This window comes from Caretta caretta, chromosome 23, assembly GCF_965140235.1.
Source record: "Caretta caretta isolate rCarCar2 chromosome 23, rCarCar1.hap1, whole genome shotgun sequence".
NCBI classification, from domain to species: Eukaryota; Metazoa; Chordata; order Testudines; family Cheloniidae; genus Caretta; species Caretta caretta.
In genome coordinates this window covers 2,672,487-3,222,862 of record NC_134228.1, presented here as the reverse complement: position 1 = coordinate 3,222,862, position 550,376 = coordinate 2,672,487, and the positions used below count along the sequence as shown (strand labels likewise).

The window sequence follows — 550,376 nt, the reverse complement described above, 5'->3', positions numbered from 1 at the left end:
TTCAGCGTCCACTAGGCTTACCCAGAAGGGGGCTGGTTAGTGGCAGAGTGAACTAGGAACCAGGCTGAGACCTGCCAATTCGTTCCACATGGGGGATGCTACATGGCTAGAGAATGGGAATGGCTTTCCAGTACTGCTGTCTAGGCCTCAAGTCCCCCGTCGCTCCTACAGGGGGAGGGGTTGCTCTAGGACAGAGATGAGCCACACTTGCAAGGGGTGAAGCTTGGCCTGGTGTTAATTCAGCACCCCCACCCCACTCACGTCGCTGCTCTCAGCCAGGCTCTCCTCCGAATCCCAGTCGGGCTCCTCCGAGCCGAACTCCCGGAGCAGCTGCAAGACCTTTTGGTTGGGCCTGTGTATGGCGCTATAGATGGGGGTGTAACCGACGTACATCCGGGCCCTCGGGTCCGCTCCGGCACGCAGCAGACACTCCACTACTTCCGCGCTCTGCGACTCCACTGCCAAGTGGAGGGGACTCCGGCCACAGCTCAGCTCCTGCCAGCGGTGGACAGACAAGTCAGCGAGGCTGCCATGGAGTACTCGGGGAAGGGTAAAAGCCTTCCGATCTCTTCCCACCCCTCCCCGTAGACGATCCACCCCAGCGCCCAGTACTAACTGCCTTGTTGAGATCGGCTCCGGCACCCACAAGGAGCTTGACCACTTCAAGGTCCTTCCGCAGGACAGCCACATGCAGCGGCGTGTAACCTGTGGAAACCAAGAGCAGACAATTTTAGTCAACCCCACAAGTTGATTTCCGTCTCCCTCAGGCCAGCTAGTAACCTATTGGTGGACCAGCTGGCTGCTGTCATGGCAGCACGAGAGGATTGTTTGCCCTGCTGGGGGGGACGGGACGGGACACCAAGACTAGAGGGATCTTTTATGGAGCAGTCTCATTGATTTCTTCGCTCCAGTCATGTCTGGCAGCAGGCAGTTCCACAGGTTAACTATAGGCTACACAACAGACTATGTATCCATCCAGCACGCTGCCTTTTGGTTTTTGTCACCCCCAAAGTGGCAGGCCTCTCTCTCTCAGTTAAGCCATTTCTGCACTTGGGGAAAACGGGCATGGAAGTCATTTTGGTGATGGCCAAATTCTGGTGTTTTCTTGGGTATGTTAGAGAAGCCTCAGGACTGCTCTAACTTACGTTTGGCCCTCCGCAGGCTCGGAGGGAGCGGAGCATAGCTGGAGCGCAGCATGCTCTGGCCACGGGAGCTGGGCTGGTGCCAGGCTGTTATGCCAGCTCCATATTGGCTGGGGAAGGGAAGGAGAGTGAGAATGCTCATGACAAAGGTCCCACGTGTAACAGGCCCAGTGTATTTCCCAGGTGGGTGATGAGAGTCTCCATACCATCATAATTGGTGCAGTCCAACTGAGCGCAGGCATCATTCCCCTCGCAGGGCCTGTGCCCGCTCAGCGATGTCAGGAGCCACTGTGCGCAGTCCTGGCAGCCCTCCCGGCATGCCAGGTGCAGCGCGGTGTGGCCAGCTTTCTCCTGCACGCAGAGCCCCGCCCCGGCTGCCATCAGCTTGCGGACAAAGTTGGAGGCGCCGAGAATGACTGCGATGTGCAGTGCCGTCTGGAGAAGGGCAGCGAGAGAGAAGGGGGTGAGAAAGCTCAAGGTAGATCTCCCCTAAAAGGGGCCTGGCCTACCGTCATCAACAGCACTAGAGATCACTTCTTTCAGTGGTTTTCACCCCAACTTCTCCCAAACAGCTTTGCACCCTATAACCCAGGAACAGTGCTGAAATGCAGCCACCTCTGGGCAGGAGGGCAGCAGCCAATTGCACAAGAGGGTCAGGAATTTTAGCCAAGGATGCCAGGGTAAATCCACTATTCTCACAAAAGCCACCTGTAATACTCGGGCACAGTAGCGGACAAGGTTATATCCTCCCTGTGCATGAGGAGCTGCACGGAAGTCAGTTTATCTGCCTGGGATGAGCGAAGACCCCAGGATGAGTGCAGATCAGCTTATGTCCTGAAACAAAGCCTTCCCTGACCCCATATCTGCTTTGGTCCATTGCTGTCAAACCCCCACGCTTGCTCCCCATCCCCCTGCCACAAAAGGGGCAGATGTGTTTTGATGTCAGCCCCTGTTAACACTTATTTTGCAGTAGCATCTCCATCAGGTTGGGACTCTATCCTGCTAGCTACAGTACAAACACAAAGCTAGGAACAGTCCCTGCCCCAAAGAGATTGTTGTGCTCTGTAACACTCTTCCCTGCTCCCACAAGTCATTTATGATGCTGAGGGGTTTTTTAACATGGGGTTGTGTTTCATTTTCTAACCAGCACCCCAAGCATTCCATAAAGGAGGTGGCATCACGTGGGGACCAGACTGGGAGCCAGTACTCCTGAGTTCTGCCCCCCGACTTGCTGTGCAATCTCCAGGCAAGCCAATTTGCCCCCTCGTGCCTCAGTTTCCCCACTGGAAAATGGAGGATGATACAGACAGAAAATGCTCCAGTCTCGGCCCAACCTGGCCCAGGTCGTTCTGCAGATCCAAGTATTCCGTCCCAGCCGTGTACTGCAAGATAGAATCCAGAAAGGCCTCATGTTCGTGAATCACAGCCAGGTGGAGAGCTCTGGGGAGAGAAGAACAGACACCACTCCCAGCAAAATGAAAAAGCGGTACCGCGCAACTGGCTGAAAATACTGCACCTGAAAGGGAAGCAAAGCGATTAGCAAGCCGAGGAATTGATTTAGTCAGCCGAGAGAGAGAGCACGTACCAAGGAGCTGGGGATATAGCAGGGAGGCCATAGGGCAAATCTTGGTAGGAGCGTAGGCAATGGAAAAAGCTCCCAGGGGTGACCGAGTTGCAGATGCCGTCTAAAGCCTCCCGGGACCGAGAGGCCAGGGATGGAGGGCCAGGGTCGGCGGAGACAGCACTGAAATATACCAGCGGGGGGGTGTCCGCGGTTTAGGGCTGAAGCACATCAACAAAGCTGCGTGTCCGAAGTCCGAAACTAGAGCAGGGAGCTGGCTGTGGGCCAGGACCGAGGCGCACCCGGGGGAGCCGACGACTCGGACCCCGCAACGCTGCACTTTCACGGCCCATCGAGCCCGGCCGCAGCCCAGCGGCTCTCCCGGAGCTGGCTTCCCCCTTAACGTCGCCCCCAGGCCGGGGACCCGTTGGGGAGACGGGGCTGGGGACCACGAGGCCCCAGCCAGGGCCGTTCCCGGGAGAGGGCCCCCGAGCAGGGGGCCGCGGCGAGAGGGGGCCTGGCCGGTGTGGGGACGGCACCGAAGCCGGGGGGCGGCCCCCGGGGGGCGAGGGCTTCACACACACACACCCCCCCAAGCCGCGGGGGGTGGGGGGGGGGGCGCGGCGGACAAAGCGGGCGCCCGGACACTTACGTATCCCCGTCCTCGGTCACGAAGCCCAGGACGTGGCGCAGCCAGGCCCCGGGGGCCCCCGCGGGCGCCTCCCCGGGCCCGGCCGCGGGGTCCCCGAGCCGCACGGCCTCCACGCCCCGGGCGAGCGCCCCCAGCTCCGGCCCCGCGGCCGCCCCCCAGCCGGCTTCCTCCTCGCCCAGCGCAGAGTCCAGGCGCTCGGAGACCGACCCGCAGGCCTCGGGGGCGCCGGCGGCCGGGCCCGGGCCCGGGGGGGGCTTCTCCGGCGGGGCCCCCAGGCCGTCCTGGATCTGGCTGAGCTGCCCCTCGCTCAGCGAGCCCAGGCCGCTGTCGCACCAGTCCTCGCCCGCCTCCGGCCGCTTGGCCTCCCCGAGCGCGGCCGCCGGCTGCGGCGCCGCCATGGCTCCCGGACCCGCCCTAACCCTGCGGCTCGCGGGGCGCCGCCGCCATGCCCGGCCCGGCGCCGCTGGCTCAGGCTGGGCCCGTGCAGGGGATTTCGGGGCCCGGGGAATTCCCCGCGCCCCAGCCAATCCCCGCCGGGCGACGGGGGGCCGCGGGGCGCGCTGGGAGTTGTGGTCCTGGGCCGCGGGGCGCGCTGGGAGCTGTGGTCCTGTGGCGCGGGGCGCGCTGGGAAAAGGGGGCGGGGCCGCGGGGCGCGCTGGGAGCTGTAGTCCTGTGGCGCGGGGCGCGCTGGGAAAAGGGGGCGGGGCCGCGGGGCGCGCTGGGAGTTGTGGTCCTGGGCCGCGGGGCGCGCTGGGAGCTGTAGTCCTGTGGCGCGGGGCGCGCTGGGAAAAGGGGGCGGGGCCGCGGGGCGCGCTGGGAGCTGTGGTCCTGGGCCTCGGGGCGCGCTGGGAAAAGGGGGCGGGGCCGCGGGGCGCGCTGGGAGCTGTAGTCCTGTGGCGCGGGGCGCGCTGGGAAAAGGGGGCGGGGCCGCGGGGCGCGCTGGGAGCTGTGGTCCTGTGGCGCGGGGCACGCTGGGAAAAGGGGGGCGGGGGCCGCGGGGCGCGCTGGGAGCTGTAGTCCTGTGGCGCGGGGCACGCTGGGAAAAGGGGGCGGGGCCTCGGGGCGCGCTGGGAGCTGTAGTCCTGTGGCGCGGGGCACGCTGGGAAAAGGGGGCGGGGCCGCGGGGCGCGCTGGGAGCTGTGGTCCTGGGCCGCGGGGCGCGCTGGGAAAAGGGGGCGGGGGGCGGGGCACACTGGGAGTTGTGGTCCTGTGGCGCGGGGCGCGCTGGGAAAAGGGGCGGGGCGCGGGGTGCGCTGGGAGCTGTAGTCCTGTGGCGCGGGGCACGCTGGGAAAAGGGGGCGGGGGCGCGCGGGGCCCCTTGGGAGTTGTAGTTCTGTCACGGCGGGCGGACCCGTTCCCGAGCCGCTGGCGGAGCCGGGCAGCCCCGCACCGGGATCTATGGCCGAGCGGGACGGTAGGAAGCGGGGACACCCCCCCCCCGCCTCCCGCGTCACTGGGGTTTCTCTCCCCCGCACCTCCTCCCGAGTTACGGGCCTCCCCTCCGCACCCCTGAGTCACCCGGGGTCCCCCCCTTCCGTCTGGGGCTCCTCCCCTTGTGCCCCACGGTCCCACCCGCCCCCCCTGCCCGGGGTTGACTCCCCCTCGTCACAGGCACCCCCCTTCCCCTCCTGTCCCCCCTGAGTCACTGGGGTCCCCCTTTCCTGGGGGGCTCCTTCCCCCTGCCCCCCAAGTCACCAGTGTCCATCCCCCCCGTGCCCCCTGACCCAGCGGGGTCCCCTTTCCACCCAGGCTTCCGATAGCAACTTGGATTTTTTCCTTTCTGTGTCACAGCGGCTGGTGCCGGAGGAAATGAGGCAGAGAGGGGCTTGGACTCTCCTGTGAGTATTGGGGGGTGCGGTGTGTGGAAGCCCTTTTAGGTAAGAAGCCAGGGTTCCCCTTTGTGGCGAGGCCCAGCAAGCTCGGAGCGGGGCATGTAGTTGTTCTGAGCTAACCCATTGCAACCAAGGGACAGGGGGAAACCCCATCAGGTCCTAGCTAACCCTTTCCCTCCCTGTCCCCTAATTGCACTCATTCCCTGCAGTCTGTTCCCCAGGGCTCAGCCCCGTGTGGCTTTCATATCCTGCAGCAGTGACACTGGACCACGGTGGGAGTCTCACCCAACAGTTGTGCAAATTGTCCCTTCTGTGTCTGGCGTGAAAGTCCTTAGAGAGACGGAGTTTGGTCCTGATCTCCAAACCCTTCTCTGGTGATGAACCACCAAAGCACGCTCCCTCTTGGAGCCGGGAATAGAACCCAGGAGTCCTGACCCCGCCCCATCTCCCTGCTCTAACTTGCTCGGCCCCACTCCTCTCCCAAAGCTGGGAATAGAACCCAGGTGTCCTGATCCCCCAAGCTCCTACTCCAGTCATTTAGACCCCTCTTCCCTCCCACAGCTGGGGCTAGAACCCAGGAGTCCTGACTCTCCAATTCCCCAGACGATTCTACCCCAGGCTGAGATGCTTCTCACAGTAGCCACTAAACATAGAAGACAGTTCTGTGTTCACACTGGCTTACTTCACCGACAGATCGTTTTATATTTTGTTTTTCAGGACTCTGATTCTGACTCCGAAAACGGTGGTGCCTCTGGAGAGTCTGAAAGTAAGTTGCTTGTGCATTATTCCAGGGGGCGGGATGGGGCGCGTGGGAAGGCCAAGCTGCCTGGGCTTTCTTTTGTCATACAGAGGGGATGGACTGGGCATAGCCAGCTAGAGAGAGCCTGCGAGAGCCAGCTGGGTCTATTAATCTATGGCTCTTCCTTCCTCTCGGGAGTGCGTTGGGTGAATGCACTTAGGCCATCTTTTTCTGTCCAGGCTTCGAGGCAAAACCTGGTAGGAATCGGGATTGAATAATCAGTGTCGATTGTGCTTGTCGGGCCCCTAAACGCCTCGTGATTTCTAACATATCTGGCCTCATAACTCCCTGGGAGGCAGGGCAGCGCCATTATCCCCAGTGTACAGGTGGGGAAACTGAGGCTTGGAGCCTGCCAGTCCGGCGACACCACCGCCAGAAAAGACGGTAACTAAACTGACAGGCGTGCTCTTCTGCTGGCTTCGCCGCATTGGCACTGCAGTTCTGCTGGCACAGCTGGGTCACCTAGTGGGCGTGAACATTCCTAGCCCACAGACCTATGTGGGGAGAACTTTGCAGCGTGCGCCAGGCCTGGGTGACTTGTCCAGCATTGCACAAGGAGTCAGTTGCAGAGCTATGACTTGAACCCTAACCACGGAGCCCTCCTTCCCCTCTTAAGTAGCATCTTCAAGGCGCTTTCCAAACGTCAACTAATCTTCACAATAATCCCCCTCTGTGAGATTGGGAAATGGGAATAAATAGGTTCCTGAGGGGAAAACTGAGGCACAGGGAGGGGGACTACCTTGCCCAAGGCTGCTCAGCAAATCCGTGGAGGAGCTGGGATTAGAACCCAGGAGTCCTGGCCCCCGGCGCCTCCTGCACTAACCATTAGCCCCCATTCCCTTTCCAGAGCTGGGAACAGAACCCAGGAGTCCTAACTCCCAGCCCCCTGTTCTAACCCACTAGACCCTGCTCCTCGCCTACAGTTGGGAACAGAATCCAGGAGTCCTGTCTCCCAGCCCCCCTGCTCTAACCACTGAACCCCACTCCCCACCCAAAGCCAGTGATAGAACCCAGGAGTTCTGGCTTCCAGCCCCCTGCTGCTTTGGCCACTAGTCCCCCACTCTCTTCCCAGAGCTGGGAACAGAACCCAGGAGTCCTGGCTCCTAGGGGTCCACAGCGGCTAACGTTGTTTGTTCTCTCCCTTTCAGTGGATTTCCTGCGAAACCTCCTGTCCCGGACGCTGGGCCTGGGCAGCGAGAAGCCGGAGAAGGTGCTGGATGAGCTGACGCTGGATGGAGTGAGCCGCTTCATGCAGAGCGAGAAGTGTAAGCTGACTCTCCCTTCTTGGGAGGAAGCTTCCCTGAGACCAAGCCAGGGAGCCAACCCTCGTTCTGATCCCCCAAATGGGAAGGGGAAGGTGCTTGCGGGTAACTGCCTGGGAGAGACCGAGGGCCAGAGGGGGAGGCATGGAGCCGACCATGGATGTGGCAAGGACTCCATGTTGGTGTAATTTACAAGCTGCGGGACAAGTCTGACTTACACATTCCTACGTGTATCGGTTCTCCTTCCGTGCTGCTGGGAGAGATCAAGCCTCTGTGGGCCTGATTCGCAGTTACTCCCTCTCGGCACTTGGAACAGGATTGGTGGAGGTGTCTTTAAACCTCCCTTGCGCTGCTCGTATTCTGGTCCTAGCATAAGTTAGAGCTGCCTCAGGGCTGCTCTGCTGAGTCTCTGCTTACCATGGCCCCTGTGAAGCACAGAATTGCCATAATGCAGTGTGCTCTGGCCGGGCTGGTCCCCCATGCTGGGAGCGGGGCCTTGATGTGAGCTCCATGCTAGCTGGGGAGGCCCCTAGGGACGCTCTTAGAGGGCTGTCCCTCTCCGGAGCAGCACAGAGGGGCCTGCTTGTAACTGCAGATCAGGACCTGGTCCAGCAGAGGTCAGGAGTGCGGGGAGCACCCCGGTTTTGATCTAGTTCTTAGACGGACTAGCTCTGAAGAGAGCCTGCTGGTTTGCAAATTGGGCCACCTGGCTGCCATGATGTCTGCCGACGCCGGCCCCCCCCCAGGCGCCGAGAGCGTGGGGCTGTTTTCCTGGTAGCTTTCCAGAGTCAGGTTTGACACCTCCCTCTGTTACCTTGCAGGCAGGAACGTCGTCTGCATAGTGGGCGCTGGGATCTCGACCTGTGAGTACAGCAGCGGGCACGGTGGCGGTAGATCAATCACGTTGAAAAGAAACCAGCGCATAGCAATAAACGGAGGGGTTCTGATACGACTCGGTTCTGCCCAGTGTTTCTATAGCACTTTCCATCCCAAAGCTGCTACAAGCCACTGCTGAAATACAGCCATCTCTGGGGTGGAACGCGGCAGCTGTTTGTACAGGGATCGCTCACCCTTCCACGGCAATGCAGACGACGCTTGAGGTTGGCAGCTGTTCGTACTGGTCCCTCCTCCAGTGCCGAGACCCAGCAGTTCTGGGTTTGGGGCACAGTAGCTGTTTATGCAGGGATCACGCATCTAGCACCGAGTTGGAGTGGAGCGTGACAGCTGCCCAGCAGTTAGGAGAGGAAGCGAAGATGAACCCTGTATCTGATTGAAACTGCAGGAGGGTGGTAGGGAGGCAGGATGGAATGGGGCTGGCTGGAACTTGACCGGAACGCTGTGTCTAATGCCAGGGTGTTACTGGGCAGAAGGGAGGGAAAGGTGCTGTGGGACCTTGAACGATCAGGAACGTTCAGGACTTTCATTTAAGTCTTGTTTGAAAGACAGCACCTCTGGCATCACAGCGCCCCCTGTTGGGCCGTGGTTCTATTGCACATCCAGACTTGCACATCGGCCGAGTTTCATAACCAAAGCACCTGGCTCCTGGGCACTAAGACCCAGCACTGAGGTGTGTGGCCAGGAGCTTTATGATGTGCCTATGCCAGGTGGGCATCCACCTAGCACTGGTCAGACTCGCAGAAGGCCTGTCTGCACCTGGAGTGGGCTCCCTGTAAATCCTGGGATGGATTCTGTGGGGAGTTGGGGGACTTTGGCTGTTCCCATGTCCTGGTGAAGAATCTGGAATCCCTAGAACCTAATAGCTGTGTCCACTGCTGATCTAATCTATGCTGGTGGCACCCCAGAAAATGAGTGTTACTAGAAAACTGCTCCCCTGCTAGGCTAAGGGACAAGGAGGTGACGAGCCCCTGGCTAGAGGGCTCCCCCCCCTCCCCCCCCGCATTGAGGCATCCCTTCTCCATCTCATCCCGTTGACTGACACCGCTTGGCATTTGGGTGGGTTTTCTAACAAGCTCCCCTTGTGTCCCTCAGCTGCCGGGATCCCGGACTTCCGGTCGCCCGGCACGGGGCTCTATGCCAATCTGCAGAGCTACAACCTTCCGTACCCTGAAGCCATCTTCGAAATCAACTACTTCAAGGTAGCACCCAGGATTCCTCCTACCTTGGAGATCTCCTTCCATAATGATTGATCATTGCCCGGTGGGCCACCTGAACAGTCCCTTTGATGTGTCTCACACACACACACACACACACCCACGTCCTAAAGAATTCCCCTCCATTGTCAGCACTTGCAGACGCGTCGTATTCTTGTTTGATCCCTGAGCGAGGACGGATTGAGGTTAAAAACACGACTGGGACTCCCTAAACTGCTCGTATTTTTAGTCTCGTTAGGGGAAACTGTCCCAGTTCAAACTCCTGAAGATCTCGGGGATACAAACTCGCACCTGCTGCCTCCCGTCTCTAGCCGACTGGCCAAACCAAACCCCTGTCTCTCTAAGACCCAGGCAGCCTGGCACAAGGGAGGGCCGAGCACCAGTAGCCCCCCGCTAGAGCCGATGGGAGCTCAGCACCGGGCCGTAACGCGAGGATGGGGGCGTCCGGAGTGCCAGTGATGGGGAGCTGCGCTCGTTTTGCACTGAGGCGGGCATGAAGTTCAAATCCTGGGGCACAGGGAGAATTGGGGGTGGCCAAAGAACTCCCTCACCCCCGCTTGAGGGCCTGATCCTGAGACCAGTTTGCCAAACCCCAAAACTGGGGGGACCGATCAGTGAGGCATCATCTTGGGGGACATACAGGATTTGTTCTTAATCGGTAAACCAAACTTAACCCCGCCCCCAAAACGTTTGTCTGTTTCCCTCCACACAGCAACACCCGGAGCCGTTCTTTGCCCTTGCCAGGGAGCTATATCCAGGCCAGTTTAAGGTACATCCAGCCTGAGCTGTCGGATGCTCTTCGCTTTCTACAGCATCTTAATACAGAGGCGTTGTGTAGTGCTGTGACCCAGAGACTGAGCGCCAGAGCTCCTGGGTTTATTCCTTGTTCCAGGAAAGGGAAGGGGTCTGGTGGCTAGAGCAGGGGACTGGGAGCCGGGACTCCTGGGCTCTCCGATCTTGGCACTGGGATGGCAGGGTATTGGGGAATAGATGTGACGCTATCGTGGATCAGACGAAAAGGCCCAGTTGTCTTGGTATCCGTGCACAGCCAGACACGCACATCACTCCAGATCACAGTGCTACCCGCCCCTGGGTTGCGTTGGACCAGATCATAGAATATCAGGGTTGGAAGGGACCTCAGGAGGTCATCTAGTCCAACCCCCTGCTCAAAGCAGGACCAATCCCCAGTTTTTACCCCAGATCCCTAAATGGCCCCCTCAAGGATTGAACTCACAACCCTGGGTTTAGCAGGCCAATGCTCAAACCACTGAGCTATCCCTCCCCACTTAGATCCACGGATCCTAGCCTGGCATAGCCATCAGACAGATGGACCTGGTGGAGCTGGTCTGGTCTGGTATCCCCTCTCTCTTTCCCCATTGGGTCACACCAACTGGCCAGTCTGAAGATGTCCGGCCTCCAACCGCTGCCCCGCTGTAAGGTGTAGAACCCCCCCTTAATGAACCTTCCCTGGCAGTCCTAAACTGGGGTATGGGGGGAGATTTCCTCCTCCCCTCGCAAGCTGGGGATCAGCTGGTGTAAATAAAAGGCAGGGACAGCTGCTTTTCACCTACAAGGGAATCCTCAAACGTTCCCCTGCTCCGTTCCAGCCCACCGTGTGCCACTATTTCATCCGGCTGCTGAAGGAGAAGGGTTTGCTGCTGCGCTGTTACACGCAGGTGGGTGACCCCCGGAAGGCCCAGCGAGGTGTGGTGGGGAGCATGGGGGTGGGCTTAATACACTTAACAGGCTGGGGCTCCCAGCCCAAGGGAGGGAGCATGGCCCCTCTTCATTCCAGCAACGCCCTGCCTCCCGACCAAGGGACACCCCTCCCCACGCTCCAGGAGCCTTCCTGCTACTCTCCAGCCCAGCTGAGCTACTTGCTGACTTCCTGCTCTCCAGCTGATCAGTCCCAGGTGAGGTTGGGCCCCGCCCCCTTTAAAGGACCAGCCACACTGTGATTTGGGGCAGAGGGGGATCTACATGGGGCATTCAGGGGCATCAGCTCAGCCTGGGGGCAGTTCAGGCCTGCTCAGTTTCGCTACCTGGGTCTCGGCCCCTACCCAGCCCCGCGGCATTACAAGGGGCAGGTGGGCATGTCTGTACCTTGCAGAACATTGACACGTTGGAGCGGGTGGCCGGCCTGGACCAGGAAGATCTGGTGGAAGCCCACGGCACCTTCTTCACCTCTCATTGTCTCGGCTCCTCCTGCAAGAAGCAGTACACCCTGGACTGGATGAAAGGTACCTCTTCCCTCGGCTCGCCTTAGCTACCTCCATCAATGGCCACACCGTTCAGAGTCCCTGTGGGGCCCCAGTCCGTCACTGATCGAGATGGGCACGCAATCCATGAGGCCCGGTTAATCCCCGTCTGTTCCGGGTGCTCCCACCCCGCCAGTAAGAGAAGGGACATGGGGAGACAAGTCAGCCTGAGGATGTGACAGGAGCGAAGCAAAGACTCCTGCCGGGTTCTTCCCCAGCGAATGGGCGGCCCGTGCGAGGTGAGAGGCTGGGGGAGAGTCTGTCACGCACAGGCTTGCGCCTGAGCTAGGAGCTCTGGTTAATGTTGGGGAGCAAAAACCTTGGGACTCGCCAGGGTGGTAGCCGATCTCTTTGACAGACTGCTGCACACTCGATGGCGAGGCAGAGCTTGGGCGTTTGAGGTTAGCGATCTCTAGGTCTGCTTAGCGCTCAAGAGGACGAGGCTGTCATTTGTGTTCCCTTGGGTCTCTGCACAAAGTTGGGACCTCAGGAATTGCCTGCCTGGATCAGACCAGAGGCCCGTCTAGCTTGTATTCCATCTCTGACGGTGGCCCAAAGCTGCAGAGGAAGGTCCGGATGTGGTGTGATCTGCTGTCGCGTTGGCTAGTTTCCTGATCTCTTGAGTGTTAGGAATCTGCTCAAAGCTTTTAGATCTTTTCCAAAATCCGTTAGAATTGCTAATGTTCATAACTTGCAATTGGTTCCCATCAGAGCAGTCTGTTCCCGCCTCCTCCAAAGCTGAGCTGAGAATCCGGCCGCCGACTTTCATTCCTTTTCCCTCTTTCAGAAAAGATTTTCTCGACTGTCACCCCAAAGTGCGACCAATGTCAGAGTCTGGTGAAGCCAGGTGAGTGTCTAGTTCTCACCCGCTGGTGATTCGTTCATGGGGGATGAATCTAACCTGGTCTACCCTAGGAAAGTACATTGGTCTAGCTTCCTCTCTCAGGGGCGTGAAAAATCCACACCCCTGAGCAACATAGCTATACTGACCTAACCCCTGGTGTAGACAGCGCTGGGATGACGGAAGAATTCTTCCGTTGATTTAGCTACCACTTCTCAGGGAGGTGGATTACCTGCGCCAATGGGAGAACCCCTCCCATCAGCGTAAGTTGTGTCCACACTGAAATGGTGTAGCTGCACCACTGTAACGCTTTGAGTGTAGACGTATCCTAAGAATTGGAGCATGGATCTCTCCTCACGTCTGTCTTTGTGTATGTCTCTCCTTCAGCAGTGTAGTCTGGAAGAGCAGCTTAGCAGAAACTGGTAATAACAACGCTCTTCTCTCCTGATCTTCCTTCGGCTCCAGAGAGCTCGGAGGGTTTAGCAAATCTGAATTAAGCCTCACGGCTCCCCTGAAAAGCAGTGAGGAGCATTCGGTCTCCACCTCTGAAAATGCAGCCATCTCTAGGGCAGAGCGCAACAACTGTTTAACAGCGGGCATCAACGGTTGAGGACAGGAAGTGAAGAATCCTGTATCCAATTGAAATGGTGGCGGTGGGAGGGCAAGGAGAGGAAAGTGATTTTTAGGGAGGTGGAATGAAATTCCCCTGAGTCTTGTATGTTTCCGGGGCCCTTTTTTCCAAAAGTGATTTACAGACATAGGTGCAGAGCATGGCTGAAATGCAGCCACCCCTGGAACGGAGGGCAGCCACTGTTGAAAACCTCCCACAGTACAGTGACGGGAAAGCCAGTTTTGGCTAAGGACGCTAGAGTAATCGCCTGCTCTCGGGATCAATTCCCCAGGGATGGTATTTTAATTATTTGTGTAGGGGTCCCACCTGGGGTCCTCGGTCCGTGCCTGCGGCTCCTCTGCGCTAGGCGCTGTACATTTTTGTTGCTATTAGCTGTATTATGATAACGCCTTGGGGTCCTAGGCCGTGGACTCGTCAGGGGCTGTACAAGCACAGAGCAAACACATGGTCCTTGCCCCAAAGAGCTATGAGAGGAGCTGGGAGGTTTCTAAGGGGTGTCTGAAGTCTGTGGGGCCACATCCCCAACTGGCGTGAGCTGATGTCGCTCCATGGGAATCAGTGGGGCCAGACCCCTGACTGGTGTAAATAAACCGGAGCGCCCCTGACTTCACTGGAGTGTCGCTGACCCACCCTAGCTGAGGATCTGGCCCCGGGAGGCTGCCGGCCTGCCGTTGCTCATACCCAGCGCCTTGGCTTCTCCTCGGCCCTTTGGGGAGCTGCTGCCCAGGGAAGGGCATGGCCAAGGTGTTGAGTGTGACAGCTTCTCTTTTCCCTAGATATTGTGTTCTTTGGGGAGAGCCTGCCCCCCCGCTTCTTCACACTCATGCAGTCGGTAAGTGCCCCAGCCAGACGCGCTCCCGAATAAACACCTGCCCCACCCACATGTCCTGAAGCAGCGGGTATCTGTCTTCGATGCAGGCGGGATACCAGGATAGATGGGCCTGTTGCTCTGAACTGGGACAGTGGCAGGGCGGGATCCTGAGTTGGTCAGTTGGTCTGATTGGGGACGGGGCAGATATATGGGGCTGGATGGGCCCCTTGGTCTAATTTGCGGGGAGGGGGGGAATACAGGGCTGGGTGGGCCCGTTGGTCTGACACGAGGGGGACACACCGGGGGGGCCCATAGGTCCGATCGTCGGGGCAGTAGTGGCGGGGCGGGGGGGATTACCAGCCCCACGGTGACGGCACTAACCCCCTGCCCCCCACCGTGTGCTCCCTGCAGGATTTCCAGAAGGTGGATCTGCTCATCATCATGGGCACGTCACTGCAGGTGCAGCCCTTCGCCTCCCTCGTCAGCAGGTGGGTGGTGCTCCGCGGCCGCCTGCAAGGCCCCTGGCTGTGGGTTGCCGCCTCCTGACCTCCCCTCTCCTTGTCTGATGCAGGGTGCCCACAAACACCCCAAGGCTGCTGATTAACAAGGAGAAGACGGGGCAGGTGAGGCCTTTCTCGGTGCCCGGGAGCTGTGGGGATGGACTGCTCGAGCGGTACTGCCTGGCCGGCTCCCGCGCCAGCCGCGACGATGCCGGCCTGCCATGCTTGGCTGCATCCTGCCAGGGGAAGGGGGTGAAATTAGCACTGTTGGGGGTGAGGGGGAGGCAGTTGTGATTCCCCCCCGCCTTTTTTTCCCCCACCCATGCCCCAAAATCTTGGGCGTCCACCTAGCAAGCCCCAGGAGTGGAGTGGGGTGGGACATGATTTAGGGTTTCTCCAGGGGGCTCGTATGATCTCCCGATGGCCCCCAGGAGCCCCCCACCCCCTTGCCCCCCCCTTCCCCGCAGCCACCTGGGTGCCTGTTTGTCCTCACTGGCGGTCTGTCTTGTCTGCAGAGCGATCCCTTCATGTCCCTTATGGGCCTCAGCACCGGCATGGACTTCGACTCAGAAAAGGCCTACAGGCAAGTTCCCTGGGGACGAGGGGCCAGCGCACGGCCCACCCTGAGAGAGGGGTGACGGTCAGGGATGGCCCATTCCGTTGCTGGGGGGCAGGCTGGGTCTGCCCGGCTCCTGGGATGGAGGGACAGGAAATGGACTAATGTTTAGAGCAGGGGATGGGGGGCCAGGACTCCTGGGTTTTCTTCCCAGCTCTGGGTGGGGAGTGGGGTCTAGTGGTTAGAGCCGGGGGGCTGGGAGACAGGACTCCTGGGTTCTATCCCCAGCTCTGGGCGGGGAGTGGGGTCTAGTGGTTACAAGAGAGGGGGCTGGGAGCCAGGACTCCTGGATTCTGTCCCTGGTTCGGTGGGGGGGCGGGGGGAAGGAGGGGCTAGAGTTTAGAACCGGGTATGGTGAGAGCTACACCTTTTGGCTTCCTGCCCTGGCTTTGCCACTGAGTTGCTGAGATCTTGAGCAAGTCGCCAAACCTCTACGTGCCTCAGTTTCCCCTCTGTAAAACAGGGCCAGCAATCCTTCACAAGGTGGGAAATTGCAGATTCTGAGAGAGCCCTTTCAGATCCGTAGCTGATAGGTGCTAGAGACGGGCACTGGGCTCTTCCGCCTCCAGGGCAGGTCATCTGGGGGTGGAGTGAGATTCTCCCTGATCACAAAGCAGTTGCATTAACACCTGCTTGTTGCCTTCTTCCCCTGCGGGGCTCTCCCTCCCTGCCCCAGGGATGTGGCATGGCTCGGGGAGTGTGACCAAGGCTGCACAGCACTGGCCGAGCTGCTGGGATGGAAGGTATTTACTCCTCTCCCGTGTATTCCTGCCTCCCTGCATCTACGCACCATCCCAAAGTCCCATGCAAGTTCTTCTTAAGAGTCCAGGGTGTCAAGCTCGGGTGTCCTGGCCAGAATCCGAGCTCTGGTGACCCCATTCGCGTGGAGCTGCCTTTGCTCTGGGCCTGCGTCAGAACTTGCCACGTTGCGCCCCAGAAGACGCTGTGTTTCAGCGCTGGGTGAGCGATTCACAGACACACAGTTGCCCTGCCCCTCCCCAGAGGTGGCTGCATTTCATAGGGGGAGTATGCGATCCCTATACAAACAGCTGCCCTGCTCTGCTCCACCTCCACGTTGGAGGGACCCCTGTGTAAACAGCTGCCCTGCCCCAGAGCTGGCTGCATGCCAGTGCTGGATGAAGGATCCCTGTACAAACAGCTGCCACGCCCTACCCCAGAGGTGGCTGCATCTCCGCGCCGGTGAGGGGTCTCCGTACGCATGGTACGGCAGAGCGAGCTGAGATCCTGGAGGAGGAAAGCGCCTCTCTCAAGGCAAAGGTGATCAGAGATCTTTGCTTTAGCCCCCTTCCCAGGGCAGCCAACTTCTCCCCTGCTCTGCCCCTTGCTCACCAGCCCCACTGCCCTGTGGTTTTGTGCAGAACGAGCTGGAGGCGCTGGTGAAGAAGGAGCACTCTGCCATCGATGCCAAATCGGGGCAGGCCGGCGAGGCCGGGGCAAGCCCCTCTCTTCCCCCGGCTGGGGCCACAGCAAGCCCCTCCTCTCCCCCAGCGAAGCCAGGGTCATCGCCCGAGAAGGAAAGCGACGCCGGAAACAAGACGGAATGATGGAGCCCGGCTGTGGCTGGCGAGGGCCGTTCATTGGAGTGGATTTGAACTCGCCACTGCCTGGACAGTCTTCCCCGACGAGGGGCGAGAGCCGTCTCTGATCTAAAGAGGGCTGGGAGCTAGGGTCACCCCAAGTTTGCGGCTTGGGGGGGGGTCTGAGCGTTGAGATTCAGGGGAGTTTGACTCTGGAGCCACCTATCCCGGGTGAGCTGGGGCTTCTTTGAGTCATTTCGCGCTGACCGCATGTTTCGTTATTTCCCCACCGAGCTAAACTAACTGAAATCCAGGGCTCAAGGAGAGCACCGCAAGATAGAATTGCATTTCCTTTCTAATTTGTTTCCCCAGCTGGGATTCAGTTTCCCTCAGAGACCCATCTCGCTAATTAATACCAGGCCCAAGACTTTCCTACAAGCGTCGCCGTTAGGTGCATTGGGGCTGAAAACCGAATACTGGCACCTTACGCAGTCTCCCCCCCACCCCAGCTTGGTGTTTAGTTTGGATTAGTTATTGCAGTGTATTAAGTATCACTTGACTATTAAATTTTAGCATCTTGGAGGTAGGCTTGTGTTGGCTTTTGGGTCTCTCTCACTCTGAAATGAATTCCCGTTTATAAAGGGAAATCGAATTTCGTACAGAGCTGTAGATGGTCCTGGTGCTGCGGAGGTATTGGCCCGTATTCTGTTGGTCTGGTGTAAATCCGGAGTGACTCTCTTGACTTCAAAGGATCCCTGTATAAACAACGGTCCTGCCCCAGAGGTGGCTGCATTTCAGTGCTGAGTGAGGGATCCTTGTATAAAGAGTTGTCACAGCCTACCCTGGGGTGGTGTCATCTCTGTGCATCCTAGAGGGGACGGGGGGGCCAGTGTTAGGCAGTGGCTTATGAGTGAGACCCGGGTTCAATTCCCATCTCTGCTGTAGACTTCCTGTGTGGCTGTGGCCACAGGAAGTGGCCCTGAGTCTGCTCCCTGCCTGTTTCCCCATCTGTGAAAGGGGGATGGTAAAACTGCCCTGCCTCACAGGAAGGATAAGTCCGTTAAAGAGAGTGAGGCTGGTTGAGATCTGGTAATGACAAGCGGTAGAGAAGAAATAGAAGCGCCGGTGTGACTGGGAGCGGATTTAGCCGAGATCAGAATCCGAGTTTCCTTCCCCTTGTGGCACTCGACCCGCTGGCAGCAGTGCGGACAGGCTGCAGGATCAGGGCCCGAGTCAGAGGTTACACGCTGGCAGGCAAGACCATGGCCCTGTGTCACTTTAGGAGGACAGCTCTGTATTTCTATCCCCGTTCCACAGATGGGGAAATTGAGGCACGCAGAGAGCGGGAGGAGTGACTGGCCCCAGGCCAAAGAGAGATTCAGTGGCACGCTTAAGATGAGAACCCAGAAGTCTCAGCTCCCACTCTCCCCTGCTGTAACCACTAAACCCCACTCTCCTCCCAGAGCTGGGGCAAGCGCCAGCTGCCCTGCCTCTCCTCCGCCCAGGATGCCAATGCTGGAGCAGGCCGGGCGAGCTCCTGTCAGAGGCAGCAGGTCCAGGCGAGCGGCCGGGTTACGAAACCCCTTTGACTCCAAGACCGGAACAGACGCAAACCAAACAGCCTCCCGGCTCGGCCCGCAGGGAGGGGCCGGGGGTTGTGGCGTCCCTTCCCAGCCACGCAGGGACAGAGCGGGCGTCAAAATGGCTCCAGTGCCCCTGGCTGAGCTGTGGAGGGAGGGAGCAGGTACGTGCTGGGCCGGGGACCAACCCTAGCCGCAGAAGGGAAGTAAAGCTGTTATCGGCAGATAGGGGCTAGTGGTTAGAACCGGGGACTGGGAGGGGAGGCAGGACCCCTGGGTTCTGCCCCTGGCTCTGAGAGGGCGATGGGGGTCAGGACCCCTGGGTTCCCTGCCTGGTTCTGGGAGGGTGATGGGGGTCAGGACTGCTGAGTTCTTCCCCTGGCTTTGGGAGTGGGGATGAGATCTATGGGTTGGAGCAGAGAGCCAGGACTCCTGGGTTCTGCCCCCAGCTCTGGGAGGTGGGGGGGGGGGGGCTATGGGTTGGAGCAGGGCTGGAGCTGGGAGCCAGGACTCCTGGGTTCTGCCCCCAGCTCTGGGAGGTGAGGGGGGGGCTATGGGTTGGAGCAGACCTCAGACACTCCAAGTCTAGCTGACCGTGGTATTAGCCATCTGGCTTTTGTGAGCATCTGCAGTGGTCAGACCGGGGTGGGGGAGCTCTGCTTTACTTCTGAGCCATCCCTTCCTGCTGCTTGGAAGGAAGACCCCACCCCACTGCACCCCCAGCCCCACTTACTGCCTCGGCCTCGCCTAGTGAGCCGATCTCACCCTGCGTCAGCTGCTGCACAGATGGCTGCCCCTAAGACAGGCCGAATTCCCTGCTGCGGGGCAGCTGTGATTTGCAGCTCTGCCTTTCCCTGGCTGTCCCCGGTACCCAGCTTTGCCCCCTGCCTGGGTAACCGAGCGATTCCCCCTGGTGGAGGTGACGGGGAAGGACCACTCCCCCCTGCTGGGATAGTCCTAGGAGTGGGCGGCGGGGGGGGGGAGCGGTTCCCGCTCTTCACCCACGGCCCGGCCCGCGGCCGGAGGCCCGTGGCGTTTTTAGCTGGGGATGCAAAGCGGCTACGTGCTTTCCTGTCGCAGGCCGAGGGTGGGAGGAGACGGAAAGTTACAGAGATGCTGAGCGAGGGGAGAACGCGCAGGAGCACTGGGGGCTGGGCCAAAAAGAGCCCAGTGCGGGCAGACAGCCGGGATACCAGGCTAGATGGGCCCATGGCTCTGATGTGGGGCGGAGGGGGAAGGGCAGCGATGGAAGGTCTGGGGGAATTGCTGCAGGAGCTCCTTCCTTCCCCGCCACCCCCAGTCCTCCACCCCGCACAGGCCCCCGCTCTCGAGCACAAGAACCAGCACGCCCCGGGCCGGCCCCCACCTGAGCTGCGCTGCGTAGATCTGAGCTCAGATAAAGGAGGCGCGGGAGGAAATGCGAAACGTGCACCCTGCATAGGCCTCTTGGGCTGGGCCCCTTCTGCCAGCATCCCTGCAGGGCTCTGCACCTGTCGGTACGGCCCCGGGCTCCCTCCCACGTGCCCCCCCCCCAGCCCTGCCGGTGCCCCTCACTCCCGACCCGCAGCCCCCTGCCAGCCCAGCCCCGGGCTCCCGCCCCCCCCAGCCTTGCCGGTGCCCCTCACTCCCGACCTGCAGCCCCCTGCCAGCCCAACCCCAGGCTCCCGCCCCCCCCAGCCCTGCCGGTGCCCCTCACTCCCGACCCACAGCCCCCTGCCAGCCCAGCCCCGGGCTCCCGCCCCCCCCAGCCCTGCCGGTGCCCCTCACTCCCGACCCGCAGCCCCCTGCCAGTCCAGCCCCGGGCTCCCGCCCCCCCCAGCCCTGCCGGTGCCCCTCACTCCCGACCCGCAGCCCCCTGCCAGTCCAGCCCCGGGCTCCCGCCCCCCCCAGCCCTGCCGGTGCCCCTCACTCCCGACCCGCAGCCCCCTGCCAGCCCAGCCCTGGGCTCCTGCCCCCCCCCAGCCCTGCCGGTGCCCCTCACTGCCGACCCGCAGCCCCCTGCCAGCCCAGCCCAGGACCCATCCTGAGCTATGGATGGCGATGAACCTGGCCCCTTTGCCTCCGCTGTCCTTGGGGGAGTTGCCTGAGGGCACCCATCCGAGTCACTGGCGCTCCCGGGTCCCAGCGGGCGCCAGAAGTGTGACACCCCAACACACTGGTCCCTCCCCCTCCTCTCTCTCCTTCACACCGTGCCCCGTGGCCTTTCCCCTCCGCCCGGCACGGCCCAGAGACCACGTGAAGGCTGCCGGAGGTATAACAACCACAGCCCTGGTATCGCAGCCTTCACTCCTTCGTCATCGCCTTCCCACTCACCCTCGTCCTCGCCAGAGATCTCCCTGCCGGCCCTTCTCCCTCCCCAGGTAAGAGCCCCCTGGCTTTGCTGCTTTCTTCCTTCCCTGGCTTGCTCCCGGCAAAGGGCCTGGACCGGGGAGATCTGGGTGAAGGGGGGCGGATTGGGCTGGGGCCCAGGGGCAAGAGGGCCTGATTCGCAGCCCACTGGACTCCCAGTTGCTCCTCTGAGCCCTCGGGCATCAGAGAGAAGCTGAAGTATCTCCAGCCCGTTCTGTCGGGTGTCTACCAGCCGGCAGGGCCCTTCATCCAAGGTACAGCCCGCCACAGCAACACACAGCCCAATCTGTGGGGTCAGACACCTGTCAGCTCCCTCCGTGTGGTTCAGGCTAAGAGGCAGCGTGGCCCAGGGGGCTGGGATTAAGGAGAGCTAGGTTCTGGCCTCAGCTCTGCTGCGTGACCCCCAGCAAGTTGTTGCTCCATGCCTCGGTTTCCCCTCCCACCCTTTGTCCGTTGAGCGTGGAAGCTCTTTGGGTCAAGGGGATATCTCTCGCCCTGGGTCTGTGCAGAAGCCAATGCAATGGGACTGTGATCTCGGTCGGGGTCTGGGCAGCGCCCGGCCCGACGGGGCCCCGGTCTCGGTCTGGGGCCTTTTGATGCTACCATAATATGCTTTTTAAATTACAAACCAATTTGTGAGCCCAATCTCACGTACACCCCCAGAGTCTCTCTGGGCTCCCGCTTGCAGGGGAGGCGATGCTGGAACATGCCCAGATGCTAGAGAGAGCAGAGGACCTGAAATGCGGGTTGCCATTACCCAGTGACTAAGCCTGGGGATGATTCCGCCTCCCCCGATGACACGCTGGGCGGATTGAAACCAGCGCTGGGTTTGTTTTGAAGACCGGTGGCCCTGTTTGGAAATATGGGCTTGCAGGTGGGAGGGGAGGGGGGTGTTAAACCCAGTGGGGCTCCTGGGCCCTGATCCAAGCACCCGTCGGAAAGGCTCCCTTGGGCTCGGCTGGGGGGCAAGCGCCCCAGAACTAGGCCCATGGAGGGGTCGGGAGGGGGCCGTTAACCCTCTCCAAGCGCTCTTTAGAGACTGATGCGCCAAGGGGGATGCCAGGGAGTTTCAGCGGAGAAGGTGGCTCTCAGGGATACACGGGCCATGGAGCCAGGACTCAGCTGGGGTCCTGTCCAAGGCAAGGCTGAGGGGCATTGGCTCTGTGTCGGGGGGAGCTCCCGCTCCAACGACCAACAAAGGACTCCGGTCTCCAGAGACGTCCATCCCCTATTTGATGTTTGTGCCTCAAGGCCCATGGCACCCCAGGAAGAGCTACTGAGGTGCTCCCAGGCTGAATAGCCAATGCCTGGGACCGGAGAGGGTCAGGCTGGGTCCGATCCTACGAGCCCGTTATCCCGCCCGTGGGCGGTGGTGGAGCCACAAGGAATCGCTGTCCTCCGGAAGCAGGAGACGTGTTACAAAGTTACAAAGTTGTCTCCTGCTTGCTCCCCTTGCAGAGGGATCTGGCGCCTAAATGCATCCTGGGACACGGGTTTCTGAGCAAGCCGCCTCTGCTGATGGGTTAGTTACAGCTGCCGGGCTATAAAGGATGCCTCACTTGTCTGCTGAAGAAGATGTCGATCCTTCGGGGGCTGGGGACAATGATAGCAGGTAAGCAAACTTGAGGCGGGACTGAGTCTGTATCCAGCCAAGCTTCGGACCGTGCGTGTGCAACCACTGCCCTCTGCTGGATGGCACCAGGGCTGCTCCTGCGTGTCATATGCCCTGTACTGCCCCCAGTCAATGGGGATTCGCCTTTAACTCGAGAGTCAGGGGGGTTTGAGCCCTTGGGGCAAAGGGAACTGGGTTCTAGCCCCCTTGGTGGGAGGGATGGTGGATTGGTCAGCCCCTGCGTGGGGTTGTGCTAAGCTTTGCAGCTTGTCCCAATCCTCGCTCTGCTGTCCAGGACATCCAATGGCAAAACTTTTCCTTTGGGGGCCCCAAGAAAGGGTGTGGATGGGGACAGCGAGGCCAGGGCCAGACAGGGGGTAGATGGGGGAAACTGAGGCCCAGGGGCAGTGCCACGGATATGTTCCCTTCCTGGAGGAAACGGTCATTCGTGGTTCTGCTTTTCCCCCATGCACAAGTCTGGGTGCTTCCCAGGTTGAGCTGGGAGTGGGTTTGATGGGATTTCAAGGTTTATGGGTATGCAGGGTCTGGGGGGCAGGGAGGAGAGGTGTAGGCTGGAGTGCAGGGGGTGGCGTGTGTGTGGACCCCCCTTCCTTTTCAGGGAGCCCTTTGAACATATGTTCAGGCCATTGCAAGTTTCTACCTCCCCCCTTGGCTTCGGGGAGCCCCCCAGGGCAGGGCCTTCACCTCCCCCAGCCCCTAGAGGCCTGGAAATCAGCCAAGGGGGTTGGGGGAAAGAGACCCTGGCTGGGTGGCTTTTTCAGCCGTTACAAAGGGTGTGTGGGTGGAGGGAGCCAGCCCATGGCGGAGCTGAGTTCCTTCCCCAGTGGGGTTGGGTAGGCGTCACTCGCAGGAGGACAAGGAGTTTTGTGCACATCTGTCCGTCCCACACGCAGCTTGGCGCCAGGAGAAGCAATTCTCTGTAGCGTCTGGATCCGTTTGGCAACATTTCGGATCCAAGTTGGGGGCAGAGCAGCCCTGGGAAAGGGGGTGACGCTGCACAGAACCCCCCCCCCAACCAAGATTGTCCCCGCATGATGCCAGGACCTGGACTGATCCCTCTTAGGTTGGGGGGATCCTGTTATCCTGGGAGCTGCACCAACCCCCCTGGCCAAGATTGGGGCCCTCATTGTGCTGGGCACTGCACAGACCCTTCTCAACAAAGATCAGGATCCCCCTGTCATGCCAGGTGCAGCAGCACCCCCTCCCCTCCCCCCCTGCCAGATATCAGGGGTCCCCCATTGTGCCCAGCCCCGCACAGACGCATAGTAAGAGACAGTTCCTGCCCCCAATGAGTTTGCCATCTAACTAGACAAAGGAGAAGGGGCATGACACCCATTTACAAGTGGGGAAACTGAGGCACGGCAGGATGCCGTGACTCACCCAGGGAGCTGGGGATTGACCCAACATGCCCTGAGTGCCATCCAGCGCCTTCAATGCTAGACGCGTGTGTATTTGAAGCTACGGCCTAGTGGTTGCTAAGATCCTTAGGCACAGATATGGGTGCAGAGAGGTCTGTGCCTTGGGCAGAGGGGTAGAGAACCACCCTCCCTCCCCCTGCTCTGAGGAGCTGTGGGGCTGGGCTGGGACCTCCTGCGACCAGCTAGAACCCAGGCATCCGGGACACCCAGCCACGGCTTTTCATGCCCCGCTAAATTCAACTCCACGAGCAAGAGCCGGGACAGTGCTGCCGCATCGGCCAATGGGAGGCTAGCCAGAGGCTCTGCCACGCCTTCTCATTGGTTGGACGCACCCCCAAGGCGTGGCTGATGCCCACCCACACTTCAGAGCCTCTCGTGTGTTTGTGCACAGCCTCCAGCGTCCGCTGCCGAATGGCGAGTGCCAGGCCCCGGCGGGAGACCAGCCCTCGCCCCCCCTGACGATCCTGGACAGGCTCCTGCTGACCCAGGGGCTCTGGCAGCTGCTCAGCCTGGGCCCGGAGCAAGCCACGGAGCTGCTGAGGATGCAGCCGCCTGGGGTAAGTGGCTGGCCAGTGAGGCAGGCAGTGGGTGTGGGACCATGCAGGGCTATAAGGGGGTGGCCGGGTGGAGCCCTAAGGTGGGCAGGGCAGTAAGAAGGTGGCTGCGTGGAGCTGTAAGGTGGGCGGGGCTGAAAGGTGGGCGGGGGTGGAGCTGTAAGGTGGGCGGGGCCGTACGGTGGGCGGGGGTGGAGCTGTAAGGTGGGCGGGGCCGTAAGGTGGGCAGGGGTGGGGCCGTAAGGTGGGCGGGGGTGGAGCTGTAAGGTGGGCGGGGCTGTAAGGAGGTGGCTGGGTGAGGCTGTAAGGTGGGCGGGGCCGTAAGGTGGGCGGGGGTGGAGCTGTAGGGTGGGCGGGGCCGTAAGGTGGGCGGGGGTGGAGCTGTAAGGTGGGCGGGGCCGTAAGGTGGGCGGGGGTGGAGCTGTCAGGTGGGCGGGGCTGTAAGGAGGTGGCTGGGTGAGGCTGTAAGGTGGGCGGGGCTTTAAGGTGGACCGGGGTGGAGCTGTAAGGTGGGCGGGGCCGTAAGGTATGCAGGGGTGAAGCTGGAAGGTGGGCGGGGCTGTAAGGAGGCGGCTGGGGGGCTAGGGGCTACACCGTCCCCTTTTCCTCCCTCCGGTCCCGGGGAGGGCTGGCACTGGGGTGGCTAACGCCCTGGGGCTGCCATTAGCACCGTTCCTGTCGGGCAGGGGTCAGACTGGGAACTGCAGGCTTCGGGGACAAACCAAGGCCCTGTGGGGCATGGAGAGAGCCAGACTGCCCCCCCCCCACCGTCTCCGCTTGGGACCCCACAAACCAGCCTCCAGAGGCAGGCCCTGGGGCCCTCACCCAGACCCGCCAGCCGGCTCCCTTCCAAAGCTGCCGAACTCTCTCCCCTCCCCAGACGTTCCTGGTGACCGGCGCGGGGAGCAGGGAGCTCAAGGTGCTGTCGGTGCAGAGCAGCGGAGAGGGGTGCCACGCCGCAGCCGTCTGCCGTTTCCCCATCAAGGAGGGCGGCTCGGGTAGGTCGGGGCAGCGGCTGGGCTCATTGCAGAGGGGTCAGCCGGCGCCCCAGCCCCCGGGAGCCACCTGTCTGGGCTCACGCAGCACATCAGCAGAGCCAGGGATGGAACCCAGGAGTCCTGACGCCCAGCCCCCTGCTCTGACCAGTAGACCCCGCTCCCCTCCCAGATCTGGCGGTAGAACCCAGGAGTCCGGACATCAGTTTTTCCTGCTCTAACCTCTAGTCCCCACTGCCTCGACAACAGCTGGATGATACAACCAGCCCATAAAGTTCTGAGGTCAGTGATGTCGTTTCCTCCTGCTGAACAAGAAAAGGGAAGGGCCTCAAGCTATCAACTTGAGCAAAAGCCTGGAGGGGGAAGGATCTGATGCCATGCCGGGGACCCGGGGGAGGGGCTAGACCCCCCCACCCCCCCAGGACGCAGCCGGCTGCTCCCAATAGCAATCTTGCTCTGGGTTTCAGCACCAGCCTCTGAGCTTCGCCCCTGCCCCAGCTCATGCTTCCTTGGTGAGGTATGTGGGGCAGGAAAGGGCAGCTCCCAGCTAGGGAGGAGTTCAGTCGAGTGATTAGAGCAAGGGGGCTGGGAACCAGGACTCCTGGGTTCTCTCCCCAGCTCTGGGAGGGGAGTGGGGTCTAGTGGTTAGAGCAGGGGGGGCTGGGAGCCAGGACTATTGGGTTCTATCCCTGGTGCTGGGAGAGGAGTGAGGTCTAGTGGTTAGACCAGGGAGTGGGCTGGGAGTCAGGACTCCTGGCCCTCTTTCTCCTAACTCACTATGTAGCCTTGAGCAACTCTGTTCCCCTCTCTGTGCCTCAGTTTCCCCCCTTTAAGACATCTTAGTGGGGAGGTTAAATCATCTCCATTTTTAGGATAGATGGTGTAAACTGAGGCACAGGAAGATGACAGCTCTTGGCCCAAGGTCAGACGGAGGGCGGAAGGGAGGGGATTGAACCCAGGACTCCTGGATTCCCATTCCCAGCCAGGAACTCCTTTTCCTCCATCAACTCCTTTCCTTCTTCCTGGTGAAGGAGCCGAGGATGGATGGAACCCAGGTGTCTGAGCTCCCTGTCCGGTGCTCCTGCCAGGTTTCTCTCAAAGGTGCATCTGGCTTGGCAGCCCAGGGGGGGTTGCAGGTTGTGGACAGATCCTCGTGGCTGGGGGTGTTGGAAGGGTGGGGGGCTGTGATGGGGTGAGGAGGCAGCTGCCGGAGGTGGAGAAGGGGCAGAGCTTAGCTTGGTGCAGAGCTGGCTGGGGGGAAACTGAGACACGGAGTGATGGCAAGTCTGGGCCCAAGGTCAAGCAGGTGGATAGAAAAATCCCCCCCCCCCCGGACTCCTGGGTTCTATCCCCAGCCAGAAACTCCATCAGCCCCAGGGTCAGTGATGTGAAGGCCCCAGCCGTGCCCACACCCCCACCCTGCGCTGGCATCAGGGCAGCCTGTCGTAGCTTCCTCCTTGCTTCTGGGAAGAACCGGGGCGGCTTATCTCTGCTGATCTCTGCTGCAGACGTGTTCTGTGCCTGGGGCGGGGGGGCGATGGGGTTACTCAGGGCAGTCCTGAAGGGAACAGATCACGGTACGGCCACCCTGGAGCCAGCCAGGGCCTCGGTCTTGCCCCTGAGGGGTCAGTGCAGACCAGAGCTGGGAGAGTCAGGAAATAGCCCAGGCTTGTACCTGATTTAAATGAGTGCCGGACAGTGCCAGATAGTGGTCAGAGCAGCGGGGGGCTGGGAGCCAGGACTCCTGGGTTCTCTCCCCAGCTCTGGGAGGGGAATGGGGTCTAGTGGTTAGAGCAGGGAGGTGGCTGGGTGTCAGGAGTCCTGGGCTCTCTTCCCAGCTCAGGGAGGGGAGTGGGGTCTAGTGCAGAGGTTCTCAAACTGTGGTCCGTGGACCACCAGTGGTCCGTGAACTCCATTCAGGCGGTCCACGGATAGTTCCCTATAAGGACTGCCCTGGGCCCCTATTCCCTGGGCGGCCGCACACGAGAGAATGACGGACCACCCACCGAATTAGTGGAGCCGCACAGACGCACATGTAAGGTGAGGTGGTGGCCTTGGGGAGGATAGAGGGTAGGTCGGAGGGAGCAGTGGGGTGAGAAGAGGGGGTGGGGGGAATTTGGGACATGCAAGGCTGCAGCGGCCAGAGAAAGAGGCAACTTTCCCCAGCTCCAGGGCTGCGGCTGCCGGGAAGAGACCCTCCCCCCTTCCCAGCCCCAGCTCGGGGGCTGCCGCGGCAGGGGAGAGAGGGTGAGAGCCCCGCTCCTTCCCAGCCCCAGCTCGGGGGCTGCCGCGGCAGGGGAGAGAGGGTGAGACACCCCCCCGCCTCCTTCCCAGCCCCAGCTCGCATTAGGAAGGTAAAACTACTGATATGAAAATATGAGTCATGGGCTTTTATTTGTAGAACAAAAATAGTTAGTTATTATTAAGTTTTTTTTTTAGTAGTAGCGCTTTTATCCAAAGCGTGTTGCAATAGTTAGCTAAAGGTACAAACAACATTTGGAAAGATCATTAAGTGGTCTGCCGAGACCTTCAGGTTTTTCAAGTGGTCCGTGGGAAAAAAAAAAAGTTTGAGAACCACTGTCTAGTGGTTAGAGTGGGGAGGTGGCTGGGTGTCAGGACTCTTGGGTTCTTTCCCCAGCTCTGGGAAGGGAGTGGGGTCTAGTGAGTAGAGCAGGAGGCTGGGAGCCAGGACTCCTGGGTTCCTTTCCTGCTCTGCCATGGACTCTCTGCGTCACCTTGTTTCTTCATTTCTTGGAGCCTCTGAGTCCCCATCGGGGACATGGGATCGGGGAGGGTTTCTGGCAGTCTGGTGCTGTGGGGAGCACAGACTGGGGAGGGAGGTCTGGCACTGGAGGCCCTGTCACGCAGATCCACCCACACATACACACACTCGACCTTTGGAACCGGCCTGGCCTGGGACGTGCCCCCCCCCCCCCCCCCCCCTCCCGAACAAGCCACTTCTTAAGAGCTCAAGAGAATCTCCTGACTGAGGAAAACTTCCAGCCAGCTTCTGCTACTGGGCCAGCCCCCCAGCCCTCCCCTTCTCCACCGCCCCCAGCACCTAGGCTGCACTGGGGCCCCGCTCTGTCTCTCAGACCCCGTCTCTCTCTCTCTTCCAGCTGTTTCCCTGGAAGGGTCCCAACTGCGTTTCCTGGGGCTCCTGGAACTGGTCGCCTTCCTCTCCGTGAGCAGGTGAGCGGGGCTGGGTCAGGGGTGGGAACGTGCAGGTGACACTTTCCCTGAGTCTCCGCTCTCCTGTCTCCAGGGCTAGGCCTTTGCCTCTATCAGTTATGGGCTGGGAGCCAGGACTCCTGGGTTCTACCCCAGCTCTGGGAAGGGAGTGGGGTCTAGTGGTTAGAGCAGGGCGGGACTGGGAGCCAGGACTCCTGGGTGCTATCCCAGCTCTGGGAGGGCAGTGGGGTCTAGTGGTTACAGAAGGGAGTCTGGGAGCCAGGACTCCTGATTCCCCATCCCACTCCCTTTTAAAGACCCAATAACCTGCCCCCACCCCACTCGTCAGGTGAAAAGCCCCCTCGCAGAGGGGATGTGAGTGCGTGATGGGGGCGCCCTTCAGGGGTGGGGGCATTCCCCGACCCCTAGCCCAGCATTCCGGGAAGTGCAATTTATGGGTGCTTGCCTGGGTTTGAGGAAGCTGCGAGGGTGGGGGCAGGGTGGCCACGGTGACTTCCTCCTGCAGCCACCCAGCGTGGGGCATGCCCCTCCCCTGCAGCACCCCTGCTTCTTCCACTCCAGGGCCCTGGCCAGTGCGGGCGTCTGGTGCGGGGGGCTGGATGGTGCCAGGAGGGCAGGATCCTGGCCAGTGCGGGCATCGGGAGGGTCCTTCCTGCACTGCCCCTTCTCCCTACAGCCCTCCGCTAACTGGCTCCTGGTCTCTCTTGCTTGCAGGGATGTGCTGCCCCTCCCGCTGCGGCTCCCGGCCGCCTTGCAACACCTCAGCAGGGCCGAGCTGAACAGCTGTGCGGCCCTGGGCATGAGTGAGTGCTTCGCCCGCTGGCGATTTCACCCCCAGCCAGGGCCTCCGTGAGGAAGCCAGACACCCTCACTCGGGGGCGAGGGAGGAATGGGGTCAGGTCGCCTCGTGGGTAAAGAGGCACTCAATGTCCGACCTCTGTATGCAGCCGGATGAGAGAACCCAGGAATCCTGGCTCCCAGCCCCCCTGCTCTAACCACTGGACCCCACTCCTCTTCCAGAGCTGGGGATAGAACCCAGGAGTCCTGGTTCCCAGCCCTCCCCACCCCACCCGACTTTAACTAGTAAGCCCCAGAGCATGACAGCGGGGCAGGAACGGTACCTGTGTCCCCCCCCACCCCCAAGCTGGGTTACATCTGCCCAGGCATTCATGTCTGTCTCCTGCTGCCCGTTGTCCCCAGCAGGGTTCTGGAGTCCTCCCTTTAAGCCGTCGGCCACAGGCGAGGAGGAGGAAGAGAACATGGGGTCCAGCCCCGAGTTCCCCAACCCCCCGGAGATGAGCGGCCCGGCCTGCTGCATCCGGGTGACGTCGGAGGACGGGGCGCTCTGCATCATCAACCCTCTCTTCCTGTCGGAGCACAGCAGCGAGGGCTGGCTCCCCGCTGGGGTGCCGCCCCCATTCCACCTGCCTGAGAGAGGGGGCACCATCCGGCTGAAAAACGGGCAGGGCCCCGGCCTGTTGGACAAGCTGCCGGCGCCCGCCGATGCCGAGATGGGCCAGTTGGGAGCCCCGGAGCCCGGGAAGGAGGGGGAGCCGGGCAAAGGTAAGCGCCAGTGGCCTACCAGTTCGGGGGTGGAGGTGTTGGGATCGGGCTTGGGGGGCAAGTGTGTGCTGGGACTCAATGGCGTTGGGGCATCTGTGTAACACGCCCACCCTGGCTAAGCCTTCATGCCTAGGCCGCTCCCTTTCTCCTCTCCCACAGGGGTCGTCCCCCACCCCCCAAATTGCAGGCTCCTGGGGGGCGGAATTGCCCTGCACTCAGGATCAGGGGAAGGGAGGGGGTGTAAATTCCTCACCCCAGAGCCCCTAGCGGCCAGCTAGACGCGAAGGAGTTGCTCCCTTTTGCGGCGAGCCTTGTAGTAGGTTGTTATCCTGGGATAACGCTCTGGGGCGGGGGGGGCGCTGCGTGGGGCAACGGGCGCGAGCCGCTCTCTAGGGGGCTGCCACTGGGTGAGCAAGACGCCAGCCCCTCAGCGCCCCCCCCTCCCGTCCGCGCCCCCAGCAGGCGATGCCCCACCGGCCTCGGTGAAACGGAAACTGCTACTACGCCGTCCGGCCTGGAATATGTCGGAAGACCAGGTGTCCCAACCGCCGACCGAGAGGCAGGAGGGCCCGGCCTCCCCGCACCGGGTCTCTTGGATCGAGGGGGCCTTGGACGCCCCCTGGGCGCTGAAGAAGTCCCACTCGGAGTCCTCGCTGCTGGGCCCCCGGGACAGCCTGCTCCTGCCGCCCATCCCCGAGCTGGACTCGCTGTCGGTCAGCAGCGTGGAAGAGGAGCCCGACGCCCACCCGGCCACGCCCCGCAAGAAGCACCAGCCAGCCGCGCTGCCGGGCCGGGTCCTGCACCGGCTGTCGGCCGTGGGCAGCGCCCTGACCAGCTTCCTCTCGGCCGAGCGCCGGCTGGCCAAGCGGGTCCAGGAGCTGACGCAGGAGCCAGCCTCCTACGTCGGGGGCCTGGTGCAGAACTTCGTGGGGCACGTGCTGCGGGGCGGGGCAGCCCGGCACCCCACCAGCACCGACCTACTGCAGGAGATCCGCCAGATGATCAGCAGCCTCAAGGGCTACCTGTGCGAGAGCTCGGAGCTGCAGGATGCCTGGGAGTACGGGGACCTCGAGGACGTGGACCTGGGTACGGGGCGGGGGGCGTCCGCTGGCTATGGGGGACTCAAAGGGGTGAGGGGCGTCAGCTGGGAACTGGGCATTGGGCTCAAGGGGGTAGGGTTGTCTGTGAGCTGGGGGAGGGGAGGCATCTGGGAGCTGGGTTTTGGGTTCAAGATGTGGGGGGCTGGGTATGGGGGGGGCAGTAGGATGGGGGCGGCTGGGTATGGGGGGGGCGGCAGGATGGGGGCGGGCTGGGGGCTGGGTACGGGATAGAGAGGAAGACAGACGTCCTCCCCCATGTGAGGAATTCTCAAGGCGGTGAGGGAGGTGGGGGGCTGGCTCAGTGGATCCCACCTTAAGGTCACCGCTTTGGTCCAGCTTACGGCCCGTCATTTCCCACCCCCAGTCATTTACCACCCCCCACATGCTTCCATCCCTGGGGTGGGGGTGAGACGCGCTGGGGCCGGGGGGCAGGTTGCCCAGACTCCCCCCGATCTTGGGGCGGGGGCAGGGTTGGCTCAGGCAATTGGTGGGGGGGAAAGGCCCCTGACTCGATTTCCCCTGCCCCCCTGAGATGGAGCCTGTCACGGGTAAGCTAGTAGCGGGGGACACCCCCCCCGCCCCGGGGTTATAAATAGCCCCTCCAGGAAGAGAAGCGCTGACTGTAAATGCAGCCGGAAAGGCCACTGTGGTCAAACCGCCCCCCAACCCACTGCAGCATCCGCCCTGGCTCCGGGGTGTCAGTGAACGCCTGAGCAGGAAGCTGGGGGGGACTGGGGGGGCCAGAGGAGAGCTCTTAAAGGGGAACCGGGCCTGGCCCCTTGGTGCTGTGGGGGGGGCCCAGAGGCTCCCCCCGCTCCTGGGGGAGGACAGCTTGGTGCCAGGGCCGGGGAGCCAGGCAGGTAAGGGGGGCAGCTCGGGGAGGGCAGCGGATAACGGGTACCAGCTCCACCAGGCGGGGCAGGGCGGGGTGCAGCGTTAGTGATGCTTTAAGGGAGAGAACAAAGTGCTCTGGGGTTGGAGTGTGTGGTATCGCACTCCCCTCCCCGAGCTGGGGAGAGAACCCAGGAGTCCTGGCTCCCAGCCCCCCCCCCCCCGCTCTAACCACTCAACCCCACTCCCCTCCCCGAGCTGGGAGAGAACCCAGGAGTCCTGGCTCCCAGCCCCCCCTGCTCTAACCACTCAACCCCACTCCCCTCCCCGAGCTGGGAGAGAACCCAGGAGTCCTGGCTCCCAGGCCCCCCTGCTCTAACCACTGAACTCCCCTTCCCTCGTCACTTTTGCAGCTTCCTCTGCCCTCCAGGGCCCCAGCCCCAGTTGCCTGACCCAATGTAGCAGGCCCAATGGAGACGAGGTTCCTGATCCGGAGCCCCCGAGCTCTTGCCCTGTGCCAGACGCCCCCCGGCCTGACCCCCCTCTCTCCGTCCCCTTCCCCCCGCCCCCCAGGCTCCGTGGTGGAGACGGCCCTGTACAAGTGCGTCCTGAAGCCGCTGCGGGAATGCATCTACGGCCAGCTCCTGGAGTTTCACAGCCGGGACGGGAGTCTGCAGACGCTGCGTGACCACCAGCTGACCATGGGCCGCCAGAGCCTGGCGGAGCTGGGGGTGACGGCCAACATCCCCGACGCCCCGGCCCTCGAGCGCATCCAGGCCAAGCTGGTCCAGATGCACCAGGCCTACTCGCCCAAGAAGAAGGAGGCCCAGCTGCTCAAGGCCTGCAAGCTGATCTACGAGGCCATGAACCACGGCACGGGTGGCAAGGGTAGGGGAGGCTGGCTGGGGGGGGGAGGCGGGGGCGGCACGAGGCTGCCAGGGAAACCTGCACCCAGGTCCCGGGGAACCCCTGCTACCGCATGGGACCCCACTTAGCTGCCTCCCAGCCCCCAAAGATGGCGTCCTACACCCTCCCTGAGACAGCCCTGTCTCCCCCTGCCCCTGTGAAGTGTTTCTGAGCTGCCATCTCTGCCCCCCAGCCTTGATGGGTCTCTGTTTCGGGGGGGGGGGATTGTGGGGTACTGTGGACATCCCGTAACTTGGGGTATTGGGACTGGCCCCTGCGGGAGGTGGGCTCGAGCCCCTCCCCAGGGTATTGGGACTGGCCACTGGGGACGGCGGGGAATCAAACCCTCCCCCCACCAGGGGTATTGGGACTGGCCCCGCAAGGGGTGGGATCGAGCCCACACACACACAGGGTATTGGGACTGGCCACTCCAGGGTGGATGGAGTCAGTCTCCCCGCCCCCTCCCCCGTGGGTATTGGGACTTGCCCCTGCAGGGGGTGGGATCAAACCCTCCCAACCCCGGGGAATTGGGACTGGCCCCAAGGGGGCCGTTCTCACCGCCTGCCTGTCTCTGCTCAGAGGTCTACGGGGCGGACGACTTCCTGCCTGTCCTGACCTACGTCCTGGTGAAGTGCGACATCGTCTCGGTGCAGCTGGACGTCGAGTACATGATGGAGCTGCTGGACCCCAGCCAGCTGCAGGGAGAAGGTCAGAGCCCTGACCCCGTCCTTCCCCCAGCCGGGCCGGGGACCCGCAGGGGTGAGCCTGCAGCCGGGCTGGCCGACCCGGTGGCTCATGGGGTGGGAAAGCGGGTGCTGAGCGTTTTCCCCCTCTCCCCGGTCGAACCGTGCCCTGGTCAGCAGTGCCCGGGTGGCACACACCCGCAGCCCCCCCGATGGCTCCTTGGCTGAGCTGAGCTGGTGGGGTCTTGCAGGGCTTAGGGGGGAAGCCGGCGCCACCCGGCTGCCTTGCAGCTCAGGACAGCGCGTGAGAAGCAAACAGGCCACGGAGACTGTAGGGGGGCAGGTCTCCCTTCACCGGCAGCAGTCCTAGTCCCTGTACCCTCTCTGCGCGCCAGCCCCTAGCGGTGACGGGCATGCCCACGGGCCCCTGACGTCTGAGCCCCGCATTCCTCCCCACCCCTCCTGCAGGCGGCTACTACCTCACCACCTGGTTCGGGGCTCTTTACCACATCAGCAACTTCCAGTCGGCCATGGTGACCCGGCAAATCAGCGTAGAAGCGCAGGACTCCATCCATCAGTGGCAGCGTCGACGTACCATCCACCACAACCAACACAGCCGGTGCCGCTCCCCGGTAGGGTCGGCTGCTCTGGGAGGTCACGGCTCTAAGGGGGGCTCAGGGGGCTGCTGGGTTCTCTACCTGCCTCTGGCGCGGTCTACTGATTACAACGGGGCGGGACAGGGAGCCAGGGTTCCTGGGTTCTTTGGCCCTGACGTGCTGGGTGACCTTTGGGGTCTGTCCCTTCGCCTCTCCGTGACTCAGTTTCCCCATCCGTGACAAATGGGACCGTCAGTTTATTCTGAGCAAGGACACGCAGCAGTGAACGAAAGCATGAATTCCCAGTCGCCTTGTAAACATGTCAAATGCGTAGCGAGTAGGAAAAAAGACAGGCGGGAGAGCGAGCTGTGTGCAACAGGTGCGCGAACTGGGAATCTGGGATGCCAATGAACCAATCCCAAAGTGCTTAATACTATGGAGAGGTGGGTTCTCAGTGTGTTGCAGAACATGTAGATAAGCTAGCTAATAGCTGTGTACTCCGGATGGGTGGTGCCCCCTACCTCAGGGGCTGATCAGCACCGCATGGTTCTGCTGCTTGCCCATAAACCGGAGTGACAAGTCCAGGGTCAAGCGTGCTACTGACCCATATTTTGGAGAAGCCCCTTGGGCTGGAAGGACTAACAGGCTTCTGGGTGTTACAATGAGCTGTCGCGGATGTTTCTGCGGCATTCCTCTTCCCCCCTCCGCACGGAGATGGAATTGCTCCGCTGTGCGTGTGTCATAGACCCAACACTAAAAGTGAAGGGAGATTCTCCTTCATCGCCAGTGCTTTTGGAACAGAGGGGTCTGAGTTTTAGCCTCTCCCACCATCCTGTTTATATGAGCAACCCACCGAGAGGCAAATTTGAGTGTAGCTACCAGCCATGTGTCTTCCCTTGCTTATATACACATAGCACCTAGAGGCCTCAGTTGAGATGGGGGGGCCCCTGTTGTGCCAGGTGCTGCACAGTCAGAGGCAGCTCCTGCTCCAAAGAGCTGACGCTCTAAATAGACATAAGAACATAACATAAGAACGGCCCTACTGGGTCAGATCAAGGGTCCCATCTAGCCCAGTATCCTGTCCTCTGACAGTGGCCAATGCCAGGTGCCCCAGAGGGAATGAACAGAACAGGGAATCATCGAGCGATCCATCCCCAGTCACCCATTCCCAGCTTCTGGCAAACAGAGGCTAGGGACACCATCCCTGCCCAGCCTGGCTAATCGCCATTGATGGACCTATCCTCCATGAATTTATCTAGCTCTTTTTTTAACCCTGTTATGGTCTTGGCCATCACAACATCCTCTAGCAAGGAGTTCCACAGGTTGACTGTGCGTTGTGTGAAGAAATACTTCCTTTTGTTTGTTTTAAACCTGGTGCCTATTAATTTCATTTGGTGACCCCTAGTTCTTGTGTTATGAGTAGTAAACAACACTTCCTTATTGACTTTCTCTACACCAGTCATGATTTTATAGACCTCAATCATATCCCCCCTTAGCCATCTCTTTTTCCAAGCTGAAAAGTCCCAGTCTTATTAATTTCTCCTCATACGTTCTATACCCCTAATCATTTTTGTTGCCCGTTTCTGAACCTTTTCCAATTCCAATATATCTTTTTTGAGATGGGGCGACCACATCTGCGCAGTATTCAAGCTGTGGGCGTATACATATGGCAGTATACATATGTGGGCGTATACATATGGCAGTATTCAAGCTGTGGGCGTACCATGGATTTATATAGAGGCAACATGATATTTTCTGTCCTATTCTCTCTCCCTTTCTTAATTATTCGCAACATCCTGTTGGCTTTTTCGACGGCCGCTGCACATTGAGTGGATGCTTTCAGAGAACTCTCCACACTGACTCCGAGATCTCTCTCTGGGGTGGTAACAGCTCATTTAGACCCCATCATTGTATATGTAGAGTTGGGATTACGCTTTCCAGTGTGCGTTACTTTGCATTTATCAACATTAAATTTCATCTGCCATTTTGTTGCCCAGTCCCCCAGTTTTGAGAGATCCTTTTGTAGCTCTTCGCACTCTGCCTGGGTCTTAACTATCTTCAGTAATTTTGTATCGTCTGCAAATTTTGCCACCTCACTGTTTACCCCTTGTCCCAGATCATTTATGAATACGTTGAACAGCATTTGTCCCAGTACAGACCCCTGGGGGACACCACTATTTACCTCTCTCCGTTCTGAAAACTGACCATTTATTCCTACCCTTTGTTTCCAATCTTTTAACCAGTTACCGACCCATGAGAGCACCTGCCCTCTTATCCCGTGGAAGCTTACTTTGCGTAAGAGCCTTTGGAGAGGGACCTTGTCAAAGGCTTTCTGAAAATCTAAGTACACTGTGTCCACTGAATCGCCCTTGGTCACCTCTGGAGCCCTTTTTAAAAATTGCATCACATTAGCTACCCTCCAGTCGTCTGGTACAGAAGCGGATTTAAATGATCGGTTACAGACGACAGTTAGTAGTTCTGCAATTTCACATTTGAGTTCCTTCAGAACTCTTGGGTGATACCGTCTGGTCCCGGTGGCTTATTGCTGTTTAATTTATCAGTTTGTTCCTCTCATGACACCTCAATCTGGGACAGTTCCTCAGATCTGTCACCTAAAAAGAATGGCTCAGGTTTGGGAATTTCCCTCACATCCTCAGCCGTGAAGACCGATGCAAAGAATTCATTTAGTTTCTCCGCAATGGCCTTATCGTCCTTGCGTGCTCCTTTGCACCTCCCTCCTAGACAAAGGGTGGGAGGGGAAACTGAGGCACAAAGTGGGGACAGGACTTGTCCAAGATCACTCAGCAGGAATAGAGCCCAGATCTTGCGAGTTCCAGTCCAGTGCCCTACCCACTCTCTCTGTAATCTGATCTGTCTTTGGTATGTACAGGGTGCCCATCACCATAGCCTCTGGACTGCTTGATTTATTATTCTTCCCCCTCTCCTTCTCTCAGGACATCCTCTACGTCTCCTTCCAAGAGCCCTTCGCGAACCAGAAGGCCATCCCCGTCCCCGCCCACATGACAGCGGCCTCAGTGTGTGTGGTCTGCGGCAAGAAATATGGCGTCCCCAACCCGGAGGCCTATGGTCTTTTCCTGGTGACGGACAGCACCTCCCGGCTCCTGGCGGAGGACAGCCAGCCCCAGCAGATCCGCTCAGCATCCCTCAAATCCCACAGCGCCTCCAGCTGCTTTGTTTACAAGCTGAAAAGAGAGGAGCAGGAAGCCCCGTCTGAGGGCGACGGCCCGGCTCCTGCTCAGGAACCAATATAAGGCCGGGGGAGAGACGGTGCAAGCAGAGGCTGGCCGGATGGGAGCGTCCAGTCTGTGCAGCCAAAGCCCAGTGACCTCAGGACTGATGCCGGACTCTCCCCAGAGCCTCCCGGGTCCTAATATCTCGGGCCACCTGGGGAAAAAACAAACCCAAACTTCCCAAGGGTCGGAGCAAATGGGCGCTGGAGCGGCCAGCAGAAAGCGTGGAAGCCCCGTTGACTTATAACTAGGAACGGCCAAAGCCCAGAGGAGCTGACTGGAGGGGACAATCCTGTTGGGGCGGACGGGGCGTCCCTCATCTCTGCAGGGCACAGCTTGGGGGAGTAGGTGTCCCAAGCTGGGACGGCCTTTCCCTGTCTTGGAATGCTGCCAGCCTTGGGGCCATGTTGGTCGTTTAGGCTCCCAGCTGCAGCCCAGGGCCGGGACGTGGATGGCTCGGGATGCTGCGGTCCGGAGCACAGGAACCGTTCTGCTCTAGCCAGCTGCCTGAGCAGGGGCGGGGTGGTCCCGTGCTGTACGGGTTTGGGAGTTTGCAGCCCAGTGGGAAAGGGGCAGGGGAAAACCAAGTCCAATTTCCTCTCCGTGGCAGGACTGGCATATATTGCCCAAGGGGCACAGCGGTGGGGGAGCATCACCCCTGCATCAGCTTCTGTCCCAAGGGCTGCACCAGATCTCCCCACACCCCAAATCCAGATGATTGTAACTAACCAGCCCTTTGGTTCCCCCCACAATTCGAGGCTGTTCAAATGTGCTGTGAGCTTTACCACTTCTCTCTAGGGCCAGGAACCCAACTCATGGGAATCCCTGCTTAAAGGGGAAGTGACCTTAAACTCCTCAACCTTCTGCCTACGTCAGGGACTATATATTTATATAACCTTCCCCCCTGTAAAGGGAGGACTTTTGCCCGCTTGGTTACTCTTTCTTTAAATAAAAAGAGAGAACCTCTGAAAACGCAAGGCCTGGCAGACCGTGGGCGGGAGGGTTTGTGGTTGCTGTTCGGTGTATTGCAGTACATAGGCAGGGTGAGGGACAGCCCCAGCCCCCAAGAGCTTAGGCCCAGCCCCTGGCAATGCAAATTAAGCATCCAAGTTCTTTTTGAGGAACGGGGCCTAAATGGACAAAAGAGGGGAGGGGAAACTGAGGCACAAAATGGGGGAGTGACCAGCCAGGAATAGAACCCAGGCGTCCTGCCTCCCCGCATGCTGCCCTGCCTCGCCTCAATGAGTTTTTCTGCAGCTGAAATGCAGCCGCCCCTGGGGTGGAGCACAGCACTCCCATCATTTTCCATCCTCTTCTCTCTCCCTTTCTTAATGATTCCCAGCATCCTGTTGGCTTTTTCGACGGCCGCTGCACATTGAGTGGATGATCTCAGAGAACTCTCCACAGTGACTCCAAGGTCTCTTTCTTGAGTGGTAACAGCTAATTTACACCCCATCATTTTATATGTATATGTCCATTTTAAGAGGACAGATGCATATAAATTAGCTGTCACCCCCTGTAACAGTTTATGGCAGCGGGCGGTTGCCTGCAGCTTGGCTGAGAGGGGGTAAGACAAGGGCCACAGTCACCTGGCATATGTTTTTGCACTGGGGCATTTCAGCGGGTCTCAGTGCAACAGCCTGCTGTCTTTTAGCCTCTTGCCTGCTCATCTTCCTCGGTGCTCTCCAAAGCTGGGCTACTTCTGTGCGGGGGGAGGCGCCCCTGGCAGTGTGTGCTGGCCCCAGTGCAATGCTAGGGGCCACTGCGCTGCAGGGAGCAAAGTGGGGGGCCCAGTAAGGGGCGCTCTCCATTCAGTCCCTGTGGCCTGCAGTTGCGGTGGGGGGCTGGTGCATGGAGTGGGGGAGAAGCTCACACCACTCTCCTCCCACAAGGCATGAATAGTGGGGAGCTCCTGGACCATAGCTTAATGCCCCCCCACCCCTTAAAATGGACAGCTATCCCGGGGCCCGGCCCCTCTGTCTCCTAACAGACAATGGAAGCAATCCAAGGTTGGGCACCTCGATTGCTTTCAGGATCTGGGCCCAGGTCTGCTCTTCAGTGCCTGTCTGTCAGTGTGCTAGGCCTGAGTCATGGGGGCAGGGTGGGGCCTGTGGTTTGCTGGGTACCACCGGCAACTCCTGGGTTCTAAGCCCACCTCTGGGAGGGGAGTGGTGTCGGGCGGAATTGAGTGTCAGGACTCCTGGGTTCTATTCTCAGCTCTGGCTCGGACCCTGTGTCCTGGGGCAAATACCTTCATTTCCCCGTGCCTCACTTTTACCTTTCCATAAAATGGGAGAGATGCTGAGTAGCTCTAAGCAGGTGGTGGTGAGGTTTGATGTACTCCATTTGTAGACCCCTTGGAGGCTCTTAAAAGGATCTGGACAAGGGGGAAAGTGTGTTTTAACTGTCTTCCCATGGCAGGAAGTTTTGTTTAAAATCGGGCACAAAACTGAGGTGTAGGATAAGAAACCCTTTCAAATCTATTGGGGATTATCTATCTATTTGTGACAGAATTTGTCTTTCACTATACACACAATCTATCTAGCTATCCCCATACACCTCATCTATCTATCTAGCCTCATTCACACCCTCTATCTAGCCGTGTATCCACCCATCTACAGTGGCTACGGGAGAACAGCTCCGGCCCAGTAGCTGCACCCTGGGGAGCTGTAGTCTAGACCCTTCCTACGTCAACAGACCGTTTGTCCATCGCTGTAGCTCACCCATCTACCTCAGAGGCAGTAGCTAGGTGGATGGAAGAATTTTTTGGTTGACCTAACTGCATCTACAATGGCTATGAGGTCGACCGAACAACAAAATCTTTCACGGCCTAGCTACAAAACTCAGAGCCAATCTAATTTTTAGGTGTAGACGAGGCTTCACACGGACAAGGTGAACGCCTGGTGTTAGACCAGTTCCTCCAAGAGGTGTGGAAAGGCTGCCAAGTCCTGGCCTGGGTCATCTCAGGTTAAGCCCTCTTGGGAATGGGCAGCTGGGCTAGCTGGCTGGTCTAATCTAGTTTAGCAATCTTCCAGTCCCTTATTAGTCACATTTATTTGTATCGCAGCCGCGCATAGGAGCCCGAGTCCTGGCCCAGGACCCAGCTGTGCCACCTAGCTATGGCCAAGCATCCCCCTCCAACCTGCCAGCCTGCCTATCCCCTGCCTCTCTGACCTAGAGCCTGGTCTACATTTAAAAATTACACCAACCTCGCCACGGCGCTCAGGGCTGAGAAGAACATTGTCCCCTGAGCGCTGGGGAGAGAATCATAGGGATAGAAGCGACCACAAGGGTCACCCAATCTAGCGCCCTGGTGTAGACAGGACTCCGTCATCCGTCAACCTTCTGCCTGCCTCTCAAAGAGGAGGATTAACTTCCAGCGCTGGAGGCTGCGTCTACACCACGGCGCTGTAGCCAGAGCCCATCTACACGGACCCAAGGCAGGCGAGGCGCTATCTTGCATGGGCCCAGCTTCTGCTGGTGGAAGAGATGAGCTTGCCCGCCACAGGGAGCCGGTCTTTGGAGCTGGGGTTCTGGAAGAAGAGCCCTGGGGCAGCAGGCAAGCGCGTCGCACCCACAGAAGTTGTGGGGGGTACAAGAGATCACCTCGCCCGCCTTGGCTCGCTAACGTCCTGGGACCGACCCTGCTGCAAGCCAAATACCTGCTGGACGGCCCTATCTGGCTGCCACTGCAGGTCACCGTCCCCTGCCGTGAGGGGCATTAGACTCCGCAGGGGATCAGGCCTGCGCGGGGGAGGGGGGGGTAAATTCCCCCCCAGGTGGGGGGAGGGGTGGGCGTGGCTTGTACAAAAGGGGGCGTGGCTCCTCCCCCCAGCTGTTGTTGCCCGGTGACTCCACGTGGCTGGCGGAGCGGCTGGAGAGCCCTGACATGCGGGGCGGGGAGGGGGGGGATCGCTCCGGCTTTATAAACCGGGAGCCCGGCGCCGGGGAGCTGCCTCTGGGATTCGCCTCGCCCCGAGCCATGTCCTGCCTCCGCTGGGGGCTACTCCTGCTCCTGGGCGGCCCCGCGCTGGCCGCCCCGCTGCGGTGGGACCGGTCCCCGGTAAGGTGACCCGAGGGCGGCGGGGATCGGGGGAAAGGAGTGGGGAGGGCCTGGCTCGGGGGGGAGAGGAGAGTGGGGTAAGGACACGGGGATGGTGGGAGGAGAGTGGGGTAAGGACACGGGGCTGGCTCTGGGGGGGAGAGGAGAGTGGGGTAAGGACACGGGGCTGGCTCTGGGGGGGGAAGAGGAGAGTGGGGTAAGGACACGGGGATGGTGGGAGGAGAGTGGGGAAAGGACACGGGGCTGGCTCTGGGGGGGAAGAGGAGAGTGGGGTAAGGACACGGGGCTGGCTCTGGGGGGGGAAGAGGAGAGTGGGGTAAGGACACGGGGCTGGCTCTGGGGGGGGAAGAGGAGAGTGGGGTAAGGACATGGGGCTGGCTCGGGGGGGGGAAGAGGAGAGTGGGGTAAGGACACGGGGCTGGCTCTGGGGGGGGAGAGGAGAGTGAGGTAAGGACACGGGGCTGGCTCTGGGGGGGGAGAGGAGAGTGGGGTAAGGACACGGGGCTGGCTCTGGGGGGGAGAGGAGAGTGGGGTAAGGACACGGGGCTGGCTCTGGGGGGGGAAGAGGAGAGTGGGGTAAGGACACGGGGATGGTGGGAGGAGAGTGGGGAAAGGACACGGGGCTGGCTCTGGGGGGGAAGAGGAGAGTGGGGTAAGGACACGGGGCTGGCTCTGGGGGGGGAAGAGGAGAGTGGGGTAAGGACACGGGGCTGGCTCTGGGGGGGGAAGAGGAGAGTGGGGTAAGGACATGGGGCTGGCTCGGGGGGGGAAGAGGAGAGTGGGGTAAGGACACGGGGCTGGCTCTGGGGGGGGAGAGGAGAGTGAGGTAAGGACACGGGGCTGGCTCTGGGGGGGGAGAGGAGAGTGGGGTAAGGACACGGGGCTGGCTCTGGGGGGGAGAGGAGATTGAGGTAAGGACACGGGGATGGTGGGAGGAGAGTGGGGAAAGGACACGGGGCTGGCTCTGGGGGGGAGAGGAGAGTGGGGTAAGGACACGGGGATGGTGGGAGGAGAATGGGGAAAGGACACGGGGCTGGCTCTGGGGGGGAAGAGGAGAGTGGGGTAAGGACACGGGGCTGGCTCTGGGGGGGGAAGAGGAGAGTGGGGTAAGCACATGGGACGAGGGCTGGCTCTGGGGGGGGAGAGGAGAGTGGGGTAAGGACATGGGGCTGGCTCTGGGGGGGGAAGAGGAGAGTGGGGTAAGGACACGGGGCTGGCTCTGGGGGGGGAGAGGAGAGTGAGGTAAGGACACGGGGCTGGCTCTGGGGGGGGAGAGGAGAGTGGGGTAAGGACATGGGACGAGGGCTGGCTCTGGGGGGGGAGAGGAGAGTGGGGTAAGGACATGGGACGAGGGCTGGCTCTGGGGGGGGAGAGGAGAGTGGGGTAAGGACACGGGGCTGGCTCTGGGGGGGGAGAGGAGAGTGGGGTAAGGACATGGGACGAGGGGCTGGCTCGGGGGGGAGAGGAGAGTGGGGTAAGGACACGGGGCTGGCTCTGGGGGGGAGAGGAGAGTGGGGTAAGGACACGGGGCTGGCTCTGGGGGGGGAAGAGGAGAGTGGGGTAAGGACACGGGGCTGGCTCGGGGGGGAAAGAGGAGAGTGGGGTAAGGACACGGGGCTGGCTCGGGGGGGAAAGAGGAGAGTGGGGTAAGGACACAGGGCTGGCTCTGGGGGGGGAAGAGGAGAGTGGGGTAAGGACACGGGGCTGGCTCTGGGGGGGAGAGGAGAGTGGGGAAAGGACACGGGGATGGTGGGAGGAGAGTGGGGAAAGGATTTGGGGGAGGGGCTGGCTCTGGGGGGGCAGAGGGTGTGGGAGAGGGCATGGGATGAGGGACTGGCGCTATGCGGGGAGAGGAGTATGGGAAGGCTCATGGGGTGTGGAGAGAGTAGGGGTTGGCAGTAGGGAGCATGGTGGGGGGCTAGGGGCTAGCCATGGGGAGAGTGTAATTGTTGTGGGGCTACAGGTAGGGGCTGGGGCTAGCTATGGGGGAGCATGGTTGTGAGGCTAGAGGTGGGTTCTGGCTATAGGAGGAGGGAACAGGGGAGGGCTATAGGGAGCGGGGTGAGGGGCTGGGAGTAGCTGTGGGTGCCCTGTGCTTTAAGGACTAGCATTTAGTCTCGAGGGCTGCTTTGCTGTCTGCTATGGAGGGGAGGGGTCTGCTGGGGGCTCCCCTCCAGGCTTTTTGGGGTGGGTTATCTGTGGGGTGGGGGATCAGCCCCGGCTGGCAAGGCCTGTGGCAGAAACTCCCTTTGCCTCGTGGGTTGGCGCGGCGAGAGGGTCGAGCTGGGGCCGTGTCCCATATGCAGGGCTGAGCAGACCCTGGCGGAAAAGGATCGAAGCTCCCAAGAGAATGGCACTGGAGGGGGATCGGCCTGGAGGGGGGCGCTGAGACGCCCGGAGGCCTGGGCCAGCCTTGCTCGTAGGGGTGCCAAAAGCCGGTGAATGCACCTGCGACCCTCGGGGACGATGGAAGCCTGCAGGTGGCGGGTTGCTGCTTTTGCTTCAAACCGGAGGACACTGCCCGGAGGCGCGTATAGCTTCCACCTCTGTGGGGCAGGGGCGGCCTCTTCCTGCGGGGCTTTAAAGGGAAAAAAAAATCTGATCGCCTCACTCCTCAATAGCCCAGCTCCCTGCCCCCGAACATCACCCTGATTGCCTGCAAAAGCAACCCCAGCGGATCTCCCCCAAATTCAGCTCCTCCTACAGGACCCTGGGTTTTGCAAGGTTAGAGCTGCTAAGGAGGGGCTTTCCCTTTTGGAGCTCTGGGCGAGCTCTGTGTTTGCAGCTTGTGGGGTGCAGAGGGTTCTGTGGAAACACTGTCTCCGGTGTCTGTAATGTTCACTCCATGCATCTGAAGAAGTGGGTTTTTTACCCACAAAAGCTCATGGCCAAATAAATCTGTTTGTCTTTAAGGTGCCACCGGACTCCTCGTTGTTCTTGTGGATTCCTGGGTTCTCTACCAGCTCTGTGACATAGGGCAAGTAGCTTCTGCTCTCTGTGCCTCAGTTTCCCTTTCTACAAAATAGGGTATGTTTTTTACCTACCCTCTGGGAAGAGAACAGGTGCAAGCCTTACTGCTCCTCAAAGGGCTTTGAGATCCCCGTGCAGAAGGGGCTGGCTGTTGGCACTTGATTGCAGCTGTGACCCGGGAGCTCCTGCCATGCGCCGTGTGCTGAGGCTAAGTGGCCGGACGTGAGTGGAGAGGGCCAACGAGGCCTTGAAGTAATTGACTTCTGAATTGGCCTCGTGTAAGGCGTGTTGGGTGAGACGCTGGCTGTGCTTTGCCCCCTCTGGTTTTTGGTTCGAGTCCATCTTGCGGGCTAGAAAGAGAAGCTAGGAAACTCCCCCAGCACAGAGCAAGCAACCGCCCTTGGGCGCAAATCTCCCTGATCTCCCCTAGCTGCTTGTGCCACCCCTGGGGAGCTGATTTCACTAGCCTGGGCTCTTGAGCACGCTGCTTTTAAGACCAGAGCCAAACTCCCAGCCCGTGGAGTGAACCCTAGTGGGATTCAATGCTGTTAAATCCACAGTTTGAAGGATCTAGTAACTCTCCCCCTCACTTGAACAAAAGGGATTCGAGATCTGGGTTCAAGTCTTGGTTCCACCGTCGGCTCTCTGTGGCCTGGCAGGGGAGTCATTTAGTCTTTGTGCCTCGATTTCCCCACCTGTCAAACGAGGGCTGCCCTTGCTATTTAGATGGAAAGACCTTCAGGGCAGGGACAGTCTTGCTCCATGTCTGTGCAGCGCCTGTGGGGGGAGGGCGGCCGATATTGGTCGGGGTCTGCGCGGCACCTGGTGTGATATAGCGAGGGCAGGGTGATCTGTAGGTGCTGCTGGAATGGGAATAACTGAGATTGGATCAGTGGAAATGGGGGTGCAGGAAAGGCAGGGTCTTCCAACTCTTAAACTGCAGCTCGAGGGGGAGAAGGGGCCCTGTATAAAAAAGTATTCTCTTGTTTTGCCTGTGGAAGCTGAGAATTAAGCTAGGTCTGTTCTGGCTGGATACTGGCGCTCCAGTGCCCGATTCTCTTGCTGTCCGCTGCGTGAGTCCAGCTCCCCTTAGAGCCCCGTTTGGCTCTGCTGGGTTCTGATTCTGGCTCAAGCCGTGCACAGGAGCCCCTGTTGTGCAGGGTGCTGCACGAACTCCTAGTCAGCGTCCCTGCCCCAAAGCGCTCACAGCCCAGCTAGACAAGATGAAGAGTAGGCTGGGAAACTGAGGCACAGAGCTGGAAAGTGATTTGACCCAGGTCGCCCGGCAGGTCAGTTGCAGAGCTGGAACTGAGACCCCAGGCTTCCCAGGCTGAGGCTCTAACCAGTAGACCATACTGCTTTAAGGTAGTGAATCTCCATTGCTTAACAGATCTGCCTGACGTGGGGGGGAGGGGGGCAGAGTGTGAGCGAGATTTGGGGCAGTGTTTCCCTCTAGCAGCTAGTCCACAGTGGATAAAAGCCTACTGCTGCGCCTGGCTAGGGGAGTCGCTCTTCAAGCAGCACCAGCTCGGTTCTCTATTACGTGAGCTGAAGATCCTAGGTTCAAATCCTGCTCTCCGCCCATGGTAGATGGCAGTTGTGTGGCATGTTAACATCAAGCCCTTGTTCTATTCCACGGCAGCTGTCAGTGGGGGACTGACTTGCTCCCTTGGAATGATCTTGAGAACTGAGGCATTGTGGCTAAATCTGGGAAGCCCTTTGGGGGTGGTCTCCTAAAACCTTTTCTGGGCTGAGTATGGGAGGGAACCATTAGCTTGTTCTCAGCTGCATTGATGAGGGGCAAGGGGAGAACTATAGACTTAGCCCACCACCCCCTCGGTTCCACATCACCTTCCTGTTCTGGGAGCGTATCGAATTTTGCAGGGTTGGCAGCATGAGGGGTGTATTAACTCTGTGCGGGGGACAGCCTGGTGGGATCAGCTACAATGAGATGGGTCTGGTTTTTTTGCTTTGTGTCTGTCCACCAATGTACACCACAGGGTGACTCTCGAGGCTGGGTGATGCCCCATACTGGGGATCAGATGGGGGGACTGCAGAGCAGAAAGCGAGGCTCAGAATGAGAGCCTGTTCCATCCCCAGCACAGGCCGGGGGGGTGTAGAAAAGACCCCGCGGAGTGGGTTACAACTGCATGGTTCTGGTGAGCACCTAGCAAGACTCAGAGCCTCTAGCATCCAGGTTGGTGAAAGCCGAACTGGCTGGTAAGCGAGGCTGGCGGGTGGCATGAGTTGGTTGGATCTCAGACCAAGACGCAGGGACGGGCACCAGTTGGGCACATCAACAAGGCAAGCTCCCAGTGGAATTAGAGTGGGGTGGTTTAACGAGGAAACCACAGTTTATAAGCAACCAGCATGCAAAATAAGCATGATTTGTAACAGGGTGGAGGTTCCCCCAGAACTGTAGCGGGGTCATTGGACAGGAAGGTAAGCTGCATCACATAGCTTCAGGGGTGTTGCTTAGCTCCGATCTGGCTGTGGTGCAAGCTACGGGCAGCGTCTGTATTTAGTGCCTGACCCAGCCTGTCTGGGTGCTGATGCACCTTCTAATTTTAATCGCAGCCCCATGCTGCCATCATCCTCTTGGGCCTTATATATATCGGCCTTAGTCAGCTGCAGGCCCGGCCAGCGCGTGCCCTGGAAAGCGATCAATACGGGCTGGGTTCGCTGGCTGGCATGTGACCTTGACTCCCTGATGCAACAGGTGGCCCGGCTTTACCCATGCTAGAATATCAGCTGCTGGAAAGCCGAGGACGGAGACCTGACTCCCAAGAGACTGGCTTAGCCACCGGGCCCTCTCTGCAGCTCTCTGCATGAGGAGTCGGGGCATGCGTGCCAGCCGCCTTTTGCACCTCTCAGGCCATTGGGGACAAATGTTCTCTAATGTGGCTGCTACAACACACCAAAAGCTCATGTTGTCTGGCCAGATCCCGTGCCGCGAGCTGTGGGGCTCGGAGGAGGGGCTGAGCAGTGCTGGCTGGAAACTCTTCATCAGCATCCTTGTGGAAGAAAGTACCACTTTCATGGAAACTGACGTCTTTCTGATCCTGTCAGTTTCATCTTTGTGGGGGGGGAGAGGACAAAATGAATGTTCCAATAATCTCAGAACATCCTGTTTTGACCATTTGGAGACTGAACATTTTAAATTTTTGCCCTTTCCAAACAAAATTCACTTTTTAAAATATATTTTTAAAAGACAGTTTAAACGTCAAAACTGGAACAAAACACTTTGACCCCAAACCAACTGGGGTGGGTTGTTTCCCCCCCCCCCCCCCCAGCTTTTTTTGGTTCAGAGGAACTTTTTTCCCTGCTTCTCTGTCTCAAAACAGAACAATTTGAAATCCCGGCGTACCCTGGGAAAGGGAAAATCAAATTTCTACCCAGCTGTTACTGAGGTCCCCACCTGGCTACCACTGAACTCTCCAAGATACGGGGGCGGGGGGATGTCACCCCCCAAACCCATGTCATGCTGCTGCAGGTAGCATCAGTCATAGAATCCTAGGACGGGAAGGGACCTCGAGAGGTCTCCAGTCCAGTCCCCTGCCCTCATGGCGGGACTCAGTATTATCTCGACCATCCCTGACAGGGGTTTGTCCAACCTGCTCTTAAAAGGGAGATGCCACAACCTCCCTGGGCAATTTATTCCAGTGCTTCACCACCCTGACAGTTAGGAATTTTTCTCTAATGTTCAACCTAAACCTCCCTTACTTCAGTTTAAGCCCATTGCTTCTTGTCCTGTCCTCGGAGGTTAAGGAGAATAATTTCCACCCCTCCTCCCTGTAACAACCTTTTATGTACATGAGAACTGTTCTCAGGTCCCGAGCCTCAGTCTTCTCTTCCTCGCTCTTATTTTTACATAAGAGGTCACCACGGATGAAAAGTGAGTTGGCTTCCAACCTTAATAATAGGAGGCTCCCTCAGTAATGGGGGAGGGACTTTAATTATATGGCTAAAGGAGTCCAAAACCTGGGTTCCAAAAACTAGATCTGGCTGGGGAATGTTTCAATGAAAATTTTGGGGCAAAAAGCCCCCCCAAAAGCAGCTTTGTTGGGAGCGGGACTGTTCCTGGGGAAAGGGTCGATCCTGATGGGTTTCCTGACTCGACATGGAGAATTTTGAAATTTCAGAAGTTTCAAAGTTTGTGTTTTAGTTCCAAACAACTTTGTGTTTTGAAATTCAACTTTGGTTTACACTAAAAGGGCCAAAATCAAAATGTTTCAGGAGTTAGAGAAACGTTTCGATTGACCTCAACTCTGACTCGAACTGAAATCTTTTGTTTTGGTTTGTCGGTCACATTTTTGTTTGTTTGTTTTTTGTGTTAATTTGATTCCCCCTCCGCCCCCAAAATCTCACGTTTTCATCGAATTTCCTTTCCTTTCCTTCCCAGCTCTACCTCAATCCGTGTGCACAGGTCGATATTTAGGCTCCTACCGAACAAGTTTGACCGTCAAGCTGTTTTTCTCCTCCTAACACTTTACCTGGGCCTCTGTCTCTAGGCTCCTCTTCCTGAAAGTCTCTCCCACTGCATCTCTGCTTCTCCATGCGTGGGGATCGGAAAGGGGGTGTGGGGGGGGGACACTGAGGCCACACTGGGTCCTCACAGCACAGAACTCCAGACGTTCCGATCTCTGGGCTCGGTTCCTGCCCCCCTCCCTCCCATAGCAGGAGCCAGAGCCAGGTGTGCAGCCTGGGGCCTTGTCTCCTCTTGATAGGAACTTGAATTGGGATCAAGTCCCCTCCAGCGGTGTCCTCACATCTCCGGTTTGCTTTGGCAGCAGGGAGCTGTTTGTTTTGGGGTTGCTTGGGGCTGTGGGTTCCCGGGAGGAGATTCCCTCTTGGATTAGGTCTGGCTTTGGGATTTGCTGCACATGAGAATCATGCGGGGCTGGGGGAGATGGTCTACAAGCATACTGAGAGGAGCCGTTTATATGGCCGCTAGGGGGATTGGAGGGGGGGAGCATGCAAGGCAGGCATGGTGGCAAGTCCTGTACGGACACGTGTGTAGGGGGACAGTCCCTAGCCCAAAGGACTTATGCTCTTGGCTAATGACCAAATGCAATTGAGGGGATTGGGGGAACAAAACCAAGATAACACTCTGCCCGGTTTCTTAATCTATTACCCACCCCTGAGCTACGATCCTTAGCTTTTATCTGGCATTTTTGTCTGTTGATCTCGGGGTGTTTTACAAAGGCAGGCAGCATTCTCCCCCTTTTACAGGGCGGAGAAACTGAGGCATGGAGCTGGACAGGGATTCACGCCACAGCAGAGCCAGGAATAGAACCCAGGTCCGACTGGGGAGGAGGGGAGAGTGGTGTGTGCCCAGGGTGGAGGCGCTATTGTAGGCGTGCAACACGTCCACCCCTCCAAGGTCTCCTCCCGCCCCCTCATCTTGCGCATCTGGTGGGGGCTCTTAGGTACCAGGCCCTGAAAGCTTCCAGCTGAGCTCATGGTAGCATCGGCTCAGGCCTAGTCTCCGCACCACCGTCAGGTTCATCCCTCTCCCCAGGGCTGTGGCTAGGCCAGCCTTGCCCCCGGGCTAGGTGGGTGGAAGCTTTCTGCCCTCCACCACTGCTCCGTGTCTCCCCTCCCCCCCAGGTAGCAGCAGAGGTGACATCACAGATCTGGGCCCCCCCACCCTCTGGCTTGCTCAATTCCCCGCCCCCGCATGCCAATGCAATGCAGATCCAGCTGTCTCTGTAGGCCAGGACAGGACGAGCTCAAGGTGGGGGTGGAATCAGGAAATTAGCAGGGATTTTCCCCTACCCTCCCACGGCCCGTTTCCAGGCAGAATCCAGCTCAGTACAGGCTGCGGGAACCCACCCAGGTGCTGCTGCCCATGGGCAATGAACGTGCTGTCCCAGGACCCAGGCCAAGGAGCAACAGCGGCATGCGAAGGGAGAACGTCAGACAGACAGCTAGCCAGCCTCCCACGGGCTTGCTCTCCTCAGGTGTGGGAGGGCCATTAATTGATTTGAGGCCGCTTGTGCCAGGGAAATCAGGGTGGGGGGAGGGCAGGCCTGGTCTTTTCGTTCCCCTCCCTCCATCCTTCCCGAATTGGGAGGGGTTGGGCTGAGGACATGGTAAGGGGAAAATCTCTGGCCAGAGTCCCATTTCTCTGGAGCCAAGAGGACACCCTCCATCCCCAACCTCCTGCTCTGATCCTGCTGAACCTAGTGCTGGCAAAAGAGACAGATCTTTGAGCAGCCGGTTTCTGGCCCTCGTGGCACCAGAGACGCTTCCAAATGTCTCCCAGGGGTGCAGCCCCGTCTGTCTGAGTCTGCAGGCAGCCCCAGTGCCTCCGCGGCCGCTCAGCGCCTCTGCTGGTCAACACCAGCCGGCCCAGTTCTTTGGCAGCGTCCCTGATCGCAGGAGCATTCTTCTGATCAGGGCAGCCTCCCTGGGCCTGGAAAGAATCGGATCCGGTGGTCACTGTATGGGGGAATAGGGTGCATGGGCTTGGGAGCTGGAAATGCAGGCTGGGGGAGGAGTAGCCTAGCAGGAAGGGACCCCTCCTCTTCCACCTGTCACATTTCGTGGGGTTTTGGAGTAGCCTGACAAGGCAGGGGCGCGTGGATTGGTAACTAGGTGAAAGCACAGGTCGCTATTCAGCCTCTGCTGATGGTGCCCCCCTGCTAGCCCAGCCTTGCAATTCCCCCCTCCAACTCGGAAGCATCCCCTTCCCGCAGCTGTCCCTGTTGCAGCGGGGAAGGCAGGGCTGGAGATTCGGCTGTCAAGCACCTGGTTATTAATAATCTTTTCTCCCCTTTGTTGCTTAAAAGCCTCTTTTGGACAGAAATCCTGAGGGGGGGGGGAGGGAAGGGGTCTCTGATCTCATCTTCAAGACTGAGTCAATTTCAGCCCCACGGATTATCTTTTTTTCCCCTCTTTTCCCTTCTCAGACTAAGGCCCCCTTCATCCGCCTGGCCCGGTCGCTCGCGGCCAGGCCTCAACGCCGGCCTTATACAGCGAGGGCTCTTGTTGTCTGAGGGGGGGGAGGGAGCGGGGGGGCCGACGGGCAGGGCCGGCGCGGCGTGTGGCTGGTACACAATGGCCCTTTGACTCGGTGGCAGGGCCACCAGGGGCCCTAACAAATTACCCTCGGCTGACAGCTGTATGGGCCCGTCTGTGTGCCTTGGCAAGCGCTGGCAGCCAGGAGGCAGGCGCAGGGGGGGGAATCAGCGGGAGTCGTGGCAGGGACGGACACGGCCCTGAGATGGATGCGGCTGGCTTGCCAGGGCCCTGAGCATGCAGCGGGTGTCTGCCAAGAGCTGGCCAGACACACATGCGGGAGGGGACACGCTCCCTGGGGGCGTTCCCCCCCCTGCCGCCCGCTCCAGGGATGGAGTGGAGGTGGTAAGAGGAATCTAACCAAATATTGGCGTTTAAAGGCATTGCTCTCTCGGGCCAGGCTCCACGGTCCCCCGGGGGTTGGACCAGCCCGTGTGGGCGGCCGTGCTGTCTCCCGGCCATGGCTGCGGGGTGTTGATGCAGCTGAGGCTGGTGGGGACGGGGTGTGGTCTCTGGCTCCGGCTGCCAGAATTAACCTCCAGGTGAGAACCGGCCTAAGCGACCCTTGATGAAAAGACAACAACTCAGCGGAGCTGGTTTCCCAGCTAAATGGTAACGAAGCCCAACGGCCGATTATTAATAAACCGTTTGGAGCCTGGCTTATTTGTAGGGGTTATGATCAGGGCTGGACCCCTGCCTGAGAGGTGGGGGGGGGCTCCCCCATTGTGTCAGGGGGCTGCCCCCAACAACTCAGTCTAACTAGACAAAGGCAGGATCGTTATCCCCATATTACAGCTGGGGAAACTGAGGCACAGAGCTGGGCCTGGCCTCTGGCTCTCCTGGATCCCAACCCGTGGGCCACAGAGGAAGCCGCCAAGCCTCATATTGGGCACTTTGACTCCAGTTCTTTCACTAAATGTGCCCGTTTTGAGGCCATCTCCACAAACCACTGAGCGGGCAGCCAGTCCCCCAGCTGGCGGGCGAGGCGGGCGCTCCAGGGCTTGCCATTCATTCATGCGTTTCCTTCCCCCCCGCCCCCGAGGCTAAGGAGGAGAGGATGCTCTAGAGGGTGAGGGCAGCGGTGGTCCACTCGGAACGAAGGCTGAGGTCATCACACATCCACCTGCTTCCAGGAGCTGGGGCTTTAAGGAACACGATAATTAGCAGGAGACTTGTGACCAAATCATGAGTTGGCAACACTGCGTGGGGGCTGGGGGTGGGAATGTGGGGCTGGAGGGACCCGCAGGTGTGATGGGGAGCAGCTGCTAGGATAGCTGGATCCAGTTCCATGGGGCTGGTGCGGTTGAGGAGGGGTTGGATGCGGAGCTAGAAGGCCCCGTGCGGTCTGAGGCGGAGCTGGGGTCTCCCACCCGTGGGCCGTCGGGCTGGGTGTGGAGGGGTGCAGGTGGCTAGGATATACAGCATCCCCCCTGCAGCCCTCCCGTCCCCAGGCCTGGCTGGGTCAGCGGGGGTGGGGATTGCCAGTGGCTGCTACCTTCATCCTGCCTATCAGGGGTCACTGGAGCCGCAGGCCGGGGTGGAATAAATAGACCCTGGGGGGCAAAGAGGTTCTGAGCCGCGGCCAGGAAAAGCAAGTGGTGGCACGGGCCCCGAGCTGCGACGGGAGCCGTCAGGCCGGCTCTCTGGCCTCGGCTCCCACGTGGGCAGCCCGTGTCCCTCTGAGGAGCAGCCTGCAGGGCTCTATTCCCCTCTGTGTACATGTGGGCCGGCTTCGCCCAATGCAGCTGCCTCTGGGGTGGGGCAGCTGTTTGCACGGGGATCCTCAGCCAGCGCTGAGATGCAGCTGCCTCGGGGGGGGGGGGGCAGCTGTTCCTGCAGCAACCCCCTACAGTGTGGGAGTGTGGGGTAGTGGGAGTCGGGACTCCTGGGTTTCCTGGTGAGTGGCAGAGCCAGGAGCTCTCCTTCCCTTCCCCTGCAGTGGAAAACCCCTGATACCTTCCCCCCCACAAAGCAGCGAGACTGCATGCCTGGAGGAAGTCACAAACTGCCCTTCTGGTGGGAGTGGGGGTGGATGGGCTGAGCTGATGTCTTCACCCCCCCAACTCCCTCTGCTGATTGCTTGTGAAGGGGGGGCAGGCCCCGGTAGCCTTGGGGCTCACTTCCAGTTTCTTTCTTCTGTTCCTAAATCTCATGCTTCAGGGCTTCTGCTGGCCAGGGTCAGGAAGGGATGTCCCCCCCACCATGTGTTCTGGGAGGGGTTGTTTTGTTTTGTTTTTAAATCCCCTTCCTCTTAACCAGCAGGGATGGCCCCGGCTGGGGAAGGGCCACTAGACTGGGTGAGCCGGTACCTGAGATGGCACCGGTTGTTCTGTCTCTCGCAGGCGCTTGCCTGGCTGGTTCTGGCTCGTGTGCTCAGGGTCTGACTGATCACCAGAGGAAGGAATTTCCCCCCACCCCCAGCTCAGATCGGCAGGGACCCTGATGGGGTGTCGCCTTCCTCTGCAGCAGGGGGTGCGGGTCACTTGCCGGGATTACCTGCGTCCATCTCACTTCCCTGCCACTGTGGGGGTTGGGGGGTCTCAAGTGCTGGCACCCCTCAGTCCCTCTTGTTCTCTGCCGGGGGCCCACGGCAGTCGTGTCTGCTATGGGCTGGGATATTTTGGTCTCAGTGGGGTAGCTGGCTTCGGCCTGTGGGGGCTGGTGGCCAGTGATACACAGCTTGGACCAGCGGCCTGAAGAGTGGGGGGGCCTGCCTGCGAGCAGCTGTATAGTGGGGGTGGGGAGCTTCCCTCATTAATGAGGCGCCCTCCCCCTCCCAGTGACTTTGCTACCACACTGGCTATGTGTGTGTGTGTCATGTCCCCTCTAGTGGCTGGAGCCAGCAGCCTCAGACCCTGTGTGGCATATTTGGGAGGGACGCAAAGAGGAAGTGAATTCTCGGAGAGGGGTGGGTGGCAGGGGTTCGAACTGGGATCAGGAGGACTGGTCCATGAACAGTGTCTAAGCATGAGGGAGGGGGTGGCGGCCTATAGCCAAGTTCTTCTAGCATGCCCATCCCCACGGTCTCTGAGCTGCTACCAGCGTCAGGTCCACCAGCAGCCTGAGGTGACTAGCGTCTGCCGTGGGAGAGCTGGAAGGGAGCGGAGACTCAGCCAGGGATGGACTCGCAGCTGGGGGAGGGGAGGCGGCTCGGTGGGGAGGGGGGGCTAGTCCGTGCCAGCTGTCCCTGCTCCTCGCGGGGTGGGGGACCCGTCTCAAGGAGAGGCGGGAGGAGTGATGTCACGTCTGTGCGGCTAAGAGACGCCTTTGATGGAAAGAGGCGTCGGGTGTATTTATTAAGGGGGGGGCCCTCAGTTGGTGTCCTGTTTGCAGCGGGCTGGGGGGTGCCGCTGGCCCGGGGCTGTTGTTTTGAAAAGCACCATGTGCGTCTAGGGCTCTTCTCCGCGTGAGGGTTTGGGAGCTTCGGCCAGTTCGCGCCCACCCGCCCCTGCCAGTTTATGTCACCGTCCCGTCATTCTGTCAACAGCTTTGCCCTTTGCACGGCAGCCAGGGCAGCTCCTGGCCTCGGGGCCCGCCACCCGCTTCCCATGCCAATGCTCGCGGCCCTGCGGGATCCCAGCCCCTTGGCGCCAGCGGGAGGACCTGGCTGGGCAGGGTGGGGATAGTGGCCCAGGAGGATGGAGGCTGCTGGTCTGCCGGGGTGCAGGTGTGGCGCCCGGCACTTGCCAGGGCCGGAGGGCAGAATTCAGCCTCTCCGCCGGCAGCCCCCTTTCGTGTGGACAGCGCTGGGTGTTGCAGGGGGCTGGGAACTGGGCTCAGAACCAGCCCGCTTGCTCCACCGGGGCTGCTGAGCAGCCGATCAGACAGGCAGCCTGGAAGTGCAGGCCTCTGTATTTCCAAGTGCCCCATTCCCATGCAAGGCTCCCTGCTCCTGCCCCCACCCCCCACCCCAAAACCCCCTCAAGTGCCTCTTATCTGCTTCTGGGCGAAAGGAGGGCTTGGGTCGGGGCGCAGCAAAGCCAGGGGTGGAATTGCGGGGGGCTGTGGGTCAGGACTGAGGGGCACCAGCAGAGCTGGAGGAGGGGGGAAGCTGGGAGGTGGAATTGCAGGGGCTGGGACACCCGCCTGGGATCACACCTCTGCTCTGCCACAGGCTCCCTGTGTGAGCTTGGGCAGGTCTCTTAGCTGCTCTGTGCCTCAGTTTCCCACTCTGTACAACAGGGACAACAGCCCTGGGAGGGGCTCAAATATTTCAATAATGGGGGCCGGACAGGTACCTCAGAGCTTCTTGGGTGACCCCCCCTCCCCAGTGACAGCTGCCCTTGCCCCCTGAGGTGGGGTGATAGGATGGAAGGACACCCACCCACGGTCCCTCCCCGCTTCACCTCAATCCCCTGCTAGGGGCTGCACAAGTTTATTGCTATTAGGTGTATTATGGTAGCACCTGGGGGCCTGACCTCTGTCTGGACTCCTAGGTGCTACTGTAATACACCTAAATGCACACCACCTAGCAGGACCCCTAGGGGGGTCCCGGGTCTCCCGTTGTGCCAGGCGCTGTCCATTTTTATTGCTATTAGCTGTATTATGGTAGCACCTAGGCGCCCCAGTCAGGGAGTGGGCCCCCACATGCTCACTGCTGTACAAACCCTTGGGGCTGGGTATCAAGGATTGAGAGTGGGGATGATCAGCCCCTCTTCTCCCCCACCCCCGCCCCCAAATCCTAGATTTTCTCTCTGTCCTGTCTCAAGATCCCGCCTTGCTCTGCCAGTGACAGTGTCCGTTCCCGTGGGCCAGAGCAGAGTGTGAGCTGATGGGGCGGGGATCAAAGATTTCCTGGCTCTGTGCCCAGTGAGCAGGGAGCTCTGCCCCACCAACCCCTGGTCTGGTGCACCCCAAGACAGAGGATCGTGGCATGGACCCATTTCCTACTATGGAACATCCTGCAGAGCCCGGCTCTTGAAATCTGGGTGCTGTGTCTCAAGTCGGGGATTGAGGGGCATCAGTGGGGCAGGGGGATGCTCAGGGCTGGGATAGCAGGGGGCTGTGGGTCGGGTTGAGGGGCATCCGTGGGGCACCCAGGGCTGGGATAGTGGGGCTGTGGGTTGGGTTGAGGGGCATCCGTGGGGCACCCAGGGCTGGGATAGCAGGGCTGTGGGTCGGGTTGAGGAGCATCAGAAGCGCGAGGGGGCAGGACTGGGATAGTTGGGGGTGTGATGCATTCCCCCTTTCTCCCTAACACATGAGCCCTTTACCGTCACCCCAGGACTTGGCCCCCGTAACCACCGACCTAGAGCGCTCCTGGCGGGGCGGCCGCCCGGGGACCCCAGCTGAGCCAAGCCTGGGAAGGGAGCCGCGGTTCTGCCCCGGGGACATGGGTGGGCCAGGGCACTAGACAGGCGCTCTCCCGGTTTACAAGCGCAACCAACAACCTGCCCATTAATCCGCCTGCGGACCTGAAACGTTGCCCGCCTCCTCCCATTTCCAGCCTGGCACCGGAGCACTGGAGAGGTGGCAGGGTTCCCCTGAGTCCAAGCCGCCGGCTGCCAATCACCCTCTTGTTGGCACGGTGCCCCTGGCGTGCGGGGAGCAAAGAGGAAATTCTTGTTTGGGGCAAGGCCTTTGGTTGACTGCCTCTCTCTCTCTCTCTCCAGCCCAGCTACCATGTTACCTGTGCCCGGCCACCGGAGACTGGCAGAGGGGCCCAGGCCCCCTGGGCTGGTGTGTCAAGGCCGGCTCCCGGGGTCGCTGCTTCCCACTGGCGGGGGAGGAGTGGCTCCTCTTTCAAACTCTCCTCTGTTAACACAAGGCGCCCGCTCCCCTTGGCCAAGGCGAACTGCTGGCTTGAGAACCTGGCCCCAGGAGGGATGGGAGCAGACCTGGGAAGTGGCTCTTTAATTCGGAGGGGGATCCCCCTGTCCCTGTGAATTGACAGCTGGGGGGGGGGGAGCCAGGACACCTGGGTCCTATTCTTGGCTCCCCTATGTGACCTCTGGCAAGTGCTTCCTTTCCCTTGCACCTCAAGATTCCACCCCCCAATAAAAGAGGGGCAAATCCCTCCTTCCCCCCACCTGCCAAGCGTGGCTTGACTGACCTCCGTGCATTGGGGGCCTTTGTCGGAAAGGAGCTGGAGGAACCCAGGCGTCCAGGCAGATCCAGCAGTTTTAAAACCCCCAAAGGGGGAGAGAGCGGCATGTGCCTGCCGGGCACCTAAAGGGTTATGCCAGCTGCTTTAAGTGACGGGCTTGTCCTGTTCCCTGCCAGCCCAGCGCGCGCTCGCTCTGGAAAAAACACCGGCATGAAGCAACCGAAGTCTGAAAACTTAGTGGCTTTTAATGGGCCCCCCTTTCGCCTGGCGTTTATTTACTGTGCAATTAGTTAAACCAACTCCTGTCCCCCTGCCAAGTCACACAGGGAGCTCGGCTCCCCCCGGGCAGGGGGGATGGCTGAGCAATGCCCGGGGTGTGTGTGTGTGTGAATTTCAGCTTGGATCTATGGAGAACCCCAGGGCGGGGCTCCCCCATTTCCTCTCCATGGGGCACCTCTAGAGTTGGTAGTCTAGCAAACACCTTGGCCTCCCGTCACCGCCTGCCTGGGTCCAAGCTACAGGGCTCTGTGCTTTTTCCGTGGTGGCCTAGTGGTTAGCACGCTGAACAGGAGTGCCGGAGACGGTGCTGCTATTCCTGGCCCTGCCAGCTGGGAAGCTTCGTGCAAATCACGCCCCCCCCATGCCTCAGTTTCCCCATCTGTTAAATGGTGTGACTGATACTGACCACGTGCTGGGAGAGCTACCGATGAACTGAGAGGCCTTATTCATTCATATGGCTAGGCTCCTACTCATGTGCCCCCTCCCCCCCGCAGGGGGCACTCTCTAGCCATCCTGAATTCGGGGCCGGGGGGCGGCTATGGGCTGAGACAAGGAGGGAGCCTGAGAATCGGGGTGTGGGGCTCTGCCGTCCCCTAGCACGAGGGCATCCTTGGATGTGGTGGGGGGAGGGTATTTCTGTGCCTTCCTGCCACATCCCCAAATAGTGGTGCCTCTCTGAGCCAACGCTTCAGCCCCCAGGGCTGCGTGCTGCGTTCACCCCGATCCCTTCTGGGGGGCTGCTGGCCAGGAGTTAGGTGCCGGAGAGACGCACCTGGTCCACTGGGGGTCCAGCAGCCTTGTCTCAGTGGAGCCTGCAGCCTGGTGGGGGTGGGGTGGGGGTGTTGGGTTGGAGCAGGCGGGGGCTGATGTGCAGGACGGATTTGGGGGGAAGCAAGGGGGAGCTGTGTGGGGTGGAGTGAGGGGTCAGGGGTGCCATGGGGGTGGATTTGGGGGAGTGCAGGTTGGATTTTGGGGAGTGCAAGGAGGCTGTGCAGGGTGGATTTGGGGGGGGAACAAGGGGCCATGCAGGGTGGATCTGGGGGGATAAGGAGGGGCCATGCAGGGTGAATTTTGGGGGTGCAAGGGGCCATGAAGGGTGGATCTGGGGGGACCAGGGGTTCGGTGCAGGGTGGATCTGGTAGGGGGCAGGGATGCTGACGTCTCACATCTCTCTCTGCCCCTTTTCTCCTTGCAGTTCATCATCTCGGAGAGCGAGCGGGGGCTGCCGTGCCCGGCCGAATGCCCCCACGACCGCCACCGCCCCGTCTGTGCCTCCGACGGCAAGCTCTACAAATCCCACTGTGTCTTCCAGCGCGCCCAGTGCCAGGAGCCCCACCTCGAGGCGCTGCCCCGCTTCCGCTGTGGGGGCGCCCACCGGGACCCCACCAGTAGGTAGAGCCCTGGCAGGGGAGCAGCTAAGATGCCCTTGGAGCTGGTTCCCGCTCCCCACTCTGACCAGCCGTGTGGGTGGGGTGGGGAATTCCCTGTCCCCCGGCTTGTGATGCCAGGGCCATGGGCATGTGTCCCTTGCCCCTAGACCCTGGGCAGCCCTGTGGGATCCAGCAGCCCCCCCCCCCCCGTAGCCCCCTCTAACCCTCACCTTTCCCCCTGCAGGCGTGAACCTCACCCGGTGCCAAGAGGACCGTGCAGCGGCGCTGGCCCGGGACCAGGCGGACTCCATCTACGTCCCTGAGTGCAACGAGGACGGCTCCTTCTTGCAGGTACTGGTGAGGGTGGGGGGAACGTGCTTCTCCCCTTCCCCCCCACCTCCTCTGCGGGAGAACAGCAGGGTCCCTTTGCGCCCCACAGCCTTCCTGGAGAACCCCCCTCATCCCAGCCCTCGTCGGCTGCAAAGGGAGGATGTGCATTGCGCCGGCTGTCACCGCCCCTGCCCAGAGGGGACCCCCCCACTGTTCACCCCAGATCTCTGCCCCCCCTTGTATCAACGTGTGTGGGGTTTGGGCATGGGGGGCCCCTGCCATGCAGCACCCTCTAGTGCGGGGAGGGGGTGGCATGAATGCCCTTCCATAGAGCCCCTGTGTGGAAACTGGGCAACCAACCTGCAGGGCCATGTGCATGGGGTGTGGCCTCCCTTCAGGGGACCCGGGGGTGGGGGGCAGATCCTGGCAATGGGGGCGCGTTGTCAGCTCCCTACAGCCAGGGCTCCGCAAGGGGATCGTTTCTCCCCCGCTACCCCCCCCCCCCAGGAATTTCTGAGAGACTCGCCCTGTCCCGCATCCGGCCCCAAAAGTCCAAACCTCCCCCCCTGAAAATCCCCAAGCTCCCATTCGGGGGTCACCTGCCTTGTGCGTCCCTCCCCGCCCAGGTACAGTGCCACAAGCAGACGGGCTACTGCTGGTGCGCCACCGCCGAGGGCAAACCCGTCAGCGGGACGTCCGTGCTCAACCAGACGCCCAACTGCACAGGTACCCGGCAGCCCCCCCAGGCTGAGGCAGGTTAAGGTTTCGTGGGGCTCCGGGCCGGAGTAAGTGAGGGGCCCCTCCCCGCCCCTTCTGCCTGAGGCCCCGCCCCTTCTGCCTGTGGTCCCGCCCCTTCTGCCTGAGGCCCCGCCCCTTCTGCCTGAGGCCCCGCCCATGATCCCACCCCCATTTTGCCCCTCCCTCCGCGGCCCCCCCAACACACGCACTGTGGCCCTGCAACTTGTTTGCTCCGGGCTTCCGCCACCCCGTGGTGGATTTTTTTCCAGGGGCCCCCGGCTGGCCAGGGCCCCCTGGGCACGGGCACGGTCGGCCCAGTGGCTAATCCACCACTGCCCCCAGGTTGTGGTCCAGGTCCCCCACCCCCCCACCTCGGCAGTGCACCCCCCCCACACACACATACACCCCGCCTCCTGCTGTGTGCTGGGCCCAGCATCTTCCTAGGCCCCACACATCTGGGACGGACCCTGTGTCCTCCTGAGCCCCCAGCTGCGTCTGGGCCTGGTCTGGGCACACAGGGGTTGTATTCCTAGGGCGGGGAGGAGGTGAAATTGCCCCCTGTAGGGCAGCATCCTGCCATGGGACGAGGGGTCTGGTCTGAGCCCTCCCCACCGAAGGAGTTCATATTCAGGGACCTGGGAAGTCTTATGTGGAGGAAGAGGTCAGAGATAGGCAGGGGGGCTGGGCGTCAGGACACCTGGGTTCTATTCCCAGCTCTGGGAGGGGAGTGGGGCCTAGGGGTTAGGGCATGGGGGGCTGGGCGTCAGGACACCTGGGTTCTATTCCCAGCTCTGGGAGGGGAGTGGGGCCTAGGGGTTAGGGCACGGGGGGCTGGGCGTCAGGACACCTGGGCGATGGGGATGAATTGTCTCTCGCTCATCCCCAGGGTCCTACGTGGTGCGACCGTCCTGGCAGGACCCTAACTCTTCACGGAGAGGTAACCCCCCCCCCCAGCCCTCATCCCAGCCCCCCCCCATGAATGCTATATCTCCCCCCTTGCCCCACTGCAGTGCCATGACTCCTGCCTGTCTCACCATACCCCTGCTCCATCCTCTGCCATGCCCGTCTGCATAGCCTAGCACCCCGGCAGGGCAGCGAGGGGGTGTCCCCCACTGGCGGTTGCTGTACCCCACAGATTTCCCCAGCCAGCTGAGCAGTGAGTGGGGAGCAGTGAGTGGGTACCCTCTAGAGGGAGACCCAGGTACTGCAGCCTGCTTCCTAATGGGTCTTTGCGGGTCTCTGTCCCAGACTCTAGCCCTATAACCTGGGACTGGCCAGCTGCCCACCAGCTCCTTAGACTGGGAGCCAGGATGTCTGGGTTCTAGTCCCGTTTCTGAGTCACTGCCCCTTCCCTGTGCCTCAGTTTCCCTCTCTTTGCTGCGGGGGGTCACAGGTGGTTACAGTGAGAACAAGGCTGAAAGGACAACAGGAAAGTGCCCCGAAGGGCGGGGGGCCAAGGTGGTGTGTGCCCGGTGTCCTGGCGGCTGTGATAATGGCGGGGAGCCCTTATTCCCCCCACCCCACCTCGCTTCTCCCCAGCAGGGCTGCTGGTGCTGGGGTCTGTGCTGTGAACTCCACTCTTTGGGCAGAATAGATGGCACTAAGACCTCTGTAATAGTGGCCTTCGAACTCTTTTCCTCCCTGAACGCAGAAGGCGGGAGACCCAGGCCCACCCCGGCAAGCCCCCCGCCTCACAAGCAGGAAGGTAAGCAACCCTCTCCCCGCCCCCCGCCTCCCATTCATCGGGGGGGGGGCACGTACCCGGCTGACGGCATGCACGTCTGCCACTTTGCACTTGTGCCAGGGAGGGTGGGGGAGCTTTCACCACCCCAGGTGGCTCTCAAACCGCTCCCAGGGGTGCCATCTGAACCCCCCCTCACCTGGGGCATCCCTGGGTCCCCTTTGCTCCCCTGGGCAAGGCTGCAGCTCTGCTGTTAACCTCGTGTGATCTCCTGCCCCCTTTGTCCATCCCACAATTGGCTCAGCCACCCCTCCCTCATGCCATTCCTATCTGGGGGGGGATGGTTCCCCCCCAAATATAAGGGGCTCTTCCCCTTATACCTCCCCTGGGGGCTTTGCCCCCTGGGCCACACCCGGCACCTATGAAGGGGAGAGCCCCGAATTGGTCAGAGGCATCAGAGGTCTGTGCCCCCCACGGCACGGTTTTAGCCTTGGCATCTCTGCCCAGGCAGGCTGAGAGGAAAGGGGGGGTGCCTGCTGCCCCCTGGTGGAGGGGCGTGTGTCCAGAGAAGGCAGGGGGTGGGGTGGGTGGAAAGGGTGGGAGGAGGAGCCTGGGGGGTTTCCTTCCACCCGCCACCCCCGAATCTCTCTCCGCCGCTTTCAGAGGGGACCTCGCTGCCGTTCCTCATACCCATCATCCTCCCTGACTTCAAGCCCAACCACACGGTGAAGCGGATTCAAGGTAACTCGGGGGGGGCAGAGAACCAGGGGTTCAGTTCCCAGCTTTGCCCCCTGGCTCTCCAGCTGCCGCCGGGGCTGAATTCTTTGGGGTCTCGTTCGCAGACCCTTCTCTGATCCCCAGCTTTGCCCTGGGGTGCAGAGAACTGGGGGGGGGGCTGTTTTCAGTGAGGGATCATTTTCCTTTGGGTCTCTCTAGACTGGAGACTTTCTTTTGTACAGCGCCGGGTGCCATGGGGCCCTGGGCCGGGTCTGGCGCCGATGCCCCACAAATAAAAGCCCCAGAAAACCAGCTCTGGGATCCACTGTCAGACACGTTGGTGCCACCGAAACCAAATGGGGTGGGGACGATGTCTGGGATTTCGGCAAGGGCGTTGACCCCAAAGTGGGGCGAGGAAGGGAAAGGGAGTGAGAAGGTTGATCTAGTTATGCTACAGTTGGGGGTGGGATGTAGGATGCCTGGGTTCCACTCCCAGCTGTGGGGTGGGGAGGGATGGGGGGCGGGCAGGAGGGACTGGGTGCCCGGACACCTGGGTTCTGATCCCAGCTGGTGGAGGGGGGGCAGGTGGGGACTGGTTGCCCGGAGAGTTAAAAGGTAAAAAGCACGCCCATAATCCCCCCTGCCCCCCCGCATCCTGCAGATTTCCCTCCGTCCTGCGAGCAGGAGCGGCTGGAGGCCCTTGAGGAAATTCAGCAGCACCAGCAGGAGGGGACCTTCGTCCCGGAGTGCGAGGGGGACGGCACCTACAAACCCGTGCAGTGCCACCAGGCCACGGGCTACTGCTGGTGTGTGCAGGCCGACACCGGCCGGCCCGTCCCTGGCACCTCCACCAGGTCAGCGTCCAGCGCCCGAGACAGCAGAACAGCTTGCTGCATGCGTGGCTGTAGGTTGGCATAAGCCTTGACTGTCTCCTGCCACCTGGGAGTGGAAGGGGTTAAAAGCCGGGGGCGGGGCTAGAGCTAGGGGAAAAAAATCCATTTTTTTGGACCCATTGAAAATTTTGAAAATGGGGGGGGGAATCATTTTTATTTGAATTTTCCATGGGAAATGTTGGGGGGCTTTTGGTTGGACTACATCTCCCATGATGCACCAGGGCCAGGGAGTCCCATGATGCAACTGCCTCTCCAAGAAAGGGGGGTGGGCGTGGTGCATCATCGGAGGTGTAGTCCAGTCCGGGAGCCTAGCCCATAGAGGAGAATGGGATCCTGAGGCACCCAAACTACAGCTCCCAAGATGCACCACAGCCTCCCCGCTTGAAGATGCAATTACTGCAAGGGAGTTTCTGGCCCCAGTGCATCATGGGAGATGTAGTCCAGTCAGGGAGCCTAGCCCATAGAGGAACAGGGAAGCATGAAACACCTAAACTACAGCTCCCATGAGGCACCGTGGCAGCCTCTCTGGATTGAAATACTGAGGCCTTCCTCTTTTTGGATGAAAACTTCAATTTTTCAGAGCTGGAAACAGACACACTTTTGTGGGGGAAATTCTGTTTTTCAAAGGAAAATGTTTGCCCGAGTCAGGACGCTGATGGCTGGAACCAACTCTAGGATTATGGTCTTCACCGGAGTCACCCCAGGTGAATCCTGGTGCATGGCACTGGGCAGACCCCGCGCGTCCACGTGGGGGATGGCGAGGGGTCCCAAGGAACGAAGGCCGAGGGGAGGAGGCAGAGTCCTTGTTGAGTTATTGGCCGTCGGTCTAGCGAACCCATAAACGTGTGCAGAGAAGAACTTAATGTGGATTTAATGTGTGAACTACTGAATCGCTCAGTAGCCAACACCCGGTTTATGGCTAATGCTAATGCTAGCTTATGTGGTCATAATGGGAGACTAGTGGCCAGATGGGGCTGGGAACCAGGACTCCTGGATTCTGTCCCCAGCTCTAGGAGGGGAGTGGGGTCTAGTGGTTAAAGGGGGGGGGGGAGTTGGGACTCTCTAGTTCTATTCCTGGCTGACCATGTGGCCTGGGCCAAATCCTTCCTCCCACCCACCCCCTCTGTGCCTCAGTTTCCCCTCCTGCAAACGCGGGGGAGAGATTGCCTATGGGGTATGTGTGGAGAGGGGTTGGAAGCACCAAAAGTCCTGCAAAGCGCAGCCCCTTTCCACCCTGACTCCTCTGCCCCAGCGCTGGGAGCTGCGAGTGCCACACGCCAATTGTGAAAGTCCAGGCGTTGACCCGTCTCTCTTCCACCCAGGAACTTCCCGCCAGACTGTGAGTCCGATGCCGCGGCCAAGAGCGCAGAGATGAGCTCTCTCTTCCGGGACAGGGCGCTGCCAGGTGGGGAGGCGGCGCAGGGGAAAACCAATGTCCTTGGCACCCTAACTTCCATGGGTAGCCCGGGCGGCTTGGATTCTCCGGCCATGTGGCACTCGGCTACCCCCAGTGTCCTGCCAATGAGCGGCCCCCATGCAGCGGGGAGTCTGGTCCTCTTGGCCTCTCTCCTGAGGCTGCCCACGAGGGAGCTGGCTGAGCCTGTCACTGGCCGGGCAGAGCTCCCCGAGTGGGTGTGGGGGTGAGAGCTCACACGTTGGAGCTGGTGCCCCCTAGAGGGGAAAGGCCCCATCCCCCCCTCCCGACCCAGCCAGTCCCCCACCCTTGGGCTGAGAGAGGAAAGGCCCCGTGCCCCATTCCCTGCCCCCCTGAGCCAGCCAGACCCCCGCCATTAGGCCAGACAACAGCTAGCACCCCCTACAGGGGAAAGGCCCTGTGCCCCATTCCTTGAGCCAGCCAGCCAGTCCCCCATGCTGCCCTCCTGGCGACAGGGGCTTGTAACTGTCGGAACAGCGGGGTGTCCCTTTGCTCCGAGTTCCCCGCTGACGTTGGCTGGGGGGTCCGTGGCCACCCCCAGGCCGAAAGACTCTATATCCAGTTGGCTGCCGCCTCCCCCCGAGCATCGTGCCGGGGTCTCTCCCTCCTGGCGTGGGTGACGGAGAGAGGCCCCACGAGGGGCCTGCAGTGGGGATGAGTCATGGGTGGGCAGCTCCCCAGAGTTCACATAACCCCCCCCACCCCCCTTCCAGGCTGCCCGGGTCCCAAGAAGGCGGAGTTCCTGTCCAGTCTGATGAAGGCCTTGGCATCCGACATGATCGAGTCCCGGCTGATGCTCATCACGTATAGGAGGTGAGCCGGGCTGGAGCAGGGGGCCCGGTGAATGCTGAAGGGCGAGCCGAGGACTCTCTGGCGGGCTCTCCCCCCACACTGGGGGCTGGCCTGTTGCTCTGTAGCGACCCCTGCTGGCTGATGGAGGGCTAACCATCCCCCCGGGGCGGCCAAGAAGAAGCGGGGCGGGGCCGGTGCTATTGACGTTTTATAGGGGGACCACGGTGATGCGGCTAGCCATTCAGCCCAGGGCTGGCCGTGGCCGGGAGGTGGATGGGCTCATCTGATAAGTCTAGACTCCCTCCCACTCTGCTTCCCCCAAGACAGGGAGGGGGGTACAGTGGCTAGGCTACTGCTCCCGGGCTCAGGAGACTTGGGTTCAAGTCCTAGCTCTGCCACTGACTTGCTGGGTGAGCAAGTTACTGAGTCGCTACGTGCCTCGGTTTCCCCATCTGTACAATGGAGATAATGGCCAAGCTCTGCCCCACAGGGAGTTGGGAGAAGCCTAAAAGGCCCCAGGCCTCTCCTTCCTCAGCCAGCGTGTGCACCCCCCATTCTCCCCATACAACTGGGTTCAAAAAAGAACTAGATGAGGTCCTGGAGGACAGATAGATCCATCAGTGGCTATTAGCCAAGCTGGTCAGGGACGTAACGCCGGGCTCACGGTAGGGTGACCAGATGTCCCGATTTTATAGGGACAGTCCTGATTTTGAGGTCTTTTTCTCACATAGGCACCTATTACCCCCCACCCCCGTCCCGATTTTTGACACTTGCTATCTGGTCAGCCTAGCTCGGGGGGACCCTAAACCCCCAGCTGCTGGAAGACAGGGGTGGATCTTTCCAAAATCGCCCTGGGCTGAGTTAGATGGACCATCAATTCTCGAGGGCCGGGTGCTCCCACGGGGAGCAGGGTGTAGACGCCCGCTCTCTTTGCAATCCCCTGACAGCTGTTCTTGCCAGAGTCCTCTGCCCTCGCCCGGCGCTTTGGGGCGCTTCCCGGCTGGCGTCCCAAAGTCCCCGCAGGGTGGTGGGGTGCAGCAGGCGTCCCCGTCGCCCTGCCGCGGCCCCGGCAACCTCACGGCTCACTGGCGGCGGGGGGGGCTTGCGCGCCGGGGCTGGGCCTTCGAGCCCCGGCAGGTGACCGTGTCTCTGCCCCCCGCAGGCTGTCGGATCGCAGCCTGGAGGAGCGGGCAGCGCGCTGGCATTTCGTGCGCCTGGACAAGGACTTCAGCGACGGGCTGAGCGAGTGGGAGCTGCGGCCCCTCAAGCTCTACGTGAAGCAGCGCACGCGGCCCAAACGGTGCGCCCGCAAGTTCCTGGAGTACTGCGACCTGGACGCCAACCGGCTCGTCTCCCTGCAGGAGCTCAGGGGCTGCCTGGGGCTCAGCTAGCGCTGGGTGAGCGAGAGGGCTGGCCGCTGGCTTTCGATTAGGTGGCAGCAGAGCCCCTGGGCTGAGAGTTCAAATCCAGCCCGGGGAGGATGGATGGGGAGGTCGGCCGGTGTGGAACCCAGTTCCCGGTGCTCTCGGGCGGGCAGGCTGGGGGGAACTGTGTGGCAGCAAAGCCCCTCGCTCCGGGCCAATCTGGGACTGGAACTCGGGCAGCCTGGCTCCCACCCCCCGGCCCCACTCCCCTCCTGTATCTGGGGGACCCGGATTTGCCAGGGGCTGCAAGCTATCACAGAAAGCAAGGGAGGGAAGAGCCCAGTTCTCTTGCATGGGACAGGGGAAAAAAAATCCCCTTCCCAGGCATCAGTGTGTCTTAGAAAAGGGCCTTTCAAGTGTCGCCCCCTGCAGCTAAGAGCTGATTTACCCAGAACACCTGAGCAGTAACTCAGGGCAGAGCATCTCTCGTCTCCAGCAGTCATTAGCCAGGGGATGGTCCTGTCCCTCCAAACTGGGACGGCAGGGCAAGTCCTGAGCTTGCCGCCTCTCCACGGCAGAGCTGGCCTTTCCCGGCTGGCCGCCCTACGTTAGACAGAGCCAAGGCGGAGGTATTGTCTTCTCGTGGCCCAAGCTCTGTGCTGAGAGAGAAGGCGGCCCGATGAAAGGTATCACCTCCCCCACCTTGTGTCTCGAATATCCTGGGACCCACATGGCTACACCACCACTGCCCAGGTGAGAGAGCTGCAGCTCAGCCTGGTAGCGCTGCGGAGAGCCGGATGGGTAGGGGGCAGGCTGGGGCTGGGATGGCAGGGGCTGCAGGTTGCTCATTTCAAGGCCAGAAGGAACCATTGTGTTCATCTCATCTGGATAGCCCAGGCCAGAGAACTGCTCCCGAAACAATCCCTAGAGCAGATCTGTTAGAAAAACATCCCGGCTTGGTTAAAAAAAAATCCTCCGGGATGGAGAATCCACCACGACCCCTGGGTAAGTCGTTCCACTCATTAAAAATGTATCCCTTATTTCCAGCCTGAATGGGCCCAGCTTCAACTTGCAGCCATTGGATCGTGTTAGACCTTGGTCTGCTAGACTGAAAAACCCAGTATTAAATATTTACCCTGCCCCTCCCTGTAGGCACGGATAGCCTGGGATCACGTCACCACTTCACCTTCTCTTTACTGAGCTCCTGGAGTCTCTCACTCTAAGGCAGGTTTTCCAGCCCTTGATCATTCCTGGGGCTCTTCTCCGAGCCCTCTGCAACTGATCAACCTTGAAGGTCACCGGCAGGGCTGTGTATGAAGCCGCCTTTCGAAGTTCTGGCTTTGGTGGGTCGGAGGAAGCGTGATCTGCTGGTTAGAGCAAGGGGGCTGAGAGCCAGGACTCCTGGGTTCTATCCCCAGCTTTGCACGGCCTTGGGTCAGCCTCCGTACCTCAGTTCCACTCCTGCCCCTCCTCTGCTGTGCAAACTCTGGGGCAGGGACCCTCTCTCACTGTGCGCCCAGCACCCTGGGGCCCCACGCTGCTACCGCGGCAAACACCTGCATCTGATCGGCATTTCTCTTTCCCCAGGCGTCTCCTTGAAGAGGGGCGCGCCCTGCTTCGCCCTTCCCACCCCCAGGAGGCGCTGCCTCGCCCAGCACTGCATTCCCACCTCTGATGGCAGACGATTTGCACTGTGAACTGTAGAATGTGGATTTTATTTTTATTTCCCTGGCGCTGAAGAAAGTCGGACGGACCTTTTAGCAAGAAGGGGGTCGGTCGATCTAAGGGATGTGGACGTGTCGGGCCATTTATTTGCATCTGGGCAACTCCGCTGCAGTTGAGTCCTGGTTTTCCTCTCTTCTGTAGAAAAGAGAATCCTGCAAAATGTAAAGTGCCGTTAAGGGTTATTATTTTATTTAACCCCCCCAATCTTTGCTTATTTTTACTGTTTACTATCGGAGGGGGGGTTAAAATTGGCTCCAACTACTTTATAATCCCTCCACTTCCTTATAAAGCAGAAAACGGGCAGGAAAAAAAACAACCCAACAGTCCTGTAATCTGTGTCCTGAATCAATCAATTATAGAAGTATCCTGGTGATGCCTTGGTTTTTCGCCCACAGAGTAACTACCCACTGCTTTCTTTTCTACCTGGAGATCTCCGTGCGTTCTTAAAAGGTTCCTCTCCCTTTTAAAAGTGTAATACTCTGGACAGCGGGGTCTAGTGGTCAGAGCAGGGCAGCTTGCTGGCGGGGGGGACTCCTGGGTTCCCTTCCCAGCTTTGGGAATGGGGATAGAGACCCAGGGATGTGGTTTGCCCAGAGTCATCCAGCAGGCCAGAGGTGGCATCTCCTGAGTCTGTCCGCTGAGTCCCCCTGCAGCTATAATGCGGTTGCTGCCTGGTGGCGTGAAGCCCTGGGTGTTTTGTTCTGCTTGGCCCAAGGGAAGATCCAGGCACCCTGTGTCCATGCCAGCCGGGCACCCCTTCTCTCTTGCTCACAATCCTGGCCCGTAATAGCTGGAGCTTAAAGTGGGGACCGCCTCAGTCCCTACCGACGGGGAAACTAGGCAAGGGGAGGAGAAGCCAATTGCCTAAAATCCAAGGACAAGTCTGGGGAAGATCTGAGCCTAGAACCCAGGAGTCCTGATGCCTAGCCCCCTATCTAGGGAACTGTACGGCCCTGATTACTGTAACAGGAGTGCTTATCCCCATTTGATGCTAGGGATAGAACCCAGGAGTCCTGACTCCCAGCCCTCCCCTGCTCTAACCACTGGACCCCACTCCCCTCCCAGAGCTGGGAATGGAACCCAGGAGTCCTGCGTGTGTAATTATAGGAGGGAGGGTGTTCTTCTGAGGGGCTGAAGCCCCCTTATACCTGGCTCCTAAAGCTCTGGTGCTGAAGGGATCCATCCCCTAGGGCCATGACTGGTTCTCAATCTGCCCTTCCCGGGTGGTGATATGCGGGGGGGGGGGCAGCTTCCTCTGCGTGGGGCATGGTTCTGTGTAGCCAGATAGGCACCGATCCTGCGGGCAGGTGCTGTAGCCTCTGAAACCGACGAACGTCCCTTGTCTCTGGAATTCCTTGCTCGGTGCGCTAGATTGGTGGCAGAAAGGGGATCCTGGCCAAATGATCTCTTGCGTAAAAGAGAGATGCATCAGGCTGGAAGGAACCTCGGGAGGTGTCTGAGCCCAGCCCCCGGCGCCGAGGCAGGACCACGTAACCCTAACCCAGCTCTGACCCAGGTTTGTCCAACCTGTTCTTAGCAACCTCCGATGGTGGGGGGGTCCCACAACCGGTTCCAGGCCCGGAGCTGAGCTCTGCCAATCCAGAAGCTGTAGGAGCCCAGTCTCTGATGGCTTCAGAGGGCCCCCAGCCCGACAGAGCCCTTGGGAGGGCTAACTACAGCTCTGTGGTGCCCTTGGCCCCTGCTGCAGCAGGTATCGGCCTGCTTCCAAATCCTGTTTCCTGCACCTCTGATGAATTGCAGAGTCCCACGCTGCCGCCCTGTTCCTGGCCGCGCTGTGCCCCCTAAGCCACCAGCCAGCTCGGGGTTGTCCTTGGAGCGGAGACGCAGCACTGGGTGGCTGCATTGCTTTCAGCACAGGGGATGCGTGCAGGTGGCCCGGGCCTGCCCCTCTCTAGGCTGCCGGGGGAGATGCTGGGGTTCCTGAATCCCCACACCTAGAGCACGTGTTTCTCAGGCAGAGCGGGGCGTGGGGAGTGGTGGCTGAGGGGGCTGCGGGCACCTGCTCTGGGCTGAGACATGGGGTGTGTCACCCTCCCCCAGTCTCCCTCTGCTTGGAGGGCAGCCTGGGCTGGGCTGCTCTGGTCTCTGAGGGACCCCCACTTCCAGCTCTCTGCTCCCAGGGCAGGGCGGGGGGGAGTCAGACTGGATGGTCCCTTATGGCCTTAAGCTCTCCGAGTCCTGGCTTGCGGTCAGTCGTGCTATTCCAGGTCTTCACCCACCCCCTGACCCCCGTCCAGCTCTGCCGGTGCCCCCCACTCCTGACCTGCAGCCCCCTGCTAGCCCAGCCCTGGGCTCCCCCCGCCCCAACCTCTGCCGGTGCCCCTCACTCCCGACCCGCAGCCAGGGCCCCTTGCCCTCTATTCTCTGTGTTTGCCAAACAACTCCGGGGCCTGCCAGCTGGTCCTGAATTGCCATATACAGCCTGCCTAGGCCTCTCATTCCCAGGAGAAGGGCGCCCTCTGCTGTCTGAGTCCGGTATTAACCGAGCCCGCGGGGCCTTAACAAAGCGGGGACGTTTTACCCTAGAGCCGCTGCAAAAATCTTCTTTTGGCCTCGTCACCCGCCCCCCGCCCCCGGCCCTCCCAGGCCCCCGGCCCCAAATAAAACACCTGCTCTGCCACTTTCAACAGCGTAGCGCTGTACCTGCTTATGCACGCCTCTGACTAGGACTGGAAATAGAACCCAGGAGTCCTGGTTCCCAGCCCCCCCGCCCCCGCTCTAACCACTGGACCCTACTCGCCTCCCAGAGCTGGGGTTAGAACCCAGGAGTCCTGGCTCCCAGCCCCCTGCTCTAACCACTAGACCCCACTCCTCTCCCAGAGCTGGGGTTAGAACCCAGGAGTCCTGGCTCCCAGCCCCCTGCTCTAACCACTAGACCCTACTCCCCTCCCAGAGCTGGGGTTAGAACCCAGGAGTCCTGGCTCCCAGCCCCCTGCTCTAACCACTAGACCCTACTCCCCTCCCAGAGCTGGGGTTAGAACCCAGGAGTCCTGGCTCCCAGCTCCCTGCTCTAACCACTAAACCCTCCTCTCTCACTTACTCCAAAGCAGTTCTCATTGCTGGAGCTTCTTTGCCAGCATTTCCACAGAGGATTCCTTGGGGCCGGGAGTGGAGGGGGGGGGGCAGGAATTGTGTGTGTTGAAAGTTGCCTCATTAACCCCACTGCTGCCGCCTGATGGTGTCCAGCTGGGTAGTTTTTAAAGGGCAGCTACTTAACCTGGGGCGAGGGTGGGATGTGCTGGTAGGCAGAGGTGCTGGTAGGCAGAGGGGCTGGAAAGTGAGGGCTGCCAGCATCAATGACAGAGGGAGGGGCATTTGCCCAGCACCCCCAGCTGGGCCCTAGGTCCTGGCAGCCCTGCCACGTTCCCCTCCTAAAGGGGGACCCAGTTCCCAGCACTCCTTCCCACACTAGGCTGAGTTCAGGGGTGGCAGGGGGAGATCTCAGTACAGCCATGGGGGGGGTGCAATCTGCAGATTGGAGGGGCAGGGGGTTGTGGCTCCCTCTGAGTCCCGTACAGCACCAAGAGCTGCGTGAGCAGCCAGCAAAGCTGTAACCAGCCAGTGCTTTGCTACCTCGCAGCAGCAGTGGCTTAGCCCCTCTCTGGCCTAAACACGGGCCTAGCGCTAAAGGGGATCACCCTCAGCTGTAAGCAATGTAGGGGTCTAGGACACACAGCAAAGCAGTTCTGCACCCACCCACCCCCGCTGCACAATCACCGATTTCAGGGCTTGGCAGGTCCTGAGGAAGGAGAGAAAAGTGCCGTGCAGCCTGGGTACTTTCTTAATGCCATTTGTTCATTGACACTGTATGCACCAGTCCTGGAGCAGAGGCGGTCGCAAACGACACGCGCCCAGTCCCCTCCGGCAGGGATCGGAGCCCGACATCTGTGCGCCATTCCCAGGGGGCGACTTTGCATCAAAAATGGAGGAAAGCAGAATGGAGAGGCTCCTGCTGCTTGCAACAGCTCCCCCCACAACCAGGCGGCACCAGCTACATTCATCCCAGCCACAGTGTTTGTTCAGAGAGGAAACATCTGCCCAACTGCTAAGTAAAGATTCGGTCAGCGCGTGTGTGATGGTGCTGCCTGGCGACGCCTGCTGCAGCCAGAGAGACAGGTGATGAGGAGCCGAGCCACAGTGAGCAGGGGAGGGTAAAAAGTTATACACACATTTGCGTGGCAGGGTTGTGTGCGTGTATGAGCATGTGTAAGAGAGAGAGAGATGCATGGCGGGTGTGTGGGCATGTGCGTTACGCACAGCTGGTGCGGGTGTGTGTTGCATGGTACATGTGAGTGCGTGTGTCATGCATGGTAAGTCTGTGTGTGTGTTTGATGTATGTGTGAGACAGAGTCGCATGGCGACGGGGTGACGCATGGTGGGACTTGGAGTGTGCGTGCGAGGTCTGAGGCGTGCATGTGTGGGGGTGGGCGCAGTGACCCTCTGCTAACAGGGAAGGCAAACCCCAGGGCCCCACATAATGGCTATTCCACGTCCCCAAGGCTTGCCTAGCCAAGGAGCTGAGCTGTTTCCTTCACACGGGCACCAGTTGTGTTCTACAAAAATGTTATTTGTTGTCCCCACTTGGAGAGAAACTTTCCGGTTCAGCCTGTTCGTGTCTTTTATTTTGTAAAGCTTGCTCAGGAAAAGGAGTGGGATGTAGTGGTTCGAGCAGGGCGGGGCTGGGAACCAGGACTCCTGGGTTCTATTCCTGGCCCAGGAGTTGGGGGATTGTTACTTCGGGGGAACTAGCAGAGAGCAGGAGCCTGACCTCCCGTTCACATACGCTGGCCTGGCTGGGTCAACCCATGGTCGCAGCACCCTTATCAATGCTGCCCCTTTTACACTGAGCTGCAGACCCAGGTACAAAGGGAGGGACTGAGCCCAGCGGGGTTATCTCGGGATCCCTCCAGCCTGCCGCTCCCCACTCCCACTGCCCTAGCCCGCAAATCCCAGGAGGAATGTGCCTCGTCAGTTACCAGAGTGAGATCTCAGCTGCTGGGATTTCATAACCTGAACAAATCTTATAGTTACTATTGTCATTTATTAGGTGTATTATGGCAGTGCCTAAGAGCCCTGCTCATGGCCCAGGCCCCCATTGTACCAAGTATGGTATGTTTTTATTGCTATTATGGGTAATACGGTAGCACCCAGGTGTCCCAGTCATGGGTCAGGCCCTTCTGGCACTGCACAAACACAGAACAAAGAGTTGGCCCCCGCCCCAAAGCGCTTCCAATAGAAGGTCTTGTCTACACTAGAAAGTCATGACACAACTTCCCTGCGTGTGAACATAGGGCCAGATTTTTAAAGGTGTGTGGGTATTTAATTCCCATTCATTGCAAGCCAGCATTATACACACTCTCTGCTGGCCTACCTATTCCCGAGTGAGACGGGGACTAAGCTATACCTTGGTTGGCCCAGATCCTCAATGGTATGTCGTGGGAGTGACATCATACAACTCAGCGCAGAGGCTGGTTAACTTGCTGGCCCTGAACAGCAGGAGCGCTGGATCTCCGGGAAGAGAGACCAACCAGCTGGATGCCCTCCTCTAATCCAGCTGCCAACCTCTGGTTGACCAATCTGAAGTGGCAGGAGAGTAAAAACAAGTCTGGCTCGTTCTGGGCCCAGGGAGGGGTGCTGACGGGAGGAGGCCTCCAAATGGAATGGTGAACAAGCCAATTACATACGGACTTCACGGTGCAATGGACAAGCAGAATCCATCACAGATTCGTAGGTTCCAAGTCCGGAACAGCACTGGCCAGAGACCTGCCCCTGAATAATTCCTAGAGCAGATCTGTTAGAAAAACATCCCAGCTTGATTGAAAAACAGCCAGTGAGGGAAAATCCACCATGCCCCTTGGTCAATTGTTCCAATGGTCAATTACTCTCACCGTTAAAACGGTGCACGTGCCTTCCTTCCAGTCTGAATTTGTCTGGCTTCAACTCCCAGCCATTGCATATAAGGATGATACGGCTGAGGCTGTCTATCCCCATGTACATCTGGAGCTTATCTATCTATCTATCCCCATATACTCCATCATCTATATCTATCTATCCATCCCCATCCACCCCCTCTACCTATCTGTCCCCACACACCCCCTCTATCTAATCTATCTCATCCTGGCACCCTGGTACCTAGTGCATGGTCTTATCTCCTTTTAGTTTTAAAACAATCTTCAGCTCACTTGGCTGGTCTTATTGGACCTTCCCCCCCGCCTTTCCTCCGGATGCAAAATGAAGTGACATCAGCAAGATCGTCTCGGTTTTGTTTGGGGCGTGGTGGAAGGAAATATGTGCAAATGCAAGACCGGCACCTGCCTCTTCTACTTCCCTTTTCTCCTCGCCACCCCACCCTCTGCGAACAGCCCTTCGGTTACTGCAGCCTCATGGCTTGGAGAATTTGCTTTCAAGCTCCCCAGCTCAGTGCATGTGTGTGTGAGAAACTGAGAGGGGGGCGTGTGGAGGGGAATCCTCCTGCTCTCACACCCCTGCCCCCACCTTGAGAATCTGAGTTTCTCTTCTGAGTCGTCTTGTTACCTGTGTTGTTATTATCCTAGAACTCAGAGACAGGCCCAACTGAGATCAGAGCCCGATCGTGCCGGGCGCTGCCCAGACTCATCGTGAGAAACAATCTTTGCCCCCAACATTTTACAGCCTAGAGAAATGAGGTAAAGGAAGAATCACTATCCTTATCTTACAAGTGGGGAAATTGAGGCACCGGGCAATTCAGTGCACCGCCCAAGCACTAGTGTCATGCACAAGTAACTCGACCAAGAGTCTGCAGCTAGTTCAAGAGCCAGTCCCGCTGCCAGCGGAGAACTATTCCAAATGCTAGTGTCACACACACGACACACCCTGTCCCGAGTGTATAACTCGTCCAAAGGCTGGAGTCACACACCCGTCACAGGGTAGCTGGCTTGTAGCTGACTCACCCCCTCACCCTACCTCTGGTGTATGACGAGTCTCAATGTTCGTGTCACACACTTGCTCTGTAAGTGGCTGGAGCCTGAGCCCCACCCTGGTGTGTAACTCGTCCTTCTGCATGTCACATTTGACTTTCATTCATGCAAAGCCCCAGCCTCTCATGGGTCCTTTCTTTCTTTCGGTCGTTCTTTTTAATCAAGGGAAATACAGCTTAAAGGACAATGCAACACACACGCAGGGGGGGCTACCCCAGAGGGGTGGGGGCTGAGCAGGGATGGTTTGGGTTCCCCCCAATCCCTCACCAATCCCCTAAAAATACTCACTGCATTATTGCCACAAACCAAACAATATCCCAGCCTAACACATGCCAAGACTCTCCTCGCAATGGCCATGGTCAGTAAGATGGGTGGTTTGGGGGTACAACAAAACCAGGGCCCCATGAGCTGCTCGGAGTCTTAATCAATTGCTTATTGGCTTCAGCTGCTTCTGCTCATTGCCACACACACGTCATGTCACGCAGCAGCCTTACACACACACACACACTCATGTATTCACCCAGCAGCCACACACCACCCCCACGTGTGCATTAACCCAGCAGCCCTACACACACACGTATTCACCTGGCAGCCCTACACACACACAGGTGTGTGTGCATTAACCCAGCAGCCCTATGCACACACACACTCGTGTATTCACCCAGCAGCCCTACACACACAGACATACACACGTCTTCACTTAGCAGCCCTACACACACACACACGGCACGTATTCACCTAGCAGCCCAGCAAATCCCCGATGCTCCCCGTTCTCTACAGGAAAACTGACCAGAACCCCCCCCCCCCATTAACCACCCTCGTCTGGGTGGAAACAGCGGGAAGGGGTGGGGGGAAGAGGTCGGGTCCCTTTAAGAGCTCCGGAGCATGCGCACGGCTGTCAAAAGGGCGGGGCGCCCCCCCCTTTCCCCAGTCCGCGCCCTTTCCATTCCGGGACGCCCAGGCGGGCAGAGCGCGGCGCCGGCTGGAGGCAGGCGGGCCAGGGCCGGGACCGGGACCGGAGCGGGGCCACACGGCGGCCGGTGGATCCTGCAGCCGGGGCCTCCCTGCAGCAAACCCCCCCCCGGATCCGCCGCGCCTCGGGGCCGGGGCGATGCCGAGCAGCCCGCGGGCGGCCGCGGCCGGGCAGCCCCGCTTTGGAACGTCGAGACGCTGAAAATTGTTACATCGCGTTCGGAAGTTGGAAGCGGCCACGACGCCGGGGCGCGGCGGAGCCCGCCGCGGGGAGCCGCTGGGGTGCCGCTGACCTCCGCCCCGCTCGGGTGAGTGGGGCTGGGCGCGGCCGGGAAGCGGAGCGGGGCTTGGAGCCGGGGCGGGGGTACCCCCTGGAAACCCCCTTCCGCTTCGCGTACCGAGGGGGTGGACCCCCCCGCCCCCCTCATATACAGTGCAATGGGGGGCGGGGGTGGGGGGGGGATATGCATTGATCGCTTAGTGAAAACCTAAATACCAGCCCTCGAATGGGGGGGGGGGGAAACGATCAAATTAAAGGGTTTCCTTCCTCTCCCCCCCCCCCCCGCCGGCTTCTTGCTTTGAAAATACCCCCCCACACATTAAGGGGTGAGGCGGGGGGGTGTGGAGGCGAGTGTGAACTTCTGATGGGCGCATGTGGTCGGGGGAGAGGGGAGGATTTGAACTCCAGTCTGACGGGGGAAGGCTTGAAACTTCTCACGGGTGGGGCTGGGGGGGGTTGAATTCAAGTTTGGAAGGGGAGGGGGAAGTGATCCGATTAAAGGGGTGTCCTGGTCTCTTCTTCTGCTCCCCCTCCTTGGTGTGAAATATTTTCCCAGCGCATCCCGGAGGAGGAACAGGCGGAGGAGGAACAGGCGTGTGTGTGCCCAAGGGTTGAAACTGCTTGGGTGGATCTGCGGGGTTTGAATTAAAACGGCCAGGAAGAGCCCTAGAAACGACTCCCTGTCCGGAAACAGCAGCACATGCACCCCCCCCACCCCACCCCCGGAAAAAACCCAAACTTGCTTGCTGTGGGTGGGGGCAGGAAGAAAGGGGAAGTGGTCGATTTTTTTTTTCTTCCAGTGCTGACTTGGGTGCCGGTAGCAACCAGCTGCTCTGCTGATTGGGGAGGGGATATGTTTTTTTCCTTTTCCCAACCAAATTCGGGGGGGGGGTGTCCTGAGTCTCTTTCCTTGGCCTGGGTTTAAAATGTAGTCCCAGAGAGACTCTTGCTAGAATCAGTGGTTTGTCTGAGTTTGCTGGCAGCACGGCGCACCTGTCCCCATTCTCTCCAGTGTCTTACTGGAGGTTTAAAAAAAATTAAATCCAGTCTTCCTCCAACCCTCGGCCCAGCTGTCCCGCTTGATGGGGACAGAAGCTTCTGGGGTGGGGGGGGGAAGCCACATGTGCAGAACTGGGCAGCCAGCCTTTTGAGCTCACTTTGCAGGGTGGAAGAGCTTGCTTGAGCCAGGGAACCTATAAAAGTTGGGTTGGGTCTGGCTTGACAGGTGGGTCGAGATTCCCTCTGGCTCCTTGTGGGGGCCATTTTGGAGCTCGCAAAGCAGGTCCCTTCTGCTGTACCATGCTGGGAGTGGGACAGTTGCTGGAGAGTTGGACCCTCATTGAGCAATTTCTGTGGCTCAAAGGTCAGGTCTGCGCTCGAAATTTTTGCCAGTACAGCAAGATCAGCTAGCGGGGTTTGAAGGACTTTTTTAGACCAGCAAAAGCCCTAGTGTAGACACAGTTACGCTGCACCTCCCCCCCCCCCCCCCACCTCCTGTGGTTGGTATGACTTATTTTGTTCAGGGGACTGGTATGCGTTCTACATGCCGGTATGATAATCTATAGCTTTTATCGATCTAGAGCTTTTCATCAGCCCATCTCAAAGCCCTTTCTGAAAGAGGACGGTATCGTTATTCCTGTGTCAAGCTGGGGAAACTGAGGCACAGAGGAGGCAGCAACTCAGCAGGCCTGAGGCAGAGCCAGGAATACGTGGGGGGGGGGGGAGGAGGAGCAGATAAAGCTCAAGGACAGAGTTGGTACAAGAACGAATGGGGATAAACTGGCTGGGAGGAAATCCGAGGCTGGAAGTCAGAAGGTTTCTACCAATCAGAGTGAGGGGGGTGCTTTGGAAGAGCACCCCAGCAGGGGCTGTGGGGACAAACAACCTAACTGGCTTTCGGCTGGAATTTGAGCCGTTTATGGGTGGGATTCTGTGATGGGGCGACCGACAGTAAGCCGGGAAAGGGACTCGGTGCCTTTCTTGTCTGGGTTCCTACGGGTCCCCATGCAGGGAGGAGGGGGTTCGGAGGGGCCATGCTGGGGGACCTCAACAAACTTGCCTCGGTTTCACGAAGCCAGTTAAATTGGGGGCAGCCCCCTGGGCAGGTGCTTGGATTTCAGGTGCAGAGTAACAGCTTAGTTAGGGGCTTGCCTAAAGCTATTTCTGATGGCCTGATTTCGGTTCAAGGCAAACAAGGGACAGGGGCCCGCTAAACCAAAATAAGATGCTCTTAAAGTGTCGTGAGAGTCGCCCACACGGGAGGTGAGGGGGAGGGGGGGTGTCCCGTTAAACCAGTTTAACGAAAAGGGTGCAGATTGGTGTGGCATCAAGGAGCCAATTCCCACGGTGGAATTTTGAGACACTGAGATTGCTACTGTGTGTTCTGACCTTCTGGAGGTAATTGGGCTCAGAGTTTGTTGCCTTCCTACCCCGGTTCCTTTTTGGCGAAAGGAGTCTTTCACCTCCCATAGCTTGGGAAGGACAGACGGACGAGGAGAAGAACTGTTCGGGGTGGGACAAAGGGGGGCAGATGCTGGCTGGAGCTGCTGTGCCCTGGGGGCAAGGCAGCCCAGCCCAGATGATGGGTATTTTCCATCTCCTGGAAACTTTCCCTCGAGTTTGACCTTCAAGGCTGCTCTGGGCTTGTTCTCTGTCTAATCAGATGCTGGCTTAGCAGGATCCCATGGGGGGAGGGAGGCTCTGCTCCCCATGGACTTTGTGGAGAAATTGGCTCCTTCCCCTAGGGTAGCAATGAACAGCTGGTGTTAGGAGCTGCCCCGCCTGTACTTCTGGGGTAATCCTGGCTTCTTTGCAGCAAGGCCAAACCACCGCTGATTTCAGTGTGAGCTAAGTGCTTAAATTCCTCTTGAGGATCTGGGCCAGAGACTTCAGTAATGGTGTGACATTTCCCCAAGCTTTTGCGTTTGGCTAAACTAGTTACAGGTCTGCTTCTGTCCTCAGAGGTGTGGGATCCATTCCTGGTTTGCTGTTAATATCTGGCTCCTTATGAGGAGTGGTGGTGAGGATGGGGGTGGCTCAGGACTCCTGGGTTCCGCTCCTAGGAGGGGAGGGATTGGGAGTCAGGACTCCTGGCTTTTATTCCCAGCTTTGGGAGGGGAGTGAGGGCTAGAGGTTGGAACAGGGGACTGGGAGGTGGGACTGTAGGAACAAGACCTTGATTGTTGTGTGACCTGCTGTGTCCTCTCTGCCTCTGGTTTTGCCCACCTGTGAAATGGGGGAGGAGTTAAAGAGCTTTGAGATCCTCTGTGATCCAGGTGGGCGAAATGTTACTATGCTAGACCAAGCCTGAATGCTTTGGAGGGCCTCGGTTTCTGTGTTAGATTCATGGCTACCAGTAGCACGTAGGTGCTGTGACGTGTTGGCCTGCTTCTTCCTCTGCCCCAAGGAGCTTCCCATTTAAGCAGACAAAGGGTGGGGAGACAGTGTTTTCCCCATTTTACAGATGGGCAAGACTGAGGCCTCGAGAGCTCAAGTGGGAATTGGTGGCAGGGCTGGGATATGAGCCCAGATCTCCTGCATCCCGGCCCATCCACCTTCTGAGTACTGGTGCCTTGCAGTGACCTGCCTCGGGGTGGGGTGGGGTGGAGTGCAGGAAGGGGGCCCGAGGCTAGGCAGATCACAGGCCCTTGCCTTGCACTTGACTTCATCTCTCTGTGTTCTTTCTCCAGCCTTGTATGGACTTTGCTGCTTGCCTGCAGCCATGGGGAAAATGCTGTCCAAGATTTTCGGCAATAAGGAGATGCGGATTCTGATGCTAGGGCTGGATGCAGCCGGCAAGACCACCATCCTTTACAAGCTGAAGCTGGGCCAGTCGGTCACCACCATCCCCACCGTGGGCTTCAACGTGGAGACGGTGACCTACAAGAATGTCAAGTTCAACGTCTGGGACGTGGGGGGCCAGGACAAGATCCGGCCCCTCTGGAGACATTACTACACAGGTACCCAGGGGCTCATCTTCGTGGTGGACTGCGCCGATCGTGACCGGATCGACGAAGGCCGGCAGGAGCTGCACCGCATCATCAACGACCGGGAGATGCGTGACGCCATCATCCTCATCTTCGCCAACAAGCAGGACCTGCCCGATGCCATGAAGCCCCACGAAATCCAGGAGAAATTGGGACTGACGCGTATTAGGGACAGGAATTGGTATGTCCAGCCCTCGTGCGCGACGTCCGGGGAAGGACTCTGCGAAGGTCTGATGTGGCTGACGTCCAATTACAAATCCTAATCCTGGCTTTTTGTACCTGAGCCCGTGCACGAGTCTCTAACCAATGAAACTTTATTTCCCCATCCCCACCCCATAGCCCCATCCTCCCCCACTTGTCTGTTTCTCTCTCTCTCTCTGTCTCAGAATTGCTGGTGGGGTGGGATTGGATCCCTGCTATGGTACCTTGGCACCCGCCCTCTAAAATGGGGGGCCTGGGGTGTTGTGAATGCTGCGGGCTTGGGGGGGGGTGGCTCTTTAGATCTGAATGCAAGCCAGTTTTTTTCTTGTTTCTGATTGTAAATCCTGTAGAGTTTTATTATTTAATTAACTTGGGAAGCAGGGGGATGGGTGTAGACTCTCTCCTTCTCCTCCCCCGCAGCTATGTTAACAGGGGCAGATCATCTTGTGCTATTGGGGTGCCCTCGACAGCAGCCCTTCTCACCTGTGGTTCACAGAATCCATCCCGTTCCTTATGTCCTGGTGGTCTGCAGAACCAACTGGGGGGCGGTGGGAGTGTTGGAGATCTCTCATACTAGGCACTTAAGATTTTTGCATTGGAGTGGCAGGTTCATGGGAGCAGCTTATGGGGGTCCCCCGTCCAGCTGCCCAATAATCCACGAATATAAGAATGTCCTTGCCTGTTGGGAGTGACAGCTGCGTGCCCTGATCAAACTCAATCTCGGATGATCCTTATTTATCCCCCTGCCCTGCCATTCTTCTCTGCCACTGACCCAGCCCGGGTGAGGTGTGAGGGCTGTCCCATGTGTGGGAGGGGACTGGGCCGTGCACGCCTTGGTGACTAGCTTACCCTGGCAGGAGGAGAGCTGGTGTCCTGGGGAGACGCAAACACGCCCACATGTCTCCGCCCAAACCAGTTTCCCCAGCACGTGGGCGGTGGGAATCAAAGAGCCCATTCATCAGAGCCGCCTTAGAGGAGTGGCTGTCCCCTGAATCCTGGGGCTACCTGTCCTTGCTGGCTTACATTCCTGTTTGTGGGGAATGCGGCCACGGGGCTGGTGGAAATCCAGGGGGCGTCCGTCTCCTGGGATGTCAGTGGGCCTTGGATCAGGCCCAGCTGGGATCGTAGTTAATCTGTGGGTGTGGCTGCACCCCTTCCCTGGGACTCCTCCAAAGCTCTGTCCTTTGCTGAGCTGCAGGCTGGGACCTGGGTGGGGTGGGGCAGGGGGTTCCCTGGTAAATGCCTCGCATCCATCTCCTCCTCCCCCCAGCTTATCAATTGGGGTACAGGTTTCCCCCTGCATTGGCTCCAGGCCATCTGCCCATAGAGGCCTCCCAGTTTGTGACCAGCCCAGGCATGGGCTGCCAATACCCCAAGGATCTGCTGAAGCCAAGCAAGGGGGTCCTGATGGGAATGTTTGGGGGAAGGGACCCCTTTAGTCTCTGGGATATGATTTCACTTCCTATTGGTGGGGTATTCCCAGGGCAAAGGGAGGAGGGGCCAGTGTGTGTAGAGAGAGGACCCCACCACATTGGGGGGGGGGGCCCATGGCTAGGGAAAGTCCTGTTCCCAGTTTCCGCTGGGAGGAGTGGAAGTGGCACTGGCTTGCAGCTGTTGGCCCGGCCCCTCTTCCTATGGGGTGACAGGCTCTGCCCCCCAGCTCCTCCCCGCTCTGTCCTCTTAGCATCCTCCTCCAATGCCCACAAGGTGGCAGGGGCTGTTGCCAAGGAAACTGCATCCAGCAGAGGCTGATGATCCTGGTGGAAGGGGAGGAGCAATGGAGGGGGGGGGTAGCACCGTTTGGTGGGAGCCCTGCCCTTCCTTGGAGGGAGGGTGCAAAGCGGCCATGCCAAACTGGAGCTGTTCCCCTTCCCTCTTAACCCTCACACACGCAGCACTTCCCCCTTGGGGCCCCCTGCCCACTCTGATTTCAGGCGGCTCGCGCCCAGCCCCTGGTTCGTGGGCCTTTTTCTCGCTCGTCGGGGAGGCGGGCAAGGCAAAGCTGCCACCTTGCGAAACCTGCTAGACGAGGGAGTGGATTAAACTCCCTTTTTCCTCCACTGTGTGGGTGCTGCTCCAACCGAACCCAGTGCTGGAATGAGTTTTGCCTGGCCTCTGCCTGCCCCGCCCGAGGCCTGTTCGCACCCCACCCTTTCCGCCTGCCACACACATCCACTAAGATGTGCCGTCCCATCCTGCCAGGATCCAGCTGCTGTGGCTTTGAGCAGGGACTGGTCTGGAAGGAGTCTCCCTAGAGCCATGTCCTCACATCCTCTCCTTATTTCTGAGTCCTGGGGGCAACGCTTGAGGGAAATCCCACACTCCCATCCCTGCAGCCGGGCTCCCAACCTACTCCCTGGGCGTGCCCCCCTGGGAGATAATGAATCATAACTAGGAAAAGGAGCAGTGCCTTCCCCCCTCAGGTGTCCGAGTGTCTAATTACCGAGGAGTCAACGCCCCTTTTTGTTGCAAGCCGGCTCCTGGCAGCCCCGGTGCCACCCACTCTGCAAATGCCGCCTCTCCCCGGGGCTTGGCCTTGTAAACTTTGTCCCTGCCTCTCGTTCGAACCCGGCTCGGCCGTGCGGAGCAGGGTGCAGGACGTGCCCTGACTCCGAGGGGAGACTAGCCGGTGTCCTGATGCTGCCTCTGTCCTTAAGCCTTCCAGCATTACCTTTTTTGGCGGGGGCACTCGCCCTGTGGACTAGCCCTTAAAGGTGCAGGTGTGCCAATTCCCCCCCCCCCCCATCTGACGCACGTTTTGGCTGGCGAGAAACCCCGTGATACGGTAGAAGCGAGGCACAGGGCAGTGCCGGTTCCATCACAGGGCTAGAGGCGAGTGTGTGATGGGCAGATTTAGGAGCAGATTTCCTCCAACATTCCAGTTTGGTACATGTCTCTTTCCTTTTGCTTCCCCCCCACCCCCTTCCAAAATTCCCCCTCTGGCACAGGGGGCCCAGTTTGCTCCTGCTCCCTGCTGAAATGAAGCTGGAATTGATGAGACTGCGGCTCTTGTTTGTTTACTGCGGGACAGCTGTGATTCTTTGGGCAGGCTCCTCTTCCTGCAGAAAATAGAAACGGGCTTGGGTTTTTTCCCCCCCCCTTCCACCCCCCTGCTCCTGCATCTTGTACAGGGTGAGCAGGCCAAAGCACTTAAGTCTGGGCGTGCGTCTGGCACAAGCAGCTTCTACCGCAGGGGTGGCTGCAGAGCATGAGTCCCATGTACTCTTCCTCCAAACTCAGCTGATCGGCCATGTTAACGGTCCGTGCCGGCTTTCCCAGCCTGCATTCCCGGGGCGCAACCCTCGCTGCGCGGGGGGGCCGCACCGGCCCTAGGGCTTTAGCAGAAGCTGCTGCTGCAAGGGGGCGTCCTAGGGCTGTTTCCGCTCCCTGGAGCGGGCTGAGCTGGGGCTGTGAAATAAGCGTCTCCTCATTGCACAGATGTTCCTCTCAAGAGCGTACGCTGGTGTGGGAGCTGATCCTGCTGTGCGGTGGGTGGCCGCCTCCGTAATCCTGCGTCAGGTTTGGTTCTGATCCAGAGCTGGTGAAGCGTTTACCTTCCCTGTGTGAAGTGGGGCTGCCTAAAACCTTCCTCCTGAAGGGGAGAGAATTGGAGACTCTTGTGCCTTTACTGGAGTACCACTGTTGCGAAAAGGAAAACGAAGGTACTTTAAGAGCCAGCTGTAAGATGTGCTGGAAACCCCTGGGGGCTGTAATCTACTTGGGGAGATGCTACACAGGGGAAGTATTCTCTACCGTACATGTAACCTGGGAAGATTTAGCATTTCCCATTTTTCGTTGGTAAATTTCTCCCTGCAGCCGGAGGGGCTGCAAGTGCCGTGTGTTTCAAAGGGCTCATGACATTCAAACTGTGTGAGGGGTTTTTTTTAAGGGGTTTTTTTCTTTCTAATCTTTATGCAAATGAAAATCTTTTTTAAAAATCGTATTGGCTGCCGTCCTGTGCTTTATTTCTCACTTTCATGCAGAGATTTCCCTCTATAAAAGGGCCTGGTTTTTTATTCCCTCCCCACAAGTGTCTCTAACAAGGCAGCATGGGACAGTGGTTAGAGCTCTGGACAGGGCCACTGCAGTTCAGGGTCTGTTTCCGGCTCTGTCACTTTGACCGCTTTCCCCGCTCGCCACCGGAGTTTCTTCACCTGTTTAAAAGGGGGCTGTGACCCGTCTCTTGTAAAGCACGGTGGGATCCGGGGCCTGAAAAGGGCCATGTCACAGCTAAGCCCAACGCTGCCATAGCAGCGCTCTGTGGTTCTCAAACGAAGGCCTGAGCCCAATGTCCTATGCCTTGCGGAGAGGCTGGCACTGGGTGGAGTTGGGGGTACAAAACGACGGCCTCAGAATGGGGGTGATTTTACAAGGGTGCAGCAGGTGCAAAGCATCAGTGAACCAGGCCCAAGGTTTCAGAGCAAGCATGGTTGGTTAAGCATCCCTTCTTTTTAAGATGACGGGACCCCTGGGTACCTACAGGGGCTGTGGGGTCAAGCAGGCCCCCGAAAGGTGGGCTCTGGGCCCCGTATGGCTCCCCCTTCTCTGGCTCGGTTTGCTGAGCTGGGGCTGAGGTTCTCACAGCGTGCTGCGGGGGGCCAGTTGGAAGCACTGAGTGGCTGGTGTCTTACTGAGCATTTCGGTTCCTCTTTTGAGAGGCGAAGCTTGGCTGTGACTCAGGAGTGGAAGCAGGCGCAGGAGGTGTTGGAGGCGGCTGATCTCATTGCCAGCTCGCTGCACCAACGTCTGGGCATGCATGTGACACCCCTCCCCCCCCCCTGCACCTAACCCACTAAGCCAACCACCTCCTCTCTGTACAGCGGGTCCTTCTGCTTTTCGCTGCCTCGCTTGTTTCCTGCAGAACTACTGAGCAGGGACCTAGAAGTCAGGACTCCTGGGTTCCAGGCTCAGCTCTCAGCTCTCAAGTAGGGGTTTGATCTTGGAGTTTGCGGCCCCTCTCGCTGCCAACCCAACCTGGGGGAGGGGCTCAAGAAATTCTCAAAAGCAGGCTTGGGCCCTTTTGAAAACCGAGCTATACTTTCCCTCTTTGCTAGGTGGGCTCCTCTGTGTTCTAGAGGGGGTGGGGGAAGAGGGGAACTGCTCCCTCTGTGCATAAGGAGTGGGACAGAAATCTAAGCCAATCCTTGGGGGTTGTTTTGAAAATGGGGAAACTGAGGTCAAGTGACTTGCCTAAAGTGAGAGAGTCCATGGAAGGGCTGGGAACAACCCAGGAGTCCTAGCTCCCAGCCCCCAGCTCCTCTAACCACTAGACCCCACTGTCTTCTCAAAGCTGGGAATAGAACCCAGGACTCCTGGGTTCTATCAGCCCCCTGCTCTATCCATTAGACTCCATTCCCCCATTTTTAGCATTGCAACCCTGCCCTGGTTTTGGGCCCAACCTGAGTATGAATATTTAGGTTGTTTCTTGAATCTCTCTCATTCGCACCCCTCATATCTCCATGCGTGGGGTTATGCAGCAGTAGGGAGCGTTATCCTGGGCTGAGTGGGGAAGGCCAGTGCAGGGGAGCCGCTTGAGGCCATGCTGTTCCAGGCCAATGAGAGATCAAACCTTTTAGACCCAAACTCCCCTTCCACCTGCACCCCACCACACAGGTCCATGAAGGAGAGAGGCAGGTCAAAAGCCTTCAGCTTGGTGACGGGACTGGCTTTGCCAGGGCCTGGGAGCAGAGCCCTGCATTGTGCGCCCCCCCCCCACTTCCCTCCATTGATGGCAGTCTGAGTCTGAGCTGTCCAAGGTAGGGAGTGCCTCACAATGGACAGATGTCCCCCGGAAGTAGGGAATGTCTGCAATCAAGGACCCATGGCTGGCCCAGGCGCTGGGATTGGGAGCCATGGGGTTTTTTTATGGCAGCATAGACGTGCCCGTAGACTTCTAAGGCCAGAAGGCAGCATAAGGGCATCTTCAGCCTATGTGCGACTGGAGAATTTCACCCTGGTTTCTCTGGGCCAGGCCCATGCTCTTCCAGACACGCCACTCTGGATCTGAAGATGTCAAGAGACCGCATCCGGCTCTCCCTTTGGGGGTTGGTTCTTGGGGTTAATTGCCCACGCTCTTCAAAACCAGTGCCTTGTTGGGTCTGGCTTTGGGTCTTTCTCTGCTAGATTAAGGAGGTCTTTAGTAGCTGCTGCGTTCCCCCTGGGAAGGTACTTGAGTCCCTGCTCCATCATCCCTCTTAAGGCCAGAGAAGGGAGGCCCCAGGGATCAGCAAGGGGCCCAGGTTCACACAGGAAGTTTGGGGCTGAGCTGGGAATTGGGAACCCAGCTGTTCCCACTCCCCGTCTTGGGGGCTTTCGACTGTCCTTCCTCCCCTCTTGAACTCTGGCCTGGGTGCTACAGGAGGGGATGCTTCGTGCCCACAGCGGGTCTGCCCTTAACATCTCTGAAGCTGCTGCCCAGTGACCACTCTGAGGCAGTCAGCAAAGGGGGCAGCTTTCGGGAGGGAGACGTTCCTCCTCCAGGACCAAGGCTGAGACCTTCCAACTCACTCCACGTGGGAGACCGAACGGCCTCAGGTAAGAATGTTTGGTCCCTCCTAGCCCGGAGTGGGATTTGAACCGGAGAAGGTTCTGTAACCCGCTGCCCCACCTCTCAGCCTCCTGCCTGCCATCCCCTTGCCACTTGACCAAGATCCTCTCTACAGGCGCCAAGGCGGGCACTGTGTGCTTTGCACGCCTGGGACGGGTGCAGCTCGGAGCTGCACGGGGGGCTGTCGGCAGCGTGCCGCACTGGGAGATGGTGGAAAGGGGAAAGCTGGCAGGTGGGAGGGGTAAGCCAAGGCCCCGGCTCGCTGGAAGTGAGTTGCAGCAGCCTGGGCCGAGCAAGCCGCTGCGTTTCCTGGGCTGAGCCAGCTGGTACCTCTGCGCTCATCCGCTTCCTGTCTCTGCGGTTAGCCAGCCGGGGCGCTCTCCCCAGAAGAGCCCTCTGTCTATTGTGTTCGCATCTTTGGATCCAAATGGCACATCTGGGGGCGGGGACTGTGGTCTGTTAAAGCCGCCAAGCTGCAGTCGCTGAACTGAGACCGGACAACTCGTTTCACCTGTGCCTCCCGTTCTTCATGCACTTGGGTTCTGCTGCACGAACAGCCCTGGAGAACGAGGGGCTCTGTGTACCCCCCACATAGGTACAGCACAGGTCTGCCCCCCCAAATCATTACCCCCAGCCAGTTGCCCAGCAGGCTCCGTCTCTGGGGTCCTGGTTACTCCTGGCCCTCCCTGCTGGGATGTGTGGGGTGCTGGGGGGGCTGCTCCACCGGGAACGAGACTCAAACCTAGCAGCCTGCTCCACACGAATCACTGGATGTTGGATAGTCATCGACTTTGCTAATATAGGTTAGATTAGAGCCAGTCCCTTGCGGGGAAGGCCCCCTATCCCGTTTCCTGTTCCACCAAGCCTGCCAGTCCCCCCTACCTGGGCCTGGATTGGAGGCGGCACCCCCAGAGGGGAAAAGCCTTGTACCCCATTCCTTGACCTTCCTGAGCTCACCAGTTCCCCCTGATCTGGGGCGGGATTCGAACCAGTGCCCCCTAAAGGGGAAAGGCCCCATATCCCATTCCTTGACCCCCAGTCCCCCTTTTGTTCCCTATTTGTAACAGCCCTCCCCCCTTTTTGTTTTTGTTTTGCTCCAGTTTAAACGGCAGCCTGGCAGGCCCCCTCCAGCGATCCTCCTTCCCCCTTTTGTCTTTCAAGCATTCTCGGGTTGCGGAGGAGCCAGCGTGCGGCCGCCTGCCGCGAGGGCTGACGCCCTTCGCCGTGTCTGCAGGACGCCCTCCCAAGTGAAGGCTGCTCCAAGACCGACTGGTGAATAGGGGCCGCCCTTCCCCACGGCCACTCGTGCAGTTATCACGTTCGCTCTGGCCCCAGCTTCTCTTCCCAGAAGATCTAGAGCTGAGGGGGCGACCGATTATGTAGGCTCAGGGTGGGGAATGGCTCTGGTTCCTCAGGCCCTCTTGGTCAGAAGGGGCCATTGTGATCATCTGGTCTGACCTCCTGCCCCTTGCAGGCCACAGAACCTCCCCCACCCACTTCTGTAACAGAGCCCTGACCTCTGGCTGAGTTTCGGACGTCCTCGAGTGACCGAGAATCTGCCATTTACGCTCGTTTAAACCCTCCCGTGCCCCGGAGCCGGCTTCTGCAGGGGAAGCGTGAGTTCGCACCCCCCCATTAGCAGAATCTTCTCCGCTGGGTTTGCCTACCCCCTGCCCGCACCCCCACTGCTGCCTTTTCAGATGCTGGGCAAGGCTTGGAAAGTCCTCTTGCCGCACGCCACCGAGCAGGGCGGCTTTGGGAAGCAGCGCGGGGGCGTCCTTCCTCGCCGTGGGACCCTGGGCTTTGTAGGACTGGGTGCTCGAAGCTTCCCGCTGGCCTACCCGCCACGCTCCCCTAGCCTGCTTTTCTGGCCCCGTGTTAGAAACATCTCCCCTGCAAACTAAGCCCAGGGTTAGTCGGATTCAAGTTAGCAGTTTGTGTGTGTGTTAACCTAGGGCCTGAGCGTCTTGCCCGTGCTTGTGACCAGGTTAGGACGCGTTGAACCCTGGGGCACCAGCGTCCACACTGCATTACGTCAGCCTGAGTCCAACCAGCTGAATCCCAAACCTCCTGTGTTTGTGGTGCAGGGTGGGCAACCTTGACTGGCCAGAGGGCCTACCAGAGTCCGGGGAGGGGGGCTGCATCTACACTGCAAAGCAACAGGGCTTGAGCCCTGGGTTGGGGCTTGACTCCGGCTCAGACGCTCTGGCCCTATGGGGTCCTGGGACCCGGGACCAGTGCAATTTGTGCGTAGGCAGAAGTGGGGTGAAGCTTGAGCCTGAGTTTGAACCTGGGGCTTATGTTGCAGTATAGATGATCCCAGCAGGTGGAAAGCTGTATGGCCAGATGCAGAATGGGCAGCTCCTACCCAGGAGGCAGGCTCGTTTGCTTCTTGGCCATCGTGCCGAAGTTGCCAGTCAAGGGGCTGCCGAGCACCAACGGGGAGGGGAGGGAATCGGGAGGGGGGGGCACTTGTGCCAGGGTGTGAGCTGAAACCGGCCCAACTCCTCTCACGCGTGAGCCAACGGTAATGCGTTGGCAACAGGAGTAGAGGGCTAAGGCACAGATCCTGCAATCTGCTGAAATCAATGGAGTTAGGTGCGTAGGACCAGATCCTGGCGGGTGTTTAAGTATCTGTTCTGCCTTTCTGGACAAGCCCTATTGAATCGGTTCTTTGGCTTGCGGGATACGCTCGTTTCAGCTGGTCGGGGTGACCCTGTGTCCCCCTGCAGAGTTGCTAGTCCCTAGCCGGGCAGCAGTAGCCTGATACCCGGCTGAAGAGCCCTGAGATTGCAGGGCTGGCAGCCATGTGAAAGGTGTTTGCTCTGCCAGATGTGTGCTCTGGTCCCGCTGGGGTGGATCCAACTCAAATATTAGGTGTGTGTGGGGGGCAGGGGGGGAAATCTCAGTCTCCGAACTGTCCTTTGTCCTACAGAACAGCTGATTCCCCTTGTTCAGCAAGGCTAGGGTGAAGTGAAAGGTCAGAGCAGCGTTTGCAAAAGGCAGAGGAAATCTCTGAGCGAGGCAGCAAGGGGAGCAGGGGCTGGAGGAGAGGGGGATCAGTCATGGGAGATGCTGATCTCAGCTGTAGGGTGCTGAATCCAGTGACGGAAAGGCACTGATCTCTGAGGGCAACGATGCCCCTGTGTGTCCTGCTGTTCCCATTCAGGGCCCTTGCGGCCTCTCGCTCCTGACTTGCAACTCCCTATGTTCTTTCAGCCCAGGATTCCCCACCCCAGCCAGCTCTGCTGATGTGCCACAAACCCGCCCCACAGCCCTGCCTGGGTTCCCGTTACACCCCTCCCTGCTGATGCTCTCGACACACACCCCCAGCACTCCCCACACACCCTGCCCCACCATCCCTGCTTGCAGCCTACTCTTTTAACATTTGTAAAGCTCTAGGAGTTGCGGGGTGGTTGTGTTTTGCTGGGGACTTGAGTGGAGATAATGCAAGACTGGAAAGACCCGGGCATGAGGGGATAAGCCAAACCTGTAGACTGCACCTTGTCGCTCCGGATGGAGGTTTGAGGGGTGGGTGGGGAGGAGGGGGATTCAAAGTCATTTGCAATGTTTTGCAATGGAGCCCGTCATTTAGGAAAGAGCCACCTGCAGAATAAAAGGCCAGCACGGCTGATCAGGGAGATGACCTGCTAGCTTACCTCTGCAGTGACGGTTTAAACCCAGCAATCCAAGTCCCTGCCCGTGAACCTGCCGTGTTTTCCAGGAACACGCCTGCCCGGGCAGTCTTTGAACCTAGCCAGTCTTGTGCCAGAAATCGGTGGCGGACGAGCTGGGTGTTTGCGGGGAGGGGAGCAGCCGGGCGTCTTTCGAAAAGAACAGGAAAAGGTTCTGATCTCGTTAAACCCATGCTGATTCTCAGATGTCCTGTAGCTCCCCCCCCCCCTCCCCTGGTGGGGATGGCAAAACCCCCCTAGGAACAACTGAGCTAACACCCCTTTAGAAGCATAAGCTAGGGGCGGGATGTTCCATTCGATGGAGCAGCGGGGTTACCCAGAGCAGTGGGCTGGCTGGGCGAAGGCTGATCTGCTCCTGGGATGGCCACTCACCTGGGCCAAGTGGAGATGAAACGCTTCCCAGTTGGATGGGTAACCCTGGGCCCTGGTGATGGAGAATCAGGCCTGAGGGATGAGCACCCAAGGTCTGGCATGGTACCGCAGAAACAGGGGTATTGGAGATGCTCTGGGTGCTCTCAGTACACCCCAGCTCTGTCTCAGCTTAGCATGCCAGGGCTCTGGGCCTATTGCAAAGGGGGCACACCCCTGCCCACAGAAAGAGGCATGTGTGGCTGATCTTCTCAGAAGGGGGCGTGGGGCCAGAGGACTCCTTGCCGCAGGGATTCTGTACCCTGCCCGTGCCAGATCCCCCATGCCCCCAGCACATCCGGAGACTAGAAAGTGGTGGGGATGGGAATGCAACTGATTTGCTGCCCTTTTCAGTGCCATGGCAATGGTTTGTGTAGTTAGTACAACCGCAGCTGCCGGGTCAGATTCACGGGCGCGTCAGCCACAAGTGATTCAGCACTCGCTGCCTGGCCACATGCCTGAACATGAACCTGGCAAGCCAGGGGAGCCCACAGGCGCCTTTCCCTCCCCCTCTCCCCTTTCCAGCTTCAAGGAGCTGCTTCTAGCCATCAGCCTCTTGACTGTGCCTCTGGGAGCAGGGGGAGGGGATGGGAGCATGGGCCCATCCCTGGGGATTGCTGCACATCCACCTGAGGGGGGGGAGGTGAGGTGGGCATCTTTCAGGAGCCTGATGCATGCTGTCAGTTTTGAGGGCTGCACGTGGACCAGCAGGGAGCTCAGCCCATCCGTGAGCAGAGCATCTGGGAGGGATTAGCTGCACCCCAGGGAAAGCTTGCTCAGAAGGGAGGGTCCGGGAGAGCCGCACCGCAGCTGTGAGGGGCTCACACAGGCAGGCAGGGAGGAGAGGCAGCTGTCACCCAATCTCCTCTCGCGTTCCTGCTTGAATTGTGGGTTGGATTTAAACCCCAGGCAGTTTAGAGAGCTTGCTAGAGTCAGGTACTATGAAAGCACCCTAGCCCAGACCCACAGTCTCCTGCTGTTTCCATCCTCAGCTCCCCACAATGCTGCTGCCAGCCCTGGGCTCCTCCCATGCCAGCTGCAGCTACTGATCCCCTCCAGCCAAGAAGAAAAGCGAGAGGGAGCAGCTGTCGTCCCTCTCCCCGCCCCCAGCCATTCCCAGGTGGGCTGGGTTGGTGAGGACACTGGAAATACCCACAGCGGGAGGTCGTGTCCCGCTGTCTCATTTTGCTGAATGATCCCCATGACTCCAGTCCAGCATCTCTCCATCCAGACAGCAGCAGAGTTGACCACTTCCTGCAGCTCCCACTGGTTTAAAACCCAACGCCTCCCACAGAGCCTTTAACCTCTAAAGCACCAGCCTGAATCCTAGTGAGTGACTGGGCCAGTGTGGGGTGTCTCAATGCATTTCCTAACAGGACTGTGTCTGTTTTACAACCCCCACCCTCAAAGCTGACACTAGACTACTTCCCTGGCAGCCTCAGCAGAGAGGCCAAGACTGGACTGGATCGTGGACACATGACTGCCCTCTCAAGCTTTTAGGCCGTGATCTCTTGGATAAGGCACTAGGCTTAGAGTCAGGAGATTCCTGCCTCAGCTGCTGATGCAGCCCCGGAATACTGGACATTCTGGTACTTCTGGGAACCGCCGGGGCCCACCCGCACCTGTGTGATCCCATCCATCCAGGTATGATCTCAAGCGGCGCAGGTGAGACCGGACAAAGCCACACCTGGTTTTGTCTCAGGACTGGACACGGGACAAGCCAGAGACAAATAGGGCCGCCCAGCTTACCACAGGACAAATGGCCGGCCTATTGCTGGAAGACCTTTCGTCTCGTGGAGAAAGGCAGAATGGAAGAATGGGGGTCTCTGTCTCTTGATGGCTTCAGATCAACACTGGCTGCCTTTCTGGACGAGATGCTTTAACCAACCACTAGTTGTGGGGCTTGATACAGGGATAACTAGGAGAAATTCTCCGGCCTGTGTGGTTCAGGAGGTCAGACTCGATGATCTAAAGGTCCCTTCTGGCCAAAATCTATGAAATCTCTGACCTTGAGCCAATCACTTTCCCTCTCCGTGCCCCCCACCCCCTCGCAGTCTTGTCTATTTAGACTGGAAGCTCGCTGGCGCAGGGGCTGTCTCTTAGACCAGGTCTACTTTGGCTGGTATGATAATGTCGGCTGGGGTGTGATTTGTTTTTAAGGACCATTTTATATCCGCAAAAGCCCTAGTATGGACAAAATTATACAGAGAAAAAGTCCTTTTACTAGGATAGCTAATTTTGTTTCAAGGAACTGGTATAAACTATATCGGCAAAAGCACACTGCTGTCTGTAGACGCTGCGTCTGCTCTAGGATGGCTTGAGGGTACCACCAAACCTTTTTTAGGGTAGGCTAGACCTAAATCACGGCCCCCCGCCCCCGCCAGCTGATTTAGCTATGCCAGCAAAGTCTCCAATGTAGACACAACTGTGCTGACAGACCAGAGCGTCTGTTGGCTCAGCTGATGTCGTTTAGGGAGCTGGCATTGCTAAGCTAGCAGAAATCCTTCTGTCAGAGCATGCTGTATCTACACTATGTAGTGTAGACGTGGCCTAAAAACTGTATGTCCAGCACTTACCACAATAGGTGCCACAAATAACACACATGCTGTCTCTATCCTGAGGATAAATACGGGACTCCAGGGTCATTAACCCAGCACTTAAAAGCATAAAGGAGAATTTGACATTTAAAGGGCCTTGCTAGGTTTAATCCTCCTTTTGATCATCCCTGTAATACATTTCCTCCTTATCTGCAGCAGGGAAGCAGCCTGTCGCCTCTCAGCAAGAACCCTTCCCAACCCCATAACTCCCTACAAATGGCTTTTATTGTTCCCGCATCAGCATAATTGCTCGTGTCTTACCCCTCTGTAGAAACCTCGCCATCTCTGAAGCGCTGTAGGCAGGATGCGTCAGCTGGGATGAGCTGTTTTAAATATGTCCCTTTCTGTTGGGGGAAAAAATGCTTCCCACAAGAAAGCATTTTTTTTTTAACCTCCTTAATTGGGTAAAGATGTTCTCTTGGCATATGAAAGAAACCACCAGCTGCAGAGATATAATAATGTGGGGTTTGTGGAAAGCAGAGGAGAAATAGGCAGGAACTGTACAGGGACCTTGCTCTCCAACTAGAAGTTATTTTGTAAAAGTGATGACTGGCTTACAGGATTGGAAAATGAATCTCATCAGCATAGTTGTAAATTTATTAGAGCGGGATCCTTGTCTTTAAACCTTCCCACCCAGCAGGACCTTGGCATTACACTAATAATATTCCCTGCCTGAAAAAGCTACATTAAAAGAATGTTAAAATGTACAAATCAATGAATGCCAAAGATTGCCTGTATCTCCTTAACTCTGCCCTGGCCCCTTTGAGACCGTGTTCTGCGGCTGTCTGGAAAATGGTGCCCCAAGCTGCCATTTCTTTGTTTTGCAAATTCCATACCAAAAACTACATTAAAATAATGTTAAAGTTGCAAAGTCAAGCTCTTGAAAGTCAGGAAATCCCAAAGAGAAGGTTGCCTGTAAAACTCTGTCCATATCTATGTGCATTGTGTGATTAGGGCAGGTCAAAAGTTTGCTGCTGACAGGTTATTTTGGTGGAAAATTGGGTTTTTGATTAAATGATTTTTTTTCATGAACAGTGTCTGCTTCCCTTGGAAAATTTCAGTTTTTTAAAACATAAAACAAATGCCCCCAAACCAGAAAGTTTTTCAGCCAACCCAGGAAATATTTTGATTTGGAAATACTGCTGCAGTGCTTCATGGGTTTTGTAGCCCGGATGCCTCATGTCATTATTCTCCGCTAGTGACTGGCCTCCCCGGTAAGACAACATCGCCCATGGTGTACCAGGGCCAGGGACTCCTATCATGCAGCGAGGCGACTGCTGTGCATGCCCCAAAGAGTTTACAATTTAAGTAAGCTCAAGACATCAGATGGAGACATCCCCTTCTCATTGTCCAGCATGTGCACTGAGTGAGGCAGGAGGCTTGAGAAAAAAAATGGAATGTACTGATGCAATTAAAGATGGTCTCAGTGTATAGATCAAAATGGGCAGAGCTGAGGTTCCATGAAGTGGTTTTCACACAGGTTTTTGTATCAAATTTCCGAGGTTTTTGATTTGTAAAAGGAAAAGCACCAAACCAAAACGATCCTGCCGGGTTCACTAAACATCGCAGTAGAACAGCGTAGAAGGGACGCTTGCCGTGGTAAGGGATCCAGGCTCAGATCTGCCGCATGGCCTCAAAGATCCTATGGAAGGACAGAGGGTGCCTGAACCATGAAACAGCTGAGCTTCTCAGGGATGAGCTGATGAGAGGTGAAATGTCGCCACAACGCCAAAACCTCACCATGCTTAGGGTTACCAGATCACAACTGTGAAAAAATGGGACGGGGGTGGGGGGGTAATAGGAGCCTATGTAAGAAAAAGTCCCAAAAAACAGGACTGTCCCTTTAAAAATGGGACATCTGGTCACCGTAACCAGGCTGGGCCTTGAGGAGACCCCTAGGCCGAAGCCCATGGGCCCCTGGGGCTTGAGGTGACTCCCCCCAGCTCTGGCTTCCTGGGGCCTGAGGCAACCCTCGCCCCTGGCTGGAGCCCATGGCCGAGATGGCCTTGGGGCGGCCCAGAGTCCATGGCTCCCCAGGGCTTGATGCAACCCCATGCCCCCATTGGCCCTGGGCTCTCACAAGGCTCCAACCTCTTGGCTGAGCCCCTCCCCCTCAATCCCCCCTCCAGGCTAAAACCTCCCCCCCCCCCGGATTTAGCCCCTCCCCCTCAATCCCCCCTCCAGGCTAAAACCTCCCCCCCCCGATTTAGCCCCTCCCCCTCAATCCCCCCTCCAGGCTAAAACCTCCCTCGCCCCCTGATTTAGCCCCCCCCTCAATCCCCCCTCCAGGCTAAAACCCCCCTTCTCCCCCCCCCCCGATTTAGCCCCTCCCCCTCAATCCCCCCTCCAGGCTAAAACCTCCCTCGCCCCCTGACTTAGCCCCTCCCCCTCAATCCCCCCTCCAGGCTAAAACCTCCCCCCCCCGATTTAGCCCCTCCCCCTCAATCCCCCCTCCAGGCTAAAACCTCCCCCCCCATTTAGCCCCTCCCCCTCAATCCCCCCTCCTGGCTAAGCCCCTCCCCCTCAAGCCAGCGGGGCCCCCCCCGGTGAGCCCCTCCTGGATAAAACCTCCCTCCCCCCTGACTAAGCCCCTCCCCCTCAATCCCCTCTCCTAGCTAAGCCCCTCCCCCTCAAGCCAGCCCCCCCCCCCCCGGTGAGCCCCTCCCCCTCAATCCCCCCTCCTGGATAAAACCTCCCTCCCCCCTGACTAAGCCCCTCCCCCTCAATCCCCTCTCCTAGCTAAGCCCCTCCCCCTCAAGCCAGCCCCCCCCCCGGTGAGCCCCTCCCCCTCAATCCCCCCTCCTGGATAAAACCTCCCTCCCCCCTGACTAAGCCCCTCCCCCTCAGTCCCCACTCCTGGCTTAGCCCCGCCCTGAAGCCCCACCCCCTCCTGGCTGAGCCCCTCCCCCTAACTCCTCCCACCAATGAGGGCTCCGCCAAGGCCTCGAGCGAAACGGCCCCTGCTCTTGGTCAGCCCGCCCCAAGCCAGCAGGAGACACCAATGAAACGCAGGGTTCGAGGCTGACCTCCAATCAGAGCCCAGAAGCGGACAGGTTGGAGCAGGAGGTCGCGCCGAGGAGTTGACAGGCAGGCAGATGAGCCAGTGAGCATGGCCAGAGCACGGAGTCGCCGGTGAACAAATAGCTAATAGGATTAACAGGCAGGAATACGAGCCAATCTTAGTGAAGAATTTGTTGAATGACGTTGATCTTAACCAATAGAGTGTTGGAAGCGGCAGAAAGCTACGCGGTCAGACCAATCAACGCCCAGAGTTTATTGACTGACTCGTGCAGACTAACCAATGAAGTGTCGGAAGCGGCATAAGCGTTGAGGAGATAAGCCAATCAGGATCAATGGTGTTTTGAGTGACGTTCTGACTAACCCATGGAGTGTCGGAAGCGGTTGAAGAGAGCCAATGGCTTTCGGTAGAAGAAGGCGGAGTCTGTGAAAGGTAGTGAAGATGGGCGGGAAGCCGTTTAGATAGACAGCAAGATTAGCCAATCAGCTCGGTGGGCGGGAGGACGGACGAGATTTGCAGCCAATGGAGCGTGGTGAGGGCTATGATAGGCAGGAGAGCGGCCGAAACAGCGCGGCGGGCAGGAGATGGCTGAGCCAATGGCGACGGAGGGCGGGGTGGCAGTTGGCCAAGCGAAAGGACTGGCCAATGAGCGTCGAGGGGGCTCTGAGTGGCGTGGGGCCGGCCCAATAGGGGCGTGTCCGGGCACAGGCTCCGATTCAGGCGCCATGTCGCGGCGGCGGTGGCGGGGTCCGCAGAGCGCGGAGGGCAGCGGCCGGGGTGGGGAGATGGTGAAGATGGCGGCGGCCGGGGGCGGCGGCTCGGGCCGGTATTACGGGGGCGGCGGGGGCGCCGAGGGCGGCCGGGCCCCGAAGCGCCAGAAGACGGAGAACGCGGAGCAGCAGCAGCAGCAGCATGGCCCGGGGGGGGGCGGCGGCGGCCCCGGAGCGGCCGGAGGGGTGAGGGCAGCGAGCGGGCTGGCCAGGGGGATAAGTCCCGGGGGCGGGGACCATGGGGGTGAGTGGGGAGGCCCCTGAGGGGCGGGGCTTCATGGATGGGGGAGGGGCGGGGGGGCCGAGCAGCGAAGGGGGGGCTCTGAGGGGGTGGGGGGGCCGTGCAGCGAAGGGGGGGCACTGAGGGGGAGGGGGGGCCGAGCAGCGAAGGGGGGTGCTCTGAGGGGGAGGGGGGGCCGAGCAGCGAAGGGGGGTGCTCTGAGGGGGAGGGGGGGCCGAGCAGCGAAGGGGGGTGCTCTGAGGGGGAGGGGGGGCCGAGCAGCGAAGGGGGGGCTCTGAGGGAGTGGGGGGGCCGAGCAGCGAAGGGGGGTGCTCTGAGGGGGAGGGGGGGCCGAGCAGCGAAGGGGGGTGCTCTGAGGGGGAGGGGGGGGCCGAGCAGCGAAGGGGGGTGCTCTGAGGGGGAGGGGGGGCCGAGCAGCGAAGGGGGGTGCTCTGAGGGGGTGGGGGGGCCGAGCAGCGAAGGGGGGGGCTCTGAGGGGGAGGGGGGGCTGTTGGGAATGGGACTCAGATGGTTGCTGGGCCGGGGGGGGGGGGGGGGAGAAGGGCAGGGAAGCAGGAGAGGGGAATTGGGATGGGGGGGTGATGGTGGAGAGGTGGGGGGGCCAGTGGGGGGGAAGGTGGGCAGGGAGATGGTAGGTGGGCAGATGGGGGACGGTGGGTTATGGGGCGAGTTCAGGGCCAAGAGGTGGACTTTGTGTCACCCTCCAAACCCAAGGGAGAAATGGTGGGAGGATCTGGGCATCTTGGTACCTGCTGTTCTTGGCAGTGCCTATAGGCTAAAGACCAGACCTGCCCATAGGCCAAGGCCTGCAGGGGAAGCTTGTGGGGATGGTGGTGTCTGGCAGCACACAGGCTCCCTCCCTCCCTCCCCCATATGCACTCTGCAGGTCTTTGTGTAGCGTTAGGTAGAGGGAAATAAAAAGATCATTTGCCCAATGCATTGGGGGCTCAGTGCCTGGCATCACAGTGCCTGGCATCATCTCTAGGGTGAAGGCATGATGCTTCCCTGCCATGTAGGGATTCATGGGGCTGTCCCTCCGCATTCTGGAGTATCTTCACTGACCCTAAAGCAGGGCCTCAAGTGGAGCTGGCAGAAGGAGAGTGTCTCAGTCTATACGCCTCCAGCAGTCTGGTCTCTGCAGGGTTATCATCCCTGAATCCTCAAGGTCTCTCTTGGCAGTCAAAAAGGGTGTGTGTTTTCTTGTTTCAGTCACGTTAGCTTAAAGTTCTCGAAAACCCCTTTCCGAACTTAAGGTGCAGACTAATGCCGGTGCTTACATATTAAGGCTATAAAATGTGAGCTTGAGTCAGAGAGCATAAAACATCTTTTAAAATACTTATTTGCCTTGTGCCTTTAGGAAAACTATGATGATCCCCACAAAACTCCTGCTTCTCCAGTTGTCCACATCAGGGGGCTGATTGATGGTGTTGTGGAAGCTGATCTTGTGGAGGCCCTGCAGGAGTTTGGGCCCATCAGGTAAGGAAAACACGTATTCATCAAGCAGGAAATTTGGATCCACGTATGATTCTGTACTAATTTCAGCCGTCACATTTCTTCTTGCATTAATTTTAGGTGGACACTGAAAACAATAGTAGTTAGTACAGTTAAATGTTAATTAGCCAGCTCTCCATTTGCTGTATGTTTGAAAGCTAACTTAAGTTCTCTCCTCCCTAGTTATGTAGTGGTGATGCCTAAGAAGAGACAGGCCCTGGTGGAATTTGAGGATATTCTCGGTGCTTGCAATGCTGTGAATTACGCAGCAGACAACCAGATCTACATAGCAGGGCACCCTGCATTTGTCAACTATTCCACCAGTCAGAAAATATCCCGCCCTGGAGACACAGATGATTCAAGAGGAGTCAACAATGTGCTGCTCTTCACTATCCTAAACCCCATCTATTCGATTACAACGGTGCGTGGTGGTTCTAATTCCAGGTTCCCTTAGTGTGACAGACCTCTCTAACCCTGGGCAATCTGAGTCCATCCTTACAGAATGCATCATAGCCCAAGTACTTGATTGCATATACCAATGCAAGAGGAAGTTTGAGACATGTTGGAGAATTAACCCACATCTGTTTGTGGTCTTGCTTTAAGTATCTGAATTAGTTTGTGCAAGCCCGCCTAACTTAGAAATGGGATATTCTAAGGCAAATGCAAGGGAATAATGATTACACTGAATCGAAATGAGAGCGTATATTGCAGATTTGGATGAAGAAAAATTACTAGCTAGCCATGTAAAATATCTATGCATGCTGTGCAAATTTTGTAGCTATAAAACCTCAATCCTCAGTTGCAGTGATCTTGCTATCCCAGTGCTTTTGAATGCAGACTGTCAGTTGTAGCCACATCTTGTGATGATGCTGCAGGAAAGGTCTGCTGCAGTCTGCTTTCTAGAGCTGAAAAGCTAGGCTGTTATTGCAATGTCATTTCTTAAACTCTTCTTAAAGTGTTTCCTATATGATCTTGCCTCTTTCCCTTCCACAGGACGTGCTGTATACCATCTGCAACCCATGTGGTCCTGTGCAAAGGATTGTTATCTTCAGGAAGAATGGGGTCCAGGCCATGGTGGAATATCCTTTTTCACATGCTCTTCAATGTTTGTCCATATTTTGCCCGACTAAAGATGATCCTAACTCAGTGTTGAGTTCAAACTGAACTGTTGAAGTGTGCAGATTCTAGCAGATTAGAAACCCTCTCACTCCAGTGCTTTCTTGTCAGAATGCTTATACTTCAAGTGAGAAGTTATTTTGAGTGTAGGCACAGGGGACTTGCGTCTTGTACGTCCTTAACAAAAGATGCTTAATTTAGAAATAATATGAAAATTTACTGCTCTTATTGTGGGTGTTCCTTAGTGACTACAGCAAGCAGCTGAGAGCAAGAATGTTCTGTACTCGCTTCTACTATTGACTATTTACTCTGGACAAGAGGACTTTGATCCCTGTGCCTTTAAATCTCCAGCAACAAAAGAGAGATAATTATACTCGGGGGGTGTATGGTTTGTAAATTTTATGCAAGCACAAAATAGTATATGGAGCCCTTTTAACAGCAGAAAAAAGCAGGAAGCAGACATTAGCAACCTTCATATGTGAGGCTCTCCTCATGATTGGATCAATTATCCTGCTCCTAAAGAATTGCTACGCATGTCTGTACTAAATATGCTAAGTATTCTAAAGATTTCCTTAATGTACTCAACGTTTGACTCTGTGCAGAGTGCGCAGAGAGCCAAGGCATCTTTGAATGGTGCCGATATTTACTCTGGGTGTTGCACTCTAAAGATTGAATATGCCAAGGTAAGTGTAACTGAAAACATGGATAGGTACTTGATGAGTTGCGCCTGTCAGTATGTTGGATTGAATGTAGAGCATCTGCACAAAATTATATAACAGAGTTGTGGAAGAGCTAGCTTAACTCTCTCGAGCTCCAACTTTTTTCACAATTTTGTCCTCATCGAAAATACAGACCTGTACCTCTGTGTGGATGTAAAAATAAACAAGGAGACGTTAGAGCAGGAAACTTTGGACTCCTGCTTTCTCCTTACATCCTTGGGAGGAAGAGTTTTCTTCTAGTGTTAGATCAAGAGAATGGGATCCAGGACTTGTGGGTTCTGTATGTGGTTTTACCACTAACTTCCCATGTGAGCTTGAGCAAGTCACTTCTCTATTTTTTTTAAAAAATGGGAATAATTATCTAACTTTTGAGGAAGCTGTAAGTGTGAAGTGTGCTTATTTAGTGTGAAGATTGCTTTGAGATCCTTGAGTGAAAGATGCAGTAGCATGGCCATCTACTGTAGCTTTTTAAATTGTTCTGTCCTGCCTAGAACTCTCACCATGCAAAATTGAGTAATGGTAGGGGTGGTTGTTTTTGCAGCCCACACGTTTGAATGTGTTCAAGAATGACCAGGACACCTGGGATTACACAAACCCCAATCTCAGTGGACAAGGTAACCTTGATGGACTGCTTTGTAACTATACACAAACTTTGCTTGTCAGTTGACTCGCGCACTTCATATCTGACTCATGTTATGTAATGCCATTGGCCTGCCTCCTAACTTCAGGTACCTAAATTCAAACATGATGTAAGCCAATGCAAAATAGGGGGAAGAGTGCTTGTTCAGTTTATCTTAAAATCAAACATTTGTCACCAGGGAGTCTCACAGGTGGCTTATGCTATGTATTTGCTGCCTAACTTCATCAGTTAAATGTTAGGAGTTAAGGAACCCTATGCAAAAGTGGCTTAAGGAGTTTCTGGGCAAGGGTAGTCTTCAGGGGCAAGCAAGGGCTTAGTGCCGCTGCTTTCTTACATGGGAGATTTACAGCTTGTCAACTGATGCAGCTACAGGCTGTTTGTGCCTCACTTTCAAAACTGAGCTGTATAACTATTGCTAGTCTTTTCATTATGCTGGAAAGTAACAAAAAAATTCTCCTTGAGCTGTTGGATAGTTATCACACCACTAAAGGATAGTGGAATGTGGGGCTGGGTTGTAATTCACAGGTGTGTGGGTGAACATTTTATACAAATGTAACTTGAACATGGAGGGAAATGCAAAAATCTGGAGAAGACTGTCTGCTCCCATCTTTGGAAGCATTGAGGAACAGATCCCTTTCCTTTCCAAATTGAGTGCTGCGAATTAGTTACACAGAATCTGTGTGATGCCGAAAGTGATATGTATTATTCAGATTGCAGCCATAGATCTCTACTTCATACTGTTACAGTTATGGTCAAAGCTTATCTAGAAACCCCTTGCTTGGGTTTTTGAAACTTATGCATACTGTGCGGAGGAATGTGAAATAAGCAGCTGGTGTTGAGTTACTGTTTGAGCAGCTCTTGCATCAGTTGAAGTGGTTGCATCTTTTATGTTTCCCTGTATTTTTTTTTTAAAATGGTACAATCTGCTTGGCAGTATTGTCTTGCTTCGTGTTTTAAAACCAGGGTGTGGAGCTATTTGTGGTCCCAGCTGATAAGAGTTTAGAGGGTCCCTCCAGAATTGGGTGTTTTTCCCTTCAGAGAGGTTGCTTTTGTCCCCTCTAAGGAATCTTAGGAAGGCTACTTAGAACTCCTGCCAGTCCCTACCATGCTGCATTATTGCCTCAAAAGGCAGTTCTTCCTACTCATTTCATGATGAGACGTGCAGCCTCCAAGGGCCCCTGCGCAGTGTGGCCCAAGGTGCTGAGTAAGTGCCTGGCAGGCTGGAGTAACTCCCACGTGGTGGACACCCCTGTTTTTAAAAGATGAAAACTTACTAAGATACTGAAGCAAGCAATGGCATTACATGACTTAACAAAAACATAAACAAATTTCTCCTCCAAGGTACATAACTAGAAGATGTGCAGAGCCGCAGGGGCTAGTTGCAGGGCTGTGCATTTATTTAGATGCATCTTGGCTTTCTTGACATGAGGCTGGGAAACGAGGGTGGTGTATTATCCTGGCCTTTCCCAGCTCTGAGCAGTTATTACATATAACCCTGGGGGACCGTACTACAGTGGACGTCCCGAATTGGCTGTGGCCTGCCTCTGCACATTCCTCACACCACACAGTGTAGAAATCTCACTAGCTCTTCTTGGAGAAAACATGCATCATCCTTACGTACCAGAAACAGCAGCAGATTGAGCTCATTACATCAAGAACACAACACCGTGATCCAAGAAACATCTACAAGCACAGAGAGAGAGAGAGAGAGAGAAAGAGGCGCACCATGCCACAGCAGACATTATTCTTACTAATCAAAACCAAACAAAACTCTGAACCCAAGAATGTACACAGAACTAGGAAACACAGAACAGAGGGTTCTCAAAACAAGTCCACCAGCGCATTTCGGAGAATGGAATAGATCTCAGTGGCCATCCAAGACATAGGATGCTCTCCATATCAACATGGTTTGGTTTGGGAGGGCAGTCTTTTTGTTATACTGCTTTCCTGCAGTCCTCAGCTGCCAACATATCAGCGCCAAGTGGAGACAAAAAAACCAAAAACAAACCAAAGGCACACAGATACCTAAGAGGCTGTAGCTGGGGTGTGCAGTCTGGTGCATGCGTGCATAACGGGGGCATTTGACCCAAGGCACATTCCATTACAGAGGAGACACGCACACTGGAGAACTACACAGAGCCAGAAGCACCATTTTGTTACAGCACCACACAAATTCAGGAGATGAAACATGGAAGGAACACTCTCATTTATACACCTTTATGTCCTCTTTCTTGATATCTTCTGAGGACAAAACATCTGTGAGACCTTTTAAAGATTTTACTTTAAAAAAAATTTTGTAGCAGTTTTGTGCCTTTGACTTGTATTTATGACTCTGAAACCATGTGATGCAGGGTCGCAGTGTATGTTTGATGGGACGCCATCTTTCAGAACTGTGCTAACTCACTGTTGAAGCGTCCAATGGTAAGAGAAATACAGAATTTTTATGTGACAATGGACATTGTACTGTGTACTCCTGCTGTAAGTAGCCCTTTTCAATCTTTGTAATGACTGATTGTTGGAATAAACCTGTATGAAACTCAGTTGTGTTTTAAAAAACAAAGAAACTGTACGGTTACATGAATGTTACGCATTGTATATGATGGCTCATTTTAACTTATTACTACTGTTGCTTTGCTACCATGCTTGTATAAGTCTCTCACTTACTCCCCCTTCCTGTGTTTGGGTGGGGAGATATTTTGCCGCCTTTTTTTTTTCCATTGCTCTAAAGAACTAGCAGTGACCTGGAGGCAGGTGTACTTCAGTATTGTTTCAATCACGAAATCAACTGGGACACTCTTCCTTTTGTTTTTTTCCCTTGTCAGTCATCCTTACTTGTAATCCTCTTTGAAACACGCCCCAGCTCTCTAGTCAGGTGAAGCTGGGAAGTCCTGTATTTGTTCTAAGCATTTAACTCAGACACAGATTGCGTTACAAGATGCTGTAACTTGTCTGTGTAGGTTCAGAAATAGGAGTTGTAGTCATGACTGTGTGGCGGTAGTTATAACAAATGAAACTGCAAATGTGTGTCCTACAAACTAACCTCTTGTTAAAATAGGCCAGTCTGGCCCATTAGCCTAGGGCAGTGTCATGTGTTAGGTCCGTGGCTGGGATCTCAGCAGAGACGGCGCTGCCCCAGCCAGAGGGGTCTGTAGTCTGTGCTTGAAGCAGGGTTGGAAAACTGGAGGGAGCTGGATCCAACCCTCCTTGGCTTTAGAGGAGAGTCAAGCCTCATAATACCAGGCCTTAGGTGAAGTGGAGGCCCTGTGGGAGAGAGGAGTTTAATCTCCCCCTGCCAGACGAACCTTAAAATGTTGGAGGCAGTTGTTGGCTAGAAAATGGTTTAAACCTCCTGGGCAGCAGGGGTCACACTGTGATTTAAAAGAAGCTAGGGACTTAAATGACTCTGGTAGCGTACAGGTAAATCCCAGGTGTACAACCGAGTGAAGCGTTGTTCCTCTCTGGTTACATTTTTAACCCATCCTTCTTTCTCTAGGGGATCCTGGTGGTAACCCTAACAAGCGTCAGAGACAGCCCCCTCTCCTTGGGGACCACCCTGCAGAATATGGTATGGATTTGGTGTGCAAGCCAGCTTCAGTGGGAGTGTCTTGCTCTAATGTTAATGGCTCTCACGTGTTGCCTCTACTTCCGGTGTCTCCACAGGAGGACCTCATGGTGGATACCACAGTCATTATCACGATGAGGGTTATGGCCCTCCGCCACCTCACTATGAAGGGAGAAGGATGGGCCCTCCTGTTGGTGGCCACCGCAGGGGACCAAGCCGCTACGGCCCTCAGTATGGACATCCTCCTCCCCCTCCTCCGCCCCCAGAGTACGGCCCTCATGCTGACAGCCCTGTGCTAATGGTGTACGGCTTAGACCAGTCCAAGATGAACTGTGATAGGGTCTTCAATGTCTTCTGCCTCTATGGGAATGTAGAAAAGGTGAGAGGGGGAAATTAATGGCTTGTTCTCGTGGTCTTGTGTATTCTGATATCTTTGATCCTTGACATGTGTCTGGCAGAGTTCTGGTTCCTGTGCTCGGGCTTGTGATTTCTGTTTCTAGGTAGCCTTACTTGCTTCCCACCAAGTCTGTTGGGCTTGGCTTTGAAATTGGTGGTGTGCAGTTTGGCTGTGAAGCCAAACTCCTTTACAGTGTCCTGTGATCTCTGTTTGAGCAAACAGGGCTCAAATAAGCCAGAAGCGTAAATCTGTTATGCTGGGGCTATGAGATAGCTCCTTGTTTGCAAACAGTCTCTAGCAGGCTAATTGAAAATACCCCCAGCCTCTGGAGACATAAGGTTGACTGGAAGAGTGCAGTGATCATGGAAGAGTTTGCTTCTTCAAAGTGGTGGGACATGGGGATTAAGGAATGGGTGGAGCAATCCACTAAACTCAAATGAAGTGAATTAAGAAGCAGAGCTTGAAAGCTGGCTCTGAAATGGGTCAGTCTGAAGCAGTTTAGTTTAAATGTGTAGAACCCAGGTTGTTTGCAGCGTTGTAGCAGTGTTGATCGCAGGATATTGCAGAGACAAAGTGGGTGACATATCTTTTACTGGACGAACTTCTGTTGGTGAAAGAGACAAGCTTTTGAGGTTACACAGATCTGAAGAACTCTAAGTTCAAAAGCTTGTCTTTCACCAACAGAAGTTGGTCCAATTAAAGATATTGCCTCACCCACCTTTTCTCTCAAACCCATGTGATCTTTCTAAATTTCCCCTCTAATGAATGTAAACATCCTGTGCTCACATCAAGAGTGTGTTGTATCTTAGGTGAAGTTCATGAAGAGCAAGCCAGGCGCAGCCATGGTGGAGATGGCAGATGGCTATGCTGTGGATCGAGCAATCACCCACCTCAACAACAACTTCATGTTTGGACAGAAGCTGAACGTGTGGTGGGTCTCTTTCCAGATGCTTTGTGGTCTTGATGTCTGAGATCTTAGTGGGGCGCTTGATCCCCAGCAGAAAGCTATGCATATAGTGACAAGCTGTGCCTTTCCCTGTAGTGTATCCAAGCAGCAAGCCATCATGCCTGGTCAGTCGTACGGGCTTGAGGATGGCTCGTGCAGCTACAAGGACTTCAGTGGCTCTCGAAATAACAGGTTTTCAACCCCAGAGCAGGCAGCAAAGAACAGGATCCAACATCCTAGCAACGTGCTTCACTTCTTCAATGCTCCTCTGGAGGTGACAGAAGACAACTTTTATGAGGTAAACTTTATCAGACTGTACGGTTGCCCTCAGCTCTTCACTGTCTGATTAACATTCTTCCCTCTTCTTCATGGTACAGTCTCAGATTTAAGTCTCATACCTTGATTTTGCGTACAGTTCCTAGTTTGGTGTGGAGCTCCATCCTGATGGACTCTCCTGGGTCCTAGAGGAAAGGATACATTCAGTACTAATGAGCTTAGAATGTAGATATTGTTCCTGTGTGGCTAGAACATGAGATGGGACCCAGTTTTCCTGGGTAACCCTTTTCCACTGAATCATTATGACTTGCTCAGTGTCACTTCCCATCTCTTGTCTTGCCAAACAAGAATTTTGACCTCAAATGGTGGTCGAGGCTTAATTTGATGAACTACTTTGAGAACTTGAGGGGATTGTCACTCAACGAGCATGTGTACGCACCAAGCAGAAGCCTTCCATGTTGTGTCTTAGTGAGTTTTGCTCTGTGTAAGTGGTGTTCTTTCCTAAGGCACAGCATGCGGGGTTACGCTGTAAATTGTGAACGTTTCCAGTGACCCATAGCGTGTGTGTGGTTTTAAAAAAACCAAAGGTAAAATTCTCATACAATAGCTGTTTTGAAATGATGCCCAAACTAGTCAGTGGTATCTTTCTGAACTGGAAAAACTCTTGCAGCTTTTTAACTGGAGCATTCTGATATAAGTACTGTAATGAGCAACCAAAGTGTCTAATTAGTTGGAGTACATGGAAGGGTGTTAATTATTTGTATTAGCATAGCACTGAGGAGCCTGCTCATGGATCTGGATCCCATTGTGCTAGGCAAGTGATAAATTTGTAATCTATTGGCCTTGATGAAGTTTGGCTTATAGATGATTGAGCTGTATTTATGCTTTGATTCTCAAAGCTGGTGTGTTACTATCTCTGAATACTTGTCTGTCTTCCCATTAGATCTGTGATGAGCTGGGAGCGAAGAGGCCTGCTTCTGTCAAGGTGTTTTCAGGGAAAAGTAAGTAAGCCTTTAAACATGGTGAAACTTCCCTTAGGGGCTAGGGAAAAATGGTTGCTTAGTCAGAGGTGGGCTTCTAACTAAAGGGGCAACAAAATTGTATTGGGAACCCTTGGGGATGCTTGAGAGTGGCTGTTTGACGGTCAGGTCCAGAGTGCAGGTTTCAGTGCACTCTTACTCCTCCTGCCAGTAAGGTTGGGGCACAGGTGATAAATAGCGTGGTACTGCTGTGTTTGAGTGGCTTCCCCCGGCTTTCGTCATTAAGAGTTTCAGTCTTGAACTGCAGTTTAGAGCCTTAGCCAGCAATCCTTTATTTAGCAAGCTGTCCACAGATACAGGGAGATGAGAGTGAACATGCATTAGCAGAAGTTGAATTATTCTGCTGAGCAAGCGTGGCTCCCCATGATTTCCCCGTATTACACTGCCTTTCCATTAGAGGACTGGATTAGGGGATGGGAAGACGAATGAGTACCTGTGAACGGACCCCTGTGTGCATGATTTGGACCTGAGCATATAAAAATGGGGGTGGGTCAGGAAATGGCTTGAGTGGAACCAATCCTGTTAGACTGCTAGATTCAACCCAACAGATCCTTACTGGGTTTGGTGTGTGGGTGGCTGGGTGGTGTTGGTGGTCTGTGATAGAAGGAGGTCAGACTAGATGGTATCCCTAGCCTCTGTTTGCCAGAAGCTGGGAATGGGCAACAGGGGATGGATCACTTGGTGATGCCCTGTTCTGTTCATTCCCTCTGGGGCACCTGGCATTGGCCACTGTCGGAAGACAGGAGACTGGGCTAGATGGACCTTTGGTCTGACCCAGTATGGCTGTTTAGATGATCTGGTGGTCCCTTCTGGCCTTAAACGCTGACAATTAACGCCTCCCTCCTTAGGAGCAAATGCAGTAATATGCATTTAATGGGGGTGTTACTGCTCCCTTGGAGCTGCTGTTGCATTGCATGAGGCGTCCTCTGCAGTGTTCCCAGTCCAGGTGTCAGGGGCCGATGAGAATGGGGCCCAGAGCTCTTGTATAGCAATGTGGAGCATTAGCATGTGCTGTTCTACCTTGTCCTGCTTGTATAGTGATGTACGCACACTTGTAACCTCCAGTGTTCCGTCCAGGTGAAAGAAGCTCCTCTGGTTTGTTGGAATGGGATTCAAAAAGCGATGCGCTAGAGACCCTGTCATTCCTGAACCATTACCAGATGAAAAATCCAAGTAAGCTGTGCATGCACTCAAGTTTTGGGGGGCTCTTGTCTTAATCTGTGAGTCTGGGTTCAGGAACAGGGGACAGTGATGGAGCATCTGCTTTCCTGTTCTCTTTGACAGTCATCTGTAATTCTGTCCACCGCCAGACTTGGTTAAACTAGAGTTACGATTGCTGATGCTTATCGCAGCTTCCCATACGAACAACTGTAAGCATCAGCCGAGAGTCTTAACAGGATGTGGTCAGAAGCCTGGTCCAATAAATACTGTGGTTCGTTGTCATCTGAAATTGCCATGGCTTCTGTCAGAGGGAGTTCCCATCTTCCCCACTTCATGCCTCTGTTTGAACTGAAATTCGGCATGCTGCACTTAAGAGACAGTGTGAGTGGGAGGGTGCATGGTCCTGCTGCCTAGGAGGGAGCTGGGACTCTCAAGGGTTTTATTCTCTGCTCTGTCATTGACATGCTAAGTGACCTTGAACAACGTGCTTAATCTGTCCACCCATCTGCAAAAAGGAGATAATACTTCTAACCTCCCTGAGGGCGGGATGGGCCTTAATGCATATAAAGAGCTTTTAGAGCCTTCATACCAAAAGGTGCTAGACATGAAAACGTAAATCTCTGGGGCAAAAAAATAAACCTTTATCCTGTTTTGTTCTGTCTTAGATGGGCCGTACCCATACACGCTGAAACTCTGCTTCTCAACTGCTCAGCATGCCTCATAAGCGCTGCCCAGGTTGGGCCAGGAGCAGGGGATTCCTTCCGTTCTTTCTGCTGCCTTTCAAAAAGTTCTTGTATTCCTTTTTTTAATGCTCCAGTTTAGTAGAGGCTACCCATAGCGAAGACCTGTCAAGCGGGAGAAGTGAAGTGGTCTGTCTCCCAGATACCTTCAGTTTTTAAAATTATTGTACATGTGATTTGTTTTCCCGTTCATATTTTGTGCTGCCTGTGTTACTGGCACATTTCAATAAAACAGTTTGGAAAATAAATGTTACTGGTGTTTGATCCTAAATATCAGAGTGGCATCAAGAGTATGTTCCCTTAGGCTCTTGAGGTTAGTAAACTGAGAATGGTCTGCAGCTTTCCCATTCATTGTAGGGAACAAAGCAAGTCATAACTGAGAGCTTCAATTTGTGACATCACTCATCAGTGTAGGTTTGACATGAGACTTTGTTAGTTTGAAACTAGCCCAAACCTTCTCCCGAGGTAAGGTGTTAATATCCAGAGCACCACTTGCATGTTCTTGTTGTTCCTCACTTTGTTTTTTCAATTTTTGAAGTGCTATTACTGAGAACTGTACTGCTAAATAAAGCTCGTTTTCAAAGAGAATTCACCGTGAGTGGGAAATGGAGATTTGTTTGCCATTAGATGGAAACCTTATGCCATAACTATGCATGGTGCTTTAGGTGGAAACCTTACCTTTTAATTTGTATAACATCTAAAAGCACAATGCATACTAATGGTGAGACAATGTCCCTTTCTGAGCCTATATGATAGAGTAACACAGACTACAAACCGCAGCCACATGCTTGCCAATTAAAAGAAAACTGGAATCTGTCTTCTAAAAGAATTCCTGAGACAGATTTAGAGTGCATAATGAATGCTTTGAAATGTAATTCATTGAGGAGGTTGGGATGAGTGTTTTTCAGGATGTTACAGACAACAACTTAAACAGATCTGGTGTTAAACAGAGCCCGCTGCCCCAGCCCTGAGCCCCCTTCCACACTCCAAACCCCTCTGCCCCACGCTGACTGCATGAATTTTATGTGCACCAATGTGGAGGTGATATGTCACACACCACCTCCATGTTGGTGCACATAACACAATTCTATCCTGCAGATGGGTGGGAAAAATTAGAGGGAATGGTGGTTGTGTCCCTGAACATCTTGGCTAACAGCCATTGACAGACCTATCCTCTATTAACTTCTCTGATCTTTTTATTTTAACCCATTTATTCTTTTGGCCCTTCACAGCATCCTCTGGCAACAGGTTCTACAGATTGACTGTGTGTTGTGTGGGGAAAACACTTCCTTCTCTTATTTTTATTAGATGAGTCCTGGTTCTTGGAATATGTGACAGGATAAATAATTCATTTTTGTGATACCATTCATGGTTTCATAGACTCCTGCCGTATCCCCCCTCAGTCCTGGCCTTTTTAATCTCTCCTCACATGGAAGCTGATTCATGCCCCTTAATCACAGACTATCAGGGTTGGAAGGGACCTCAGGAGGTCATCTAGTCCAACTCCGATCCCCAATTTTTGCCCCAGATCCCTAAATGGCCCCCTCAAGGATTGAACTCGGAACCCTGGGTTTAGCAGGCCAATGCTCAAACCACTGAGCTACCCGTCTCCCTAAATCATTTTGTGTTACTCTTCTCTGTACTTTTTTCCAATTCTATCTTCTTTTCTTTTCTTTTTTTTGAGATGGGGTGACCGGAACTGCATGCAATATTCAAGGTGCGTGATTTATACCGTAGTAATAGATTTTTGTCTTTTCTATCTCTTTCCTAATTGTTCATAACACTGAGCTTTTTTGACGGATGCCTGCACGTTGAGCAGATGTTTGCAGAGAACTATCCACAATGATTCCAAGACCTTTCTTGAGTGGGAACAGCTAGTTTAGATCCCATCATTGTGTATATGTGGTTGGGATTATGTTTTCCAATGTGCATTATTGCCATTTTAGAACGGAACCATGAATCGAGATGCTTTATCAGGCACTGTAAAAGCTTTGCCAATGCAAGAAAATTCTGCCTCATTAAATGCTTTTTAACAAGAGTTGCACCTTTAACTTTAAATGTCTGCTGGGGATGTTTAAGACCATTAGGAACAGGTTTAAATTAAACTGCCCCAACTGTCGGGGCACAATAACACCTGTCTGATATTGTGCCCTTTAATTAAACAAGCTGTCCCCTTGTGTGTTTAGGGGAAGCTAGACCGTGGGTTGGGGAAGGCCTCTTTGTGTCCTCAGCGACTGACGGCGTCAGTGCTGAGTAAATCCTTACTTCCCACAGCTCAACAACTGCAGCTGGGAGTCACCAGAACCCAGGGCCCGCCTTGCTCCTTGGTCTGTACGGTGCCACCCAAAATAAACCTAAAAGTCCCCCGGAAAGGAGCGGGGAGGGGGACAGAGGCACCGTCCCCGCTGCCCAGACGAGCGGGGAGGTTTATGGGGGGCTGACAAAGGCTGGGTTCTTTTGGGCTGAGTGGGATGCAGCACCGGGGGGGGGGGGGGGGGAGCAGGGAGTGGGATGGGCTGGGGCAGGGGCATCAACCTGGAGCAGTGGCTGGGCCCTGTCTGGGGTGGGGGGCAATGGGAGAGATGAGGCCTAGGCCTCCCATGCTGCAGGGGCTGTATGGCACTGCCACCTCCACTCCCCTGGGGAGCCTCCCGCAGCTTCCCCCATGGGCCTCTGTAGCAGTTGTTGGGTGCCACTTCCGCCTGTGTAGGTGTCATGGCGGACTGGCGCCCTTCCGCCTCTGTAGGTGTCATGGCGGACGGGGCCCTTCCGCCTCGCTGGGTGTCATGGCGGAAGGAGTGGGGGGGCTGAGAACGGGCCGCCATCTTTCCTGCGGTGTGCCATTAGTTAAAATGGCGGCGGGGGCGGGGCTTCGCGTCCAGTGACGCAGCGCGGGGGCGGGGCTCGGCTGCTGCGCTGCCCCTGACGCGGCTGGTAGCGGCCGGAGCGCGGGAGCCTTCGATGGCGGCGGCGGCGGTTGCTGGCTCCTTCCTGAGGGGGCTGCTGAGGAGACGTGAGGGACCGGGACGCTCTGACCCCTCCCTGACCTCTGACCCCCCCATCGCACCCTGACCTCTGACCCCCCTCGGCGTGTCAGTCATGGGGGGCGAATCCCCCTCAGGTCCAGCCCCCCCCAGGTTAGGAGCCCCCCCCCACTTCTCAGCCTGGGGGGGGCCAGGGTCGCCCCCTCCTGGGCATGGCATGGGGCCTGCCCCCCCTCCTCGGGGATCTTGTTCTCTCCTGCTGCCCCCCCCCCCCCGATTTCATGTAGCCCCCCCCAGCTGCGGGTCCCCGGGGGCTCGAGGCACCCTAGGGATGTATGTGCCCCCCCCCGGTGAACAGGTAGGTGCGTCTGACCGAGGCAGTGGGGAGCCGGTGGGGTGGAGCCCAGGCCTGGGCGACCCCGCTCCCTGCCTCGGTTTCCCCGCCTGTAAAGCGGGCACAAGGCCCTCGGCCTGCTTCTTGCGGCCTGCGGACGCGGCGAGCTGGAGCTGTAAGCGGCCCGGGCGGACTCGCTTCGAAATAAGTCGGCGGGTGTCTGCGTGGATCAGCTGGCGGGTCTGGGCCCTCGAGAGGAAGGACGAACCAGTGGTTAAGGTGCTGGGCCGGGCCTTGAGAGATCTCGGCTCAGTGTCTCCCCTCCCACCCCGCTCCGGTCCCCCTGTGTGATCTGGGGCAAGTCCCTTATTCGCACCGTTTCTCGGGCCTGGCCTGACGCTAAAAACTTAGGTTGACCCCCCCAGCTGTGTTGCGCAGCGGTGTGAAAAATGCCCACTCCCCAAGCCATGCAGTTACACCGTCCTAACCCCCGCACCTCCCCATATGTAGATAATTCGTCAGCTGACCTAGCTGCCACCTCTCGGGAAAGTGGGTTGCCTACGGGAGAACGTCTGCCGTTGGTCGTGTCTACGCCGAAGCGCTGCGGCTGTGCCTCAAAGTCGACAAGCCCTCGGTTTTCCCAGTTGTACAATGGGAATACTAGCCCAGCCCTGCCCTCGCTCACTGCAGGATTGGGCAGTGCTCAGATTTAATAATTTTATTAAGATGATGTTGAAGTAAAAAGAAAACGGTACAGAGTTTAAGCATAGAAGTTTCTGGTTATCAGGGAATAAGGTGCAGGTTATCAAGGGGTGCGAAATTCGGTTTAGGAACGGGTGGCGTAAGGAATACATAATCCTCAATCTCCCCGATTGGGGGTAAAAGTTTAGCGGGTCAAAGTACAGATGTTGAGATATGGGGGTATGTTGTCCATCTAATGGCTGCGTTCAGATGCGGAGTATAATGAGTGGATACGATGATGAGGATGGGTTTACCCTCATTTGGTGGGATTTAATGTTCAGTGAGTTTATGGTTCCAGTTCATATGGTCCAATGGAAAAAGTCTCTCAGTCCCTTTCCCATAGTTGCTGCACGATGTCGTACCGGCTCACACCTCCTGGTACTGTTGGTGGCCGGTGATACGTTCGATGTAGATGTCCCTGGACCATCGGATGGTGTCCAAGACCATGATGCGAAGGGAGGGCATGGTGGTGGCATAGAATTACTGAAGATGGCCCGATCGGGACCTGCTCCAATTCCCAGGGCTTCTGCTGGGTGCACGTGTGTGGGAATCTTTCTGGAGAAAACATTTTCCAAACAGAGGCAAAGCAGGGTGCCCTGAGCATCCAGGCTCGGCCCTGGTGAAAGACTTGGGCAAGGAGTTACCTGTTGCCCAGTTTCTTCTGAGTGCAAACAGATCTGAATATCTCTCTCCCCCGCCCCTCCAATGTGAACATGCTATTTATAAGCCAGGCTCCGAAAGCCTGGTCAAAGGACACTAGGGGAAAGGTGGTGTCTTGGATAGCACCGCACTGATGTGCAGCGTTGCGTATTGTCCCAGGAATGCACGGGGTGTTCAGGGGGTTTTATGTCCCCCTTCTCTTACCTCTTCTTCCAAACATCCTAAAGCCCTTTGTGGACACAAGTGAATTCAGCTTCACAGCCCTGTGAAGTCGCTCAGTGTCCTTGCTCTATAGTTGGGGAAACTGAGGTGCAGAGTGGGGAAGGGACTTGCCTGAGGTCACAGCACAGGTCGGTGATAGAACTGGCCCCGATAGGGATGGTTAGAGCGGAGGGCAAGGAGTCAAGCCTCCTGGGTTCTATCCCAGCTCTGGCAGGGGCGTGGTGTCTAGTGGTTAGAGCAGGAAGGGTGGGAATCAAGACTCCTGGGTTCTGTCCCTGGCTGTGGGAGGACAATGGTGTCCAGTAGTTAGAACAAGGGGGCTGAGAGTGGAGACTCAGGTTCAGTTCTTAGCTCTGAGAGGGAGTGTGTTCTAGTGGTTAGAATCAAGGGGGGTGTGGGGCTAGGACTCCTGGGTTCTCTTTAGTCTCTAAGGTGCCACAAGTACTCCTTTTCTTTTTGCGGATACAGACTAACACGGCTGCTACTCTGAACCCTTTCCAGATGTTGCAAGTCACTTCCCCACTTTATGCCTCAGTTTGCCCAATTTGCCAAATGCAGCTAAAATTGCTCCCCTGCATGTGGGTGGTGAGGTTTAAGGCACTGCAGATGAACAAGGGAGCAGTCTGCTCATTCACATACAAATAAAGCTGCCCAAGCTCTGCAGGTTTGAGATCCCCTAGGAAGGACTGAGAAAAGTCTGGGTGTTTTTTTCTGTGATAAAATTGGGGGGAGAGGGACCACTGCGTAAATAGAATTGCATAATAAATTCTGCACCTAGAGGAGGATTTCAACAAGCACCACCTGGAAAAATGTAACCCACCCTCCTCCTTTTCTCAAACTACACCAGCTTCCTTGTGTGCTCTGTGTTGCTCAATCTCCGTGTAGCCCCCTGGTTAATTATTCTTCCAAACCCTCGCCTCTGCCAAGATGCATTGAGCATTAGAGGCAGCACTGAACTTTAATCTTTGTGTGGCAAGGAAAACAGAGGCTGTGACACTGTAACTTGGGTTCCACCGTTTGGGCTGTGAAATTCTGACTCAGGCACTGACTTTCAAAAGGGCCAAGCCCAGAGCAGCTCCCACAGCAGTCGGTGCTGAATGTACCCTTAGGCCCCTTTGTGCTGTGCAATATGCAGACAGTCTCTGTGTCGGAGCTTACAGATGAAATAGACAAGGAGTAGGAAGGGAAACTGAGGTAGGGGGAAAGGGATGTGCTTGAGGTCTGTGGCAGAGCCAAGAACAGAACCCTGTGCCCTATTCATTGGGCTGTACTGCTCCTCTTACGTTTACCAGTCTCTGCCCCATTTAATAGTGCAGCCCAGTACCCCCCAGGAATTCTCCTTTCCTGGGATCCCTGATGTTAATGGGCCGTGTTTCTCTTTTCCCAGAGCTGTCCGCTCAGTGTCAGCCACTGCTTAGCTTCAGAGCCATGTCGTCAGCCCCAGAGCAGCCCCATGCATCTCACAGCTACGAGACTCTGAAGGTGTCCAGGGTGCGGGAGAAAGTGTTCCATGTGGAGCTGAACCGGCCGGACAAACGGAACGCCATGAATGCAGTGTTCTGGAGGTAAGCCTAGGAACGCTGGGCTGGAGGAGCCGTTGAGAGGTCCTCTAGCGCTCCCCCTCCCGCCCCCCCCCCCCCCCCCCCGGCTGTGGCTAGATTGTATCCCTAGACAACAAGAAACAAGCAAGGGAAGGGAAGCAGCCAGTTACTGGCTGTTCTTGTGGTGTCGACGGCACACGTTGCTCTGCCAGGTGGTGGGTGAACTGGGTCAAATCTCAAACAGATTTCTGCCCCAGTGAGCCCAGAGCCGAATGTGACAGCATCAGGGCGGGGCAGCATTGGAGAGCAGTGATTCTCAACCATTCTGGGATTAGGATCCATTTGTAAACCTTGATGGCCTGTCATAACCTGGTAAATAGCCATAGTGCTAAAAAAACCCCACATCTGGCTTACTACATATTTCTTACCCTTGCTGTAGAACATACACACCAATGTGGTACGTTCTAAGTACACCATGCATACCTCAGCAGTGGCTCTTGTCTCAAAGGGCTGGCTCAGCTGTGCTCCCTGTGTGGCAACCTGTGGTACGGGGATGCAGCACCACTCAGGTTTGGCCCAACCACCCCTTTGTCATGATGGAGGGGTGGATGGGCCAAACTTGCAACAGTGTGCACCATGTAACAGCGCTCAGAGTGGGGAGCCGTGCCCAGCCAGCCCCACGGGACTGGAACTGCCATTGTAGGATGCGTGCATGGCAAGCTCTGCAACCCTCCCACCCCACCCTGGGGGCAGGACACCCTCCCTCCCCCCACAGGCCTCCTGCCTGGCCATTTGACACATTCTAACCACCCAAGTTGCAACCCGTGGGTTGAGAAACCCTGGAAAGAGGGGATGTGTCATGGGAGGAAGCTGTTTTGGGAGAAGCCACAGCTGATTTCCTGAAATGGCTGGGAGCAGTCTTGGTGAACTGGAGAGGTCTGGTGAAAGGAGGGTTTGTGGTTAGAGGCTGGGGCCAGAAGACCTGGGTTCGATTCCTGGCTCTGCCGCGGATTCCTTTTCCGCACAGCTGGCCTATAAAGCCCTCTGCTAAAGCAGCATGTTTCCTGGTGAGGTGCTGCCGATAGGATGTTCTTAGCTGGGGTCGCTGATGCTTTACCATCCTCACCCTGAGCCAGGATGTTTCCATGTTCTCCCCCTGTTTTAACCTGTCTCTGATCCCACAGCACCCAAGAGATCAAGAACAAAGGTGGTTTTGATTCTCTTGCGCTCGTGCTGTGCCATCCTCTAAGCCAACTGTCTGCCCCGTAAGAGCCTTGTCCCCAGCTGACATCCAACAACTTGTTGGAGCTGGTTTTGTCTCAGCCTGGTGCCCGGTGGGACTGATGTCTGGATCAGCCAATGGGTCTGAGTCTGAACTCCCTTCTCGCCCCTAGGAGCTGGGGGGGGTGTGCCCTCAAGAATTAAGGGTGAGGGTTTTTGTAATTTTTTTGGGTTGGCTGAAGTAACTGTCCCTCTAGTGAGAGCCTGGCTGATCTCCCGTTGCTCTGATCCCTGCAGGGAGATGGTGGAGTGTTTTAACAAGATCGCCCAGGACTCAGACTGCCATGCGGTGGTGGTGTCGGGTGCCGGGAAGCTATTCACTGCCGGTAAGGAAACCCGAATGTGCTGGACACAGGTGGAGCCTTGGACGAGTGGCTTATGTGTTGTGGAGATAGGGGGGGTTTCCTGCCAGCCAGAGGCCAGCTCCCGGCTTGCGATAGTGACCAGTCACTATGCAAGAGGTTCTTTCAGCGGACATTGTTGGGCTTAGGAGCTGCACTGGGCCAGTCCCAGCATCGCCTCCCCCTAGCAGGACTACTCTGGTCTGAGCCAGGAATCACCTCCTGCTGGGTCGGGCCAGTAGAAGCCATCCTGGGCCAGTCTCTGTGCATCTCCCCTGGGTGGGGCAGGTAGGAGCAGCATCAGTTTCGGGCATGACCCCGGGGGCCCTGACCTCACCACTAACAGTCAGTGTCTTAGCAGCTGAGTGTCCAGATCCCTAGATTTGGGCATGCAGGAGTACGGGGAGGTTGATCGTTACTCTTGTGATTGAAGTAGGGGTGTGTGTGATTTTTCCCTCCTACCCCCATCTCCCTGCCATAGGCATCGACCTCATGGAGATGGGCAGCATGTTCATGATGGTGGAAGGGGATGACACGGCTCGCAAGGCGTGGAACACACGCAAGAAGATCAGGGAGTATCAGGAGAGTTTCACTGTGCTGGAGAGGGTGAGGAAGCTCGGCAGGGACACAAGCACCTGTCCTGCCAGGAAGCTGTTCTTGCCTGGTGTGGACTAGGAGGGAAATGTTTGCTTATGCTAATCAAGTGTGTAGGAAATGCAAGTAGAAAGCAGGCCTTAAAGCCTAAACTTCAGGCTTCAGACTAGCTAAAGTTAAGTGTGTTAGGAGGAGTAAATAAAAAGTATAAAAGTATAATAAACTCCAGCCACAACCTTGGGTCATGGTCATCAATATGTTTTCGTTTTAACAAGTGGTAAAGGGGAATTTGTACATGGTTTGCAGAATTTGCATTGATGCAAATGATGATTAAAATAACATTAACAACAGCCAATAACATCTCTGAGTACAAAAATTAAATATAATAGCAAAAAAAGTAAATTTAATATTAATCAGTTTAGAATTCATTATAAATAGGGTAGCTTCCCATTTATAGAAAGCTTCATGCACAGCTGAAGAAAAAACCCTTTATCCATTTCTTCATCAAAAAAATGAATTGCCCCTTAATGTTATTTCATCTTAAAATGCAAGTATGAATATAGAATTATTATGCTGTAAAGTCTTTTGTGCATGCTTCCTTTAACATGATCATATAATACATTCTTAAATTTCATCACTAGTCGCTTACAGTGTTGTAGCCATGTTGGTCCCAAGATATTTGTGCGACAAGTTGGGGCAATGCTACTGTAATACTCCTAATAGTAATACAAATATACAGCGCCTGGCACAATGGGAGCTGGGCCACGACTGGGCACCTGGGTGCTACCGTAATATACCTAACAGCAATAAAAATGTACAGTGCCTAGCACCATGGGAGCCTGGTTCATGACGAGAGCTCATGGCCCTACGATAACACAAATAACAGTAACATGTCCAGGATCACCAAGAACTGCATCCCAGCATCTTCCTGGCTCTACCTCCCTGGCCCCTGGCTAGCACTGTAGCTCCCTGCACGAACCCTCCTTGGGGGAGTGTTTCCTGCCCTTGTGTGTGGTGTACACCTGCCCTTCTCCCATTGTATCAGGGCTTCCCTGCAACCCCCAGCTTCTCGTGGCCCCACTGTCAGCCCTGAAATCAGGATGTGAGCAAGAACCTGGCCCATCTGGACAGAGCAGGGCTTAGAAGGGACTGGAGCCCCGATGAGCCAGGGTCCCTGCTACCCTTAGTAGTGGGTTTCTGAGCTGGGCAGGGGCTGATTTGCTTTGGCTCCTCTGTGATGAACGTCCTCTTGGCTTTCTTCCAGTGTCCGAAGCCTGTGATTGCCGCTGTCCATGGAGCCTGCATTGGGGGAGGTGAGGCCCATTGGATTGGGAATGGGACAGGGCTATGTTAGCTCAGGGCTCCTCATGGGCATGAGATGGGCTGGAATCAGCAATAGGCTGCAGAGCCTTTCACCTCTTAGATCCCTGTTTCCAAACTGGCACAGACCATGAGGGACCGAAGGCGCTGGCTGTTCCGTAGCCTGAGTGCGATGAGGGTTCGACTCCCAGTAGAGTGGCGTCCAAACTGCCCTGAGAACTGACACTCGTTGGGAGCCTCACAGCAAGGCGAGGGATCGAATCGGGTCATGGAGAAAGCCAGCAGTTATATCAGTGAATCAGTAGGGGGCACCCTTCCCTCTGAAAAAGTGGCAGAGAGTCCTGTGGCACCTTATAGACTAGCAGATGTATTGGAGCAGCAACTTTCGTGGGTGAACACCCACTTTGTTGGATGCATGCAGTGGATGTTCACCCACGAAAGCTGCTGCTCCAATACGTCTGTTAGTCTATAAGGTGCCACAGGACTCTCTGCCGCTTTTACAGATCCAGACTAATACAGCTACTCCCTGATACCCTTCCCTCTGAGTTAGTACTGAACCCTGTGCAGCACTAGGGGTGCCATGCACCCATCCGTATAGGGGATGCCCCAAGGGGAAGCCTTGTCTGAATCTCCCTGGAGACTCCTGGCACCAGAGAGAGGGAGAACAAGGACAGGAAAGTGGAGGTGTGGGAATGTTACGGCAAGACCAGAATGACTGTCTGTTCCCTTTGCAGGTGTAGACCTGATCTCTGCCTGTGATATCCGGTATTGCACCCAGGATGCATGGTTCCAAGTGAAGGTATGTCCAGGGCCCTCTGCCGCCCTTCCCTTGAGGGCAGAAATCTGATTGTTGCTGGCTTTTTAAGCAAGTTTTGGGGCATGCTGGTGACAGCAGTATGCTTTTCTGGCTCTGTTACTTGTAACATGCCAGCAGCACTGCTCTGTGTTTTCCACACCGCGGAATATAAGGCATTTACACAGCTGTGCAATTATCCTCCAGAATCCGAGCTCATTTGATGCTTCCCAGGGGTATCCAGGGTTTTCAGGCACCTCGCTGCCAACTGCCTTTACCATGAGGTAGTCTGGTCTGTGGATCAGCGCCCTGAAACCACCAGCCTCTGGCCCTGCTCTTTCTGTACAGGTAGTGATAGGCACACGTTAACTTCTGAGCCCTCGGATCATCCCTCTGGAGTCCCCAGTCCCTGCAGCACAGAATGCTTGCAGAACTCTCAGATCCACTATTCCCAAAAGAAAAATACACTCCAGCTTGTAAAACTCAGTGCAATTACGTAGAGTGAGAATAAGTTTGTCAAACAGAGATTCAAGTGCTAGCAAGTCAGAAGATTGGAATACATCTACGGTTACATATAAAACAAAATTATAAGACTTCTTAGAGCCTCTCTTTCACTAACAGGGCATCCCCCTGTCTCCTATAAGATAGCGTAACCCCAGTGTTTTCAACCAGTTTACTTCGTAGGTGAAAGATGCCAAATATACCAAAAACAGACCTGTGATGTTCACCTCAAAACAGGACACCTCCTCTCTTCCCCCGCTGTTTACCTCTTCTTGTTAATTTCCTTCTGTCATCTCTGCCAGCTCTTCACTGGCATTGGCATGCTAATAGACGCCTATTGTATGACACACAGTGAGAGAAGAGTCTCCCATCCCCTGTCTGGAGACATTTGTCTCAAGGCACGCTACGTTTGAGTGACCAGTTTACAACTACAGCCCGAAAAAACAGAATTTTCAGCATATATATTTAACTCCTCACTATTTTCTGTACGGTTTCAGAGGAACAGCCGTGTTAGTCTGTATTCGCAAAAAGAAAAGGAGTACTTGTGGCACCTTAGAGACTAACCAATTTATTTGAGCATGAGCTTTCGTGAGCTACAGCGAAGTGAGCTGTAGCTCACGAAAGCTCATGCTCAAATAAATTGGTTAGTCTCTAAGGTGCCACAAGTACTCCTTTTCTATTTTCTGTACCTAAATCTTGCAATGATTACAATAAACAGTGTGACGCAGGTGTCATCAAGCGGTCCCTGAGTTACAGTTGCCTTTCATGGTTCTGCCAAACCCCTTCGGGATTTGAACTGATGCCTGAGTATGCTGAGAGCCTGAACCAGTAGCCCAGAGAACCCATTTATGTCAACTCTTATGTCAACTTAGCTTCGTGATGATGCATTAGTTATGTTAGTGGCATACACACGCAGAAGTTAAATAAAAACACACAATACTCTCGCTGGAAGGTTGCTGCAAAACACTTTATTTCTTAGACTTTACAACCCTAACACACCAGCGCCCCAAAACAGAGCAAGACAAAGCAGGCTGCCCTCTGAGGCAGAGGGGCTCAGCTCACCCTAGTTTGCTCTCAGCTGGCTCTTTGCTGACTGAGTCTGATCTCACGTTTTCCTACAGTGCCCCCCTGGCCTGCCAGCAGGACCAGGAAAACCCTAGAACATTTAAAGTGACAGATCACAATTGTAACCCACTTTTCAGTCCATCTCAGGATTGTGGTAGCGGGTGCTGGACAGATATAGCGAGACAGTCGCTGCTTGGAAGAGTTTATGTTGTCAAAGGCAAAAAAGGGGGTGGCTGATAGAAGCAGAGTGATTGGCTGGCAAATGTGCCATTTCCCTCTGCAACAATTACTACAGCTGCCTTCCTTACCCCAGCTCCACGTGGCTCCCTCTGGTGGTGGCTGGGCCACATACGTCGCCTTCTGCAGCCCTGGCCAGCAGACCTGGGTTTTTTAGCTGAGGCAGAAGAGTTTTGTGGTTTAAGACCTGGGTTCCGTCCCTGCTGCCGTTGTGTAGCCGGGCCATTTCCCTGCAGATCATAGTAACAGAATCACACACACCCTGCGCCCCCCCCCCCCCCCCGCCCCGGCGCAGCTCCCTTGTGTTGTGTGGCCCAGTGAGCTGATGCCCCTTCTGCCTCGCGTCCCTAGGCATGAGGGTGTCTGATCCCTGCCCTTCTCTCCCCCCTTGCAGGAGGTGGATATCGGGCTGGCGGCAGATGTGGGCACGCTGCAGCGCTTGCCCAAGATCATCGGGAACCAGAGGTATGTGCCTGCAGCCGGTTTCAAATGTGGGGATGGGTCAGAGCCCGAATTCTCCCCAACCCCATTAAAAGGGGCAGTCAGTTGATGGAGAGCTGGCAGATCCGTGGGTAGGCTAACAGCCCTGGGGGTTATGTTGTGTGCCACAGAATCTGAGCACCAGTGCCTGGAAAAATGCCCCTTTCACGCTCCTCCGGGCCCACGCTCCATCGTGGGGAGTCGTTTCCACCTTTGACCCCATCTTTGCCTTGCAATTCGAGCATCGCTGGCTTTGCCTGGCCAGGCTCCTTTAATTGAATTGGCCACGTTCTAGGCTGGCTCATGCGTCACCCTGTGGCCTTTGCCCATGGGACCTTGCTGGGGAGGGGAGTGGGAACAGCCCAAGGCAGAAATGGCACCTCGTGGCGTTTAGAGAGACTGCAGGGAGCTCTGGCCCAGCTGAAGAGCAAGAGGATTTAGGATCCATTCTCCCGCACCTAGTGGTCCCCACTGGCCACCCAGTGCCCCTGGAAGCTGGCTGGGTGTCAGGGAGTAGCTGTGTTTCCGGCAGGGCAGGGCTGCAGGCTTGCTGTGCTGGCAGAGGGAGAGGGGAGACATGGGGGAGGGATCTGTACAGCATAACTGGCAAGGTGCAGCCTCTCCCAAGGAGGGAGGGAAGGAGGTGTGTGTGTGTCACACCCACACCTGCCCCTGTGCTCTCCCTCCCCAGCCTGGTGAATGAACTGGCCTTCACCGCCCGCAAGATGATGGCTCCAGAAGCTGAGAGCAGCGGCCTGGTCAGGTAGCTGCCCCCATGAGCATGTTACCCAGGGGAGCGAATGCCCCCGCTCCCCGCCTCCCAGAGGAGAAGCAGCCTGTGCCTCCAGCACACAGGTGGCTAAAGGGAGGCACAGAGAGGGGTTGGGGGCTTCTCCTAAGTCTGGCAGTTTTGGGAGGAGACCCAGGAGTCCTGGCTCCCTGCTGCCCAACTACTAGATCCCACTCCCCTGCCCTCCCAGAGCTGGGGATAGAACCAAGTCGTCCTACGTGTGACTCCACCTTCTCCCAATTCCTGAGCGCGTGAGGAGTGGGGTCGTGCTCCCGAGAGCAGACAGGCCCATGAGGCTGAGGGCTTCCTTTCCCCCCTGCATGGGTCTATGGGGTAGAGCCACTGGGAGGGGTCTGGGCCATGCCCCCTGTCGTGATGTGCACTGCGATTGGCTGGAGACCCTGCTGCTGCGAACTGGTTCTGTCCCATCCGCAAGGTGGGGGGGGGGTGTCCCTGCTCCGGGGGTCGGAGCACCCGCCTTAGCATCGCATGGCTCCTCCCCTCTCTCCAGCCGGGTTTTCCAGGACAAGCAGGCCATGCTGGAGGGCGCCTTTGAGCTGGCGGCCGACATCGCTGGCAAGAGCCCCGTGGCCGTGCAGGGCACCAAGGTCAACCTAGTGTACTCCAGGGACCACTCCGTGTCTGAGGGCCTGCGGTACATGGTGAGCACCCAAGCTGCTGCCCCCTAGCCCTGACCCACAGCTCTGCGGATGCCCCTCATTCCCAACCCCAGCCCCTGGGCTCCCCACGCACAGCCGTGCCAGTGCCCCTCAGTCCAGATCTCCAGCCTCCTGGGCTCCCCACCTACAGCTCTGCCGGTGTTAACCCTGACCTGCACCCCCAGGCTCCTTATCCACAGCTCTGCCAGTGTCCCTCATTCCCAACCCGCAGCCCACAGGCTCCCCACACCGAGCTCTGCCGGTCCCCCTCAACCCCAGCCCGCAGCCCCTGCTATCCCAGCCCCTGAGACGCAGTTGTGCCCTGGAAATCTGCCTGCGGCCTCCTGTGGCTAGAGGGGAAAGGCCCATTGCATTTCCCTCCCCTCAGTGGCTCTCCTGCCCCCCCTCTACCTGCTGTGCCTCCCCCCAGGCCACCTGGAACATGAGCATGCTGCAGACTGAGGACCTCATGAAATCTGCTCAGGCTGCCATGGAGAAGAAGAGCACCAAGGACATCGTGTACTCCAAGATGTAGCTGCGGCTCAATCGGACTGTTAGCCCACAGTGCCTTTAGGGTGACCCCCCTTTCTGGGTCAGGCCGCGGGGTCTGCGCTGGCCCCTAAAGCTTGTTTCATAGCAGAAAAAGCCACCAATGAGATGAACCCAGAGCTGAGTTATTAATAAACTGAAATCAAGCAAACCTGCCCTCTGGGGCTCACTGCCGAGGGGTCCAGGGTTTGAACTAGGCAGCATGGGAGAAAGGGAGCCCAAGGTGGCGGCTGGAAAGTGGCAAGGGGCAGAGGCTAAGGCAGGGAATAGCCACCCCAAGTGGTGGAGGGGGAAGGTGGGACCTCAGGTCTACGCTAGGCAGAGGCTGAAGTGGGGTGTGAGCGATGCTGCCCCTAGGAGGGGGTATAGATGGGGGGCACCAGCCCCAGGGGAGCAGTAGGGCTTACCCTGCCCTGCCCTTGGCCATACAACAGGTGCTCTCTGCCCCCTTGCTGCTGGCTCAGGCACCAGAGCTAAAGCGGGGGGCTGGTGGGAGGGGAGCCCTCGAGGGGAATGGGGGTTTGATGCGTCCCAGAGTACAGAGGCAACTCGCTTCCACCTGCCCTTAGCATGAGGGAGCCTTGTGGGTCCTTGCCAGGGTCAGTTCCCTGCCTCCATGGGCCACACAAGTGCTTCCCTCGCCCCACCCCGGCCAGGGATGGGCACTTCGCAAACTCTCAGCGTCTCCTTGGAGTGTCCAGCCCCGGGCTGCTCACAGACCTACCATCCCCACTGTTCCCACGGGAACAGGTGCCAGCCCTTGCTCCTTACACCATCGAAAGCCGCACCCCTGAACACAGTGAAAACAAGGCCACGTTTATTTAACAAACGGCTTCAGTGGCCAGTAAGCCGCAAGCCAACACCAGCTCCTCCGCCCACGGTCCTTCCACCAGTGTCAGCCACGCCTGGCGGTGAGCCCCCTTTCACGAAACGAACCCAGTAACCAGCCTGGGTGAAGGATAACGGGGGGAGGGAAGAACTGCTGCCCACCCCCCAGTTATAGCTCCAGCAGTTCATTGGCTTTACTCCCTGCAGTTTTGCTTCGCCTGGCAGCGGGTGGCCGTTGTGAAATTGGCAGAGGAGCGGCCTGAGAGCGGGACGGGGGCTGTACCTGCGGCCTGACCGGTGTCTGTGGACCCCAAACGCACAGACCTACAGCCAACACGTCTCACACGTTTCCTGTACGATGCCCCATCTGCCACAGGCTTTCAGCCGAGACTGTAAGCGACCGGTGGGGCAAGCCCAGCGCCAGGGAGCCCTGTGATGCACCCGCTGCCCCTTGGCACGGAGCGCTCCTGGACTCCCACTGGGGCTGAAGTCCGCGAGCCATCCAGGCTGGCCCTGCCCACGTGCACTGTGATCACCAGAGCTGGCGAAGCTCTGAGGTTTCCCCTTGGGGGTGACCCCCCAAGTCGTGGGGTTGACCTTTTGCTGCATTGAAAAGCTTTAAAAAGCTTCAGGGCAGCAAAAATATTGAGCTGGTTTTTTTCCTTCTGTTGGAAGCGGGGAGGTGGGGGGGGGGTTGGCTTGCTTGGTTTAAACAGGAGGACGTGGCAAATGGAAGCGATTCACCAGCCTTTTGGGGGGAGTGGTTTTTTTCACCCCAACCCAGCTGGCAAAACCGACGCAAATTCCACAGTCGCCAAATCTGCATTTTTGCAGCTGAAAATGTTCTCTCGGCACCACCGCTCCCCGATGTTGCAGGGGCCTGTAAGGCCGACTCCCGCACACCCACAGACCCTGCCCTAGTCAGCTGTGACCTTTGCTACCCTCCCACCCAACCTAACGAGCGATCAGCCCATAAAAGCCAACTCCTCGGAGAGCTCTGGGTGGGGAGGGGAGGGGATGGGGCACACAGCCAAGGGGCGCGGGCTCTTCCAACCACCCCACCTCTGTTGGCCTGTCCTCTGGCCCATTTAAATTAGCTCCGTGGCACTGGCCTGCAGGCGGAGCAAACAGCAGTGAAGGCTAGGACGAGGAAAGGCTATTGGGTTCGGTGCCTGGGGGACAGCTGAGGTCAGGCCAGTCACCCTCCTTCCAAGGTGGCTCCCTGCAACCGGGGGCTAAACTTCCTCTGGCTTGGGCTGGCGTGATGCGGCTCCGCAGCACCGTCCCATCTGTACCTCTTCCCCTGCTGTGGGGGAAGGCTCAGCCCTCGGTTGAGACTCTGACCTGTGCCAGCCTGCATGAATGGCCTGGACTTGGTCGGCCCCCCCACTCCAGCCGGAGCTGGGGGTGGGGAGTGACCCAGGGCCCTGGTCTTCCCCCCCACCCCCGCAAGCGGGCTGAGAGCATGGGACTTAATTCTCACCCTGCTCACAGGGAGGCAGTCGCCAGCACTGGGAATCAGGACGCCTGGGGTCTATTCATGCCTTGGGCAAGTCATGTCTCTCTGTGCCTCAGTTTCCCCACCCCTTCACTAATGATTCAGACTGGGAGCACAATGGGGCCCGGATTTCACCTGCTACCGTAATACACACCATAAGCACAACACTCGTAACGCCAGACCTGACCCCCGTCCCTCACGCTGGGTCTTTGCAGCACCCGGCCCAATGAAGCCTCATTGTGGGAAGGGTGGGCCCCAGGTGCTGCCCTAACACCAGTGCCAAGGCCCGTAGGAACATCGCCCCTGGGGAACTGGCACAGGACGGCTGGGGTTCCCGGCTCCCCGCCCTCTGCTCAGCCTGCCCCGCTCTGAGCAGAGCTTGCAGATCCCAGCGCAGCTCCGGGGAACTGGCTCCGTGGGGGAGCGGGCAGAGCCCGGGATCTGGCCTTGGTAACCACAGAATCCGAAACACAAATGCCACAGCCTCCCCCGTGCACAGGGTCGAGGGGCCCCGCCACAATACTTAGGAATGAGGAAGCCAGTCCCTCCCCTGCCTGCTGCACCCCCTCTGCCCCCCTCTTTTGCTTTCTGCCGTGCTGAGCCAGCCGCCCACGGTCAGGCAGGGACGCGCCCCTCCTCAGCAAACAAAGCCCCAGGATGGCACCCATCTGTCATCTGGGCAAGGCTCTCTGGAGAGCTGCACCTCCTGGGGGAAAGGGCACAGGGAGGAGCCGTGCCCAGCCCTCCCCTGGTCTCCTGCAGCGAGTCCCCTCCTCTGCTCCCCCAGACCCAGATCCCCTGCCTTGTGCCAGCACCCCAGCTCCAAGCCAGGTCACCTGCTACCCATGTGCTGGCTCCAATGATGGCTGGACCTTCGCCTCCAGCTGGACATGCGGCCCAGTGCCCGGCCCTTTGCCTTTCCTAAGCTGCAGGTGCCCCCTGAGCCCGGGACTCTGGGATCAGCTGCTCTCATGGTGGGGGAGAAATGTGGGCACGGAGAGGGAAAAGGATCGGCCCAAAGCAGGGCTGCCAATTTTGGCTGGACGTATTCCTGGAGGTCTCGTCACACGCCATTAAAGGTGACCCTAATTCCTGAAGACTCCAGGACAATCCTGGAAGATTGGCAACCCTAGGCCTAAGCCAAGGGGGGTGGCGCAGCTGAGTCCTGCCCAGCACCACCCCCATTCCCCCAATCTAAGCTGTCAGCCCTGGGATTGGGTCAATGGAAAATCTGTGAGCAAGAGCTGGGGATAGAACCCAGGAGTCCTGGCTCCCAGCCCCCCTGCTCTAACCACTAGACCCCCACATCCCCACCCCACTCTGCAGGGCCCAGTCACCACAAGGGGGATGTCACCAGGAACGCGAGGGGAAACCAACTGGCCCAGCTCCATGGTTACAGAGCACATGTGACACTGGACAGGGGATCTGCTCCAGTCACGTTGTGGGGTGAACAATTCCAGAATAGAACCCAGGAGTCCTGGCTCCAGCCCCCCACCCCGCTTTAACCACCGGACCCCAATCCCTCCTACAGCTGGGGATGGAACCCAGGAGTCCGGACTCTCAACCCCTTTTGCCCTAACCCATCTCCTACCAGACTAGGAATGGGACCCAGGAGTCCTGCCTCCCAGCCCTCCCCGTCCCCAGCTTCAACCACTAGATCATCAGAAATCTGGCTTTGCCATTTCCACTCAAAATGAGGATTCTCCACGGAGCTGGGTGCGGCTGGGCAGGGCGACACCTCTCCTGGGCAGGTGGGCGGAGGCCGGCCGAGTGGCCTGGCCGTCCCGCCTCCCAATCCAGGACTATAAACCCCCTTCCCTCCGCTTGCTCCTCTCCCCGTGCTCCGCCCTGCCCATTCGCTGCACAGGGAGAGACCCCAGCGCCCCGATGGCCTACGTCCCTGCACCCGGCTACCAGCCCATCTACAACCCGGTAAGTGTCACCCCCACACACACCCCGCGGCATGGCTCTGGGCTCCCCCAGGCGCCCCGCAGCCAGCCAGGAACAAAGCAAAGGAAGGAAACAGCTCCGAGCGGAGGAGAGGAAGTGGCGGGCCCAGAAAGATTTCCACGCTGCTGTTTGCCTGAGCTGACCTGTTTGCCCGCTGGGAGCACGGCATCGCTTGGAGCCGTTTCGCACGCAAGGGCGAAGTCTGTCTTTTTAACGCCCCCTCCCCCCCGGCACCCCTCGTTCCAACCACTTCGAATACGGACCCTCCCCGGGCCCCAGCCCCATCTGAGCAAATTTCGTGCCGATCCAACTCCATAGGTAGAGAATTTGCTTCAGCCTAGCTCGGGGGTGCCTGTCGCACCCCCTGCTCCCCAGAGACAGTTGCATGGCCTCTTAACGGAGGTACCCAGCTCTGGCCGAACCCGCCACCGGAGGGCTCCACTGAGCGGGTGCAAGGTCGGGAACCGGGTGTGACATTTTTCACACAAACCCTACGTCTGGCCCCGCAAACACGGTTGAATCTCACTTGGCCCACGGCCCTGCGCGTCCTCTCGTTCACCGGCCCGTTGGCCAAATCTCTCCTAGGCATCGTGAAACGGCAGCAGCTCAGCTCAGTAAAAGACGCACAACGAGGCTCACGTTCAATTTAGGCGCCTAACTCCTATTGAAACCCATGGGAGTTGGGCACCTAAATAACTTCAATCTCCATTACGACCGGCACAAATCCAGTGGCGTCTCCAAAGCGGGTGGAGTCGCTGCAGGTTTACACCCCGCTGGCCCCTGGATGGACGGTGGCTACTGATATCCAGCAAGACAGCCCTCCCCCTCAGCTAGCTGCATCCGGCTCCCCTGCCCCCTAATGCATGGCTGGGTCTCGGGGTCGCCTGGCTGGTGACGCTAGAAAGTTTCCCAGCTGGCTGGCGGCGAGCAGGGGCCTGATTCTGCCTCCCCGCTCAGGGAAGGCACCCCTCGTCTGGCACTCTGGTTAGTTGCTGGCCCCATCTCTTGGTGGGTCAGTTACACCATGGGAAAATCCCCCAAACCGATGCGTAATTTACACCCCGTGCCGAGATGCTGACAGACAGCAGCTGGCAGGGATAGGCAGCCGGGCTCGGTACCTGCCCGAGCTCCGATGCCACCAAGGAAAAAACAAACATGGGCCCCCGTGGGGGTGAGGATGCTGGGGCAGATGAGCTGCAGGGGGGTCTGGGGTGGGAACGTTCTAGACTCACCCCGGGGACAGGTTGCTCAGCTCACCAAACAGCAGAGATTCCCATAGCCGGCCGACGGACACCGGCTCTGCTCGGATCCCGTCCCCGCCAGCCAGCCGGCTTTTCCCCCGGGACCTGGGGGATCCGCTCTGGAAGGCACCTGGCTAAGAGCCCAGGGGCGAGGGGGGTTAGGATGGAGCGAGGCCCAGGGCATGGGAAACCCTCCCGATCCCCTGTGTGTTTCTCAGCCAGCCCAGCCGGAGCCCTGGGCGGTCCCATCCAGTTCACCAGTGGGGTGGGATCCATTAATAACTAACGCACGGTCCCTCCACGGCTCCTTTCCCCGAGGATCCCAAAGGGCGGTACAGATGCCCGCTAACTAGAATCAGCCGCAGAAAAGGCAGAGCTTGCAGGCTGGGGTGTGTCCCCCCCGCCCCCAAGTTGGTTTGGGGTGGGGGGAATGCTGCTAGCCAAGGAGCATGTTAAAGGGGCCATGTGTCCCCCCAGACTCCTCCTGCAAAGCGATCAGTTTCCCCAGGCCCTGCTGCGGCCTGGAGCCCCGGCCTGGTTCCCAAAGGGGCTCTGGTCAGATCCCAGCCCCAGGGCAGGCAAATCAGGAAGAGGCGAGGCTGGAGGGCAGTGGAGGGGGGCAATCCCCCCCGGCATCGCTAAAACAGCCAGGAGCGGGCAGTGGGGAGGGGACAGGCACCCAGCACTGTGTGTCTACGGGTTCAGCAGTGTCACCGGTCAATTCCCCCCTCAGCATCTTCTCTCCTTCCCCATCTCTCAGCCCCTCCCTCATGCCACCCCCATCGTCGGGGGGCTGCGGCCCGGGATGTCCATCTACGTTCAGGGCACGGTGCCCCATCACACCAAGAGGTAACACTTCGGGCAGTGGGGGAGGCGAGGGGGACAGCTGGGGTCATGTGGGGCACGGGGGCTGGTTATACAGGGATCTCTCCCCCAGTGCAGAGATGCAGCCGCCTCTGGGGTGGAACAGGCAGTACGGAGCAGAGTCACCCAAAGGAGGGGATCTCGGGAGGCAGACGGGTCCAGTTTGGCCAGGACGCAGCAAAAAGCACGGCGGGATGTTTAACGAGGGTGATGACCTTGGGCTTGTGGCTCATTAAACCCGAGAAACAGGAACCTGCCGACAGAGGAATGTGGGGGAAAGGCCCGGAGCTCCTGGCCGAGCAAGGAGGGGAGACGGGGTGAAAGGGGATCGGATCCGAGGGCCTGCACCAGAATGTGCAGCGTGTACACCTGACACACCCCTACGCTGGGGGGGGGAGGTGCCATTGTCGTGGCAACTCCAGAAAGTCACCCCCCCAGGACCCATCGCTGCTCGGAGCTGCTGCGGGCTAGTTAGATCTGGCTACCGGCCCCTGGTTTGGGGCATTCGCCTCACATTGCCACCCCATTCCCTCTTTGGGGAGAGGGAGAGGTCCCTTGACCCCCTCCCTGCAGCGACTGCCCCTCCCCCACGGGGGGGGGAGAGGTGTGGATCCCTCCTTCACAAGAGGGTGAGCTCCTCCCCTCATGGGAACAGGACTCAGCCCCTCTCCGCTCCAGCGCCTTGAACTCGGCAGTATAGGGCCTATGACACACAGCCCAGCAGCCCCGAGTCCACCCAGGAGGGGTCAGCAGTGCAGCTAGATGGCTAGAAACCTTCTGAATTTCCAGCTGCAATTTTTTGCTGGGCCCATTTCCCCTTGAGCCAACCCTGGGTCTCAGCCGCTCCCCCCACCCAGGTGTTGATAGCCAGGGACCCAATCAACCCCCCCCCGCCCCGCAGCCTGCAGCCGGGCCAGACTCCCCCAGCCCTCTCCATCTCCTCAGCAGTCCGCTCCCCGCAGCCCAGCCCCCCTGGGCGGCACCCGTTCCCCGCCTGCCCATGCCCCGCCGGCGGACGAGGTCCCCAGCGGGGCGCCCCGCTCTTTGTAAGAGCTGCAGCCAGGCCGGAAGGGACCGCGGGGGTCAGCTAGTCTGACCCCCGGGATAACCCAGGCCAGAGGTAACTCCTGGAGCGGATCTGTTAGGAAAACAGCCCGTCTGGATTTAGACATTCGACGCAGGGGGTGGGATCCGTGACCCCCACCCCCCCGCAGCTCGCTCGCTCGCTCACCCCCCCCCACCCCCCCCCAGGTTCCGCGTGAATTTCTCCTGCGGCCCGCAGAAGGGGGCCGATATCGCCCTGCACTTCAACCCCCGCTTCGACAGCGGGGACAAGATCGTCCTCAACAGCTTCCAGCAGGGCAAGTGGGCCAAGGAGGAGCATGAGCACAACATGCCCTTCCACGAGGGGGAGCCCTTCGAGCTGCTCTTCACCATCACCCCCGAGGGCTACCAGGTGGGGTGGGATGGGGGGGAGGGGCACAAGGGATATCGGGGTGGGGGGAAGGGGTAGGGGGAGGCCTGGGGGAGGCACAAGGGATATTGGGGGGCAGGGGGGCCTGTGGATGGCCACATTCTGAATTGGGGGCAGAGGGATAATACGCCATTGGAGGGATCCCCCATTTGTGGCAGGGGAAATGTGGGGGGTGGGGAGAAACCCATGGGGAGGGTGGGCCCCACTGGATCAAGAGGATGGGGTCAAATGGGGGGGGCATGATACCCCATCTGCAGTTGAATGTTCCAAGCCAGCGGGCTGGGGGCTGCTCCCCAATGGCCTGGGAAAAGGGGTGGGGGGTGACACCCCGCTCCCCCCATCTGGGTGGAATCAGATGGCTTTGAAAGGGGGAATTGTTCCCCCCAAAACACATCCCAACACCTGCTCTCTAACGTGGGGGGCCAGGAGGCCTCACCCCCAATTTCCTGACCCCCCCAGTCTTGCCCCCCCACCTGCGAGCCGGGCCCTGCCAGCAGGGGTCAGAAGGAAGCCAAAGGGGCTGGGGAGAAAAGACCCCCCCCAATTCCTACATCAGCAGCTGATCCCCAGAGTCTGCTTGGCAGCCATCCCCCCTGTGTTCCCAGGGTAAACCCCAAGACATCAGGTCTCCCCTCCCCCACCCAGAGAGGCTCTTCTGCTCTGCGAGGGGTGGGGTAGGGGGCCAGGTCCTGATGCTGCCCGTCTCACACCCCAGATCATGGTGAACAGGACCCCCTGCTGCGAGTTCCGGCACCGCATCCCACCCGAGCGCGTGCAGGTCGTCGAAGCGGACGGGGACCTCGAGTTGCAGTCGCTCAATGTCATCGGAGGGGGCATGATGGGGGGCGGGGTGAGTGACCAGGGGGTGGGGGCGCACGTGGGTGGTGGAGACAGGGGACAGGCCTTCCCCAGGGAGATGCGGGACTTTGACACTCACGCACAGCACCGGCCCCGCAGCCAAATCGCTAGCGCATGGGTTGGTTCCGGGGAAAAGCTGAGAGCTTGGATGGTAGGAGGGCTGGGGATAGAACCCAGGAGTCCTGGCCCCCAGCCCCCTCTGCTCTAACCACTAGACCCCACTCCCCTCCCAGGGCTGGGGATAGAACCCAGGAGTCCTGGCTCCCAGCCGCCCTGCTCTAACGACTAGACCCCACTCCCCTCCCAGAGCTGGGGAGACAATCCAGGAGTCCTGGCTCCCAGCCGCCCTGCTCTAACCACTAGACCCCACTCCCCTCCCAGGGCTGGGGATAGAACCCAGGAGTCCTGGCTCCCAGCCGCCCTGCTCTAACGACTAGACCCCACTCCCCTCCCAGAGCTGGGGAGACAATCCAGGAGTCCTGGCTCCCAGCCGCCCTGCTCTAACCACTAGACCCCACTCCCCTCCCAGGGCTGGGGATAGCACCCAGGAGTCCTGGCTCCCAGTCCCGCCCTGCTCTAACCACTAGACCCCACTCCCCTCCCAGGGCTGGGGATAGAACCCAGGAGTCCGGGCTCGACAATACCTCTCCCCTCTCTGTGCCCAGTGTCACACTTGTTTCCTTCCAGCAGGGGTTGTATTACCCGCAACCCGGGATGCTTGTAAGTACCCAGAAGACCCAACTGCCAGGGGCTGGGGGAGATGCCAGCTCAGGGTGGGCAACTCGGGGGCACCCAGTCCACTATCGCAGCTACACGCCACCCCACAAGCCAGCAGGGCTTCGTTGGGCCCCCACGCAGTCCCTCGCCTGCCGCAGTGTGACAAGCCCAGAGGGGATGACCGGGGGGCCTGCACGGGGTCCTTCCCCCCCCCCCACACACACACACAAAGAAGAGTCACAGGGACCTTCCCTCTGCTGAGCAGCCACTTCCCCTGGGGAGCAGAGATCCTATGGGCCCCTCTAGCCAGGATCCCCGACCCCACTCCTCCCTGGATCAGATCCACGGCCCCAGCTCGCCCGGGCTTCTCTAAGGAGAGCAATTCCAACCCTGCAGCCTCAGACCCTGTAACCCCCCTTATATTGTCTCTCTCTCTCAGGGCATGCAGCCAAATATGCCTCCGCCACCCACAAGCCTGCCGGTAAGTACACTGGGGCCCAGGGAGGAAGAAATTCCCCGATAAACACCCTCTTATTACTGAGAACGGTTTGTAAAGCCCAGCGCTGAGATGCAGCCACCTCTGGGGTGGGGAGCAGCTACCGTTTAACGGCTGCCCTGCAATTCTACACAGCAGTTTAAGACGGGAAGTGGAGGCGAATCCTGTATCCAACTGGCAACTGCTGGGCTAGGGAGGACTTTAGCTAAGGAAAGACCAGATATTTCCTGGAAAACTAGAGAGGAGCCATCAGGTGACGGCCAGTTCTGTGGACCGCAGGGATGGAGACACCCCCAAGGCCTTAGGGAGGGAGGTTTGGGCCATACCATGGCTGGCCAGATTAATAACTCCTGGATTTCTCTGCCCCACAGATGATGGCTGGCCCTGCTTCCTTTCACCCGGTAAGTGCGGCAGACTTGGGGTTTTCTCTGCCCTTTCGCACCTGCAATGAAGCCACCTTATGGTTTCTCCCACAACTCTTCCCCCAGCCCCGGAGTGCAGCCACCTCTGGGGTGGAACGTGCCAGCTGGCCAAGAGCCACACTGAACGAAGCTGGTGGCAGGAAGAAAAGAACACCCCTCCCCCGCCCATCTCACTTCCCCCGTTCAGCTGGACCTGCCGGGGGAGGTTTGGGAGGCAGGATTACCTGGGCACCGCGTTAGCACCCCTGTATCCAAATCCGGGGCCCCACCAGCACCCTCTAGTGCTCCACGGGGGTCTGCACCGACTCTGAGGGGAGAGCGCCCCCACTGAGCCACTTCCCTGCCACACATCTGGGACGCTCCTCACCCCAGCACCGGACACGACCATTCTAGCCGGGAGGTCTCCATTCTCTTGCAGCAAGTCCCCTACGTGGCTAACTTCCCAGGCGGGCTGACATCCAAGAAGACAGTGGTGGTGAAAGGATTAGTCCCGCAGGGCGCTAAGAGGTATGCAGCTATGGCACTGCTGTCAGCAGGGGAAACTGAGGCACCAGCAGGGGGGGAAGTGACTTGCCCCACCCCCAGGTCTCATGGTGACTCTGCACAGAGCTGACGATAGAAGTCAGGAGTCCTGGCTCCCAGCCCCCCCTGCTGTAACCACTAGACCCCACTCCCCTCCCAGAGCTGGGGATAGAACCCAGGAGTCCTGGCTCCCAGCCCTGTGCTCCAACCCGGAGGCCGTGCTTTCTAGCCCAGACTAGGCTTCTCCCATCCAGGTGCAGTGGCGTTGTATATCTGGCTACAGGCTCAGCTGGCTTGTATGTCCAGCCCTGCCCGCCTCCCCCAAAGCCACACCCCACTCAAGGGCAGATGACCCCCGTCCCCCCACCCACTAGCCTCCAACTTCACCGGTTCTCTGCCTCCCCAGCTTCAGAATCAACTTCAAGATGGGCTACTCCAAGGATATCGCCCTGCATATTAACCCTCGCCTGAACGAGAAGACCGTGGTCAGGAACAGCCTCCTGAACGGGCAGTGGGGCTCAGAGGAGCGAGAGCTGCCTCACAACCCCTTCCAGCCCGGCCAGTACTTTGATGTGAGTAAACTCCTCGTCTGTGTGTCATACGCCCTTTCCTGCTAGCAGCGAATGGGGATCCTCCTTTAGCTCAAGCCCAGGGTCTTCTAGAGCAGAGAGAGAGAGAGCGCGCGCGTGATGCTGCCCTCTGCTGGATGGCATCAGAACTGCATGTCTATGTGTCATAGCCCCTATACAGTTAGCAGCTAATGGGGATTCTCTGGCAGCACGGTCTCCACTAGCCCATGTTGCCTGCCTGGTCCCATAAAGGGTCAGCTCCTTCACAGCTGTCCCCGTTGGGTCCGTCTCACGGCCGCTCTTCCCCCCCTCCCCAGCTCTCCATCCGCTGTGGGAACAGACGTTTCAAGGTCTTCGCCAACGGGCAGCCGCTATTCAACTACAACCACCGTTTCCACAACTTCCAGCAGATCGACACGCTGGAGATCAACGGCGACGTGGTCCTGTCCTACGTCCAGTTCTGAGCCGCCCAGCACGGGAGGGACACACAACGCTGGCCCCCACCCCCGGCCGGCATCGCAGACCCAATAAACTGCTCTGGTTCACGCAACGACGCTGCTGTGTCAGCTGCCTTCCCCTCCCCACACCGCCTGCTGCGGGGTGGAATCGGAGCCTCTCCCCTGTGTGTCATAGACCCCCCCCCTGCTCACAGCTGCTGGGGACTCTCCTCCAGGTGGAGCTGAGTTTGAGGCCTGCGCAAGGAACAGTTGTGATGGCCTAGAGATGTTATAATGACCCTCTGACCCCTCCCTTTCCCAGGCCACCCACTCAGAGCCTGGCAAACATCACCAAATTAAGCCTCCCAGTCTACCCCCGACCCCTCCTCTGGTACCAGGAAACCCCCTCCCTGATGCCCCACAGCAACCCTCCCCCTTGCCAGAAGCCCCCCACCTGCTCACACCCTGCCCAGCTGACTTGAGCCACCCTACAGCCAAGCCCTACAGACCCCATTCCCCAGCCGGCAACCTCACTCCCCCGCAGCCTGCCCACCCCACCCCACGCTTTGCCTTTGGAACGGGTCGGGCTGCACCAACCCATCGGGGTTAAAAACAGGAGCAGGGACGCCCAGGTCCCCTGCTCCTGCCTCCCCCCTATTTTAGCAGCCTGCAGCCCTGCACTCACCAGCTCTGCAGCTCTTCTCAGGAGCCGAGCAGAACCGTTTCCAGCCGGGGTCACCTCCCTCCATGCGGGGGGGACGGGGACTTTCTGCTCCACTGGGAGCACAGACCAAAAGCCCCCCGCCCCCATTGCTGCAGCTCTGGGGCCCAAAGCTCAGCTCCTGGGAGCAGCGAGGGGCTGAGCTCTGGGGAGCTGTAGGACGAGCTGGAGGCAGCTGGGCCCCATCACCTCGTCAGGCCGGGGCGGGGAAGGGAGCTGGGCTGTTTGTACTGGGCTCTTACCTTGGCTTGGCCCAGCCCAATCACTCGGGAGCTCACTGGCACTTTCTGAGCACTGGGCAATCTGCCTGCTCCAGCCACGCGGCCCCCGCAGCTGCTGGGGCCGGATCCTCCTCCTCCAGCTTGGAGCCGGGGAGGGACTTGGACAAGGTTACACAGGGAGTCAATGGCAAAACCATCATTAGAACCCAGGAGTCCTGGCTCCCAGCCCCAATCACTAGACCCCACTCCTCTTCCAGAGCCAGGGAGAGAACCCAGGAGTCCTGGCTCCCAGCCTCCTGCTCTAACCACTAGACCTCACTCCCCTCCCGGAGCTGGGATAGAACCCAGGAGTCCTGGCACCCAACCTTCGCCCTATTCCTCCAGGCCATGCTGCCTCTTGGGTTTTTCCCCCTTAACCCTTTGCTGGCTGCTGCCCAGACACCGAGGCAGGACCCGCAGGAATCCAGAGTCTGAGCTCCACCTTGCACTCAATGCTCGCAGGCAGAAATGTCGTTTCCTTGTGTGGTTAGCAGGGCAGGGCTCAGGGCGGCCTTCAGCCCCACCACACTCTCCACACCACCTGCCAACCCCAGTCCCCACGGCCTGCCCCACCCAGTACCAGAAACCGCCCCATGTGCCGCCTCCCCCAGCCTCCTCCTTGCTGCCCATTGCACCCCAGCTGGTGGAGATGGGAGGGGGTCGCACGTGTTGAGGTGCAGGAGGGTGGAGGATCAGCAAACCAGCCCCCCAAAGGGGTGTGACACTAACCAAGCCAGCCTTGGGTCTGCCATAAACTGCCTGGCCTCTGGCGGGCACCTGGCTGGCTCCAGGTGGAGCTGGCATAGCAGGCTGGTAAGATTTGGGCAGCTCCGCCCCTGACATGCAAATTAATGCTCATTAACATCTTAAATCCTTGGCGTGGGCCGTGCATTTCGGCTGAGGGCCGGCGCGCCCTGCCTGCTGCGGGGCTGGGGCGTCGGTCCAGGCGTGAGGGGCACATATCATTAGGGGGGTGTGCACCCAGGGGATTTGATTTTGTTTTGTTTTGAAAGGCGAGCATTTATTGAATACTCAGCCATAAAGGGCATCACTTTTATTCATCAAACTAACGAAAGAAACTAACACTGAACTAAACTTAATTTTTTTTAAATGAACAACTAAACTTTACTTACAAAATGAGACACAAAATGCCAAATGTTTGCTGCCGGGATACCCAGGCGTGGACAAAGATACAGTCACTTTTCATGATCTTTATCTTTAACCAGATAATGAGCTAACCCAAATTGCCCAAACCAGATTGAGGTTTCTTCATCTTCCTGTCCCAGCGAAGGAGACGTCGCTCACCAGGTGTTATGGACTTAAATGCCTCAATCCCGTCATTGCAACGAACTGACGAAGCCAAGTCTTGTTCAATGTACAAAGTCACGCGTGAGCCGAGGCGCTGTTGGGACATTGTTCCGCTCTGTTTGTTTGTTCCATGGGCTGGTTTCGGAAAGGCTCCTTCACAGGACCGGCTTGCCTGCTCCTTTTCTTAGCTTCCCAACGAACCGATCCATATTTTAAAATTGAAAGGGGGTGTCATACGGCTGAATTAAAACGGGAAGCCGCGGTCTTGTTCTGCTATTTCAGTAGCGTACACGAGACAAAGATTACGAACACTGGAGATGCCGCCCTGGGCACGCCTGACGCGGCCGCTTGGCTAGCTCAGAGATTTTCCAGACTAGTAGTCGGAGGGGAGGGGAGGGGAAGGGAGGACCGCGCGCGACCGCGGGCTGTCTAGACAGAGCGTATCGTGCCATTCAATTAGCCACTTTCTTTTCGAGACATTAGGGCAGGCGGGGGCAAGCTTTTCGGCCCGAGGGCCGCATCGAGGTTCCAGAATTGTAGGAAGGGCCAGGTTGGGGAGGCTGTGCCTCCCCAAACGGCCTGGCCCCACCCCCATCTGACCCCCACCTGCTTCCTGCCCCCCGACTGCCCCCCCCCGAATCCCCGACCCATCCTGTTCCTTGTCCCCTGACCACCTCCCCCGAGACCCCCCCCAACCACCACCCTGGGACCCCACACCCCACCAACCCCCCCCCCGCTCCCTGTCCCCTGACTGCCCTGACCCCTATCTACCCCCCCCGCGCCTCCTGACAGACCCCCGGAACTCCCACGACCCAACCCCCCGTTCTCCGGCCCCTGACTGCCCCCCCACAGAACCTCTGCCCCCATCCAACCCCCCCCCCCCCGGCCCCGGGACTCCCTGCCCCTTATCCAACCCCCCGGCCCCGGCCCCCTTACCACGCAGCTCCGAGTGGCAGGAGCTCGGGTCCCGCCGGGGCCACACTGCTGCAGCACTGTCCAGGGCCGCTCCTGGACGCGGCACGCTGAGGCTCCGGGGGATGAGGGAGGGCAGGGGTGGCACCGGGAGGAGCCTCCCTGCCCGGGAGCTCAGGCAGGCCGGGCAGGACGAGCTTGCCCACCCCTGCACTCGGGTGTGCCTAGGCACACCCAACACACCCCGTACACACGCCTATGGGCCTAGGGCTGCTGGGCTCTGCAGGGATTTATCCCCCACGGTACCCGAGTACCCTGGGAGTCATTTTGAAGGGTCGCGCGTGCGAGGGAGGGTCCCATTCACACCCACGCCCAGCCCTGAACGATTCCTTCCAAAGGGCGTCGGGAAATGTCCAGCACAAACTCCCCCCGCCCCAGGAGCCGTCCCCAATCTCCAGCCTCAGCAGCTCCGAAAATCTGGCTTGCAAGCCGCAGTCACGTCTGGGGGGCTTTTTGACCCTGAGTCCTGAGGGGCAAGAGACACTTGAGGACGTCCGGGCAGGTCACTGAAATTCTTGGCCAACGCCAGTTCCCAGGATTCAGCGGGCATGTGACATAATCCGAACAGCCGGCCCTCCCCAGCCTGTGCTGATGCTGAGCTCCGACGCTGTCCCTAGGAATCAGGCCCTGCGGCATGAGGGTTATTAGCCCTGGGCTTTGGAGGAGGCACCAGTGGGACTGAGCTGGGGGACGAGGGTTTTGACTAGAAGATCCTGAGAGGGGATTTGCTACCAGCACATCCTGCCGGTCTAAGGAGCAGCATCTCTGCCAATCAGCCCTGCATGTGCTGTGCTGAAGGAGCAGGGGACCCCTGCACATCATCCCCACCCTGAAATGCAGCCACCTCTGGTGAGGTGTGTGGCAGCCAAGCGCACAGCCGTGGGAGAATGGGAAATCCAGGTTGAGGATGCAGGGACAAATCCATCTCTTAGGAAAGGAGGCCCATGGGTGCGTTGATATCTAGACCGAGCTGGTGGCATTTGAAGCTTGAAGGTCTCTGTGGGGAGAGCCACGCACAGCAACGCCCCTGGGGCTCTGGTTGCTGGACAGAGCCAGAGGGGCAGGCAAAGCCGAGCGGAGCAGCTCAGTTCTTATCAGACACGTGAGTGGAGAGGGTGGCACAGGGAGATACCGCAGATAGAAACAGCAGGTGGGATTCCCAGTTCCTGTACTTGAGGTGGGGATGGGGGAGGTGGCCACGCACCTGATCCACCCCGTATGGGCCCGGGGGGGGGGGGGGGGAGAGGGGCAGGGAATAGCCACAGTGCAGTGCACTCTGGTCATGCCCCCGATCCACCCCCTATGGGCCCTGGGGGGCAGAGAATAGCCACAGCTCACTGCACCTGAGCGTGACTGAGAATTGGGCCCATCAGGCCTGTTCTGAGATCCCTGATTTGGGCCTCTTCACACTTCAGTCAACACATGGGTGCCCTCTAGTGCCCATTTGGTAGGTAACAGACACGGACAACTTCTCCAGGAGCGTCCTTTTGAGCAGTTTGGTTGTTAATGAACATCGCATCCCTTTGGATACTGACCGTTCTTCCCACTCCTCTGGCCGACTGGGCCCCTCTCAGCTGCTGATTCTTCCCTTCTCACGACTTTCTTTCTTTCCTCCACTGAAATCTCCACAGGCTGTCCCCGCCCATCACCTCCCACCGCTGCCTGGGATGCATTCGCTCCAACCCCTCAGACAGAGACAAACACCTACAGAATCTCTATCTAGCGTTCTTACAACTGCAAGACCCACCTGGGGAAGTGAAGAAACAGACGGACAGAGCCAGAAGGGTACCCAGAAGTCACCTACTACAAGACAGGCCCAAGAAAGAAAGTAACAGAACGCCACTAGCCATCACCGTCAGCCCCCAACTAAAATCTCTCCAGCGCATCATCAAGGATCTACAACCTATCCTGAAGGATGATCCCTCACACTCACAGACCTTGGGAGACAGGCCAGTCCTCACTTACAGACAGCCCCCCAACCTGAAGCAAATACTCACCAGCAACCACACACCACACAACAAAAACACCAACCCAGGAACCAAACCCCGCAACAAACCCCAGTGCCAACTCTGTCCACATATTTATTCAAGGGATACCATCATAGGACCTAACCACATCAGCCACACTATCAGAGGCTCGTTCACCTGCACATCTACCAACGTGATATATGCCATCTTGTGCCAGCAATGCCCCTCTGCCATGTACGTTGGCCAAATCGGACAGTCGCTATGCAAAAGAATAAATGGACACAAATCTGACATCAGGAATCATAACATTCAAAAACCAGTAGGAGAACACTTCAGCCTCTCTGGTCACTCAGTAACAGACCTAAAAGTGGTAATTCTTCAACAAAAAAACTTCAAAAACAAACTCCAATGTGAAGCTGTAGAACTGGAATTAATTTGCAAACTGGACACCATCAGATTAGGCCTGAATAAAGACTGGGGGTGGTTGGGTCATTACAAAACCTAAATTTAATTTCCCCAATACTAATTTCTCCGTAGCTCACGAAAGCTCATGCTCAAATAAATTGGTTAGTCTCTAAGGTGCCACAAGTACTCCTTTTCTTTTTGCGAATACAGACTAACACGGCTGTTCCTCTGAAACCTGTCTGTAATGGGCCACTCTCTTACCACTTCAAAAGTTATTTTTCCTCCCTTGGTATCCTGCTGTTAATTGATTTATCTTGTTAGACTGACCTCACACTTGGAAAAGCAACCCCCTCCTTTCAGGTATTTACACCTGCTCCTGCATTTTCACTTCATGCATCTGATTAAGTGGGTTCTAACCCACGAAAGCTTATGCCCAAATAAATGTGTTAGTCTCAAGGGCCACAAGGACGCCTCGTTATTTTGACTTGAGGAGCGTGTCCCTGTTGACGTCACAAAGTTGTTATATGAAATCATCCCCTCATGGAGTAACTCGGCGTGGCTATGGACTCCACCATTTGCGGACACAGGCTAAAGCCCCTACCAGACAAGGGGCAATGGAGAAGCGTTAACCGCAATGATAGTACTCTGACCAAACAATGGGTATGCTAACGAGGGTGGCTAAGTAAAGTCATGAAATACTTGTACAACTTATTCATGACAGAGGAATCAAGGTGAACTCTTCATTCATTTATCGATAGAACCGCGCCTTTTTAGAAAGAGACACGTCATGCAATTAATACATTTCTAAATAAAGCTGAACAAACAACTACACCAAGGTCACAAAGTATTAGCGATAGAGAGAGAAACTGGAAGTACAGAGCTAGCTCCTTACTGGAGGGGACAGCCACCTGTCAGAGATGACCAAGAAAGTTGTAAAACGGTAAGAAAGGAAAAAAGGCTGATTCTCCACCAACTGTTCCTGGTCAAATGGCGGAAATCCGCGTTGGCCCCTTGGCTGACCCCTTTCTTTCACCATGGTGCTTCTCGGGGAATCAAACGTCCTAGAATATTAAAATGCATCACACTTTCTGGACTCAGCTGGAGCACACCAATTTAGCGATGTATCCGTTCAGACTGAATCCCCCCCTCTTCTCCTGAGTCGCTCTGAACACAGCACTTTACTGAAGCGTATTAAAATGTCAAGTTGACCTAAAACACCAGTCAAAAGGCACATGCCCTGTCAGTTGCTTTATCAGGCTGTTTACAAAAGCTGGGTCAATTTTGCAGACAGCCGGATTTGTTTTTAATTCCCTCCCCAGAACCAAACTTCCTCTTTTGACATAAGAACATCCACCGTGTGTCTTTAAAAAACGCGAGACAGATCCAACGCCTAACTTTGAGACCAATTTCCTACAGCCCATGTGTGCAAAGTAATGTATTTCTTCACGGCCTTTTCTATTGATTGGTAATTAGAATCTATTGGCTTTAGCTGTAAAGAAGCCCGTTAAGTTAAGCCCTGTTTCACCTGTTCGCAGGCTACCCTTAGTAAAGTGTGAAGGTTTCGGGGGCAGGATAGTAATCCCCATCTTTTACAACACAGGCGTTTTACAATAAAAAAAAAACAATAAAAAGTTTCAGAAGACAAGCTCTACTTCTGTGAGTGCATGAAGGAGAGAGATTAAAACTGGCCCCCTCCAACATGGGTGTCTGAAGACGCATGTCCCCCCAGGCCCCTTTCTCCTCTCCTCTAAGACGCAGGTTTAGCAAAATCATATTTCATCATAGGGTTAAAATTAAATACAAGGCGAATAGAAATAAGGTGTTTCCGAGCTATACTGTCCCAACCTTGAAAAAACAACACACAACGCTTTAACCCTGGATCTGTACCTTACACCAGGGGTTTTCACCCTTTTTGTCATTTGCGAACCCCTAAACAATTTCAAATGGAGGTGGAAATCTTAGACGCAGTCTGCAAACCCCAGGGGCCCGTGGACCACAGGTTGAAAACCACTGCCTTACACCCTGGAGAGGCCAAGAACGGGAACTTGCAAGATTTCCTTCCCATTTGTAATTAAATACTTATCATTTTTCCAGCAGAGAGACAGGCCTTTGTTATACCTCATGCGTAGCAAAGTTTGGCCAAAACAAACACATAGTATGCAAATTCCCTGTAAAACCCCCCACCCACTGCTAGCAATGTAGGGGCTATGACACACGGTAAGGTGGTTCTGAGTCCAAGCTGACAAATACCAGCGCATGACAACATTTTTGGTGATACCAATACAGAGATCTCTGATGCAATCCTGGGCAGGATGTGCAGGCAAGACAATGCTTCTGGGAAGGACCAGCCCCACCTCTCAGGGGCCAGCCCAGCACTGTACATAAGGTGCTGCCTCTGACCTGGGCTTTCCATCCCCTGCACTGCAGCAATGGCTCTAATTCCGGACAAGCCGGTGAGTTCCTGGCTCCCTGGAGTCGTCTTTTCCTCTCCTGCTGCTGCCCCAGACCTGGGATGGGAACTAAAGCGAAGCAAAGGAACAGCAAGGAGCGCCAGAGAGCCAGGGGGGCATCACAGGGCAGATCTGTGACGTGCCCAGGGCGGCTTTCTCCCTGGACGCGCCAGGGGCATTCAGCAGCCGGGCGCGGGAAGACTTGGTGGCTGGCAAGTGGGGAATGGGAAGTGAATTGACTCTGTAATGTGGAGCTGGGGGGGTGGCGGAGCGGTTAGATCAGAGGGTGACACAGCCGGAGCAGCTGCATTGGGGTTTTGGGATTAACACAGAGCAGTTTTGTGTCTAGTTTCTACATGTAGAGGCTTGTAGGCCTGCAGACAGAGGCAGCCGCACATAGATACCCGCTCTTTCCAACACCCAGAGGCGCAGGTGCACACACACACAGACACAGACCACCCCCACCACAATCCCCTCCACAATCCTCTACACACACAGACACAGACCACCCCCACCACAATCCCCTCCACACACACAGACCTCCCCACAATCCTCTACACACACACACAGACCCAAATACACAATCCTCCACACACACACACAGACTCACACACACTCCTCTACGCACACACACAGACCCAGACACACACAATCCCCTGTACACACACACACAGACCCAAATACACAATCCTCCACACACACAGACCCACACACACTCCTCTACGCACACACACAGACCACCCCCACCACAATCCCCTCCACACACACAGACCTCCCCACAATCCTCTACACACACACACAGACCCAAATACACAATCCTCCACACACACACACAGACACACAGACCCACACACACTCCTCTACGCACACACACAGACCCAGACACACACAATCCCCTGTACACACAGACACAGACCACCCCCACCACAATCCCCTACACACACACAGACCTCCCCACAATCCTCTACACACACACACAGACCCACACACACTCCTCTACGCACACACACAGACACAGACCACCCCCACCACAATCCCCTCCACACACACAGACCTCCCCTACAATCCTCCACACACACACAGACACACAGACCCACACACACAATCCCCTCCATAAACACACACACCCATCTCCTCACGCACACACTCACAGAAGCGCCCCTAGAAAATGATCTGACTGCCCCAGAAGCAGGCTCCTTCCATGCAACCCAAGGGGTCACTCCCTTGTGAAAAGCGAGTACCTGGACTTGGTGCTGGCAATGCCAGGAGGGGTGGAGCTGCTGAAGGGGGAGGACAGCGGTCTCTTGCAGGGGGCTATCCCTAGGGAGGGCGTGCAGCATGCAGGCGGCTGGACAGCTGTGGGGCTGTGATGGGGGGACAGCACCCATCTGCCCCTGGGAGACGGGCCGGTCCAAAGGTAGATAGAAGGAGTGGACATGAGGAGGGATGGCTGCACAGCCAAGCTACGGGGGGTCTCCCAGCAGGAAGTCGGAGCCCAAGACTGGGATTTCCCCAGCTCTCTTCCCAGGGGCCTGGTCCCTCCCGGCCCGGGCGTGGCACTTACCCAGCAGTCTCTGTCTGTCAGACCATCCCGTACAGCACTGCCATCCCAGGAGGACTCCGCCCGCACACGTGGGTGAAGATTCAGGGCTTGGTGCCAGAAACGAGCACAGGGTGAGCGACCAGCTCGTCCGTACACGGGGATTCCCCTTGGTTCCCGGGTAGGAAGAGGGGACGCCCCCAAGGCAGCGAGACGCCCTCAGCCCCATCCCCCTGGCTCTGATGCAGTGTGAGCTCCCGCTCTGTGCACCCCCCCCCCCCCGCCCCACCATGCACACCCCCGAGACAGTGCCTCTCCCCACACTCGGGATAGATCACCCCACCCAACGCTCCCCAGAGCAGATGGGAGCGACTTGGCTGGAAGGAGTGGAGCCCCGGGTTTCCCTTCCTGGCACACATCCCCAGCTCAGTCTCCAGCCACCAGGCCCTTTGCAAAACCAAGGTGTGTCAGGGCCAGGGTTGGTTACAGCTGCTCAGGCCACGGGGCCCTACAAGCAGGAGAGAGGATCCCTAATGGGCCGGGAGCGCGGTCCCTGAAGCTGGCTCTGCGCTAAGCCTGTGCCATCTCCACTCCAGCTTCCGGGTAAAGTTCATCTACGGTCAGTATGAAGGGGCCAACGTGGCCTTGCTCTTCAACCCCCGCTTTGAGGGCTCCCCCCACATCATCTTCAACAGCTTGGTGGAGAGAAAGTGGGGCCAGGAGGAACGGAAGGAAAACATCCCCCTCCGCAAAGGGAAGAGCTTCACTCTGAGGTTCACCACCACCACCAAGGCGTACGAGGTAGGTGAAGGTTGGGGAGGGGACACCCTTTCTCCATCAGGGCTCTGGGGGACACCCTACCTCAGTCATCGGGAGGGTCAGGACTGCATTCAGCTGGATCAGAGAAAGCTGCATCGTCACATCCCCGGGTTCATCTATGTGGGGCGTAGTGCAGTGATTGCATACACATGGGACAGCTGTGTCCCGTTTCAATCCACATCGCCGCGTACACCTGACGGGGCTTTGGTGCGTAGTGAGCGCGTGGCCTTTGGGACAGACCTCCCCGTCTCCTTTGCTTCGCTGCTGAGGCATGTTGGATCAGGAGTGGAGCGGCTAGAGCATTTCCCCGCAGAATGCCCATGTGTCGAAATGGAAACGCTTTGGGGGAATGCACCAATTTCAGTGACATTTAATATGGGGGGGGGGGAGGAAATTGAAATGAAGCATCAAAACGTTTCAAAACGACTTTTCAGTTAGAATTTTGAAAAGATTTATATTATAATATATAGAATATCAAGAAATGCATAATAAAAACCCCGCCAAAACAAAATGTTCCCATTGACCCAAAAGCAAATTTGAGTTTTGGAAGTTTTGAGTTTTCCAGCTGATCCGGAATGGGTTTTTTCTGCCCCCAAAATGTCAGAATCTCCTGCGGAACAGAAATTCCATGTTTTGACCGGCCATAGTCAGGAGTCGATCGTAACAATGTTTTCCAGCTGGGGAAACTGAGGCACGGGGAGCGGGAGTGACTCGCCCAAGGTCACCAAGCAGGCTAGAGTGCTATACACTAGGTCGCACTGCCTCCCAAGTAACTTTTGGATCGTGAAGCCCTTGCTCAGGCAGGGCGAGATGCCCACCCTCCCATCCTCGTTGCTCCCTGGATCCCTGGGCAGGGACTGGATGAAATCGTTCATGTGCAGAAGGCCAGCCCCATTCTCTGGAGGGAGTAAGTGGGACTCAGATGGTGCCCAGGCCTCGTGCTGGCCGCTCTGCTGGGGGTGAACTGTCCTCTTATTGTAGGCAAGGCTCCTGGCTCAGTGGACTGAACCTTCCCCGCCTGCACGGCAGCCCTGGGGGGAGCAGGGGCTCAGTGGGACGTGACCCAAAAACCCACTCAATGCTGGACCCTGGGGGGAACAGGCCCCGCTTTGCAAACGTCCAACAAGCCCCGGACGTAGGCCCCAGCCCAGCCCCTGCTGCCCTGGAAAGACGCCCTCGTCTAGGGGGCCTGGGGCCCCCGCCCTCTCGTCTGACACTGCCCGTTCCCGTCCAGGTGACCCTGAACGAGCGTCACCGCTACGAGTTCCGGCACCGCCTCCCGCCGGAGGGCGTGCGCTTCCTGGAGGTGGACGGCGACGTGAAGCTGGAGGCTGTCAGCTGGGAAGGGGGGGGCAGTTACTGGAACCGCTTCCCGCCGGTGCCCCGTTGGGGAGCCTCCCGCGTGTATTAGACGGCGCACCCCCCCCCACCCCGACCCGGCTCAAGAAGAGGGTGTGATGGTGCCCCCATAAGGCTTTATGGAGATATGCTCATGAATGTATATAGGACATAATTATGCCATGTAACATATCTCTGTAAAGGTTATGATCTACTGAATCTATTAATTTGTATGCATGTTTCATTTTTGTATTCAAAGTTATGAATGCTGGGTGTGTACTGGCTTGATTTTTAAGTAGCCTTTCTGAAGCATTTGGTCAGCTTCTTGAGAAAGGAATGTGCAAATTAAGTGCCCAGTCAAGAAGCACTTAAGGGACAACGGATCTTGGAATGCTCCAATCCACATAAGACGTCTACTTGAGGGCGGTCAAGGTAGCATGTGACCCATGGCTGCTACCTATAAGTTCTGAGTCATGCATGGATATGTGACTGGCCCATGTGACTCCAAAACTCCATTTTGTAGCTGGATTCTACCCAGGGGGAGGGAGGGGTGTCCACCCACACGAGAAAGTCTATTTAACCCCCAGGGAGACGCCTCCATTTGGTCTTCAGCTGGCTAAAAAGAGAGCCTCTCCACCCCCAAGGATGCTGTGCAGGCGGGGAAGGTTCAGTCCAATGAGCCGGGAGCCTACCTGAAAGAAACTGGAACAAAGGACAGTAACTACAGGGGGTATGAGTGATTGCTGGACTCAGACGAGAAGGAGACTAGTCTGTAAAAGGAAGCTTACTGGAATTCCTGTAAGGGTGAGGTTTTATCTGTATTCAGTTTTCTTAGACATAGACTTGAGTGTTCTATTTTATTTTGCTTGGTAATTCACTTTGTTCTGTCTGCTATTAGTTGGAACCACTCAAATCCTACTTTCTGTATTTAATAAAATTACTTTTTACTTATTAATTAACCCAGAGTATGTATTAATACCTGGGGGGAGGGGGGGCAAACAGCTGTGCATATCTCTCTATCAGTGTAATAGAGGGTGAACAATTTAGGAGTTTACCCTGTATAAGCTTTATACAGGGTAAAATGGATTTATTTGGGGTTTGGACCCCATTGGGAGTTGGGCATCGGAGTGTTAAAGACAGGAACGCTTCTTAAGCTGCTTTCAGTTAAGTCTGCAGCTTTGGGGCGAGTGGCTCTGACCCTGGGTCTGTGCTGGAGCAGACGGGTGCGTCTGGCTCCGCGAGGCAGGGTGCTGGAGCCCCAGGCCGGCAGGGAAAGCAGGGGCAGAAGTAGTCTTGGCCCATCCGTCGGCAGCCCCAAGAAAATTTCTGTGATCCAACCTGTCTCAGGCAGCAAACACCGAGGTCGCTGAGCTGGACAATGTGCAGGAAGCCACCATGGGGAGGGCCTGTCCCCCCCAGTCCCTGAGCCCCGCAAACACCCGTGTGCGCGTTGATCCTCACCACCCGTTGGAGAAGGAGGGACTGTTCTCCCCGCTGTACGGAGGAGGGAAGGTTATCAACAGCACGCATAGGAGTCAGCTGCCCAGCGACTGTCACTGGGAACTGAACTTCCGTTCCAGAAAAGGAGCAACTAAAGTTCAGGTGAAACCACTCTACCGCGCACAGGGCCTGTCTGCTTATCCTAGGCGTCACCGTCACCTGCGAGCCGCGAGCGTTCCATGGCCCTCTCCGTTCATGTCAATAAGTTCTCTCTATCCCCACCCTAAGAATCTCTCACGCCGGGCTCCTTGCCAGATGTTAAAAGGAGCAGATGCCTTCATTTGGGGACCCCGAGATACAAGGCTGGAACTCCCTGAATGCAGTGGCCCCTTGTGTGCATGCTCCCTTGTCACACTGAACATAGGGATTTCATGCGGTATGGGGAGCTACAGACCCACTCCTACTCCAGCTCCTCTTGGCCCTGCTGGTATGAAGACTCAGGCCTAGGCATCTCCTCCTCCTCCTTCCCTTTCAGCCATTTCTGTTAGCTAGTTAGCTTTTGGGGTGGGGGTAGTTATTGGTGTTCAGTATTAAAATCCCTATCTATGCCTAGGGCCCTACCAAATTCCCGGCCATAAAAAATGCATCACGGACCATGAAATCTGTCTCCCTCCGTGAAATCTGGTCTTTTGTCTGCTTTTACCCTACACTATACAGATTTCATGGGGGAGACCAGCATTTCTCACATTGGGGGTCCTGACCCAAGAGGGAGTTGTGGGGGGCTCACAGGTTATTTTAGGGGGTCACGGTATTGTCACCTTTCAGAGTAACAGCCGTGTTAGTCTGTATTCGCAAAAAGAAAAGGAGTACGTGTGGCACCTTAGAGACTAACCAATTTATTTGAGCATGAGCTTTCGTGAGCTACAGCTCACTTCATCGGGTGTTGTCACCCTTACTTCTGGGCTGCCTTTAGAGCTGAGCAGCCAGAGAGCAGCAGCTGTTGGCCAGGTGCCCCGCTCTGAAGGCAGCGCTCTGCCAGCAGCCGCACAGAAGTAAGCGTTACAATCCCATACCGGGCCACCCTTACCTCTGCACTGCTGCTGAGGGCTCTCAGCATTGATGCAAGCACTGGTAGTGAGGACGTGCACCGCTGACACAAGGAGTGTAGTGTTGATATGCAAAAGCGACTTAATTACTGCAAAAAGAACAGGAGGACTTGGGGCACCTTAGAGACGAACCCATTTATTTGAGCATAAGCTTTCGTGAGCTACAGCTCACTTCATCGGATGCACGCAGTGGAAAATACAGTGGGGAGATTTATATACATAGAGAACATGAAACAATGGGTGTTACCGTACACACTGTGAAAGCAGAATGGATTATATTGAAATTATAATTCATTAAAGAAATGCATCTGGTGGGTTTGTTGAAATATAGTTGTCAGGAAGAGAAACATTAAGGAGTGTGAGACAATGGGTCCTCAAACTAATTAACTTAGAGCTTCTACTGAGCTAGGAAATTGGTAAATGTTAGTATGCAAATAAGATATGTATGTATATTTGTCAGTTTCTGCTTCCTTTTGTCTCTTATGTTAAATTGGCTTTGGCTTATCTGTATAAATAAGTTAGCTTGAGCTTTTGCAGAGGGCTCACATATCTGGGTGCATTGGCAAAGTGCTTTGCTAATAAACAGAGTGGTCTGACAAATTCTGTAACTGACTGAACAATCAATTGAGATAACCCACTACCTTCGGACCAGCCTTGAATAATCAAGGTGGGCCATTTACAGCAGTTGACAAGAACGTCTGAGGAACAGTGGGGGGTGGGGGATAAACATGGTGAAATAGTTTTACTTTGTGTAATGACTGTACATTGAGGTAATTTAGGTCAATTTAACTTTGTAGTGTAAATATGTCCTGAAGTTCTGAGGAACTGATGAAGTGAGCTGTAGCTCACGAAAGCTCATGCTCAAATAAATTGGTTAGTCTCTAAGGTGCCACAAGTACTCCTTTTCTTTTTGCGAATACAGACTAACACGGCTGTTCCTCTGAAACCTGTTCCAGGAAGGAAACAACTAAAGTTCAAGTGGAGCTGTTCTATTTACAGAGAGATCTGTTACTGCACATAGGACTTGTCAATTTATCCTGTACCTCACCTTCATCTACCAGCTGTGAGCCTTCCATGGAACTTTCTGTGTACATTAATAATTTCCCTATTCCCATTCCAAGAATCTCTCAGGCCAGGCCCCTTGCCCGATAAAGAATCCTTCCAGAATCTAGGAGCACACGCCTTTCTTTGGGGACCCCGAGATACAAGGTTGGAGTTCCCTGAATGCAGTGGCCCTTGGGGCTTGGCGCATGCTCCATTGTCTCATACAATGTACGGACTCCATGCGGTATGGGGAGCTACAGCCCCACTCCTAGTCCAGCTCCTCTTGGCCCTGCTGGTACGAAGGCTCAGAGCCAGGCACCTCCTCCTCCTCCTTCCCTTGCAGCTATTTTCCGTTAGCTAGTTAGCTCTTGGGGTGGGGGGCGGGGGAGTTATTGGTGTTCAGTGTTAATCCCTGCAGATCCTGAAACAAAGCCCATGTCCCAGCAGTCCTGGTTTGACTCAAGCCAATGAGTTGCTCCAATCTGGAGTATGGGGTGTATTTCTGGGAAGTGCCCAGACATAGTAATTAAGCCTGCTTCAAAGTTTAATAGGGCACCTCCTGGTGAGTGTGACCGTGTTCTGGGCTATGTATGGGACCATGGCTCCATAAATCTGTCTATAGAGCACATTCCACAACCATCCTGCACCTGCTCAGACAGTAATGAGATCTTTCCATATCTTGTGTCTGGCTTCAGGAGCCAGGAAAGGAAAGGGTAGCCCACGCCACTAAGAATAACTTTTAGTATTGAACCTCACCTATGTTAATGGGCCAGGTCGGAAAAAAGTGTCCCTGCTTGCATCATTTCAAACAGTCCTGTGTTGCTAGAGATGTGAGCATCACACGCTTTTCCTGTGTGCTTTTCCTGTGTGCAGCTTTTTATATTATCTTGCCATGTGGTCTTTCTTTCTTTGTCCCAAAGACAAGCTGTCCTTCAATGCTAATGTCACTGAAATGTCCCTGATGATCCACCATAACCATGGAAATCTTCCCCTTTCTGTTTATATACTCAGTGGCAAAGTGGGAGGAGGACAGAATCAGGATATGCATCTCATGAATCACCCCACCACAATTAAGGAATCCCACAGCATTGAATCCCTCTGTGATTTCCTGCACACTGCCAGAGTCACAATCCTGTGGAGCAGGGTGCACTTACTGGCCTTACATCCACTTGGATGACAACAGCTCCCACCATTGATTTTCCAACATCAAACTGATTGTCCGCTGACTGACAGCAGTCCAGGGTTGCAAGCTTCCAGTGCGTGATACGGACCCATTTCTCCGCTGCCAAAGCGGCTCTCAATCTGGGGTCTGTTCTGGAGGGCTTGGATGAGCTTGATAAACAATGCCAGGAACATGGCTTCCTCATCCAGAAGTTCCGCAGCCACTGTTGGTCATCCCAGGTTTGCATCATGATCCCATCCAACCACTCACTGCTCAGTTCATGAGCCCAGAAGAGAAGAGCACAATACGGGACATAACAATGAAATTGGTCATTTTAAGAGGCAAGAAAACAGCAGATTATGGGATATATGCTCTCAGAAGTCCCTGAGAGGAACACTGGTCAGGATGAGCTCTACCCTGACATCTGGTGGCGAGTCCCGGTGGGTAATGGAAAAGAACTTCAGGGGCTGATCTCATTTGCATAGGCACACCCACCCCGCTTAGATGGTCACTTTGGCTGCTGTAGAAGCCCCAGTTTCTCTGTTATCGGGGCAGGAAGAATAAACTGTTATTATCCTGATTATGTGAATCAAGGACAGTAGAACTGTCCTTGGCCTTTTGTTATGATGGAGGGACTCACCATCAACTAAGCAGCACTCACTAGGCAAGGGTCATGGGTTCCAAAACCCAGGGAATTGAGAGAGGGTGAGGATGTGTATTAATATCTGGTGGTATGGGCCTTACATGCTAATTACACCTTCTCTTCTCTCTATGGTAGAATATCAGAGTTAGTTTTGATTCCACTAGGAATCTAGTTACAGGCTACTAAGTTGAATTCACTTTGGGCCAATAGTGTGCTAACACTGAGGCTCCCCTATTACAAACTGAAATCACTAAAGAGCTAAAATTACTAAGAGCTGAAATCACTGAGTGTTGTGTGAAGTAGTGGGGGGCCTGAAGATATATTGTGGAGCAGTTTGTGGGATGGCTGGCGGAGCGGAACGGCTGGTGGAACAGAGCAGTTTGCGGGACGGCGGGAGCGGCTCGCGGGACGACTGGCGGAGCGACTGGCAGAGCAGAGCAATTTTGTGGGGCGGCTGGTGGAGAAGAGCCCCACGGAGAGGTTGGACAGTCTGCTTCGGACCACGTAAGGTGCCCCAAACCCCCCCATTTCCACCCAGGTTGGGAGGTAAAACTCTGCAGATAAACTTTCAAACTCTGGGGCTGCACTGACCAGGGACAGAGACTTTTGGGTTGTTGGACTTTTGGGACTTTGGGGGACTTTTGGGTTGCTGGACTCAAGAACCAAAGGGAAAGGACACGGCCCAATTTGCTTGGGGTGGGTTTTGGCTCATGGGTTGCGTTATGAATCCTGTTGGTGGTGTTTCCCCAACATAATGCCACCTTGTTTCTCTCCGTTATTAAAAGCCTTTGCTACACTCAGACTCTGTGCTTGCAAGAGGGGAAGTATTGTCTCTTAAAGGCGCCCAGCGGGGGTGGTATATATTTGTCCCAGGTCACTGGGTGGGGGCTCGAGCCGGTTTTGCATTGTGTTATTGGAATGGAACCCCTAGTTTGCTTGTTGCTGCCAACTCTGAGGGGCAGAAGGGTTACAGCACATTGCACTGTAAAATGCCCCACAAGCTATTGCACCAGACAGTGACGCAGGGCACACTGGAAAGCTTTTGTATCTTTTGCTGACAACCTCTCACTGGGAGGACGTGCCGGCAGAGGCAGCCAAGTGTGCATGTGCTCTCGGGAAATATCAATGGTGGAAGCAGTATGCTGGAACAAAGGCAACCAGTAAATCCTCCTAATTTAGACAATGCCTAGGTGAGAACAGCAAAGGGGCGCACAGGGCTAAATGCTCTTTTCTGCCATCCTCCCCTTCACAATAAAGTGCCCCTGACTTTCATCCTAAAAGGGGGACTGGAGGGAGAGAGGAGAGGGCATCCAGCTCTTTCTTACCACATCCCCACCAAAATGGTTCCCCGTGATACCCCCCCAACCACAGCATCCCAATTTTATCCTTTCAGAATACAAGGGGAAAGCAATTGCGACCTGTGGCCTCACCATTTACTCTGGGCACCGGCTGCCATTGGACATGGCAATTCCTGGGTTCTTAGCTCTCTAAGAATCAGAGATTTGTTCCTAAAGGGCCAATTGGCAACATCTCAGCAGTATCGGGGAGAGATAGGGCTTCCAGACACTAGACACCCTGGGTTTGCAGACACCAGGATGAGATTCCGTTTAACACGGTGTAACGATGCTGGTTCTGGCAGGACCCAACTGAGAGTGCCAGTTCTGGACAAATTGCTTCAAGCCGGGCAGTTACAGCCCGAGGCTGGGGTTTTTCCACCTCTAAGGCAAACCAAACCAGCCAGACAGAGAGGACTTTGGTTTTACCCCACTGGCTGACCACAAGTCACACAAGCAATTCCCTTAGACACTCCAGTTTCCCAGTATGACCACCAGCGCCACTCGTTATGGGGACAAATGGTTATGAAAACCAACACCCCAGTAAAAGAAGAAAGGTTCTCTTGATCCCAAAGGACCAAGCCCCAGACCCAGGTCAATATACAAATCAGTTCTTACCCACAAATCACGCTGATGCAAATCCTTTAGAATCTAAAGGTTTATTCATAAAAGGAAAAAGATACAGATGAGAGCTAGAATTGGTTACATGGAATCAATTACATACAATCCTGGCAAAGTTCTTGGTTCAGGCTCACAGCCGTGATGGACTAAACTGCAGGTTCAGATCCAGTCTCTGGAGAACATGCACAGCTGGGATGGGTCTTTTAGTCCTTTGTTCAAAGCTTCAGTGTAGCAAAGTCCCCCCAGAGATAAGAAGCAGGACTGAAGACAAGACAGAGGGGCTGCAGCAGCTTTCTATATTATCTTGCCATGTAGTCTTTCTTTCTTTGTCCCAAAGACAAGCTGTCCATCACATGGCATGGAAAAACCTCAGTTCTGTCCATAGATATGTCCCTGCACACCTTGCTGAGTCCCAAGATGTGTCTGCCTTCTCTCAGTGGGTCAATTGTGTAGCTGATGGTCCTTAATGGGCCATCCAGCAGGCTAGGCAGAGCTGAGACCAACTTGTCTGGAGTGTCACACAGAAGCATAGTGTAAGTTTGAAATACAGATAGTATAGAGCCAATATTCATAATTTCAACTATAAAAATGATACACACATACAGAAAGCATAATCATAACCAGCAAACCATGACCTTGTCTTAGACACCTCATTTGACCCCCTTTATACAAGATTTGGTGCCACACACCACACAATCCATTGTCTACAGCCAAGCTCTAAGATACAACCGCATTTGCTCCAATTCCTCAGACAGAGACAAACACCTACAAGATCTCTATCAAGCATTCTTACAACTACAATACCCATCTGCTGAAGTGTAGAAACAGATTGATAGAGCCAGAAGAGTTCCCAGAAGTCACCAACTTCAGGACAGACCCAACAAAGAAAATAACAGAACGCCACTAGCCGTCACCTTCAGCCCCCAACTAAAACCGCTCCAGCGCATCATCAAAGATTTACAACCTATCCTGAAAAATGATCCCTCACTCTCACAGATCTTGGGAGACAGACCAGTCCTCGCTTACAGACAGCCCCCCAACCTGAAGCAAATACTCACCAACAACCACATACCACACAACAAAAACACTAACCCAGGAACCTATCCTTGCAACAAAGCCTGATGCCAACTCTGCCCACATATTTATTCAAGTGACACCATCATAGGACCTAATCACATTAGCCACGCCATCAGGGGCTTATTCACCTGCACATCTATCAATGTGATATATGCCATCATGTGCCAGCAATGCCCCTCTGCCATGTACATTGGCCAAACCGGACAGTCTCTACGCAAAAGAATAAATGGACACACATCTGACATCAGGAATCATAACGTTCAAAAACCGGTAGGAGAACACGTCAACCTCCCTGGCCACTCAGTAAAAGATCTAAGGGTGGCAATTTTGCAACAGAAAAGCTTCAAAAACAGACTCCAACGAGAAACTGCTGAGCTTGAATTAATATGCAAACTAGATACCATTAACTTGGGTTTGAATAGAGACTGGGAGTGGCTGGGTCATTACACATATTGAATTGATTTCCTTAAGTTAAGTAAACTCATACCTTCTTGTCAACTGTCTAAACGGGCAATCTTGATTATCACTACAAAAGGGTTTTTTTTTTTTCCTCCTGCTAATAATAGCTCATCTTAACTAATTAGCCTCTCACAGTTTGTATGGCAACTTCTAACTTATCTGTATGTATATATATATTGTGACAAAGCTCCGTCCTTGCCTCCGTGGGTCCCGCGTTTCCTGGCGGATTTCGCTAGCCTCAGAGGCTCACTGTGACCCTCCACGTAACCCTTCTTTCTCTAGAGACAAGGGTCACAGTCTACCGAGCCATTTTCATCATAAGCCGGCAAGGGAGGTGAGAAGCTATCCTTCCTTGCACAGTCCCTGTTGTCTCCCAGTCTCAGTGATTAATCAGGGGACAAAGGTCGGCGTGGAGCCCAGGCCCACCCTCTACTCCGGGCTCCAGCCCAGGGACCCTAATAGTATCAGCTATGGTAGCTGACCTTTTAGAAACATGACATGTACAATTCCCTGGGCTACTTCCCCCACAGCAGCCCCCACTTCCTCAAGCTCCGCTTCACCCTTACCTCAGGGCCTCCTTCCTTGTGCCTGATATGGTGTGTACTGCTCAGCCTCTCCAACAACGCAACTTCCTCCCACAGCTCCTGACATACACCCCCACCTGACTGACTAGGGGGCTTTTAACTAGTTTCAGCCAGCCCCTGATTGGCTTCAGGTGTCCCAATCAACCTAGCATTCTCCCTGCCTTCGGGGAAGTTCTTAATTGGCCCCAGGTGTCTTAATTGACCTGGAGCAGCTTCCATTTCACTTAACCTGGTACCAGGAATTTGTTTAGCCTGGAGCTAATATATCTATCTCCCACTTCTTTTCTATAGCCATCTGGCCTTGCCCCGTCACAATATATATATAATCTTACTATATGTTCCATTCTATGCGTCCGATGAAGTGAGCTGTAGCTCACGAAAGCTTATGCTCCAATAAATTTGTTAGTCTCTAAGGTGCCACAAGTCCTCCTGTTCTTTTTACAGGACCTTGGTTGCAACAATGATCTATACGGTCCCAGTTTATGTCAATAACGTCACACACGGACATGCAAATTCCTACTAACAAAAGTGGGTGGAATCCAGAGGCAAGAGGAACTGTAGAATTGAGCGTGGAGGCCCCACCTCTCAGGAGCCAGGACTGTATATAAGGTGCTACCTGTGCCGTGAGCTTTCAACAGACAGCAGCTCCTTCACCGCACAGGAAGAATGACAGCTCCAATGGCTCTGGTTTCTATCACCAACCTGGTGAGTACTGATCCTCTCTCCACTCAGGGCTCCTGTAGGTGCTGCTGCCTCAGGCCAGCCAGAGGCCGGGGCAGGAATAAAGTAAAGGGATGCAGAGCAGCAATGGTGAGTTTGTGAAGCGGTCATGCAAGGAAACTTTTACTACAAGCTTCATTATGAAGAGAAGCATCAGCACTGTTTGTACTGAAAAATTTCACAGTTGCAGACTGTGCCAGGGATGTTGTGTTGTGGTGTCACCTAGTTCTGTGCATTTGCCTCAGTATAGAGCATTTTGTTTTCACACACTGCCCTTAGAGGAACGTGACAGGCACGTTTGTAAATCTGAAAAATGTTTAAGCCTCTGATAGGGGAAGTTAAAACCCAAATTCATGTTAATCCTTTGTCTACTGCTTTTTCCCGCGGCATCTGCTCTGCATCCATCATGTTACTGTAGGTTAGTCTTCACAACAATTGGGAGGCCAGATTGCAGCAGGTGTGGATGCACCCAAAATACCTTTGATCGACCTACTGTACTAAAACTAGCCAAGTTGCCTTGGTGACAGGGTCTAGCCTCCTGAGTACAATCCCGCCCACGACCCTAGGTGCATACTGGGGTGGCTAGCCCATGCCGCTGCCCGTACCACCGTGGCTACACTTCTGTTTGTTGTGAGCTATCTTGATCACAGCTAGCTCGGGTACATCTAAACGTGCTGTCCCGATTCATAGATTCTGATGCCAAAAGGGACCATTGTGATCATCTAGTCTGACCTCCTGTACAACATAGGCCAGAAAACTTCCCCAACATAATTCCTAGAGCAGATCTTTTAGAAAAACTTCCCAGCTTGATTTAAAAATTGTCAGTGATGGAGAATCCACCATGACTCACAATCCACCATGATTGCAGTGTACACTTACCCTTTATGAGATGAGGCTGTGGGAAGCTTTCAGACTCCCCAGTGTCATGCTGCTGCCACATCCAGCCCGGTGGGGTCAGGTGGGTGTGGGGTTCTCAGAGATCCTGTCAGATCTGCTTTAGTTTGATCCACATGGGGTGTGAGGGGTGTGACTTGTCAGGGCTGCAAACCTCTTCTCCTCAGATGTCTCTCTCTTCCAGGGGACTCCTTGCAACATCTCTGTCGCTGGGGGCTTTCTCCTTGGGATGTTGGTGAATATCCGTGGCTCAGTGCCAAAGGACAGCCAGAGGTACCCGACACAAGGATTTCTTCACATATTTACAAGATTTTCACCCATGAGGGTTTAGGAAAAGGCCGCTCTGAAAAATAAAAAAACTCAATGCCCCTCAATGAAACACCCTCATTCCCCTCCCCCTTTATCTGCTGGGTAGATACAGTGTAAGCCCCCCTCTCCCAAAAACACTGCTCCCCTTTACACTGCCCCCACTTGGGAGAGACATCCCGGCCCATCAGCCCTCGATGTGGCAATTTCCTGCAATAGCCTTAAAAAACCGCATTGCATAAAGTTTATATATTATTGTGGGCCGGGGTTGCCTGTAACCTCTCTAGTGGGGAGATGTGACAGATTTTGCAACTCCATGCAGTATCTTTGGGGTCCCTTGTTTTAAGTGAATGGCTTATGTATAATTATGTACAGCTCTTCCAGGAACTACAAACGGGGTGGTCGTTAAGGCAAATCAGCCAGGCTGCAAACCCCCCTCCCCTCCAAAAGGTACGACTTCCTGGGGAGACTCACATGTACTAGTTCAAAGTAGATGCTCCAGAGAGCAACAGACAAAGAAAGGCCTTTGGGACAAAGAGCCGGAGTTAGTTTAAACTAGGGGCCTTCCTTCTGAGCCAGCAAATGGACAGGACTTTCTGCCTGAGGGGTTGGGGGGACCCTTGCATAAGGGTTGAAAGGGCTTGACATACTAGGGCCCCATAAGACTGATGGTGACCTCTGGAAAGCTGGTTGCATGCAGGAATGTTTATTGTTTTTAATGGGTTTTCTCTGTAAAGATTTTCCCTGAAGAATAAGTGTGCTTGCTTGGAAGAAGTTGTGTGGTAACTGATAGCAATACACTGAGCATAGGCTCTGGGGAGACAGCAAAGTCACTGGCCTGCGTAGGCAGTCTGGCTTGCTGGAGATATCATAGTGTAAATCCAGGGAGCTGTGCAGCCTAAAAACCGCAGTCAGGAGGGAGACGCATGAAGGTCTCTGCACAAGAGAGGTGACAGCCGGGAGCCAGAAACCTTTAAGTGGGTGCCCTTGAGGGACTGTGGATGGAGAATACAGGTGCCGCTACCCTGAAACTGTGACCTGGAGAAACTCCGGCACAGACAGACTCAGTGACAGGCCCAAGGACACAGGAAGCCTGCGGCAGAGCAGGGAATTGAACCCAGGTCTGCTAACTCCTTGGCCCCTAGATATTGTCATAATAAACATGATTAATGGTAATTATAATCCCCACCTGTTCCCGGTCAATGGGAGCTGCGGGGAGCAGTACCTGGAGGCACAGCCAGGGCAACACACAGACCCCTGTGCCCCCCCCCCCCCCCCCCCCCAGGTTCCAGCCACTTCCCAGAGCAGCGCGGGGGCAGGGCAGGCAGAGAGGGAGCCTGCCCTGCCCTTGGTGCGCGACGGGCCGGAGCCGCCCCCCAAACCCCCTCCTGCAGCCGAACCGCCTCCTGCACCCCAACCCCTTGCACCCCAACCCCCTGCCGCACCCCACACCCCTCCTGCACCCCAACCCCCTGCCCTGAGCCCTATGCCGCACCCTGCACCCCCTGGGGGCAGGGAGGGGGCGGAGTTGGGGTGGGGATTTCAGGGAAGGGGTTGGAATGGGGGCACGGGCGGGGTGGGAAGAGGTGGGGCAGGGACGGGGTCTCATGGAAGGGGTAGAGTGGGGGCAGGGCCGGGGCAGTGGGGCGCGGTCAGTGATGTGGCCCTCGGGCCAATGTACTAGTCCTCCTGTGGCCCTCGTGGTCATTTGAGTTTGAGACCCCTGGTCTAATCCATTCCCCAGTTTATATTAAGGGTAGGGGAAGGGGAGTAGTTGCTTTTCCCAAAGGCCTCACAGGCCACTTGGTCATTACTTTCCTATTCCTCCTGCCCAGGTTTGATGTGAACTTTCTCTGTGGTGGGGACAGAATGAATGAAATCGCCTTTCACTTTAAAACTCTCTTCAAAGAGGACAGGGCCAGGGCCATTTTCAACAGCAAGCTGAACAATGAGTGGGGCCAAGAGGAAGAGAAGTGTTCTAGCCCTTTCTACAAAGGGAAGAACTTCCAGCTGCAGTTTGTCATTACTAAAAACGGCTACAAGGTAAGGGATGTAAGCAGAGCAGAGCCTCTGCATCGGGGACTGGAGACAACTCTGCATTTGGACTGGGGGAGAGAAATTGGGAAGGAGGACAGCGGGGAGATCAGACAGGAGACTGGGAGCTAGAGGAGCAGGAGGCCTGGCTATGGAGATGTAGTGAAGCCCTGAGACAAGGGGAATGAGGAAGGCCTGGGGAAAGGTCAGCAGGCATGACTGAGCCTGGTGCAGGGCTGAAATAACTTGGGGAGTTTGGAGATGAGGGTCAGGGGTTGAATACAGTGGGGTCTTTTTCTTTAACAGTGTGTCTCAGAGTTTACTGAGTTGGGCCTGGAAGAAGAGGGGAAAGTGAGGCCGGGGTGGGGAGGGAATGGTGAGCCTAGTACAATGCTGTACTGGGAGCTGCCGCTGTGCCTGTGTCTGACCTAGGTTCAGAGGACGAGGAGGGTTGTTGAACTGCCTTAATCAGGGAAAGTGTCAGTTTTAAAATGGCAACGACCTGTCTCCTTTGAGAATGTTTTGGGTGGGTGCGCCTGGCAAGAATACAGGTACCCCTCTTTCAACACAATCCATTTCCTGGTTGGAGACGGCACCATCCATTCGTGCCCCCAGACCCTGCTGGTTCTGTCGGCAGGGTAGTAGGAACACCCGGTCCTTGCTTCTGTTCCATCTCCTGCCAGCCTGGGTGAGCAACAGCTAGAGTGGTTGAGTACGGTGGGAACAAACCCCTGGCTCTGCATTCACCCTGCTCCATACTGGTGATTGATTTACTGGTTCCACTCTGCGAACATCCATTGACCTACCTAAGATGGCAAGGAACCGTTGTGCTATGGCTTGGCCGAGAGTCATTGTTTCTAACGCTCCCCTTTACTTACCAGGTGATTGTGGACAACAAGCCCTTCTATGAGTACTCTCATCGTGTCCAGCTGGAGCAAGTGAAATTCCTCCAGGTGGGTGGGGCTGTGGAGTTGCAGCAAATTGAGATCTTCAAAGACAGCAACATCATCAGCTCTACATCCCCTGAATCCAAATAGAGTGATTCTGGCAGTGATGTAGGTGACAGCCACGATAAGCACGCAGTTGCAGGAAACTAGGTGAGGTGACCACTGAGCAGATGTGGTCAGGTTGCTGGGGATTGAGGATGTGCCAACAAACAGGCCATTCTGTTCTCCCCACCTCCAACGGGGGCACTTTTTGAATCTGATAAAATAAAAACAATGGTGTGTGTTGATTTTAAATCAGTTTGTAGAATCAGGGAAGAATTATTCCAAACGCAATAAATTCTGCTGTGACACATGCAGTCACGCCTGTTGTTATTGTGAGTAATGATAATTTATTCATGGCTTCTAAAAAAAGTCCAGGAGCAATAGGCTAGAATGGGGGTTCTCAAACAGGGGGTCGCGAAGTTATTACACGGGGGGTCATGAGCGGTCAGCCTCCACCCCAAACCCCGCTTCGCCTCCAGCATTTATAATGTTAAATATATTTAAAAGTGTTTTTAATTTATAAGGGGGGGTCACAGTCAGAGGCTTGTGTCACGGAGTCCCCGGGCGATGCTCTGGAACTGCTCCCCATGAAGCCAGTCAGGACTCTGGGGCAGTCGCCTTCCTGTGAACAGCCTGTCTGCAGGACACAAAGCTCACACGGCTTCCACCTTCCTGGGTCTGACCTCGGAGCATTCAGCTTCCTCTGCCCCTCCATGCGCTTCCCACAGCGAGTCCGCCCAGGCGGGGTCCTGGGGGGGCCAGAGGGTCCTGCCCCCCAACTCCGCAGTCAGATATGACTCTCAGCCAGCCAGTAAAACAGAAGGTTTATTAGACGACAGGAACACGGCCTAACACAGAGCTTGTGGGTGCAGAGAACAGGACCCCTCAGCTGGATCCATTTTGGGGGGCAGGGAGCCAGACAACCACATCTGCCCTTCGCTCCATGTCTCCAGCCAGCCCCAACTGAAATTCCCTCCAGCTCCTCCTCCTCTGGGCTTTGTCCCTTTCCCAGGCCAGGAGGTCACCGGATTCCTTTGTTCTCCAACCCTTTAGCTCTCACCTTGCAGGGGGGAAGGGCCCAGGCCATCAGTTGCCAGGAAACAGGGTGTCGGCCATTCTCTGTGTCCAGACCCCTGCACACACCTGCCCTCTAGGGCTCTGCAATGATCATACACCCTTCTCCCCCCACCTACATACTTAAGAACTGCACAGGGGAAACTGAGGCACCCCCACACTATTCAGAGGAAACATTAAGAACAGTCTCACTTCGTCACAGCTTGCTATGTGAAAGGGATCACCCGTACAAAAGTTTGAGAACCACTGGGCTAGAAAGAGTGTGGCCCAGGGAATATGGCTTAGGAACTAAAGACACCTGGGTTCAATTCCCAGTTCTGGGAGAGAGTCTGATCTAATGGCTGGAGTAGGAGGCCTCGGATTCTCCTAGGTTCTATTCCCATCTCTGGGGAGTGACTGAGAGGGCCATGGGGTTGCACAGATATCAATGAGCACTTCATTTGCCCTGCAGAAACTTTACCTCTTATCAGAGACACAGAAAAGAAGGAAAAACAGTTAAAGCCTTTGAAATGTAAAGTATTAAGTAAGGTTTTCATTTTAACAACATCCCTTGGTCCCTTTCCCATTAGCCAGAGAGAGATCTCAGGAGCAAACACACCTCTTAGATGGTAATAACAATCCTTTTTGGGGAAGAGAGAGGCAGTTAGTTGAGATGGGCTGGAGCCGTTGTCATTACTGTTGTTAAAGTCCAATCCCGTTTCCGACAAGGCAAATACACAAGAGAGGGGAAAGAAAAGAAAAGAAAAGCAAACTCATAAAATGCAGCTTCTGTCCCTGGTGTTGTCTCTTACTCGAAATCTCGCTGCTGAAAAACACAGGCATGGCACATGGTCTGAACAGCCACTCTGAACTGGTACCAGCATCAGGCTCTTTAGGGCATTTCTTTTAGCTGCCTCTCTGGCCACAGGCTTACAGCAGTGTTCCAAAATATGCAGTATTGGCCAGCTAAGACACGTTCTTATTAGACAGAAGGCAAAAGGATAGGGGTAGAAGGGGGGTGGGTAGGGGGAAGGGAAAGGAGGGTAGAGGCTCTGCTGGCCCCAGGCCCTCACAAGGGTAGTGAGGGGTGGATCTGCTTACCTTCAATCTCACCTTTACCTGAAAGCTGTGATCCTTCCATAGAACTCTCTGTGCATGATAATAATTCACCCGTCCACACCCCAAGCACTTTCATGCCACTGCCCTAATGCCAAATATTAACAAATCAACAGCAGGGACACCTGCAGCTGGAGGCTCCTGAGATGCAAGGCTAGAGCTCCCTGGAAGCAGTGGCCTGTGGGGTTCCCTTGTGGCACCAAACAGTGAGAGTCGACACTGCATAGGGAGCCACAGCCCCACTCCTGCTGCAGCTCCTTTTGGACTGACTGGCAGGAAGACTCAGAACAAGGAAGCTCCCTCTCCCCCGTAGTCATTTCCCCCTTTAGCTAGTTGGCTCTGGGCTGTGTGAAGTTGATCAATGCACATGCCGTCCCACAGCTGGTTCTGGAGAACTATTTATGGGACTTATGCAACCCCATAATCATATCTCCCAATGTTTAATCTGTTTAAGACCACAACCCGCCCAGTGAGACAGGGCAGTGCTAATATCTCCTTTGTACCAGTCATAGAATCATAGAATATCAGGGTTGGAAGGGACCTCAGGAGGTCATCTAGTCCAACCCCCTGCTCAAAAGCAGGACCAATCCCCAATTAAATCATCCCAGCCAGGGCTTTGTCAAGCCTGACCTTAAAAACTTCAAAGGAAGGAGATTCCACCACCTCCCTAGGCAACGCATTCCAGTGTTTCACCACCCTCCTAGTGAAAAAGTTTTTCCTAATATCCAACCTAAACCTCCCCCACTGCAACTTGAGACCATTACTCCTTGTTCTGTCATCTGCTACCACTGAGAATAGTCTAGAACCATCCTCTCTGGAACCACCTCTCAGGTAGTTGAAAGTAGCTATCGATGGGAAACTGAGGCACAGAGAGGCTATGTGACTTGCCCAGGGTCATACAGAGCACCTGTGATAGAGTCCTGGGTTGAATTCCCTGCTCCATCAAGAGTCCTAATTGCTGGATCGTCCTTCCTCTTCCAGAGGGGATCCTTGATATCCCATCGCCATCCGTGGTTTCGGCTCCTACTCACATTTGACTCAGGTTGACCCTGCTGTTGTCAAGCCTGCCTCTTGCTTCTACCTCAGTGATAATCCCCCACTAGGAATGGAGCTGGTGATTCCACTGATGATGTGTGTCTCTGACTCCATTTCCCAACAGGGCTAATGGGAGCAAAAAACAGAGTCAACCAAATCTGCTTGTGAAACTTGGACACGTGGAAGCAGGCTGGGATGTGAGGAGGAGCCATTTTTAAAGGCATTACCACAGCCCTCCTTAATTCATCCCTGAAATCTGTACAACCTCCCCACAATTGCTGATTGTCACGGAGTCCCCGGGCGATGCTCTGGAACTGCTCCCTATGAAGCCAGTCAGGACTCTGGTGAAGTCTCCTCTCTCTGAGCAGACTGTCTCCAGGGCAAACAGCTCACACAGCTTCCATCTTCCTGGGTCTGACCTTGGAGCATTCAGCCTCCTCTGCCCCTCCGTGTGCTTCATAGAATATCAGGGTTGGAAGGGACCGCAGGGGGCCATCTAGTCAAACCCCCTGCTCAAAGCAGGACCTATCCCCAATTAAATCATCCCAGCCAGGGCTTTGTCAAGCCTGACCTTAAAAACTTCTAAGGAAGGAGATTCCACCCCCACCCCCCTGCAGGTAACGCATTCCAGTGTTTCACCACCCTCCTTGTGAAAAAGTTTTTCCTAATATCCAACCTAAATCTCCCCCACTGCAACTTGAGACCATTACTCCTTGTTCTGTCATCTGCTACCACTGAGAACAGTCTAGAGCCATCCTCTTTGGAAACCCCTTTCAGGTAGTTGAAAGCAGCTATCAAATCCCCCCCTCATTCTTCTCTTCCATAGACTAAACATCCCCAGTTCCCTCAGCCTCTCCTCATAACGCATGTGTTCCAGTCCCCTAATCATTTTTGTTGCCCTCCGCTGGACTCTTTCCAATTTTTCCACATCTTTCTTGTAGTGTGGGGCCCAAAACTGGACACAGTACTCCAGATGAGGCCTCACCAGTGTCAAATAGAGGGGAACGATCACGTCCCTCGATCTGCTGGCAATGCCCCTACTTATACATCCCAAAATGCCATTGGCCTTCTTGGCTACAAGGGCACACTGCTGACTCATATCCAGCTTCTTGTCCACCGTAACCCATAGGTCCTTTTCTGCAGAACTGCTGCCGAGCCATTCGGTCCCTAGTCTGTAGCGGTGCATTGGATTCTTCCGTCCTAAGTGCAGGACTCTGCACTTGTCCTTGTTGAACTTCACCAGATTTCTTTTGGCCCAATCCTCCAATTTGTCTAGGTCCCTCTGTATCCTATCCCTACCCTCCAGCGTATTTACCTCTCCTCCCAGTTTAGTGTCCTCTGCAAACTTGCTGAGGGTTCAATCCACACCATCCTCCAGATCATTAATGAAGATATTGAACAAAACCGGCCCCAGGACCAACCCCTGGGGCACTCCACTTGATACCAGCTGCCAACTAGACATGGAGCCATTGATCACTACCCCTTGAGCCCGACAATCTAGCCAGCTTTCTATCTACCTTATAGTGCATTCATCCAGCCCATACTTCTTTAACTTGCTGGCAAGAATACTGTGGGAGACCATGTCAAAAGTTTTGCTAAAGTCAAGGAACAGCACGTCCACTGCTTTCCCTTCATCCGCAGAGCCAGTTATCTCGTCGTAGAAGGCAATTAGATTAGTCAGGCATGGCTTGCCCGTGGTGAATCCATGCTGACTGTTCCTGATCGCTTTCCTCTCCTCTAAGTGCTTCAGAATTGATACCTTGAGGACCTGCTCCATGACTTTTCCAGGGACTGATGTGAGGCTGACTGGCCTGTAGTTCCCAGGATCCTCCTTCTTCCCTTTTTTAAAGATGGGCACTACATTAGCCTTTTTCCACTCGTCCGGGACATCCCCCGATTGCCATGAGTTTTCAAAGATAATGGCCAGTGGCTCTGCAATCACATCCGCCAACTCCTTTAGCACTCTCGGATGCAACGCATTCGGCCCCATGGACTTGTGCACGTCCAGCTTTTCTAAATAGTCCTGAACCACTTCTTTCTCCACAGAGGGCTGGTCACCTCCTCCCCATGCTGTGCTGCCCGGTGCAGTAGTCTGGGAGCTGACCTTGTTCGTGAAGACAGAGGCAAAAAAAGCCTTGAGTACATTAGCTTTTTCCACATCCTCTGTCACTAGGTTGCCTCCCTCATTCAGTAAGGGTCCCACACTTTCCTTGACTTTCTTCTTGTTTCTAACATACCTGAAGAAACCCTTCTTGTTACTCTCAACATCTCTTGCTAGCTGCAACTCCAAGTGTGATTTGGCCTTCCTGATTTCACTCCTGCATGCCCGAGCAATATTTTTATACTCATCCCTGGTCATTTGTCCAATCTTCCACTTGTAAGCTTCTTTTTTGTATTTAAGATCAGCAAGGATTTCACTGTTAAGCCAAGCCGGTCGCCTGCCATATTTACTATTCTTTACTTCCCACAGCGAGTCCGCCCAGGTGGGGTCCTGGGGAAGCCAGAGGGTCCTGCACCCCAATTTCGTAGTCAGACGTGACTCTCAGCCAGCCAGTAAAACAGAGGTTTATTAGATGACAGGAACATGGTCTAAAACAGAGCTTGTAGGTACAGAGAAAAGGACCCCTCAGGCAGGTCCATTTGGGGAGCAGTGAGCCAGACAACCTCGTCTGCACTTCACTCCTCATCCCCAGCCAGCTCCAAACTAACTCATCCTCCACCCCTCCTCCTCTGGGCTTTGTCCCTTTCCCGGGCCAGGAGGTGACCTAATCTCTGTCTTCAACCCTTTAGCTCTCACCTTGAGGGGGGAAGGGCCAGGCCATCAGTTGCCAGGAAACAGGGTGCTGGCCGTTCTCTGTGTCCAGACCCCTGCACACACCTGCTCTCTAGGGCTCTGCAATGATCATACACCCTTATCCCACCACCTAGATACTTAAGAACTGCCTAGGGGAAACTGAGGCACCCCCACAATATTCAGAGAAAACATTAAGAACAGTCCCACTTCGTCACACTGATCTCTCCCTTTTCTTCCCCCAAAGTGTCTTATGTAAAATGAAGTGTTTCTTTGTATCAAATTTAAATTTGCTGACGTTCTAATTTCATTTAATGTCTCCCTGTTCTTGTCCTATGAGAGAGAATAGGAGCATTCCATTTACCTTTTCTAAACTTTTCATTCCATTGTATGCCTCTCACGTGTCAACTCTTATTAATTTACTCTCTAAATTATAATCTTAATCTTTCCAATTTCTCTTTATATAGAAATCTTCCTGGCTCCTACTAGTCCCCTAATAATAACCTTTCCTTTGTCACCTTTCTACAGATTCACTGTGCTAGGGGTGCTGTACAGACATTGTGAAAATATGGTCTTTAGCCCAAAGAGTTTATAAAATCAGTAACTGGATGCAGATTACTGATATAAATTTGACATTTCTCAGAAATGGTTTGTTCTATGTTTTTCTGTCAGAAATAAATTTTCTGTGCTCCAGGGCCCGCTGGTGGGCCAGATGGTTCATCTTGGTCAGTAATTTGCCCAAGTGCTTTTTGCAGCTGGCTGGTGTAACACACTGGTAAAGAGTGGTTTCAGAGTAACAGCCGTGTTAGTCTGTATTCGCAAAAAGAAAAGGAGTACTTGTGGCACCTTAGAGACTAACCAATTTATTTGAGCATGAGCTTTCGTGAGCTACAGCTCACTTCATCAGATGCATACCGTGGAAACTGCAGCAGACTTTATATACACACAGAGATCATGAAACAATACCTCCTCCCACCCCACTGTCCTGCTGGTAATAGCTTATCTAAAGTGATCATCAGGTGGGCCATTTCCAGCACAAATCCAGGTTTTCTCACCCTCCACCCCCCCACACAAATTCACTCTCCTGCTGGTGCTAGCCCATCCAAAGTGACAACTCTTTACATAATCAAGTCGGGCTATTTCCTGCATAAATCCAGGTTTTCTCACATCCCCCCACCCCCATACACACACAAACTCACTCTCCTGCTGGTAATAGCTCATCTAAACTGAACACTCTCCAAGTTTAAATCCAAGTTAAACCAGAACATCTGGGGGGGGGGGGGGGGGTAGGAAAAAACAAGAGGAAACAGGCTACCTTGCATAATGACTTAGCCACTCCCAGTCTCTATTTAAGCCTAAATTAATAGTATCCAATTTGCAAATGAATTCCAATTCAGCAGTTTCTCGCTGGAGTCTGGATTTGAAGTTTTTTTGTTTTAAGATAGCGACCTTCATGTCTGTGATTGCGTGACCAGAGAGATTGAAGTGTTCTCCGACTGGTTTATGAATGTTATAATTCTTGACATCTGATTTGTGTCCATTTATTCTTTTACGTAGAGACTGTCCAGTTTGACCAATGTACATGGCAGAGGGGCATTGCTGGCACATGATGTACATCATCCAGAAAGCTAAGCATCAAATTTTCAAAGACTCTGCACCCACAGCTAGGGCCAGATTTTCAAAAGAACTCAGCATCCAAATAACATGGACCCAAACCATGGAGTTCTTTGGAAACCTGGTCTCTAGAGTTTTTGTAGGGGAAACCCCCCTTGCTGCCAGTCTTTTAGGTGATATTGAAGGCCTTTATTAGGAGAAAAGAAAGGCAGCAACAGCTGGCCTTGAGTTATTGTTGGGATACAGAAGGAGAAAGAATATCCCATAGAAAATGGTGCAGCTGATTACAAACCTGTGCGACATCACACTGCAAACAACCTTCTTAATCACTTCAGCACCTGAGGTGGTTATTTTTTTTTTTAAATATATATTTTGGTTCTAGTCAGGTTATAGTCTTTTTATTATTATTAGAGCAATGTAACATGTATAGATGTATTCCAGCTGGCTAAGCCAAACTAGACTCTTTTTGGTTAGAAAGAGAAAACCAGAAAGGTAAGGACAGAAAATGGTACACTAAGGGGAGGTGACAGCAGGAACCTCAGGCTCATATTGCAGGGGTTGTCCAGGGTCCAGCTGTCCTGTGGGAAGGAGGTGTTGTTGACACCTGGTCCCTTTTCCTTGCCTGCTCAGGACATGTTTTAGGATCAGGGGCACACTATGGTGGGAAATCCTGGGGTCCCAGCAGTTGGTGGCGGGGGGGGGGGGCAGCCACGATGGTGATGCTGGCTGACATGCAGTACACCTTTCTTGCTCCTCCCTGCAAGCTTAAGCAGGTTGTCAAGTAAGCGCCCAAAAACCAATGTCCAGAACGGGAAGACAGGCTCGCTCCTTCAAAATCAACCAATCAGAATACAGCTTTAGTGATCCAAAATACAGATACTTCCCATCGTCACAGCAACTTTGTCATCCAGCACTAAAATGATAGTGGGATCCCACCAAATGCCTTGAAACTTTCAAGTCAGTTCTTTGAGTTTAAACACATGCAATTCGTATCAGTCTTTTGATTTGCAACACTTCCTTATTTTACCAACAGTTTATATAATAAATAGATGGTGCTAAACATTTGCTCCCCTTTACCCCTGTTGGACACCTTCAGACTCCGACCCAAGATATAGACTTTAACATAATAAAAACAATTCCAGTTGTTGGCTTGATCAACATATGCTGCAGGCACTTCCTGCTTTTTGGGATTTCTGAGACAGACGCATTTGAATAGAGGAGGTTCACACATGCACGGCCCATTGGGTGGCAGCACCAAACAGGAGAGGGAGCAACGGGAACTGATAGTCTCGGGTGTCTTTAAAATTCCAGTCTGGTGTGGTGTTAAATATATAAAAATGTGTTTTTAACTGAGGGGGAGAGGGGGGGGTAAGGTTGCACTCAGAGGCTTGCTATGTGAAAGGGGTCACCAGTACAAAAGTTTGAGAACCACTGGGCTACTCCAAGGTGGGACTGGAGAGAATCTCCGGGGGCACAGGAATGCCCAGATCGAAGTCCCTGGATCAGACTTGAGGCCCACCTAAAAGCTGGTTCTGGTACCTTATTTTGAAAATGGCCAGGATAAAGTTTACCCCAATTCTCATCTTATTTCATTTTAAATACTTGGCTACATCTGGTGCCTGTCCTAGACTCTAGACATCTCACATTAATTTAAACAAAACGACCCCACAACCATCCAGTAATTAGTCAGATTTCCAGCCACACAATACCACTAGCAAACTCTTCTTCCCCCCACACCAGCCATGAAAAACAAAAAACAAACAAACTCTCCTAAATCCTAAGACTCCAACAACCTGATCATCTGGAAACTTCGTGACTTTGTGTCTCTGGCAGTATTTCTCTTCTCTTGTTCAGTAACAGATTTTAACAGTTTCAGCTTCACTCCTCCTGTCAGTGATCTGTGCTGGTGGAAAGCAGACACTGCCCTATGCAACAGCACCATCTGCTAAAAAACCCCGGGGAACTCCACCAGCATCAGTCATTGTCCAATTAAGATGCACGGATACACTGTGGATCTCTGTAACTAACTTATTTCAGAAACTGATTTTTTTTAATTGACAAGAGAAATGGTAAATAAAGGTGGTGGTGGTGGGTATTAAGGGTAAGAAAAGGTTAGACAATGCCCCAGGAATAGTCCGTTTTAAAAATCACTCTGCAGTTTCCTTCTGTCCTCTAGTGAAATTGACAATGAAATCAGCGCAGATCTAGAAGCCCTTCAGGTAACAGTTCTGTAACAAATGTGTATTGTAGGAGTCTCCATTTCACCCTCTTTGGAAGGGAGCAGCTCGCAGTGCATCTAGACAGGACAAAGCTTTGGAGAACATGCTATAGGGAACAATTCTGTACTGGCCACAGCCGGAGAGATGGTCTAGATGAGCCAAGAGGTCACCAGCACGGATTTCTAGAATTCCTTCCCTACCATCTTTATCTGTCAGATTCCTGAGATGTTTCACTACAAAAAATCCACTATAGGCAGGGGCACAAACCTGAATTCCCAGTGGAGTTCAGGTGTTTAATTTTTATGTTTTTAGAGCTCTTGGTATCTAATTGCTGCAGAGGGCTGCTTCCCTAGTCAAGCTAGCATTAGGTTTGCATTGATGCTGACCAGGACTGGATCCACTATGCTGTGTATACACATTCCTCCCCATACTGTAGCAAGCTCCACATAAGTGTGGGGAGGGTGAAAAGATTTGAGATGGATGGAAACATTTTGGGCTAATGGCTTGAAAGTGCAACTCACTCTCCAGTCCTCCTTTTCCAGATGGTACTGAGTGGAACTAGGGAAGGAAATAGAGAGGATCTTTATGAAGTATGCAGGATGGGTAAATGGAAGAGAATCCTTTAACAAGGTGATTCACTGGGTCCCTTTCCCCACCACAGCTCCTAATACTAAGGGGAGATGAACTGTCTCCATGATGTACGATGGACAAACAATATTTGTTTGTAGCTGAATTTATTACAGCTGGGACAAAAATCATACTCCACTCTGGCCTATGCCATGCCCTAATATAGGCTGGACCCAAGGGCATCTACAGACCATCTGCACTGCCCGCACAGGCTACTGGATATTCCTCCAATGTGGTCTTCCTTGCTGGCCTATGTGGGACCAGCCCATAGACCTATCCCTTGGCATACACGGGGTGTGAAAGCACCCCAGCAAGGGCTCTCAGAAGGCCTTGAAATTTTCCTGCATCGTGGAGAGTCAGTTAATTTGCTAACAGATTTCAATGATGGCCGTTAAGCAAACATGGGTCCAGATTCTCTGCTGGGCACAAGTGTGGGGGGAGCCCATCAGGAAGCCAGCTGCAGATCAGAGCGGTCTAGAGTCTGCTAAAGCCTGTGCCAGTCGGCAGCTTTTCCCAAGGGACAATCAGCCAGCTGAGCATCAGCAGGGTGCTGCATGCTCTAATCACATGGCTGTTTGCCCGTTCCCCCCCTCCCTGTGCCAGGGGCTGCAGGAAGGACGGCACAGAGACAAAGGATGGCCTTGCAATCAAGGCACTAGCCTAGGACTTGAGAGATCATGGTGCAAGTCCCTGCTCTGCTAAAAAAAACCCTACGTGACCTTGGGCAGGTGTCTGGGCCACAGTTCCCATCTGTACTATGGGGATAGCAATGGGTGTTCTGAGGTGCTCAGATACGAGGGGACCAGAGAAGCACCTAAGACAGCTGGCTTAGGAGGCAGCTGTGTTGCACCAGGCTCCCGGGGACTTCCCTCAGCCTGAGGGATTCCTTCGCTAAGGGGATGCCGTCCATCTCTGCCCGCTTTGCTCCGCCCACTTGGTTTAAGTGAATTCTAGTGTTTTAATGAGGGACTAATGTAGCTCTCTACAGCAGGGGTTCTCAACTTTTTTCTTTCTGAGGGCCCCCCCAACACGCAATAAGACTCCACGACCCAGGGCGGCGTTAGGGGGTAGCAAGCAGGGCAATTACTCAGGGCCCCACACCACAGGGGGCACCGCAAAGCTACGTTGCTCAGGCTTCAGCCCCAGGTGATGGGGCTCAGGCTGGTGGGGCTTCAGCTTTCTGTCCTGGGCCCCAGTGACTCTAATGCTGGTCCAGCTTGATGGACCCCCGAAAACTGCTCGCGGCCCCCTAGGGGGCCTCAGACCCCTGTTTGAGAAGTGCTGCTCTCAGACACTGTGTGTCTCAAGTAAATATCTACAACATTTCCAACCAAAACCTGTCTGGGGGATGGAGAAAACAGGAGTCTGTCATCATAATCATCCAGCCCCCTACTTGTGCTCGTTTGCAGGATCAGCAAGGCAATGCCGCTGAGCTCCAGAAGATACTGACCGTGACCTTAGCAAGGGGTGAGTGTTCAGTGAACAAGACTAACTTGGCTGAGATAAGGCTGCCTCTTGCTCTGGTTACCAGCGCTGTAGTCCTAAACTTCAGCCTCTCCCTGGCCCCCCCTGCTGCAAGGGGCGACAGTGGCGGGGGAAGCTGTCCTGGTGCATTCCTGCTCCACTACACCACAGCTGGTTACCAACAGAAGCAAAGAGCCTTGGGCCTTGTAGTTTAAAGCATCTTATATTTCCCAGGGCAGGCTCAGTCTCTCTCTCTCCCATGATGCACCCCGGCCATGGAATCCTGTGTCACAGACACCCCTCACGAAGAGGGGAGAAAGTGATGCGTCATGGGAGACGTAGTCTAGCCAGAGAACAGGAGGACTTGTGGCACCTTAGAGACTAACCCATTTATTTGAGCATGACTTCATCGGATGCAGAGAGCCATCCCTCAGAGGGGAATGGGAGCATAAGAAGCATGAAGAGCAGAATTAGGCCTTTTTCACCTTAGAAGGGACATGAAACATCAAGAAACTATATGCCCATCAAAATATGACAGAGCAGAGGGGCGAGGTATTACCTTCATTTATGTTCTCCAGTCTGTTCATGTGAATGAGATCTAGGTTTCCCCTGCAAGAAAGGGAAGGTTAACCACAACTATCATTTCTTCAAATCTGGGCCCTACAGACGCCATGGGAAATAAAGAGTCAGTTCCTATATGCCGAAATTCAGGGGTTAAGCGAGTTTAGAAGCGGGGGCATGTGGGGCTGACCTACCTGGTCTTGTTCTGCCTAGCAAGCGTCAAGGCAACAAGCAAAAGCGAAATTCCTGATTGTTGCTGTGCTAATAATATCTGCATTAGGCACAATGACAGGTGTAAATGTATATAAACCCCATCCCCCCCCCCGTCTTGCTGCAGAAGCTGGTTCAAACACACAGGAATTTCGACTGGAGAGATGTCAGCAAATGATCTGCCTCTTTGACGCATCCTTTGGAAAAGGAAAGTTACACAGATGTTAAGATCATCACATGGCTGAGGCCTGGATGCTGGGCAACACCAAAAAAAGGTCTTTGGGCTGCTCTGAACAGTGGGAGGCGCTGATGAGAGTTTGAAATTGCCTTCTGCTGTCCACCTGCCAAAGTTGTCTTTGGGTCAAGTCAACACTGAGTTCCAACCAAAAGTTAAGGAATCAGCTTGGAAGTGTTCCAGCAAACCTAGGTTCTGTATAGATGGTGTGAAGAGGCCACGCTGCGTTATGACGGTTTTGAAGTCACATCCCAGATGTGGTCCCGACTTTGTGATGATAGGTTCAAACTGGAACCCTGGCCCTGAATAGCCCTGACCTCAGAGGAAGCTTGGATTGGAATCTGGATCTGAGAACTTGGGGAGTAGGTCCAGGCCCAATTTTGACACGCCATTTAACGTGTCCAGTCTAAACTGCTCTGACTTCGCCACGTTTAAAACCTACCTCAGCACACAGCGTCTTGCCTAAGGTCAGAGGGAGTCTATCTGAGGCAGGAAGTGCACATGGATCCAAGGCCCAGACCAGTGCTTAACACACAAGGCCATCCTCCCCGCTCTCCAACCTCACTTACACAGGCCTAGAAAGCATGAGGACTGCAGCCAGCCTTCCTGAACCCCACAGGGTTGCAGAGACGCAGGAGGGGAAATTGGCTCTTCAGCAGGATGCCATGATAAAACAACGAGGTGGCAAATATGTTCTCACAAGCTCCCCTACCCAACCCCACCTCCCCAGTCTGTGATGGCAAAAGGCTACCCATTGCACACAGATGCTGGAATACCAGAGGAGTCAAGAGACATCCCCGCTACCTCCATCTGACAGAGCCAGGAGCTAGCAATGATCGTCCTTGTTCGCTGCATGCTCCAGGTGCAATTAGTCCCAGGCTGTAGGGGGCACATGCTGTGCTTGCCCAGGCAGATAGAGGGAGATGTGATAAGGACAGGAGAGTATTTAGGCCTGACATGGGAAAGAGAAAAGGCAACTTTGTCTCTTCTATGTGCACCAAGTGTTTGTTTTCCCTTCACGCTGAGGATCAGGAAACTAAGGACGGGCAGCTCTCCCTGGAGGAATTCAAGCAGCTTTGGAAGAGGATTGAACAATGGAAAGTAGGTATGGATCAGGCAGGAAACAACAGTGCTGGAAGCTGGGTGCATTTGTACCCAGTGCTGATAGCGAAGTTCACAGAATCACAGGAATGTGGGCCTGGAAGGGACCTGGAGAAGTCACCACGTCCAGCCCCCTGTGCTGAGACACAAGAACGTAAGAATGGCCATACTAAGTCAGACCAATAGTCCATCTAGCCCACTATCCTCGAATCATCTGGTACAGAGGCTGATTTAAGGAATAGGTTACATACCACAGTTAGTAGTTCTGCAATTTCATATTTGAGTTCCTTCAGAACTCTTGGGTGAATACTGTCTGAAGGAATTCAAACAGTATCTAGACCATCCCTGACAGGTGTTTGTCCAAACTGTTCTTAAAAACTTCCAATGACAGGGATTGTACAAGCTCCCTTGGAAGCCTGGTCCAGATCTTAAGGACAAACGGGCGCTATGCAGTTACAGATTGGACCAAAGCAGATAGCTATGGCCCAGCAGCCCTGAACACTGGCTCAGAAGCCAAGCTGAATAGCGCAGACTACAGGAGGAGCCATTCTTAGTGAAATGTGAAATCCAGGTCCCTTCTGTTGCTGTGCAGGTGTGAATTAAAGAACACAAGGTACTTCCTTAAGAGAGCAGCAGGATAAGAATAGAAATAATCCCAGGGTTTTAGCAAGTAATCCTCCTCTCATGCAAACAGCTTCCAACTCCCAAGGCTGTCTGGGAGCTTACAAATAATGGAAACCATAAATCTAGCCTTGGCCTTGGCAGCCCTGGAGCCTTTGTGATCCAAAGCGAGTTGAGCCCAGGAGGCAGCAGGACACGCTTCCTACACTCACTCCACCAATACTTTCAACCCTGTCCCGGCCAGAGGGACCCTCTTCTCTCAGGCTTCAAGGCCCATTCATGGCCTCCTTGCTGAGGAGCTGTAACTGCATTAGAAGAGTCACTTGGCCAAGCTGGGTTTGACTCATACCAACCCGCTGGAGCATCAAGACTCCATAACAGGCCCCTTGGAAGGAAACTGGGCTTTTGATGCTGAGAGCCACGGGGAGGCTGTGAACAGTCACTACCACAGCGTCAATTGCAATCTGTGATTGAAGCCTGATTGCACAATGCAGATTGGATTTGGGATACCAGCGATTTAGAAATCATTCGGAACATAGTAGGATAACAGGTAGCCATCATGGGAAGCTGGAGACTAGCGTGGGATTGTTCCCAATAATCCATTTTGCCTGGTTCCAAGTGGGCTAAGAGACGGCACTTTTATAGGGCTTGCAGGGGCTAGTCTGCTCCCCCCTGCTTAGCACCGGTAGCGAATGTTTCCTGACATAGCATGTTTTCCTCTTTGTCCCTGAAGACTCAATTGTTAGCACGGTGATACCAGCTGTCGTTTTATTGAGTACAGACCAGACAAGTGGAGTAGTTGGATGTCTCATTCCTGTCCTGCCTGCAGTTTAGCCTCTGAAGGGATTTTACAGCAGCACACACTCCTTGTTGGAGAAAGGAGTCGCCTTCAGAATAGGGATGACCTAAATCCAGATACAGGGACAAGCGTCATAGGAAAAAAAACCAATGGACGTAAAACGACTTCCGATTTCAGAGCAGTCAGATCTGACTCACCACATCAGAACCTGCCCACGGTGCTAAAGCCGCTCCAGACTCAGCAGGAGCCTGGTTTGCTGTCCCTCATTCAAGTTTGGATTCTGCTCAAATTTACAAGAGCAAATGAAATTAAGTGTCCCCCCATGTGGGCAGTATGCCAATGAGATTTTGGCACCATTGAATCAAGCTAGACTTTCTCCAGCTTCCTCTCTTCTAAGATGAGCCCTCCAACACAATCCCATTCCAGCCACTTCTTCCAGAGGGCCTGCAGACGCTGGAAAGCAAGGCACTTGTGTCTGGTTTTTCAAGGGGCATTCACAAAGCATTGAAGGTTCCCAGCTCTGAGAGTCCCCCAGCCCCATGCAGAGGACCCTAGATGTGAGGGATCCAATATACATTTCCCAATAGCAACAGTACTGGGAATGAATTAATCTCACTTAGAAGATATTGAATACCCATGAGATGGATCAGCTTAGAGTCAATGTGAATCTGGATCAGACTTGAACAAGGGAGAGGAGTGGTATACAGATCCAAGTACAGGACATAATGGCCAAACTGGGTCAGACCAAAGGTCCATCTAGCCCAGTGTCCTGTCTTCTGACAGTGGCCAGTGCCAGGGAACAAACAGAACAGGGAATCATCAAGTGATCCGTCCCGTCACCCATTCCCAGCTTTTGGCAAAATCAGGACTCTGGTTCTGCTCCCAACTCATTGCATGGACTTACCTTCCGCACCTGCCTACAACACAGGGAGAACATTGTTCCAGCCCCCATGCAGGGGGAGGGGAGAGCAGTGTTTGAAAGATGCTTTGAAGACCCAAAGTGATTATCACTGATTAGAAGATTCAATCAGAGACATACTTGAAATTCTCCTTTGGCTTTGAATGGAGTGACCAACAGGAAGTGTAAAGTGTACTTAGGAGGAAGGGGAGAAAGGATACATATGATCATCCTTAAAAATATTACACATTTTATTGTCCTGTCCCAAGAGGGAGGAGGGCTGGTTTCCCAGAAACCTCAAAGCTTTTTTAGAACATAACAGAGGCAGATAAAAGCGGACTACTGCCTATTGCTGTCTTCCTACCTGCGGACATTTGCATCCCCCCCCCCAGCCGTTGAAGGACATTCAGTAGCGAACACAGTAAAATGCTTCCATGACTACCGTTCTCCGATGCCAAAAGGGGGGGCAGAAGGGGAAGGATGAATGACAAAGGCATGGAATGTTACAGTTTCCATTGTTACAATAATCAGCAATATTTTAATTACATGACAAAGAAAAACTGTAATATACGATGCTAGGTGAATATATATTTATATAATAAATCCGTAAGTTAATAAAGTAAATAGGAACCCTATGATTTTAATTTTTAAAAAAAAAGGTGATTTTTTTGGTCCTCAGAAAATCCTGCTCCAAGACAGTTGTGAAAAAGGGTGTCGGGAGATGCCCCAGCAGTGAACTGGCGAGGGTGCTTGCTCTGACAGCCAAACAGACTGGGTGTGCTAGCATTCCTGCTCTTCAAAGAAGATGCTAAGAGCCTTTGAAACTCTTATTTCCTATATGCTTTGAGTTCCTGGCTTCCCTCCCTCTGACTGGAAAGCTCTGGCCCTCTGACTTTGCTGGGCAAGGCTGCTGGTGTACAGAGATATTTTATCATCCCTCTCCAAAACCCAAGAGATTCCCAGCCCTGCGGAGCTGCAGTTTGAGAGCATGGTTAGTTTAACAGGCCTGTGCCTGACATGCATGCAGCCAAGTGTGCTTAGCTGCCTTTTTCCAGGATCCTCTTGCTAAACAGCTCACTTGACAATATGTGCAATGGGGATCTGACTCTGTGGCTAAGGGTGGCGGAGATCCAAGGACGAGGAGACAGCAGCAGGGGCCCGTAGCTCCTTAAACTGCTTTGAAAACTAGTGCTGTCATTTTCTTCTTCACCCAAAGTCTCCAACTCACTCCAGTGTGCTAAAGGATCCTGAAGAGCCAGAAAACCACGTGAAGGAGAAAAGCACTTTCCACTATGTGTAAATATAGCTACTGGCAAACCCACACCAGCTCTGGGCCTCACCCTAATGGGAAAACCTCCATTGTAAGTCACAGTAGCCTTCAATAGAGTTGGGTCAACATTGCTGCGATAATGAACAGTGAAGTTTTATGGCTTGGTATGAAGCTGATTGCAGTGAATTTGTGACGAGTGTTGAGTGATGTGAATACAAAATGACTCCACTTGGATCACCCCAACCCCTCCCGCACATACAAGCTTGTTCAGAATTTAAACCCCAACCCTTGCGACATCTCCCTGCCTGACAGCCAGAGGTCACTTGAGTACGTACAATGCAAACAGGATTACAGTTCAGTGATAAAGTAGGTTGTGTCTTTATACCTTATTGCTTTGTTCTTGCTAAATGTTGCCGGTTAATTAAAAGCCACCACACAAGATTTCCTAGGAAAGGCACAGAGTTCTCTGCCTCCAGATCTCAGAAACTTTGGGCTGTGTAACAGGAATTCAAACGTTTCCCCACAAAGTCCAAAAAATGGAAGCACCGAATTTCTTAAAAAGGGAACGTTACAATTTTGTGAGTAGTGAAGATTAAACCACAAAAAGCCCACGGCTACTAGACAACCAGTACTGTGTTAGCTGCCAACATAGACACGTCTGCAGGCCGGATCAGCGTAGCAACGTCAGCATTCAGAGACAGAACTGAAGTCTCGTGGGAGTCCAGTTAGTTTCACTAAGGAAATAACCAGGAAGAGGCAGCAGATAATGTTACCAAGCAGGGAGCTGCTTTTCCTGCATGCACACCGTCTGGGAGTGGAGGGAAGGCATTGCGGATACCTACATTAAAGGGATGCTACGTCACTTCACCCCATCCCACATACTGCCGAGCCCAGCTAGCTGGAAGATACCATCACTGCTGTAGAAATGAAGGGGAAGAGGAAGAGACTGGATTGAGGCGCATGAGATCTGGATTGAGGCAGGTTTAGGAAACAGGGAATCCCTGAAAAAGGCTCCGTCTATGGATTTTGCCGGGGTGACTGAGACAGACAAAGCTCTTCGGAGTTCTGCTACACAGTGGCATAAATTACAGAGGGCAGAGAGACCGAGACAAAGGGAAAAGGCTCAATTTCAAAACCATACCAGTCGACAGTTGGTTTTCTTTTTTAAGCTCAGTTGAAAAAACAGAAGGGGATACACTGAACAAAAATAACCCTCTGAACCAGAGCCACTGGCATGTTTTCAGACTCTCCCTTTTCCCTCCTTGCCAAGAAATCCCAAAGCAATTAAATGTGAGAAAAAAACATTTCAAGCCCGCCCTCCCAACCTGTTTAACAGAGCAAAGTGAAAAAAATCATTGCATAGGTACATGGTTCACAGAATATGCAACAGCAACCGGAATGGAGGCTAACTCCCAGGATCAGCCGGTGCGAACGTGGCTTTCCATCCTCTGGAGGCGAGGAAGGGCGATCCCCGCGGGACAGTTTGTGTGTGTAAATGCAGAGCAGAGAATCAGGCCTTCGCTCCGGCCGTCAAAGCGCCAGCACTTGCTGCCGCTGCCAGCGGCTCACAGGTCGCTCTCGCCGTACAGTGCCGTGGAGAAGGACTTGTAGTCCAGGGCTCCGGGGACAGCCTCGGGACCCTGGTACGGTGCCATGCGTGCGATGCAGTACTCCGCTTGGTCTGGGGGCAGCTCTCGCCTCAGCTCCTCTGCTGTGATGTAGTTCTGGGGTGGAAGGAGATAAATATCCCTTGAATGCCTGTGCTCTTCCCAGAGCCCCGTGAGCACTGGCAAAACTGACAGCTGCTCTCTCAGTTTAGGCTCCGAGCCAGAAGCCCCAGGGAGTGATGTAGTGCGGGGCTGCTGCTTTGCCAGCCCACCCTGTGCACAGGCCTACCAGGAAAGAAAAGTCTGAAGCTAGTCTCCGACGATGTCCTCAAACTGGCACTGAAATGCGTTTCAAAGCAGTGCAATCAAGTCCCCTTGATCCTCAACCAGCTCCTCTGGCTCCCTCTGTTTCCGGACCCAAAGCCGCCTGCCTTGTTTTTAAACATGCTCTGGCTATGGGTTCACTTAGCACTAGCCTCTCCTGTCCTTTCAAGGGCCTTCTCCTCTGCACCTCGTCTCCTGTTGTCTGGAGGAGCCTTCCTGATATATTTCCAGATCATAGCTCAGATTTAAACATCTTTACTCCCTTCCATTTTCTCCCTCCATGTAACGTCACAGCGTTTTGGGATGTGCCGTGTCGGTAAGAAAGTCTAAGCAACACAAAGCGGCGCTGAATTTAATGGCAGCCCCAGCTACAGAAGAGAAAGGGTCACTGGAGCCGCCTACAGGGTTTATTTTAACAGGCAGAAGCAGCCACCACTCCGAGTAGCTTCCCACTCCCCAGGACAGACACAGATCTTTGGCTAAGCGGCCATCTCTCCACAAACCCTTCCCGGAGGCATTGCTCCTCTGTCCCCACCTAAACACCCATGCTGGGATAGAGATGGCTGCACTGAAGTGTGTGGGTAAATGAGCACAGCAGACGCTAGATTTGGAAATTCACCCAGGCTCATGGGAATTCCCAGTGGGCTGTGTAGGCGAGCATGCAGGTCTCTCCCAATGCCCGAGGTCTTAAGCTATGCTGGGGATGGCAGTGAGAGGCTTGTTACTAGGCACCTGTTGCTGCTCAGTTTAGCTTCCGAGGCGAGGGTTTAGGGGCTGCCAGATGTCTTCCCTGCCCCAGCTTAGCTTCTGCACCCCCTCAAAGATACAAGGGTGCTCGCCCACTCCAGCGCTGGCCTCAGCAGAGCAGCAGAAAGGCCAGGGCTCAGAGCACATGCACGGAGCACACACCCCCAGCTGTCTCCCGCGGCCACAGCTCACCTTGTCTCCTGCCAGGACCTTGAAGGAGGCGATGACCTGGTCAGCCGTGTCTGTGTCAGTCGTCTCTCGGGACATGAAGTCTATGAAGGCCTGGAAGGTCACAATCCCGCTGTTGTTGGGATCCACAACACTCATTATACGGTTGAACTCGGCGTCTCCCTGCACGGGTGGGAGGAGAAGCTTTAATGGACATTCAGAGACTAGCTCAGGTACAGCTGCAGGTGTGGTACTTGAAAGGGTGACGCCGAACACACCCAGTGGGGACGTAAACAGCAGACCCTCGAGGATGGAGATCTTTCGGCCTCCCGCAGCCCATAGAGCTCCTATGCCTGGGCAGCAAGACCAGCTCCTACGGCATTCATCTTTTCAGGCGTAGAACGACCGGAGAGTTGCTATCTGCACCCCAGCTCCTTTTACAGCTGGAATCATTTGGCCTCCACCCCCTCAACTAGCACTGGGAAGCACATGCCTGTCTGCAGTCTGCTTTTACAGGCCTCGCAACTTTCTCTGGCTATACCCCCTTCTTCATACAGAGGCACTAGGGGACACTTAGATGCCACCGCGATTCTCTGCTCCACACTAGAGCACACCAGCTAACAGAGGCAGAAGCAATGGATGTGTTATGCAGCTTGCCAGGGGGCAGATCCTTGACGACTGTACACAGGAGATCTTAGCTGATCCCACTTTGGCAGAGGGGCTCAGCTGGGCCTGCACCCCAGGGACCAGGACTCTACCACCCATCTAATGAGACGGCCGAAGTTTGGCCAGGACCTGCTGCACAGCACGCATGACTGGGAGGGGCAGTTCTATCCTCAATGCACAGGAAGGTGGAAGCATAAATTCTCCCCAGCACAGATGCCTTAAACCCAGCTCGATCAGAGCGTGACTAAGCTGCAGCATGGGCTCTCGTGTTCACTCCCTGAGCAAAGCAGCTCAATTTACGAGAGGATCTTCCGAACTTGGGGATGCTGCTAGCTCCACCTGGGATCTGAAAACCTAGCTGGGCTCCGCCTTGTACATCACTAGGAAACAGATCTCTCAACAGGAAGCTTCGCTGCGGAGCATCGCGCTGCGCAAGGCAGTGGGAGGCGCCAGGTTGGCTCTACAGTAGTTGCAGAGCAGTGAAAACTTATTTCTGCAGGTGAGCGCGGGAGACCCAGGGAGCAGGGCCTTTGGTCACGCAACCACCTCTCAGCAGAACTGCCTTTTAACAGACAATGCCCCCGGAAGCAGGTCGGTCACCGCTGAGTGTATCAGTGCCACACTTCGGCGAGAGCACGGCTTGAGGATCACGCCACAAGAGAAGATCAGAGAGAGAGAAGGGAACAAGTTAGTGGATAGCATACCAGGCTGTATCCTGTGGAGATAAGGAGAGCTCGGAAGTCATCTGTGTCCATGCTTCCTGTGCGCTTCTATTCCGAGGGCATGACAGAGGAGGAGTGGGCCAGCCCCGAGAGGGGCAGATGGACGGTGCATGCAAAGACACGAAGATAGGGGAGTGGGGAGAGAGAAGAAAGGGCCCCATGGAGGGAGAGAGAGAGGCAGAGAGAAGTTTAGTTAAGGAGGCATAGTGGAAATTGCCACGTGTGACCAGGCGATGTAGTGGAGATTGAATGCCAGAATTGAACACAAACAAATGGGTGGAGGAGCGCAGGAGGAGAGGAGCGAAGAATGTGGTGAAGGAAGAGAGAAAGGAGATCATGTTAATTGAATTATCAGCGGCAGGCTGTGCAGTAATGACGCTTGGTACCTGTCTGTCATTTTCCACATCGTATCCCAAACTGATGAGGCAGGCTTTGAACTCCTCGGGTCCCAGGGTACCGCCGTGGTCCTGCCGTCGGGGAACCACACAACATGCAGGATGGAAGGGGGTCAGAGCGTGGCGTGGCGGCCGCACCGGGATTCACAGAGACGATGGCATGCACATTGGGGTGGGGAGGAACAACATGCACATGAGAGGGGCAGGGAGAAGGGAAAAAATACGCCATTAGTTGAACTGAAATCAACTCTTTGCTTCAGGAGGGAAGGCGTTTAAGACCGAACTTGATTCTAATTTGTAACCCCGGATGCAGCCTGCCCCGTGCAGAAGGAGTGCGCTACATCCTAGGCATTATGCCCAAGACAGGCCTACCCCAGGATGGAGCAGCCACATGCCAAAAGCTAGCACTTCATCAAGGAACTTCAGCTATGAAAGCAATGTATAAAATGCTCAACGAGCTCCAGCGCTCGCTCTCATCCTGAGCTATGAGCCAGGTGGCTCTGCAGTGCACACCTGTACTGACAGGGGCCCAACGAGAGCGAAACCCTCAGGAGACAGCAGCAGTGCTGGGATGGATCCATCAACCATGGAATCTGGGAGAACGGTTTCAAAAGTGCCCAGGTGGCTTAGGAACCTAAGTCTCATTGAAACACAGTTGGGCTCATGCTCCTAAAGTCACTTCTGGAAAGCAGATTTAGGCGCTATTGCGACATTGACCCTTGCTCTCTAGTTTGAAAATTGGAGCTCTCGTAATACGCCAGGCTCCCGGGGAGGAAAACTCTAAAGCCACTTCCTTATGAACAAGTCTCCTTCACTTGTACCAGGGCACCTCCAAAATCAGAGTCTGGCTGGAGTGGGTAGGGGCTGAATCAGCTGCTGGAGCAATTAAAGCTGGTGCCGTGACTGATTTGAGAGGATGAAGGGTATTTTATGTGGGACAGTTCTCTTCCCGGCCTCCCTTCCAAGCCAATGGCACCTCCCACTTTTCTCTTTCATGGAAGAACAGCTGCCCATGGCTCCATCTCTCCTGCACAGCTGGGACTCCCCCTCTGCTAGAAAGCAGTTAATTTTTTTCCATTTTTTTTTTTAAACCACCCCTCCCCCCCATCTAACCTTCCTTCCTGCTGAAGTAATAGAGGTGGTCAGTGAGTACGTGGGAGGGGTCTGTTCTTTTTCCTGGGACAACATGGAGAAAAGCAAGCACTAGGCTAGCATGTAAGGGGGGAGGAGGTGACACCAAATCCTGCAGCTATCACCAGCATTAGCACCCTAGTTGCCTTTGGCCCCATGCCCAGCTGAGAGCCACGTGTGAGGGGCCCTTGGCTACCTTGTCGAAGTGGTTGAAGGAAGCCCGGAATTCCTGCATCTGCTCCTGGCTGATTCCCTTGGCATCGCGGGTTAGGATCTGGTTCTCCACTTCGTTGATGGTGCGGGCGATGGTGGTGAGGAGCTGCTCCCAGCCAACGCGAATATGCTGAGGTCACCAGGAGAGAGGCAGTTAATAGGGCACCTAGCTCCAGGAGACTTGACAATACCCCAGAGAAGTTGGGAGCCTCTTCAAACAGCCAGCAGTTATACAGCTCTAAAAGGGCCGACTCCTGCTGGCAGTGATGGACGCAAGTTGTACACTGCCTCCAATGCCTAAAGAAAGATCCTCCCTCTAGCCAGGAGCACCTGATGTGCCAGGTTAATGCAGATACTTTGCATTTATATGGAGCCTTTGACACTTAAACTGATATGCAACTTATAAAGATCACACAGACGGGAAGGAGAATATTGGATTGATGCACAACTGCCGGCAGAAGGCAGTCACCCAAACTTGATCTGGGTTTACACCCTGACCCTTGGGGGAAAAAAATTGTGGGATCTTTAATGAAGACTGCTGAGGGCTTTACCTGAGTGATGGTTACTGTGGCAGGACAACAGCACCTAACACCGACTGCGAGCTAACAAACCACTACCATGATCACAGTAGTGGTTTGTTAGAATATCAGGGTTGGAAGGGACCTCAGGAGGTCATCTAGTCCAACCCCCTGCTCAAAGCAGGACCAATCCCCAATTTTTGTCCCAGATCCCAAAATGGCCCCCTCAAGGATTGAACTCTCAACCTTGGGTTTAAGAGGCCAATGCTCAAACCAGAGCTATCCCTCCCCCCCGGCGACAGGCTAGCTGTGCAGGGTGCTCTGGCTGCAGGCTAGGCACTGACCCTACCTCCATGGTGTAGTTGGTGTGCTTGTTATCGAAGATCAGCGCCTCCTGGATGAGCTGGTGCTGCTGCTCTAGCAGGTCGATGTTGGGCTTGTAGTCCACGATGCTCTGCTCATACTGCTTGAGGTGATTCAGTTGGTCCTCCAGCGTGCCATTCATCTCGATGGAGATGCGCCCTATTTCCTGGGGAGGAAGCCAGCCGGTCATTCTCCATCGCTGAGCTCTGCTCCATGGTGTACTCAGCAACGCCCTTTTTGGGCCATTCCTGCAGACTCAGCCTGGTGTCCCCCAAGAACCAAGCTGGGTTCCTTCCTGCTCTCATACTAAAGGGCTTGCAGGCCTAATTCTGCCCTCCATGGCACCTGTGCAGCCCTCCTGCCTTCAAGGAGCACGCAGAGGTATGCGACTGGAAATCAGGAAGCAATCCAGCTGATAGAACAGGAAGAAAATCCAGTTCACTCATAGATGGGCTGCCTCTGCAGGACTCACGGGAATATGAACTTGTTTGTACACACACAGACTACAGGGAGCTGATTATCGAGTAAGGTGCCAGTTGCATATACTGCCCCTTCTCAGGGCACTGTAAGGCCAGGAAATAACTTGCATTTATATGGCGCCTCAAGACACTAATGGGAGTTTAGGGGACTGAAGTATAAAAAGAGCCAACCCAGGTCAGGTTTAGGGCTTCGCTTTATGGGGAAATCAACCAGAATAGCTATCATGAAATAACCCCAGGGTGGACTCTCATTCTGGAATAGCTAGAGTGCTTGAAATACACACCGATTTTATACTGGAATAGGCGTGCCCTAAAAGTGCAGTATAAGGGAAAGCAGCTGTGCTTGAGGACATCGCTATCGCAAGCAGGGAAATTTCTTCCTAGCACAGTTGGGCTGAGGCAGCACAGAACTGGCTATCTGCAGTGAAAAGGGAAGTTTTAGCTTTCTCTGCAGCCGGATCCTGCCAGAGGCAGGTGGACACGGTCAGTACGGTTTGCTCCAGCAGGGTGACAATGGTTCTGAATGCAGCTGTTTGGTCACTAGGTGGCACTAACTCTAATGCTGAGAGGATGAAAATGGATGATCAGCTGGGTCATTCTGGAATTCAAGTGCCGGCTGGAGCAGGAATGACCCAATAAGCCCACACTCAGGAATGGAGGTTGGAGTTTCTGGTTGCCCCGCAGCTGGAAGCAGTTCTTGCAAACTGAGCTCCTACCTCCATTTTGGTCTGTATCCAGGGCCCAACGATGTTGGCCTGGCTGGCAAACTGCCGACGCAAGTGCTCATTGGACTGCTGCTTGCTCTGCTCATCTTGCAGAGCATGGTCCCTCTTTGGCACCAGCTGCTGAACCTGTGAGGAACAAGGAACGCCCATGGAACTGATCCATCTCTGCACTGGTCAGTGCTGGTGAAGCAGCATGTGCCAAGTGCCTGCCTGGCCTAGGGATGTGCCCAGGCCTTGGGCTCTTGACAGCCCCGTGGAGCCAAGTTTCACTTGGCAGGAGAGCAGAGACTGGCAGCAGGGAGAAGTTCAGCTGTAACAGCCACTGAAGGCCAGGCAGTCACCACACGAAGCATGTGAAACGCCACTCACGGGGCAACTGTTTGAATTGTGCAATAAGATCCTGACAAAGCACCTGCTCCCAACCCGCCCACTGCTCCGCAGCAAAGCTTCATGGGCACCTCTGCTGTTCCCAGTCACACCTACCTCCCTGCTTGCAGCCACGATCCGAATGGCCACAACAGCCATTGCGTGCATGGCACAGCAGCGTTAGACACGCATCGGGGGTCTCAAATGCAGAGCCAGCAGTGCAAGTCACCCCAGCACTGCGGTCCTCAGACTGCGGATGGAAAACTGCTGCTCCACAGCAAGGGTATTGCTGCTTCTAGATCGGCCACGATAAGCACCGAAGAGCCATGCTATGGCAGCCCTCGCCGCCAGCAAGTGGGATAGGACGTTTTAGAGGAACCATCTGAGGGTGAATGTCCATAGCACTCCCCATGTGAGAAGGATCAAGCTGGGGGGTCAATTTTAGTCTGAATTCCTTGGACATCCCCAGAAGCCTGTTTTACCTGGTCACTTTTCTAAGGCAGCTGCAGGGCCATTTCCAAACAGGCAGCCTGGGACACCTGCAATCTCTTACAAAAAAGCCAATAACGGCCCATTTATGTCAACAGTGGATTGTAAATCTGGGCATTGCCAGGCAACCCTGGCAGCAGAGCATGGGCTTGCTATCACCGTGCAGCATGCACCCACCCTTTCCCACTTGGAGTTGATGATCTGCGGGGTAACCGAAGTGTATGGGTTGTTCCCAGGCAGCTTGATATTGTTGTAGTCCGCAATCCGCTGAGCCTCGTTCTGAATGCCCAGGATGGCCTCGCGCTCTTTGTCAGCATCCGGCAGGGTGGATTTGAACTGAGCGTGAGCAGCAATCAGGCCCTGGAAGACACAGGATCCCAGTTAGACAAACTGCTGAAAACCAAGAAGATGGAGAGAGAATTTTCGTGAACCCAACCCCACCTGGTGCAGTGAGCCCCTGCGGCCCGCTAAAGCGCTGATCTTGCATTCCACACGGATCTGGGAGTTTGGGACCAACAGAAGCTTTGGGCGAGAAGATTTTACCCAAGCTCAAATGTCTGAATCTCTTTTCAATGAAAACAGATGCTCTGGATTCCAGCAACCCAACCTAACTGCAGCAGCATGAGGCTAATGCCCGAGAACCTGGTAGTGAAACCGAGTAGCAACAAAACCCCAAAGTGCCTCTCCAAAAAGGAGCACATGCTCTGCACAGCCAGACAGACCAGCCTTCTAGACTTGGGGAGAAAACTGCAGAGTGCAGCATCTCTGCTTTCACTGGACCACCAGCTCATTCACGACACGCCAGGCCTCTCCTACCTCGATCTCCTCTATGGTGTGGACAATGAACATGTCCTGAAGGTCTTCCATGGCACTCTCCATCCAGTTGTTGAACGGCGCTGCCCTCTTGGCGTATTCCAGGTGCAGCTGGTCGATGGTCTCCAGCTGTTTCTCTGTTTTCTGCAGGGGTGACACACAGGGCACAGCTAAGTTAGGAACAGATACAGATGAATTTCCCGCCAGGAGGCCTCAGTAGCACCATTTCCTCCTCCTCTGCCTCTGGGATGTTGAGCACAGAGCCAGCACATGGCAGAGATTTGCTTACCTCAAGGGCTTCTCTCCTACTGTGGGTCAGGGACCCCAAAGCATCCCACTGGTCACAGATCTTCTGGCACCGAGCGTTCACGCTGGGAGAGTCGTAGTAATCCAGCTCACTGGGATGGAGGGGGAAGGACACAGGTATTAAGTGACTCGACATGGCCAAGTACAGATCAGAATTGATGTGGGGCTGCATAAAGTGCAGTAATTTCCATGCTAAAATAGTTTGACATTCCCCAGTGTCTCATTCTTTCATAGACCTTTGTATGGCTTGGCTCCTCTCCAACTCCAGCCTCCCAGTCAGGGCACTGCAAAACCTAGTTGGCTGGGGAATCTGGGAGAATGTTGCACGGGTGTGTCTAAGGGTGGCAAAGGCAGCAACCCCACCACCCTCCTCTCTCAAACACCACCCTCCTCTCTCAAAGAGATCCCACCACAGTGGCCCAGACTACACTGGCAGTAGCACGTAGGATACGAGTAGCCACACACCACGGGGAAGAGCAGGCTGCGTCCTCACGGCGATGTGTAGCTACACGCAGCAATGAAGGGCTCTGGCTGGGGGAGGCAGCAGCAGAGAGCTGTCGAAGCCTTTCTCCGCTTTCTTTCTGCTGGAGCCTCTCTCTGGCGGGGAAGCAGCGGGAGACTGCTAAAAAACAGCAGTGTAGACAGGAGACACAGCTTGGGCGTGGAGAGAGCCACACTGGGAACATGGCCTAAGCAACGGCGCACATCTACGCTGCTATTTCTACCCAGTGTACGTGTTCTACACCCTGCCGTGAGCGGGTGTGCAGTGTAGACATACCCAGTGACTGCTCTTCGGAGGCAGCCGCTTTCAGCATGGCCAGTTAGTAAAGGGGAGGTTAACCTGCATGACAACCTAGCAGCTTTGCTGGTTCAAAGTCCCCCAACTCCCCACAGAGGAGTTAGCCAGGGCCGTGCCCTGCCCCCATGATGGTACAGACTCAACCCGCCCCATACATTAAGTTTGAAAAGTGCTGCTGGAAGGTTACAAGTTGCTGCATGTCCAGGATGCTTCAAAGGCAGGGACGGAGGAGAGATTAAAGTTGAGAGAAACAGGGGGAGTGGAACGTCCTGGAGACAGAGGGATGGTGGCAGAGCTAGCAGTGACAGCTTTGTTTTTAAAAGCACCCGAGAGAGTGACTAAAGCCCAGCTGAAAGGGCAGGAGGACTGCAAGTCACTCCCTAGTGCTCCCACTTTCCAATGAGCTGGGAGTTACAGAAGGCAGCCCGGTGGCTTGTCCAAGGAGCCCAACGTGCATGGGAACAGACTGTGCTCCAGGACACAGAGCCGCCTCTGCGCTCTCCCCACTCTGTGGGCTGTGCACTGGGAGGGCTCTCTCCATTAAGTAATGCTCCAAGCCACACAGCTCCGTTTCCAGGTTCTCTGCCACTCAGGCCGCTGGAATAAGGGCTCCATTCACAACTTCGACTCTCAGTGTACTAATTGTGTGCAAGTTTATCTGGCTGGAAAAAGAGACCGCAGCTCCGTGGAATCTCTTACAATAACTGCATTCTTACAGGGGGGAGGGGACAGGGAGAGAACAATGGGGGTACTGTGTGTATTTTGGGGAGAAAAACCCTATTAGAACCCCATTCAAACAGAGGTGCTCCCAACAGTCCAGTTGCAAAAGCCAGGTCCTCTTGGAAAAAAAGATCATGACAAAGCCTAAAAAAACTATTTTAACTCCGCCAAAAATATCGTATAGTGTCTCTTTGTCCCAGCCCCTCGCTGCAGGAGAGTATGCTCGTGTCAATGTTGTGCCAGTGTAAGATGGGTACACAGCAAACAACCAAGAGGGCTTGAAAGCCTGAGCCAGAATTGCTGCAGATGGGGTACAGGCAGCCTGTTTGGAGCACAAAGGCTCTCAGAGCAACACTGAGTGAACTAAGATCACACTCTAGGATCAACAAAGGGGGAAGTGGAGCAGAATAGATTGGGGTGGGACAGGCAGAATAAGATCCATGCACTGGACTGTGTGTGTGTGTTTTGTGGTGAGATCGATGTGACAGCCCCTGACAACTCTATCTGGACAAACCCCCCACAGGACACCAAGCTGGGGTTTGTCTTTGTGCCCTGTCTGCAGGGTACTGTTGTCTTCCATCCCGAGGTGGCTACACTGTAGCTTGATGGTGCTGTGCTGACAGTTTTAGGAGTAAGGAAGGCTAGGTACTGAGGCCCAAATCCTCAGAGGTGTTTAGGCCCCCAACCTTCATGGAATCAGTGGAAGTTAGGAGCCTAAATACCCTGAGGATTAGGCCAAAGGGGGCAGGGTCTCTGACGTCCCCGCAGTAGAATACCAGGGGAGAAAGGCTGGCGTACTTGAGTTCCTGTGCAATGGCAGCAATCTGCTCCACACGGTCCTGGTGAGCTGCCAGGTCGCTCTCGAAGGCCTCGTGCTTCCTGATTAGGGCTTTGATGTCTGACAGGGTGGCGGTTTCATAGTCCTTCTGCCTCAGCATGGCTTCTTTCCCTGGGGGATGGAGAGGAACAGAGCCTGTTACACCCCAGATCCACACTGCAGCACAGAAGATACACACGGGGGAACAAGGTAGGTATTAAACAAGCAGCAGCACGTGCTGTTCAAAAGACATCAGGAACGTGCTGAGCCGATTCCCTGGTGCGGGAGGGAGGGATGCGGCAGCAGGGTTTCAGAGGCAGGTCTGCCGCCCAGACGCACTGCATCATTTTAATGAGACGTGGAGCAGCCCGTCATCAGACACCAGGAGGAGGAATAATTTTGCCTTCCCCTTCCATCTTCAGGATGAGGACCTTGCAGAAGAGGCTGGGAGAGTGGCAGTTTCCCACCGCACCCCTTCCTTCCCTGGTTCAGCTGGCCCTAGGACTGACAGAGCATCCCGCCACCTGCACTGCCTTGGCCTGAACAGATTTTGTCCCTACGTACTCTAGCCCCACCCTCTCGGCTTGCACGATGAAGTGCTCACATGTTTTAGGGCAGGGCCACTGCAGGATATTAACAGAGCAGAAGCAGCCCCGCAGGGTTATGGCCCCTGCTCTGAAAAGCTTACAGCTTTGACAGATGCAACACAAGATAACAGAGTGATGTACAAACGATGGGGAGACTGGCCAGGAAGTCAGCTAAGTGCAGGTCGGCCCCAAACGAAGGGGATCGGCACAAAAGGAGTCCTGCAGTGCAGCGACGGCGAGGCGAGGGAATGAAGATGAAGGGTCACTAACACGGGGAGACGGGGACAGCCCTGCCTCACTTTGGTTAGTTTCTGCTTGTGTTCATGGGGACGCTGCAGTTCAGTGCTTAGGAAAAGACACACCCACGGCCACTAGAAGGAGCTGAAACCCTCAGTTCCTGGGGAAGCTTCGCAACATGCCCCTCCTTCCATAGCCCCTGTCAAAGAGAAGCCTGCAGCATGAAGCCAGACACAGGAAGTGTACTCCAAATTGCCTTCTTGCACAAGGACAAATCAGACTGGGGTGTAATTAAAGTGCCAGGAACTAAGACAGGTGCTGATTACATATTCTTAATGCTCTTTATTCCTCCTGGCACATTTTGGAGCTGGAGAGAGAGCCTGCTCTGCAAGGCAAGCTTCCATCCCCCTCCAGCATCAGGGTCTGGCTAGCAAGCCACGTTTGTTGGCAACCTACCACATAATTGGCGTTTCTGTGTTAATCTGAAAGCTATTTGAGTTGGGAGTGCCGAGTCTGTTCAGCTTGAAATGCCTTTTGGTTCCAGTCAGCTGTTCCCCAAGATGTTCTGCTCGGGAGGTGCTGCCAGCAGCCGGCCTGGGCCCTCTGGCAGTGGCTACCGTCTGCGTTCTGCTAATGGCTCCCAGACCGTTCTCTGCAGAGGCAGGCAGGAAGTAGCTGCACAGAACTGCTTATCAGTGTAACCAGCATCTGCAGGAGAAGCAGTGCCTCCAGTGGTGAGGGCACATCGGGGACTTGAATCCCGAGTTTGATTCTTGGCTCTGCCACTGACTTTCTGGGTGCCCAGGACCAAATCAAGACCTTCTCCACGCCCCACTTTCCCCCAACCCCATTTATCCATCCTGCCTATTTAGACTAAGCTCTTAGGGGTAGGGATTATCTCACGATGTGCATGTACAGCAATGAGCACAATGGGGTCCTGGTCTTGGCTGAGGCTTCCAGGCAATACCAACAATTTACTAGCTAATAAGTCAAGTTACTGTCCTCCTCTGATCCCAGAAGGAGGGGCACCTACCCTCCAAACAGTGCCCCATTTTCAGAGCTTGACTGTTTCCAGAGAGCACAGTATCAGGCCCTAGTCATAAGAATAGGCATCTAGATCTCCTGTCTTCCAAAGGGACATGTTACTTCTCTCCCTTCTCCTGCTTCCAGCATACAACACTGCATTAAGGAAGGGGACACACAATCTACGGGGTACTGCAAGGATCTTTACACAGGGACCAAGGACTTTAGGCAGAGTCTGGAGACACGAATGGAATTATATTCTCAGCTCCCCAAACACTACTGAGCACTGACAGCTTTATTCTGGAGTCAAGGTGGGATCTTAAAATGGCATTTCTAGCACCAAGCTCAACAGCTTGTGGACTTCAAAGAACCATCCCCCTTAGAGCTGCAATTCGAGGACTCCGTACCTCCCTGGTAACTTAGCTCCTTGGTCTCCGCTTTGATGGATGCGGTAGCAGGGTGTGGCTGGTAACTGACTAGTCCCGTATCTTTGCTGCAGCAAAACGGGCTATACAGCTGCTGATCAGGAATCTGTAGTGAGGCTGATAAACACCTCCTGGGCCCTCACCCGGGATGGTGACAAAGGACAAGACCAAATATAAGCTCAGCTGTGGAGGAGACAGCCGGCTTGTTGGAAGCTTGAGCCATCAGACAAACTGACGGACACCATGTGCCTTCTCAACAGCCAGGTTTTGGAGACTTGCAGTAGCCCCAGCCAGTCTACATTTGACTGGCAGAAGAGATGATCCTAAATTTTCTCCTGGCTCACATTCTCTCTCTCCCCCCCGCCCCAAATAGATGACAAAGTGAGGGAAATATAATGGGAACTTTTTCCATTTACTCCTCCCCACCCAAACTGCCAGCTTTCACTTGAGCCCTGTCACCAATCCGTAGAGAGGAATGGCTGTTTTAAACCACAGATCTACCAGATACTAGAAGGGATCTGCAGCATGCTGAGCACCTCGCTGCTGCTGCTGCCCTCAACCCCAGAGCTGGCTGCATTTCAGCAGTGCTGTGCAGAGCACGTGAAGTTGTTTTAGGATGAGGGAACGTTAGGCACTAAAGGACTAGGGTCTCCGTTGTCCAAGCAGTCAGGGACTAGTGTGGGGGGAGGACTGGTGGACTTGAGCTCCTGTGTACTGGCAGGACGCAGCAAGGTCACAATAAGGAAAGTTACTATAGGTAACGGAAAATCCACTTCACACTGCTGAGGACCAAGGGGCAAGTTAGTCATCATGGAGGGCAGTTTCTCCAGAGAAACAGAGCCTAAATCATTTAGTAGCTTGTCTGCCCCCGCCCATGTCAGCTTCTCCAGGGGAGGTGGAGTTTAATAGCAACTTACAGGAAGCTTCAGTGCCAGTCAGATACCACTTTGGCACAACACTACCATTTAACTGCCACACCGTCAAAGCAGCATTTCAGCTATCCTACACCCTCTCGTCAGTCGCCTCTCCAAAAAGCAGGCTTCCTGCCTGATGCATCAGTCCTGTTCCTCACCACTCCAGAGTCCCCCCCCATCTTTGCCCAAAGGGACCATATGGATCCGTTCTACGAATTCAGTTATTGCAATCACGTTTTTAAGAAGGAAAAAGCAAAACCAGATTGAGTTGCTGCAAGCACCGCTCCCAAAGACAGAGCAAGCCCCTTTCTCCCCTTAATGCTCCGTGTGGTATTCTCCCAGCCTGGGCGATGAGAACATTCCTTCTAGTATGGAGAGGGGATTACTGTATTTTCTATGGAATCAGATGCAGCTGCCATATTGGAAGGCTCGGAGGGTTAGCAGTCACGTTTAGCCATCTGGCTAGGGAGGGGAGACAAAAAAGCCCGAGCATACCGTAAACATGCCACAATGACTGCGTCAAAGGGCATAGCCTCTGAGGAAGAGGAAGACTGCTAACCTGCCTGCATTTGCTTACGGGACTGGCTAGGGGACCATTTAAACAGACAGCTTCAGCTGAAAGTAAAGCTTCTGCCAGTGTCTAAACTTCACCTGGTCCCATCTGAAAACGCCTGCACAAAATGACGAAGCTGTCAAGAATAGCACTGCCTATGCATTCGGGGAACCTGTCTGCTTTAATCCGGGGTCCAACCACACCTGGAGTGCTCATTCAGAGTTCAAAACACAGGACAAGTGTTTTCCTGGCCTTGCCTGCGGTGAGGACTTGAGTACAGAGCAGTAGCTTCTATTCTTAAACTAGTCCCACGCGCACACACCCAATGCCCAGAGAGTTGTTTGGAAACACGGCCGAGCTGCAGTACAGTACAACGGCTCCATAATGCTGACAGCTGGAAGGCACAAAGTGACTTGCTAATGCAGCTAATACCATTCCTTGGGCCATTTCATCTCCAGATCCCAATACTACCAAAAGGTAGCCAAGGATCAGTTTCCCTATTCCAGAAATGGAGGACTGAGTGCCAAGTGACTTGCTCAAAGAGTGACATAGAGAGTCAATAGCGCAGAATCAGAATTCAGAGCTCCCAACGCCTGCTGGGGTTCAGGCCTCCGTCTCTTGGGCCATGCTATCAGAGCCAGAGGAGCAACTGTTCTCAGCCATTCAGCCTGCTTTAAAAGGATTCCTTTGCCAGATCTAGCTTGCCCTCAGCCCGTCTCTGGCCTCAGAAAGAAGTGACTACCTTCAGTCCAGGACTCGTGGATGGAGGCTTTCTGTCTGAACTTCTCAGCCAAGTGGTCCAGTCGCTCTAGCCTCCTGATCTCATTCAGCAGCCACTCTTCATAGCCTTTCTCCGCCTGTTCCAAGTGCTGCCAGCCATTATTAATGTCCTGTGGGGGGGGGGGGGGGGGAGTATAGGAAACAAGGCGTTTAGAGCAAGAAAGGGCTGTGTCAGACTGCCAGCAAGATTATGAAGCACCTAAGGGGAATCACAACATGACGGGGAACATATTTGGGGAACAAATATTTAATGGACTCTTCAATCTAGCAGAGAAAGATCTAACAGTCCAATGGCTGGAAGTTGAAGCTGGACAAATTCAAACTGGAAATAAGATGTACATTTTTAACAGTACAAGGAATTAACCATCACTGACAATTTTTAGATCAAGATGGGGTGTTTTCCTAACAGATCTGCTCTAGGAATTATTTTGGGACAGTTCTCTGGCCTGTGTAATACAGGGGGATCAGACTAGATGATCACAATGGTTCCTTTCTGGCCTCAGAATCTATGAATGGCCCATACTTCCAGGGTGACATCATCAGGTTTTCCCTTTCCCATACTGGATGTTAACACCATCTCCGTTATAACATTAGCATTTGCCATGCCATATGCATGTGTATATGTAATAACTAACCCTTGGGAGACTGACAGACCAGCAACACCAGTCATTGGGGGAAGCTACATGCCACACAATATTTGCTACCAGGAACAAAAAAGCATGTGCATCTCTGGCACATACAGCTGAGAAACGGGACTGAGACCTCACTGCTTAGGGCAAGGGTTCTCAACCTTTCTTTCTGAGGCCACCCCAACATGCTATAAAAACTCCATGGCCCATTGTGCCCACGAACTGGTTTTCTGCATATAAAAGCCAGGGCTGGCGTTAGCAAGCAGGGCAGTAGCCTAGGGCCCCACACCACAGGGGCCCCCATTGCTCAGGCTTCAGCCCCAGGGGTTTCAGTCTCATGTGGTGGGGCTTCGGCTTTCTGCCCTGGGCCCAGTGAGTCTAACGCTGGCCCTGCTTGGCAGCCCCCCCGAAACCTGCTCACGGCCCAGAGGGCCCTGGACCCCTGGCTGAGAACCACTGGCTTAGGGTACGACTACATGGTCAAAACAGTGCCAGAGCCAGCCCACTTGAGCTTGCCAGAAACCGACTAGCACAGATAACGAGGAGAGCGAGGCCACTGCCATGCAGGTTTCAGAGCGAGCAGAGTTGGCACTCGGGCATATGCTGGGATTGTTCTACTTGGCCTGCAGCCCAAGCTGTGCTGTCTTCACGGCCGTTAGCCATGCTTGCGGGATTCACGCTGGCTCGGGTAGGCTGACCCATCCACACACAGTTTCTGCTGTGCCGACATACCCTTTGTTACATTGGGCATAGGCAAGGAGTATGCAGTAAGGTCGGTTACACTGCAGGCCTTGAGGAGACACTAGGCTCTGAAATAGTAGCCAACGCACATGAAGGGAGAAGCTGACTGCTGAGGACCCTCACTTACACCCATGCACACCCAAGCAGGGTTTTGTAGGTGAGAGAGAGATTTGGATTTGGCCCTCAATCTTCCAGCATGAGCACACAAGTCCTTCTCCTCCAGACATTCGTGTTAGCACTGCCAGGAAGCGTGCAGAGTACGGAGGGACCACCCAAAAGGCATCCAACATTTGGCTGCAGTACCCCATAAGCAGGTCACCCAAGAGGAAGTTGCTTCTGGACTGTTAATAGGAGATAGTAAGCAGACTCAAGTCAGCTTTCGGTACAGACCGCTCCCTCCTCATCTCTGCCAAATTCAATTCTGCTCACTCCACTGTGGTAAAGGCCTCACTCTGCTTTACCCTTCCCCCTCAGTGCCTCATTGCTTCAGACAAACACCGTTACTCACCGAGACCATCTTGCCCTCCGAAGGCATGAAGGCAGGCCTGTTGCTCAGCCGGAGTTTAGTCTGCAAGGTGTTGAAGTTTATCTCCAGCTGACACTTCTCCTGCACTTTGGGAGGCTTATGGACACGCCTGTAGTCACGGAAATCTTCCAGTTTTTGCTGCATCTCTTGAATGGTCTTCTGTGGGACCCGGTCCTCCAGCCAGGGGATAGTGCGTTTAATCCACTCCAGCAGCTGCGGGGCAAGCAGACACTGGTTAAGTGGGACGTGAGGAGCAGCAGCAACATACCTGTCATTGGCCCTTCAAGGGGGAAGTCGCAGTCATGCTGGGGAATGTACCAACTGACACAGAATATGCCAGGGAGCCATGTCTCTCCGGCTATTGACATCCCTGATCTCTCACATCCCAGAAGCGTAGGCCACCCTCCACAATAAACCGCCAGGATCCCTGTCGGCCTCCAGCTCAGAGCTCCCCTCCACACAGGAGAGTAATCAGAAGGCAGGGGGACTCACATCAGATGCCAATTTCTCATAGTCCTCCATCAGGTGCTCGTTCTCCTGGTTCACAGCCAGCACTTTGCAAATCCGGTTTGCTGCTGTCTCAGCCTGGGGGGAGGCAAAAGGGGAGGAGGGGGAGATTTTAGACCCATTTGCAGCAGAGCTGCAAGGACAATGCATGAAAGGAGAAGCCAGCAGTGTTACGATCTGTCCAGCCCCCACAGAGAGGAAAGGAAAGCCACTCGGAAGCTAGACCAGTCCCCTCAGAAGGGCTTGCTGGCAGGTTTAATCCGCACTTGCCATGTCATGTGGAAGATTTACCCTGAGGCTTCATCAGCTAGAGGATGCCCCTTGCATAACTTGCCATGACAGCGCAACTCACCCACCAGGGAGGCTCCCGTAGCTCCGGCTCCGGCTCCCAGACCGGCATTGCCTGTGCTAGTGGGACTAACTGGAAAGTAGGTGCCATGTTACAGATGTGCCCGCTTCCTGAGCTGCCCTGGGAGCCTCCAACAGCGCTTGGGTCTTCGGGCTCGGTTGGATCCAACTGATCAAAGCTTTTTCCAAGCTCAGCATAAGCAGGTGATATCTGAATGGCTATTGGCCAGAGCCCCTCCACTGCCTTGAGGGGGAAGATTAAGCCCTCTGCACATTAATGTGCATTTCCACAGCACCCCAGTCAGGTAGGCATGCCCCCATTTTACAGATTGGGAAATGGAAGTGACATGCCACTGAGTCTGGGGCAAAGCAAGGAGAAAGACCTAGATCTCATGACTGCTCCTCATGTGCCTGTATCTCCAAGGCCACCCATCCCCAGGGCCTTGTGAAAGCAGCTTGCTAGCTACCAGAGTGAGGATCTGCCCATCACTGCAAGACTCTGGCGCCAGCCTATACCAATTATGAAAGTCTCTGACTTGGCACCTTCCCACTGCTGCTCCCAGAACCCCTCCCCAGCATCCCATATCTTCCCCTAGGCACCGCACCTGGCTCTCTGGTTTATAAGAATGGAGCACATGGTCAGTTGCACCCGCCAACAGTACAAGACCAGATTGCTGCATTCTTACTTGGAGTGTTAACTGGCTGGACTAACGCAGAGTTCGTAAATTAGTATTTTGCCAAGTAAGTGTGTTTGTAGTAGTGTCAGAATCCCTCCACTTTGTGTATTCCACTCCTTATTCAACACCCGTTGACTCCTAATAATTAACGAACTCAGGATTTAGCTCCAGAATTAGCTATTTGTCAAATCACTGCCTGGGTAGTGTTCCACAGCATTTCAGCAGCTGCATTTTGGGTTTGGGTCTTCCCAGAACTACGGCACTGAGCCATAAGCATCCACGTGTTTATCAATCATTTCTCTTTGACTGATTCCCATTTGCTGACTGATTTCACTGCAGCTTTCCGTACTGTACACACGCCTTCCTTCTGCCCCTTCCTCATCTGTGAGGCAGGTGGGGTAAGGTGAAATTCCCCTGTGTATTAGGTAGGAGAGTGGCATATGTGGATGCAAAGAAGGAAAGTCAAGAGATCAAGTACCTTGTAGGCAGCACAGAAAGAGTCCAAGAGGAGGAGTTGAAAGCCAGACATCAACAGAAATAGTGAAGAGGGTCTATAGGAGGATGGGGAGAGGAAAACAGAGCTGGGGAAATGAATTGCCAAAAAGACTAGACATCAGAAGTTTGATTCCCTTTAGCAACAAAACATAAGTGATAAGCAGTCTGGATTCTAGGCTGTATGCTTCTCCTCACACTGCTGGGTACCACTTAAACATATTAGACATGCTCATGATGCAGCACACATCAGTTGCCACCTCAAACTTGGGACTGGAATTAAGAGCACGACACACAAGAACATTGGAAAAACCACCGCATGCTACGAGAAGCTAATAAATACCAGCTGATGCCACGAACATGCCAGCTGTGCTCCTAAAGATTGGGATCAGACAAAGAACAATAAAAAACACTGGCCAGGCTAGAATTTCACACATTACACCCACCCAGGGAGCGCCTGGGAGAAGTGCTAGCTAATACACTCAACTTCAGACTTTAATAGAAAAATTTCAGTCCAGATGGAATACGTATCCAGTGTGTGTTTTTCAAACATTGGCTAACAAACAAGGTTAATGCTTCCAGCCTATAAAAGTTTCACACTTTACGAACCAAGTTAATCCTGATCTTTAATAATCACATCCGATAGCTGAACAGGATCTAGCGCTGACAAACTTATGCAGCATGTGGAAAATGTTTGGCCAGAATCCTAGATCTGCACTAGGAATTATTATAGGGAAGTTCTACGGCAGGGGTGGGCAAACTTTTTGCCCCGAGAGCCACATCTGGGTATGGAAATTGTATGGCGGGCCATGAATGCTCACGAAATTGGGGGCTGGGGTGCAGGAGGGAGTGAGGGCTCTGGCTGGGGGAGCGGGCTCTGTGGTGGGGCCAGAAATGAGGAGTTCAGGGTGTGGGAGGGGGCTCTGGGCTGGGACAGGCGGTTGGGGTGTGGGGGACAGGAGAAAGGGCTTCGGCCGGGGGTACGGGCTCTGGGGTTGGGCTGGGGATGAGGGGTTTAGAGTATAGGAGGGTGCTCTGCGCTGGGATGCAGGGGTTTGGAGGGGAATCTGGGCTGGGCGGCTCAGGGGTGCAGGCTCCAGGCAGTACTTACCTCAAGTAGCTCCCGGAAGCAGCGGCATATCCCCCCTCTAGCTCCTAAGCAGAGGTGCGGCCAGGCAGCTCTGTGCACTGCCCTGTCCGCAGGTGCTGCCTCTGCAGCTCCCATTGGCCGTGGTTCCTGGCCAATGGGAGCTGCAGGGGCAGCGCGTGGGGCGGGGGCAATGTGTGGAGCCCCCTGGCTGCCCGCCCCTCCGCATAGAAGCTGGAGCAGGTACATGCCACTGCTTTCAGGAGCCGTGCGGAGCGGGGCAAGCCCGACCCCACTCCCCAGCTGGAGCGCCAGAGTTGGACAAGCCCCAGACCCTGTTCCCCAGCAGGAGCTCGAGGGCCAGATTAAAACGTCTGAAGGGCCGGATGCTGCCCCCGGGCAGTAGTTTGCCCACCCCTGTTCTATGGCCTGTGTTACGCAGGTCGGATGAGATGTCACAAAGGTCACCTCTAGTCTCAATCTATGAGCCTTAAAACATCAGTCATCGGAGTGCCTGTGGATGAGGTAATTTACTGATTAGGTACAGCTATGCCATTCTGCCTTTAGCGGAGTAAAACTCCTTCAAAACTGATAGGCAGTCAAGATGCAAGCAGCTACTCTTTGCATAAAATAGCCCTCGTAAGGATCCTCAGCTCTTCCCTAGACTATACAACAGATTAGATCAATATCTGCTACTATGGGCAAATCAATTCCTAACGAAGAGAACCATTCAAATCCAGAATACATTTCAAGGAAGCCATGATGCCTACAAAACACATGAATGATTCGGCTACAGGAGAGCTGGCTGTATTTCAAGGAATCCCTGTTGAGGTTACAGGGACAAACCATCCCGATGTGTCGAAAGAATAGTAAGTATGGCAGGCGACCAGCTTGGCTTAACGGTGAAATCCTAGCGGATCTTAAACATAAAAAAGAAACTTACAAGAAGTGGAAGGTTGGACATATGACCAGGGAAGAGTATAAAAATATAGCTCGGGCCTGTAGGAATGAAATCAGGAGGGCCAAATCGCACCTGGAGCTGCAGCTAGCGAGAGATGTTAAGAGTAACAAGAAGGGTTTCTTCAGGTATGTTGGCAACAAGAAGAAAGCCAAGGAAAGTGTGGGCCCATTAATGAATGAGGGAGGCAACCTAGTGACAGAGGATGTGGAAAAAGCTAATGTATTCAATGCTTTTTTTGACTCTGTCTTCACTAACAAGGTCAGCTTCCAGACTGCTGCGCTGGGCATCACAACATGGGGAATAGATGGCCAGCCCTCTGTGGAGAAAGTGGTGGTTAGGGACTATTTAGAAAAGCTGGACGTGCACAAGTCCACGGGGCCGGACGAGTTGCATCCGAGAGTGCTAAAGGAACTGGCGGCTGTGATTGCAGAGCCATTGGCCATTATCTTTGAAAACTCGTGGCGAATGGGGGAAGTCCCCGAACACTGGAAAAAGGCTAATGTAGTGCCAATCTTTAAAAAAGGGAAGGAGGAGGATCCTGGGAACTACAGGCCAGTCGGCCTCACTTCAGTCCCCGGAAAAATCATGGAGCAGGTCCTCAAAGAATCAATCCTGAAGCACTTGCATGAGAGGAAAGTGATCAGGAACAGTCAGCATGGATTCACCAAGGGAAGGTCATGCCTGACTAATCTAATCGCCTTCTATGATGAGATTACTGGTTCTGTGGATGAAGGGAAAGCAGTGAATGTATTGTTTCTTGACTTTAGCAAAGCTTTTGACACGGTCTCCCACAGTATTCTTGTCAGCAAGTTGAAGTACGGGCTGGATGAATGCACTATAAGGTGGGTAGAAAGTTGGCTAGATTGTCGGGCTCAACGGGTAGTGATCAACAGCTCCATGTCTAGTTGGCAGCCGGTGTCAAGTGGAGTGCCCCAGGGGTCAGTCCTGGGGCCGGTTTTGTTTAATATCTTCATAAATGATCTGGAGGATGGTGTGGATTGCACTCTCAGCAAATTTGAGGATGATACTAAACTGGGAGGAGTGGTAGATACGCTGGAGGGCAGGGATAGGATACAGAGGGACCTGGACAAATTGGAGGATTGGGCCAAAAGAAATCTGATGAGGTTCAATAAGGATAAGTGCAGGGTCCTGCACTTAGGACGGAAGAACCCAATGCACAGCTACAGACTAGGGACCGAATGGCTAGGCAGCAGTTCTGCGGAAAAGGACCTAGGGGTGACAGTGGACGAGAAGCTGGATATGAGTCAGCAGTGTGCCCTTGTTGCCAAGAAGGCCAATGGCATTTTGGGATGTATAAGTAGGGGCATAGCGAGCAGATCGAGGGACGTGATCGTCCCCCTCTATTCAACATTGGTGAGGCCTCATCTGGAGTACTGTGTCCATTTTTGGGCCCCACACTACAAGAAGGATGTGGATAAATTGGAAAGAGTCCAGCGAAGGGCAACAAAAATGATTAGGGGTCTGGAACACATGACTTATGAGGAGAGGCTGAGGGAACTGGGATTGTTTAGTCTGCAGAAGAGAAGAATGAGAGGGGATTTGAGAGCTGCTTTCAAATACCTGAGAGGTGGTTCCAGAGAGGATGGTTCTAGACTATTCTCAGTGGTAGGAGAGGACAGGACAAGGAGTAATGGTCTCAAGTTGCAGTGGGGGAGGTTTAGGTTGGATATTAGGAAAAACTTTTTCACTAGGAGGGTGGTGAAACACTGGAATGCGTTGCCTAGGGAGGTGGTGGAATCTCCTTCCTTAGAAGTTTTTAAGGTCAGGCTTGACAAAGCCCTGGCTGGGATGATTTAATTGGGGATTGGTCCTGCTTTTGAGCAGGGGGTTGGACTAGATGACCTCCTGAGGTCCCTTCCAACCCTGATATTCTATGATTCTATGATACTAGTGTGCTTTGACCACTGCCCATCCCACTGACTAATATGGTCTCGTTGTTTTCTTGTACTCCGCCATGTGTCTGTATTCATCTGTTGTCTCAGGCTGTGAGCTCTTCGGGGCACAGACTTTCATTTTTGTTCTGTGTTTGTATAGTGGCTAGCACAATGGGGCTCTTCAGAACTAGGGTAACAAGTAATAAAGGAAGCTTCCCCCCATCTTTGGTCCAAGAACTCCCAGGTGTAGCATATCTGGTGCCTTGCATTTGAAATGGAATGTTTCTAGTTCTGCCTGAGCCCCTCTTGGACTCTCATAGCCGGATTCTCTGTTCCCCTGTGCTGCATGTAATCATTCACACCAGTGAAAAGGCGGGAGGAAACACTACCAAACTAGAATAGTGCCATTTTACATGGGTGTAATGGCCAGGCACTTAATCTGGACTTGGGCCTCAGTTACTGATGTCAGATCGGAGACTAGTTTCAGCCTTGCTCCAGTACTGGTTTAACAAGTAATACAGATGCTACAGTAACACTTGGTTCAGTAGCATCAGAAGGCCCCAGTGGTGCTGGCTTCTGTACAAGCCTAGAGGGCAATCATGGTCCCTGCCCCCAAAGAGTTTACTCAACAGTTCTCTTTAAAAATCAAAGCTGGACAGACACCCTTGGTCTGCAGCAAGGCATTGAAATGTCTCATTCATCCCCTGAAACCTAGTTAGCACTAAAATGGCATTTAAAGTGAATCAGCAAGTAAAGATGCGTTTCGAACGTCTAAACTACAGCAGCTACACAAGCAATTAAAGACAATCCAACTGACCTGGATTTGCATTCTAAATGCTAAAAAAGATGCAAGCATTTAGTGTGGTAAGGGAAGGAAGGGAAAACCACAGTTTAAGAACACCAAGAGCAGAAGCAGCACAGAAATTCCTGCTTGTAATCTAGTTTCAGATTTTAGTCAGCAGAGTCCCGGCAAGAGTGTAACCATAGTAGATTTGATATTAACAGAGGTGCTTGATTCCAAGAACCAGAGGTATAATGACTTACCACAATTGAGATCATAGTGAGTCAGGGCAATGCCAGAGTCTAAGGTAAGATTTTCCAGAGAGCGTAAGTCCCGTTTCCAAAAATGACTTAGGCACTTGGGAGACAGTCTCATTGAAAATTAAGAGGCATGTTAGGACCCCAGAACCAAAGTCATTTTTGAAAATGGGACTTAGACGCTCTTGAAAATGGTATGACAGTAAAAGTCATCAAGTGGCAGTATCTAGCTGCCATTGAAAGATGTTCTTCCCTATCAGTTGTCTACATTAAAAGCCATATTGGTTTCAGAGAACATCTGTCCTTTCCCCTACAATAGCAGAGGGTAACAGCAAGGCTAACCTATTATGGATTTGGGCATTGTCAGGTAAACTCTTCAAAGAGTTGACTGTTTAGTTTGCTTGTGCAGTGTTTAAGCAATGTCTGATTGACAGAACTCTTTAACAAGTTTGTGTTCCCAGACCTAACCTTCCTAGTGATGTTCTCCACCGCCGAAGAAACAAAACCACCCCAAATGGCAATATTTAAGATGAAATGGGGCTGAGAAGGATATTCTAGCTAAACAAGGGAAACCAGAATTTAATAGAAATGCTGATGCCAATTTCATTTGGCATGACTTTTGCTGCCGTGCCTAGTATGAGAGGCATATTAACAGCAGTGATAAGTGTTCTGGATAAGAACTGTAACCGCGCATGAGACAGAGTTCAGGAAGGGGATGAGAAAGCAAACAGGATATACACAAGGTTAAACTGTCATCACAAAGACTTTCAAATGATTTTGGTGATGCTGTTATCCTACGCGCCAATCAACTGACAGCAGTGCCATTTGCACAGACATGGCATTTTCATGGGAAATGAAAAGCCTAATGCAGAATCAAATTTGATTAAGTCAGCAGAGTCATCCAGATTTGTGCTCATTATGCTAGTGATACAAGAGTCCCACTACGATCATAAATACTTGCATGCTAATTTCAGCTGAGCACTTTGTCAGCTATCCTCCTGCACCATAACAGCCACTGGGGGCTGTTATTTGGGCACTTAATAATGCCTCTTCCGCACATCCCCAGCTGGAATATTTTTTTAAAATTTCTACTGGGCCAGCAGTTTGAGTTTAGACATCTTTGTATCAAGCATGTTAAACGAGTCTCAGCCAGGGGATTATGGCAAGCAGCCCTGTAACCGTCACAGAGAATGGCTTGCCATAACATAAGCCAGTACAGTGCTAGCTTACTCCCTTCCAGCTCCATAAAATGCTACTGTGAAGATCTTGAATCTAACACTAGTGTTTGGAGGACAGTGAAACAATCAATTAAAAACTGAGTGATTACTTCTCTTCTCTCACCCCCATTGGCTGCTGAAGTAGTGACCCTTCATTGGCCGCGCTACGTACAAAGTACAAACCACCCCAGATTTTTATTATTGCCGGTGACTATGTTTTTGTTTCTCCACCAATCTCAGTGGCCAGCGATCATTCCAGCCGTTTTCACTCGTCACATTTCTCATAAGCCCTTCATGCCAGTGTAAAAAGCCTCAGTGAGTTGCTTAGTGTGCAAGATTAGTGGCAGTTGAACCAGACAAAACATGCGTAGAAGCAGAAGCAATTCCACCTGCCAAAAGCTCACCTTTTGAGCCCCCGAGAAAGCATGGTAGAAGCAGGAAACGTATGTCATGATAGCCTTCTCATCGGGCCTGAGAGTGCCTACAATATCTGCGCAGAAAGAAAGGGAGGAGAGAGTGAAGAGAGCAGCGTGGGAACCTCCCAGCCCCTCTGGCATGCAGCTGAGGGGGAACAAGCACTTGCTTCAGACTGGAATCCAAACCTAAGCTGGAGCGTGACTCAGCCAAATGGGCTATTTTGCGGCTTTAAATCTTTCCCACTCAGTTCAGAGTTCCTGTCCCTTAAAGTCTGAGACTCTCCCAAGATGAGTAGCTACACTCCTCTAGCAGCCCTTGATTTGAGACACTGGCTATCGATCTTGGTATTCAGATTCACAAAGCTCTTGGTTGAAAAGCTGATTTCTCCTGCTGTTTATTGCTACGTAATTCCCCCGCCACTAATGATATAGCCCAGTCACCTACTCTATAAAGATGATTTTTCTGGTCCTTCCAGTGTTACATAATAGCTGGAGCCATGGAAGCTGGACAGCTCCCGGAGCATGTATGAACTAGCTGAGGTTTGCTTTCCAGTCAGCAAGAGACCACTGCCATCTGCAAGAAAAACTGGGTCAGCGTAGGATGCTGCAGTTCGAAGAGTTATAACGAGATGGACACAGCTGCCTCCGGTACCTTCTGCGCGCCAGAAAATGCATGGTAGAAGCTGGATACATAGGTCATGATGGCCTTCTCATCAGGGCGAGCTGTGTTGACAATGTCTGCAAGCGAACAATAAGTGTTAATGCCCTCACGGGGAGGGCCTGGTTTCACACTGAGTCAGACTTGATTGCCAAGGCACATCTTGCACATCTCCTCAAGAAACCCGCTCTTCACCACTCTGGAGTCCTGTAGATAAGCAGTTCTCTAAAAAAAGAAGTGCCAGAATATCTGGATGGTCAGAAGAGGACATCAAAACTGTCCTGGATATACTACAGAACGTGAAAGATAAGCTTGTCAACGAAGACTGAACACAAGCCATTTGCAGCTACGGGTACTGCATTTTACATAGGGCAGCTATTACTGTTTTTGCGACTGTTTTAAAAAGGGAATGTTGGATTTAGTGGTGGTGATGGTCAAGTGAGATTACCACCACACAAAACAAGAAGTGGGGTGCACTTTTACCCAAAGTAACCAACTGTTACTCAATTGTGGTCTCACTTCTTGTTCAGTACACACCACGGCCCTACCCAGGAAAGGTCACTATGTTCCGTGAGCATTACATTCACAAATGTGAATGAATAGCTGGAAAAGGCCAAGGTAACAGAGGGCAATTTGTTCCGGTTGGGACAGCTTCACTGCTAGTGAAAACAGAATATGGCAAGATGCATTTGACAACAAATTTCTGGTCCATCATGTGTTTACAGAGCTTTACGTGGCCTTTCAAATATAAGCCTAGTCATGGAAAGGGTGGGAGATGTGAATGCTGTATGGAAGGCCAATTCTGACTTTTAAACACAAGCCAGGCTGGCTGCCCTATCAGATCAGACCACCTGATGCCCAGTCCTATGTGACACAGCAATGGAGGAAATGCACTTTCCTCTTGCCTTGACAAGCAAGTTGTTCATGGGACTGGGTCATCTCCATAACAATGGCAGGAACTTCCACTGACCCAGGTGGTTCCTGCTGCGAGTGCCTGGAATGCTTACCCTCGGCATCCAACATCTTGGGGATGTCCAGGTATTTCTCTGCCACCTCAAAGGCGTTGTTCAGGTTCGTCACAGGATCATCCTGGGAAAAGGACAGTTGTAAAAAGTCGTGTGAGGGTGTTATGAACCTGAGTCTCTGACAGCTCCCTCTAACACAGATGGCATGGCTGCCCCAAGGGCTGCTTGGCAGGAGGTCTAACATCTCCCCTATTTCCTCTTGAAGGCAGACTTGCTGTAGCATTCATGTCTAACCTTTTCCACCAATGACCCAAAAGTTCCTTAGTCACCTGCTCCCATTAGCCGACCATTCCCTGCCAGACTCAAATTCCTGTCTCACTGAATGGAACAAAGTCTAACTTATGACAGGAAGATCTTTTCAAATCCTGCCTTCTAGCATTGAATTTGCCTTCTAATAAGACACACAGCTAGCAGCGACAATGGGGGTCTGAGAGGTTAAGTGGGACGTGTGTTTCCCTGGGGTGCGTCTAGCAGCACAACTTAGCTTCTGAAGAAAGGATAACATGGCCACTGCAGAGATGTACCTTTCTGAGCTTGTCATATTCAATGAGCTCTGGTCTGTGTCTGTGGATCAAGGCATTGAAAGCAAGACCATCCTTCCAGCTACAAAAGAGATCAGAGTTAGATGGCTTGGTGCGTGGGGTTAGATACATGTATCTGTATAATACACTACAGAAAATGATCACCAATACACAGTAGAGTCCAACAGATTATTTTTTTTCCATTCACCTTGATTTAATGCCTCTAGAAGCAGCAGGACTGAGTACTATGCACAGTTAACTGCATGCTTCCTTTAGATCGGGCATTTCAGGTTCTTCCACCCCCAGGCCCTCCTGAGAATGACAGCCCAGATAAGAGGCAGCAATGGCTGGAATTGCAGATTTAACAAGAGCAAAACATGCATGAATTTGGGGGTTTTGTTCCGGCCAAACCATGCTACAAGCATCGCTTCCCTAATGGCAAACCCATTGAATATTTCATGGAGATGCCTGTGAGGCCAAGGGAATGGGCTATTTCTTGCTGTCTTCAAGACACGCAGCAGAGCCTGACAACATGGAGAGCTCTTTCTGAAGCGTGTAAAGGAGCAGACAGATTCGAGCACTTGCTAAGAGGGGGTCTGACAGGCAGTTACCTGATGTGGAAATTTTGTACATTGACGTTCTTGTAGGGCGCCGTCTTCCTCTGACACCACAGCAGCAGGCCTTCTTTGGCAGAGGTCTCTGCAAAAGGCACAGGGCAATTAAGGGACTGTGCCCAGGAGCGTCTCTCTCCTGGTAGAGTTTTAAGCCAAGAACATGAGACAAGAGTGCAACAGATGACAGACTTATCCACAGACAGTAAAGGATGCAACCTGCCCCGTTTAGTGTTAGTGTTACAGCATGTGTCTGAGTCACAAGCCAACCTGGTCACAAACATGCAAGTCAAGTATTGCAATTCATATTCAGGGTGATCTCAGGGTAGTTTATTTTCCACTGTGGTTGTCTCCAACTAAGAAGGACAGTCTCCAGTTGGCGTGTTGAGTCAAGACAGCTGCAAGTATGGGGTAAAAAAGCTCATCTTCCTTCTATTACCATTAGGTGGTTGGCGGGACTATCCCAAAATCTGGAACAGCACAGGGGAAAAACACCGGCCACCCACCACGCAGTCCCAGATTCACAGGGATCGGGTATTTAGCACTAACAGCCAACAGACCAAGTGAAGCAGAAGCACAGTAACTGATTTACTGAAACCGACAGCTATGCAAAAGATGTATGTCTAGGAAACGTGATGCATGAGCTGTCCTGGATTACCATAAAACTGCATCAATTCACTGCACCAGTTTTATCTTCCCCATCATACATTCTTTGTGCTGTAGTTACACGGATCCCTCTAATGTGCTGGAGAGCAAAGAAGCAGACCGTAAGAACACAGCTTGCACACGCCTGGCTCTTACCTTCCACAGAAATGTCCTGAATGGCAAATCGAAGGATAATTGTCCAGATCATTCCCAATGTCATCTTTGTATTGCCATCTACAATCTCTGTGAAAGCAACAGTGGAGAGAAGAACATTGACATTAAACTCACCAGGGATGGAGGAAAACCTCACTTAATACAGACACATCAGCAAACAACTTCCAGGTGCAAGCAAGCTAGGAGAAGGATTTCAAGAGGCACTACAGTAAACAGCCATTAACACCTAGAATTTTCCTGGGGTCCAGTTTAAAGCCAAATACTGAGCTCACTGCACTGTCCGCACATCCAGAAAGAGTTTATTCCTTTCTGACTCAAACACTTCAGGATTTTAAGTTCTGGTGTATCTTTAACCAGTTTACATTTTACTCTATAGAGGACAGAGGGACAACACTTGAATAAAGGATATATGGAGGCTCATCTTTTCATTCAAAGTTGGAGCTCACATCTGAGGACTCAAATCTCTGAAGGACAAATAAGCAGCAATGAGAGAAGGCCTCCACTTTGCATTCCCATACTAGACAGTGGAGCAGAGGTATCAGACCAGTGTTCAAAGCTTCACTAGCAACACTCATGGAGTTTCTGGAATCCAGACTTTAGACTTTGTGTCTAATATACCCGGGTACATTTGGCAATTTTCAAAGAGAGTCAGACAGCACTGGGACAGCCCGACAGCACAAGCTTGCCACGCACAGTTCATCCCCACTCAAATTCCACTCCCCCAGATTCCATGAGCAGCCAAGGCTAATGGCTACAAAACTGACACCTCGGCATCATCATGCAAGGACACAGGAGATTTCATTAATGACCTCACCACAAACCTATATTTAAACCCAGCTCTCTAGAGTAATAGGCTGCAACACCCACTGCCATGTGGACAAAGCTAACTACATCTGCACTCAGCATGTGACAATGCTAGTTAGTCACAGTGCCAGGAGCCATCTAGATACAGCAAGAAAGCCTCTTTCAATCCCCCTCAAAATGATGAGTTTGCAGCCATTACTTTCAACCGTATGAAATGAAGGAGAGTGGGAAACCTGTTGATTATGGAGATTAAGAGACCCTATTTTAGTTAAACAGTGATAGCAAGATGATCATTTCTTTGAACAACTAGACATGGAATTTCTCACGTCTCTTGAGCAGCTAAAAGCCTCTTCCAAACCAAATAAATCCTTGGAAGCATGGAGAATTAAGTCTGGGTACCAAGGGGGCTGTTGAACAGTCACAGCAACAGCTGATGTCTAGGAGGAGAGCTCAGTGGATAAGTTGGCTTCTGTAAATTGAACACCCCACCCCTACATCTTGAATTGCAACATGGCACTAGTTGGAACATGCACTGGTTTCAGGTATAGTCAAGAGAAAAGACACCAGTCACTAGATTTAGAGATGTAACCTCAGTGCAAGCCATGTTACTTGATTAATTCAAACTGGCTCTGCAAGTAGCCTAGTGCCAAGTGATGTCCTAGCAACATCCCTCGGTGTCTAAGCAACAGTGGGAGTTTCACAAGTCCAAGGAACAGGTCATGGTTCTTGTGAGCAAGAACAGGTTCTATACAGAGAAAGTAGCTGCAGCTTGTATTCCTGGGGAACCAACTGCCATATCAGATCAGCCCAGAATCCTATCCAATGGTGGCCAGCACCAGATGCTTTAGAGGGAGGAAACAGGCAGAGGTTTCTTGCTCCAAGGGGAGTTTCTTCCGAACCCCCACCACTCGGTGGTTTGCTTATACCCTGAGGCATAAGGGATTCAAATACGCTAATAAAATATTTCTGTCTAATGTAACTATATTCCTCAGTGGGTAATTTAACCAAATTTAGTCCCACATTCTAAACTCCAACAAAAATATCAAGGGAAAAAACATTTAAAAAGGCAGTAGCCTGGACAATCTAAAGGTGGAGAACTATAAATAGATGAGTACTGATGCACGTACAGAAACCACCAATACAGAGATGGAAGAATTTAGTTCTCTTCCAGACTATCCTTCTTGGGAAGGAAGAGAGGAGAGATACTTTGCATTCAAACTAGTTATCTTAAACTGACAGATTTTAAGTTATTTGCAATAGTGAGAAAATACAGTACTTCTCCCTCAAACTTCTCATTTAGAAACTGCAGAGAGACAGACAAATGTAAAAAAAACAGGATAAAAACTATTTTGTTTTTCATGCTATCAGGCTTTATTGTAAAGTTTCATTATGGAAATATCCAAAACACTCTGGTCTGCGTAAATGGAGAAATAGTTTTCCAAAGTGAACTCACCATTAATAGCATTTTAATGGATCATCTATCTGGAAATTCTCACTATTCTGCAATTCTGTGAAGCTCCTCTGGGGGGTCTGTTTAACTAGGGTGTTTTTCTTTGGACAAATTAAATAAATGCAGCTAGGAGAGGCAGAGCCGGGAGTGGGTCCAGCTGTAAAGAACCACTAAAGAAAATCTGAGGTTCTGATCTGAGAGCAGGAATTTTGTTTTTTAAATCATAACAAGTTGACTGCCAGCATATATATGTTTGGCAAAGCTCAAAGAAATACCAGGCCTGGAGACTTGGAACAATGCAAATACAAATATTTTGCTTTTCTGGGCACATTCTTTGATCCACGAAGTAATGGCAATTAGTTTAAAAAAACAGCAGCATGCCGCCATTCAACTGACCATGGAGAAAGACTCATGCCTTGAACTAACTGTTCAACGGCTTTATAGGCAGTCACCACGGTTCAATATTAATTTCCAAGCTCCCAAAAAGCTTTTAAATTGCCTTGAGCATCCTTGGCTTCCCTTGGATGGACCTAACCGTGGAGAAGAGGAGATACTTACAAGCCTTGTTCAGTACAAGACATTCTTCATCCAGGGCTAAGACCATGTGCATTACGCTCAGATACTCTAAGCCAACATTGCTGCTGATTCCACTGACACTTGACTGCATAACAATTCCCAGGATGAGCCATAAGTTTGAGATTTTTTCCTTTCCCACCCCGTTAGCATTCAGACAACAGTAAGGTGGGATCAAGGTCTCTTCAGTATTTTTATGGCAGGCATCAACACTGATATTTATGGTTATCATGGCAAGTACAAGCCCTGCTTTGTGGCCATGTCTGTCTGTAAAGCCCCATGCATACCGTATTCATCTATTAAAGAGCAGCATCTACTTCCAACTGCAGTAATAACTCCTGATAAATGTCCCCTCCCTCGCCAAATATGCTTTTGTACATAAAACAGAAGGACAGCTCTTTTACTTAGGGGGTGAGTTTTAGCTTAACGCATTAATCCAAAATAGAGGGAGGAGAGAAGTAACTCCACCACTGATGAGATGGATGAACCCACACCAGAACTGACATTTACTGCACTCCTGGTGATTTGCCTACCAAAGGTCTGGACACCCAGAATTTGGAGTTGACCTTAGCTGTCTATAACTCTTATTCTCCAAGTGTTATTCTTGCCATCTAAGAAACAGGCATGGTGAGCATCAAGTTACATTTTAGAAATGAATGAGTTCTACTAAAAAGTGTTTACCCCACCTGTTAGCAAAACTACAGCAATTGCAACCAACTACCATTGTTTAAATGCAGTTAGGCTCCCAGTAATATGAACCTCTGGCCCAACTTCTCTTTCTATTGACTGAATTATAGGCATTTGGTGTCATTCAAGTTATTTGCATAATCCAGTCTTCTCTTAGTTCCTGACGGAGAGGAGGGCTGAAATGTTCCAACACTTTACTGTATAGAGAAAATAACTCTTCCAATTAGATGGTATGACCTATGACTCATAATACAGTAGAACCTCAGAGTTACGAACTGACCGATCAACCACACGCCTCACTTGGAACTGGAATTACGCAATCAGACAGCAAACATAAAAAAGGCAAATACAGTACTGTATTGTGTTAAACATAAGCTACTAAAAAACCCTTTCCCTTTAAAAAAGATCTGACAAGGTAAGGAAACTGTTTCTGTGCTCATTGCATTTAAATTAAGAGGGTTAAAAGGAACGTTTTTTCTTCAGCATTGTAAAGTTTCAAAACTGAATAAAGTCAATGTTCAGTTGAAAACTTTTGAAAGAACAACCCTAACGTTTTGTTCGGAGTTACGAACCACCTCCACTTCTGAGGTGTTCGTAACTGAGGTTCTACTGTAGTCACGAGTTGAGGCTGGCTGCTGATACATTCAGAAGCCTAAATTACATACCTTCAGCTCCTATAGAGACCAGCTTCACTCCTTTGCTAGCGATGAAGTCTAGAGCTTTGTTCACATTGTTGATTTTATGCACTCTCATTTTCCCTCGTTCTGGTTTGGGTAATCGCTCTCCTAAAGGAAACAGAAAAGTTACAGCTTCTTTTTACAGTCTCAGGTGAGAGCTAAAATCACCGGTAGGAAAGACAAGTGAAGAAGTTTAATATGAAACTAGTCCCTTTACCATGATGTCAAGGGCAGAAGATCTGTTTCTAGATTGCTGCAAAGGTTACTCATACTTGAATAATTTGTTAAAACATGCATTATAAACCTGACTATTGGGGAAGGGGCTGTCTCCTTGTTCTGTGTCTGTACAATGCCTGGCACAAAGGGGTCCTGATTCCATTATTAGGGCTCCTAGGCCCTACAGCAGGGATGGGCAAACTATGGCCCGGGGGCTGTATCTGGCCCTTCAGATGTTTTAAACTGGCCCTCGAGCTCCCACTGGGGAGCAGGATCCAGGGCTTGTCCCGCTCTGGCGCTCCAGCTGTGGAGCGGGGTCAGGGGCTTGCCCTGCTCCACGCGTGCTGTGGCTCTGCGTGGCTCCTGGAAGCAGTGGCATGTCCCCACTCCAGTTCCTATGCGTAGGGGCAGCCAGGGAGCTCCACACGCTGCCCTTTCCCCAAGTGCTGCCCACGCAGCTCCCATTGCCCAGGAATCACGGTCAATGGGAACTGCAGGGACGACCTCTGCGGATGGGGCAGCGCACAGAGCCACCTGGCTGCGCCTCTGTGTAGGAGCTGGAGGAGGGATGCCACCACTTCCGGGAGTTGCTTAAGATAAGCACCACCCGGAGCCTGCACCCCTGAGCTCCACCCCCCCGCCTGCCCCGATCCCCCTCCTGCCCTTCGAACCCCTCCATCCTAGCGCAGAGCACCCTTCTGCACTCCAAACCCCCTATCCCAGAGCCCACACCCCCAGACGGAGCCCTCAGCTCTCCCCCCCCCCACTCCAACAGCCTGCCCCAGTCTGGAGCCCCCTCCCACACCTTGAACTCTTCATTTCTGGCCTCACCCCAGAGCCCATTCCCCCAGCCAGAGCCCTCAACCCCTCCCACACCCCAACCCCCAGTTTTGTGAGCATTCATGGCCCGCCATACAATTTCCACACCCAGATGTGGCCCTTGGGCCAAAAATTTTGCCCACCCCTGCCCTCCAGTAATATAAATATTTACAAAGACAGCATCATACTTAACCTACATTGTGATAGGTGCCTCTCAGGCTGCAGGACTGTAAACTTGTGGTGTAGATGTTTGGGCTCAGGTTGAACCCCGAGCTGTGGAACCCCAAGCTGTGGGACCCGAGCCTGAACATACACCCCAGAAATATTATAGTCCCACAGCCCAAGACAGCTGATAGGGGCCAGCCATGGGTGTTTCACTGCAGCGTAGACATACCCTAAGAGAAGAGAAGAGCCCCATTTTCCACACAAAACAAGGTGACAGTCCTAGGCCAAAAAACTTACAACCCAAGCGTAAGTGACAGATTGGGAGGGAGCACAAGGTCCAGGGATTCTTTAAGTACCAGGTACAGTAGCAGTAGAGTGTCAGGGACGCACCTGAAATGACCTCCAAGAGCAACATGAGTTTGAGGCCATCGCGGAAATCTTCATCTATGTTCTCGATCTGCGTGCCAGCTTTCCGCAGGTGAGAATTGCACCATGCTGTAAAAGTCTGGAAGAATAAGATAAGGAGGGTGTGATATTGCAGCATTCAGTTTAGAAATGGATAAGCCATCCAGCTTTACATGAACTAACCTATTTGGATCCAATACACCAAAACATGGTGCAGGTCTCATTAATGCACGTGTACATTAATTCACTATCTTTGGTGATTATATTCACTGGGCTCACTCTTCATTTCTAGGTCAGATCACCCCCTTTCAGGATCATAACCATCTTACAGAGATTTTAGCTCTGCTATCGTTTCCCTAAACTTATTCCAAGAACCACCGCTTTATTCTGCTTTGTGGCAAGACTAACTGGTTGCAGTAGAACAATACAGCCTGACCCAACCTTTTAGACTTGACCAAGTACCAATATGGCGTTTGTAGAATCAGAGGGAGCCTGAGTAGTTTTCAAGACAGAATCGCATTTAGTGGACATTGCTAAATATGGTGAGCATTTCTAAATACATATGACCAGGTCCTTGTTACGCTGCTGAGGTATGTGGTTAACAGGGACGAAAAAACTGCTGCAGAGCGCCCAAGCAATTCTTGCACTGAACGACAGAAAGATCTTTCTGGCTCTAGCTGGACGCCTTCGGTCTATTCTTGGCTTCCTGTGGCCTCCTCGCTGTGGCAAACAATTAAACACTGAGCTACGGAGCTTAAAATTGCACGAGTTTATTTGTGTAACATACCAAAACTCCGACGTGAAAACCACCACATGCTAAATGGCACGGTGTGGCTTAGCTCCTGCGCTGTAGGAGTTCAATCCTTCCAATTTAGTGTCAATTTAATTAGCCCCCACACAAACATCACAACGACCCCTGCTACACGGAACAATATTAAACACATGCAATATTGCAAGCTGTTGTTCAGATGGGAGACACTTAGTGAAGATGTTACGATCTGTCATTCTAGAAACACTACATTAACAATTCCACACATCCAAAAAAACACAAGACTACTGCCACCAGATGAACACAATGAACTGCTGCAAAGTCAGAAGCAGTAGGCAAAAGAGTGTTCAAGCCAGTCACCATTTGTTTTGGCAACTGTTACTAACCCTGTTCATTCAAAAACTCCTAGACAGTAGCTGCTGAATTGACACTCTACCCTACACACAGCCTTCAGACAGCAAATATGGCAAGGTTAAAATGTGAAACTCTAAGGAATTTGATATGCCCATTTCAAGAGCTGCCACAGATTTACCCTCTTTATCTGATGAAGAGCACTTGGAAAGTGGAAAGTGACACGACCATATAGCAAAGGAAGCGAGACTGCAAAGATGAAGAATGATCTTTGGCAAGTCTGAGAACTTACATAACCATCCATCTTGATTGTGTGTGCTTGGAAAAAACAGTGTAATGGAACCAATGGTAGAAATTTACACCAATCTAGAAATGGCAATTCACTCTAACAGCTCTCCTCCATTCATCCAGAGGACAGCATGCCCAATGCGTAGGGCGGGACAGAAGAACATGCATTAGGAATTACTAGAGAGTCTACTGTGGGGAAGAAGAGGATTGGTCATTTTGCACACTCACACAATCAAAGTAAAATGAATGTTCCATTCCCCCCTACTGTCTATGCAAGATTGTTGACCATACTTCATTCTTTGTCCAGGAATTAGATACTCAGCATCATAAAACATTCTTCAGAGCGTAAAATGAAAACTATGTGACACACTAAACATGGAACATGTTTCATATTCTTGTAGCTTTAGGTATCAGCTATGTGCTTTAGATATAAAGTGTGTATTTTCTGAAGCAACCAGGTAACGGAATAGAAAACGACTCCACTTTACCAGCAGTTTTAGCGAGACTCCATGCAGTTTTACAAGCAAGTATTTTTAGTTTAGATACACAAAAAAGCTGTAGTTCTAGAGAATTAGTGCAGTGAAGATCCCCATATATCATGAACAGAGGCACAGGAAGCTCTAATGCTTGAGGTGTAATTTCTTCTTCATATGCAGCCATTTCCCATTTTACTACAGCGTGGCCTACAATTTAGACCCCTTCCCATGAGTTTTGCCCTGTTTTAGTCTGACACTCAGCCTGATACAAAGGCACCTCTTCAGCCCAACTCCCAGCTCCTCTAAATACCCAGACCACATCTAATGTAAGGAACATCTCCTGCTGCTTAGTCTAAACTCATTCGTGCTGCCTTTTACCCAAATGAATTATGGTCTGAACTTAAAGTGTAAAAAACTAACCTCAGACTCTGTGTTCCTAGTAGTTAAGACTGCTAAAGGCCAGGGTAAGGCACACGGGCTACACTTCCTGGAACACTAAAGAAAGGCAATTAAGCAAGTGGCAAATTGTGGTCATGTAACTACACCCACCCTCCAGCCTGCCTCCTCAGCTGGGGTGATGAGCTGTAGTCACAGGAAGCCGCTGTCTCATTGTAGTTTAATATTTGTTGAACTCCAGCGTGTTTGATGCTATAAAAAGCCATCCCTTTCCTCCAAGAAGTTTACTCTCTGATTTAATGGCAAACATCATTTTTGTTGTAATACAGAGTTACACCCATTGATATCAAATTCACAAACTGCTCTGCCTTCTCAAGAAGTGAGTAGCACAGTACTTATTCAGAGCAGCTGAGAAGTGATGCCCTAAAGACTTTTCAGAATCAGCCACTAGTTATGCTGCTTTGGAGAAAGTTACTTCCACCGTGGAAAAGCCTCGTTTTACTATAGCTAAGGCCCACTGTCCTCCTCTCCAAAAGGTTTAGCACAGAACTCAGTTCACCATAAAAATAGATACATTAGTTCCTCTTCTGGATTTCTCAGCATACCTGCTTTCCCAGTCCTGTCTCTACCATAGAATTTGCGGGGGAATCCCTCTGATGCTACCCACCAGTTCAGCTGAATCAAATATAACTTAGGTCTTAAGAAGGGAAATTTGCAGAAATATCAATGATTCTTGGCAAGTTAAGAGCACACTGATCACTTATTTCCTTCAAGTGACATTCTATTCTGCCTCCCTGCAGATCAATTACAACTCCCCCATACCCTTTCCTTAACACTAGCACTTAAACCTGCTTCCAAGGACAAGGTTTCAAAAACACATGAGTCATAACAGACCTCCTTGTGGCTTGAGGCAAGCCTGCCACCTTTCTTCCACACATTTTCCTGGAAGGGATGGGAAATTACAGGGTGGAATCACCTTTCCAAGACCTGTTGCACCCACAAGCAATTGAACCTCTTGTTCCAGCTATGGGGAGCTGTGCCTTTTATGATTAACTTTCACAACTAACACATTGTGCTCTCAGACCAAGGCAGAGTCCGTGGTTGCTGGGAAGGGATGAGGATCAAAATCCATCCATGTGTGTCACAGCACAGCCCCTCCTAAAACTGCTGTGACACACCTTTGGACAGCCAGGAAGCAGAAAGAATGAACGGAAAGTATTGTTCTACCCCAAACATTGCTGGCCAATCCCTGGTGGCTTTGGTGAGCTCACTGCTGGGGAATGTTTCAATGACAGTTTTTAATGAGCCATTCATCTGATAAGGATGAGAGGGGAAAAAAGCCCCCCTCCCCCCTCAATGAGAGAATGAGAAGGTAAGCTTTTAAAAGAAACCCCAGAACTACACTAGCGCTGTTTTCCCACTTGATAAACTGGCACCAGATTTCAAACGTTGCCACTCACTGAAATACAGTTTACCAAGAATTATACATTTTAAGTGCCTTCCCCCCACCTTACTCTTGTGAAACATGTGCTTAATGACCCCAAAGGAGGAGAGGAAGGTAAATCAGCATCTCATAAGGATCTTCAAAGCGACGGGGGGAGGTGAAGGGAGGAAAGGACTCTCAAAGACAGAAATCAAAGGTTGCGCTACGTCATAAGGAAGCAATCCTGTAAGCTCTCAACAATGGAAGTTTATTTCCCTAAACAGCAGGGGACAGCGTCTGGGAACACAGTGTGCTCTAATTCAGGTAGGAGAGTGGAGACCTTCAAAGCCATTGAACTACAGCTGCAGCTCTGAAAGCAGTAACAGTGTCCGAGAAGGATCTCCTCCTCCGTTGTGTAACTAAACAGAACCAAAGCTACACTTAGAATTTGGGAAAAATAAGGGAATGTGCAAGCCAAGTTCACTAATGCAGATTCTGACGCTGCACATGAAAAAAGGTAAACCCAGTTCTAGTATTTATTTTTTTCCTTCAAAAAAGCATTCCCAAAGCACTGCAAGTACCAAGGGAAGTTACACAGGACAGCATTGAAAAGGGACACTTTATGCCACACAGTAAAGGTACAGAGCCATTTGGTTTTGCACTGAATTTCTAGGGATTTTAGCATGGCCACTGAGGACAGACAAGTAAACAATTACTACTTCCATGTTCAGTGGAATCCTGAGCGGGGCCATGCCACTGCTTCCGGGAGCCGTGTCGAGCGGCCCCCGACCCTGCTCCCTGGCTGGAGTGGGGCAAGCCCCAGACCCTGCTCCCCAGCAGGAGTTCGAGGGCCGGATTAAAATGGCTGGTGGGCCAAATCTGTCCCACAGGCTGCAGTTCACCCGCCCCAGCCTAGACTCAGAGGACGAGTTATTTTTCTATTAGAATACTCCACTCTTAGCATCTTTAATCTAAGTCAGGGTTTCTCAGACTTCATTGCACCACAACCACCTTCTGACAAAGTTATCACATGACCCTGGGGGGAGGGGAGGTCAGAGCCCAAGCCCCGCTGCCCTGGGTGGGGGGAAGAGAGGGCTGCAGGCCGAACCCCGCTGCCCTGGGTGGGGGTGGAGCTTCAGCTGCTGCCCGGGTCCCAGCAAGCGTAAAATGGGGTCGTGACCCACTTTGGGGCCCCAACCCAGTTTGAGAACCGCTGACTAAGCTATTTATAAACACCAAGCCACACAACCCTTCTAATGTACATATTGCCCAGTTTTACGGAGGGGTGAACAGAACCCCACAAGTTAGCTGTGCAGCCTGGAATAGCACCAGTGAATTCTGACTCACTCCCTTGCTCCTAATCACTGAATTGCATTTCCTGTTATAGCAATGAAAAGGAGGATATGAAAGCCAGCTTCAGAACCATCTGGTCTTCACATGATTATTTGAATAGACAAAGTTTATCCAATCTGTGTTCCATTCAAGCTTCCTCCTCCCACATTTTGTAACCTTGGGATCCGCAGGGGAGGGGACATTTCCATTCCTGGACATTCCTCTACCAACCACGGGACTGATTTACCCTTTCCTGCCAACAGATGGAGACACACGGATGTCAGAATTTCTGTAATAGCTATTAACAAATTAGTGCCAACCACCTCACAAGAGCCTATGGATGACATCGTCAGGGACAACCTCTGATAGGTTCAGCCAAAATACTCTGCATGGAGGGAAGTGGATCTGGCTATCCTCACCAATGGATGCTATTCTGGCAACAATGGATAAATAATTAACATGCTTGGTCCTAAAAGCAGCCAAGAGGAATACAAGCTGGATTTCTGGATGTGAAACGACAGTTTAGTAGACTTGCAAGGACTGGCATGAGACCAGACAGGAGTTCCCATAGTAGGACATCCTGATAGCACAATCACAGGGCATTAACTCAATTCTGACTCGAGGGCAGCGCACCACCATTCACAGCTCCTTGGAAATCATGGCACCAAGTACAGTACAACAGAACTGCTGCAAGTAACTATGAGTGTTAAAATTGGTTACAGAAAACTTTGGGTAGTTGTTGTTCCACCAACTGTTACTTCTGGGACTTCCAGTTCACCTTGAGTCAAAGCACCTCTGAAACAGACTCTATGCACATCAACAAAACTGATTAAATCTGAGTTATAAGAAAAATCTCCATTGGTAGATTCCATTGACTCAGCACTTTCTTTCTGGGCAGTGGTCTGAATCCAGGCATTACCAAAGTAAAACCCTGAAAGCTCAAAGGGTTATTGCTCATGGGAGATTAAGAAGGCCATGCAGTTAGGATATGCTTCAAGGTCTCTTGACATAAGCATACTGAGTGAGGTTTTAGCTCCAGAGGCCAAGAGCAATTTATTCTCCAGGGCGTCATGGAACATTGACCAGAGACCCACGATGCAGCAACAACTCAGTGACACCTGAATTCTACACTTCTAGTTGAACTGGCTTGACTCACTAGACAAAGCAAAGAAAAATGTGCCCTACAAGAGACCCAGTGATTATCACTGCAGGTTAGTAACTATGGCAGTACATATTAGTCTCAAAAATCTCAGCATGGTTCACATACATTAAGCCTCAATATCAATAGGGAGTTGCTTTTTTCTGCTCTCTGCCCTTTTCCTCCCACTCCAGTCATGTTGTAAATTAGTAAACAGAGGCACAGAAAAAGGAAGCAACTTGCCCTGATCCCCTACACTGGATTAGCGGCAGAGTTGTGAACAGAACTCAAGAGACTATTCCCAGTCCTCTGCTCTAACCACTAGATAAGAATACTTTCTTTTGTTGATTTTTAGTCCCTAGTCATAGCATAAATTAGTTTGATTCACTCAAACTGCTCCCAAGTTCTAGCACCTAGAAGTAGAATTCTGTTTTCTTACTCAGTCATTCCTACACACAAGAAAAAGCTCTGGTGTTTGGGTAGGTAAAAGGTAAATACCTTGAGAGGCGCAGTGGTATAGATTTCAGTTGTATTGCATCTGGAAAGCCTCCAGTTTGCACTCTAAACATTTTTGTTTCACTCAATTAACCTCTAATTTCCACAAAGTTACTTTCATGATAGAGTGTTTTAAGTAATAATCCTGCTGTGAAAATATAAAATGCTACTGAAGCTACGGGCCCAAGGAACAGTGGATATTCCATATATATTTAGAAGGTAATGAATTATGGCCACCACTGCATTTATGCAGAATCCCCAACTAAAGGAGACTATATAGGTTTAAAGTATCTTCATGCCCCATCTAATGCTTTAAGATCCTTTCAGCTTCTTGTACTGCAAGTTTTTCATGTACTGTACTGTTAGTCTGCATAGTGATGTATTTGGTCTGGATATGGACAAAAGATGGAGCAAGCAAAATGCCTCCTATATGCACAAGTTCCTCAAGCAGAAGTTTTCAGAAAGAAAGAAATACAGATGTGACTTGGTCTGCATCAAATATACAATTCCGTGTTTTGGTAGCACAGGTGAAGCACCCGGAGAGCTTCTTTTATTGAACACTTGCCCTTACACTACTATCCCATTGTATTCGGTTTTGTCTGTTCAATTTATTTTGTCACACCCCAGTCAGTGATTTTAGCTTGACCTGTACAAGCCACCCCTTATGGCCTATACCTTTTTGGGGACAGGTTAAAGACTATTTGGTTTAAACTTTGATCCTTAAGAAGAGTCAAACTAGGACCAACCTGAGAGGCTAATTTGTTCCCAAGCGAACAGTGTTGTAAAGCCAAGCTGTAGAACTGCACCATTTCCAATTAGGAACCCAACTCCACACATAAATGGGTGTATTTGGCATTTATGAAAGTGAGGGAACGAATTAAGCAGCACTGGTTACAGCCAGACCTAGTCTGAGCAAGTACCATGCAAAATTTTCCACAGCACTGCCAGGGAACTGGACGCCTTGCTATTTCAGTCCTAGCACTGACTATCAGAGGACAGAGTGTCACCCAGTAGTTTTGTACTATGCACAAAAATGACCATTAGGGAAAACGCAGAGAGTTCCCAACAGACTCCATGTTCAAGCATGATGTGGCAGTATCCTAAGAAAGGCTAGCATTATGCCCTTTGTACAGCACCTAGCTAAATCCTGATGGACTGCACTCAAGTATGTCACAGCCAACCTCACAATACACTCAGTGCTGTGGAGACCCTATCTACACTACAACGATAAGTGAGACACAGGGGCCAGATACAATATGATTAGAAGCTGTAGTGGAACCTTGTAAAGAGCCTTTGCACCCGTTTTTGCTTAATGGTACCAATTAATCCTAAGCTAAGAGACACAAGGGCAGGAACCAAATCCCACTGAGCAACTACAGTTCAATATCCAACGGGCAGTGACGCCGGTCTCCATTGGCCACTTGTTAAATTTTCAAACAAGCACCTTCCTGCTTTCTCCTAAGCCAGTGATGTTCAACTTTTGTACTGGTGACCCCTTTCACACAGAAAGTCTCTGAATGTGACCCCCCTTATAAATTAAAAACACTTGTATATATTTAACACCATTATAAATGCTGGAGGCAAAGCGGGGCTTGGGGTGGAGGCTGAAAGCTTGTGACCACCCAAATAACCTCATGACCCCCTGAGGGGTCCCGACCCCCAGTTTGAGAACCCCTGTCCTAGGCCCTTGGGAAGAGCTCCCCATTAACACCTTCAAAGCAATTTCATCAGCATCCTTGACAATGGCTAGGCTGCTGACAGGCTGAGACCACTGCCGATCATGCTGACAAGTACTGTCAGTTTCCTTATACTCCCCATCTGTAGGCTCTTGTGTTTAGACTTGAAACTCTGGGGCAGGGAGCGTGTTTTGTGCACGCTTAGCGTGGTGCGGTTCTGGTCCATGACTCGGGCTCCTCGGCACTACAGTGGAGGCAGGAGCACTCCATGAGCTAGATTCTGACATGGGAAATAAGATCACTTTCTTCCTGCACATTAATCCTGCTACCTTCCTCCCAGCAGCTATTAGGACGCTCACCATTTGCTGCTCTTCGCATGTGCCACGTCATTTTCACTGCAGAAATACAAATAAGCCAGGACTGACCTTAAATGGGAATCTAGCTGGGTCACCTTCAAAGGTGACATGTCAGAGTAACATTTACACTGGTAAAAAGCCACTCTAGAGTCTAATGAGTCAGTCTCCTTGAGGACAGAGAGTGGGTAAAGACTGGGGACTGCTGAATGACAGCGTCACAAGTAAAATGGGCTCCCCAGCACCACGTGAGTGAAGCCTGCAGATAAGTTAGGGAGGCCATAGCAGCGACAGCCTTCCACAGAATTTGTGAACAACAGGCATAGTCTGTTGCTGTTACAAACAGCCATGCCACCCTAATACTAATCCCACAGGCTGCTGGTTTGAAATTGCCTTGTAACAGTTAAGAACTCGACTGATAGCCAAGTGTAATATAAACCTAACTAGAGTAGACTTGGGACCCTAGATTTAGTAGTTCTCGCCTTGCTTTGTTACCGTCGTTCCCCCAATCCTGCTAACTGCTTATGTTCTATGCCCACACTTCAACCCTAAACTGGTAATAAAAACAAAGGAATTTATCCTATGGGTTATGGAGACAGGTGGCATTTAACTTCTGTACCTTAAGTTTTACCTATTACCTCACAGGCTCTCAGTATCTGCATGAACATCTTAGTTCAGTTATTATACAGCAGGTGACCTGTTCGTGTTTGGCTCTAATTTAATAGGTTAAACACCTGAATTTCTCAGAACAAAGAAAAACTCAACAGAATTAAGCTCTGTAAAGCCACCATGTGCTACACTGTCCTAGTGCTGAAGCCTCAGAGAAACAGTCACCCACTGACCTGGGGAAGACAGAGATGTTTGTGTAGTAGATGTAGTTAGCCACACTGTCTTCACTCCTACTCTAATCCAGAATGAGAGGAGCAACATGTTAATCTCAGCCCTTTATTGCTGCCATTACTCACTCTCTCTGCCCTGAAGCTTGCTGGATCAAGTCCCAGCGAGGATGTGCAGCATGGCACTACCCTCCCTGGTTTAAGAACAGAATTTGGAGCAGCAGCTATGGAGAAGAACGAAAACCCAGACAGTGAAGCCTATGCTACTTAGTGCTGATGTTATTCAAGTGTCATTAACCTGATGGGTCAGAACAGGAGCTTGACGATAATCAGCTCAGGTTTCCCAGCAACCTCACACATCTTTAAGACTTCACGGAGGACAGAATGCCAATAAACTAGAATCCATATTCAGACGCCTTGGTCCTTACTATCAAATTAGGGTGTAATGCTAAACAAACACAAGTGCTGTGTACTCAAGAGGGGGACAATATTAAGGAAACTAAGTCCTTCTCCCTCCTTCAACATTGCTTAGTGTAAGTATAGGATGGGAGGAGCAAGATGAAAGGGACTGGAACGTCTGACTCAACTGCTTCACAAGGGCTTGGCCTGGCACAGGAACTAGCCTCTTGCCAAGCCATACAAGCGGCTGTAGAAGTTGGGTGGTGTTCTCCTTCAACATGGGATCAAGCCAATGCACACAAAAAACCTGGAAGGCTGTGATTCAGGAAATTTTAATTTTACACATTCACATTAAAATTTTCACTCTGAAGAGCAACTGCAACACAGGATGTGTGGGGGCAGAGAGTTATAACTGCACCTTTCTTAGCCAGCAAAAGATGGCCTGTTACTGGTAATCCAAAACTGATGCAATCAGAAAGCTGTAAAACTTTAGAGTCAAGCTTTTCAATTCACTGCCTCCCTCCACCAAAAACCACAAAAAAATCTGAATTGTAATGCTGCTGAGAAGTGCCAAGTTGTCAGCCCTGGAGAGTGACGGCCCAGAACAGGGAAGGCAGTGACAGAACAAGCTTCCTCCATATGGTAACCCCTGCCAGTGTGCCCCAAAATCTGACTTGGAAGGACTCTGGGCTTGCAGGAGCAGTTCCAGCTTCAGGCACAGTCAAACCTTGGTGTCTCTGCCAGCAAGGGGGTCAATGAGTGCCAGTTGTGGTCTGATCACAATCTTTTTTTTTTTTTTTTTAAATCTTATGCCATGTATTTGCAAATTTCATAAAGGTATTGAATCGCAGAGAGACAGTGATTGGTATTTAGTTCTTTATTAAGAACTAAATAAATAAACACTACAAAACAGTATGCCTTAATACAAGACTTTTACTGACCTAAGTTAGCTCATTGGGACAAAGTGGGAATTTTCTGTAATATTTTTTATGAATCCTATGCTTCAGTTTCTCTGTACTTTCCATTGCTACCCAGTGGAAGCTCTTGGGGCAGTGTGGGTGGTCACCTTGCTGTCTTGGCTACAATGAATAGGCTCATTAAGGAACTTACTGAAACTGACTCAAAACAGAGGATCTAGAGAGACAATGGAAGCAGTAACAACTGAACACTTGACACTTAAGAGCAGGAAGCGCCAGCAGGTGGAGTGGTGAGCTCAGCATGGCCCTGTCTGGAGACAAAGGACTGGGAGGTGAACCGCAGGGGATAAAGACAGGTTTCAGAGGAACAGCCGTGTTAGTCTGTATTCGCAAAAAGAAAAGGAGTACTTGTGGCACCTTAGAGACTAACCAATTTATTTGAGCATGAGCTTTCGTGAGCTACAGCTCACTTCATCAGATGTTTACCGTGGAAACTGCAGCAGACTTTATATACACACAGAAATCATGAAACAATACCTCCTCCCACCCCACTGTCCTGCTGGTAATAGCTTATCTAAAGTGATCAACAGGTGGGCCATTTCCAGCACAAATCCAGGTTTTCTCACCCTCCACCCCCCCACACAAATTCACTCTCCTGCTGGTGCTAGCCCATCCAAAGTGACAACTCTTTACATAATCAAGTCGGGCTATTTCCTGCATAGATCAAGGTTTTCTCACATCCCCCCCACCCCCATACACACACAAACTCACTCTCCTGCTGGTAATAGCTCATCTAAACTGACCACTCTCCAGGTTTAAATCCAAGTTAAACCAGAACATCTGGGGGGGGGGGGGGTAGGAAAAAACAAGAGGAAACAGGCTACCTTGCATAATGACTTAGCCACTCCCAGTCTCTATTTAAGCCTAAATTAATAGTATCCAATTTGCAAATGAATTCCAATTCAGCAGTTTCTCGCTGGAGTCTGGATTTGAAGTTTTTTTGTTTTAAGATAGCGACCTTCATGTCTGTGATTGCGTGACCAGAGAGACTGAAGTGTTCTCCGACTGGTTTATGAATGTTATAATTCTTGACATCTGATTTGTGTCCATTTATTCTTTTACGTAGAGACTGTCCAGTTTGACCAATGTACATGGCAGAGGGGCATTGCTGGCAGATGATGGCATATATCACATTGGTGGATGTGCAGGTGAACGAGCCTCTGATAGTGTGGCTGATGTTATTAGGCCAAGGTAGCCTGTTTCCTCTTGTTTTTTCCTACCCCCCCCAGATGTTCTGGTTTAACTTGGATTTAAACCTGGAGAGTGGTCAGTTTAGATGAGCTATTACCAGCAGGAGAGTGAGTTTGTGTGTGTATGGGGGTGGGGGGGATGTGAGAAAACCTTGATCTATGCAGGAAATAGCCCAACTTGATTATGTAAAGAGTTGTCACTTTGGATGGGCTAGCACCAGCAGGAGAGTGAATTTGTGTGGGGGGGTGGAGGGTGAGAAAACCTGGATTTGTGCTGGAAATGGCCCACCTGTTGATCACTTTAGATAAGCTATTACCAGCAGGACAGTGGGGTGGGAGGAGGTATTGTTTCATGATTTCTGTGTGTATATAAAGTCTGCTGCAGTTTCCACGGTAAACATCTGATGAAGTGAGCTGTAGCTCACAAAAGCTCATGCTCAAATAAATTGGTTAGTCTCTAAGGTGCCACAAGTACTCCTTTTCTTTTAGGGGATAAAGAGTTGGCTTCTGGAAGAAGCTGGCTGCTCTCAGCCAGGACTAAGGCGTCAGAGAGAAAGGGCACAACATGGAATCTGCTACAACATGGCTGATGGATTCCTCTGGCTTGATCAGATGGACTATGTTTTAATTACAGGTTTCAGAGGAACAGCCGTGTTAGTCTGTATTCGCAAAAAGAAAAGGAGTACTTGTGGCACTGTATTGATGTATTGTTTCATGATTTCTGTGTGTATATAAAGTCTGCTGCAGTTTCCACGGTAAACATCTGATGAAGTGAGCTGTAGCTCACGAAAGCTCATGCTCAAATAAATTGGTTAGTCTCTAAGGTGCCACAAGTACTCCTTTTCTTTTTATGTTTTAATTGTCATTCTCTATTCTAACGCAAGGACTAACAATGCTGCGTTCCAGTTGACTAATGAATCACTGTTTTTAAACTGTTGCTTGGTGTCACTGCAAACACGAACTTACTAAGGTGCATTAGTCACTGAAGAGTGTACAAGTCACTAACGAGGAGTCTATTTCAACTGGACTTGCTGGGCAGAGCTCACAGCATGAAGCAGGAGTCCAGAGGATCAGACTTGGAGGAGGCGAGACTGTGTGGCCCACCCTGAAAGAAGAGCAAGACCCCTTCCGGTGGTCTGGAGCAGGGGTTCCTCCAAGAGTGTTTAAAATTCGGGATGTAGCACCGATCCTGTGGATCCGTAACACCCCTAGCATATACGTAGAGAAAAATGAACTTGCGATGTGTGTCCACATCAAAGCAGCAACTTGCTAACCATTTCCCTGATGCAATGAGGCAGAGTGCCTCCTCGAAGGTGCTGCGCACCCTATACTTCCATTGATGTCAGTAAGATGAACACATTCCTGAATTGCTCAGCATTTGCAGGATCAAGCCCAAAATTCCTACGGGTAAGGTGGAGAGTGAAATGGCAGCTGATCTTTGAACATGCTGAAACATTTCTAAGCCACGTGACTAGCTCCTGTGTCGAGGAGGAGAATGGGCTACTTGAGGCAGTTGCATTACCTTGACATTCCTACCACTGTGCCAACAGAAAGGAACTCAGAGATTACCTTATATGGACAGGATGACAGATTTCAAGAGAGTCAATTACAAAGGTGGAATAAGGTGTTCCAGTACCGCGCGAAAGTCATCTGATAAGCAGATTCTGACTGCCTATGGGCCGATATAGGTTATAGCCCATCATAAATTCCATTTCATGATACAGATGGCTTTCTTGAGCTACAGTCAAGTCTTGGGGATTCATGCAGGAAGTAAAGTATTTTCTATTCAGAGTTCCACTAGAGAAAGCCACCTGAAGTTTGCTCGACATACCATTCCACCCTTACCCAAAATTTCATCACCAAACAAGGTGGGAACTAAAAGCAGTCTTGCACCAGTGCCTGCCACGTCATTGTATGCATGGCCATCAAAAAAACAAAACAAACAAACAAAAAAAAACCTAAGTGCTCTCACCAAGACATCTCCAATTAAATTATTCCAAGCACATGGAAAAGGAGAGTCAAAATCTGAATCAGACCTGAGAAGACAAGGAACCACTGCCCATCAAAAACCCCTAAGCAAAGTACAAGAAAGGAGTAAAATTCAAAATGCAAACAGATTTTTCCATGCAATATTCTGACTAATTCAAGCTATGTTTGGCACATGGGTTAAAATACACTTGGGACTTCAGAATTCTAGCCCTGCTGTCCAACTCGAGGGCTAGTCTTACTACTTAGGTTCACTACAATGGTAGTTTGTCTTGTTACAGTTTTACCAAACACAACACCGCAAAGACTATTCCATGCATGATATTAGTTTTAAGAGCAGCTACTTCTCTAACTGCTGTGTTACACATTAGACTGGCTTTCTGCTCCAAGTAATTGTCAAACTGTTGTACAGAAAGGGCTCTCTGATCAGCTTCAGTTGTCCTCACTATAGTCTTTGTTCCCTTCATGCTTTTAAGACTGCTGATTACCAAAGTAGATGTACAAGAGCCAGCTAGCTTGCCATACCTTTTGAGCAGCGTTTTAACTGCCTTCAGAGGAACCCCACCCTTACAATAGTCTGACAAGCTAGACTTACTCTCTGGCAGGACTCACCCAGTGATCATTGTAGAAATACTATGAAAACAGCCAATACGATTTAAAAATTGTTATAAAGAGCAGGAGCTGAATAATTAAAAGCCTCCACATAATCTTATTTCTTCAAGAGACTCCAGCTCCGTTCTAAGCCGTTTGGGATCCCTTTCCCTGCTGCCACCAGGCAGACTTGATAGAAACCCACAGATATTCCTTAACACTATGGTTATACCAAGTCATGAGACCGGTTTTTACATGGGTCTGGGTCTACACCTAATAGTTACTCAAGAGCCCTTTTACATGGGTTAAAGCCTTTGTCAGGCCATGGTTAGATCCCATCTACACTACGATTTTTACTGTAATAACTGTGTTGGTCCCTTAACCCAGACATAATTGTATTCCAGACAGTCCATGGCAGAAGCAGGAGGAGGGAGAAGGAAGAATAGCTATGAGGTGAAAATCCTTGCTGCCTAGGTCCTAGATCCTAGCTCCCTGTGCCACTTACTATATAACAGGAGGAAGCAAGATATCGACAAGTGGAGCTGAGGTTCTGGTGGCGAGAGCATACCACTTCAGATCCATTTACTGAAACTCCATTACACCTAGTGCATGCTTCATTTCCTTTTTCAATCTTGCTGATTGCCAAAATCTCTTAACAGAAGCACTCCCTTTTCTAAGCACATTACAGTTCAGTGTGTGCCCGCCCACCCTCCCTCCTTCCATGTGAACTGGCTGGCCAGAACCTCAGACACTTTTAGACAGGAAACCAGCCAAGCAGGTACTGAGCCAGCCTCTCTGAAGGGAGGGGAGCAGTCAGAGTCTGATAAAGTCTCTGACTTTGGATCACAGCCCGGCAGCCAGTTTCTTCTGTGAGGAAACCTGCCGAGGTCTGACATTACATTCAGTTAACAGGGGAGTGACGGATGGCAAGAACACCACTTTCTGACAGCTCCTGACTGGGTCAGTCAGATAAGTGGAGAAAGCCATTTAGATAGTTAGCCTGATAATTAGCAGTGACAGTAGACAGATAAGGTGCATGACTCAAGGCAAATCCCATCTTTTCATGGGCTGTAATATTTATATATATATATATATATATATATATAAAAAGGAAGCACTCATGCATCTTAATGTGCCTCAGATACACAGAGTGGGGCTTAGGGCCTTGACTGTACTGATTAAATGGAAGCTGGGAATCTAGCTGCCATTAGGTTTCCGAGTGCTAGCTGTGTTTGTTTTTGCTGATACAGACTAACACAGCCACCGCTCAGAAACCTAATGGCAGCTAGATTCCCAGCTTCCATTTAATCAGTACAGTCAAGGCCCTAAGCCCCACTCTGTGTATCTGAGGCACATTAAGATGCACGAGTGCTTCCTTTATACCAAAAGCCCATGCCTCTCCGACTTTCAGCTCTAGCTTTCCTTCTGCCAATTGCTGCTGAAGGTTAAAGTACCTTTGGTGACTTGTGTCTATTGGCAGCATGTAGCCCTCAAGGTCCTCTTGCGCTGGTGTGGTGCAAAATGAGGCAGCTGCCACCACCTACACTGCTCTGAGGTAATCAAGAGTTCTTTCCATTTCAATCCCCTGACCCTGAACTCTGTTTACTTCTTCACTCAATTACCTTCTTCTCTTACCCATTAAAAGCTGTTCGAACAAATGTTGGGTCTTAAAAGGCTCCTGTCTGCACTGCTAGTGGGTCTGCTGCCTCTGTTGTACAAGTTGTGTTTCCCTCTTCTCACCCACCGCCAAACCACACACGCAACAACGTTAACAAGACGGCATTTGAAAGGAAAAGGCCTCTAATTGTGTCTATTTTTGCCTCCGGAGAGCAGGCCTCTTGGGTTAGGGCTGGTTTGTGCAGAGGCTGCGCGGACACATGAACTGGGATGGCAGCCAGTTCTCCAATGTATCACTAATGCCATTCACAAAGAGCTTTTGCTTCAAAAACAAGCTCTGCCACATCCAAAAGCAAACTGGATTTAGAGAATCTAAAAGTAGAGGCATTTGTTTAACCCTTCCTTCACCATCACTAGACAGTGCAGATTCATTATCCAAATCAGACAGCCAACTGCTTGAATTCAAGTCATTGACTCAATCCATCTCCAGATGTGCTTCATCAGTGAAGCAGGCCAAAAGCCTGCTACAGCACAGAAAACCCAGAGAAGACAGACATGCAGAATCCAAGTACAAATAGAATCACATTAAGGCTGAGGAAAAAAGGGGACACAATGCAGGCACTATACATGGAAACAGCTCAAAGACAGGAACCCCAAGTTCTAATATTGGTTTTAACATCCACTCCTTTTATGGCCTGGGGCAAGTCACAGATGAAGAAATGGACAGACAGGTAATGAAGACAACACTTGCTTCAGAGGAGCATTAGGAGGATGTGTTAGTGCCTATATGGGGAGACTCACTGTATGAGAAACGAATCCTGATGCCAAACCCAAATATAAGCCAACCCTTTAAACTACACAGGCGTCTGCTTAGCTTCAGTTACTGGTTTATGGTTACCTAAATATAGATTTCCTGACACCTCTGCCTCAAGGCTGCATGTGTCTACACAACTAATATAAGATGAGCTGGAAGTTCAGTTTGCACAAGTAATAGTAAACATGGTTAACAGGATGCCATTATCCTGCAGGCAATAGCCTTAGCTCTTCAAAGAGTTGTACTGTGGCTTTTACGATTGGCTCAAGCCTTTCTTAGGAGCAGGGGAGCGATGTCATTCAACATCTAAGTCAGTGTGGCTACAAAGCTTTCAAGTAACAAAGTCATTTCATAGGAAACAGTGAGGCCATTAAGCCTTCCAAGATGAAAGGGGCCACAACTGTAGCACTTCAGGCTCAGTAATGGCACAGGACAAAAACTGTTTATTTTTCTTATCCTGTAGCACAATCTGCTACCAGTCTGAAGTGCTTTTGTAATGAGCTATGATACTAGTTTTGAAAGATATTTATCATCAATCTGCAATCAACAGAAATTCACCACATCAGTTTCTCTAAACAGGAATTCCCTGCTCAATCACTTTGGCACACCCAGAACCCCAAAGGTCTGCTTTCTTCAAGATTAGCATTTTCTTACTACACTATTCAAAGTTTAGCATTCACTTTGTTACATTCCCCTCATTCAGCCAGAAGGTAACCTTTACTTTCAAAAACACCAGCTCTTTTCATTTAGCTTAATGGGCACACTGGCTTTGATGTGTAGTTAATGTTAAACTTAACATTGTCACAACATGTAGCCAAAAAACAGTTAATAGGGTTGTTTTGTTTTGAGGAGGAGAACAAGTGTGTGTTAGAACATGTTAATGAATATATTTTAAATCTCTAATGTAGACAAAGCAGCGTCTGCTTTAACGTGTACAAAGCTGAATGAATTCAAGCCAACTTGACCAGCTCATCACATGTTAAACATGCTGCCTTGCATACACTCGATTTTTACAAAGTGTTGTGTGTTACGGTACCTTTAAATTCTAATCTAATCTAATGAATTAAATTAAGTTTAAAATTAAAGGGCCAGACTCAATCACTATATCACTGCTGATAATCAAAGTTACAAGCTTCCAGCTACAATGGGATTCTACCAAAGTTTGCCAGATGGGTTTAAAACCCAATTCAGGCTAATCTGATTTGGACATTTGGCCTACGTGATTGGATGGGGCCCAACTGTGCATAAAATGAGTTTTAGAAGCTCCACTGTAGACAGGGACCAAAATGTTTAAACCCAAAATCTTTTCTAACCATAGCAGAAAAGTAGCAACACAGAGAATAAGGTGCTGCAACTTCCATGAAGTTTGGAGACAGCTTCTATCCAAAGTTAAGTCATCTTCATGAATGTTCTAGCAGCAATAGAATCTGTACAACATCACAAAGTGAATCTGCTGAGTTGTCCACTGGGGAATAACAACACGCACGATGACTCCACAAGTTACATGGTTAAATAGTGCAGTTCCAATTTGTTTCGCTTCTCTTGCTCACCACCATACAATTTCTAGGGAGAAAGCTTCATAACATGTTGAACTAGCCACTGGCATCACAATACTAGGTCCGGTCCTCACTTAAAAATTAGTAAACAAGACAGTTTGCAAGCAGACAACATTTTATATAACTTCAGTCTCACTGACGGCAGTGAAGTGTGAGAAGTAAGCTGTATGTGCTTTATGTAAAGAGTGAAGACCTTTAATAGAAATGCTTGGCTGAGAACTAAGGCTTTAGCCACTTTTATATGCATACTGTAATACATATGATAGCAATATGAATTCCAGCCCCCATGCTGTGAGGAGTGCCAGACAGATAAACCACTGAGAAACAGAAGCCACGAGCATGTTCATCAATGTATTTATTACTGCTTCAGGTTTTTTTCAAGTCCTAAAACCAACAAAACCAGGACAACACCTCAGCAGAGGTTGAGGATCTAGGAAAGTACTTTCTATTCAGACATTAATAATTCAATTTCTTGTTCTTGCTTGTTTGAAGAGGAGTGTAGTTAGGAACACCCAGAAGGCGGTACCGGTCACTAAACCTATGTAGTGAGAAAACACTAATTTTCCCTGTCAGGATTTCAACAGAGATCCACATATACAAATATGCTCCTTCACAGTTTTGGGGTGTAGCTGGGGCATTTAGGGTTAGGAGTTCTGTCACTAAGGAATAAAGGTTTCATTAGCTACCCAAATGTAAACATGGTTCAAGACACCATTGATCGCTTTACAAACCAACTCTTCCTCCACAAACAGCAGCAAACTGGGCCAGTATTTGGAATTTGGTAGAGTTCATAAAGGTGTGAACTAGCCAGTAACCATTAAAATAATTTGAAAACATCAACCAATCTCAACGTAACTATACGTTTCTGCCAGTTGCAACAATATTTAAATTACCAATATTGACGATGGCCAGACACTACTGAGCATGCACAATAATGAGTAAGATTTAATAATATATCTAAATTCACAGAGGAGCAGTTTGCGGACAAAAGAGCTGCCACACGAACGCTATGTTGTGACTACACATTACTGGAACCGCAGAGTCTACATGTGCTCCTAGAATTTCCCTCCCAGTGAGGCCCTGGAGAAGTGCTTTCCAAGCATTGTATCGAAGCTGGCTTTGTTCTGGGGGAGGAGGTGGCTATAGAATTAACAGTAGTTTGTGCAGTGTGAACGGACTACACTAAATCATAGGTTCTCAACCTGATGAGTTACCAGGTTTCAGGGATTCATAATCGCCCTCTTTATAGCTAGATGGAAGGCGGTCCTGCAACTCTTCTGTTGTAGCTTACTCACAGTATTAAGAGGTTGAGAAACACTGGAAGCATTCCCATGGATGCTAGAAGGGCTTATAACCTAATCTGATCTAAAACATTGGTGCTACCATAAAACAAACATTGGCTGGGTTAACACAAAACAAATCTTGGCCTCACACTGAATTGATGCAGTGGCAGTTGTCTCACAGCTATTTGATTTTTGCCAAGTGACACAAGATGACATCCAAGGTGACATTTCTCTGTCAAGTGACACAAGGTGACATCCCAGGTTTAAAGCCAGAAAGAAAAGCCAGAAGACACAAAACTGGCATTATGAGTTTGGTTTTAGAGACAGTGCATGTGACGCATGCAGAGACTCAATGTTGTCTGAATTCCAGGAAGTGCTATAAAGACAGCTGTGAAATTTAGAGACCATTCAAATATGCAGGAGATGGAAACATGGATCCATTTATAAACTGCACCTTGTGGTTTATGAGACTTCAAAGGAACCTTTTTTAAAAAATAAAAAAAGTTTGCTACCAAATTTAAAAAAAGTTTTAAAAGTGGGTCAAGTTGTATCGGCCTCTGACAGGTTTTCAGGGTATTTCCTATGCAGTGGAATTTACTCCACCAGGCCATCCAGAGCTCTAAATTTGACCTTTGAAATAAGACACTGTTTTAGCCAAGTATTTGCCCGACAACCAATGATGTTTAGGGAAGACTTTTCATGTGGCTCCCCAACACACCATAAATTTTGCAGCATGTGCACACGTCAAAGGCCACGGATGCCAACACTGCTTTACAACAGACTTTATCCCCATTTTTCACATGGGCAAATAGAGTCAGAAGTTAAGTGCCTTCTGATTTGGACACTTGGCCTATGTGACTGGATGGGGCCCAACTGTCAACCGACATGGTTTTCAATGTAAATTGTGGATACTAGCTAGCTTTCATTAAGAGTCAAACCATAAGATACTTACCACCCAAAGTCAGAGGGACTCAGAAGACGGATTAGCTCTCAAGAGTTCTTGGCTTTTAGTCTTGGATTCTGATCATGCCGCTTGCTTGTAAAATCTAGTGATTTGGATCAAGTCTGTACGCATACTAACAACTGTTAGACACTACTCTTAGCATAAAATGTAGACAGAGCTGATATGCAGATGGAAAACCATCATTTTCCATGCATTTTGTTTAGAGGGAATTTGAATTTGTTTAGCTATTGATTGTACGCACAGCAAGTTGCATCAGTTTTGCTTATTTTATGTGGACACAAGACATGAATAGTTTTTTTTCATATTTTTGTAACCTTCCTTTTAAGTCAAGTGTGTATGAGAGCAGACTTTATGCTGACTTCTTGAAGACAGAAGAATTCATGCAAACTAAGATCCATTTATATACTTAAAGGCTAACCCTGTCTACACTGAGAAACTAACCAACTGAACTACAGCAGAATAATTATACTGTTACAGTGATACCATACAACTCCCTAATAAATTACTTCTACATAAAAAAAACTTTTATTCCAAAACAGTGTCCCCATGGGAAATTCTACAGTGGTATAGGTCTGCTGATCAATTTCCTGACAAGCCCTTACAAGCTTTGGCAAGCAGATGGGAAATTGTGGGATAAGCAGGCTCTGATGAATGTTGTCATATGGGTGTTCTTCCAGAGTGGATCCTATGAAAAATGCAAATGTATAACCCTGCTTTACCAGTATTTCATCTGTTTCCACATCATCTCTATCCAACTGAGCAAACCACCCTTTTAGCTGAAACATTTAACCTAATCATTATACCTAAAGTTCGGTCAAGTAATAGTAAGAGTGCAAGTAAACAGTCACCTAAGGCGAAGTCAAACTGGTTGGCCACGCTGAACTCACTGAGGCAGGATGACCACCATGCTGTATTTGAGACAGTTCCTGCTTTGAGAAGTGCCAAGATCTGTCTGGTATGAAAGTGCCACCAATTTGTAGTCTGTCAAACACAGGGTGAGCTGTTAAGAACATCCTCAACCTTCTTACTACACCTGTAGTTCAGGCACAAAATGACATCCCCACCCACCATGCCTGTATGCCCCATTCTACCACCCTGGCAGGAAATGGACATTTATAAGAATTTTGCTTCAAACTTCCATTCTTGTGAAATTTTCAACAGGCAGCACCTAGAGGTAGAGAAGATTCTACACAAGCATGCTGTGGTTATTGTAGGGTTCCAGCCAATACCAGAGCATATGTGGAAGAGGGGCAGTGACAGTACCTCACCCACATTCCCTCCCAAAACTGTATCCCTCTTTTGTATTAGTTTATTGATCTCTCTTCAGAATCTCACCTCCTCACGGGTCTCACTTCATCGATATCTGCTAATGTTTTGTCTGTGCTTTTCCTTCAACCAACTCATTCCAAAAACTGAACACCTTGTGGGAAATTTTCAAAGGCACAAAGGGCAACTGGGTGGACAGGGTGAAAGCCAATGGGAGTTGGACACAACTCATTTGTGCCTTTGAAAACCCTTCCCCAGATACCAATGGAACCATCTGACAATATCTAAAGTCTGACACCTCCCAAACAGTTTTTTTGCACTTACAGCAAGCAAGACTTCTCTAAAGTATTAGCTCTTAAACTGGCCTGTGGTCATTAGAACAGGGACACTGGCAACGTAGTAGGCATGTGTCCCATTGAAAGGTCTCTTAAAGTGGTCCATGGAATGAAGAGTTGGAGAACCAATGCTCTGGAACAGCAAAAGACCTGTCTAGGCACCTATACCACGTTCACTGTAGTATTCAAGTGCCAGTTGACTTCATGACACATTATCCATTACGGAATTTTTAAAGACTCAGTGTAAAGGCAGCTCGTTGTGGGGTCAGAACACTGTCAACAGGTTTTTAATCCACGACAGACTACTAGTTTGACCACTAAGTCTTATCAAGTGCAACAACGTTTCAAATACCTTTGGATTCCAGTTCAGCTGCTGGCCTTCCAGTCAGGCAGAAGCCATGATTTCTGTGCTTCAAGATCTCTCCATTTGGGAGATATCAGGAGGGGATAAAGAGGATTTTCCATGTAGTCTGATCATAGATCAGAAACCCACCCAATGCAGTAAGGAGTGCAAGTGACATGATTAGGAATCAGTGATGATTTGAGGGGATGGGTTACCAGTTCACGAGACAATTGAAGATTATTATTAATGGAAGGTTAATCACTTTGGCTAACGGTAAAACTGGATTACCAAACAGGCTTAACAAACCCTGTAGCCAAGCTCTTGGTCTAACATACTAGTGCTACAGCTGCTGCTTCAAAAAATTAACCTCCTCCCCTTTGGCAGGGTCACCGACATCATCTTTAACAAACTTCCTGTGCAAGCTCTTAAGACAGGAAACGGCTCCTGTGCTTCAAGTTATCAGCCTGTTCGTAGATGTCTCAGCAATATTCATCAGAGGCCTTAAAATAAGAGTAAGACATTTTTCAACATATTCTTAATTGCACAGCTGAAAAATCAAGTTACACATTACCTCACTCTTCACTGATAATTAGCAATTAATTTACATAACTGTCCCACCAAGGCAATTACAAGACATGGCCTTCCAGATAAACAGGTAGCTGAGAGAGAGAGAGAGAGAAACACTACTTGGATAACGAGATTAATTTAGGGCATCAGCTTCATGCTATTGGGCATCACAGTCTTCTTATAACTTTGCAACCAATTGGAAAATGCACACTCAATGTACTAACTTCTGCAAGTTGGCTTAAGAGGAACTAGACTCCTGAGAACTGTTATCCTCATGTTTGAGGAAGGAGGATCTTGTGACTAAAGCATAGGATGGGGAGTCAGGAGACCCAAGGTTTATCTCAGGTTGTAGAGAAAGTGATGTTTAGTAGTTAGAACAGTAGCCTAGGAAGAGAACAATGGTTTCTACTTGCAACTCTACTACTGACTTACCGTGTGATGTTGGTCAGGTCTTTCTCCTCTTTACCTCGCACTTCCGATCTGCAATACCACCTCAGAGGGTGTTGTGAAGATTACCTAATGTTTGTAAAGTGCTTTGAGGCCTTTGGATGAAAGATGCTATAGAAGTTTCAGAGGAACAAATAAATTGGTTAGTCTCTAAGGTGCCACAAGTACTCCTTTTCTTTTTGCTATAGAAGTTGTGTATTACACTGGCTTGATTAGAATCAGATGAAGTGTGTGTGATCATTTCCCTATGCTTTAGCTCCAGTGTTGACAACCAGCTTTAATGCTCACCTAGGCAAAGGAAACAGGCAAAATTATTAGAAGTGTTGTGATTTGTGGATTTCCAGTTGTGACTGATGTTGCCTTCCTTGAACTTATGTTAATGAACAGTCCCTTTCAAGCTCTTCGCCCGTTTGTTAGCAAGTATGCAAATTAGTACTCAACACATTTAGCCAGCCTTGGGCTTTCAATACAGTGTATAAAAGAAACTGAAGTAGCAGCCAGTTTTAGAGACTATGGCTCTGTTAATTCTGATTTAAGCAGTTTAGTGTCAGCTGGGTATTGCTGCCCAAAGCCACCAGAAGTTGGTTAGTAATTTCCTGGGGCAGTTAATGGATGCTTCACATACTGGTCTGAGTCACTTGTTTCGGTAAGATTCTCCTAATTTGCTGCCACACAGAAAAACTAGGAAGAAGCGCAGCCAGGGAGATTCTCATCATTCTTTTGCCTTATTAGGCTGTTCATCTGATTTTGTTTGGTGAGACTGAAGCTAACTTGGAGGAGGAATGACAGCAGGAAGTGGCCTTTGGGGAAGCGAGGGGAGTGGGACGGATGGCGTCTAGGACAAGCAGCACCTAAATAAACGCTGCTGCTGGTTTCCTGCCACACTTCTCAGAATGACTTCAATCTTTCATCTTTATAACAAATCCTTGCGATAGCTCGGATCAGGTTCACCTACCTGTAGGTTGTACGATTGTCTGAGCATAGTATTTTCAATTCTGATAGTTTAGGTAACCTGCCTACTTGAACAAAACCAATTCTCCCTATGCAGGGAAAAAACAGTTCAGAACAGTTTGAGGCAGCCATAAGCCAGCCTGATCGCAAGATATTGCATTGAGATACGAATGATTTTACATTTTTCTCTTCCGATCTGTTTGAGAGCCCACAGTGGTTATGTAGTAAATTTGATAGACAAACCTAACCTCTCATACAAGCTGCAGAAGCTTTAACAGAAAGCTTAAAAGCTTTTGCATTGCTGAATAACCATTTCAGACAAATCATCCAAACCTAAGAATGAAACAGTCATTCAAGGGGTGCCTTAGTAAAGAGTAACTTTCAAGTTACTGGAAAATGGCACAATTATGTCACATGTAGAGCTAATGTCAAGTCTCACAGACAGCCCCCCAACCTGAAGCAAATACTCACCAGCAACCACATACCACACAACAAAAACACTAACCCAGGAACATATCCTTGCAACAAAGCCTGATGCCAACTCTGCCCACATATTTATTCAAGTGACACCATCATAGGACCTAATCACATTAGCCACGCCATCAGGGGCTCATTCACCTGCACATCTATCAATGTGATATATGCCACCATGTGCCAGCAACGCCCCTCTGCCATGTACATTGGCCAAACCGGACAGTCTCTATGCAAAAGAATAAATGGACACAAATCTCACATCAGGAATCATAACATTCAAAAACCGGTAGGAGAACACTTCAACCACCCTGGCCACTCAGTAAAAGATCTAAGAGTGGCAATTTTGCAACAGAAAAGCTTCAAATACAGACTCGAGAAACTGCTGAACTTGAATTAATATGCAAACTAGATACCAATAACTTGGGTTTGAATAGACACTGGGAGTGGCTGGGTCATTACACATATTGAATCTATTTCCTTAAATTAAGTATCCTCACACCTTGTCAACTGTCTAAATGGGCCATCTTGATTATCATTACCGAAGTTTTTTTCTTCCTGCTGATAATAGCGCAACTAATTAGCCTCACAGTTTGTATGGTAACTTCCAACTTATATGTATATATCTATATGTTCCATTCTATGCATCCGATGAAGTGGGCTGCAGCCCACAAAAGCTTATGCTCTAATAAATTTGTTCATCTCTCAGGTGCCACAAGTACTCCTGTTCTTTTCACACTTAGCTGGGAAGAAGGAATTAAGCCATGTAGTATCTGGATTGATGGGGATTTTAAAATAGTGAAGCTGTATTATTTGATCAGGCTGAGTTTGGAGAACTCAAGGGTAGGACAAGAAATCAGCTTAGTTTGCAGCTAGGGAGATTCTGGTTAGATATTAAGAATATATCCTTAAAGTTAAAGGTTGTTGAATACTGAAGAGATTACCTAAGGAAGTTGTAAAAAGAAAAGGAGTACTTGTGGCACCTTAGAGACTAACAAATTTATTTGAACATAAGCTTTCGTGAGCTACAACTCACTTGTCATTGGTAATGGTAGTTAAGGACTTGTCAAGCATACACCTGTCAGGGATGGTCTAGGTATGCCTAATCCCGTCTCTGCACAGGGGATAGACTAGATGACCTCTTGAGGTCCCTTCCAGCCCTACATTTCTAAGATTCTATGAGGATCAGCCAATTAGGCAGTCGGGCTATTCCATTAGCAAGGACGCTTTACCATAAATATACAGGATCTACTAAAGGCTGTGTGGCGTAAGTGACATGGGCTAGGGCTGAGGTAGGCTGATGTTTTCAGAGACTTCCCTATGAGCCTATATCCTACCTCTTCAAGGTTTTTGTAACCACTTCCCCTCTCTACAGTTGATACACATTTTTATGCACAGCCTGACTGCATCTGCAGTCACCTGTTCGTGGCCATTTGCTATTCTTCCTCACAAGAAGAATCTCTGCAATGTCTTTAGCCTAGGAAGCTTGAATCCACAGGCACTTGTGAGCTCAGACATGGCACATGGGTAGCACTCAGTGCTGCTGGCCAAGTCACTTAGCAAGTTTATTCTTGTATTTAGCTTTTAAGTGGCACTCATTACAATGTTGCAGATTCCACTTCCCTAGCCTATCAATCAGTAGAGATGTAGCGAAGAAGAGATACACAATTAGGTGTTTGAGAGCAAAGTCTCTGGAGGCAAAAGGGCTGAGATTTAACTTACAGGTTCTCAACTTAATTCTTACAGGTTTAATGCTGCTCTCTTTAAAAATTAAAATATGAATTTTTAAAGGGAAAGATTTTACAAGATCCATGAAGGCTGGGGAAAGCACATTCAGTCATGTTTCTTCTGGCTAAATGCCTAGGCATCCATTATTGCAAGGCAGCAGTGGATTTTGGTATTGTATGCTATTGCAATGGGTATGCTTTTCATCCAAAGAAGCAGCAATACAAAACATATGAAGCCACCACTGAAGATGACTCATACTATAGTCTAATAGATATACTATGTACTGTATATTCCAGTTAGGGATGAACGGATGTCTGAACAGACACACCTCTTTCAAACCTTGGTATGCTTGCTGTGTCATTTGATGACTTAATTACCAGTTAGAGGCATAGAAGCAGACTTTCAGAGCTGTAAAAAGTTTATTTTTGTGCTTCCAAATTCTCAGCATGCCCAATCTTCCTCAAGATGTTTTTTCCAGTGTCAGATTTCTAGATCTAAATATAAGTTTGCCCCATTTATGTCACGGGAAATTAAGGTAATTTTGGGGGAGGGGAGAAAAAGCCAGAAGTGTTAAAATCAATATAAAACAGCAGTTTACGCCTTAGCAATCTTGGGTTCTGAAAAAAAAAACTACATCCAGATTTACGCTACAAAGCGCTAGGGAAAGATAGCTTTGAATTAAACATCCGGCTATGAAAGATTTAGTAGAATAGGCTTTAGTCTATTGGAGTTTTCCCCGGAAAGCATGGGATTGACAATATATTAGCAATTTACTAATTCACACTGTTGGTGAATTTTGCAAATTATCATAAGTGAATACCACAAGATACACTGTTCACTATTTTGATCCATTCACACTGCTTATCTTACCTGGCAACATATTAGTAAATGTTTTAGTACACTCAGTAAAAAATGAAGCATCAGTAATCCAAGACCTGGCTGAGCAGAGAATAGAATCTAGATCTGATCATGCTCTTGTGGCAAAAGCACAATTATAATAGCTTCCGATTGGTATCAAGTCGATTTGATTGAAACAGATATGTATGTAATCCTGACCCAAAAGGGTCAGTGAAGCGTATTTGTATTATAAAACCCCCAAAGTCATACTCAAGATGAGTCCCAACAACTTCATGCAGGATTCTTCTAATCCTATTTATTACTGTTTGGTTCTCCCATGGAGAAAGTTACTCCAGACTTAACCAAGGTCTTCAACACCTAAGCCTTGCAACCAATTTTACATCACTTAGGCTGGCATACCATTCCATTCCATGTACTTTTACTCAAATCTTTTTCCCCCTTTCCTAGCTCCTGTTCTTATTTCTTCTCTGGTTTTATTTTATTGTGAATTTTGTTGCTCGCTATTGCTCTGGTGTACTGGACAGTCAATAAAAGTAGGATTTTTAAAGAAAATTTTTGTGACGGTCTCAAGACTTTTCAGCTGAGACCTCATGAGACCCATTCTGATTACTTTTGCTTGAATAGTAGGTCAAAGTTTCAGAGTAACAGCCGTGTCAGTCTGTACTTGCAAAAAGAAAAGGAGTACTTGTGGCACCTTAGAGACTAGCTACAGATAGCTCACGAAAGCTTATGCTCAAATAAATTGGTTAGTCTCTAAAGGTGCCACAAGTACTCCTTTTCTTTTTTAGGTCAAAGTTATCCTTCAGGGAATTTTAGAAGTAATTCCTCTATAAGTGAGACTGCTATTAAAGCTGAACTACAGGATTAGATGTACTAATAAGCAAGTTTAGATTCAATTCCCACAAGGGGAGACGTAGGCTGATCGGTCACTTGATTTGCTAGCAGTTGTTTTCTTCCCCAATTCAATGGTAAGATTTTGTTTCTTCCATTGCAACAGACTATTGAATACCAGCTAACATTGCAGAAGATGAGAACCTTCATCAAAACAAAAGAAAAGGAGTACTTGTGGCACCTTAGAGACTAACCAATTTATTTGAGCATGAGCTTTCGTGAGCTACAGCTCACTCACGAAAGCTCATGCTCAAATAAATTGGTTAGTCTCTAAGGTGCCACAAGTACTCCTTTTCTTTTTGCGAATACAGACTAACACGGCTGTTCCTCTGAAACAAAACAAAAGAGACTCTCAGCTCTGGGAGTATTCAAACCTGATCCTTCTAAAAAGTTGTTCTACCTGTCCTGTAAACAGACGCTGCTCTTACAGTTTGTTGCTGTTGCTATCATGTCCTTACATGGTAAAAAGGCTCAGACCGGTGACAAAGTCAAAGGAAGGAGACAAATTTATGGCTCTTCTGGGATATAGACACAAAGAATTCAGATTCATTTGTACAGTGACCAGCATACATCAGTTTCTCCAATAACTTGCTCAGCAATGCAGTGGGATAATGTTTAATTAATCACTGTGAAACTTGTAATTTCAGGTTTGCTATGCACCTTGACCATGACAAGTGGCCCATCCCAGTCATCTTGACAGAACTCGGTACCACATTTCTGCAAACAAACTCCACTTATAAGGAAAGGAAACCAAGAAAAACAGATGGAGATTAAGACTTTCAAGTAAGATGATCATGTGCAGGAATTCACTCCCGAATTGACTGAAGTTTTGTTTATATAAGTAACTGACACCACAGCTCACTATTATGCGCACCAGACTGTCATTCTAACAGAGATCATTTGAGAGTTGCAGGATTTTGCATCCTTCGCAAGACCTTGAAGAATTAGAAAAGTTATTGAACAGGAGAAAATGAAAACCTTTTATCATTTAAAAGGGCAAGGCTGGAAGCATTCTGCCCCACAATTAGTTTGCAATAAGCCACCTACCATAGAAGTTTACTGCTGTATTGCTACAAGGGGTATCTATGACTCCAAGAAAGATTTCCATTCAGCAACCCCTTCACTCAAGTCCTCTCATTCAGAAGAAGTCTTAAAATCGGGGGAGTTTTATACTATATTTAAATCCCAACTTCAGCCACAAAAACATTAAGAGCCTGCAAGTTCACACGGGTGCATTACCAGGCTTGAAAGCCTTAGACTTTATGTCGGTATAATAGCACCACTCAGGAGTGTGGAAAAGTCCACACCCCTGAGCAACACAGTTATACTGACCTAGCTCCCAGCGTAGACAGTGCTATGCGGACAAGAGGACTTCTCCCATTGACATAGCTACTGCCTCTCAGGGAGATGAATTACCTACCCTGATGGGAGAAGCCATTAGCATAGGTAGTGTCTTTGTTTCAGCCTTTTAAGCATAGACAAGTCCTTAGCCATCTCAGTAAGTGCTCTCTGAAGTGACCAGACAGCTCATATGAACACCTATTTTCAATTCAACGGCCTTCTATTTTTTGTATTATGGTAGCAACCTAGAGGTCAGGGTCACACTCCTAGACAGATGCTTTACAAAGACAGCCTTTTGTTTTGTTATTTTTTTTACCCCAATGTAGGCAGAACTTGGAGAAAACTCACTAAGATTATAGTTAAAGATTTTCAAGGCTATCTAGAGAGAATCTGGATGCCTGATTATTCCATAGGCAGCTTTGAAAGTCTCCGCCTACAATTTCATAACCCTTTCCCATCCTCTGTCACAAAAAGCATGTGACAAGTTTCAAGTTAATGATACTAATGCAACATGAACTTTGTATCTGTTTTATATCTTCCTGTTGCTGGACAACTAACTACCAGAACAGCTACTTATTGCATCTTTTAAATAAAGCATTTGATTTAACTCTTTGCATCTAAAACAGAGTACTAGTATACACCTCTATGCTCCTTCCTAGTTCAATACTAACCGAATATTTTTATTCTCTAAACAAAAAGAGAAACGCTCACTGAGTGAAATTTTTCTGACTCTAAGAAAAAAGTAAATTAGGTTGACAGACTGTATTTAAGTTATGCTGCTCCCACTTTTCCTCCCGACCGAAAGGGATCTTACAACTCTCTTCACCCCTGACAGTCAAGAGATTAGATCCCAAGTGCAGCTGTCAGAAATGGCCATCTTGTTTACTTGGCTACATCTTCAGCAAAGGCTCAAGAACGTCTGTGTAAAAAGTTGCATGCATTCAAAGTCTAATTTGACATTTGTTTGTGCAGGAAATGAATTTCTGCCAGTAGAGAGAAAAGCTTTCAGCTGACGGTATGTTGACACTACTGAGAGACTAAGCCACCCACCTCTCTGAACTATGGTAGGTAGCTTGACAGAAGTATTCTTCCATCAACATAGCTGCGTCTACACTGGAGATTACGGCAGCATAGCTATGGCAATTAGGGATGCGGATTTTTCCACACTCCAACCAATGTAGCTATGTCAACCTAGTATAGACCAGCCCTAACTTGCCTCCATAAATCTAACACAGCACAAGTCCTTGTTGAGAGAAGTTTATTATGTTCCAATCTGTTACACTTGTACATGCCTATTGAAGACAATAAGGTTACACAGGTGTCAACCGTCTGATTTGGCCTGCAGAATCTTTACTACAGATCCAGAGGGAAGAATCCAGCTTGACTCACAGATCCCTGTTAGCAGGGCAGGAAATTAGAAAATGCTTTTTACTTGTGAACAAAACACATTTGATTTGGAAACATTGTGACAAACATGGAACTCCATCAGGCCATTTTCAGCCTTTTCAGACTTAAGCCATGCTCTAAACTATGAACTTTCCCGCCCCCAGAAACCACACACGCAGATGGTATTTGGTAAGTCATGTCTTACAGCAAGGCCTATAATGCAAACTGAGCAAGACTGAGGCATTTCTTTTAACACTGGCATTACAATAAGAAGCATGTGTTCCCACTGTAGCTCTGAAGTGAGGCAAAAGGAATTTGAGCCAAGTGGGAATCAGATAGCCTTGTTATTAGTCCTGGTATACAGACAGGTGCCATGTGGAGTAAAATGCCATTAGCTTTCTGCTAGGTATGTTGCCATACCACAAAGCATTTGGCAGATCATCCAGCATAATAAAGCTAGCTATTAAACCCAACACTTGCCAACTCCTCCAATAAAGTAGATGCCTCATGGGTGGTGGTATAATTAAGCTGTTGCCTTGTTTAATATTCTGCAATCCTCTCTTATGCATTTAGAAAGTAAGCCATTATACAGTTTAAGTATTTCTTACAGCTAACTATGAACCGCTGTTATGCCCTGAGAAGAGTACTCCTAGTGAAACCTTTTACATCTTGTGTACCCTCTCGGGCACCGATACCACAGTTGACGGTTACATCACACCACCATTTGAATAGATCACTACTATTACACTTGGTCAGCAATAGGTATGGGACACAGACTCAAAGCAAAAATGCAGTCATTGTAAGAGCACGATTCTTCAAGATTGAATTTCAGCATTCTTTCACAAGATTTTGTCATGATGATTGCAAATATAACTGCTATTATGTGTCCAGCATACCTTTGACACGAGGACCTGTTTTACTGGTGACAGATGAAGATATGTGAAGACAGTACAATGAGGATTATCCACTATTTAAAACAGGCAGTGGGTAACTTCTTCCAGAGAGAATATTTCAAAGGTCAACCCTCCGTGTATTAAGTTTTCCTATGGCCTGATTCTTTGAGGTGCTGAGCACCCCTAGATCCCAAAGCCAATGGGAGCTGAGGGAGCTCAACAAACTGGAAGATTTTCCATCACCCAGAACTCTTTTTAGCTGAATGTTTTTAGAGAAAGATTGAGAATCTTTAACAGCTGAACAAGTAGCCACTCCTACATCATATTCATAATGTCATAAAACCATTATGAAAAGATATGGTGAGGCAAGTAGGAGAAGAAAGAAATCCCTGCTATTCTATGATTGCTAATGGATAAGGGAGTTTACAATCTCTTCATTCTTTATGTAAGTCCTAGGTTCTCTGTCTGGAGTACAGCTTTTGTTTATTTTAATTTAATCCTCTCTTCAGAAGTTATGCATATGCACTTGTTTCAATCTGGCAAATGCCCTATTGATGCAGAGTGAGAAGGCACAATTAGGTAAGGTAGTTACTAACAGTAATCCTTCACAAACATTCTCCCGTACACAGCACAACACCATACTGTAGACTAAACGTGTTGTCTGTAACTTGGCATCTAAATCGAGACAATACAAAAATGTAACCACCTTCAGAATCAGTGGGATGTTTACGTTCTGGATTTGGTCCAAAGGAAGTTTAAATCATGGTTACAAGATAACCTAATAAAGGCTGAATCATTAGCATGCCCTTCAAACCAGCTCAAGGACGCAGGTAGTTTTTGTACAAAAATGGTATGTCTCCAAGCCTAAGACCTTGGAAGCTAAATCCAATATTACACAATTTGGATTTACACTCCAAGCTTGTGGAAGAACAAGAAAACCAAGTTAACTTGTAAAACAAGCCTCAGTGTTTTCCAACTTTGCTTTCCTGCGCAGCAAAGGAGATGGCTTCCACTGACTCACTCAAAGATACCATCTTCTTGTGAAAATGGTGATCTCTCCAGCATCAACACAACAGGAAATAAGTGTGTAGAACATATGGCTAGGATATACATTTCCATTAAGGCGGAATACTGGCACTCATTTGCTTTTTGTTTGCTAGTGTTTGGAAAACGACGCAGAGGATGCAGACAGATTCTGCCCTGCTGTTAATGTCACATAGCTGAGATTCCATCACAGAAACCCCAGAGACTGGACACATACCAGCAGTAAAACCGCAACTGTTTGGATGGCTTGTGTATGCACACAGATATACACCTATTCAATACCAGTGAAATGGTCTTATGTAGTCTTTTGCTGAACTGTAACATCCCTTGCCCTTTCACTACAGGAGTCAGTATTCATACTGAGCAATGCATTAATCCACTGTAAACCCTCTAACAGGACAGTTTTATTTCTATAGCATGCTGAAGTGTTTAAATGTCAGGGACTCCCTGCGGTGTTGCAGTGTTTGCTGGAATCTAAGTAGCCCTGTGGCCTGCCACTGCTATTTCTGCTTCTCCTTCTAGTTCAGAGACATGACTGAATCCAGTCTAGCATGTTACCAGTACGGTGATGTCTTCTTAAGTTTACAAGGAATTCATTCGTGCAACCCTCCCCCCCCCAACAAAAACAGATGAGATATGTTTAAACAGTGGGGCTGCTCATTAGAAATGAGTCCAAAGCAGGGAGCTACAACACAGTGAATTTTCCGTAGCTGCTCAACAGAGCAAGAAGACATGAGGTTGCCACCTTTACTACATCCTTCTCCATCCTTACAAAAAAATATTTGAGTTTAAATTTTACCTTCCCTATATATTTTTTGTATTAGAGTTTTCCCTCTCAGGACCAGAGAGCCTTGATGACTTGCATTTCACTATAACAGATCCTTTTTAGTCAAAATTCTTTGCTCGGTAGATAAAACTTGCAGCTTTTTCCTCTTTCAAAGAGAAAAGTGACTTCTGAAGAGGAAAGCCTTGGCCACCAAATCCCTGTAAGTGGTTTAACTGGCAGGAAATAAACTAGAAGTCCAATGTACATCAGGTCAGCCAGGAGCTCAAAGCCATTCAATTGTTACTGATGGATCAGAAAAGACATAGGAGAAGCCTGTTACGAGCAATGAATCAACAGAAACAATGACCACTGCTCCTTAAAAGCACAGGGAGAACGGTTATCGAGCACTATTCTGTCATTCTGGATGTTGCTCAGCCTTTAGATGTTGAAGAAAGGGGAGTGGGTGGAGTAGTGAACTGCTAGATGACTTGCTTTGCTAGGATCTAGCAAATACTAGCAGGCGGACAAAGCACTCAATCCTGTGGCTATGTATAAAGTTGCCAAGCTCATCTTGTTTTCCAGTCTTCACTGTTGAATTCACTGGAGCCTTATCTACACTAGGGAATTTTACAGAAAGTTTCCCAGCAGCACCAGTGATGGCACCGGTGGGAGTTCCACTGTAGATGTGTTTAATTAATGTGGTTTTAAATCAAATGCAGACAGAACATAGGTGGTTGTTTTCGCTTCAAATATAGGAAATATGAAACCTGCTGATCAATATTGCAAGTTGGTGATTAGTATTCAGTGATCACACACCAGTGTATGAATTTATCTGACTCAAGTTGCTAAAGCTAAAATAGTGGGGAATAAGCAGTTGAAGGAATTGAAATAATGGAACTAGATCATTCTTTTACAGTAAAGTGTAAACATCACAAGTTAAATAGGAAGTCAGAGTCTCAAGAGCAGCAGAAAAATCAGTTTACTTGCATTTTTCAAGCTCAAATTTGCTACTGAATGAAACCTTGTCTATTGAAATGGAAGAGTGATGACTCATCACCCTGGAAATGAGACTTGATGACAACTGCATCAAAACATAGCCATGACAACTCATATCTCTGTTTCAAACCTTCCAGCAACTCTTCAATATCAGCTTCACATAGGAATGGTCTATGTTCATCTTTGAAATCCCAAAATTGTCAAAAATCAAGTCTGTGATTATGCCGTAAAACTGAAAGGCAAAGTCTTGAACTTTGTAAGTTACAACCGTCTTTGATACTAAAAACCATCACTGTCCATGCAGCACAGAATGAGCAATTTAAAGAAATGATTGAAGCACCTCACACTGATACTACTCCAGACAAATTTGAACTCTTGGGCCCACTAACAACAGGTGTAGAAATGGCACGAAGTAAACTAACTAAAAGTATAAGGATTGACATTAATGCAAGATGGTTGAACGAACATGACCAACGAACCAATAATGGCTGAAAGCATCCTATAGAGGAAAGCGTGTTTCTGCTTCATGCTATTTATTCTGTGGCCCTCTTCAAATAAATGTGACCAAGTTGCTAAGGGGACTATCCAAGAATACAGAGAAGCGTATGCCAAAGTGGTCTTTGCCTTTTGCTCAGACACCAATAAAATGAAAGTGAGTTTCTGATGTGTGGGTGTTCCGGCATGCTATTGAAGCCTCACTGAGAAGTTAAAACACCTAACAGTTCTAATGCACATTGTGCAGGTGCTCTGTAAGCATTAGTCCTCACCCCACACAAGGAAGTTCGGTATTATTGCCTTTTTAAGGACAGGTAATCTGAGGCAAAGGTTTAGTGTTACTCAAGGCCACACGGTAAGCCAGTGGCAGAATCCATTCTTGGCTCCTAGTCCTGAGCTCAATCCACTAGAGCAAACTGCCTCTAATTTCTGTACAGCACTTTGAAGTAAACTGCTATACAAGTGCTAAGCATTAACATTCAGCAGAGCTAATTTCTCTGCTTCTCTGTACAGTCAGTTGTTCCAAGCATTGTGCTGCAAGAAAAAAACCTAAAAGGACACACAGCTAAAGTATTTCAATAAGTTAGATGCTGAGTTCTCTGTTTTATGGTCTTGATGAAACCACTGGTTAAGAGACTTATTCTGTACTGATGCAGTTAAATACAGCAAAGATTTCTTTGAGAAAGAAGCAGGAATTATTTTGGGGAGGGTGAAGGGTTTTTTTTTTTTTTAAACTAGATTAGCCTTTGAGCAGACTGGAATTTGAAACTGCTGCTTCTGCTCTGAAATCAGTGAACCTTGTACTTCCACTAGCATGCCAATTTAAACATAACCTGCAAGAACATTCAGCATTTCTTTACTGAGCAAACCTGGCCACCTCAAGTGAAGATCAGACAAACAGTTTTTCTTCGTGCATCTTGGTAAGTTACATTTTGGTCCTGACACAATCCCTTAATTTCTTCCAATTCACCTCATCCTTGATTTTCAGTGCTCTCGATTATTCTTATAATGCACCCAATCCCCACAAATCCATGCACACACACTTTATTCCTAACCTGCTATTTCATCTCAACCTTCCTAATATTCCGGTCCCGTCCCTACCCCAAACAGCTCCAGTGCACTGTGTGATAGTGGACAAGTATCCACCAACATTAGGCTACAACACTTGTTCCACCTCCTTTTAATCAAAGGTGGCACCAGCTCTCCAAGCACAAGCTCAAAGCAAAAGTAAATGTCGTTTTTCTCCAGGATTCCCTGTCCTTCCACAGCTGCCAGAAAGCTCAGCTCTCAAGCACTAGCTTAACACTTGTTTGTGATTTTCCAAGCACAAACATTCCAGCTATTTTAGAAGTGCCAACTGTTTTTGTAAAAGGAAGTATTAACTACATTTTATCATCTCCTCAAAGTTTGAGTGAAGCTTGCAGCAACTCGCATTGAAATTTGGCAAAATGAGATGAGATATAGCTAAAGGGAGAAGGATTAGATACCTTTAGGCAATGCACTAAACTTTCAGAAATCAGTACAACAGCCAAAATAGCATGCAATGGCATGTATACATCAGCTGCTATGTATACATCAGCATTTTCATTCACTATAAGGTGTGAAAATGAAACATTAAACTGAACTGTTCAAATATCAAGATCACAGTGACCACTAAACTATGAAGTGTCACCTCCCCTCCCCATTTATTGGGCTTGTATCAGTCTAGATAGTTGGTTCTTGACCATGGGTACACAAAGGTCTTCCAGAGGGTACACATCAACTCGTCTAGATACTTGGCTACTTTTACAACAGGCTACATAAAAAGCACTAGTGAAGTCAGTACACACTAAAATTTCAGACAATGACTTGTTTATACTGCTCTATACAAGGAAACGTAAGTACAATATTTATATTCCAATTGATTTTATAATTAAAAAATAATGAGAAAGTAAGCAATTTTTCTGTAAGAGTGTGCTGAGACACTTTTGTATTTTTATGTCTGATTTTGAAAGCAAGGTGAAACATGGGTGTACACAAGACAAACCAGTCTCCTGAAAGGGGTACAGTAGTCTGGAAAGGTTGAGAGGCACTGGTCTAGACTGTGCTTTGACATTCCCCATCCGTCACCATTGTTCTCTTAGAACATTCTCTTAACTTGGTCCTAATTGAATTAAGCATCTAATATATATTATATACAGCCAAAATGACTTTTAAAAAAAAACAACAGCCACATTTAAGGCCAAGTCAGTCAGTTCTATGACTTCTCATCTTTTACTACATAAAACAAGCTACCGGTGCCCTGATATTGCCTATATGAACAGGGCCAAATCGCATGATCAGGGGGCTCTGTCATGTTATAACAATCATCCTGCTTGGTCAAGTCTCACTCTGGTTTCCCCACACCAAGGGCCTTGTCTACACTGGGCTTTTAACCACATTTGAAAACAAAGCCTGGATCTGGTTTAAACACAGTTCCAAACATGATCTGAGCTGCATAGATGGAGCCACAGTGCCTAAGGCCTGATGTCCAGTAAAGTTTTACTTACATGCCCTACTAAACACAGTGTTATACAGGTGTAAGATTGCTTACAATAGTATGGCTTATATTGGTTCCCTGAGCTGTGAATTTCATACCTATATAAACTACATCTACAATAGGAAGATTTTGTCAGCTTAACTATGCCAGCATTATTAAAATCAACAATTCTTTCTAGTGTAGATCTGCTCTAAGATAGCTTTCAAAAAAAAGTTTGACTGGAAAACCAACTTTTGGAGAACTGATTTGAGAGTCTGGTCCTATCCACATCAGTCAATCCATATTTGAAGCCAGTTTAGCTGGAATGGTGGTTCAAAGCCCAGTATCAACAAGGCCTTGAACGATCAATTTTTCTTATCACACAATTCTTAGAGGAATTTAGATGTATTTAAAACAATTTCCAGTTGACTGCAGAGCTGTAGCCCAATTTCGAAAAGGTGTCTCCGCTTGTTTCATATCATAGTAAAATAGTTTCAGTGAAGTGCGAAGGACAAATGGATGCAGGGGGAGAGAATATGGGACGGGCTTCATGCAGCTCTACATCATGGAAATCACACACCCTGAAACAGTGAGCATTAATAGCGTTCTCCCACAAGAACAGCAGCTAAGGTGCCACGTCACAGTGACAAAACCTTTAGCCATCTAAGTGGAACTAAGCTATTGTTCAATACTTGAGAGAGGGCAGAACCTTTTCTTAATAGTAATGCATCAGCATGATTTAAAAGTGAGCCATTTTCACTATCCCTCAAAATATGGAAAAATCATTAGCAATGTGAGTTGGCTTTTACACACTGTTGAAACAGCCTACTGGCTATTTTTAAAATATCTTCGGTCTGATTTCAGCCTAAACTCACAAAGCTTGACAGCACAGACTTGTTACATAGTTTTAACAAACACATACTTGTTACATTTAGAATAAAATACTCCCTTTGAAAGTTTCTTCTCTTGCCAGCATGGAGTCTAAAAATTCCTCCACCTCCTTGAATTTTGTTCTGATATTCTTAGCTGTGTCTTAAATAGCATGCAATTAAGATAATTAAACAAAATAGCAGATGGCCACCTTGAATTCTCCACTGCCTGCCCAAAGAAACAAATCTGAAACACAAATAATCTTCAAATTATTAACCAACATGAATGCAAAATCAGCTATAGGTCAGAATGCTCAATGTATTGCTACATTTCCAGGGTTCTGGAAAAACTGGCAGAGAAAATGGCACATATTCTTCACAATCAATTGAGTCTTACAAGCAAGGTGTTGCCCTGTTGTGATGATAGGATTTTTTAATTACCAGAGTCACCTATGACTTGAAGGGAGAGAGGAAAAAAGATGTGCCCTACCCAGCTTTGTGACACTCCCAATATAAAATCGGATGAGGTTGGGGGAGGGACATCAGATTTATATAAGAACGCAAGTGTTAATACTGCTGCAGTCCTAATAGTTCCCGGCTTCAGTTGACTGAATTCACAGCTGCAGTCATTGCAAGACAGGACCTGCTAAATTTAAGGGTGTAGTTTTGTAAAATGAGTTCTCATTCAAATATATCCTCTCATCCTGAGGAACGCAAAAGCTATATGAATTGCAAGTGTCACACACATTAAAATGTGCGCATGGTTTTAGATGCATCGGGCACAAAAAGGTGCCCGAAGCACAGAGCTCAGCCATGCGTGAATTGACGACAACTACTCCAATATACCTTGAACACTGAACAAACCAGAGAGGATTCTGATGCCATCACAGCAAGTTTAGTCCACCCAAGCAAATATTTCCAAATCACAGGCCACAGAAATGGAAGGAAGGATTCCTGCAACCCAGCAGGATTCACAGAACCACATCAGTTATTGCTAGCAGACATACAGCTGCCCTCAGGAGTGATTATAAGAGGCAGGGTAACACCCTCGGCATTTTTAAGGCTGTCCATGGTTGACCATGTGCCTATTAATGAATGTCTGTGCATTGTAGCGTTTTTGTACATGCAGCTAGAGATCACAATAGGTGCATTTTTATATATTAATATAGATAGCTGGTGCAGCAGGGGCCAGTCAATTTTTACACAAAACTATTTAGACATACAAGGAAAGCATATAGATTGGAATCTTCACCTCCATGGTCACTCCATATCTGGCTCTCTCAGCTGACCAGACAAGAGCAAGGAATGAAACTCAGCCAGTGGAGAAGATTGCTTCAAAGGGGCAGGGATGCAGTAGGGATCTATTACAGAAGCCACTAACTCCATAGGTCAACAGCTCCCAGTGGTGCTGTAGAGAGATCTCAAGGAGATTCCAGGGAAGGGGTTTGGGAAACAGGCACCTCCCTTCCAGGGGCTCTCAGCATTCCCCACCCATGGTAGATTACTCAAAGGGGAGCACCTCAAAGCAGTGACTAGGAATTTGTTCTCCACCCAACATCACATACATTTCAACCTGCCCCACCCAACCCCCATGACTCTTGCTTCCTCCTGCAACCAACACCTACTGACACCCAGGCCCACTCCACCCCCTTCCATTCTTTCCCACACACATGTTAGTCTATAAGGTCTACAGGACTCTTTGCCATTCTTTCCCACAAGCACCCAGGCTTTCCATTATATTCTGCCTGACCACCCAGGACCAAAGCCCATTTCCCCTTTATACCTCTCTAACCCCCGTCACCCTGAGCTGATGTTTCTCCAGACTAGGTTCAACAGCAGGTCCTCATCCCCTGCAGAGACCCCTTTCCTACCCCTGCCCTTCCTGAATCTCCCTCTTACTCAACACTGTTGCTTCTCCCAGGTCACAGCCCCGCAAAGTCAGCAACAAGCACCCTCCCCGCAAGACCAAGCTCTCTCTTCACCTGCCTGATGCCTCCCCAGGCAGGGTCCAGTAGCAGGTCCCTAACCCCCCCCCCCCCCCCCACACACACACACACCCTCAATCCCCTCCTAGAGACTCCCCAGTCAGGACCCACAACCCAAACTATTAAGTGCCCACTTCATGGAGCGCCCACCCCTCCCCTTGCGCTGAGGCATCTCCCAGCCTGAGTCCCAGCCTCACCCCCACAGAAACCCCCATTCCCCACCCAAACCTGTCACTCACCACTCCCCCTTTGCCCCTAAGGCCGAGAGCCACTCCCTCCCCACCCTTCCGGGCACCCTTTCACACACTTCTTCACTTCTTCGCTCAGACCCACAGACCCTCCCTGTCTCCTCACCCCAGACACCCTCCCCTCGCCTTGCACCTCTGCTTAGCCCAGGTCTCCCTCCCCCCAGCCCACGCCTCCCCCTTCGGCCCCCCAGCCCCGCTTTTCCCCTCAGCCCCCTCCCTTCAGCCCCAGAGCCCCCGCAACCCAGGCCACCCCCCCAGAGCAAGTCCCCCCCTCACACCCAGAGGCCCCTTCAGCCCCCAGTCTGAAACCTGCCTTCCCAGACCTCCTCCTTTAGCCTCCCCAGAGCCCCTCACCTCAGACTCCAGACCCCGTCCCCCCTCTCCTCCTAGCCTCCCCTCCTCAGGCCCCCCTCCTCGGCCCCCCCAGCCCCTCTAACCCCCTGACCCCATTCCCCCAACCCCCCTCTCTCCCTAGCCCCCCCGCCCCCCACCCGGTCCCCCCAGTCCCTCCGACCCCCCTCTCCCCTAGCCCCGCCTCCTCAGCCCCTCCTCGGCCCCCCCAGCCCCTCCGACTCCCACCTCCAGACCCCCTGACCCCATTGCCCCAACCCCCCTCTCCTGCTAGCCCCCCCCCAGCCCCTCACCCCCGACCCGGTCCCCCCAGTCCCCCCCAGCCCCTCACCCCCGACTCCAGACCCCCTGACCCCGTCCCCCCAACCTCCCTCCCCCGCTAGCCCCGCCCCGGCCCCCCCCGGCCCCTCATCCCCGACTCCAGACCCCCTGACCCCGTCCCTCCGACCCCCCCAGCCCCTCATCCCCGACCCGGTCCCCCCAGTCCCTCCGACCCCAGTCCCCCCCCCCATGGCCCCCCCAGCTCCCCCGACCCCAGTCCCCCCCTCACCTTGCGCTGCTGCTTCTCCCAGGCGGGGTCGAGCAGCAGGTCCCGGTCCCAGTCGTCCTCCTGCGCCATGTAGTCGTTGATGCCGCCGCCCGAGCTGGGCCCGTTGCCGCCGTACTGATAGGGCTGCCCCGCTGCGTGGTAATCCACCATGGTCCGCGCGGCTCCCGGCCCAGCGCCCCGACCCGCCGCTCCGCCTGAGGGGAGGAGCCGCGCCGCGGGGCCGCCCCGCCCCGCGGGGAGGGGCCGGCGCGCGCGGCGCCTGCGCGGCTGGCCGGAAGCGAGCCCCGCCCCCTGCGCCCGAGACGGGGAGGTTCAGGGCGCCTGCGTCGTACGCCCGGCCGGCGCGAAGGCTGGCCTCACCCACTCCGCCAGGCTCAAACTCTCAGGGCGCAGGCGCTGAAAACGCCTTGTTTCCCCCCCCGCGCGGGACGTGACTACCTGCCCCGTCCACGTCCTCGGGCCGCCCTGCGCCTGCGCTCTCCCTTGGCCTCCCGATTCCTCTCCCGCCCTCTCGGGGGTCTGACAGTGCGCCTGCGTCCCTCTTTCCCGCTCCCCCCCAGCGCCATAGCATTGCGCCTGCGCATGTCCCCACAACGGCTTCTTGAGAGCCACACGCCTGTTTCTCCCCTCATGAATATTCAGTGTGTGTGTGTGTGTGTGTGGCCAATGACAATCAATGCCCTCTGTATGTGTGGCGTGGGATGGCACCTCCCTCTCATGAATATTCATATTGTTCATGGAGCCTGCCCTCCTTCATGAATATTCATATGAGAGGTGGGATTGTTGTGATATCTCATGACTATTCATATTGTGGGTGTGACAACGTCGCTGCTTCATGAATATTCATATCCTGAGTGGAGGTTGCACGTGACATTGTCTTCCCTCATGAATATTCATATTGTGGTTAGCTCCTCCTCCCCCTCATGAATATTTATATTGTATGTGCGGTGTAACCCCTTGTTAATATTCATAAGGTGGGGCAGTGTCCTCTGATTAATATTCATATTGTGGGTGGAGTTTAAACCTTCCTCATGAATATTCAGAATAGTATTTCCACCCCTTCGTGGAATATTAGGACGGTTGAGATGAAAGAGCAGGTAAGGAATAAGGTGCGTGCGCATATAGTGGGGGGTGGTGATGTTGCATTATGCATATTCATGATGGCAGGGTGTCTACTTTCTCATCCTCATGAATATTCATAGTATGGGTGGAGTTTGTGCCCCTCCACCCCTTGGCGTGTGCGGGGGCAGGAGACAGACATTTGCCCCATGTGCGGGCCCCAGAGTGGTGAGCGCCCCTCGGACAGTGCCGGCCTCCTGCCCCGCAGGGGACGGGGGGGTTGTCACGGCTCCAGCGTCCAGCCCGACAAAGCCACCCTCAGCCCGCCTGGCCTCTGGCTTCACCTGGGGGCTGCCCCTGCCCCGGCCTCGCTCAGCCCGGGCATGGCAGCCAGCCCTTTGGAAAGGGGGCCCTGCCGGGTCAGGGAGCCTGCGTGAGGAGCCTCTGTCTGCAGGTGGGCCCGACGCCCACGCTCCTGGCGGCGGAATGGCCGCTACCTCAAGGCCCCTTCCGAGCCGTTTCTGGGCAGGGGTCAGCAGGCTCCGTAATAACCGTGAGCTTTCAAGCTCCAAGCACTTGGCGAAGGAGGCCAAGTACCATGAACCCCATTGGACAGATGGGGAAACCGAGGCAAGTGCCTTACACAAGGCGACGTAGCACTGGCAGAGGTTGGAATAGCGAGTCCTGGCTCCCAGCTTAGCATCCGATCCACTGCAGCTGCAGAAAGTCCCACCAGAATACGTGCGAGAAGAGACTGGCGGCAAGAGTGAGCACAAATGGAACAGCTCATCCCCGAGTTGGCATGGCTGAGCTCATGCCGCAGCACGAGAGCAGAGAAGTATTTGGACCAGAGAAAAGTGGATCCTGTTCGCAGGATGGACGAAGCCCAGCTGCGCTCTTGGCTCCCTGTTCAGTTCATTAATCTAGATTGTCTCAAGCCAGAGCTAAAGGCAAGAACAGAACTCTGAAACTTGTGCTCTGAAAGCCCAGTGCCCAGCCTTTCGTGCAGAAGGGGAATCTCCATTAGCAATTGTCAGTATAGGCCCTATGATGCACAGCTGGACAGTTTTGATTCCATTCAGCAAGGTCAATGGTGAGTACATGCAGTTTGTGGTATTTACTATTAATTCTCACCATGTCATTCTTGTGTATAGGTCTCCCATCGAGAGCAAAGAAAAAATGACTGGAATGGAAAATTGTCATTAAAATTCCACTTGCTGTTTTGACGGATTCCTGCCCTCCAGCCCCAGCATGAATCCTGGGAGCTGCCTTCTTCTGGAACAATGGGCGGAAGCAGCCATCAGCCTTATAAATAGAAATAGCCCTGCCCCCGAGTAGCCTACCCAAGCTCACGCCTGGCTCCAAGCCATGATGAGAAGGGAACTGCCTTAATATAAAAAACCTTGGTCTGCCCACAGGTTCCCTAATTTGTAACCGCAGTTTGCACTCAGAAAGGAAGCAGTTTTCCCATGATCAGGCTCTGTGACTGAGCAGTCATCTTTGCCCTCTATCACAGCAATTACCCTGAGGCTGCGAGCCCAGGAATGAAGCTCTGACCAATCCCTTGGGGTTCACAGCAAACTCTGTACGGCTGCATTCTGGACCCATGTGGGCTTCGAGTGGGCAAATTTGTGGCATGACAATAAGCTGAGGTGTGGCGGTAGCCCTGAGTGGCTGGGAGGGGAGGTGGGTTTTACTCTGAGGTCACCCCTTGGAATAGGTTTATACCGTGATGTGTATGTCATAAGCATTAACAAGGCGCATGCAAATCTTTACCCAAAGCCCCATATTGTCACCCACACGTATTCATAAATACATTGTTGTGTCTCTGACATAGTCATGGCCCTTTGCATGCACACACATCTGTGCACCCTGCACACACACACACACATAGATTCACAAACTGAGTCTGTTTCTCAGGTGTGCACACACAGATTCACAGACACATGCTCAGAGGAAGGACTGCCTAGTGGTTAGAGCATCGGCTTGGCACTGGGGAAACCCTCATTCAATTCCCTGCTCAGCCACCGATGGAGAAACGGAGGCACCATGTGACCTCGGTAAGTCACTTAGCCTCTCTGTGCCTCAGTTGCCCATTGTATAATGGGGGTAGGAGCCTTGCCCTACCTCATAGGGGGTTTGTGAAGATGATTGTGATACTGCGGTAACAGGGTTCGTATGAGACCCATAGGTAGATTCATAAATATAGTCATGTTTCTCATACACCCTTCTGTCTCTCACACGCATTCAAAAATAGAGTCCCATCACACATACAGTCACACTTCACGCGTGTGGGCATACAGCCATTCACAAGCATATACTCACTTCACTGACACATGCTCACGTGCTTTGGGAAGCATGAGGCATTCAGCCCATACTTCTGCTTTACGGCCAACGGCTTGCAAGGGCTGTATCGAGCATCAGCTGCGTTAATGTCCCTGCTTTCAGGACATAAAAATGAGGCAGAGCTTCCTCTGTTGCCTCCCAGCTGGGATGGCGCAGCAGTGCCAGTAAGACATTTTTGCCAGGTGTATAATACCTGAAGGCTTCATGGTGCATTAGCTGGGTGGGACACAGAGGCCCATCAGTGGTTGACTTCTTCCAATAAAAGAAATTACCTCACCCAACTTGGTCATTCCTAAAATGTGTTTGGCAAGCAATGCATCAACCCACTCTGCCCTAGACAAAGGAGTGTATATTTGTGTATCCGACCAGCTGGTCATCAGGCAGAGACAGGCTCCGTTTATGTACGAATCAGCAGGGGGATGGGAAGAACGGCATGAGGTCATCCTGAGTCTGGGGACAAAACTGAGTTTGGGAAGAGATAAGGAGAGAGGAGAAGCCATCATAGCAAGCTGAGAAAGATGGATCCTTCACCCAAGGGGGTTGAAGTCTCTGGGAACTGAATGTAGGTGAGAAATCTGCTTAGGCAAAGATCTTTCACCTAGGAATATGAGGGAAATCAGCACCTTGTAATTCTATGGAAGGCCCTGACTGATTGAAAGGAAGTCAGCCATGAATGAGGAAAAGAAAAATTGGGAAGAAATCTACCTTGAACCACGACTGTGTCTTGATGGGTTAAGTTTCAGTCTTTTAGCTGTGAGTTTTCCCTTTATTTGGTTGTAACCATCTCTACCTTTATCCCTTCTACTTGGTACCACTTAATCCCAGTTCTTCTGTTAATGAACGTATTTTACTTCTAATCAAAACCAACCCAGTGCTGCGTTTGAATTGACGCAATTGTTAATTCCAGTTAAGGCAACCAGCCGCTGTGGTTTTGTCTCTTTAAAGGTGCAATGGACCTGAATGCATTGAGGAAAGGGCTGGACATGGCAGGACAGATGGTGTTGGGGAAATTTGGGACTGGGGGTGGGTTGCGGTCACTTGGCCAGTAGCCACCAAGGCTGGTGGAGTTCAGAGCATGGCAGGGGGGTAATAAGCAGACACACAGACCCTGAGTGCATGCTGGCTGGGACCACCCAGACAAGGAGCTAGGACAGCAGAGCATTTTAAGGCACTCAGGGTTACAGGACAAGTGGTGACTAGTCTTTCACTAGTCTGGATTGCACCCCAGATTGTGACACTGGGTCCCCTTGTAGCAACGACTGGTGAGAGGTGCTCGCTGGATAGCCCTGGGGACTGGATCTGACGGCAGGGGCAGGGCAAAGACCAGTGATCCTCTCTGCCTTGGAGGGACCCCGTTTAATCTCCATGGCTGGTCAACAAAGGGGGCTAGTTGTGCTACTGAATTTTTATGCCACAACAACCTCTATTCTCTCAGGGTGCAGAGAAGATCACTGCTCGATTCAACCCAGGGAGCGCCTCCATAGCCCCCTGAGCGTTCCCGTCTTGGACACAGAGCCACGGAGCACGTTGTTTGACCCACAGCCTGTTTTGCAGGGCTGGCTTGCCACAGAGTCCCCCCCTTCTCCTGCTCTAAAGACCGTGCAGTGGGGCAGGGGAGGCTCTTTGACTCATCCTCCGTCGTGAGAGGATCCTTGATGTCCAGCACAGGCACAGATGTCACTTCGAGAACCCTCCTTGTTTCTCAGCCGCAGCCCTGCTGGAGGCAGCTGCGATTCAAGCAGGCAGCCCAGTGAGCTGGATGGCAGAGCCAGGGGCACAAGGGGGAGTCCGGGCTCCCAGGAGAGCGATTCTCTGCCAATCGGTATGGAAAAGCCATGGCTGGAAATGATTGGAGGGGATGAAACCAGCACCTTCCTGTTGCAAGGTGTGAAGCGAGGGACCCGCCTCCACCCCAGGGGCCAGTCCTGGGTTGACTACACAACAAAGAGGGACCCATTGCTGGTTCCAAGTGGGATGTGGCTGGTGCCCTGGGGGAACAACAAATGACGGGACATGTCTGCCTCGTGGGGTTGGTATCTCAGAAAACAAATCAAATACGGCCTAGACTCAGATCTGAGCCCCAATTCAGGTCTGAAACCAAACCCAGAGCTCCAGCCTACTCTGGAGGAGGAGATCTGTGAACTGGGCTAGGAAGGACGGGGAGCCAGGGCTAGACATAATGAAAAACAGATCGTCAGGAATGGAAAAAACATTTACAGCCTTTCTTTCTTTCCATCTGGAAAGCTGACAGAGTAAGCCTCTTTGGCTGCTCCCACTTCTATTACAGTACCCACGGAACTTGGGCCAAAGCTTCAGGAAGGCCTCTGGGATCGGGAACAAAGTCAACACTGTTCCTCGTGAGCCAGAGCTACCTGGGCAGACGTGAGGAACACGCAAGGACCAAGCGGAGCCTCAGGGCCTCCCCTATGCCGTGCAGTTAGCCTCTGCCACACATGAAGCAGCTGACGGGGGAGCTCACATCTCGTGCTTCCTGCTCCAACGGAATTGCATTTGTAACATTTCATTTCATTTGTCACTTTCGATAGCTCAGCGCTGGGCTTCGCATTTCTTTGACCCCATTCACAGCCCGTCTCGGAGGCTGAACTGGGCCGAAAACCGACTCTAAGGAGATTTATTTTCATTCACTCCTGAGAGAAGGGCACCAGAGCCATCACAGCGAGTGGCGCTCAAGGGCCAAAGGTGATGGCACGTTCACAGTCAAGCAGGAGGAAAATAGACCACTCAGAGCCAACTGCATTCAGGTTTAAGGGAAACATCCCAGGAGGTGGCAATGGATTCTTACACTGGTGTGAGAGGTGGGATCTGTCCTCTTGGGGGTCCCAGATTGCTTACACTGAAGTCAAGAGTGTGTCAGGTCTCCTGGGGATCCCGCTACTCAAGGATCAGATCTATCCTTATCTTTGCGAGCGCTGGCTAGAGGGGAGTATGTCATAAACCAGCTGGCGAGAATGTGTCTGTGTCTACTTATACACACCCTTGCCTTCTTGTGGATGGAATCCAAACAACGTGTCATAAGCTCTATACTGCTAACCCCTAGGTGAGATTCTCCTTCAATTCAAGGCTTAGGCTTTTGGAGCAGGCAGATCTGAGTTCTAGTACTGCTCTCACCTTGATGTCCAGAGCAACTTCAATGTGCAGCAGCCCTTCTGTCCTAGCTACCCTAAGAGCGGCTGCAATCATTTTCCCACTGAATATTTAACCTCATGCAAGGGGTTAGCCTCTAAACATAGGTGCTATCCGGTGAGATCATAGCTGACAAGGAGAGAAGGGGAATGTATTCCAGAAAGCTGCCATATAAAGCTCTTTTTGGACGCAAAGTCCCCCAATATAGCCGGGAATTGGCCACGAACCAGACCCGCAGATTTGGCTGCTTCCCCCCCCCCGGCCAATTTTGAAATTCTATCAATTCCCCCCCACACACACACATTTTTGTTTTATTTCTTAGCTCCGCAAATATGAAACAAGGGTTATGCCCTCCCATTTCCTGCGTGGCGAGATGCTGAACATTCCTGCGACATATATATTTAGACGCTGGCTCGGAATCCTCTATTTATCATAAGAAGGAGCTTGCTCTCAGTGGGGGGAGAAAGAGCGGGGGGGGGGGTGCGTGACTCACCAGCATGCAACAATCATCTTAACTTCCCTCCCACCCCAGCCCACGCTGTTAATAGGGGCAGGCCGGATGTTCGGCACTAAATGCTAGTCCAGAGGTTCTCAAACTTTTTTTGCTGGGACCCCCTTTGAAAACATTTGGGCTGTGACGTCCCCCTCCCTCCCCCCCCATATCACACCCTCCTTACTTCTGCCCTGCTGCTGGTGGCGGTTCTGCCTTCAGAGCTGGGCACCCAGCCAGCAGCTGCTGCTGCTCTCACACCCCCTCTCCCATAGTCTTGCAACCCCCTTTTGGGTGGGGACCCCCAGTTTGAGAAACACTCTGCTAAATGAAAAGGGGGACTTGGGCACCTTAGAGACAAACCCATTTACTTGAGCATAAGCTTTTGTGAGCTACAGCTCACTTCATCGGATGCATTCAGTGGAAAATACAGTGGGGAGATTTATATACATAGAGAACATGAAACAATGGGTGTTACCATACACACTGTAAGGAGAGTGATCACTTAAGGTGAGCTTTTACCAGCAGGAGAGCGGGGACCTTTTGTAGTGATAATCCAGGTGGGCCATTTCCAGCAGTTGACAAGAACATCTGAGGAACGGGGGGGGGGGGGGGGGGGGGGGGGAAATAAACATGGGGAAATAGTTTTACTTTGTGTAACGACCCATCTACTCCCAGAGTAATAAGGCTGCTACTCTGAAACTCTGCTAAATGGCATCACTCACGTGGGGAGGAACAATTGGCAGGCTGAGACGCATGCAGGGCTGGGCCAGATCGTGTCTCCCCGCTGCCTTCAGCTCCCACCTGGGTTCACCAACTGCGTGTTCTCAGAGCCCGCGCCCCCGTTCGCAAACAAGGACGGCAGCATCTTGTGGTCCAGTGAGAGGGAGTGAATGGGACCGAGCCGGTGACAGGAGCTGGGAGGACAGGGAAAGGGAGAGAAACAGGCCTGGTAAAGGAAGCTACACACACAGACGCACACACTCCCATTCCCAGCCCCGGCGTGGCCCCTGCTAACACACCCTACCTCGGTGTGGCTACAGCACATAGAGAGGCTTGAGAGTCAGCTACTGCCTTCCAGAAAACAGGGCTGTCATTTTAGCTCAGACAACAGACCCACAGGTCCTAACGTCCACTGCCCACAGACAGCCCAAGCAGGGGCAGGCATCATTACGCAGCCCAGGCCAGGGACAGCCCTGCAATAGGAGCAGGACTGGAATCACTGGAGGTCCTGGCCTCTCCCGGTCATTGAAGATCCCGTGGGCCCCTGTATCAGCACAGCCCCCGAGACACCCCACTAAGCACCAGGAGACAGCAGCACAGTATCCGGGGACAAGGTGTCTGTCTGTCCATGCCTAGGCCCGATCCTGCTGTCGTCCGCACACGCCACGCCCACAGGGTGCAGACGGGATGGGATCAAGCCCTCAGTTTCATGCTGTAAGCGTGAAGGATCCTTGTCCCGTCCCCCCATGGCTCCCCCTCAACACACCTTCACTCTCCCAGTCCACGTGCCATTTGCCAACATCTCTCCAGCCTCAGGAAGACAAATCCCCGCAGCTTGTTCCCGTTACACCGCCGGAGTGCTCCACATTCTTGCTAGAGGAATGCTCTCGCCAGCTGATCGCAGAGGCAGGACCCTGCGGGCTGAGCCAGCCCATCACCCCCAGAAGCCCACGTGCTCTGAGCCAGCAGCACTCCACCCCCATAACCAACACCTCCTGGTGCCCTCACCTTGCAGAATCAAGCTGCGGACTTTCCCATTTCAACCCGTAGCGGAGGAGGCGGGGACAGGGCTCTGCGGGGAATGAACACAAGGGGGTAAGCCCTGAACCAGGGTCAGTCAGCGGTCCTGGATCCCAGACAGCTTCACCCTAGCATGTGGGGAGGAAGAGGGAAACAACAGGAGGAAGATTCGACATTGCAGCAGGACACGGATGCTCCGGCAAAGCCGGACAGTGCCAGCTATAAAAAGCAGCAGACAAAAGGCCTTTGTGCCGCAGAGCTGGATAAAGGGCCTTGGCAGAACAAAGCTTGTGTGTCAGTCCAGCATGTCTGCAGCAAAGCCAGGGCCGATCCAGCCTGGGGATGGGCTCAACCTTGTAAGCATCTCCCTCACACACACTCCAACCTTGCCCAGGTGGGTCTCTCAGCTCCACCCGCTAGATCCAGGCCAGAACTAGGGCCACTGACTGGGCTGGAGTCAGAACAGCCCTTAACAGCCCCTTGCTGCATGGCTGGAGTCCCCCTTCCCTCTGAGGTCCGGGGCTCTGCCACAGTGCAGGCTGGCAGCCTCATCGCCTGCAGCACGGGGGGTCGCTGGGGGATGTCTCGGCCCCTGCTAGCTACGCGCCTGGCCGAGGCAGGGGTTTGCTGGCAGCGACCCAGCAGCCTGGGGCAGAGACGCCCCCACCTTGCCGTGATGCAGTGAACAATTCTCATTCGCGTGGGTCTGAGAGGAGACACCTCACTGCGACCGGAGCAGGGGGAGACCAGCTACCCCCCGACTTCCAGCCCCCAACCCAAGGCCCAGTATGAGGCCATGGGCAGGGCGAGAGTGAACAAGCCGCACGGCTCCCTCCCATGCGTCCTGCACCAGCCAGATGTTCACCCAAGCCTGATGTGGAGCGCTGCTGCCCCCCTCTGGATTGCACTGGGCACAGCAGGCAGGGAGCCTCAGGGCCTGAAGGACCAGCGTTGTGCCCAGAACCAGCTTCACTAAGAGAAGGCAAAAGTGTCTCAGAGGGGCAAACTGCTCCTAGCCCTGGGAACAGAGCACAGACGGCCTGACTCCCATGAGCCGTGCTCCAGCCCTCAGGCCACATGCCCCGCCCAAGCCAAGAACAGAACCCAGGAGTCCTGCTGTTTAAACAGGAGCCTCAAAGCAGCTCCTGCCTACTCCAGGCTGGCTGCAGCACTGCTCCAGCTCCCCAAGGAGACAGCCAGCTCCCTGGCCAGCTTGTCCTGTATTGACTGGGTGTTTGGTCAGGAGACCAGCGCAGCAGGACAAGGCTCTGTGCAATCGAGCCAGCATGGACTGGAAGGCAGAACCCCACTGGGGCCCAGCCCAGGAGGCAGGGGGGAGCAGCACCAGACCCTTCCTCCACTTTACCCCTCACTGGAAATGGCTCCTGCTGGTTCTTGCCACAGGCTGTCCTGCTGCAATGTCCCCTTGCCGGAGAATGGGAGCAGGCCTGCGGGGTTCTCTTCCCAGCTGCACCGCCTTTGGTAAGTCCCTTGGCCATCCCTCACTCTCATTTGCAGCGTAGGGCTTCCCCTCAGAGAGCTGGAGGTAATGAGCATTGATATCAGGTGCGTCACACAGAGCACCTTGTGCCCCAGGGCTACCACACAATGCAGAACAGTCAGTCCCTGCCTGAAGGCACAGACAGCGGGCACCCCGTCGCCCAGTGCTGGCTGTAGGAAGCTGCCAGCCTTCGTTTCCCACCCCCACGTTCAGTTCTCCCCTCCTGAGTGCCACTGGGCACTGATAGGCAGCTGCTGTGTCCACCCTGGCTCGCACAGGGGCAAAGGCCCGAACGGGCCTCAGACGGAGCTCTGCTCTCAGTGGGGTCCCTCGAGGCAGACACAGGACGAGGCAAGGGTGGGGCAGAGACAAGAGCTGGGCAGAGCTCTTTGCTCAGCCCCAAAGCAGCCTCCCTTGCTCCCTGCCCTCCTACCCCGTTGCTTGGAGCCACCTGGCTGACAATCCCCCCCGGTGTTGGAACCAACCGCCTCTCTGGCGCGGTCAATTGCAACTAGCAGCTTCTCAGGGATCTTGTGCTGGCTGGGGCCCCACTTACACCCCTGGGGTTCTGCCTGCTGCCCCCCCCCCCCCCAAGTGCCAATCAGCTCCAGGTTCCCACATTCAAGGCTGCACGGAGAAGAAAGGAGACAGGCCCGAGGCAGAATCAACGACATGCTTTTATTGGCCGAGGTTCGACTGGTGTTAAAAAGGGAACCTAACAGAGCCCCTGAGCGAGTTCTCGTGGAGCAGTGAGGAGGGTGGTGACGGAGGCCCCATCACTGGGAGGAAGCCATGATGCTGGAGACACCTGCGAACAGAGGAAGGGTGGAAATAAACCCCGGCTCAATGGATCCATTCCCACCCCCCACAGATTAACAGCCTGTAACAGGCACTGCTGGATCCCAGATGCAGGCTTTACTCCAGCAAGGCCCCCGGGGCCTTTGAGAGCTGGGTGATCCCAGCGAGGGGCCTGACACAGAGCCGAGGCGAGCACTTACTGTCAAAGTCGATCTTCTCCACTATATTCTTGGGTTTGATGCTCTCCTCCTGGTTACAGATGAAGATCTTGCCCGACTCTGTTTCTGTCCAACCGTATTTGCTCATCCAGACCTTCAGCTGGTTGTCTGCAGACAGAGGGGCCGGAAGGCTGAGCAGGTGGGCTCTCAGCTTTGTTCAGCTGAGCCTTTGCCACTCCCATTAGTGCCGGATGGGATCGCGTCTAAGGACGGACCATCGTGGGAAGCGGTGGATGCGAGAGCCTGCAGGCCAGGCCAGTCTCAGCCAGGGCAGCTCTGCTCGGGTGACACAGGAACCCAGCCCCAGGCGGGCTAGGGCGCTGCTCCAACTCTGATCCTCTAGCCCCACAAGTCTGCAGCAGGGCTGCCTGCTACCTTGGCTCTTCCCCTTTTAATCTGCCAGCTGAGATCACAGAGCTGGCTGGCAGGAGCCCCCGGCTCCTATCCAAGCCCAGTCAGGCACCCTGCCCCATGCATGATACGAGGGCAGAGATCCCCAGCCAAGGGAACACAGGATGGGATTCTGTTCTTTGCTACAGCACAGCCGAGCTCAGTCCCAGGTTTAACTGCGCTGAGCTGGGCCCACTCATCAGTCCCACAGCATCTCCTCAACACATGAGCCTCCAGGTCAGCCAACGCCCCCCACCCCCCGTAGGGACTGTCTGCTCCCAGCCTGCAGAGGCACAGCCCTGATCTGTCTGTGGGGTAATACCATGGGGCAGGAGGAGCCCTGTGAGAGATGCTTGTCATTGCTGAGCTAGTTCAGAGCAGGGATGGGAGACCTGCCAAGGAAACAATGAGTGCGGGTGGCACCCATGAGCCCATGGCAGGCGCTGGAGGACTGAAGGGCCTTACCTGAGAGGTCACCCAGCACCTCAGCCAGCAGCCACCGGTCGATGTGCTGGTACGTGATCCCCACCACGTGGCAGATGACTACGTGAGGACACAGAAGAGACAGAGGTTGCTATTTCCACATGACCTGACCTCCCCCTCCCCACCCAGCATGGCTGGGGCTGAACCTGACCCACCTGCTGGAAAGAGTGAGGTGTTAGCCCCAGGTGGATCAAGCCCCATTAGATGGCAATGAGACACAGTGAGTGAACAAGCCCTGGTTCAGCACCCAGCTCCCAGAGGGACAATGCAGGAACCTCCAGCCCAAAACTCACGGCCCTGGCTTACCAGCTGACGTGCCGGCCACCAGAAGGGATTCGGTGACTGGTCCCTGATCCCCACCAGGAAGAGGACACTGCAATCAGGGAACGGGGCGCACCGGGGCAGAGTGTGACATTATTAGCCAGACTTACACTTCCTAACTGAATCTTCAAACCCTGTGATCCCATCCAGAAGCTCCATATTCTCATCCAGGGCTTGCTGCAGAGGAAGGACTCTGTGTTAGCACAGGACAGTCACCAACCAGGGAGCTGCAGGAACTACAGGGCGCAGCAAGGGCCACGGGGCACAAGGCAACAGGGCAACTATTTCAGTGGCCAGTGACGAATGCTGCAGAGAAAGGAGTCTGCCTCCCTTTCTATTTTGGGTTCTTCTAAAGGGGACCAGTGGACATCCAGGTGGTTAATTTCCTCCTGAGCCCCAGTCTACGCTGTGATGTAGAAGCCCTTGGGTTTGTGTCCTAGGGAGCCCAACTGCAAACCTCTGCTTCATGAAAGGTGTGTGTACTAATGGTTAGAGCAGCGACAGGCACCAGGACTCCTGGTTCTAGTCCCAGCTCTGGGAGGGATGTTGCCAAGGGGTTAGAGCAGGGGCCAGGAGCCGGGACTCCTGGGTTCGATTCCCAGCACTGCACAGACTCGCTGAGCTGATGTCACTTGCTGGGCCGGTTTCCCCCTCAGAGAGTAGGTGGGCTAAGAGGCGCAAGTCATTCAGGCTGGTAAAGCCCAATAAGATCTTGGGGGAGGGGACACTCACCCAGAAGGCCTGGAAGTGGCAGGTCTCCAGTAGCTCCCCCAGGTAGAGGATCTGCCTGATCGGCCTCTCTTCTTGCTGAGGGGCAGGGGTCAAGGGAAACATGCATGGGAGAGGGGAAGGAAGCTGAGCCAGCAGGGCTGGAGCACAAGAGCAAGTCACCCTGTCCCCGACACTCGTTGCTCAAGGCCAGGGGGTTGGAGAGCGGCATTCCAGTGCCTCCATGAAGAGCAGATATTTCCCTCTTCAAGCCCTGCTGTCTAGAAGAAACTTCCAAGCTCCCCATGGTTGGGCTCAGCTGGGAGGGAAGGAAGGAGGAGAGCAAGTGGTAACCTGTTCCTTGGCACAAGAAAGCCAAGCACCCGCCAGGGGAACTGAAACAGACGCAACAGAACGATGTACAGGTGGAGTGACCGGCTCAGGGGAATGGGAGACAAGGCTCCTCCCCCTCTAGGGCGCTGGTTCTGATCTAAGTCAGTACTGAGCATCCTCACCAGCCGACCACCGTTCACTGGCTCGTCTTGAAGGAGCTCCCTGTTCACATCACCTAAAGCCAACACCATTCGCTCCTTGTCACGCTCAGAAGCCAAGGGACAGTGGCTCATGAATTTATTTCCCACTGCTGGGGGCGTCTCCCCCAGGTCAGAGCAAGGGTGTACACCCATCATTGCCTATGCCACCCCAATCTGTGGGGAGAGCCCTTCAGAGACCAGAGCAGTTGGACAGGCCGCTGGGTGCAAGAGAGGCATGCCAGGAAGAGCCTGGGAAGGATACATGAGCCTGGTCGATCATACACTTGCAGAGGGTGAAGTCTGTGTGCGGCAGGTTGGTCAGGGCTTTGAGCAGGATCTGAGCCGTGACGGTGGTTTGGAAGAAAGCAGGATTGAACTGGTACCTGAGGACAGAGAGAGAAGAGGTCAGCAGCCCTGGGGCACCCATCAAACCCAGGTTTATCACCACGCAGACATGAGGAGAAGCTGTGCACCATTCATAGAGCCTAAGGCTAGAAGGGACCGCTGTGATCATCTGCCCCCCCCCGTATAGCCCAGGACTGCCTTAACTCAACTCCTCCCTGACCTACAGAATCTTTCACAAAAACAGCCAGTCCCAATTTCAAAATTGCCAGCTATGGAAAGTCCGCGATGGCTCCCGGTAAGCTGTTCCAATTGCTAATTACCCTCCCTGTTAAGCGTCCATTTCCAGTCTCAACCTGGTGACCTTCAACTCCCAGCCCTTGGTGGTGGTTAGTCAACTGCCCAGCTCTGAATAACTACTCTGAGCTCTAACCACGGCTCTGACCGTGATGGGCCTGGCTCCACGGGGTTCGAAGCCACATAAGGACTAGGTTAGCGATCGCAGCCGCTCTGTGCCGCCCCCGAGACAGGCATTTGCACTAGGGAGTCTCCCTGTAACTGGTGGGGCCCAGCATTAGCCAGGAACCCTCAAACGTGCCCATGCCCCCAGCCCAGCTCTGCGTGATCGTGCACGGGTCTTGCTCCCTGGCACGATGCAGGGGTGATGGGTGCCCCCTCCATCCCCTGCCACTCACAGCTTGAGCACGGCCAGGTTGGCCTCCAGGTCGTAAGCATTCTCCTTGGCCTGCGTCTCCACATAGCGCTCCAGTGTGGCCAGGTTCTCGGGGTTGTACCTGACATGCAGAGGGGTCGGTGAGACACTCAACAAAGTCCCCGGAGGGAAGGGGGGTCCAGTGTTCGACAGGTCCCCTGCCACCCCCAGCTCGCAGGAGATCCTTTCCCCCACACCACACCCCAGCCTCCAGCCGTTTCCTTCAGCCGCTTCCACGCCCACCAAGCCCTGCGTCCCCTCCACTCCCACCAAGCCCTGCTCCCCCTCCACTCCCATAAGGCCCCCTGCTCCTGCCCACCCAGTCATTGGCCCCCAGGCCTTTCCTCTACTCATACTAGACACCCCCTCCAGACAATGCCTACACCACAGCCCCCCCACCTCAAAATCCAGGCCCAGCTACAGTCAGCCCCAGCCCTTTTCTCTGCCCCCCCATCCTAGGCACCTGCCCCGAGAGCACCCAACCTGTATCAGGCACCACCCCCATCGCCAGCCCGCCCCCACGCTGCCCCATCCCCCCCACCAGCCAGCCCCATCCCCCCTCACCAGCAGCCAGCCCCCATGCTATCCCCATCCCCCTACTACCCATCCCCCACCAGCCAGCACCCACGCTGCCCCATCCCCCCCCACCAGCCAGCCCCCATGCTATCCCCCCCACTGTCCCATCCCCCCACTATCCATCCCCCTCAGCCAGCCCCATGCCCCCCTGCAACCCATCCTCCCTCACCGCCAGCCCACCCCCACGCTGCCCCCATCCCCCCTCACCGCCAGCCCCATCCCCCCTCACCAGCAGCCAGCCCCCATGCTATCCCCATCCTCCTACTACCCATCCCCCCACCAGCCAGCCCCCCCGCTGCCCCATCCCCCCCCACCAGCCAGCCCCCATGCTATCCCCATCTCCCCCCACCCCCATCCCCCTCCCCGCCAGCCCGCCCCCACGCCGCCCCCTCCCCCTCACCACCAGCCAGCCCCCACGCTATCCCCATCGCCCCCCACTACCCATCCCCCCCACCGCCAGCCCGCCCCCCCGCGGCCCCATCCCCCCCACCGCCAGCCCGCCCCCACGCTATCCCCATCTCCCCCCACCCCCCTCCCCGCCAGCCCGCCCCCACGCCGCCCCCCTCCCCGCCAGCCCGCCCCCACGCTATCCCCATCGCCCCCCGGTACCGGTCGATGCCCTTGAGCAGTTTGCCCACGTTGGCCCGCATCTGCTCGAACAGCGCCATGCTGCGGGGGGGCGGGGGCGGGGGCGGAGGCGGGGGCGGGGCCGCGGGCACGGGCGGCCGGGACGCCGTCGACTTCCGCTTCCGCCGGCCGCCCTCGCGAGGCATGATGGGAAGGGTGCACGCGCCGAGGAGCGAGAGCAGCAGCGGCGCCCCCCCCCCCGCCCCATATCCGCCCTCGGGCCCCGCCCCCAGCCGGGAGCCCCGCCCCCACGGCGGCCCCCGCCCTGCGGCCACGCCCCCACATCCACCCCCACCCTGTGACCCGCCCCATCCTGAAGCCACGCCCTCCCCCTGAGGCCCCGCCCCCACCCTGAGGCCACGCCCACCCTGGGACTCGCCCCGCCCCCATATCCTCCCCTGCCCCCCACTCCCTCCACCTGCCACCTCCCCTCTCTACCCCTCAGCCCCTCTCTGCCTGGCCTCCGGCCCCCCACCCCCCCACCCATGTCCCCCTCCCCCTTCTCACCCTCTGATCCTTTGGGCCACGCCCCTTCTCCCCCGGCCCCTCCCGGCAGGCGCTGGGCACGCGGGGGCCTGAGGGCCACAGGCGAGCAGCATGGTGCAGTGGGCAGGGAGTCAGGACACCTGGGTTCTCACCCCAGCTCCAGGAGGGGGGCGGGGCCCAGTGGCTAGAGCAGGGTGGGGCTCTTGGGGGTCAAATGCGTTCAACTCCCAGCTCCGCTGTTGCTGCTTCAGGCAAGTCACAGCCCCTCATCGTGCCTCAGTTTCCCCCTCCGTAGACCAGGAACAGTGATCCCAGCCCGACTTTGTCAAAGTGCTTGGAGATTTCTGGGGGACTCGGGCAAAGCGTTATTTATTATCGCTCCTTTTGGAATAATTAATTATCTCTCTTGACGGACCAATCGCGTGAGCTGTCAGCAGATCTCAAAGCACTTTACTGATTTGTTTGCTTACAAATCAACTGGATGGACCCTGGCACTCTCCAAAATCCACCCGTGCCCCTGAGTCACCAGGAGTATGGTCATTAGTTGCTTTATATAGGTATCCTTCCCGCTCTCTGAGCCCCTGTGACTCTGGCCTGCTAAGCAGTGACCCCTCTGGGTTGCCTTGTGCTGCACGGATCCTACATTCTGTCTAGGGGGCCCTCTGGGCTCACACAACGCTCTTGACGGTTCAAATCAGGAAATAAAAGCTAGAGAACGTTATCGTTCCCCAGATCACACACTGCTTCACTGCGCACACACGCACACACACGCTCGCCCGGCGCTGAGCACCACAGCGTCGGTCTGCGGGAAAACGCTGAGGTATGGATGTCCAAGAGAGGTTGGCATTGGATATTTCCACCCGAAATCCCCAGGACGACTTTGAGCTGCTGCAGAGAGTTGGCGGAGGGACCTATGGGGAAGTTTATAAGGTAACGCTGAGGACCCGCTGCGATCGCTTTCCTGCAGACCCCGCTCTGCTGTACGTTGCAGGGCTTGGGTCAGAGCCTCCGTGCCCTGCACCTGGTCAGTAACACTCTCATCAGCTGCTCTTATTCAGAGTGGCTGCAGCATGAAACTAAATAAGATTGATACATTTTCTAGCCCCTGGCATAATGCTCAGTGCAGGGCCGTGGGGAGAGTCAGGCCCCTTGAGCAGGACCCTGATGGTGATTATCGGGGGAGGGCGGGGGGCCAACGTGGTATTTGCGATAGCTTCATTGTGAGCTTCGTGCTCCGGGATCTGGCAGGGCGAACGCCTTGAGCTCGGGAGGGGGAAGAGCAAAGAAGATTTAGGATCTGCACCTGCTAGAATGAAAGTATCGCCATGACAGTGGGCGATGCAGCCCATAGCACAAGGAGAGCAATGCGGTTTTGCACCCAGCTCCGAAGAGCCAAGCCTGTTTTAATTATTTGGTGCAGCTGCTTTTCGCTATCAGTTATTCTCAGCAGCTAGGAGTCGGAGGCAGGTCTGGGGTGAGTTAGTCGACCGACCCCGCTCATGTAGGCTGCTTTGCAAGTCCCAGCCTGAGCTATTGCAGCTAAATCTGCACGCCCAGGGCACGATGGAGCAAAGATACAGAAGGGTGTGAGGTTCTTCTGAGGGAAGTGTCTTTACAAGGGGAAGGTCACTGGCACCAGTTCTCTCCTTGCTCCCACTGGTGAAAAGCAGGAGTGAGTTAATGAGCCAGCTCCCCAGCTGGGGTACATGACCGGCGCCAGAGGCTGTGGCCCTGCGTTATCCCTTGAGCCGGGTTCCCTCTTTCCCTGCACCTTGCACCATCATTGACACCAATGCAGAGCGGGAGTGAAATGCCACCAGCTGAGCAGGGGGCAGTTTGCACCCCTCTGTCTACCCCGGGGTTCAGCATGATGGGGCAGGCTCCCAGGGCAGAGCGCTGGTGGCAAGGAGGTCAGAACCAGGTCCAGGGACTGCACTGTAGAAAATGTGGGTTTGGTTTAAAATTTAACCACATTCGACAGAACAATAGCTGGCGGGGGCGTGATTTTCAAATGTGGAAGTAAGCTAAAATGTGGGCACCTCTGGGGTGGGACGTGGCAGCTGTGTTCTACAGGGATCCCTGCTGCACCACTGAAATGCAGCCACCTCTGAGGTGGAACATGGCAGGTGTTTATAGAGGGATTGCTCACCCAGTCAAAAGAAATACAGCCACCGCTGCAGCGGGGCATGGCAGCACTTCATACAGGCATTGCTCACCCAGCACTGAAATGCAGCCCCCTCTGGGTAGAGCAGGGCCGCTGCGTCTACAGGCATTGCTCACCCAGCACTGAAACGCAGCCCCCTCTGGGTAGAGCAGGGCCTCTGCGTCTACAGGCATTGCTCACCCAGCACTGAAATGCAGCCCCCTCTGGGGTAGAGCAGGGCCGCTGCGTCTACAGGCATTGCGCACCCAGCACTGAAATGCAGCCCCCTCTGGGGTAGAGCAGGGCCGCTGCGTCTACAGGCATTGCGCACCCAGCACTGAAATGCAGCCCCCTCTGGGGTAGAGCAGGGCCGCTGCGTTTACAGGCATTGCGCATCCAGCACTGAAATGCAGCCCCCTCTGGGGTAGAGCAGGGCCGCTGCGTCTACAGGCATTGCTCACCCAGCACTGAAATGCAGCCCCCTCTGGGGTAGAGCAGGGCCGCTGCGTCTACAGGCATTGCTCACCCAGCACTGAAATGCAGCCCCCTCTGGGGTAGAGCAGGGCCGCTGCGTCTACAGGCATTGCTCACCCAGCACTGAAATGCAGCCCCCTCTGGGGTAGAGCAGGGCCGCTGCGTCTACAGGCATTGCGCACCCAGCACTGAAATGCAGCCCCCTCTGGGGTAGAGCAGGGCCGCTGCGTCTACAGGCATTGCGCACCCAGCACTGAAATGCAGCCCCCTCTGGGGTAGAGCAGGGCCGCTGCGTCTACAGGCATTGCGCACCCAGCACTGAAATGCAGCCCCCTCTGGGGTAGAGCAGGGCCGCTGCGTCTACAGGCATTGCGCACCCAGCACTGAAATGCAGCCCCCTCTGGGGTAGAGCAGGGCCGCTGCGTTTACAGGCATTGCGCATCCAGCACTGAAATGCAGCCCCCTCTGGGGTAGAGCAGGGCCGCTGCGTCTACAGGCATTGCTCACCCAGCACTGAAATGCAGCCCCCTCTGGGGTAGAGCAGGGCCGCTGCGTCTACAGGCATTGCTCACCCAGCACTGAAATGCAGCCCCCTCTGGGGTAGAGCAGGGCCGCTGCGTCTACAGGCATTGCTCACCCAGCACTGAAATGCAGCCCCCTCTGGGGTAGAGCAGGGCCGCTGCGTCTACAGGCATTGCGCACCCAGCACTGAAATGCAGCCCCCTCTGGGGTAGAGCAGGGCCGCTGTGTCTACAGGCATTGCGCACCCAGCACTGAAATGCAGCCCCCTCTGGGGTAGAGCAGGGCCGCTGCGTCTACAGGCATTGCGCACCCAGCACTGAAATGCAGCCCCCTCTGGGGTAGAGCAGGGCCGCTGCGTCTACAGGCATTGCGCACCCAGCTGGATAGTCACTAAGGCAGACATACATGGAGGCAGCGTCAGAGCTGACCCGGGGAAGGCCCCTGCCTGGACAATGGGGAGGGGGATGGGAGCAGAGAGCAAAGCCACGGGGCAGGTAAAGATATAAAGGGGCAGGAGTGGCCTGGGCCCCAAAATGAGTCAGGGGCCAAGGGGCGCGGTGGGGAGGGTGGTAGCCAGGCTGCTGCGGGCCAGGCAGGCGGGGGCTGTCACTAGCCCAGGCCAGAGGCGAGCTCGGCCCGGAAGCTGCTTTGAGCAGCGGGCGGGTGGAGGCGGGAGAGCGGGGGCAGCAGAGGGCGGCCTGCACCTCCCGTGTGACAGCAGCCCCATGCAGCCAGAGCACACCCAGGAGCCCTGCTCCCAGCACGCCCTGCTGCACGGCTGGGCTGGGGTGTGGCGGAGGGCAGCAGCCTCGGGAGGCTGTCCTGGATGGGCAGCGGCAAAACAGGGGGCACCGGGGCCGGTGGAGCCAGTCTGGGCAGGCCGGTGCTCTCAGGGGCCCCGTTTGTGTCTGATTCTGTGGGTCACCCCCTGGCCCCTGCTGCTGTGCCCACGCAGTGGGGATGCCTCCCGCTGCTAGCCCCACATGGCAGGACGCAGCAAAGCAGCTTCCCCCTGGTAGGCGTAGGGCTGGGCTGGGGGTGGGGGTTCAGCTCCCTGGAGCCTGGCTATTAGGGCTAAGAGCTCTCCCCACGACAGCTCTGCCGGTGCCCCACACTCCTGACCCACAGTCCCCTGCTGTCCTAGCCCGGGCTCCCCCCCAGCTCTGCTGGTGCCCCACACTCCTGACCCACAGTCCCCTGCTGTCCTAGCCCTGGACTCCCCCCCAGCTCTGCTGGTGCCCCTCACTCCTGACCCACAGTCCCCTGCTGTCCTAGCCCTGGGCTCCCCCCCAGCTCTGCTGGTGCCCCACAATCCTGACCCACAGTCCCCTGCTGTCCTAGCCCGGGGCTCCCCCCCCCAGCTCTGCTGGTGCCCCTCACTCCTGACCTGCAGCCCTGGGCTTCCCCAGCTCTGCCAATGCCTCTAAATCCCATCCCCCAAACTCCCCTCCTCTCCCAGCCCTGGGCTCCCCCGCCCCAGCTCTGCCGGAGCCCCTCACGCCCTGCAGCCCCTCTCCCGACCCAGTATCCCAGTTTGCATTACTGCACGGAGCCTTCCTGCAGCCACCACGCTCCTCGCGGTGAACGTGCAGGGCCCTGCAGCGCCTGTTTGCAGCCGGCGCCCACACTGCAAGCTGCAGCCGCCCGAGGGGAACTCCCGGCCACCTTTCCTGGCGGTGCGGGCGTTCAGGCGGCTCAGAGCTGTGCCCGGCCCTGGCTCAGCCCAGGCCCTCTGGGGGAGCTCTGGGTGCCCGTTCTGCATCCCTGGACCCTATTCCTCCCCAGAGCAGGTGGCAGATTCCTCCACCTCAGCGCTGGAACGCCCCCTCCACAAGCAGGGCGGGGGAGTTCAGTCTTCAGGGCCCAGGCAGCCTGAAGGGGGGTGGTCAGTGGTGGGGGCTGGGCTGGTTCCTGGCTAGGATCCACCCAACTCCTGGCACAGAGGGGCGGGCTGCCTTCTTGCCCGAAGGCCTGGCGTGTAGCGAGCTTGCTGGGTCTTGGCGTGCTTGGCCATATCTGCGCCCCCACTGGCCAGCCCCCACCTTGGCCGAGAAGCCAAGGGATAGGATGGGCCATGGAGACACAACCCCTCCCCACCACCACCGGCGGGTGCCCTGCCTCTGCCCACTTGGGCTACAGGCATGCGCGGGAGGCACTCAGTTCTCAGGAGGTTTCAGCTGGGGCCAGGTCATGTGGAAACAGGCCCTGGGGGGCTGAGGTGGGGGCATGCTGGGGCGCGCCGGGCCTTAGACAGCGGCTGTCGGGCAGGGAGGGGACAGGGTAGGTACTGAGCACGTGAGGCTGTTGGGGGCAGATTGTGTGTGCCTGGGGTGTCACGGCAGGTAGTGGCTGGATGCCCCCTTGCGCCTGCATAGTATGGGGGGAGCCCACTGGGTCGCTCCTGCTGGGGTCGCACAAGTGCCCTGGGGACCTCTGGGCTGCCCTCTTGGGTGCTGGATCTCTTGTCCTTGGGTGCGTCTCGCCTGGGCAGGTGGCTGGCATGGGTCGTTCGCCCACCGGCAGGAGCGAGGCCCCAACATGGCTGGCTTCCCGGGTTTGCGATTCAACTCCCAGCTATCTTCGAGACAGCACTGACTTCCTGAGGAAACTACAATCCATCCTGGCCACTATGGATGTAGAAGCCCTCCACACAAAGATGGACTACAAGCCGTCAGGAACAGTATCCCCGATAATGTCACGGCAAACCTGGTGGCTGAACTTTGTGACTTTGTCCTTACCCACAACTATTTTACATTTGGGGACAATGTATACCTTCAAATCAGTGGCACTGTTATGGGTACCCGCATGGCCCCACAGTATGCCAGCATTTTTATGGCTGACTTAGAACAACGCTTCCTCAGCTCTCGTCCCCTAACGCCCCTACTCTACTTGCGCCACATTGATGACATCTTCGTCACCTGGACCCATGGAAAAGAAACCCTTGAGGAATTCCACCATGATTTCAACAATTTCCATCCCACCATCAATCTCAGCCTGGACCAGTCCACACAAGAGATCCACTTCCTGGACACTACGATGCTAATAAGCGATGGTCACATAAACACCACCCTATACCGGAAACCTACTGACCGCTATGACTACCCACATGCCTCCAGCTTTCATCCAGACCACACCACACGGTCCATTGTCTACAGCCAAGCTCCACAATACAACCGCATTTGCTCCAACCCCTCAGACAGAGACAAATGCCTACAAGATCTCTATCAAGCGTTCTTACAACTGCAATACCCACCTGCTGAAGTGAAGAAACAGATTGATAGAGCCAGAAGAGTTCCCAGAAGTCACCTACTACAGGACAGGCCTAACAAAGGAAATAACAGAACGCCACTAGCCATCACCTTCAGTCCCCAACTAAAACCTCTCCAACGCATCATCAAGGATCTACAACCTATCCTGAAGGATGACCCAACACTCTCACAAATCTTGGGAGACAGGCCAGTCCTTGCCTACAGACAGCCCCCCAACCTGAAGCAAATACTCACCAGCAGCCACACACCACACAACAGAACCACTAACCCAGGAACCTATCCTTGCAACAAAGCCCGTTGCCAACTGTGTCCACATATCTATTCAGGGGACACCATCATAGGGCCTAATCACATCAGCCACGCTATCAGAGGCTCACACGTCTACCAATGTGATATCTACCATCATGTGCCAACAATGCCCCTCTGCCATGTACATTGGCCAAACTGGACAGTCTCTACGTAAAAGAATAAATGGACACAAATCAGACGTTCAGAATTGTAACATTCAAAAACCAGTCGGAGAACACTTCAATCTCTTTGGTCACTCGATTACAGACCGAAAAGTGGCAATTCTTCAACAAAAAAACTTCAAAAACAGACTCCAAGGAGAGAATGCTGAATTGGAATTAATCTGCCAACTGGATACAATTAACTTAGGCTTGAATAGAGACTGGGAGTGGATGGGTCATTACACAAAGTAAAACTATTTTCCCACATTTATTTCCCCTCCTACTGTTCTTGTAAAGTGCTGGAAACGGCCCACCTTGATTATCATTACAAAAGGTCCCCCCTCTCCCCCCAGCTCTCCTGCTGGTAATAGCTCACCTTTCCTGGTCACTCTCCTTACAGTGTGTATGGTAACACCCATTGTTTCATGTTTTCTGTGTATATAAATCTCCCCACTGTATTTTCCACTGCATGCATCCGATGAAGTGAGCTGTAGCTCACGAAAGCTCATGCTCTAATAAATGTGTTAGTCTCTAAGGTGCCACAAGTCCTCCTGTTCTTTTTACAACCTCGCTGTGCGGGAGGGCAAGGTCACCCATGCTGGGCCGTTCAGGGCCTGGCCATGCCCAGGATCTCGCCCTCCCGACACTGGCCTCCGGGGGATCAGGGCAGCGGCTGCCCTCCTGCTCCTGAGGAGTTTCCTGCAGGAAACCCGGCTGCTGCCCAGAGATCGACAGGGCCGGAGGAGCCCTTCCCCCACTGGCCACCCGCCAGCCCGGGGTGTGTGCAGAGAGAGAGAGACACTCTGTGGGCCATGCACACACACAGACATACGGACACACACAGAGACATTCAGACACACAGAGAGACATACACACACACACTGCATGGGCCGTGCACACACACAGACATACAGACACACACAGAGACATACACACACACACTGCATGGGCCGTGAACACACACACACACAGACATACAGACACACACAGAGACATACAGACACACACTGCATGGGCCACGCACACACAGACATACAGACACACACACAGACATACACACACACACTGCATGGGCCACGCACACACAGACATACAGACACACACACAGACATACACACACACACTGCATGGGCCGTGCACACACACAGACATACAGACACACACACAGACATACGGACACACACAGGGACATACACACACACACTGCATGGGCCACGCACACGCACAGACATACAGACACACACACAGACATACAGACACACACAGGGACATACAGACACACACTGCATGGGCCACGCACACGCACACGCACACGCACAGACATACAGACACACACACAGACATACAGACACACACAGGGACATACACACACACACTGCATGGGCCACGCACACGCACAGACATACAGACACACACACAGACATACGGACACACACAGGGACATACACACACACACTGCATGGGCCACGCACATGCACAGACATACAGACACACACAGGGACATACACACACACTGCATGGGCCGTGAACACACACAGACATACAGACACACACAGAGACATACACACACACACTGCATGGGCCACGCACACGCCCAGACATTCAGACACACACACACAGGGACACCCTGCATAGGCCCTACGCACACGCACACTGGATGGACCATGGACATGGACATACAGACACACACACGGACACACTGCATGGGCCATGCACACACCCAGAGACATACAGACACACACATGCACACACTGTATGGGACATACACACACACTCTGCATGAGCCACGCACACACACGGGCCCAGAGCCCTTCCCCCACAGACCACCAGGCTGGGTGGTGGTTGTGCGCACACACACACACACACACACACACACACACACGCACGCAGAGTGTTTCCCCTGCGGGTTGTCTAGACACACCCACAGACACCCACAGTCAGGCAGAGAGAGAGAGGCACACAGGGGAGCCAGCAGTCAGACAGACTCACAAGCCAGGAGAGACATGAGTTCACCCTCAACACCCACCCCCTCTCCCACCCACTGATACGCTCGTTTCAACACCTCCCTTCACACCCTTGCTCGCAGGCTCCCTGCCCTGTTCACACCCACACGGGCTGAGGATTCAGCACACAGCCGGGGCCGGCCCCTGGCGGGGGAGCAGGAAAGGTGTGGAGGAAGGTTGGCCCAGTTCTCAGGAGACCCTGGTTCAATTCTCTCCTCTGCCACAGGCTCCCTGTGTGACCCTGGGCAAGTGACTTAGCTGCTCTGTGCCTCAGTTTCCCCCATCTGCCCTATGGGGATAACAGCCCTGCCTCATGGGGGCTCGTGAGGATCAGCGCTCAGGCATGGCTGTTCTGGGGGGCTGTAGAAGGACCATGGCTAGATGGACGTTGGACGAGCGCACGCCCAGAACACACCCGCTCGCTGCAAGCGGGCACATGCCAACTGAGGCCCAGCTCCCTCTGCCTCCCTGGCTGCTGCATCCGCCTGGCATCCCTAGGCCTGGCCAGGTTGGGGTGGGGTGGGGAGAACTCTCCCAGCCCGAGCCGGAGCGGGGCTGCGGTTAGACTGGGGCTGCGCTGCTCACTTCGGCAGGCCCAGCTCTACCCCTCGCGGGTGGGAGAGGTGTGCTGGCAAAAGCCCCAAGCAGTTACTCTATTAATAATATGATTTATTAGGTGTGTTACCGTCGTGTCTAGGCACCCCAGGCCACCCTTGTGCCGGGCGCTGTGCAAACACAGAACAAAAATCTAAGACGAGAGACCCCAGGTGGAGAGAGACAGACGGGGGCCCAAGGGAACAGAGAACAGCTGATTTCGCTTGGGGCGGGGGGTGGAATGAGGTCTGCCCGCACAAAGCCCAGTTTTGTTGGTATGTGCTGGGTCTGGGCACCGGGCTCTGAGGGTGGAGGTGGCCTTGGCTCTGTTTATAGCCTGTTCCCCTACAGGAGTCGCTGTGGTGGGGTGAGGGAGAGCTGTGTCCACACTGGGAGCGCTGGGCCAGGCCGGGGTACAGCCTTGTCCCAGCCTGGCGAGGGTTGTGTAGTGCCGGACGGGAATAGGTACCCTGGTCTAAGCCCCGTTATGCCAGGAGAGCTGTGTCCGCACTGGGAGCGCTGGGCCAGGCCGGGGTACGGCTTTGTCCCAGCCTGGCGAGGGTTGTGTAGTGCCGGACGGGAATAGGTACCCTGGTCTAAGCCAAGTTATGCCAGGAGAGCTGTGTCCGCACTGGGAGCGCTGGGCCAGGCCGGGGTACAGCTTTGTCCTGACCTGGCGAGGGTTGTGTAGTGCCAGACGGGGACAGATACCCTGGTCTAAGCCCCATTACGCTGGGAGAGCTGTGTCCGCATTGGGAGCGCTGGGCCAGGCCGGGGTACGGCCTTGTCCCAGCCTGGCGAGGGTTGTGTAGTGCCGGACGGGAATAGGTACCCTGGTCTAAGCCCCGTTATGCCGGGAGAGCTGTGTCCGCACTCGGAGCGCTGGGCTAGGCTGGGGGACGGCTTTGTCCTGACCTGGCGAGGGTTGTGTAGTGCCGACGGGAATAGGTACCCTGGTGTAAGCCCCGTTACGCTGGGAGAGCTGTGTCCACACTGGGAGTGCTTTTCTGGTGGAGTGCGTATGCCAGGGTGGATACTGCACTCCTAGGGTAGCCCCGGCCCCTTTATGTCGGCCACGCAGGTGGGCAGGGGAGTTAATGCCATGCGGCTTTCTAGTGTAGACGGGCCCTAGGTCCTGCAAGGCTGGGGTCGTGCAGTGCCTGGCACAACGGGGCCCAGCCCCTGCTCCAAGGAGCTCCCCACCCAGGCCCCAGCCGGCTGGGCAACTGCTGGTCCCAGGCTAGGCACATCTGTGTTGGTCAGGTGAGGAGCAGGGCGCTGGCGTGTGGGCGTCCCACGGAAGGAAGGGTGGCTCGTTACCCAGGGGACTCTCCCTCTGACGCACACCCTGGCCGAGGGGGATGCCCTGTAGGAGCGGCCAAGAGGAGACGAGACCCACCAGCCTCGTTCTACCCGTGGGCCTTAGGCTGGGCTGGCTGCCGAGCCGCACTGGCTTTGAACCGCTGCCCTGCGGTGATGGGCTCCATGGCTGATCCCCCAGTAGACCCCCCGGGCCCTCGTCCTCCTCCCTACCTCGTCCACGGCTCAGTAAAAATAAAAAGCAGAAGTGGCAAGTTGTTTGCTCTGAGCGAGGAGAGGTGGCAGCCCCCACCCCCCGGTGGGGGGAATAGCCAGGGCCCTGCGGTGAAGGGGGGAGGGGTAGTACGGTCAGGATTGGGCCCAGCTACGAGATTGCTTCTGGTGAGCTCAGCTGGCTGGCGTGGGACTGACAGTGTCCCCAGAAATACCCCTGCCTCCATGTGACGGCAGAATTGGGGGGGCTCACACCCAGCCCCATGGATGGGGGGCTGTGTGTGCATGGGGGCTCCCACTGCTGTGCCCTGAGAGGACCCTGCCCCCAGCTGAGAGCCGAAGGCCTCGTTCGCTGCGCTCTAAGGGGCTCAGTTTCGGATCCCGGCTGTAGTTCAAATCAGAGACACTGTGAGGTGGTTCCCACCAGAGCAGGTGGGGGCGGGCGGGGGGGGGGGGGGGGTCTGTGAGCTGCTGCCTGGCCTGCTAGGGGCTCAGCCCAGGGTGCCCCCCCACGGGCACCGGAAACAAGGCAGGGGCATCACGTCAGACCCTCCCAGGCTGGCGTGACACCGGGCAGAATTTGAGCGAGTGGTCTTGGGACTGAGCGGGGTCTCCCCGCCACTCAGATATGGCTCCCTCCCTGCTCAGGACGCCCACTTGTGCTGGTAGCCACAGGCACAGGTGGGGCAGGGCAGGCGTGACTGGAGGAGGGGCGTTGGGCAACCCCCCACCAGGGCAGGATCCGGCCCGGTGCTTGGCAGCCTCCTGGGGGCTCAGCGGCACGGCACCCCAGGCTGCCCCGCGCGACAGGTCCGAGGCCGCAGCTGGGTCTTGGGTTTGCTTTGGCCACTCGGTCCCGTCTCCTAAGGGAGGCGAAGGGTTCCCTCCTTCTGCGGCCGCTCTCCATCCCTGTTGTACTGCTGGGGAAACTGAGGCACGGAGCAGGGAAGGGACTCGCACCAGGCAGCACAGCATTTCAGTGGCAGAGCTGGGAGTGGAACCCAGGAGTCCTGACCCTCCCCTCCGCCCCCCCCCAACCACTAGACTCTGCTCCCCTCCTAGAGCCAGGATAGAACCCAGGAGTCCTGGCTCTCGGCCTTCTTCGCTAATCATAAGACTATATTCCTTCCCCCAAATCAGGAGGCGAACCCAGGCACCCCGACTCCCTGATCTAACCGCTAGACCCCGCTCCTTCCTGGGAACCCAGGAGTCCTGTCTGTAGTTCCCTCCTAGGTTAAAGTAGATGCATCTGTGTGTCTGTGGCTGTCGGGGAGAACATAGGGTGGTTGTTGTCGAGAAATAGCTTGTGATTTTCTTACTGGTGGGGCAGAACCCCTGGACCATAACTACAACCCATCCTGCACGGGCTAGGGGAGGGCATCAGTGTAGGCTGCCATAGTCCCTGGTACCAGCCACTATGGGGTGGATTTATGGGTAGGAGCGTCCTATGGTCCCCATCCCCATGGTGTCATGGCGCTGCGCAAACACCTCCCCCCACCCCCGGGAGCCAGGGGAAGATGATCATCCCCATGTCACAGATGGGGGAAACTGAGGCACACCACAATGACGTGACCTGCCCCAGCATCTGCGGGGAGTCCGTGGCAGAGCCAGTAACAGAACCTAGATCTCCTGGGTTCCAGCTCAGGGCTTCAGCCACAGAGCCTGTGTTGTGCAGCAACTCCACAATGGGCAGAGTTAAGGCTGTACATTATTGTATATGTTTTGTATGACGGTAGCACCTAGGAGCCCCAGCCATGGACAAGGACTGCATAGCGCTAGGCGCTGTACGTTTTTATTGCCATTAGGTGTATTACTGTAGGGTTATGCGGTAGGGTTATTTTGAGGCATGTGCTGGTATCTGTTATCTCCATAGTGCCGCTCCTCCAAAAGGATCCCAAAGCACCTTACAGGTACATACCTTACATACAGTGAGCAGTTCACCCGGTGCTGAGATGCAGCCACCTCTGGGATGGAACACAGGGGCTGGTTATACAGGGATCCCTTGCCCAATGCTGAGATGCAGCCACCTCTGGGGTGGGGCACAGGGGCTGGTTAACGGCCACACAGCACTACAGTTCAGGACCCTCTGCCGGCCAGGCAGATCCCCGTTGCGACGGGCGTTTCCCCCCTGACCGTCCCTTTATGTTGCTGCAGGCGAAGAACAAAGGCACTGGTGACCTGGCTGCCATAAAGATTGTGAAGATGGAGTCAGGTGAGGGAAGGCGGGCTCCACTGCGGGAGAGGGTCCCCAGCCGACCACCGCTAGGGCTGGGTGTAACCAGAGATCTGTCTGACCCTCTGGAGCCTCTTCTGTCTGACCCCCTGGAGTCCTGTCATCTGTCTGACCCCCTGGAGTCCTGTCATCTGCCTGACCCGACCCCCTGGAGCCTCATCTGTCTGCCTGACCCTCTGGAGCCTCGTCTGACCCCCCTGGAGCCTCGTCTGTCTGTCTATCTGCCTGTCTGACCCCCCTGGAGCCTCGTCTATCTGACCCCCATGGAGCCTCGTCTGTCTGTCTGACCCCCATGGAGCCTCGTCTGTCTGTCCCCTAGATCCCAGCCTGTCTGTGTCTCTCTGTGGTCTCCAGCCCTGCAGTAGCTGAGCGCGACACCCTTTCAGATCCGTTCTCCGGCCCTGAGAGTTCAGTAGAATCTGAGCTGGCCCCAGGCTGCTCCTGGCGGCGTGGGGCAGATGTTCTGCCCCCTGTGGGGCTCGCACAGGGCGGACTGGCAGGCCTGTGGCCCTGCACCCTGTATCCCCCATGGCAGGGAGGGGGGCGAACACCCCCTTGGCAAGGCCGGGACCTGTTGGGGCCACCGCTCACAGATGCCCCCCACCGAGCCCAGCCCCCCTGGGTACTGCCCGATGGGGAGCTCCTGGCAAGCAGCAGCTGCAGCTGGCGGGAAGGGGGCTGCCAGCAAGCGAGTTACTGTAACAGCAGCCAGCAACATCCTTCCCTGCTTCCTCCTCCCGCCCCCCACCGCCGCGGTCACACTTGGCTCCCCAGCGTGGGGCACGGGGGGGGACGGCCCAGTCCCCAGCCGGGCTGGCGAGCCCCGAGGCCTGGGCTGGATCCCGTGCTCCCCCTTGCCCACTGGCGGGGCAGTCTGCATCTGGGGCGAGCGCCCCCTTCCGCAGTACGTTGGGGGGCCCGGGAGCTTTAACGCCCCCTCAGGCTGCGGGGGAGGGTGTTTGCTGGGGATCATGGCGGGGGTGGGGGGAAATCAGGGCATCTCCACCAGCCCAGGCCTGCTAGGCATCGGGGTCAGCACTGACTACAAGGGAAGACTGCCCCCCGCCGAGCTCCCGCCCCACAGCCCAGCGCCCCCTGCCGAGCCCCCCGCCCCGCTCCCCGCAGCCCAGCGCCCCCCACCGAGCTCCCGCCCCACAGCCCAACGCCCCCTACCGAGCCCCCGCCCCGCTCCCCGCAGCCCAGCGCCCCCCGCCGAGCCCCCCGCCCCGCTCCCCGCAGCCCAGCGCCCCCCTGCCGAGCCCCCCGCCCCGCTCCCCGCAGCCCAGCGCCCCCCGCCGAGCCCCCCGCCCCCCGCAGCCCAGCGCCCCCCGCCAAGCCCCCCGCCCCGCTCCCCGCAGCCCAGCGCCCCCCGCCGAGCCCCCCGCCCCGCTCCCCGCAGCCCAGCGCCCCCCGCCGAGCCCCCCGCCTCGCAGCCCAGCGCCCCCCGCCGAGCCCCCCGCCCCGCTCCCCGCAGCCCAGCGCCCCCCGCCGAGCCCCCCGCCCCGCTCCCCGCAGCCCAGCGCCCCCCTGCCGAGCCCCCCGCCCCGCTCCCCGCAGCCCAGCGCCCCCCGCCGAGCCCCCCGCCCCGCTCCCCGCAGCCCAGCGCCCCCCGCCGAGCCCCCCGCCCCGCTCCCCGCAGCCCAGCGCCCCCCGCCGAGCCCCCCGCCCCGCTCCCCGCAGCCCAGCGCCCCCCTGCCGAGCCCCCCGCCCCGCTCCCCGCAGCCCAGCGCCCCCTAGTGCCGCACTACAGGTACTAACAGCTGCTGTTGCTCCCCAGATGACGACTGCACTGCGATCCAGCAGGAGATCCTCATCGTGAAGACCTGCCAGCACCATAATATCGTGGCCTATTATGGGAGCTACATGCGGTGACAGATCCTGCCCCATTTCTCCCCACTGCCCTCCAGCTGCCCCATTTCTCCCCACTGCCCTCCAGCTGCCCCATTTCTCCCCGGCTTCCCCTCCCCCATCTCTCCCCACTGCCCCCCACAGCTTCCTGTCCCCCATCTCTCCCTGGCGCCCTCCCCCAGCCCTCACTCCCTCTCCCCATCTGGAGCCCCTCCCCCCACACTGCTTCCCCTCCTTTTCAGCCCTTCCTGCCTCTGGAGTCACCAGGAGGGTCCTGGGGCAGGTGCATCGTCCCCGTCCCCACCCCCAGGTCCTTGTGGTGGGTTGCGGGAGCCCCTTGGCCCAGGACATGAAGGCCCTGCCCCCACTGCCCCCACTGCCCTCCCACCCCTCCTCCATTAACCCCCCCGCTCTGTGGCCCGGTAGGTTGAACAAGCTGTGGATCTGCATGGAGTTCTGCGGGGCCGGATCTCTGCAGGACATTTACCACGGTAAGGTGGCACCGGGCGGGCACTGCACCACACCCTCATGGGACCAGCAAACTGCTCCCAGCAGTGCCCCCAGCACAGCGCTGGTGGGAGAACTGGGCACCGAAGCCTCATCCCCTGTCCAGCCAGGTCCTGCCAGCCAGGCCGCAGGAAGCCCCGTGCCCGTCGATAGCCCTGTCTGCGCCCGGGCCCTGCAGAACCAGCCCTGCCAGCTAGAACAGTACAATTATTCCTGTTGCACAGAAGGAAACTGAGGCACAGAAATGGGACAGGTCTTACCCAGCTCCCACAGTGAGTCATGGCAGACTTAGGAATAGAACCCAGGAGCCCTGGCTCCCAGCCCCCCCCGCTCTAACCACTAGACCCCACTTCCCTCCCAGAGCCAGTGACAGGCCATCAGTCCTGCCTCCCTAACGCCCAGCCCTGTGCTCTAACCACCGAACCCTGCCTGTGCTCTCAGGTGAACGGCTGCTCTCAAAGTCTGTAGCTTGTGCTCTGGGCTGCGTGGAAAAGGAAGTGAGTCCCGCGCTGCCGGCTCAGACAGGGGCAGCCTCCTGTGCAGGGGACACCAGCAGCTCCAAAATGCAGAAGCAAAAGCAGCTGAGATTGCTGCTGTGTGTGGTGGGAGGGGCAACGCCATGGTCTGGGCAGGGCCCGGCACGACGGGGCCCTGATCTCGGTCGGGGTCCGGGCAGGGCCCGGCGCGACGGGGCCCTGATCTCGGTCGGGGTCCGGGCTCTCTCATAATACAGCTAATAAAAAAAACACATCCATTTTCCATTGCAGTCACTGGCCCCCTGTCTGAGCAGCAAATTGCCTACGTCTGTAGAGAAACGTTGCAGGTGAGTTTGGGAAGCCCTTTCACGCTGGCCTCAAACCTGGGCAGCTCAGCTCTCTGGAGGGCATCTCAGAGGTCTTCCCACAGGTAGCCCCCTCTGGGATTGGACCATTAACCCTATCTTTAATCATCTAACAACGGTGAGTCAGTGGAGGCCAGGCCAGGGCCACTCAGGCTGGACTAAACACCCCATTGTCGTTTGTGCTTTTAGGGTCTGTCTTATCTTCACACCCAAGGCAAGATCCACAGAGACATCAAGGTAAGGAGGTCAGGCCACGGGGCAGAGGGGGCTGGGACTGGCTCACTGTCTCTGGGATGGAGAGCTGTAGAGAAAGCAGGGGCCAGAGGAGGGCTGGCTGGGTCCGCTGGCCGGATGGATGGATTGCGGGGCAGGTCGATAGACAACGCAGTGCTGGTGTACCCGTCTCGGTCCCAGGATACGAGAGAGGCCAGGCTGGGCAGTCAGTGCCTTGTATTGGACCAGCGGCTGTTGGCGAGAGAGATGAGCTTTCGAGCGCTGTGGTGGAGAGGACAGGCAGGTGGTGAGCGGGTTGGTAGACTGTGGCTGGAAGGAGGCTGGCTGGCTGGCGAGGGAGGTAGATGCCGAGGCTGCTGTGGTTCGGTGGCAGAGATGCAGGGGCCCGCTGGGCCAGACCAAGAGATGGGCTTCTACAGGTAGCAACCGAAGGAACCGAGCGTGGGCAAGGGGCGGCTCCGGGCAGCCCTTTCCTTAGGGATCTAGAGCGTGGCTCGTCAGGCCGTCCGGCCGGGGGATTCCAGACCTCCCGCAGGTGAAAAATCCACCGGGGGGAAGCCAGGCTCCAGGGATGTGCTCAGCTTAGCCCAGACCCAGTGTTTCAAATAGGAAACTGAAGCCCCCCCTGGGTTGTTCAAGGCCTCCCCCCCCACACACACACACAGCAGGAAGGGCTGAGAGCTGGGAGTGAAACTGACTATAAACAGAAAATGAAATTGACCAGGCAAGGGGCAGACTCCCAGGCTGGAGAGACGCCCACAAAACAAAGCATCAGCTAGAGACAGGACCTGGGATTGCTCAAATTCTCTCCCTTCGGTGCCCCTGGGAGCTCGGCCTGGGCCCTTGGATCAAAACCAATATACCGATAATGTAGGTCGTAGCATGTTATCGTCTGTCACCGGGGCTGGGGCATGCAGTAGTTCATACAATATCAGGTTGGAAGGGACCTCAGGAGGTATCTAGTCCAACCTCCTGGACCAGTCCCCAATTTTTGCCCAAAATCCCTAAATGGCCCCCTCAAGGATTGAACTCACAACCCTGGGTTTAGCAGGCCGGTGCTCAAACCACTGAGCTCTCCCTCCCCCCGTTAGGCCATAGTGTGTTGATGCATGTCATCGGGGCTGGGGCATGCGGGAGTTAGGCTGTAGCGTGTTACCGTAGCGTGTTACCATACCAGGACGGTGCAGAGTGTTGCAGTTGTGCAGTAGCGTGTTACAGCATGTCACTGGGGCGTGTTGCAGTAGCGTGTTACGGCATGTCACCGGGGCTGCGGCCTGTTGCTGTAGCATGTTACGGCATGTCCCTGGGGCTGGGGCGTGTGGCCGTAGCCTGTTAGCATGTCAGCAGGGCTGAAGCGTGTGACAATAGTGTGTTCCCGGCCCTGTGTCATGGCCATCATTGAGCGGGGTCAGGCTGGGATTTGCCCTGTGGGGGGGATTCAGCAACCTGGGGGTGGCCGGCCCCCCCTGGAAATCGCAGCCTGGCCGAGTCAGTGCCAAATCTGCCTCCTCCAAGGGGTTAAACTATTTCTGCAGCCCCTGGGGACCTGCCCCATGCACGGCCCCTGCCCCACGGCCACAGCCCCGGCCCCAGCCCCCTTCAGCCTCCTCTGTTCCTTCCCCCCACAGGGAGCCAACATCCTCATCAACGACAATGGGGAAGTGAAACTTGGTGAGTCACATCCCAGCTTGGCCCCTATAGGCTCTTCCCCAGGGCGGGAGGCATGGCTGGGGCATGGCTATGGGACAGCTGGGAGATCTATGGGGCATGGTTAAGGGCAGTTGGGGGGATGCACTGGGGTAGGGGGCTGAGGGTCCCGGGGGTGTCGGGCGGGGGTGCCAGGATAGGCTGATGGGCGTGGGGGGCACAGGCTGGGTTTGGGGGGTGCAGTGTCTGATACCCACCCAAGGCCAATTGAAGCCTTTCCTCTCCTCCCCACAGCGGATTTTGGGATCTCAGCCCAGATCAGCGCTACCTTCGCCCGCAGGATGTCCTTCATCGGCACCCCCTACTGGTACTGGTGGGGCAGGCGTCCAACTTGGCTCAGCCCCAGCCAACTTGCATTGTCGGGGGTGGGGGGCTCACAGTGCCACTGAGGGGCCGATCTCCGGGCTGCGTGTGTCTGCCACGCGGGAGCAACGGGCATGGATTATGTGTGGGGGGGGGGCACAGTGTGTGTGTAGGGGGGGCGTGTAGCGCATCACCGGTGCAGCACCTCCTGCTGGTTGTCTTGGGGATTAGCTCGATTCCGGCCCGGAGCACCCTCTGCTGGCCAATGTCTCACCTGCCTCAGGCCTCCCCCCCCCCGTGTCCCTCCCGGACTCCGGTGCCCTTTTACCTTGGCTTGCTGCCCCAGCAGCACCCCCCCACGCTCTCTAGGTCTCCCCTCCCAGAGGGGCCCCCGACGCTCTAAACCCACCTTGCCTCAGTGGCTACTGCCAGTCGTCATCCAGCCCTCCCGCTCAGTGGGGCGGACTGCAGTCTCATGGCCACTCACCATTGGCAAGGAGGTTGGACCGGCTGCCTCTGGCTAGCCCCGGGCTGCACCTCCCAGCCCCGGTACCTGCATAGGCTGTTGCCAGGCTGGAGCTCCCCAGCCCTGCTCCACTCCAGGGACCCTTTTCTCCCCGGCCGCCAGGACCCTCACCCTCCACCGCTAGAGAGAGACTGACTCAGCTCCTGGCTCACAGCCCTTCTATAGGGCCAGCTGTGGCCGGATTGGGGCGTGGCCCCAGCTGTGGCTGCTTCCCCAATCAGCCTTTCACAGGAGGGGGGGAACTGCCCCGCTACAGAGGGGCACAGTCTGTCTGTCTGTCTGTGTGGGGCGGGGAAGCACGGTGCGTGTCCCCCAGGTGTGAGTGTGTGTGTGTGTGTGTGTGTGTCCCCGTCCCCCAGGTGCACGCTCTGTGTGCGTGCGAGCCGGGCAGGCGTGAGGTCATCCGGTGGGGCTGGTTTAGGGGGCGGCTCCGGGCTAAGCAAGGGGGGAACACAATAGAAATGTCCCCCCGGGCCCCAGTGCCTCCATCAGGCCTGCCCCATCCCCAGACACCCACCCCGGCCTCACCTGGGGCCATCCCCCTGCCCCCAGCCAGCCTGCCCACCTGCGTCCCTTCCCCGCGCTCTCTTCCCGTGCCAGGATGGCCCCCGAGGTGGCAGCGGTGGAGCTGAAAGGCGGCTACAACGAGCTGTGCGACATCTGGTCCGTGGGCGTCACGGCGGTGGAGCTGGCCGAGTTGCAGCCCCCCATGTTCGACGTCCACCCCCTGCGGTGAGTGCCGGGTGCGGGGCCTGCCATGGGGGAGCCCCGCCCCTTCCCGGGTCCGAACCCGCCACCCGGGGGTCACACCGGGCCTGCGATGGCTGCAGGGCGCAGGGAGGGACTGGCGGGGGCAGAGCGGGGTGGCTGGCACCGGGGAGGATCAAGGCCCCGGCTGGGCAGAGCTGAGGGACCCAGGAGTCCGGGCGGCCGGGCCCCGGTTCTCGCCGGGAGTTGGCCTTGCAGGGGGTGAAGGCAGGAGGCTGCCGGAGGGAGCGAGCCGGCCCCCACCCTGCAGAGCCAGGCGGCCGCGCGGTTCCCCCCTTGCTCTGCACACAGGCTTGGGGTGGGGGCAGGGGCGGGGGTTGTCTAGGAAGCCCAGGTAAGATCAGAGCGCGCCCCTCACTCGGTACCCCCACATGGCGTGGCGCCCACAGGCCGCCCTTTCATGCTGCATCTGGAGCCTACCCGCACCCAGGCCCCTTCCCACCCCACCCCGCGGGGCCCCTGGCTGGGGGGCACGGAAGCCGAATCCGAGCCAGAAACCAGCCTGGGGTGGAGCTTCTGGGGCATGGGGGGGAGGGGGAAGGGCGCACCGCATCCAATCTGTCTGTCCCTGATCCACCTCCCGTTCCTGATCTGCCCAGGGCCTCAGCGCATTGGAACGGGCCCATCTACCCGGCCTCCCGGCTCCAACGCTGGCTGTGTCTCCTACCCCTAGCAGCCTGCAGCACCCCCCCCACCTGTCTCCTTCCTGACCCTGCCAGGAGCTGGGGCTCTGGAGCCTGCGAATGGCTGGCCCCCGCCCTGCAGCAGGGAGTCCTGCCAGTTAATGAACTCCCCACGCCCCCCTGCACCTGGGTCTGATGCCCCCTTGTGTCCCTGCAGGGTGCTGTTCCTGATGTCCAAGAGCGGCTACCAGTCGCCGAAGCTAAAAGACAAGGCAAAGTGGTGAGTGGCCCTGGCTGCAGGACTGACCTGAGCCCCATTGCCTGCTGCCCTTTGTGACTCCCAGGGGCCAGATGTGGCCGAGGCCTGGCCCGCGTGGGGGGACCCCCTGGGGAGGGGCGGGAGCTGGTTAAAGTCAGGGAGGGGCGGCCCCCTGCCACGGGTGGGAGCTGCCGGGCTGGTCCCGGTTCCGGGGTCCTGGGATCAGATTCTGCTGGGGCTTGGTGGGTTGCGGGGGAGGCTGGGAGCCAGGACTCCTGGGTTCTATCCTAGCTCTGGGAAGGGAGTGCTGTCTACGGGTTAGAGTGGGGGTCGTGTGGGAGCCAGGACTCCTGGGTTCTCTCCCTGGCTCTGCCACAGCTTTGCTGTGTGACCTGAGTCAGGTTGGGTCCCCTCGCTGGGCCTCAGTTTCCCCTCTGTAAAGGCGGGGGCTGGCCCCATCCCTGGGCCTGGCCCCATCCCTGGGCCTGGCCTCCCTGCCCAAGGCCTTCAGCTTCCCAGTTGTGTCCCCCCCCAGGACTCCGGCCTTTCACAACTTCGTGAAGGTGACGCTGACCAAGAACCCCAAGAAGCGGCCGGGTGCCACCAAGATGCTGAGCGTGAGTAGGGAGTGGGCGGGGGCAGGCCGTGCCCAGGGGGGCTGCCCGTCTCGGCGTGCGCTGGCAGCCGGCCCAGCCAGTCCCCTGGGCAGGCGGCTTGCCCGGCCCATGGCCGGCTGCCCCCCAACCTCACCCCCGCCCCCGTCCCTCCCTCCCCAGCACCAGTTTGTGGCCCAGCCTGGCCTGAGCCGGAGCCTGACGCTGGAGCTGCTGGAGAAGCTGCGTAACCCGGACAAGCTGCCCCGCTGCTGTGAGCCGGAGGAGGAAGAGGCCGAGGTGAGATTCCCGGGGGCTGCGGGGGGGGGCTGTGCGGGGGGGGCACACAGCTCCCAGCTGGCCCTGCCCCCCGGCCTGCCCCCGCCATGCTCAGAGACCGAGAGGGGGTGTGGGACCGTGGGGCCGTGCTGGCGGGACCCCTCCCGACTTAACCCCCCCTGTCTTCCCAGCGGCCACCCCCGGTGCCCCAGCGGATCCACTCCACACACCGGCACACCCGCGCCGAGCGCAGTAACTCCGACATCAACCGTACGTCCCCCCGCCCCCCGCTGGGACCCCCGCCCCGCCCCTCCCCGCAGAACCCTTTCCTTGGTGGGACCCCCCCCCCGCTGGGACCCCCACCCTGCTCCTCCCCCTGCTGTACCCTTTCCCCTGCCATGCCCCTCCCCGCAGAACCCTTACCTTGGTGGGACCCCCCCGCTGGGACCCCCGCAGAACCCTTTCCTTGGTGGGACCCCCCCACTGGGACCCCCACCCTGCCCCTCCCCCGCAGTACCCTTTCCTTGGTGGGACCCCCCCCGCTGGGACCCCCACCTTGCCCCTCCCCCGCAGTACCCTTTCCTTGGTGGGACCCCCCCCGGGACCCCCACCCTGCCCCTCCCCCTGCTGTACCCTTTCCCCTGCCGGGACCCCCCCCCCCGCCATGCCCCTTCCCCAGCTGTACCCTTTCCCCTGCTGGGACCACCCCCACCCCCGCTGGGACCCCTGCTGTGCCCCTTCCCCTGCTGTTCCCTTTCCCCTGCCAGGACCCCCCGCTGGGACCCCTGCCCTTCCCCCTGCCATGCACCCCCCAGCCCAGAGCCCACTGTGCCCCCTGCCTGTTCCCCTCGCTGCCGGGACCCCACCATGCCCTTCCCAGTGTTGCGGGGTGCTCTGGGCTGCCAGGTGGGGTGGCCAGGCAGGGTCCCGCTGGCAGGCGCATGGGGGTGGGGGGTGGGGGAGCTGGATGCCGGGAGCCGCCCCCGCTCACCCGTGGTTCCGTGTCACGAGCCGGCGCCACGCGTCCGGTCTCAGCGGCCTCTCGTTCCAGTGCATCCCATCAAGATCCGGACCCGCTGGAAGGAGCCGACGCCTCCGTGCCACGTGGTAGGTGCTGCCCGTGTTCCCCGCCCCCTGGCCTGCGGCTCCCCCCCGCACCAGCCCCTCCAGCGGGCACTCCGGGGGAAGCTCCGCTAGCTGGCACCGGCAGTGTGGCTGTTATCCTCCGCCAGGCCATCCGTCGCGGCTCCTCCCACCCACCAGGGCCCCCCCGCCAGCCGCCCTTCCGCCCCACACCCTGACTCGGCAGCCCCCGGGGCTGGGCATGGCTGGGAACACGGCGCCGGGGGCGGGGTGCCCGGGGTCTGAGCTGAATGGCCCGGCGTGGGCAGAGGGATACACCTGCTGGGGGGCCGGGCTGATGTGAATCCCGGCCCTCACCCTGCTTCTCCCGTCTCCCCACGGCCAGGAGATCTGCCTAGACCTCAGCTACGCCAGCAGCGGCAGCACCCCTGGCTCCATGGGCAGTGCCAGGTAACGGCCCCGGGCCCCATGGGGGGGGGGTGGACCAGCCCTGGGGCCTTGCTGGGAGGGGGGGGTTGGACCAAGGGAACTTTGCTGCGGGGCAGGGGGTAAGAAGAGACAGCTCAGGGGTGCCCGTAGAGGGGAGCAGGGGGACAGGCTGGGCCAGGAGCCCTGCTGGGGTGTGTGGGTCAGATGGGCCGGCCCAGGGGCCCCGCTGGGGGAGGGGGAGAGAGGGGCCGGCCCAGGGGCCCCACTGGAGGGAATGGGGAAGACGGGCTGCTCCAGAGGTCCCGCTGGGGGTGGGCGGAGAGGGGCCGGCCCAGGGGCCCCGCTGGGGGAGGGGGCAGGGAAGAGACGGGCCGGCCCAGCCCAGGGGCCCGTTCCAGGCTGCTGCTCCAGCTGGCCCTGGGGCCTGTCCCGGCGCCAGCCGTTGGCCACACTCTGACTCAGGCTCCGGCTCCTTCACAGGGTCAATGTGTCGGACTCAGACAACGACTACGACGATGTGGACATGTAGGTGCCTCCCCCACCCCTGGGGCTCGTCCAGCTGCAGGGACCCCTCCCCCCCAAGGGGGCTCAGCTTGGCCGTGGCACGGGGACTCCCCCAAGGCTTTTGGGAGTGCAGAACTGTGATGGGTTCGGTCACAGAGACCCCCTTGGGACTGTCACCTGACGTGCTGGAGTTACCTCTGAGTCCGTTTTCCCTGCCAGCTTGGGACTCCAGAAGCCTGCCTTGTTGAGCCAGATACGCCAGCCTGCTGCAACCCAGACCCAGGGTCTGGTCCATGCCCTCAAAACTGCAGATTTAACTGAAAACCACACAACACCCAGACACCCAATGGGATCCAAACCCCCAATAAATCCATTTTACGCTGTATAAAGCTTATACAGGGTAAACTCATAAAGTATCCGCCCTCTATAACACTGATAGAGAGACATGCCCAGCTGTTTGCTCCCCCAGGGATTAATAACTTACTCTGGGTTCATTAATAAACAAAAGTGATTTTATTAAGTACAAAAAGTAGGATTTAAGTGGTTTCAAGTAATAACAGACAGAACAAAGTCAGTCACCAAACAAAATAAAACAAAACACGCAAGTCTAAACCTAATACATTAAGAAACTGATTACAGGTAACATCTCACCGTCAAAGATGATCCAATAAGCTTCTTTCACAGACTAGACTCCTTCCTAGTCTGGGCCCATCCTTGCCCTGGTATAGGTCTTGTTAGTTCCCGCTCAGTTGGTAACTAGGGGTTTTCTTACGACTGGCAGCCTTATTTGTTCTCTTCCACCCCCTTTTATAGCTTTGGCGCAAGGTGGGAATCTTATGTCTCTCTGGGTCCCCACCCCTCCTACATGGAAAAGCACCAGGTTTAAGATGGATTCCACCATTCTTGGCAGCTTTTGGGAGGACAGAACCATCCTAGCCTGGGCTGCACCGTGTGTAGCCTTGGCTGCCATGGGGCTGGGCTTCGGCCCCTCTGCAGCCAGCGGCTTTGCCCTGTCCCCCCATTGCCCCTGACCCCCTGTGGCCCTACCCCCATCTCCCCTGCAGCTGGCGGCTTTGCCCCCCACCCCACGGGATCCCACATGGGGTCGGGTCAGTGGTTCATGATCTCTCTCTTTCCCCCTCGGTCCCATCATGCAGCCCCAGCAGCTGTGACCCGGCCAGGTACGTGCCCCCCTGCCCGGCATCAGGCTCTGGGGGGTGGGGCTGGGGGCTCTGTTGCCTGTCCTGGCTCACAGGGTAGCGCATGGCCCGGGCCGAGTGCCCCTGGGCTGGCACTGCCTGATGCCCTGCAAGCCGCCGCCAGAGACATGAGCTTGGCCAGGCATGAGGGGCTGGGGCATGTGGGTAGTGGGGGGCCCAGGGTCATGCCCAGTTCTGGGGGTTGGGGGGCTCCTAGGAGGGTGAGGACCCCAGCAGGTGGGGCCTGACCCCCCCAGCACAGTGGGCTTCTGGCCAGGGCATGGGGCTGGGGGTCCCTGGGGGTCTGAGGGATCCCTGTACCAAGCGTGGTGGGGGGGCAGTCTTGGGTCAATTGTCTGGGCTGTGGCGTGGGGGGGATTCCCGGGGGGACCCATGCTGACTGCTCTGTTCTGCCCCCAGGCCCACGCTACCACCAGACACCGACGTGCCACCCCCCCTGCCCCCCAAGGTGAGTGCCCACTGGGCGGCGCTGAGGGGGGAGGCTGCGTAGCATATGCCAGGGCTGAAGCAATGGGAAGCTTGTCAGGTCCCCCCATCTGACCCACCCCCCAGCCAGCCCGGTGCTCCCCCATGTCAGATCCTTGGGCCCAGCCAGCCCGTAGCCCTCCCGTCTGGCCCACCCCCCAGCCAGCCCGGTGCTCCCCCATGTCAGACCCTTGGGCCCAGCCAGCCCGTAGCCCTCCTGTCTGACCCACCCCCCAGCCAGCCCAGTGCTCCCCCATGTCAGACCCTTGGGCCCAGCCAGCCCGTAGCCCTCCCGTCTGACCCACCCCCCAGCCAGCCCAGTGCTCCCCCATGTCAGACCCTTGGGCCCAGCCAGCCCGTAGCCCTCCCATCTGACCCACCCCCCAGCCAGCCCATAACTTCTTTTATTACCTTGCTGGTTACTCGGAAATCCAAACAACACAGTTCCCTTGAAGCGATCCAGCCTTGGGCCTCCATCCAGGTACCCGTGCCAAATATGCTGCTTTCTAGGAAAATCTTATTTCGTTGTATAAAAGACCAGGTTCTGCCAATCCCAAGGGATCGGACACGTCACCTCCCAGGTTAATGAGTATTCCAGATCTTACCCAAATACACACGACAGCCGATTCTTATTAACTACACTAAATGTCATTAAGAAAACAGCAGAGAGAGAGAGAGAGAGAGTAGGGTTAAAAGATCACTGGACAGACAGACAGGAGTTCAATGCATTGAGGTGCAGAGATGGGGAGCTCTGTAGCCGCAGCGAGTTCTTTCCGAACGAGTTCATAGGTCACCGGCCAATGTCCAAATCTCATATTCAGGGCGTACCAGCATAACTGGGCCCTCAGTCTTGTGACTCAAACTTCCCCTGGAAAAGCCGAAGCAGGTGACAGAATCCGGACCCAAGGATCTCTTATACAATTTCATGTCCTTTGACAAGGTGGGGTTCCTCGGGAGCTAAGGGTAATCAGGATGGCTTTGGAGCAGGTTCATCGCTGCGGGTACTTAGCTGTAGAATTAACATAGGACCATTTGCTTGTTCCTCCCCCATTCCCAGCGCACTTCAAAGAGAGATGAATACTGAGATCTCCTGGGGTTACAATTCATTTAAATGCTAGGATCTTCTTTCCACCGCTGAATGATCAGACTACAGCATAGACAGGGACTGTTGACTACGTTGTGGCCCCTACTCCTACATATGTAGCTACACAAAAACACAATTGTTACCTCCCCTCGTGTCTTTTGAGGGTTATTTATTTTGCAGGATGTTTAACCCTTTCTGGCCATGCGTCACACCCCCGCATCAGACCCACCTGTCCAGCCAGCCTGGTATCCCCGCCCCGGGGTCCCCCTAGACCCACAACCCCCCATTCTCCTGCTGTCTCCATCTGACCCCCCCCGTCTTCAGCCCAAATTCCGGAGCCGGTCCGACGAGACGCCCGCTGAGGAGACGCGGCCCCAGCCTGGGGGACAACTCCTGCAGCGCCCCGGCACCCCGGCCTCCCTGGTGCGGTGCTCCAGTGGGCCCGTGGGGAGCTGGACCCCGCACCCCACCCAGCACGCTGACCCTCGCCGCTCCCACCTCTCGGCCAGCTCAGGTGAGTCGGGGTGGGGGGGGGCAGGATGAACAGGGCTTCTGCTTGGGGGCTACAGGCCTGGAGTGAGGGGTGATGGGGGGAGGGGGCCGTGGATGGGGAGTGAGGGGTGATGGGGGGAGGGGGCCGTGGATGGGGAGTGAGGGGCATCAGCAGAACTGGGGGTCAGCAGGTCAGGAGTGAGGCATGTTGGCAGAGCTGGGGGGAGCCTAGGTCTGGGCTACCAGGGGGCTGTGGGTTGGGAGGGCAATGGGGGGAGGGGACTGCAGATCAGCAGTGAGGGGCACTGGCAGGCCTGGGGGGCTGTAGGTTGCGAGTGAGGGGCAATGGGGGGAGGGGGCTGTGGCTTGGGAGTGAGGGGCGTTGGCAGAGCTGGGGGGCTGCAGGTCGGGAGTGAGGGGCTCCCAGGCCAGGGTGGAGGTCTGAGCCCCCCAGTGGGGTGCAGGAGTCACTGAGGCTGAATGCAGCCCTCATGGCACCTCTCCATGGGGCGGGTGTTTGGGGCTTGGGGAACCAGGCCAGAGCGACATAGCACCCTTTGATCCTCACCCCATCCCCAGATCCCACCCTGTGGCCTGGACCCCGAAGCGAAGAGCCCCCCATCCTGCCACCCAAGACAGACAAGAAACGGAGACAGGTGAGACCTCCTCCCAGCACAGCCCTTGGCTATAGACAGTGCCTGGATGGGGGCCCGGCCCTGCTGCCCCATGGGCCGGGGGTGCCGAGGTAGGGGCCTGGTTCTGATGCCCAATGGGCCAGGGGTGCCCGGGTAGGGGACTAGCCCAGCTGCCCTGTGTCCGCATATTGGGCTCTCCATAGCCCCTGGCTCCCGCTTGGCTGCAGCGACCCGCCCCCCCGAGTGAGAGGTGGCGGGGGGTCACTGGGGGGATCGTAGGGTGGAGGCCAGGGCCTGGAGCTGCTCAGCCCCCGTGGCTGCTTGTCCCCCCAGGATGGATCCCTCTTCAAGAAGGTCTTTAACGGCTGCCCCCTGCACATCACGGCCACGGCCACCTGGACGCACCCCAGCACCCAAGGTAGGGGGCATGGGTGGATGGGGGTGCTGGGGGGGCGGGCACTGGGGAGCAGGCGGGGGATGGGGGCGTTGTGGGGGGCAGGTGCTGGAGGGCAGGTGGGGGATGGGGGTGCCAAGGGGGGCCAGGCGCCGGGGGGAAGTGGGCGGATGGGGATGCCGGGGGGGGAACACGGGCACTGGGGGGCAGGCAGAGGATGGGGTGCCAGGGGAGGGGCAGGCAGTGGGAGGGACAAAGGTGGGGGGTGGGCAGAGGATCAGGGTGCCAAGGGGTGGTGGGCAGGGAATGGGGCTCCCAGGGTAGAGGGTGGGCAGGGTGCAGGAGGCCCCAAGGTAGGGGGAGAGCAGGGGGCCCCTCTGCCTGTATCCCTCCCCCCCAGACTCCCGTGCCAGGACAGGCCTGGACTTGTGGGCGGACCACAGCGCCCTTCCCCCACCGAGGTCTGGGCAGTGCAAGGTTCAAATCTCCCCCTGCCCCCGTCCCCCGCTGCCCCAACCCCCTCCCCCTCCCTTCCAGACCCACATCTGATCCTGGGGGCTGAGGAGGGGATCTTCACCCTGAACCGGAGCGAGCCGGAGGCCACGCTGGAGCTGGTGAGAGCCCGGGGGGGACACCCCACTCACCTGGGGAAGGGGTGGGTAGAGGGGGCAGTACATCCGAGGGGAGGGGAGGGGAGGAGAGGAGGGGCAGGGGGCTGTATGACCCATGGGGTGGGGACAGTATGGCTCATGGGATGGGGAGGGGCAGGGGGCAGTGTGGCCCATGGGGTGAAGGGGGAGGAGCAGGGCAGCAGAGGGGGGCGCAGGGCAGGCCGGCACGGCCCGTATGGGGCAGGGGCAGGGGCAGGGTGGGGCGAGTGGGGAGGGGCAGAGCAGGGCGGCCCATGGGGCGAAGGGGGAGGGGCAGGGCAGCAGAGGGGGGCGCAGGGGGAGAGGCAGGGCGGCCCATGGGGCGCAGGGGGAGGGGCAGGGCGGCCCATGGGGCGCAGGGGGAGGGAGGGGCGGGGCAGCAGGAGGGGCGGGCCGGCCCGTTTGGGGTAGGGCAGCGGGGGGGCGTAGGGGGCGGGGTGGCCCGGCCCGTGGGGGGCAGGGCAGCGGGGGGGGCGTAGGGGGGGCGGCGGCCCGGCCCGGCCCATGGGGGGCAGGGCAGCGGGGGGGCGCAGGGGGTGCGGCGGCCCGGCCCGGCCCGTGGGGGGCAGGGACTCGCTGGCGCCCCCTGGCGGAGGCCGGCCCGAGCCGCTGACCCGTCTCCCCCTCTGGCAGCTCTACCACAGCCGCACCTCGTGGGTCTGCTCCATCGGCAACGTGCTCATGTCCCTCTCGGGTGAGCCGGGGGGGCCCGTCCGCGCTGCGCTGGGGCGGCTCTGACACGGCTGGGGGGGGGGGGGGAGACGGCAAGAGAGGGGACCCGGGGCTGGACCAGCAGGGGGCTGCGGGTCAGGAGTGAGGGGCACCGGCAGCGCGGGGGGGGGGGGCAGGGGGCTGCGGGTCGGGAGCGAGGGGCACCGGCAGCGCGGGGGGGCTGCGGGTCAGGAGCGAGGGGCACCGGCAGAGCTGGGGGGCTGCGGGTCGGGAGCGAGGGGCACCGGCAGCGCGGGGGGTGGCAGGGGGCTGCGGGTCGGGAGCGAGGGGCACCGGCAGAGCTGGGGGGCTGCGGGGCGGGAGCGAGGGGCACCGGCAGCGCGGGGGGTGGCAGGGGGCTGCGGGTCGGGAGCGAGGGGCACCGGCAGAGCTGGGGGGGGTCCCAGTCTCTCCCAGCGGGCTCGGCCCCAGCTGACCCCCCCGCCCCCCGCAGGGAAGACCCCCCAGTTGTACTCCCACAGCCTGACCAGCCTGTATGAGCAGAGCAAGCGGGAGCAGCGCCCCGGCGTGCACATCGCCCCCCACCGGCTGCTGCCCAGGTACGGCAGCGCCCCCAGGGGGCAGGGCCGGGGGGGGGTGGAGAGCGGCTGGGCGGGACAATCAATCAATGAGGGCAAACCCCTGCCTGTCCCTGGGGGGCTGGGCTAGGATCCGGGGGGGGGAGGGTTTTTTCGGGGCCCCGGGGGGGGGGGGGCTGTTCCCACATCCCTGCATGGCCAGCTCCCAGCCCCCGCCCCCTCCTGGAGCGGGCGAGTCCCCAGCCCTGGGCTGTGCCCATCGGCTGGTGACCCCAGGCCACCCCCCCAGCTGCTCCCCCCGCCCCAGGCCACCCCCCCAGCTGCTCCCCCCTCAGCCGGCTGCGCTCTGCTCCGCAGGAAAAACGCCATCTCCACGAAGATCGCCGACACCAAGGGCTGCCGGGCCTGCTGCGTGGGTGAGTAACACCCCCCCTGCCCCCCCATGTGCCCCCCTGCACCCCCGGACACCCGCTCCCCTCAGCACAGGCCCCCCAGCCCGCTCTCCCCACCGCACGGGCTTCCCCGCCCCCCCCCCGGACCGCGCCCCCTGCTGAGCCTGCCCCCACCCCCCCTGACGCCGCCCCTGCTCCCCACAGCCCAGCATGCGCGGACCGGCTGCCACTACCTGTGTGGGGCGCTGGAGGCCAGTGTGGTCCTGCTCCAGTGGTATGAGCCTATGCAGAAGTTCATGCTGGTGAAGGTAGGGACCACGGTGGGGGGCTGGGGGTGGCGGGTAAGGGGAGGGGGTGGGGGTGGTGAGAGCTGGGGGTGGCGGGTAAGGGGGGGTGGGGGTGTATGAGGTGGGGTGAGGTGGGGGTGGTGGGTAAGGGGGGGGTGGGGGTGGTGTGAGGTGGGGGGCTGGGGGTGGCGGGTAAGGGGAGGGAGTGGGGGTGTATGAGGTGGGGGCTGGGGGTGGCGGTGTATGAGGTGGGGGGCTGGGGGTGGCGGATAAGGGGAGGGAGTGGGGGTGTTTGAGGTGGGGGCTGGGGTGGCGGGTAAGGGGAGGGGGTGGGGGTGGTGTGAGGTGGGGGCTGGGGGTGGCGGGTAAGGGGAGGGGGTGGGGGTGGGGTGAGGTGGGGGGCTGCGGGTGGCGGATAAGGGGAGGGAGTGGGGGTGTACGAGGTGGGGGCTGGGGGTGGCGGGTAAGGGGGGTGGGGATGTGTGAGGTGGGGGGCTGGGCCGTGCCAGGAGCAGGAGGAACGGCCGGACCCGGCCCTGCCCCCTCTCACCCGCCCCCCCCTCCAGCACTTCGACTTCCCGCTGCCCACCCCCCTGCCCGTCTTCGAGATGCTGGTGGCGCCGGGCGACGAGTACCCGACGGTGTGCATCGGGGTGAGCCCGGGGCCCTCGCCCGCCCAGCCGGTCCACTTCCACACCATCAACCTCAACTCCCTCACCTCCTGGTTCACCCACACCGGCGCCGGTAAGGGGGCGCCACGGGGGCTGGGCTGCGTGGGGTGGGGGCTGTGTGTGGGGGCTGGTTGGGGGGGGTCGGGGCTGTATGGGGTGGGGCTGTCGGGTGGGGGCAGGGTTTGGGTGGGGCTGTGTGCTTGTGTGGGGGGCTGATTGGGGGCGCAGGGGCTGTGTGAGTGGGGCTGTTGGGTAGGGGCAGGGTTTGGGTGGGGTGGGGCTGTGTGCTTGTGTAGGGGCTGATTGGGGGGGCCGGGGCTGTATGGGGTGGGGCTGTGTGCCAGCCAGGGGAGGGCTGGGCTGTGTGTGGGGGCTGGTTGGGGGGGGGCCGGGACTGTGTGGGCGGGGCTGTCTGCTTGTGTGTGGGGGGGCTGATTGGCGGGGCTGTCGGGTGGGGGCCTGTGTGGGGTGTCTGACTGGGGGGAGACAGGGGCTGTGTGGGGTGGGGCTGTGTTGGGGGGGGCTATGTGCCAGACTGGGGGGGGCAGGGGCTGTGGGGGGGGGCTGCAGATGCCATGTGCCCGGTGTGGAGGAGACCGGGGGGGGGGGCTGGGGGTGTGACACGTGGCTGGGACATGGGGCGCCCCCCCCCCCCGGCTCAGCCCGGCCCGGTCTCTCTGCAGACGTGTCCTGCCCCGGCCCGGTCCAGGTGAGCCAGGTGGACAGCGAGAGGGTGTTGGTGCTGCTGGACAGTAAGTGGGGGGGGGTCCGGCGGGTGCCCTGGGGGGGGCGGGGGGAATGGAGAGCCGGGGGGGGGAGGAGGCCGTGCACATGGGGGGCCGGGGGTCATTGGTCACGTATGGGGGGGCTGACGGGTCAGGCTTGGGGGGGGAGGGGTGCCGGCTCCAGGCTGTGACTGACCCCCCCCCGCTCTGCCCCCCACCCCCCAGGGAGCGTGAAGCTCGTCACCCTGCAGGGCACCCTGGTGCGGAAGCTGCCGGCCCCCGACATCACCTTCGACGTCGCCGTGGAGACCATAGGTGGGTGGGGGCAGGTGGGGGAGGGGCTGCTCCCCTTCTCCCCTCCCCCGGCGTACGCCCCCCACTTCCTGTTCCCGCCAGCCGGGCAGCGGCTTTCGGGGGGCTGTCAGGCGGTGCCGCCCCCCCCTCGTGGGCTGCGTCTCAGCGAGGGGGGGGCCGCCTATACCCAGCCCCACACCCCAGAGCTGGCTGCATCTCACCCGCGGCTCCCTGTACGCTGCCCTCTGGACGCTGCATTGGGGTGGGGGGGGCTCGGGCAGGCGGGTCCTGGGCACCGGGGGGGGGCACGTGGGCTGACCCGGCTCCCCTCTCCCGCAGCGCTGGGGCAGAACTGCATGCAGGCTTTCTGGCGCCACGGCGTCCAGGTGTGGGACTTCGCCTCAGCACAGGTATGGCGCTCTGCCCCCCCCATCGCCCCCTGCCCCCCCGAGCCCCTCCCCCAGCCCTGACTGGCCCATGGACGCGGCTCCCCCCGCAACCCAGCCCCCCACTCCCTGCTGAGGCCTCCCCCCTGACCCAGGGAACAATCCTAGTGCCAGGCACTATTCACCACCCCCCCCGCAGTGGTGGGCCACCTGGCAGGGCCAGGGAGGTTGGGGGGTGGGGGGGATGATCCAGCTCCTGGGGCAGTGGGAGAAGGGGGGGGAGCGTTTGCAGGGGGGGGTCATTGGGGCAGCCTCTCCCTGCAGTGCCCCCCCAATGCCCTACCCTCTCTTGTAGCTGATCAAGGAGCTGCGGGACCAACGCTGCATCTTCCGCCTGCTGGGCACCCACAGGTAGGGGTCAGCCCCCCAGCACCCACTGGTAGGGGTCAGCCCCCGCAGAACCCACAGCTAGGGGTCAGGCCCCCGGGCACCCACTGGTAGGGTCTCTCCCCTCCCCCCAGGCACCCACAGGTAGGGGCTCTCTCCTCCCCCCAGGCACCCACTGGTAGGGGTCAGCCCCCCAGCACCCACTGGTATGGGTCAGTCCCCGCAGAACCCACAGCTAGGGGTCAGGCCCCCAGGCACCCACTGGTAGGGTCTCTCCCCTCCCCCCAGGCACCCACAGGTAGGGGTCAGCCCCCCCCCCCCGGGCACCCACTGGTAGGGGCTCTCTCCTCCCCCCAGGCACCCACAGGTAGGGGTCAGCCCCCCCCGGGCACCCACTGGTAGGGGCTCTCTCCTCCCCCCAGGCACTCACTGGTAGGGGTCAGCCCCCACAGAACCCACAGCTAGAGGTCAACTCCGCCTTCCCCCCTGGGCACCCACTGGTAGGGGTCAGTCCCCTGCCCCAGCACCCACAGCTAGGGGTCAACCCTCCCTCCCGCTGGGGCACCCACAGGTAGGGTCTCTCCCCTCCTTCCCCAGGCACCCATAGGCCGGGGTCCCCCACCTAGCCAGGTTTTGGGGGGAACAAATCCAATGGCCACAACCCTCTGGGGCCCTGGCTCATGAGGACAGGGGGCTGTGGGGGTGTCAGGGGCTGTGAAGTGTCATCTGCTGCCTGACCCCCACTCTTCCCCCCCCAGCACGGTTGTCTTGGAAACACGCCCCATAGACGACACCCACAGCAACCTCTACATCCAGGAGTGACAGCCCCACCAGTGTGGGGGGGGGGAACGGACTCACCCCCCCAAGAAGCTGCTCTTCCCCAGAGAGTGTCCACCCCGGGGCCAAGGACCCGCCCAGCCACATGGGCCGCGACAGAGAATCAGCCTCCGGTGCCCCCACACTGCACAGACTGGGGGGGGGCTGAGCGGGCCCCAGGGGTGTCATTGTTTCACCCCCTTTTCCATACCGTGTCTGTAATTATTCTGCCTCAAAAAAGTAGGAAAATCACGACTTTGCTCTTTTCTGCCCCCCACCCCACGATTGGGGGGGTAGCCTACCACCCCCCTCCCCCCCCCCCGCAATGAAATCAGGGCCCCCTCAGTGCAGGAGACATGCCCAGCCTGGCCTGCCCCTGTGCACTGCCCCCCCCCCCCCGCCCCGCTGGGTGGTCCCCAGTACTGCACCCCCCAGCCCTGGGCCGTACACCGCCCCCTCCCCCGCTGGGTGGTCCCCAGAACTGCAGCCCCCAGCCCTGGGCCGTACGCTGCCCGCCCCCCACTCTTCTGCAGCGAATGCCCAGACCCCACCCTACTTGTGTCCCTGGGCTGCCTCACTCGGGGGTGGACCCAGGTAAGGGACCAGGCAGGTGGGGTGGGGGTGGGGTCTGTAATATGACAGCAGAGCCAGAACCCAGGTGTCCGGGCTCCCATCCCCCTCCAGGGGGTCAACAACAGAACCCAGGCGTCCGGGCGCCCATCCCGCTCCGGCGACAGAGCCCAGGCGGCCGGTGCCGCCCCCCGCGGCTGCAGGAAGGAGGAGGCTCAAGGCCGGTGCAGCACGCGATCACCTCTCGTTTATTGATCAGGAAAGGGGGTCTGGGCACAGCGCTGCCCCCTGCAGGCCCTGGCCTGGCAGCCCCGCAGCATAAAGCCGCGTTTGGGGGTGCCCGGCAGGCTCTGTGCACAGCCCCCTCATGGGGCAACAGTGAGTCCCCCCCAGCACTGGGGGGGGGGGGCAGCTATAAAAAGGCACTTGGGATCAGCTCCCGCCCAGGACCACCCACAAGCGGAGACCTGGGGGGGATCAAGCTGGGCCTGGGGGGGGGGTAGTGGCTTCCCAACCCCCACCTGGCCTCTGACCCACACTCTACCCCCCCCCCCCCCCCGGGCCCAGCAGGTGGGTTTCAGTGTCTGGCCCTGCCGGGGGGAGATGCCAGCAGGAGGGGTCGCGGGGGGAGATTAGCAGCAGCAGTGCCCCCCAAGGACTGGCGCCCCCCCAAGGGGGCACGGGATCTGTGCGGGGTGGGGGGGGGTGTCCCGTCCGGTTCTAGCCCAGCTGGTCTTCGTATTGCTTGCGGAAGCAGTCGCCGGCGGGGAAGAAATCCCAGCAGCGCTCCTGGTACATCTTCCAGACGTAGGACTCCTGCCGGGGGGCACGGGGGGATCAGCACCCTCGGCCAGACCCCAATCCTTACCTGGGGCAGATGGCCCCTCTCAGAGCCTAGGGGTCAGACCCCTAGGATCCTCCAGCCCGTATCCCGCTCCCATGTGGGGCCGACCCCTGAGATCCTCGAGCCTGTATACCCCTCCCCCTTAGGGCCGACCCATGGGATCCTCCAACCCGTATCCCTCTCCTCCTGTGGGGCCGACCCTTGAGATCCTCGAGCCTGTATACCCCTCCCCCTTAGGGCCGACCCATGGGATCCTCCAACCCGTATCCCCCTCCTGCTTGGGATCCTCCAGCCCATATCCCCCTCTCTTGTGGGTCCGACCCTGGGCCCAGTCCCACCCGCTGCCTGGTGGTGCTGGGGGGCTCACCTGGCCCGTGTGCTCCGTCTCGTCCTTGTTGATGAGGTACATCAGGAAGAACCTGGGGGAGTGAAGGGGGGGGGGGTCAGGATCCAGGGGCACAGGACACAGACCCCACCCCCCATTTAACCCCATGAGCATCACACTCAGCAATGACTTGGGAGCTGCAGGGCCAGGAAGGGGTTAACATGCCCCAGTGGGGCTGGGGCAGGGGCAGGGCCCACCCCCCTGCATTCCCACGGAGATGGCCCTACCCCCACATTAGCCCCACCCCCTGTCACTCAGATGGACTTGACCCCACCCCCAGGTCCCCCGTCACTTGCATGCACTTGGCCCTGCCCTGGCTTCCCACGATCTTGGCCCCGCCCCTGGCTCCTCCCCTGCCCGTGGCCCCGCCCCCAGCTCACATGTAGTTGGCCAGGTTGTGCTCCTCCAGCGTGTGGCTCTCGAAGCCGTGGGGCGTCGTGTCGAAATAGTCGCTGCCGATGCCGCAGATGAAGCACTTGGTCTGTGGGGGGGCGGGGGGCGCAGGGATGAGAACCCAGGTGTCCTGGCTCCCCCGCCCCCCTCGGTGGGGTAGGGTGGGGATTGGCTGCCCAGCCCGGGGCCACCCTCCCGCTCCGCAGCACGGAGCCGGGTTCCCCCCCGCTCCAGGGCCCAGCGCCTGCCCCCCCAGACGTGGGGGTGGCCAGGAACCCGCCCGGCCCAGCGTGGGGGGCGGGGGGAGATAACAGGGGGGCTGGGGGCCTGCCCGGGGTGGAGGTGGGAGGAGTGTGTCACACCTGAGGGGGTCTGCCGGGGAGGGGGGGGGTCACTCACCTCCATGTCCTCCTTCACCTGCTCCTGCTGGTCGCGCAGCTCCCCGAAGGCGTCGATGATCAGGCCTGGGCAGAGAGAGGGGGGCGAGGAGCCCCCCCAAGTCACCCAGGGACCAGCCTACCCAACCCTACCCTCCTCTCCCACACAAGAGCGGGGCCTGGCCCCCCACCTCAGCACCCACAGCTGACAGAATGCCCCGTCCTGTTCACCCCCCATGCCAGCACCCTGCCCCTGCTCACCCCCCAGCCCAGTGCACCCGCCCCTGCTCACCCCCCATGCAGCCCCAAGCCCAGCGCCCCCCTGCTCACTCCCCAGCCCAGCACCCCTGCCCTGCTGACCCCCCAGCACCGGGCCCCCTCCCGCTCACCCCCAAGCAGCCCCCAGCCCAGCGCCCCCTCCCCGCTCACCCTGGATGATGGCCAGCAGGATGACGATGACGAAGAAGAAGAAGGTGATGTCGAACACCACGCGGTAAAGCTCGTACTCGTCGCCGGCCGGGTCCTCGATCTCGTCCCCGATGCCCCCGCCCGCCCGCACCCCCACGTACATGTGGAACAGGTAGCACTGGGGGGGGAGACACGGGGGGGGGTGAGGGGTGCCTGACCAATCAGAGACAGGGGGGACCCAGACGCCACCCCTGGAGCCATCAGAGAACCCCCCCCCCCACACACACACATTGGGCCCTTGTGCCCCGGGCCCCCTCCACAGCCGCTGGTGGGACAAGGCCCCCCCTCCCCCCCCCCGGGCAACCCCCCCGCTCACCGTCATCATGTCGTCACATTTCATGTCCGGCTCGTCCTCGTCCTCACTTTTGTTGTAGAACTTGCGGAAGAAGTTAAAGGCCACCACGGTGTAGAGGTAGACGACCACGGCCAGCAGCCCCACCGTCATCGCCAGCTGGGGGGGCACGGGGGGGGGCTGGTACTGCCGCCAGAGAGCACCTGGCCTGCCCCCTCCGCCCCCCCCCACTCCCACCGTCATCGCCAGCTGGGGGCGGCACCAAAGCTCCCCCCCACCCCTCCAGCGCAGCCTCCGCCCTGCTCCCCACCGTGACCCCCCCAGCCCCCCACCGTCATCGCCAGCTGCGGGGGCACGGGGGGGGGGCTGGTACTGCCGCTAGAGAGCACCTGGCCTGCCCCCTCCGCCCCCCCCCCCCCCACTCCCACCGTCATCGCCAGCTGGGGGCGGGCACAGACAGCTGTCCCCACCACCGGAGAGCATCCCTGTCTGCGCAGACCCCCCCCCCGCTGCCCCCCGGCTGCCCCCGGCCCACCTGCTTGCCGTTGTGGGTGACGGAGGAGAGGATGGTGCGCAGCGTCTTGACGCCCATGGCGATGTCCAGCAGGTGGGCGGCGAAGAAGAAGTTATTGTAGTGACCCAGGAGGGACATGACCATGTACCAGACCAGGTAGAGGAAGGACTGCGGGACAGGGGACAGGGGCTGGGACGGGGGCACCTCCACGGCGGGGAGCGGGGGGGGGACTCCGGGTCTCCCCCCAGCTCCCCAAGATCAGGGCAGGGAGTCCCCCTCCCCCAGGGGCAGGGACAGGCCACGGCATGAGGAAAGACCCAGCCCTTCCGTCAGCACCGCTGTGCCCCTCACCCGGGCATCTGGTCTGGTCCCACCCCCCCGCCCCCGCATCTGCAGCCTCCCTCAATGACACCCCGCCCCACCGCCGATCTGAGGCAGCTGGGGGGGGGACGGGCCTCGATACAAGCCCCCCTGCCGCAGCCCGAATGCAGGACAGGCACACTCTGCCCCCCGGCTCCCGCCCATCCCTTGCCCCCCCGCCCCATGACCCCCCTTCGCTGGGCCCCACGACTCCCCCCCCAGGCCCCACACACACACCCCGGTCCCTATGACTATCCCCCTCAGGTCCCATGACTCCCCTCCCCCCATGGGCCCCACGACTCTCCCCCCGGGCCCTGCACTCACGTTGTCGGTGAAGATGACGCCGAACTTCCAGAGCTGGTACTTGATGTCGATGGACGTGATCCTGAGGGAGTGGCAGGGTGAGCCAGGCCACCCTCCCCGCCACCCGGTTCCCCCCTCCGAGCCTCTCACCCCCCGGATGTCCCCCAAACCTCAAGCCCCGAGACTCCCACCCCCTGGATTCTGCCCCCTGAGCCTCCTGCTCCCCGGATCCCTCCCGAGCCCCCTGCCCCCTCCGAGTGTCCACCCCCCCCACATCTCTCCACCATTCCCTGAGCCTCCTGCCCCACCCCCAGGCCTCACGATCCCCTTCGCCCCCTGAGTCTCCCGCCCCCCCAGTCCCCTCGATCCCCCCCACTGCCCCCTGAGCCTCCCGCCCCATAGGCCCCCCAGTCCCTCCCACCCGAGCCTCCTGCCCCCCCAGCCCCCTCACCACGTCAGCAGGGACTTGTCGGGCTGGGGTTTCCTCTCGCTCTGGGCGCTGATCTCCAGGCTGGCCAGGTCCATGCCCAGCAGCTCCGCGATCCGCTCCCGCCCATAGATGTCGCCGTATTTCTCCAGCACCTGCAGGGGGCAGGGGGCAGAGGGAACCCCAGGGCAAATGCAAAGGGAGAAAGGCCTGGATCCCCCCCCAGCCAGTCAGACCCCTGCCCTGGCACCCCCTGGGGGAACAGCCCCATGTCCCCCTTCCCAAGGCCGCCCAGAGGATTCAGGGGGCCTGGGGTCTTCGGGGCACTTTGCTGAAGACATGGAGCGGAAGGACCCCTGCCGCCGAAAACTCTCATGGGGGCCCCCGCAGGGCCCGGGGCAAATTGCCCCACTTTCCCCCCCCCCCGGGCGGCCCTGCCCCTTCCCCATGCAGCCGGCGCACCAAGGGGAAAAGGCCCCATGTCCCGCCCTGGGGCCCCCCTGGGGGAAAAGCCCTGTGCCCCATGCCCGGGTCAGTGAAGGACTCACCTTTCTCTTGACAAATTTATCCCAGTAGTTGCTCGGGAAGGACCTGGTGTGGGGGGTGAGAGCCAGTGTCAGAGGGGGCCTTGGGAGGGGGTCAGTGCTGCGGGCCCCCTTTGCCTCGGGGTCTGGTTCTACTCCCCCTGCAGGCCTGGGGGTGGGTGGGGTGCAGCGGTAGGCAAGAGGGGCTGATGGGGGAAAGCCCCCCCCAGTTTCGAGCGGTCCTGAAGGGCCCAGTGGGGAGATGCTGGTGGGGGGGCGGGGGGATGACACTGTCAAGTGTCTGCCCCCCCCACACACCCAGAGGGGTAGTGCAGCTGGGACGAATGGAGGGGTTCAGGGGGGGCCGGACACTGACAGGGAACGGGCTTCTCCAGGGCCAGGAGATCCAGATCCCCCCCCGACCCAGAGACCCCCCCCCAGGCTGAGACCACCACGCATAGCCCAGCCCCCCATGGCCCGGCCCAGCCCGGCCCGCCAGGCCCAGCCCCCCACGCACGGGGTGTTCAGCACCAGCCGGTCCCACTGGCCCTTGATGTCATCGTCCTCGGGCTGGTCGGTGATGTAGAGCCCGTCAAACTCCAGCTTTCGGGCCAGCTCCTTCTCCCGCTTGAAAATCACCAGCGGGACCTGCCGGGAGAGGGGAGTCAGGGCATCGTGTGGGGCTCCCAGCGAAGGGCGGGGGTCAGGGCACCGTGGGGGTCAGGGCATCGTGTGGGGCTCCCAGCGAAGGGCGGGGGTCAGGGCACCGTGGGGGGCTCCCAGCTTGGGGGGAGTCAGCGCCTTGCGGAGCTTCTGGCTGAGAGGGGGGTCCTGGCTGAGGAGGGGACACAAGCTGGCCCCTCAGCCTCCCAGCCCAATGGCCCCTCGGTTTGGGGGGGAAGGGGACATGGTTCTATCATGGGTGGGCATGGCTCAGGGATATGCCCATAGCCTATGGTGGGCGGGGCCCCAGGGTGGGTGGGGCTCCATGGCTGGTGGGTGTGGTCCCATGGCAGGCAGCTGGGCGTGGCCCCATGGCTGGGAGCTGGGCATGGCCCCAGGCAGGTGGGTGTGGCCCCGTGGCAGGCATGTGGGTGTGGTCATGTGGCCAGTGGGCAGGGCCCCATGGCTGGTGGGCGTGGCCCCATGGCAGGCAACTGGGCGTGGCCCCATGGCAGGTGGGCGAGGCCCCAGGGCTCACCTTGAGGCAGTTGTAGCCGATGATGCAGAGGAAGGCGACCAGCGTGTGGGTGATGGACAGGAACTGCAGCGTGGGCTGCATGTAGCCCGTGCTCTCCTCCAGGAAGAAATAGACCACGCTGTCCTCCTCCTCGTCCTCCCCGGCCCCGTCGCCACTAGCCCCGAAGCCCGAGCCCCCCGCCAGCTCCTCCAGCAAGCCGGAGTCCTCCAGCTCCTCCTTGCCGGGCGGGGAGTCCGACACCTGCGTGGCAGGGACAGCGTGGGGCCGTGGCTGATGGGGAGCCACACCTCCTCCAACCCCTCCCCCAACACACAGGCATCCTGGCTCTCAGCCCCCCCCCCCGCTCTAACCACTAGACCCCACTCCCCTACCAGAGCCGGGGATAGAACCCAGGAGTCCTGGCTCCCAGCCCCCCCCCCCCGTTCTAACCACTGGACCCCACTCCCCTCCCAGAGCCGGGGCCAGAACCCAGGAGTCCTGGCTCCCAGCCCCCCCCGCTCTAACCAGTAGACCCCCCTCCTGCCCCGGAGCCGGGCGAGGGCCCGGGCGCCCGGACCTTGTAGAAGAGGAGGATGAAGTTGATGGCGAAGGCCAGGAAGAGGGCCAGGAAGCGCAGGTTGTAGAAGTTCCGGGACAGGTAGTTCTGGAAGGACAGAGCGGGTCAGCACCGACGTGGCTGGCCAGTGGGGAGCCCTCCCCTCCCCCTCCCTGCCCCACGGCCTGACTCCCCCCTCTCCCCCAGCCCCACGGTACCAGGAACTTGACCCTCTGGATCTCCAGCTCGGCCCAGAACTCCAAGCTGCCGTTGGCCGGCTCCTCTTTGCGCTCCCGCGGGGTGGCCGACTTCCTCCGATGCTTCCTCGGGGCCTCGGCCGCCGGCTCCTGGGGGGCCGCTGGCTCCTCCAGCCCCACCTTCTCCCCATTCTCCGTGCTGTGGGGGAGGGGGGGCAGTGGTCAGTGGGCAAGGCGGGGTATCCATGCCCCCACCCTCACGTATTCAACTCCTGCCCCTTCCCTCACCCAAAACTGCCCCCCAGCCTGTGTAGCAGCCCCCTCCCTGGGGCAGGGGGCACACTGGCAGGGGACGGGGGGGCAGGCTTGCCCCACCATTGCCCTAATGGCCTAAGCTACCCCCGCCCCAGAGCTCTGAGGAGAGCCGCTCCCCGCAGGCCCGATCACCCCCCAAGGGGTCCTGCCCCCACCAGGACCCACTCCCTCCCCACCAACCCCACTCACTCGGCCTTCTCAGCCTCCGCAGGGGGTTCTTCGATCTTCTCCGGCTCCGGCTCGGTCTCCTCCCCTTCCAGCTGAGGAGTAACACAACAGGCCCTGCATCAGGGACCCCGGACAGGGAGAAAGGGCGTCCCCTGGTATGTGGGAAGCAGCCCTCCCCTGGGGCTGAGACGGGAGACCTGATACCAGGCCTGAGTGCTGGCCCAGCTGGGCCGGGAACCTGTCTGTAAGGGATTGAACCCAGGAGTCCTGGCTCCCAGCCCCCACCCGCTCTAACCACTAGACACCCCCACCCCACCCCGGAGCCCTGACTGCTGTCAAAAGGCCAGCCCTGCCCCAACCCCCAACATACCCCCAGCTTCCTCTTGATGATGGGAGTCCCCTCGGGGGTGGGCGGTTCCACCGCCGTGGTGTCCCCCATATCCCCTAGGCCCCCGGGGGCATCAGGGGCAGTTGCTCGGTAATGCCCGGTGTCCTTCTTCATCTCCAGCCTGAAGGCCTCCTCCTCGTCGGGGGCCTCCTCCTTGCCGTCCTCCACGAACTGGGCCGCCTCCCCACCCTCGGCCGTCTCCTGCCCGTCCTCGGCCGGCCCCAGGTCCCCGTGGACCTCGTCCTGCGTGGGGTCGGGCATGCTGGCCAGCAGCTCGGTCATCGTGAGCTTCTTGGCACCTTCCACCAGCCCGCCGCCAAAGAGCACGGTCCAGAGGAGGAGCAAGACTCCCTTGAGGACGCCGGAGAAGAAGAGCAGCGCACCCAGGAGGACGGCGTAGACACAGGAGCTCACACCCACCGCCAGCTCCTTGACCGTCATCTTCTTCAGCCGGCGGAGCCGGCGACGCAGGTTGCGGTAGGTGAACAGGCGGAAGAAGTCCAGCACCCCGTCCAGGAACTCCCCGAAAGCCGAGGTCGCCTCCGGAGGAGCCCCGGCCGCCTTCTCCACCTCAATCCCCTCCCCGCCTTCGCCCTCTTCCTCCTCCTCCTCCTCCTTCCCCGCTTCCTCCTCCGAGATCTGCGCCGCGATCTGCATCTCGAAGATGGTGTCCTCGCAGAAGTTGACGAAGAGCTCCATCTTCTCCGACTCGCCGCCCTCGTTGACCACGTCGAAGATGAACTGCCGCTTGGACTCCTTGACCTGGGGCATCTCCCACTGGGCCTTGTTGGTCTCGCTGATCTCGAAGTAGATGCGCTCGATGCGCTTGCTGGCCCCCATGATCTCAATGCGGCCCAGGTAGGGCCGGAAGTAGTTGAGGATGCTCTCGGCCAGCTCCAGGAAGGTCTTGAGCCGGCTGTCGTGGGGCACGTGCTCCGAGAGGTTGGTGAGCAACACCGCCACGTTGAAGCCGATGTCCTTGGCCGGCTCTTGGAAGCGGTTGGCGAACTCTTCGTAGTCGATCATCTCGTTCTCGTCCGCCTCGGAGCAGGAGAGCAAGAACTGGATCTCGGAGGGCGTGTATTGCTTCTGGCTGTCCATGGCCTTCTGGAAGTCCTTCTTGGAGATGAGCCCCCGCGGGTCCGTGATGTAGTCCAGGAAGGCGTCTGACGCCACGATGTCCTTCAGCTTCAGGAACATGTCAAAGAACTTGAGGATCATCTCCACGTTGCTGGACGACTCCACCAGCATGTCCACCATCTGCCGCGCAATGGTGCCGTTCACCACGTTGCCTGGGCCGGGGCAGGGGGAGAGAGGGTTAGGCGGACGGACAACCAGCCAGAAGGGCATGCGGGGCGATGGCCAGACAGAAGAGTGTGCACGGGGCTGCACAGACAGAAAGACACGGGGATGGCCAGAGGCGTTTGCATGCAGACGGACGGGCATGGGGAAGGAAGGCAGAGGGAGGGGAAAGGATGGAGAGGCAGGAGGGACCAGGACAAGTGACAGGGTTTGTGGTGCCCTGAACCGTGCCCACATGTGCCAGGCTGGGCCAGTGAGAGGCGCTGCCATCTGCCCGGCTGGGGTGGGGGAAGCAGCTCACACTGGGGGATCTCGAGCCCTGGCCCAGTGCCCCTCACCCTCCAGCAGGGACAACAGCATCACCACCATGTCCTTCTGCAGGTCCAGCAGCTCCTTCAGCAGCCCGATCTGGCTGGAGTCCTAAGGAGACATGGGGAGCGACGTGAGACGTGCAAGATTCCCGCCGTGCCAGCATGGCTCCCCCACACATATGCACGCCCCTGCCCTCGCACGGCCCCCCCTGCACATACTCACACCCCCACCCTCGCATGGCCCTTTCCCCTCATCAGTGTGTCTGGCTGGAAGCTGCAAGCCACGCTCCCTGACTCAGCAGGATCGGGGTCCCAGCCCCCCTGCGCTACGGGCCGAGGGGAGACCAGGGATATGCCCCGAACTCAGACCCCAGCCAGACCCGTGACCCCAGCCTGGGCGCCGTGAGCCTCTCCCGGGGCCTGGCAGTGCCCAGGGCTGCCCAGACTCTCGCTCCCCAGGCCCAAGCGCCGGGGACTTTGGAGCATCCGACTCGCCGAACCCCTGCCTGCTACGACGCGCCCAGGCGGGCTGGGCCCACCCCAGCTGAAGCCGCCCTGCACCATGCCAGCTGGGGCTGTGGCCTGATGCCTGGTCGGGACAGAACCACACACTGGCGAGGGACCTTTCTACCCCGCCCCGGGCAGGGTCTCCCCCTCCGGCCCCTTCCCCTGGGCCTGGCAGTGTAGACACAGAGATACCCCATCGGCTCCCGGCTAGCCTCCCGACAGGCTGGGGCTATGCGGGGGAGGGGGAGCCTCACCCCTCCCCCTCTTACCTCGGGGTACAGCCTGCTCCGGAAATGGTCCTCACGGGCAGCGCAACAAAGAGAGAGTTTGGGTGTGGAAACCCCCCCCCAAGGCACCTGCAGGGAGTCCCCAGCCCCCCCCCCCCGCAGCTTGCTCTAGGGTGGGGAGCCAAGACAGGGTGCAGAGATCCACCCCCTCCAACCCAAACGACCACGCGGATACGGGCAGGGGAGATCGCCCCCCACTTCGGCCCCAGGGAGGAACAAGTGCGCAAGCCCTCGTGCATGGGATTGCATGCATGTCCCCCTTGTGCGTGCGCACATGTGGGTGTGCGAGAGCTCACATGTACGTGCAAGCTCCCAGGCGTGTGATCGTGTGGGCACGCGATCTCCTGCGGCGCGTCCTTGCGTGTGAACAAGACCTTGCACACGCGCTCTTGTGCATGTGATCCGAGGCGCGTGCGCAAGATCTTGTGCGTAGGTGCAGGTGTGAGCCCACGTGTGCGTTCGCACGAGATCTCGGGTGCTCAGGTCAGCGGCCTGTGCGATGCGTGGCCCTGTCGAATCATGTTCTACGTTGGCGTGCACTGGCCTGCGGGACTGGGTGCGCACGTGCGTGCGATGGTGTGCACACGTGCGTGCGACGGCGTGCGCACGCCTGGTGATGCGCGTCGGGCCGCTCCGAGGGGGTGGGGTTCCCACCCCCGCACCGGCCCCACGCTCCTGGAGCGGAGGCCCTTTTCCTGGTGCACGCGGGGGAGAGGGGGGGCACAGCCAGTCCGGCCGCCGCCATCCCCCATCAGCACCCGCTAGAGATCACCACCAGAACACGGGACCTCCCGCCAGAGCTCAGAGCAAACAGAAGCACCAGCCAAGCACGGCGCCAGCCTCCTTGCCCAGATGCCGGGGGGGATGGAGGAGCGGGGGGAGATTGTTCCACGGAGGGGCAGGAGATGTGCCAGATGGGGGGGGACCCAGGCCAGACCAACCCCCTGCACTTTTTTGGGAGGCGCCCAGGCACCCCCCCCGGGCTCGGGAAGGGGGCTATTTCCCCCCTTGCTCTCCTAGAGGGATTACAGTACCTATGCAACTGTAGCCTCACCCATGCCCAGGAAGGGCGGGACCTTGCTCCCACCAGGAAAATCCCATGAGCTGGCACCTATGCCCCGCCCCCCAGCTGCGGGAGTGTGACCAGGGGACACCCCCCCCATTCAGCTATGGGCCACCCACCCTAGATCAGGGACTCAGGGTGGGATAACCCACGGGGGTCAGACCCCTCTGCCCGCACTGGGTTCGAAAGCAGTAGGTGGGGGTGGGGCCACCTGGGACTCTGGAGGGACATCGTTATGTGGGGCCCTATGAAAGCCCCCTGGAGTCGCGGAGCCCAGCTCTCCCTGGTGCTGGGACCCCCGGGGCAGGCAGGGGGGCTGCACGGCTGAGCTACCTGCAGCCACACTTAAGATAGACAAGCTGCTCCGGATCGGGGCCCCCTGATCTATTGGGCCATGCAGAGCTGGGGGGAGAGGCTGAAGTCGGGGTGTCCCCCAACCTCACACACTCCCCCAATACACACACACACAGTGTTACTATTCAGCAACATCGGTGTGGCCATATTCCCGAGCGCTCCTGCAGAACGGGATCGGGAACGGGGTCACCGTCACCTGCGCTGCGGAGCGGCAGGAGGTCTCGTTTCAATCGTACGATTTATTTTTTGTAAAATCAGGGTTTCCCGTCGCCCTCCAATTCCGACCGATTTTACGCCTTTATCGTAAGGCTCCCTAATTGCTGTCAATGGACCAAGCTGTTCGGATTTAAAAAAAAAAAAACCCATCAAGATGGAATTAATTTTTGACAAAAATGGAAAAAAACGAAATCAGAAAATAATAAATCCCCAAATCCTGCCAAATCAAACGGCTTTCTGAGGGCCTTAGTTACGGGGCTCGGGCCTGGGGAGCTGGGGGGAGCTGGCAGGCATGGTGAGTATCAAGCTGGGGGGGGCTGTCTGTGGCACTGGGCCGGTGCTGTTAGCTTGGTCTGGCCTGGGTGGGAGCGGGAAGAAGGAAGGGAAGGGAGAACAAGGAAGGGGGCCAGGGAAAAGGCTGGAGGATCAGACTGGGCACAGAGCTGGAGCCCGAGGGGAGGAGAGGAGCAGACAAGGTGGGCGGCGGAGCGGGGCGAGCGCGGGCGTGAGATGGCGCGTGCCACACACAGGTTCTTACGCCATTTCGGAGTCCGGCCGGCTGGCTCATCTGTCACACATCAGAATAAAAATTTTATTCAGCATTTTTAAGAGCATTTTTGTATGTCTGGCCCCTTCCTTTATTGCCTGGGCTGGCAGGGGGTCCCGCCCCACAACCCTTGAGCTGGGCCTGGCAGGAGGGGGCAGCAACAGGGGCTGGGGTTTCCAGAACTAATGGAGTCTACAGAGCAGCAGGGAAAGGTCTGAGCTAAGGGGAGTCTGGAGTGCAGACACACTTACAACCAGGAGTCCCAGCTCCTGGCAACCCCTGCTCTAACCACTAGACCTCACTTCCCTCCCAGAGCTGGGGATAGAACCCAGGAGTCCTGGCTCTCAGCCGCCCCCCCCCGCTCTAACCACTAGACCTCACTTCCCTCCCAGAGCTGGGGATAGAACCCAGGAGTCCTGACTCCTGGCCCCACTGCTCTAACCACTGGAATGCATCACTCAAAATTGTATGTGAATCTATTTTCCGTGAGGGGCAGAGATTCTGGTCTCATGGACGTGAGGACAAGCAGGATGGAAGGAAGGATGGAGAGGTGGGCGGGTAGATGGGTGAAGAGTAAAGGGTGCTGTGACAAAGTGGGGATTTTCCCTTGTTATGTTGCATGCAAGTCTTACTGGTTTGCATGGACGCTGTGTGTACCCTTTGCGGGGGCTGCTCCAGCTGCCTGCAGGGATGCTCTGGCCGCCCCTTCATAACCTGAGACCCAGGAGACTCTGGCCCGGGAAGCGAGACAAAGGCCAGAGGAGGAGCAACGGGCAGGGCAGGGGCCAGGCAGCTGGAAGCGAGTCAGTCGGGGCTGGCTTGGGGTGCAGGGGGAGGGCCAGAGGCCTGGCTCCGGGCTCCCCTCCCCCCAAGATGGACTTGGCTGAAAGTCACTGATTTCTGTGCTAACAAGCTCTGCCCTACGCTCTGTTCCTCTTGACTAATAAAACTTCTGTTTTCTTGGCTGGCTAAGAGTCACGTCGGCCTGTGGAGTTGGGGGGCAGGGCCCTCTGGTTTCCCCAGGATCCCCGCCTGGGCGGACTCACTGCGGGAAGCGCACGGTCAGGAAGGGGATGCTGAATGCTCCGAGGTCAGATTCAGGAAGGTCGAAGCTGTGGGAGCTTCTTGCCCTGGACACGGACGCTCAGAGACAGGAGGCTCCCCCAGAGTCCTGGCTGGCTTCGTACGGAGTAGCTCCATAGTACTGACCCAGTGACTCCGTTGACAGGTGGATAAGGGCTGGGTGGGTTGGTGGATGTGGGTGTAGGAGGATGGATGGATGGATGGGAGGATGGATGGATGGATGGGTGGGGGCTGGGTAGGTGGATGGATGGAATGATGGATGGATGAATAGACGGATGGATAGATGGGGGTGTAGGAGGATGGATGGATGGATGCATGGGAGGATGATGGATGAAGAGATGGATGGATGGATGGATGGATGGATGGACAGACGGGTGGGGGCTGGGTAGATGAACGGATGGAATGATGGATGGATGAATAGACGGATGGATGGATGAAGGGCTGGATAGACGGATAGGATGGATAGATGGGGGTGTAGGAGGATGGATGGATGGATGCATGGGAGGATGATGGATGAAGAGATGGATGGATGGATGGACGGGTGGGGGCTGGGTAGATGGACGGATGGAATGATGGATGGATGAATAGACGGATGGATGGATGAAGGGCTGGATAGACGGATAGGATGGATAGATGGGGGTGTAGGTGGATGGATGAATGGATGGGTGGATGGATGAAGGGCTGGGTGGATGGACAGATGGATGGACAAGAGTCCTGCTTGCTCACACACCCCCACCCCTGGATCCTTCCCCCCCTTCCCCTCATTCATGTCACACTTTGCCCCGCGGCAGCGCTGGGCCCGGGACCTCCCTTTGACAGGGCTGCATGGGGGGCCCTACCCCTGCCTGGCCCAGAGGGGGCAAGGGGGTGCCAACCCTGTGGGCCCCGCTCTGCTGGGCGTCCTGGGGCGCTGACCGGGGCGTGACCCACAAAGGAAGGCGAGACAGGGAAATACAAAAATGGGTCGGTCAGAGAACACCCAAAGCTGCTGCCATGGCTCGGGGGGGGGGAGGGCACGGATCGGGGGAGGGGAGGACAGGCAGGGCACAGAGCGATCTGGGTTAGTGCGGCAATTAAAGGGGTCAAAGTCACTCCCCCCAACTCGGCAACTATGAGACTTACTGTGTGGGAGGAGGGGTTAAGATTGGGCGGCACTTCAACTGAACTCCAAATCCTTCTTTCTGGTCTCCATTCCCACCCCCCGCAGCCGGATCGGAACCAGCGGGGCGGAGCCGGGGCCGGGTGGGGGGCGGAGCAGAATCAGCAATGGGGGGAGGGAAGCCTTGGATCAGAACCGGCGGAGGGGCCCAGCCCCAGATCAGAACTGGCAGGGGGGTCCCCAGCCCCGGACTGGGACCCATGCGGGGGGCCCAGCCCCAGCGGACATGCCCACTAGACACGAACGCTCGCGGGAGCTGCCCCGGCCGGAGGGTCCCTCCTTCCAGGCGGCGGAAATTGACCTGGAGCAGCTGGCTACCGAACGGGTCAGGGCGGCGACCGAGGGCCTTGGAGACTGGTGATGGCACGTCTGCGATTGGCCACTGAACGCGTGTCCCTAGCTCCCGAGCCCGGCGAGTCCTGAGCAGCCGGGCGACCCATTGCGGGGGAGACAGACGCCCCACCACGTGTCCCCCCCCCAGCCTGCCCCCTACCCGCCCGTGCCCCGCGCTGGCAGCTGCGGTTACCTGAGCCAGCTTCATCATCATGTGGGCAAAGACGTGGAGGAAGCCGACCACGGCGTCCCACAGCCTGCTGTGGGCCAGGCTCTGCTGGTTGCCCGTGCATGGGCCCTGCGGGAGAGAGAAAGAGTCAGCAGCAGCAACGACCAGCGCCTCACTGGCCAAACCTGCACGAACTGCCCACGGGGACCCTCGCCCGGCGCGGAGATGCAGCCGCCTCTGGGGTGGGGCGTGGAGCTGGTTATATAGGGGTCATCTTCACCCCTCCCGCCCCCACATCACAGTGGCATCTATTTATTTCCTTGCTGGCGCGGAGAATGGGAGTGGGCAGGGTGCAGATGCAGCCGTACCTGGCTGTACTGGGGATCAGCGCCCTGGGGCAGGGCCCGGGCACCGTACCTGGATGTGCTGTGGGGCAGCGCCGGGGGGCAGCACCAAGGGGCAGTGCCAGGGGGCAGGGCCCGGGCCGTACCTGGATGTACTGTGGGGCAGTGCCAGGGGGCAGGGCCTGGGCCGTACCTGGATGTACTGTGGGGCAGGGCCCGGGCCGTACCTGGATGTACTCCGTCAGGCTGTTGAACACCTGCTTGGCCACGGCCATGGCCTTGGAGAAGTTACGTTTGCCCTGCTCGTCGATGACGTCCTTGCCCGAGTAGTACCAGTAGAAATCGCTGATGGATTCCTGGGAGGGGGGGAGGGAGAAGGGGGGTTAGTGCTGATCCCGGGGCTCAGCCCTCTGCCCCCCATTGGCTGCGGGGCCGGCGGGCTGAGTGGGTACCGCCCCCCACACCCGAGCGGTCTGTGCCATGGGCCGGCTGCGGGGGGAAGGCTGCAGGGGCCGGCTGCCTGGCGGGGAGGGGTCTCCGGGGGCCGGTGCCCACTGGTGAGGGGCAGCTGGAGGGGCGGGGGGTGGGGGGCGCTGACCTGCAGCCGCAGCAGATAGTCCACAGTGCAGATGATGATGTTGACGGTGGTCGTGTTCCCCGTCTGCGTGCGCAGGTAGTTCTGGAAATCTGCGGCGGGGGGGAGACGCCGGGTCAGGCCCCCTCACCGACCCACTGCCAAGCGCTGCCCAGACCCCTTGGCGCGGGGGGGCGCTGGGACGTGCAGGAAGAGCTGTGCCAGGCGGCGCGTGGGCAGCGGCCGGGGGCTTTGTTCCCCACCCACAATGCCTTGGTCCTGCGTGGGTCTCTCCAGCCCACCCCCCCACCCTCTGCCCCTCACCTGCAGCGCCCACCTCCCACAATCCATAGCGCCCACTACCCACCCACCCATCGACCCAGGTACCCACCCACAATGCCCCCCATTCATGTACCCTTCTGCAGGGCCCACCCTCCGCCTGCCTCTTCATCCATCCCTGGCTTCCCATCCCCCATCGACCTGCCCTACCCATCCATGCGCCCACCCAGGAGCCCGCCCCACACTCCCCCAGCACCCACCCTCCTGCCCCGCTACCCACAGAGTACCCAGCCAGGCAGCTGCAACCCCCTTCATTCACAACCCCCCCATCGCCCTCACGTTCCCCGCCCCAGAGGAGCCGCGCCTCCCCCTCAGTCTCTGGGCTTCGCAGGGCCCCCAAGCCGAGGCGGCCGTACCGTTGTTGTGGCCCTCACACAGGAGCTGCAGGAGCCGGAAGAGATCCTGCGTGAACTCGTTGTCTGCCATCACCTTCTCTCCTAGAGCGGGGCACGGGGAGGGGGAGAGAGAGAACTGGCCAACATTAGCAGCCGCGACCGGGCGAGGGGCCCTGGGTGTGGTACCACAGGGGTCAGCGCGTGCAGGGGGCCTGGGGAGAGGGGCCAGTGGCGGCCAGGCAGCCCACACTCTGGGACACAGCACAAGGGGGCACCACCTGGAAGGCCTTGCTCAGGGCTTAACACTCTGAGGTCATAAGAGGGAGTAACCCTCACCCTGAGTAAGGAGCAAGTAACCTCCACCCTGAGTAAGGACGGAGTAAATCCTGAGTAAGAAGTGAGTAACCCCTACCCTGAGTAAAGAGCAAGTAACCTCCACCCTGAGTAAGGATGGAGTAAACCCTGAATAGGGAGGGAGTAATCCCTCAGTAAAGAGGTAGTAATCCCTGAGTAAGTAGGGAGTAACCCCCACCATGAGTAAGTAGGGAGTAACCCCTGAGTAAGGAGCTCAGGATCTACCCCATTGGTTCCCACGGTAGTTGAGCCCGAGCAAGGCCTGCAGGATTCAGCTCAGGTTAGTGGGTTCAGACAGCATGCGTCTCATTAGGGACCCGCAGGGCTCCTTTGAGTTGTCGCCTGTGGCGGATGGGGTGGGTGGGATATTGTTTCTTGTTACCCGCTGGAGAACAATATCGTCGCCCCCAACATCCTGGTGCCAGCAGAGCTGGTCCCAGCAGGGTCCCTTCCTGGCCAATGCAGCGGGCAGTTGCGGGGGGGATAAAGAGAATTCAGAGGGAAGAGGGGAGGGTATTGGGGGAGAGGGACTATTATTAACATTACTGGCTGGTTTACTGGGGAGCCATGGGGTATTTATTTAAATAATTCTGTTGGGGCCAAATCCTGACATCTGAACTCAGGCAAAGAGACAGGTGGGAGTTTTGCAAGAGTAAAATCTGAGTAATGTAGGCACAAAGTCAGGATAACGAGGAGTAAAGTCAGAGTAACTAGAGTAACTCTAAGTCTTTAAACCATGATTTGAGGACTTCAATAGCTCAGACATCGGTGAGAGGTTTATTGCAGGAGTGGGTGGGTGAGATTCTGTGGCCTGCGTTGTGCAGGAGGTCAGACTAGAGGGTCATATTGGTCCCTTCTGACCTTAATATCTAAGAGTCTATGAGTAACTAGGAGTAAAGTCAGGGTAACTAGGAGTAACCTCAGAGTAACTAGGAGTAAAATCAGAGCGCTGCTGTAATAACACAGGGGAAGTCCAGTAATGGAGGAGTAATGTCTGAGTAATGTGGGAATAAACACAGGAATATTGCGAGAGTCAAGTCAGAGTAACACAGGATTAATGCTGGGGGGTGTCTGAGTAACGTCTGTCACATCTCCTGGCTGGTTACCAGGATTAGTGGCAAAGGGCAGAGGGTCAGTCACACCAACCATACTGGGGCACTGGGCATTAACGCTGGTATGAATTGCATTGGGGGCAGGGGCTGTGTGCCTGGCCCCCAGGCGCATTCGTATCGTCCCACGCGGCATCAATGACCAGCCCCTTTTCCACGGTTCATGAAGTCATTTCCTCCCCTTTGCAGCTGGGATTCTCCCCACTGTCGACTCCCCCTTCCTCTCCCCTGATCACTGGGGATCATGGTGCTGGGGGGCGGGGGGCAGGGGGCAGGGAGCAGGGCAGGAAGAGGTCACCACAGGTCATCTCACCCAAGCCGAGGTAGCTAGGGAGATTTGTCCCCAATTGTGTCTGTTGCTTCGCTGTTTAGAGAGACGCTAGTGTGTGTGTGTGTGACAGTTACGACCCCAAAACCACCACTTACTGAAGTCACCACACAGACATACCGCAATATTATTGCACAAGATACTGCAAATGCTACTACTTTGTTACTACACAGATACTACCATACTGTTACTACACAGATACTGAAAAGACGCTACTACATTGTTACTACACAGATACTTGCATATGGTTACCACACTATTAGAATAGAAACAAAAGAACTACATTGTTACTACTCAGATACTACCACACTGTGACCACATAGATACTACAAAGTCATGACCCCACGGTTAAGACAAAGATACTACAAAGTTACTATTACAATATTAGTACAGAGATGCTGAAAGGGTTGTTACTATATTGTAACTACATAGATGCTCTGAAGATACTACCACAAAGATATTATGAAAATACTCTTACATTGTTACTCCAAGGACACCACACTGATACTCCAAACAGACTACAAAAGCACCATATAGCTATTACAAAACCACCACGAAGGTCCTATGAAGATATTACTCTATTGTTACTACAGACACCATATTGTTACTACAAAGATACTACAGAGATGTCATAATTTCTAGAAAGACACCACAGTACTGTGAACATTCAATCTCATTGACACCCCAAAGACACCACAGCCTTACTAGAAAGTGAAGCCAAAGTTTCTATAGGTTCGTACAAAGTTTGTATAAGTTTGTTTATAAGTTTCTACATCACTACTATGGTGCTGCTACAAAGAACGGTTACTCGCCTTCTCATAACTATTGTTCTTCGAGATGTGTTGTTCGTGTCCATTGCAATCAGCTATGTGCACACATTGCGTACATGACAGCCGGAAGATTTTTCCCCTAGCAAGATTTTTCGTGGCGCTAGGTACAAGTGTTCCCGTACCTCAACGACTGGCTGATCAAAGGCCACTTCTGGGCCCCGGTAGAGGCGCAAGTCAAATTCATCAGGGCAACGTTCGACGCACTGAGCCTTCTCCTGAACATGCGGAAGTCCACTCTGTCCCCTGTTCACCAGGTAGAGTTTATAGGCATGTTGCTGGACGCAACCCAGGCCAGGGCGTACCTGCTGGAATCTGGGCCATGGGCGACATCGTTCGGAGTCTCAGGTAGTGTCCCGCCACCACGGCACGAAATGGCCTAAGACTTCTGGGACACATGGCCACGTGTACCTATGTGGTGCAACACACCAGGCTCAGGACTGCGGCCGCTCGGTGTATCGGCCGGTTCGGGACAGTTTGGACTGGGTCGGGACTCTGCCTCGCCTTGTGCTCGACTCCCTTCTGTGGTGGCTCGACCCACAGGTGGTGTGTGCAGGGGTTCCCTTTGCCGGCCCCCAGCCAACCCTCTCGTTGTTCTGTAAGGACAAGGTTCAGCTCAGGCCTCACCTGGCTTTCCTCCTGAAGGTTGTCTCCCATTTTCACATCAACCCGGACACCTTCCTCCCCGTGTTCTATCGTAAGCCGCACTCGAGTGGCAGGGAGCAGAGACTTCACTCATTGGATGTCCGCAGAGCATTAGCCTTCTACATCGAGAGAACAAAGCCATTCCGAAAGCCCGTCCAGTTATTCGTGGCTGTGGCGGACAAAATGAAAGGTCTTCCCGTCTCTTCTCAGCGGATTTAGTCATGGGTCACGTCCTGCAGACTTGAGTGCTAGAACCTGCCTCTTCAACAGCGTTCCTGGCAGACATTCCTACCCGGGAAATTTGCAGAGCAGTGACGTGCTCCTCTATACAGTTTCACCGCACACTATGCAATCACCCAGCAGGCCCAAGACGAGGCGGCCTTCAGATGAGCCGTGCTCCAATCAGTGGACAACTCCGCCCCCGCCCCCTGAACTTGGCTTGTGAGTCACCTGACTGGAATGGACAGGAACAAGCACTCGAAGAAGAAAAAACGGTTACTCGCTTTCTCGTAACTGTTGTTATTCCAGATGTTTTGTTCATGTCCAGCCCAATACTCACCCTCTTACCCCTCTGTCGGAGCAGCTGGCGAGAAGGAACTGAGAGGGTGCCGGGTTGGCAGGGTCCCATATTGGGTGCCATGAAGGCATGACTCCAAGGGGCACCCAGGCCGACCCGACGGACCCATCGAACGTTGCCCTGATGAATTTGACTTGCACCTCTACTAAGGCCCGGAAGCGGCCCTTGATCAGCCAGTCGTTGAGGTAGGGGAACACTTGTACCTGGCGCTGACAGGCCGAACGGGAGGACTGTGAACCGGTAGTGGTTGCTGCGCACCACAAATCTGAGATATTTTCTGTGGGACGGGGTAATCACTATATGAAAGTACATGTCCTTCAAGTCGAGGGCAGCATACCAGTCCCCTGGAGCCAATGTCAGGATGATGGAGGCCAAGGAGACCACGTGGAACTTGAGTGTCTTGATGAATTTGTTGAGTTCTCGCAGGTCCAGGATGGGCCTGAGGCCGGCTTTGGCTTTCAGTATTATGAAATACCAGGAAGAAAAGCTCCTGCCCCTATAGCCCTGAGGAACTTCTTCCCCTGCTCCTAGCGAGAGGAGCAAGTGCTCCTCCTGGATAAGAAGTTGCTCATGAGAGGAGTCCCCGCAGAGGGACGGGGAAGGGGGGTGGAAGGGCAGGAGGACTGAGAATTTGAGTGAATATCCCCTTTCTCACCATGTGGAGCATCCAGCGGTCTCCCAAATGAAACTTATAAGAAATCTACACTAACCATAACTATTGCGCTAACTGCAATCACTATAACTATGTACACTAGGCTAGATACTGGAAAGCAGGCGGCAAGAAGGAACTGAGCGGGTGGCGGGTCAGCAGGGTCCCATATTGGGTGCCATGAAGGCGCGACTCCCAGGGGCACCCAGGCCAACCCTGCGGACACTGCTAGGGGGAAAATCTTCCAGCCGGTGTACTCACGGCACGCGCACAGCTGATTGGAATGGACAGGAACACGCACCCGAAGAAGACAGACACTAGTGTTACTACAGAGACGGCACATTGCTCCTCACCAGTTCAGAGGCTACAAAGACGCCACATCGGTAACACAAAGATGCCACGTTGTGACTACTCAGGGGTGTAGCCCGCTGTTGAGCTGGCTAGGGAATCTGGTCAATAAGAGGGTCGCTCAGCCCTGCCCACGCTCGTAGCCCCAAGAGACCGGGAGGGCTGGGGGAGGCGGAGGGGTCCATGACAGGGTATCAGGCGGGGCGGGCGAGTCCCTGACGAGAGCGGGGAACGTGGCTCATGGCGAGGGCACCGGAGCACCCCGGTTCCAGCATGGGGGGCCGGGGCAAAGGGTGCGGTTAGTACTCAGTGCAGATCGGGAGAGGCCGGTTCCAGGCTGCTGGGGGCAGGGCCTAAGCTGCAGGACATGCCACGTGGAGCCACGGAAACACCCCCGCCTCCCCCGCAAGGCTGATCAGAACCCCCGGGCCTGACACACCCTGGGGAGGGGGGAGACGGCACGGCATAGCGACCACCGCAGCTCCCCGGCTGGGTCTGCCCACCACAACAAACCAGCCCCCCCACAACTGGGAGACCCTACCATAACAAACCAGCCCCCCAGAAGACCCTACCGTAACAAACCAGCACCCCCTGCTGGGTCTGCCCACCATAACAAACCAGCCCCCCCACTACGGGAGACCCTACCGTAACAAACCAACCTTCTCTGGGACACCCTACTATAACAAACCAGTACCTCCTGCTGGGTTTGCCCAGCATAACAAACCAGCATGTGCAACAGAGTGGATAACCTTGATTGTTAAATAAAAAATAAAATAAAATCAGAGGGTACTTTAAAATTTAAATCAGATTTTTTTAAACATTTAAATTAAATGCAGGTTTATTTTTTAACAATAAACCTATTTAAAATTAAACTGGAAACTGAGAACCAACGTCACAGCCTAAATTTATGAACTGTTAAAACATTTTAACCCAAATACAGAAACGAAGATTCAGCCCATCCATATCTGCTGCCAAATTTCCCAGCAAGTCGTAGCATTGAACATGTGCAAGTCCCCAGCTGAGCCCCAAGAACCAGAGTTTGCCGATGGGCTAAGACGACTTGGGGAAGGGCAGAGAGAATATTTTAGCCGTGTCCGTTTATTCAACTAGTTCAATTCACTGGCCAGGCCACCCAAAGTTCAGCGACCGACTGGGAGACAGTTTCCAGTCTTGGAGAGGACGAGATCTACTAGTTCTTCAATCCTGAAGGCCATGGTAACCAGAAACAGCTACTACATTTCGCTAGCCACAGATGCTTCCTTTGTTGAATAGATCAGCTAGTTTTCACTGCAAAACGCTGCCCAATAAACTTTTTATTTTTTAACATTTCCAGCCCGTTTGCTTTCATTCAAACGCTGGTTTTGCGCAATTGTCACTGAGTTGAACATTTCTACCCAAACAGGGCCTGACGCAAATCATACGTAAAAACTGAGTCGTAGTCTAGCAAACGAGACAGGCGCCATTCGCCCTTCTCTGAAATAATCACAACCATAGAATGGCAGACCAGACTCTGACTCTGGGCAAGCTTTAAGCAGCACGAATGGTCAACAAACGCCTGTCGCTGGGGTGTACTGTCCTAACCGGCAGAAGAAGTCCCAAATGTCGTGAAAAGGCTCAATATTGCTGCCGATCGCCACGGCCGAATGGTCACCAGCTGACAGGAATCAAGCCCTCGGCAGGGAAATCACTAAAAGGTACAAGTGCAAAACCTGATTCACAGCACTGATTGAAATCAGCGTTTCCAGCTGCTCCCTTGGACTGAGAGCAACACAGACTCGGCAAGGAGCGACCCTACCATAACAAGCTGACGTACATAATCCAGCTGCACACAGGACCCCCGTCAGGATAACAAGTGAGCATGTGTGGCCAAGTAACCTCAAGGAGACGTGCGGTAATACAGCAGCCTAGCACCCACGTGCAACACAACAACCCGTGAGCACAGCTCCGTGCTTGAGAGACCCTACAATAACAAACCAACATGCTTAGCTTGTGCTTCCTCCCCCAGCCCAGCAACCCTGAGATAACAAACCGATGAGGCCAGCCTCAGCTCCCTCCAATGAACCCGTCAGCACAGGCAGACTGGCACTCACAAGCGACCCTACAATAACAATAAGACGGAGCTGCCCCTCCCCCGCCGGCCACAACACACCTGCTGGTGACTTCCCACCCCGCAAAGGTTGGGCAGGGCTCATGTTGGGGGGCAGGGGGTTCTGATCAGCCATTGGCATTGGAACAAGCCCGCCGGGTTAGAAAACAGACCAAGAAAATGCCCGGAAAAAGAAACCACCACAGAAGCAGGTTATTTACCATTTTCCCGACGGATGACTGGGGGCGCCGGTGAGAGGGGGATGGGGGGAGCGGGGAAGGGGGGGGAAGAGGAAGAGAAGGGGAGGAGAGAGGAGGTGAGCGCAACACGTCACAGCACAAAGGAAAAGGAGATGATTAAAACCAGATTAACGCCATTAATGCGGAGTCAGAGCCGCCCTGGGCGGGGCAAGGGGGCGTTATTACAATCCGGATTAATAGCAGCGCCTCACTCTGGGGGGGTGGGGGAGCCCGCAACCACACGGCAGCTGTGAACACAAACCGAGGGCGGGGAGGGGCCGCGGCGGAAGGAGGGGGAGGGGGCCCTGGTGTCCCATCAGCTCTGATCTGCAGGGTTCCTCCAATGGAGACGGGAGGCCGGGCTAGATGGGCCCGGTCCCGTGAGACCGGTTGATGCAGCCCTTCCCAGCAGCCGCTGCAGGATCAGCTCCCCCCCCAGGAATTCCCGTGGGGGCAGGGCGGCCCTGACTCATCTCACTGTCCCGCCCATAACCTGCCCTAGACATCCCCCCTTCGCTGGGCAGTGCCCCCGGAGCCTGCCCTCCCAGCCCCCACTGCCCACCCTGAGAAGGGATCGAACCCTGGACCTGCGGATCCAAACTCCCCGGCTCAGAGTCAGGCCTGTTAGCTCAGAGGCTCCAGCGGCCACAGTCCCAGCACTGGCTGCTAGGTGCTTCATTTGCGTGAGTGACCCTGCCCCAGGGGCTGCTGGGATTGGGGCCTGAGATCCCCCAAGGCCATCACTCACTTGCTGTGGCAGCATCCCGGCACCCTGGTCAAGAGGGCGGGGGGCAGAGATCTGCTGGACTGGGGCTGAGATGTTGGGGGGGGCGGTCTGGGCTGGGGCTGAGACATGGGGCAGCGATCTGCAGGGTCTGGGGGCAGCAGCCAGGGTGACGGGGGTGGGGGCCGCGTGGACTCACTTGTTCCTTCCTCAGTCACCATGCCTAGTCCCTCGGCCTTGTTCTGCCGCTCGAAGGCGTTGAGGTCCAGGACACTGCAGGGAGAAATGGGGGTCAGGAGAGGCCGGGGGGGAGGGAAGTGGGGTGACCCTGCCATCAATATCAACCCTCCACCCCCCCAGTGCACGTTGGGGGAAGGGCCCACAGCCTAACACAGCCAAGCCCCCTCCCCCCGGGGGTATGGAGTGGGGGGCCGATGGGTGCTCGCCCCGGCATGCTGGGGGCTGGGAAGCAGGGCCATGCAATGCCACTCTGGGCAAAGGGGATCGATTTCCCTGGGGGTCCCTCCACGGCTGGCTCCCCATAGTAACAGGGCAGGGAGGGGGAACAGCTGGCAGCAAAGGGGGGTAAAAGGAGAGACGGAGACGGGCCAGACGCAGGAAGGAAAAGGAGGTCGGCAGGGACCAGCTCGGCCTGCGAGGAGGGAGGGATGGAGGCCGGGACAGAGGGGCAGAAGGGGACACACGACGGACGGTCCCGCTCACCTGCAGGTCTGCATCAGGGCCTGCACGCTATGGAAAAAACCCACCTCCCGCTTCTCCTTCAGGTAGTCCAGCATTTTCTGTGGGACAAAGACAGCGGCCCTGAGAGGCGACTCAGCAACTACTCCCTCGTTACTCTGCATACCCATTAGTTACCCAGCTGTTACTCAGCCTGTCCTCCCTCGTTACTCAGCCCGTTACTCGGCCTGTCCTCCCTCTTTACTCTGCATGCCTGTTAGTTACTCAACTGTTACTCAGCCCGTCCTCCCTTGTTACTCAGCCCGTCCTCCGTTGTTACTCTTCATGCCTGTTAGCTACTCAGCTGTTCCCTGCACATCCTCCCTCATTACTCAGCGTGTACCCATTAGTTACTCAGCATGTACTCCATAGTTATTCAGCCATTACACAGCACCTTCTCCATCATTACTCAGTGCACATTTACTCATTACTCAGCTGTTACTCACTGCATACTTGTTACTGAGGGGATAAGCCCTCTTTACCCCACACTCCTTCACCTGTTACTCAGTAGTTACGAACGTGTTACTTGGACGTGACTGGCCGGTTACTCAACACGTGGCCGTGCTGCTCGACCTTCACTCAGCTGTTACTCCCGGGCTCAGCGGGAGCTTTGCCTGTGTAAGGTCTGAGTAAAGTGCTGGGGGCCTGGCCCTGGAGCGACGCCAGCATGGCCGTACCTGCTGCACTTCCATGTTGCCTCCGTTTAGGATGGAGATGCCCAGCTTGAGTGTGGAGGACACCATGGCACCTGGCTCCCCTGCCGACAACCAAGGCAATGCTGGTTACCAGCCTGGCATGTGGCTCACCCCCCAACCTGCCAGCCTCCCGTCAAGCCGCCCCGCTGTCCCTCCCCAGGCGAGGGTCCAATCTCACCTTTGCAGGCGCTGATCATCTGCAGCACCATCTCGGCCGCCCCGCGGTTGTGCAGCCGCGACTGCTGGTAGAGCAGCTTCTGCTTCTCCATCTCCTTCTCCTGTGGGGTGGAGACACAAGGGTCAGCACAGGCAGGGGCTGGGGCAGGACTGGAGGTAGGGAGCGGATCACCTACCTCAAAGGACCCTTCGGCCTCCTCCTCATCTTTCTCACCACCTTCCTCTTCACCTTCTTCAATGTGACAGCTCTGGGGGTGAAAGGGGATCCAGAGTGAGGGGTGCTTGGGAGCCAAATACCAATACCTGCTGCCCCCCCTCCAATCCAGATACTACACCGGTACTCTGGAGATACTACGTCGTCACTCTAGAGATACCACACTGCCAGTACCCTGTTACTTTAGAGATGCAACACCATTATTCGGGAGATACTGCATTATTACTCTGAAGATACTATATCATTACTCTGGAGATACCAAACGGTCAGTACTTTGTTACTCCACATATACTAAACCTCTACTCCAGAGACACTACAAAGTTAGTACACCATTACTCCAGAGATATTATAATGGTGCTCCAGAGATACTGTGCCATTAGCACATTGTTACTCCAGAGACATTATGCTGTTACTCTGTTGTTACTCCAGGGATATGACACCGTTACTCCAGAAACACTATAACTGTTAGTACTTTGTTACTCCAGTGACACTACATTAGTACAATGTACTCCAGACTCATGCTACTACTCCAGAGATACAAAGTTGTTACTCCATCATTGCTACAGAGATACTACAACATTACAAAGTGACACTACCTAGTTACCCCAAAGCTACTACATCGCTGCTCCAAAGATACCACACAGTCATTCCAAAAATATTATACAGCTGCTATGCCATTGCTATTCCAAAGATATTTTGCCATTACTCTTAAGTTACTACACTGCTACTACTGCCCACAGGGCTGTGACTGGGGGTTTTCCTCCAGCCACTCCAGAGTAGCAGGAGCAGAAGTTTGTGAAGGTGTGGGGGAAGGGTAAACTGCCCTTTACTGCAAATCTGGTTTGAGGGGAGAGTCTGGGGAGGGAAGGATTCAGATCCTCTGCTGCTTGAACACCCAGAGAGCAGGGTTCGAATCCGGCTCCACTCATGAGTCTGACGGGCTCTCCTGAGACTGCTTAAACCAACCTCGGTAAATGACGGGGAGGGGAAATGGGGCGACACACTGGACAGGGAAGGGGGCAGTGGGTGGGACGTGCACTGGGAGGGGCCGGCGGTGCTGGGGGGGTGAGACGTGCTGCAAGAAGCTGATGTGGACTTGGGGTCACTCACCTTCGCCATGATGTCGGCGTAGGCCATGTACAGATAGTCCTCGTCCAGTTTGCTGAAAGGCAGCGCACAGGCCAAAGTCAGAACCAGGACCACACGCTCCAGAGAGGCCAGCTGAAGAGTTCTACAACAGAGCCTGGACTCCACCCCACTCCTGAAGCCAGGGATAGAACCCAGGAGTCCTGGCTCCCAGCCCCCCTGCTCTAACCCTCTCCCCTCCCAGATCTGGGAATAGAACCCAGGAGTCCTGGCTCCCAACGCTGCCCCTGCCCCCGGCACCCACCTCTTCTCCGTCAGCGCTGTACGGCTGAAGTGCAGGATGAGCTGGTGCAGGGGGTCAGGCTTCTTCTCCACCTGCTCTTCCTCCTCCTCCTCCTCCTCGCCCGGTTTCTATTCCCCCCAGCAGGACAGGGGAGAGTCAGCAGCTGTGAACCCGCCCAGCCCGGCGGTGCTGGGAGCCCCATGAGTCCCCGCCAGAGAGAGCCTGGTGTGCCCGGCTTTCCCCACTCCCAGCCCACGGGCCCAGGAGCCTGCCCCTGCTCCGCTTCCACCCTTTCCGCCATCACTTCCTCCCCCCCAGCCCCCCACCGCTGACGTCCTGCTGCCCCCAAGCCCCTGGGGCAATGGTGAGAGAGCAGGGAGCGGGAGATAACGGAACCCAGTGCCCGGGTGTGGATGGGACCGGGGCAGGGACAGGACCCAGGCGTCCTGGCAACCGGGCAGGGACGGGACCCAGGCGTCCTGGCAACCAGGCAGGGACGGGACCCAGGCTTCCTGGCTGCGGGATGTGGAAAGCTCAGACCTCCCCCGAGCCCCCGCCCCCTCCAGCACCCGCCGGCTCACGGCCAGATCGTCGATCATCCTGTCCTCAAAGGCGTGCTCCTCCGTGACGATCCAGGCCAGCTTGTAACTCTCCAGGAACATGTTACAGGCCCGATGCCTGGGGGAAGGGGCAGATCAGAGGCCTGGCAGGGGGTTGGGGGGCAGGGATTGACCCAGACCCCCACCCCAGCTGCACCCACTGAGCAGCCAGCATCCCACCTGGAGCCCAGAGCCGGGGGTGGGGGGTGACAAGGGTGGGGGGCTGAAATTGCACCCCTGTGCCGGGGAGGGCAGAGATCCTGCGGGGTAGTGGGGAAGTGTGGACCCTGCAGGGTGCTGGGGAGCACTGTGGATCGGGTGGGTGGGTTGGTTGTACAGGGAGCTGGATCCCATAGAATGGGAGGGCATGGGCCACATGGCAGGGGGTGTGGTTCCCCCTCTCCCAGCAGGGGAAAGTTGGGGGGCGTGGATCCCCTGGCCGGGGAGGATAGGGGGCGCGGGCCCCGACGGGGGCAGATGCGGCGCTGACCTGGGCATGTTGTAAAGCGGCGTCATGCGGAAGCAGGCGACCACGGCACGACGGCGCTGCTTGGACAGCAGCTTGTGCCACACGGCCTTCTTCGACTTGTAGGGGTGCTCGGTCTGTGGGGCGACGGGGGGGGGTTAGAGCCCCAGACCCCACAGCACAGCCCCTCCCCCGTGCTGCGCCCCCCACCCCGCCGCCCCTCACCTGCTCCAGGTGGAAGAGCACAGCCGACACCTCTTGCACCCGCCGCACGATCTTCTCGGGCCGGTTGGCGTCCTCGGCCTTGCCCGACATCTCGCGGTACAGGGCCATCTGCCAGCGCATGGACGCAGGGTTCTCGCACTGCCGGGGGGGGGGGGGAGGGGGCTGTCAGACACGGCACCTCACGGGGATGTGCATTGGTCTATGGGGCAAGGGGGCGCAGGCCGGAGCCTGGGTGCCCTGGGCTAGGGGCATGGTGCTGGGGGAGTAACATGGGAGAGGGCCCATGGCGCCTGGGGGGCTGAGAAAGGGGGACCGGCCCATGGCACCCAAGGGTAAGGAGAGGCTGGTCTGTGGCACCCGGAAGGGGGAGAAGGTGGGGCCAGCCTATGGCACCAGGGGAAGTGAGGGGGCTGATACATAGCCCCAGAGAGGAAATGACGGGGCTGGTCCATGCCACCCAGGGGGCTGAGAGAGGGGCTGGCTCTTGGCACCCAGGGGGAAAAGGGGGGCTGGCCCGTGCTGCCTGGCGGGGGGAATGGGGCCAACTCATGGTGCCCTGGGGGGGAAATGGGGGCTGGCCCGTGGTGCCCGGGGGAGAAGAGGGGGTGCTGGCCTTTGGGGAGGACACTCACCTTGCTCTGCAGGTGCAGGTTGTTGTTAAGAACATCCCGCACCTCCTCGTCGGTGTCTTTCTGTGGGGTGGGGGGGCACAGAGTTTGTCACTCGGGGGGGGGCACACGGAGACCCAGCTGCCCCCCCAGCACAAGCCGCTCCCCCCCACACAGCTGCTTATCACCGCCTCTCCTCTCCAGACTCACTGCACCCCCAAGGGCAACAGCCCCATCCAGTTCCACCGCTGGCTCCTCCCCCTGTTTACCCTGGCTCCTCCTCCACTCCCCCGGCTCCTCCCCCTGCTCCCCCCAGCTCCTCCCCTGGCTCACCAGGGCATAGCGGCCCTTGGCCAGGGTGATGAGCTCCTGGTCCGTGGGCGAGCACATGTTGAGGCCGATGGGCAGCATCTTCTTCAGCGTGGCCACGATGAGCGAGGTCTGCACGGAGTAGCGATCTCCCCGCCGCTTCTTCTTGGTCCGCTCCTGCTCTGAGCTGCCTGCCTGGGGGGTACAGGGGGGTGTCAGGGTGGGGCCCCGGCAGTGACCCTCCCCACCCCACAGTTCTCTGCCTCCAACCAACATGCCAAGGCAGAAGCGTCCGGCCACAGCAGCGCCCCTCCCACCCTGAGAAGGGTACCGGGCTAGCCCCACCCCCACCAAGATGGAGGGGTGGGGCTTCCCAAGGGGGGCGGGGCTTCCCACCTCCATGGGGGGAGGGGAGGAGCAGGGCCACTTTGAAAAAGGTGAAAGGGCAAAGATGGCTGGGTAACCCCTGGGGGATTTGAGGAGGGGCATCCTCAAGGACTAGGATAGCTCAACTGGGGGGGCTGCCCCCCCAGGGGACACGATCGCTCAGTCACGGATGCTGACAATTCAGAAATCTCCAGTTCTGAACCCGCCGCCCAGCCCAGCCCCTCTGTGTGAGCGCAGCCCCTGGCCGGCCTGGGCCGCCTCACCCCCCACCCCGGTACAGCGGGGGGCTCAGGGCTCCCTGAATCCACCTGGGAACGGCCAGTGAGCTCAGGCCGCAGGAGCCCAGGGTCACCTCAGCAGGAGGGCTGTGGACCCAGCAAGCCGCCAGGAAGCACAGGGTCCGAGGGAGCTGACCGGGTGGAGGATGGTGGGGAAGAGGCTCCCCCCACGTGTCATGGGCTGCATGGGGGATCCCCAGGCAGGGGACGGAGACATCACCTCAGGGACACCACAGCTCTTCCCGGGGCAGCCCCTGCCAAGCTGGGGGCACGAACCGGGAGGGGACGGCGCAGACAGCTCTCCCACCCCCCAACAGCTGCACCCCACCCCACGGCACACACAGCCCGGCAGGCAGGCAAGGCAGCATAATCTGCCTGCAACATCCCTGTGCACCGCCTCCTCCCCTGCTCCGGCTGGGATGATACAAGGGGTGATTATGAGCTCCGTGATCCAGGGGTGGGAGGTCAAGAACAGGGACGGGACCTCACTCCTCCCCGTCCCCCACTCCCCAGCTTTGCACAGCGAGAGCCCAGAGGAACCAAACCGGTTCAGATCAGGAGCCGGAGAGAGCTGGCCTGGCGCATGCAGCTTCGGGGCTGAGAGACAGCTGGGGGCAAGGAGCAAACGCTGGGGAAGGGGGGGCACAAATCCCCCGCGCTGGGCCCCAGGTCGCCGGTGAAAAGCCCCGGCAGAGGGAAGGTGGCTCGGGGCCGGTGGGCTGGGTGTGCTGATAGCCGACGGGCCGTGGGCTGGGTGCAGAGTGGGCACCGTGCGACGGAGCGGGGTGGATTGACCAGGGAATGGCGTCGAGTTCTGCTGGGACTGTCTGCACGGGGGATGGGAGAGCCGGGGGTGACTCCACGGGAAGCCTGTCACCTGAGCTGGGAGGGGGTTGCACCCAGGTGACACCTTTGCCCAAGAACCTGGACAAAGGCTGGAGCAGGAGCCGGTGGGGGAGAAGGAGTGAGACCGGGGGAGGGGGGTTTTTTGGTTTCAGTTTGGGGCTGGGTGGTCAAATGCAGGGAACCCCAAGCCTGGCGTCTAAGCTCCCTGCCCCGTAGGAGGACTTGACTGAGAGTTCCCGGTTGTACCCACAAGTTCTGTTTTAGACCGCGTTCCTGTCATCTAATAAACCTTCCATTTTACTGGCTGGCTGAGAGTCACGGTGAATCCCAGGAAGAAGGGTGCAGGGCCCAGACTCCCCCACACTCTGTGACAACTGGTGGCAGCGGTGGGATCTACTGCACCCCGTGGGCGGCGCTTCCTGCAGTAAGTGACGGGGGAGCAGTAAGATGAAAGGGGATTGACGAGGACCAGGCGTGCTGAAGGCTCAGAGAGGAGCGGTTGCAGGGGGCGGTTAACCCCTGGGAGTGTGTGACCAGAGAAGGACTTTTGCAGTAAGAGGGTCCCCTGGGGGATTGCAGCGAGCGGTCCCAGGGGCGGAGGAGTCTGCAGCTCGACCCTGGCAAAGAGGTGGTGACCTTGGGAAGGGCTGGCACCCTACGGGTCCTCCCTGGAAACCGTGGGGAGCAGCGAGCACACAGGCCTGCAAGTGGCCACCAAGGAGATGTACACCAAGCACCTTAAGAGCGACCTGGTGGAGCTGTGCAAGCAGAGGGGGCTGCACATTGCGAGGCTCACCAAAGAACAGCTGATTGCCCAGCTGGAGGAGGGAGATCGCTCCAAGGAACTGATCCCTGTCTCGGAGGGAAGCAGCCTGGCAGATGCAGTGCAGGCACCAGTGTCTGTCCCAGCGGGAAGTGAACAGACGGCTGCTGAGGGCTTCCCAAGATCCCTCCTACCTATGCCTAGGGGAAGGGCTGGGAGGAGCCCTGTGAATACTGAGGGCACTGTGACCCCTGCGGCCAGCAGGGGATCCTCCCAGCAGAGCTCCTCATTGCTGGATCTGAGGTGGCTGCAATGGGAGAAGGAGCTCAAACTGAGAGAGTTGGAGCTCAGGCAGCGGGAACTGCAGGAGGAGCGGGAAGAGCAGCGTCAGGAGCAGGAAAAGCAGTGTCAGCATGAGCTGGAGGAGAAGGAGAAACAGAGGCAGCATGAAAAGAAGCAGAGACAGCATGAGCTGGAGTTGGCCAGGCTGAGGAGCAGCGAGTCCCCGGCTGCGGTGAGTGAGGGGGGACCCAGGACGGCATGGAGCTTTGATAAGTGCCTCCTGGCCCAGCGTAAAGAGGGGGAGGACATGGATGACTTCCTGGATGCCTTTGAGATGGCCTGCGAGCTGCGCCAGGTTGATCCTGTGGACAGGCTCCAGTTTCTCACCCCCTTACTGGATCCCAAGGCCGTGGCATTGTACCGCCGACTGGAAGGGGCGGAGAAAAGGGGCTACAAACTATTCAAAAAGGCCCTGCTTTGCGAGTTTGGGCTGACTCCCGAAATGTACCAGGAAAGATTCCAGAGTCAGCGTAAAACCCCTGAGGCCTCATATCTGCAACTAGCCGTCCCCGTGGAGGGATATGTCACCAAGTGGGCAGAGGAGGCCCAGACGAAGGAAGACCTGGTTAAACTGATCGTACTAGAGAAACTATATGAGCGGTGCCCATCCAACCTGAGGCTATGGTTGGCGGACAAAAAGCCAGAGAACCTGCAACATGTAGGGCGGCTGGCCGATGAGTTTGTGAAGAGCCAGACAGGGGGTAGCAGGGAGGAGTCCCAAAGGAACAGGTCCACCACGATGCAGAGAGAGAGTCACCACGGGACCTCCCAGCGGGGAAATATGGAAAACCCCTTCCCAAGGGAACATTCAGCCTCAGGGCCAACTGACTGGCTCGAAGGGACCAACGGGACATGGGCTGCTATTACTGTGGCCAGAGAGGCCACATATGGACCCAATGCCCCAGGCTCAGGGACAGACTGAGCAGACCGAACCCACCCAGGGTTAACTGGGTAGGGACCCAGCTGGAGGAGGGGCAGGCTTCCCAGACAAGGGGGGCTGACAGCTTATCAACTGCTCAGGAGGTGGGAGGGCCCCAGGCCAGCTCCTCTGGGGGGCTGGATGCCCCGGACTCAAGGTTCTCCGTTTACAGGGGGGGCGCGGGGCTGTCCCTGCGGAGAGAGTGCCTTGTTCCCCTGGAGGTGGATGGGAGGAAGGTCAATGGATACTGGGATACGGGCGCGGAGATGACGCTGGCCCGGCCTGAGGTGGTGGCGCCAGATCGGGTGATGCCCAACACCTACCTGACCCTGACGGGGTGGGTGGGATCCCGTTCAAGGTGCCCTTAGGGAGGGTACACCTGAAATGGGGGGCCAAGGAGGGCCCCAAGGATGTGGGGGTGCACCACCATTTGCCCACTGAGGTGTTAATGGGAGGGGACCTGGGGGACTGGCCAAGCAAACCCCAGGGTACCCTGGTCGTGACCCGTAGCCAGAGCTGGCGAGGGGCACCGTGCCCTGACCTCGGGGAGGGTACCACACCGGAGGCGCAGGACCCTACCCTGGTGGGGAGGGAGGGCCGAGGGGCACGGCTCAGAGAGGCTGTGGCCTCAGACCCAGCCAGTGAGAGGGAACCGGGCCCCATCCCTTCCCCAGCCGCTGAGTTCCAGGCCGAGTTGAGGAAAGATCCCTCCTTGCGGAAGCTCAGGGATCTGGCCGACCTCAGTGTGGGACGGACCATGAGGAGGGATTGCCAGGAGAGGTTCCTGTGGGAGAAGGGGTTCCTGTACCGAGAATGGGCTCCCACAAGGGAAGTGGAGTCCTGTGGGATCAGGAGGCAGCTGGGGGTCCCCCAGAAGTATCGCCGCAAGCTACTGTCCCTGGCCCATGACATCCCCCTCGCAGGGCACCAGGGAATCCGGTGCACGCGGCAGAGGTTGCTACAGAACTTTTACTGGCCCGGGGTCTTTACCACGGTCCGGCAGTATTTCCGATCCTGTGACCCCCGTCAGAGGGTGAGGAAGGCCTGGGACAAGGGGAAAGCGGCTTTGAGACCCTTGCCCATCATAGAGGAGCCTTTCCAGAAGGTGGCCATGGACATAGTGGGACCTCTCAGCAAGAAGACCCGGTCGGGGAAGAAATACGTTCTGGTGGTGGTAGATTTCGCCACCCGCTACCCCGAGGCAGTGCCATTAGCTTCCATTGAAGCAGACACCACGGCAGATACGCTCCTGACCATTTTCAGCCGAGTGGGGTTCCCCGAGGAAGTCTTGACAGACCAACTTCATGTTGGCCCTCCTCCAGTGCTTGTGGGAGAGGTGTGGGGTCCGGCACGACTGGGCCTCAGCTTATCACCCCCAGTCCAATGGGCTGGTGGAGAGGTTTAACGGGACGCTAAAGATGATGCTGAAAACCTTTATGAACCAGCACCCGCAGGATTGGGACAAGTACTTACCTCACCTGCTGTTCGCGTTCAGGGAGGTGCCCCAGGAGTCTACCGGATTTTCGCCTTTCGAACTGTTATATGGAAGGAGGGTGAGGGGCCCCCTGGACCTGATGAGAGACGAGTGGGAGGGGAAGGCCACTCCCGATGGAGAGTCAGTGGTGGAGTATGTCCTGATCTTCCAAGAGAGACTTGCTGAATTCATGGGCCTAGCCAGGGAGAATCTGGCCAGAGCCCAGAAGAAGCAGACGGTCTGGTATGACCGCAAGGTGCAGGCCCGCGCCTATGCCACCGGGGATCTGGTGATGGTTCTCATCCCCGTGAGGAAAAACAAACTACAGGCCACTTGGGAAGGTCTCTTCAAGGTTGTCAAGCAGCTAAACGAGGTAAACTATGTGATGGAGCCTATCTAACCTGGCACACCACCGCCGGGTGTACCATGTGAATATGATGAAGCCATATTATGCCAGGGGGAAGGTGGTGTTGGCCGTGTGCGGACATTGGGAGGAGCAGAGAGATGACCCTTTAGTAGAGCTATTCTCTGGGACCAGAGCTGGTTCCCCCCTGGAAACAATTCCCTTCTTTGATCGGCTAACCCCTGCCCATCAAGCTGAAGTCAGGGGGGTGCTGCATCCGTACCAACAGCTGTTTTCCAACCAGCCTGGACGCACTAATCTGACTGTCCACTGGGTGCAGACAGGGTCGCACCCGCCGACAAGATGCTCCCCCTTCCGAGTCACCGGGAAAACTGCACAGGACCTGGAAAGAGAGATCCAGGACATGCTGGCTTTGGGGGTGATCCAGCCATCTACCAGCCCTTGGGCCTCGCCGGTGGTGCTGGTCCCCAAAAAGGACGGGTCGGTCCGGTTCTGTGTGGACTATCGGAAGCTCAATGCCATCACTGTATCTGATGCCTACCCCATGCCCAGGCCTGATGAGCTCCTAGACAAGCTGGGAGGAGCTCGGTACCTTACCACCATGGACCTTACAAAGGGCGACTGGCAAGTGCCGCTGGATGCAGATGCCAGGCTGAAATGGGCCTTTATCACCCCTCTGGGGCTCTATGAGTTCCTGACCCTGCCTTTCGGCCTCGAGGAAGCGCCGGCCACCTTCCAGTTCAGATGACAGGCTCAGGTCTCCTCACTCCAGTGGAGTCACCCCTGCCTCTCCCATCCCCCATGCAGACAGTCCCAGCAGAACTAGACGCCATTCCCTGGTCAGTCCTCCCCACTCCCTGCTCCGTCACACACCGTCGCTTGCCCAGCCCCCGGCTTGCCGGCTCCTGGGACGTGCGACACAGGGTGCCGTGGGCACGGGGAGCGGGCTGGGGAGGACCCCGCCGCTTTGGGGAGGGGGGGAGACTGGGGGCTGACGGATCAGACACAGACACAAGGCGCCATGCGGTCTCTGTGCAGCCGAAGAGAAGTGAGACGCTACCTGGCCTTCTCCAGACTAAAGGAACCCGGCCAGGAGAGAAGGGGAGACAAGACAGAAGAGACATGTTAGATGGGCCGCGAGCCCCCACAGTGGCTGCAATGCACGCCCGGGATGAGAGCGGGGCCACCCGGGGCATGGGGGTACCCCCAGCGTAGATCCGTGGGGGCTCATCGGACGGCGCCCTGGAGGTTACAAGGGGGGCTATGGCAGAATAGCGCCCCTGGTGGTTAGATCGGGGGATGACAAGACAGCACCCTGTGGACTGGATTGGGGGAGGGGGAGGGGGCGCATGGGACCACCCCCCAGCACCCATAGCCTGGATCAGGGTGGCTTAGAGTCCCCGGGCAGCCCCCCGCCAGCCCCACACACAGGGCGGGTGGCTCGATCAATCCGCGCCCCTCGGCCCCCATTCTCCGACGGTGCCGTGAGCTCTGGGCTCCCCGGGGAACCCGCCTGCAGATGACCCTACAGCGGGGCCGCCCCCTCTGCCCACGCGGCCGGACCCGAGGGCCCTCGGGTCGAGATTTAGCACCAAACATCGGTGCCTGGAGTCACACAGGCGTTTGAGCATCTGGAGCAGGGGCCATGGGGGAGCCGGGTCGGGCAGCATCCAGGTGGCCCTTCCGGCGTGAATCCCCCGCGATTGCCCTGCCCCACAGGCCCCGGGGCAGGGCTCCCCTGTGCCCCACATCGCCTCACCTTGGACATTTTACTTTTGCTGTCGGCCGTCAGAAAGGACATGTTGTTAATCTCGTTCTGCACCACGAAGTTCTGCTCCTCCCGCTTGAAATTCTGGGAGAGGGGGACAGGGTAAGCCGAGACCCCAGTTAGAGCTGATCCCCCACAGCCCAGCACCCCCTGCCGGGCCCCTGCCCCGCTCCCCGCAGCACAGCGCCCCCTAGTGATCTCCCACCCCACTCCCCGCAGCACAGCGCCCCCCGCTGAGCCCCCGATCCACTCCCCAAAGCCCAGCGTCCCTGTCGAACCCCTGCCCTGCTCCCTGCAGCCCAGCGCCCCCTATTGCCACGCTGGGGCACTGGGGTCAGCACCGCTTATTGAGCCCTGACCTCCGGCAGCACAGCGCCCCCTAGCGCTCCTCAGGGATCCCCCATCCACACAGGACCCAGCCCCAATTCTGCTTAGCTGGGGTCCCTTCCCACCCCTGCCCCCGGCACCTCCCGCCTGTCCCCGCGGCTGGCTCCTGGCACCTCCCCACTTATCCCCACACCAGCCCCTGACACCTCCCACCCGCCCCCGCTTACATGCGACTTGGACCAGTAGATGAAGACCTCGCCCACCATGCGGAAGAGCTCCTCGGCGTCCGAGTTGGGCTCCATCAGCCACTTGGCCCTGGGGACACACAGGGCACCATCAGCAGATGCCCGACCTCCGCCTGGCGCTGACAGGGCCCCCTTTGCCGGGGAGGGTGTTTCCGAGCTGTGGCTGGATTTGAACCAGGGAGCGGCTGGAGTTCTGAGGGGGCGTGGCTCTCCCAGGCTGGGCCCCGCCTCCTCACCTGGCACATGCAGCAGGCCATGCCCCCCCGCCCATGGCATGCCCCAGCCAGACCTCGCCCCTCCCTGTGGCATACAGAGCAGGCCCCACCCCTGCCGTGGCTCTCCCGGCTGGGCCCCGCCCCTTGCCGTGGCTCTCCCGGCTGGGCCCCGCCCCTTGCCGTGGCTCTCCCGGCTGGGCCCCGCCCCTTGCCGTGGCTCTCCCGGCTGGGCCCCGCCCACCTGTTGTTGTCCACGTAGCGGATGAGCAGCGGGTAGAGGGCGTACAGGTCCCGGCAGAGCACGGAGAACTCGTCACGGATCAGCAGCTCCGCGTCCTCCGACTCGGTCTTGGCCTCCAGCCGCAGCTGCTCCTCCTCGGCCACCACCTTCCCCGAGCGCTTCTTCAGCTTCTCCATGGTGGGGATGAAATGTGAGCGCAGGAGCTCGGGCCGCGCCTTGCTCACGATGGGCTGGGCGAAGACTGGGTGGGAAGCGGGTTGGGGGTCAGGGGTGAGCCAGCCAGATGGTGTCTTCCCCCCCCGCCGCCCCCGGGTTGGATCAGAGCCATGCCCCCTAGAGGGGAAAGGTCCTGCGCCCCATTCCCTGCCCCCCTGAGCCAGCCACCCCCAGCCCTGGGGCCGGATTGGAGCTGGTGACCCCTAGAGAAGAAAGGCCTCATGTCCCGTTCACTGCCTCGCCCCACGCCCCCGCTAGCCAGTCAGCCCCCCACATGGGAGCCAGCACCCCCTAAAGGGGAAAGGCCTTGCACCTCATTTCCTGCCCCCTTGAGCCAGCCAGCTCCCCCTGGGTCAGAGCTGGTGCCCCCCAAGGGGAAAGACCCTGTGTCCCATTCCCCACCCCCTTGATCCAGCCAGTCCCTGCCCTGGGATTGGGTCAGGGCTGGTGCCCCCTAGAGGGAAAAGGCCCCGTCTCCCATTCGTCGCCCCCCTGAGCCAGCCAGTCCCCTGGGTCTGAGCTGGTGCCGCCCCCAGGGGAAAGGCCCCACCCCAGCCCCTGCCCCTGGTACCTGCCAGCCTCTTCATCCAGGAGGCCTCGTCGATGCCCAGGTTGTTGACGATGATGCGGAGAATGTTGCCAAGCAGGGTGTTGAGGTGCTCGGAGGTCACCTGGGTGCACCAGGGCCCCTGGGGGAGGGTCTCGGGGCCCCGCTCCCACCAGCGGGGCAGGTAGTTGCAGAGCATGGGCAGCGTGACCTCGATGACGTGCGGCATCTCGGTGTAGCGGGCGCCCGACTCCGCCAGCCCGCTGATCTCCTTCATGAGCCGCTCCAGCTCTGGGATGTCGGGGCACATCTCCTCCACGCAGCTGGGCAGCCCCAGGACTGCGGGGGGGCAGGCGTGAGCACTGGGGGGACCGGTCAGCGCCAGGGACGCCCCGTGGGGAGGGAGGGTTACCCGGGGATCCCCCGAGGTGGGCAGAGTTACAGGGGAAACCCCATGGTGGGGGGTCCCTTGGGAATCCCCCAGCTCCAGGGACATCACCGCAGTGGAGGTAAGGAGGGAGGTCACACGAAATCCCCCAGCTCCAGGGAATCCCCATTGTGTAGGGGGGTTCCCTGGGAACTCCTGAGTACCAGGGACATCCCCACAGTGGGGTGTGGGGGGGGCTCACATGGGAGTCCCCCAGCTCCAGGGACATCCCAAAGGGGGACGGAGCCGTAGAGTGCGGGGCCCTTTGGGCTCTGGGGCCCTTTCCCAGGACAAGCCCCAAACCGCAGACACTGGGGGAGCCGACGGGGGGGAGGGGCGACGGGGGGCACTCACTGGCGCGCTCCCGCGGCGACTTGGTGGTGTAGACGGAGCAGGGGTTGTGCGTGTTCAGATGTGGCTCCAGAAAGGCCACGGGCATTGCGGCTGCCAACCGGGCCAGGCACTCACCCAGGGCGGGGCGTTGCCTGGGGGGGCGGGGGGGGAATCAGAGACCCTTCAGCTGGGCACTCGTCCCCAGCCCAGCTCTGTCCCATCCCCCCCCCCAGCTCCATCGCCCCTGTGCCCTCCCCTCTGACCACCCCCCCCGTGCCCACCCCTCGGACCACCCCCCCCCGGCTCCATCGCCCCGTGCCCTCCCCTCGGACCACCACCCCCCGGCTCCATCGCCCCGTGCCCTCCCCTCGGACCACCACCCCCTGGCTCCATCGCCCCTGTGCCCTCCCCTCGGACCACCCCCCATCATCCCATCTGTGCCCCCACTTATCCTGTTGCACCCACTGCTTGTGCCTCCCACCCCACCTCGGTCGTCCCTTCTTGTCCTCGTGTCCCCCCCGCCCCAGCCCCCCAACTCACCGCTCCACGTAGGGGTTCCTGGTGGTGCCCAGTGAGTAGATGCTACACAGGGTCCGGTAGCAGGAGACTTGGACATCGTCCACTGGGGGGGGAGGGGGCAGATCAGGGGGGGCATCGCTTCTCCCACAATCCCCCACATTTGGCTTGGGGGCAAACCCGCCCCCACCTCAAAAGGCCCGGATTTGGGTGGGGGAGGGGCCACCTTGCCTGGCTCTTGGCGGTGATTCACCATGGAAAGGGGGGCCCTGCGGCTGGGGGGGCCCCCGGGTGGGGTGGGGAGGCGCCCAGTGCTGCCACTTGGTGCCGGTCACGTGGGTGGCGCGGATTGTATGGGGCCTGGGCTGCCAGCTCCTGCTGGGCCATGGGGGTCCGGCCCCACCCCTGGTACCCCTCCCCCTGCTGCCCTCAACCCCCCACCCCTCCAGATTCCCTGCCCGCCCTCACTTCCTCCCTTGCGCCCCCCCCTCCCCAATCCCCAGTGCCTCCCTCTGCCCTGGGTGCCCACCAGCACCCCCCACTCCCTGGCACTCCTGCCCCTATGGCCCCCCCCGCGCGGCCCCAGCCCCCCCTTACGGATGACGTCGTCCCCGAACTGGTGCTGGGCGATGTGCTCGAAGAGGGAGGTGAGCACGGGGAGCAATACCACCGTGGTGTAGTTGATGTTCTGGGCCACGCCCTTCACCTGGGTGCGGGACTGCGACACCTTGCCCAGCTTGAGGTTCTCCACCATCTTCTCGATGTCCTCCGAGGCACTCTCGAAGAACGAGCGCAGCCCGGCCTTGACGATCTCCGGCCCTGACTTCATCACCGTCCTGCCACGAGAGTGGCTCAGCCACGGGGTCTCCGCGTCCCCCGCCCCGCGCCCCACCCCAGAGGGGACGCATCTCCGCGCCGGGCAAGGGGTCCCTAGTTCTGGGCATTGTCTCTGGGCAGTGAAATCTCCCCTATTTCTTTAGCTCCCGCCTCTTGGTCTCAGACCCCGCCCCTACCCATGGCTCTGTCTAGCCCCAGTCCTGCCCCAACAGCCACTCCGGGGAGGGGACCCAGCCCGAGGGGCTCACCTGGCATCCAAGGAGCGAGCCAGGATGTGCAGGCAATTCACCACAGCTGCGGCGTCCGTGCCTGGGGGGAGAGACCCTGCATCACTGGGGAGGGGGGAGTCAGGCCTCTGGGGAAGGGGGGATCCAGGCAGAGGGGACAAGAGACACCTGCTTGGCTACACGCCTAGGCCCTGCACAGACTGGGAGAGGAGCAGGGCCACAGCGTGGGGGGCAGGGATACAAGGGGGAAGTGAAAGGGGTTGGGACTGGGGGGCAGGACAGCCCCCGACAAGCCCAGAGTAATCTGGGATGGGTCACAGCTGCTCCCTCTGGGGTTTGGCTCAGCCCAGCCCCCATCCCCCAGGGCTGGGCGATGGGCAAGGCCAGGCGCCCCACCCACCCCCAGAGAGCCCAGCCCCACGGTGAGGGGCGCTTACCGAACAGAGAGACCCGGTGCCTGACCAGGGCTGCAAGCTTGCAGAAAAGGCTGAAGGGAGAGGGGGAGAGAGGAAAAGAGAGAGTGAAAGAGAGAGACACTGCAGAGGAAGAGTGCACACGGGGCAGAGATCGGAGGCAGAAAAGGGAGGAGGATCAATGGGGCTCTCATCACTCCCCCATTAACAGCACTTGCGGGTAGGGAGCCCTGGGTGGGATGGCAGGGGCTGCAGGTTGGGAGTGAGGGGCACTGGCAGAGCTGGGGGGGGGAAGCCCAGGGCTGGGTTAGCAGGGCTGCAGGTCAGCAGCGAGGGGCACCAGCAGAGCCCCACACCTGGAGCTCTGAGTCAGCATGCGGGGGAGAGCGGGGGGAAAGGGGGTTAAGCCTCTGGCTGCCACCTAGCTGGATGGGGGCCTCTGGTCTGACGCACACCTGGGGCCAGGCTGCGCTGAGAGTGACGCCCAGGTATGGCCCTCCACCCCTGCCCCCCCACTGTACTCCCCACTCACCTGGTGATCATCTCCTTCTCCTTGTTGGAGGCATGGCCCCCGCTGCCCAGCACCTTGGCGGGCGTGGACAGGAAGTAGAGACAGTGGTTGTGGAAGTACTGGTTGATGAGAGGCAGCAGGATCTGGGGTGGAGGGGAGGAGGTGGGTCAGTGGCAGGGAGACATCACCACGGCGGGCAGCAAGCCTGCACCCCCACCCGCCACCCTCACGGGCTGGGGGTGAACGTCAGAGCCCCCACAGGGAGGAGATGTGACCTCCCCCAAATATGTGGCACAGACAGTGACCTGGGACAAAGAGACCTCCTCCCACACCCCGGAGATGGAGGGTGAGTGGGGACGACGGGGAGCCAGAGTAACAGCGGCGTTAGCTCACCCTGGCTCCGTTCCCTTCCCCTGCGACCTGCCAGTGCCGATAACACCGGCGCTCCAAGGGCAGACGCCCCGGGGCCGATAACACCGGCGCTCCAAGGGCAGACGCCTCGGGGCCGATAACACCGGCGCTCCAAGGGCAGACGCCCCGGGGCCGTATAACACCGGAGCTCCAAGGGCAGACGCCCCGGGCAGCCTGCGCTACCTGCCAGTGCTGATAACTCCAAGGACACAAGCACCAGGCAACCTGAACTGTGTTACAAAGGCAACAATATCCCAGCCTCCAGCACTTAACACTCCCCCATGACTCAGATGCCCCTTCCCCCGGATCCAAGCCCCTCACCCACACCTCCATGGCTCAGGTACCCCCTCCCCACTGGAGGAGCCCCGCTTTGATGGCAGGGGGATGGACCAGTCTGGACAAACTGACCTTGGCGAAGAACTTGATCTCCTGCTCATGGGGCGATTTCTCCACCCGCCCGCTGCTCACCACGGCCTCTGCAAGGAGACAAGATGCTGTGAGTGCCTGGGGGGCTGTGGGGATTGTTCCCCCCTCCCCGACCCTGGGACTCTAGGTAGATTCAAGCTTTAACACATTCAGGCAACTTTTCCATATTTCTGCAGATGCCTCCAAGCCCCTGGGGAGCAGCTGGCATGCAGGAGAACCAAGGAGTCCTGGCTCCCATCTCCCCTGCTCTAACCCCGAGACACCACTCCCCTCTCAGAGCTGGGCACAGAACCCAGGAGTCCTGGTTCCCAGCCCCTCCTCTGATCCCTGGATTTACCACCCGCACCAGAAACAGCGTGCGGTCGAGCCTCTGTGGGTCCCCAGTGGTACTGGGAGGGGCAGCCAGGTGTGCATGGCAGGCTGTGCGCTCCTTACCCAGGTGGGCGATGAACTCCTGCGAAATGTCCATCCACTTGAGCAGCTGCTGCAGGAAGCCATAGGCAAATCGCTTCTCGATGGAAGACGAGTCGAGCTCCATGTCCTTCAGCCCCCTGTGAGAGAGCAGGGTCAGGGGCATTGGCCTCTCCAGCCAAAGCCCGAGGGGAACAGATGGGAAGATGGACCTGCCCCCAGGGGGGAACAGACAAGGTGACAGATCCCCGCCCCCCGGGGGAACAGATGGTGACCGACCCACTCCTGGGGAAGGGAATAGACTGGAGGGAACAATCCCACCCTTAGGGGGGAACAGGTGTGGGGGGCAGTTTGGCCCCCAGGGGCAATGGACTCTATGGCGTGATCCCCCCAAGTGGGGATGAGGCCTGACGGGCAGCCCACGGGATGTGGGGGAAAGGGGGCCCAAGGATCCCCGTGGGGCAGAAGCGCAGTGAGCCATGGAGAGGAGGTGTCCCGCCCCCACCTGGTCACGGCGTAGCCATTCATCTGTAGGAATTTGAGCAGCTCCTGGGCCTTCTCGCGGTCACGGGCCTTCTCCTTGGCCGTCAGCGTGTCGTAGGGCACCAGCAGAGGGTGGGAGCCGCCCCCTGCGGAGAGAGAGTCAGCCAGCCCCCCGCCCAGTCAGGTCCAGCCGGGGGCAGACTCTGAGCTGGGGAAGGCACAGACAGAGACGCTCCTGGGCCGGGGACGGACGGACGGATGGACACACTCACCTTTGGCCTCCAGCTCCTGCTTCTTCTTACGCCCCCAGGTGTTGTGATAGTTCTCAGCCAGCTGCTCCGCCATGGCCTGTGGGGAGAGGTGGGGGCTGTGAGCGATTCATCCCCTCGTGGGGTCCTATGGGGCCCACCAGCCAGGGAGTGTGACATATTTCACTCCACAGGGCACACCCGGATGTGCCGATCCCAGCACGGCCCACCCCCGACCTCCACGCCAGCTGGCCTGGGGGGTAAAAGGCCCAGATTGGGGGTGGGGACATGTCTCACCTGCAGCTCCCGGGAAAGCGTCACCCCCAACAGGTCGATGGGCTGTGGGTTGTAGCCGTGGCTGGGGTCGTAGGTTGCCTGTGGGGGAGGGATTAGAGTTTAGAGGGGCTGTTCCCCCCACCACCCCGCCAGGTTGTACCATCACTGCCCCACATTTCCCTTCCCCCAATCGCACCTCCATGCTGGCTGGATCTGGAGCCCCTCCCTCCGTGTGTCATGGCCCCTCTGGCGGGGATCCTCTGTGGCTCACAGGCTTGTGCTCTCGCCCACCCAGCTCTGAAGGCCCTCGCTGTGCAGCCTCCCGGCACCCATGGGGCTAGAGAGCTGCAGGTTCATTCCAGGGGGTGGGGGTGTCCCTCAGAGTGTCAGGCTGGCCATAGAGACCAAGTCACTCCCCGGGGGTGAACTCAGCATCAACGCGCCCCTACAAGCCCACCCTAGGCACCGTTCACTTCTCTGGATGGGCAGCTCAGTGCTCTCCTCCCACCACGGAGCCTGCTCCCAACGGCAGCGCTGGAGGAACCCAGGAGTCCTGGCTCTCAGCCCCCTGCTCTGACCACTGGACCCAATTCCCCTCCCAGAGCTGGGGAGTCCTAACCCCCAAAACCCTCCTCCCCGGCTCTAACCACTTGACCCCACTCCTCTCCTAGAGCCGGGACAGAACCCAGGACTCCTGAGCCCCCCCGGAGCCGCGCTGCCCTCACCTGGGCTGACTGCGAGATCTTCCGCGTCTTCTTCTTCTCCGTCTTCTCCTCCTCGCCCTCGTGGGGCTTCTCCACCATCCACTCCCAGGCGATCATGGCTTTGAGCGACTCCTTGATGGGCCAGCGGTAGATCTCCTTGTCCTGCGGGGCCAAGCCGGGTGCTGGCTCAGGGCTTGGGCGGGGGTGGTGGGGGGCAGGTAGCAAGATGGGAGGACGCCCCCCTTGGACTGCGGGCTGAGATCTGCACCGCTGGGGAGACGGAGGAGGATGGGGGGGAACCAGTGGGTTCCCAGGGTTTCTGCCCCGAACCTGTGCAGCCTGGCAGGCGCACTGGGGGGGGGGGTGGATGGGGGGGTGCAGGTGAGGGGGCCAATGGGCTGGGGCCAGGAGGGGGAGAGGCGGGTACCTTTTCAGAGAAGGTCTTGTAGGGGCGCAGCATGGGGTGGGTCTTGGCCTCCTCATCGATCGTCTCCCCGAAGGTCCAGTTGTTCTGGATCTGCCAGAGGAAAGGTCCCAGGTGTGGGTCACAGGGGTCACACCCAGAGGGGCTGGGTTGGGGGGTAACAAGGGAAGTCACATAGAGGGCGGAGGTCACGGTGTGGACCTGGGGGGTCATGGGGAGGTCACACTGAGGTCACGAGGTCAGGGGGTCCTGAGGGTTCATAGCAAGGGTAGAGACATAGGGGGTCATAGGGAGGTCACATAGGGGAAGCAGTGCATTGTGGGCCAGCGGGGGCAGGGGAAGCAGTGCATTGTGGGTTGCCGGGGGGGGGAGCAGTGCATTGTGGGCCGATGGGGACTGGGGGAGCAGTGCATTGTGGGCCGGCAGGAGAAGCAGCGCATTGTGGGTCAGCAGGGGGAGAGCAGTGCATTGTGGGTCGGCAGGGGCGGGGGAAGCAGTGCATTGTGGGCCGCGGGCCCCGTACCTTGTCGAAGGCCCACTTCTCATGCGTGTGCTCGGCGTATTTGTTGATGAAGGCGTCCAGCTTCTCGGGGATGATGACGCTGTGGGGGGGGGGGTGGAGCATCGCTCAGGGTGGAGCTTCCAAGCCGGGTTTGGGCACACGTGGCTTTGGGGGGCCAGGGTCTGGGGGGGGCAAACTCCATCCCGAAGGGACGCTGCCCCACAGCCCAGCACCGCCAAGGGGGGTGCCCGCTCCACCGAGCTCTGGGACAGGAACACCAGGGGACTGCAGGTTGGGAGTGGGGGGCACCGGCAGGGCTGGAGGGGGGCAGGGCTGGGCTGCTAAGGGGCTGTGGGTTGGCGGGGGGCTGCAGGTCAGGAGTGAGGGGCACCGGCAGGGCTGGGGACTGGAGGGGGGGGCTGGCGGGGGCCTGCGGGTCGGGAAGGAGGGGCACTCCTGGAGGGCGGGAGGACCCATGGCACCCAGGGCCCCCCCGTGACCCCGGTCCGGGGGCTCCTCACTTGAGGGTCTCGACGGGCTTGGGGTCGAAGTTGCCCTCGGCGTCGATCGAGGCCCTTTTCTCCATCCTGGAGCAGTAGCTGGCGTCCACGTAGTCGGGGGGCAGGGCACCGGCAATGGCGCACAGGCAGGGCATGGCCAGCTTGTACAGCTCCGCCCTGAACTTCTGCACGGGGGGCGGGGTGAGTGGGGCCCAGCCGGCACCCTGCCCCCAGCCCCCTCCCCACCCTGCCCCCCAGCCCCTCCCTCCCCGATCACCCCTCCCCATTCTCCCCCATCCTGCCCCCACTCCCCTCTCCTCCCCGATCATCCCTCCCCATCCTCCCTCCCTCCCACCCTGCCCCCCAGCCCGCTCCCCTACCCACCCTGCCCCCCAGCCCCTCCCTCCCCTCTCCTCCCCCGATCATCCCTTCCCATCCTCCCTCCCTCCCACCCCGCCCCCCAGCCCCTCCCACCCCGATCACCCCTCCCCATCCTGCCCCCACTCCCTTCTCCTCCCCTGATCATCCCTCCCCATCCTCCCTCCCTCCCACCCTGCCCCCAGCCCCCTCCCCACCCTGCCCCCCAGCCCCTCCCTCCCCGATCACCCCTCCCCATTCTCCCCCATCCTGCCCCCACTCCCCTCTCCTCCCTGATCATCCCTTCCCATCCTCCCTCCCTCCCACCCCGCCCCCCAGCCCCTCCCACCCCGATCACCCCTCCCCATCCTGCCCCCACTCCCTTCTCCTCCCCTGATCATCCCTCCCCATCCTCCCTCCCTCCCACCCTGCCCCCCAGCCCACTCCCCTCCCCACCCTGCCCCCAGCCCCCTCCCTCCCCCTGCCCCCCAGCCCCTCCCTCCCCGACCACCCCTCCCCATCCTGCCCCCACTCCCCTCTCCTCCCCCGATCATCCCTCCCCATCCTCCCTCCCTCCCACCCTGCCCCCCAGCCCGCTCCCCTCTCCACCCTGCCCCCCAGCCCCTCCCTCCCCCGATCATCCCTCCCCATCCTCCCTCCCTCCCACCCTGCCCCCCAGCCCCTCCCTCCCCGATCACCGCTCCCCATCCTCCCCCATCCTGCCCCCACTCCCCTCTCCTCCCCGATCATCCCTCCCCATCCTCCCTCCCTCCCACCCTGCCCCCCAGCCCGCTCCCCTACCCACCCTGCCCCCCAGCCCCTCCCTCCCCTCTCCTCCCCCGATCATCCCTCCCCATCCTCCCTCCCTCCCACCCTCTGCCCCCACCCTCCCCGATCACCCCTCCCCATCCTCCCCCAGCCCCCACTCCCCTTCCCCATCCTGCCCCCCAGCCCCCCCCCCAGGCACACAACAGCATCCCACGCCGCCCGCCCCCCGCGCACCTTGTGGGCCAGGGAGTCGAAGATGCCCCAGAAGAGCTTGCGGGTGAGATGCAACTCCTCCTCGGAGCTCACGCCGCAGCTGGCCCAGCCCGTGGGCAGGCAATAGTACTTCCAGCACCGCTCATAGTGGTTGTTCAGGAGCTGGGGGGGGGGGCGGATACAGTTACTGGGGGCGCCCCACGCTCTGGGGGACGCCCCGGTGCGTTCCAGAGCCCCAGGGCCTGGCCAGCCCCCCCCCCCCCCCGACAGCAGCACCCGGTCCTACCACCCCCCGCCCAGGGTTCCCGACCAGCAAGCGGCAAGCCCGGGCACGGCCCACCCCGCCCCTCACCTTCAGGGGCATTTTGGCAAACTCGTTGAGGACGGGCACGTCGAAGACCAGCCGGCGCAGCAGGTGCTGCAGCATGGAGGGCCGGATGCACCTGGTGGGAGAGAGCTGCTCTCACAACGGGACAGGCTGCCCGAGACACCGGGCGGGGGATAACGAACCTGCGGAACCCCCCGCTGCAGGGTCTCCCCAAGGCAAATGGCAGGGCCTGCTTGGCGTGTTTCAGTCCTCAGGCTTCAGGGCGGGAGCTGACCAGCAGCTGGGGATGCCCCGAGTAGGGCTGGCAGCCCGGTACAGCCTCCGCCGTGGGTGGGGGGCTCAACACCTGGCATTGGTCAGAGTGGGGCCGCAGACCCGGCTGGGTGCCCCTAGCGAGGGAAGGCCTTGTGTCCCATGGCCCCAACTGGGTCTGGCAGGATCCGGACAGGGCACCCTAGAGAGATCAGGCCCCGTGTCCCGAGGGGGGCCCGAGGGGCCAGGCCCCAGCCCCAGGGCTCGCCGGGCCGTACCGGCACAGGGCCATGAGACACTCCTCGATGACGTCGCGCTGGGCCTTGGTGAGGGAGCGCCCGCGGGACAGCCGGTAGATGGTGTGCAGCATGGAGTCCACCATGATGGCGCGGTGCTCGGTGCCCGCGAAGAGGGGCGCGCACTTGGTGACGAGGGGCAGGACGGCAGAGCACAGGTACCGATTCAGGGCCAGCGCCATCTCCGTGGTGCTGAAGGCGGCCTGAGGGGAGGGGGGGGACGGGTTACAGAGGAGGAGGGGCATCGGCATGGGGGGTGGGGGATCCCGGCCGGCTGCCCCCCGGCCCTGCCCCACTCACCGTGTCGAGCGAGGCGGCGGCCCGCATGTCGGGCAGGAAGCCGACCTCCAGCACGTGCAGCAGGAAGTCCTGGCTCTCGATGCCGTAGACGCGGTCCAGGAACAGCACCATGGGCGCCTTGTGATCCGGCACGAAGCTGGCCGACATCCGGGGCTCCACCACGTTCCCGTCTGGGGGGAGATACGTGGGGCGGGGGGGGGGGGGTCGCACCGGCTCAGCCAGGCCAGGCTGCAGGGGAGGGGCTGGGGTCCTGCTGCCCTGCCCCTCCCGGCCCCCCCAAAAACAGGAGTCTCCAGGGTCCCCTCTGGGAGGAAAGGGGCTCAGCCTCCTTGGTCTCCCGGTGGAGACCCCGAATATCAGTCCCCGCCGCCCCCCTCAAGCCAGCGGGTCCTGGGCCTCCCTGACCTGTGCCCTGTTCCCCATTCCCACCCCCTGAGCCAGCCAGTCCCAACCCCGCTTGCCCTGGGGCCAGACCAAAGCCAGTGCCCCATAGAGAGGAAAGGCCCCGTGGGCCATTCCCCGCCCCCCTGAGCCAGTCAGTCCCTGCCTGGAGCCAGATGGGAGGCGGCCCCAGGCCCCCTGAACCAGCCAGCCCCACACCCGGGGTCGATGGGAGATGGCCCCCAGAGGGGAAAGGCCCCAGGGCTCCCCGAACCAGCCAGCTCCCCACCCGGGGGCGAAGGGAGCCGGCCCCGGGCCCGTACCTTTGCCAAAGGCAGGGATCTGCAGGGGGAGGCTGATAATGCCGACAAGGTCGTCCAGGGGCACCAGGGAGCGCAGGATGGCCCGGATCCGCAGCGCTTCGCCCTTCCCGGCCTGAATCAGCTGTGGGCAGAGCGCAGGTGTCACCCTGCTGGCAGCAGCTGCCGGAGGCAGGGACCCCGCGCCCCCAGCCCTCCCCGGCGCTTACGTGCATCTCGGGGGCACAACGCCCCAGCAGGTCAATCAGCGCCGTGTAGAAGGACATGATGGCATTGCCCAGGTGCACCCGGTTCTCCTCGTGGGTCTCCTCCCCTCCGAACCTGCCGGGGGGCGCAGAGCAAGAGTGAGGGGGACGGGGAGGGCGAGCGCGTCGCTGGGCTGTGGGGGCCCGGGGTGCTGGCATGGGTGGGGGGCCTGGAGTGCGGGCAGAGAAGACACGAATGCTGGAGGACACACACGTGGGTCGGTGCGTGTGGGACCCGGGGAGAGGAGGGTGGGTAAGACTGAGGGGGGCAGAGGGGGAGGGGAGCGTGCAGGGCCAGGGCTGTGACCGTGGAAGGGACGGGTGGATCTCACCACGGGCGACTGTGGCCGCACGGGGGGCTGAGCGGGGCGGCACGCAGGGACGCCGGGCAGCCCCTCTGCGAGGCTGCGTTCGCAGTGATGTGTGTAGATGGTGGGGGACACACACAGACACCCTGTGCACACACAGAGTGTGAGGTAGACACCCCGACACGCACACACACTGCCCACGTGCTCGGCTGCCTGGGGTACTCACAACTCACGCAGCTACGCATCTGCATGCCCACATGCACCCTGCGCACCACCCAAGCAAACACACACGCCCAGCCGCACACCCAGAACACACGGCGTCCACTGAGGTCTATGCACCCCCGGGGCACGGCCCTCGTGCCCGTGCACACTCGCCACTGCCCGTGCAAATCCGCGCCCGCGCCCACACGCACAGCTCCCGCCGGCGGTCCTTCTTGACGGTGGGCCCGTCCCGGGCCGGGTCCTCCGAGATCTTGATGGCCTCTTCGATGGCGGCCAGCAGCCCGCTGCCACCCTCGCCGCGCAGGGCAGGCCCGAAGCACTCGGGCCGGCGGATCAGCAGCCGCACCACCACGTTGGCGTTCTCCTCCACGCTCTCGCCTGCAGGGGCGGGAGGGCACCGCGCTCAGACCCGGGGCAGGTGCACGGGGCTCCCTGCCTCACTGGCGGGTGCAGGAAAGGGGAGCCCTGAGCGGGCGGGCAGCTACCGGGGCTGGGAGAGACCTGGCTGGGAGCTCCTGGTGCCAAGGGAGGGGGGCAGGTATCAGGGGGTGGGAGGGCTGGCACATCCTGGGGCTCTGCAATCCAAGCCAGTCTCACCTAGCAAGAGACACGTTCCCGCCCTGCACCAGCTCGGTCTTTGCGGGGGGGGGGTCTTTGCACCACGACCCGCCCTGCACCGAGCTGGGGGGGTCTTTGCACCCTGACCTGCCCATGACCAGCCCGGCACCGAGCTGAGGGGTCATTGCACCCTGACCCGCCCTGCAGCGAGTTGGGGGGTCTTTGTACCCTGACCCGCCCTGCACCGAGCTGTGGGGGTCTTTGTACCCTGACCCGCCCTGCACCGAGCTGGGGGGCACGTTGCACCCTGACCCGCCCTACACCGAGCTGGGGGTGTCTTTGCACCACAACCCGCCCTTCACCGAGCTGGGGGGGGTCTTTGCACCACGACCCACCCTTCACCGAGCTGGGGGGGGTCTTTGCACCACGACCCGCCCTTCACCGAGCTGGGGGGTCATTGCACCACGACCCGCCCTTCACCGAGCTGGGGGGGTCTTTGCACCACGACCCGCCCTGCACCGAGCTGGGGGGTCATTGCACCCTGACCTGCCCATGACCAGCCCGGCACCGAGCTGAGGGGTCATTGCACCCTGACCTGCCCTGCAGCGAGTTGGGGGGTCTTTGTACCCTGACCCGCCCTGCACCGAGCTGGGGGGGGACGTTGCACCCTGACCCGCCCTGCCCCGAGCTGGGGGGGACGTTGCACCCTGACCCGCCCTGCCCCGAGCTGGGGGGGTCTTTGCACCACGACCCGCCCTGCCCCGAGCTGGGGGGGGGTCTTTGCACCACGACCCGCCCTGCCCCGAGCTGGGGGGGGGTCTTTGCACCACGACCCGCCCTGCCCCGAGCTGGGGGGGTCTTTGCACCACGACCCGCCCCTGCTCCGAGCTGGGGGGGTCTTTGCACCACGACCCGCCCTGCACTGAGCTGGGGGGGCTCCGCACACAGGGATGCCCCCTCTCCCCGCCACACCCACTTGCTCACCGTTGACAAAGACGGCAAAGCGCAGGAAGTCCAGGTAGCGCTCCCCCCCGCTGGGGTTCCAGCCGATGTCGGGGTAGCCCTTGGCCAGCAGCATGGGGCAGCTCTGCAGGCCGCAGCTCGCCAGGTACATCACCACCTGGGGGGGCAGAGAGCACGCAGACCGTGGGGTGCGGGGGTCGCAGGGAAAGGGCCAGGGGGCCGACGGTGCTCGGTGAAATGATACCCATTTACGCCAGCTGGGGACCTGGCCCCAAACTTGCCCCCCGCAAATCTCCCCCTCCCCCCACGCATCCCCCTCCCCCCCCACCAGCCCGGTCAATTTCACCCTCCCTCCCTGGTCAGTTGCGCTCTGTCCCCACCCTGCAAACCTCTCACCCCCCATGGCCACTGGCCCCCCCGCCCCGGCCCCCACCTTCTCCAGGTCCTGCTCCTGCAGCGCCAGGGCCAGCTCGTTGTTGTCGATGACGGAGGCAGCGGCCACATCCAGGGGGGTGGATCCCCGCATGCCTGGGGAGAAGAGGGGCCCGCCCGCGGGGGAGGGCAGCAGGGTTAGCACCCGGGGGCTCAGGAAGGGGGCCGGGCGCGAGCAGGGCGGTGTGCGAGGAGCCGCCTGGCGTTTACACACACACACACACACACGCGTGTGTGCGTCACGCTGCCCCCTGCTGGAGGGGCTGAGCCCTGCTCCGTGTGCGTGTGTCCCTGCTGCCCCCGCCAGGTGAGGCCGCGCCCCCCTGGCTGTGTGTCCCGCGCCCCGTCCTGCCGGCGGCTGTGGGGACTCCGGCCCGGCTCACCCAGCCCGACGCCGCTGTTCCCCAGCAGGTAGCTGAGGTGGTCGAACATGGAGCGCTGATTCTGGCGGCTGATGCGGCAGAAGTAACAGAGGAAGCGGCAGCAGCTGGTCACCATCTTGGGGAAGCGAATCTCCTGGGGAGGGGCGACCGGGTGTTGAAGACGCCGGTAACTCCCCCCCCCCCCATCCCTGCTCAGCCAGCTCCGCCCCCATCTCCCCCCTCTGCTCCTGGGGCAACAGCCCCCCCCCCCGGCTGCGGCCAGGGCCGGAGTCTACACCACGGCAGCTCTCACAGCCGGGGGGGAGGGGGGGGGGATCCTCTCTCCTCCCTGCCCCCTCCGGCCCTGTGGCAGCAGCCCCGTCTCCGAGCCACCCTGCCGAGCCTCCTCCCTCTGAGTGTCCTCCCCCCGTGCCCCACCCCAGAGGTGGCTGCATCTCAGCACCCAGTGAGGGGTCCCGGTATAAACAGCCCCCGCGCCCCACCCCAGAGGTGGCTGCATCTCAGCACCCGGTGAGGGGTCCCGGTATAAACAGCCCCCGCGCCCCACCCCAGGCTCTCTTTGGTTCCTGTACACAACTTGGGGCATTGTGTGCCGTCAGTGTCCGGCAGCTGGGGTTGGGGAATGAACTCCCATGCGTTGCATTTCTTCGAGGTCGGGGGTTTTCTGCGCCCGGTCTCAGTTCTTTGCAAGGCTTGGCTCAGCTGTTTCTGAGCTACGCCCCACACGGCCTAGGCATTCAAGGGGGGTCCTGGACATTCAACCCCGACACACACTTCCCTTCCCACCCACCCCATGATTGGACGCTGCTCAGAGGGGCAGGGAGCTGTGGGGCAGGCCCTATGGCAGAGCTGAGGGTGGCGAGCCCAGCGCTGGGAGAACAGGGGGCTGTGGATCGGGGGGAGGGCACTGGCAGTGAAGCAGGGGGACCCCAGGCCCAGGGTGCACCAGTGGTGAGGGGACCCCAGGGCCAGGGGGCACGGGGATCCAGCAGTGAGGCTGGGGGCCCCAGGGCTGGGGGGTGCAGGGTGCAGGGCACCGGCACAGCCTGGGGATCCCAGGGCCAGGCCAGCGAGGTGTGGGGCACCAACAGAGCAGGAGGACCCCAGGGCCAGGGGGCACGGGGAGCCAGCAGTGAGGCAGGGGGCCCCAGGGCTGGGGGGTGCAGGGTGCGGGGCACCGGCACAGCCTGGGGATCCCAGGGCCAGGCCAGCGAGGTGTGGGGCACCAGCAGAGCAGGAGGACCCCAGGGCCAGGGGGCACGGGGAGCCAGCAGTGAGGCAGGGGGCCCCAGGGCTGGGGGGTGCAGGGTGCGGGGCACCGGCACAGCCTGGGGGCCCCAGGGCCGGCCCAGTGGGGTGTAGGGCACCGGCAGAGCAGGGGGACCCCAAGGCCAGGGGGCACCCCAGGGCTTTTCAGTCAAGCCCGGCTGTTCTGCGAAAGGACCTGCTCTAGGAATGGTTTGGGGGCAGGTTCTCCAGGGGGGTCCTGCTCCGACCTGGCGTGAAGTCGGGCTCACGGGGCCCCGCAAGCCGGGGGACCCTCCGCTCACCTTGGACTCGCCCCCTCCCAGCACGTTGACCATCACCTCCATGACTGTCTCGTGCATGCTGAGGGCTCGCATCAGATTGGGGTGCTGGTAGAAGACTTTGTTGTTCATGATGTTTCTGCGGAGGGAGGAGGGGACGGGGGGATATGGACCCTGCGGTGCGGGCGGCACCGGGCTGGGCTTTAGCCACAGGCCCTTACCACGCTGGGGGCTGAGTCACTGGTGAAGGGAGCGGGGGGGGGGGGGTCCTAGCACACACCTCCCTGCACCCCCCCCCCTCCACTGGCCTCTCATGATCGGGCACTGCTCAGAGGGAGCAGGGAGGTGTGGGGCAGGCGGATCAGGAGTGAGGGGTGTGGACAGCAAGGGGACCCCAGGGCAGGGGGTACGGGGCGCAGGCAGCGAGGGGACCCAAGGGCCAGGGCAGGGCTGGGGGGTGCAGGGTGTGGGCAGCGAGGGGGACCCCAGGACCAGGGGGCGTGGGTAGCAAGGGGACCCCAGGGCCGGGGGGGGGCGCAGGCAGTGAGGGGACCCCAGGGCCGGGGGATGCAGGGTGCGGGCAGCGAGGGGATCCCAGGGCCGGGGGGCGCGGGCGGCGAGGGGGACCCCAGGGCCGGGGGGGGGGGCGCGGGCGGCGAGGGGACCCCAGGGCCGGGGGGTGCAGGGTGTGGGCAGCGAGGGGACACCAGGGCCGGGGGGTGCAGGGTGCGGGCAGCGAGGGGATCCCAGGGCCGGGGGATGCAGGGTTCGGGCAGCGAGGGGATCCCAGGGCCGGGGGGGCGCGGGCAGCGAGGGGGACCCCAGGGCCGGGGGGCGCGGGCAGCGAGGGGACCCCAGGGCCGGGGGGCGCGGGCAGCGAGGGGGACCCCAGGGCCGGGGGGCGCGGGCAGCGAGGGGGACCCCAGGGCCGGGGGGCGCGGGCAGCGAGGGGGATACCCAATGCTCTGGATCATGAGGGTCTCCTCCTCCGGGCCCATCTGCACGATGAGCAACGAGCGGATCTGGCCCAGGCTCTCGAGCAGGCTCATGGCGTCGCCCACGGAGACGGCGTTGATGGTGTAGGCCCGGGGCAGGGCGCGGAGCAGCTCCCCGATGGCGTCATACTGCCGGTGCAGCAGGCTGAACATGACCCGCACCAGCGCCGGGCTCTGGATGAAGGACTCCTGCGCCCAGTGCACCATGGTGTGGGAGATCAGCTCCTGCAGCGTGCCTGGGGGCGGGGGCGGGGGGTCAGCGCCCGGTGGCTGGGGGGCTGCGGGTGGTGCAGGGGACAGCGGCAGTGCCATGGGGCCTGGACCCTAAGACTGGGGCATCGTGGGACCCACAGCTCAGGGGCCCTCTGCCAAGGGGGCCCTAAAACAAGAGGCTCGGAGGTCACTGGGGGTCCCCCCAGCATGACACCCCTGCATGGGGGGCAGTGCATGCCTGGAAACACCCCACCCACAGAGGGGATGCCATAGGCACCAGCTCCCTGTCCCAGCCAGCCCCCCCCAGCCGGCACTCAGGCTCCCGTCCCAGCCAGCCCCCCCCAGCCGGCACTCAGGCTCCCATCCCAGCCAGCCCCCCCCCCCCCCAGCCAGCACTCAGGCTCCCGTCCCAGCCAGCCCCCCCCAGCCAGCCCCCCCGGCTCACTGGGTGTTGGCTCCTCCTCGGGGGGCAGCTCCTCCTCCATTTCCTTCTTCTTCCGGAAGCTCAGCACCTTCTCCACCAGGGTCCTCAGCCGGCGCCGCAGGGACATGTCCTCCTCCTCCTCCTCCTCTCCCCCTTCGGCCTCGATGCCTGGGGGGACACGGCACGAATGGGCCCTGGGGGGGGCGACACCTGGCGGGATGAGTCCCTGGGGGTGGGGGGACACCCGGTGGGACGGGGCTCGGGGCACTGGGGATGGGGGGACACTCGGCAGGATGTGTCCCTGGGCACTGGGGGGTGGGGGGGGCACACCCGGCAGGACGGGGCCTGGGGCACGGGGGGGGCACACCCGGCAGGACGGGGCCCGGGGCCCTCACCACAGTGGCTCAGCAGGTCGGTGTGGAAGTCCAGCAGCTCGTCGCGGATGTCCTCGGGCACCAGGCACTCCTCCTCGTCTGCCCCGTGCTTGAAGTGCAGCAGCATGTTGATCTGGGGGGGGGGGGTGAGATGGTGAGGGGCGGGGAGCACAGGGGGAAGGGGGGGGCCAGCAGACCAGGGCCGGGGCTGGACCTGCTGCTGCCCCAGCTCCTGGCCCCTTTGCCCCACACGCTGGTCCAGCCCCTCGCCCCCTCCCCCCCACGTCCCTGCCCCACTGACATCCTGAGGCTGGCCAGGGGCCAGGTGGGGTGCGGGACCGTCCAGGGGCCGGGGGGCTGATACCGGAAACTGGAGTGTCTAGGGGAATTGCTTGTGTGACTTACGGTCAGCCAGTGGGGTGAGACCAAAGTCCTCTCTGGCTGGCTGGTTTGATTTGCCTCAATAGCGAAGGTAACCCAGCCCGGGGCTGGCCCTGAATCGATTCTCTCCGTTGCGTCCCGCCAGAGGCAGCATCGTTACAGCCGGCGAGGGGCCAGGTGCCGTGCTGGGGTCAAGCAGCGCGCGGGGGCCGGGCAAGGGGCCGGGCGGGGGGCTGGGTGAGGGACCAGGCCAGGTGGGGGGCTGGGTGGCGTGCTGGGGCCGGGCGGGGGCCCGGGAGGCGTGCCGGGGCCGGGCGAAGGGCCGGGCAAAGGGCCGGGCAAAGGGCCGGGCAAAGGGCCGGGCAAAGGGCCGGGGCTGGGCGAGGGACCAGGCCGGGTGGGGGGCTGGGTGGCGTGCTGGGGCTGGGCGGCGTGCCGGGGCCGGGGCCGGGCAGTGGGCTGGGGCCGGGCGGGGGCCCGGGCGGTGTGCCGGGGCTGGGCGAAGAGCCGGGCGAGGGACCGGGGCTGGGCGAGGGACCAGGCCGGGTGGGGGGCTGGGCGGCGTGCCGGGGCCGGGGCTGGGCAGTGGGCCGGGGCCCGGGCGGTGTGCCGGGGCTGGGCGAAGAGCCGGGCGAGGGACCGGGGCTGGGCGAGGGACCAGGCCGGGTGGGGGGCCGGGCGGTGTGCCGGGGCTGGGCGGGGGGGCCGGGCGGTGTGCCGGGGCCGGGCGAGGGGCCGGGGCCGGGCGAGGGCCGTACCTGTTCCTGCGGGGGCGAGCGGAACTCGCGGGTGCGCCGGGCCGTCTCGGCGGCCGACATGGTGAAGGCCTGCATGAGCTGCCCGTAGCGTTGGCGCTGGTTGCTCTGGAGACGGTCCATGTAGCGCTCGGAGAAGGCGATGATCGCCTCCACCCGGTGCTGCAGCTCCCGGTCACAGAAGTACTGTAGCAGGTTGCACATCTGGGGGGAGGGGGCCGTCAGTGCCGGGGGGTGGGGGGAACGGGGCAGGGATATGGCAGGGTGTGACGAAGTGGGGCTGTTCTTAATGTTTCCTCTGAACAGTCTGGGGGTGCCTCAGTTTCCCCTAGGCAGTTCTTAAGTATCTAGGGGGTGGGATGAGGGTGTATGATCATTGCAGAGCCCTAGAGGGCAGGTGTGTGCAGGGGTCTGGACACAGAGAATGGCCGACACCCTGTTTCCTGGCAACTGATGGCCTGGGCCCTTCCCCCCTGCAAGGTGAGAGCTAAAGGGCTGGAGAACAAACGAACCCGGTGACCTCCTGGCCCGGGAAAGGGACAAAGCCCAGAGGAGGAGGGGCTGGAGGGAGTTTCAGTTTGGGGCTGGCTGGGACATGGAGTGAAGGGCAGACGTGGTTGTCTGGCTCACTGCCCCCCAAAATGGACCCAGCTGAGGGGTCCTGTTCTCTGCGCCTGCAAGCTCTGTTTTAGACCATGTTCCTGTCATCTAATAAACCTTCTGTTTTACTGGCTGGCTGAGAGTCCCGTCTGACTGCGAAGTTGGGGGGCAGGACCCTCTGGCTTCCCCAGGACCCCGCCTGGGGGGACTCGCTGTGGGAAGCGCATGGAGGGGCAGAGGAGGCTGAATGCTCCGAGGTCAGACCCAGGAAGGTGGAGCCGGGTGAGCTGTGTGTCCTGCAGACAGGCTGCTCACAGGAAGGCGACTGCCCCAGAGTCCTGACTGGCTTCATGGGGAGCAGTTCCAGAGCATCGCCCGGGGACCCCGTGACACAGGGAAGGACAGGCCACCTATGATGTGGGGAGATGGGGAACCCCCAACTCCGTGTCATGGGGAGACAGGGGCAGGGATCCCCGCTCCGTGCCGTGAGGAAATGGGGGCTGGGGTCAGGGTCTCCCCACCCTGTGCCATGAGGAGACGGGGGGGTGGGGTCAGGGTCCCCTGGCTCCATGCCGTGAGGAAATGGGGGGTGGGATCAGGGTCTCCCCGCTCCGTGCCGTGAGGAAATGGGGGGTGGGGTCAGGGATCCCCGGCTCCGTGCCGTGAGGAAATGGAGGGTGGGATCAGGGTGGGATCAGGGATCAGGGTCAGAGACCCCCCCACTCCACGCCACGGATCTCTCACCTGCAGCTTGACCGACTCAGGCAGCTTCATCTGCAGCAGCCCCTCCTCCAGCCCCTCGGCCTCCTCCTCGCCGGCCTTGGCCCCGGCCTTCTCCCCCTGCTCCTCCTCCTCCTCCGGCTTCTCCGCCTCGCCCCGCTCCTCCTCGGCGGGCTCCCCGAAGACGGCCGGCTCGATCATGCGCAGGATGTGCCGCACGTCCTCGTCCCCAAAGACGCCCATGATCAGCAGGGTGGAGACCAGCTTGAGGACGGGCACGAAGTGGAACTGGACGCTGCCGCCCACCGGGTCCCGGCTGTGCTGCCCGCCGTCCTGCACCGCCTCCGTCAGCATGGCCAGGGCCTTCAGCTTCAATGCCTCCAGCGGCAGGGCGGGGCTCAGCTGGTACCGCTCGGGGCTGGTGCTGACGAAGCAGGGCGGGGCGAAGTGCAGGGGCGGGCGCAGGCAGGTGCTGGTGCCCACGCCGGGCAGGCCGGGCTTCCGGCTGCCCTCGGGGAAGAGCCGGATGCTCTTGGTGGCGTCCGTCATGGGCACGATGAACTCGTTGTTCATGGAGAGCCGGGCCCGCTTGGCCGACTCCAGGTGCATGCTGATGAGCAGGCCATAGTAGCCGCTGCGCAGCGGGCCGGGCAGGTGGGGGCTCTCGATGGCGTAGAGCAGCTGGGATTCATCCACGTGGCTGCACAGGGCGTGGGCCACCCGGTTGTTGCCCAGGGCGCACACGGCGCAGTAAAGCTGCAGCGAGTGTTGCTGGAACGTCAGCAGGGCCAGCTGCTCTGACAGCTCCAGGATGTCGATGCACCTGCCGGGGGGGGGGGGGGGGGGAATGGGGCCCACAGGTTGGAGCAGGGGGGTGGGAGCCAGGACCCCTGGGCTCCGTCCCCAACTCGGGGCGGGGAGTCGGGGGATTGGGAATCAGGACTCTTGGGTTCTATCCCCAGCTCCGCAAGAGGAGTTGGGTCTAGTGGTTAGAGCAGGGGGGTTGGTGGGAATCAGGACTGCTGGGTTCCAATCCAGGGTCTGACAGTGAACCGTCCTTGGAGAAAGTAATTTCCCCCCTCTCTGTGCTTCAGTTCACCGCTTCCTCCATCACTGAGATGCACCCACGGCAGCTGTTTGTCAGCCACACAGCATACTTCTGACAGGGAGCCAGGTGCGGAGGGACAGAAGGGTCCCTGGAGGGGGGTGGGACCAGGAAAGCAGGGCCATTCCCTAGCTTGCACCGCGATTGCTCCCGGAGGCCTGACCCTCGTGGGACACTGACGGTGTGTGGACCGGCCACTGGGAAGTGACACAAGAGTTTATAGCTTACCACCGCTGCCAGCTCAGGGAGTCGGTCCCTAAGCTCCAGGGCTTTAGGACAAGCACAGAGATGGGGGTGACAGGGTTCCCCGCACTGGCTCTCTCCCCGGGGGCCTGTGCCAGGAGGGAGCGCTCACCGGCTCTCCTCGGGGATGTGCAAGGCCATCATGACCAGGGGGTCGCTGCACTCCACCATCCAGCCGTGCCGGTCGCTGATGCGGGCTGTCTCCACAGCCAGGAACTCGTTGGGCACGCGGCTCCAGGTCACCGGCGTCAGCATCTGGATGACGAGGCGTGGTGGGCACTGCGGCTCGGGGTTCTTCCGCTCGCTGTGGAACATGGCGGCCGAGAGGGGCATGATGTTCTGCCAGGGGCAGAGAGAGGCCAAGAATCAGTGTCTGAGCTGGGAGAGAACCCAGGAGTCCTGGCTCCCAGACCCCCCCCAGCTTTAACTCACCTGACCCCACTCCCCTCCCAAAGCCAGAATAGAACCCAGGAGTCCAAGACCCAATCCCTTGTCCTGACCTACTAGTCCCCGCACAGAACAGGCAAAGTGACTGCGCTTAATTCTCAAAGCAAATCCCTTCCAGACACTCATTGGCACCACCCGCCCAGCTGTGCCGGGGGGCAGGGCGGAGGACCCTCGATGTGCCGGGGGGCAGGGGCAGGGCAGGTTGGAGACAGCCCAGCTGTGCCGGATGGTGGGGGCGAGGGACCCCAGGGCCGCCCCTACCTTCATCTTGCCCAGCTCGAACTGGAAGACGTTCTGGCTCGTGGGAAGGACGAAGACGGCCGGGAAGAGCTTGGTGTTCGGCTCCACCTGGCCCAAACACAGGGAGTGAGACACGGCCCGGAGCCAGCGGGTCCCCGGGGCCTGTCCCCTCTAAGGGGCACCGGCTCCCAGGCCGGGCCAGGGCGCGGACCGGCTGGCCGTGGGCACGGGGGGGACCCCGGCCGTGCCCCGGGGGGCGGCTCACCTGGTAGAAGGTGTTGATCTCCTTGCCGTTGGCCGTGAAGGTCATGAGCCCCGTGGCCAGGTCCACCAGGCAGCCGAGCACCAGGTCCACGGTGCTGACCCGGGTCTGCTGCGCGCTGCTCACGAACTCCCCGCCCCACACCAGGTAGCAGTTGCTGCGCTTGATGCTGTCAGAGGAGGGGTGGGCCCAGGGGTAATTCACCCCTCTCCCCCGCCCCGCAGCCACCTACTCCCCACCCCCACGCGCCCTCCCCGGCCGGGCCCCTTGTCCCCCTGCCCCCCGAACTCCCCTGCCCCAGAGCCCCGGGGCCCCTCCTGCCGTGTGTCTGCAGGGCTCCAGGGCCGTGGCCCCTGCGCCCCACAGCCTCCAACCCCACAACCCCACCCTATGACCCCATGGCCTCCTGCCCCACATCCCCCATGGCCCTGCCCCATGGCGTCCACGGCCTCCTCTACCACGGTCTCCTGTCCCATGGCCCCCACCCCACAACGCCATGGCCTTCTGATTGATATCCCCCATGGCCTCTGTGACGAAGTGGGACTGTTCTTAATGTTTCCTCTGAATAGTGTGGGGGTGCCTCAGTTTCCCCTAGGCAGTTCTTAAGTATCTAGGTGGTGGGGTAAGGGTGTATGATCCTTGCAGAGCCCTAGAGGGCAGGTGTGTGCAGGGGTCTGGACACAGAGAATGGCCGACACCCTGTTTCCTGGCAACTGATGGCCTGGGCCCTTCCCCCCTGCAAGGTGAGAGCTGAAGGGTTGGAGAACAAAGGAATCAGGTGACCTCCTGGCCCGGGAAAGGAACAAAGCCCAGAGGAGGAGGGGCTGGAGGGGTTTTCAGTTTGGGGCTGGCTGGGACATGGAGTGAAGTGCAGACGTGGTTGTCTGGCTCACTGCCCCCCAGAATGGACCCAGCTGAGGGGTCCCGTTCTCTGCACCTGCAAGCTCTGTGTTAGACCATGTTCCTGTCGTCTAATAAACCTTCTGTTTTACTGGCTGGCTGAGAGTCCCGTCTGACTGCGGAGTTGGGGTGCAGGACCCTCTGGCTTCCCCAGGAGCCCCGCCTGAGCGGACTCGCTGTGGGAAGCGCACGGAGGGGCAGAGGATGCTGAAGGCTCCGAGGTCAGACCCAGGAAGGTGGAAGCTGTGTGAGCTGTGTGTCCTGCAGACAGGCTGCTCACAGGAAGGCGACTGCCCCAGAGTCCTGACTGGCTTCATGGGGAGCAGTTCCAGAGCATCGCCCAGGGACTCCGTGACAGCCTCCCGTCCCACAACCCCATGGCCCTGCCCCACATCCCCCATGGCCCTGCCCCATGGTCTCCTGCCCCACGTCCCCCATGGTCTCCTGCCCCACGACTCCCAGCCCACGTCCCCATGGTCTCCTGCCCCATGGCCTCCTACCCCTTACACCTGTGGGCCTTTCATCTCTCTGGCCCATGAACTCCACCCTGTGACCTCTGGCCCTTCTGCCCCATTGTCTCCCATGCCAGGGCCTTTTACCCCACATCCCTGTGTGTGACGAAGCGAGACTGAATATTGTGGGGGTGCCTCAGTTTCCCCTAGGCAGTTCTTAAGTATCTAGGGGGTGGGGTAAGGGTGTATGATCATTGCAGAGCCCTAGAGGGCAGGTGTGTGCAGGGGTCTGGACACAGAGAATGGCCGACACCCTGTTTCCTGGCAACTGATGGCCTGGGCCCTTCCCCCCTGCAAGGTGAGAGCTAAAGGGTTGGAGAACAAAGGGATCCGGTGACCTCCTGGCCCGGGACAGAGACAAAGCCCAGAGGAGGAGGGGCTGGAGGGAGTTTCAGTTTGGGGCTGGCTGGGACATGGAGAGAAGGGCAGACGTGGTTGTCTGGCTCCCTGCCCCCCAAAATGGACCCGGCTGAGGGGTCCCGTTCTCTGCACCTGCAAGCTCTGTGTTAGACCATGTTCCTGTCGTCTAATAAACCTTCTGTTTTACTGGCTGGCCGAGAGTCCCGTCTGACTGCGGAGTTGGGGGGCACGACCCTCTGGGATCCCCAGGACCCCGCCTGGGGGGACTCGCTGTGGGAAGCGCACGGAGGGGCAGAGGAGGCTGAATGCTCCGAGGTCAGACCCAGGAAGGTGGAGCCGGGTGAGCTGTGTGTCCTGCAGACAGGCTGCTCACAGGAAGGCGACTTCCCCAGAGTCCTGACTGGCTTCATGGGGAGCAGTTCCAGAGCATCGCCCGGGGACCACGTGACACCCCCCCTCCTTGGCACCCACCCAGCCCTCGCCAGTTCAAGGCCCCAGAGGGCTGGCTGCCCCCTGCTCCCCAGTGTGCCCCCCCAGCCCCACGGTGCTCTGCAGCGGAGGCTGGCCGCGGCCGGCGCCCCTCACCTGTCGTGGATGTGGCCCTGGTCGTCGCCCATGGTGACGGTGACGGTGCGCACCTTGCTCAGGTCGAAGGTCACGTCATGCTGATGGTAGTCGGGGGTGACCCAGCCCACCCAGACGCAGGTGGGCTCCTGGCCCGCGAAGATCCGCACCGAGTGGTAGTACTGGGGGGGGGGCAGGGGAGGGGGCCGTCAGCCCGGCTGGCACCAACCCCACAGCCTGAGAGAGGAGAGTCCATGCCCGCACCCCGCAGGACAGCGCCCCCTAGCGCTGCATCGGGGTCAGCACAGACAGGGGAGAGCGCTCCCTGCTGAGCCCCCCCCCGCAGCAACACAGCGCCCCCTACTGCTGCATCGGGGTCAGCACGGACAGGGGAGAGCGCTCCCTGCTGAGCCCCCCCCTCCCCCAGCAACACAGCGCCCCCTACTGCTGCATTGGGGTCAGCACGGACAGGGGAGAGCGCCCCCTGCTGAGCCCCCCGCTCCCGGCAGCACGGCGCCCCCTAGCGCTGCATCGGGGTCAGCACGGACAGGGGAGAGCGCCCCCTGCTGAGCCCCCCGCTCCCGGCAGCACGGCGCCCCCTAGCGCTGCATCGGGGTCAGCATGGACAGGGGAGAGCGCCCCCTGCTGAGCCCCCCGCTCCCGGCAGCACGGCGCCCCCTAGCGCCGCCCTTGGCGGTGTGGCCAGCAGCCCCCGCGCGGCCCGGTACCGTGGTGGTGTTCATGATGATCTCGGGGTCGTCCCGGTCGTCGGGCACCACGTCTTCCTCCAGGCGCTGCACGGAGGGCACCGCCGGGGGCGCGGCGTTGAACGTGGCCTTCTTCGCCTTGAACAGGAAGCTGGGGGTGGACGAAGACGGGGGGAGCCGGTGGTGAGTGCTCACCCCCCTGAGACCAGCCAGCCCGGCCCAGCCAGGGAAAGAGCCTGTGTCCAGCGTGGGGCAGGCGGGGGCCGCGGGAGGCCCAGTCACTGGGAACTGGGGGGATGGGCTCCGCTCGTTAGAGACCTGGGGGGATGAGCTCCGCTCGTTAGAGACTTCCAATTCAGGTCAGAGGGGAACGGCCCCGTGCCCCATTCCCTGCCCCCACGGTCCCTGTCCTGGGGCTGGATCGGAGCCAGCGCCCCCTGGAGGGGAAAGGCCCCATATCCCATTCCCCGCCCCCCGTCTCCTAGAGGCTCTCACCCTCTCTTGATCTTGCTCTTCTCCGACGCCGCATCCTTCTCGTTCTCCGTCCTGGGGGGCTCCTTGGGGCTGGGCAGGGGCCCCCCCTGCTTCTCCTTCTCGGCCTCCTCAGCCTCCTTACGCCCGGCCGACTTCCGGAGCACCTCGAACTCGGAGTCGAGGTCCACGTCCTTGACGTCCTCCTCGGGGATGGTGAGGGCGCGGGTGAGGGGCATGGCCCCCGCCGTGCATTTGAACTTCTCGTGGAACTCCACGGGCATGCTGAGACGCAGGAAGAGCAGCTCGCTCACCGCGTTCTGCGAGCCGAAGGTCCGGTGCGTCAGCTTCAGGCAGGGCGGGTTGTCCACCGTGCCGTCGATGCGCGACACCTGGCCCCAGGGGGAGCAGAGGAGTCAGGAGGGGACGGCCCGGGTCAGGGGACGCTGAGACGGAGCGGGGAAGCGCTGGGGTGTTTTTAACCAGGCCAGGGCGTGCCTCAGTTTCCCCGACAGGTTGCATTGTTACCCAGGGTGGGGAGGAGGACATTGCGGCGAAGAGATCCAGGCGTGGCTCAGCTGGGACGGGGCTGGCCCAAGTGAGGAACGGCAGGAGACAAGGGCAAACCCAATGCCCGGGACACTGGCACCTTGCCACCCCCGGCACAGCGGGAGCTGGATTTCCCCCCCTTGCTGGGCACAGAGCCCAAAGGGAGAGGGTGGGAGCGCTCCCCTGGGAACTGACTCAGGAAGGGACAGGCAGGCAGGGCCTAACCCCCCGGTCTCTGTGCCACCCTCAGGACCTCCTGAGCCAGGGGGATGCTAAACCCCGCCTGGGTGCAGCTGCATGTCCGGGCTGGGTGCACGGGGCCCCGTAGAACGGTCGGGTCTCCCCCAGGGGCCGGCTCAGCTGGGCCCAGTGGGCAGAGCCACCAAGGGGAGCAGGCTGGCTGGAGCTGGGGGGGGATGTGGCCTGCCCTGGGGGAAGGTGGGACCCCTCGGGGGTCTGGCCCACAGAAGATTCCTTCAAGAGCCTGCTCCGAAGCTGGGGCCATGGCCCCGACCTGCAGATCTGGGACAGATGGTGCAGAGTTGGGGCCTGGTTTGGAACGGGGGGGCAGGACTCCCGGAGCAGCCCCAAACCTGGCCCCCAACAGGTCTCAAAAGAGAGGGGCTCCCCAGAGTGGGGCCCATGCTGTAAGCCAGGGAGCCCTTGGTGCCAGCTGACACTGGGGGGCAACAGGGGAGCACTGGCGTTCACAGCAGATATCGGCACTACGGTTTGCCGACGGGCAGCCCGTGAGGTCTGCACACCCACGGGTCCTACTGACGGAGATAGCAGGCGCCCGGCTTCCCGGCGGCTCCCCCCTCCCCATGGGGCTCTGGGCCAAACCCCCGGCGGCTCCCCCATCGCACTGGGCACCGGGCCAAGCCCCCCCGGCAGCTCCCCCCTCCCTATGGGGCTCCGGGCCAAACCCCCAGCGGCTCCCCCATCGCACTGGGCTCCGGGCCAAACCCTCGGCGGCTCCCCCCTCCCCACGGGGCTCCGGGCCAAACCTCCCCTCGGCGGCTCCCCCATCGCACTGGGCTGAGCCCCCTGGCAGCTCCCCCATCGCACTGGGCACCGGGCCGAGCCCCCCGGCGGCTCCCCCCTCCCCACGGGGCTCTGGGCCGAGCCCCCCCACGGCTGGCCCTCACCTCGTAGTGGGGGTGCTCGGGGGGGATGGGGGAGAACTGCGGCAGGCTCTTGCTGAACCACATGCTGATGTCGCGCTTCATGTTGATGGCGAAGGGCTCGAAGCCCTCCTGCAGCCCGCAGATAGGGAAGTACCGCAGGCTGCTGACCTCCTGGCCCAGGTTCAGCCGCCCAACCTGGGCCAGGCCCAGGCTACACACCGGGAGGAAGCCTGCAAGACAGGGCGGGGCCCAGCAGGGTCAGCACGGCCTAGCACGCCCCCCCACATGGACAGCACTCCCCCCCCCTCCGACAAGGTCGGCATGTCCCCCCACACAGGGGGAAGGAGGATGCAGAGAGGGGACATCAGACATGTCAGTGTCCACGCCAGAAACAAACCCCAGCCACCCTGGCACTCAGTCCCCGCTCCCCACTCCAGCCGCTAGCCCCCACTCCCCTCCTAGAGCCGGGGAGAACCCAGGCATCCTGGCTCCCAGCCCCCCTGCTCTAACCACTAGCCCCCGCTCCCCTCCCAGAGGCAGGGACAAAACCCAGGCATCCTGGCCGCCAGCCCCCCCGCTCTAACCACTAGCCCCCGCTCCCCTCCCAGAGCCAGGGACAGAACCCAGGAGTCCTGGCTCCAAGCCCCCCTGCTCTAACCACTAGCCCCCGCTCCCCTCCCAGAGGCAGGGAGAACCCAGGCGTCCAGGCAGCCAGCCCCTCACCTTCTCCGATCTCGATGTCCTTGAAGGCCAGCTCGGAGCCCGAGTCGCTGATCAGCATCTCCCCGTTGAGCGTGAACATGATGTGGTTCTCGGTCAGGTCGATCATGCAGCCGACCACGTCGCCCGGCTGCCAGGAGCGGCCGAAGGGCTCGCTGCCGACATGCCAGCGCTGGCCCTGGAGTGGGAGGGTGGGGTCAGCAGCTGGGAAAGGCACCGGGTCCAGGCTGGTGGCATGGGGAGCAATGCCAGGGGTGGGCGGGAGGCGTTGGCCCAGCACAGTCAGAGGGTAACGCACCAAAGGGCAGGACCCAAGTGCGGGGCGGGACGCCAGGCTAGATGGGCCCATGGGGGGACCCAGCCCAGAGTGGCAGGGAAGGGGGGATACGGGGCTAGGGCAGGCCATTGGTTTGATCCAGGTGGCGGGGGGACAACGGGCGGGGGGGCCCGGTGGGTGACCCGAGGGGCGGGCGGATACCAGGCTAGGGGGAGCCCATTGCGGGGGGGAGTCCAGTCCCTCCTCCACTCACCCGGTGGCCGTTGAAGACGTAGGCGAGGTCGTCGGCCCCCAGCTCCACGTCGGGGCGCACGTCCGGCCGGGCCCAGCCCACGCGCATCTCGCCCGTGGTCACCGCCTCGAACTCGAAGTACCATCTCCCGGCCCGCACGGCGTAACACTGCTCCGCCCGGAACACCCGCACCCGCTCCGAGCGCGCCGTGGGCACCCCCTGGGCCGCTGCGGGGCGAGGGCAGGGTCATCCCGTGCCCCAAGGACTGCCTGCCCCCCGGCCCCCCATCCCCTATCCCCGCCCTCACACATCGCTCTCCTCCCCCGCACCTCACCACCCCCACACCTGCCCTCCCTACCAGCCTGTACCCCACCACCACTCAACCACCCTCCCTATGGGGGGGAAGGGGCCCCAGGGGAGCAGAGGGGACAAGAGGAGCCGGGGGGAGGGCAGGAGTGGGGAAGAGGAAGGGGCTACAGGGGAGGAGAGGAGGGTGGCCCTGGGGAGGGCAGGAGGGGGCCCCAGGGGGAGCAGAGGGGAGAAGGGGCAGCCTAGGAGAGGTCCGGAGGAGGAGTCCCAGGGGAGGGCAGCAGGAGAGGCCCCGGAGGGAGGATAGAAGGAGGGGCCCCGGGGGAGGGCAGGAGGGGTCCAGAGGAGGGGCCCCAGGGGGAGGAGAGAAGGAGGGGCCCAGATGCAGGGGCCCGGGGGAGGACAGGAGGGGCCCCGGGGGGAGGAGAGAAGGTGGGGCCCAGAGGCAGGGGCTCAGGGGAGGAGAGAAGGAGGGGCCCGGAGGGAGGAGAGAAGGAGGGGCCCGGAGGGAGGGGCCCCGGGGGCACTCACAGGTCTCCTGGTCGGGGGGCTCGATGTTGTAGCCGTAGCCGATCAGCGTGCGCACGGCCTCGCACAGGCTGTTGCGATTCGTCTTCTTGGTCCGTTCGTCCAGCAGGTTGTAGGGCACCAGGCGTGGGTTGCGCTTGTTCTTGATGTCCTGGTGACACGCACACGCACCACGGACACGCCACGGACACGCACCACGGACACGCACGGGACGGGGGGAAACCAAGAGGAGCTGCTCTCGAGCCAGTCCAAACCCAGCCCATTGCCCGGGCCCGGCTGGGAGGGGCTGTTCTGGCCGCTGGCTGCTGCCCTTCCCGCTGCAGATCTCAAAGCACCGGACCTCACGTCACTCCCACCCCACCCCCATACACCCCCTTGCGAGGCAGGGATGGACCGTGGCCCTGGGTCACTGATGGGGAACGAGGCAGAGTCAGGGGGAGAACCCAGGAGTCCTGGCTCCCAGCCCCCTGCTCCAACCCCCAGCCCCCACTCCCCTCACAGAGTCAGGGATAGAACCCAGGCGTCCTGGCTCCCGGCCGCCCCCCGGTCTAACCACTGGATGCAATGCCTGGTTCCTTCACGAAACAGAAGACAGCACGGGAGCACTGGGCACACGCGTGTGCACACGGGAGCCCTGCCCTGCGAATTCGACGCCCGCTCACCCTGGCACAGAGCGGGCGCTACTGGTCCCCCAGCCCCCCAAACCCTGGTCCCCCAACAGTCCCCTCCCCCGGCCCCAGCCCCCTACCTGCACGATGCTGTAGGTCCAGCCCTGGCTCACACGGTCCCGGGCCCACACGTTGTGGCCGTTCTCGGCCAGCTTGTCCACCAGCGTGTTCTGGGCCGGGGTCAGCTTGACGTGGGCCAGGTCCAGTGGGGCCGGCTTGTAGCCATTGGACATCATGTACCTGCCAGGGGAGGGGCTTTGCGCTAGGACCTGCCAATCAACCTCCATCTCCCGCCTCCCCACCCAGCCCAGCCCATCGAGCCTGGAGTCCCCACCCCCTGTGATGAAGTGGGAATCTTCCATTGTGTGTGCCTCGGTTTCCCCTAAGTGGTGCCTGGTTAAGGAGGCAGTGAGCAGAGACCCAGAGATCCGGGTGCCGCCCAAGCCTGGGGCCCATGGAGAGTCCCAGAAGACACTGGCCACTCCAACTGCCCCGACATTTGGCACCTAGACCCCCTAGACCTAGACAAAGGCCTGAGGGGGCCAGCTGGGGTTGTTAAGTGGGGGCGGCTGGAGGCAGGGGAGAGGCACCTGGACTGGGACTCAGGGGGGCTGCCCCGAGGGCGACGTCCCTGGGCTGGTGGAGCCTCAGACGGCTCCGTGGGGGTCACGTCCCCCCCAGGACTCCCCCTCACCCCCGGACCACCCACGTTTTGGGCAGCTTGGTCTTCTTGAGGTTCTCCTCAGCCTTCTCGTCGGCCATGCCCACGTGACAGCCCAGAGCCAGCAGTGTCCTGCGGGGAGACAGTAACGGGGGAGGGCGGGGGGGAGGTCAGCTCCCCGACAGAGCCTCCGGCCCTGCCGTTGCCCCAAGAGACAAGCCCGCCACCCCCGAGACGAGCTCCCCACGCATCCCCCCACCCCCAAGAGACGAGTCCCGCACCCCTTCCCTCCGCTGCCACCCCCCAAGAGACGAGACCCCACTCCCAGCCACCACCCTGAGATGAGTCCCCCCTCCTTCCACTGCCACCCTCCAAGAGATGAGACCCCCACCCCGAGACGAGCCCCCACTGCATCCCCCCACCCACGAGATGAGTCCCACACCCCTTTCCTCCGCTGCCAGCCCCCCAAGAGACGAGACCCCACTCCCAGCCACCACCCCGAGATGAGTCCCCCCTCCTTCCACTGCCACCCTCCAAGAGATGAGACCCCCACCCCGAGACAAGCCCCCACTTCATCCCCCCACCCACGAGACGAGTCCCACACCCCTTTTCTCCGCTGCCAGCCCCCCAAGAGATGACCCCCCAGCCCCAAGAGACGAGACCCACCCCAAGAAATGAGTCCCCCCTCCCTCCACTGCCACCCCCCGAGAGATGAGTCCCCCACCCATCCCCCACCCCCCGCTGACTAGCTCCCCCACCCATCCCCCACCCCCAAGAGACGAGCCCTCTCCCCCATCCCCCTGCTCAGCCACCGCCACCCCCTCTCCCCCATCCCAATCCTCCCCCCATCCCAGCTGGACCTCCCTCACCCACCCCCTCGCGTGGAGAGGGGTCTCATGCCCCCACGTCCTCAGCCCTGCCAGCCCCTCCTTAGGCCCCGCGGCTCCCCGCCCTCCCCCATGCTTCCGAGTCGTCCCCCCCCCCACGTTACCCCCCATCTCCCCCGCACCGCTCACTTCAGGGTCTCCCCCGACATCTGCAGGTTGTAATTTCTCTCCGGCTCGGGCAGGCTGTGGAAATCCAGCAGGCAGGGGTGCAGCCTCTTGTTGTCGTCCCGGATCTGACGGGGGGCGGGGGGGGGGGTCAGCGACCCACTGACACCCCGACCCGAGTCCCTCCCAACCCCCGCTCAGCCAGCACCAGCAGTGGGTTCTGGGAAAGGGGCTGGGTGGGGCTGGCAGGCACAGGCTGAGCTGGGGAGATCTGGGGGGCAGGGGCTGGGGCCAGGCTGGGCGACTCTGGGGGTACGGGCTGGGAGTTCTGGGGACACGGGCTGGGCTGGGCGGTTCTGGGGGGCAGGGGCTGGAGCTGGAGGTTCTGGGGGACAGGGGCTGGCTGGGCGGTTCTGTGGGGTAGAGGTGCCCACCCCCTCACGCCCGGGGGCACCTGCCAGTCACAGGGGGGAGAGGTTGGAGCAGGGGCAGAGGCGTCCCCGGTGGGAAGCAGTAGGGATGGATGGGGGGGTAGGCAGGGGCCTGTGGGGGGGTACTGGGGGCACTCACGGGCCTATAGAGACAGGAGGTGACTGGGGAGCACTCAGGGGCCCATGTCTGGGCTCGGTGTAGGCCCGTAGGGAGATAGAGGGGGGTACTCACGGACCCACAGGGGACACACATGGTCCTATAGGGATGGAGGGAGGGCTGTGAGGCACTCGCAGCCCTGTAGGGAGCTATGGGGGGGCACTTGCGGGCCCATAGGGGGGTACAGGGGGCATTTGCAGGCCTGTACGGGGTATGGGGGCACTCGCGGGCCTGTAGGGAGCTATGGGGGGGCATTTGCGGTCCCACAGCAGGATGTGGGTGGCACTTGCAGACCGATAGGTGGTTATGGGGGGCACTCGCGGGCCTGTATGGGGGTACAGTGGGGCACCCGCAGGCCCCCAGGGGGTACAGTGGGGCACTCACGGGCCCGTAGGTCCAGCCCTGCTCGATCCGGGTCAGCGCCCACAGCTCGTGGATATTCTCCGCCAGCTTCTCACGGATCCTCTCCAGGTGTGGGGGGAGGACGATCTGCAGGGACAGGGGTTAGACGGGCCCCCCAGCCTTGGGGGACACCCCCGAGCGGGTCCCGCCCTCCCCGCGGGGGCTCCTGACGAGGGCGGGGGGGTCAGCGCCTGGGGGCAATGTGCACTGGGCGGCTGCTGCCCACAGCTCTGGGGCCAGGCTGGACCCATCGTCCCCGCACCTTCCCCCCAAACCCCACGGGTTGGGGTAGGTTGAGCGCCCGCCCCACAACCCCCCTTGGGACAGGTTGGGTCCCTCCTCCCGACCCCCACCCCAGACCAGGTGGGGGTCTCTCCCCCCAAAGCCAGGCAGGGTCCCTCCCCTGAACACCCTCCCCCCCCGGAGCCAGGTGGGGCCCCTCGCCCCAGGCCAGGGCTCTGGGGGGCCCTACCTGCTGGGTGTCCACGGGGCAGGGGGTGAAGGCCGTGTGGGACAGGGACTGGGTGGGCCCCAGCAGGCTGCGGACCTTCCCCGCGTCCTGCCTGTACTCCTTGATGGGCTCCACCCGCATCCGCTCGCGGGGCAGCAGGGCCTCGAAGCAGGGCGCGTAGCCCGGGGGGGGCAGGAACTTGAAGTCGCCGTGGCGGCCCCCCAGGAGGAAGCGGACCCTGTGGGGGGACGGTGAAGGCTGGACCCCTCCCCCACACCCCCCCCTCTGGATTCCCCCTCCCTGCTGGCCCCCTTTCCTCACCAATTCTCCCACCCTGCGCTCCCCCACAACTGCCTTCTCCTCCCCCGCAGCCCCCCTCCCTGGATTTCCCCTCCCTGCTGAACCCCTCCCCGATTCTCCCCCCCCCAATTCTCCCCCCCTTTAACCCCCACAACCACCTTCTCCTCCCCCGCAGCCCCCCTCCCTGGATTTCCCCTCCCTGCTGAACCCCTCCCCTGCTCCTCCCTCCCCTTTAACCCCCACAACTACCTTCTCCTCCCCCGCAGCCCCCCTCCCTGGATTTCCCCTCCCTGCTGAACCCCTCCCCAATTCTTCCCCCCCAATTCTCCCCCCCTTTAACCCCCACAACCACCTTCTCCTCCCCCGCAGCCCCCCTCCCTGGATTTCCCCTCCCTGCTGAACCCCTCCCCAATTCTCCCCCCCCAATTCTCCCCCCCCCTTTTACCCCCACAACCACCTTCTCCTCCCCCACAGCCCCCCTCCCTGGATTTCCCCCCCGCTGACCCCCACCCCCTTCTGCCCCCCCACCAATTCTCCCACCCCCCCACAACCGCCCTCTCCTCCCCCAACCCCATCAGCTCCCTCCCCCCCAGCCCCTTCCCCACCCTGGTCAGCCCCCTCTTCGACCCTCCCCTTCCTCTCCCCTCCACCCCCAGCCCGCCCCCTATCCCGCCTCCCCACCCCCAATCCCCCTTCTCACCCCCGGGTCCCGACTCACTTGATGCCAGCGGAGAAGCTGACCACGGGGAAGAAGAGCCCGTCCACGTTGAAGTTCTCGAACATGCCCTGCACGGGGAAGCCGCTGATGCGGAAGGACATGCTGGGCACGCTCAGGTCCAGGCAGCAGCTCACCACGTCGTCGGCCGCCAGTGTGTGCTGGCCGGGCGAGGCCACGGCACGGGCCACGCCACCTGAGCCGGCGGAGAGAGGCCGGGCTGAGCGGCGAGCGCAAGGAGTGGGGCGGAGCGCGGGTGCGAAAAGACGCGGCGAGAGGCCGAGGGGCAGGGAAACGCGGGTGCGGGGGGGGGGGGGGGCTGACCAGGGCATGCTGGCTAGTAACGTCCGCATTCGGCACAAGCAGCCGCTCCGGAGCCGAATCTGGCCTATGCTCTTCTCTGACGCTAGGTATCCCGGCACGCCTGGGCTGAACGCAGCACGGGCTCGGGCCATGCGGGTGTTTTCCCACCGTGACGGGCAGGGAGCTTTTCGCCCTGGCACGTCCCAAAGGAGGAAGACAAGACGCATGACTGCCCTGCCCTGGCACAAGGGGAGGAGGGGCCTTTGCAGCCGTTGGTACCAGCGACGCCTACGTCCAGAGCAGAGAGAAGGGGTGTGCCGGGACACCAGGGAGCCGCGCTGGAAAGCCCTGGATTCGTCCACAGGATAGGTATAAACAGACGGCTTTAGGGGTGTCATCCGGGGAGCAAGGTGAACGGAACGCCGCCGCAGGGCACGGCTTCCCGGCGACTGGGATCGCACCGAGCCTCTGTTCCTCCACTAATTCTCATGGACTTTTGGCAAACCCCCAGACTGACGTGGGCCATTTCGGCCCCTGAATCTATTTCATACCGAACCGAGGTCAAGCAACAGACGGTGCAATTTCCCACAGGGTGCAAAGAGCAGGCAGAAGGGTGCAAGAACAAGCGTGCCAGAGAGAATACACAAGAGAGTGTCCGTTTTGTGCGAGTACCTGAGTAATGAATGTGCAAGAGGCCGTGCAAGAGGGTCAGTGTGCACATCAGAGTGCAAAAGAACGTGCAAGAGAAATAGCGTGTGCATAAGTGTGCATGGCTCAGTGTGCAACGAGTGTGCAAGACCGTGTCAGCACACGCGAGAGAATGTGTGGGCATGAGTGAGTGCGCAAAAGAGAACACACACCAGAATGTGTGTACAAGAGTGGATGAGTGAGTGTGCACTGAACATGTGTGCAAGAACAAGCAAGCGAATGTTGATGTGCGCAGAAGCGTGCAAAAGAGAAACAGGGTGCGCATAAGAGCATGCACGAGTTAGCATGCAACAAGTGTGCAAGGCAGTGCACACAAGGTAATGGGCATGCATAAGGGGTGTGTGTGCAGAGTGTGCAAGAACCGGAGTGTGAAAAGAGCATGCACAAGACAGCGCGTGCAAGAATGTGCATAAGTGGGTGCAGAAGGAGGGCGTGCAAACTCACATGCCAAAGAGAGCATGTGAGCGTGCAAGAGGGGGCCTGGGCACTCCCCCCTGCGGCACCGCCATGCCTGCTCCTTTGCACGCCCGCCAGAGCAGCCATGCGGGCAGGCCCTGGGCAGAGCCGGGCTCGTACCTGACCAGAGGTGCAGGCCGTCGAAGCCGAAGGAGTACAGGTCGTCGCCCACGCCGTTGCCGCCCCAGCCCTCCCCGCCCCCGGGGTAGGGGCTGTAGCCCTCGGTCATGGCCCAGCCCACGCGCAGGTGGGTGGCCTGCGCCGTGACGAAGGGCTCCACGTAATCCACGATCAGCTCGTAGTACCACTTCTCGTACTGCGTCGAGCCCTCGTGCGTGCCCAGGAAGATATTCGGGCGCATGCTGCGGGGGAGAGAGAAGGGGGAGGGTTGGCACTGGGGAGGGACGGGCTCGGGGGGCAGGAAGGGACCCCCCCCCTCCACCAGGGCACATTACACCTCTTGCAAACTACAAGGTACTGCCCCTCACCCAGTGCTGGGATGCAGCCACCTCTGGGGTGGGGCACAAGAGCGGTTTAACAGCTGTTCGGGGCCGCCCTCACCTGGTGACGTGGTTAATGAGGTTGGTCTGCAGGAGCAGGTCGCGGCGGGGGAGCAGGTTCTCGGTGATGAGGTTCTGGTTGGAGCGCACGGCCACCCCGTTGCAGACGCACAGAGAGCAGAGCACATCGAGCACCTACCGGGACGGGGAGAGGAGTCAGCGCCGGGCTCTCACCTGGGATATGGGACCCCAGCCCGGCCCCACCAGCCAGCCACTGGACGCCCCAGGGAAGGAACCGAGTGCCATTCAAAACAGAGGGGGGGCGGATCGGGGTGTGCTTGGAGCACACTTCCCTGTGGCTAGTCCCTGCCCCCCAGGGCCCATAGGGGGCAGATCAGGGGCATGGCTGGAGCTCCCTGCCCTGTGGCTAGTCTCTGCCCCCCAGGGCCCATAGGGGGCAGATCGGGAGCATGGCTGGAGCTCCCTGCCCTGTGGCTAGTCTCTGCCCCCCAGGGCCCATAGGGAGCAGATCGGGGGCATGGCTGGAGCTCCCTGCCCTGTGGCTAGTCTCTGCCCCCCAGGCTCATAGGGGGCAGATCGGGGGCATGGCTGGAGCTCCCTGCCCTGTGGCTAGTCTCTGCCCCCCAGGGCCCATAGGGGGCAGATCGGGGGCATGGCTGGAGCTCCCTGCCCTGTGGCTAGTCTCTGCCCCCCAGGGCCCATAGGGGGCAGATCGGGGGCATGGCTGGAGCTCCCTGTGCTGTGGCTAGTCTCTGCCTCGTAGGGCCCATGGTGTGGGGGGAGCAGTGTGTCACGGAGTCCCTGGGCGATGTTCTGGAACTGCTCCCCATGAAGCCAGTCAGGACTCTGGGGCAGTCGCCTTTCTGTGAGCAGCCTGTCTTCAGGACACGCAGCTCACACAGCTTCCACCTTCCTGGGTCTGACCTCGGAGCATTCAGCATCCTCTGCCCCTCCGTGCGCTTCCCACAGCGAGTCCGCTCAGGCGGGGCTCCTGGGGAAGCCAGAGGGTCCTGCACCCCAACTTCGCAGTCAGACGTGACTCTCAGCCAGCCAGTAAAACAGAAGGTTTATTAGACGACAGGAACATGGTCTAACACAGAGCTTGCAGGTGCAGAGAACGGGACCCCTCAGCTGGGTCCATTTTGGGGGGCAGTGAGCCAGACAACCACGTCTGCACTTCACTCCATGTCCCAGCCAGCCCCAAACTGAAAACCCCCTCCAGCCCCTCCTCCTCTGGGCTTTGTTCCTTTCCCGGGCCAGGTGGTCACCTGATTCCTTTGTTCTCCAACCCTTCAGCTCTCACCTTGCAGGGGGGAAGGGCCCAGGCCATCAGTTGCCAGGAAACAGGGTGTCGGCCATTCTCTGTGTCCAGACTCCTGCACATACCTGCCCTCTAGGGCTCTGCAATGATCATACACCCTTACCCCACCCCCTAGATACTTAAGAACTGCCTAGGGGAAACTGAGGCACCCCCACACTATTCAGAGGAAACATTAAGAACAGTCCCGCTTCGTCACACAGTGTGAGTTACAGCAGCCCAGGGGTCGCTCTACCTGACAGCAGGGGGCAGACAGGGCCCCAAATGTGGAACCCCACGGGGCCTTCCCACCCGCCCCCCACCTGTCCCTGCCCCCAAGGCAGGGACGGGAGAGCCGAGGATTCAGCCCTGGGGCTGCGGGCCACCTCACCTTGTGGTTGCGTCCGTGCTTGTCCAGCAGGGAGATGATGGATTTGATGTGGTTCTCCTGGATGATGTTCAGCACCTCGGGGCTCTCGATAAGGACGCAGTACAGCACCTCCAGGATCCCTGGCGGGGGGGGAGGGGGGCGGGACTGAGCCGTGAGTCCGTGTGCACACGTGACCATGCAAGTGTCACACACGCACCGGGGGGGGAGGGGAGCATGTGCACCGCTTGGCGTGGCCACGCGGGCGAGCATGCCCCGGGATCCGCGTGGGCAGAGACCCAGCCGCCCCACGCTGCCCCGCGCACAGGTGTGGATTCATGTATCTGCTCCTATGTGCTCACATACCGCCGGGTGCGTCCACACACGCCCCGCACGGATCTGCGGGGAGCACACGCGTGTGTCTCCGCCCACACCTTGGCCAGGCAGGGGAGGTCCCAGCCGTTCGACTCGCCGCCCTGGACGCGGCCCGGGAGAGGGCACGACCCCCGCCCCCACGCTCGCCAGGGGCCCTCATCCCGCCCAGCTCCCGCCCCCCCGTCCTGCCCAGCCTCACCGGAGGAGGCCTCCAGCCGGTCGAGCTTGCTGACCAGCCAGTCCAGGTTGCTGGAGAAGAGGGCGCAGTTGGAGCGGTTGCCCCGGATCAGCGAGGCTGCGGGGCGAGAGACGGGCCGTCAGCCGGGGGGCACCCCAGAGCAGGACCCTCCCTCCAGCCCCTCCGCCCAGCAGGCGGGCCCACGGCTCAGCATGGGGAAATCCAGCAGCTGGGGCCGGTTTCTGCCCCGGCCCCGCCTGGGTCAGCCGCTCTCCGCAGGGTGGGCCCCATCACTACGCCCAGACTCAGCCCCCTGGCCTCCCCCAGCTCCGCGGACCCGGCCCTCCACCGGGGAGAGAGGGGGGCGAGGATCCCACGCACCCAGCAGCTCGTACAGCAGGTTGACGATCTCCTTCCAGGACTCGGCCGCCTCCTCGCCCGCGAACTCGGCGAAGTGGGCGGCCGTGCTGTACAGGTTGAGGCGGTCGATGCAGTTCAACACCAGCGTGATCATGCCCTGCGGGGAGCCGAGCACAGCCGTCACCCCCCAGGGCACCAGCCCCCCAACCCGCCAGGGGCTGAAGCCGAGCACAGCCCTCCCCCCACCAGCAGAGACCCCCCTTCAGGCCCCCTCCGCTGGCTCCTGTCCCCTCCTGCCCATCCCAAAGCTTACCCTGCCACTGAGATGCAGCCACCTCTGGGGTGGGGTGGGGCAGCTGTTTATACAGGGATCCCTCGCCCGCGGCTGAATGTCGCTCCCTGCCGCACAGCGCCCCCTAGCACGGCCTTGGAGCTGGCACTGACTGCGAGGGGACAGCGCCCCCCACTGAGCCCCCCATAGCACAGTGCCTCCTAGCACTGCCCTAGACTGCCGGGGGAGAGTTCCTGCAGTGTGCAATGACACGTCCCACCCCCGAACTGACCCCGTGGCCCCCCCACGCTGACCCCACTCCCTCCCTCTGCGCTGGCCCCGTGCCCCCCGCTTCCCACTGACCTCCTCCTGGAAGAGGTTCTGGCGGCTCTTGAGCGAGCGGAGCCGGCCCTGCTTCTCCTCATGCCGCAGCTCCTCCTCCGGGTGCTGGAAGTAGGTGATCAGGTCCCGAAGGCTCAGGATCATCCCGTCGATGGGCATCGCGGCCCCGGCACCCGCCTTGCCCTTCCCGCTCAGGCTGTCCAGGCCCCTGCCAGCACCGCGGAGGGAGGGGGTCAGCCTAGCCCCACTGCCCAACCCTGCTCGGGGCTGATCCCACCGCTCACACCAGAAGGCAAAGGGCCAGAGTCCAGCAGGGAGGGCAGTGGACTTGGGGGAGCTGAGGGAGGCAGGAGAGCCATCAGAAGCAGGGCAGACGGGGGGAGCCAGCCAAGGGGGGCAGCAAAGCAGTAGCAGTGGGAGGGAGCCAGGATGGGAGGCAGAGAGAAGGGGAGCTGAGGGGGTCCAGGGGCTTTGCTGGGGAAGGGGAGGAGTCAACGAGGGGGGTAAGAGGGAGATGTGGGAGCAAGGGGGAGGGTGCAAGGTGCAGAGGCGAGGGGTGCCTAGGAACAGGGCCTGCTCAGGGGCAGGGGAGAGACTGCGCCCACCCCCTCCCCAGCTCAGGGGTTCCCAGAGCGCGACCTGCTCCCTGCACCCCCCCTGCAGACACCCAGACCCGTCACTCGCCCCCTGGGGACTGGCCCCCAGAGCTGGCAGGGGGCACCAGCCAGGCTGCTTAGCATTCTGGGGCGGCAAACGCGGGGGGGGGGGGACCAGAGCATCCACCCAGCCGACTGCAGGGGGGCATGGTCACTGGAGAGATCAGCCCCCTCCCCGATCTTCACAGCCCCCCCAGCCAGGTCAAGCCCCCCCATCTCCAACCTCTCCCCAGGTTCTGCACACCCCCCCCCCGATCTCCAATGTCCCCCAGGGTTCGTCCCCTGCATTTCCCAGGCCCCGCCTGGGACACAGACCCCTCCCCATGCTCTCCCCAGGGTTCAACCCCCAGCCCTGCGAGCCCCCAGGTACCCCCCCAGTTCGGCCCACCGGACGAAGTGGGTGTAGAGGCCGCTGGTGCTGTAGATGATGCGGGCAGCCTGCGACTCCTCGTGCTGGCAGCGGGTCAGCGACAGGGCGTCGTCCATGTGCCCCTCCTGGTGCAGGATGGCCTGGGGGGCGGGCAGAGCCGTGGGGTGAGCGGGGAATGGGAACCCCCCAAACCCGGCCGCCCCCCTTCCTCTGGGCAGCCCCAGGGAACCCCCCAGTGTGTCCCGCCCACCCCCCTTCCTCTGGGCAGCCCCAAGGACCTCCCCCCCCGGCGCATCCCGCCAGCCCCCACCTTCCTCTTGAGCAGCCCCAGGCGCAGGGCCTTGGCATCGGGGGCGGCGTACGTCAGCCACAGGCCGCTGGCCGCATGCTGCACGAAGCACATGGTCTCGCCGTACTTGATCTCGGCGGCCCCCATGCCCTCCACGTCCCGCTTGGGCGCCACGTCCAGCTTCTCCTGTGGGGGGGGGGGCGAGAATCGGGGGGAGGGGGGCCGTGAGTGGGGGGGAGGGGACGCTGGGAACTGGGGGGGGAAGGGGCGCCATGAGTGTGGGGGGAGGGGGTGCTGGGAACTGGGGGGGCAGAGGGTGTGCCATGAGTGTGGGGGGAGGGGGCGCCATGGGTCTGCCATGGGTGTGAGTGGGAGGGGGGCGCCGTGAGTGTGGGGGGAGGGGGTGCGCCATGAGTGTGGGGGGAGGGGGTGCGCCATGGGCCTGCCATGGGTGTGAGTGGGAGGGGGGCGCCGTGAGTGTGGGGGGAGGGGGTGCGCCATGAGTGTGGAGGGAGGGGGCGCCATAGGCCTGCCATGGGTGTGAGTGGGAGGGGGTGTGCTGTGAGTGTGGGAGGAGGGGGTGCCGGGATAGTGGGGGAAAGGGGCGCCATGGGTGTGAGTGGGAGGGGGGCGCCGTGAGTGTGGGGGGAGGGGGTGCGCCATGAGTGTGGGGGGAGGGGGCGCCATGGGTCTGCCATGGGTGTGAGTGGGAGGGGGGGCGCCGTGAGTGTGGGGGGAGGGGGTGCGCCATGAGTGTGGGGGGAGGGGGCGCCATGGGCCTGCCATGGGTGTGAGTGGGAGGGGGTGTGCTGTGAGTGTGGGAGGAGGAGGTGCCGGGATAGTGGGGGGAAGGGGCGCCATGGGTGTGAGTGGGAGGGGGGGCACCGTAAGCGTGGGGGGAGGGGGGCCGTGAGTGTGGGGGACAGGTGGAAACTTCAAGAAAAGTTTTTGGGTCTGACCGCCCCCCCCCCCGCGCTCACCTTGGAGGCGCGGAAGCAGAAGGCCGTGGCCTTGGTGTTGGCTTTCTCGGCGTCCACCACGACCAGCCCCTTCTCCTCGGCCAGCCCCAGGTAGCGCCCGGTGGTGACGTGCCGCACCCGGAACAGCTGCCCCCACCGCATGTAGCTCCCACTCCAGCTGCCGGGGGGGGGGGGGGGGGGGGGCAGAGAAACCCAGTGCTACTGCCATACGCCGGCTCTGGGCCCCCCAGCTCCACGGGACGTGGGTCATCCCAGCCCCACTGGCCCCCATCGCCGGGACCCCCCCTTCCCGCCCGCTGGATTCAAACCCGCCCCCCGACCTCCCCAATCCGTACAGTCCCCAGCCCTCCTGGTCTGTACAGTCCCCAACCTCCCCCCGGTCCCCAATTCCTCCCCGGTCCATACAGTCCCCCACACCCTGGTCAATACAGTCCCCCACCCCTGGTCAATACAGTCCCCTACGTCCGTACAGTCCCCCACCCCCTGGTCCGTACAATCGTGTCCCCACCCCAACCCCGGCCTAAACAGTCACTCACTTCCCTGTCCATACAGTCCCCTTGGTCCATACAGTCCTTGATCCTCCAGTCCATGCAGTTTCCCCCACCCCGGGCCATACAGTTTTCCACTTTCCTGTCCATACAGTCCCTGTGCACACCCCACATCATCCAGCACCATCATCTCAGCTGACACCATCTGTGACGAAGTGGGGCTGTTCTTAACGTTTCCTCTGAATATTGTGGGGGTGCCTCAGTTTCCCCTGTGCAGTTCTTAAGTATCTAGGGGGTGGGGTGAGGGTGTATGATCGTTGCAGAGCCCTAGAGGGCAGGTGTGTGCAGGGGTCTGGACACAGAGAATGGCCGACACCCTGTTTCCTGGCCACTGATGGCCTGGGCCCTTCCCCCCCTGCAAGGTGAGAGCTAAAGGGCTGGAGAACAAAGGAATCCGGTGACCTCCTGGCCCGGGGAAGGGACAAAGCCCAGAGGAGGGGGGGCTGGAGGGAGTTTCAGTTTGGGGCTGGCTGGGGACGAGGAATGAAGGGCAGACGTGGTTGTCTGGCTCACTGTCCCCCAAAATGGACCCAGCTGAGGGGTCCTGTTCTCTGCACCTACAAGCTCTATTTTAGACCATGTTCCTGTCGTCTAATAAACCTCTGTGTTACTGGCTGGCCGAGAGTCCCGTCTGACTGCGGAGTTGGGGGGCAGGACCCTCTGGCTTCCCCAGGAGCCCGCCTGGGCGGACTCGCTGTGGGAAGCGCACGGAGGGGCAGAGGATGCTGAATGCTCCGAGGTCAGACCCAGGAAGGGGGAAGCCGGGGGAGCTGTGTGTCCTGCAGACAGGGTGCTCACAGGAAGGAGACTGCCCCAGAGTCCTGCCTGGCTTCATGGGGAGCAGTTCCAGAGCATCGCCCGGGGACTCCGTGACACCATCGTCCCAGGCCGGCGCCCCTTTTCTGGGCGGGGGGGGGGCAGAACCTGCGATTCCCCTACCTGATGCGCAAGGGCTCCAGCCTCCAGAGGGAGCGGGCGTGGGTGCAAACGGCGCCGCCCTCGTAGTTCACCACCCTGCGGAGGAGAGAGAAGGAGCGTGGGGGGGGGGGGGGGGAACGAGCCATGCCCCCCCTCCCCCCCCCCATCCGTGGGAGCGCAGGCCAGATCCGGTCACCCTGGCTCGCCACAGAACAGGCCGATCTTGCTAGAGACCCAGTCGGGCCCCTGATGCTGTCGATGGTGTGATGACAGCCCCTAAAGGTACCGACGGAAACTGGGGTTGCCCCCACTGGGACAGACACTGCACAGCCCCCCGCTCCCCCGACTGATATCAGGGCTTCTCACTGGGCTGGGTGCTGCACTGAGAGACAGTCCCTGCCCCAAAAAGCTTGCACAGGGTGGGAGGGGAAACTGAGGCACGGAGAGGGCTGTGACTCGCCTGAGGTTGCCCAGCAGGGCGGGGCAGAGCCAGGAACAGAACCCAAGAGCCTTCCCCCTCCCCCCCATCCAGCGCTGCCCCTCCCCTGGGTCACACGATCACGTCGCTCTGCATCCCCCAGCACCCCACCCAAGGCAGGGACCCCCGGGCCACACCCTTAGCTCGAGCTCCCGGCGCTGAAGGCCACAGGTTCGAGCCCCGCTGGGGTGGGCGTCAAATCATTCTCCGGGCCGTACCTGCGTTCCTCCTCACCCTGCTCACTGGAGGAGATGGTGAGGCATTCGTCCATGTGCCCGTGGAAGAGACGCATGACGTGACCCCCCGTCACGTACCCTGGCAGGAGAGGAGAAACCAGCAAATATCAGTGCAAGGGAGGGGAGGGACAATGACTCAGGGAACCCAGGAGTCCTGGCTCCCAGCCACTCCCTGCCCCCCGTCCGCTCTAACCACCAGACCCGACTCCACGCCCAGAGCTGGGATAGAACCCAGGAGTCCTGACCCCTCTCCCTTCTCTCTCCTATCAGAGGGGCAGGGAGTCGCCTCTACCCAGGGACCTGCAGCCCCCAGCTGCTAGGGTCATGGCCGCAGGCTCAGGGACCACCCCCAGGGCTGGCATGGGACAGCCACAACCCCTGGGAGCAGGGCATGGGGGAACTGACCTTCCTCGCAGCCCGAGCAGATGGGGTTCATGTTCCAGAGGGTCTGCATGAATGAGGCGTCGGCCTGCAGGTCCCCGCTGGCCGTGGAGAGGTGCTGGGAGGGGGAAGAGAGACAGAAAGGCAAGGCAGGTCAGCAGAGAGCCAGGGGAGACAGCTGGAACAGCCCCCTGGGTGCTGCCTACACCGGCACGAACCCAGGAGTCCGGGCCGAGAACCACCTGCCTCTCCCACCTACCTATACCTAGGGTCTTGTCATTGGGTCAGCAGACACACGCGTTGCACACCCAGCCTGGTACACACGCGCATACATCCATACACACAACCCCTTGCACACGTGCAAACACATCCATGCCCCACGTGTGTGCACGCACACAACACGCACGCACGCACACCCGTGTGCACGGCCCTACTCACCAGGTAGCGCTCGGAGGAGACGCTGACCAAGATGAGGTCGTCCCCGACTCGAACCTTTTCGCCCTCCGACCGCTGCTTGGAGGCGGGGTGGATGGTCCACCAGCAGGCTTCCCCTGGGGTCGGGACAGACAGGGCGCGGGTGCGGCCAGCAGCCAGGGGGGCAGGGAGGGGATGGGCCCAGGGACAGCTCTGGCTCCCCTCCCAATTCTCAGGAACATGGAGACCACCCTCCCCTGGACCTCCCGCCAGCCCAGGGCAGGAACCTGGCCCTACTGGGGCACAGGCCCCATGGACTCACCCCATGGGGGCACAGCCCAGCAGCTGGGAACCCCTACCCCCTCTCCGGGAACTGGGGGCACGCGGGTGTCCCGCTCCACCATCTCTCTTTAGTCTGAGCAGAGCCAGGTGCCGGCCGAGCCCCCTTGAGGGTTTGCCAGCTGACCAAGGGGCTCTGCTCCCGAACCCCTGGGGTCAGGGAGTCAGGGCTTAAGGGGCATCCAAGCAGGGAGGCGTTGCCGACCCAGCAGGAAGGTGGCAGGCGTCTGCGGCTGGCACAGGCCGCTCAGCCGGGCAAACACGGACAAACCATGACAGTATGAATGGAAACGCTTGGCAGCTACACAGCACTGCATGCTGGATGTGACAAAGCAGGACTGTTCTTAATGCTTCCTCTGAATACTGTGTGGGTGCCTCAGTTTCCCCTAGGCATTTCGTAAGTATCTAGGGGGTGGGATAAGGGGGTGTAATTGTTGCAGAGCAAAGGGCCAGGGTATCTAAATGGCAACACTCTGCCTCCTGGCCACTGATAGCCTGGGCCCTTCCCCCTGCAAGGTGAGAGCTAAAGGGTTGGAGAACAAACGAATCCCGTGACCTCCTGGCCAGGAAAGGGACAAAGCCCAGAGGAGGGGGGGCTGGAGGGAGTTTCAGTTTGGGGCTGGCTGGGACATGGAGTGAAGTGCAGATGTGGTTGTCTGGCTCACTGCACCCCAAAATGGACCCGGCTGAGGGATCCTGTTCTCTGCCCTCTGTGTTAGACCATGTTCCCATCGTCGAATAAACCTTCTGTTTTACTGGCTGGCTGAGAGTCACGTCTGACTGCGAAGTTGGGGGGCAGGACCCTCTGGCTTCCCCAGGAGCCCACCTGGGCAGACTCGCTGTGGGAAGTGCATGGAGGGGCAAAGGATGCTGAATGCTCCGAGGTCAGCCCCAGGAAGGTGGAAGCTGGGTGAGCTGTTTCCCCTGGAGACAGGCTGATTGCAGAGAGGAGACTTCACCAGAGTCCTGACTGGCTTCGTAGAGAGCAGTTCCAGAGCATCGCCCAGGGACTCCGTGACACTGGGCAAGTGGGGAAACTGAGGCACAGTGCGGGGCAGGGACTTGCTGCAGGTCACACGGTGATCTGGGTCCAAGAAGGGGTGGGATCTAGTGCGGGGAGCCAGGAGTCCTAAGTTCTATCCCTGACCCTGGGAGGGGAGTGGTGTCCAGTGGTTAGAGCAGGGGGGACTGGGAGCTAGGACTCCTGGGTTCTATTCCCCCTGGCTTGCTGGGTGAGCTTGGACAAGTCACTGCCCCTGTATGTGCCTCAGTTTCCCCAAGAGCAGTGTCTGTGCAACACCATGCACAATCGAATCCCCGTCCATGGGTGTGACTAACGGGTACTACCATAATACACTTAATTAAGAGCAATGAAAATGTCCAGCATTGCAGTGGGTTCCGGCCCATGGCTGGGGGTCCCAGGCGGTACCGTAATACACCTAAACAACCAGCTCCGCGTTGCCCGTCACCCCTCCCATACCTGAGGCGTTCTCCTGCAGCCCCACGTCGAAGGCCAGTTTGTCCGTCAGTGAGCGGGACGTGGTCAGGCAGCTCAGGTACTGTCAGGGCAGGAGGCAGAAGAGAAATGGAGGCAGCAGCGTGAGTAGGGAGTGGAGCTGGCACTGCCCAGTGGTGAGGACGTTGGCGTGGGAGCCAGGCCTCCTGGGTTCCCTGCCCAGCTCTGGGGGGAGAGCGGGGTCTAGGGGTTAGAGCAGGGAGCCAGGCCTCCTGGGTTCCCTGCCCAGCTCTGGGGGGAGAGCAGGGTCTAGGGGTTAGAGCAGGGAGCCAGGCCTCCTGGGTTCCCTGCCCAGCTCTGGGGGGAGAGCGGGGTCTAGGGGTTAGAGCAGGGAGCCAGGCCTCCTGGGTTCCCTGCCCAGCTCTGGGGGGAGAGCGGGGTCTAGGGGTTAGAGCAGGGAGCCAGGCCTCCTGGGTTCCCTGCCCAGCTCTGGGGGGAGAGCGGGGTCTAGGGGTTAGAGCAGGGAGCCAGGCCCCCTGGGTTCCATCCCCGTCTTTCGGAGGGTGTGACGGCGTGGGGGGATTTTCTCACTGGGTGTGCGTCTCAGTTTCCCTGTGTGCTGCGTGTGTAGCGAGGGGGTTTGTTGTTGCAGAGGAGCAGGAGTGACCTCGCCTGGCTGCGGGACCCCAGACAGCCGCTTGGAAATTGGGTGCCCAGCAACTAGTGCCTGGGACCCCCCCCCAGATTGGGAGCCACCCGGCTCTGGCCAGGAGGCTGGAAACAGGCTGAGGGGAGAGGACCCCCTGACCTGACCGGCCCAGCCGGGTGGGGTCCAGCCAGCAGGGGAACAAAGACCCCGTGGCCTGTTTATCTGGGACCTAAGACAAAGGACGGAGGAGGAGCTGTTGCGGGAGGGGACATTCGGGGGTCGGCTGGACTGGGGATAAGGAATAGCCGGAGCCCACCTGAGCTGGGCCAGACCCAGCTGGCCGGGGCTGAGACTGGCCCTGCCTGGGCTGGGTCCAGATGTTCAATAAACCTCCCGTGTGATGCTGGTGGAGAGTCAATGCAGGCTGGAGATCGGGGTGAGGGTCCAGAGCGAGGGGACTCCCTGAGGGGGCCCACGGCAAAGAGAGGCCGGCTGGAGGCTCAGAGGTGCGGCCCCAGAGAGAGCGAACCCCCGAGAAGGGCGTCACACTGAGCGGGATCCTCCCCGGGGCCATATGGAGCCGAGAGAGCCCGGGGCTCGGGAGTCCGTGCGGGGAAGGGGCTCTCGACAGGAGTCCAGGCTCAGCCGGACACGCTGCGGAGAGATGCGGGGCTGCGGAAGGGGGCCGGAGGGCTGCCCCGGGGTGGCTCACGTCTGGCATTTGCTCCTGGCAGAGACGTGCGGTGCCCCGTCGCCCCTTGGCATTCCCCAGCATGGAACGCATTACGCGGGTGTTTAAAATAGAGCCGCCCGGCCTGGACGCCTGCGAAGCAAAACAGCCCCAGCTGTCGGCAGGACCCTGGAGGGCGAAAGGTTGTAGGGCCCTGGCAGGGGCCCAGGCAGAAAGGCATTCGGGTGGGTTTTTCACCGGCACAGAAAGAAGCCAGGGGAGGAAAATAAGGCAGAGAAAGGCCGGAGCCGCTGGAAGAGCGGCACCGGAAATCGGCACAGCGCCACCATCCCCTGCGCCAGGCGAGTGCCCAGTGCCTTGGGCGCCCCGGGGGAGCTGCAGGAGGGAGCGGTGTCTGCCCTGCTGGCCCACGGAAAGGAGTGATGCCGTGCCAACGCCGAGAGATACCCCTGGGGACCACCCAGCCACGAGACCCCACTCAGCTGTGACGTCCCACCCAGCACGTGTCCCCACCCAGCACCGCACCCCAGCCGCTGGGCCCATCATCCCGGCGTCCCACCCAGCACACGTTGTAGATAAATCTCTGCATTAAGCAGGATAGCTCAGTGGTTTGAGCATTGGCCTGCTAAACCCAGGGTTGTGAGTTCAATCCTTGAGGGGGCCATTTAGGGATCTGGGGCAAAAGTTGGGGATTGGTCCTGCTTTGAGCAGGGGGTTGGACTAGATGACCTCCTGAGGTCCCTTCCAACCCTGATATTCTATTCTATGATCTTCACATAACTTTCATTTGACTTCGTATTATGCCTCTATTTTCATCCAACTTTGTATCAGATCCTTATATAGAAAACTTTGTACTGAGCTTTGGCATAATGTTAAAAAAAATATCTTTTTGCTATAAGTAGAATAAGATTTTCCCGCACACTTTTGATCAACTGCCCTGTTGACTGAACGATCAACTGCCCTGTTGACTGAACGAGGTGTGAATGAATGAGGCGAGGAAGGCCGGCACCTCCAGCCAGCTGCAACAGTTGGAGAGGGGATGGAAGCCAGACCCAAGAACAATAAAACTTCTCAAGTGGGCTGGCAAAGTGACGGCCTTGGGGATTAGAAGCCAGCACCTTCGTTTGGGAACACCCTCTTTGAACAGCACGGGGGGCAACACCCAGAGGGAAGCAGCACAAAGGACCGCGGGACACAGACCCAGATTTTGAATCTGGGCTTGACTTGGATGCGCGGGAAGCTGCTATAAAAGTGAGGTGTCTTGCAGCAGGACCCTGGGTCTCGTCTTGTCAGCAGGGGAGCATCGATCCGGATTGGCAGAAGCCCCGGCTCCACCCTTCCTCCATCTAACTCACCTGGCCAGTGAAGTTAAGGGGAGCAACTAGTTGGTAACAACAACAAGACGGAGCGTGTGTGTGTGAGTGCAGGAGTGTAATATATAGATCATACGCATAGGATACAGTGTTAATTGATATATGTATTACCAGCAAAGGTAGTCCTTGCCTTATTCCCCCTGAGAAGATCCTGTGCAGTACTTTAAGTTCTCCAGCGTCCCCACCCTGCACCGCACCCCAGCCGCTGGGCCCATCACCCCGGCGTCCCGCCCGGCATGTGTTCCCACCCTGCACCGTACCCCAGCCGCTGGGCCCATCACCCCGGTGTCCCGCCCGGCATGTGTCCCCACCCTGTACCGCACCCCAGCCGCTGGGCCCATCACCCCGGCGTCCCGCCCTACTTTGCGCTGCTCCCCGCCCTGCCCCCCATCACTCACCATGGAGCTGTGAGAATGGCGGAGCAGGATGGCATGGCCGTAGAGCAGGGTCCTGTGCCCGCCGCCCTGTGAAGACTGGGGTGAAGCAGACAAGAGGAGGTGACCGTCAGTGAGGGAACTCAGCGCCCGCCGAAGGACAGGTGAGACCAACAACCCGGGAAGCAGCCGGAGGGGCTAATAACAGCGTTGAGACCTGCTGAACTCATCTCACTGGGGACCAACTTACCGCTGACATGAGCTCATTCAGACCAGCGACTCAGGGGTCCCGGGTGCCATCGCCCATGAGCGATGCCGCCCTCCCCTCTGTCCCTCCCCCCCGGCCCACAGCACCCACCCAGCCTCTGAGCCCTGAGAATCCAGCCCAGGGTTAACGGGCCAGGACAGTGAGCGGCCCGGCTGACCTGACGTGGCATCGAGCCCTTGTCTCTCTCCCCGGGCATGCGAGGGGGTGGGGAGAGTGGCATCCATCCTACGTCAGCTCCCCCATGGGAGCCAATGCTGCCCCTTCCCCACCCCCACGCTGTCAGAAGGAAAGGCCACGCCCTGCCGGCCGGAGTCCAGGTACAGGTCGAGTCTGGCATGGGAGATGCTGGATACCAGGCGAAACCCCCTCCCCCTACGCCCACTGGCCCACATGCGGTTCCTGTTATTACATGGCACCTGCCAACCGAACACGATCTATTGGCACCATGAATAATAACGGCTCCGGTTCTACAGTCCATAGGCCGGATTACTAGAGAATATACAGTCATTATTTTACGGATCATATTACTAGAATATATGCAGTCAGTACAGGGCAGGCTGTATTGTTCGCGGTCTCTATTGCATGGGCCATATTACTCAACTACACATGGTCATTATTGTACAGGCCTTATTACCAGTGTATCTACGGTGACTATTGCAAGGGCCAGTTATAGGGCCATCCCGCTACATATGATCATTATAACATGGGCCATGTCACGTGGTCACTACATGGTCCCTATTACCATGTATGATCATATAATGTGGCTTATTATAGGATTATTAAACAGGCATATGACCATATAGGAGGACTGCTGCACGTTATGCCCACATTATTGCCCGGGCCATATTGCTGTATATGATCTGTGTTACCTGGGCCATCTCACATAGTCAATATTGCCGGGGCCACATTGCTGTATATGGTCAGTGTTATGCAGGCCATCTCATATAGTCAATATTGCCCGGGCCATATTGCTGTATATGATCAGTGTTATGCAGGCCATCTCCTACAGTCAATATTGAAGTAATATGACCAGTATTACGTGGGCCTGGCATGCGCCTTATTTCACAGGCACTATAATAAGCTGCTGGTCGCAAGGGCCATATTGTTCTATATGTGCATGGTACCACTCTGTTATAGGAGCGCTCCTGCCCCCTCTGCCGTGCACCGTCTCAACCCACAGCTAGTAGGTTAAAGAGGCTCAGAGAGACCCTGCATCAGAAGTCTCCACTCCCAGCATGCCGAGCGAGTCCATGGGGCAGACCAAACGTGCTGCCCCAGCCCACCCCCCACACCTGCACAGTGCCCCACGCCGGGGGGCTCAGCCTGTTGGCATTTAGGGACCATGCGGTGAAGGGAGGGATGGTGGAGGATGGGATCAAAACAGCACCGCAACTGGGAATGGGAGGGGCTAGTGGGGGAGGAGGGGTCACGGGGAGATGGAGCGAAGGATGGAAGGGGGTGTCGGGGTGTGTGGGGGGGCTGCCAGGAAGGAAAGGGTTACTCAGGGGAGGCACTGGGGTTTCCACCTTGTCTCAATCGGGGTAAAAGGGGAATCACGGAGACTCCTTTGTTCCCACCACCCAACTCCACCCAGGGATCCCGAAGCACGGCCCAAACGCGGCCAGTGCGCTGCATGGTACGTGAAAGACACCTCGCCTGGCACTGGGATGCAGCTGACTCTGGGGTGGGGCATGGGGGAAGTTTGTACAGGGACCCCTCACCTGGTGCTGAGATGCAGCCACTTATTGGGCAGGGCATGGGGGCTGTTTATACAGAGACCCCTCACCTGGCGCTGAGATGCAGCCACCTCTGGGGTGGGGCACAGGGGCTGGTTATGCAGGGACCCCTTGCCTGGCGCTGGGAGTTAGTGGTTAGAGCAGGAGGACTGAGAGTCAGGACTCCTGGGTCCCCTTTCTAGTTTTGCCACGTATTCAGTGCGCGGCCTCAGGCAAACACTGGCCTGGCGCGGAGGTCGTGGGGCAGCATCCAATTGGCAAAGCACTCGGAGACCCTCCGGCAGCCAGGCAAAGGGGCACAATCAGCATCGTCCCCTGGGACGCAAATCAAGGGGGTTTGTGGGAGATTCAGGAGACAGTGTCCGCCCTGCCCCCATGGGAACGGCCCTTGGGGGGTTCTAGCCGAGATAGCGGGGGTCCCGTTTGGCCGCCCTAGCTCCGAAGGGGACGCTCCGTTCTCCGGAGCGGCTGCCGGGGGAGCAGGTGGGAACCCCAGCGGATGCCTGTGAGAGACGGGTGGGGGGTGTTTAGGAAGGGGAGGGTCACTGCAGTGAAATCGGCACATACCCACTTGTCCAAGTCGACACCCTAGAGCGTCGGCAGATGGGTGGAGAAGCAAAGGAGAGAGAAAGGGAGAAGAGAAGAGATGAACCGACCGCCTGCCGGGGGGAGGGAGGGAGGGCTGGCTGGGACCCCCATCCAGGGCACTGCAGACCCCCCCTGCCAGCGCTGCCTCTCCATGAGCAAAAGGCACAGGATAACCCACGAGCAGAGGGTGAGGGGACAAGGGGACATAGTCAAAAGAGCTGCCTGAGCCAGGCCTTTTCCTCCCAACTCGCCGGCGGCCTGGGGAACTCCCCGCCACTAGAGGTTCTTGCGCTAGGCAAGGTTAACGAAAAGGCGGGGCATCAATGCGGAGCCCAGCCAGAGAGAGAGAATGGAGGGGGGCCCAGAGGAGCCAGGGGGCCTCGGAGGGCTGCTTGTCGTGGGGGTCAGGCGGGAAGGTCCCATGGGGCAGGGGTTCTGGGCCATTCCTCGGAAGCAGCCAGTGACTGGACAGTGGGCTGGATGGGCCCCTGGTTCCGCTCCAGCCCCGAGACTCGCCCTGCATCTCCCTTCCCTGATCGCTTCACTCCCCCGTTCTCCGGTTCCACAGCGCGGCCCCGCCCCCCACTGTTCCCCCCCCCCCCCCGTCTCCCGCTCCGCTCTCCAGCATCCGCTGTACACCCCAGTGAGCCCCAGACACCCGCGGGGCCAACAAGCACAGCCTTGGGAGGGGAAGAGGGCCTCCCGTTTCTCCCCCAGGCAATGCCCCCCTCCAGCTCGTCCCCCCCTCCCCCACGCTCACCTCGCTGCCCACCTCCACAGTGTTCGCCAGCATCTCCTGCAGGGCGCGGACAGAGAGCGACTGCTCCAAGATGAAGCAGCAGATAGCCAGGTCCGGGGGGACATTCTGCGGGGAGGAGAGAAGAGGGTCAGAGGGGGCTCTGCCATCCCCAATGGGGAACCAGGCACGCGGCCCTGGAGCCACAGCCCCAAGGGGAGTGGTGGGGGAAGGAGGAGAGGACTGGAGGTGATGCGTGTGTCATAGCCCCTGCACTGCAACGACCCAGGGGGATTCTCCCACAGGGGGCTGGCGCTTGTGGGAGAGGAAGGGGCTGAGGGAGCTGGGATTCTGGCTGCAAAGGAGAGTGGGAGATGGGGAGGGGTTCGGGCAGCAGGTTCGTGTTCCCCCATCCCCGGCCCGGGGGGGACGGGGGCACCGAGGGCTCACCTGGGCATTGGAGGTCGACTCCAGGAAGCAGAGGCGGTTGCCGAAGCCCTCGGCTGCCAGGCACATCTTGATCTGCTCCTTGAGGATGGTGGCGGAGCACTGCAGGACGACTTCATCCTCCTGGGGCAAGGAGAGACGGGGCAGGGGGCTCAGGACTCCTGGGTTCTATTCCAGCCTCGAGGAGGGGAGGGGGGTCTAGTGGTTAGAGTGTGGGGGATGGAGGTTGGGAGCCAGGGCTCCTGGGTTCTACCCTGGCTCAGGGGGAGCGGGGGGGGGAGTCTAGTGGTTGCGGGGGGAAGGAGAGGCTGAGAGCCAGGACGCCTGGGTTCTATCCCAGGTTCTGCCACTGTCTCACTGTGTGGACTGGGACGAACCCCTCGGTGCCCCCGTCCCACACTGTGTAACATGGGAAGGGCCTGAGGGGGTGACAGGGGCTGGGGGGGGGTGACAGGGCCGTGGGGGGGAGCTGATAGGGGATGGGGTGGCTGACAGCCAGGGGAGGGGGGTATGGATCACCCCCACTCGTGACTGTGCTATCGTTGGGAATCGAATCCAGGAGTCCTGACGCGCAGCCCCTTGCTCAACCCCCTAGACCCCACTCCCCTTCGGTGCCGGTGGGGGGGGGGATTCCTGCAGAGGCCCCCCCACCGACCAAAACACAGTGAACAGTCCCTGCAGGTCCCCCCCAAATGCCCCCTCCCCTCTGCCCAGGGGGATCAGGGCAGGTTCCCCCCTCAGGCCGGGATGTAAACTAGTCTCAGAGCAGCCGCCTGTGCCCAGGCTTCAGCACCCGCGGGCACCTGGCCCTCCCCGTCAGTGGGGGGATCCCCCCCCACACCCTGGCTCTTCCCTACCCACTGCACTCGGAGAGGCAGCCGGCCGCTCCAGCAGCATCAAACCGGAGTCACTCCGGATCGAGCCCAGCGCAGGCCAGGGCTAATTAGCCCCCTTCGGAGCGGGGCTGTGGGGGCGGGCGAAGGCTCAGACACAACAGAGACCCCGTAAGTGGGGCGGGGGGGGCACATTCAGTGAGCTACAGCAGCCGGCCCCCGGTGCTCGCTCGGAGCAGAACTCATTGCCCGGGCGCCAGCCTACAGGCGCTCATTAGCCGCGCACACCAGGAGTTAGAGCGGGGGGCAGAGTGCCAGGACTCCTGGGTTCTCTCCCCAGCTCTAGGAGGGGGGTGAGGTCTAGTGGTTAGCGCAGGGGGCTGGGAACCAGGACTCCTGGGTTCTCTCCCCAGCTCTCGGGTGGGACTGAGGTCTAGTGGTTAGCACAGGGGAGGGCTGGGAGCCAGGACTCCTGGGTTCTATTCCCATTCCCCACCCCTCAACCCGACTTCGCCTCTGGGGTGAAGCGCGAGGGCTGTTTATACAGGGAACCCTCATCTGGTGCTGGGATGCAGCCACCTCTGGGGTGGGGAGCGGGGGGCTGGTGAGCGGCTGCCCTGCATTTTAAGACAGGAAGTGACGGGACACCTCTTAAAGCCGCAAGGTGGGCGGAGCAGCCAAAGACATAGTGCTGAGGATGGTTGCTCATATGCGGGGTGGTGCTGCATTCAGGTGGGGGGGGAGAACCCCCTGCCACCCCCAGAATTGGGGGGCAGAGCTCAGCGCCCCGCCAGCACCCAGCAGCTCTCATGACGGCCAGGTAGATGCAGCTCCCTCCCCACTGGCCCAGCCAGGCCCCACGGCCACCCCCAGACATGACTGCCCCCAGGCCCCTGCCAGCCCATCCCCACGGCTCGGCTCCCACCCACCTGCCTCCAGAGACCCACCCAGGCGCATCCCCACCCCCCAACTGCCCCCCCCCCACGTAGGGTGCTCCCCGTCACTGCCCTGCCCGGGACAACTCGGGTTACAAGGCGGGTGCTATTTCCACAGGGGAATGTGCCGGGTCAGCACCCGCTGTGCTATCATTCCTCCCCCCGCGGGGAGCTCAGCCGCCCCGCGCCCACCGAGCCAGGGCACAGCAATGGGAGGCCTCTGCCCTGCCCCCCGGCCTAGGGAGAGGGATGGCATCTGTGCCTCCTGCATCTCCAGAGCCCTACCCACACCACGCAGGCTGTTGCCCAGCGTCTGCACCCACTGCGACTGCCCCATCCACGCCCCCGACCCCTGCCCCCAGGAATCAGCCTCCCCCAGGGCCCCTGGGTCCTCACTACGCCAGGGCAAGGGCACATGCTCAGGGGGTGGGTGTTGTGTGTGGTACAGTAGCACCTAGAATCCCCCACTTAGATCAGGGCCCCATTGCGCCAGGCGCTGCCCAGACCCCAACCTAGATCAGGGCCCCATTGTGCCAGGCGCTGCAAGGACCTCAACCTAGATCAGGGCCCCATTGTGCCAGGCGCTGCAAGGACCCCAATCTAGATCAGGACCCCATTGTGCCAGGCGCTGCAAGGACCCCAACCAAGAAAGAGTCCCTGCCCCACATCCATAGAGCTCTGGCAGCCAGAGGAAGGACAATCATTCCCATTTTACAGATGGGGAAACTGAGGCCCATGGAGGCCAAGTGACTTAGCCAAGGTCAGCCAGGGAGTTAGTGGCAGAGCCAGGGATTGAACCGAGATCCCCTGGCCCCAGTCTGATGCCGTAACCCCAAGGTCACCTCCCCTCTCAGCACAGAACCCTGGGCAGGAAGGGTCCGCGGAGCCTCTGGCATGGGGGAATGGGGGCCCGTGGCATGGAGAAGGGGTGGGGTTGCAGAGGGTCCCTGAACTAGCGGGGCGGAGGGTGGCCCCAGGGAGGCGGTGGGGGCCATCGAGGCCTGGCAGGAGTCCTGGTGTGTCAGTGACAAAGGCTGGGCCCTCTTGGGGCTTCAGCCCCCTCAGCCTCCTGCGAAGGGGATGAGATCGTAGCCCTGGGAGGCAAAGCGGCCGCCCAAGGGCACCCTGACCTGAGCAGTGACGAAAACATCCAGCATCCCAGCCTGAGCCCTCCCTAGCCCCCCAGGAACAGCGGGTGGGGTGGCCCCCACCAGCCCGAGCCCCAGCAGACAGATCTGCCTAGGGCCAGGGCTCCAGACTGCCCTGCCCCCCAGCCCCCTCGGCAGCTAGACTCCAGCCGTGATGCGAGAGCCCAGGCCGGCAGGACCGAGCAGGTGGCAAGGAAGTAGGGGGCCAAGGTGGGGCCGTTCCCGCCCCAGCCCCACCTCCGCGCCGCCCGGAAAATGCCCGGGCGAGGGCAGATCCCCGGCCTGGGAAAGGCTTCTGAAGAGACGCACGCGGCTCAAAATAGACGGCTCCTCTCCGGGGAGGGGGAGCAGCTATTACCGGCTCCGCGAAGCAATTACCGAGCCTTGGCCTGCCCCCCCCCGAGGGCCCCCAGGGGCGGCACCGCCAGGGATCGGGCTTTGAGGACAAGATGGAAGGAAATGGGGATTTGGCCGCGCCCTCTCCACGCCCTTGAGAAACAAGGGGTGTGCCGGGCTTTTAAGGGCAGGGGCGTTTGGGGAGGTTTCTGGGACAAAATGGGGACCCCCCCCCCCATCGTTCCCGTCTCAGGCTGGAGGCTTATTTTTGGAGCCTGCACCTGTCAGACTCATTCCTGCACACCCAGCCACGCGCATCGCTGCTGGTGCGGTCTGTGCTGGGGGGGGGGGCGCGGAGCCCCCCCAGCCCTCCCCACTTGCACTCACACACACAGTCCTGGCTCCTGCTAGACCCCACTCCCCTCCCAGAGCCAAGGAGAGAACCCAGGAGTCCTGGCTCCCAGCCCCCCTCCGCTCTGACCACTGGTCCCCATTCCCTCCCCCCAGCTGTGGCTGCCCCCCAGGTCCTGTGGCAGTATAATGCGGGCGGGATATTTGGTTTCATGCACAAACCGGGAGGAAAACGTACCCAGCAGCAGATTCCTGCTCTCCCTGCTGCGTCCCCCCCGCCCAACAGCTGCGCTGAATTTAGGACACTGCCCCCCCCCCCCCACCTCGCGCCGGCCCTGTCTTTTTTCGGCGCATGAAACCAAGTACTCGTATTTCCTGCTGGGGGCACAGAGCGCTGGGGCAGCAGCCGGACAGATGGAGAATGTGGTGTAGACACAACCTCTGTCCCAGCTCTAACCACTAGACCCCACTCCCCTCCCAGAGCTGGGATAGAACCCAGGAGTCCTGGCTCTCAGCCCCCCCCCCCGCTCTAACCACTAGACCCCACTCCCCTCCCAGAGCTGGGATAGAACCCAGGAGTCCTGGCTCTCAGCCCCCCCTGCTTTAACCACTAGACCCTACTCGCCTCCCAGAGCTGGGGAGAGAACCCAGGAGTCCTGACACCCCGCCCTCCCTGCTCTACTCACTAGACCCCACTCCCCTCCCAGAGCAGGGGATAGAACCCAGGAGTCCTGGCTCCCATTCTGCCTCTGGGTTATTTCCTGGGCCCTGTGAGTTTAGCCGCGGCCTTGTCCCCCCACGGGGATTTCTCTGGGACCAGGAGCCACCAGCAGGGGCAGGGGGAGCCAACATACTGCATCCCCTCCCCCACCACACTGGATCCCAGCCAGCCCCGCTCCGCCACTGCATCCCTAACCATGCTGCACCCCAGCCCCGCTCTCCCACTGCATCCCTAACCACGCTGCACCCCAGCCCCGCTCCTCCACTGCATCCCCTCCCCCACCACTCTGCAGCTCAGCCAGCCATGCTCTTCACTGCATCCCCTCCCCTACCGCACTGCATCCCCAGCCCCGCTCCTCCACTGCATCCCTAACCACACTGCATCCCCAGCCCCAACCACACTGCATCCCAGCCAGCCATGCTCTCCACTGCATCCCCTCCACCACAATGCATCCCAGCCCCGCTCTCCACTGCATCCCCTCCCCCACCACACTGCATCCCAGCCAGCCATGCTCTTCACTGCCTCCCCTCCCCTACCGCACTGCATCCCAGGAAAACCATTTCCAAAACAAAGGCCGGCTACCAACAGGCCCTGGGGATTCCCCTCCCCGCAGCCAGCGCAGGTGGCCTCACACCTCTCCCCTCCCCCTCCAACTGGTCACTGTCCCCCATCACCCTGCTCCTTTCTTCACCCCTTCCCCACCCCCTTTGCCTCTGTGGGGCAAGCCCCATCCACACACCCCACCCAGAACAGACACATGCCCCTTATTCCACTCCCTACATGCCCCCATTCCCTGCCACCCCAAGCCCTACGCGCCCCCCCACACCACATCTCACCCCCACGTCCCCAGCTCCACCCCCACATGCCACACCCTGTCCCAAGCTCCACCCCCAGGCCTCAAGCTCCACCCTCATATGCTCCACACACCCCTACCCCCATCTGTTTCATTTCACTTTAGATTGGTTATTAATCAGTACAGGTCCCCGCACACGGGCAGCCCCCGTCCCTGCCCTATGGCGCAATCAGGGCCAGACATCCCCCGAGCCAGGGAGCCAGACAGTTCCAGCACCAGCCTTGGCACCCCCCAGACAGGCCACAACCCAGACCGGGGACCCTCAGGGATCCGACACCCGCAAGGCCCTTTAACCCTTCCACGGGGCTGCCCCCCAGAGCTCCCCTCCCCCCAGATTCCAGCCATCCTGATGAATAGAGCCAGCTGTCAACCCGGTTATATAAAGCTCAGAAATCTGAGACCTTGGCGGCTGAGGGTCCTCGCACACGTGCCCCACTTTGCACAACCCTCCTTCCTTGCACACACACCCCACTTCGTGCACCCTCTTTCCTCGCACACGTGCCCTGCTTCGCGCACCCCTCCTTCCTGGCATGTGCACTCCAGCTTGCACACCCCCTCCTTCCTCGCACACGGGCCCTGCTTTGCACACCCCTCCGTCCTGGCACAAACCAAATAGCACAACACAGACAGAAGTGACTCCAGGTGCCTAAAGTATCCACCCAGAGGGGCTCAAGGGATTGGGCAGGGCTATTATTAGGTGTTTTACAGTAGTGCCCAGAGGCCTGGACAGAGATTGGACCCATTGTGTCAGGCGCTGCACAGCCAGGCGCAAGACACCCTGTAGCTCTCCCAGGAACACAGCTCGGGTCTGGAAGGCCCCTGGGTGGGAGCCAAACGGGGATGGGTGGAAACCAGCTGCCCCCCCCACGACACCTGTTGGCAGCCACTTGCTCCTAGGCTCAGCAGGCCCTGCCGAGAGGACCTGGGGTGGGGGGGCAGGACGGGGCAGCGAGAACAGAGGGGAGGGGCTGAGCCAAACGCTGTCCCCCCGGGGGGCTGCTTTCTCTGCATTCCCATGGTATTTACGCCCTCCCCCCCACCCCCTCGCTAAAGTCAGCTAATTATCCCATGTCACCATGGTGGGGAGGAGGGGGCTGGTTAGAGACAGGGGTTATCACAGAGCTCAAGGCAACTTCCCTGTCTGTCCCCTCTGCCCCCCCAGGCTCCTTCCCCTCAGCCCCATAGACTCCCACCCCGCTACCCTGTCTCTTCTACCCGCCACATGGCCAGGGTGTCAGCATGCACCCCCCTACCCCGCTAGGCAGAGAGGGACCCCAAGGACATGCCGGGCTTGCTCAGCCCCCACCTCCCCTGGCCATTCTCCCGGCCTTCCCCTCCATTGGGCCCTGACCCCCTTTGCCCCTTTCCCACGGCTCCCCAGGGGCACTGGGACAGTTTGTATAGTGGGGGGCGCTGAGACCCATTAAACCAGACTGCGAACCCTGGGTGTGATAGAAACCACGTTAAGCCGGGGGGTGGGGGTGCTGCAGCCCCCCTCCCCACTCCTAGTTCCCACACCTCTGCTCCCCCTCACCCCTTCCCCACTGCTCTCCTTCCCCCCTGCTCCCCCCACTCTCCCCTTCCCCACTGCTCCCCTTCCCTCCTGCTCCCCCCACTCTCCCCTTCCCCACTGCTCCCCTTCCCTCCTGCTTCCCCACTGCTCCCCTTCCCTCCTGTTCCCTCCACTCACCCCTTCCCCACTGCTGCCCTTCCCTCCTGCTCCCCCCACTCACCCCTTCCCCACTGCTCCCCTTCCCTCCTGCTCCCTCCACTCACCCCTTTCCCCCCTGCTGCCCTGCCCTCCTGCTCCCCCCACTCACCCCTTCCCCACTGCTCCCCTTCCCTCCTGCTTCCCCACTGCTCCCCTTCCCTCCTGTTCCCTCCACTCACCCCTTCCCCACTGCTCCCCTTCCCCCCTGCTCCCCCCACTCACCCCTTCCCCACTGCTCCCCTTCCCTCCTGCTCCCTCCACTCACCCCTTTCCCCCCTGCTGCCCTTCCCTCCTGCTCCCCCCACTCACCCCTTCCCCACTGCTCCCCTTCCCCCCTGCTCCCCCCACTCACCCCTTCCCCACTGCTCCCCTTCCCTCCTGCTCCCTCCACTCACCCCTTTCCCCCCTGCTGCCCTTCCCTCCTGCTCCCCCCACTCACCCCTTCCCCACTGCTCCCCTTCCCTCCTGCTTCCCCACTGCTCCCCTTCCCTCCTGTTCCCTCCACTCACCCCTTCCCCACTGCTCCCCTTCCCCCTGCTCCCCCCACTCACCCCTTCCCCCCTCCTGCCCTTCCCCCCTGCTGCCCCACTCACGGTCCGCAGGAACTGCACATCATCCTCCCCTTCCCCGCCCTCGGCCATGGCTGCGGGGGGCTGCGGGGCTCGGGCCGGCCGCTCAGCGGGGAGAGCCGGGCAGGGAGGGGCCGGGCCGGGCCGGGCTGCCCGCAGCAGGCGGGGGAGCGGCCCTGGATCCGCCCCTAGCCGCCGCCGATTGGAGGGGGGAGCCGGGGGGGGGGCGCAAGGCTGAGAGAAGGGATGAATGGAGGAGGGGGGGGGGGGACGAGCACAAGCAAGGGGGCAGGTGCCCAGAGAGCGGGTGTGCATTGGGAGGGAAGGGGCCCCTGGCCCCCAGTGCGGGGTGGGGGTGGGGGGGGAGCTGTGTGTGGCTCTTCCCCCCCCCCCGCCGCGGCTGCCCTAGTCTAGTGGGACTCCAGGAAATTCCCTCTTAGAGCCCAGGGCAGGGCTGGGAGCCAGGACTCCTGGGTTCTCTCCCTTGCTCAGGGAATGGGGGTAAGCGAGGGTGGGGGTCTGGGAGCCAGGAGTCCTGGGTTCTATTCTCAGCTCCCCCACTGGTTTAGGATCTAAGGCAGGTGCCTCACCTGGCCAGCAGCTCCCTCGCACCAGTCGCAGGTGTCGCCCTGCTGCCCAGATCCCACCGGGCCCTTCGTGTGTGTGCCTCAGTTTCCCCAATATACTGAATGTTTAAGTAGGTGAGGGGAAAAGATGGGTTAATCTCTGCTGGGACCCAGAGGACCAGGTGCGATGGACGGCTGGCTGCTGGGGCCCCTCGCCCAGCTAGGACCACCAACCCCCTCTGCCAGAGGCCACCCTCTGGGAGAACAAAGAGCTAGGGTCCAGGTGACCATTTCTGGCCGGGAAGAGGAACAAAGGACTGAGGAGAGGGATGGGGTGGGGGGGGGGTTACATGTCTGGAAGCGGGGGCACAGCTGGGCAGGGGGCAGAGAGACAGCGGCCAGCACGGCTCAGCCCCCACTCGAGTAGCTGCCACATCCCCTTCCCTGGGCCACGCTCAGGGCTCTCTGCGCTGCAGCCCAGCTAGCCAAGCAGCCCACCCATTTTCACACCGCTGGCCCAGGGGGGCTCCAGCGCCCGGCCCTGAGGGGAGCTCACGGCCTGACACGGGGGGCTGGAGGGTCCTCGCTTCAGTCCCAGGAGGTGCTGAAACCGAGGGGCTGACCCCAGTGCCCCAAAGGGGGGCTGGCAGACTGAAAGGGTCCTCCCAGGGGCTGTCCCAGCACACCGGACCTGGGGAGCCATGATAAGGGCTTCTCCCCACCTGGGAAGGGGAAATAAAACACACGGCCCTTTAGCCCTGTCCAGCTGCGGCCATAGGAGCAGGGGTAAAGAGAGAAACTCTCTGTTAAAAATCAGTCTCCCGCGGATGCCGTTCTATGATCCCCCTTGTGTAGATGGGGAAACTGAGGCACATCCCACTAATGCAGCAGAGACGGGCATCTGTGAGGGGGCTGGGGTTGGAGCCCAGAGCCCACCGCTGGTCAGCCCCCAAGGCCTGTTTGCTTTTTGCCACATGCTGATGAGGCAGACCTGAAATTCATCATTGCCCCAGGTTCCCAGCTGGCTGCACCCAGCTGTTGGCCCTTGGCAGAGACTGTGCCTGGAAGGGCTCGGGGAAAGGGGAGGGTGGTTTTGTTCTGTGTTTGTACAGCGCCTGGCGCCCCGGGGCTCCCGTAATACCGAGAGGGAGCCAGAAATAATACAACAATATTGTCTTAACACTGCAACATCAGAGAAAAGTCGCAGGGGGAAAAGATCACACCACACAACGTTAGACCGGTTCCCGCGGGGCTGCCGGGACCACGGCTGAGCACCCGGTGCCCATCGCAGCTATGAAGACTCTGGCCTGAATCCAGAGCCGGGCCCTGGTTCCTGCCCGTCGATTCATGTCGCTTTGCAGGGCAGGTTGATCTTTGGGGAGGCCGCTAGAGGGCGCTGGGGTGGAAATTAATCAGCCTGTGTCATTAATTAGCAGCCTAGGAAAAGGGAGCCAAGGACAGTCATGGGGCTCCGGGCGCTAATTGGGAAGATCCGGGTGACTCTGCAGATCAGCTGCTGAAATCAAATAAATCTGGCCTGGCCCCCAGCTCTGGGCTGCCCGTCCAGGTGCCAGGCAGGAAGACCCAGAGCCACCCCCCCTCACCAGGGTCAGGGACCCCATTATGCCAGGTGCTGCTCAGAAATGCCCACACCCAGCTGGGATCGAGGCCTCCCCATCGTCCTATTTCTCTGCCAGCGCCGGGGCAGGAAGGTGGGGTATTGAAAAGCTGGATTTATGGTGCCCCCCATCAGCCCCTTAGTGTGACCCAGTTCATGGGGTTTTTTAGTGGCTTGCTGCAAAGCTGCCCTGGCCATCGGGCAGGGAGAGACGCCCCATCTCCCCTCAGGGGAGGGCGTGGGGGACAGAGTCAGCCCCAGCACACTAGGAGCAAGGGGAGCTGGATAACACCCCCAGGTGTCCTTCTGCTGCAGAGATCTCAGTGCACAACCAGACCCCAGAGCCACCAGGCTCCAGCCCCAGCCATGCAGCCCAGGATGCCCCCCACCGGCCTGTCCCTGGGGCCAGAGCCAGCCCTGGGACTGGATGAGATGTGGGGCCCCAGCTCTGCCCTGCATCTCCCCCCACATTCAAAGGGGCAAGAGACCAAAGACTTCTGTGTTTTCCTCCAGCTTTGGGGGGGGTTGGGTCTAATGGGGGTGGGCAGGGAGCCAGGACTCCTGGAATCTATTCCCAGCTCACCCCCCATCCCTCCCAGAGCTGGGGATGTCCCCTAACTCCCAGTTCCCCTTCCGGAGCTGGGACTGGAACCCCGGAGTCCTGGTGCCTGGCCCCCTGCTCTAAGCTCCTGGGTTCCAGCCCCAGAAGGGGAACTGGGAGTTCGGGGAAGTCGCTTTGCCTCAGTTTCCTCATCTATACCCAAGGGGGGGGGTTAATTCGTCCCCCCCGTCAGGTGCTCTGAGAGCTGGGGAGCCCAGCCTATGGTACGTTAAGGAGGCCAGCGGGTTTGGTTGAAATGTCAGGTGTTATCTCACTGCCAGTGAGGCAGGTCCGTCCGTCCACATCCCACAGCCTCTCCTCGGTTACAAAAATCAAACCATTCTCCCCACGCACACCAAGCACAGCCATCCCCTGGCCCCCTCAGTCCAGCAGCAGAGATCCTACCCTGTGCAGGAAACCCAGCAGCAAACACCCCGGGACTCCACAGTATTGGCCGACCGTTTGCCGCTTCTTTGGGTGCAAAAAGAAGAAAAAAAAAGTTTTAAAAAAACCTTTTTATTCTGGAAGAAATTTAAACATTTGAAAGGAAAGAAACTTCGACCCCGTGGGCCTTCTTGCTTTCGGAAGGATTGAGTGCAACTCCGAGGGGAGACCCCGCACGCCCCCGGCTCAGGGAAAGACACCAGTCCCTACACTTCATACACACATCACGGCCCGTCTCCAGAAGCAAGCAGTGCTCTCTCACCCCCCCCCCGCCCCCTCCACCCCACAGCGAAACGCAGAAACCGCAGCCCAAGGCACGAAAGAGCTGGCAGCAGAAACCCAGGCGCGAGGAGCTGGTACCAGGCGATAACAGGGTAAAAAACCCCAGCGGAGAAATCGGCCTCGGAATTTGAGCCCAGGACGAGCCAGCTTCCCAGAGGCCAGCGGGTGAGGGCACAGAGCGGCTCGGGAATGGCCGGCCGGGGGCTGAAATGCACAAAGAATTCATAGTTCTCACACAGCATGCCCGCCGGGACCCGGAGAGGACGTGGCTACTAGGGCAAGGCAGCCGGGGTGCCCCAGCCGGTTTGGGTCACACAGAGGTCCAGAGGGCAAGGGGAGGGCTCAGCCGCAGCCTAGGGGATTCCAAACTTCGAGGCCCAGTTTGCCCCCCAGAAGGCAGGGGAATGCAGCACATCAAGGGGGGGCACCATGGACCCCCCGCCCCTTCACAGATCCAGGGAGTCCTGGCTGGCGGTGAGTTTAGTACCCGGCAGTGGGGATTTTGGGGAGTGACGCCAATTGGCCCCCAGCAGCTGCTGGAGCTGGGGGTCACAGGAGGGGCAGGTGGGGGTTGGGTGCCACGTCCCGGGGGCTGGCATTGGGCACGGCAGTGCCCGGCTCCCTCCGGCCCCGCAGTCCCACGAAGGCCAGGGTGAGGCGCTTGTGGCTGACGAAGATCTGCCGCCCACAGGCCCGGAAGTAGCTCAGTGGACTCTTGGGGGGCTGCAGGCCAGGGTCGCCCCGCCCCAAGGCCTTGGCCTGGGCCGCGGCGGGCAGGGGCAGGGCGCTCTCGTGGCTGAGCGAGCGCCCGAAGCGCCGGCCCCGGGCTGCCCGTTTGGGGGTGCCGGCTCCGGCGGGCTGGGTGGAGGAGCGCGGGAAGGCCAGGGTCAGTCGCTTCACATGGCGCTTGGGGGCACCGTCGGGGCCGGGAAGACGCTGGGAAAGAGAGCCAGGAGCCGGCCGCTCCCCCTCTGGCTCCGGGCCACCCTCTCCGGCCCCCAGGCAGCCGGGCACAGCACTGCCGGGGGCCAGCGTGACGCACAGCATGGGGGTGCCCAGCGGCTCCGGACCAGGTCGGCTCCCTGGGGTGCCATCCAGCGGCTCCCTCTCACCTCCTCCAGGGCGGGACGGGGAGCTTCCTGACCTGGCTGCTCCTGGGAGGTCGTTGACGCTGCCCTCTGCCCCCGACAGGCCCTCAGGCCAGCTCAGGGACCTGCGCAGGGCCCGCTGCTGTCTGCGGGGGGCCCCAGTGCGGCTTCTGAACCAGGCCTCCAGGTCCAGCTCCGTGGCGCACGGTTTCTTGCTGGCATCTGCGGATCCCGCGCAGGGCCCGGGGTCTCGCTTGCTCTGCCCGGCAGCGGGGCCTTCGACAGCAGGTGTCCCTGGAACGCAGACATGGCCCCGTCACTGCCCCAGCCAACTTGGGGCCCGGCGCCCAGCCGCATCGTGGGGGGCCGCTCGGTGCCTGGCAAAATCAGACGCAGCACTGAGATGCAGCCACCTCGGGGTGCAGCGTGGCAGCTGTTCGTACAGGGTTCCCTCGCTCTGGGGCAGGGCACTGGGATTCTTTGTGCAGGGATCCCTCACCCGGTACTGAGATGCAGCCACCTCTGGGGTGGGGTGGGGTGAGGGGGCTGGTTATACAGAGAGCCCTCACCCAGCGCTGAGATGCAGCTGTCTCTGGGGTGGGGTGGTGGGACCGTTTATACAGGGGCCCCTCACCTAGCACTAAGATGCAGCCACCTCTGGGGTGGGGCACAGCAGCTTATACGCCGACCTCTTTAAGCGGTTGGGATCTTCGACTTGCCGGCTGCGTCGGTATCATGCGAACAGACCCCCAGCGCGCCGAGGCTCTCTGGCCCCGGGAAGGGTGAAGATGAGCCTGTAGATCCAAGCCACTAAACCCCCGCCCGCCCCTGGCACGCCCCGCCCGGCTCTGTTGAAACCAGCCGATTACAACACTTGACAACTGGGCTGGGAAGAAGCTATTTCACCATTGGGCCGAGACGCAGCATGGCTGCTGCGGGGGGGAGGCGGCGTCTGGGGTTATGGGGTTCAACCCACCCGCCCTTCAGCACCGCAGGCTGGGAAGGGGGAGCCAGGTCAATGGCGGAGCAGGCCGGACGGGTGCCAGCCAAGGATGCTGATGGGGGCCCCGCAGGGGAGGTGAACAGGTCGTGCCATGCCCATCTCTGATCCAAACCTCACTCCCTTTATCTGGCCCTGCCCACACCCCTAGAAGATGGGGGCCTTTGCATTATGCCACCCCCAGGGCATAAGCTGTACCATCATCCAGCTCTGTGGGACTGGACAAGGGCAGCGGGACCCAGCTCTGAGGGGCTCGGTGCCCCTCCAGGGCGTCTGCCACCATCCGCTTCATCAGATGCCAGCTGCTGGGCTCGGGGGCCTTGGCGTCCCGCTTGGCGGGGCCCGGGGGAGGCTGCAGAGGGGAGAAAGGGAGAAGGGCTGGGGCTTTGCTACCTGGGACAGGCCCCGGGGCCAGAGCCGCAGCTAGAAAGCACCTGGAGGGGCCAGTGGCCGGGTGCCAGGGGAGGGCTCCGAGGTCCGTCCCCCGGGAGCAAGCAGGCACATGGCACAAGGAGGCCGGCCCCTTTAAACAAGCGCTCGGACATCTGGGTGCTGCCCCACACCCCTTTAAACGGCCCCCCGCCCCCCAAGCTGCCGGAGTTCTTTTCCGCAACCCAAGCTATGGGATTACAAATGAACTTGCAATGAGCTGGCCTAGGTGTGTGGAACTGTTGCCCCCTGCTGGATGGACCCTGCGCTGCAGCGTCACGCATCTTAAGCCCTATACTGCTAACAGGGATTCACCTCTAGGCCAAAGAGGGGGCCCGCATGTCTGGAGTTACTCACCTGCTCCTTCCCGCTGTGGGCGAAGATGCGCAAGGATTTGCGCCCCGCATCCTGCCGCTCGAAGGGAGCTGGGGAGCCACAGGCGGATCGGCCGGAGAGCTTCCTGGATGGGAAGAAGCAGGGCATCGGGACAGCTGCCCAGGATGGGGCGGGCTGGGCACCAAGCGGGCACTAGGGGAGCCCCCAGAGCCAGGCACTGCCAGAGACTTCCACCGGGCTTCAAATGCTGCCCGTTGCACAGAACAGGGATGAGCCGATGCAAAACACACACACACACGGGAGGGGGGTGTCGAGTTGGGAGCTATTACACTGATGGCCAGGGGGCGGTCGGGGGTCAGGCATCGGGCTGGGACCCAGAGGATCGGGCTTCAATTCCTGACTCTGCCACCACCTCCCTGGAGGCACCTTGGGCAAGTCCCAGCATCTCCTGGGCCTCAGTTTCCCCAGCTGTTGTGGGGGTCGGGGTGTCTGCAGTGCCAGGCACAATGAGCAGCCTCAATCTCAGTGGCAGGGGGTCTGCACACACCTGGCCCCACGGAGGCCCCTGATCTCGCTCTGGGGGGTGTCTGCACAGCGCCTAGCTCCCCAGAAGCCCCCCAGCTCAGAAACCAGCATTTCCAGCCATTGCCCCAGCTGTGGGCCAGGAGCAGGCACCCCAGTGCAGTTACCAGTGGGGCAACCCCCCCGCCCCCCACCTTACCTCCGAGGACGCCTCTTGCAGCTGCTCTTCCTTCGGTGCAGGCCGGCGCTGGGGGGCAGAGTCTCCGCAGCAGGGGGCAACTCTGGGGGGCTGTTGGCGAAGACCTCATGGGGGCTGGCTGGAGCTGGTGGGGAGGGGAGGCAGAGGGGTCAACCAAGGAGCAGGGCGGGGGGGTCTGGTATTTTGAGGGGGAGAATAGATGCTTGTCTATTATGTGGGGGAGAGATAGGTGAGAGGGGTATGGTTACAGCGGGGGGAGGGGGCGCACGGGCTGGCAGCCAGGACTCCTGGGTTCTCTCCTGGCACTGGGAGGGGAGTGGGGTCTAGTGGTTAGAGCGGGGGGGCTGGGAGCCAGGACTCCCGGGTTCTATCCCAAGCCCTGCCACAGACTCGTGGCATGGCTTGAGGAGGACACTTCCCCCCCCCCACCCACCCCCTGCACCTCCCTTCCCCCTCTAACATGGGGTTTGAAATCCTACCGGAGTCTGAGCTCTCTGGGGCAGAGACTGTGGCCGTGCAGCGACGGGGGCCCCAATCCTGGCTGGGGCCCCTTGTTAGAGGGCTTATTCTTTCACCCTCCCACTTTCCTGATCCTTCTCGTGTGAACAGAGAGCAACAATAACCCAAGTCCAAAGGTGCAAACAATTCGATGTTTATTGGGGTGAACTGCCAGCAAGCTTAAATCCAAATTCCTTATTTTCGAATTCTAACTTACTTCCTAATTATCTCTACAAAAGTTTTTTTTTCTCCTTCTGCTGATAATTGCCCACCTTAATTGACTAGTCTCGTTAGAGTTGGTTTGGCAACCCCCATAGTTTCATGTTCTCTGTGTGTATCTTCCCACTGTATTTTCCACTGCATGCATCCGATGAAGTGGGCTTTAGCTGACGAAAGCTTATGCTCAGGTAACTTTGTTCGGCTCTAAGCTGCCACAAGGACTCCTCGTTCTTTTAACTTTCTTCCTGGTTGCCCCTAATTTACACAGTAATCATCTCAGCTATACCTTAACCAATCATTTTACTGAAATCCAGCTAACCAGTCCTAACAGTGTAATATAATTCTCGAACCCATTATATCGCACTCCCCTAATTAACGGACACCGAGCAAAATTAATTATGCAGCAGACCGAAACAATTAGAGAACCAGACAGATTGACCATAGAAAAGTGGGGGCCATAAAGGTAAAACACACAGAAGTGAGGGGCAGAGAGTCCCGTGGCACCTGACAGACTAACAGACGTGTTGGAGCATGAGCTTTCGCGGGTGAACACCCACTTCGTCGGATGCATGTCATGAGGGTTTCACACCCACAACCATTGAGAAGGGATTTCTTGCCAGGCCAGATATTATCAAACCAAGTTCTCTTTAACCATCTGAAGATCTGTTTCTTTGTCGGGTGGTGACGGGCGCTATCGGGCTGTTCGGGAGACGGTACTGTCCCAACACCACCTTACTTCCGTGTGACTGGTTTGGGAGGTGAGGACTTCCCGGCTGATGGCTGCCCCGACCGCTTGGCCAAAGGCCTTGGCCGAAGAGCCAGGCCTTGGACTGTCACAGCGAGAGCAGCCCAGACACTGGCAGACTGATTTTGATTCTTTGTTTTAACCCCCTGTAATGAGCAAAGTGATAAAAATACCTAAATTCTCCAAGTCTAGGCTTTACAGACAGGCCTGACTATCTAGACCCTAACACCCTTCACTGCCGTGAGGGCAGAGCACCCCGCGGGCAGTCAGCCCCCCTGGCCGTACCATCATCTGGGGGCTGATCGAAGGGGTCCCCGGCCTCGTCCGTGCACAGATCCAAGCTAGCCAGCCCCACGGCAGGTCTCCTGCAAGGGGCATGCAGGCAGCGTTAGCGGGACCGGAACCGGCTCGCCTGCCCAGAGTTCCCAGCATGCATTGTAGGATGTGCCCGGGAAACTGGGTGCCCTTGAATGCTTGGGTCCTCCCCGCAGTCTGGCATCCCCCTGCTCCACCCACACCATGCTCCCCAGTGCCCGCCCCCTGCTCTGAGCTCCCCGGTGCCCCCCCAGGGGAACGGCACGGAGCTGCCTACCGCTTCTTGGTGCCCAGCTGGGCCTCCTGGGCCAGCTCCTCCAAGGCCTTGCGCTTGGCGCCGAAGGGGAGGGTCCGGGGCACCAGGCTGGAGACATTCGGGGAGTCTAGGGAGAGGAGAGGGGGGGCTGGGGTCCACACGGGCTTGGGGAGGTTTGCCACGGCCTCTCCCCGACCCAGCAGGGTACCCCCCCACAACTCATGCACCCCGTCGCTACATGGAAGAAACCCTGTGGGGGGCTGCAGGGGGCGCTCTCCCCTGGCAGTCAGGGCTGGCTCCATTGCCCCAGGGGGCCGGTGTTGCAGGAGGTGCCATTACTCAGACAAGGTGTGAACGCAGGGTGGCCTTTCGTAGCTACCCCCTCAGGCCCAGGACTGCTCTTCGCTTCCAGTCCTAAACTGCTGCGTGGCTGTGAACCAGCCCCCCATGCCTCACCCCAGAGGTGGCTGCATCTCAGCACCGGGCGAGGGGTCCCTGTACGAAGCGCCCCCGTGCCCCACCCCAGAGGTGGCTGCATCTCCATGCTGGGCAAGGGATCCCTGTATAAACAGCCCCACGCCCCACCCCAGAGTTGGCCTCATCCCAGTGCCAGGCAAAGGGTCTCTACGCATGCCTCGTAAAGCACTTTAGGATGCCCAGAGCCCTCTCCACAACTGCTCAAATGAGGATCTGGGGACACCCGATATGGGGGGGGGAGGAGCTGGGGGTCACTGAAACACAGGGACTGAGAGTGGCCTTGTACTTGTCCTAGCCCCACAGTACCCAGCTGCCCCCCCTTGAGCCAGCCCCCATCCCCATGCCCCCACCCAGCAGCCCTGCACTCACCCACTCTTGGCTCCTGGGCCAGAGGCCCCCCGGCACCACGCCCCACTCGGAGTTTGGTCAGGGCCCCGTTCACAATCTCTGCAAGACAGGAAACTGGGCGGATACAACCCCACAGCGCCCGCCACCCAGCACATCCCTGCCCCCTGGGGCCGGCACCCCCCCTCCTAGGATAGGGGCAGACACACCCCGTCTTGGAAGGTTGAACACCCCTTGGGGGGGGCCCCACACTGGCAGGGTAAGGGGCTTGTCTGTGAGTAGAGTGTCAGGACTCCTGGGTTCTCTTCCCGGCCCTGGCAGGGGAGTGGGGACTAGTGGTCAGAACAGGGGGCTGGGAGCCAGAACTCCTGGGTTCTCTGCCTGTGCCTGGCAGCGAGCTGGAACCCAGACCCTCACCACCAACGCTCCTCCGGCGAAGCCTCTGGTGCCGCTCTGCCAGCCCATCTCTGGCATCCCTGGGCCCCGCCTGGCTCTGGCGGCCACTGTCCAGCTCAGGGGCAGGAGCTGGGAATTTGTCCAGGAGGAACTGGGGGACTCTGCCTAGAGGGGAGACATGGGGGGAGGGGTTTAGAGCCAAGACACCCCGGGACTAAGAATCTCCTTCCTGTCACCCCAGAGCCACCTGCTTGCAGCCTCCGGACACCCCCATCCGTCTGGTGCCTCTTTGCTGCTACCCAGCCCCTAAAGCTGGGCGGAGGTGGGGGGGGGGGGGAAGCCAGCATAGCATGGGGGCAGAGCCCACTGCAACTGCAGCCATGCACTGGAGGGCTGGGGGGAGGGGCAGACCAGCCCACTGCACATGGGGCATTCAGCAGAGCTGGGGATTATGGGATAGGACACAGCCAGGAGGCCCTGACCCCATGTCCAGGGCTGCTGTCTCCTGCCCCCTCCGGACACCCCCTGCACTGACATTGGGACCTGTCCCGGAGCGGTATCCTGCCACCAGTCAGCAGCCCCCGTGCCCCGCTCCAGAGGTGGCTGCATCCCAGCGCCGGGCGAGGAGTCCCTGTGTAAACATCCACGCGCCCCACCCAAGAGGTGGCTGCATTGACCCCTGTGTAAACCGCTTGCAACATACTTCTGGATGCAAAGCCCTAGAAAAATGTCAGCAGGGATTCAAACTATTTCACAGCCCCCCAAAGGCTCTGGGGGGAATCCCCATTAGCAGTACAGGGCATAGGACACAGACTTGCTGTCTGTCTCACTCTCGGAAGGGTCGGCCATGCACAGTCCCGGTCCCCCCCGGGCAGGGGCCCTGCTCACCGATGTGGGGCGCGTGGCTGATCAGGGCCTGCACGGCACCCGCCTGGAGTGGTAGCCGACGCTCGGCACCCGGCGCATCGCTCAGCACGCAGCTGGGGAAGAGGTTGGGGGCAAAGATCACGGCCAGGTTGGCCTCGTCCATCTTGTTCTCCTGGCACCTGCGGGCGGGATGGTGGGGTAGGGGAGCTGAGCCGGACACCAGGAGGCGGGCCCAGGCTGCTGGGGGTTCAAACCCAGCCGGGTCCCCAGTTCCTCCAGTCCCAGCCCCATCTGAATATCACTGCACAGCCCGACAGGGATAGCAGTCTCTGGAGAGGCCCAGGGCTGGGAGTGAGGGGCACCGGCAGAGCTGGGGAGGGGGAGCCCAGGGCCGGGATTGCAGGGGCTGCGGGTCGGGAGCGAGGGGCACCGGCAGAGCTGGGGAGGGGGAGCCCAGGGCCAGGGTAGCGGGGGCTGCGGGTCGGGAGCGAGGGGCACCGGCGGAGCTGGGGAGGGGGAGCCCAGGGCCGGGATTGCAGGGGCTGCGGGTCGGGAGTGAGGGGCACCGGCGCACACCCACCTGGCTGCCACGTCCTGCAGGAAGGTGCAGAAGTAGCGGAGGGCGCGGGCGCTGTGGCGGGGCAGCAGGCAGCTGAGCAGCAGGGTGAGGGGGCCCCGCTCGCCCTCGGCTGGGTGCTGCTGGGCGCGGCACAAGGGCTCCTGCAGCTCGGCCGGGATGAGGGGCTCGGGCAGGTGCCGCAGGAATTGCTTGAGCAGCGCGGCCAGGTCGCAGGGGGCGGCCGCGTCCAGGCAGCTCTCCCCGGCCTCCAGCTGGGCCTGGAACGACAGGGCCCCGAGGAGCATGGGGCGGGAAGCAGATCCGCCACCGACGCCTCAGGGGAGTCACGCCTCAGTTTCCCCAAGCTGTGCCTCAGTTTCCCCAAGCTGGGTGAACGCCACCCACCCAGCCGGCGTCGTTCCAGGGCTAACCGGTGCAAGGCTCTGAACAAGGATCCTGCCACCCTGCTCAGAGGCAGAGCCCGGACCCGCCCAGCCTGCTCCCCCAGCTGGCTGTCACCCCTCCTCGCTGAGCAGCCCACAGGGAGCCCATGGATCAGCCAGCCAGGCCTCACTGGGCATGGACCAAATCCCTCTGCCTGACCCCTCCAGCCCTGGAGCATGAGGGTGGATTCCCCTTCGGCTCTCTCCTGCCTGCCCCCTGGGGGGATGGAGGCCAGGGGAGGGGCTGAGCAAAGACCCCAGGCTCCCACCAGGCTGCAGGAGGGGGATAGGCTTGGAGCAGGGGTGTTACCCAAGACTCCAGCCTGGGTCTGTGGCAACATCCCTTGGATTTCATAAGCCTGCAGCAGCAGGAAGCCCAGAGCACAGGGACGCTGCTGGCCCCCAGCCCCAAATAGAGTCCGCCAACCCCCAATGTACAGCCACATCCCCACTCCCCACCGTACAGACCCCACCCTGCAGAGAGCAGATGCTGGGAGTGAAGAGCGCTTTGGAAGTGAAATTGAAGAAGGGAGGGGCCAACTTGAGGTTGTGGGGAGCCAGGACTCCTGGGTTCTATCCCCAGCTCTGGGAGGGGAGTGGGGCCTAGTGGTTAGAGCAGGGCGCATGTCTGTATGGGGGAGACGACACACGAGGGGGGGGAGACGTAATCCCATCCACTGCAAGTTCAAGGTTTTTTGAAAGCACATCCTCGTGCGTCTGGCCCAGACCGAGCTGAACAGCCCACTGCTGCTGCTGGCCGAGAGCCTCTCCTCGCGCTCCAGGAGTGAAGGTTTCATGGGGAGGGCTCCCCTCCCCCCCATCCCCCCCCAGGCACCGGATCTCACCCTGCCTGGTGCTCAATCACTAACCACCATCAGCCACGTGCCGGGGCCTTATTGCTGGCTGAGATGTACGTGCAGAGCAGCCTGCGACAGGGCGGGTGAGGAGGTTCGTTATCACGAATGGGGCGGGGGGGGGGGGGCGGCTGCCCCCACAGCACCAAGGTCCTGATCCCGAGCCGGGGAGGGGGTCACGTACCTTCAAGGCCTTGATGCGGGTCATGGAGCCGGATTTCCGGAACAGCCCCTCTGTGTGCAGATGCGGGCGCAGGGCCTCACAGATCTGCACCAGGAACCTGGGGGCAGACACGGGGGACGCTACGGAGGCAGCAATAAGACCCTGCGGGCTGGGGGGGGGGGTGGTTCTCAGTCCGCATCAGCCCCTCCCCCCTTAACCCTTTGGGGGTCTTGTGGCCGAACCTCTCCTAGACAGCGTCCCACACCACGTCGGCTTGAGCGTGCAGAGAGCCCGAGACAATTGCCCTGGGGGCAGTTCCCCCCACCCCATTTACCCCTCTCTGAAACCCACTGCTCCAGGGGGGCTCTCTACCGACACCCCCCCAGCAGGGGCTGGACCCCACCAGAGCTCTGCTCCTGGGAGCGGTGTCACCCCTTCACGAGACGGGGGTGGTCTGAGAAGAAGCCCCCCACCCCGCAACCAACCCACACCCTGGGTAGCTGTCCCCTGATGCCTCAAATGAGGTGGGGGCAGGGCTACCAAAGACAGGGGTGGGGCCACTGAGTCCCTGCAAGACCCTGAGCTGGGCCGGGGGGGCTCTGTTCTCTCTCTCCTCCCACCCCCACCCCATTCCCTCCAGCCCAGCCATGAAGTTACTGGAGTCACGTTTCCTAAGATCCGTATCCAACACCGGTCCCGGCTGGTGGCAAGCTCTCCTTTCGTGCCCTCCCGCCCCCCCCCACTCACCGCGGTACTCCCGCCACGTTCTCCGAGAGGGGCAGCGCGTGCAGCGGGGTCCCGAACGGGCCGGCGGGCGACGCCAGGGGAGGTTTCTCCTGGCACTGAGAGAGGAGAGAGAGAGAAGAGACAGGACTTGCCACTGGCCCGCTGCTCTGAGCTGTCCAGCTTGGGGCCTCCACCCGGTGCCTATCACCACGGCCTCTGGGCATCAGACTGGAGGGCAGAGGATGGGGTCTGCGCCCAGCGTGGGAGAGCTGTGGCCAAGAGCAGGCGGCCTCCCTGCCAGCTGACCCATTGCCCCCTGTCCTAAAGAAAACTCCCCCCAAGCTGTGGGCAGTAGAGGGCGTATGAGACACAGAGGAGCAGGTCTGACTGGAGTCAGCAGCAGGCAGCTCGGTTCATCCCAACACCCCGCAGCGAAACCTCACACAGGGCTGAAGATAAAAGGGGGTCCCCTCGCTCCTGGTCCCCCCGCCAATATCTGCCCTCTCCGGGGAAAGCCAGTGCAGCCCCCAGGGCAGAGCTCTCAAAGGCCTCTCCCCCGGGGGGTGGGGGCGCTATCGAGGCAGGAGATCTATGCCTGTGGGCCTAGGCAGTGGGGCAGGGCTTACAGGGGGGAGAAATAGGGTCACCGGAGCTGCTGCTTTGAAGCGCAAAGGAGCACATCCTGTTTCGTGCACTCGGCACCCACAACAAGGGAACCGCTGGCAGCGTGACCCGGTTACGGGGCCGGGGGGGAGACTCCCAGGATGCCCCAAGGCAGAACCGGTCTGGTTCAGGGGGATGGGGGACGCTACGGCAGCTTGGCAAAGAGCTTCGCAAAAGGGGGGGGCCCCCATTTCCGTGGCAGGTGGGGAAACCGAGGCAGAGGGGGCACCCCTTTTGCCCAAGCAGAGCTGGGAATGGAACCCAGGAGATCTGGCTCCCCCTCCCCTCTGGTTCCAACCACTAGGCCCAACTCCCTCTTCCCAGGCTGGGAGGGGAAACCAGGAGTCCCAACAGTCAGATCATAAACACTCCTCCTCCCCCCCCCCCCCGGTTAATTAACCTGCAGTCTCCAGCTCCCACAGAGGCACTGCAGGGCCAGCTGTGCCATGCTCCCATCGACGACGGGCTGCACCCCAGACGCAGCTGCCTGGAGGCCTGTTGGGGCCCACTCCTCCCCCACTTACGGGCGAGTTGCTCAGAGTGGGTTTCCAGTGCTTGAGCCTCATGCCGGCGGTCCGCAGGTGGCGGAGAACAGCCTCCGCCAGCTCCTTTCTCTCCGGGCTGGGCATGGCTCCGGGCTCCCGGCCAAGGCCGTCACATCACGCGGCCCCAGCTGCCCCCAGCACGGGCCCAAGGGATGCGGTGCAACTGGGCAAGGAGGAGAGGGAACCACTTAGCCTGGGGGTGGCTGGCTCTGTCCCAGCACCCAATGCAGCCCCCCTGTTTCATTATTAAATGGGGACACACCCCCCCCTTGAGTTCAGCCAGCTACAGCTTTGCAAGATGCCACAATCCCCTTGACTCTGCCCCTCGATCTCAGCCTGTCCCCACCCCGCATCCTGGCCATTCGTCTCCTCCAAGACCCCTCCAGTCTTGGGTGCCCCCAATCCTATCCTGTCAACCCCCTCTAACCTTTCATCCCCCCCCCTTCCCAAAGAAGCCAGGAAAACCCCTGCTAGGCCCAGCTGGGCCCCCCACCTGCAGCCCATAGGGAACCCACTGAAGAGAGGAAAGGAGCTACCCTTTGACCTATTTATAAATTCCCCTGTTGGGGGGGGTGCGGGATGATGTTTGTTAGCCCCACCTTTCCCAGGCACTGGCTGATGTGCTAACGAGTCAATTTGTCTGTGGACCTTTCCCCTTTTGAATGTGCAGCAGCCCCCCCAAATATTCTCCCCACCTCCCCAGAGACAGATCAATCCCCCAGCAGCCTGCAATTAACCCTTTCGAGGTGCTTCAGTCCTTAAAGCTGAATCCAGGGTGGGTCCGAATCTAGACAAGTCACAGTCCTGCTATGGAACAACCTACCCCACCCCCCTCACGTCAGGGCTAATTAAGAGCAGAGGATTGGAATTAACCAATTACCGGCCCCAGCTCTGAGGGTCTCTGTAGGAAACAGACTCCAAGGCCCCTGTTTGTATTGTCCCATCTCGGGGGGGGTTTCCAAGCCACAATCTGCACCCCCTTCCCCTCCAGCTGTCCAACGATGGTACTGGTAATTGGGGGGGTGGATTGGGTACATCCCCCGAACTGGGGTTAAATTGCTGTGGGATTCAGGGGTGCCCGCTCCAGCCCCGACTGGCCCCTTCTCCGCCGTGTCTGTGGCTGGAGCCTGGGCGCAGTCTCACAGGGATTTGGCACCGGCGTAGCTGTGAGGATCTGGGCCATGCTAGCGGCTGGGGTGGGGGCTTTTGGCTCCCCGGGGAAGGCACCCAGGGGGCGTGTGGCTTTTTCTCAGCCAGAGCTGCTCGGTTTGGGGTTTGGGGCGTGGCGGTCTCTCTCCTGCCTTGGGACAGATGCGTTAGAAGTGCTTGGGAGCCACATCCCTGGTTCGCTGGGGATTGTAGCGGCCAAAGGGCCAGGCGGGGACAAACCAGACCCGAGTGTTGCTCCCAAAGCCTGAGTCAGCCCCCACCAGTTTACAATCCTGGGATTTGTTTTAAAGCAATACAATCGGGGGCCTTTCTATCAGCCTTCTGAGTCCTGGGGGAGGGGGGCTCGTGTTTTCAAACGACCCTTTGCCACTAGGAGGTTCAGAAAATACTTCCTGGACAGCCAGCTGAGATCCCCTCATCACAGGAGTCCGGGAGCTGGGGCTTTAGGAAAAGCCCCAGATCTCACAAGAGCTGCCAACGCTGCGGTTAGATCCTAAGGTAGCGAGGCACCTAACTCCCATAGGCACCTCAATATCTTCAAGGGTCTGGGCTTAGCCCGGTGGGGCAGGAGCTGGCCTGGCCTGGCCACCTATATGAATGTGGCTAGTGGGCGTTGACCTTCCACTGCTGGACTGACGAGCCTGTTATTAAATAATTGCTCCCCAAGCAGCTACTTACCGACAGTGCCCAAGCCACTCCGAGCCTCCCTTTGCTAAGCTCAATAGCCCGAGCCAAGTGAGTCTATCAGCGTGCGGCAGGTTTTCTAACCCTTTGATCATTCTTGGGGCTCTTCTCTGACCCCTCTCCCATCGATCCACCTCCTTCCTGACTGGTGGGCACCCGAAATGGGCACAGGGTCCCAGCCGCGGTCGCGCCAGGGCCAGACACAGAGGGGAAATACCCTCTTTGCTCCGACGGGAGATTCCCCTGTTTATGCAGCTCGGGATGGGGTTCGTGCTTTTGGCTGCAGCCTTGCACCAGGAGCTGATTCTCCACCAGGGTCCCTGAAGGAAAACTACACCAGAAACCCTCTGCCTGTCTGTGACCCTCGGATCGATCTATCTATCCCTCCATCCCTCCATCCATCCAGCCCCATACACCCGAGCTATCTATCTATCCCCAGACAACCCCTCTATCTATCTATCTATCTATTGATCCATCGCTCTCAGACACCCCCTAGCGCAGGGCCTAAGGTTCCAGCACCATTCCCTGGCCCTTGTGCCCTAGGGGAACGGTCGCTCTCGCTCACCATGGCATTTTTATATACTCTTCCTTCCTTCCTTCCTTCCTCCCTTCCTTCCTCCCTCCCTCAGCTGAAGAAAAGGCCCGTTTTTTTCACTTCTGCAGATGCAGCACCCGAGGTCCCGCAAGCCGGGCTGGCTCTCACCCGGGCCCAGACGGGAGTCCTCCAAGGACAGGGAATAGGGTGGGGGTTCAGTAGGGGGTCCGTGCTGACCCCCAAACCCCATGACAATGCTGTGCTGCAGGGAGTTGGGTGAGGGGGGTCGGCAGGAGCTGCTCTTCAACTCTCAATCAGATCTGGGGCGGGGGGGGGGGGTTCATCGTCTCCTCTAAGCTGTTGTGCACTGTTAAACTGCCATGATGCCTCACCCCAGAGGCAGCTGCATCTTACCGCTGGATGAGGGATCCCTGTATAAACAGCTGCCTGCCCCACTCCCGAGATGGCTGCACTTCTGTCCTGGGTGAGGGATCTCTGAATAAACAGCTCCCTCCCCAAGGCCCAGAAGTGGCTGCATTTGAGTGATATTTATGAATAGTTTATAATGAGCTTTTGGCTCCTTTATGATGAAAGACACTAGCTGATCATCTTCCCAATCATTATTATTATTATCTTATTAGACCCGAAGTGCTAAAGTAAAATAAGCTTTTCCTAGGCTCAGCCCCAGTTAGACTTAGCTGACAATGACTGGTTTTAGATCAGTGCGTCAGTGGTACTGAAATATGTTAAACCATATGTTTAAACATAAACAATATGTTACTGATAAACCAACGGCCGTGGACACCAGTTTGGAAAAGTTTACTGAAGCCACTAGCCTGCTAAAAACTACCGGGAATTGTCAGTGACTCCTGGAGAACACAGACTCCTGGGTTCTGTTCCCAGCTCTCAGAAGGGAGGGAGGTCTAGTGGTTGGAGCAGGTGACCGGGAGTCAGGACTCCTGGGTTCTGTTCCCAGCTCTCAGAAGGGAGGGAGGTCTAGTGGTTGGAGCAGGTGACCGGGAGTCAGGACTCCTGGGTTCTGTTCCCAGCTCTCAGAAGGGAGGGAGGTCTAGTGGTTGGAGCAGGTGGCCGGGAGTCAGGACTCCTGGGTTCTGTTCCCAGCTCTCAGAAGGGAGGGAGGTCTAGTGGTTGGAGCAGGTGACCGGGAGTCAGGACTCCTGGGTTCTGTTCCCAGCTCTCAGAAGGGAGGGAGGTCTAGTGGTTGGAGCAGGTGACCGGGAGTCAGGACTCCTGGGTTCTGTTCCCAGCTCTCAGAAGGGAGGGAGGTCTAGTGGTTGGAGCAGGTGACCGGGAGTCAGGACTCCTGGGTTCTGTTCCCAGCTCTCAGAAGGGAGGGAGGTCTAGTGGTTGGAGCAGGTGACCGGGAGTCAGGACTCCTGGGTTCTGTTCCCAGCTCTCAGAGGGGAGGGAGGTCTAGTGGTTGGAGCAGGTGACCCAGAGTCAGGACTCCTGGGTCCTGTTCCCAGCTTGGGGAGGGGAGTGGGATCTAGTGGTTAGAGGCGGTGACTGTGAGTCAGGGGTCCTGGGTTCTCTCCCCAGCTCTGGGAGGGGAGGGGAGTGGGGTCTAGTGGTTAGAGGAGGTGAGTGTGAGTCAGGGCTTCTGGGTTCTCTTCCTGGATTTGGAAGTGGAGCATGATTGGGTGGTTAAAGGGGGAAAGAGAGGCAGGACTCCTGGGTTCTTTCCCCTGTTGCGGACACACACAAATTGGCTCTCTGTCTCTCACACACACAGCCCACTGTCCTGACATCACACATATAAGCCAGTTCCTTTTTTATCACCCATCAGCACAAACGTTACCAGTTCCTTTTGACTCAGCTTGGCCGCAGATTCAGGTCCCGCCCCGGAGCCCACAGCCGAGAGCTTGTTCATGAGTTTTCTTTTCTTTCTCTCGTGCACAAGGACGCAAATGACCGTGGGGAAGCCAAGCCGAGGGATCTAGCAGCTGCATGTCGTGGGAGCGAGGTGGGGGAGTGTTTACACACCCAAGCTAACCCCAGCTTAGCTCGGCCATGAACAGAAAAGAGAGTAAGAGGTAAGCAGGAGGCTGAGTTGGTTCGCGTTGAAAGATGCTGGCTCCTGTCATCGGCTGGGGCTTTCCTTGTGGCCCTGGGCGGCCGTTTCAGTCTGCGTGGCTTCTCCTTTTCAGTCATTTCAGTAGCAATTCCCCCCACCCCCTCAAAACATCGTCTTTTCACTTCCCGAGATGGCGCTGCCAAAGGCTGGCCACGTCCACAGCGAGCGGGCGGCGAAAGTCGCGCCTGGCCCCATGGAGGAATGCAGCCACCTCTGGGGTCGGGCACGGGAAAGGCTCTGCCATGTTCATGGAGCAGCCCGTGGCTCAGGAGGGCCAGTGCTTGCCGGGGGCCACTCAGAGCTGGGCTGGCCTGTCGCAGAAGGGCTGGTGAGAAGAGAGGGAGCGGCCTGACACTTGGCCGGCCAAGACACCCGCTTCGTAAGGATCTCAGCGCCTGCGGGGCCGGGGAGGTGGGTGAGCGTCTTCCGGGGATGTTGCTCAGGGAGGTTACAGTCGGCTTATGCCAGAGGACCCAACTTGAGGATGGATTGCAACCAGCGCCCCCTATAGGGGAAAGGGGGTCCCATTCCTACCCCCCACAGAGCCAGTCAGTCCCTGCCCTGGGGCCAGATCAGAGCCAGCGCCCCCTAGAGGGGAAAGGCCCCATGCCCCATTCCTGGTCCCCCCTGAGCCAGCCAGCCTCCCACCCTGGGGCTGGATGAGCAGTGTCCCCTAGAGAGGAAAGGGGGTCCTCATTTCTACCCCCCAGGGCCAGACAGTCCCCACCCTGGGGCCTAGAGGGGAAAGGCCTCATTTCCCATTCCCTGCACCCCACGAGCCAGCCGGTCCCCCCCACAATCTTGTTCTCGGCAGTGGATTTAGTTGCCTGATGTTGCTGAGCATCTCAGGGCTTGCAGATTCCTGGGCAATCCTGGATGTAAGGGAAGGAAACTGCCCCCCATTTGCCCATGCCCAGGGCCTGTGCAGGGGTCCTGCCTCATTAGCACCTTACCCTTAAAGAGCCTGATGCCCCCAGGGACGGGGGCGCAGAGCTGCAGTGGGTGGCAGTGGGCACAGCTGGGGGAAATGTAGAGTCCACAGGTAAGTCACTTGAGTGAGGCGTGAGTGGAGGGAGAATCACTATGGCCAGAGAGTGGCGATGCTGGGTGCTCAGAGAGCTGGGTGCGTGGGTGGGGGCAGCTGTCCCACAGTTCGGAGGGTGGTTGCTTGTGGGCACCGGGCAGACAGTGGATTTGTTGATTGCAGTGGCTGTGGGGTTGGCTGGGTGGGTCATCAGACTGGCCATACAATGGGCTGGGTGGGCCATGGGACCGATCGTAGAGGTGGCTCGGTGGGCGGGGGGACTGGCCGTAGAGGTGGCTGGATGGGCCAGGGGACCTGCCATAGAGGTGGCTGGATGGGCCGGGGGACCGGCCGTACAGTTGGCTGGGTGGGCCGGGGGACCGGCCATAGAGGTGGATGGATGGGCCGGGGGACCGGCCGTAGAGTGGGTTTCGTGGGCCGGGGGAGAGGCCGTAGAGGTGGATGGATAGGCCTGGGGACTGGCCGTAGAGTGGGCTGCGTGGGCCGGGGGACCGGCCGTAGAGGTGGCTGGATGGGCCGTGGGACAGGCCGTAGAGTGGGCTGCGTGGGGCAGGGGACCGGCCGTACATTTGGCTGCGTGGGCCGGGGGACCGGCAGTAGAGGTGGCTGGGTGGCCTGGGGACTAGCTGTAGAGTTGGCTGGGTGGGCCGGGGGAGAGGCCGTAGAGGTGGCTGGGTGGACCAGGGGACCGGCCGTAGAGGTGGCTGGGTGTGCCGGGGGACCGGCCGTAGAGGTGGCTGGGTGTGCCAGGGGACCGGCCGTAGAGGTGGCTGGGTGGGACGGGGGACCGGCCGTAGAGGTGGCTGGGTGGGACGGGGGACCGGCCGTAGAGGTGGCTGCGTGGGCCGGGGGACCAGCTGTAGAGGTGGCTGGATGGGCCGGGGGACCGGCCGTAGAGGTGGCTGGGTGTGCCGGGGGACCGGTCGTAGAGGTGGCTGGGTGTGCCGGGGGACAGGCCGTAGAGGTGGCTGCGTGGGTGGGGGACTGGCCGTAGAGTGGGCTGCATGGGTGCGGGACTGGCCGTAGAGTGGGCTGCGTGGGTGGGGGACCGGCCGTAGAGGTGGCTGGGTGGGCCGGGGGACCGGCCGTAGAGTGGGCTGCGTGGGCTGGGGGACAGGCCGTAGAGTGGGCTGCATGGGTGGGGGACTGGCCGTAGAGTGGGCTGCGTGGGTGGGGGACCGGCCGTAGAGGTGGCTGGGTGGGCCGGGGCACCGGCTGTAGAGGTGGCTGGGTGGGCCGGGGGACCGGCCGTAGAGTGGGCTGCATGGGCTGGGGGACAGGCCGTAGAGTGGGCTGCATGGGTGGGGGACTGGCCGTAGAGTGGGCTGCGTGGGCCGGGGCACCGGCCGTAGAGGTGGCTGGGTGGGCTGGGGGACCGGCTGGCTAAAGATCACTGAACTGATGGTAGAAGATGGTGACTCTTAGGGTGACCTAGAACCTCAGCTAGAACCCGGAGAGAGAAAAGGTCCGTTACCTTCAAGCTCCTCCAGCATCTGGCATCTAGAGGGCCTAGAGGTGAGAGCAGGGGGCTGGGAGCCAGGACTCCTGGGTTCTATCCCTGGCTCTGGGAGGGGAGTGGGGTCCAGTGCTTAGAGCAGGGGGGGCTGGGAGCCAGGACTCCTGGGTTCTATCCCTGGCTCTGGGAGGGGAGTGGGGTCCAGTGCTTAGAGCAGGGGGGGCTGGGAGCCAGGACTCCTGGGTTCTATCCCTGGCTCTGGGAGGGGAGTGGGGTCCAGTGCTTAGAGCAGGGGGGGCTGGGAGCCAGGACTGCTGGGTTCTATCCCTGGCTCTGGGAGGGGAGTGGGGTCCAGTGCTTAGAGCAGGGGGGGCTTGGCAGCACAGACAAAAGCCCCCCAAACCAGCAGGCGGTGTGAGCCTTCCCCGCAGTGCAGTCCTGTGGCATGGAAGGGCATTGGGCAAGAGGCGATGGAGGGGGAAGGGAATTGTTCTGGGCACCCCCCAGGTCCTCCCCGCTCAGCCAGCAGCCTGCCCACGGGGGGAGGTGGGGGCCTGGTGCTGTGGGCCATGGCGCAATGCGGCTGCTGGAAATGCAGAAGCAGGGCTGATGCCCCTGCCAGGAAAGGGGCAGGAAGCCACCAGGCTTTGCAGGCGCGGGAAGGCTGCAGGGGGTGAATTGGAACCAGGGCTGCTCCCCCCTCTGGGCACCCCGAGTTTGGGGTTGAGAGCGGCCCGTGGGGGCGGGGCAAACGCTGAGCCAAACAGTGCCAATGTGGAGCCAAATCCGTTGGATCCACTTGTGGGGTTAACACATAGAAACATGCTTAAAGCAGGGGCTGGGAGCCGGGACGCCTGGGTTCTCTCCCCAGCTCTGGGAGGGGAGTGGGGTCTAGTGGTTAGAGCAGGGGGGCTGGGAGCCAGGACTCCTGGGTTCTCTCCCCAGCTCTGGGAGGGGAGTGGGGTCTAGTGGTTAGAGCAGGGGGGCTGGGAGCCAGGACTCCTGGGTTCTCTCCCCAGCTCTGGGAGGGGAGTGGGGTCTAGTGGTTGTAAAGCACCCACGACAGTGGTGCCCGTCTGCTCCACATGCCTTGTCACGCAACCTGCACTACTGATTACTCGTTACATTAAAGCCAGACCCCGCCCCCGGCTCTGGCCTGGCAAACCCTCCTCAGCCCTCTCTCTGGCATCAGCCAGGCACCCCCAGCCTGGCATGTGCATTGCTTTGGGTCCCACAAGTCCCTCCTCCCACCCTGGGACTGGCTCCGTCGCCATGGTTGTCTCTGGTCCTCGCCGCGGGCCAGGGCGAACACCGGGCTGCCCAGCTACCGAATCCCATAGCGGGGCAGGGGGCTCTGGGGAAGACCCAGCCGGCGTGGGGCCCACATGCGGGGGCCCCAGGTCTGCCATGCCAGGGGAAGGGGCTGTGGGGCCTATTCTCCTGCCTCCGACAGAGCCAGCTTCGCACTTCCCCTTTCCTAGGCTCAGTTTCCCTTTTTCTGTTTTTCTTTTAATTTGGCTTTCGCACCGCAAGAAGCCCAAGAGGGGAGGGGGCCAGGATCCAGGACTCCTGGGTTCTATCCTAGCTCGGGAGTCTGGGAGTGGGGTCGAGTGGTTAGAGTGGGGGAGCTGGGAGCCAGGACTCCTGGGTTCTCTGCCTGGCTCTGGGAGGGGAGTGGGGTTTAGTGGTTAGAGCCGGGGTGCCTGGGAGGCAGAACGCTAGTTTGGTCCCGGGGCCTCAGCGGTCGCAGGACCTGGGCAGCAAGTGAGAAGTGACCCCCCGACTGGCCCCCTCCCTCTCAGGAAGTCGCGGGCAGAATGTCCCTGCCCCACCAGCCCCGGCTCCGGCTCCGGCTCCGGCTCCGGCAAGATCCGCCAGCGGCAGAACCGGCGTCGAATGACCTGCCCCACCCCCAGGGAGATCAACACGGTTATGGCCAGCCTGGCGCTGGGGGAGCTCACCAAGACCTGCAGCCTGGAGCAGCTCATCGAGAAATGTCTCAACTCCTTCGGTAAGGGGGCTCCCCCCGCCCCCAGCTCTGCCAATGCCCCTCACTCCCGACCCGCAGCCCTGGGCTCCCCCCACCCCAGCTCTGCCAATGCCCCTCACTCCCGACCCGCAGCCCTGGGCTCCCCCCGCCCCAGCTCTGCCAATGCCCCTCACTCCCGACCCGCAGCCCTGGGCTCCCCCCGCCCCCAGCTCTGCCAATGCCCCTCACTCCCGACCCGCAGCCCTGGGCTCCCCCCGCCCCCAGATCTGCCAATGCCCCTCACTCCCGACCCGCAGCCCTGGGCTCCCCCCGCCCCCAGCTCTGCCGGTGCCCCTCACTCCCGACCCGCAGCCCTGGGCTCCCCCCGCCCCAGCTCTGCCAATGCCCCTCACTCCTGACCCGCAGCCCTGGGCTCCCCCCGCCCCAGCTCTGCCAATGCCCCTCACTCCCGACCCGCAGCCCTGGGCTCCCCCCGCCCCCAGCTCTGCCGGTGCCCCTCACTCCCGACCCGCAGCCCTGGGCTCCCCCCGCCCCCAGCTCTGCCGGTGCCCCTCACTCCCGACCCGCAGCCCTGGGCTCCCCCCGCCCCAGCTCTGCCAATGCCCCTCACTCCCGACCCGCAGCCCTGGGCTCCCCCCGCCCCCAGCTCTGCCAATGCCCCTCACTCCCGACCCGCAGCCCTGGGCTCCCCCCGCCCCCAGCTCTGCCAATGCCCCTCACTCCTGACCCGCAGCCCTGGGCTCCCCCGGCCCCCAGCTCTGCCGGTGCCCCTCACTCCCGACCCGCAGCCCCCTGCCCTGACAGGTACACCCACTACCCACGGAGGAGAAGGGCTGAGAGCGGCCAACTCGTGACTCCCAATGGGGTGGAATCCAGCTGCCCCGTTCCATGCGGCAAATGTCCCCCCTGCCCCCATTAACATTCCTCACGGCCCCCTGCCCTCCCCGCGGTGCCATTAACCCTTCCCCTGCCCTTGCCTCCCCAGCCCCGGACGGAACCCTGTGCCGTAGCGACTACACGGTGAACATGACCCTGACCGTTCACAGCTGGGTGGTGCCCTCGGCTGACCTCGCCCGCCACCTCCTGGCGCTATATCCTCCCCCTGCGGCCCGGCCCTCCCCCTGGGGTCCCCAGGCCAGGCCGGGAGCTCCCGGTGCAGCGGGCGGGAGGGGGGCTGAGGTCAGACTGGGGCAGGGATGGGTCTCTGGGTGCTCAGCGGTGCCCCCCTCTGGCTGGGCTGGGAGCTGCCCTGACGGGGGCGGGGGGAGGGACGTGGGAAGGGCGGTTCACCCCCAGCAGGGGGGGCTGTGTGGACAGCAGCAAGCCGGGGGTGGCAGGGGAGCTCTCAGGACTCCTGGGTTCTATTCCCGGGGATTCCAAGGGGGATGGAGCCTTAACTCGGAGCCACCTACCGGGAGGCGTCTGGGGAGGATCAGATGGAAAGACGCCAACGGATCTGCAACTTCGTCAGGTGAGAGCCCCCTGCGCCCTCCGTCCCCCCATCCCCCCACTGCTTCCGTGCCCCTGCAAAGCTCCCCCCTGCCCCCCATCCATCCACTGCTTCCCCTGCACCTCCAACCCTTAATCGCCCCACTGCTCCCCCTGCCCCCGCACTCTTCCCCCACTGCTCCCCTGCACTGCTCCACCCGTGCCCCCATCCCCCCACTGCTCAGCCCACCCCCGCACTACTCCCCTGACCCCACCCACCAACATTCCCCATCCCTCCAATGCACCCCGTTCCCGCAGCGCTCCCCCAACGCTCCTTGCCCCTCCCCGGGAGTGCCTGTGCGGGGGTGGCCTGCAGCCGATGCCCTAACCCTGCCCCATGTTTCCCGCCCCCCTGCCCAGGTACTGGATCACGCATCACCCCGAGGCCTTTCGCCTGGAGCCCCAGCTGGAGGAGGCCATGGGCGAGCTCTGGCAAGCCGTGCAGGCCGAGGGTCACGGGCACTGCCAGCCAGCGGACACGACCCACATGTAAGGATGGGCCCTGCCCAGCCACCCCTGCTCCCTGCCTCCCCTTTCCCTGCATCGCTGCGCTGCCCACAGGGCGCGTGTGCCCAGGTGTCTGGAGATGGTAGGAGTGCATAGGTGGCTGGGGCTGGGCATGGATGGGTGTGTTTGTTCACATGGGGGAGCATGCATGGGTGTGCACAGGTGAGTGTGTTTGTGCACGGGGCGTGAGTGTGCATGGGCACTTGGGGATGTCTGCACCGGTGTATGGGGCATGCACAAGTGAGTGTATTTGTGCACGGGGTGTGGGTGTGCATGGGCACATGGGGGGTTTGTGCACCCGTATGTGGGGCATGCACAAGTGAGTGTGTCTGTGCATGGTGTGCAGGGGGTACACGAGTGTGTGTGTGCACGGGGTGTGGGTGTGCATGGGCCCATGGGGGGTGTGCACCGGTTTGTGGGGCAGGCACAAGTGTGTTTGTGCAGGGGGTACACGAGTGAGTGTGTGCACGGGGTGTGGGTGTGCACGGGCACCTGCAGGGGTGTGCACAGACAGGGGGTGATTGTGCGGGCACCACACCTCTGCCCTCTAACCTGCTCCCCTCCCTCCCCCCCCCCAGCTGGACCCGCAAGGTCAGCTACCAGAGCAGCCCCGGCTGCAACAAGAAGCGGAAAGTGTCTCTGCTCTTCGACCACCTGGACGCGGCGGAGCTGGCCGAGCACCTCAGCTACCTGGAGTTCAAAGCTTTCTGCCGCATCTCGGTGAGCGCACTTCCCCCGGGCCCTGCGCCTCGCCTGCCTCCTGCCACCCCCCTTCCTCTGCAGCCTCCCCTGGCCCGCCCGCCCCGCAGCCCCCGCCTCTTTGGGGCAAATAGCTGTACCGAGCTGCGGTCGCTCTAAGCTCCTGCTGGAGGCATTTAGCAGCGCTGGGAAGAGGAAGAGAGTCAGGAGAAATCCCACCTTTCACACCAGCCCCTGGGCCTCGGCCGGCTCTGCCTCCCCAGCTCTGAGAGCGGCAGAGGAGATCCCACCACTCACCCCAGCTCCTGGAGAGCAGCTCAATAGATCCCACTGCTGACACCAGCCCCTGGGCCTCGGCCGGCTCTGCCTCCCCAGCCCTGAGAGCGGCAGAGTAGATCTCAATACTCACCCCAGCTCCTGGAGAGCAGCTCAATAGATCCCACTGCTGACACCAGCCCCTGGGCCTCGGCCGGCTCTGCCTCCCCAGCTCTGAGAGCGGCAGAGTAGATCTCACCACTCACCCCAGCTCCAGGAGAGCAGCTCAATAGATCCCACTGCTGACACCAGCCCCTGGGCCTCGGCCGGCTCTGCCTCCCCAGCTCTGAGAGCGGCAGAGGAGATCTCAATACTCACCCCAGCTCCTGGAGAGCAGCTCATTAGATCCCACTGCTGACACCAGCCCCTGGGCCTCGGCCGGCTCTGCCTCCCCAGCTCTGAGAGGGGCAGAGTAGATCTCAATACTCACCCCAGCTCCTGGAGAGCAGCTCAATAGATCCCACTGCTGACACCAGCCCCTGGGCCTTGGCCGGCTCTGCCTCCCCAGCTCTGAGAGGGGCAGAGGAGATCTCAATACTCACCCCAGCTCCTGGAGAGCAGCTCAATAGATCCCACTTCTGACACCAGCCCCTGGGCCTCGGACGGCTCTGCCTCCCCAGCTCTGAGAGCGGCAGAGGAGATCTCAATACTCACCCCAGCTCCTGGAGAGCAGCTCAATAGATCCCACTGCTGACACCAGCCCCTGGGCCTGGGCCAGCTCTGCCTCCCCAGCTCTGAGAGCGGCAGAGGAGATCTCAATACTCACCCCAGCTCCTGGAGAGCAGCTCAATAGATCCCACTGCTGACACCAGCCCCTGGGCCTCGGCCGGCTCTGCCTCCCCAGCTCTGAGAGCAGCAGAGGAGATCTCAATACTCACCCCAGCTCCTGGAGAGCAGCTCAATAGATCCCACAGCTGACTCCAGCCCCTGGGCCTCGGCCAGCTCTGCCTCCCTGGGTCGGAGGGTGGCTCAGTGCAGCGGCTGCCTTGGTTGCTGAGCTCTCCTCTGTCTCTCCCGCTCTCCCCACCGCTCCGGGCAGTGCCTGGATTACAGGAGCTACGTGCTGCAGGGCTCCGTACAGGAAAACCTGGCCCTAGAACGCTCCGTGGCCCTTTGCAACAGCATCTCCCAGTGGGTGCAGGTCATGATCCTCAACCGGCCCACGCCGCAGCAGCGAGCCGAGGTCTTCACCAAGTTCATCCGTGTCACGCAGGTGAGGGTGCCCTCCCGCTAGCTGCCACCAGGGGCGCTGCGGCAGGGGGCTGAAAGGGGCACTGTGGGGAAGGGGGGGGGCGCAGGGTCCAAGACTCTTTCACAAAGCAGGTCCAGGAGGGGTGGGGGAATTGGGGTGTGCCGGGGGGGCGTGTGTGACTGCACGGAGGTGGGGGTGACAGTGCCGATGGATGGGGGTGTGCACTGGTGTGAGCACGCGTGGGTGAAAGTGCAGGCGAGTGTGCATGGGCTGCACGCAGGAAGGCACAGGTGTGCGCACGCGCAGGTGCCCATCTATGCGTGCATGCGAGCGACCGTGCGAGGCTGCGCGCGTGCAAGAAAATACTCGTGTGTGCGTGCAAGTGTGCACATGTGAGCAGGCACGTGAGAACGCAGGGGCCTGGGGGGTCGGAGCGGGGGGAAGCCTGAGCCCGACGGGGGGGGGACTGGGCCAGCTGCCTGACGCCCCCCAACTCTCTGCCCCCCAGAAGCTGCGCCAGCTGCAGAATTTCAACACGCTGATGGCGGTGCTGGGCGGGCTTTGCCACAGCGCCATCTCCCGCCTCAAGGACACCCACGCCCAGCTGCCGCAGGAGGTCACCAAGGTGGGCCCCGGCCGCCCCTCGCACCCCCCGCCCTGCGTGTCTTCACAGCCCTCCCCCTGCAACTGGCTGTGGGCCCCGCGGCCTGCGAGCGGGGGGGCTCTGCCCGGGGCGGGGGGGAGGGCGTTGGGCGTCTCCAAGCTGCCCCCACCAGGCCATCGCTCGCCCCCCCCCAGGGCCATTTCTCCTCCCCCGCCTCCGCAGAGCTGGGGGCGAGGGCAGGCTGCCTGATCTCCGACCCTCTGGCCTCCCCCCGCCCTGCCCCCCCCAGGTGCTGGCGGAGATGACCGAGCTGCTGTCCTCCTGCTGCAACTACAGTGCCTACCGGCGGGCCTACGGCGAGTGCGCCGGGTTCAAGATCCCCATCGTGGGGGTGCACCTCAAGGACCTGGTGTCCCTGCACGAGGCGCTGCCTGACCGCGTGGGGGGCCAGCTGAACCTCAGCAAGCTGCAGGGCCTCTACCAGCAGGCATTGGAGCTGCGGGCTCTGCAACAGGCCGCGCCGCCCTTCAAGGCCAACAAGGACCTGGTGCACCTGCTCACGGTGAGCCCCCTGCCAGGCGTGCCAGAGCGCGGGCGTGGGGCTGAACGAGGACAGGGCCAGGTGTGCGAGGGTGGGGGCACGGTCTGGCGTGCGAGATGTCGGGGTCAGGTGTGCAGAAGAATGGGGGGGAGGTGTGGAAGGGGGTGGGCGAGGGGTGGTGGTGCAAGGTGTGTGGAAGGCCAGGATCAAATGTGCAGGAGGCCGGGGCTGGGTGTTCAATGGGCAGAAGCGTGCAAGGGTGGGAGTGCAAGAAGGTGCAAGGCAGGTGTTCAAGGGGGGGTGCAGGTGCAAGGGGACTCAGGAGGGGTGGGGCTTGGGGGAATGCCCCAGATCTCCCCTTCCCCCACCCTCGGCCCAGCCTGCCAGTCGCAGGGAGCAGTGGGTCAGGGGCACTGGCTAGCTTCCACCGCCCCACGTGCAAACACGCGCACACGCTGTGCCCAGCGAGCTGAGCGTGGTGACACACGCACACCTGCCAGCAGGGAACAGTGGTGCAATTGCACAACTCCCCCCCCCCCCACTGGTGCCATTGCATGACTGCACCCCGTGCAAATGGCTCTGCCCCCGGCCAGCAGGGGGCAGCGATCTCAGCCCCTTACGCCCTCTCCGGTAGGTACGGGAAGGTCGTTCCCAGTGGGACCCTGCCCCCCAAGCCTCTAACCCCCTTCTCTGCCCCTCCCCGCAGCTCTCCCTTGACCTGTACTATACGGACGATGAAATCTACCAGCTCTCCTATGCCCGGGAACCCCGCTGCCCCAAGTCCCTGGTAAGCTGTGGGGGGAGCTGAACCGGGACCCCCCCCAACCCTCCTCTCCCTGTTTCGAGGCACTCGTATCTGACCCTTTCTTCTGCCCTCCCACAGCTGGCCACACCCTTCAAACCCCCCGTGGTGGTGGAGTGGGCGCCGGGCGTGGCCCCCAAGCCGGACCGGCTCACCATCAGCAAACACGTCCAGCAGATGGTGGAGGTGAGCCAGGTGCCCCCCCCCTCAGCGCAGCCCCCTGGGCCTTGGGCAGCCTAACACGGCCAGTAGCTGCCTGCCCCCAAGCCAGCTGGGGGGCATCTGCCCTGCGCCAAGGCCCCAGCTGGGTGTGGGGTTTGTTTGCCACGTGTGTTGGGCAGGTGTGTAGTTGCCCAGGGTGTGTGTCACTCCCTGCAGTGGCCGGGGGGGCGGGTGTGTGTCACGCTGCCCAGTGCAGGGGCCGGGAGGGGGCGTGTGTCACGCTGCCCAGTGGCCGGGCGGGGGGCACAGTGCCACCCCGCTCTGCATGACACCCATTCCCCTCCCAGGGCAGAAGGCCAAAGGCATCAATTGGCTGTAGCCAGACCCACCAGGGCTGAGCCCCACACGGGCCGGGGGTGGCACCTGCCCGGACACAGCTCCTCTTACTGCCCTGTGTGCTGGGCCCAGCCCCTGGGCAGTCAATGCTGCCCCAAGGCCTAGAAGGGGCAGGACTCAAACCTGGGACCTTCAAGGGAGCAGCTCCCCTGTTATCCCTTTATATGGACCAGCCCCTGGGGGAGTCGCTGCCCAGGCACGGCCACCGGCAGCCTGTCTCAGGGGAGGGGGGCACACTCAGGACCATATAGGATCCACCCCCCTCGGCGGGCAAAGGGGGGTATCCGTCCATTTGATGCCGAGATACAAAGCAATTCCCCCCAGCCACACCCCACCCTGAAGGGGGGGTGCCACCCTAGATCGGGGCGGGCGGGGGGAGAAGGGCTGCCAGTGGGTATTGGGGCCAGGCGTGGGGATGGGCTTACGTTGCTGCTGGTTAATGCCCCCCCCCCCCCCACAGTCTGTATTTAAGAATTACGACCAGGACCAGCGCGGCTGCATCTCCCAAGAGGACTTTGAAAAGATTGTGGCCAGTTTCCCCTTCTCCTTCTACGGCCTGGGGAAAGACCGGTGAGTATGTGCCGGGAGGGGGGCTGGGAGCCAGGACTCCTGGGTTCTATCCCTGGCTCTGGGAGGGGAGTGGGGTCTAGTGGTTACCGCAGGGGGGCCTGGGAGCCAGGAGTCCTGGGTTCTAACCCCAGCTCTGACTCACTGCAAGTTGCTCCTTGGCTCCATGCCTCAATTTCCCCCGCAAGGCCCCTTTGTCAGTATCACTCCCCCCCCCCCCGCCCCACTTCCAAGGCAGCCCCCTCACTGTCCCGTTCCTGTCCCGGCAGCGAGGGACCCTACAGCCGCCAGGAGCTCACCGACTACTTCATGCGGGCCTGCGCCGTCTTCTCCAAGCTGGGCCTCGGCTTCCTGCACGACTTCCAGGAGGCCACCTTCAAGAAACCCACCTTCTGCCATAGCTGCAATGGCTTCGTAAGTGACCCTGGCCCCCAGCGCCCGGGACAGGGGTACCCCAAATCCCAGGGCTGCCAGAGACCCTGCCCCACAGCACCCCCTGGCAGCCAGGAATGGGTGGGGGGTACTTTAAACCCCAGCTGGGCCAAAGACCCTGCCCCCACAGTGCCCCCCCAGGTGGCCAGGAAAGGGAATGCACCAAATATCTGCTGCTCTCCAGCCACCCCCACTAAGAATCCTGCCCCACGTCACTCTCCCAGGGGGCAGCACTGGGGGAGGTTACCCCCCCACCCAACTCCCCCTAGTCATCCCCTATATTTGTGGACACTGCCAGTGTGTGTGTGGGGGTCCAGACCCAACAATCCCCCAATTGCAAAATCCCCTCCCCCCTTCACAGGGACAATGCAACACTCCCCCCCTCCTCAAAAAAGGCCCAGCTAACAGGCTCCGCTCTCTCTCCTCTAGCTCTGGGGTGTCTCCAAGCAGGGGTACAGATGTCGGGGTAAGTGCGGCCCCGATGGGGCAACATGTGTGGGGAGAATGTTGGTAATAGGGCTAGGGAGAAGCACAGGCCCATGGGACTAAGCAGCCCCCAGGGTGGATCATGCATGTCCATCTGTCTACTGAGCGCTGCCCCCTGCTGGCTGGAGATAGAACTGCACAACTGTGTGTCCTGAGCCCTGCACTGCTCAGGGCAGAGGGGGATTCTCCTGGCACTACGGGGGTGGAGGGGTGGGGTAATGCCAGGCCCCCCAGCTTAGGTCACGTATCGTGTGTCCCCCCCCCAGACTGTGGCATGATCTGCCACAAGCAATGCAAGGACCTGGTGGAGCTGGAGTGCAAGAAGAGGTTCCACGCCAGAGCCCCAGAGGGGGGCACGCCCCGTGCCGCCACACAGCACCCCAGCTCAGGTACCGTTACCCCCTCCCCTCCCCCCCCAACAATGGAGCAGTCTATCCCCCCTGCCCTCACCAGGACAGTGGAACCACCCGTGGGCCTCCCCTCTTCCCCCCAAGGCCGTGGACCTCCCCGTGGCATGACCCATTTTAAATGGCCACAAGCATGTTAACACTCCCCCCCACCCCCTGCTTCCTACTGTCTTCCCCCCCACTTCCAGAGAGTGGCACAGTCCATGGCCAGCCCCATTTAAAGGGCCCCCTCTCCACCTGTTCTCCCCCGTGGCTGGGTCAGTGGATCTCCCCTCACTCCTGGCAGTGGCACAGCCTGTGGCCTGCCCCAGTTAAAGGACCCCCTCTCCCCACGGCAGGCTCGGAGGAAGAGGCCTTCCCCTTTCCCCCGGTGGGCGAGCCGGCGGAGGAGCGGGCCGTGGTGCTGGCAGGGGTGCCAGCTGGCCGGCGGCGGACTCGGGACGCCTGGACGCAGACGGACGACGCCAGCCCCACAGTGGAGGGCTCCGAGCCCCACGGCGGGGTGGGCGGCTGCAGCAGGGACCAGAAGCTCCTGGAGCACCTGCAGGAGCTGGAGAAGGTGAGACCCCCAAAACAGGGGTACGATGGGGGGGGGCTTTGGAGACCCCCCTCCCCCAGGGGCTGGGGATGCAAATGGGGCCACCCACGGGTGGAGTTGGCTGGGACTAAAGGGGGCTTCCCTTGCACAGCTGTGCAGGGTCCCTGCTCCCCCCCCACCCCACAGCTCTGCTCTCCCCCCCCCCCCCCCGCAGGAGCGGAACCGGCTGCTGCTGGAGAACATCGGGCTGCACTGCCGCAACGCCCAGCTGGAGGTGGAGAACGGGCGGCTGCTGACGGGCGAGGCCGAGGGGCGCCTGGGCAAGGCGGAGGAGGGGGGCCACGGCCAGGCTTCGCTCACCCTGCTCCTGGAAGGGATGGACTCCCTGCACCTGCGGCATGACTCCAAGGCCTGAGCCGGCCGGACTCGCCCGCCTCTCCCGGCGCCGCCGAAGGACTCAAAGCCGGCGGCTCGACCCCAAGCCCTCGGGCCCCAGCAAGCCAGGCTGGGCAGCCTGGCTCCCGGACTGTACCTGGGCATGGCCCCAATAAAGGGAATGCGTCTTTGTCGAGCCGGGCCTGGGCTAGGCCAACAGCTGCCCCCTCTCTGCTCCATGCTACCGTGTTGAGGGGCGCCTGTCGACCACTCCGCCACCAGCCTTGCCTCAGTTTCCCCTCCTGGCCTTTGTTAGGCTGTGAAGATAATTATGGAGATTGGAGGGGAGCGGGGGTACGGGCAAGAGCGTTCATCAGCATCGCCCAGGGCAACAATGGGCATGACAGGGGATCCCCACACAAGCATCGCAACCCCCTGAAATTCAGAGCCCTGAACCCCAGGATTCAGGTCACGTGATTCTGATGGAGTCACTGCCTATCGGCCATGGGAAGAGGTGAACAGGGCCCGGGACCCACCCCCTGCACTTAGGGGGAAGGGGATCAAGGGGCCGGGGCGAGGCCAGCTCAGAGCTTCAGCCCAGCTCCTCCACCCTAACCCACCCCCTCCCAGGCCTGGGCATTGGCAGAGCTGGGGGGGGAGGGGAGCCCCAAGCTGGGGAGTGGGGGGTGCAGCACTCCAGGATCGGGGCCCAGGAGACTATCACACGGCCCCTCTCTGCTTGGCCCAAACCCGCCTCACGTTCCCCGGCTGCGGACAAACCCCAGCCCCCCTCCCCATGCCCCGGCACTTTCGCTGAAGCAGCCGTTTGCTTCGACACTTTAATCCCCTCGGAAGGTCCCTCCGGATCCATTTAAAGAACGTGTGGGCGGGGAACGATCACAGTACAAACCCACCCCTTGACTGAGGCCAGAGCCTGAAATTTACAGCATAGACCCACCTGCCAGCCCCCTAACGCAGCCCGCCGGGGTCCCCAGAGCAGGACCCTCCCGCTCCCTGCCAGCAAGGCAGCCTCCTCGTGCCTCAGTTTACAAACGAGAATCATCCTCCCCGCCCCCCTTCCAAAACAATCCGCTCCGAGTTCCGCTTGCCAAGGCAAAAGCTGCAGCACCCCCTGCTGGGCAACGTGGAAAGTGCAACATGGTACACTCCCAAGAGTTTCCAAGCCTGACTTCTTATGCTCCCAGCCCCCCTGCTCTAGCCACCAGACCCCACTCCCCTCCCAGAGCTGGGGATGGAACCCAGGAGTCCTGGCTCCCAGCCCCCCCTGCTCTAAGCCCCAGACCCCACTCCCCTCCCAGAGCTGGGGATGGAACCCAGGAGTCCTGGCTCCCAGCCCCCCCTGCTCTAAGCCCCAGACCCCACTCCCCTCCCAGAGCTGGGGATGGAACCCAGGCGTCCTGACCTCTGATCAGTAGCTGCTCTATCACCCCCTGGCTGTAGGGGGCAGCAGCCCCTCTGAGCCCCAACTCCCCTCCACCGCCCACTCTGCATAGGGCGGCTCTAGAGTCCTTGAGTCTTTGCCCCCCGGATGTTCTGCCCGTCCCCCCTGCAGCGTGTGTGCGGGGGGGGGGGGGGGGGGAGCTCCCAGCACAGACAGAGCGGGCTTCATTTCTTCTTCTTGCTCCGGCGGCCCCAGCGCGGCTGGCCTCCCCCCCCTTCGCGCCTCTTCTCCCAGGTGGGCATGGGGGGCTCGATCTCATTGGGGCGGCCCCCTCGGTCCGGGACGCCGCCCATCAGCACCTGCCGGGGGGGTGGGGAAAACAGGAGCAGAGGTAAAAGGCAAGAAAGACACCCAGCCCCCTCCTCCCCCCGCTGTACCCACCCCGAAAGGGAGCGAACGGCGGGGTGGGAAGGGACCAGCGCCTGGCCCGGCCAGAGCTCTGGTCCTGGTGCGACGCACGAGGGGGGTGTGTGTCTCGTGCACCGGCAGCAAGCTGCTCTGCATGGGGGCGGGGCTGCGTGTTCCCCCCCCCCCCCGGCCCGGGCGCTGCACGTACCTTATTGATGGCGCAGCTGGTCCGGTGGCGGCAGAGCCCACTGCTGGCACTGACAATGCGCGAGGCGTCCTCGCGGGCGGCCAGCAGCCGGGCCAGGGTGACGCCGGAGGCGACCGACTCAGCCTGCCGCAGCGGGGAGAGGGCAGCCAGCAGGGCGGCGCCGTGGGCCTGTGGGAGGAAAAATCCTTCCCGGTGAGACAGCGTCAGCCCAGGTCAGACACCCCCGGCCCAGGGCCCCTGGGACCCGGCCCCTCCGCAGCCTCCGCAACTCCAGACAGGAGCCGGCGCCCCCCGGAGGGGAAAGGCCCCACGTTCCAGTCCCCGCCCTGGGGCCGGATGGGAGCCGGCGCCCCCTAGAGGGGAAAGGCCCCACGTTCCAGTCCCCGCCCCGGGGCCGGACGGGAGCCGGCGCCCCCCGGAGGGGGAAAGGCCCCACGTTCCAGTCCCCGCCCCAGGGCCGGACGGGAGCCGGCGCCCCCCGGAGGGGAAAGGCCCCACATTCCAGTCCCCGCCCCAGGGCCGGATGGGAGCCGGCGCCCCCTAGAGGGGAAAGGCCCCACGTTCCAGTCCCCGCCCCAGGGCCGGACGGGAGCCGGCGCCCCCCGGAGGGGAAAGGCCCCACGTTCCAGTCCCCGCCCCAGGGCCGGACGGGAGCCGGCGCCCCCCGGAGGGGAAAGGCCCCACGTTCCAGTCCCCGCCCCCCCCAGCCAGCCAGTCCCTGCCCTGGGGCCGGATGGGAGCCGGCGCCCCCTAGAGGGGAAAGGCCCCACGTTCCAGTCCCCGCCCCGGGGCCGGACGGGAGCCGGAGCCGGCCCCACGTTCCAGTCCCCGCCCCCCCCAGCGAGCCAGTCCCCGCCCTGGGGCCGGATGGGAGCCGGCGCCCCCTAGAGGGGAAAGGTCCCACGTTCCAGTCCCCGCCCCGGGGCCGGACGGGAGCCGGCGCCCCCCGGAGGGGAAAGGCCCCACGTTCCATTCCCTGCCCCCCCAGCCAGCCAGTCCCTGCCCTGGGGCCAGATGGGAGCCATCACCCCCCAGAGGGGAAAGGCCCCGTGTCTCATTCCTTGGCACCAGCCAGGCCTCTCCCCTCACTGGAATCCCCCCGGCCCCTCACCTTCGCCCTCTCGGACCAGTGGAAGGACTGCAGGGTGACGTTGAAGCGCGTGATCATCATGCGCTTGCGGCATTCGTACTCGGCGCACAGGGCTCGCCGGACCCCCTCCAGCGCCTCCTAGCCGGGAGGGACAGAGACAGCCGCTCAGCTGCAGGCTGCCAGAAAGCCAGCCCCCCCTTTTCCTCCCACTGCACTGGCCCCCCTCAGGGGAGAAACTGAGGAACAGGGAGGGGTGCTACCTGTTCCAAGCCAAAGAGGGAGGCAGGGGCGGAACCCAGGAATCCTGACTCCCAGCCCCCCTCCACTCACACACGAGACCCCAGTCCCCTGCCAGGGATCAAACCCAGTTATGATCCTTTCATGAAGGTCTGTTAAGAGCCCTATGCAGTGGGGTGGGTCTGTGCATGGTGGTTAGGCACCGGGATTCTCTGGCAGGAACAGGGGAGTCAGGCGCCGGGATTCAATCAAGGGCCTAACTCCCTTCGGCTGCTTTTGAACCCTGCGGCCCAGGCCGGGCTCCGCAGCAGCCGGGAGCTGACCCAGGGCCAGCCCTGAGCCAGGAGCAAAGTCGTGGGTTCTTCGCTGGCCCACGCGACCCCCGCCCCCCGCACCCCCTCCGTACCCACTGCTGAGCCATCAGCGGCGCCCTCAGCAGCGGCGCCATCTCCTGGGGGCCGGGGGGCAGCGCGGACAGGGCCTCGGCTACCTAGGAGGGAGAACGCGAATTAAGCAGGGAGACATGGCGCGGGCAACTGCAGCCGGCGAGGGAAAGGCGACACCTGCCGGGCGGCTCCAGCAGCCTGAGACAGCAACAGGGGCTTGTCGTCCTGCAGCTGGGGAGCCCTGTTTATTCATTGCACGGCACGGTGCCTCGGAGCTGCCGCCAAGCCCCTGCCCTGAGGGCGGATCGGGGCTGGCGCCCCCTAGAGGGGAAAGGCCCCATGTCCCATTCCCTGCCCCCCGAGCCAGCCGGATCAGGGCTGGCGCCCCCTAGAGGGGAAAGGCCCCATGTCCCATTCCCTGCCCCCCGAGCCAGCCGGATCAGGGCTGGCGCCCCCTAGAGGGGAAAGGCCCCATGTCCCATTCCCTGCCCCCCGAGCCAGCCGGATCAGGGCTGGCGCCCCCTAGAGGGGAAAGGCCCCATGTCCCATTCCCTGCTCCCCGAGCCAGCCGGATCGGGGCTGGCGCCCCCAGAGGGGAAAGGTCCCCGAGCCCCAGGCGCCCTGAAGCTCTCCCAACAATCGGTGCATCTGACTCCTCACCTTGGATTTTATGTCCTCCAGGAGCTGGGGAACGGGGCAAGTCGGGGCCGGCTCCGGCCTGCCCAGCGCCTGGCTGATGAGCCGCAGCTCTCGCCGGGCAGCCTCGGCCCCCTCTCCCTGCTGCGGCGAAGGGGGGCGTTTCCAGCTCAGGAGCCGGGCGGCCTGCAGCTCTGAGCTCAGGAAGCCTTGGGAGGGAACACGGGGGTGAGAGAGACACGGGGCTCTTCTGGCTGCGGCTGGCAGGGCAGAGGGGACGCTCTGGGCACCGGGTGTCAGACATGTGCCAGCCCTCCGGGGCGGGGATCTTTATCTGGCCCAGGGCTACTAGGACTCCTGCGTTCGATTCCCCACTTCCAAACCATCTGCTTAGACCCCACTCCCCTCCCAGAGCTGGGATAGAACCCAGGAGTCCTGGCTCTCCCCCAGCCCCTAGACCCCACTCCTCTGGGAGAGTCGGGAATAGGACCCTGGAGTCCTGGCTACCGACTAGCGAGGGCCCTTCCCGCCGTCACTCACTCAGCAGCTGGAGGCAGCTGCGGGCGCTGCCCAGCCGGGCGGTCACGTCCCCCGTGGTGAGCGCGGGGTAGGGACAATGCAGCTCTTGCAGCAGCCCGCTCAGCTCAATCTGGAAAGTCTCGGCGTCTTCAGGGCCTGCACCGGAACAGGAGAGACCGATGAATCCCTGGGCCCCGCGCCCCTGGCATGCTTCCGCCCCCCCACCGCACCCCACGGAGTGGGCGGGCTGCACAGCCAACACCCCGCTGCTGGAGCAAGCCCTGCCTCTTCGGGAGGGAACGCCCCAGGACAGGGGGTGGGGAATGGGGCACGGGGCCTTTCCCCCAGGGGGCACTGGCTCCCATCCAGCCCCAGGGCCGGGGACTGGCTGGCTTGAGCGCGGGATGTGTGTGTGGAAATGGGATTACTCTTGTGATAAACCGTTGGATCACGAACTGGGGTGTATCTGCCTCCACGACATCCTGCTGCAGCCAGTTCTGCAGATTAACAACACTCTCTGGCAGATCTGTGTGCCCCATAACCATAGCATCTGAGCACCCCAAAGTGTATCTATTCTCACCACCCTGCTGGGGAGGCAGGGCAGAGCTATTATCCCTATTACACATATGGGGAAACTGAGGCACGGAGAAGCTAGGTGCCTTGGCCAAGGTCACACAGGGAGTCCGTGGCAGGGCAGGAAACTTATCCCAGGTCTCTAACCACTGGGATACGCTTCCTCCCCAGGGTGTAATTACGCTGCCAGTATGATTATCTGTGATAACGAACCCAGGGGACCCAGCTGGGAGCAGAGCTCCCCTGTCACTCCGGGGTTGGTGTCAGGTAGGTCACAGCATCACCAGGGCCGCTGGAGGAAAGGCCCCGTGTCCCACTCCCCACCCCCGGCGGGCCAGCCCCCTCCCTCCTCATTTCCCGGCAGGTAACTCACCGCTGGTGGGACTGAGGTCCTCCTCCAAGGGGCAGAGGGCTCGGAGCTCCGCCACCAGATGGGCGCAAAGCGCGGTGAACTCGGGGCTCCGCACCCCGGCCTCGGCCAGGCGGGGAAAGGTTTCCTCGGAGAGCGGCCCCAGGGACCTGGGCACACGGGGCAGGGCTCAGCGCCCCACAGACCTGGCAGCCGAGCCCAGATCCGACCACCAGCTCCCCCTGCCAGTGTGCCAGGCCCCCCACTGCCCCCCACCCCCCAACTCTTCCCCAAAGTTGCACCTATTCCCCCCACTGCACCCACCTCCCTGTTCACCCTGGAACATTTAGCTCTCCCTGTCCCCCCCCACATCCATCTCCCCCAGAGCCCTGCTCCCCCACCCTCCACCCCCAGAACCTCTACACCCTCCACACCCACTGATTCCCAGCCCCCGCAACCCCAGAACCCAGCCCCCTGCTCCTACATCCCCCCAGCTATGTACCGTCCACACCCACTGCCCCCTCCTCCCACACCCCCATGCACGCACCCCACTCCACCCCCTCAACCCCCTGCCCCACACACTCCACTCCCCCAACCCCCTGCACCCCACGCCCCCCACTCCACTCCCCCAACCCCCTGCACCCCACGCCCCCCACACACGCCCTCCACTCCACCCACCCAACCCCCTGCACTCCATGCCCCCTGTGCACGCACCCCACACCACTCCCCCAACCCCACTCCCCCGGGCACGCCCCCCACTCCACTCCACTCCCCCAACCCCAGGCACGCCCCCTACTCCACTCCCCCAACCCCCTGCACTCCATGCCCCCTGTGCACGCACCCCACGCCACTCCCCCATCCCCCTGGGCACACCCACCCCCCCAGCCCCACGCCCCCCATCCCATGCCCCCACTCCACCCACCCAACCCCCTGCACTCCATGCCCCCTGTGCACCCCCCCACTCCACTCCCCCAGCCCCCTGCATGCCCCGACCCCACTCCACTCCCCCAGCCCCCCGGGCACGCCCACGCACCCTGTGCACGCCCCCCACTCCACTCCCCCAGCCCCCCGGGCACGCCCACGCACCCTGTGCACGCCCCCCACTCCACTCCTCCAGCCCCCCGGGCACGCCCGCCCCCCACTCCACCCCCCCAGCCCCCTGCACCTCACGCCCCCCGGGCACGCCCCCCACTCCATCCCCACAGCCCCCTGCACCCCACGTCCCCCACGCCACCCCCCCAGCTCCCCGCGCCGAGCCGCCCCTACCCAGCCGGCCGCCGCTCCATGGCCCGGGGTCAGCGCCGCGCGCCGCGGCCCGGCCCCAAGTTCAAAGACTCCCAGCAGGTCGCAGAGCAGCCACGCACAGGCCCCGCCCCCTCTGCACCCCGATTGGCTACGGGGACGGAGTGGGCGGGGCTCGGGAGGCTAGGAAGCGGATTGGCTGAAGGTAGAATAACGACTCCCAGCCAATGAGAGCCTCCCCTTCCGCTCTCACCCGCCTCCCAGCCAACCACAGCCTCCCCACCCGTCACCCATTGCCCAGCCAATGAGAGCCTCCTCTTCCCATATAACCCGCCTGCCAGCCAACCAGAGCCTCCTCTTCCCATATAACCCACCTGCCAGCCAACCAGAGCCTCCTCTTCCCATATAACCCGCCTGCCAGCCAATCACAGCCGCTTTCCCCCCATATAACCCGCCTGCCAGCCAATCACAGCTGCTTTCCCCCCATATAACCCGCCTGCCAGCCAACCAGAGCCTCCTCTTCCCATATAACCCACCTGCCAGCCAACCAGAGCCTCCTCTTCCCATATAACCTGCCTCCCAGCCAATCACAGCCTCTTTCCCCCATATAACCTGCCTCTCAACTAGAGTCTTTCATTCCCCCCCCTCCCCCCGCCTCTGGGCCAAGCCGAGAGCTTCTTCCTCCTCCATCGTTGCCAGAGACGCTGCTGGTTTTGTGCTGGTGATGCGGCTCCTTCCACTTCCCCGCAGCGTCCACCATCACCGCAGGCTGGGCCCCAGTACCAGGGGCAGCAACCTACTTGCCACGCTGGGGAAACTGCCTGCCAGCACCACGGGCTCAGAACCTACAAGCTGGGTCCCGAGAGGCCATCGGGAGATTTAAAAAATCCAAAGACACCCCCCCCCCCAACTAGTTTTTGGGGTTGTTTTATTGCACTTTGGGCTACCTGTTTTCCAGTCCAGTAGGGGCACATTTGGGACATGTATTGCAGTTTCTTCCCACCACCACCACCAGGCTGGAAAGGTCTTCCCATTAAAATGAAAGCCAGTATTTCAGGAGAGTGTCATGACTCCAGGAGCTGGGACTTGAAAAACACCAGCTCTTTGGCTACAGCAGTCGAGCCCCTGGATTTCTTCTCCCTGCTAATCTCTAGTTCTTGTCATCTGAAGATGTCCCAGCACTTTACAAAAAGAGGGCAGTACCATTATCCCCATTTTATAGAGGGGGAAACTGAGGCACAGTGAGGCAAGTAGCTTTCCCGAGGTTACCCAGCAGGCCAGCTGCAGACTTGGGAACAGCCTAGGTCTCCTGGTGTCCACTGCTCTACCCACTACGTCGAGAGGAAGTCGCTACAGGTATAAAGTTGCAGCACATTCTCCCAACGAGAGCTGACTGGAACTCAGAATTTCCATTAGGTGGGAAACGTTTACACTTCAAACTTTGGTTTCATTCCAAGTCAGAAAAACAAACATTTTCACAGACCTCTAGGAAACAAACAAAAAAAAAACAGTTTGGGAATTTTCATTGGGCCCCTTTAAATTTCATTTTGAATTTTTTTTTCCATTTCAAGATTATTTTTATTATTACAATATATCATAATTAAGGCCCTTCATTTTTGGTTTTTAAACCAACAAATCCCTAGCTTTTACAAAAGCTATTATGCAGTTTTTACTGATTTTCACCCAAAGTTTAGACTGCTCAAGTACATGAAAATACTGATTCCGTTAAGCAAATCCAACCCATTACATCCGGTAGATATATTGATGTTAAAGACAAATTAGTTGAAACGTACATGCAAGGCTGTCTGTCTAAGTAAGGCGGTGGAGTGGAAGATACACACACGTACATATGTGTATTTACTGTTAATGTACAGGTTTCAGAGTAGCAGCCGTGTTAGTCTGTATTCGCAAAAAGAACAGGAGGACTTGTGGCACCTTAGAGACTAACCAATTTATTTTGAGCACAAGCTTTCGTGAGCTATATTCAGTCATGCATCCCATGAAGTGAGCTGTAGCTCACGAAAGCTTGTGCTCAAAATAAATTGGTTTGTCTCTAAGGTGCCACAAGTACTCCTTTTCTTTTTCTTAATGTACAGTTCATGAAATAAACCACAGTATTAAGCTGCTTTGACTTTCAATATGCTTCTCTATTTCTTGCTTTTTCTCTGTCCTCCATCCCACCATTCACTCCAATATTTACCCAGAAAATTGTGAAGTCAATTTTTTGCACCGTTTAATTTCTGCAATAAACCCCTATAAATTCCCAGGAAATTTTAAACAGAATAAAACCTGAAAACAAAGGGCCTTTGTCACAATATGCCATCCCCTTCTGACGTGTCCTAATAGATATAATCATAATATATAACGATAGCTGAAATATTGGATTATTTTTCTTTTACTCTAGTTTTAAAATCATTAAGAGCAGCTGCAATTTAGCGCTGCTTGAAACATCTTATCTCTTGTTGATGTTGCAATAAAACCATCTGACACTTTGGTCTGTGTGTGACTGGCACATTTCAGTGTCTGAAAACTATTTGCATCTCTTGAATCTGGCCATAGCTGATCAGAATGATCCCTTTCTGGACCTATAAATCTAGGAAGCTCGAACCAGCACCTCCAAACCCCACCACAGAAGGAGGGGAAAACATTTAAGAGTCACTTTTGCTAAGATTTAATATACAACATACACTTTTAAATAGAACATTCTCCTCTGATTCCATTCCCCCCTTTTTAATTTTTTTTTAAATACACAGAAATGACAATATTGAATATACAAATCTGATAAAATACTTAAACAAGGAAAAAAATTAGATTGGCAACCACAAAAAAATTTTAATATTAACTTTTTCTCTTTGTTTGTTTGGTTTTTTTCCCCCTCTCTGCCCCCCTCTGCACTTTTTTATATATAAAATAGCATTAAAAGAATCTCATTCCTGCAGTAATATACAAGACCCGCTCTCCGCACCCTTCTGTATTTCGGTCGGCTCCCTGCTGTATTGGCCCCAAGGTTATCATAGGGTCATTGGCACACACAGCTTTGCCAGGTTTTATACAGTTATGATTTGTCTTGTTTTGTTTTCTGGGAAGATTTTGAAAAAAAGAACAAGGATGGAGAAATGGGAATAGGACCCAGTGTACTACTGAACACACTCAAATCTGGCCAGGCCAAGCCCTAATCTTGTTTACATTGGGGTAAAACTAGGGTCACTCTATTAGGTTCACATGGACAGTCAGATCAAACCAAGTGTCTTTCTAGTTCATTCTCTTGTCTCCAATAGAGGCCAATAAATAGATGGTTCAGAAAGAGGTGCCCCCTACTGGGTAATTATGGCATAGCTGGCCCATAGGGTCAGTTCCCTCCTGACCCCTGATAGTCAGAGGTTGGGTCATGCCCTATAGCATGAGGGTTTATAGCCCTGCCAAAACTCTTGGTTATTTTAAAGATATTTAATATTCTACTTCTAGGTTTAGTTATCTGTATAAACATCCAGTCGTTTTTCTGAAGGATGTTAAACTTTTGGCCTCAGAGGAGAACTTGTGGCATTGAGTTCCCCAGGCTAACTGTGCAGCAGGTAAAATAACGAGGTTCACGTATTGGTTTTCAGGTTGGGAATCTTCAAAGGAGCAGAAGCGATTTAGGTGCCAGGCTCCCATTGGGTCAGGCACCCCATTCCCTTAGAAACAGCCCGGCCTCAATATGCTGCCTTTCTGTGGTTACTCCAGATTTACACCAGTGTAAAGAGATCGTACTCTAGCCCCATAAACCCCACACTCCTTGCAATTACACCATTGATCCAGTTTCTCCTGATTTACTACAATGTAACACCACTGATTCCAATCAAGTTACTCCTGATTTACACTGATGTAACCTCAATGTTCTAAACCAGTGTAACACCACTAATCTAACCCAAGATACTCCTGATTTACACCAGTGTAATGCTATCGATCCAAACAGAATTACAACTGGTTTACACCCATGATACCACAATGATCTAAACCAGAGTAACTCCATTCATCTAAACCAAGTTACTCCTGATTTACACCAGCAGACACCACTGATCCAGAGTTATCCCTCGTTTATACCATCGTACTGCCACTGATCTACATGGAGTCACTCCTGATTTACACTGGTGCAATGCTATTGATCCAGATAATCCTGACTTACACCACTGTAACTCCACTGATTTGAACTAGTGTGACTCCCGATTTAAGCAAGAGGACAATCTGTGCTAGCAGATGCGGAGGGTCCCAACCTGCCCCCGCATCACTCTGGTTTTCTGCCCCACTGTGCGCTGCAGGGACACCCCCCCTCCCCCACAAAAATCAGTTGTCCCGACTTAGGGGAAAAAGAGAGAAGTAAATAAATAAGAGGTGGGGCTTGTTGCAAGCCCCTCCCACAACCCCAGAGTCAGCTGGATGCAGCTGCTTTAAAAAAAAACCTGACCAGGAGCTTCCCTTGGCCAGAGGTCCCTGGCTTTGTTTCACGTCTGGCAGCAAGGGGTGGCAGGGGGGACCTGTTTTGCCCAGTGGGAAGGCTGATGCCTCATCCCAGTGGGAAGTGAGCTGAGCTCCATCAAACTCATGTCACACAGGGGCCCCCAAACAGCCAGCGTGGGGTAGGATGGGGGGTAATGACTCAGCTGGGGTAAAACTCCGAGGGTCCCACTGGTTTTTGGTCCTGGATTTTCTTTGCTTTCCCCTCCCCTCCCACTGATTGTGGGGCCCAGGGACAGAGATCAAAGTGCTTTCAGGCAGCTCTGCTTCACCCCCACTGGATTTGGAGAGATCAGCCCCTCTATTCCACACTCACTGGGTCCCAGGGAGGGTCAGCCCCTGAGTACCACATCCTGTGGCTTTGCACAGTCTAGTCTTAAATGTCGCAAGAGGGCTCCCGTCCTGTCCCTCAGGGAGGCTTGGTAATACTTCACTGCTAGGCAGTGCAAGCAGTAGGTGGAGGAATGGTATGAGACTAGAGGAACATCGGGATTAAGTGACTTGCCCAAGGTTATACAGCAAGACAGCTGCAGAGCTGGGAACAGAACCCGGGAGTTTTGACTCCCAATCCTTTGCTCTAACCACTAGACCCCACTCCCCACCCAACACAGAGAAGAGAATCCAGGAGTCCAGACTCCCAGTCCCATGGATCTAATCCACTAGATCATCCCACCCCCACACTACCAGAATTGGGAATAGAACTCAGGAGTCCTGGTTTCCAGCCCCCCTGCTCTAACCCACTAGATCCTACCCTCTCCCCGATTTGGGAAGAGAACCCAGGAGTCCTGATTCCCAAGGCCAATACTTCTTCGACCCCAAATTCCTTAGGAATCCAGCTCTTCTTTTCAGCAGTACCAAGCTAAGTCCTCCCAACTGGGTTTAACACAGAGAGCGAGCAGGGTCAGCACCATGACCCCAGGTTACAACAGCTCCAAAATAACAGTTTCGGGATCCAACTCCCCTTCCCGTCCTGCTCCAATGACAGGGAGGCCGTGCATGACCCTGGGCTAAAGAACCTACGATCTAGGTAAAGTCTGCCCTGCTGGGAATGGATGCAGCTGGTGCTTTGCCCAAGAGATTTTGCCTGGCAACCCCGCAGCGCCGATCTCCCGCTGTGTGGTATCAGGCTGGCTCAAAACCCAACCCACCTTTGCCCATTTGGCGGGGGAGGAGATTCCCATGGAGTCCAGAGACCTCCCCGATCCATTGCCCCTAGGGGCCAGGCTGGCCTCACAGTCTTACCCCTGTCCTGCTGGGAGAGAGGGGAACAGCATGGGGAACGAGACTGAATTGTACAAGCTCTCTGCTCTGTGGTGACTGGGGTAAAACAGAGGTAGATGCCAGACATCAATGGGGAAGGGGTGTCACAAGGGGAGCTGCAGACAACCCTTCCCTAACTTCCCTGGAAATTGTAGCCCAGCGAACACTTCAAGGGGAGCCCCATTGTTCCAGCCTGGGACCCAGAAATAAACCATGGGAACTGTATTGGGGCGGGGAGGGTGGGGGACAGAACTTGGAGGGGTGCTGCAGCTTGTGTACCCTGTAAATCGAACCCTGTCTGCCTGTCGTCCTTGTGAAAAGGATGCCCCAGCATTGTGCGGTTATAAAGCTGCAGGGAAGGTTTTTTCGTTTTGTTTTTGTTTTTTATATAGGGGCATTTTTCAGCACAAATTAGTTTCTCTTGCTCCCTGGACTCCCTCCTGAGTACAAAATAAAAATCCAGTGAATATCCATTTAGGATATTTTCTTTCCTTCTGTTGTTCTTTGTAACCCTTTTTTAAAATTGAAAAGAAATCCCTGTGGACCCAGTCAGACTGGGTAAAGGAAGGAGGGGGTAACATAGTCTACTGGTCACCCCACCACTGCACACACACAAACAGGTGTGCGGACACAGCTGGATTGGGTGAAGGAGGGGTTAAATTTTATTTGTTCCCTCCCCCCCCCCGATAGCTAGGAGGAAGGGAGGGGGTAAAACTGCCCCCCGCATGACCATCTACCCATCTCTCCTGAGACCGTCGTTTGTTTGTTTTCTCTTTCTTCCATTACTTTTTCTTTTTTTTTTTAATTTTTTCTTTTTATAAAAACGGACCCAAAATGTTGAAATTTTAAAGGAAAAAAAAAATGAAACTCACCAGCCACGCCTGACACTCGGAATAAAACCGCCTAGTCCCTCCCCCTCCAAACACGGGACACGGGGGGTAGGGCGTGCAAGAGAAGGGGGAATCAGCCCCCCCGCCGCCGTTTAAGACCGCCTCCGTCTCTTCGCCTCTCTCCCCCCCAGCCAAGCCAAGAAGAGCGCCGCGCCCCAGCCGGCTTCACCGCACAGCCTTGTGTTTCCCACCGCAGCAGCCGCAGTGCTCCCCACACCAGTGACAGGCGCGGAGTGGCAGGTAACAGCACATGCAGGGCACGACGAGGGAGAGGGCCACCAGCGCCATCCAGCGGATGCAGAAGTGCGGGTGCCCCAGGTCGCAGGAGCAAGGGTCCGAGTACTCGCCCTCCGAGTCTGACATACAGTGGTACAGCATGCTCTCGGCACACCACATGCAGGTGAGCTGGTGGACGCAGCGTCCGATGGGGTCCGGCGCGTCCTGGCACTGGCCCCGCCCGTTCTCCTCGTGGTTGAAGACGTCCCGGCAATAGACGCAGCGGGAGGGCACGGTGTCTTCCTCCGAGCCCGCCCCGCCGCCGGCCCCTGGCTCCTTGGCGTGCTTCTGCTTGGGGGGCGAAGGGGCGGCATGGATCCGGCAGGATGGGGAGCCCTTGGGGTCTCTGAGGCGGCCCTCGCCGCCCCCCCCTGCTGCAGGGAAGCGGCGCTCCTTGCTGCCCTTCTCGAAGTGCACGCACATGCCGACCTTGTCGGGGTCGGCTTCCCGCTTCTGCACTGCCGCCCGCCTGTAGTCCTCATAGCCCTTGCTCACCCACAGGTCCTTGCATGGGTTGATGCTCTCTAGCTCCTCCTCGTCGTGCAGGGTCAGGTGCTGCAGGGGCTGGGTCTGCACCTGTGGCAGGGGGAGACAGAGGTATATCCTGCACTGTTCTCCCACTTCAGCCTCGTTAACCTGTGGGACTCGCCACAGCAGGACGTCACTGAGGCCAGGAACAGAAGGACCAATTCTGGAGCCAGCAGTACAGGGCTCTTGGAGACAGAACTCAGGAGTCCTGGCTCCCCGATGTGCTCTAGCCACCAGACCCCACTGCCCTCCTAGTGCTGGGAACAGAACCCAGGAGGCCAGATGCTCTAACTCTAAGATCCCACTCCCATAATCTGAGAGCTGGCAGAGGAAAAGGAACCATGTCCTCAGGCCTGCTGGCAGGAGCCCTCAGCTGCAGCCCCAGTCCATCAAGGCAAGGGCGTTGCCAACAGCCCAGCTGCCCATCACATCCCCTCCCTGTGCCCTGGAACTTGGGGGCCCCTGTCCATACGGAACAGATCCCTGCACCATGTAGAGGATGCAGACCAAATATCAAAGCCCAGAGGAGCAGATCGAGATCAGGGCCCCTGTTGTGCTGGGCGCTGCCCAGACCCCGACCGAGATCGGGGCCCCATTGTGCTGGGTGCTGCCCAGACCCCGACCGAGATCGGGGCCCTGTTGTGCCGGGCACCGCAGACACACAGGGTGAGAGACACTCTCTACCCTGAAGAACTCCCAATCTTAATAGACAAAGGGTTGGAGAGAGAAAGGATTATTACTCCCATGTCACCCATGTGGAAACTGAGGCATGGAGAGATGACACAGCCCGTCTCACATAGGTGATTCTGTGACAGAGCCCCAGCTCAGAGCGCTAACCCCAAGCCCATCCTCCCTGTGCACAACAAAGACCCCCAGATACCAAAGAAAACAAGAGATTTTATTAACCCCTGCTTAACTCAGACACTCTACAAACAGGTGGGAAAAAAGTGCTCTCTGTTAAAGATCACTACCCCCACTCTCTGCCCCCCGCCCCCCAGTTTCCATGCAGGGCTGGGAAAACTCACAACACATGTTCTCAAGTTCTCCAAAAAGTCACCAGCAAGAGTAGTGGGTGGAGTGGACATGCCTGGGATTTCCAAAGGTACAAACCCAGTGCCGCCCCACCCCGCTCCCATGCGGGACAGCTTTAACTTGAGAAGGCGCCACCAGCCCATGGAAAAGATTCTCTCTCCCATCTCTTTCCTCGGGCTACGCAGTGCCCTCCCCCATCGCGCCCAGGGCCACGGACCCCTGCCCCTCCCTGCCCAGACCCACCTGCCCGCCCTGGCTGGTCGGCGTCGACCCCTGGGCCGTGCTGAAGGCAAACTCCTCGGAGGCAGGTGAGCGGATGTAGCAGCTGGAGGAGGACTCGCTGGTCACAATGGTGATGTGTTTGGGGAGCATTTCCTTCCGGCTGTTCGAGGAAGATTCGCTGTCCGTGTGCATCTGGGAACAAAGGCGGTGGCTGTCACTAAGAAAGAAGCGCCCCCTACTGCTGCACAGGGGTCAGCACTGACTGTGCAGGGAGAGCGCCCCCTACTGAGCCCCCACCCTGGTCCCTGCAGCCCAGTGCCCCTTAGCACCGCATCGGAGCCCTTGGGGTCAAGCACTGACCGGGAGGGGAGAGCGCCCTCACCCTGCTGCCTGCAGCAGCCAGTTGTTCCTCAGAGGTCTCCCTTCTAAACACTGACCATGACACATGCTGCTTGGCATGCGTGGTCTGCCATGATCCCAGTATAAGGAGACCGCTGGTCAAGCTGGGAAGGGGTCTGTTTTTCCTAGCACTAGTCCAGACCTTTATCAGCCAACATCTCCCTCTTGGGCCAGTTGTCCCCCAGCTTGGGTCCCTATTTCCCCTCCCCTCTCTGGGACCCCCACCTCCTTGTGGGAATGGAGACCATGGAAATCCACCCCAGCTGGTACTCACATCCCACCCTGGCTAGGGAGTAAACATGGAATCAGACGGGAAGTTTCCCAGAGCGGAATGGCATCATGAAGGCCTTTCACAGATTTTAAGGCCTGTCTCACTTATTTAGATTGTGGGCTCTGTGCTAATCTGTGCTTGTACATCACCTGGCGAATGGGCTGTTTTTCTGGCTGGCCCTAAGACCCTATTGGAATCTTATTCTACGGATTACTGGAATCTTATTCTATAGATTATTAATCGTGTTTATTACAGGATCCTCATGCAAGACTAAAGTGTCTGTTGAGTCAGTGTGAAGTGATGGAAACAGCCTCAAGCCTGGCTGAGAGCTGTTTTTGTTCAGAAGATCACCTGGTCCAATCATCCGTAGGACATGGGGTCTGTTACCATCTAATTTTGAAGTTCTCAGTCATTTTGACGGCGAGGGCTTTAAGCTGCTAGAAATAATGCATAGATTTCAAGGCCAGATCATCTAGTTTGACCTCCTGGATAACACAACCCAGAGAACTGCCCCAAAATAATTCCCGGAGCAGATCTTTTAGAAAAACATCCCATCTTGATTCAAAATTGGTCAGTGATGGAGTATCCACCATGACCCTTGAGAATTGTTCAGTGATTGATTGCTTTCACCCTTATAAATTTACACCTTATTTCCAGTCTGAATTTGTCTAACTTCAGCTTCCAACCACTGGGTTGTGTTCGACCTTCCTCTGCTAGACTGAAGAGCTGATTATTAAATATTTGTTCCCCATGGAGGTACTGATGGACTGAAATCAAGTCACCCCCACCTTCTCTTTGATAAATTAAGCAGATTGCGCTCCTGGAGTCTCTCACTACTAGGCTGGTTTTCTAACCCTTTGATCTCACTCCTGGCTCTTCTCTGATCCCCTCCCATTTATCAACATCCTCCTTGTGTTGTGGGCATCAAAACTGGATGCAGGATCCCAGAAGCGGTCGCACCAGCGCCAGATACAGAGGGAAAAGAACCTCTCGGCTCCTATCGGAGATTCCCGTTGATGCATCCCAGTATGGTGTTCGCTTTTTTGGGTGCAGTATCGCACCAGCAGCTCATGTTCAGCTGATTATAATAAGGAATCATTAGACCATCTAGTCTGACCTGCACTGCTCCCAGTTACCCCTGGATTGAGCCCCATAATTAGTGTTTGGTGAAAGCGACTCCCCCAGAAAGGTGACCAGCCTGGATCTGAAGACCTCAAGAGATGGAGAATCTCCCGCTTCCTTTGGGAGTTTGTTCGAGTGAGTAATCACCCGCACTCTGATGGGTGCTTTCTAACTGGAACAGGCCTGGCTTTTACTTCCAGCCGTTGGTTCTGCCTCTCTCCGCCAGACCAAGGATCTGGGATGTTTTCCCCCAGAAGGTACTTCTGTCCAGTGCTCAACTTACCAACCCTGCGTCATCTGTCCCATCAGCATCATCCTGAGACGAGGAGGAGGAGGAGGAGGAGGAGAGAGAACCTGGGAAGGGAAAACGGAGGAAGGTACATGAAAGTCAGTCCCCCCAGGAAGGACGCGGGCCCAATAAGGTGTCCGGTTACTGGGGGCGGAGCTGGGAAAAAGCATTCGATGCTGGGAATGCAAAGGACCTGTGTTGGGGTCTGTCCAGGTGGGACCCCAGGAGTGGGATCCCAAGTGGGAGGGACATAAGGGCACCCCCGTTGCCTCAAGCAGGCCCAGCGCCTGGTGCACCCACCCCGCAGGGACCTGAGGGTGCCAGAGCTTTGCAGCTGGAGCGACACCTCAAAAGAAAAGGGGATGTCTGGGGCCGCCCGGACCCCTCTGTGTGGGGGTGAGACAAACATACACAGGCACTCTCTGTCTCCCTCCAGGGGCTGCAGCACGTATAGCGCTTTCTGAATCAGCTCTAAAGTAGGTTTCAGAGTAGCAGCCGTGTTAGTCTGTATTCGCAAAAAGAAAAGGAGGACTTGTGGCACCTTAGAGACCAACCAATTTATTTGAGCATGAGCTTTCGTGAGCTACAGCTCACTTCATCGGATGCATACTGTGGAAACTGCAGAAGACTTTATATACACACAGAGACCATGAAACAATACCCCCTCCCACCCCACTGTCCTGCTGGTAATAGCTTATCTAAAGTGATCATCAAGTTGGGCCATTTCCAGCACAAATCCAGGTTCTCTCACCCTCCGCCCCCCCCCCCCCCCGCACAAACTCACTCTCCTGCTGGTAATAGCCCATCCAAAGTGACCACTCTCTTTAAAATGTGTATGATAATCAAGGTGGGCCATTTCCAGCACAAATGCAGGTTTTCTCACCCCCCCCCCCCACCCCATACACACACAAACTCACTCTCCTGCTGGCAATAGCTCATCCAAACTGACCACTCTCCTTACAATGTGCATGATAATCAAGGTGGGCCATTTCCAGCATAAATCCAAGTTTAACCAGAACGTCGGGGGTGGGGGGGGTTTAGAAAAAAACAAGGGGAAATAGGCTACCTTGCATAATGACTTAGCCACTCCCAGTCTCTATTTAAGCCTAAATTAATAGTATCCAATTTGCAAATGAATTCCAATTCAGCAGTTTCTCGCTGGAGTCTGGATTTGAAGTTTTTTTGTTGTAAGATAGCGACCTTCATGTCTGTGATTTCGTGACCAGAGAGATTGAAGTGTTCTCCGACTGGTTTATGAATGTTATAATTCTTGACATCTGATTTGTGTCCATTTATTCTTTTAAGTAGAGACTGTCCAGTTTGACCAATGTACATGGCAGAGGGGCATTGCTGGCACATGATGGCATATATCACATTGGTGGATGTGCAGGTGAACGAGCCTCTGATAGCGTGGCTGATGTTATTAGGCCCTGTGATGGTGTCCCCTGAATAGATATGTGGGCACAGTTGGCAACGGGCTTTGTTGCAAGGATAAGTTCCTGGGTTAGTGGTTCTGTTGTGTGGTATGTGGTTGTTGGTGAGTATTTGCTTCAGGTTGGGGGGCTGTCTGTAGGCAAGGACTGGCCTGTCTCCCAAGATTTGTGAGAGTGGGGTGGGAGAGAGGGGGGTGGGGGGGTGAGAAAACCTGGATTTGTGCCAGAAATGGCCCACCTTGATTATCATACACATTTTAAAGAGAGTGGTCACTTTGGATGGGCTATTACCAGCAGGAGAGTGAGTTTGTGTGTGGGGGGGGGGGGGGGAGGGTGAGAAAACCTGGATTTGTGCTGGAAATGGCCCAACTTGATGATCACTTTAGATAAGCTATTACCAGCAGGACAGTGGGGTGGGAGGGGGTATTGTTTCATGGTCTCTGTGTATATAATGTCTTCTGCAGTTTCCACAGTATGTATCCGATGAAGTGAGCTGAGGCTCACGAAAGCTCATGCTCAAATAAATTGGTTGGTCTCTAAGGTGCCACAAGTCCTCCTGTTCTTTTAGCTCTAAAGTAATTTGGGGTTGGTTCGCTCAGGCAGCTGCCCCTTGTGCTTTTAGCGCCAGAGCTCCTGGGTTCAATCCCCGGGGGGTGGCATGCTGGGCACGTTCCAGACAGAGCAGAAGGGAAGGTTCCCATCCCAGGGGCAGGCAGGCAGGAGGAGGGGGGAAATGCAAAGGGGGTCTTCTACAGGGATCAGTTCGCTTGCGGGGGCACAGCAGCAGCGGGCCAGTGCAGGGTAGTGTCCCTTTAAAGCCGGTGACCCTGTAGCAGCGCTCAGTGTGTTCCAGGCTGCCGAAACCAGACGGGATTTGGGGGCAGGCGTGCTTTCAGAAGAGCGGGGGGAGGCTGGACTGTGTGTAGGGGGCTGGCGGGGAGGGGGCTGAGTGTGAATGGTGAGAATGCTGGCACTGCGGAGGGGCAACATGAAGGAAGGACTGGCAGAGACAGGTGGAGTGCTGCAGAGCCCGGAGATTTAAAATCTGATGTGCTGGCGGACGGGAAACGGGGGACGGGACGCCGGGACGGTCAGGGGAAAAGGACACGACCAGGCCCGACAGCACGGATTGGAGGGGGGCAGCGTGCCAGAGAGCAGAACGAAGCAGCCCCCCCAGCCAGGAGAGGGGATGGGGAGCAGAGACTGGGCGTGTCAGGGTGTGTCAGGGTTCCTTCCCCACTCTGAACTCTAGGGTACAGATGTGGGGACCTGCATGAAAGACCCCCTAAGCTGATTCTTACCAGCTTAGGTTAAAAAGTTCCCCAAGGTACAAACTTTGCCTTGGCCTTGAACAGTATGCTGCCACCACCAAGCATTTTAAACAAAGACCAGGGAAAGAGACCACTTGTACACGTCTTTCCCCAAAATATCCCCCCAAGCCCTACACACCCCCTTTCCTGGGGAGGCCTGAGAATAATATCCTCACCAATTGGTTACAAAATCATCAAAGACCCAACCCCCTGGGTCTTGGAACAATGAAAAATCAGTCAGGTTCTTCAAAGAAGGATTTTATAAAAAAAGGAAAAGAAAGGCAACAATCATCTCCGTAAAATCAGGATGGAAAATAATTTCCAGGGTATTCAGATTCAAAACACAGAGGATCCCCCTCTGGGGGAAACCTTAAAGTTACAGAAAACAGGAATAAACCTCCCTCTTAACACAGGGAAAATTCACATAAAACAAGAGATAAGCTAATCCACCTTGCCTGGCTTACCTAGACTGGCTGCAATATTGGAGACTTGGATTGGGATGGGTTGGAGAAGATGGATTTCTGTCTGGCCTCTCTCAGTCCCAAGAGAGAACAACCACGTAAACAAAGAGCACAAACAAAAGCCGCCCCCTCCCACCCCAAGATTTGAAAGTATCTTGTCCCCTTATTGGTCCTTTGGGTCAGGTGCCAGCCAGGTTAGCTGAGCTTCTTAACCCTTTACAGGTAACAGGATGTTGCCTCTGGCCAGGAGGGATTTTATAGCACTGTATACAGAAAGGTGGTTACCCTTCCCTTTGTATTTATGACAGGGCAGGAGACAGGCAGGAATCGATTATGGGGGCAAAAGAGAGGGAGGAGTTAAGAATAACCCCCAGACCATGGCGGGAGGGGGGAAGTGGAGAGGGCTGGGGAGGGGAAATAAGGAGCCAGGCTCTGGTGCAGTGCCCAGGCCTTTAGATCCCTGGGAGCTCTCTAGGGAGTTGACCCAACAGCGGGGGGACAGCGGGGTGGGCAGCAGGGCCTGGGCAGGGAGGGTTGGGAAGACAGTGTTCCCCTGAGGTGCTGGGACCTCCAGCTGGGAATCCGGGGCTCCCTCCCTCCCCTGGCAACTCCGACATGGAATGCCATCCACCGAGGTGCAGCGACGGCACTGGGGCATTGGGGCCTCCTGAACATCAACAGCCTCCCCACCCCCCCCGGCTGGCCGCAAAGGGTTCATATCTCCATGGCACAGGTGCGGGAAACCGAGGCCGAGACATGTCTGAGGTCAGACAGGTAGGGTCGGTGGCTGACCCGGGAACTGACCCCACGTCTGCTTCCCTGCAGCCGGCTGTCTTGGCCACAGGGCCGTGCTAAGGTGAACTCAGGTCGCTTCCAGCATCAGGGTTCGCTTGGTTCTGACCAACAGCCCCTAAGGGGCGGGTGAGGAACAGGCAGGACCCATGCCACCAACCGGTGCCCACATCTCCCACCAGTCCCTCCCCAAGCCAGACCAGAACCCCCCGGGGGGAGCCAGCCAGGCTCAGGACCCCAGCCAGCACACCCATGGGGCTGCCAGCCAGCCTCACGCCCCCTGCATCTCTCACATTGCCTGGGCCCCGCACCCCGCCAGGGGCAGCCAGCCAAACCCTCGCCCGCTGAATCTCTGCGGGCCCCGGACGATGGTGCCCCACCTTCGGCGAGCTCCTCCAGGGCGGCCTGCACGCTCCGCTCGAAGGCTGCGGCATCGGCGGGGCTCTGGAAGGTCAGGCCGAACTTGCTGTCGCCAACTTTCCAGTGGTGGAAGATGGGGTTCACCTTGTTGTAGACGAGGTCCTTCTTCAGCACGCACTCCAGGATGGTCTGCAATGGAGAGGGGGAGATTAGGGCCCCACAAGCTGCCCCTCCCACCCAACCCCTCCCCAGGAGTCAGGCTTACGGTCTGGTCGCGCAGGCGCTCCCCGCAGATCAGGAACTGGTGCCGCTGCCCGCCCTCCTCCGGGCGCCGCACCTTGCCGATCATGACGTGGCTCAGGCCGCCCCCGCCCATGGGCACCCATCCCCCGCTCGAGTCGTCTCGGGTCATCACCACAGCTCGCACCCGAAGCATGTAACTGCGGGGGGCACAAGGAGGCTCAGTTAGAGGCTCGGCCGCCCACTGCCCGGCTCCCCACACGCAGTCTGTGTGTCCACGCCATCCGTCGCACCGCCTGTCTCACGAGCACCCGTGGCACGGGCCCTGCACGCCATCCGTCGCACCGCCTGTCTCACGAGCACCCGTGGCACGGGCCCTGCACGCCATCCGTCGCACCGCCTGTCTCACGAGCACCCGTGGCACGGGCCCTGCACGCCATCCGTCGCACCGCCTGTCTCACGAGCACCCGTCGCACGGGCCCTGCACGCCATCCGTCGCACCGCCTGTCTCACGAGCACCCGTGGCACGGGCCCTGCACGCCATCCGTCGCACCGCCTGTCTCACGAGCACCCGTCGCACGGGCCCTGCACGCCATCCGTCGCACCGCCTGTCTCACGAGCACCCGTGGCACGGGCCCTGCACGCCATCCGTCGCACCGCCTGTCTCACGAGCACCCGTGGCACGGGCCCTGCACGCCATCCGTCGCACCGCCTGTCTCACGAGCACCTGTCGCACGGGCCCTGCACGCCATCCGTCGCACCGCCTGTCTCATGAGCACCCATCGCACGGGCCCTGCACGCCATCCATCGCACCGCCTGTCTCACGAGCACCCATCGCACGGGCACTGCATGCCATCCATCGCACCGCCTGTCTCACGAGCACCCATCGCACGGGCACTGCATGCCATCCATCGCACCGCCTGTCTCACGAGCACCCGTGGCACGGGCCCTGCACGCCATCCGTCGCACCGCCTGTCTCATGAGCACCCATCGCACAGGCCCTGCACGCCATCCGTGACACGGGCACTGCACGCCATCCGTCACACCCCCTGTCTCACGAGCACCCATCACACGGGCACTGCATGCCATCCATCGCACCGCCTGTCTCACGAGCACCCATCGCACAGGCACTGCATGCCATCCATCGCACCGCCTGTCTCACGAGCACCCGTGGCACGGGCCCTGCACGCCATCTGTCGCACGGGCCCTGCACGCCATCCGTCGCACCGCCTGTCTCATGAGCACCCATCGCACGGGCCCTGCACGCCATCCGTGACACGGGCACTGCACGCCATCCGTCACATCCCCTGTCTCACGAGCACCCATCACATGGGCACTGCATGCCATCCATCGCACCGCCTGTCTCACGAGCACCCATCGCACGGGCACTGCATGCCATCCATCGCACCGCCTGTCTCACGAGCACCCGTGGCACGGGCCCTGCACGCCATCTGTCGCACGGGCCCTGCACGCCATCCGTCGCACCGCCTGTCTCATGAGCACCCATCGCACGGGCCCTGCACGCCATCCGTGACACGGGCACTGCACGCCATCCGTCACACCCCCGTCTCACGAGCACCCATCACACGGGCACTGCATGCCATCCATCGCACCGCCTGTCTCACGAGAGCCCATCGCACGGGCGCTGCACACCATCCGTCACACGGGCACTGCATGCCATCCGTCACACCGCCTGGCTCACGAGCACCCATGGCACAGGCGCTGCACACCATCCGTCACACGGGCACTGCATGCCATCCGTCGCACCGCCTGTCTCACGAGCACCCATGGCACGGGCGCTGCACACCATCCGTCGCACGGGCACTGCATGCCATCCATCGCACTGCCTGTCTCACGAGCACCCATGGCACGGGCGCTGCACACCATCCGTCGCACGGGCACTGCACGCCATCCATCGCACTGCCTGTCTCACGAGAGCCCATCGCACGGGCGCTGCACACCATCCGTCACACGGGCACTGCATGCCATCTGTCACACTGCCTGTCTCACGAGAGCCCATCGCACGAGCGCTGCACACCATCCGTCACACGGGCACTGCATGCCATCCGTCGCACAGCCTGTCTCACAAGCGCCCATCGCACGGGCGCTGCACACCATCCGTCACACCACCTGGCTCACGAGCACCCATGGCACAGGCGCTGCACACCATCCGTCACACGGGCACTGCATGCCATCCGTCGCACAGCCTGTCTCACGAGCGCCCATCGCACGGGTGCTGCATACCATCCGTCGCATGGGCACTGCACGCTATCCGTCACACCGCCTGTCTCACGAGCACCCATCGCACAGGCGCTGCACACCATCCGTCACACGGGCACTGCACGCCATCCGTCGCACCACCTGTCTCACGAGCACCATGGCACGGGCGCTGCACACCATCCGTCGCACGGGCACTGCATTCCATCCGTCACACAGCCTGTCTCATGAGCACCCATGGCACGGGCACTGCACGCCATCCGTCACACGGGCACTACACGCCATCCGTCACACCGCCTGTCTCACGAGCACCCATCGCACAGGCGCTGCACACCATCCGTCACACGGGCACTGCACGCCATCCGTCGCACCGCCTGTCTCATGAGCACCCATCGCACAGGCGCTGCACACCATCCGTCACACGGGCACTGCACCCCATCTGTCACATGGGCACTGCATGCCATCCGTCGCACCGCCTGTCTCACGAGCACCCATCGCACAGGCGCTGCACACCATCCGTCACACGGGCACTGCATGCCATCCGTTGCACCGCCTGGCTCACGAGCACCCATGGCACGGGCGCTGCACACCATCCGTCACACGGGCACTGCATACCTTCTGTCTCACAGCCTGGCTCAAGTTGCACAGCCTGTCTCACGAGGCACTGCATGTCTCATAGCAGGGGCACTGTATCCCCGACCAATGTACAGTCTGTCTCATAAGCATCCATTGCGTGGGCGCTGCAGGCCAACCATTGCACAGGCACTGCAGGCCCTACCAATGTGCAGCCTGTCTCATGTGCACCTATTGCATGGGCACTGCACGCCATGCATCGCCTGGGCACTGCACACGCCCATCACATGGTCACTGCACAGCCCCGTCACATGGGCAAGGCAGACCTTGCCAAGTACAACGTGTCTCCCTTGTGCACCTATTGGACAGGTACTGCATGCCTCATAGCACAATCACTGTACACCCTGCCGCACGGACACTGCATGCCCTCCCAATGTACAGCCTGTCTCGCGCACTGCGTGCCCTGCTAAAAGATCCTTCTGCTTCACAGGAGCCCATCCACTGCACGTGTCCTGCATGCCCCGTTAAAGTACAGCCTGTCTCATGTGCACCCATCGCACGGCCACGGCACACCCTGGAAAAGGATCTTTCCGTTTTGCAGCTGTCCATCCATTGCACAACCACTGCAACGGCCTCCCACACTGCACACACACTGCACACCCCCATAGCATGGGCACTGCACACATCCACCCGCCACCCGCATTGCGGGCACACTGCACCTCTCCAGTGCACCCGTCACATGCACGCTGCATGCACCTGCCGCACAAACAATTACAAATGCTTCTCGTCTCCCAGGCGCCCCTTGCACGCACACTGCACGCTCTGCTGACATTCATATCGGATGTGTACCAACTGCATGGGCGCGGCAGACCCTACCAGTCCACAGCCTGCATGGGCCCTGCACGCTCTGCTGACATTCCCGGCTAGCACGTACCAATTGCAGGGGCCCCGCAGACCGCACCGAAGTTCAGGCTGTCTCCTGGGCTCCTGTTGCAAGGGCACTGTGCAGCCCTCTGCACCGCACTGCACTTCCCCATCGCTCGCACACTGCATGGAACCCCAGGGTCCCTGCCTCAGGTGCACTCGCTGCCTGTGCCACACACCTTCAGCCTGTCCTACACACACCTTGCCCCGAGGCCATTTGCCCGGTCTTGCCCACGCCCCTCGCCCACATACCCCCACCCCCCGGGGTGCACAAGGGATGACTGCCTCCATCATCCCACTGTGCCCCCCGCCATGCCGCTCTGAGCGGAGGGAGGAGGCTGATGGTTGTGTAGCTTTGGGGCATGTCATGACATCATCCCACCTCAAGCGGCCTACTCACACAGCCTGAGACCGTTCTCCTTTCCCTGCCCCTACCCCCCGAGCCGATCCCCATTCCCCACTCTCCCATGTGCCCCACAACTGATCCCCAGCCCCCCTCTCCCATCTGCACCCCCAGCTGATCTCCGTCCCCCTCCCCAGTCTGCACCTCCCAGCCAGTCCTCAACCTCCCACCCTGCTTGCCCTCCCCCAGCTGATCCCAATCCACCCCAGCTGAATTCTGACCCCCTCCCCCACCCACCTCCCATCTGATCCCCCAATCCCCCACAGCTGGCCCCCTTTGCTCAATGTTCCTCGATGCCCAGTGTGAATGGGCAGCTCCGTTCTGAGGCCACAGGGTTCAGAGGTTGGTCCTGAAGGGCACTGGGTGCGGGGAGGGGGCCTGAACAGCGCCAGTTACTGAGAATGGAGAGGAAATGGAATGGGGGTGTATGTGCGCGATAGCTGGTTTTGGTCTAATGAGCTGAAATTTCAAAAAGAAAAGTCACTTTGAAACGGAAGAAACTGACCCTCCTCCCCACACACACTGCTCCCCCTTGTCCTTGAGGACACCCTCTTTCCCAGGGGATTTCAGTCTGCATGGCCCAGCCTGTCCTGGGAGACCCTGAACGCCTGTGGGATGCTGCCGATTGTGGCTGGCTTCCCGGTCTGGATGGGGATTCAACCCAGCCACCTGGCTGCTTTGCCGAGTCGAAGCCCAGGGTGGTGTGGGTCACAGAAATGCTCCAAGACAGGGTGGCCCCACGGGCTGCCATTCCAGCATCCGATTCTCACAAAGGGGAAGGAAAGCAAAGCCTGAACCCAGTGGCTGGAAGGATTTTACGCCCATCCCTGCCACAGCCGAGGGCTCCGGCCTCGGAAAAGCTCACGTTCACTCTGAAAACTGCTGGCCCCGACCAGATGATGGCCACCCCCAGCATCAGCCCTGGAGGAATCACCAGTTCTCTTCCTCGAATGCTGCCAAAGACTCCCAGTGCCTATTTCATTTCCCCATGACCCCTACCTGCTCCCTGCTCTGCCCATGCCCCTCAATCCTGACCTGCAGCACCCTGCTGTCCCAGCCCCCGGGCTCTTCCCTCCCCCACCGCTCTTCTCGTGTCCCTCAATCCCACCGCAGCCCCCTGCTATCCCAGTCCTCCCCTTTCTTTGCACACTCCCCATCCTCCCACTCCCACCATGATGCCAACCAACTGGACAGGCAACTGATTAACCGTTCCCTCCCACGCCTCCCACCGCAGCCAGCAGCAGCCTCAGCTGCCCAGCTGTTACGCAAACATGGTGCTAATCTGACTTTAAAAGCGGCTGCATTTGGCTTCCATCTACAGACGTTAATCATTGACAGTTTACAGCTGGGCGGGCGGTGTTGGTTCAGGCAGGGCCCCTTGCACGCCCAGCTGCACCCAGGAGGGCAAAATTTGCAGCAGGGCGCAGAACCTAAAGGCCAGGCTGAAGGAGGGAAACTGGTTAGGGGTGAGGGCGCTGGGATGGAGCTCTGGGTTTGAGTCCCGTCTCCGCCACAGGCTCTCCTGGGTGACTCACTTTGCCTCTCCTCTATGACCTGGAGAGAATGACCCTCCCTCTCATCTCAGACTGGCTGGGCAGGGACAGGGGCTGCCTCCCACGCAGTGGCCACACTCAGAAGTTGTGCCCACCGCCCTATAGCACAAGCGGTACAAAGGCACCCTCCCGCAGAGGCCCTTCTCCCAGGACAGAGGAGCTTTTCCCAGTACAAGCTACATAAAAGGTCCTGGTGTAACTGTCCACTTTAACTATTTCCATTAAAAAACCAAACATCACCCCCCCTAATCGAAAAGGGCGGGGGGGGGGGAGTAGATCCAAACCCCGGGTCGGGACCAGGCCTCACTAGGTGTCCATGCCACGCCCAGCACAACTGGACCTTGGCTAACAGAGCAGCCCCCGCCTCCCCCCAATTTCTGCTCGGGCGCACGATGCGCTTGGGGCAGTGGCATCTTCTGACCCCCTGTCGTCGGCCAGGGCCCGTGCAGTGCTTGGCACGACGGACAGCCCTCCAGGGTCGGCAAGGGCTGTGCCGCACCTGGCACAAGGGGAGACCCCCAACATCAGCAAGGATCCGAGCAGCAGGTAGCCCTTCAGTCTCAGGCAGGGCTCTCGGCGCTACCAGACTGGGAAAGGTGACCATTGCGAGATGCGGCCCTGAAAATTTGGGTCCCAATAAGCTCTCTACTGTAACCTCTGCCCACGGTCCCACACTCCTCATTTCCAGCACTCCTCTGCTCTTCACCTGGCGTTTTCCAAGCTCGCCGACAGGGAAACATTCCTGGAAAATTTCCACCAAATCCACCCCAGGTGGATTTTCCATCTCTTGAAGTCTTCAGATCCAGACTGGCTGCCTTTCGGGAGGAGATGCTGCAGCCACACACATGCATCCGGGCTCAACACAGGGATAACTATGTGACATTCTCCAGCCTGTGCTATACAAGAGGTCAGACTAGATGATTGAATGATTCCCTCTAGCCTTAATTTCTATGGATCTATGAATGAAACTCAGGCTGTGTCTGTGCGACGGAGCCTGTGTTGGGATAGCCCCCTAGTGTAGCTTATGCCAATAGAAGGGATTTTTCGGTCAGCACTGTAACACCACCGTTAGCCACGTGGGCAGAAGCCCTTTTTTGTTAGCATAGCGGGGTCTACACTGGGGATTTTCTGGCAGAGCTGCGTCAGCTGAGATGTGATTTTTTTTCCCCATACTCTGAGCTGACATAGCTATGCTGGGATCAGTTTTATGCCGACACCAGGCCTCAAGTGCTGTACTTTCTGCTGTGCACAGAGCGGAAGGCCTTTTGGGCAAGGACTAGAACTAAATGAAGAACTGATTTTTCAGTTCATAAGCTGAACTGAAAAATGAAGAGATTGGTTTGGTTTGAGCCCAAAGGGATTTTGTTTGTTTTTTCCTAGTAAAAAAGAAAAAAAGGTCATTTTGGGGGTTTTTCACCTTTAAAAAACCAGTTACATTGCAAAACAAAACGCCGTTTCGAAATGAAAACTCAAACCATTGCGTTCGGAAACGGCCGAACAAACCATTTCAACTTTTTTGATGGAGCCCTTGCTCCCCCTCCCCCCCGGATGAAACTATCTGCTGAATTTCACCCATATTTACTATATGCCCTCTCCAATTACCCAGCTGTAGCAGGGACCATCTTTTTGGTCTATGTTTGTACAGCTCCAAGCACAATGGGGTGCTAGTCCTCAACTAGGGCTTCTTGGGACTTCTGCAAAAACAACAACATACATGGCACCTAGAATTGCAAGATCTATCCATTACCAAGCGAGTAGGTTAGATGGGGTTGCTTTAGAGCTAATCTGATTTTCTGTGGACTCCCAGTTTACTCCAGTGTAAAAGATAGTCAGGCCCAGGAAGATATTAAAAAAGAAGCTACAATCAGAGTTTTCAAGACCCAAAAGTCAAGGCTCTCCTGGTAACCTCAACCCCTCCACACAGAAGCTAGAGGATGAGGTATGCTGTTCGCCATAACTTTAAATCCTCAGAAACTATGCCCATAGGTTCTCAACAAAGCCTGTAGCTAGCACAGCTCCATCCAACCATTCATGTACCTCGCCCAGCTGCCTGCCAGCACAATATTGTTCCTCATCGTCCAGTGGTTTCTCCAGCCTTGTTTTAAAATGTCCCTCCCCTCCAGAAGTCAATTCTACAGAAGATCTCCCCATCGAACGCCTGTCCTTGTGTTCAGTCAAGATTTACCCTTTCTTTAATTTCATGGCGTTCAAGGCCAGAAGGGACAATCGGATCACCTAGACTGGCCAGGACACAGAACTGCACCCAGTTACCTTTGCACTTGGCCCTGTACATTGAGCATCTCTTCCAGCAAGGCAGTCAGTGAATCCACCACTTCCCTTGGGAGCTTGCTCCACTCACCAGTCACCCGCACTGTTAAAAACCAGCACCTGGTTTCTAGCTGGAATTTGTCTGGCTTTAACTTCTTGTTCTGCTCTTCTCCGTTAGATTAAAGAGCCCTTTGGTAGCCAGTGTTTTCTCCCCACGAAGGGATACAGACATCTTGACCAAGCTTGCTCTCGACCATCTTTTTAGTAACTACCCAGGCAAGCTCCGGGAGTTGCTAAGGCATTTTCCCCAGCCCTCCTGTGCCCCTGCTCTGCGCACTCTCCAGGTCTTCCACAGTTTCACCCACAGACACCTAGTTTTAACCCCTTCGCCCACCCATCCCAGGGGTTTAAATCTTCATATACAGGAAGATGGTTCTTTATTGCTCCACCTGCCACCTACCAAAACCAGGCAGACGTAGCTCTTTGTGTCTTCCTCTGGAAATCAACCCCCCATTCACCCTGCTGATTTTTTGCCTGGCACAGTAGAACAAGGGGACACCGAACGGCGACAAATGTAAAGCTGATACTTGGGAAAGGCATTGTTATATACAATGGACTGTTCACCTGTGAAACTCCTTGCCACAAGATTATCCTAAAGGCCAAAGTGCCTAGCGGGATTGCAAAAAAAAAAAAAAAAAAAAAAGTGTTAGACGTTTATATAGATAAAGGTTATATTACACGGATTAGACAGAAGTAATAAGGGTTACTTAGACGGGAAGCTCATTGGGGACAGTGACTATCTTTTTGTTCTGCATTTGGTCCGCACCTAGTGCAACCTGGGGTCCTTGTCTATGGCTGGGGGGTGCCCACGCACTACTGTAAAACAAAGGATAAATACTAAGGCAGACGACAGGCTGTTACTGAGCTCTCTCACAATTCACACAGTGCAACGATAATAATTCTGTACATCTACGCAGAGGTTGTCAGCCGAGGATCTCAAAGCACATCACAAAGTTTCTCTTCCCAAGGCACACATAATGGGAGTAATTTACCCAAAGCCATACAGTGAATCAGGGGCAAACCCAGGGACAGCACCCAGGACAGAGAATAGCATCGCCGGGCCTTGCTCTAACCACTCGATCCTGCTGCCATCCGAGTAAGAAATCCACTACCTCATGTTCTCATGCTGTGTAAGTCCTCTATTGTCACAATGACCCTTATTTAACTTGGGTGGTAAACTCCTCTGGCCAGGGGCCACGTCGTTTTTCTCTATAAATACGATGGTAACAACAATTGCACGTGGCTTCCACAGCCCAATTTCATCGGAGGCTCTCAAAGCTTTTATGAAGGAGGATCATGTAATTATCCCCATTTTAAAGACAGGGAAACCAAGGTACACTGAGGGGAAGTGATTCCCCAGAAGCCAAACAGTACATGAGTGGCAGGACTGGAAACAGAACCCAGAGCCCTGAGTCCCACACATCCACTCCCCTCCCAGAGCAGGACATAACCCACCAGTCCCCACTCCCCACCCCCATCCCAGAGCCAGATCTGGAACCCAGACCCCCTACTCCCTTCTCAGAGGCAGGAACAGAATCCAGGAGTCCTGACTCCCAGGCCCCCCTGCTCTAACCACTAGCCGACATTTCCAGGCACAGAACCCAGGCCTGCTGACTTCCCATCCAGAACTCTAACCATTGCCCACTCTGCCTTGAACACATTAATGGAGCTGGAGGCATAAATAATAATATTTCACATGATCCATCTGACACAAGTCCCCCTGCTGAAACCCAAGAGCGATTACTCATTTTGCTTTATTCACCAGCTACGACTGTTTTACTTAAAATAAAATCATATTAAAACATGGGTGTATATTAAAAGAATAGAGATTGCTGCGTCAAGTTTAGAATGACGTTTGGGATGGCTTTGTATCATTTCATGCTAAACCAAAAGGCCCTACAAAAACAAACCTGCAATCGGGCAAATGTTACAATGGGTGTTACCCAGATAAGATTGCAAGCAGGCTTTCGGGGGTCTCTTATGGTTACTTGGGAAGGGGAGGACTCTGCTATATAGGAGGGGGCGCCCAGAATGGAAAAGTGTGGTGCCTACTACTAGGATAAATGCTGCATGCTTTTTCTGGGTTTACTGTTTAACAAGTGGGGAGACAGGGAGTGGAGTCTAGTGGTTAGAACAGGGGGGCTGGGAGCCAGGCCTCCTGGGTTCTGTCCCAGCACTGGGGTCTAATGGTTTGGGCAAGGGAATCTCGGAGTCAGGGCTCCTCGGTTCTATTCCCAGGTCTGCCACTGCTATGCATTGTCGAGAAAGTCACCTCCCCCGCTCTGTCCCCATTTCCCCATCTGTAAAATGGAAATAGCAAGGCTGACCCAGCCCTCCCACAGCATGAGCCCTTGATGACAGAAGAGCCAGCAGGAGGCGCTGCAAGTTGTAGCCAAGCAGGCGTGCCCTTTGCCAGCCATGAATGCACTAAGCGTGGTGAACGTGCCTCCCCTCGGAGTTGCTGAGAGCACTTTTCAAGCATGGATGGATCTAGGCTCCTGGTTCCTCTGAGAAATGGATCAGATTCATTATTTCCATTTTACAGATGGAGGAACTGAGGCACGGAGCAGGGGAACTGGCTCGCTGAACGATATGCAGCATAGTTGTGGCAGAACTGGGAATGGAACTCAGGAGTCCTGATTCACAGCCTCACCCCTGTTCTACCCACCAGAGCCCGCTCCTCTGTGAAAAAGTTATATTTTGCAGCTACTGATATTTTGCCTCATTACACACATACGCACACACATTTACTTCTCAATTTTGCTCTGAAATAAATGGTCAACTTTTGCAACAACAGAAAACAAGAATGAAAACTTTCCTGCTTAAATAAAATCAACTGACCACCGGTATGTAATGAAAGAAGCTCTCTCCACCAATCAGAAGACAGTGCAATGCATTTCCGATAATTCAGAATATGAATGAAGACCCTTTTAAGACAATCCCCTTAATAAAGTAAAAAATCAGAAGCAAACACCAGATTGCCCCCCCCTAAAATATAAGAATACAATAATTAAGAGTGTTTTAAGCATATACATGACATCACAACGCGTTGCCATGGGAAACGACATTATGTATTACAAGATCAAAGATACTGAAGCAAAGTGGATCTACAGATCCCTGGTTTTTAGGAGGGTGGGGGGAGGAAAATAAGGGAGAAATGGGGCGGCTACAGACGCGAAAAGGACAACACTGTTCAAAGACATAAGGCATCCTTACAAACACCCCAAGTCAGCCATTCCCCATTTTCCAGTCCACACAACCAAGCATTTTTCTCCAAGCCCCACCATCATAACACTTTAAAAAAATAATCATTAAAAAATATCAGATCTGGGGTTTTTCACTGCAGGGTTTTTATTTATTTAACACAGGGAGGAAAATTTTAAAATAATAAATAAATAAACCCAAACCCTTCTGCTCACACAACCATGAATTAAATTTAAATATTATATATATAATTACCCACTATGACTAAAAATCAAACAGACCTTTTGCCAGGGCTTAAAATGCATGTCTCATTCCCCACCCCCACTACCCCCAAACACAATCAAAGCCTAAAATTATAGATCTATATAATACACATTGGAAATTCGATTCTCTTACCCACACCCTGGCCTCCCTATTTGCAGGGGCTACATTTTTTTAAAAAAATCCCACATCCTTCCGAACAAATAAATGAAATATTCCTAGAGCACAATATTTTAAAATTCACCATCAAAGCATCTTCTAAGCACTCTTTTCCTGCAACAAACACACACAAATTAAAATCCAACCCAAACAAACATACAATGGCTATAGATCATGCCCAGATACATACTGTCCAGTTGCGAACCTTCTTGCAGAAGCTGTCTGCTGGTGCATATATTTATGGAATCAAAACAGTAGAATTTATTTTGTAGAAAGAAACACCCCAGATGTGATCTGTAACCCCCCCACCCCCAAGCACCACTGGCTTCCCCTCTGCCAATGCTGTAGGTACTGGACAACATGCATGCAAAAAGGTATGTTGAAAACGCTTATCTATGGCCCAACTGCTTGATCCTTTCAGCCCATCTCAATGGAAACCATGGGATTTTTGTGAATGGAGGGTCACATGACCCAAGCTAGGCTCTTTGTCCCTCTCCCTTCAATAAACAACAGGTGAACAAGAAAAAAAAAAAGAATCCAAGATATATAGGAGGGGAAATATAGTCACAGGATGTGTCAGCTTCACTCCACATCTCAGTTTTAAACAGTCACCAATTCCCACTGTGTGACAGTACCAGATATAAAGGACCCCCTCCCACTCCCTACATCCCCCTCCCCAACCAAAAAACTGACATGCCAAGAAGGGAAGGAAATTAAACCCACCATGATGGATCCTCTAGGTGAACCCTGTCTTCTTTTTTTTTTTTTATGAATGAATCCAGATGCAAATAGGATTGATTCACAAACAAATACCCTTCACGTCCCCCCACCCTTTTAGGGAGGGGGGACATCTAATTTCATTCATAAAAAAAATTCATAATAAAATGGTTTTGGCATTAAAAACATCATTAAAAATAAAAGAGGATGGAGAGAAGAAATTAAATTAAAAACAGCAGCAGCAGCAGCTGGGAAGAAGGAGAATGGAGAAATGAAAGCATGCAAGATGTTTTTAAAGATGTCATTTTATTTTGCCTCCTTCTCAAATGAAAATTATTATTTTTTTAGGCAGCAAAACAAAATTTTAAAATCTCGATTGTTTTGCCAAAAAAAGGGGGGGCATAAATTGGGTTAAAATATCCCCCCCTTTTCTTGCTTTTATGGGGATTTTTTTAATGGGGGGGCAGATGGAAAATGAAGACCGACTCACTCTACTTCCATGGCTGGTGCAGCTGCTCTGTGTGTGTGGCTTGTGTGTGTTTTATATGTTGGTAGGATTTTCAATTTTTTAAAAATTTCTTTTCTTTTTAGTTGTTCATCATTATAAGGAGAATGAAGATCCAGCAGCCATTTTTCAGCAAGTAACATTTCTAATCCCTCCTCCCCCTTTTTTCCTATCCCCCCCATTCCCAACCCACCCTCCCTCCCCGCCACTGCACCTGCCTTGGTTAATACTGACCACAGCTGGGGGCCTGGACTGATTTCTTACACCGGGAGTGGAGAACCAGGAGCTGGGGAGAGAAGAGAGAATCCAAAGCTGAGCTGGGAAAAGGGAAAAGGAACAGAGAAAAGTGGATTCCACTTGGTCCTAATGCCCCTATAGGATTAGGGGAGGGGAAATCAAAGCATCTGAACATTAATCATCCGCCGATGGTTACGGAGGGAAGAGGACGTGGGTCGGAACCGGGCTCGGAAGAGCCTCGGGCAGATTGGCAAGCAAACCCAGATCCAGTGCTGAATTTCTCACCTTGTCTATATAATGGGCCAGAACCAGAATCCCAGGTTTGAAATCGAGGGAGGACCAGCACGCAAACCAAGATCCGATCCCAGTCTCATCTCTCGTCCCACTGAGCCCAAGCAGAATCCGAGATCAGAACTCTGGGGAGGATCCGCACGCAAACCCAGAGCCAATCCGAATTCTAATGTCGAAGATCATGTTGGACAAACACCTGTCAGGGATGGTCTAGGGTTTACAAGGTCCTGCCTCAGCGCAGGAGGCTGGACTTGATGACTTCTCAAGGTCCCTTCCAGCCTCACATTTCTATGATTCTATATCCCATCTCAACATGCCAAAGCAGAATCCCAGGTCTGAACAATGGGAGGGATCAGCTTGCACACCCAGATCCAGTCTGAATTTCACAGCTCGTCTCGTTATCTCTAACTGGCTGGTACCGAAGCACTAGATCCAAACGATGAAGTGGATTGGAATGCAAACCAAAGTCCCGATCCAAATTTTGTATGTCATCTCCAGCTCTAGCAGGCCAGAACCAGGGCCCAGAACATGCCTGAATTGGGGGTTAGATCAGAATTAAATTTCTCATGCAAGAGGAAGGACGGTCCTGTGGGTAAAGAACTGACTGGGACACCAGTGCTCTGGGTTCAATGCCCAGGCGTTGCTACAGACTTGCTGAAGGACAGCGGGCATGTGCTTAAGTAGCTTCCTGAGTCTGGGCTTCTCTGTGTGCGTCAGTTCCCTAGCTATAAAACCGGGAGAGTGAAGCTAAGTCCCTTCAGAGAGGGAGTGTGAGGATAAACCCATCAGCGTTTCTGAGGCTTGGTTACTATGGTGATGCCAGAGAAGAACCTACCTTGATCCTAATTTTGCAACTCATGAGCCAAACTGGTTTTCCCAGCGGCGGGAAAGTTTGGTTCTAGATCCAGGCTTTGTGCCTAGGACCCTGGGTCTCCAGTTCCTGTTATTACAAAATTGATCAATTGAAAAAAATTAACCCAGATTCTGAGCCCCTAAGGGCAATTTTAATTCTAAAAAAACCAACCTCCAAACCCTCTTTCCTTTTAAATGCACAAGAACAGGAGGTTTGGTTATTGCCATGACAAGGGTTGAAGCCCCAGGAGAGGGATAAATGAGTGGGGCTTGATGTTCTTACTGGGGAAACACATGGATTCATGGGTGTGTGCTTAGAGGGGGCAAAGGATTGAGCCTGGCATTTAACACTGCCAAGGACAATCTGGCTATCTACCCAAAGTGCTTATATGAGGAGGCAGTGTTATATGAGGAGGCAGGAGACCGGGGTTCTATTCCTAGCACCGGCCTGCTGGGTGACCTTGGGCAAGTCACTTCCTCGTTCTGTGCCTCAGTTTCCCCATCCGTAAAATAGGAATAATAATGCACTTCACGAAGGAGATCGGTTTCAACATCTACTGATAAGGGTTAGGGATTATTACATGTTCCTCCTCCTCCCCCCAACAGTACCTGCACACCTCACAATCTTTAATCTTGTTAGCTCCACAATGCCCCTGGTATTGACAGGACTATTATCCCCACTGTACAGATGAGGAAACCGAGGCACAACAAAGTTACAGCCCAGATTTTAAAAGGTGTTTAGGCACCCAGCGTCGTAATGCCCTGCAGATTCATGAGCCCCATTATCATGTCGGCACTTAGAAGCCTACATCCAATCCTCTAGGCCTTGCAACAGTTAAAAATCTGGGCCGGAAGGACCTGGTCAAGGTCATTCAGGTGGTCTACAGCAGAGCAGGGAATCCAAGGCCAGCCTCCCAAGTCGTGGACCTCCTGCCCCAGGTGTGACACCCCAGCCCAGCCAGTACACAGCTAAGGCCTCCACCTCAGTTAGCAGCTGTGCCTGCTCAGATTTAGGAGCAAGCTCTGTTCTTGGCTGGGGTGGAAAGTTTCTGGCCATGGTGCTTTGGGGGCTGCATGGGATGGGGGGGGGGGCGGGCAGGGGCAGCAGGCTCATTGTATGGGGGATGCACAGCCCCCTGGGGGCTCTGTAATGCGGAGGAGTGGGAGGGGATGGTTCTGGGGAAGGGAGGGGAGGCAGGGTTTAGTTGACTGGAAGGGGTTCTACACTGGGAGAGGGATCTCCTGTCCCTGGTGCCCAAGGAAGGGCAGATGCAGGGGGACTGCACTGGACTTTGGGGGGGGGGGTCAGTCTCATTGTATAGGGGGATGCACCTGGTCCTGGGATGGGGGGGGTCTGTACTGTGGCGGAACGAGAGGGAGTGCACCTACCTGGAAGGCGGGAATCATCTTCCAGGAAGGACAGACAGATGCGCTGTGCTGGTGGGGAGGGGGGAGAGGAAATACTTGGGAGGTGGTAACTGACCCCGAGGAAGGAAGATACTGGGGGGAAGTCTGCATCTGGCTGGGGGGAGGATTGCCCTGTCCTTCAGGGAGAGGGTGCACCAGAGGATGCTGTGGGTGGGGAATATTGGAGTTGAGCAGGAGTCACATGAGGGGCAACTCTGCCCCCCAAGGGGTGGGGAGGATACACAGTGGGGGAGGGGGGGCTGGCTGTGCCCTGAGGGCTGCATGGAAGGGGGGCACTCTAGCCTGGGAGGGAGTTGCATGGAGCGGGGCTCTGGACCAGGAGGACCATAGGAGGGGCACTGGCTCAGGTGGGTCGCATGAAGGGGGGGCTCTGGGGATGTACGGGGGACTCTAGCCTGTGGAGTGCACAGGGGATTCTGAGGGGGCAGGGAGGCTGCGAGGGGCAGGGTTGGTGGGGGGCTTGTGGGGAGGCTATAGAGGCGGGGGGGTTGTGGGGGCAGGGAGGTTCTGATGGGGGTGGTCGTGGGAGGGCTCTGGGGAGGGGGCTTGCGGGGATTCAGAGGGGGTAGGGCTGGAAGGACATGGGAGTCTGAGGGGGCGGAGCTTGCAGGACAGGGGAGGTTCTATGGGAGCCTTGCGGGGGCGTGAGGGGACGGGGCTCAAAGGATGGAGGGGTTCAGAGGGGCAAAGGGGATTCACGGGGGGACTGCAGGGCTCACAGAGATTCTGAGCGGGCAGGGCTCGAAGGACGTGTGGGGCTCCTGGGGGGGGCTGTGAGGGGGAGGGGGCTCTGGGGGCTCACGTGGGGCAGGGCTCACGGGGGGGCTGTGAGGGGGCAGGGGTTCTGGGGGCATGGGGCTCCCAGGGGGGCTGTGCGGGGCAGGGGCTCTGGGGGCTCATAGGGGGGCTGTGCGGGGGTGGGCGCTGTGGGGGGCAGGGACTCTGGGGGCTCACAGGGGGCTGTGAGGGGGCAGGGCCTCTCGGGGCTCGCAGGGGTATGGGCTCATGGGGGGCTGTGAGGGGGCGGGGACTATGGGGGCACGGGGCTCGAAGGACAGAGGGGTACGAAGAGGGCTCGCGGGGGGGTGGGGCTCGAAGGACGCAGGGGTTCAAAGGGGCTCGCGGGGGGGGCTGTGAGGGGGCGGGGGATTCGAAGAGGGCTCGCGGGGGGGCTGTGAGGGGGCAGAGGGTTCGAAGGATGCGGGGATTCGAAGGGGCTCGCGGGGGGGGGCTGTGAGGGGGCGGGGGGTTCGAAGGGGGCTCGCGGGGGGGCTGTGAGGGGGCGGGGGGTTCGAAGGGGTTCGCGGGGGGGCTGAGGGGGCGGGGCTCGAAGGCCGCGGGTGGTTCGAAGGGGTTCACGGGGGGGGCTGTGAGGGGGCGGGGGGTTCGCGGGGTTCAAAGGGGTTCGCGGGGGGGCTGTGAGGGGGCGGGGGGTTCGAAGGGGGCTCGCGGGGGGGGGCTGAGGGGGCGGGGCTCGAAGGCCGCGGGGGGTTCGAAGGGGTTCGCGGGGGGGGCTGTGAGGGGGCGGGGGATTCGAAGGGGGCTCGCGGGGGGGGCTGTGAGGGGGCGGGGCTCGAAGGACGCGGGGGGTTCGAAGGGGGTTCGCGGGGGGGCTGTGAGGGGGCGGGGCTCGAAGGACGCGGGGGGTTCGCGGGGGGGCTGTGAGGGGGCGGGGCTCGAAGGACGCGGGGGGTTCGAAGGGGTTCGCGGGGGGGGCTGTGAGGGGGCGGGGGATTCGAAGGGGGCTCGCGGGGGGGGCTGTGAGGGGGCGGGGCTCGAAGGACGCGGGGGGTTCGAAGGGGGTTCGCGGGGGGGCTGTGAGGGGGCGGGGCTCGAAGGACGCGGGGGGTTCGCGGGGGGGTTCGCGGGGGGGCTGTGAGGGGGCGGGGCTCGAAGGACGCGGGGGGTTCTAAGGGGTTCGCGGGGGGGGGCTGTGAGGGGGCGGGGCTCGAAGGACGCGGGGGATTCGAAGGGGGCTCGCGGGGGGGGGCTGTGAGGGGGCGGGGCTCGAAGGACGCGGGGGGTTCGAAGGGGGTTCGCGGGGGGGGCTGTGAGGGGGCGGGGGGTTCGAAGCGGGCTCGCGACCGTTGGGTTCCAGCCCCCGGCGGTTCTGGCCCGACCCGGCCGCTCCCTGCGCCGCCGGACAGAGCCCCCGGCCGGGCGGTGAGTGCGGGGGAGGGGCCAGAGGGGAGGGGTCAAATGGGAGGGCGGGGGCATTAGCTGAGGGAGGGGTCAGAGGGGAGGGGGCAGGGGGCATTAACCACAGGAGAGGTCAGAGGGGCGGGGGCATTAGCTGAGGGAGGGGTCAGAGGGGAGGAGTCAAATGGGAGGGGGCGGGGGCATTAGCTGAGGGAGGGGTCAGAGGGGAGGGGGCAGGGGGCATTAACCACAGGAGAGGTCAGAGGGGCGGGGGCAGGGGCATTATCTGGGGGAGGGGTCAGAGGGGAGGAGTCAGGGGGCATTAACCACAGGAGAGGTCAGAGGGGCGGGGGCAGGGGCATTATCTGGGGGAGGGGTCAGAGGGGAGGAGTCAGGGGGCATTAACCACAGGAGAGGTCAGAGGGGCGGGGGCAGGGGCATTAGCTGGGGGAGGGGTCAGAGGGGAGGAGTCAGGGGGCATTAACCACAGGAGAGGTCAGAGGGGCGGGGGCAGGGGCATTAGCTGGGGGAGGGGCTAGGGGGTATTAACCAGAGGAGGGGAGGGGTCGGAGGGAAGGGGTTGGGGCAGTAACCGGGGGAGATGGCAGAGGGGAGGGGTTGGAGGGCATTAACTGAGGGAGGGGTCGGGGACATTATTCTGTGGGGGCAGGAGCAGGGGGCAGGGGGCACTAACCGCGTGTCAGAGGTTATGAGCCAGGGCAGGGGTCTGGGCCCAGGCAGTGGGAGGCAGTCTGCGTTTGGGGCAGTACCCAGGGGGCAAGCAGCAGAAGCATTAAGCTTGGGGGGGCGGGTCCCAAGGCTGTTTCCCTCTGGGTTTGGGGGCAGAGGCAGCTGGCTCAGGAACAAGCGGCTGGGGAAGATACGGGCGCCTGGAGGAAAAGGCATTTCTTACCCCGAGGAGGGGGATGTGCGTTCACATTTTCAAGCCTGGCATCAAGACCGGAGAACGACGGGGAGCCAGACTTATAGAATGATCCAATAATAATTAGCGTTCAGTGACTCAGGACTCCTGGGTTCTGTTCCCAGCTCTGTCACTGACATGCTGGGTGCCCTAGAGCATGTCCCTCACCTTTCTGTACCTCAGTTTCCCCTCCCACTCTTTGTCTCTTTAGCTTGTAAGCTTTTTTGTCTCTTACCCTGTAGTGCCCGTCCCAATGGGTTCCCCATCTCTGTTGGCCTAGAATACACATAATAGGAGTCAATACATTCATAATAATTCTGATTGATATTTGAAAGGTCACATTTGGGTTAACAAGGGGGTTGGAGGGGTTGGTTAAAAACCAGCTTTTCGAAACCTAAGCCTGAGCAGAAATTGTTCCCATTATATTATTATTTGTATCACTGTCATGCCTAGGAATCTGTCAGGTCTCCACTGCGCTAGGCACTGAACAAACACACAACAAACCCATGGGCCTTGCCCCCAAAGGGCTCACAACGTGAGTGTAAGACGAGAGACAGCAGGTGGAGACAGACAAACCGACAGGAGAGTAGAAGAAAACAGACCACAGTGGTCCGAATGACGACCGGTGGTCCCGGCACGCCAGCGGCTTAACTGTTGCCAGCTTTAATTTTAATCACCAAACTTCTCCAGTTTCTTTTTGTAAACAAGTAACCCTTCTCCCCCCATTGGCAATGCAGCTCAGCTGTCCCCCCGTGGGAGAACCCCGAGACAAAAGGTCTCTACCAAGCAAAGAGAAATGCAAACAACAGACAAACCACCACCTCTTCCCCAGGTTAAAAAAAAAGATGGCCTGAAGAAAGGTGAGGATTGGGGATGGGGGAAGAAATTAGATTTTTAATTTGCAACAATCTAGGGTGTTAATCGCCCATAACAATCCCTAGCTCGTATCATCGGGAGAACTCAAAATGCTGTACCAAAGCACTCTCACTATCCCTAAAACGCTCATTATCCGTATATACAGATAGGGAAACTGTGGCACAAGAGAGGGAAAGTAACTTGCCCCAGGGCACCTGGCAAGCCAGAGCTGGGAATAAAACCCAGCTGGCCTGACTCCCAGGGCAGGGTTCTATCCACTAGCCAACACTGCCTCCCTATCTTTCACCAGCTCCTGTGATGATTACATATGGGGCTTGATGATCATTTCCCTTACGCTGGGTTTACACCAGTGGAATGGAGTGGCTGCAGTGGAGTCACTCCTGATCTATACCAGTGTAATTTAGGGTAGAATCGAATGATCTTTTTAACCCAACATTGACCCTAAAAAGTTTCTCTTTGTAAAATATTGTTTGAATCCCAAACCAGGGGTGGAACCCCATTTGTAAATTCTTTGGGGGGCAGGGACCATCTTTTAGTTGTGTATTTGTACATCACCTAGCAGAATGGGGTTCCGGTACATGCCTGGGGCGCCTTGGTGCTACCATAATACACCTAATAGCCATACAAATGTACAGCACCTAGCACAATGGGTCCTGGTCAATACCTGGTGCTCCCAGGAGCTACCATAATATACCTAATAGGAATAACAGGAGTCCCCTTTGCTAGAGGAAGTAAAAATCTGCCTTTGAAATCAAGGCAAAATGAGCAACCCTGGGGGTGGTGACTCTGCCTAGGCCTCATCCCGTGGCCATTGAGGTCAGTGGAAAGCTTCCCCTGGATTTGAATAGGCTTCAGATCCTGCCCCACGTCTGTATCTAACCTTCCTACCTTCTCATGGTACCTGGGTGACAGTTTTGCGGTCTTCTCTCGAGCAAGTTAGTTCACCCCATTTTCCCCCTCTGTAAATTGGGGGTGGCTGTTGTGACCCAGGTGGTGTAATTCATCACTGTTTATAGCTTCTAAGGCCAGAAGGGGCCTAGTCGGACCTCCTGCATAGGCCTGCCCTGGATTAATTAATTCCTCTTTGAACTAGAGCCGATCCTTTAGAAAAAACAGCCAGTCTTGATTTCAAAATGGCCAGGGATGGAGAATCCGCCTTGACCCTTGGTAAGTTGGTCCACTGGCTAATTGCCTTTCCTGTTAAAAATGTGCCCCATTGTTCTGTCTGAGGTGCTCAGATCGAACGGTTGTCTACTAGCATTTTTTGTAATTCTTGTGTATATTCCAGAAGGGCGTATCTGCTCCGTTGCCCAAGTGTTAGGGTGAGAGCCTGGGCCATATCCTCAAAGGAATTTAGGAGCCTTAACTCCTACTGAACTGAAATCCCTGAGAGGATCTGGGTCTTAGCCATGGCGTGCCTCAGTTTCCCCATCTGTACAATGGGGTGTTGTGAGGATAAATCCATTAAAGATGTCAAAGAGCTCAGGCACAGTGGGACAGGGCTCATATAAGTACCTTCAGCAGACAGATAAATAACCAGCCCTCCAGGCCCAATTGTGCTAGGAAGAGATAGTCTCTGCCCACAAGATTCACAGAGCTTGTGGCCAGAAGGGACCCATTAGATCAAGAGTTAATAATCTAACTAGACAAGGGCAGGGAGGGGAATCAGAAGCCTGGAGAGGGGAAGCTACTTAAGCAAGGTCACCCGACAGGCGAGCGGCAGAGGTGAGTCTAGACTGCACACCTCCCGAGTCTTCATCCACTGGGCCGCGCTGTCATTCTCTTTTCTCCCGCTCACAGGATGAACGTTGAAAATGGGCAACGTGCAGTCGGAAGCATCCCAAGATGTAGACCCCGCGCAGGGAAAAGACAAGGAAGGCAAGCCAAGAGCGGACGACGGGTGCTTGGCTGGCACGCCGAGCGGGGCTGGGAGTGAATCGGGAGCCCTCCCGCCTCATCCCGAAACCTTTGCAGTGAAAGAACCTTCCCAGCCACTCAACAGAGAGCCAGGGAGAAGAGGAAAGCAGGTGGCTTCGTCAGAGATGGGCAAGAGTTGCTCGAAGAAATCCAAGCTCAAGCTGTCTTCCATGTGGGTTCAGAATTCCAGCAGCCTCAGCAGAGATCCAGGCCTTGGAGACAATAACTCTGCTCAGGAATTAGGGCAAGGGAAGGCAGGGGAAGCTGGATCGACCTGCTTAAGTGGCGATGCCAGCTTGGGCACAGAGCCAAGCCCAGCACTGGATATCCCAGGCACCCACCAAGGGGAACCCAAGGGCCAGAAGGTGACATCTGGGTCTCAAAAGCCACCCCCCGAACAAGACTTGCTGAGGTCCAGAAAGGCAGCGCCCAAGGGGAAGAGCAAAGGGGAGACCGTTTCCATCATGAAGCAAGGAGGCCAGGGCGACCTTCCAGGCAAGAGTGCCGCTGTCCCAGAGCTGCTGGAGTGGGCACAGGGAGTCGGCGCACCCAAGGGCACGTCAGAGCCAGAGGGCTGCAGCCAACCGGCCCTGACCGAGACACGGACGCCGAGTTCAGTCCTGGACAACCCCGCCCGTGCAGACACTCCAAACCCCAATGACCAGGGGGGCCCTAACGCTGCAGCAGAAAGGAACCCGACCAGCACAGCTCCCCCAAGGCCCCCGGCTGCGTCAGGAGGGAAGAAACAGCCCCCTCCTCATGAGGAAGGCTCACCCGGCAGCCACGGCGACTCAAAGGCACCCGCCAGTCCACGCCAATCGCCCACCGGCCAGGCCAAGACCCGGGGCAGCAGAGCAAAGGAGCCCCAAGGGAGTGAGGAGGACGGGGTGAACACAGAGGGGGTGCAGGCCCTACTGGAACATGGACTGAGCTTCCTGTACAAGGTCACCATCCAGCCTGGGCAGCGGCCACCCAGCGTCAAGGCAATAAAGCACCGGGCCAGCCTGATCTCCTCCGGTATCTCCTCTGCTGACGCCCTGAAGCAGTGTCCCCAGGAGAAGGCCCCGCCCAGCATCTCTGGGTCGCCCAAGGCAGCTGAGAAGCTGCTGCCGCTCAAGGGGCTGGAAAGGAGAGATCAGGAGGGTCTCAGCTCCTTGAGCCAGGCTTTTTTGGAGCAGTTCCAGAAAATGGGCACTAAGGAGCAGGCCTCACCCACCACCCAGCCCCGGAGCCAGGCCAAGCAGCAGCTGCATCTGGTCAAGATCCTGGACGATCTCACCTCCTTCAACTTCAGGAGCCTGGAGGGTCAGAAGCCCAGAGCGCCCACCCCTTACCCGCAGCGGCGCAAAGGCCAGGGCAGAAATAGCCCCAGGTTCGGCTCAGATGTGTCTCGGCTCGTGTCCTTCTTGGGCAATGGCCCCAAGCTTGACGGGCTGAGGCAGGATGAGGGCCACCCACAGCCCGTCAGGGCCTGGCTAGCTGACGACACGAGGAAGAACCTGGGTCCCAACGGAGAACCCGATGGGGAACTCCCTCAACTTAGCCCTGCCTTCGTGGCAGAGCCAGAGCAGCTAACACAAGCTGGAGAGACCCAGCAGCGGAAGCCAGAGACACCATCCCCAGAGGCAAATCCACCAGCAAGGGCTCCTGGTCTACCCACGCCAGACACGCCCGCCTTGCCTTCGCGAGAGGCTGCTGCTGCCAGCACAGTCCAGCCTGGCAAAGGGGAGGACCAAGCCATGGCCCTGCCTGGGCAGGAGGCTATTCCTCCCACTCCAGCCCCTCCAGTGCCAACGTGCCCGGCGGCTCCCCGCCCCTCCTGCCCCATGGCAGCTCAGCGCCAGGCAGCGTTGGAGCAGAGCAGCACCTCCAAGGGGGTGCCAGGCCATGTCAGGCCGAAAGCGAGGAAACAGGCCATGACTAAGCTGCAGCCCCGGTCCACGTGGCAGCCCAAGGTGGCAGCTAGCCCCACCCAGAAGCCGCAGGAGAAGCTTAAGGCCCACGGGCAGCCAAAGGCCAAAACGCAGAAGATCAAGTCGCAGAGGCAGGGGCGGGAAGCCCTGGAGCCACAGGTTGTCCCTGCGGAGCCCAGCCAGGATGCAGCCTCAGAGCAGGGTCTGGACGGCTCGCACGACAAGCCCCAGGCTTCCGCTCGCCACTGGCCGCCATTCCAGGTCATGGATTCGTGCCCCAGGAAGTGCTACTGCAAGCACCAGGATCAGAGGAAGCTGCCCAGGAACATCTCCGCGTGGTGAGTGGCCGTGGGGTCTGGATCCCGGGCACCCCCAGCGCTCAGAGCCCGCTGCTCCCAGCCCAGCCTCTGTAAGGAGGCGAGTCAGTGACCCAGGCCCACATCCTCAAAGCCAATGGGAGATAGGCACCTAAATACCTGAGGACCTGGGCCTTGGAGACTGGGGAACCCATAACCTCTAGGTCGCCAGTTCAGATCCAGCCCAAGGGGGTTGTGGTTGAAAATCCCAGGTAAATAATTTCACACACTGAAATAGCTCTAGTTTTCAGTCACCATGGAACTGGGCTGGACTTGAACAGGAGGATAGGTCCATCAGTGGTCTATTAGCCAAGATGGTCAAGGAGCCGGTCCCTTGAAGTTCTGGCCCTAACCACTATCAGAGACAGGATGCTCAGCTAGACGGACTATTGGTCTGCCCCAGTATGGCTAGCCCATTAGCAATCCCATCAAGCCACGTGCTTGCAGAGAAGCAGCCTGGACTGCTGTACAATGGCCTAGCCAGCCAAGCAGCCCCCTGATAGCTGGAGAGCAGAAATCTTGTCTTGCCTGTCTCCAGCGCTCTGATCCTGACCTACCACCCCAGCTTGATGGGGAGCGGGACCAGGCCTGCGCCAGGAAAGCTTTGCCGATAGTGCTCGACCGGCAAACCCTCCTGCTGGAGAGGCAGCTCCCACTGGCAAAAATGTGTGTTTGCCGATGTCGCTTGCGCCAGTTCCCCGAATGGAAAAAGCTGCCAGAGGTGGTGGAAGTGGCAGGGTGGGTGCCTGGGGGCAGATCAGCGATGACTGAGTGCTTGCCCTATCCAAACCACTGCCCCTGCCTGTCCTCTTGTTTCACCCTTCAATGCAGGCTGACTCCCTCTGCCAACCACCTGGCTGAGCCGCCCTGGGTCTCTACTGCCATCCTGGCTGGATCGCTAGTCGCCGGCACCAGGTTCTTCCTGGATTCATATGAGCAGCAGGCAGGAGATGATGACTGAGAATTCCCCAGTTTTCCTGTCAATAAACCACGTTGGGCCAGCTCTGTGGATTGGCTTCATTCACGCGCCGGTCCACGCGGGAGCAGCAGCAGCAGGCTGGACAGATCTTGGGTGAATTCCCCCGCGCGTGACTTTCCCACCCCAGAGACAGCTGGCCTGATTCTCAGCTACAGTGGCCCCCCTGAGCTGCCCCTGGCCATATAAAGGGGCCTTAAAGTGGGTAGAAACAGGCCCCTGGCAATCTTCACCCCTTATAATGCCATTTGGGGGGGGGGGGGACACAACCCCTAGTGAGGGGTGAATGAGGTACCCTGGCCTGGGGAAGGGCTGCACACAAAAGCCCTGTGGGGAGAATGGAATCGGGGGGGTGGGTGGGAGAGGAGAGGAGAGGAGAAAGAACATGGGGGACAGCTTGTGCCATGGGAAGATGGGGACACACAGCCCTTGGGGACATGGGGTAGTGCAGGGAGTCCCTGAAATAGGGGGAGTGGAAGGTGGTACCCAGGGGGTTTGTGAAGATCCCCAGGTGTATGCAATGTGTTCGGCCGACAGACACCACAAAGCGTGGACCCTGCAGGGGGAGGTGCCAGAACGTGAATTGAAGGTACATTGACAGAGCCGACAAGGCAGGAACAGCATAACAGGGACGTTTTGGGGCCTAGGACTGGCGTAGCAGGGGCTGCGGGTTGGGAGCGAGGAGCACTCGCAGAACCAGCCAGCGGAAGCTTGCCCAGCTGTGCCCAGCTCTAGGCAAGGGCAATCTCCAATCTCGCTGCCCCACGCCTGCTAAAACCACCGCTCAGCCTCGCACCAGTTCCTGTATGGCCTATGCAGGAGGCCCAGCTGCTCTCCATGCAGGAAGCAGCAACACAGAGCTGCAGCACGCCCCAGCGGCAGAGAGAGAGAAAACGCAAGGGCCCAAGGCAAACCTCCATGGTAAACATTCAGGCCTCATGGTGCATTTTGGGTTAAGGTCTTGAAAAGGGCCTGGATTTTCAGAGCACTTGTCCACAGGGGGAGATTTCCCAGCACAAATATAGAAAAACCGTTCTTCTGTTATTGCTATTCCTTCATCACTCCAGCGCGGGCACGGCTCCAGAATAAAAGCCCAGCAGTTACTCCAGACTACGTGACTTTCGTCCGGAATAACGGCCCAGCGGCCAGGGCTACTGCGCCCCGCCCCCTATGAGAGTTATCTGGGGAGATTTCTCCCCTGGCATTGAAAGACTGTAAAGCACTTTGAGAGCCATTGCTGAGATAAGAGCTAGGCATTATTATTGGGGCCGCTCAGTCCCACAGCCAGCTAGCTCCGTCCGCTAGGACCCAGCCGTGCTGGTATAAATACACAACAAAGAGAAACACCCTATCAGTGAACTTACCTTCTTAGTTTAAATGTCACTGAAAAATGTGGGGGGGGGGGGGGGGGGGGGGGGGAGGGGAAGGAAATTTGAATTTTTTTCTTTGCAGCATGCTGCAGCTTCAGGGGAGTGGGAAAGCAGTTCTCCAGCGCAGTGACTGACACCCCTACAAAAAAAAGTGTGACTTCTGACCACGTAGCATTTCACACCCGCTTTGCTGGGTCCATGCTGTGAAAATCCTGCTAACCTCTGGGCCTTGCTACTGTCATGTAGTGGTGAGTTCCAAAGTTTAGTTAAACAAACGTTCGCATTGCTCCGGTCAGTGAGGTTTCTGCCTTGGCAGGACGTGCAACTTTTAACTGCTGCAATTTGTGTTTGCTCCATCGCAACCAGACAGCAGGAGTACTGAGTACAGTGGCACAAGCGTACGGGTGCTTTGGAGAGACGGGGAGCTAGTAACTTAAAGGTCCTTCGAACCCACCCTCACAGGGAAGCAGGATGGCTGGTTTGTTCCCCTTCTGTTAATAATGGCACAGCCCACAGCCATCTTCAGACTCAAGGTGAAATTCAGTCGTGGAGTAACCACCTTTTGCCTGGGGTCAGCACCTGTGGTGTCTGGCCTTCACAGCATTGCACCCTTCACCTCAGTGGATGCAGCTGTGTACAGCCTCCCCCTGGGAGCTCCGCAGGATGACAGGACACAGCAGCCCTGACCCGAACAAAGGCTGTAATCTGATGCATGCAGCTTTCCTCTTCAGAACAATTAAGACAGCCGCCCCTTGCATTTGTGTTTGATACTGAATTCCAAAGGAAGACAGAGGCCTGGTAACAAACCCACTCCCTTCTGTCATGTGAAAAACAGAGAGCAGCAGCAGCTCTCTGAAACTGACCCAGCAAAGGGGCACCAGCTGAAACTCGTGTGTTTTAACTAGGAGGGGGCAAGGTAAGGTCTGGTATTCCTGAGGGGAATGTTTGGGGCAGAGCCAGGCTGCCAAACCGTTAAGGAAGCCAGCCAGGACTGCTGGGGATTTAGGTTTTAACTCTAGAAGATTTTACAAACACAAATATTTCTAATATTTATTTTATTTTTAAGTCCCACCAAAAAAAAAAACAAAAACACACTCCTCCAGTCTGTCTGGCTATAAACATGCCTCTGCGCTAGCTGTAGCCAAATCTTGCAGCCTTGGAGAACCCAGAGAAAGGGCCTAGCTGTCTAAGGTACTTACGTGGTCCCTGTCACCGTACTACCAGAGCCCCGCACCACCCCTGTGAGGCAGGACAGCGCTGTGATCTCCACTTTACAGGGCGGATTGAGTCCTAGCACCTCCAAAGGTGTATTTACAAGGTCACAGAGGTATTCTGTGGCACAGCAGGGAATGAACCTGGGTCTTCCAAGTCCCAGCCAAGCACCTTAACCCCCAGACCATCCTTCCTCTACAGTCTCAGTTCATTGCCCAGAGAAACAAGATCAAACAGGGAGGAGCAGAGATTTGCAGGCTGACCTTTCACAGCCACCTAAAGCGTCAGATATCTGCTTCCCAGTCACGTTAACTGGGTGCCTGACTCTCTTCAACCTTAACATTATGCAGTGTTAAGTTCAGGGGGTTCCTTACTACCACAGCTGAGGAAATGCATTTGTATAAGAAATGATAGTTTTATTTAAACTGACACAGTCCCTTTAAATGACTCAACAAATGGAGCAGGGAACAAAAAGCAAAACACTAATGACGGCTCTTGGGGGCTGCTTAACCATTTGTTGACTAGAATCTGACATGCTCCCTCTATCCTGCTCAACAAAGGCAGGTAGAATAGAGGCCATCACCAGTATCACAGCCTCCAGAACACGGGTGTTAAGGGCTGTGGGCTGGAAAGTGGATCCTCCACATGGAGGAGAGTTTGGGTTTGGAAGGGTTTTAAAAAGGGTCTTGCCCTCCACCCATGCTGCTGAACGAGAGAAGCCCAGAGCAGTGTAGCCCTTAAGGACCCTCCCTGCCTACAGGACATGACTGCATAAAGGAACGAGGCAGCCTGGCCGCTCATGCTTTGTAACTGTGCTGTCCCAGAGAAACCTTTTAAATAGTTTTAAAAAGGGACAGGCTGATGGGAACAGGAGTAAGACACTAAAATAACAAGGGGACCAGGGCCAGAGGGGCAGAGAAAGAGTTCAGCTGGAGCTCTGCTAGACGATCATTTCTAGCTGCCTGGCGTATTCAATGACTTGTTTAGCTAACTCTGTCGACGGGATGGTGGTGTCTTCGGGTTTCTGCTGCTGGCTGCTGAAGCTGTAGTAGTTGTGTGGACTCAGAACCCAACCGCGCTAAAATAAAGGGGAAAAGAACATTAGATTAAAAAAAAAGTTTCAAGCCCTCCCGATTTATGGATTTCAAGGCTTTCCTTGTTGTGCGTTATTTCCTCCTTACAGGGTGGCTTGAAACCCTTCCACCTCCCTGGAAGCGCAGGCAGAATCCCAGCCATTTCAACCCTTTCAGGTAGGTTACGCCATGGGGATTTCAGGTATCTTAAGAACCACCATCCTAGCTTCTGTGTCAGCATTAGGGGGACTGCTTATGGCTCAGCAGCCTGGCTGGACTACATCTCCCATGATGCACCACAGGCAGGGACTCCCACAATGCACCACTCCTTACCAAGAAGGGAAAGATGGTGCATCATGGGAGATGTAGTCCAGTCAGAAAGCCTGGCCCACAGAGGAGACGGGGAGCAAAAGACAGCCGAACTAAAACTCCCACAAGGTACTGCGGCACCTGTTTTGAATAGAGGGTTTTAGCTGAAGTGTTTTGTGGGGAAAAACAAATAGCTCTGTATTCCCACCAGCTTTACTGGCTAACAATCCTGCCGATGTACAAGCCAGGCTTGAATCTGGCTCTGCCTGCCAGAGCTGTGGCGGCTTTGGAGGACTAGTGGGAATAAAGAGTAGCAGAAATGGACTTGACGAAGCTAGCAGGTCGGACTCTGCTGCCCACAGGGCCACAGGTCAGCTGACAGTGGGGTTCTCTTCAGTCACAGCAGATCACACACCTTCTTGGCGTATTCCGTCATTTTCTTGGGGGTGTTGAAGAACAGAACCCTGGTGGCTTCGTTGAAGAGGATTTTCTCATAAGCCTTCTCAATGCAGCCGGCGATTTCGTCCCTGGCACCAGAGGGAAACAAGGTGGTCAGACCTCTGCCTTCGAAAACAGCACGAGACATATAGCAGCAACAGAACTTAGCAAGCTGGAAGATGGGACTTCTACAGGGGGGAGGAAGGCGGCTGGGCCAAGAGGCTCACACACACGTGGCGATTTGGAAAGCCCAACTTGAGACAAAGAAGAATGGCCCAGCGGTTAGGGGATCAAGTGTCAATTTACTTGATCACTCAGTGCCTCAGTTTCCCTGTTTGTAACAGTGGGATAACAGCCCTGCCAAAAGGGGGGGGGGAGGTTGGGGGGGGAAGGAGAGGAGAGATGTGAGGATTAATCCATTACAGCCTGTGAGGTGCTCAGACACTATGGTAAAAGGGGCCAGAAAAACACCACAAATATAAACAGATACTTTAAAGGGCACTTTGAAAAGTGGGCTTAGGTGGGTTACCCAGAATCAGCGGGCACTTAGGAGAATCTTTGCCATACTGCTGTGGCAGGACGCACAGTTACGGAGAAGTACTTTCCAGTCGCAAGTATCTCCGTCCACCCTTGCCTTCCAGCCGCTCCCAACTTTCTCAGATCCTAAATCGTTCCATGCTTAGGCTCCCTGAGAGTAGCCCTTTCTGAGCTGTGGGCATATGTACTGGGCGAGAGGGGATGGGTGATTTGGGAAGTGCTAGGAGGTTACAGGAAGTCTGTATTACATGCTATTTCCTATATGAGCTTGTTTCACAGCAGCTAGTTTGTATGCTTTTCAGGGCCAGGGGTTTTGCTCTGCGTTTGTACAGCTCCTAGCACAGTGATCCATGATTCAGGCGCCTCAGTACTACCATAATACACCTAATGGAAGAGAAGCCCCCTTCTATAGCAGCTGCACCTTGCAGCCAAAAAAACCTCCAATTTCCCCAACGTGTTCCAATGGGAAAATAAATTCCTCTGGACCGATTCATGACAGCAAGACGCCAGTGCCCTAGCTCGTTAGTTGCTCTTCATCCTATCAGGTGATTTCCTGCATGCTCTGGGTTCCCTTTAACAGCCCACAGAGGGCAGATCGAAGCAGCCAATAGGAAAAAAAAAAAAAAAAAGACTCACCGAATGGTGTCCAATAAGATGTCGATGAAGAAAGTGTAACTCTCAGCAGGGATGTTGCCTTTGGCCAGGAACACTTTGTTGTAGCTGCCTTCCATCAAGTACTAGCCGGGGAGAGAAGCAGAGATTTGAGGCATTTGTCTTGGGAGTTGGATTAGTTGCTCCTGGAGCCAGGCCCACTTTAATCTTAACTCCCCAATGGAGTTACGCCATGCACGCACGTGCCTCCAGCCACCGCTAAGATGCGACCACTTCTAGGCTGCAGTGTGGCTGCTGTTTAACAGTGCACAGCAACACTGGCCCAGAAGCTAGGACTCAGTGAAACAGCGAGGGAAGCAGGATGACACTATATTTTTCAAGGGGTAACACTCCAGTTTTACCCAAGAGCATGCTGGGAATCTTTCATAAGTGGTCAGGGCCTGTTTTACAGCTCATCTAAAAAGCTGGCAGCTGTAGCTGTCTCAGTCATGCCACCGTGCACCAGGCGGGGGTGTTGGCTCACTGCTACCAGGCAGATGCTGCTTGTGTTAGTACCCTCAGGCTTTCGCTGGATGGCTCCCATCCATGCAGTGACACAGCCATGCCCTGATCCCACCCCACAGTAGGCTGGAAAGGTCAACAATGCATGGAAAAGGCACAGACAACCGTAACTCAAAGCCCTGGGCGGAAAGGGGTTAGGCCACCAACGCTGCAGTGCAGGGCCAGTGGCAGGCCGAGCAGGCCGCAGTGGGAGCTACCTGCTCTAGCGAGACGGGGTGCTTGATGTACACGTTGGTCTGGATGTCCTTCGCTGGGAGTCTCTCTAGCTCGGTGTGGAACTCAGCCACGCGGTTCTGGGACAGCAGGAAGAGCAGGTTCAGCCCTAGCAGCTGGTGCTTGTAGGCGGAGTCCGGCAACTCATCCCTACAAGGAACGGTGGTGTATTAGTTTCAACAGGGGCCCAAAGATGTTAACAGAACCCAGTCACTGTCTAACATTAAACAAGGATCAGGCTTAGGTACCCCAAGAGCTCAGCTTGCTTAGTACCCTGGCACACACACCATTAAGCAGCCTGTTAACCTTTTGGTACAGATAAAAGAAGGAAAAACAGTGAAAGCATTGGAAATGCAAAGCATTAAATAAGGCTTCCATTTTAGCAGCATCCCTTGGTCCCTTTCCCTCTAGCCAGAGGGTTTTTAGAAGGAAAAAGAACCCGGCTGACAGTCTCAAACGCTATCAAAGGTGGTGGGTGATAACTGTCCTTTCCGGAAAAAAAAAAAAGATGTTCGCGGAGATGTGCTGGAGCTGTGGCGGCTGCTGTTAAAGTCTGATCCTGTTTTATCCCCGGCAGTGGCTGGGCTTCAGTGGGAGCCGGTAGAGGTGGTGACATTATCTGGCCCGGCCATCTCTCAGGAGTAGGATGAAGGAATCCAGGGGTACCAGCTATGATGAAGCTCGCTCCAGTAGCCTCTATCTGTTTTTGCTTATTTCCCCCTTTCTCTCCTCCACCCAGTCTTTCTTTAAGGACCCCAAAAGAGAATGATGGATGGAACAGCCCATCCCCTGATTAATTTGGCCACCAATTAGGACTAGTTTCCAACACACCAATTTTGGTTTATTAATTCCAGGCCCACATTTTCTCGCTCACCCGACATGCTTTCAACATAGTCCTTGAGCGATAGCAGGAAACCTTTTGGTTCGGTCCAATTCAGTTTTTCTGTTTGGCTTTTTTGCACCCGTTTAGAACATTTTTTATTAAAAGAGAACTAGGATCTCAGGGAGACTCACCGGGGCCGGATTACCTCGGGGACTGGGGACGAGTCGCTCCCAGGGAACAGCATGGTGCTGCTACTTGTGTTGTGCCTGTGGGATGGTTTTGTTTGGGGCACCCCTGCTGGGCTGCTGTCAGAGAAAGGACACCTGACTAGAGGGCCCACTGATCTGAGCCATTCACTGCAGCAGGAGATTGGACCAGAGCAGTCACCAGGATCCAATCCAGCGTGGCAGAAGACAGGATTTTGGACCAAAGGGACCACTGGCATCCAATATACCAGACTAGCTGAATCAAACCATGTGTATTCACACTACCAACAAGGAAAGTCTGAGGAGGTCAGTACAACCGGGTACCGCATGATGGGAACGCTTCCCATCCCACAGGGGTCAGTGGTTACACGACGAAATGCTGGGGGTCCGACACTCACTTGTAGTCAAAGTAGTAGCATTTCAGCTGAGCCATATATCTCTCAAACGATGGGATGTCTTTCTTCAGGATGCTCCACTGGGCTCCGATTTCGAGAATATCCCCTGGGACAGAGAGAGATGGAAAGGCAGACTAAGAGAGCTTGACTGGCAGACAGCAGGCAGGGGGGCTTCTCGCCTGACCGAGATCTCAAAAGGCTCCCTTTTCTATTCACAGCACTGCGGCGACGCCAGGGCTGAACAAATCTCATTCGCCGGGGCCCGTGGTCAGGAAGGAAACCTCCTTCCCCACATATAGCACTGCAGTCAGCCCCCTTCAGCAGGGGAGTCTGCCCTTAACTAGAAGTATCAGTCAGGAGGCAGCATATTAGACCCAGTGCATTTTGGCCATTTGCCATGCAACACAGAGACAAACTGCAGCTAAGTGCACACAGCCTGCTACTCTGAGTGAGGGAAGGGTGGGGGGTGGGACGGACAGGACAAGCTCCTTCTAGGGAATGCAGAGATGATACTCACTGGCTAATATAAGCTGCTGCTTCGTCAGTTTCGTGCCTGTCGTAGGCAGGAAGTTGAGCTCCAGCAGGGCTAGCTGGAACAGAAGAGCAGACGCGTTACACGAGACCGGACGCTAGGACAACCAAGACTTAGCATCCCACCAAGGGCTGTGGGGGCCTGCACACGTTCTGCTGCAATGGGGCTCAGTCCAGTTCCTTGAAGCACAGGTGGCCACAACGTGAGACTCCGTCAGCACAACTGGTCGGCAGGCTAAGGCTGAGTACACCAAGGGCTTCGGCAACTGAGCTGCCAGGTTGGGCCCCTCCGGAGTGGTTACAGCACACTGGCGGAGGGGATGGATGGCAGGCATGCTTTCGCTGGCTGTACCTGTCCTGGGGGCAAAGAAGCCTTTGGTATCACTCAACTACCCCCTTTCAGCAGTGCTACGTTCAACCGAAGCGTTAACACACACACACACACACACAGGAGCACCAGCCCTGCTATAGCCGAGGTGCAGAACAGCTTTCTGTTTAAAGCTGGGCTCTCCAAGGCGCTCAGTTCTGCTAATCGCTCCTAAACCTCAAATGCTTACAGCAATACCAGGGGTTACTTCACATCAGCCACTTCTGGGGTGGAACGCTACAGTCACTTACCAGCTCCACAATTTTGGGCAGGAAGTGAAGAACCACCCTACGTTTAACCAAAATGGCAGCGGTGAGGAATTTAAAGAGGCAGGATGTAATTAAACAGTAATCCTGGCTGAATTCAACTTGGGTAACACCCCAATTCTTACAAACAGTCCCTTGGGATGTTTAACAAGTGGCCTCAACCTTGGGTTCGCCTCAATCCTAACTTAGCATGATGCTGGCGCACCGGGCTCACTAGTGACTCGGCGGGCATGACAGCAGCACTTGTGCAGAGGTGTGTAAATATTAAGGCACAAATGGCCTGTGGGAAGCAGACAACTCCTTCTGACTCATCGACCCCACCCTCTGCGGGATCCCACGATTCTCTCCCCCACCCCATTTCTGACACAGGGCTACAGCTCTAGGTTCCTGCCTGCTCAGGTGGAGACAAAGGTGCCAAGTCTCCTAGGAAAAAAGGCACTTTGAGGATCATTCGCCAAATATCTCAGACATATTTTAAGAGGGCATCAACTGGGCCAAATTCCAGCTCAGATTCCAAGTTCCATTTCGGACTCCCTAAATTCTGCTTGCCTTCAGTCCACTACAGGATTCTTCTTCACCTCCCATATCTTAAGCTGCCATGCAGCACTGCCATAGGGTCGTTCAACAGCTATCACCCCAAAGGTGGCTGCATTTCAATGGACTTTGCACACAGTGTTCTGGGATTGTTCGGTCCAAGGGACTCTACAGAAAGGCAGGATATACAGGGTCTTCTGTTGGGACCCAGACTTTATTCAGGAAGCAGCAGCCACACCAGGGCCAGAGGATTTTACAACACACTGGATGCACACATTATTATTCTTACCTGGACTCCATGTGTACAAGACATGCTGCCCCCCCAAATACGACTTCTTACCTATCACCTCCCCGATGACATTTCCCTCTCCCCAACTAACCTGCAGTCCCAATTCTTCCTGGCCTGCCTGCCATCCAGCCTCACTACTCCGGAGGGGCAAAGACCAACCAGGATCCCCACCAGCCTCCTACCCTGCCCTCCACCGAGGCAGTGGCAAAATCACAAGGGTGAAGCCAAAGGTGGTACAGAGGAGCAGAGATAAACTCAGGGGATGGAGAGATGCCAGCCCCTAGAGCATGACAACAGGGCCCCCAATGGGGAAAAGTGGGGTGGGGGTTCCCTGTTCAGGCATCCCAATCGCTCCGGCTTAAAGGCTTCCAGGGTCCCCGTTGTGCCCCACTAGGAGATTCCAGAATTTCTCTCCCCTGCCCCCACTGCTGGGCTCACCAGCTCCCCCCCCCCCCGCAAGGGAACAGAGGAGCAGCCCCTCCCCCTGCACCACTGCCAGCTCCCTGGGCGGGGGTGGGGAGGCTTCCAGACCCACCTCTGCGTCCCCCCATTCAGGGGATTCCAGCCCCCTCCCCATCTGCAAAACCCCTCGCCCAGTCAGGCTCCCCATCTCTGTGCCCCCAGCACCACCCCCATGCTCCCTCCCGCTGCCCCCCCGCCCCCAGCTCTCCCCCACCCTGACTGTCAGCTCCCCCACTTCCCTTGCCCCCCAATCCTTCCCCCAGTTCGCTCCATCCCCCACCTTCCCTGCCTCCTCTAGCCCCCTGCCCCCATCTCCCCCTGATCCTCCCCCCCCCCAGTTCCCTCCCTCCCCCCGCCCCCCACCCCGGTACCCCCCCATCCGGCCCCCCCATCCACCCTCCCTCCTCTGGCTCCCCGCCCCGGTACCCCCCCGATCCTCCCCCCCAGTTCCCTCCTTCCCTCCCCTGGCCCCCCGCCCCGGCCCCCCCGCTCCGGCCCCCCCGCACCTTGAGGCGGCCCAGCGCCTCGCCGCACTTGCTGAGGTTGGGGCTCTTGCGGTTCCACTCGCCCTTGAGCTGCTCGTACATCCCGGCCGCCGCCTTCAGCCCCGCGGCCGCGTCCGCCCCGTTCACCACCAGCCCGGCCGCCGCCATCGCTGCCATGAATCGGCAGCCGCGCCGCGGCGCGACACCGCCCCCTTTACGGCCGCCGGCGCCGCGCTGCTTTACGGCCTCCCCTGGCAACCGCGGCCAGCCGCCGGCAGGGCGGCCGCGCGCCTCGGCCGCGCCCGGCGCAGGGGCCTGACGGAACACGGGAGGGCGCGCGCACGACGTCTGACGTCATCGGGGGGTCGGGCGGCGCGCGCGCAGAGTAAAAGCGGGAAGCCGTTGGCCGCTGGGGTGCGTGACATCGTTGGGCTGTGTGTGACGTCAGGAAAGCGAGATACGCGACGTCATATGGATGGATGATGTGCCACCGTGAGGGGCCATCACTGGGCGGGAAAGGGAGGGGAATGACACCCTGCGGGGGGGACCACGAAATCCTACGGGGAGCGGATGTGAGGTCATGGGGGGTGACGTCAGGAGGAGATGAGCCAGCAGGGAACAGGATGTGATGTCATGCGGGAAGGCGACCTGGAAAGGAGGGCGGATGTGATGTCGTGAGGGGGAAGGGGAAGTGACGTCACAGGGAGGCTCGGGGCGTAAGCCGGTTGGGTAGTTCCCGTCGTCCAGAAGCCGCGACTCCAGCTTCCCAGCCTCGTGAGATGCGGCTTCTGAGCCCGTGGCGGGGGCGCCGGGCACACCCTCAAGCTGTTCGCCACAAGCGAAGGCTAAACCTGGGGCTTTTTAAAATGAAAGTGGAGATTCTCCCGTAAGTTCATTCTTCAGGACCAGGGGCTTTAGTAAGTCCTCATGAGATTCATGAGGAAATCGTGAGAATGAGCAACACGGGAAACTGAGGCACGGGTGGAGGGGGAGGGGGAGGGGGGGGGAACAGGACTTGCCATCTCTGAGTCCATGGCCCAACCAGGAAGAAAACCTTGGAGTCCCAGTTCCAACCACTGGCTCGAACCTGTACAACACATGCCGTCTTAATCCTGTGCTATGCCAAATTATTTTGTGAGGCTACATTCCTTAAATGTTTACGGGGTGTATTGGGTCCCTTGGGTGGGAGATGCCAAGACTATCATTGTAACACATTACAGTACACATTACGGAATCTCCTTTAGGTTTTTCCACTATGGTTTTTCCACCAGGTGGCGTCCTATACCTGCCATAACATCGGTCACCCCTAATTCTAGCTGCTCTCTCCACACACTCCTAGGAAAAACTTCATATAAAACTTCTTATCTTCCAAAACCTAGTGGATTTCACACACTTGTGCTGCTTAGTTATCTCCTGTATTCACACCCTCCAGTACCACAACATGAGGTTTGTTTCTGATCCCTAGAAAGGACGCACAAGATTTACACAGAACTCCAGTTTAGAGCTGTGCAGCAGCCCTCGCTGATTTAGGGTCACATGGGCTTTTGATGAATTTGCGTTCACAGCCCCTGAGACTCACAGGGGAGTTTAAGTTCAAATGATTTCAAGACAAAACCTAGCTAGAACTGGCTGTTCTTCATGGTTTTAACACAAATCCCAGTTGGTGTAAATTGACATAGATCCATTGCTGTCAACAGATCCATGCCGATTTAAACCAGTTGAGCATCTGGCCCCAAAACTGAAATCTGTCTGGGGATCCTAGGGAGTGGGAGGTAGTTAATTCTGAATTCAGACCCAGATGCTCAAAAGTATTTAGGTTAAGTGCCTAAAGACTTCTCCAAGCTATGACCTCCAGTTCACTCTGAAACTCTTTCCTGACTGCATTCCAATTCAGTATTTAAACACTGTCTCCCAAAAATCCTCATGTAGTTTCAGCTGGCTAGAATGGTATTCTTCTTCACTTCTCCTCCCAAACTGCTGTATATTATTGCTGTGTGCTCGTAAAAGCAGCTGCTATGCTCCATCCCAGAGCTGGCTATGTTTCATTGCTGGGAGAGCAACCATGTAAACAGCTACGGCATTTCATGCCTTTTACTAGTAGATAAAGTGCTCCCTTCTAGAACAGCTGCCATGTCCCACTCCAGAGGTGGCTGCATTTCAGTGCTGTGTGAAGTAGTCCCTGTATTTATATCAGTTTCTTAGGCAGATTGATCAACTGTTTTACTATATCAGGGTTAGATATGATTATTCGTAATGAAGTGGCTAGAAAGCTTCAATGTTTCATTTATTCTTCAGGGTCCCTGTGTAGAAACCAAGAGACGCAGAATATGCAGCATCGTTTTGCCCTGCTGGTGCTGCTGCATATGCAGGTTTGCCTGCTGTTGAAGGACTGCGAGTGGAAAGTTGTGCTCAATGATTTTGATAATCTAGGTGGGGACCAAGCTGTGTTTTTTAGGCAGCACCCAGTCACTAGCATAGCATCTGTGTTCCAGAATCTGACAGACTCAGCTATAGACCTGAATGATAAAAAATCGGTGAGTGTGACTTTTTCAGAAGGCTTGGCAGGAGGATGAGGGATATAGAAAAGGGCTTGATTCTGCTCTCACATCAGCTCTGACCCCATTGGGCTCAGTACTCCATTTTTGTACAGGCAAATTTGCCCGTGTAAGGTTGAGATGGTTTAAACCTTCCCATTAGTAAATTTTAAATAGGCTTGGAAGGATTAGATTTAAACATCCAGTTCATCATACACACCTAAACTGACAAAAATGTAGCCATTGATGACAATCGAAATGTACGGATCAGCAAAGTAAGAAAAAAGCTGCTTGAGAACTTATTAGGGTTTGGTGTAAGGCTGCGCACTTCGCGTATTTTGACGTGACGTTGGCAGTTTGTGTTTTAACAGCTAGAAAGCTTTAATGTTTTGAAACTCAACATCTACTGTCATTAAGTAATTATTGTCTGACCCGCCCCATTGGCTGACCTCCCGTAATTTCCTGCAGCTGTGAAAATTTAAATCAATACAAATTTTAAAATGCTTAAAAAAATCAATATCGATATTATCCGTCAAAATTATAAAAAAATCAAAATCGAATTCTGCCAAGCCTGTTTGTAGAGCAGGGGACTCCTGTGTTCTGTTTCCTGTTCCGCCACTGGAGTGGTGGAAGATGATCCACTGAAGAAGCATGTGCTATGCTGGCTGGAACAGGAGAGCAGGATGTATCCGCAGCTCTGGGAAGGAGAGTGGTTCATGGCAGGGGAATGGGAGTCAGGATTTGCAGGGGTTGTTCCCAGCTTTTCTGATGACTTGGGCAGTGTGGTATGGACGCTGGGAAGTGGACAGAGAACCAACAGCCACTTTCACTTCGACCATTAAACGGCCCTGCGATTTGTCTTTGAACTCGAAGAAAAGTCCCGGTTAGCACCTGTCGACCCAAACTTTCAAGGCATTTTTCTGAACAGTCTGCTTCTCCTTTCTGACAGCACTACCTGGGCTTCCCGTACTACCTGAAAATCAATCTAACCTGCCTCACTCAGGTACAGTAAAGAGATCTCTTTGCAATTGGAGTGTGCAGCCACCAGGGTCTTCACGTGCTCTTAAAAATTGGTATTGTTACTAATAACCGTGTAACGTTTGTGGTCTAATTAATAGTACATGTTATTCTTTACACTGGAAAGATTTCTTATTTTATTGACATGACACTTCCAGATAACCATGTGACTGGACTCTCACTCGTCTAACATTTTAATGGTCACAACTGCGGCTGCTGTGAATTTGCTATGGCCGCAAAACACTGTGAATCCGGAAATGGCTGATAAAACAGCCCCACCTGGTGTTCTTTGGAGGTATCTGTCTCAGCCTGGTCTATGCTGGAAGTGCTTTGCACCACAGTATAGGAATACAGGTCCAAAACACCAACAAGGCGCTTGTAGGGTGGATGCAGGTATACTGGCAGAGCTGTGTTTTGCTACAGTAAACCCACCGCCGCCAGCAAGGGAAACAGGCTATAGTGGGAAGGGCATAGTTTTGTTGGCAGAGCCGTGTCCACACTAGGGACTTCTGCTGGCCCAACTCTGTCAGTCAGGGATCACCCCTCTTCCCACCCACATGGCCTGACCTCAGGTACTTACATTGTGCCCATCACTGTAGTAGCTGAGCATCTCATAATTTTTAATGTGTTCATCCCCACAACACTCCTATGAGGCAGGGAAGGGCTATTTTCCCCATTGTACAGAGCAGCTAAGGGACTTGTCCAAGGTCACATAAGGAGTCTGTGGCAGAGCCAGGACTGGAACTCATGTCTCCCAAGTCCTAGGTAAGTCCTTTGCCCTAACCACAGGGCCCTCCTTCCTCCCCTCATATAATGTGCTGCATCCATCAGCCTCAGGACACTTTACCAACAAGAGTAAGTGTCCCTATCCTCATCTCATATGTGGGAAAACTGAGGCACAGGGCAGCAACTTGCCCAGTGCCACACAGCAAGGCAGTGGCAGAGCAGGGAACTGACCCCATGGCTTCAGCATTCCAGGCTAGCACCCCCCAAGAGCTGCGCTAGAGGGCTTCAAGCAGCGGTCGCGTGTGATCCTCCAAGCCAACAAGAGCAGCGCTGGCTCAGTGCTCGGGGCTGGGAGCTCAGTGCTCGGGGCTGGGAGCTCAGCACGGTAGCTTCTTTCTTTCCTCTCTTCCTTCCCTCAAGGACGCGGTGAAAGTCATTCGCAAGGCTCACCTGACTGGGCTGCGGCCCATTGTGACCGTAAGGTTCGAAGCGTCCGTCAATCCAGAACATCAGAAACCCGAGCAGCTGCAGATTGAGATGAAAGGGGCCCCTTACCGGCTTCAGGGTATTCTGCTCCTGTTCCATTTCAGTGCAAATACCAGCGGTTCCCTCTGCAGGTGGTTGCTGGTACTACAGCCTGGCGGGCCCAGGGTTCTACTCTCTTGTTACCTGAGTTACTTGGCTCTAGGGTAGGGGGTGAAATCCCCTCCCCACCTGCCATGCTGAGAGATAGGTCAAGGATCAGGCACTGCTTAAGTTTCCTTTTAAGGGTTTAAATGGGACTTAAATGGCTCATCAGGCTTTGTGCCGGGGCCCATAGCCGAGCCCGTAATCTTGCCCTGGGAATCCACCTAGAGAGACAGGAATTAGGCATTTTCCTTTGGTCCCTGGCTTCTTCCCTGTTTGTTGGAGGAAGTGAGGAGCTGCTGCAGCCATGAGAGCAAGACAGATGGATGGGGAGGCAGAGGGTGATGGCAGAGGGAAGGATAGAGAGAAATTGCAGAGGGAAAGATGGAGAGATGTCTGCCTCCACCCATGGCTGTGGTCAGAGTCTCGTTTGTGCCAAGGCCCTGCTGTAGGAAGCTCTGGCAACTTGAAAGGGGCTCTGAGTGGGCAGAAAAAACCCCTGGAGAAGGAATTCTGCAACTAGTGTAAGGGACCTATACTGGCCTGCGCTACCTGGGTGTAGGGGGCAGATCATACCTTTCTGCCCTCCCGCCCTCTCAGATCCAGGGAATCGCCAGAGTGCACTGCGCTATGGCTGTTCTCTGCTTCCATCAGAAGCAGAGCATAAGTCACAGCAGCCCCAAGGCTGCTCTAACTTACACCAGAGGCTGGGCCAGGCCCTGCACAGCCCCAGAATATGGGTAGTCCAAAGGGTTTAAAGCCACCTTTGCCCTGTCCCTGTCCTGAGTGCAGGAGTGGACTGACTGAGAATCAGCCCACCCCGCTCATATGAGAGTGTCCAAGCCTCGTTGGGTATCTCTTTGTTTCTTGGGCACCGACAGGGCCTTGTGCCAGTGAAGAGGTTTGCCGGATGTGCTGGTACACGCCCATGCCAATGATGAAGAGGAGCGTGGTGATGGAGGTCCTGGTGGAGAGCAACGGCCTGGGCCTTGAGGTGGACAGCAAGAGGTGAGGAGGGCTGGCACTGCCTGGGTGCCCTTTGTTCTGCTTGTGGCAGGGATGGCCCAGGACCCCCAGGGCTGCCTCAGTAACCTGCAAGGAGTCAGAGAGCTGCCTGAAATGGAGGGAGATGGCAGTTGCCCTCCTCCCTTAAGGGGACCTGCAGAGAGGGAAAAATTGGGCTTCTGTCCTTCGACCCTCTGGGATGACTCTGATGTAATCATTTACGGTATGTCATCAGGATGTGTAGCTCTGTACAGATGGAATACAGACCTGAGGAGATCCATCCGTCCATCCACCCCTCTGGGCATCTGTATGACAGTTAGATAGATATTTGCAGTGGTGTGTGAGCCTTGTTGGTCCTAGGATAGATGGATGGATGGATAGATAGATAGATAAAAATGAAGTACTGTATAAACCCCCAAGATGAGTGGATATATAGTGCATGAGGAGAGAGAGAGAGAGAATTTTATTATCTATCTATTCCCTTATATAGCTAGATCAATCTAACCCCATACATTATCTATCTATCTATCTATCTATGGCTTTCTGTCTGTCTATCTATCCATCTGTCCATGCTCCCTGGACATTTATACTTATCTTTTCTGGGCATTTATACCACACTTGACTTTAAAGACGGTTGGTGGTTCTCATTTCCTCTTAGGAGGCACTCAGAACCTCCCTGGACTGGACCCCTAATATGACAGCTGGCCAGGAGATGGTCAGCTTTTAGCCTTGCTGTGGTGCTTTTGAGGAGCAAATGTTTGGCCTGTGGTATGCTCCAAACAGCAGGTGATATTAAAACAGTTGGTCCATGGGAAGCAGTTGGGATCTTCCTCGATGTGGGCTAGCCCTGCACCTCAAGATATGACTCCAGTCAAGCACAGAGGCATTGTGGGAAATGCCCCTGGCCCATACGACAATTTTTTAAACGAATCTGAGCAAAGATATTTTTTATAATCAGTTTTTCTTCGCTGTTTACAGATTTTTGATGAATATTAACGGCTACATGAAGAAAACTGAGACCGGTTTACAGTCTTCCCTAGGAGACAAGGTAAATTGTGGTAAAGGGTTTGTCTTTGCTAGAAAAAAAGCTGTGTTCTTAACTCATGTTAGTGAATACGAGGTAAAACCCTAGAGAAAACAGAGTAGTTTTAACATGAGTTAGAATAACAACACCAAGCTCTTTTATGGTGCTTTTTATCTGTAGATCTCAAAGCGCTTTATCCCCATTTTAGAGATGGGAAACTAAGGCACAGAAGAGGGAACGTGACTTGTCCAAATTCACCTGGCAGGCCAGGAGCAGAGCCAGAAATAGACTCCAGGTCTGCTAAGTGCCAGTTTAGGCCTCTAACTACTAGGCACCATTGCTTCTCTGCCAAGCCTGGTTGGAAGTCTGGGTATTTACTCAGGCAGCTAGCCCATGCTGATGCACATCCTGCCACAGCTTCCCTGCTATTGGTCCCCGTGCTAGCTAGATTAAAGCTAGCTGGGGGGTGCTGCGCGAGCTACGGTCGCACACCCCGACTGTGGTGTAGACACACCCTTATGCCACATCTACACTGGGGAGCTTACAGTGGCGCAGCTGTTCCAATGCAGCTGAGCTGCCATAAGACCGCTCATGTAGCCGCTTCTCCTGACGGGAGGGAGTTGTCCGGTGGGCATCATAAAACCATCCCCACAAGCGGTGATAGATATGTCAGCTGGAGACCCTCAGGGGATGTTTTTTTCACACCCCTGAGTTTTGCCAACTTAAGCAGTGGTGTAGACATGACCTGAGAGCCAAGGTGAGAAACGAAAAGACACACACCCTGGCCTTTTTTCCCCTGCTGCCGTTGGCACCTTCTGGGTCCGTGTTTCCTGAACGGTGGGTCCTGACCCACCGGTGGGTTGTGGGAAGATTCTAGATGGGTTGAGGGTCCGGTGTGAAAGGGGACCCCAGGGTACGTGCGGGAGGTTGGAGAGCAAGTGTCAGGGATCCATCGGATCAGTGCTAGGCCCCCAGCTTTGGAACGGTCTCTAGGAGGAACCCCTTTGGTGTGCCAGAACCCCACGGGGTCCCACTCCACAGGGTAAGCCACGCGGCCTCACCGCCTCCTTGACTGAACCTCTGGGGCAATAGTCCCCCTACTTCATCCCGTGCGCTCTGCCCAGCAAGTCTAGCTGAGAAAACCTCCTGGTAGAGATTGGCTCACTCTGCAGAGATGAATGCACTTCACCCAGGATTTGCAGTGACACTCAAACGGCTAAGTCAGAACAGCCCAGGAAGTCCTTAGGGCAGCCAGAGAACTGACTCCATGTTGAAGTGCTGTTCTCTCTCCCTCAATTCCCTAGGGAAAGTCCTGGCTCATTCCAGCAGCCACTCCTTTCCCCCCACCTCCCGCCTCTCCAGTTCTTTGTTCTCCAGCTGGGGGATGTTGCCTAGCTGCCCTGCTGAGAGGTGGGAAAATCCATCTCCCTCCGTGCTGGGGGTTGCTAGCATCAACGTCCTGTGATTGGGTTTGCCTGAGAAGATTTTCCGTTGATATGGGGTCAGCCAAGCCTATCCTTCTGTTAATGACCCATTCAGGCTCAGACAGCATCCCTACCTACGTCTCTGAGCCTGCCCTGAGAGCAAACAGTTCTTTTACCCCTGGCTGCACCGCCATGTGAAATATGAGGGAAACTGAGGCACACATCAGCTTCATAAAAATATTACAGAAAATTCCCACTTTATCCCAGCAAGTCCACCCTGTATTCACCCCACAGCAGTGGTTCCTGTCTCATGGGGCTGGGCTCAGTTCCCCCCCGTGGGTGTTGCCACCTGGGGTACGGGGGTCTTGGCCCGCACAGGTGCCCAGGCATGTTGGAGGAGTGGCTGAAATTGCTGTGTCAGGGCAGAGGGTGCTGCAGAGGGCGATTGGTGCCCCTTCATTGGGGCGAGGAGAAGGTGGAGGTGGCAACGAAGGAGAAGAAGGATGCTAGTGTATAATTTTGGGGGCCTCCCCTCACAAATTTGGACCCTGTGTGGGTTGCAAAACTAGCCCAAATACAGTTGGTGGGTGACGGTGGTAGAAAGTTTGGAACTGCTGTTCTAGGTTACAACACTGGTGGAGGTAATGTCACTGTACAGCCCGACCCGTCCCATTTGGTCCACCTTCAATCAAGCCCCCGTGCTGATCCTCGGGGGATTCCACGCTTACAAAATCATTCTGGTTTCAGACTCGGAGTTTGCGGATTTCACTGCAGTGGAGGTAAAGAGAGCTGGGAAGGGGGGGTTGGATCCCTTCAGAAGGCAGTTCAATGGCACGCCTCTGCCAGCTAGGGCTCAATCCCTTTCCCATTGAAGTAGAGGGATGTCACTGCAGATTTACACGGGTGGCAGGCTCAGAGATCAGAATCGGAGTCCTTGTCTGAAAAGTGGCTCCTATGATGATAATGCTGCCATGATGTCATGTGTTTATGTGTATGCTCTGATTTCACAGTCGATCGGCTCAGTTTACAAGAGAGGGAAGGGAAGATAGAAGAAGGAGCCTGGGAGTCGGGACTCCTGGGTTCCATTGCTGCCCCGGGAGGGAGTTTAGTCTAGTGGTGAGTGCAGGGGACAGGGAGTCAGGACTCCTGGGTTCTATTCCCAGATCCAGCGAGGAATGTGGTATTGTGATGAGAGGCGTGTTGTGAAACAGCAGCAACTAGTAAAACAGCAACCTAGCTTCTGGTCTCTTATTTTTGATTTAGCAACAGTAATGTAACATGTATTTATTTTGCCCCTTTCATCCGGAAGCCTATTACACACTTAAATCAATATTCGCCACCAGCTCTGGTTTCAATCTCATTCCCTTCGGTGCAAATGAGGAGATATGCCCCTGCAGTCAGTAACGTTACACTGGCGTGCAGTTGCCATGAGGTCGAAATCTGGCCTTCCTTCTACAGTGATTTCTTCCATGGAAACACGATCATTGCGTTGTCAGTGAAACGTCAGGGACCAGATCTTTAGCTGTTGTCAATCAGCAGAGCTCTACTGATCACAGCTGTTTACCCCAGCAGAGAATTTGGCCTCAGGTTGTTTAGTGGAGAAGCTGGGCCAGATCCCAGATTCGGATCTGGCCTCCACTGGACTGAATGCAACAGGAGTGTTTTGCAACAAGTGATTTACAGCAGTAAAAACCAAGGTAGCCAAAAGGAACAGTCAGAAAAATGGTGCATGATCATCTCCCTCAAAAGAAGATTACAGAGCTGGGCAGAGAGAACAGCAGGTAAACAAGACACAGCTGTGGGGCAGCTGGAGCAGAACTGTGGGCCAGACCCAGGAAGGGTCCCCAGGGAGAGTGTGCCAAGCTGTGAATTTATTTACAGCAGTGCAAAGTGAGTGTGAAACGCTGCCTTTCGGACCTGGGAATGCCCGCTTGGCACTGGTGTCAATGACAAGGCTGGGGAAGATGGAGGAAGACGGAGGAAGACGGAGGAGCAGGCCCTGGGAGCTTTACCACTAATTGAACTGGGAGCAGGATTGGGCCCTAGCTGAGATCAGGATGGGTCCCGCTGCCCCTCATTTGTCCTTTCTGTGCTTCAGGTGGCGATCGACAGCTGCTGGATTGGGTCCCTGAACTGCCCCCTGTACATGTTCTCCTCCTCCATTTACGATGCCATCGCTATGGAAAGTGTGCTCTTCATCCGTCAGAACCAGCTGGTCTATTACTTCACTGGGAACTATTCGGTCCTTTCTCCTCGTGTGCCGGGATCTGGTAAGAGAAGCCAGAGATGGCCAAGACCCATCAGCTTCCCTACCCAGAGGGGAAGGTGATCTAGTGGTTGGGGAACCAGCCTGGGAGGTGGGAAACACCAGTTTAATTCCCTGTTTTGTCACCGAGTTCTTCTGTTACCTGGGGCTTCACTTAGCTTCTCTGGACCTTAGTTCCCCGTCTGCAACACAGGAATGCTAGCATAGGGGTACCTTGAGGATCAGTGCATCAAAGACTGGAGATGCTCAGCTGCCATGGTGATGGGGCCACATGACCTAAGACAGAGTCTCTCTCTTCTCTCTAGGCGTCTGGACCCGTGTGCTGAACGACATCTGCGTGTCACAGTTAAACCCTGTTCATTTCCCCCACAACGGCTCAGAGTATGTGATTGCTGTAGGAGGGGGCATGCACGAAGGAGAATTCTTCCTTGGCACCATTCGCGGTATGACGTGCGGGCCAGATAATTCGCCCCGGGAGCTTTGTTGCTTCACACCAGCTGAGGACCTGATCCAGTGTCCCACAGATTGGCAGCCACCCCCTTAGAATGTTTATTGCTCCAGCCCCTTTGCACGGGCAGCAGCTGGTGCCACATTTAGTGCTGGTGAAGGGAGCTGGACTGATAGCCAGGGGAGAAGAGCCCACCCTGCAGACAAATAAGTGGCAGCTGTTAAAGTTTTGCAACTTGCATTGCCTGAAGGGCCATATCTGTTATTATTATTGTGTGTAATAGGCCCCTCATTGTGCCAGGCGCTGCACAGACCACATCTGAGATTTGGGCCCCCATCATGCTGGGCACTGCACAGACCCCAACTGAGATCAGGGGCCCGTTGTGCCAGGTGCTGCTCGGACACACATTGAGAGACAAGGCAGACATGGAAGGGACTATTATCCCCACGTTATACGTGGGGAACTGAGGCCCTGGTAGATGCAGCGACTAGCCCAGGGTCAGATCTCCTGAGTCCCAGCCTGAACCAGAAGGCCATCCTTCCTTCTGGTGCCTTAGCTAGGAGGCAGCTAAGGTGCTGAGTAATTGACAGGTACAAGCCAACTGCATGCCAAGGGTGTAGCCATAGGTGGGCGATAGCCCACCCACTTAGCATCCAGACCCACCCCCCAGCCCCGGCTCTGCTCTGGCCCAAGCACTTGACCCGCTCCTCCTACCTGCCCGGTGCTCCAACCGGGGAGCGGGGTCAGGGCACGGGGCCTTGCTCCACCTGCCTGGCACTGCTGCCGGGGCTGGGTGGGTGGAGCGGGGCAAGACCCTGCACCCTGGCTAGAATGCCAGGCAGGTGGGCGGAGTGGAGCAAGCCCCTACGCTCCCACCACGCTCCCTGACAGGAACACTGAGCGGGTGGGGTGCGGGAGCACCCATTTTCCGGGCCCCCCGGTTGGCCCAGTGGCTAATCCGCCACTGGGAGGAGGGTGAGCGAGCGAGCGGGCAGCCGGTGGCGGTAGAGGAGATCTTCAAAAAAGGTAGGCCAGCCACCTAAGGGAGCCGGGAGCCGTGCGTTAGGGTGACCACATAGCAAGTGTGAAAAAACGGGACAGGGGGTGAAGGGTAATAGGTGTCTATACGAGACAAAGCCCCAAATATCAGGACTGTCCCTATAAAATCAGGACCTCTGGTCACCCTACCATGCACGCTGGAGAGCAGTGTCTCTTCTCGGAGCTGCATGTGCACCCCGGGCCGTGGGGAGCCCCTGGCCAAAGGGTCTATCCATCGCCCCGCGCAAAGCCACCTGCAGGGCCCCCCATCCCTCCTGCCCTCCCAGCCCCCTATAACTGCTCACCCACCCAAAGTCAGGGCCCACCCAAATATCCCATGCTGGCTACGCCACTTTTGCACGTATGTGTTGGGGGCCACTGGCCCGACTGGCTGAAACCCTGCAGCTCTTTTCTCCCCTCCAGATGGAGTCGTTCAGTTTCCCGAATCACACGCCAAGGGGAGGAAGAGAGTGTGCGAATATTTGAAGAGTACGTGCCTTTTGGGTCCTTGTGTTCCTCAGGGTCCCCAGCTGGTATTAATGGGAGCTGCTCCACTGGACTCAGTGGGGCCAGACCCCCAGCATCATGATATATATTGGCTGCAGTGCCATTGAAATAGGCATATTTAGCTTCGTTCTGATTTACACTGGCTGAGGTTCTGGCTCAACGTTTATGTGGTGCTGTGCAAGAGCCTCACAAAATTATAACATTTGGGTCTAGTGGTTGGAGCAGAGGGGGTGGGATTCAGGACCCCTGGGTTCTGTTTCCACCTCTGGAAAGGGAGTGGGGCCTAGTGATTGGAGCAGTGGGGCTGGAAGGCAGTCAGGACTCCTGTGTCAATTCTCAACCCTGCCATTGACTGGCTGTTCGAACTTGGGGTAGAGAGCCTGGCTGTTAAGGTCCTGGGGCTGAAGTTCAACAGACTCCCATTGTGTTGGGATTAATTGGGGGAGGGAGGGTCTGTTACAGAGAAAAGGCTCAACCGTGAATCCCCAAACAAATCCATGAACAAAGGCCCCAGCTCCCAGCTGCAGGAGTAAAAAATTATTTAAACCACAAAATGCGAGCCAGCTCCGCAGCTGCTGCAGCCTCCCTGAATCAGAGGAGCACACCCTGCCATATCACCCCGGTCAGACACCAGCCAAGCTCCATCCTCCAGCCAGTTAGGTTCTTTGCCCCTCACCGCTCCTATCTGGAGGCTGTTCCCTCCTCAGAGGGTTAGACACCTTCTTCTCATCTCCAGCCTCCTGGACATGTTCTCCTCCTCCATTTCCAATGCCATCGCTACAGAAAGCAATCCAATCCCCTCTCAGGGTTAGTCTACACTGAAAACTTATATCGTCATGGCTCTGTGTGAAAAACCCACACCCCTGAGAGACCATGTCCAGCTCACCTCTCCCCCAGTGTAGACAGTGCTAGCTCAACAAAAGAATTCTTCCTAGCTGCTGCCTCTACGGGAGGTGAATTGACTACAGTGATGGGAGAACCCCTCCCATTTTAAGTGTAGACATAGCCTCAGCTTGCCATTTGCCAGGCAAAACAAGCTTTCTCTCCTTTCAAGAGATCGGCTCTCCAGTCCCCTGATCATCCTCGGAGCCCTTCTTCTACACCGGTTCCCATTTGAATCCATCTTTCTTGAGCATGGGGGACCAGAATTGGAGCCAGTATTCCAGATGACCTCACCTGGAACTCTGGCTCCAGTTCTGTGGCACTGGTACAGTGGAACACTGGTGCAATTCTGGAACACTGACTCCTCATCTGGAACACTGGTACAATGAAGCAGTGACAGGTTGTACGAGGAGACTGTTGCTTATTCAAAATCATAGCCACAGAAATATTTAGAAAGAGCAGTTTGGAAAGATTTTGCTGGCTCTCTCTTTCTCTCTCTCCACTTTCAGTTTCTTGCACGATCCTCTGGGCCGTCTACATCACGGAAGAGGAGAAGATTGTGCTGCTGGTGGAAGAGAAGAAAAAGAACGAGTCCAGTTACTACATCGTGGCCTACGATCAAGGTCAGGCTGTCGTTCTGTACCGATACAAACGTAAAGCCAGCTGCTGTGAATCAGTGTCATTCCACTGAAGTCCGTGGAGCGACGCTAAGGTTCATGTGTAGGGAATCGGGTCCCTAAGCGGGCTGTGTCGGGGCGGTGTGGGCAGAATGTGTTGTCAGATCCTGCCAGCCCCACTGCTCAGCAGGGAAGGGCCTCAGGAGGGAGTTAGCCCTCGCAGAAGGTGTTGGTTTATCTCAGGTGTGATGGTGATGATCTAATAACTGGACCATGGAGGAGAACTGAACGGCTCTGGGGCTGCCTTTTCCCACCTAGATTATTGGTTCAGCTCCAGCCAAGGTCAGTAGCAAATGAAAATGATTACTGTCTACTGAATGGCTATCAGCCAGTCCAGCCCCTGGTGAATAACTGTTCCTATCACTGCAAACGGCCCCAGCCTCAGCAGAGAGGCCAAGGACAAAATGGTGACAGGGACTGAACTGCCCATTAGAAGTCATCTTTCTAGGTCAGGACTAAGAGTGTGTCTTCACTGCGACCCAGGGTGTGATTGCAGCTTGGGTAGACATACCTGCGCTAGCTTAACCGATACTAGCATGGCTAAAAATAGCAGTGTACACGTGGAGGCACACATTCCCCATGTGATCGTGGGTGAGTCACTTAGCTGCTCTGTGCTCGGTTTCCCCATCTGCACAGTGGAGATAATAGCACTGCCCTACCTCCCAGGGTGCTGTGGGGCTAAACGCATGAAAGATTGTGATTCTATGGTAACAGGAGGCCATGTACATACAAAGATTTAACAAGATGAGTTCACATAATAAACAGACACTGCTGTAACTCGTCCCATGTTTGTTTGTTCATAGTCAATGCAGCTTTCAGGATGTTGTACCACTTACCTCGCTTCATACCCAAAGGTAAGAACCCACCTTGGAACGTTCTAACAGGCTTTGATCGGAGAGGCAGAGATATCCTGATAGACGCCATAGATTGGAAAGTGCAGCCGGCCCTCCCAGTCCACACCCCCTGCAAACCCAGAGCATGATTGTTCCCTGCAGGGCTCTGCCCAGCCTCTCTCTCAGTCTGTCTATGGCTTTGAAGGGGAGAAGTGCACGAGGGAATTTTTGGAGCGAGACAGCAGGGTCCACATGGAGAGTTAGTGTACAGCAGGCTAGTGGGGGATAGGTTTACACCACAAGCTGCCTGTTTGTACTGACAAGCACTTGGTTAAAGCGCATTAAATCCCCGTGCAGATGCTCTGATTCAGAATAAAAGTGGCCTTCATTTGGATTCACTGAACTCACTTCCAAAGTGAAATTAGAGTCAGGCCTGGTCTACACTGCAAATTTTTGTCAACAACTATGGCGCTCGGAGATGTGAAAAAATACACTACTATCGTCCCCATAGTGTAGACGTGGCCTCACTTTAATTCAGATTAAGAGCATCCACACAGGGGCTTCATGCATTTTAACTAATTCACATTGGAAGTTAATTTGGATTAACTTTCCTGATTGTCCCCGTGTAGACAAGCAAAAAAAGGAACTCTTATTCTGGAATGAGTGTCCATGGGGAAATTGACCGGAATTAGCTATTGCAAAATAGCTACCATGTATATACAAGCCCCTCATCTCCCCCTCTGATTATCCCACCTCTACAAGCCTAGTTCACCACTGCGAAACTCCTGCTTTACACCATGTTGACAAAGTTCCACTCATCAAACCAAGAGCAACACAGCGGTGAATCAGAGCCAGCATAGCTACCAGCTTTTGTGTCACAGATCCTAGATTGTGAGCTCTCTGGGCAAGCTTGTCTTCTTTGTTACATGACTGTGTAGCCCCTAGTGCAATGTGGCCCTGATCTCTATGGCAGTTCTTAGGTGTTTCTGTAACAGGAGTAATGGTGCCTCTTTGACCTGAGCATTAGCCTTGCAGAGCTCATTATGAGGAGAAATCAGTGCTAGGAATCAGGTCTGTTCTTGGTGCAACCTTTTTTTTTAGGTTTCAGAGTAGCAGCCGGGTTAGTCTGTATTCGCAAAAAGAACAGGAGGACTTGGGGCACCTTAGAGATTAACCCATTTATTTGAGCATAAGCTTTCGTGAGCTACAGCTCACTTCATCAGAAGCATGCAGTGGAAAATACAGTGGGGAGATTTATATACACAGGGAACATGAAACAATGGATGTTACAGTCTGGAGGGTAACACCCATTGTTTCATGTTCTCTATGTAAATAAATTTGTTAGTCTCTAAGGTGCCACAAGTCTTCCTGTTCTTTTTTTTTAGAGTGCCCACAAAATCTAGTTTCCCTGAGCACAGGTGAAACAGACAGCAGCAGGCAGCTTTCCTTGCTCCAAAGTCCACACATCTGCCCCTCCAGCGGGCTCTGTGCCCAAGAATCAGTGTCTCTCTGCTTCCTCCTAATGTTTGTGCTCACAAGTGCTTTGCTTGGTTTTCTCCTCCAACACACAGACTGCAAACTAATCTTCTAGCCCCTGCCTTGGCAGCCAGGCAATCCCCGCCTTTGACCTGCCCCATGGCTTGGGTGGTCCCTCCCCGTTTGTAGCTCTCTGTTACTTAAAGAGACTCAACTACTGTGTCCATTGAGTCTGAAAGACTGCTTGGCCCTCCTGTTGGCTTTAATGAGGCCCAGGATTGTCTTTAGATCAAAGCCTTACCCCATGCCAGCCATTAGCAACTTTCAGTGTAACAATACCCAGAAATACCCCAATACCAGCAGGACAGTGGGGTGGGAGGAGGTATTGTTTCATGATCTCTGTGTGTATATAATGTCTGCTGCAGTTTCCACGGTATGCATCCGATGAAGTGAGCTGTAGCTAACGAAAGCTCATGCTCAAATAAATTGGTTAGTCTCTAAGGTGCCACAAGTACTCCTTTTCTTTTTGCGAATACCCAGAAAATCTCCTTGCAGCCTGAACTTTTTCTCTTGCTGCTCTTCTCTGAACTCCGACCTCATGGCTCCTACAGAAGACCCACTCTGACCAGGTTTCTCCCACCTGTCCTTTGCAGACACTGGGAAAGGGTTTGTGATGTTGCTGGGGCTGGAAGAATACACGGATTCCCTGCTGATCCCAAGAGGGCTGTCCTATAACCCATTCAGCACAATCTTCTACATCTGGGGCAATGTTGTATTACAAAGGTGAGAACAAAGTCTGTATCGATCTCTGGTTTTCAGGGAGGCAACTGATGAGTTGGTTCCATGCTTTGCTAGTTTACCAGGCATGATTTTAACACACTCCTTCAGTTATATCAGTCCGCCATTCCCCTGGGCTAATTCAGTCTGCCTACCTTCCATTCCTTTTCCCATTTACATTTTAGAGTTGAACCCACAACTCGGGTACATTTCTAGGCCCAGTTATTACAACCTGCACCATCCACATGCATTAGGAAGTAGGTGCACATGGAACCCAGCTGCAGGACTAGGGTGTTAGGTGGGGCCTCAGAATCACAGCTCGCCCCAGCAGTGCGAAGTGGGTCAGTCAAGTGCCATGCTTGGGTCCTTCAGATGAGATGTTTTAAAAACCAAGGTGAAGATTTTCAGGAGAGGAGTGATTGCAGGGGCCCGGCCGGAGGCACCGTAAAGAGGTCTGATTTTCAGAAAGTGAAACCCCCTCTGCTCTGTGTTTGCTTTGAAAATCAGCCCCAAAACTGGGGCACTCAAAATCACTGTTTCAAAGAATCTTGACCCAAAGCTCTGGACCCAATTCTGATCTCAATTGCATCGGTCCACAAGATCCCTCCGGATTTGCACAGCACCCCGAGGATGCAATTCACCTACCGTGCAGAGTGTCAGCACAAAGTATGCACTGCACTTCCAATACGGCTGAAATGGAATTCATGTCCTACCCGAGGCTTTTGCCTGCTCAGGGGGTGGGTTTCACCCTGTGGCGCATTGGCAGAGCTGTGTGGGGAATTACATGACCATTGCAAAACAATCACATTAGAGCTAGTACAAATGTAACAGATCAGGGGACAGACCGGAAGGGCCACTGTCTGCCAGGAGACCCATACCCAGAGACAGGGCCAAATGCAATGGTTTTACTACCAGGCTTTTCACCTCTGGGAGAGAATGAAAGGGGAACGAAAGCAATGGAGTGTAATGTTTCCCGCTTCCCCTGTGCTTTCCATGCAGCTACGACCTGGTTAATTACATTCTTCTCTCCGGCTTCCCACAAGAGTCCCCCATCAGCTACTTCATTCTGTCGTATGTAGGGGAAGTCGTGTTTGTGACAGACTCGGAGGAGGTATGGTGGCGTGACTCTTGGGTGGATCAGGCAGGTGCTTTGTTTGACTGGATGCAGCGTGGCCTAGGGCAATGGTCTCCAAAGTTTTTGGATCGTGCACCCCCATGGTGCCGCCGAAGAAAGGAGAGGGGAAGACTTACCGCAGGCGTGCCGCTGAAGCAAGAAGAGTGGAAGACCTGCTGTAGGCGTGCCGCTGAAGAAAGAAGACGGGGAGACCTTCCGCAGGCATGCTGCTGGAGGGGAGGACCAGGTGCAGGCGTGCAGAGCTGCTGCCGAAGAAAAAAACAGCGGCGTGCCGTCCGGCGGCGCTCCTCCTGCCGCGCACCCCCTGGGATCCTCTGGCGCACCCCACTTTGGAGACCACTGGCCTAGGGGATAGAACGCTGCCCTGGGACTTGGGCAAGCTGGGGTCTATTCCTGGCTCGGTCGCTGAGTGACCTGGAGTGAATAATGTCACCTCTTTGTGTCATAGGGTATATATGACAACTAGACCCCTGCAGCTGGCCCGGGCCAGCTGATTCAGGCTCTCGGGGCTCAGGCTGGTTCACTGCTGTGTAGATGTCTTGGCTCAGGCTCGAGCCAGCACTGTAGAACCCTGTGAAGTGGGAGGGTCCCAGAGCCTCAGCCCAGTTGTCTACACTACAATGAAACAGCCCCGTGTGCCCAAGTGAGCTGGCACAGGACAGCCATGGGTTTTTCTTTGCTGTGTAGATGTACCCTCAGTTTCCCCATCTGTAAAATGGGGATAATGGTACTGACTTGCTTTGCGGTCTCCTGATGAGATAGTGGTAGGCAGTGTCACGGATGGCTGCCTTTTTGTGTAGTATCTTTCATCTGAGGATCTCAGGACACTATTCGGTCACTAACGCTGCCTCCTAACCTTTTCGAAGAGCTGCTAAATATTCTTATCCCTGTACGAGTGGTTAAAGTGAAGCACAGAGAGAGCAAAGACCTTGCACACCAGAGGGCACATAGAACCCAGGAGTCCTGTGGGGGGGCTGTGCTCACCATTAGACTGCACTCTCTCCCCACTCGAGAGGAACTCTGTGCTGGATGAGTGAGCTCTGTATAAACAGCTGCCACGCTCCATCGCTGCAGAGGTGACAACATCTCAGCAGCAGGGATGTAGCAGCTCCTTTGGAAAGTCCCCTCCAGGGACACCTTCAGAGATTTCTGCTCCCTTTGCCTGCTCTTCACATTTGGCTCCATTTGGCTCTCCAGATCTGGTTTTCTGTGGAAGGCAGCTCGGTCGTCAGTCGGCTTCACCCCTCCGAAGCCTGGGACACGTACCTCAGCCTACAGCTAATGAGAGAGTCAAAGGACTTTAGCTTGAATGAGTCATTTGTGAGCCTCTTCTTTAACAAGGAGGGACTGCAGCAGGTGAGCCCGGGCAGCAGAAGTCACAGGGTGGGCGGCGCAGGGGGTGGTTAATGGTCTGTAGACGTTTGAATCTAGCCCTGGTCTATAGTGCTGGGAAGCCGTTGACAGCTGCTGATTGGCCAGTGGATTAATGAGCCATCTCAGCCCAGTTTCCAGGGCCAAGCAGCCACAGAATTGGCCCCCTCATTAGCAGACACCCTAGAGATCAAGCTTCCTCCAGGTTACATCTGAAACACGGTGGTGAGTGTGGGGCATCTGCTCTGGGCATAGAGGCAGGCCTTCCACCTTCAGGGCTTTACCCTGATCCCAACGTGGAGTAATTCCATTTACATGAATGGGGCTACTCCTGAGTTGCACCCGTGTAAATGAGATCAGAAGCAGGAGGCACCTGCAATGCTCACACAAGGGAGAGCTGCCAAGCCATCCCACCCTTAAGGGGGATGGCCACACAGGTTATGGCCGTGGCCGATCCGGAAGCCAAACGCCGTCCCATTTCCACATGGTTCTGAGCCCTGATTCCCACTTGGATCCAGGGGGCCTCATAACTGCACCTGCCCCATGTAGCCACAAAACCCTCCAGCACAGAAGAACCAGACCCACTCTCCTTCCCACCTGCAGTTCGACCGTAAATTGTCAGGCTCAAGCTGACATGGTGCAGCCTAGATCTGTTGGTATTTAACAAGGTTCCACATGCTCCCCGGGCTGTGCTGAGCATCCTTTGCTCCCACTCTAGATGAAGAAAATGACCCCCAACCAGGTCTGACCCGAGCAGCCAGGTAAAAATTCCAGGTGTCCTGGCTTGTTCCAATTAGCAGGAGAAATTGGCGCTAGTCGAGCTTTGTCTTTGCAGAAAGTTCGTTCATTTGCACGGAACGCACAAAGGCCTTGTTTCCTTGAACACCATAGGAAACAACCAGCAGGAGACCCAGGCTTCTTTCCAGCCCGCACCCAGTCCCCGCGCAGCTTTCTCTCAGGGCCCCCTTACCAGCTTGTTCCAGTCCGCCTGGCTTTCTCTCACTGCGTCAGCTCTTGTCCAGGGCCTCTCTCATGCACACACACAGCAAACCAGAGCTACCAAGCAAAGCCCTTACCCCTGCATTTGAAACTCCTCCTCCTTGGACTACATCGGGGTCGGCAACCTTTCAGAAGCGGTGGGCCGAGTCTTCATTTATTCACTCTAATTTAAGGTTTCGTGTGCCAGTCATACATTTTAACGTTTTTAGGAGGTCTCTTTCTATAAGTCTATAATATATAACTAAACTATTGTATGTAAAGTAAATAAAGTTTTTAAAATGTTTAAGAAGCTTCATTTAAAATTAAATTAAAAGGCAGAGCCCCCCAGACCGGTGGCCAGGACCCAGGCAGTGTGAGTGCCCTGGAAATCAGCTCGCTTGCTGCCTTTGGCAACATGCCATAGGTTGCCTACTCCTGAGCTACATGATTCAGTTTCTCTTCAGCTTTTCCATGGGTGCTACTGTTTATTTATTTATTTGTATTGCGTAGCCCCAAGGCTCCCAGTCACAGGCAAGGACCAGGACAAAAAGACAGAAAACAAGAGGCAACACATGGGTGTTAGTTTCAGCTGCCAGCTGGCAATGGCTTCTTTCCTCTTCTCCTGAATAGCAGGGGTTGAACTCCACCTGTCCCCGGTGTTTTCTGCTCTTGCCTCTCCTTTCAGCTGGTTTACATAATGGATGGACAAGGGGAGGGAAAGCTGATCAAGAGGAACTTCCCTCTCCATTACATACTGTCGTACCAGCTCCTCATCGTCAATCAGTACCGTTCGGTGTATTTCCAGTGAGTAGTGGCAAAAGACGGGCTTTACAAAGGAGAGCACTCTCCCTACCCTGTTTTACAGAGGAGGGAACTGAGGCACAGAGCAGGGATGGGACTAGCCCGCGGTCACCGAGCAAAGCAGCGGCAGATCCGGGAATAGAAACCAAATCTGCCAAGCATAGGCGCCAACTCCGTGGGTGCTCCGGGGCTGGAACACTCATGGGGGAAAATGGTGTCTGCCGCGCATTGGCAGGCCCCGCCGATCAGTGCCTCCCTCTCTCTCCCCGCACCTACCATCTGCTGCCATCAGCTGTTTCGTGGCGTGCAGGAGGCTTGGGGAGGGTGGGGAAGGAGCGAGGGCGTGGTGCGCTGGGGGAAGGGGGCAGAACGGGACGGACGGGAAGAGGCAGGGCGGGGCGGGAGCGGGAGTGGGAAGAGGGGGGTGGGGACAGGGCCTTGGAGGAAGGGGTGCTGTGGGGGCAGGGTCTGGGGCAAAGCCAGGGGTCGAGCACCCTCCAGCACATGAGAAAGTTGGCACCTGTGCTCCCAAGTCCAGATCCAGTGCTCTACCTGCTAGGCAGCACTGTGTCCCTTGGATTGAGATCCTAGGGACCTGATCCTGCCTTCTGCTCAGCACCTGGGAGTGGTCCCCAGGAGCTCAGAATGCTCAGATCTGGGCAGGATTGGGCCCTGAAGCTGTACACATCAGGCCAGATCATGGGTGCAGCGCCACCTCAAAATCTCCAAGTCAGCCTCAAGGCTTGTTCTGTGTTTAGCCTTGATCCTGCAACTCCCCTTAGCTATTAGCAGTATAGGACGCATGACACACAGCTGAAAGATTCTGATTCCATCCAGCACACAGGCTCCACCCCACCGCCCAGTCCACTGCAACATGCCAGAGCACCGCCAACCTTGTGAAGAACCACTGCATTTTGGTGCCAACCTACACTCTGTTCCTGTCTCCCCGTTTCTCCCTCAGCAATGCTCAGTACATCAGGTTCATCCATCCCTGCTCCTTCTCGGTCATGCACCTCGTGGACCTCCCAGCCCCCCAGCGCTTCACCCGGACAGAGCACTATTGCTCCGAACCGCCGGATGTCATGGACAGCACAGGCTTCCACAACAACGTGTCTCTGGCTGTATACCAGGGACTGATCTTCCAGCTGCTCTGGCTGCATGCAGACTATAGCAGGGTGAGTTCTTGTCAGCCCTCAGCTGCGCTCTGGTGATGGGCTGAGAGGAAAGTTCCTTGTCTCGACAGCGCTAGGTAGGAAGGTTGGAAGTTCTGAGATTGGGGCAGAACTAGTGCTGTTTACCCCGGGAAGGAGGTTGTATAACTGCCTTGCTCAGGGATGTGGACTTTCCCGCAAGTAACGGGGACTATCCAAGAAAGATGCGGATAATCCACAACAGGGACACGTAATTTTCAGATGAGAAAATATTGCGTTTTCAGATGACGTGTAATTTAGCACGCCCTTGATTTTCTTTTAGCCTTATGCTGACCCGGTCCACGACCCAACTTGGCGCTGGTGGAAGAACAGAAAGAAATATGCAGTAAGAAAAGATTCTGAACTTTCCTTTTTGACAAAAAAAACCCAACAGATCAAATTAAGGGGCTTGGTTCCTCTTCTAAATTGTGTTGTATTCTTTTCTAAACAGATTTGTAAACTCTGAGAGCCTGGATAGATTTTAGTTTGGGTACCTCCATCCCATCTTCATAAATTCCTCCCCAAAGGTGGGACAGAGAAGGTAGATTGGCCATGTTTCAAAAACAGTTGTAATGAATAAGAACTTTTCTTGCCTGTGGTAGTGAGCCCTGAAAGTCAGAAGGTGGCAGACTTGGGCCTGTAGTAGCCATGGGTTGGAATAAGTCTGTAAGATTATAATCTTCCCTAGGGAATAAATCAGCATTATATATCTGGTGACAGGAAGGAATTTCCCATGCGGTCCCTGCCTCACGGCTCTGCTGCGGCCCTTGATCTCGGAGCTCCCTGTAGCTGCAGGGTTTGCAGTTGCACCGAGCCGGCTCTGGGTCTTGTTGGACCTGAGGAGCTCTGGAGGTGGGAGGAGGAGCCAGTAGCTTCAGCTGTGCGACTCAGGGCAAGCTGAAGGTTGGGCCCAGCAGAAAGGCTGCCAGGAAGCCCCCGCACACTGCTGAGGCTGTAGCAGGTTTCACTTGGAGGCCAGCAGGGCTAATGGGCAGGCCGTGGCTCAACAGTCTTTCCAGCCCCAACGTCCTGGAGCTGGGCTTGTCTGATGGCCAGTGGGCCAACTGACAGTCTGTTCCCTGGATAGACAGGGTGGGGAAGGAAGGGGGACCTGGGACCTCCCCCTCCACCAGGTCTGGGCCCAGGGGAGGGAGGTGTGGAGTGCCTTGATCACTGGTATACCTGGCCAGCCTTCAGAAGAACGGCCATACTGGGTCAGACCAATGGTCCATCTAACCCAGTATCATGTCTTCTGACAGTGGCCAGTGCCAGATGCTTCAAAGGGAATGAACAGAACAGGGCAATAATTGAATGATCCATCCCCTGTCATCCATCCCCAGCTTCTGGCAGCTGGAGGTTTAGGGACACCCAGAGCATGTGATTGCGTCCCTCACCATCTTGGCTAAGAACTGCTACTTAGCCAGGCGGTCCCCAGCCTCTAGTGGTGCATGGCATTCTTCCTTCCTAAGTGCAGGACTCTGCACTTGTCCTTCTTGAACCTCATCAGATTTCTTTTGGCCCAATCCTCCAATTTGTCTAGGTCACTCTGGACCCTATCCCTACCCTCCAGCATATCTACCTCTCCCGCCAGCTTAGTGTCATCTGCGAACTTGCTGAGGGTGCAATCCATCCCATCATCCAGATAATTGACAAAGATGTTGAAAAAACCCGGCCGCAGGACCGACCCTTGGGGCACTCCCCTTAATACCGGCTGCCAACTAGACATCGAGCTGTTGATCACTACCTGTTGAGCTCGTCAATCTAGGCAGCTTTCTATCCACCTTATAGTTCATTCATCCAATCCATACTTCTTTAACTTGCTGGCAAGAATACTGTGGGAGACCGTATCAAAAGCTTTGCTAAAGTCAAGATATATCAAGTCCACCGCTTTCCCCATATCCCATGTCCCCCCCATTCGGGACTCCGGGCTTCTGCTGTGGGGCATGGCGCACCGGGGCTTGCAGCTTCTCTCTTTGTTCTGAACACATGCATTTCAGATACCAAGGGGCGTGATGGCACTTCCTCACCTTGTACCAGGGTAACACAATCATATGTCGTGTCCTTTTCCTTTGGGACATGCCGTGGCTGGGTGTGTGCAAATAACTCCCTGCCTGTTACTATGGGAAGAGAGACACAAGGTGGGGGAGGTGATACTGTTTATTGGACGGACTCCTGTCGGTGAGAGAGACACACTTTTGAGCTCATCCAGAGTTCTTCTGCAGGGCTGGGAAACAGACTCTGCGTCACAGCTAAACACACAGCGGAATGGATTGTTTAGCACGGGGCTGGGCAAACTTTTTGGCCCGAGGGCCACATCGGGGTGCAAAACTGTATGGAGGGCTGGGTAGGGAAGGTTGTGCCCCCCCAAACAGCCTGGCCTCCGCCCCCTATTTGCCCCCTCCCATTTCCCACCCACTGACTGTCCCCCTCAGAACCCTCGACCCATCCAACCCCCCCTGCTCCTTGTCCCCTGATTGCCCCCTCCTGGGACCCCCCCACTGCGAACCGCCCCCAAGGATCCCAGCCCCCCCCGCTCCCTGTCCCCTGACTGCCCTGACCCCTATCCACACCCCAGCCCCCTGACAGGTCCCCTGGGACTCCCATGCCCTATCCAACTCCCCCGTTCCCTGACAGCCCCAGAACCTCTGCCCCATCCAACCGCCCCCTGCTCCCTGTCCCCTGACTGCACCCCGGGACCCCTACCCAACCCCGTCACTGCCCCATGCGCGCCGCTGCCCCCTTACCAAGCCGCTCAGAGCGGCAGGAGCTCGCAGCCCCACTGCCCATGTGGTGGCGTGGCTGCAGGGGAGGGGAAACAGTGGAGGAGGGGCCGGGGGGCGAGCCTCCAGGCCAGGAGCTCAGGGGCTGGGCAGGACGGTCCCACAGGCTGTAGTTTGCCCACCTCTGGTTTAGCATAAGCAGTTAACACACATTTCAAGTAACCAACACCCATGTGTCCTGTTCCCAGCCGTTTTCCTATCTGCCTACACTGAAGCTTAATTCAGCTAACGCAAGGTGTTCCGGGAGCGTCCATGAACAGGATTATAGAAAGACATAGGCCAAATTAGGCCATGTCACTGCTCGAAATATACATATAATGTTATACTGATAGTGTGTGCTTAATGCATATTAATAGATTAGGCTTGGTAGAGAGTAAATCCGCCTCTCTTTTTTCAGGAATATTTCTTTTACGTAGCAAGCAACGGCAACTCCTCCGGAGGTGTCTACGTCAACATGGAGAGCTACTTGAAGATCTACGACCTGCAGCCCAATAACGAGCTGCCCAGCAAGATTTACCTGGACAAAAATAACGTCTATTCTTTCTCGGTGTTCCTGAGCGTCAGGTTGACGAGAGAAAGCAGTAAGAGCAGGGGGTCTTGGGAAACGATGTGAAAATAATGGGATTTTAACGGCTAGATGAATTTGCAGGAGATCAGAGGAGCCGGCTTCTCCTGAGTTAGAGCAGGGGGACTGGCCATCAATAATAATAATAATACCTAGCGCTTTTCATCTGTACACCTCAAAGTGCTTCACAAAGGAGGGCGGTAACATTATCCCCATATTTCAGATGGGGAAACCAAGGCACAGAGAGGGGAATGGACTCGTTCAAGGTTACCTCATAGAGCCCAGGTCTCCTGAGTCTCAGTCCTGCCCTCTATCCACTAGGCAAAACTTTCTCCCTTAAGAGGGGTTTCTATCCCCAGCTCTGGGAGTGGAGTGGTGTCTAGTGGTTAGAGCAGGGGAGCTGGGAAACTGGTCTCCTGAGTTCTGTTCCCAGGTCTGGGAAAGCCATGGGGTCAGAACTCCTAGGTTCTAGTCTTAGCAGGGGAGTGGTGTCTAGTGATTAGAGCAGAAGGGACTGGGTAACAGGACTCCTGGGTTCTGTTCCCAACCCTGGGAGGGGAGTGGATCTAGTAGGTTAGAGCAGGGGGGACTGGGAGTCACAAGTCCCCTGTTTTATTCCCAACTGTAGGATGGAAGTTGTCACGGAGTCCCTGGGCGATGCTCTGGAACTGCTCCCCATGAAGTCAGTCAGGACTCTGGGGTAGTCGCCTTTCTGTGAGCAGCCTGTCTTCAGGACACACAGCTCACACAGCTTCCACCTTCCTGGGTCTGACCTCGGAGCATTCAGCATCCTCTGCCTCTCCGTGCGCTTCCCACAGCGAGTCCGCTCAGGCGGTGCTCCTGGGGAAGCCAGAGGGTCCTGCACCCCAACTTCGCAGTCAGACGTGACTCTCAGCCAGCCAGTAAAACAGAAGGTTTATTAGACGACAGGAACATGGTCTAAAACAGAGCTTGCAGGTGCAGAGAACGGGACCCCTCAGCTGGGTCCATTCTGGGGGGCAGTGAGCCAGACAACCACGTCTGCACTTCACTCCATGTCCCAGCCAGCCCCAAACTGAAACTCCCCTCCAGCCCCTCCTCCTCTGGGCTTTGTTCCTTTCCCGGGCCAGGTGGTCACCTGATTCCTTTGTTCTCCAACCCTTTAGCTCTCACCTTGCAGGGGGAAAGGGCCCAGGCCATCAGTTGCCAGGAAACAGGGTGTCGGCCATTCTCTGTGTCCAGACTCCTGCACACACCTGCCCTCTAGGGCTCTGCAATGATCATACACCCTTACCCCACCCCCTAGATACTTAAGAACTGCCTAGGGGAAACTGAGGCACCCCCACACTATTCAGAGGAAACATTAAGAATAGTCCCACTTCGTCACATCTCTCCCCCCTTCGAGATCGAACTGAGCGGGGTCACTTTACCCGGTGACCTGGGGAAGTTCGAAGCCACCAACGTTCCCATGGATGCCCCAGCATCTCTCCCATCCCTTGGTAGGAGTTACACCAGGCCCTTCCATTTTCACACCCTCCCTTAGGTCAGGGGTGGTCGATAGCACTCGCAGGCCGCATGTGGGAAGGTTTATGCAGCCCATGCCCTTTGGCCACCCCAAGAATGTCTCCCCATTGACCATCACCTTCTGCTCCCACTGGAGGTCCGAGGGGCCTGGCCCCAGGAAACTCCACACAGACATATAGGTTGGGGTCAGGAGTGGGAGCCTGTCCACATCCCCAACCATCTGGCTGACGGAGTCTATGGCCTTGGGACCCAGCAAGGGAGCTAGACACCGGGGCTTTTCCGCAGGGTCCCCTTGGTTCAAATCGCCAGCCTGCTCAAAGGCAGTGAGGTGGGCATCCAAACCCCCCCCTCCTTAACCAGGGCAGCAATTTAGTCTCGAGGTTCCCTGCGGAACTGGCCCCCCGGGATCTATCCCCACTCACCCCGGGGAGGTCCCCTAGGCCTCTCCGCTCCCCCACCGCCAGTTCATGCTGCTGCTGCTTCTGCAGCTCTTTCTCGGGCTCTCGCTGTCCCCCACAGTCCTCTTGCTCTCTCAGACTCAGCTCCAATCCCGTCCATCTCGATCCCCCGATGGGGAACCCGATCGTGAAGACCCTCGTCTGGTCGGGGACAGGAGTCTTGGCGATGCCTGGCTCCCGCTCCAGCTGCTCCCAGATCCTGCTATAGCCCCAGTTGGGGTCAGGAATCTGTTCCTTAGAGCGGTCATCCTCCTCCAGCTGCACGATTAACTCTGCTTTGGTGAACTTTCCAACGCTCAACCCTCTCTTTCTGCACAGGGTTACAATGTCCTTCTTAAGGAGATGGTGACAGGCCATCACTCCGCTCCTCCCAAGTTGTTGTGGACTCACAGGCCCGTGTGTTCTCAGCTCCCCACGGTTTCCAGGGAGAACCCCTAGTGTGCCAGCCCTTCTCAAGGTCACCACCTCTTTGCCAGGGTCGAGCTGCAGACTCCTCCGCCCCTGAGACTGCTCACTGCAGTCCCCAGGGGGACCCCATTACTGCACAGTACTTCTCACTGGTCACACACTCCCAGGGGTTAACCGCCCCCCGAAACCGCTCCTCTCTGAGCCTTCAGCAGGCCTGGTCCTCGGCAATCCCCCTTCGTGTTACTGCTCCCCAGTCACTTACTGCAGGAAGCACCATCCACGGGGTGCAGTAGATCCCACCGCTGCCACCAGTTGTCACGGAGTCCCTGGGCGATGCTCTGGAACTGCTCCCCATGAAGTCAGTCAGGACTCTGGGGTAGTCGCCTTTCTGTGAGCAGCCTGTCTTCAGGACACACAGCTCACACAGCTTCCACCTTCCTGGGTCTGACCTCGGAGCATTCAGCATCCTCTGCCTCTCCGTGCGCTTCCCACAGCGAGTCCGCTCAGGCGGTGCTCCTGGGGAAGCCAGAGGGTCCTGCACCCCAACTTCGCAGTCAGACGTGACTCTCAGCCAGCCAGTAAAACAGAAGGTTTATTAGACGACAGGAACATGGTCTAAAACAGAGCTTGCAGGTGCAGAGAACGGGACCCCTCAGCTGGGTCCATTCTGGGGGGCAGTGAGCCAGACAACCACGTCTGCACTTCACTCCATGTCCCAGCCAGCCCCAAACTGAAACTCCCCTCCAGCCCCTCCTCCTCTGGGCTTTGTTCCTTTCCCGGGCCAGGTGGTCACCTGATTCCTTTGTTCTCCAACCCTTTAGCTCTCACCTTGCAGGGGGAAAGGGCCCAGGCCATCAGTTGCCAGGAAACAGGGTGTCGGCCATTCTCTGTGTCCAGACTCCTGCACACACCTGCCCTCTAGGGCTCTGCAATGATCATACACCCTTACCCCACCCCCTAGATACTTAAGAACTGCCTAGGGGAAACTGAGGCACCCCCACACTATTCAGAGGAAACATTAAGAATAGTCCCACTTCGTCACAGAAGTGAGGTCTAGTGAAGAGAGCAGGATGTTGGGGCTGTTGCCTTTTCTCAGCCCACATGTCCGGTTTGGGCAGCAGCGTATTGACCTCTATAAGGAGATCTGCTTTGACCTGGAGAGATCCACCTTGAGCGGGAGAGAAGCATTAAATCTTTGGCCTGTTTGATCCTCGCCCTGTTGAGGCCAGTTAGTGCCAATCAAAGTGGTCATTGCTGTGATAGGGACAGTAAATCTCCAACTTAGGGTAGTGGATAGCTTGTGACAAGATTCTGTCACTACCCACCTGGGTGAGATTTGAACCTGTAACCTTCAAGCAAAAGGGTTCCTGTAGTAGGAAGCCACCCACTGCCCTTGCCTTTGAAGATTGCTGATGCGTGTCTACCCAGAGGAGCTTCTCTTAACTGTGTCAGTGACTGCATTATAGGTCAAAGGACACTGTGCAAATGCAGCCGATTGCCAATGGATCTGTTTATGGCTAGCGTGATTCAAGGCTTTTCTCTCGTCCTGCAGGGCGGGAAATGCTGGAAGAGAACTCCCTTGATTTTGTGTGGCTCACCATTGTCTTAGCGCATCCGAAGTTTGTGGTTTCACACCTCCACCGGCACTATCTGATCGGCTGGGGCTCCATACTGTATACGGTGAGTACACGGGGCCGGCTACTTTAGAAGGATCCATAGTGCCAAGGTTCTGGTTTTGCAGCTGTTTCTATGCATTTCCCCACCAGCTGTCTTTCAATTTTGGGATGGATTCACCTACTCGGGTAGGTATCACTGGCAACGTTCAAGTGTATTGCAAGCAGCCCTTCAAACCGCCTCCATCCTGACCTGTAGCAGATCCTACTGTGCCAGTCCTAGGCCTAGATTTTAAAGGCCAGAAAGTACCACTGTGATCATCTGGTCTGACCTCCGGTGTAACACAAGCCAGAGACGCCTCCCGCCCCCAGTAATTAATGCAACAAGGCAAGGCCATAACTTCTGTTTGAGATATAGACAGGCATTTAAAAAGATATTCTTGATTTAAAAACATCAGTGATGGAGAATCCACCACATCCTGGGGAAGTTGTTCGAACAGTTGATTGCCCTGTTGAAAATTCACATCTTATTTCGAGTCTGATTTTGGCAAACTTTAGTATCCAGATGCTGGCCCTTGCTTGGGCATCTTCTGCTAGATTAAAGAGTCATCTGCCATCAGAAATTTCTTCCCCACCTAAGGATTTATAGAGCGTGCAATCAAGCCCTGGGCTGCACACACACTTACTCTGGCTGCAAACTTTTCAGCAAAACGGTTATTTGATGAAAAATGCCGTTTCCCTCCAAATCAAAACACGATACACCCATACACGATACACCCAAAACACGATACACCCATACACGATACACCCAAAACACGATACACGATTTTGAGACACCCAGAATGAAGCATTTTAATAATATCTCAACGTCCTGTTGCGACATTTTCAGAACCGAATATTTCCATAGTTTTGGGTTTTTGCGGCGTGTCAAAATGGAATTCATTCTTTCGGTTTAAAAAACCCTCATTTAAATAAAAAGATTATAAAATGTCAAAATTGGAATGAACCGTTTTGATTCGATGGGAATGAAACATTAAGATCAAAATGAAATTTTGAATTTTTTTGGTTTCGTTCAGGAATGGCAAAAAGGTTGAAATTGTGGAGCTTCCTGTGAACTTGAAATTCCTGTTCCCATCCAGTTCTCATTGAGGCAAACAGTCCCCGAGCTCTGCCAGTGTCCTTCAGTCTTCACCTGAAGCCAGCCCTGCTCTTCCAGGCCTAGGCACCCCCTTGCACATTAGTCCTGGGTCAGCCCACGACAGAGGAATGCCGAAATGCTTCCACTGGGCCCCATCCTCAGGGCTGCTTTGTCTCCTATGGAGCAGGGGTAGTCACAGCACAGTGCGCTCCAGCCACAGCCCTGATCCCCCCCCCGTGAGCCCGGGGGGGCAGGGAATAGCCACAGCACAGTGTGCTCTGACCACATTCCAATCTGCCCCCTGTTGGCCTTGGGGAACAGGAGTTGCCACTCCTGAGAAACAAAAAACCAGGACATCCAAACCCTTTCATCTGGGACAGCTACCTCAAAAAAAGGGCCAATCCTGGGAGAACCCGGACAGGTGCCAACTGTACCCTCCATCCATGCCTCCGATCTGTTCCCTACACTGGGGGCTGGGAGCAGGGAGTGTGCAGACCCCAAATATCAGCTCTGTGCCGGCCAGTAAAGGTGCCCTGCATGGGGGGTGATTCTCAGATTGTTCCTGCTCACTTGAAGGCCCCTTTATGCTTCAAGAGAAGCAAGGCCCCAAATGTTGATAAACCCACGACCTTTATTCAGGAGTCTAATCTGTCTCCCAGTGCCCAAAGAGAGTTGGATCAGGCCCATTCTTCATCAGTTACAGAGCCTGACCAGCACCCTACAAATTCTCCCCGTCAGGTGACCATCAGTGACACCGGACTGTATGCGAAACAAGAGCTGAGTGGGACAAACCTTCTGAGGAGTTCAATGGCTTTAAAGGTAGGCTAAAAGGCTGGCCTGTCGCCCAGCAAGGTAATCGGGAGCAAGGACAGAGCCACCATGTTATTAGCTCCTCGGCACAACTAGTTTCATTAGGCATGTCCCTGGCTGGTAACGGATGCCGTGCTGGGAAAATCTGCCAAAGGGGTTAACAAGGCATCTAGGAGAGTTTTTTCTTGTTGTGAGGGAGTGGGGGGCTGGGAGAGACACATCAGATCACAGGCCAGACAGCAGTGGATCACTGCAGATGGGATTATTTCCGAGCTGGATTGATGTTCTCAAAACTGTTTCGGCTAGGGGGTATGCAATGGAGCTGCATCGATTTACACCAGCTGGGGGCCTGGCCCAGTAGCTCCAGATAAAGACAGTGCTGTATGTTAGTGCAAGATACATCGGGCCAGATGCTGTATATCGGCCGCTGAGAGCCCCCCAGAAGGGGAGCTCTCAGCTGTCAGGCCTGAGAGCCAGAGCTGTGGGCACCAGAGGGCAGCCAGCGTAATCTAGAGCTGCCTCAGAGCACCAGCTGGTGGTAGAATTGGGGAGAGCAGAAGGACAGAGGAGAGGACTTCCCTGCCTGTTCCTCACACCCTGCTCTGCACGCCGCATGGCCCAGCCCAAGGATCTGGCCCTCTGATTCAAAGCAAACATGCTGACAACTGGAAAGAGAAGCTTCTGACAAATCTATAAGAGGAGGCCATTCAAAGTCCCTCCCTAACTAGCTTGTTAAATTAGGCCGAGTGACAGAGATTGCCTCACCACCTCGTCTGGAGATCAGATAGAACCCAGGTCTCACACTGAAACAAGTTCCTCCCTGAGGGTTCTGGTTTGATCCAGCATCGGAGGAAGTCCACAAGATAGCCTCACACCAGCCTCACACATGCAACACATTGTCAACCTGTGGAACTCCTTGCCAGAGGGTGTTGTGAAGGCCAGTACTATAACGGGGTTCAAAAGGGAGCTAGATAGATTCATGGAATATAGGTCCATCAATGGCTATTAGCCTGGATTGGCAGGAATAGTGTCCCTAGCCTCTGCTTGCCAGAAGCTGGGTTTGGGTGACAGGGCATGGGTCACTTGATGATAACCTATATGTTCATTCCCTCTGGGGCACCTGCCATTGGCCACTGTCAGAGGACAGGATACTGGGCTTGATGGACCTTTGGTCTGACCCAGTATGGCCATTCTTATGATACAGACAATGGGATTCAAGGGGAAACAGAGAGACAGCCCTGGTATAGGAGCAATTCACCCTTAGATCATCTGTGTGAGATCCGGCTATATAACATAGGTTTACACTGGCTCGCTGGCTCTCCAAACGAAGGGGTCTGATTATGATCTGACACCAGATTGAGCCGGATGTCACTGGAATTGCTCCGGATTTACGCTGCCCTCAGAACCCCCACTGCCACAGGGCTTTGTTAATGCTCTCCCAGTGCTGTTGATCCAGAGTAAATCCACTGACTTCCATGGATGATACTGGTGTAAGTGACATAAGAACCTAGCCCTCGATACTTAGACATGGAGACATGACATTGGTGCCCCTTCTGCCCTGAGCCGTTAGCCAAAATCTGGGGGCTTGTGGCTTGTTTCCAGCAGAAGGAGAAATTGACGATGGTGCAATCCTGTTCATTTACAAACTTCTCCCAAGGTTCCGGAGTTCTAGGTGCCAGCCCAGTGCTCTTTCTACTAGGCCATGCTGCCTTCTAGGATCCAGCTAGGCCTGCATCATGGCTTCACAGGCTCTGTGCTGTGCCCCAGCTTTTAAACAGTCCCTTAGAGGACTCTCATCAGTGGGCCAGACCCCCAAAGTTTCCCATTCTGCCTTCAGCGTAGGCCACACAGCGTCTGGGCTCCTGCCTCACCCCGGGAGGTCTGCCGGCAAGTCCAACTGAGAGACTCCTGGTCAGAGACTCGTGTGCTCTGCAGGGACCTGTGCACCTCAGCAGGTGCTCACAGTGATGCCAGGCAGCCCGTTCCAAGCAGAGCCGGGTTCATTAGCCACCTGGAACCCAGCACCGTTAAGTCCTTAGGTTCCAGAGAAGCAAAGTTTCAGATGCACTGCTACAGGCTGGGGGCCAGCTGGCTAAGCAGCAGTTCTGCAGCAAAGGACCTGGGGATTACAGTGGATGAGAAGCTGGATATGAGTCAGAAGTGTGCCCTTATAGCCAAGAAGGCTAATGGCATAGTGGGCTGCATTAGTAGGAGCATTGCCAGCAGATCGAGGGAAGTGATTATTCCCCTCTGTTTGGCACTGGTGAGGCCACACCTGGAGTATTGCGTCCAGTTTTGGGCTTCCCACTACAGAAAGGATGTGGACAAATTGGAGAGAGTCCAGCGGAGGGCAAGGAAAATGGTTAGGGGGCTGGGGCACATGACTTATGCGGAGAGGCTGAGGGAACTGGGGTTATTTAGTCTGCAGAAGAGAAGAGTGAGGGGGGATTTGATAGCAGCTTTCAACTACCTGAAGGGGGGTTCCAAAGAGGATGGAGCTTGGCTGTTCTCAGTGGTAGCAGATGACAGAACAAGGAGCAATGGTCTCAAGTTGCAGTGAGGGAGGTCTGGGTTGGATATTAGGAAACACTGTTTCACTAAGAGGGTGGTGAAGCACTGGAATGGGTTACTTAGGGAGGTAGTGGAATCTCTTTCCTTAGAGGTTTTTATAGATGACACATTGTGCAGGATATTTCAGTAGTGCCATCATTCAATATCGGTAGCGATCATTGCCTCCTGAGAGCCAGACTCACGTTCACTGTGAAGGTGGAGAAAAATGCGCTATGTATGGCAAACAGAAAGCACCAACCGGTAGCTTTTGACGAGGCAATCCTGAAGAAAAACATTTCTAGGAGCCTTCTGGACAACTGCGACGACGATTATGAGAACTTCAGTAAGAGACTGAAACAGTGTGTGAAATCAGCTGAGCATGAAAGACCAAGAAGAGCTAGCGGAAGAATCTCGGAGAATACAAAGACTTGATTGGGAAGAGGAGAAAAATGAAAAGATATGGCAGCGACAGGCTTGAGTACTCCCTTCTCTGCAAGCTCATACGAATGAGGTTGAAGGAAGACTTCAAGAAATTTCGAACCAAAAAGCTCCTAAAGGCTGCTGAAGATCGTAAGAGTCTCAAAAAATGCAAACGGGAACTAGCATTGTACAGGTCATCATTATCGGCTTTGAAGAACAGGGACAGAGAATCAGTAACTGATCGAACAGAGATGGAGGCAATCTGCAGGGATTTCTATACCGAGCTGTTTGCATCCCGTATAGATGTTCCAATGCCATCACTTTAACAAACCGATGAACACATACTCCCGGTTCTCATCAGCGAAGTCTGTCACACAGTCCACCAAATGAAAGAGGGGAAGGCTCCAGGCAAGGGCAGTCTGACTACAGAAATGCTTAAGGCGGGAGGTCAGGAACTTCGGAAAACTCTCGCCCAAAGGTTCAACCACTACCTGGAAATCCAGAAGATACCATTCAGTTGGAAAGAGTCCAATACCATCTTGCTGCATAAGAAAGGCGATCGAGAAAATCTAAAGAACTATCGCCCAATCTGCCTGCTTTCGCTTATCTATAAGTTGTTTACTAAAATAGTAACAAATCGACTGTCGCAAAACCTGGATAAACAGCAACCTAGAGAGTAGGCCGGCTTTCGAAGGAATTACAGCACGATAGACCACATTTTCACTCTAACCCAACTACTAGAGCATTCAAGGGAATACAAGTTCCCTTTGTGCATTGCCTTCGTGGACTATGAGAAGGTGTTCGACAGCGTAAAGACTAACGCCATCCTTGAAGCTCTTTCAGAACAGGGCATCAGTGCGAAATATATCACATTAATAAAGGAAGTGAACTCTGGCTGCAGCATGGACATATCGCTGTTCGATACTCCCCTCCGAATCCCCATCGAGAAAGGTGTGAAATAAGGAGATACAGTTTCACCAAAATTATTCACAGCCTGTCTTGAATTGGTTTTTCGACGAGCAGACTTGAAAGGCGGGATTAATATCAACGGCGAGCGGCTAAACCATCTTAGGTTCACAGATGATATAGTGCTGATAGCCGAAAATACAGCCCAGCTTGAGAGAATGCTTAAAGAACTGAACACGAAAAGTAGTCAAGTCGGATTAAAAATGAACCGGTCGAAAGCGAAATACATGAGATCAGATGATCTGCCAAGAACCCAAATCACTCTTGGAGGAGAGCGGATCCAAGAGGTTGATAAATATGTTTATTTGGGCCAAGAAGTCAACATGCGCCACGATCAGAAAGGCAAACTGTCGTGCAGAAAAAAAGCTGGATGATGCACATTTAGTGACATCAAGGACATCCTCCAAGGAAAGATCAGTAAAACAACTCATGTGAATCTTTTTAACTTGACCGTGCTTCCAGCAATGTTATATGGCAGCGAAACATGGTCGCTGACAAAGATTGAAGAACATCAACTGTCTGTCACACAGAAGGCGATGGAACGAACATTTTTGGGCATTTCGCCCCGTGATCACATCCCCAACGAAATAGTTAGGCAGCAGTCTGGAGCGTGAGACGTTGTTGTTGAAAGCAGGCTCAGCAAAATGCGGTGGGTGGGACATGTGGCCTGATTCAGGAACAACAGATGGACCACAGCTATAGCCAAGTGGTATCCGCGAGAACAGAAACAGCCCCGCAGTCGGCCTGCAAAGAGGTGGGATGATTTCCTAACAAGGAGATATGGACAAGCGTGGCGAAGGATGGCAAGGGTGAGAGAAGATTGGAAGACGTGTTGTGATTGGCTCAGTCTCAACTGATGAAGGACCGACAGTCTACGCAGTCGCAGAATTTTTTATGGCCTGGCTTGACAAAGCCCTGGCTGGGATGATTTAGCTGGTGTTGGTCCTGCTTTGAGCAGGAGGTTGGACTAGATACCTCCTGAGGTCTATTCCAACCCTAATCTTCTATGATTCTATATAGTCCATTCCGGCCAAGCCACAACTCACCATCCTCTCAGTCTGTCCCTTTGTCTGTCAGTCCCTGGGGGAGCCCCTCACCCGCCTCTCTTATTCCAGCCTCCTGTCCTCCCCTGGGCCACTGTCCTCCTCCAGATCCCTGCTGAGTTCACATGTTCGACCTGCCTGATGTCCTGGTTGCTAGGTATTCAGTCACTGGGGTTCTTCTCTATTGATCTGGGTGGTGTTCAGCCAGTCCTTTAACGACCCCCTGGTCCCACCCCAGACAGTCATGTGTCACAAACATCTCCGTGTCTCCAGCTCTGATCTAACAGCTGCTTTGGAACCCCTTTACACCCACTAGGAAGCAATACCTAGTCAGGTCAGTCCTTGCCAGGCACATCGGTCATAACACTGTTACAGAAGGGTCCTGCTTCATGACATCCTGTCTCTGGCAGCGGCCAGCAGCAGAGGAAGGTGTAAGAAGCCAGCAGTAGCAGGCACAGGATAATCTGTCCCCCGCATTAGGTCTCATGCTGACCCCTTGTTGCTGGCGATAGGATTAAAAATTTTAATAGCCCTTCTTTCTGATCTCTGTTAGCATTAGCGATGATAGCTCTGAGTGACCTTGTTATGCATATGAACGGCCAGTCTGGCTTAGTTCTTCTCCTCAGTGACATCCTGGGGCAAGGAGATGTGTCATGTTATCTAGACTTTCCTCCGGAGTCTCAAGTATTATTGGACATTGCTGGGAGTGGGCTGGCTCTGTGGTCTGATCTGCCAGGGCAGCAACTGGGATATCAGGCGAGACGGGCTGGTGATGTGATCAAACACAGCAGGAGGCAGGATCCCAGACTCCATGGGCCAATAAGCTGATCCTGTGGTACAAGGGGGCGGGATACAGGACCGGATGGCCCAGTGAGCCTTGACGATGGACTTTTCATTTGTTTGGTCCTAACAGAAATTCATTTTTGATTTAAACGTTCCAGGTTATGAATGCAGCAACAAACTGTTACCAGTACACAGTGTCCGGCCCAAAACTCCAGGTAACTACTGGGTCTGAACCCGTGAGGAAAGGCAAATTAATGAGACTATATTAACATTTTGTTTGCGATAATGGAGCAATAATATCATCTAATCTATCTATCTGTCTATTCTATCCCCACACACCCTGAATCATCTATCTATCTGTCTATCTCTCACCAGACATTCTGTAAAGGAGCAGACTCACCCCTACGGCACCTCCTGCTGCTCATTGGGAATTAACTCTTTTTCAGCATGGAGCGCCCTCTGCAGGCCGGTGATCCGCCACAGCTCCAGCCCCCATGTTCCTCACAAACCCCAGTGCCCCTTTCTCTGGGGTTGTGCCCCCTGGCAGTACCCCCACACTCTGCCTCTAGGTTTCCCCTTCCTGGGGAACCCCCAACCCCACCTTGCCTCAGTCTGGGCTACTGCCAGTCATCAACCAGTCACCAACCCCCGCTCCCTGGGACAGACTGCGGTGTAAAGGCCACTCATCATGGGCAAGGGGGTTCGGACCTGCTGCCTTCCTCTGCCTCCCAGTACCTCTATGAGCCTTGGAACAGGGCCTACAACCTGGGGAGTTGGCAGCGTGGAGCACCCCCACACAGCATGCTCCTTCCCCAGCATGGTACCACCCTCAGTACCCTGTCAGGCAGGTAGGCCCTGCTCTCTCCCAGCCTGGAGAGAGACTCCTTGGGCTCCTGGCTCCCAGCCTTTTGATACAGGCCAGTTGGGGCCTGATTGGGGCGTGGCCCAGCTGCGGCTGCTTCCCCAGTCAGCCAGCCACAGCCCTCTCCAGGGCTGCTTTTAACCCCTTCTATTTTAGGAGCAGGGTAGCCACCCCACTACACATCCCTTCTATCTAATCTATCTATCTATCTTTCTAACCCAGGGCAACCTTTCAGAAGCGGTGTGCTGAGTCTTCATTTATTCCCTTTCATTTAAGGTTTTGCGTGCCAGTCATACATTTAAATGTTTTTAGAAGGTCTCGCTCTATAAGTTTGTATATTATATAACTAAATTACTGTTGTATGTAAAGTAAACAAGGTCTTCAAAATGTTTAAGAAGCTTCATTTAAAATTAAATTAAAATTCTGATCTTAAGCCACCGGCCCGCTCAGCCCGCTGCCGGCCTGGGGTTCTGTTCACCTAGGCCGGCAGCAGGCTGAGCGGGGCCTGTGGCCGGGACCCCAGCTGGCAAGGGGCCGGCAGTCAGAACCCCAGACTGGCAGCAGGCTAAGTGGGATCGGCGGCCGGGACCCCAGACTGGCAGTGGGCTGAGCAGCTCAGCCCACTGCCGCTCAGCCCGCTGCCAGTCTTGGGTTCCATCCGCCAGCTCCTGCCAGCCAGGCTCCAGGCTGCCGGCCCCGCTCAGCCTGCTGCCAGTCTGGGATCCCGGCCCTGCCCACATAGAGTGGGTACCTACCTTCTCCCTGGTCCTAGCCCATTCTCTTCCTCTCTCTCTGCACTGAGCTGAGGGTGGGAGTGCATTGAGCATAGGGCTGGGGGTGAAGGAGCGGCTGAGGGTTGGGGTGTAGGGTCTGACCAGGAGCTAGAATGAGGGAGAGGGCTCAGGGTTGGGGCAGGAGGTTTGGGTGTGGAGTGCTTACCTGGGCAGCTCCCATTTGGTGTGAGGGGTGCATGAGCTCCTATTTGGTGTTCAGGGTGGGGTTGGGAATGTGGGGGGTGCAAGAGTCAGGGCAGGGGGCTGGGGGTGTGTGAGGAGGGTGCAGGAGTCAGGGCAGAGGGCTGGGGGCATGTGAGGGGGGTGCAAGAGTCAGGGCATGGGATGGGGGGCTGGGTATGTGTGGGGGTGCAGGGGTCAGGGCAGAAGGCTGGGTATGTGTGGGGGGTGCAGAAGTCAGGGCAGGGGGCTGGGGGTGTGTGAGGAGGGTGCAGGAGTCAAGGCATAGGGTGTGGGGGGCTGGGTATGTGGGGGAGTGCTGGAGTCAGGGCAGGGGTCGTGGGGGGCTGGGTATGTGGGGGGGGTGCTGGAGTCAGGGCTGGGGTCGTGGGGGGTACAGGGGTCAGGGCAGAGGGCTGAGGTGTGTGGGGGTGCAGGGCAGGAGGCTGGGGTGTGTGTGGGGGGGTGTAGGAGTCAGGGCAGAGGGCTGGGTGTGTGGGCTAGGGTCCTGGCGGTGCTCCCAGCCCCCTGCCTAGAGTGGCTCATGGCAGGGGGCTGGAGGGGATATGCCCTGATTCCAACCCCCTTCCCCAAGGCCCCATCCCCACCTCGTCTCTGCCTCCTCCCTGGAGCAGCGAGTGAGCTCTGGCTCCGCTTCTCCCCCTCCCTTGCAAGGGCCACCAGCTAATCTGCAGCAGGGAGGGAGAGGAGGAGGGGCAGGACCCCAGCACACTGGGGGAAGAGGCGGGGGAGGGGGAACTTGCCTGTCCTGCAGCAGCAGCCGGCAGGACCAAGCTTCTTCACCCTGCCCCCGCGCTTAGGGGGGTGGGTGGTCGGGAGGGCATGGAAAAGAGTGGGCCGGGGTGGGTAGGATTTGTAATGGCATGCTGCTGTCTGCCAGGGTCGCACCCCGGCCCTGCTCAGCCCACTGCCGGCCTGGGTTCGGCAGCGGGCTGAGCAGGGCTGGCGGCTGGGACCCGGCAGGCAGCAGTGTGCCATTAAAAATCATCTCATGTGTCGTCTTTGGCACGCGTGCCATAAATTGCCAACCCCTGATCTAATCTATCTGTCTAACCCCATACACCTGCTCTATCTAATCTATCTATCGATCTGTCTATCCTCATACATCCCATCTATCTATCTAATCTGTCTATCTACCGATCTGTCTATCCTCATACATCCCATCTATCTATCTAATCTGTCTATCTACCGATCTGTCTATCCTCATACATCCCATCTGTCTATCTAATCTATCTATTTATCTAATCTGCCCCAGAATTTAGTTAACACGGAGTTAGGGTTGCCCAGTGCTGTCTCACACTCTTCCCAAATGTGGAGTGGCTAAACTTTTGCCTCTGGAAAGCAGGATACAAAAAGTGACGATTCATGCCCCTCAGGGCCCCCTTAACTCTGCCCCATTGGAGCAGGCAGTAGCCACTGGGAATGGGTCAGTTTTGGGCGGGGTACCTTAATAAGCCGACATGAGCATTAGTTGTGTTGCATTCCGCAGACTGGAATTCCAGCGTTTGGCTGCATGCATTAGACCCCCCATGACCATCCCTGGGGTACCCGGGCACCTTACAAGCTGCAGAGTGAACAGGGGTGTCTTTTTCTCACCCCCCTCCCCTCACCTGCAGGGCTATGCCATGGTGCCAATCTTAATTGGCTGCCCCCCAGGCAAGCGGCTGGCCTTTGACATCACCCGAACCCTGACGTACACCACCGAACAGAACAAGCGGTACTTTGACTGCACCCACAAGAACCCAGAATTGCCATGCTTCTCCTTTAACAATGGTAAGGAGAGGCAGATGAAGGTGTCCGCACAGGGGACCAGATCCTGGCTGAGGTCCAGAGACAGATCAAACGGGACCCTGCTTGTAAAACCCCACTTAGCTTGTCTGGCGTGGACCCTAGCTGGACCCTTCTGCATCTGCACCAGCTGCTGGCTTTCACTGCTGGAGTCTGGGAGATTCAGGGGTGGGGTGGTGGGAGGGGATCCCGGCTAGATCCTGGCTCGATTCTGATCTGAGCCTCGGTTCTTGGTTGTGATCCCAGGCCCCGACTCTGGATTTCCCGAGCTGCCCAGAAATCAGCCTCAGTTTGGCTGTTCCGGTGCCTTAGAGTTGTGGAGCTGGACTCGCATGTGGGCTGCTGATCTCTGTGTTCTCAGAGCCATCCACGGAGCAAGGCCACTGCAGCTTCCCCTTAGCCCAATGGTTCTCTTCCCCTTACTGGCCAGGATCCATCTGGGATTCCCCCCTCTTCCCACCTAGCTGGATTCCCCCCTTCCATTCCCATCGAGCTGGGATCTAGCGAGAACTCACCCCCCCCCTCACCTCCCCCCAGCCAGGATTTTGCTGGGATCCCCTTCCACTTAGCCCTATGGGCCGGGCAGGATGGTCTCGCCCATTTGATACTGGTCTCTGACCCCAGGCGGCGACCCCTGGGGGTGTCATGGTCTTTTTGGGGCAAAGTGCACGGTTAAAATTGTGAGCTTTGATGTTCTTCTTTTTCCCACAGTATTTTACCCCTTCTTCTTGATCCAAGACATGGTGACAGGGGACTCGGGACCTTTCAAGGGCAGGTGAGGGTTGGGCAAAGCTACCCCCTTGGCTTTAGCAAAACTCACCCAGCGCTGGGAGACCGGGTGGGTGAAGTCGTGTCTTTTATTGCTAGTGAAAGAGACAAGCTTTCGGGCTTGCACAGAACTCTGCTTCAGGCCCCTTCAGAAGCGCCGGGTAAACTCCAAAGCACGTCTCTCTCACCAGCAGAAGTTGGGCCAGTAAAAGATGCTGAGTCACTAGCGGGCGACAAAGACCCAGTAGGAGTTACACTAAAGCTACTGGTCTCGCCCTTTGGGGTTGTAGCAACAGCCGTGAAGGCCTGGGGTGAGCGGGGTGAGGAGGGTTTCCACCCAGCTGTTTGGGCCATGTGGCTAGGAGGACTTGCCCCCTAGAGGGGGTTTCTAACTGCCGAGCCCATTGGGCTGGTCTTCACAGCAGCGTGTTCTTTGTTCCGATGGTAGCTACATTCTGAGGATCATCGGAGGAGGGCCGTACTCGGAGAGCAGGATCCGCGTCTACAGCCCGAGCGAAATCCTCGACTATAACACAAAAAACGGCAGGTAGGACACAGCTACCCTCGACGGAGGTCTCTAACATCATGGCTGGTGTGGGGAAAGGGACTAGGGAAGAGTTCTTTACCCCTTCACAGAACGTACGAACCAGGGGTCACCCAATGGAATGGCCAGGCAGCAGGTTTGTAACAAACTGAAGGAGGGTTTTCTTCACCTGACGCACAGTCAACCTGTGGAACTTGTTGCCAGGCTCTGCACAGATCCTGACCGAGATGGGATCCTGCTGCCCCTTGCAGATGTTACTTCTCATACTTTGCTTCTCCTACCTTTCCAGGAGCTGGGGCTGCCTTGGCTGGCCTGGCTGGGTTGCCCTCTACTGCCTCCTTGGGTGGGGGATTGAACTGCAGCAGATGCAGGCTTATGAGAATATGGCTGTGTACCCCAGGGCCTCCTAGCGGGGCAAGGCTGATAAGGGTATGTGTATTAGCCAGGATCCCCCCTCTCACAGCTGGCGTTTTCCCCTTCCATCTAGCCAGGTTTCAGCAAATCTTCTGACTGGGGAAAAGAGTTTCACATCAGTCATGTTCCAGATTTTTTCGAGTGGAAATGACTTTTTGTGGAGAATTCTTTTATAAACTTAGGCCCAAAAAAGGTTTCTTTAAAAAGGTTGAAATGGCCTTAAAATAGATGGATCTGTGACTCCGGACACTTTCTCTCCCCAGCACGCCGCAGAGTCTGATCTGGATGAGGGCTAATCGCACGAAACCTCCCCTTACTGATCCCGAAGGCTTCGATATCTTCTCCGAAACCAACGGTGGGATCAAGTAAGGAAATATCAGAGTGGGTACGCAGATTTCCAGCCCCTTCCCTGCCATTCTCCACCGGGGACTGAACTTGACTTGCTTGTTCTCTTTTCAGTCACTCCCAGTGCGGTTTATTCCCTGTACATTATCATTATTCATCTGAAAGGTGCCATTGGGTAGAGCTTTGATCCAAAGACGATCACAGACCGCATTAAAGCCAGCATCTGTGCAAAGCACTCTCCCATGGGCTCAGTGACGGGAGCAATGAAGCCCCTTTGTGCAGTAGAGATAGCTACAAAGAAGGAAGGAGTGCCCAAGGCAGAGCTCAGCTGTGTGGGAAGACAGGTTTGCCTGGTTTCCAGCCCAGGGCTAGGACAGAAGCCTCTGTGTTGGAGGAGAGAGCCTGGGGAAGCAGCTGTGAGTGTGACCCTGGGAGGGAGCAGAGAGACAGGGTTTCTTGGGCACAGAGCCCACTGAAGGGGCAGACTTGGGAATTTCAGAACAAGAAACTGCCTGCTGCTGTTTGAGTCAGGACTTTGTGGGGGTCCGTTGCCAATAAACCAGACATAGATCTGATTCGTATCACTGATAGCTTATCCTAACCGAAAAAGCCCTGCAAAGCCCCAAACGTTGGTTACCTGCTTGGGCCGAAGGGGCGCCTGGAGGCTGGCGCTCCGTTGCCCTGGGCGCTGTGCAAACCTGTAACCATAGAGAGAGTCCCTGCCTCAAACAGCTGAAATGCCCCGCACTGTGCTTGGGGAGGTGCTGGATTCATAGGGGATAAGAGTTGTAATCACCAACACTGAAGGCTTCCTGGCAGGAGGGCTATCCGGAGCCCATGCTCACGGCGTCTTTCCCCTCCTGTAGGTGGGTCTGCGAGCAGAATTCCCCCTGTTACGATGTGGTTCCCTTAGAGCTGACATCTCCGGATTACTTCTTTTTGGTGGAGGTGTCTAACAGGTGAGCCTCACGTGGCCCTTTAAAGCCAAGGGCATTCGGCACCGGTGTATGCTGGGTTGCCGACCCTGGCGTCTGTCGACAATAGTCCCTGGCTCTTCTGCAGATCCCATAGCGACTTGCCCAAGGTCACCCAGCTCTCCTGAGTCCTAGTCCAGAGCTTGATCCACTAGGCCACACTGTCCATCCCAGGCTCCATCTCCTGGACCAGCACCTCATCTGGAACAAGTCAGAGCAGCCTCAGGGCTGCTCCAAATCACACTTTCTAGGGGACGTCGTGGGCTGCTCTGGCAACGATACGGGGCCTTGGAGTGGGTGAAAGTGGCCCCTGGAGATCACCTTTGCGCAAAGGGCTTCCTCAGCTGGCTTTTCCCCCAGTCCTCCCCAGCAGGTGTGTCAGGGGTGGGCATGGCCACATCACCCTCAGCTGCAGCTGTTCTCTGCTCCTCGGGGTCTTGGAACATGGAGGATAAACTAGAGCAACCTCGAGGCTGCTCTAACTTACACTGGAGGGCAGGCCCCTGCACAGCGCCGTAATACAGAGAGCACAACAGGGCTTAAAGCCACCTTTGCCTCATGCCCCAAGTCCAGGAATGGAGTAACCAAGAGTCAGGCCCCCTAGTCTAGTGTTAAAAGTCCCCCTGCCGATCTCCCGCAGTGCTGTATCCAGAGCCTGACTCTGAGTCCCCGCCAGGAGTCTCTCTTTCCATGTCCTGGCCATCCCTGGCTTCTTAAGATCTCCTGCAAACCCATTTGCAAGCCACTGCTGCGGAGGCGGCACAAGGGACTCTGGGATGCCTACCCACACCGCCCCGCACGGAATGGGACGCAGCGGGTGGAGGCCGGCCTTGGGACGCCAGGCTGCTTGTCCCGGGGGTGGTGGCGCTCACCCGAGACGGGTGCACGGCTTGAACGACAGCTGCCCTGGCAACGGGGCTTCCTATGCCCTGAGCCCTCAGGTCCGTCCCTGCAGGGCCGTGGACAACAGCACCTACTGTGACTATGACCTGGAGTTTGTGATCCACATTCATGGCTTGCAGCTCAGCCCCTCCCGGGCAATCACCTTCATGAAGGTACAGGGGTGGGGACACAGAAGGGGACCTGGGGCCCTGATCTTGCTCACTCCAGCCAGCAAGATTGTCACGCCTTCTCCAGGGACTGGTGTAGGGAGGCCAGCCAGCAGGTGGAGCATGGCTGGGGCTTTCCAGCCTGGGGGACCCCACTGGCCCTAGTGTCAGGGAACGCAGAAGGGCACAACTGAGAAGGTGGCCCATAGCTTTGGCTGGCGATGGCTTGGGGCTGTGACAGCCTGTACGCACTAGTCACTGCAGAGGGGCTGCCTGGTATGAGGACCGAAGCACAAGGTGGGAGAAACCTCATTGCCGGGCCACACTGGGAACACAACTCAGGAGTCCTGACGCCCAGCGCCCCCACTCTACCCACTAGGCCCCACTCCTTTCTCAGAGCTGGGATAGAACTCGGGAGTCCTGACTCCCAGCACCCCTGCCCATGCGCCCTGCTGCTATAGCCACTAGCCACTACTCTCCTCCCAGAGCTGGGGTAGAACCCAGGCCTACCTGCTAGCCCAAGCCACACTCCACCTCCTCCCCATTCTGTACACCCAGAGCTGTCCAGGTGCCAGCCGGACAAGTTTCCCCAGGTGTCCCACGGCAGCAGTTCAGAGACCGGCCCTGCCTTTTTCTCAAAGGAGCCGTAGTTCTCCATAGCCACAGACGGGGTAACGGTACGTCTCCCCCCTGCTTTTCCCCGCCAGATTTCCATGGCCATTCTCACCAGCATTGTCATCTTGTATATCCTCCACCAAGTCTTGGGGCCCATGATTTGGGCCGGCTTCACCCGACTGATCCAAAGGGTTGAAGAGGCCATTGTTGTTCAGACAGGTGAGCTATTGCCCCCTGCAGTTGGCATCTTAGGAGAACTCAGCCGATCCAGCCGCCCCCCAGCCATTGTTAGACTGTTAATGGGGACATCCCATGGGCTTTACAACACCCCCAGCCAGCTCACAGCCTGATTCTAACCCACCCCCCAGCCAGCTCACAGCCCGGTTCTAACCCACCCCCCAGCCAGCTCACAGCCTGGTTCTAACCCACCCCCAGCTGGGCCAGCTAGTCCGGGTTCTAACCCACCCCCAGCTGGGCCAGCTAGTCCGTGTTCTAACCCACCCCCAGGTAGGCCAGCTAGTCCGTGGTCTAACCCACCCCCAGGTGGGCCAGCTAGTCCGGGTTCTAACCCACCCCCAGCTGGGCCAGCTAGTCCAGGTTCTAACCCACCCCCAGCTGGGCCAGCTAGTCCAGGTTCTAACCCACCCCCAGCTGGGCCAGCTAGTCCGGGTTCTAACCCACCTAGTCCGGGTTCTAACCCATCTCCAAGTGCAGGTCCGAGGTTTTTCTGTGTGGATGGGAGTGGTTCTGGCTAACCCCTGGGGAAGAGCCTGGGTTAGCTGTGCAGTGTAGATGGATGCCTACGCTGGGCCCCTGGTATGCTGGGGTGTGACAGCCCTGCTGGATTTCACAGGTGTCACTCCCTTCCCCTCCCTGCCCACCAGCTGTTCCAACTCTGCCTTGCTCTGTTCTTCCAGAGTCCAGCGTCGCCTTCTCCACCTCTTCCTCCAACCAAAGCCAGGAGGGCTCCCAACACATGCCCTCCTTTTAGACCAACATCAGCAGCAATGGCCACCTGTCCCGGAGCAGCATGGAAGAACTGGCCTCCCAGTGTCCTATCATCCCCATTGCGAGTCCGTGCCTGTATCCAAACATGCCTTTCCTCTCCGTGGTCTCAGCAGCCCGAGAGACCCTACACCTTCCTCCCCTGCTCTCTGCGTCTGGCCAGGACCATTGTCACTGAGCTGGCATTGCTGGGCGGCTTTTCCTGGCTAAAGCAGAGGGAATCGGGGCTTTCCACAGCAGCCCTTGAGCAAATGATAGTCAATCAGAACTGTAAAGACCTGAACCCACGGGGTGTAGGTCTAAACACCTCAGCTAGGCTCAGGCCAGTGGAGAATGGTGGCCGGTATTCCATCAGCAGCGGGCCTTCCCCAGTTCAACTGGAACAAGAGCTCCATTTGACCATCCATTTCACTGCCCCCGGCCTTATCCGGGATGGTACCTGAGCTCCAGGCAGCGAGTGGCAGGTCTGAGCAGGATCGGGAGCTAGCGGGACCTTTGGATACAGGAATTCCCATGTCGAAATCTCTCGCTTTGTTGAACGAATGAAAATCTTCCCGTCTCCTTCCGGTTCCTTTTGTATTTCCCACCCTTTAGCAGCAAGGCGAGGGGAGGCAAGTGGTTTCTGTGTCTGAATGCAGGAGCGTTTGCTTAGCTGGTGCCTGCGCCGGGCTCCACGGGACTCTTGTCTTATTTTGTTTGTTCAATAAACTCTCTCGTTGTCTAGGATGTGATCCCGAGTGGGAAGTTGAATCTCTTGCTTCCCCCATAACTGGTGCCGACCACTCTGGGAGCAATGCTTTGCCCTGGGTTCTGATCGCCATGCTCCCTTATGGTCGAAGGGTCGGATCCCCAGCTGATGTAACTCAGCATCTCTCTGTTGGGGTCAGTGGGCGAGATCCCCAGCTGGTGTAAAGCAGTGTGGCTCATT

General features: G+C 57.0%; 21 protein-coding genes and 1 long non-coding RNA gene across 57 annotated transcripts in view; 13 read left to right on the top strand and 9 right to left on the bottom strand.

The window, feature by feature from the left end:
• Positions 1-3,905, bottom strand: part of NFKBIB (NFKB inhibitor beta) — an 8,084-nt gene extending 4,179 nt beyond the window's left edge. The window contains exons 1-5 of the mRNA XM_048833037.2: positions 3,356-3,905; positions 2,477-2,582; positions 1,349-1,577; positions 617-705; positions 262-495 (exon numbers count right to left, since the gene is read on the bottom strand). Coding sequence (XP_048688994.2) covers positions 262-495; positions 617-705; positions 1,349-1,577; positions 2,477-2,582; positions 3,356-3,753 — 1,056 coding nt within the window. The 5' untranslated portion in view covers positions 3,754-3,905. The remainder of the gene's footprint in view (positions 1-261; positions 496-616; positions 706-1,348; positions 1,578-2,476; positions 2,583-3,355) is intronic.
• Positions 3,906-4,638: 733 nt separating this feature from the next.
• Positions 4,639-17,136, top strand: SIRT2 (sirtuin 2). Of its 2 annotated transcripts, XM_048833139.2 has the most exons (16): positions 4,639-4,769; positions 5,147-5,193; positions 5,905-5,953; positions 7,135-7,251; positions 8,070-8,111; positions 9,238-9,344; positions 10,072-10,128; positions 10,967-11,035; positions 11,470-11,599; positions 12,405-12,464; positions 13,866-13,921; positions 14,312-14,388; positions 14,472-14,523; positions 14,916-14,983; positions 15,693-15,759; positions 16,396-17,136. In XM_048833139.2, exons 1-16 carry the CDS (start codon positions 4,754-4,756, stop codon positions 16,579-16,581), a joined length of 1,200 nt encoding a protein of 399 aa, XP_048689096.1. In that variant the 5' UTR covers positions 4,639-4,753; the 3' UTR covers positions 16,582-17,136. The 2 variants fall into 2 exon arrangements, with proteins under 2 accessions (XP_048689096.1, XP_048689097.1); XM_048833140.2 differs by lacking the exon at positions 4,639-4,769 and having other exon boundaries at positions 5,165-5,232.
• Positions 17,137-17,237: 101 nt separating this feature from the next.
• RINL (Ras and Rab interactor like) lies at positions 17,238-38,177 on the top strand. Of its 4 annotated transcripts, none has more exons than XM_075122351.1 (12): positions 17,238-18,298; positions 21,942-22,095; positions 23,926-24,091; positions 24,969-25,086; positions 28,203-28,275; positions 28,990-29,078; positions 29,476-29,838; positions 30,298-30,924; positions 32,343-32,657; positions 33,255-33,383; positions 33,827-33,990; positions 36,909-38,177. In XM_075122351.1, the coding sequence occupies exons 2-12, from the start codon at positions 22,034-22,036 to the stop codon at positions 37,224-37,226; spliced, it is 2,424 nt and encodes an 807-aa protein (XP_074978452.1). In that variant the 5' UTR covers positions 17,238-18,298; positions 21,942-22,033; the 3' UTR covers positions 37,227-38,177. The 4 variants fall into 4 exon arrangements, with proteins under 4 accessions (XP_074978452.1, XP_074978454.1, XP_074978453.1 ...); XM_075122353.1 differs by lacking the exon at positions 17,238-18,298 and adding an exon at positions 19,957-20,494 and having other exon boundaries at positions 29,479-29,838; XM_075122352.1 differs by lacking the exon at positions 17,238-18,298 and adding an exon at positions 19,957-20,494 and having other exon boundaries at positions 30,301-30,924.
• A 2,914-nt stretch (positions 38,178-41,091) lies between these two features.
• On the top strand, positions 41,092-69,002 carry LOC125628203 (SPARC-related modular calcium-binding protein 1). Its single transcript, XM_048833084.2, has 12 exons — positions 41,092-41,268; positions 58,782-58,974; positions 59,201-59,307; positions 59,913-60,012; positions 60,911-60,961; positions 61,676-61,729; positions 62,369-62,446; positions 63,084-63,276; positions 64,638-64,720; positions 65,464-65,563; positions 66,705-66,939; positions 68,494-69,002. Exons 1-11 carry the CDS (start codon positions 41,095-41,097, stop codon positions 66,931-66,933), a joined length of 1,362 nt encoding a protein of 453 aa, XP_048689041.2. The 5' UTR covers positions 41,092-41,094; the 3' UTR covers positions 66,934-66,939; positions 68,494-69,002.
• A 7,542-nt stretch (positions 69,003-76,544) lies between these two features.
• Positions 76,545-84,990, top strand: LOC125628262 (ADP-ribosylation factor 6). Its single transcript, XM_048833182.2, has 2 exons — positions 76,545-76,888; positions 80,550-84,990. Exon 2 carries the CDS (start codon positions 80,582-80,584, stop codon positions 81,107-81,109), a length of 528 nt encoding a protein of 175 aa, XP_048689139.1. The 5' UTR covers positions 76,545-76,888; positions 80,550-80,581; the 3' UTR covers positions 81,110-84,990.
• A 13,139-nt stretch (positions 84,991-98,129) lies between these two features.
• HNRNPL (heterogeneous nuclear ribonucleoprotein L) lies at positions 98,130-110,660 on the top strand. 2 transcript variants are annotated; one of them, XM_048833046.2, is made up of 13 exons: positions 98,130-98,269; positions 99,682-99,800; positions 99,999-100,236; positions 100,809-100,894; positions 101,518-101,614; positions 102,192-102,264; positions 105,784-105,855; positions 105,951-106,231; positions 107,059-107,180; positions 107,292-107,493; positions 108,415-108,472; positions 109,589-109,684; positions 110,338-110,660. In XM_048833046.2, the coding sequence occupies exons 3-13, from the start codon at positions 100,012-100,014 to the stop codon at positions 110,394-110,396; spliced, it is 1,371 nt and encodes a 456-aa protein (XP_048689003.1). In that variant the 5' UTR covers positions 98,130-98,269; positions 99,682-99,800; positions 99,999-100,011; the 3' UTR covers positions 110,397-110,660. The 2 variants fall into 2 exon arrangements, with proteins under 2 accessions (XP_048689003.1, XP_048689002.1); XM_048833045.2 differs by having other exon boundaries at positions 109,577-109,684.
• Positions 110,661-113,301: 2,641 nt separating this feature from the next.
• Positions 113,302-125,655, top strand: ECH1 (enoyl-CoA hydratase 1). 3 transcript variants are annotated; one of them, XM_048833247.2, is made up of 10 exons: positions 113,302-113,425; positions 116,741-116,918; positions 118,413-118,501; positions 118,998-119,122; positions 120,375-120,423; positions 121,165-121,229; positions 123,421-123,491; positions 124,198-124,269; positions 124,808-124,958; positions 125,386-125,655. In XM_048833247.2, the coding sequence occupies exons 1-10, from the start codon at positions 113,374-113,376 to the stop codon at positions 125,488-125,490; spliced, it is 957 nt and encodes a 318-aa protein (XP_048689204.2). In that variant the 5' UTR covers positions 113,302-113,373; the 3' UTR covers positions 125,491-125,655. The 3 variants fall into 3 exon arrangements, with proteins under 3 accessions (XP_048689204.2, XP_048689205.2, XP_048689206.2); XM_048833248.2 differs by lacking the exon at positions 113,302-113,425 and adding an exon at positions 113,432-113,549; XM_048833249.2 differs by lacking the exon at positions 113,302-113,425 and adding an exon at positions 116,083-116,547.
• A 5,627-nt stretch (positions 125,656-131,282) lies between these two features.
• On the top strand, positions 131,283-137,483 carry LGALS4 (galectin 4). The gene is made up of 9 exons (XM_048833108.2): positions 131,283-131,870; positions 133,137-133,341; positions 134,075-134,209; positions 134,908-134,937; positions 135,374-135,415; positions 135,802-135,831; positions 136,271-136,359; positions 136,781-136,946; positions 137,261-137,483. The coding sequence occupies exons 1-9, from the start codon at positions 131,452-131,454 to the stop codon at positions 137,405-137,407; spliced, it is 1,263 nt and encodes a 420-aa protein (XP_048689065.2). The 5' UTR covers positions 131,283-131,451; the 3' UTR covers positions 137,408-137,483.
• A 7,911-nt stretch (positions 137,484-145,394) lies between these two features.
• On the top strand, positions 145,395-150,059 carry LOC125628250 (galectin-7). The gene is made up of 4 exons (XM_048833160.2): positions 145,395-145,466; positions 147,049-147,137; positions 147,600-147,804; positions 149,057-150,059. Exons 1-4 carry the CDS (start codon positions 145,443-145,445, stop codon positions 149,231-149,233), a joined length of 495 nt encoding a protein of 164 aa, XP_048689117.1. The 5' UTR covers positions 145,395-145,442; the 3' UTR covers positions 149,234-150,059.
• A 9,220-nt stretch (positions 150,060-159,279) lies between these two features.
• On the top strand, positions 159,280-163,899 carry LOC142069874 (galectin-7-like). The gene is made up of 4 exons (XM_075122526.1): positions 159,280-159,335; positions 160,429-160,517; positions 162,386-162,593; positions 163,466-163,899. Exons 1-4 carry the CDS (start codon positions 159,297-159,299, stop codon positions 163,619-163,621), a joined length of 492 nt encoding a protein of 163 aa, XP_074978627.1. The 5' UTR covers positions 159,280-159,296; the 3' UTR covers positions 163,622-163,899.
• A 16,251-nt stretch (positions 163,900-180,150) lies between these two features.
• ACTN4 (actinin alpha 4) lies at positions 180,151-260,446 on the bottom strand. Of its 6 annotated transcripts, none has more exons than XM_048833406.2 (22): positions 260,227-260,446; positions 218,024-218,138; positions 216,422-216,541; positions 212,225-212,311; positions 211,424-211,511; positions 210,816-210,894; positions 210,274-210,355; positions 209,261-209,346; positions 200,463-200,555; positions 199,953-200,183; positions 198,037-198,184; positions 193,537-193,687; positions 191,203-191,311; positions 190,917-191,057; positions 190,278-190,460; positions 189,237-189,371; positions 188,028-188,207; positions 187,144-187,290; positions 185,808-185,888; positions 185,404-185,469; positions 184,058-184,216; positions 180,151-182,911 (listed from the first exon to the last, which is right to left on the bottom strand). In XM_048833406.2, exons 1-22 carry the CDS (start codon positions 260,374-260,376, stop codon positions 182,753-182,755), a joined length of 2,790 nt encoding a protein of 929 aa, XP_048689363.1. In that variant the 5' UTR covers positions 260,377-260,446; the 3' UTR covers positions 180,151-182,752. The 6 variants fall into 6 exon arrangements, with proteins under 6 accessions (XP_048689363.1, XP_048689364.1, XP_048689369.1 ...); XM_048833407.2 differs by lacking the exon at positions 209,261-209,346 and adding an exon at positions 208,597-208,682; XM_048833412.2 differs by lacking the exon at positions 185,808-185,888.
• Positions 260,447-267,616: 7,170 nt separating this feature from the next.
• LOC125628400 (uncharacterized) lies at positions 267,617-269,867 on the bottom strand. 2 transcript variants are annotated; one of them, XR_007354224.1, is made up of 3 exons: positions 268,755-268,990; positions 267,991-268,182; positions 267,617-267,856 (listed from the first exon to the last, which is right to left on the bottom strand). It is a non-coding gene; the product is annotated as an uncharacterized LOC125628400 (long non-coding RNA). The 2 variants fall into 2 exon arrangements; XR_007354225.2 differs by lacking the exons at positions 267,617-267,856; positions 268,755-268,990 and adding exons at positions 268,997-269,136; positions 269,616-269,867 and having other exon boundaries at positions 267,872-268,182.
• Positions 269,868-271,168: 1,301 nt separating this feature from the next.
• EIF3K (eukaryotic translation initiation factor 3 subunit K) lies at positions 271,169-276,313 on the bottom strand. The gene is made up of 8 exons (XM_048833413.2): positions 276,200-276,313; positions 274,998-275,096; positions 274,223-274,343; positions 273,452-273,526; positions 272,830-272,896; positions 272,381-272,458; positions 271,508-271,633; positions 271,169-271,317 (listed from the first exon to the last, which is right to left on the bottom strand). Exons 1-8 carry the CDS (start codon positions 276,256-276,258, stop codon positions 271,286-271,288), a joined length of 657 nt encoding a protein of 218 aa, XP_048689370.1. The 5' UTR covers positions 276,259-276,313; the 3' UTR covers positions 271,169-271,285.
• Positions 276,314-276,963: 650 nt separating this feature from the next.
• MAP4K1 (mitogen-activated protein kinase kinase kinase kinase 1) lies at positions 276,964-310,827 on the top strand. Of its 4 annotated transcripts, XM_048833525.2 has the most exons (32): positions 276,964-277,633; positions 289,845-289,902; positions 291,701-291,791; positions 292,198-292,262; positions 293,046-293,101; positions 293,309-293,356; positions 294,982-295,024; positions 295,295-295,367; positions 296,490-296,621; positions 297,498-297,560; positions 298,075-298,156; positions 298,316-298,432; positions 298,603-298,681; positions 299,463-299,518; positions 299,880-299,944; positions 300,404-300,448; positions 301,585-301,608; positions 302,047-302,095; positions 303,521-303,710; positions 304,268-304,344; positions 304,657-304,741; positions 305,255-305,331; positions 306,001-306,061; positions 306,533-306,638; positions 306,975-307,033; positions 307,214-307,317; positions 307,863-308,040; positions 308,651-308,719; positions 308,918-309,007; positions 309,326-309,396; positions 309,728-309,783; positions 310,518-310,827. In XM_048833525.2, the coding sequence occupies exons 1-32, from the start codon at positions 277,526-277,528 to the stop codon at positions 310,579-310,581; spliced, it is 2,541 nt and encodes an 846-aa protein (XP_048689482.2). In that variant the 5' UTR covers positions 276,964-277,525; the 3' UTR covers positions 310,582-310,827. The 4 variants fall into 4 exon arrangements, with proteins under 4 accessions (XP_048689482.2, XP_074978553.1, XP_074978554.1 ...); XM_075122452.1 differs by lacking the exon at positions 289,845-289,902 and having other exon boundaries at positions 277,532-277,633; XM_075122453.1 differs by lacking the exons at positions 276,964-277,633; positions 289,845-289,902 and adding an exon at positions 289,918-290,827.
• Positions 310,828-311,365: 538 nt separating this feature from the next.
• Positions 311,366-410,964, bottom strand: RYR1 (ryanodine receptor 1). Of its 9 annotated transcripts, XM_075122341.1 has the most exons (107): positions 410,857-410,963; positions 403,379-403,498; positions 402,953-403,057; positions 402,172-402,192; positions 399,625-399,699; positions 396,538-396,616; positions 394,743-394,855; positions 394,329-394,422; positions 393,906-394,002; positions 393,231-393,305; positions 391,744-391,900; positions 390,785-390,949; positions 390,493-390,614; positions 389,470-389,656; positions 388,857-388,992; positions 388,497-388,592; positions 387,947-388,065; positions 386,299-386,432; positions 385,858-386,099; positions 384,274-384,466; positions 383,277-383,493; positions 382,787-382,891; positions 381,839-381,942; positions 380,871-380,954; positions 380,242-380,401; positions 379,497-379,644; positions 378,678-378,883; positions 378,151-378,325; positions 377,449-377,657; positions 375,776-376,143; positions 375,302-375,431; positions 374,595-374,755; positions 372,241-372,406; positions 371,997-372,083; positions 371,401-371,627; positions 369,965-370,763; positions 368,624-368,824; positions 367,506-367,617; positions 367,132-367,278; positions 366,436-366,709; positions 365,503-365,617; positions 363,953-364,085; positions 363,571-363,665; positions 363,159-363,294; positions 361,808-361,994; positions 361,051-361,162; positions 360,845-360,965; positions 360,141-360,310; positions 359,823-360,043; positions 359,317-359,407; positions 358,986-359,126; positions 357,648-357,811; positions 357,148-357,226; positions 356,628-356,717; positions 356,222-356,362; positions 355,518-355,595; positions 355,245-355,320; positions 354,995-355,118; positions 354,514-354,629; positions 354,061-354,128; positions 353,263-353,384; positions 352,755-352,804; positions 352,339-352,399; positions 351,851-352,089; positions 351,278-351,359; positions 350,759-350,889; positions 350,002-350,316; positions 349,215-349,455; positions 348,741-348,828; positions 348,178-348,270; positions 347,479-347,493; positions 341,070-341,240; positions 340,761-340,820; positions 340,129-340,266; positions 339,928-340,040; positions 339,420-339,516; positions 338,860-338,966; positions 338,580-338,631; positions 337,432-337,503; positions 337,257-337,356; positions 337,061-337,140; positions 336,369-336,445; positions 335,845-335,918; positions 334,904-334,921; positions 327,781-327,861; positions 327,110-327,198; positions 326,739-326,867; positions 326,192-326,296; positions 323,415-323,444; positions 321,226-321,255; positions 320,477-320,558; positions 318,819-320,128; positions 318,470-318,540; positions 317,987-318,164; positions 317,790-317,876; positions 317,234-317,473; positions 316,550-316,680; positions 316,057-316,099; positions 315,533-315,663; positions 315,103-315,163; positions 314,440-314,586; positions 313,929-314,063; positions 313,574-313,730; positions 313,167-313,231; positions 312,755-312,855; positions 312,357-312,408; positions 311,366-311,961 (listed from the first exon to the last, which is right to left on the bottom strand). In XM_075122341.1, exons 1-107 carry the CDS (start codon positions 410,902-410,904, stop codon positions 311,866-311,868), a joined length of 15,063 nt encoding a protein of 5,020 aa, XP_074978442.1. In that variant the 5' UTR covers positions 410,905-410,963; the 3' UTR covers positions 311,366-311,865. The 9 variants fall into 9 exon arrangements, with proteins under 9 accessions (XP_074978442.1, XP_074978446.1, XP_074978440.1 ...); XM_075122345.1 differs by lacking the exons at positions 321,226-321,255; positions 323,415-323,444; XM_075122339.1 differs by lacking the exon at positions 347,479-347,493 and having other exon boundaries at positions 337,257-337,503.
• Positions 410,965-414,117: 3,153 nt separating this feature from the next.
• Positions 414,118-430,287, bottom strand: LOC125628478 (uncharacterized). Of its 2 annotated transcripts, XM_075122461.1 has the most exons (14): positions 430,197-430,287; positions 425,968-426,151; positions 424,802-424,896; positions 424,076-424,172; positions 422,616-422,872; positions 422,057-422,214; positions 421,190-421,333; positions 420,797-420,874; positions 419,972-420,077; positions 419,665-419,744; positions 417,918-418,041; positions 417,218-417,320; positions 416,630-416,783; positions 414,118-415,725 (listed from the first exon to the last, which is right to left on the bottom strand). In XM_075122461.1, exons 2-14 carry the CDS (start codon positions 426,070-426,072, stop codon positions 414,893-414,895), a joined length of 2,334 nt encoding a protein of 777 aa, XP_074978562.1. In that variant the 5' UTR covers positions 426,073-426,151; positions 430,197-430,287; the 3' UTR covers positions 414,118-414,892. The 2 variants fall into 2 exon arrangements, with proteins under 2 accessions (XP_074978562.1, XP_074978561.1); XM_075122460.1 differs by lacking the exons at positions 425,968-426,151; positions 430,197-430,287 and having other exon boundaries at positions 424,802-425,360.
• Positions 430,288-430,300: 13 nt separating this feature from the next.
• Positions 430,301-444,691, top strand: RASGRP4 (RAS guanyl releasing protein 4). Of its 2 annotated transcripts, none has more exons than XM_048833346.2 (17): positions 430,301-430,431; positions 434,776-434,984; positions 435,949-436,054; positions 436,372-436,434; positions 436,812-436,940; positions 437,537-437,678; positions 439,012-439,185; positions 439,673-439,789; positions 440,058-440,330; positions 441,016-441,096; positions 441,193-441,297; positions 442,130-442,239; positions 442,506-442,650; positions 443,098-443,134; positions 443,421-443,543; positions 443,900-444,120; positions 444,314-444,691. In XM_048833346.2, the coding sequence occupies exons 1-17, from the start codon at positions 430,409-430,411 to the stop codon at positions 444,512-444,514; spliced, it is 2,259 nt and encodes a 752-aa protein (XP_048689303.2). In that variant the 5' UTR covers positions 430,301-430,408; the 3' UTR covers positions 444,515-444,691. The 2 variants fall into 2 exon arrangements, with proteins under 2 accessions (XP_048689303.2, XP_074978563.1); XM_075122462.1 differs by lacking the exon at positions 430,301-430,431 and adding an exon at positions 430,761-430,851.
• A 1,144-nt stretch (positions 444,692-445,835) lies between these two features.
• FAM98C (family with sequence similarity 98 member C) lies at positions 445,836-451,665 on the bottom strand. The gene is made up of 8 exons (XM_048833347.2): positions 451,549-451,665; positions 450,307-450,452; positions 449,382-449,516; positions 448,866-449,050; positions 448,226-448,309; positions 447,604-447,720; positions 446,493-446,660; positions 445,836-446,235 (listed from the first exon to the last, which is right to left on the bottom strand). Exons 1-8 carry the CDS (start codon positions 451,566-451,568, stop codon positions 446,101-446,103), a joined length of 990 nt encoding a protein of 329 aa, XP_048689304.2. The 5' UTR covers positions 451,569-451,665; the 3' UTR covers positions 445,836-446,100.
• A 2,514-nt stretch (positions 451,666-454,179) lies between these two features.
• Positions 454,180-482,912, bottom strand: SPRED3 (sprouty related EVH1 domain containing 3). Of its 5 annotated transcripts, none has more exons than XM_048833320.2 (7): positions 482,517-482,912; positions 479,982-480,033; positions 466,929-467,103; positions 466,684-466,852; positions 462,302-462,372; positions 460,248-460,418; positions 454,180-459,020 (listed from the first exon to the last, which is right to left on the bottom strand). In XM_048833320.2, the coding sequence occupies exons 3-7, from the start codon at positions 467,097-467,099 to the stop codon at positions 458,334-458,336; spliced, it is 1,269 nt and encodes a 422-aa protein (XP_048689277.2). In that variant the 5' UTR covers positions 467,100-467,103; positions 479,982-480,033; positions 482,517-482,912; the 3' UTR covers positions 454,180-458,333. The 5 variants fall into 5 exon arrangements, with proteins under 5 accessions (XP_048689277.2, XP_048689276.2, XP_048689275.2 ...); XM_048833319.2 differs by lacking the exon at positions 482,517-482,912 and adding an exon at positions 480,270-480,562; XM_048833318.2 differs by lacking the exon at positions 482,517-482,912 and having other exon boundaries at positions 479,982-480,095.
• Positions 482,913-484,629: 1,717 nt separating this feature from the next.
• Positions 484,630-491,667, top strand: GGN (gametogenetin). Its single transcript, XM_048833112.2, has 3 exons — positions 484,630-484,718; positions 488,293-490,660; positions 491,510-491,667. The coding sequence occupies exons 2-3, from the start codon at positions 488,307-488,309 to the stop codon at positions 491,637-491,639; spliced, it is 2,484 nt and encodes an 827-aa protein (XP_048689069.2). The 5' UTR covers positions 484,630-484,718; positions 488,293-488,306; the 3' UTR covers positions 491,640-491,667.
• A 2,964-nt stretch (positions 491,668-494,631) lies between these two features.
• On the bottom strand, positions 494,632-502,556 carry PSMD8 (proteasome 26S subunit, non-ATPase 8). Its single transcript, XM_048832992.2, has 7 exons — positions 502,359-502,556; positions 499,921-499,993; positions 499,407-499,509; positions 497,964-498,129; positions 497,230-497,330; positions 496,034-496,145; positions 494,632-495,314 (listed from the first exon to the last, which is right to left on the bottom strand). Exons 1-7 carry the CDS (start codon positions 502,512-502,514, stop codon positions 495,177-495,179), a joined length of 849 nt encoding a protein of 282 aa, XP_048688949.1. The 5' UTR covers positions 502,515-502,556; the 3' UTR covers positions 494,632-495,176.
• Positions 502,557-502,769: 213 nt separating this feature from the next.
• Positions 502,770-550,157, top strand: CATSPERG (catsper channel auxiliary subunit gamma). Of its 6 annotated transcripts, XM_048832988.2 has the most exons (30): positions 502,770-503,223; positions 504,633-504,871; positions 505,821-505,874; positions 507,035-507,179; positions 508,123-508,249; positions 509,225-509,294; positions 511,318-511,473; positions 512,793-512,964; positions 513,266-513,403; positions 514,870-514,935; positions 516,345-516,458; positions 517,316-517,366; positions 519,475-519,604; positions 520,598-520,709; positions 521,931-522,089; positions 523,768-523,886; positions 524,845-525,058; positions 525,357-525,419; positions 528,251-528,434; positions 532,340-532,467; positions 534,277-534,357; positions 540,269-540,325; positions 543,563-543,719; positions 544,446-544,509; positions 544,951-545,049; positions 545,724-545,825; positions 546,672-546,764; positions 547,735-547,834; positions 548,536-548,662; positions 549,361-550,157. In XM_048832988.2, the coding sequence occupies exons 2-30, from the start codon at positions 504,665-504,667 to the stop codon at positions 549,432-549,434; spliced, it is 3,363 nt and encodes a 1,120-aa protein (XP_048688945.2). In that variant the 5' UTR covers positions 502,770-503,223; positions 504,633-504,664; the 3' UTR covers positions 549,435-550,157. The 6 variants fall into 6 exon arrangements, 5 of the variants coding, with proteins under 5 accessions (XP_048688945.2, XP_048688947.2, XP_048688944.2 ...); XM_048832990.2 differs by lacking the exon at positions 504,633-504,871; XM_048832987.2 differs by lacking the exon at positions 502,770-503,223 and having other exon boundaries at positions 503,690-504,871.
• Positions 550,158-550,376: the final 219 nt, after the last annotated feature.

What these genes read in the sequence shown, in the direction of transcription:
- SPRED3 (XM_048833317.2), bottom strand. Translation starts at nt 478,759, where the DNA reads ATGCACCAGCAGACAGCTTCTGCAAGAAGGTTCGCAACTGGACA. An exon ending in CCTGGAGGAGCTCGCCGAAG is followed by an intron (nt 462,373 to 466,683) that starts GTGGGGCACCAT and finishes TTCCCTTCCCAG; the next exon opens with GTTCTCTCTCCTCCTCCTCC. An exon ending in GGACAGATGACGCAGGGTTG is followed by an intron (nt 460,419 to 462,301) that starts GTAAGTTGAGCA and finishes CTTTGTTCCCAG; the next exon opens with ATGCACACGGACAGCGAATC.
- LOC125628478 (XM_075122460.1), bottom strand. Translation starts at nt 425,004, where the DNA reads ATGCCCAGAGGCCGTGGTGATAGGCACCGGGTGGAGGCCCCAAGCTGG. An exon ending in CTGCAGGACGTGGCAGCCAG is followed by an intron (nt 422,215 to 422,615) that starts GTGGGTGTGCGC and finishes TCCCGCCCGCAG; the next exon opens with GTGCCAGGAGAACAAGATGG. An exon ending in CAGCTGGGCACCAAGAAGCG is followed by an intron (nt 419,745 to 419,971) that starts GTAGGCAGCTCC and finishes TGCCCCTTGCAG; the next exon opens with GAGACCTGCCGTGGGGCTGG.
- CATSPERG (XM_048832987.2), top strand. Translation starts at nt 504,578, where the DNA reads ATGATTATTCGTAATGAAGTGGCTAGAAAGCTTCAATGTTTCATTTAT. An exon ending in TTGTGACAGACTCGGAGGAG is followed by an intron (nt 520,710 to 521,930) that starts GTATGGTGGCGT and finishes TTGGCTCTCCAG; the next exon opens with ATCTGGTTTTCTGTGGAAGG. An exon ending in AGAACAGAAAGAAATATGCA is followed by an intron (nt 525,420 to 528,250) that starts GTAAGAAAAGAT and finishes CTCTTTTTTCAG; the next exon opens with GAATATTTCTTTTACGTAGC.
- LGALS4 (XM_048833108.2), top strand. Translation starts at nt 131,452, where the DNA reads ATGCTGCTAGCCAAGGAGCATGTTAAAGGGGCCATGTGTCCCCCCAGA. An exon ending in TCACCCCCGAGGGCTACCAG is followed by an intron (nt 133,342 to 134,074) that starts GTGGGGTGGGAT and finishes CTCACACCCCAG; the next exon opens with ATCATGGTGAACAGGACCCC. An exon ending in GGGGCATGATGGGGGGCGGG is followed by an intron (nt 134,210 to 134,907) that starts GTGAGTGACCAG and finishes TCCTTCCAGCAG; the next exon opens with GGGTTGTATTACCCGCAACC.
- ACTN4 (XM_048833406.2), bottom strand. Translation starts at nt 260,376, where the DNA reads ATGGTGGATTACCACGCAGCGGGGCAGCCCTATCAGTACGGCGGCAAC. An exon ending in CGGAGGGCAAGATGGTCTCG is followed by an intron (nt 198,185 to 199,952) that starts GTGAGTAACGGT and finishes CCCCCCCCACAG; the next exon opens with GACATTAATAATGGCTGGCA. An exon ending in AGGTCCTGGCAGGAGACAAG is followed by an intron (nt 182,912 to 184,057) that starts GTGAGCTGTGGC and finishes CTTCCACCCCAG; the next exon opens with AACTACATCACAGCAGAGGA.
- PSMD8 (XM_048832992.2), bottom strand. Translation starts at nt 502,514, where the DNA reads ATGGCAGCGATGGCGGCGGCCGGGCTGGTGGTGAACGGGGCGGACGCG. An exon ending in ACCCCGTCTCGCTAGAGCAG is followed by an intron (nt 497,331 to 497,963) that starts GTAGCTCCCACT and finishes CTCCCCGGCTAG; the next exon opens with TACTTGATGGAAGGCAGCTA. An exon ending in TGACGGAATACGCCAAGAAG is followed by an intron (nt 495,315 to 496,033) that starts GTGTGTGATCTG and finishes CCTTTATTTTAG; the next exon opens with CGCGGTTGGGTTCTGAGTCC.
- EIF3K (XM_048833413.2), bottom strand. Translation starts at nt 276,258, where the DNA reads ATGGCGCTGTTCGAGCAGATGCGGGCCAACGTGGGCAAACTGCTCAAG. An exon ending in AACCTGGCCGTGCTCAAGCT is followed by an intron (nt 274,344 to 274,997) that starts GTGAGTGGCAGG and finishes CTCTGTCCTCAG; the next exon opens with GTACCAGTTCAATCCTGCTT. An exon ending in GCCACTTCCAGGCCTTCTGG is followed by an intron (nt 272,897 to 273,451) that starts GTGAGTGTCCCC and finishes CTTCCTCTGCAG; the next exon opens with CAAGCCCTGGATGAGAATAT.
- RYR1 (XM_075122339.1), bottom strand. Translation starts at nt 410,904, where the DNA reads ATGGCCGAGGGCGGGGAAGGGGAGGATGATGTGCAGTTCCTGCGGACC. An exon ending in AGAACCTCTTCCAGGAGGAG is followed by an intron (nt 388,993 to 389,469) that starts GTCAGTGGGAAG and finishes GGCTCCCCGCAG; the next exon opens with GGCATGATCACGCTGGTGTT. An exon ending in GCAAAAGTAAAATGTCCAAG is followed by an intron (nt 341,241 to 348,177) that starts GTGAGGCGATGT and finishes TGTACCCCCCAG; the next exon opens with GCAGGCAGCTCAGAGCAGGA.
- LOC125628250 (XM_048833160.2), top strand. Translation starts at nt 145,443, where the DNA reads ATGGCTCTAATTCCGGACAAGCCG. An exon ending in CTCTAATTCCGGACAAGCCG is followed by an intron (nt 145,467 to 147,048) that starts GTGAGTTCCTGG and finishes TCTGTCTGTCAG; the next exon opens with ACCATCCCGTACAGCACTGC. An exon ending in CCACCACCAAGGCGTACGAG is followed by an intron (nt 147,805 to 149,056) that starts GTAGGTGAAGGT and finishes GTTCCCGTCCAG; the next exon opens with GTGACCCTGAACGAGCGTCA.
- GGN (XM_048833112.2), top strand. Translation starts at nt 488,307, where the DNA reads ATGGGCAACGTGCAGTCGGAAGCATCCCAAGATGTAGACCCCGCGCAG. An exon ending in CCCAGGAACATCTCCGCGTG is followed by an intron (nt 490,661 to 491,509) that starts GTGAGTGGCCGT and finishes CCTTCAATGCAG; the next exon opens with GCTGACTCCCTCTGCCAACC.
- ECH1 (XM_048833247.2), top strand. Translation starts at nt 113,374, where the DNA reads ATGGCGGCGGCGGCGGTTGCTGGCTCCTTCCTGAGGGGGCTGCTGAGG. An exon ending in GTTTCACTGTGCTGGAGAGG is followed by an intron (nt 119,123 to 120,374) that starts GTGAGGAAGCTC and finishes GCTTTCTTCCAG; the next exon opens with TGTCCGAAGCCTGTGATTGC. An exon ending in AAGATCATCGGGAACCAGAG is followed by an intron (nt 123,492 to 124,197) that starts GTATGTGCCTGC and finishes CTCCCTCCCCAG; the next exon opens with CCTGGTGAATGAACTGGCCT.
- MAP4K1 (XM_048833525.2), top strand. Translation starts at nt 277,526, where the DNA reads ATGGATGTCCAAGAGAGGTTGGCATTGGATATTTCCACCCGAAATCCC. An exon ending in CGGAGGAGGAAGAGGCCGAG is followed by an intron (nt 298,433 to 298,602) that starts GTGAGATTCCCG and finishes CTGTCTTCCCAG; the next exon opens with CGGCCACCCCCGGTGCCCCA. An exon ending in CGTGCTCATGTCCCTCTCGG is followed by an intron (nt 306,062 to 306,532) that starts GTGAGCCGGGGG and finishes CGCCCCCCGCAG; the next exon opens with GGAAGACCCCCCAGTTGTAC.
- SIRT2 (XM_048833139.2), top strand. An exon ending in TCTTCACACTCATGCAGTCG is followed by an intron (nt 13,922 to 14,311) that starts GTAAGTGCCCCA and finishes TGCTCCCTGCAG; the next exon opens with GATTTCCAGAAGGTGGATCT. An exon ending in GACTCAGAAAAGGCCTACAG is followed by an intron (nt 14,984 to 15,692) that starts GCAAGTTCCCTG and finishes TCCCTGCCCCAG; the next exon opens with GGATGTGGCATGGCTCGGGG.
- RASGRP4 (XM_048833346.2), top strand. Translation starts at nt 430,409, where the DNA reads ATGAACAGAAAAGAGAGTAAGAG. An exon ending in CCAGCGGACACGACCCACAT is followed by an intron (nt 436,941 to 437,536) that starts GTAAGGATGGGC and finishes CCCCCCCCCCAG; the next exon opens with CTGGACCCGCAAGGTCAGCT. An exon ending in CACACAGCACCCCAGCTCAG is followed by an intron (nt 443,544 to 443,899) that starts GTACCGTTACCC and finishes TCCCCACGGCAG; the next exon opens with GCTCGGAGGAAGAGGCCTTC.
- RINL (XM_075122351.1), top strand. Translation starts at nt 22,034, where the DNA reads ATGCCTCACTTGTCTGCTGAAGAAGATGTCGATCCTTCGGGGGCTGGG. An exon ending in CAGCCAGCTGCAGGGAGAAG is followed by an intron (nt 33,384 to 33,826) that starts GTCAGAGCCCTG and finishes CCCCTCCTGCAG; the next exon opens with GCGGCTACTACCTCACCACC. An exon ending in ACAGCCGGTGCCGCTCCCCG is followed by an intron (nt 33,991 to 36,908) that starts GTAGGGTCGGCT and finishes TCCTTCTCTCAG; the next exon opens with GACATCCTCTACGTCTCCTT.
- HNRNPL (XM_048833045.2), top strand. Translation starts at nt 100,012, where the DNA reads ATGCCTAAGAAGAGACAGGCCCTGGTGGAATTTGAGGATATTCTCGGT. An exon ending in GGACCACCCTGCAGAATATG is followed by an intron (nt 105,856 to 105,950) that starts GTATGGATTTGG and finishes GTGTCTCCACAG; the next exon opens with GAGGACCTCATGGTGGATAC. An exon ending in TTACCAGATGAAAAATCCAA is followed by an intron (nt 109,685 to 110,337) that starts GTAAGCTGTGCA and finishes GTTCTGTCTTAG; the next exon opens with ATGGGCCGTACCCATACACG.
- LOC142069874 (XM_075122526.1), top strand. Translation starts at nt 159,297, where the DNA reads ATGACAGCTCCAATGGCTCTGGTTTCTATCACCAACCTG. An exon ending in GTGCCAAAGGACAGCCAGAG is followed by an intron (nt 160,518 to 162,385) that starts GTACCCGACACA and finishes CCTCCTGCCCAG; the next exon opens with GTTTGATGTGAACTTTCTCT. An exon ending in TTACTAAAAACGGCTACAAG is followed by an intron (nt 162,594 to 163,465) that starts GTAAGGGATGTA and finishes TTTACTTACCAG; the next exon opens with GTGATTGTGGACAACAAGCC.
- LOC125628262 (XM_048833182.2), top strand. Translation starts at nt 80,582, where the DNA reads ATGGGGAAAATGCTGTCCAAGATTTTCGGCAATAAGGAGATGCGGATT.
- LOC125628203 (XM_048833084.2), top strand. Translation starts at nt 41,095, where the DNA reads ATGCGGGGCGGGGAGGGGGGGGATCGCTCCGGCTTTATAAACCGGGAG. An exon ending in CCAGACGCCCAACTGCACAG is followed by an intron (nt 60,013 to 60,910) that starts GTACCCGGCAGC and finishes GCTCATCCCCAG; the next exon opens with GGTCCTACGTGGTGCGACCG. An exon ending in CCGGGACAGGGCGCTGCCAG is followed by an intron (nt 64,721 to 65,463) that starts GTGGGGAGGCGG and finishes CCCCCCTTCCAG; the next exon opens with GCTGCCCGGGTCCCAAGAAG.
- FAM98C (XM_048833347.2), bottom strand. Translation starts at nt 451,568, where the DNA reads ATGGAGCGGCGGCCGGCTGG. An exon ending in GGACCTCAGTCCCACCAGCG is followed by an intron (nt 449,517 to 450,306) that starts GTGAGTTACCTG and finishes GTTCCGGTGCAG; the next exon opens with GCCCTGAAGACGCCGAGACT. An exon ending in CGCTGATGGCTCAGCAGTGG is followed by an intron (nt 447,721 to 448,225) that starts GTACGGAGGGGG and finishes CCTCCCGGCTAG; the next exon opens with GAGGCGCTGGAGGGGGTCCG.